Source organism: Miniopterus natalensis, chromosome 19 (genome assembly GCF_054644295.1).
Source record: "Miniopterus natalensis isolate mMinNat1 chromosome 19, mMinNat1.hap1, whole genome shotgun sequence".
In the NCBI taxonomy this organism is placed as follows: domain Eukaryota; kingdom Metazoa; phylum Chordata; class Mammalia; order Chiroptera; family Miniopteridae; genus Miniopterus; species Miniopterus natalensis.
The window spans coordinates 4,621,175-5,183,246 of NC_142099.1; the positions used below are offsets into that span (position 1 = coordinate 4,621,175).

Sequence of the window (562,072 nt, forward strand, 5' to 3'; positions counted from 1 at the left end):
CAACTGTAAACCTACTGTTGCCCCATCCTGTATACACAGTGTATTTTAAACAGCTGTGTAGGTGGTTTCTAGCTCCTCCGTGTGACAAAACTGGCGGATTTTTTTCATTTACACACGCTGTGTGCTCTGCATTTACAAATGTTTATGTTCATCTCATATATATATATATGTGTGTGTGTATATATATATGTGAAAACTCTCTTGATATTCATTGACCAAATCCCATGCACAGGAAGACATTTCGAGTACATTGTTTTTTTTTGGAACTACATCTTATTTGGGAAATTACATCTACATCTTCGTTTTTATGCATTTATTTGTTGATACAGTTGTGAGTTGTCATGTAAATGTCCAGGTGAAAATCTGTATTGAAGTGATTCCATTAGTATTCTGTTCTGATACTTGGAGAATGACCTTCATTTTTATGTATTTCTTAGTTTTACCTGCACTACTCTAAATCCAGGAAATGTTCCTTTTTTTTTTTTTACAAAAACTAATTTTTTATTGTAAAGTATTTGTAATAATGTAAAAGTGAATCTTATACATGTCCAATAAAAATGGTATCTTAAAGTTTGGAATGTTGTTTATACTCCCAAATTTCAGTTGAGATTCTGTTGCTTGTCAAGGTCAGAAGCCAGAAGTGAAAGAACCAGTGTTAACTTTTCCCTGGGGGTTTCCCAGTGAAAGACACTTTACACCCCGAGGCAGCTCCTGCAGTGCCGGGTCATGGACCTGGAACGAGAGACCTGCATCTGACCCGAACGCCCCTCTGGACCTGTTTTCTTTTTCATTTTTATATTGATTTTAGAGAGAGAGGAAGGGGGGGGGGAGAGAGAGAAACATCAATGTGTTCCCAGGCCCAGCTTCCTTGTTATGACTCAACGCCTAGTGTTTTTCTCTTTCTCCCTCCATCCCCCCTCCCTTCTTAAACCTTAATTTACCTGTTCCTGTTCTTATACCATTTACCAGGTAGCAGCACATATACGGAAATGAAATCTTTCTTCCCATCTGCATGAGAGGAAATCTTTGGTGGAGTCAATCCATCCCACGTTACTTAAGATGCAAAATAGAAAGGGCTTCAACTCAGACCTTCCCTGAGTTGGGACGGGATCTCTATTCCAGGTGGAGCCACGCAACAAGGAAACGTCAGGCCTTCCTGTGTGTTAGCTCAGACCCCATTCCCATGCAGTGACAACCCAGGCGGGTCGAGGGGTCTCCTGAACCATTTCTCTGACGACACTGACTTCACTACTAGATTTTTTTTCTTTAACGTAATTTATTTCATTTTATTTTTTCCACTGCTAGATCTTTAAATCATTTCCGCAGCGCTGTCCTGTGTTGGAAAAGCTTCAAGCCTCTATAGAAAGTTGCCATGACTAAGTATGGGGGAGGGTTTTGCACCTTCTATCAGGGAGCCCTCAAAGCAAAAGAATGCATGTAAGTGAGAAAAGTGTGCCACCTTCTGGTGTCGAGCGTCAGTGATTCAGCTCAAACACGCCTCTCCCACCTGATCCTGTGTCTGCCCTTCTCTCCCCATGTGTTGTTACAACCAAAGGAAACATTTTTCTTTTATCACTAATTTGAATTTGAAATACTTGCAAAAAGATTTGGAAACACTGCATACTTTGCCTTAAGTAGGGTAAAAGTGTTTCCCTTTAGGGTGGGATTAATGAAAGAGTCTGTGAATCCAGTTCCATGGGGATTCCTGCTAGAAAGGTCCAGGTGGGCGGCTTAAATAAACGGCGTCCAGACAGAGGGACAAGGCTGGACGAAGACACTGCGGAGGAAGATCAGCCTATCCTACGAAAGCAAAGAATCTCGAGTCGAGGGTGAGGTGTGGAAGCAGGAAGCAAGGCAGTGAGTCTGGGAGAGGCAGTGAGATGATCAGAGCGTCGTGTGGCTCCTCGCAGCCCGGACGGACGGGGCGGAGTGGCAGAGACGAAGGCAGCGGGCAGGCAGGGCACACAATTAGGCAGGGCCGGCGGGGACCCGAAAGGGCACCGAGTTCATCTTCAAGGCAAGCGTGTAACTGGCTTCAAAAGCGACTGGCAAGGTGAAGTTAACATTGTAGCCTTCATGACTGCTGGGTCCTACCTGCTGGCTAAGTCTCAGCAACGCTCCTACGTGGTCCCTATTTGGAGGCACCCCCAAAGGTGTGCGCCGCACACGAGACACACGTTAGCCGCAGCATCAAAGCCAGTTTCCCCCCATTACGTGCACTTCCCTGTCCTCCGTGGCTCCCACCACCCCAGTTCCAACCAGGAAGCTGCCAAAGGGGGTGTTCGAAACCCAGAGACGGGGTTCTCGTCATGAGGCTCCCATTTCCTTCTGTCGCCTGCAGCCCTGATTTGTATGACATTTTAGGAAACGGATGAGAGGTTAGAATCGAGCCCAAAGGAGGTAGAGGATTCCAGTGAGATTTTTAAAGCAACCCTTATTATCCCCTGGGAAAAAGTTTTAAACATTCCATTTCCTTTAACTCAATTTCCTTTAACATGTTTTAATGTCAACATACGGCTCCAACAACAACAACAAAAAAAAAAAACCCACCACCACCCTATCAGGAACTCTCTACAAACGCCTCCAAACAAAATAAGCCTATTTATAAAACAAAAACAAAACACATGGCAAGTAATTTCAAAATCAAAAGTTCCTTGAATGACTACGCAAGAACACCAAGCCAGCCGGCCGGCGGCCGAGACCCTGGCCCTCGGCACAGCCGCTCAGGGGCTCTCGTCGCGCAGGTTGACCTTCACGGCGGAGCCGTCGCTGCTCAGCCTGACGGTGTCGCCGATGAGCGCCCGCATCGTGGCCACGTCACCACACAAGCGGCTCACCTTGGGGTACGCGAGGAGCCTTTCCAGCGGCACGTACAGCTTGTTCCCGAAGCAGAAAGGTCTGGGAGACTTCTCTATTCTCAGTTTCTCAAGTTCTGTGAAGACCGGTCCAGAAAATGTGACGAGCCCGGTGTCGCTGAGCCTGTGACCGTGTTCGTGGCCATTCCGCAGTATCCTCAGGCTCGACACGTATCTGTGCCTCAGGCTTTGCACTTGTCGAGACACCTCATTTGCCAATGCAAGTTTGCGGACCTCTTTTTGCTGTAAACTCGGGTAGGAGACTGAATAAACCTGAAAGGTGGCGTAGGGGGGAGTGGGGGGGAACCATTTAGAATATAGGAAAATTTTCCAAACCATCAGCAGGACCTTTGTACCACGGGGATCAGTAACTGTATGTACAGGTTTCAAACCTGACTGATCGTAACGGCCACACCTATAACGGAGGCCGAGCTACGGACACACAGGGTCGAAAAGGAAAAGCGTTGCCCTGGCCGGTGTGGATCAGTGGTTAGAGCGTCGGCCCGAGCACCGCAGGGTCCCGGGTTCAATTCCCAGCCAAGGGCATGTACTTCGGTTGCAGGTTTGATCCCCAGCCCTGGTCAGGGCACGTGTGGGAGGCAACCAATCGATGTCTCTCTCAATGCCTCTCTCTCTCTCCCCCACCCCACCCTTCCACTCTCTCTAAAAAGCAATGAGAAGAAAAGTGTTGCCAATTAAAAGAGAAATCTCTTTCTTCACTGAACCTCCTGAAACCAAAAGGGTCTGAGATGCTTGGAGGCTCAGTTCCAAGTCACTGAGCCCAGCTGTGAAACCTGCTGGCTCCCCCTTCCTGCCAAGGATCCTAACCCTACAGAAGGAGCGCTGCTGGCCCCAGCTGCTCAGAAGGCCATCGTGGCAAGAGGCCAGGAGGTCAGTCTCAAGGCTCCTCCCAGGGTCAACCTCGTAATCAGGTCATTCCTTATCTCTAGGACTCCCCATGAGAAACAGTTCACTATCACAGTAAATGTATTTCTTGTCCCGACAGCTACCCCACGGGGAATACTCACAATCTTATAAACATGTCGATCACACTGCTCTGCAGCACCCGATCTGGTCGCCGGTGCTCCGATTTTCTGGAAGACCCCTATCTGGGTACAGTAGCCGACGTTCCCGGCTCCTTCTGGCGGCTCCCCGACCCCAGTAAACTCCACCGAGTAACCGTAGAAATTTGCCACACCTAAGGCCCTGAAATCAAAACAAGGAGAGAGGTCGTTTTTTTCTAAACTTAAGAGCTATTGTTAAATAGTCAGCAATGTCCAGTTGACTAGAACGTGAACGATACCACGAACAGAAAGACTCCTAAGCCGCAAGTTCTTAGGGCGCCGCACTAAGCCACGCCGTGGGGCCTGCTCACTTCTCTGAGGGGCACTAAGGCGCTGACTGCAAGTTTAATTAACCACAAGGACGTGGCGGAAAGGAAAGTCGTGGGGCGCAGTAGAGGAGGGACAATGACACCACAAGGGCTGCAACCCCAACTCCTATTTGGGTTTGGAATTATGCCGGGAACACGTCGAGCCCCTGGGAGATGCCCCTGGGCCAAGGCACTGCGCTCAGGGCCTCAGCTTCCCCAGCTCCGTTCCCGGATCTCCACACCAACAGCCCTGAAGCCTCCAGGCCTGCTGCCCACGAACCCTGCCCACACTTGCCTGAGACCCAAGAGAGAAAACAAACTTCCCCATTTATTTTACTAAGGGGCACTGTGGAAATCAACTTTATTGGAAGAAAGCAAATCATTTCAGTCATGTATAGGTAAAGACTTACTTGGCAGAATTTTTTTTTTTAATTGATTTTTAGAGGAGAAGGGAGGGAGGGAGAGAGGGAAACATCAATGTGAGAGAGAGACATCCATCGGCTGCCTCTTGCACACGCCCTTAGGAGGAATCGAACCCGCAACCTTCCGGCGCACAGCACACAACAAGGCTCCAACCAACTAAGCCACATGGGCCAGGACTTACTTCACAGAATTTTAAACTTCAGTGAGGTCCCAAAAAAACCCAAAAGCAAAACCCTTATGAATTCACCAAGTCTGAAACTGCTTCCTGTTCCACTCAAACTTGTGATCTGAATCTCTTAAGGTCACTGCCGGGAACAGGGGGTTGAAGTCAGAGTTTGGTGTGCTGATGACGATCATGGCTGGAGACAGGTACCCAAACACGACTTCGGGAAACCTGGCCAGGTCTTCTGAGTCCAGATGCTCTATTCTGAAATGGTTAGCGGGGGAGAGAGAGTAAAACCTAGCTTCACTTGCAGATATTTTCCTAATTCATTTAGCAAAAACCCATTTCTGTCTCCACACGGATTTCTCCCGTCTCTGAAGATGTGACAGTGACCTCAAACGGTCTCACCCTTCCCTTTGCCCGTTCCAGATGGGGCAGGACGGTAGCAAGCCAGTCCCAACTGACTACCAGTTTTCTTGACTGATAACAATTAAGATTATATTTAGGAAACAAAGTGTACTGAGACTAATTCGGTGAGGCTTTTCTAATGAATGTGTACAGAAGAAATCTATTTAATACTTACAACTCAATACAGGCCACTAAGTCAAATCCAAGCAAACGAGAGTCCCTCTCGACAACGGAGCCGTGGTACAAGGTGATAGACAAATTCAGATCCCGGGGACTTAGATACTCCCCAGAGAACGGAGACAGTCTACACCTGCAGAAGCGTTATTAGAGACGTCAGGGCATTTGAACACAGCTGTTTAGAATGATCCCAACTACAGACACCAGGTCATAGAGTAACTTCCTCTCGTGGGGAGGTCACTGGCCAGTAAGAGCAAGATTCTGAATATTTGATATTGGTCTCGTTTTCAATACTTCTGGTCTCCCGGCTCACTTTGGATCAATGATTTTCAATTTATTTTTTTTTTTCTTTAAAAGAAAAACGCTCTTGAAACAATCTATGGAAGTCTAATAATATATAGGATATGGGAGAGCTGCTCTGTTTCAAACTGGAGGTGGTGGTCCGGGGCTCCATTGTCACCAGGGCGTCCAGCACCAACGTAATTAGATTCTTGCCCTTTGAAATTGAATTTGCAATGCTCTGACTACCATAATTGCTTAATTGAGGCTCTACTTTCTACACTGGTAGAAAACAGGTATTCACGTCGCACACAGCTACTTAGTTTGACGGCGCAGTCGTTCGTCAGTGAGCCCGAGGCTCTCTTAGTGTGTAACGGACAACACACTTCCACGTTTCACGTGCTTTACACGTTGCATAAAACGGACAGTGCCTCCAAGCCTAGTTAACCATGCCGCTAGTTTTAGATTAGCGCACAATCCTTCCAGAAACTAGGTATTACCTTTGCGATCCTATTTTATCTATATTGATGTCTACTCCAACAATCAGTTCCAGGCAACTGTGTGACTTAATCATCTGTATGAGGGAAGCATTGCCACACCCCAAGTCTGCAACCTGTAGATGAGACGAAAGCTGTTTCAAAGACATTTATAGCCCGAGAAGTCAAGTGTGATCAAAGGCTTTTTTTTTTTTTTTACAGTGAGTGGGTATCAAAAATGAAGCCAAAAACATTATGTGTAAGAATCTCTTTGGCAGAAAAAAAAAAAAAAGTACATAAGAGGAAATTTATCTCGAGACCCTATGAGCCTGGTGGGGGTGGGAGGAATAAGTTCTGCTTAGTTTCACCTGTTCACCAAACTTTTTCCTCTACTTCCCTCACCCCGCTCTTTCCAGCTTAGTTTTCTCTCTATAACCCTTTCCCTCCTTACAGTAATCTTTTTGAACAGTCTCTGGTTACTCACTGACCGAGGCTTCTGTATCTGACAAAACATTTTTTTAAGACAGCTTCAATTAAATGTTTGGAAACAAATACCTACCTTCTTGGGTTTGTGGCGATTCACTAGATCGTTAACAAAGCTGTATCTCTGTCTGTACAACGGAGGGGAAAAGTTAATTGCCTTCTTGATGGGAAGGTCAAAATTACCATCAACCGCACTGTTGCCCTGAAAGTTTACAAACAGAAAGTGTTCTGAATCACGCGTGACTTCAGGAATGAAATAAGAAACAAACAGCTGTATTTCCCCCAGTTAATGGGCAGAGCATACTGGCCTTTCGGCCACCTCTGTTCTAAAATCATTAGGTGGCACTGTGTTTCCTCCACAGTCCATCTAAGTCTCCGCTCTTATTTTTTAAAATGTTTTTATTGATTTTTTTTTTTAGAGAGAGAGGGTGTGAGAGAAAAACACCGATCGGCTGCCTCCTGTACACACCCAACCGCGCTCCAACCAGAAATTGAAAACCCAAAACCTGGGCATGTGCCCTGACTAGGAATCAAACCAGGGACCTTTCAGTGCACGAGACGATGCTCCAACCAACTGAGCCACACCAGCCAGGGCTACTTCTTATTAAGAACCTTGCTTTATGCTTTCTATAGTTCACAGTCAGCTGAACGAAAAACTACTTACGAATGCATTTCATAAAACAATTATAAGCCTCCCAGCCACAAGGGATCTTTAGGGAACTTCCAAAGATTGGAGTCCAGGCAAGCAGGAGGCTGGAAAACTGTTCATGCCTGACAAAGTCTCTCCTTGACCAAAATGAGGTCAGGCTCCATTGCAACCTCCTCTGACTAGGCCTGGACCTGGGCCTGGGCCTGGACCTGGACCTGGACCTGTCCTGTCTTTGGCCTGCCCAGCCTGGTTTTAGCAAGATTCCTACTATGCCAGTTTAAAGAGAATCCCCTGCCCTTGATATGTGATCAAACTCTGTCTCTGATCAACTTCCTCATTTCTCACCCCATACCTGATCATCTTGACCTGCCGTCAGCAAGAATCCCGTTAAATCTGTAACTCGCTTAACAAGAATCCCCATACCCTTGATGTCTCCTCTCTTTCCCATCCACTGACTGCCCCCTCACTCTGCTCATAGGCTATAAATCCATTAGTCTTTGTTGTATATGGAGTTGAGCCCACTCTTTCCCCTAACTGCAAGGCTCTTATTGCAACAATCCTAGTAATTCTGTCCTAACAGAATGTTTCTTTAACATGGCCCCACTAGGAAAAAGGAATTATGACTAATCCCTAACAGCTATCCCTGCTCCTAAATGCAGTATTACACAGGAGTACAGTCCAAAAGGTGCTTCTGTCCAAGAGAAATAAAATACCAGCCAAATATGCAACTTCCTTGTAGCCTGTTTTTTAAAACTGCTTTTAAAGCGTAACTGTAATATTTTATTAAATCAATGTATCTAAAATTGCAAGAATAACTCTTGAGAGTCATGCAAGCCAGTTAGAAAGAGCAGCAATTACCTCTTTGTTGTTGCTCTGTTCCATCTTGTCTCTCGAAGTTTCCTGGAAACAAAAATGTAGATGTATCCTTCAAGGTCCAGGAATCAATAGCGACTGGGCTATAAATTTAAAAAATATATCAGTTACAAAAAAGAAGCCAGGACAAAATAGCTGCCTAGACCAGCAGGGAGAGGAGAAAGTGGCTTTCTCCATTCCCTTTCGATGTTACTATGTAATCCACAGAATTTACTCAGTAAGTATTGTTTCAGACAACAGCCGACAGCTTAGAAAACCTAAATAACTGCACTATGCCAAACCCAGCTCAGTGCAGCCCAGCGTAACCCTAAGGCACCATTCTTTCCTTCGTTTACCATCCTTTCAGTTTGACCATTCCATTAAAGCCCTCGACCTCGTTCAGACTGCCTGCAATTACCCTTTCACACACGGTCAAAACGAAATTTTGAGGGGAAGAGAGTGTCCCACGTAATAAGCAAGAGATGCTCCAACATCTCTCCGATAACTCACAGGTGAACTTGAAGTTAAATTCTGGTTCTCTGCTGCAACTTGGTCTCCACTGCAGGCAGGTGGCCAACGGACTCGCAGGTGTAGGCAGTGGGGTACATTAGGGGCCAACGGACTCGCAGGTGTAGGCAGTGGGGTACATTAGGGGCCGGTGCTTTTGCTACCACCACGAGGGTCTCTGGCCCAATGAGTGGCGTTTGATAGTGATCCTTGCTACAGGTGTGACTTGAATGTATTAGTCTCAGGCATTCGTTGGCCTGTTTTCAAACCAACTTGGTGAATCCTGCTATGAGCTACTAAAAAGGTGGGTTGCGTAGGGTTCAAACTGGCCCAGTTTGTCACTGATCTCAAGCCCCTGATTGCACATAAGCATCACCCAGAGATTTTTTTATTTTTTAAGTCCAGGCACTTATCTCAGGGAGTTTTTCATTTTGTTGCCGAGGATGGAGACTGGACAATAGTACTTTCTAAAATCTCAATCAATCAAGGTTGAGAACGCCCGATATACTGAACAACCTTCCTTGCTATAAACACTTTTATACTAAGAGACACGTCTGTTCTCTTGGTACCAAGGACCTAGGTGATGCGGAGGTACCTGTTGTTTGGGGTTGACCAAGTGTCACTTTTTAATATCCTGGAAAAAAAATAAAATAGGATGCAGGCAACATGTCAGTCGCCTAACTTTTCGAGTTATTCTCTCACTCGAATCCCGAAACCCTCCTCTAGCCGCCCAGCGTCACAGCCCAGCACGAGCGGTCGCCAGCCTTACCTGCGAGCGAGAAGCGCGTCCAGGTGGCCGAGCGCAGCGCCGCCGACTAGCGGACAGCGCCCGGCGGCAGCCGCGTTTCACTCCCGGCCCCGCCCCGACGGCCGCGCACGCGCAGTCCCGCTGCGTCGCGTTGCCCGGGCGCGGATGCGCCTGCGCCGCCGCCTCTTTCTGGGCGCGCGCTCGCCCTCCTCCGGGCGCCCAGCCCGTTGACCCCCTAGGATCCCCGCTGCTAGGCTTCGGTTTTGCGCCTCGTAACGGCCGCGGTGGCGCATGGCCCGAAGCCATTTTCTAGCTGCGACTGTTGGGTGCCGGCCGCGAGCTGTTGGGGGCGCGGCCCGAGCTGCAAACGGTCCCGGCGCCGGGCCGAGCGCGAGCCCACCGGCGGCTGGCGTCCGAAGGAGCCGCCCCTCGGGCCCCCAGGACAGTCCCCCAGGGGCCTGCGGGGGTACCCTGAGCTGGGCACAGTTGCTTCCATCCATCTGAACTCAGAAAAGCTTTCAGCCCCCAAACCTCCAGCTGGTAACTTCTGCAGCTGGAGACGCAACCGCACGGCCTCTTGGAAACGTTACTGTATCGGGTGCTCCTGCCCCTGCAGAGCTTCAACTTGACACTGTGTCCATTGGTTCTTTCTTGTAGGTGATGGAAACGTTTAAGGAAGGGAGAAGAGAAGCTGCCGTCTCTGGGGGGAATTTTTTTTTTTAGCCCTACTTTAAAAGACAAAGCCGGTGTTTACTAATGAATTAATGACCCATTAATATATACCACAATGTGTCGGAAGTGTATTTTCAAATAATACCTACAATGTGCAAAGCACAGTGCTAACAACTTTGGGGTATCACAAAGAAATGACGTAATTGGTTTGGGTAAGTGGAAGGAGTCTATCTCCGAAAAAACGTAACTCGAAGGTAAACTTCACCGAGAGGTTCCCACTGGCCTAGGGACACCAGTTTAACAGACTGTCTTACCTCCTTACCGCAGAATATGTGATTTAAATAGAACCTTTAGCCCTGGCCGGGTAGTTCAGTTGGTTAGAACGTCGTCTGTATCCGCCAAGGTTTCGGGTTCAATCCCTGGTCAGGGCACATACAAGCAGCAACCAATGCATGCATAAGGAAGTGGAACAACAAATCTATGTTTCTCTCTCCCTCTTTCTCTAAAATCAACTTTTTTAAAAAAGGTTGCGAGTGTCTGAATCTATTCCATTTCAGCATTTCACTTAATTCCACCAATCCATCTCTCTCGGAGCAAACACTCCTATCTTTAAAAAAAAAGGGCGGGGGGGTATATGTATATTTACCACAATTTAAAATTTTTAAAGAAAGAATTTTTAAGTTAATAGGTGATCTGTACAGGATTCCTGAAATCTAGAGTTTTCGCCTTAGCTGCTAGTTGGCTCCAACTCTCCCTGCAAATGTGCCCATTTCATCATTCTCCTGGCCTCCTACTATTTCAGAGGCCGGAAACCATCCTTGGCTCTATCCATTCCCACTCTTCCCACACTTGGACATTTACCAAACCTTGACCTCTTCAAGCTGTCAGTTGCATCTGTTCCTTCCCATAGCCAATACCTTAGCTTACCCTTTGTCATCTTATTTTTCTTTATACCTAATCTTACCTCGCTCCACCAGATTCTAAGTCCTACTAGATACGGACCATGTTATGCATTTTCAGAATGAGTTTTAAGTCAGACCTTTCATCCTGATTTAACTGTTACTCTCTAAACCTTTGTCAATTTACTTAACCCTCTCTGAGTGTTGATTCATTCCGTTGAAAATGAGAATTAAATAAGATTATCCATCAATAAGTATGCACAGTGTATCTATTGTGGACCAAGTACCAGTTTGAGTGAAAAAGACAGGTAAAGGTCCTCCTACAGTTCTTCTAGTCCAGTGGGTGTGTCAGCCATGCAATAAGTGACCAAAAGTTAACCTGTGTACCAGCTTGAGCCTGATGCTAAAATTAGCATGAAATATTTGGAGGGCTTGGGAGAAGGCAATTGTATTTTGCATATAAAAGGAATGAATGTGTAGCCCTGACTGGGTAGCTCAGTTGGTTAGAGCATCAGGAGATGCTCAACCCAAGGTTTTGAGTTCAATCCTTGGTCAGGACTCGTACAAGAATCAACCAATGCACGAATAAATAAGCAGAACAACAAATCGATGCTTCTATCTGTATTTTATCTCCCTCTTCTTTGTAAAATCAATCAATAAAAAAAAATTTAAATAAAAAAATAATAAAAGGAATGAATGTAAACAGTTTGTGGCCAGAAGGAAAACTGTGCCTGATTAAGATGCACAAATTCTTGGGACACTCCTATTGCGACACGGGGTCTGTTTCTCCTCCTGAATCTGGGTGGGTTTTGTGATTTCACCAACGAATGGAATATGGGAGGGCCAGCTTCAGGCCCAGGTGTGAGGAAACCGGGGGCTTCTACTTCCTGTCTCCTGGAACACCTTACTCCTGGAACCCAGGTGCCAGGCTGGGAGGCAGAACCGGCAGCCCCATGCAGAGGCCCACCTACCCCACCCCAGGCTGCCAGCACCAGCCAGTCTTGGCAGCCCTTTGACGAAGCCATTTGGGAAGCAATCCCCCAGGCCCAGTGGAGCACTTTAGCCAACCGCCTGAGGGCTACTAGAGCAGCTGGGCCAACACACACACACATACCCCCAGAGCTGGGAGTGTCTGAGAATTTACTCTCTCCTAGGTAGCGTTTTGGTTTTTTTTGGCTGATGACTGACTGCTATGGATATATAAAAAATCAGCTCCCTTAAGTTTTTGGAACAACAATGGGGTATAATTTATACTCCACCTGCTGGAGCTAAAGCCAAAAATTCTGACCCTGTGCCTCTGCTCTCTTTCCCCTATAACCTCTTCAGAATAAGAAAGAGTGAAGAATATTGTTTTTGGCCTCTTAAAAGTCTGTCCTCTGCCCCTCTTATATGGCTGCCATAGGTTTTTGTTTGTTTGTTTTTGTTAATCTTCACCCGGGGATATTTTTTCCCACTGAATTTTAGAGAGCGGAAGGGAGGGAGGGAAGGGGCGAGAGAACAATGACGTGAGACGCACACATGGATTGCTTCACTCCAACCCGTGACCCTTCGGTGCTGGGGCCTACCTTCCAACCACTGAGGTCAGCCAGGGCTGCAGGGTAGGTTTTAACAACGACCCTGACATTGCCGGCAGGCTCGGACTCTCGTTTCCAGGAGTCACCTGCTTTCCTGCAGGTGGAAAGGGAGCCTCCCTTCCCCAAACCACAGATCCTGTAAGCCTATGCAGGAAATACCAGAGTGGTGTTTGATGGCACCCGAGTTCAGAATCCACTGATGCACAACGAAGGCAGAACATGTTACGGAAAAAAAAAAAAATAGCCAGGCGAAAGAGAAGATAGCGTATGATTTCACTTAAAATTCTAGGCACTTCAGTGGCCCGATTCCTATCGAGCCATTACTCCCCCATCAGCGTATTTCCTGGCTCGTGTCAACTGGGATGTTTACTAACAAGACCCCACTTCACTAGGTGTACTCTCCTTCTATAGACATTCGGGCTATTCTCTGCCGATAAAAACGGCCGAGTCCATTACCACCCGCAGAAAAACCTAAGTGCCTTTTGTAGCCGCCTTTTCACGCCCAAACACGAGGCTTCTCTAGGTTATGAGTAGCTTTTGAGAGAGTAGACAGATTCTGACTCACTTTCACTCCCCCCCCCCACCTCCTCCCGCCCTCTCTGGCCCCATTTCGGTGCCTCGCCCAGTGTTTACCACTCATTCCGCACCCGCAGAATGTAAGAAACTCGAGAAGGAACGAAAAAAACGCATCTAACAAATGCCTGGGGCCTCCAGGGATAGGAGCGCTTTTAATGCTTGGGAAGCTGTTATCTCGATCTTCCAGTTTAATAAATCCAGGCTGGAACAAGACCTCGGGTCGGACAAGAAGACCTTGCACCGTAACCACGAGGAGGCGTGAGGTCCTGGCCACCATCCTTCCCGGAGAATCGGAAAACCGTGAACTCAAGGAGGCGCGGATCCTCCGCAGGACTGAGAGTCACGAATTTGCAAGCAGACAGCCACGCGAACTCCCTCTTTCTCGGCTTTCCAGAGAAGCCGGGGCCCCCGTCTACGCCCTAAAACATTCCAGTTGGACCGACAACGCCCGCTGACTCCCGAACTCCCGGGGGAAACCGAAGAGTCGGGACCAGCCAGGCACCGCAGCGACCGGCGCGCGCACGGAACGCGCGGCGGAAGTAGAGAGAGGAATCGCCGGCCCACCTGGGCGCCTCTGATTGGCTGCCGGCGAAGCTTGGAACTCTGGGGCCTGTGGCGTCACATCCGGCGGGCCGCCATCTTGTTCCCAGGAGCAGTTGGCGGAAGAGATCGCGCTCGCTGGCCGCCGGCTCGCCTTCTGCCGGGAGTTCTCGCGGCCAGCGTCTCGGCGTCTGCTCTCGACCCAGAGTCCCTTTGTCGGCGTCCTCGTCGCCCTCCCTCACCCGGCGGGGGCACAGCGAGGCGGCCCCCCTCTCCCGACGGCGTTCCATGGAGTAGGGTCCCGGACCGTTGTCCCGAAGAGCGAGCGAGCTTGGCCCCCTCCCCCCTCCTTCCTCCCTCCTTCCTTCCGCCGCAACATGGCTAACAACAGCCCCGCGCTGACAGGCAACTCGCAGCCGCAGCACCAGGCGGCCGCGGCCGCGGCCCAGCAGCAGCAGCAGTGCGGCGGCGCCGGTGCTGCCACCAAGCCGGCGGTCTCGGGCAAGCAGGGCAACGTGCTGCCGCTGTGGGGCAACGAGAAGACTATGAACCTCAACCCCATGATCTTAACCAATATCCTGTCGTCGCCTTACTTCAAAGTGCAGCTCTACGAGCTCAAGACCTACCACGAGGTGGTGGACGAGATCTACTTTAAGGTACGAAGCAGCGTCTAGGCCTGGGCAGGGGTTAAGTTCGCAGAAGGGAGTATGGCGGAGGCGGCCCCCGATATTTGAAGATTTGGGGCTGGGGGAGAAGTTGGGTGGGGGGAGCTGTGGCCAGTAGTCTGCCAGGGAGGAGTCAGACTGGGGCCGCCCCCGTTTCCTTTTCAGATTTTTAGGGCTGCGTGAGCCCGCCGCTGTTGATCTCTCACCACTGCCACCACCCACACCTGCTGCCCCACCCCTGGGGGGAGTAGGACAAGAAGGGTGGGGGAGAGCAGAAAAGAATAACTGACGCCTCTCCGGTTCACAGCTTTAAAATTATTCCTTTTGATGTGGATCTACTCGGCTCCAACTTGTTGGTGCTTCTCCCACTCACCCCGAGCCAGGGCGTGTATTGACTTCAATGTTGGCCTCGTGTTGTTGGTATTTACTATCCAGACAGGGACATAAATGGCCAGGGCGGGTGGGGTGGGAGGGTTGAGGGTGGAGAGGTGCCAGTGGAAGAGATGTTATGGAAGGCCTGGAAATTTTCCCAGCAGGAAGTCAGGAGTAAGTGGTCTCAGTTACCTGTGCATTGGGCTTTTTAGAATTATCTGGGCCCTGGGCTTCTGCGGCAGGGTCGGTGCTGGCTTGGCTGTGCTGGGGAGCTCACCTGGCGCCTCCTCACTGCACTCTTGTCTCAGTTCTTGTTTCGTTAGCAGGATTGACTCAGTCTTGCAGCGAGGCTCGGAGCAGCCCAGGGTCGCAGGTAGAGGTATGCACTGTTAATCATGCTCAATCGCCATAAATGCATTTCCCTGGGTTAAATGAATGGCTAATTAGATTTTTTGGGCCACTGGTTTTGGTCTTTTCTTTACCAACTAGATAGGCTTTCTCCGAGTACCTGCAAATTATGTAGTTTTTTAAAAAATGTCTTCCGGGCCTCCTAGGGTTATATTTTTTTAAATATTTGTAATAACCTTGACGATCTTTAAATATTTTAGCTAGAGCATCTAATATAATACAGTCTGTTTTGTCTATATTGACTTTTTAAAAATCATTTATTTATTTATTTGTTTTAAGTAGAGGAAGGGAGAGAGAGAGAGACATCAATTTGTTGTTCCACTTATTTATGCATTCATTGGTTGCTTCTTGTACGTACCCTGACCGGGGATCGAGCCCAAAACCTTGGTGTATTGGGACCATGCTCTAACCAACTGAGCTACCATTTTGAGAATACAGTTCAAATGTGGGTATAAAAAGTACCCTGAAATGTTGATATCCTTTTGCAAGAGTATTGTAATACTGTAAACTAGGTGTGGGGTTTTTTTTGTTTTTTTTTTAAGGTAAGGCCTTTTTCAGCATGGATACAGTGGTGAATATTCAACCCTTAGCTTTAGTAGTAAACGTCAAACTGTTGAAAATTGAGTTTCTGCTCTTTTTGTGGCAGGTTCTGTTTACTATCAGGCAAATGTTAATGTGATAGGGAAAAGCTTGTTTTCAAATACTGTGTTTTGAAACGACTTTAAGATTCTACTAGAAATTATTTAAATTTAGTTATAAAACTAAAGCCTCAGCTTTCTTATCAATACGTTCGATCAAATGTTCAATCAAATGATCAGTGAAATGTGTAGGCTTCCAGTTTTATAAGTGCATTTTGTATTGTACCTGCCTCTTTGGCTACCCTTTAAGGAATTGAAACCTCTTCTATGCAGCAAGCTGGGGGAAGGAAATGAAACAGGAAAGCAGTGCAGGAGTCAGCTGAGCAAAATAGTGTAGTGCTTTACATTTAAATGCCTGCTTTTCTGTTTGAAGCCACTGAAAACCATTAAAATGTAACTAACCATGGGTGGGTGGAAATAGGGTTTCAGAAATACATAGTAAAAGAACGGGGTTTTATTTTGCTTTTAAGAAACAGTGGCTCTTATCTTTCCAAAAGGCCTCCTTGAGTTTATCTTTTGTAGAGCTAATATTCTTTCTTTGCTGTATTTTAGGTAAAATATGTGGTTTTTATAGGGTGCCCACCTTAGCAAAGATGATACTGAATCTTTGGATATAGTTAGTGTAATGACCAATGACATTCATTCAGTTGAATTGGTTCACATAATTAGGTTGAAAATAAATTATACACTGACCAATAGGAATGATCTCTGTAGGTGTGGTTTCTGATTTCGTCTTTAATCAGGAATGAATATAATGCCCGATGATGGTGAAAAAAAGATGAATTAAATTCCAAAACTTTGCATCAGAAATAACTTATTGTTTTAGCGTACTTTCTTCAATTCCTTTATTTTAATGTAGGATTTTAAATCACCATAAAATTGAACTATTAAGGGTATTTTAAAGAATTTGTTTTAATAATCATTGATACTTTTTGGTTTAAGTGGGAGTTTATATCCATTTAAAAATGAAAATTTTTCTTTTTTAAGCAACTCATATAAAGCTTTACAGTTGGTATATTATAGGATATTTTTTACAAGTATATGAGACTAGAAATGTTCTGGTTCCACGTTACCAGCTCTCTACAAAGCTAATGGGATTTCTGCTCTGTAAAGCTGTTGAGGTTTTGTTAAACCCTAGTAGCTTTATTGGTGCTCTCTAAATATCAGAGCAGTTTTTTAAAGATGGTTTACATGCTTAACATATGTAAGCAAAATATATACATGTCAAAATACCAAATTCCAAACTTTTGGAAGAGCTATTCTGTTATGGACTTGGATTTACTTTAATCATACTTGTAAAAAATTTGAAGTATGAATGTTTGTTGTGTTCCTCTTTTCTATTTTCAGGTCACACATGTTGAACCATGGGAAAAAGGAAGCAGGAAGACAGCGGGCCAAACAGGGATGTGCGGAGGGGTAAGTAGAAGTACGTGCATTTTTCAGTTTTTCTGTGTCTGATGACTGAGTTTATACTTATGTCAGTTATACACTCAAATGACAGCAAATCTTAGAAGTTTGTTTTTTTAATCTAAATTCAAGTGTCCTATATATGGAGTTAGAATAGGTGGGGTTTTTTTTTATGCTCTAGTCTCATTTTTGGATTATATATTGTTAATAATACCTATCAGGATTAATTAGTTGGTGTTAAGTAACTCCATTAATTATTTTACTACTTTTTTTTAACTCTTTTCCTTAAAGGTTCGAGGTGTGGGAACAGGAGGAATTGTTTCCACAGCTTTTTGCCTGTTATACAAATTATTTACTTTGAAGTTAACTCGCAAGCAAGTCATGGGTCTCATAACACACACAGACTCTCCATATATTAGAGCCCTCGGATTTATGTATATAAGGTGAGCGTGTATCTATCTACATTTCCAGTGAGTAGCTCACTTTAATGCATGTAAGCCTAATGAGTGTTCTGTGATTGTAGGTATACGCAGCCCCCCACAGACCTATGGGACTGGTTTGAATCCTTCCTTGATGACGAAGAGGTATGTCAACAAGGGTAATAATTAGTTTTTTTCTGATTCCTCTCATGTTTTTAATCTTTTATTTATTGGAGGTTTAATGTCTTCCAGAATTTTCTGTAGTTAAGTTTATTTCACTCAAGTACTTTTGGAATTAATGTCCTTTAACAAAGACTTGGTGGGTTTTATATATCTTGGGCTAATTTTTCTTAACTTTTGCTTCCTCATTTTTAGGTTTAAATGCTTGATAACTATTAAGACTTTTATCTTTCTAATGTTATGTGTATGGTATTGATATTGACTCATACAGTCAATAGGGACTTTTTAAGGTGCACTGTGCTCAAGATTGAAGTGATAAGACATGCACATAGAATACTAATTATAGCTTTTTTTCCTGGAGCTTTTTAGTTCTTTATCATCTAACCTCTTCCAAATACTAATGTTCCCACTTGCATAAAAATGCAAAATTGAAGAGCTGCGTGGAACTTAAGTAGGCTGAGAGTTAGATGACTTGTTCAAAATGACCAAAATATTTCAATTCTAGCTTTCTGACTCCTGTTATACTATATGTATTTACAAAGCTAGTACACCTTTTCTTTAAGTTATTTTAGGTTTTGTTTTCATTCGAAATCTATGTGCCATTCAAGCTTACCAAGATTGAGCTTCTTACATATGCTCAGAAAAGAAGAGTTGCTTTGGAAAACCTTACCCTGTCAGGTTTAGATCACACAGTGTTATTAGTCTGCGTATATGGTGAATCCTGGAGCTCAAAGACTTATCAGTGAGCTTTATTGCCCATGTACCTACCCTGCCTCTAGTTTGTATGTTTAGGTTCATAAAACAAACTTTGTGTTACATTTCAGTAGTCATGTTTTTATTTTCTTCTATTATTAACATATTTTTTAATTGTCCTCTTGTGCCTTTAAGGGCCAGCCCTATACTCTGGATGGCCCTCCTAAACTGAAAGGGAGGTTGCTGTGTATCCTGCCAGACTCCCCTGATACAGCTGAGCACAGGGGAGCAGAGAAAGCATAGCCCAGGACAAGTCAGTGGTCCTGTTTTTAAAGTTGATCTAAAGAACTTGTTGAATTAAAGGATAGTTGTAATAGAAATCTTTCTAGTATGTTGTTATGTGGACACCTAATCTCACTCGTATAAATATGGAAACTTTTTGTGTGCATTTTTTTCCTTTTGGCCTGTTTACTAAGTTGTTCAGTATCTCAGAAGAAGCAAAAGGTGTGTGTTAGGTGATAAGCCACAATCTTCAAATTTTTTTCATTTTAGATGAGATTTTTTAGGCTGAAGCACTTCTCCCTTCTATATGTAAAAAGCATGTGCCTTTTCATAATTGGTATTGTGTTAGGTTTGTTTCTGAATGCTTCTACGTAATGTTTTTTATTGTGTTTACAAATCTGAGGATCTCTATTTAAGCTAACTTATTGTTTTCTTCCTTAGATATCTGCAGCGATTATATTTGGAAATACTGTATATCTGAACACTTAAATGTGTGTGAGTGCAAGCAGTTTTACCTTTAGCTCTTGTTTTCCTGTTTAGATAACAAATCTCACTTTCCTTGTGTGCTTGCACTATAGGTTTGGGACTGACAATAGCTGACTAACATGTCCTGAGCTGTGAGAGGGCATAGCAAGAAGGCCTTCATGCGGTAATGACCCTTTTCAGAGACAATGGTCATCATGGATTATGCGTTTCCAATTATTTGTTCATTTATTTATTTTCTACATGACTCTAAATTAGAAACCTCACTGCTTCATGGCAGTTGGTTTGCTATTGCTTCCAGTTTTATTAGGGCTTCATTTTATATTAGAGCTGTCAAAAGATAGTCTTTAGACAGGAACTGTCTGAAGTAGTTCATATGTAGCTAGGTCACAGTGCTAGGAATGATGTGTGCAAACATTTCCACAGAAATCATTGTATACTTAGTAGGTATGTGGAATGCAAATTTAAGTTGATTGTTCCACATAGCTGAGTAATGTAAAGGGCTGTTTCATGTTCTTACTGTGTGAGAGCAGCTCTCTCTATGCCTAGGAGGCTGCAGGATTTGTTGGCACCTGCATGCACACACTTACTTAAGCCCAAGTATCTCTCTGTATCATTCATTACCAGATTAGAAGGGTACACATTGAAATTGTCCTGTTAGAATTTTTTTTTTTTTTTTGTATTTGAGATACCAAAGATGGAAACTTATTTAGTAGTGTTCATGTATATATTGGAATAATTATTTTTGACGGCTAGGGTATCTTTTGTGTTTCTGTAGGACCTAGATGTGAAGGCTGGTGGAGGCTGTGTAATGACCATTGGCGAAATGCTGCGGTCTTTTCTCACAAAACTGGAGTGGTTTTCTACCTTGTTTCCAAGAATTCCAGTTCCGGTTCAGAAGAACATCGATCAACAGATTAAAACCCGCCCTAGAAAAATCAAGAAAGACGGGAAAGAAGGCGCTGAGGAAATAGACAGACATGTTGAGCGCAGACGGTCAAGGTAATGTAACTCTTGAATTAAGTTTATTTTTAAAACATGCTTTATACAAAGGTCCTTGCAATCAGTGACAAGTTCTGGTTAATGGTGTTCATTTTATGAGTTCGTCACTTTTTCTCCCAAAAGGTCATTTTCTGCCTTTCATGGCATTTTCAACAAAATCATGCATCTGTAAATGTGAACAAGCAAAATGTTTACTTTAATCTTTCTTGACTTGTTTGTGTAAGCTAGGGATCTAAATAAATAACCCTGATGAAAGTTAAATTTTTTATAAATATGTTTAATTCGGATTTTTTTCTTTCCTCCCCATTTCTTAAATATTAGGTCTCCAAGGAGATCACTGAGTCCACGGAGGTCCCCAAGAAGATCAAGAAGTAGAAGCCATCATCGGGAGGGCCACGGGTGTTCTAGTTTCGACCGAGAATTAGAAAGAGAGAAAGAACGCCAGCGACTAGAGCGTGAAGCCAAAGAAAGAGAGAAAGAAAGGCGAAGATCCCGGAGTATTGATCGGGGGTTGGAGCGCAGGCATAGCAGGAGTAGGGAAAGGCATAGAAGTCGTAGTCGAAGTCGTGATAGGAAAGGAGATAGAAGGGACAGGGATCGGGAAAGAGAGAAAGAAAATGAGAGAGGTAGAAGAAGGGACCGTGACTATGACAAGGAAAGAGGCAATGACCGGGAAAAGGAGAGAGAGCGATCAAGGGAGCGATCCAAGGAACGGAGAAGTAGGGGTGAGGTGGAAGAGAAAAAACATAAAGAAGACAAGGATGATAGACGGCATAGAGATGACAAAAAAGATCCCAAGAAAGAGAAAAGGCACAGTAGAAGCAGAAGCCGAGAAAGGAAGCACAGAAGTAGGAGTAGAAGTAGGAACGCGGGGAAACGGAGTAGAAGCCGGAGCAGAGAGAAGTCAAGTAAGCATAAGAGTGAAAGCAAGGAGAAGTCAGATAAGCGAAGCCGAAGCGGCAGTCAAGGAAGAACTGACAGTGTCGAAAAGTCAAGAAAAAGGGAACGTAGCCCCAGCAAAGATAAATCTAGAAAGCGTAGTGGAAGCAAAGAACGTTCCCACAAGCGGGATCACAGTGATAGTAAGGACCAGTCTGACAAACATGATCGTCAGAGGAGCCAAAGTCTAGAACCAGAGAGCCAAGAAAAACAACAAAAAAACAAAGACGAGACTGTGTGAAAATGTTTTGTGAAAGTGGATCACATTGAATCCTATAAATCTTTGATTAAATCTGCTTTTTCCCCTCCCGAGTTGAGATTGTTGCAGTAGTATGTACTCTCCAGGCTCCCCGTAGGCTGCGTTTTCATTTCCTTTGTGTAGGGAAGTGCCTTTGTAACCCCATTTATTGCATTGATGTTTTCACCCAATTGTTGAGTTCGATACATAATGCACAGATTGTTCTTGCATTTTTATTGTTTAATTGTTTTTGAGATGTACAGTCTGTACATATGTCCTGAAAATGTTTTAATTTCTTTGGCATGGTTGCCATGTTGGTTAAATTTGTATAAGGCAATAAACTGCCACTAATTCTATTTTTGTTTCGTAGTAGGTGTGGGATTATGGTTTGTGTACTGAAGTTAGCATGGCTGTGCTTTTCGTAATAGAATGCTAAAGACTTTGAAAATGGATCTTGGACGTTTATTATAGGAAAATTATGTGCTTTCAATGTACATGAAGGCAGCAGTTGTAGGATTAACATTCTTGTCCACTGTATATTATCTTGGAAGACTTGTTAATATGTTACACTTAATATTCTCCACAGTTAACTTTAGAGAGAATTTATGAGTAGTTTCTGATACAGAGGTTTAAATTAGGCTATGATTTGATCAAAAGTCCTTTTAGCATTCTACCTCAAAGGGACACTGTTAGTATGCCTAAAATTTATTCACTTAGTTTTTTTATTTGAAAAGATACATGACGTGTATTTTTTTTTTTTTAATTTCTCAGATTTTAAAGTACTATATTAAAGGAAAAAATGTTTAAAGCCCAGCATTCTTGCAGCAACCATATACTAACATGAAATTGGGAGAGGGTGGGGCAGGTGAACAGAGAAATAGATTCAAGCCTCAAGCTTCCAAAGCATTTTTATAAGTGGGAAATACTTAAATTATAAAACAGCTTGATATAGTGTCCTTTTTTTAAAATTCAAAACTTTTTTATTGATAATGAAGATCGATGTTTGAGTTTTTAAACTTAACCTAGGACAGAGAAGTATTAGAAGTAATGCTGTGCTGCATTATTTAAGATTATCGGCAAATTATTTGATAGATTGTTCTTATGACTTGTATTCTGATTACAGAGAAGGATCATGAGTGTGGAATAAATACTGGATTAAATCCTTTATCCTGGGTGTTGACTTTTCCCCTATGTGTTAATATGTTTTAAAAGTATTTTTGTGCAAATTGGTAAAATGTCACAGTGAATTTTAAAGCGTGTAAGCTAGAATCAGACCTACGTCAATCCTCAGTCATCCTCAGTGGTAGTTTCCTTTGTTCTCAGGTGTTGTGTTCCTGGGTGGTTCTTTGGATTGAGTGATTACTCGGTTTCACATCAAAGGTGCTTATTTAGGTACTTTGCACTTGGATTACATAATCGGACTTAAAGGAACTTCTATTATTTAATCCTTTTTAGAGCAGAGAAACAGTCTCCAAGTGATTTGTTCAGTCAGTGCCCAGACTAACGTGAGTGTTCCTGAAATCATAGTAACATTTCTCTGATCTCAGTTTATGTTGGCCAGCTGATGGGCACTCAGGAGCCACCTGGCAAAAATGTTGAACGGAGCAAACAAGTATATTCCTACCTAACTCCAGAAAAAATCATTAAATGAAGGAATTTCTCTATGAAAATGCTATGCTTTTTTTTTTAAAGAGAAGATTCTATCAAATTGAGATCAAGTGAATTGACACTAGACACATGGAAATTAGAAAACTTCTTGAGTAATGAAAAACAGTGGATACATCATGCGTGGGAAATATTTCTGGTGTACCTAAATTAATGATGCTGCTCCTTTGAATGTAGTTCTCCCAGAAATGTTAATGGTATATTTTAAGCAAAATGTGGAAAAAAGTTACCTCAAATGGAGGTGAAAGTTCTATCACAAGCTGCATCTGATTTCCTGTGATATTTTAAGTTAGGTTTGCTTTTGAGGAACATTTTGATAGAACATGTAATAATACTAGTTAATGCTAAATATATTAGGGATTATTTCTTACAACATGAGAAAAGTTTTTGATAGAGCTTAATATAACTAGTAGCCTCCAATTTTTGTTCTCAGAGTACTGAAATGGTTTCATATTCTTAAAAAAATTTCCATATAAATGCTGCCCAATTAATCTCTTAGGTTAGTTCTTAACCTTTGAGTTATGGGCATTTTTTTAGGGATCTAAAAGCTACAGATCATGTCTAGAAAAACAAAAGGACTTGCCCTGGTCGGATAGCTCAGCTGGTTAGAGCAACTGTCTTCCTAATAGGCCAAGGTTGCGGGTTTGACCCTCTCTCTAGGCAGCACATACAAAAAGCAACCAAAGAATGCCTAAGTAAGTGGGACAACAATGTTTCTGTCCCTTTCTCTATAAAGTCAATAAGTAGAAACTGTGTAAAATAAAAGGACTCAAAATTTGTACAAAATTTCAAAAGGACTATAAACTGCCTTTGGGCTTTTGGGCTGTTTACTGATCTTTAAAAACCTGTGGCCCTGGTCGGTTTGGCTCAGACTTGCAAACGTGGGTTACACTTGCTCAAGGTAAGCAGCTGGCCTCCGCTCCCAAGTCTGCCCTTCATTGCTCTACGTTGTGATACTGGAGCTGAGCCTTGAATATCTTTTGCCTGCTGATGCAACATTAAACTGGTCTGTGGAGGATGCTGCAGAGGAAAGGAACTTGGCTTGCTGGTTCTGGTGGGTTCTTTCCTTCCGCAGTGTATAAGGCCATTGGCATGTCCAATGGCACCTCGTGGGAGGGTGTTTCCCAGCAAGTCCTGCTGGTGCTTCAGCAGCCAGCCTCCTACTAAGTCTCCATGGCACCCCAGTGGCTAGTTTTGTTGACACCCCTTCCTCTCCAGCCCCAGATTTAGTATCTCAGCAGAGTGGGCCACAGCCACGCCCTCTCTGTCAGAGTCTCAACGTCTTGCAAGGGAACCGCTTCCAAACTTGTTCCTTGGGTCCTCTGCCTAGAGGTAGTGGCTGCTCCTGTAGCCACTGTTCCTGTATTATTAAGCCACCTCCTTGCCCTTAGTAATTAATTGCCTGTTACTGGTTAGAAATTATATCAAACTTCACGTTTAAACTACTGTGTTTTCTGTCCCCCGACTGGCTGATACAGTGGGTTAAGGTACCAATCATAAGGGCCCCTACTTCACTAGGCTGCTTGATAGCCCTGATGTAGTCTAGTATAAAGTTGTCATTTGAGGATACCCATCATCCCTCCCCCTCCCCCTTTTTTTAAAAAGATGGCCCAAGCATCAACCTATGAACCAGGAGGTCACCGTTCCGTTGCCAGGCCACATGCCTGGGTTTCCGGCTCAATCCACAGAGGGGCGTGCAGGAGGCAGCTGATCAATGATTCATCATTGGTGTTTCTCTCTCTCTCTCTCTCTCTCTCTCCTTTCCTCTCTCTCAAATCAATAAAAACATATTTAAAGAGAAAAAAAAAATTGACCTGAGTTTCTCTTCTCTGGAACCCACAAGCCTACCTGGTTTCTTTCGCTGTAGCCATCAGGGATCCCTGGTCAGGGAAGGTCTTCCTGACATTTTCTCGACATTTTATTCTTACCTATCTGTGCTCAGGACAGGTAAGAAAATGTCACCGACTTGATTGGACTTGTCGAAGAAGAGGAACAACACATTCTAGGCGCAGCTGCTTTTCCTTGTTTGGGACGGTCTGTCGGGGGGCAGAGCGGGCGTCTGGGTGTGGTGGGAGACCGCAGAGTGAATTAGGGCCTCCCTCAATCTTCCTGGACAATTGGCCCTCCATCTATGTTCCTTCTGCATCACCAAACGACTCTTCTTTCCCCTACGATGGCTATTTTAAATCTTCACTAGTTTCTTAAGTGCCCTGCCCCACCTCCACACTCCTTCTCAACTTCACATACAGAGAACATTAGGTAAAAAGTCCCTCAACTCGCTGCCTTCCCTCCGATACGACAGCTGGAGCTTTATCTTGGACCAAGAGTAAGAGATGGTAGACTAGGAAAGTGGACAGGGCCGCCGAGGACTCCATGGAATAGAGTGGCCCCCACTATTTTATATCAGAAACTTCTGTTGAAAACCACTTTATAGGTTTGCTGTCAGAAAAACCTAATTCTAACTAGAGATTTTATACCTGGACTTGTATACCAAATAAAGCCAGAGATACTGAGCACTAGCTTAGAGAAGGAGATCGGGTATCAGGGTGGTCCTGGGGATGGAGGAATTTACTCTGCTCATCAAGGACCTCCCACTATCTTTCCCAGGACAGGGACGTGCTCCTGCCCTTTCATCTTTATTTATTTTGAGATACAATTGAACAATAGCAAAAAAAAAAAAAAGATAATTGACATACAACACTGTGTAAATTTGAGGTGTACAAAGTGTTGGTTTGACACATTTATATATTACAACGTGATTGCTACAGTAGCGTTTGCTAAACACCTCTGTCGCATCATCGAATTATTTCTTTTTTGTGTGGAAACCGGTGAAGATCTAGTCTCTTAACTCAGGTTTATAATTCAGTACTGTGGACTATAATCAGCATGCTGTGCATTAGGCCTCCAGGACTTATTGATCTGCTAGTTGGAAGTTCATACCCATGAGAACATCTCTTTAATGCCCCCCCCCCCCAACCCCCTGCCCTTCCATCTTCCAAATGGAAGTTTTGCAGCAAATTGCTCCCAACAGCAGACTGATCACTTCCTACAGAGAAAAGAAGAGCAACAAAGACCGGAAAGGATAAATAAAATTGGTCAGGATTCCCAAGTTGGAAAGGACTGTCCCTCTTTCTCAACAATTTTCTATACAGCTTTGTAACATTTTTATTTAGAAACAAAATATTTTTAAAAAAGAAATGGAGAGCATTCTGCATATCACCTTCAAACCCAGGATACAGTAGCTTTTTGGCCTGCTTGGCATGGCTTTCTTCAGCGCTCTTTTTTCAGTCTTGGCAATCGCTGTCCCTGCCTGTCTCCAAGTGCCTCTAGTTACGCCCCACACCGAAGGGGAGGAGCTACTCGCCAGGGTCTGTTCCCAGCATCCCAGCCCACATCCCACCGACCTACAGTGCTGCCCTCCTGGGGACCAAAGAGGAACCCCATCACTCCGTTTTGTGCCCCGTGAGTGCCGGGTCGGACACGATGGCTGGTGGGCTCAAGAAATATTTGTCTTTGATTGGATTCAGTCTTCTCTGTCTTAAAATGGTGAGTTGACCATTCTGGCCTACCAGCAACTATTTGGGGGGGGGGGGGGGAAGAAGACATTAGGGCCTAGGAGGTGAGGAGATAGAAATTAAAATACTTTGGACCATACCAAGATTGCGTATGTTTGCATGTTTGAAATGTGACGCAATTTACTAGAGGAAGAAAACAAAATTATCATTATAGTTTAAGAACAAAGATTTCTGAGAAATCTGTCAGCAGCTACTGACTTCGTTCAACAGGCAGATTCAGAGAGAAAAATGAAATAGTAACGTGAGCTGCCTCCTGCCTCTGAATTCTAGCTGGGATTGCTCCGTGGTAGATTCGCGTGTGGAGCAATGATCTGTGCAATAAACACTGTGTAGACTGAAAGACTGCTCACATGATGTGTGAAAATGTGATGAATTTATTACCCCCCTGATTGATGTTTTCACATTTCCCCAGATGGTGTTCTTCTTTATGGTTCTAATTTTCTAAACCTTCCTTTTCAGGTTGCTTCAGCAAACACAGGTAAAGTCTTAGAAAAGTTTTTTATTAAAATCTCAAGATTCTCTAATTAAAAAATTATTTTACACTTCTAATATTGCATCGTTAAAATGTAGACAATGATAACGCAGAACTAGAAAAGGGCTTTAAAAAAAACAACAACACAATTTTATTACCATTTTTCTTGAATAAATGACTGAAGGCACAGATAATTTCCCTAAAGGCCTCTCCTAACTCATACATTCTAGAAATCTCAGCCCCCCCAGAATGGAAATATGTATTCAATGGGATTAAGATGATCTGGAGGGACCTTATAATATCGATTATATCACCAGTAAACTCTCATACCAATTGAACATATGAACAATTTTAGTTTATTATTTTATCTATACCCTCGTAAAGAATGTATAGATAAGGCAATTTCAAATTTGATATTAAACATGGCTGAGCCATAAAATGCATGCGTATACAATAGTTTCTTAAAAAATCATTTCATGTTTTATTCTTACTTATTCTCGAGAAGCCTTTAGAATTGAGCAGGAAACTATGAGGCCTGTCCAGCCACATACAGAGTGATTTTTATAAGTGGCCTTTGGATAGCTCTGCTGCCTCCTGGAGGTCCCAGGACACATGCACTGAGGCCCCTGGAACGAGCTGGCTATTGGAGAAAGTGGGGCCCCTGAGATACTGACCACGCTGTCCGTCGACTCATCCCAGCTCCGTGGGTGGATGCGCTCCATCGCCCGCGTGGAGGCTTCCACTTGGGTGCGTGCGTTTTGATTCTCCCGGGCCCTGGCGTCAGCTGTCTGTCTGTGTCGGGCGCTGGGCGCTGCGGGCAAGGTCAGACCTCGGCTGGTGGAAAGCGCAGGTGCTGAGCATCCGAGGGCTTCCCTTCTGACTCCTCGGATGGTTGGCCGCACCTCTAGGGAGAATGTTTTCTCTCCTCGGGCCAAGTGAGGGTCTGAGACCGCGTGAAGAGCTGCTCGTCACGGAGCCCAGCCGACCCGCTCAGCCTGGCCCTCTCTTTAAGGGAAACTGCAGGCGTGGGGATCCTCCGACTGCTGTTCCTGTTCAGATCCTGCCCTAGAACCTAGTGACAAACGGGCAAAGCAGGCAACCCATCTCTCCAGCCTGTGCTGGCCCCAGACTCCCCAGAATCTCGCCTTCCCTGGCACCCCTCCATGGCAGTGCCATGCAAGCTGGCTTTTCCGAACCCAAGACTTGCTGGTCCTGGCGCACACACACACACACACACACACACACGCACACACACTGGCCCTTCCTACCTTTCAAAGTCCCCTTACATACACTCCTTTTTTTAATTTTTATTTTTAGAGAGAAAGGGGAAGGGAGAAGGGTAGCAAAGCATCGATGAGAAACATCGATTGCCTGCCTCTCACACGCCCCCTGCCAGGGATCGAGCCCACATGGGCCCGGACCTGGAATCAAACCGGTGACCTCTTCGTTCACGGGTTGAAGCTCAGTCACTGAGCCACACCGGCTGGGCTTGTATACACTATTTCACTTCATCTGTACAACAGTCCTGAGATGCAGGCATTTTGCATTTCAATGTAAATTTTAATACGTAGATATTAACGTTGGCCATTCTCCAGGGAGAAAACGGAGACTAGAAGAAGTTAAATGACTCGTACATGTTCACAAGCAAAAGTAAATGGCTCCCACCCAGAGTTCCTGAGTCCAAACCCTTTGCTGTTTTTCACCAGCAGGCCCTGAGCTTCATCCTGCTGAAACCGGCTTCGTGTATGACTCCTTCCAGGCAAATGTGCCTCTCCCGGCTCGATTCAACAGGGCAAGTCTGGGGGAGTCTTCAGGCCCCTTGACAGGCCTGCAGGGAAGTCATCTGTGACCTGCTGGTCTTTTATATTCCTCTCCAGCTGCTCCGTAAATGCACTGTCAGGCCTCCTGTGTCAGTGGCTGGTTTGGTTGTCACTTTCCCAGGAAGTTATTCCATCCTGTTGAGCAAGACTGGTTGACATGGGGGATAAACTGTGGGGACAACGGAAACAGAAGGAGCTGAGAGACATAGCATACTGCACAGGACGAATAACTTGAGGAGCGGGAAAGGGGTGGGTGAGTGGGAGGGATGAAACGGGGAGCCCCTGTTGAGGCTTTCTACCCTGCAGAGTCAGTTTCTGCTGGCAAATGGCTGGGATGGGCAGGCCTGCCACCTCCCCCAGCATACAGAACCGTCATCGTTTCCTTCCGATGGCTAAGGAGACACTCTGGGTCACGTTCAAGGAATGCCTGGCCAGCGCACAGTGGAGACTTTGTTCATTCTTGCGGCATGGCTCTGTCTGAGACGCTGCCAAAGCCAACCCTCTGGGCTATTGGTGCAGAAAGAGAAGGGTGTCTGTATGGCGCACATGGGGATTTGGCAGGAGGGGGCTGCCGGGGGGAGGGGGTGGTACTGGCAAGTCACACATTTGGTCTGTGATGACGCTTCCTCCTCTTTGCCCTATAGTCAACGCGTTGCCCTTTAGTTTTGAGTTTGGCATGTAGTGATGTTACCCCTAAACCGAAAAGGCCAGGTGCCAGTTTCAAACCTGAGACCCAGCTATTTTTGCTTGACCTTTTCTTGCTCTTGGGTCTACATCCGGAGCATTTTTGTGTCTGTGGGATTTTTGCAAAGCAGCGAATCTGAACACCATGCTGTGCCTCCCACCCGATGCCGAAAGTCTAGGAATGTCTAGTATGAGCTTGTGACATAAACATTCGTATCTTCCTGGCAAACTGTGGCCGGGCCCAGGTGAGCAGGGACCGGAGCAGCCCGGTTTATGCTGAGGCAGATATTTTGACAGAGAAAGGGGGAATAAAGCCGATTTTTATTTTATACAGAACAATCTGAAAATGGTCCCATTCTAATAATATGAAAGGTTCTCTTCTGGAAGGTAGCTTTGCCTTTCTTTTTCTCTCTTGTTTTGTTTTTTAAATCTGGAAAGTAAGGGCAGAGACAATGTCTGAAGGATGGCGTGAAAATGATGTCGTTTGCCAAGTAAAGTGCTGAAGAAAGTAATTCTTACAGGTGTTGTAGCTAATGTACAACTTCACCGTCTCTTTCAGCTCCTGAAATACCCACTATTGACCAGGCATACTCCAAAATCAGCAACAGTATCACTGTGGAATGGGCTACCGTGCCCGGGGCCACCAGTTACCTCCTCACAGCCAAAGATGGGGACACAGTCATTGAAACCACGGTGGCCAACTCCCCAGGCACTGTGACGGGCCTGAAGGCTGCCACCTCGTACCAGATCACCGTCAGATCCATCAGTGCTGCTGGGAGAAGCCAGGCATCCCCTCCAAAGCAGGCAAAGACAGGTAGCTGGATGCCCACCCTCCGTGGAGCCATGGTTTGTGATCTGGATCGGTTACACTGAGGCTGCAATTGCATGATGTCATTTTGGGTCACGTGGGTGCCTATGACTCAGGGCCCAGGTGTAAAAGCCACCAAATGATGTCTTTGGGGAATCTGGTTATCTTCGGAGAAGGTGGCATTTAGATGCTTTGGAAAAGAACCATCCCTGGGCATCTTTAGAATTCTCCCTGCTTGTAAATCTCTGGAAAAGGGATTTTTCTGTTTTTGACCTCAGTTACCCATCAAGACCATGCTGAATAAAGAATGCTGAGGGGGTTTTGCTGCACTTTGACTTGTTTGGAATAAACACATTTGGAGTTTGTCATCAGTGTAATTTAAATGGATTCGATAAAGTTGTACCCAGGCACATTTCTGAGAGGTTCTGTGTAATAAAACAGTACAGACCATCATGTCCCGCACTGACTCATATGATGATTCCAGGGATGATTTATCTAATTTCTCACCATCCTCCGGTTTATAGTAATGCCTAGAATTCCTGTGATGAACTATTTATAATCAACACACACTGAAATAGTAATTCTTATGTTTTTATTAAAATAGCAATTTTTTTTTTTTAAATAGCAATTCTTCATGAAACTCTGCATGGATCCTTTTGCAAAGCAAATCGTTATTTCATGACATGGATCACCAACCTCGGAATATATATTCCTAGATACGAATTCTCCTCGACCAGACCTCTGTAACACAAACACACGTGTCTCTGTCTTTGCAGTGCTGGCTGCCCCGATTCTAGAAGTGAGCTCTCCAAGTCCAGACTCGATTCTCGTGCACTGGGGAGCTGTGTACATGGCCACCGGATTCTCCGTGTCCATTATGCGTGCCAATGGCTTGGGGAGAATATGGAAGGAGAACACCACAGACACCACCTTGACATTCACCAGTTTAGACGCCGGGACTCTCTACACCATCAAGGCCTACGCATGGAATGCCAACGGGACCCCTGGGGATGACTCCACCTGCAACCAGAGAACAAGTAAGGCTCAGCTCAGCCCCCACACCTGTATTTTGATTGACGAGAGGGGCTGCGCATGGGATCTGTCGAGAGCAGTGTTAAGTGCTGAGCACAGAGCAGCTGGCTCAGCTATTTAAATGTATGAGTTTATTTATAGTGCCCTGTCTGGTCCCCCTTTGGTAGCTTAAATGCTTACTGCATGAATAAAGAAATGCTCATTTCATAGCAGATGTAACTAGTTAAGATGATGTCGTTAGGGTGGCCCTAATCCAGTATCACTCATGTCCTTATAAAAAAAGGGAAATTTGACCCTGGCCTGTGTTGTTCAGTGTCAGCTCATGCACAGAAGGGTCACAGGTTCGATTCCCAGTCTAGAGCATGTACCTGGGTTGCAGGTTCAGTCCCTGGCCCCAGTCAGGGTGCATGCAGGAGGCAACCAATCGATGTTTCTCTCTCTCTCTCTCTCTCTCTCCCCATCCCTCTCTTCCACTCTCTCTAAAAATCAACAGAAAAAATATCCTTGAGTGAGGATTAATAACAACAACAAAAAAGAGATTAAATTCGGGCACAGACATACACATACAGGTAGACTGCTATATGAGCATGAGCTCTACCATCTATCTACAAGCTAAGGAGAAACGGATCCTTTCTCAAAGTCCTCAGAAGGAACCCACCCTGCCAACACCTTGATTTCAGGCTTCCAGCCTCCAGGACTGCGAGATAATACATTTCTGTTGTTTCAGCCACCTAATATGTGATACTTTGTTACAGCAGCCCCAGCAAAGTCAGGCTAAATAAACCCAAAGTCTCTAAAAACTTAAAACACGGGGACACAAACGCAAAGGAAGTTCTCTGGGAAACCAGCCGCCTCTAGGACATGGCTCTTCCCGCCCCCAGCCTGGTGTAGACGCTCCCTCTGCCCCTCTCTGCCCGAGAATCCTTCTATCCAAGCACTTGTTAGGCCAAATCTCACTCGGGTTCTTGAGGCTACTGCAAGATCGCAACTGTTTCTCAAAAACGCAGGTCCTCGTGCTCCTGCGGACATTGGAGTCTCTTTCGATAGCGGGGCTCTGAAGGCGTCTGTCTCATGGGCCCCGACGGAAGGAGCTTTCAACTACACCGCGGTGGCTGTGGGCGACAGCTCGGAGCTGAGCTGCAGCACGACGCTCAGTGGCTGCACCATCGCGCCCCTCCGGTGCGGCACGGAGTACCGGATCTCCGTGGCAGCCAGGAACGACGCTGGAGCCAGCCGGTCGGCTTCGGCGGTGACCCTGAAAACCGGTAGGTGACCGGTAGGTCACTGGGGGGCGGGGGGAGCCAAAGGGACCGCCACTCGGAAGCAGGTGAAGCGAAAAGGAAAGCTGGGCTAAGTGAAAGCACTGCGTCAGATGCGCCGATGCGTTTGAGTGATGTTGACTGTGAAACCAAAAAGCACTTTGAAGAGGAGGCCCCGTTCCTATTGCAGGTCTTCCCTCACTTAGTTTCTTTTTCGTCTGTAAGGTTGTAAAATTGTAACCCCCAGTGTGAGTCACACACGTTCTGACTGTGCACGGTACAGATAGGGGCCTCTTCCTCGCATGGTGTTGCACAGACCTAGGCTTGAGGGAGCTATTTTCTAAGATAAAGATGGGCTGTCTGTAGTTCTGAGTATGTGTCTAGATATCTCCCCATTTTCATTCTTATCAAAGACATAAAGACATACGGACGTGGAGGTTTACTCCTTTGTTTAGAAATAGCTACGTGTCTGGGGGATGCGGACTGACATTTAGCGAAGACCTACTATGTCCCAGTCATTATACGTTCATCATTTTATTTAATTCTCATGACCACTCAGTGAGGTAGGTTCTGTTATCTCTTTTTTTAGATAAGAAAATAGAAACTTAGAGAAGTTCAATAATTTTTCCAAGGGTCCAATGATGTTCAGTTCCTGCACCATCTGGAATTCAAGCCTAAGTTTGTCCTATTTCACTTCTCTAAGCCAAAGAAAATGTAGATAACTACAACAATGTCCATATCAATAAAAGAACTATGTTTAGAAAGTTCTATGTGTTTCCTGGGCCTGAAAACTGTGATTTCTATTAGAGATGACTGAAATTTTAAAAGCTTGGGGCCCAAAAGAATCAACTTCAGTTGAATTCATTCCTTCAGAAGACTTCATTCCACGCCAATCCTGGCACTGCCTTCACCAGAAGCAATATTAACGCAATATTGACCAATCCGTGCCCGTTTCTAACACAGTCTAGCATGTGTGTAGGGTGTGAGATAGATTTCAGGACATGTAAGAATGTCTTATTGGCTTGCACATACTGTTCGATGTAGTCTTCCTCTGGCATCCTGGACAACTGCGAAGCTACAAAGAAAAGTCTCTCGCAGCTATTTATTATACGTGATTTCCTAGTTGCATGTGCACCTGGAAGAGTGACGATCCAAGAAGATCCCCCTGGCCACCTGTCTGTGTCGTGGTCCAACGTAGACCTGGGTGATTACTACGTGGCCTTTGTGAAGAGTGATGACGGCTTGGAAGTCCACTGCAACACATCCCTCACCCAGTGCGACTTCCTGTCCGAATGTGGCTTCACTTATTTCATCAGCGTTTTTGCCTATAACAAGGCAGGGCAGAGCCCTCTGGGTGACGTGTTCAATCACACCACAGGTAAGTCGCACCTGGTGCTCATGAAGGGCGCCCTGAGTTCACTACGCGTAGCAGCAGATGGATCACCTGTTACCTGGGCCCCCCTCGGGGTCGCTCGGGGGCCAAGAATGGAAAGTGAGTTTCTTCCTTCACACTTTCCAGACTAGGAGGTTTTTGGCTTCGTGGACCTAAGTTTAACAAGAAGGCAAGGTTTCAGAGAGAAACGGGGGCGGGGGAGGAGAATGTAGTTGTTTAACCCTGCTCTGAAAACTTGAACCCTCCACCAAGGCCTACTCAGTGTTCAGCCTGGTGCTGGATGTTGAGGGGAATGTCTCAGGAGTTCATTCCTTCCCCCAAAGCAGGAAACAGATGCAAAGACCCTACATGGTGTAGAGGGCTTTGCCAAGGACTCCTGGGTTCAAGTCCTAACGTGACCACCAACGAATTTGTGAAATGGAGACAATGACGTCTACCTTGCTAGTTCCTTAGCATCCCCCACTGCAGAATGAGACAAATAATAAGTCATGAGAAGATGAACATGAAAAGGCACAATGCGAGTATTTTTATTAGCAACATTATTGCTGTTACTATTAATCTCCACTAGACTTGGATCTTCCGGGGGGGGGGGGGGGGGCAGGGATTATGTTTCATTCATCTCTTCATCCTCAGTGCCTATCCCAGTGTGACTAGCATATGCGAGATGCTCGATTGTTGAACAGTGAGTCGAGTGAGCGACTTAAAATTAATCAACTATGTTTACTGATAAGAATACTACAATATAGTTATAAAAAAAAAAATACTAGCGGGATTATAATACATTTTTACCAGGATGAGGGAACCCAATAATCAATGCCTTTGGAATTTGGGGTAAGAGGCCTCCAGGCCTCAAGAGCCCAGGAGGCTCTTCCGGCGGGCGTGACCTTGAGCTGGATCTCCAAGGATGGGCGGGAGGTAGGTGGGGCAAGAGCGTCCCAGGGACACTCGAAGCGGAGTTGGTCAGAATTTGTCCGTGAGGTGCTGCAGGGTCTCTTCTAAAATCCACTGACATGATGCTGCTGCGTGCCCCCCCTCTGCCCCCCAGTTTCCTCCGGTTCAGCATCTGGAAAGACAGATCGGATCTAGCAGTTAGACGGAGGGTGGTTTTGTCAGGCCGAAGAGGGGAGCGGCATTCCAGCCGAGGGTCAGCCGTCTGTGAGGCACAGGGAAGTGAGAGCACTGGTGCGATGGGGAGCTGCGGGGTCTGGCGCGGCAGAGGGCCCAGGCCGGTGCAGCCGGTAATGAACTCGAATGTCATGCTGAGAGGACTCATCCTCCAAGTGGCTGGTGTTAGGACAGCCCTGTAGGAGGGCCTTGCAGTAACTTAGGACAGAGTCTGAGCGCGGGGAGGTCGGCGGCCCCGGCGGACAATGTTGCTCCTGCGCTGACCCCCTCTCCCCCTGTTCCCGCATCCAGCTCCCTGCTGTCCTAGTGACATCAGCCCTGTGTTGGTGTCCAGTGACAGAGTGGAGGTCGTCTGGTCTCCTGTCCGCGGTGCCGAACTCTACCAAACCAAGGCCGTGGGCGGGCTCGACGCGGTCGAGTGCAACGACACGGCGCCGGCCTGCACCCTCTCGGCTCTGCAGTGCGACACCGAGTACAACATCACCGTGTATTCCTTCAGCGAAGCCCGGGGCAGCAACACGTCCTGTGCTTCCCGATTCGTGACCACGGGTACGATACAGCTGCGACTTCCTCGCCGAAGTCTGCCCCACCCGCCCCCGCTGCGTCCCTCGGGACGGGCCTCCGGCGAGAACTGCAAAAAGGCTGCCTTCCACTAACCACTCTGTGCTGGGACTGTTATTTATATATATGTGAAAATAATAGTCCCAGCAAAGAATGGGACTTTATATATATATATATATATATATTTATATATATATATATATATATTTATATTTATATTTATATTTATATTTATATATTTATAATTTTTAAATATGTTTCTATTGATTTTTTAAAACTATATCATTATTGATTTCAGAGAAAGGAAGAGAGAGAGAGAGAGAAACATCAATGATGAGAGTCATTGATCAGCTCCCTCCCGCACGCTCCTGACTGGGGATGGAGCCCGCAACCCAGGCATGTGCCCTGACCAGGAACCGAACCGCAACCTCCTGGATCCTAGGTCGATGCCCAACCGCTGAGCCATGCCCAGCTGGTCTGTTTGTATTGATTTTAGAGTGAAAGGAAGGGAGAGGGAAAAATTGAAATATCAATGAGAGAGAAACATGGACCGGCAGCCTCCCGCACGCCCCCTACTGGGGATCGAGCCCGCAACCCAGGCGTGTGCCTTGACCGGGGATCCAACTGGTGACCCCTTGGTGCATGGGGCATTGCTCATCCAACTGAGCCACACCAGCCAGGCTGCTGGGACCATTAGAGCCCGAGGGGAGGCAGAAGGGAAGGTGGAAGAGGGAAATTGGGAAAAAAGAAGACAAAAGGGGAGATCATGAGGATGGTGGGAGGTTTTGCCTGTCAGCCATTCACTTCCCCTACCTTTGGGGGCCCTGCCTGTACTCACACCTTGAAGGTTAAGACCCCAAAGGTTTGTCTTAATTACTTTTGCTTTTGGAGTCCAAAACGTAGCATCTTCCAGCGAGTCCGACGCTCTAGGAACCCGAACCCTATGTCGATGGCTTCAAGGGTGCACACAAAGACTGTGAATTCGGCCTCCACCCGTGGGGTGGTTGAAAGTGATACTGAGCTCATTTGGGGGAGAAAATCGGTTTTAGGGCAAATGGCACAGGTGATCATTTTTGACTCTCACCGTTTCCGTTAATAATCTAAACCCTCTTAGCTCCTTGCAGTCCTGAAATAAAAAGCGTCTCGAAGGATGCCTCCTCCGCGGTCCACGTGCACTGGAGATCCAGTAACGAGGGCGCTACCTACACGGTGACGGCGAGGGGAGGGGGGGGGCTGTTCCGGTGCAGCAGCGCCGGCCGGTCCTGTGCCCTCGGGGGCCTGCCCTGCGGCTCCGTGTTCTCCGTCACCGCGGTGGCCGAGACGCGGGCCGGCCGGAGCCTGCCCAGCTATAGCGTGCCCCTGGAAACCGGTAAGTGGCAGCCACCAGCTTTGGACATTATTTTCTCTTATAGGACAACGACAGAAGGCACTTGGGACTATAAAAGTTGAAACGTAAAAAGCCGCAGGATAGAGATGACTCTAAATACATTAAGAAGACTCTAGATATCCTGCTATGCTATACAGCGGGTCCCTAAAAAACTGAGGCTCGGCTGTGGTATTTGTAGGTGGCGAGGAATGTTTCTAGCTTTTGTACCAATTATATGCCATGAAATGCATGAGAAACGCAAAAAAAAACCTTAATTACGAATGCTGTGAAATTGGGGAAGAATGTTATATCGGGAGAAGGGGGTGCACGCAACTGCTGCTTTGGAATTTGCAACTGGAGTCGTTAGAGTTGGGGGACAACAAAGGGTCTTCTTATTCTGGAAACAATGGGGGGACCTCGTATTACCCACAGCCAGTCAGGGCATCGTGTTCTTGGGGAAAGTGCCCATCACGCATTCAGCTGATGTTAAATGATTCGTGAGAGGAAATGAGGTTTTGCTTAACAAAAGGAAATTTTTATTAACACGGAAGGTTTGAGAAGTGTAGGCTATTGAATGAGACACAGGCAAAATACCGCTCTTGGTCATTTTTCACAAATAACCCTGTTACATTCTGTTTTCCCTCGCTTCAGTGCCCTGCTGTCCAGCCAGTCTGACAGTGACGCAGGTCACCCAATCAGTCATCAACGTGAGCTGGACTGTTGGCACCGGGGCCCTAACCTATGTTACAGTTCTGGAGTCCCACACTGGACAGTCTAAGTGCCACACCCATCAAAACCACTGCCTCCTGGGATGCATCACTTGTGGCGTCAATTACACGGTGGCCCTAAAAGCAGTCAGCGCCACCGGGCTGACTGCAGACTGCACCTACCGACCCTATGCCTCTAGTAAGTGAATTCTCCCTCAGGCTCTACGGACTCGCTCAAGGCCTTGCCTGTCCATCGCAAATCCAGGCATAAGCCCTTCCTTCTGGTTGAAAAAAGATGCTGTCTCTCCTGGGAAAGAGTTTAACGATCAGTTCGTCGAGCCTGTCACAGGACACGGGACAGGAGAGCTGAAATATAGTTTTGCCATCCCAGGGGTAGCAGAAAGAGTGTGAAACTAGGAGTCTAAAAACGTGGCTTCTTAGAAGCTGGGTTGCCTTATCCCCCCGGTTTTGTTTCCTCACTGGGAAGAGAGAAGTAATCATACCGTGAGAGCATTTATAGTAAGCCGGTTTATGCCGTCTTCTGGCCCACAATCTTTCGTTAGATTTGCTGCCTAAGTTCTCAGCCTGATATCCAGTTCTGGGAATGTGGTCCTTTGCTTAGCTTCACACACATACACCCCAAAATTGTTTTAAGAATAAATCCAGTGGGCCTGATGATCTATAACTGATTTTTTATTAATATTATTATACAACAAAATCTTTATTTTAGTTACCGAGGAAGCCACCATCTGGTGCCCTGCTTGACACCTAATGTGTGACCCACTCGAGGCATTTGGAAAAAGAGAAAAAAAGCACCTAGTCAGCCAGCGCGGGGGAAGTGTGACCGGCAGGGCTCGGTCGCCTGCCTGTTGTGTAAGCGGCGGCTCCCCTGGCATCACGCTGCTCAGCTCAGCCCCATAGGTCTTCTCGATTAAAGCCGAAGGCAGTCGATGATATTTAAATTCAGTCCCACTAGAATCATATGAAACTAGGATAACGGGAGGGCTCTTAACGAGGATTCTGTACATTTGACTCATAAGTTTTAACTCAGGTACAACATGTATCTGTCAAGTGTGACTGTTTGACTCACCATTGCTATTAATAAACCATGCACAGCCCGGCCGGGCCTGGCTCAGCAGTTGAGCGTCGACCTGGGATCCAGGCGATCGGGGTTCGATTCCCGGTCAGGGCACATGCCCGGGTTGTGGGCTCGATCAATGACTCTCTCATCATTGATGTTTCTATCTCTCTCTCTCCCTCTCCTTTCCTCTCCCTGAAATCAATAAAGATATATTTGAAAATAATAATAATACTCCATGCACACCCTGGCCAGTGTGCTCCGTTGGTTGGGTGTTGTCCTTTGTATGGAGAGGTCACTGGTTCGATTCCCGGTCAGGGCACATGCCCAGGTTGCAGGCTCATCCCCAGTAGGGCACGTGCAGGAGGCAGCTGATCAATGTTTCTCTTTCTCCGTCACTTCCTCTCTCTAAAATCGATAAAAAACATATTTAATAAAAGATCCATGCCCCTCACACACTTGGATTTATTTTCTTTTTTTTCCCTTTCTTTTCTTATGTCTTTTTACAGCCTCGCGCGTTTCCTTCGCTGTGTTTACGTGTGGGTTTCTGATCATGTCGCCCACCGAGGAAAGAACCGAGTCCCTCTTCAAGTCTTGCTCTCTTCATGCGTTATTTAGAATAGGTGGCTTATATTGTTCCCCCGTAGTGATAAAGGCCATGTCTGTGTGATGGGGGAGTAAGTGGTCCGTGTCTGGTTTTGATCTTCCAGGTGCCTGCTGCCCGCTGGGGGTGAAGTTGTATAGGCTGGGCCCTAATGGCATCCGGATCGACTGGCAGGCCGCCAGGGGCTCTGCCAACTACAGCACTGACCTCTACGGCTCCAAGGGCATTTTCACCTGTTCCCCAAGCTCCGGCCTCAGTTTCTGTGATGTCGCTGAGATACCCTGTGGGGACGTATACACCGTGATGGTCTCACCGGTGGCTGAGACAGGACTGAAGCTCACCTTCTGTCCGAAAAAAATATATTCAGGTAGAGCAAGTTATGACCCTTTGTTTAAAACTAACCCTCACGCCAATCTATGAATGGAGACTCAGAGTAGTCACCCTCACCTGAGGGAAGGGAGATCAAAGAGGGTACGACATTTCTACACCCCGCAGGCAGATTCTGGCTGCTGGGGACCCCCTGGCTTCTTGGGACTCGTGATGCTTTATTATTATTTGATTTGGAGACACTCTGTCTTCCCTCTCTGTCTCTTCTCCTTCAGGTAAAGGACCAGATGCTCGCTGCTTAAATAGTAAAACTGATTTAAAGATTTTTTTTTTATTGATTTTTAGAGAGAGAGGAAGGGAGAGGGAGAGAGAGAAACATCGCTGTGAGAGCGAAACATTGATCAGCTGCCTCCTGCACACATCTTACCGGGGACGGAGCCTGCAACCCAGGCATGCGCCCTGGCCGGGAATCAAACCGGCAGCCTTTTGGTGAACTGGGTGATGCCCAACCAACCGAGCCACACCAGGGCAGGGATAGATTTTTAACACAGTCTTAGAGATAATGATGGACACCTTGGAATGTTGGAAATTAAGATACTTAAACCTTTATTTGCACAGATTCAGACTTATGACTGAGGAAGAGTTGGGGAATCAGAAAAAAAACCCATAAGAATTTATAAATCCTAAGTTGGGTTTGGCAATATGTGATCAAAAATCATGACCGTCGGCGAGTGCCATCTCACCAGAGCTGGCAGCAAAGCGCTAGCAATTCCCTGCTCTGTATTCCAGCACCGACCTTCTGCTCCCTCGCCCAGGGCGTAGTCATGTATTTTTCTTTAAAAAAGAAAAGAGATGATGAAGCCTTCGAACACAGGAAGAGGGATAAATATTGGCTCAGAAATCTTCACGGATAACCAGAATCTGAAATTTCCCATTACGTGTAGGTGGCAAGAAGGTTCGAGAGGGCTCCCGGAGGTGGAGCCAGGCCAGTTCCTCCTCGGGGGGCGCTCTCGCCGTCCTCGGCTGTCATGCTTCGATTCTTTATTTTGTCATTATCTCGTCCACAGGACAAGCTGGCCCAAAGCATGGCCCTCTGGGAAGGCACAGGAATAGGTTGTTGGGGTGTGTGGATGAGCCTTAGGAAGAAGAGGCCACTGCTCATAACATATCTGCATAATGTTTTACAATTAATCAAGTGTTTTAAAATGTATCAAGTGTTTTCACTTTCAGTAGTTCATTGAATGCTCAAAAAATATCTTGTTGAATGCTCCGTTTCCCTGGTAAAAACCATGCATTTGGGGGAAATTTTTTGGTTTTGTGTGTGTGTGTTTTTCGGTGTCGGTGATGCCTTACTCTGATAACTAGGACATTATTGTAAACGACTAATGCCTGTTATTTATTGAGTGCTACGTGCGGCCACTATTACAAGGGTTTACGTGTATTAATTGATTCCTATAATAACCCTATGAAGTTGGCATTCTTCTTCTTACCACTTATAGGTAAACTGAGGCACAGAGTAATGAAGTGACTTGCTCAAGGTCATATTGCTAGGAGCTATGTCCTTCTCCTGTCGCCCAAACTGGTTCTTATTTATTCCCTGGTTTACTTTCCCTTTATTCTTTCTTAAGTTTTATCTTTATCATCTTAAATATGTCAATAAGTATATTTGAAATGCTGTGTTTTTACTTATTGCAGTCACCTGCTCTGGAAGTACGCTTGGAATGGGTAAGTCGTTTTTCTCATGGATGAAATAGAAGATTTTCTTGTTGCCTTTTAGGGTGACAGCGAAGTCAGGATCAAAGCTGACCCTTCAATTAGTCAGGAAGGCAAATGCTGGGGTATTTGCTTCTTGTTTGCATGGACAGATGTGCCCAGTGGAGGAAAAGGGTTGCTGAGAGGGAGACTGGGATCAAGATAACTCTCTTTTTTTTTTTTAATCCTCATGTGAGGATATTTATCCCATTGCTTTTCAGAGAGAGTGTGGGGGGAAGACACAAAGAGATTGATTGGTTGCCTCCAGCATGCACCCTGACCAGGGGCCGAGCCTGCAATGGAGGTAAATGCCCTTGACCAGAATCGAACCTGAGACCCTTCAGTCTGAGGGCCGACGCTTTAAGCGCTGAGCAAAACTGGCTAGGGCCCAGCAATCTTTGTTTTAACGAGCCTGCCATGAGATTCTGAGGCATGCTAAGGTTTGAGAACCACGGCTCTAATTCAAGGAAGCTGCTTGGGTGCTGGAAACTTGATGCAGGTTGGAGGGAGCGGGCAAACGATCTGTTTGAGGTGACAGGGCTCTAACCAGAGGTAGACTGCAGGGCTGTGCCTGCCATCACTCTGTGGGATGTCCATCGTCTTCAGCACCCCGCTGCCTCAGGGTCTCCTACACATTCCAGGGAACTTTGGGGACATTTCCTCTTCACAACTATCCTCCGCAATTGATTTTTATTTTCTCTACACCACGTTTTCCAAGAACCATTACAATTTTGGAGCTCCCGGAGAACACAGCAGTTGGTCTGGGGTGGAGAGGAAAGTTCTTTGTCCTGGGTCCATAGTCTGAGTTCAGAGTTCTTTGGGAGTGCTCATTTCATGAAGCAAGACCGAGGTCCCCCTGGTTAGTTAGGCTCTGCTAGTCAGGGCCTCTTGCCCTTTGAACAGTTCAGGCTCTTAATGGCCGGCTTCCTTCGCTTGAAATAGCATTTCAGATAAAAATGCTAATCTAAATCTCAGAGAGGTTTGAGGGCTTTTTATTTAAGAAAATGTCTTCATATTTCATGCATCTTGTGCCATCTTGCCTCCCTTGTCCTTCTCAGTGATCTACAGAGGGAAGAGAAATGCAGATTGACAGAGTGAGCTAGGGTGACCACGGAAACTTGACCTAGTGAGTAATTTGAATTGACGTGGTGTGACTCAAAGGTAAAGATTTTTGTCTTTGTTTTTCAAAATTCTTCTCATACCTTTTGCAGGGTTGTCTCAGATATTAGTGTGCCTAGAGATGGACAAGCTCTATTAGCCTACATGATGCTTCTAGGATAGGACAAGCTCTTTAGAAGAATGACTTTGACCCCACTTCCGAGGGTGATGTCAGGTGTGTCGTCACCTGCATGGGACTTCAAGATGTGCTGCAGAGAGGACTCAGGAGAGACCTGGATCCAGAAAGTCCTCCAGAAGGCTCCCAGAGTAAGCTCCTGAGCTGGGCAAGTCCTGGATACATGAAATATCTGCTTAGGATTTTTCACATGCAGATTCGCCATGGACTTCAACACATCTGCTTCATAAGTGTTCCATCGACACCAGCACTGACCATATAGCCCTTTAACCATCCAAGGGCTGGAAAGATTCACTCCCAGAGAAAATCACATCAAGTCACCATACAGAAATGCCACTCATCCCCAAACAAACCACGAGGACTTCAGCGTAGGTTGGCTAGCAGCAGCTGCCAGGCCCACCCTGTCGTAACAAACACCCTCATCTCAAGTTGGAAGAAACCGAGCTGCTTGCAGGGTTCACCCAGCCAAAGCATCAGGCAGCATGACATCTGCTGGAGCGCCTGGGAAAGCAGAGTTGTTGGCCTGTTGCTAGAAGGATCACAGCCATGCTTGTGAGTGTGCAAAGACTTTAGATGGAGAGACAGCCAGGGCCAGGACCTCGAACTGTGGCAGACTGACATATGTGCATCTTTGTGGGGAGGACCATCAGTTTTGGTGGCTGTATCCCCCAATCACATTGTAATCGTGTGTGTTTTTCATCTCTGGAAAGGCAGTAATTATATATAATATAAATCTGTTGTACCTAGAAAATTTTGTGTCCTTCAAATGCCAGTAAACTACCTATAAAATAGTACAAGTAGCATTTGTGTAACACACACACAACTAGTGTTTATTCCCCTGAAGCATATCTGTGGAGCCAAGGACTGTAGTTAGGAACCACCACAGAATTCTGCCCGAAGGGAATTGGAGCATGAAGTTGGGCTTTGGGTAAACTGGAAGGGAGGGCAAACTTCCTTGTTTCAGTCTCCTTTCCCTTTCTGTGTAAGAATGATGAGAGATACATAATGTGCCATGGGTAAGAGGTACTCCCCAGAGCATCTGCACTTGCAAAGGAGACAAGCCATAGACCTCTAACAATGGAATTTGCAGCCTCAGCTGGCACACACAAAAGAGTGGTGAGTTTAGTTCACGTTTGTTCCAGTGAACGAACAGGGAACTCATTACTTAATACACCTCCCAGGTACCATATCCGGAGATTCTAACTCAGTAGGTCTGGGATCAGGCCTGCGAATCTCTAACTGTGACAAGCTCACCAGGTGATTCTGACTCCAAGTAGGGCCTCTTGTGTTGTTTTCAGCAATGCCATATGTTGTGCTTGAACCCACTTTATGGGCGATTTCATTTTTCATTTTGCTTTTCTCTCCTAAAGAGCAAACGCTGCCGGTTACCCCACAGACTGCTCTATTTGCTTTCGGTGTGACTCATCTGGTCTTTTTCCCCTACTCCACCACCTGCTGTGCCTCCCCACCAAGTGACTTAACTTTACTAGGTCTCAGTTTTCTTGTCTGGAAGGGTTGCTTTGGGGGCCAATGAGATAATCTGCTTACCACGGGTGCCTGGCCTAGAATAAGCACTCTGTAAATATCAGCATGATTATTAGCAGTAGTTAACAATTTCTGCTTCCCTAGGTGACCAACTCGAATTAAGACCGTTCCTTCTTTGCAGATCTCTGTAGTAAAGTCTACTTCCTGCGATTGTGTCACAGTTGGGGTGCTCAGCAGCTGCACCCACCTAACTCATGACCGATTGCTTTAACTCCAAGTCTCAAAACGAACCATCTCTGCAAACAGATCTCTGCCTAAAACTTTCTGAGCTCATGTGATGGCCTCTGGGAATCAGCTTTCAACAAGAATTCCCTTCTTTTGGATTCTAAAGCACTGACAGCCTCTCCCGTACCATTTGGCACATGCATTTCTGTCCAGCTGGTTATTGTTTTATTGGTTCCTTCACGCACATCATCATCATGAAGGCATTTATTTGCTTTTGAAACCAACTTTGGGCGACTTTCAGCAGGCCAGGAACTGAGCTCTCTCATTCGGCTCTAAATTCTTAAGAAATGGGCTTCCCGTGGCTGTGAGCTTCCCGACAGCCCCGCGCAGCTCCGGGCCCGCCGCGGGCGCAGCTCACAGCTCTGCACCATCACGAGGTCCTTGCAAAGAGTCAAATACACCTGGACGGGGGTAAGTTTTCCGTCTGGTTGTTGAACCGGCTGCTGCGTGAAGCCCATCACGAACCGCTTCGCAAAGTGAAAAAATTCTTTTGCAAAGACGAAGAGTCCGGCCTGTCTCCGTGCACAGAACCCGCGAATTTAAACCTTGGCGACCCAGTCGGCCGACCACCCTCCCGCCCGCCCCTCGCGTTGCTTCTGACGTCACCGGACGTCGGGCCTCCGAGGATGCCCCCTCCCGCTACGGCCGGCGTGACGTCCCGACGCGCTTCCACCCGCACTGCGCAGCCTCCGCCCAGGGGTGGGCGGGAATCCCCGGCCGACGCGCACGACGTCAGCGGAGGGCGCGGCCGGCGGGTGGGCGGGGCCACCGAGCTTCCCTCGGCGCTGAGGTAGGTGGCGAGCCGGGGGGCTGCGGCCGCTCCTCCTCCGCTGCAGCAGCGTTCGGAAGATGGCGCCGCCGGCGATGGAACGGGGGCTGAAGAGCGTCGTGTGGCAGAGTGAGTGCGCTGGGGCGGGGGCTGCGACCGAGCAGGCTGCAGGCGCCGCCACGCCCGGCCCGGCGTCCTCGGCACTTGTTGCTCCGGGTCGCGAGTTGCTCCTGTTGCAGCTCCTTCCTTCTTCCCTTCCCGGCCCTGGTTCCCGGCGGCGCCGGCATGGGCGGGGTGCGGGGACGCGGCCTTCGCGCTCGCGTGGGGCACCCGGCCCCCGCCCCGGCGTGTCCTCCCGCGGCCCCCGCGCGGGCCCCCGGCCGCGCCCCCCCCACGCTCCTCCGTGGCGGCTCCAGGCGGTGATGTCCCCGCCGCGACAGGGCCCGGTGTCCCTGCCCCGCCCCTCCCTGCGCCTGCGTAATCGTGTGAGGACCGAGGAGGGGGTGACAACCGTAGTTTTCATTGCCTTTAAAAAAACAACTACTCCTCACGCTCAAAACACACCCTCCTTCCTCCATTCCTGAGTGACAAACTGCCCGTTTGTCAGCAGTTCGCGAGAAGGGACCAGAGCGGCACCCCCGCCTCCCTCCCCCCTTCCACTCGCGGGCCGCTCCCTGCTCTTGCGACCCGACCCCTTTCTGGTTCCCCTGTGCTCCGGGACTTTCATGAAAGTCGCTCCACTGCCAGGCCTGCCAGGCCGGAGAAGGAATGAAACCGCCCGACAGGAAGAACCATCATTGTTTGGCATTGCTGGGTGCAGAGTAATTACGGCCTAGTAGTGGAAAGGGAGCAACATCTAATTAGTATTCCCGACTCTGGCTTGTGGAGCAAAGAACAGAGAGGACTGAGTTGAAATTCCGAGAGTTAACCGAGGTCCTCGTGTGAAATTCAGACTCCTCATCAGTTAACTGGCGTGGTGCTTAACATACTGGGTACGGAAAACAAGTGTATAGAGAGAGAAGGGAAAATAGAAAAGCTACGAAAACCTCTTTTTAAAAGTTGGATGATTATAAGGTTGCATTTTGTTTTTCGAGATTTACGCGGCTGATTTTTAAGATATGGTAATGTTTTAAAGTCACAACGGCAGTTAAGTGCATTTATATGGAAATGGGTAACGAATCGTGTTGTATAAATAATTTCCAAGAGATATAATGGTCCTTAGCATCAGCATTTATCAGGGAAAAAAGGTTAATGATAGTAATTTCAGTCTTTGATAGCATGGAAACTGGGCAAGAGAGGGAGAGTTTAGAGGTAACAGGATTTCCATCTGTGCTGTTAATGTGAGGTAGCACCAGGGTGTCGGACGGAATGTAAGATAAAGACAGGAGACTGAATGGAAGGAAAGAGATATGAATAAAAATAGTTCTTAGAATCTTTGTGTAAATAGAGACATAACCCAAAGACAAGATGATGTTCATTCACCATTTAGTAAGGAGAGAGAGAGAAAGCGAGAAGGGGGAGCCTCTGAGATCTATTAGCAAAAGATAACTGAAAGAAATGATGAAAGAATCTCCTTAGAGGTAGGAGAATCCTACATTTGACTGGGCAAAGGTTTAGCTAGGTTGAAGGCAGTAGTTAGGTCAGGGTAGAAAGCTAAATAACCTTCAGTTTACCCACAAAGTAGGGAGAAGGGAACTGATTGTTTAGAACATTTACTCTGTGCCAGGCGCTCTTTACGTATATTAAAACTTAAAAGTTTTCATCTGTGATTCACAGCTGCATTATCATAGCTGTTATCATAGCTGCATTATTCAAAATAGTCAAAAGTCAAAACAACTCAAATGTCTGTAAATAAATAACATGTGGTATGTTCACACAATGGAATATTAGGCAATAAAAGGGGATGAAGAACTGATACATGCTGCAGTATTGATGAACCTTGAAAAAATTATGCCCAGTGAAAGAAGCCAGTCACAAAAACCCACATATTGTGACACCATTTATATGAAATATCCGCAATGAACATATCTTTATAGACAGCAAGTAGATTAGTGGTTGCCTACATGAGGGTGGGGATTCAGGGATGTTGGCTAAGAGGAACGATTTCCTTTAGAAGTAATGAAAATGTTCTAAAATTGATTATGGTGATAGATGCCTGGCCCTGAATATACTGAGAGCCATTTAATTGTACACTTTGGGTGAATTATAGTTGACTATTTACACAAAGATTCACTGAACAACACAGGTTTGAACACCACAGGTTCCATTTCTACATGGAAGAGAACTGGGTTTTTACAGAGTTTAACAAGTGTATAAGCTTTTTATGTAGCTTAGCAGAATTTCAAATTGGATATTTCCTCAGCCACCTTGGGCCTTTTGAGTAGTTATTCTATTATTATATTTCTGACTTCTGATTAAGTTTCCTAAATAATTCTTTTATTTTTTTCTCCAGAAATAAAAGCAACAGTGTTTGATGACTGCAAGAAAGAAGATGAATGGAAGGTAGAATTTGCATATTTTGCCCTTAGATTGAGGACTTCAATATATTGTCCTTATTATACTTTTATAAGAGTATAGAATCTGGAACCATACCACTTGTGTTCAAATCCTAGTTTCACTTAATAGTTGTGGCTTCTTGGGCAAATTATTTGATCTCTCTATGCCTCTGTTTCCTTGTCTATAAAATGGGATGATAGTCCTCATAGAAAGGTTGTAAATATTAAAATGAATTAACCCATGTAAAATGCTTAGAACAGTGCCTGGAACAATTACTATTATTCTACAAGTGGCATTTTATAATTTTAAGAAAATTTGATGTTAAACATAACTTAAATTTAAAATGAACATTCTCTGCTTCAAAATGGAAATATTTCCATTCGCTCACTTGTATATAATACTACATGTATGTATACTGAGAAACCAAATCTCTAGGTAATGCACTTTAAAAGATGAGTTGAGATAATTTTACCTACTGTTCTGATATTTGTATGTTATAAAATGTTTAGAAGTTTGAGTAGGTTTAATGGATTAAATTCACTGTTTTGTGTGTGAATTCTTAGCAATCAAATGTTTATACTGTTTTTTAATTTATATTCAATTTAAGATCATGCTTTTAGATGAATTTACCACCAAGCTTTTGGCATCATGTTGCAAAATGACAGATCTTCTAGCAGAAGGTATAACTGGTAAGTATTACCAGTACTCATCATGAAAACTTTTTATTGTGATTGGGAAAGTTTGAAGTATTAATAAATTTTAGTTAGTAATTGTGTTTCTAAGGGGATTAAGTTTTATTTTTTTTATAACTCTAGCCATAATAATTACATTGGACATTGTTCTTTTCTCTTTGAATCTTTATAATAACCTCTGTAACTTGGGTCTTTTTTTTTTTTTTTTTCTCTCACCTGAGACATGTAATTAAGTGTCTCTAACCAAGAGTAAGTCATTTGCCTTGTTGAGTTTGTTCTCCATTTTTTTTTTTTTTTTTTTAATCTTCACCTGAGGATATGTTTATTGATTTTAAAGAGAGGAAGGAGGAGAGAGAGAAAAAGAGAGAAACACCGATGTGAGAGAGAAACAATGATTGGCTGCCTCCTGAGACCTGGGTATGTGCCCTAACCAAGAATCGAATCTTCCACTTTTTGGTGTACAGGATGATGCTCCAGCCAACTGAGCCACACCGGCAAGGGCAATAATGCTTTTTGATGTCTATATGTAAAATAATCTTTTATTGTTGATTACATATTCAATTTGCAATCTTTATTACCTTTAGTGGGAAAAAGCTCTAAATTAGAAATCAGAAGATGAAAGCCTTGATTTTTTTGCTATTGGATAAGTGTAATATTGGGTAAGCCACTTAAGTTTCCAGAGGTCATTCTGATGTGCAACTGGAGTGAGAACCATTTGCTAATAAGTTCGAAAGTACTATGAAACTACAGAACCATTTTGCACCGTAAGGAGGTTTTACTGAATTTTTGTAGACTTATTTCTTACTGTGTGTTCAGTGCTGATAGATGTTTTTCAAGGAGAGGATTCTGTGGTGAAGTAAGTTTGGGAAATAGCATTTAGCAAAGCTAAAGAGGTTTCTTTAGGACTTTTTGGAGTTTTTTATATGACCCTCGGTACGGGTATAGTATTCAGTTTTCTGAACTTATTTGACCACAGAAAGATTTTTTTGAGAAGCATTTTGTAGGACTATATATCATGAAGCATATTGCTCTGGACTGTTCTCAGTATCCTCCAGAGTCACCTAGTTTGCTGTGGGGTTCTTTAATTTTTCAATTACAATTAACATTCAGTATTATTTTCAGGTATGGTTTATTGTGGTTTAATCATATCGTATCTCCTAACTTGAACTTGTCACAGCCCTTTTGAGTTCCACATGTGCTCCTGAGAATCCCTGTCTGTTAGACTTGGTTTTGGCAGGTTCATTGATCAGAATTAGTTTTTATTCAGCTCATCTCGAAAATATTCAGTAATGTCTGGGACTTTTAAACAGTAGATGAGAAAAAAAATGCATACATAATGCTACTTCAATGGAGTAAAGTCAAGTAAAAACCTTAAAAAAAATAGATGGAACTAGATTATTTCTTTGTCACTATTATAGGAGTAGCTATGAAAACCTCTGTTTTTTCATTTAATAGATGTCCACTTTTCAGTGGATTGAAGAAGTGGCACTTTCTGCATTTGCTAACCAGGCATTTGGAATATTTTCAAAGTCTGTGTTCCAGACCATATCATGTATTTTCACAACACTTCCACACGTCCATTATTGACCAAACATAATAGTATGTATAGTAAAAGGTCACTCTTAGACCCTTCGTTTTGAGTATTAAGCAACAGAAGTAAGTTAACACAGATTTAACCTTAATTGTTTAAAGGTAAAATTACAGTTGTTGAGAATGGAGATAAAAACAAAATTAAGTATTTCCTTGGCAATCTTAATTGATATCCTACCAAATAGAAACTATGATAAACTTACACTTTGCTAATATAAATTTAGGAATGAGAAAATGTATCATCATATTTAAAAGAAAAGTCCAACAGTATCCTCCCTTGCATGTCAGATTAATGTTTTTAATTCTTCCTAGGGCCTTGCCAGTGGGAGTCTTTAAAAATGGTTCTTTTGATTTGTAGAAGGAGAATACTTTAGCTTTAATAGATAGTTTGACAATTTAGAGTTTACTAGTTTAAATTCACTGTTTTATATTAGGTACTTTTATAAACTTCTTAATTTCAAAAATAAAAATATAATTGAATAAATTATGGTGATATTTCATTGTTGAAAGAATAATGTGTGGTTTTAAAAGAATAGGAGTTAATTGGAAATTATTTAAAGAATATTATAGAACTGTGGTTAAAAACTTGGGCTCTGGAGTTGGACAGATGCGGGTTGGAATCCCATCTGTTCTTTCTATCTGTGTCACTTGGATAAGCTACTTCTTTAAACCTGTTTTCTCATTTATAAAATACCTATAGGGTTATTATGAGATTTAATAGATAATTCATGTAAAGTGCTTAGCCTGGTACCTGATATCATAATTGCTATTATTATAGTAGAATATTTTTAAAAAGAAATACATACTTTAATTTTTAATACATTTCTTGGTTTCTTCATGGCCTGTTGATCGCTTGTGCTGGTACACCTAACTAAAATAAATGCTCTTTTTTCTTATGATGAACACTTAGCCCAGAGGTTAACCTTAGGGAAAACACATTTTTTAAGATTTTTTTAATTTATCAAATGAAGTCAAAGAAAATTAATAACCCAAGATATGTAAATCTATTTCTCTGTTATAAATAAGAAGTACAGTAAAGTTTATTTTAAAAATGTCTTGATGTATAAATATTTGGTTATATAAAATGACTTTTTTGTTGTTAGTTGTGGAGAATATTTATAAGAATCGAGAACCTGTCAGACAAATGAAAGCTCTGTATTTTATCTCTCCAACATCAAAGGTGAGTATTTTGAATCTTTAAAAAGTATATTCTTCAATATTTTCACTATTGACATAATTTTCTCACAGGAAATGCAAAGTAATAAAATACCCTTTATTAGAAAAATAGTTCCATAAACTGGTTTGCTTAGGAAAGCTTTTCTGTTAGAAGATTGTTTCATTTGTACTCTTCTCACTAAGAATATGTAAGTGAAAAAATTCCTATCTCTTCCATATATGAAAGCAGAATTTAATCATATAAAATTTTAAGTTTCTTTGAATAATTTGTTATTCATGCAGTTCCTGTTCAGTCATAATTTTTAAGAGGAAGGAATAGTCTTGAATTAATCATTTATCCTAGTGACTTCCCTACACACGTGAATGTATGTATATATACATGTGTGTGTATGCGCGTGCACACGTGTATGTGTATATAAATTTTTTTTTATGTCAAGGGAATTTCTTTAGTTTATAATCTAGAAATGGGCCCTGGCCAGGTAGCTCAGTTGGTTTGAGTGTCATCCCAATATGCCAAGCTTTTGGGTTCCATCCCAGTCAGGGCACGTACAAGAAGCAACCAGTGAATGCATAAATAAGTAGAACAACAAATCTATGTTCCTTTCTCTCTCGCTCTCTATCCCTCTTTCTCTTCCTTCCCCTCTCTCTCTCAAACCAATAAGTTAAATATATAATTCAGCCATGATTTAACTCATACTTAAAGCCAAACTTTCAGAGCCAAATAAAGTATCAAATTCCTTTATTCAGTACAATATCTGAGAATGCGTTTTTCAACACATCCTTTGGTTTATCCTCACCTAGAATGTTAATTTGGCAATTCCAGTTTTCTTTCTTCTAACTCTGGCAATATGAAAAAACATATATTCCCTATTTAGTCTCTATACATTGGCTGCTAGTGAGTTTTAACAATATTTTATATCTTTTTCCTGATACCAGTTCATAAAATTCTCAATTAGAAAAAAATGCAAGCTAAAAGCACCATTTTTTACCTACTAAATTGGCAGAGGGATTTAAAAAAAAGTATATATGTATATAAATCTCATTTTATCAGTGGATAATGGAGCAGAAACTACTATAAACTGCTAGTGGGAGTATAGAGTGACACAGCCTTTCTGGAAAATAATTTGCTGTTCTTTATCAAGAACCTTAAAACGGTCTATATCGTCAAGTTTATTATGAAGAAGTAATGAAATAAATGGTCATATTAAGTTCCTAGCAATAAATAAATCCAATTAAGTTCTTAGCGTTAATAAATAATGATATGAAAGACTGTGTGGTTATTGAAAATGAGGTTTCTAGGAAATTTAAATGGTCTAGGTAAAAGTTCATTTATAATGTTAAGTGACAAAAGCAGGATACAAAATTGTATGTTCAGTAAAGGAGTAAAGGATTCAGAGAAAATGGTACATGAAAGTGACTCCCTTTTTCTGCCACAGCCAACTCCAATTTCTCTTTTGTCTTTTCTCTTCCTGTCCTTAATCAGTTACCTGTTGGGTCCTACAGGCCTCTGGGTATAAGTGAGACTTTGGGCTCCTTGCCCACTGGTGGAGAAACCTGGCGTGAGACTTTTCCTCAGGGACTGGGCAAGTACCTGGAGACTAGACCAGATAGTTCCTGGGCAAGGACTGTAAAATGACAAATTTCAGGAAGAATTTGGCCCCAAGAGATTCTGTGAATCCCAAGGGAGAGGTCAGTTAGTTGTCTCAGAAAAGCCCTGCTGGCCTGTTTGCTTTTATACCTGTAGCCCTCAGGAGGAGAACCTCTTTGCCTTCCTCCTCTGGTGGAAGAGCCTCTATTGAGGATACGCCACCAACTAAACCTAAGCCTCGAGTGAGTTGCAAGAGCAACCATGCATCTGAGGGGTCAAGCTGCTAGAGAGAGGAAGTTCAGTAAGAAGAAAAAAAATGCGTGTCTAGCAAACTCTAGCTGCTTGGAGAGAAGGATGACACTTTGAACAGAGAAATAGTGCACAGTGAGATTCTAGCGAGCATCTAAAGAACTTTCCGAAGCTCGAAAGTGTGACTTTTCAGTTAAAGTTACTTGAAGACAAGGATAATCACTATTGAAATTTGAATAATAGCCTGGAAGATCAGAATGGACTATCTCAAAGCAAAAAAAACTCCAAAGTCCTGGAAATCTTGTGGGGGAAAGAGACTTGCAGGATAGATACACAAGATCTAATAGAAATATTGTTCTAGGAGTTCCAGGAGGAGAAAAGGGGACATATGAAGGAGAGAGAATTAAATCTTTGTTATTTTTTGCTTTCAGACTGCTGTATCTTTAAAACTAGTAGTGTTGAGTCATACCCCACCAGACTGGATTACCTGACACTCCTCCTCCTTGCGGTCCTCTACCAGCCTCTGGGTTTTCATTCTAATCCCTTGACAGTTTTAGCTCCTAGCTCACTTCACTCTCTTCAACTCATCTCCAGTCGTAGTCTCAGAGGTTTCAGTGTCTGTGTATATAACACTCCGAGTATGCTGTTTGTTGACTTGTCAGTTCCTTGATCTGTTGTCTTCCAGCAGTCTTGTCTTCTGTGTTGCTGCAGCTTCCCAGCCACTTGATCATTCCTAGATCCCCTCCTTGCCAAACAGCACTCTGTTCATACATAACACCTTACTGCTTTACTACATTTCTAGCTGTCACTGGCTAGACAACATAGCATCTTACAGAATAAGTTTATAAATTAAGCTTTTAGACAGTTAAGGTTTTACTTTATCATCAAAATAAAACAATCTCAGTTATTTCAAAAGCTAGTATATTAGTATTTAATAAAATATATATTAACATCTAACCTTTTTTTTTAAGTCTGTAGACTGTTTTTTACGTGATTTTCCAAGTAAATCGGAGAACAAATATAAAGCAGCATATATATACTTCACTGACTGTAAGTTGCTCTGTAAAAGTCATTGCTTCATTGTTTAAAATAGTTATAATATGCCAATACTAGTGACTTTCTATTCTAGTGAAAAGTAGATGATCATATGTATCCTAATTCATGCTAAAGTGATAGAAAATTAGAAGAAATCATCCCAAACTAGTTTCAAAAGACAATCATTTTTGCTGGTATACAGAGGCGGGGGGGCTGGTGAAGAGGGCTAGCCCTCAAATTCTGTGCTGATCACAAGAAGAATTATTTTTTAAAACAGTTTCAGTTGGGGATTTGATTATATAAGAAATAAGACCCTTTGGGAGGGCACTGAAGAAACTCCCATCTGTTTGGCAAATATTAAGGGAGAAAATCGATCACATTTCTCTTACTATGCCAGATGTTCAAATAGAAAGCACCTAAGGGAATGAATCACAGAGAAGGCCAGACACATAGGATTCTGTTTTATGTTACATAATTACACTGCAAAATAAAAATGTCATTGATCTAAGTTAGGTCTTAGTCTCTGCTATTAGAGATTCATCATTTTAAGGAGTGTATTATTTTTCGTGTTAATTATTATTTATGTCATGCCCAGTAGTAGTGTGCATTTTTAAAAATTTCATACCTTAAGTATTTGTCACTTAAGTAATCTTATTATACAGAAACTCTTGTCTATGGAATTGATAAAATGAATGTGAAGCCTCTTTTACCTTAAGGAATCTTGAGGCTAAAGAGCTTCATGTTAAAAGACACTGGAAGCCAATGGCTGATATTCTAACTTAGATTTGATGGAACTATAAACAGGTAGGGGAAGAAAAAATATGGGTTCTGAGGTCCAGAACTCACTAGTTCAGAGTCTTAGAATTTCCTGACATCAGAGCAGTTCCTGTAATTAAAGAAGGAATTAACAGTTTGTGTGGTATGGTTACACTTAGCGACCGACTTAGAAAAGTAGTGCAAATTTCTAAGATGTTCTGAAAGTCCTACAAAATTTTGTTAAGTCATGAGTTAGAACCTTATTTTCCTTCCTGACAATTTTAGTTTTCTGTGTTAGCAGCTATCTAAGGAAATGCATCTTAGGGTATGGTGGATATGAGTGGGGAAAATGGAATTTCTGGAACAGCCCTCTTGACTAGAGGACATCTGCTCTGTAAACTGAGGAACAATATTTACGTATTATCTCTGTCCTCATGGTAAATTATGTTGTGAAAGTCAGTAATTTATGTAAAAAAATTCTATTCTTAGATGTTGGAATGGTTTATTCAAAAGAGTAAAAATTTAGATGGAGTTATATGCTTTGATTTTTTTTTTCCTCTTTTTTTTCCTCTCAGTTTGCCCTGATAGTCTCTTTAACAAAATTAAGGCTTCTTGCTCTAAGTCAATAAGAAGATGTAAAGAAATAAATATTTCCTTCATTCCACTTGAATCTCAGGTACTTTCTATTTTATTTTTAATTTTAGTTCATAATAGGTTTTAATATTTGGTTTTATGAGCTTATTTATTAGTAAGGTATATTTTACTTATGTATTTGGCGAATTTTGAATAATCCTCAAGTAAACACTTTCCATGATGAAGGGAAGAATATGAGTACTTTATTAGAATATAACATTAATAATGAAAGTGGGGTTTAAATTTCACATCTGCCACTAAGTCCTAAGTATGTCGAGTTTTATAGCACAGATTAGGAGAGCAAATGATTTTGAGCACAATCTTTGTTAGATAACTGAGTAGTACAGGCACGGGTGGATTAGCTACAGCTAACTCTCAGTCCATGTTCCAGCTGCTGTTGGTTGGGATGGGTTATGTTCTGAGAAATGAATGACTGTGTGAAAGGAAATGCAGTGAAGTTGATCAGTAGTTTATCAATTAACCTATAATGTTTATTACGTAGCTACTTCTACACTCAATCCATTATCCTAAGCTAAGAGGGATCACAGTTGTTTTTAAAAAATAAAATAAAAATTAATTTAGTTAGGAACTCTCAACCCGTTAGAGAGCTTCTTTCGTATTCTTCAAATAACACAATAATAGTAAATCTCTAATCCGATTCTTTGCACATAAGCAAATGCTTTTGTTAGTTGAGTAAATAGGTCTGTGAGGTCACTGTATGTATAAGACCAGTACTATGGCACAGTGTTGTGTTTTTTTAGGAAGTATATCTCTGTTTTAAGAACATGAAGAATATAGGCTAGGGAATTGAAGACATATGTCAACTATGGAAAATTTCTAGGTTATTCTCCAGAAGATTTTTAATGTGTGCCAAATATATAGACCAATTTTGGCTTTGTTGTATTTCTTTGTACCAGGTATTAGGTTTTTATTTTAGTTTGACTACCTCAGATTCCTTCATCTGTTGCACAGGTAATGAAAAGCAAACAGTGCTATCTGTATATGAAACAAGAGCTGAAGGAGAGAGGTAGACTAAGCAGGAAAGGAGAGAGAGAAAAGAAAGCATGAAATTCAGATGACAGAGAAAATGAGATTTGATTAAGGTAAAGATGCAGTTGTTTCAGAAAACAGCATGGTTAGTGCAAGTATTTTTTTTTAATGCCCCAAATAATAGCCACATTTTTCTTGATATATTTTTTAAAATCTAGTCTCCACATTGACAGCATAACTTTTTTTGGCCTCACTTAGGTATATACTCTTGATGTACCAGATGCATTCTATTACTGTTACAGTCCAGACCCCAGTAATGCAAACGGAAAAGATGCTGTAATGGAAGCAATGGCTGAGCAGATAGTTACAGTGTGTGCTAGCCTCGATGAAAATCCCGGGGTGAGGTATAAAAGGTAAGGCACTCAGTAGTGTCTGTTTATGTTATGTTTTCTATTTGCTCTCCAGTGTAGCGGTAAGAAGTAATGTTTGTGCTTAGGTGAATTGGTTTGCAGAATTTTCCTGTAAAATTATGCTGTACTTACACATTTAAAGTGTGAGGTTTAAATTTCAGAGTAACTAATAGCCTCTGTTACTGTTTTTCAGAGCTTAAATTTGGTGTGATTTACAGGCATGTTTTTTCATGAGTTTAAGGCATGCTTAGAGGAAATATCTTTATTGACACATAGGGGCTATAGTCTTACATTTATTATTTTATTTATTATTTTTATTTTTTAATCCTCACTCTAGAATATGTTTTTTATTGATTCTAGAGTGAGAGGAAGAGAGGAGAGAGAAACATCAGTAGGTTGTCTCCCATATGCACCCCGACTGGGGATTGAACCAGGAACCTGAGTTATGTGCCCTGACCTGGAATCCAACCCGTGACCCTTTGGTGCATGGGGCGATGCTCTAACCAACTGACCCATACCAATTATACTTTTAGATGTAATATACCTAGAGAAGTGTACATGATGATATATGTACATAGATTTTGTTTCAACATTGTTTGCAAGAGGATAGAATTGAGAATGACTTAAATACCCATCTTTAGGGGAATGAGTACATAGCATCCAGTATAGTTATTTGGTAGAAGTATACATATAGAACTAAAGTGAATAAATTTGATATATGTGCCAACATATATAGATCTCAAACATATATATAACAATAAAAACATACACTGTTAAGACATATATACTGTAATGGCAGGAAGAATACACATCGAATTCATGATAGTAGCTTCCTTGGGGATAGGAGGATTAGAGGTAGGGGAGAAGACTAGGAATTGGAAGGGAGATAAAGGGAACTGCAATTTTATTTATGTTTCCTTTATATTAAACAAATCTGAAGCACATACAATAAGGTTTACATTTATAAAATCTAGACAAATTGATAGAACATTATATTTGATGTTACCTGAACTTTCCCATTTCATAAAATTTTTTAAATTAATAAATTGCATGGTTTAATTTTAAAATTCGACTTTATGATATTGTAAAGTGTCTTGAAAGAAAGGCAAATGTTTGAACGTTGTTTTCCATTTCTAGCAAACCTCTAGATAATGCCAGTAAACTTGCCCAGCTTGTTGAAAAAAAACTTGAAAACTACTACAAGACAGATGAAAAGAGCTTAATAAAGGTAATGTATAAAAGGCAGATAGTGATTATGCATAAAGTCTGACTTCTTTATAAACGAAACAAGCTGTTGTATATTTTTAGTATTGATTTGGGAATCATTAACATAGATCCCCAATATTGATTTGAGAATCATTAATATGGATGGTAGTGGAAACCTTAATAGTGTGGTGTAGTGGGGAAGATACAGGTTTTACAGGTACTGTGTCCAAATTCTGACTTTGCCATTTAATTTGTAGATATGTCTATTTGGGCAAATTATATAACTTCTCTGTGCCTAAATTTTCTTATGTATAAAATGGGAATAATGAGAGAATATCTATTTTACAAAGTAGTGAGACGATTTAAATAAGTTAATGTGTATAAAGCTCTCAGAATAATGCTTGCCACTGAGTAACCATTTAATAGATACAGTTACTCCGATTATTACTTGCTCTGTGAGCTTGGACAGATTGTTTACTCCCAGTTTATTTTCATCTGTGAAATGAAGATGTAACATACACCTTGTTTGCTTAGTATGAAGATTAGGTGAGTTAACGTGTGTGGCACATGTAGTAGTTCAATAAATAGCAGCTGTTGTTATCCTGTGAAGATAGTATAAAGTAATCAAGGACTAAGGTTGGAACCTGGGGAATACCCGCATTTAGGCATGGTTGAAAAATGAAGAGCCTGACAGGTGGTGCCAGAGGGCTGGGAAGCCCCATTACAGTAGGTAAGGAATGAGAGGGAGAAACTAGATTGTTGAGAAGAGGAGATGGGCAAGGGAACCACCAATTACACTGCTATGTGATAAGTGGAATGAGAAGAACCCATAGAATGTAATGGGAACATAGGCTGGGTGGGGCTCACTCTTATTCTAACTGGAATCCTGGACGGCATCCTGGAGGAAGAGGCCCTTGAGCTTGATGAGAGTATAACGTGATAGAACAGGGATTTTATTGCTCAGATAACAGGATATTTTGGGCAGAGGCATAGAGAAAAAGGCAAAATTCACAAACACCTTGGCTAGATATAATGTTAGTTTAGAAATTTAAAAGTTAATGGTTTTTGCTTTGGAGGTCTAGTGAAAGCTCTTGCTGGTTGCAGTTATGAAGACAATGGCTCAGTGCACATAGTGTAGTAAGTGTCAGTAAATGTTTATCGAATGAGGAAAGAGATATACAATCAGTGTATTAGTAAATGTCCTAAGTCTTTCATGATTTCAGTAAAAACTGGCAAAATCCACAAAAATAAGTAAAACTCATCCTTTCCCTTCTTCCTTCCTGGAAAACTATACATTCTTCCAAATGCTTGATATCTATCTTTCCTTATTCAAGGGCTTGATAAAATGTCACCTCCTTTTTGAAGCCTTTCCTGACTCTTAGGTCAAGGGAGACTTCCTCCCATAGCCTGTCATAACCCCAAGCCCTGATACAGCAGTTGTTTTTCCTGGTCATGTTCCTGAAGACTCAGAACTTACATGTATTGAGGGCTCACGCGGTGCCAGGCTGTGCTAAGTGTTTCATGGTATTATTACATTTAATCTTTACAATGATCTTTTAAGCAGAGGTTCTTACTATATTTTGTTTTACAGTGAGAATACTGAGATATTAACAAGTTAAGCAGTTTACCCAAAGTCATAAAGCAAGAAAGTGGTCAAGGCTGGACTCAAACCCAGATCTGTCTGATTCCTAGAGGCTGTGCTCTTAACCACTAAACCATATTAAGTAAGGTTTATTTAAATGAGTAAATAGTTAAGCATTTTTTAAAGATCCTATTAATTTATCTCTGCTGTAAATAAATAGGAAGTGTTTGTCTAATGAGTTGTAGGTATATCTTACTGCTTTGAGTAATCCAAAGAATTTATTACTTTTTAAAGTGAAATATGAAAGATACTGATAATAGCAATTATTTTTTCCAGCACAATTATTCACTTTTTAATGATTAATGCTGTTTATGAATTAACGAAAGTAAGGCTTTCATTAAGATTTATCGTCTTAGCTGGTGTCAGTATTATCTTTTTAAGTAGCGTGATGGTGAAGAGCACAGGCTGTGGAGTGAACCTGACCTAGGTTTGAATCTCCATTCTGCCGCTTCCCAGCTATGTGATTTGGGTAACTTATTTAAGCCTTAATTCCTTCATTGTCAAATGAAGATAAGACTACCTGTCTTATAGGGTTGCTATCAGAATGAACTAATAATATATTTCCTGCTTAGCAATGTGTAGCACAAAGATCTCAAGTAATAGCTACTTTTCATAATTTATATCAGTTTTAGTGTTTATGGAGCTGAATTCCTAAGAAAATAGATTTAATACAAGCCAATTGTTACTTTTTTTTTTTTAAATATATCTTTATTGATTTCAGTGAGAGGAAAGGGGAGAGAGAGAGAGAGAGAGAAAGAAACATCAATGATGAGAGAGTCATTGATCGAGCCCGCAACCCGGGCATGTGCCCTGACCGGGAATCAAACCCCAATCGCCTGGATCCCAGGTCGACACTCAACCGCTGAGCCATGCCCGGACGGGCCAAATGTTACTTTTTTAAAAGGAATTTTCACAGTATTATTGAGCATATCCTTAACCTAATTATGAAAACTTTTGGTTTTGTAGTTTGGGTTTTCTTTCCCCTATTGTGCTACTCAGCTTTTGCTATTTTAATGTACTGTGATAGAACTTAGGAAATAAGTCTGCTTTTGTTTTCTAAGATAGTAAAAAAGTGTTCCCACAAAGAGGTAGAAGTTTCTTAAGATAATTTATCTTGTTATTCTAGGGTAAAACTCATTCCCAGCTCATAATAATTGATCGTGGCTTTGATCCTGTGTCCACTGTCCTGCATGAACTGACGTTTCAGGCAATGGCGTATGATCTACTGCCAATTGAGAATGATACATACAAGCAAGTATAACTGGAAGGGCATCTAAAGGGCATATACAAACAGGATAAGATATGAGCAATTAATGATTCTTGTAGGCACCAGGAATCTAAAATCTCTCAAAGATTTTTTAAACATTGATTTTTAGAGAGAAGGATGGGAGAGGGGGAGGTGAGAGAGAGAAAGAAAACAAAAACATCAATATAAAAGCAAAACATCGATCTGCCTCCCATACGCCCCCTACCAGGGAATGTGCTCTGACTCTGATGGGGAACCCAGCTGGCAACCTTTCTGTGCATAGGACGGCACCCAGTCAACTGAGCCACACAGGCCAGTGCACTCAGTCTTGTTCTTAAAGTTGATTATAGAACATTGCGTTTTTGTTTTATAAAATACCATTTTGCTAACCTAAAACTCTGTAATAATGACAGCTAAGTCTAACATTTGAAAGTAAAAATGTCTTGGTAGACATAGCACTTTGATTTTTAATGTAAGGATTGGAGTGTTCCTTAATTTTGAGTAGATATTTATTCATTATCCCCTCAAAATAGTGGACATGTACTCTTCAGTTCTTGAGCTATGTCTTAAAGTTATTGTTTGTAAAAATGTTTCTTCCACTTTTGGGGAGGTAACAGTTTTATACTTCTGTCTACTGGTAGATATAAAACAGATGGGAAAGAAAAGGAGGCAGTCCTTGAAGAAGATGACGACCTCTGGGTCAGAATTCGGCACCGGCATATTGCGGTTGTATTAGAGTATGTGAACCTATTTTAATTTTTATTACATATTCTTTGGACACTAAATACATGAAAGTACATTCTGTAATCTTAAAATGTCTCTGTAAAGAATTACACCTTAGAAATTTAAAGAATTCTCTCAATTTTACAGGGAAATTCCCAAGCTTATGAAGGAAATTTCGTCAACAAAGAAGGCAACAGAAGGAAAGGTAAGAGAGAGACTTATTTAACTTTCTAAATAATGATGGTGAATTTTAAAGTTTGTTTAAAATTTTTATTTTATCTATTGAACTTTCTGCTTCAGATTTCTAACATATACAAAAGTAGAGTAAATGAACTCCCATGTACCCATTACCTAGCCTTAACAGTTAGCAATGTTTTGCCTGTCTTGCTTCATTCAAGTTTCTTTTTAAAAGGCCACTTAGCCACTTTTATCAATGCATTGTTGCTAGGTTTTTTATATTCAGGTATAATTTACCTTATTAAAGTGCACAAATGTTAAGTGTATACTGAATAGGTAGGAGTCACAACTTAAATCAAGATACAGAACATTTCTGTCATTCCAGAGGTTCACAATGGCATAATCTGTAAATAAAGAAAATTTAGTCTGATCCTTTTCAATCTTTATTTTAAACTAGCTTTTCTGGTAGTTAATACCTCCTGGCCCTATAATCATTTTATAGAACTGGTGATAGGGAATATTATTGTTTCATTTCTAACCTTAGGGGAAACATGCTTGATATTATTTTTGTTTATGGAGGAAGAGTAATTTTGATTTCAGCTACTTGATGGTGGTTGAATCTGGAAATTTCTTAAATTTTTTTTCCTTAAAAAATTTGTCCAATATTTAGTAAATTAACAAATATTTAAAACTACAGGATTTTAAAGTTTTATATAGAATAACTGAATCATAAACTTGCTTTTAAAATGTTTGATTTTTTTTTTTCGTAGACATCACTTAGTGCTCTTGCCCAGCTGATGAAAAAGATGCCACATTTCCGGAAACAGATTACTAAGGTAAGCAGTATTGTGTGTGAGATACCTTATTTATTAGTCCACCTAGTTCTGTAGTCCGGGGGTAGCAGTGTGTGTCATAGGATACTTGGTGTTAACTGTACTGTAAAAACCTTACTCTAGTTCTGAGAAATAGCCCAAATAACTAAGCTTTTCAGTAGTATTTTCTCTACATATAATCTAGATTTATCCATATCCAACTTAAACTTTTATATATCTTTGTCTTGAATATTGATACAGAGGATGCTTAGCATTTATTAACTTAATAAGAAAATTCAACATTGGATCAACTAGTGTTTGTTCATCTACTTGCTTCTTTAACAGTTACATATTAGTAGATTTAAAGAGTAGTTAAACTGTGTGGGCAGGTAAACTATTTATTTGCTGTTCCAGTTATCCTTACAAGTTATCAGAATAATCTTTACATATTTTTATCAAATTGCACCCTAATTAAGAACTAACAATACAAATTCAAACTTTTTCTGCTGGACTTGAATGACTGCACTATTTTTTTTCCACCTTATTTTTCTTTACCTGGAAACCCAACACAAATTCAGTTCTTTAATTTTATTTTTTGCTGTCTGTTGATTGTCCCCTGTAGATCATGTTAATTCTCACTTTTTTTCCCTTGTTTTGAGCTGTTTCCCTTGCTTTACATGGTACCTCCTTTCCACCCACACCCATACTTTCCTTCAGGCCAATCTCAAAAGTTTAATTTTGCACAAAAAGGAATTAAAATGCTTTAAGTCAGCAATTTTCAACCTTTTTAATCTTATGGCTCACATAAACTAATTACTAAAAATCTGCAGCATAACAAAAAATACATGTTTTGTTCATCTTACCAAAAAAAAAAAAAATAGGTATAATTTTGATTCACTCATACCAGGTGGCTATTGTTGTGTTGGTGGTTGTCATTTTTTTATTTGACAGTCTAAAGCAAAAGAAGTTAGTGCCTCTGACTAAATAGTCAGGTATTACATGTTTTAAATAAACTTTTAGCACCTTGGTTGAAAATCGCTGCTTTAAATGATTGATTTCTTTTGTTTTTCAGCAAGTTGTCCATCTTAACTTAGCAGAAGATTGCATGAATAAATTCAAGTCTAATATAGAAAAGCTCTGCAAAACTGAACAGGTACATACAGTGAGAAATATCTGTGTTCATAATAGATTTCCTGAGGGAGTTTTCTAAGGTACAACCTAACTTTGCTCTCAATACAGTGTGTCCTGAATCATAGAATCTCTCTCTTGGAAGGGAACTCACCTAGGCCATATTTAATACATCATTTCCCACCAATATTAACAAGTAGCTATATGGTATAATAGTAAGCAGGTCCCTTCTAGTCTGTGATTATGCATATTTGATTGAATGGGATGATTTGAGCATTTGGAGCATTATTTCAGGGAGCATTATTGGCAGGCCTTTCTCAGGTATAGCATTAACGTAGCATCCTGCAGAGCATTGTGCAGGCACATTGAACTTGTTGAAGAGGCTCCTCTCTAAAGCAAAACTGTTAGATCAGTCCTGTCTAATAGAATTAGAATGCAAGTCATGTAATTTATATATTTTAGCAGTCACATTAAAAAGGTAAAAAAAAAAAGTAGTTAATTTTACTAATATATTTAACTTAACCCAATAAATATATCCAAAGTATTATCATTTCAACATGTAATCAGTATAAAAAATTTTAAAATATTTCACATTCTTTTCTTCATACCAAGTCTTTAGAATCTGGTGTTTTAACTTATGGCACATCTTAATTTAGACTAGCCACCTTTCAAGTGCTCAGTAGCCACATGTGGTCATGGCTACCCTGTTCGTACAGGTTTATAGTAATGGTTTTCTTTTTCTCTGAATTATTTTTTGACTTTTTACATTTTCTACAATCAGAAGTTTACAAGTGATGCCCACATTTTCCTGTGAAATATCATCAGTATTCTATTAAAATTTGCCAAGATTTTTAACTGAAATGAACTTGGGTTATGGACCATTAACTGTGTCATTTTCAATAAGGACCTGGCACTTGGAACTGATGCAGAAGGACAGAAGGTGAAAGATTCCATGCGAGTGCTCCTTCCAGTTCTACTCAACAAAAACCATGATAATTATGATAAAATCCGAGCAATCCTCCTGTATATCTTCAGTAACAATGGTAATGGAGACTTTGTTCATTTTCATGAATTCATTAGAATACCCAGCACTAAAATCATGTTACAGTAAGTGGTTTACTAAGAAAATTCAAAGGTAGTAGCTGAAATTGGCTAAAATAAGTAAAAGGGAAAATATGAAATTAGGAGAAAACTGAAGGTATAATATTTGTTTGCTTTTTATTTAAAAAGTGTTATTCATGGGTACTACCTAAAACCTAGAAATGAGTGTGGTAACCATTATATGACTCATACTTTTACTTATCTAAGGAACTACGGAAGAAAATTTGGACAGGTTGATCCAGAATGTAAAGATAGAAAATGAGAGTGACATGATTCGTAACTGGAGTTACCTTGGTGTCCCCATTGTCCCCCCGGTAAGAAATCTTATATTCTATATATGCTTATAAGAAAGTATAAGTAGCTGTTTGCATTAAATGTTTTCTTATATGGGTATCCTTGTGGACAGTCTTCTTAATTTCACTCTGTAGATTTGATAAGTAAAAAGTTAACATTTTTATCCATATATGAGTAATTTGGACAAATACATCTTTCTAGTGAATTTATATCTTACGGCTTCTATTGTAATTTGCTGTTTATGCTTTTCTCTTTATGATTAATTTATAGCAAATTTTGAAAGAACTCTATTTAGAATCTCACTCTTTCCCATCAAGTTTTATAGCACTTTGGAGTAAACACATTATCTGGTACTACTATAAATCTTATCCTTAAAGCAAAAACTATTACAAAGTTATGTGTCCACACCTATTCAGATTATTTGAGTAGGCATTTCCAATCTTAGTTTTAAGTAATACAACATAGTATTTGCTGTAAATTAAATATCTTTGTTAGAAAACAATAAAAGAATATCACTAAATAAAATACTGGTTTTTAATTTTTTTGCCCTCTAATTATATTAGTCTTCACAAGGCAAACCATTAAGAAAGGATCGGTCTGCAGAAGAAACTTTTCAACTCTCTCGATGGACACCTTATATCAAAGATATTTTGGAGGTAAAATTCATTATATTTTACTTATACTTTGAATGCCGTTCTGTAGAGCATTCTTAACTGTTTGTAAGTTTATCTGTCAGTCTGGATGTATCTATAGGTCAGGAATTTTCTGCAGTACTGGGAGAGTTTGCCAAAGAAGGCTGTATCTGGGGTCAGGGGAGGAGTGGAAACTCTTGAAGATTCTTTCCTTGAAGACCTCAAACACCACTGACTGCCTCCAAATAAATAAATGCATAAAAATCAATACACACATGCTTTAAGGAAAAAACTACTACTGTTTTAAATAACTATATATAGCAGAAAAACGAGTAATTTACTTGAATGAAAGTCCAAAACAAAATAATGTTTGTATATGACCACTACTAGAAAGTGTTAGACTCCAATATTCTCGGAAATGTACTTGTGATTAAAATGTAAACCTCACTATGGTTTGCTGTTATATACAACAGATGGTTTGTGCCTTTAGTATTGTTCGCTTAGAAGATATTTAATTATAGGAAATAAGAAAATAAACTTATAAAAATTGTATTATGAACTCTGTCAAATCATCATATTGATTCTTCAGTCATAATTATATAGTTTCATGTATTACTGCTTTCCTTCAGGATCTAATTGGGTACAGTTTATCACTAATTTTTCTGTTTTGTTTGGCTAATTTTATGTCACACATACTTAATCATAGATGAAAAGTTTAAAGAATTTAGACTTTATATTCTGTAGCATAAGATTTTTTTTCTCCTTATAACAAGGATAGAGAACTAACTAGTTTTTCTTGGCACGTATTTTTAAAGTAAGAGTTGACTTTCTTGAGCCCTTTAACAAAGATTTGCATGTTAAACTCAGAAAATCCACTTTTGGCTCAATGGCAGTCTCAGACTTCCAGGATTTCCCCTAAAACTTGGCTTCTTCCCTTCCTGCACTCCTTTTGAAATATCCTTGCACCACTGTGCCCGCTCATTCATACCATTTGTACTGTGTTGTGAAGCAGTGACCCCCAGCCCTTTTGATCATGCACACTCAACCATAAAAACTCTGAGCATAAGCTTTCAGCCTATTTATTTATAAAGTACTGCGTATTACTGTACTAATAAAACATGTACATAATATTTCCACATACATAAGTATATCATAAAATGTAACCCTAAAAATAGGAAACTTTTTAAAATGAAAATTTCCCTCACCCCTATGGATTGTCTTATGTAGCCTTGGGCCAGGGGTGCACTTCCTGTTGTAGAGTCACTGCTATGGAGGGCAAGGCCTGAACTCTCCAGTAGCCTAAGAGGTGTGTCAGGACTAGTGTAGTATTTAGAAATCCCTGGCCCTCTAGACATAAAGGTCCTGATAAGATGCCTGGAATCCTCACACCAATGTGGAACCCTCCCAGTGAAGAAATGAAGGCACGCAATAAATATTGGTTTAATAAGTTAGTAAATGATTGCGTTAATTTTTGAAGCAAATAAGATTTGTGAGGTTCGAAGATTAAATATAAATTAAATATATATCTTTATGTTCCTTAATTGTAAATACAAATTTTGAATTTCATGCAAAACAAGTAAATAAAAATTTCCTGGAATTTACATTTTCTTGCTGGTGTTAACTTTTCTCTTCTCTAGGATGCCATTGATAATAGATTAGATTCAAAGGAATGGCCATATTGTTCCCAGTGTCCAGCAGTGTGGAATGGCTCAGGAGCTGTAAGGTAAAACCTGTAAATATTTTACATGGGAACCAAGAGTATATCTTGTTCCTGTTCCACCTTTCAAAACTAGCAGCTAGTTCTCTTTCCCTTTTCCTGTTATTGCCTCAGTGTTCCTTAAGGGGGCAGATGGAAGCTATCATCCCAAGGCTAGACAGACTAAGAACATTATTAAAAGTATACTGTGCGCTCCTACACTGCAGAGTCTTAGAGGTCATGTAGAGCATGGTTTCCAAAGTGAAACAAGATGACCTGTTGGGTACTTACTTTTACCTCAGAAAGGGAGCAGTTAAGTTTTATTAACATACCCTAGTATACATATGTAATTTATAAACTAATGTATACTTTAATCAATGCATGTAAATGTTTATTTTAAATATTTACTTTTCAAATAAAAGCTCAAAACTTTTACCAGTGGGGTATGGGAACAAAAAAGGTGATCCCTGTGATCTAGACCAGTGCTATCCAGTAGCACCTTCTGCAGTGATGGAAATGTCCTGTATCTATTGTCCATTGTGATAGCCACTAGCCACATGGAGCTGCTGAGCACGTGATAGTTGGCTTGTGTGACTGAGGAACCAACATTTCTATTTTATTTCAATTAATTTAAATTTAAGTAGCCTAATGTGGCTAAGTGGCTACTGTATTGGACAGTGCATATCTAAAGCAATCTGAGGAGGAAATGGTAGAAATAATAGCTGCTGTTTATTGAGCGTTTTTGTGGAACCAGACTCCATACTTACTGTGTTCTATGTTACTTTATTTAATCTGAAAACAACCCTTGTAGTTTAGAGAAGTTAAGTAACTTGCTGAAAGTCATACTGAATTAGGAAGAAGCAGAAGCAGAGTTGAAACCCAGGTCTGACTTTTTACTTAACAGCTTTATTAAGGTATATATAATTGGATTAATCCCATTGTATATGCTTAAAGGATACAGCTTGGTTTTGATGTGTACACATTGTGAAAAGATCACTACAGATATATCCATCACTTCACATAATTACTGTTTTCTTTCTTTTTTTGTGTGTGGTAAGAAGACTTAATTTAAGATCTAGCCTCTTAGCCAATTTCAAGTAGGCAATACAGTTTTTGCTCACTATAGTTACCGTGCTGTACATTAGCTCTCTAGAACATAGTCATCTTGCATAACTGAAACTTTGTGCCCTTTCACCAACATGGTATATACACACACCACACTGTCTTTATCCACTTGTCTGTGTCACTGACATTTGAGTTGTTTTCGTATCTTGGCTATTGTAAATAATTCTGCAGTAAACATGGGAATGCAGATGTGACTTCAGTATCTCCTACCATACTCTACCGAGTTCTAGAGAGGGACGTCCCAATACCACATCAGCTCCAAATCAGTACCTGTTACACCCCCCATAACTTTAAAAGCCTATTCTTTCACTTCTACTTCCTCCAATTTTTTAACTTCAAGAAGTCATAGACTTCAGGTATATTATTTCTTAATGAAATAAATAAAAGAGGGTGTTAGCTCTATTTTACAGGTAAACATGCTGAGCTAGATTATGAGTGATTTGTCCAAACTATCACATCAAAATTAAACTTGAAGTGAGGCTGTCCTTCCTTATTTTTGGTGCCTACTCCTTTCATAGTTAACTCATTTCTTTAAAATTAGTGTAACTGGTGCCAAATTTGAATTTGCTTCAGTTAGGCTTTCTGAAGTCTATAAGCAGTAAGGCTTTGGAAGTGTCTATTACATGTTATTGGGGTTTTTTTGTGTGTGTTTTTTAGTGCTCGCCAGAAACCCAGAGCTAATTATTTGGAGGACCGAAAAAATGGGTCCAAGCTGATTGTTTTTGTTATTGGAGGAATTACATACTCTGAAATGCGCTGTGCGTATGAAGTGTCTCAGGCACACAAATCCTGTGGCGTTATCATTGGTAAGACTTGCTTTCCTCTTTTCTGTTTCTTTAAACAGACTCTAAATGCAAAAATATATATGTAGAACTTTATCTTGAATTTTACATTTACAACTAAATTGTTGAAAGCAGAACAACTTGTTTTAATCATAGTTAATGTTTTATCTGATGTGCTAGAGTTTTTCTGGTCAACCTTTTGATAATTTTCTTTTTAAATATCCTGTTTTTGAGTGAATGAACTTCAAAGTATTACATTCTTTAAAATTATTAAATATGTCCTTTAAAATATGTTATGTTCCATACTTTTCTTGCTCTTATCATTAAATAATTTTTGAGACATTTCTACGGAACTATTTTGAATTATTTTGTACATGGATCTGACATTGTCAAGGCCTGTGTGTTGAATTCAGTTTTAAGAACTTCAGTAAGAGCCTCTTATATATAAGCTCTCCTGACCCAGGCCTCAATCCTCAGCACTGCTTAATGGTTCTCTGTGATTGAACAGTGACTTTTCTGTTGTGAGGGCAGAGTAACCTCCAGTTTTGCTATTCAGTATATCAATATGTAGCACAAGGTAGACAAAGCACCAAAAGTGGGCAGTGTTTCTGAAAGTTTACTGAGCATGCTTACTGAAGAGGAAAGATTGAAGTACTGCAGTGTGGGCAGATTTCAGGAAGGTGTCCTATAGGAATTCTGTTCAGTTGCCCCAAGTTATCCTAACTTTGCATACTTGAAGGACAGGACAGTGAAGTTAGCCAAGGAAATTGATTTAACTGCTGGCCTCTGAAAACTTATCTTTTTTCCCTGCCAGGTTCTACACATATTTTAACACCCAAAAAGCTGTTGGATGACATAAAGATGCTGAATAAATCCAAGGATAAAGTCTCCATTATTAAGGATGAATAGTATTTGGGGGAGAGGAGTTCTTATTAATACTTTCAACTAAACTGGATAAGACGTTGTTGCTATTATGTAATTTCAAGTGTAAATATTTTATGGGATAAGGACTTTTCAGATATATTTCTTAAAGGACTGCTTATGGTTACACATAATTGGATTTGCCACTTTTAATAATTTAAATGTTGATATTTTATTGATGATGATAAATATTAAAATGCTTTTAAAAAATGTTTTCACCTTTGGAACAGAATATAAGTTGTGGGTAATTTTTCACAGCTACCTATGTACATACTAATTACTTGTTAGATACTTATGTTTTATGTTGAAATACTGTTTTGGGGAAAGTGATTTTAAATGAAAAGGTTATAAAATTTAAAACTGTAAATGTGTATGTATGGCAGAATGATTTTCTATACATGCAGTTTTTCTTTCAACTGAAATTCATAATTTCTTTTATGTGTAAATCAGTCATAAAATAGAATGATTTCACAGTATATACTATCTTTCTAGATACTTCTAAAGAACACAATTTTATATAACTCTGAAATCATATATGTTTAAATTGGAAAACCAAAAATCATGAACATTCTAAGAGAAAATAAATACATAGTTACAAAAATTTATCTTTGTTTTGCGGGGGAGAGATGAGAGAAGTTAGGAAGTTTAAAAATTCTAAGCCAAGGAGTTAGAAAGAAGAAAGAAATGCACAATAATCTTCCCACCAAGATAACCCACTGACTTTTTAAAAAAGTAATGTAAAGTACAGTGGATTCACATTGCTCAGCCATAGTCACAAAAACAAAGAAAAATATCAGTAGTTCACAACATACAAAAAGTTTTGGATCTGGCCCACAGGGCCCAGGTCCTGGCAGTTTATTTTGTAGATGTGTTTGTAAATCAGTGGTGTAGGTGTCTGGTTCCCTTCGTGACTCCCATCGGGATGCAGGCATATTTCTTTTAAAATCAAAGGAGCAAGAAATGTCTTCCTCCTCAGTAAATTTCTACTACCAAACATTTTTGGGTATTAAATATAGACAAGTATATATTCATATTTGGTATGAATTAGGTCTATTTTAAATAATTCATTAACAAGATTACAGTAGAAACAAATGATAAAAGGATGATTTATCATTAGTATACTCTGGTAGTTAACTAAAGTGGATGTCACTTCTAAAGAGGTGACAGCATTCTACGAGCAGTCCCCCCTCACCCTGCTGTCTTGGCCCTGGCACCTCAAGCAGGAAGCAAGCACAGAGGCCTCTGTGCTGTGGAAGCTGCCAGCTGTGTTTACACCACCTCTGCCCTCAGCGGTCCTGAGCCTGTGACTCAGCATTTGGAGATACAATCACAGTTTCTTAACAAGCTTGTTTTTCTGGTTTATTCCTGCAGCAGAATTAGAAGAGAGGTCTATCAGCGTTGACACAAAGAAGTTGCATGAGGGAGGAGACAGCCAAGGCTACAGAATCAGTAAATATAATGTTGTCTTTGTAAATCAGAGCCTGTCCAGCATTTTTCCAGATGCCTTAAGGAGGTTGCCCTACTTCTTTTCCTGGGATGAGTCATGTTGCAGTGATTGTTATAATGATCCTCAATCATCAAGGAGATGTAAAATTATGTTTAGAATATGGTTTAGTAAAGCAGAGGTGGATTGTATTTTTAAGTAAAAAATGACTGTAGTAGTTTCTCTAAAGGTCAATTCGAGGGATTAGGAACGTCATTTATGGAAGTCCTTTCTAACCGGAGTGCCATGGATTTGCTTCAGGTGTCTGTGGACTTTTAAAAATTGGGTGCATGTTTATAAGTTGATTTTTCCATGGGAGAGTGGAGCATACAGGAGGGAGATGCCACAAGTTTCATCACATTTTCAAGAGGATTGAACTCCAAAAAGGTTAAGAGCTATTGAATTGTTTAAGAACACTTCAAGCCAGAGAATTGCGTGATTTTAAGTTTGGGGACAGGTTCTCAGGCTGTGATGAAATTTAGGTCTGTGATGAATCTGGAAGCCTCTTAACACATACACAGTATTTCTCTGAAATACTACTGCCAGTCTTCACTATCTTCCTCACAGTGCCACAGCCTATAGTAAACTTAGCCACAAAGTCAGAAGAGTCTTGAGTCTTGCCTCTGCTTTCTCTCTCCCAAGGCACCCGAAACCAATTTCCAAGCCCCAAAGTTAAAAATAACCCATTCTCCAGTCAGCTAGTCAAACAGCAGCTGCCATGGTCACCACAAAAATCCTCAGCGTGGGAATAGATTCAGCTCTTCTCCCACTGAGCACAGCTCTGGGGATGGGAACCCATTTTTTGAGTATTCGGAGTGAATGGAGGCCTCAGGAAAGAGGGAAAGAAGCAATAATTTGCTCCTCTGTCATTAAGGAGGTATAAATCATTCTTAAAGGAAAACTCCTAACCTTACTCTGACATTCTGCATGAAATGGTATAAATTTATGGAGTCCAGGGTACATAGTTGTAATGAAATGCCTTCACTTTTGTCCCAAATTTCATGAACCTAGAGCTAGGGCTATCATTTTAGGACATTTCTGACTTCAAGACAGCTTTCATCAAATAATTTCTGAGCATTTTGTAAGGATTTTATACAGTACAGAAAGTAAAGATACTCCACTTCCCCATAAAACTCCCTGTTCTACTCCCTAAGGGTCCACTCAGTGTTTTTGTGTACTTTCCAGAAAGTGTGTCTTCCCCTTGAAAACATACACAAAAGATCACACATGGGTATTATCAGGCATCGTGCCATTTTTTCAGTCTTGCTGATCGACCTCCCTCATTCTTTTCAGCAGCTGCAGAGTATTAGTTGTATGACTGTCTTTGTTTACTAATGGCCACATAGGGTTTTAGGTTAGTTCCAGTTGGGGCTGTTCCCATCTGGGCTGCATGGCCATCCCCCCTCACGTACCATGGCCTGTGTCACCTGTGAGGTAAACAGCTAGTGGTGGGATTGCTCCAGGTCAGGTGCATGTAAAATTTGGTAGAATTTGCACCAATTTATACTTCCACCAGCAGTGTCTGAGAACCTGTCTCCCCCAGCCTCATTGACACTGGGTTTTCAAAACTAATTTTTTTTTTTGCCATGCTAATAACTATAAATGTATATTGTTTTGCTTCCTTTTAAAAGGAATAACATTTCTTTTAAAATAAATACTTGTTGCCCGGCTGGTTGAGCATCGACCTAAAATCCAGGCAATCGGGGTTCAATTCCCAGTCAGGGCACATGCCCAGTTGCAGGCTAGGCAGCCAATCAATGACTCTCTCATCATTGATGTTTCTATCTCTCTCTCTCCTTCTCCTTTCCTCTCTCTAAAATCAATAAAGATATATTTTTTTAAAAAAAAAAAGTAAAAGAAATACTTATTGATTTGATTTTAAGAATCAGAGGTCCCTTTTTTCTCATTTAAGTACTTTGTGGTCCCCATTTCTTATGATATTGGCATTTTCTCTAGAAACTCATCCTCCTAAATTGTGTAATAAGTAACACATTTTAGAGGGAAGATTAAGTTTTCTTTGCCTTTTTTTTTTAAGTTCTCAGTTGCCTTGCGTCAGACTAGTATTTCAGTTGATTCCTCCGTCTCTGTAGTTTGGCGAGGTCTTCTGCAATAGTTCTGATCATTTGATCAGTAGTTTCTTTCAAAACTATTGCTGTTCTTAGGGCATGGTCCAGAGACGAGTTTAAACCCTACAAGGGAGAAATGCGCACATTTTAGTTACATAAATTTGCCACTGTTCCTGTCAGTTGGTTCTCTCATCAAACACTACGAGGTAGAATTTGGAGTGCTCTTTTTCCACCCAGTCTGTTTCTGTTTTTTCCACCTGGTCTGTTTCTGTTTCTGTTTCTGAAGGTTGGTTTCCTAGGAAACCAGTCAGAGATGGAAGATATTTTTTAGGGCAAGGGACATAAAAAAGACCGACCTGTGACTAATAAACATGAATCAGAGGGTGAGGTTGGCAACCTGCTGGGCCATTTCCCCACTGTAGAGAAAGGGATCTGAGAAAGAAGAAAAGCTCTTGGGGGCCGCTGAAGGGGATTAACTTAGGGACATAACCACTGAGAGGGCAGGGATACAGCGCATGCATGTTGAAGCACTTGAAAGTGGCCTGGGATTCGAGTTACTGATTCGAAAATAGGATGTGGCTGGCAGCTCTAACCCCATTGTCACTGGAACAGACTTGTGAACAGCCAGGGGATCCTGTAGCTGAGGCACCGCCCACCAAACACGTTCTCCAGGAAGTTCCCCTTGGAACCAGTTTAAGAGTAACACACCACGTGGCTGCTCAGGCCTTGTGTCTTTATGTTTTAGCAGAGCATTTTTGGATGCTCCATACTGTAATAATTTAAAAGCCATCAGTTTTGTGGTCAGCAAGCCCAAGCTTACAAGCTGCAAGGATTCTAGAATGTTTTTCTGAGTCCTTACCTCAGATTTTGTTTCTTCAACACTGCTAATGTTGCTTAGGGATTTGCTTCCAGAAATCCTGCAGGAGTGGAAATGGGCTGAGGATGCAGCCAGGTCTGAATGGGAGGTCATGGGAGCCTTAAGGTTTTTTCTGGAAAGGAAAAGCACACCGACACTCATGTGAGGCACCACGCTCAGCTCTGGCGCAATGGGCCCTGTGAGTACTGTGGTGGAGTCAGGCCCCCTCTGCCTGCTGCAGCTCTCACAGTGCCCTGGTGGCTGACCACAGCTAAGCTGCAGAAAAAGGTGGTTCCCATGACCACAAAGGGGATTTCCTCCCAGAACTCGTCTCCTTTTCTGTTGGCACAGAAAGAGGCAAAACTCCAAAGAGGTTTTTATTCCGTTTTCATTGTTTTGGGGTCAACCCTCTACCCTCCACGTTTATGAAACAGGTACATACCAATCTGACCAATGTAGACACTTGGGGTTGAGCTCATTCCAATGCCAGTGAGAACTGACACAGAAAGGAGGCAGCAGCAGTAGAGAAATAAAAGCAGCCCCTCTAAGTAACCAGGCTCCCTTCCCATGGCACTGAGTCTCAGTGATGGTCCTGAGTCTGCCTTGGGTGAGGGAGGGGTCCAGGGCCACTGTGCAGTTCAGGTCATGCCCTGCGTACTCAAACAGTTTATTTTACTAAGTCTGCGTGAAGGGCACTGCCTGGAGTTACGCCTTGCACAACCCTGAGTGGTGGCCCCAAGGAGTGCCACAAAACCTTGCTTGACAAGTGGGCCGTGGAGCCATCCTCATATCTTCCCCTGGCTTGAGATTCCTTCCACTAAGCATTATTTCTTTGGTACATACAACTAGTGAATAAACGAATGATTGAAGGCCTAGCCAGACTTGGGTTTGAATCCTGTCTCTACACTTAAGATCTAGATGATCTTGGGCAGGTAATTTAATGCACTAAGCACACAGTATGCACCCAACCAGTGGGTAGCCATTTTTGTTATCATTACTACTAATAAAAGAATACTTACTTTCCTGGTATGGGCTCATGCTCATCTTGAGAGGATTTTGAATTTGCTCTCTGGGAATAGATCCAGTTTGGTTTTGAACAAGCTGAAAAATGTTAGCTGTGATTAAATTCAGAGCATCAGAAATAATCCCCAAATGGTGGGTATGTGGGTATCAATTCCTGAACTTTAATGTGTGAATGAGGTATTTAATTAAAATTTAATAAATAAGAAAACTGGAGAAGCTAGAGTGCAAGGAACTTTCTGTTGAGTATTCTGAAGTCAAAGAATTCAGGAAAAGAAATTCAATTTTTAAAAGTAGTTTTATTGCCTGGCTGGCATGGCTCAGAGGTTGAACATTGGTCTGTGATCCAGGAGATTCTGGTTTGATTCCTGGTCAGGGCACATGCTCGGGGTTTGGGCTCAATCCCCAGCAGGGGGCGTGCAGGAGGCAGCCGATCAATGACTCTCTCATCATTGATGTTTCTCTCTCCCCCTCTCTCTTCCTCTCTCTGAAATCAATAAAGATACATTAAAAAAAAAAAAAAAAAAGTTTTATTAGCAGACAGGAGACCAGGAGTCTAGATTCCCTGGGCACTAGCTGTGGAGACCTGGGCATGTTGTCTAACTTTTCTGGGCTCAACTCCTTCATCTGAAAATGGAGGAATAATCTCTTCTCAGAGGTTGACCCAATTGGATTCCTGAATTCCCCTCCAACTTTAGGAGCAAGGGTTCTAGGAGTCAGAAACTAACAAGTAAATCACTAAGACAATTCTAGAAAACAGACTAAACAGAGAAGATACATGTGTTAAAGTCACCCCTAGTCCTCTCTCCTCCCCTTTCTCCTTCCAGATCTCCTGCCTACCAGTGTACAGAGGGGTTCACGACCTCCCACGACAGCCCACACCATTTTCTGTTCGCTGCAGTTTCTGGAAGGTTCTTTTTTAACACTGAGCAAATAATGCCTCCGTGACTTCTACCCTCTTGGCCACTATACGTTTACAGATGGAGTTCAAGATCACATTTCACTTGACTCAGCTACTTGCCTCATCCGGATATTGGAATAACAGGTCTCATGAGCTATGGACCCAAAGACCAAGGAATAGTAAAGAAAGCTGCCATGTTGCTTCTGCAGAGTCATTGACTGTCACCTTGATAATCCATCCAACTGGAGGATTTGGCAACTGAGGCCAGTCGGGTCAATGACATCCTTTAGCCTTAACCATGGGCAGCTGTGAAAGGTAAGAAACATTTTCCCTGCCCTGTCCCCAGAGAGGGAGAGAAAGCTCTGAAGGTAGGACTTCACCCTTGAGGAAAAGGTGTTGGAGAGCCAGGCAAGGCTGTCCAGAGGCAAAACGGAGCATTTCCTTCCCTCCTCTGTTCTCTTAGCATACTCCAACTACTCTTAGCACTTACCACATTCTGCCATGAACTTTTCCTTTCTCGCAATAGATTGTAAACTTCTGGGGAGGGAGGAGCTGTGTCTTATCTTTATAAACAAATGTTTGTGAGATTTTAATTTTTTCCTAAGCAAAATTTTGCATTGAGCAACGATGTTTAAGGAGTGCAAAAATAGCCTATTTCTTTACACGCTGACTTGTTAATGGGGACCTGTTTAAAGCTTTTGCCACTCCTGAGTAATAGCAGTGGCAATTACTTGATTGATCATTGCTCAGCAAATATTTATGATTTGTTACCAGATTGCACTGGTATAGCACTTAATAACTTTCAAAGTCCTTTACTGCTAGGATTTCATATCTCCCAGCTCCGCCTAGCCTCTGCCATCCAGATGTCAGGCTGGACACCTGGGTAGCAGACTGGAAAGGGCAGGGCCCCCCCTGAGTGGAAGGAGTGGCCGGGGTGATGTGGGTCTCCTAGGCCCGGGAGAGAGACTCAGTTGTTTACAAAGGTGGGATCATGCAGAGATGTACTTACAAGGGGAAGAATTATTTTCATTTAAAAAGAGCTGGACAAAGGTAATTCCTTCGCTATGATTTAAGTAAGTCTGTCCCGGGGTGTTGTATCTGTAATGAAATTCTAACAAGGAAAGATTAAAAATATGACTCATTGCCTGGGACCATTGCTGTCCCCACTGCTGCCTTCTTTTGAGGCCTCCCTGTCACCCTGACCTTTAAGTGGTTCTTTATGGCAGCCTCTTGGGGAGTTAGGAACCTTAGTGCCGCAGGTCTCACATATCTTGCTCTGCAGCCCAATGCCAGCAGCAGAAGAGCAGCTGAGTCCTGTATCGGGACCTGAAAAAACCCAAGTCACACAAAAGAAGTGTGAGTTTCTTAATTACACTCATAAAATGTGGTGTGGTGAGCAAAGATATAACTGTGCAAGGTCCGCATTGGACACCACAGTGTTTAACTCCCCATCTGTGTTACCCAGGGGAGTTGCCAGCCTGGAGTGACATTTGTGATCCCTTTCTGACACAGATGTTCCGATAAGTAACAGTTCTGATAAGAAAGCCTTGATTTGCCTTGCACCTGTGGGTGCTTAGTAAAAGTCTGCAGAATAGGTGGATCTGTGAGAATTTGGCCCTCTGAATTATCAGACAATCTTGCATTTGGAGTCACTTTTCCAAATTTGCCCCAGTAGATCCACATTCTCTTCTCAGCCCTTGCTATGGCCTTGAGCTCGTGTTTTGTCACCCAGGCCATTGGAAAGATGGTTTCCTCCCACGTCAGTTCATGAACCCATGTGGGAACCTGAATTATAGCTTTGCCCTCATCAGTGCTATGAGATGGGGAGAGGCTAGTGGTGGGGAGAATGTGTGTCTGGTGCAGGTCTAGAAATTATTCGGCAGTCTGTGGGCAGTGGAACTCTCCAGGTGAGGCCAGAATGTGGGAGCCTGGGCCACGCAGATGAGCATGGCAGGCTTGGTTGTCCAAGCAGCGTCTCAGCTCCAGGAGAGGAGAAGCCAGGGGAGCAAGCCTCTGCCAATGCTACCAGCCTCGCTGCATCCATGAGTACACTCATTTCTAACTTTATATGTCGAAGTATAAGTCACAAATGGAAGGAGCTCTAGAAGGGTTTCTTTCTTCCCTAAATCTCACTCAGTCCATAGTTATTGAATGCCTTCTGGATCCTGAACACAAGGAAATTACAAATAGAGGACAGGGACTTACCTGGGAAGGTTGTGTTGCACAGTGAAAAGAGCAAGAGATTCAGGTGGAAGGCAGGCGGGGGGCGTGGAGGATGGGGAGGGAAAGATTAACCAAAGAACTTATATGCATATATGCATAACCCATGGACACAGACAGTAGTGTGGTGAAGGCCTGGTGGGGGCTGGCTTGTGTAGGGTGGAGAGGATCAATGGGGGGGAAAGGGGAACATCTGTAATACTTTCAGCTATAAAGGTAAATTTTAAAAGGAGAGAGAGATTCCAACAGGCCTGAATTTGAGGCCTGGCTCTGCCTCTTAGTTGGATGGTTGGACATAGGTCCACATAGTCTCTGACATGTTCAGTAGGTGGGCTGGATTTAGTGACTCGCTTTAAACAGAGAATGAAGTGGCAGTGATAGTGTATAACTCCCAAAACCAGGTCATAAAGGATGTTGACGTGTCCAGTCTCATTCTCTTGGATCACTTGCTTTGGGGGAAGCTGGCTACCATGTCTTAATGACATAAGCAGCCAATGGCCGTGTGAGTGGCTATCTTGGAAACAGATTCTCAGCCCCGGTCAAGGCTTCAGATGACATCAATGCTGGCCACCACCTTGACTGCAGCCTCGTGAGAGATGCCAAGCCCAAACTACCCAGGTAAGCTGCTCCCAAATTCCTGACCCAGAGAAACTGGATAGTAAATGTTTTGAGCCATTAAGTTTTGGGATCCTTTGTTACCGAGCAGATAACTGCTATACCACCTCTTTGACCCTGGCAAGTTACTTAATTCTCTGGAGCCTTCACTTCCTTATTTCTAAAGGTTATGATTCCTACCTTACAGGGGTTTTGTGACAGTTAAATTACATACACTATGTCAACAGTTCTCAAACTTCTGATTTCAGAACCCTTTTACACTCATAAAATTGAGGACCCTAGAGAACATCTGTTCTCTATATAAAATTTATATGTCCTTTTATATACCTGTGGTGAAATCTCCCCATGTTGGAGAAGAGCTCCTTTCAGTCAGCTGAAGAGGGAGGGGTAAAGAAATATCTATACATAAATTTTACATCATTTTTGCTTGTACAGAATCACTCAGATCTTTCCAAGACTGAATGGTCAGTCCTGGGTTTTTAATTGAGGTGTTTAAAAATATTTTACTTATTATATCATTTAAAAGTGACAATCCATTTCATATTAACAAAACATTTTTTAAACAAAAACTAACTTTCTGAAAATAAAAAAATTAGAAGAGTTGCATGTCTTATGTCTTGGCAAGTATCTTGAACATCTGGCTTAATAGAAGGCAGCTGGATTCCATAGCTGCATCTCTGTTCAATCTGTGGTAATATTGGCCTTGCACAGATATAGGGTGTCCTCCCAGAAATGTATACATACACTTTGAATAATTATAAAGGCAGTGCTTATTAAAATATATTTCATTTTCAATATTGAGCTTTCAGCTGTTAAAGTGTATACATTTTGGGGGGGACACCCTATATATAGCTAGAAAAGACAGGACCTTGTGGTCCCCTGTAAGGGTCTCAGGGACTCCCAGAGGCCTTCTGACCACACGTGGAAAAGCTCTACTCTTACAGCATCTGGTATAGTAAGTGTTCAATCAGTGAAACCTGTCATTATTACAGAGAAGAAATAGAACTGAATGTGACGTAGAACAGTGAGTTGGGGAAAGGCTCTTGGCTAACAGGCTCTATGAACAAATGTAGGCTCTCTGAACATAGTCCTTGTTAGCTCTCTGGCCCTGGGTTCCTCAGATATAAACGGGTGATTTTCATGCTCAGCAGCTGCCTGAGCAGACACGCCTCAGCCCCACCTCTTCCCCACCCAGGGCAGTTCTGCCAGGGGATGTTTCTCTGCTTACATTATCTTGGAGAAAGGCTCCTATGACTGAAAATCATTGGATTCCATGCACTATGCTCTCTGGGTCTCTTCTCAGCTCTTTCTTTGCTTCCCTGACATGTGTATGGACAAGTTGGTAGCAGCTCTCATATGGCGGGGAAGCTTATAGGAGCACATTGTGGATCCCGCTGGAAGGGTGATGGCACACACCTGAGTGCATGCAGGCCTGCGACGCCACCAGAGACAGGTGTTGGCACTTTCACCTTACTTGACCACATCTTAGTTAAATTGTTTAGTTTTTAATTCTTTACAGTTTGAAAAAAAAAAAAGCATGCAACACCTCAGCCTAGGCAATGCTATTTGGAGTGGCAGGTGGCAAGCTGGCACCCACCATGAGCAGGCCCCACAGATAGGGACCCTGAAGACCGAGCACACACAGACAGCTTCAGGTCCCTCAACTTACTGAGAAGTGAATCTGGGTGCCGTGCCTGTTCTTGAAGGGCAGTGGGGAGCCTTCCACAGTTGATCCTCCGGGGGCCTTTCATCTCCACAGTTTGCTTCCTAAAACAGGTGCATTAGATTCCGTAAATCTTCAGTAGACTTCTAACAGTGAGTGTTGGTAAAGCTGAAGCGCCGAGTTTCCTACGTCAGAGCCTGGATGATATAGCAGTGGCATGTTGTCCTGCACCCAGGGGACCCTCTGCCTGCCTGTTTGAGCTTCCCCATGAGAAGTGCTACCCTGCACAATTTGGCCAGATAAGAACATAGTTACCAAACATTAAAAGTAAATCTGTTTTGTTCCCCAGAGGATAATATCTAATCATCACACATACATATGCACTATAGAAATTTGAGTTTGGAATAACATTTGGAGTTTCTTTAATATTCATGTTTCAGAATCAGTTCTTATTAGAAGCCATGCTGTATGTCAGTATGGGTCACATGGCTTCTACTCTATAAGTACAAATGGAAGGAATCCCTAGTCCACAAAGTGGATTTTGTCCCGTGTTTACGGGGCTAGAGGCTAGGGGGCATCTGGGCTTAACTTTATCTGTCGAGGCCACCAGGGGGCATCAGAAAGATGCCTTACAATTGTCATTTACCAGCCGCTTCCTCTGACCTGTCTGTTGCTTCAGCCTACCACCTCCACCGAAATTCTGACTCCCCAAAGAAATCCTAATAACAACTCTTAAAGCACTTGCTCAGCCCGTGGGGTACAGCAATAGCCCCTGGGGGAAGTTCCTCATTCCTAGTGGGGAGGGCACCATGCCCATGGTATCCTGGACCAAGCCGGGGAGGCAGGATGAGACTGATCCCAGAGAAGGGAGGGGTGTGAGCCTGGAGCGCTGCTGAGCAAATGCATACAGGTCTCGCTCTGCCTGGGTTTGTGGGGTTGGGGCTGAGAAGCCAGGCCTTTCCCTCCTCCTGAGTCACATTTCCTCACACCTCATTTTCTGTCTCCACCCTCCTCCCCTGGGGCCCTTGAACATCTGCTCTCCAACGTGGGAAACTTGGCTCGCTCTCAAGTGAGTTCCATCCAGCACAACTTTCTTTTTCTGCCTCTTTGAAACGTCTCTGTGTGCTGAAATCTGCCAAACATAACAACTGAGGGCAAGCTGCTTGAGAAGACAGTTTTAGTGGCTTACATCCAAAGTTCTGTTGCAGAAACAACACAAAGGGATAAGTATTTACATGTAGCATTTGTGTGCATATATATATATATATATATATATATATACATACACACACACACACACCACCCTGCAAATACCCTGCAAACATGTCCATCAGCAAGCTTCATAAAGAACACAACCACCTGAGAGACCTAATTTTCTAAAAGAGCAAAGAGTAACCCTCTGAGCAAACGTTACTCCTCAGGGATTATGTCATTGACCAAGATTTCCATTTATAAATCATGTCCATCTCACCACTCCCCAGCAGAAGGTCACCGTTAGGTCTGATTTTATACTTAGTTGTACTTTTCTCTCTATCTGTCCATCATAGAAGAGTAAGTTTAGTCTAGGACATTGGTCCCTCCAGGGTCTACACTAGGAGTTTGGAAGAGAAACATTTAGTACCTCGAGTGTTTAATGAAAATGTTTTTTAAATGTAAAATATTTTTATTATTATTAGTAAGACCTTTAAAAAAATACAGAATCTAGATTTTAATTCAATAAATAAAAATGGTAGTGCTGGGATGGCTAGAACGTAGTAAGCACATCAGTGCCGCCTGTATTTAGAGTCAGGGCTGATGACTGGTGTGTTGGTTTAAAGTCTTAAGCCATTGCCAGATGACATTGGGTGAGTGTCACTGGGTGAATGTCAGCACAAACACTATGCTGTGTCTTCTTGGGGGGGTCAGAAACTCAGTGGAAACTTGTGACAAGTGCCCCTTCCCGTTGGGGGAGTGCTTTCTAACAGGAACCTCAGTCTTTCAGAGCTCATCTGCTTCTATTAGTGTCCATTACGTAGGTGTAATAGTGGCTGCCAAACAGCTCCTCCCTCCTTGACCTGTAACCTTCCAAAGGTAAATTAGCTGTGCTTTGGCCCCAGTCCTTGGTGCCCCTGACCTTGGAGATGGTGCCTCTCAGTAACTGATAGCAGCTTCAAATAAATGATCCTGAATCCACATGGGCTAACGAAGGCTCCAACGAGTGTTTCTAAAACATGGACTTCTCCTTAGGATTTTATATCTGATTTTACAGCTTATTACCTTGACGATTTCTTGCTGAGTAATGGGGAGAAGCAAGCCCCAAGATGTGGGATAAGGTTTATTTCTGGTGGGACCAGGGGTCAAAGGGGGAACCCAACAGGGAAGATTTCACTAATCCCGGGAGAGCAGTGGTGGGGAGCTAGTGCACAGTGGTGTGTAACAATAGTCCATCTGGGCAATGTTTAAAGGAGCCTACAGGACAAGCCACCCTCCGTGTGCTGTAGCCATGATTCTTAACCAAGGGGGCTCATCAGAATCACCCCGGAGAGATTGAGAACAAGAATTCCTCCCAGGGCTCCACCCCTGGCAAGGCTGACAGTGTAGGTGGGACTGAGGCCTGTGCATGATTTAAAATCTCCCTGGTGACTTTGATGCCATCCCCAGTAGAGAACCACAGCTACAGGGACTTATAAATTGGGAGGGAAGCTGGGCTATGTGCCCAGCCCTGAGGTCTGCGGTTCTGTAACTGGGCCAGTGGCTCTGGCACCCAGTCAGCGAGCTGACGCCCACTCTCACTGGAGTCATTATCCCAAGCCCGGCTCCCACCCTGGGAGTTTAGCAGCCAGAAACCCTCACCATTTGAGGACCCGGTGGCAGATGGCACAGCTCCGACTGGTTGTCCCTGCACGTTCCTGCCTTCCGGAGGTGTCTTGGGGGTCCTCCTGCACCACAAAGCACACACAGATGTGGCTGTGACTGAGGAAGTGACTCATTCCCTGGCTGCTCACACAGCACAGCCCAGCAAGCAGCCAGGCTCAGCTGAACTCACCACTGCAGGGCTGCTAGGTTCTGATGCCTCACTTAGAGGGGTCTGTGCTGTAGGCCCAGGGCTTAGAGAAAGAACCTTCAGCACAGCTGACTTCTTTCCTCCAAGCAGATTTTAAACCTAGTTTCCAGGTGAGAGGATACTCTCTCCTTTTTCATATCCTTTGGTTTCACATTACCCCAAGCTCCACCAGAGGATGAACAGATTGTAGAAGATAATTTTAAATCTGTCCATCTGACCACTGGTAGAGCAATACTGTCAACTAAGAATTAAACAAGGTTTAGGGACTATCTGGAGGCGGAGATTATTGTTTAACACACAAAAGAATGACACCACTGGCCTGAAAGGGCTGACACCACCCAGCGTGTATTTCTTACGATGGTTTTACCCTTTAGGTGAACAGAAAATAAACATACTTTTCTCACCAGTATAAACAATGCATTGTGCAGATAGCTTTCTGTGTCTTTGAATTACTTCCTTAGGAAACATCTGGGTCAAAGGTTGTGAGCATGTTTGTGTGATGACAGGAACTAACTGCCAAATTGCTTTCCACAAAAGTGCGAATTACACAGCCACCAACAATGTGGGCCACTCAGTGACCACACCTTCCTCTGCATCAGAGAGTATCAGTTGAAAATGCTCTTGTTAACTTACTAAGGGGGGGTGGCACCTGCATTAATTAGCGTTTCCTCTTTCGGTAAAGGAGGTAAATGTTTCCCTATGTGCTTATTTGTTGTGTTCCCTACTTGTGATTCTTTAGTTCATATCTTTTGTCCATTTTGGGGAGGGTTTCCATGTTTTTTATTTTAAAAAAACAAGCATCTGTTGATTGCTCACTGTGCCAGCTGCTTCTCCCACGCCTCCTTATCCCTCCCCACTATCCTGGCCCATTGTCCCCATTTTAATGATGAGTAAGTGGAGGCCCAGAGAATTTAAGCAACCCAACAAGGTCACACAGGGAGACAGATGATTCAGTTTCTCAGAATTTTACTTCATTCTGAAATGTTCTGATAGTTGAGGCTACAGAAACAAAGTGTGGAAAGACAGTGGTGCTGGATTGGAGTTCCTAATCTTGCCTCTGTGGACAGTCCAAAATAAGTTAACTTGGGAGAGAGAAAACGCAGATGAGGATTCATGGAATTGGTTCCTGCACCGCTTGTCGCTCTATCTAGAAGAGCGAGCACCAGACCGTTAGGAGGAAACATCATTTCTTCCCGGCACGACCCACAGAAATGTTACTGCTCGCCCAGAAAAAAAGCTCTTCAGCAGTTTGTCAGCTTACACTGTGTTGTTACAGCCTAAACTAATCAGAGATTTCAAAAGCCAGCACTTGAAATAGCTTCTAGTTTTTATAAGCTAGTTGCATTGTAAATAATATGGGACTTTGGGAAGTTAAATTTTCATGAACTATTAAGAGTTTTGTGATTTGGTGAATTCTATCCTATAAATGCACAGGAACCGTGTTTCCTGGCGTGGAATTGGTCTGCTGCATTACCTCATCTGAGGGTGGAGAGGATGCGGATGGCAGGTCACCCGGGACGGCTGGAGGACTCACGGGAGGAGAGCCAGCTGAGCTGTGTTTGCCTTCATCCATCTTCCCTTCAACACCTTCAGGTAGCATCTCCAACTGGAAGATTCCACCTTCCACTTCTCTGAGTAAACAAACAAGGACAGGCATCTTGTAGGGTGGGTATGCAGTCAACATTCTAGCTAGGAGCAGCAGCTCTTGAACGGAGCGTTGCTCTATGTTATTAATGTGGCCTGTCTTCATAAAGGACCCATGATGGAGACCTGCCCTGACAGCATCCTGTGTTTAGTCTCCAAAGGCTCGAGCTCTGATTCTCGTTTTGTTACTTATTAGCTGTGTATCCTTGGGTAAACCCGTAATCTTTCTGTACTTTCATTGTCTCAACTTTAACAAAAAACTGGGTAAAGTCTACTTGAAGAAAACATGCCCCTGGGCCGGATATACTCATCCCAAAAGTTTTAACTCTTCCCGAATTAATCTGTAAATTCAAATGATCCTGAGCAAAATTCTAATGGAATTTAAGGAAATCTGGTTCACTAGTTACAGAGTTTTAATAGGAGAGTGCAAGAATAACTAAGGAACGTTTTTGAAAAAGAAGGAAACATTTCAGAATCTCTACTAAACTATAGTAATTTATAACTGTGTGGTTGATACAGGAACAGAAACCTGGACCAGTGGGATGGAGCGGACCAGGCCCATATACCCATGGCGATTTCATATATGATCACAGTGGCTTTTTCCACCAGTGGTGAAAGACTGGCCTATTCAGTAAGTGGTGGGACAAAGATCTAAGCACGAGAAACCAAATAAAATACAGGGAAGTGTGTTCTACCCTGGCAGGCAGAAGAGAGTGCAGAAGGGGGCAAGGAGGGACTGAAAATTTAAAGGAAGAGAAATGATGAGGCAGGTCGCAGGTTGTGGGAAGCGATGAGGCGAGGAGGTTGGAGAGTGAGTGAAGCAAAGGATGTATGTGCAAATGTGCAGGTTTGGAAATGAAGAAAATATATTTTTGAGGGAATCTGATCTTTTCTGTAAAGCAGAAGACGATAGTATCAGAGCTTGGTGGAGGTAGAACCCCGTTTCTTGGCTTCTTGGCTTCAGGTGTTGGTGTGTGAAAGACTCAGGCAACTTCCAGACAACGTTCTGACAAATGAGATGCATGAAATCCAAGCAGTTACGTTTGCAGCTTGCTTTTTAAAGGCAATAAGAAGAAGGTTTTTGTAAGAGCATAACAGTTGACTTCCAAAATTGATTAGTCAATGATTTTGCAGAATTCTCTCCCCTACAGAAAGCTACCTGCAATGGCCTTTGGTTTCAACACTTAGAAGGTTCTCAGCATACCAGCACCTCGAGGGTTGCATGGGGTTCTGCCACGTGAGAGCAAAAGGACCAGCCTTGACTGAGGAGCTTTGCCTGCTCTGAGGTGGCTTCACAGAGTTTGGGGAGAGGCTGGGTCTTTCCCTGCCCCAGCATTGAAAGCTGCTCCTGCATATGGGATATAATTGCAGCTGAAACTCTCTTGGTATATGCCGGGGCCAGGCACAGTGTGGGTGTAACTGGGATATAAATAAGGCATCGATTGCATAACTTCGGTCTTAATGTGCACAGAGGCCTGACTTTAAAACTCCTGCCAACAAGTGGGATTCCTTGGAAAATAAATATCCTTACTCTGTTCATTTTTAAACAAATAGGGAAAGCATGTGGACGCCTCCTCCCCCCCTAAAAAAGCTTTGGGGGAAAATAAATATTAAAACCCCATCCTTGCTGTCTAATTACTGAGTATTGAAATAGCAGTAGACAGAGGGCTCATTCATTTTGAAAAAGTAAAACTGCGCTTTGGGGAAAGTGCCTTAGGATGCAAGTGCTAAAATATAAACCATTAAAATATTTTGGCATGAAGGATGATTCGTATTAAAGTTCTGTGAATAGAAAGAGCTGACCTTACAAATATTAAGCCCACTAAATGGGTTCTTTTAATTCATAGCAGGAAGTTATATGGAAACAATTCTACCCTCGATTCCTGGAATACGTCTTAAAACTATTTGGATTGGAAAGAGAGACGATCATGGTGCCATAAAAACGGCCAGCTGGAAACTTCAGTGTGAGCGTGCATCCAAGGTTCTAATGTGGATTAACTCAGGAATCACTTGACTTTAAGTTTTAACGTTTCCCTCTATCAGGATTTGTGGGTCCCTCACCCCAACATTAACCAACCTGACCCATCCTCTTGTGCCCACTGCCCCTTTGGAATTGTCTATAGATGAAGGGGAGAAAGAGAGAGAGAAGAACCAGGCAGGAGAAATAAAGGCAGAGTGGAGTGAAGGAGAGGCCAGAGGAGTGTGGAGAGGTGAACGCCCTCTGGGGCTAGACGGAGAGCCTTTCTAGGGTTTTCTTGGGCCCTTCTGGATCTCAGAACCAATTATAATAACATCCAATGAAATGCAAGATGGCAGTGCAATTGTCTCTCCACCTGGGTCATCACCTATCATGGGACCTTACCATAGTGGGAATTCTTTACTATCTGTCACATGGGGTGACAGCTGTTCATTGGTGGTGTGGCTTTTACTGACCCTTGACATATCTGGACCTTCAGTGGCTCTCCCAGCATTGAACCAGTAGCCACCTCAGAATCCCACCTGAAGGAGATCTCTTCTCGGACCCTCCCACCTCTCTCAGTATAAACCTGACCTTTCTGGGTCAAAGTCATTGACAGCTGGGGATTCATGCTTGTGGACCTGCTGCTCCAGAGTCAGATGCTTCTCCTTGTTGGCCACAAACTCCTGCTCCAGCAGTTCCAGATGTGCCTGCAGTTTCTCCAGCACCTGAAGCCGAGAAGTCGCTGGAATCAGTCACATGTAACCCTGTGCGTGGAGTTGTTTTCCCCAGAACCCACGAGGGTGAACCCTGCAGCAGTGTCAAAACAAAGCCACCATCCTTCTGGCCACTGCTTGTTTCTGAGTCTGACATCTAAAATACAGACAGGAGCCCTCTCAACATTCACACCACCCTCATAGCACAAAGCTGAGAGGTTCAGTTTTTTCTGATTCTCTCCCAGAACCCCCTCACAGGCCTCTGGACTTCCTCAACACAACACTAATAATCCTGCACATTTGTAGAATGATTTTCCACTTCTAGAGCACGTTCCCATTCATTATCTTATTTAATCTATGCATCAGGGTTGTAGTTGCTGCAAAGTAGAGTTTATTATCCTTGTTTTATAGAGGAGGAAATCGGAGCTCTACGAAGTATGTCTGATGCCACATAGATCTTAAATAGGAACTGGGTTTAGAGGACTTGGGTTTGAGTCTGCGGCACTTAGAGCGTGAGATGGGGAAGAAACAGCTGGAAGTTTAGCCACAAGCTTCAAATGGGTTTTGCAGACGTCGCCATGTCACCACATGCAGCCTCACACAGGTGAATGTGTAAACCGTGTGGGTCAGTGGCTTGTTTTGAAGTTTAGAGGCTTAAGCCCTGCAGCCCAGTCACTGAACATTCCCTGAGCACTGCCTACGTCTGGCCCTGGGCTGAAAGTCTGAGAGATCCAAAAATTCTAACAGGCACAGTTCCTGGTCTCAGGGACTTTATTCCAGTTGGGAAAAGAGAGCGTGGATCGGAGTACACTTTGCTATGGCTCAATGGAAGAAGTGAGACTCAAGTCAGGCTTGAAGGATGCTCAGGAGGGCCTGGACTGGGCAGTATTCATGAAAGTGGAGAGGGAAGGATGAATTGGGGAGAGATTCCCAAGGGCAAGAATATTGCATGGTGGGATCAAAAGATCAGATGAAACCAGGGTTTAAGTTCAGACACTGTCACTTACTAATTGTGTGATTTTAGTGAACTTGAAGTCTACACTTCAATTTTCTCATATTGTGAAAATTAAATGAGCTAATGCAGTGTCAGGAGCATATCACATACTCAATAGAGGGTAGTTATCATTAATTCTTATTATTAAAAATGAATAAGCAAGTTTTGAAACACATTGGCTGTTGGGTATAGAAAAGGGCAAGTATGGTAGATGTTTTCTATTTCTCCCCCTACATCCATCCTCCATCCTTCGTGGCCCACCCAGGAGGTTGACCTTCCGTGGACGGCATTGACAGGAGGGAGGAACTGAAGACGGGTGAGGTAGGGGTCTTTGTTTCCCTGATTTCCTCCTGCCTGTATCGTCGCGGACTGAGTGTGTCTCTACCAAGAATCACAGAGCTTATCAGCTACTCCTACAGCTACTCTCCTAGTCTCTTCTGCTCCATTGTTTCCATGACGTGCTTTCCATTGCTCATTGGTTTCCCTTAACCTTGCCCACACTGTTGTTAAATGATGCCTTATTAAACACTCCACGATTACTCCACTGGAGCAGGCCACCTAGTTCCTGCCAGGCCGCCAACCGATTCTGTAAATCTCACAGACAGTGCTCAGGGCTCTAGCTTAAGAGATGGGCAGAACGTGAAAGCACTGATTAGCATGAGAAATTTGGAAAGGCTAACAACTTTGAATGAAGGTTATCAATATCAACAAATTCTACAGTGTTAGACGAGGGGGAATTTTCAGTGAGAGTGGGCTATCCAAGTGAAGACACAGACATTTGGAGATACAGATGAGAAGTCAGGACTAGTAACTGAGGAATTGGTAACAAAAATGTTAAAGCCATGAGAAAGAATTAGGTGTTCAAAGGAAAGAGAGAAGAAAGCCAATTATAAGTTGTAATTTAGGACCTTGGATTTTGAATCATGTTATATCTCAGAAGAAGACAGGACACAATTTCCTAGCTATAAATGTTCCTTGTGCAATTCTCCTAACGACTCTGAGATGGGAAGACATGCTACATGTCTAAGGTCATACAACCAAAATGTAGAACTGATGATGGCTGCTCCATAATCAAAATGCTTTCTACTATGTTGTGCTGCTCATGCTGAGAAGGTTACTGTTGGTCCTGTCTGGCCATCTCCCAATTCCAAACCAAAGGGGCCTGGAATTCTCAGACCAAGGCTGACACTATCAGGAGTCACCTTTCCTCTCCTTTCCATCCCAACACGAATCCCCACATGTCTTCTAACACCAAGAAGAAACGTCCTGCATCGAGGCCCCAGAAGGCTAGTGCCTTGAACCAGTTCCCTGTGCTTTGCTTGGTCCTTTAAAATTCTATGTTCTTGCAGTTCCTGAAAGCCTGGGTTTTTGGAGATTGCCTTGATTATCTACTCTTTAACTCCTGCAATCTGGCTTCCCTGGACCCACCAGTTTGTTGAAACTGGGCTTGCCAAGGTCCCTCCTGACCTCTGGGTTGCCAAGCCCAATGCATATCTTCCTTTCCTTCCTCCCTTGAACATCATGGTGTGGCCCACTCCCCACTTCTTAAAACCCTCTTTTCTCTTGGTGTCTGCAGCTCTGGCCCTTCCAGGTCTGCCTTGACCTTTTGAGTCCCTCCTCATAGGTCGTCTTGGTGGGCCTCTGGTTTCTGGTTCCCATGATTCTAACCTTGGACTTCACTGCTTCCTCTGTGTGTTTGCCTGGGCAATCTCATACCCCATAGCTTCAACCCACAACTATACCCAAATTTTCATTTCTGGCCTAAACAAGCCCTCTGAGGTCCAGATCTATTGCTCTAATTGCCTACTGGACCTCTCCAATTGGATGTCCTACAGGGAGCTCAAAATGTCCCACACCAAACTTGCCTGCTGCCTGCCTCCCACGCCCATTAGGAACTGGATCCTCCGCTTTCATTCCTGACCTTGGTTGCCCAATCTGAAATTCATCCAAGCCTCCTCCCTTCCTTTACTCACCCCTTTCTATCTGTCACCACTTCCTTAAACCCTTAGACTTGTCCCCTTCTCATCCTCATTGCCAGCCTTGCTTCAGGTCCTCATAAGCTGTTCCCTGGATATGGCTTCCTAGCCAGTCTCTGTTCCTACAGTCTTGCCCTGATGGTGCTCGCTTTCTCCTAACTTTAAACCCTTCAGTGTGTTCCCGTGACTTGGCCTCAGGCTGAGGTCTCAGCTCCTCAGCGTGATGTAAGGGCTTTCACGACGCAGCCCGTCTGCCTTCCTCACCCCGTCCTTTCACCACGTGCACCTGAGCTCCATCTGGTCGGTTGCAGTGCCACGCAGTTCCTCACACTCTCCTGTCCCTGGGCCATTGCACCTGCTAGTTCCTTTTCCTGGAACACCCTTTGGCCCCCTGCTCTGCCAAGCTTATCCAGGTTCCTCCTACAATACCCAGCACAGAAGTCACTTTCAGGAAGCCTTCTAAAGTGCCTTGCTCTAGCGGACAGAATGAGTCTCTTCTCGGCTGCTGGTTTTTGTCTGTGAAACCCAAAGATTTTTATCTGAAAAGCACAGCTTCAAGATCAATTTTAAGTTTTCAAAGTTTTATATTTTGAGTTTCCAGATATTGGCAGTCCTTATAAACTACAACCCTTGGGACCTGTCAGCTCTGGGTGGGCTCTGTAACCCTTTACAACAGCTGGTGTGCTCGTCTCTTGGACCTTCCCTGGTCTCAGATTCATTATGGGGTGGCTGGTGAAGAAAAACAGAAATCAGCCATAAGTAATAAATCCCCTGAGAAAGAGAGAGAGCTGAGCATGTACAGAATTAGAATTCTAGTCTCTTTAGCCCCTGTAACATGAAGCCCTGACCTCAAATAATCAATGAGACCTGAGCCTTAGCATGTTGGGAAGGTGAGTGGTGTGATGGGAAGACGGGGTGAAGGGAAAAGAGGAAATAGCGTAAGTTAAATGTTAACACAATTCTGTACTAAATAGTTAGCATATAACAAGCTTGAAGTATGTTATCAAGGATCTTAATTCAGTTCAATTTAGCATTAATTACTAAGGGCGTGATATATGTAGGACACAAGGCCAGGCCTCTGGGGACCATTGGGCTATGGAAAGATGAAGACAAGATTGCTATCTGTAATCTTCAGCAAAACATTCCCCCAGAACGTTTCCACTCCCCTCAGTGCAGAAAAAACATGGTGCTAGGAAGTCGTCATATTTACCCATGTCAGATTCCCTAGGAAGGATTTAAAAACTGGACAATTTATTACCAGCCTCTCGTCTTGCTCATAGCAGGGAGTGTCCTGTGCGAGGCTTTCGGAAAATTCCTGCACCTGCAATGAAAAAAATTCAATGTTTCATGAGTGGCATGGTGTCTCATGTTTGAATTTGGTTACTTCTACTGTTCATAATAAGCTTTAGAGGGATTACTTTAGTCTTCAGCCGAATGGTCTGTTCTTTTAACTTCTGACACATATTTTCCCCTTGGGATATCTTCTGGAAGATGTAAGAGGAACTCAAAGAAGGGTCTTTCTGAGGGGTCGATGACAACTTAAAGAGGCTTGCCTCGGATTCTGTTCCTATGTAAGAAAGAATAAGTTTCGGCTACCGTTCATCTCAAGTTCACTGCAGATTTATAAATCCTGAAAACAGAAGTCGGTGGCAACCGCCACCATTTGCTATTAAAAAAAAAAATGATTTCAAAATGTGTATCTAAATGAAAGAGGTTGAAAAACACTAGTACCTGTGAGATGTTCTTGGCGGGTATTCGTCTCAGGCTCTATCTGCATAATGAAAGGATAACAAAGTGTCATTGTTGATGCTGACCAGTGACACCATTATTCAGAACAGCCTGATGGGTTCTGGTCCTCAGAGGCAGCCTGGGGTTGTGTCAACAGCTGGAACCCTGATGCCAAGGCTGAATCACCCTTTGACCCTTAACTGCTGGGTGACCCAGGACAATTAGCACTGGAACCCTCAATTCCTCACCAGTAAAATGGGGACAGTAACAGGACCTACCTCACTGGGTCCTTATGAGGATTAAACGTTAAGTACTTAGTCTCAGGCACGTGGTGAGCACTGCGTACCCTTAGCGGTGTCTACTATCATGTCTGATGCTAGTATGTGGAACACGCAAGCATTTCTCCTAAAACTAGACCACAAGCTCTAGGAGGGCAGGGACCACTGTAGTCTTGTCACCAAGTCTGTTGCTCTCGTGAACACCAAACTCATGGCAGCCAAGCTCTAGAGAATATGAATAGTTTGCATTAAGTTCCAAAATGTGTGTCAAGATAGTGATTTTTACCAGGACATGTCCCTTTCGGTTCACCACAGGCTGGCTGGACAGGAGTTTAAGTTCCAGAGTGATTCACCTTGAGGGGCTGCCTGTCATTCACAATGCACAAAGCTCAGAAACATTCCAGTGCCCAGACCTAAACAGTCATGGTCACATTAGACTGAATATCATGAATGTCTTGATTTGATGGATATGGAGCCTATGGAGTCCTGTTCTCCAACCTGAAAGGACTAGAGAAAAACCCGACACCTGACTTGAGACTCCCACTGCCAGAGGAGAGGAGCCTGACTGTGGCTGGGGGTTTCTGAAAAGTCCCATGGCCCACGGAGAATTAAGGCCATGCAAACCAGCAGGTTTTGGGTGAGCAGAGGTGGAGTCTCCCCCGTGAGGCAGGAGTTCAGAGTGTGCAGGGCCTGAGGAGGGGGCGGGGACCAGCCAGGTAACGGGGTGGCTCCTGGGGGAGCGGGGCTCAGTTTCAAAGGGTAAGATAAAGTAAAAAAAGGGGGGGGGGGACTCAAATTCCTGGCTGAAGAGTTTATATTTTATTCTATGACATGTCAGTCCAGCCCCTGCTGCTTCTCACTAGGGCACCCACTGGGCTTATGAGAGGTCACAGTACTCGGTCAGAACTAGAACTTGGAACCTCCTAACCGGAACTGGGTTTTGACCACCTCCCAGTGACCAGAGCTGATACAGACAAGTGGGGCCCCGTGTCTGTGCTTCCTGGAGGCGAGTTCACTTACCTCCACCTGCTGTGAAGGGTCCATGGTCTTCTTTTTCTGTTCTCCTTCCTCAACACAGTTCCACCTAGACATGCTCCCTAAGATATCTTGCACAAGAGCTAACCTAGCTCTCAGTTCAGGAGAAAAGCTGACTTGCTTGTCTATTGGAAGTGGTTGGACAGTCATGTTCATTTTAGGGATTTTCACTTTGGGAGCAACATTAGAGAGATCAGAGAACCTGTAATGGACTTGGTCATATTTGAACCTGTGGCCTGGTCCTGTTTTTTCTGTCTGCAGTTTTTGCACTTGGCAGCCTTTCCATTTATCACTTGGACTCTTGGTTTTAGTTAAAAAGCTGGAACTTTTGGGATGGCTGCTGTCTTTAGCAGCCGCTGGCTTTTCTAACTCAGAGGCGTTTCTTCCTGTCGCAGTTGGCGAACAGCTCGGCCCACTGACACCTTCATCATCCTTTTGGGGGCTGAGTGTGTCAGTGAGTTCCGAGGTTGGCTCTTTTAGCCACGATCTCTCAACATAATGCACAATAATATCTTTAACAATGGCTTCGTCAAGACAGTCAGTCCTAGGGGTCTCTGGGAGAGTTTCACAGTGAATGCCTCGGCCTTTTAAAAAGTCTTCTTTGGAAAGATGAGGCTGTAAAATATCAGAAAGGTTTGACTTTGAAAAGTTTCCTTTACTAGCTGGGATACGAAGATTTGGGGGGCATCTTTGCTCTTTATGATCATATTTTTTCTGGACAGCATTTTCAGTCATTTTATCCAAAGTCAGGGCCCTGTCTGCGTTTCTGCACGTCTCTTCATGTGTGGCCTTTTCTTGAGGGTCCTCTACCATTGAAATCATTTGACCTGACACATTCAGGATGTCATTTTCTGAGGAAAAATTGTAATCATCATATAGCTCAGTTTGGGAGAAACCTGCCTCATAAGGGAAATCCTCCTGCTGCTTCAAGGCCGTAGCTTCTGAGAAATCGGCTCCATCCATGTGCACAGCTGGACTTCACGCTCTGTGCCTGCCCTTGGTATTCTTAGTTGTGACAACAGACCTGGTTTTCATGCACTGTCCTCACTGTGTGTCCTGTTCTGTGCAGAAAGAGAAAAGCCTCATTGTTAAATATATTCGAATAAGTGTGGGAGTGGGCTTGTCCTGGAGCCTCTGCCGGAACAGAATGGATGCTTCTCATTGAGAGAAATTCAGTGATGATTCTGAAGGCAGGAAGCTCTGTGAGAGCTAAGCCACCCCAAATGCTGCATTAACATAATCAGTGGTCTATAAGCAAGGGGAAAGCGGACAGGGAGTTAAAATTTTTATTCATTAAATCAAGGCAGACATTGGTTCTCTGGTCAATGACCAAGTATTTATCAGTCTGTCTCATGAAACGCTATTTATTTGGAATTCATTCTCCCAAAATAGGAGCTTGGGATACAAGTAAAGGATTGATTTTTTTAAAGTCCAGTGGGGAACCAGGAGTGGAGAGACCAGGATTTGAGTTCTATCTTCTCCATTCATGAGCTATACACCATTGGGCAAGTTATTTAACTTTCCTGGGTCTTAGTCTCTTCTTCGTAAAAATCGGAATAATAATCCCTAGTTCACAGGATTGCTGGATGAACGTGAGATGATAATGCATATAAAGCTCTTAGAATAGTGTTTGGCACAGAGTGAGTGTTCAGTGAACAGCAGTTTAAAAATGAAAACCACCCTCAGCATTGGAATACTGAAGAATGCCCAGGTGCAGAAGGCTGGGTGCTCTCCATCCGTGGGGACACTTAAAGGACAAAGGAAGGAATGATCTCTACCAGAGCCTTGAAACTATTTTTAAAATCTATCTGTAAATGAATATAGTTTGATGGTGAAAACTGTCACTAAATAATTTTAAGTAAAACATGGTCTAAGACATCCAATGGCCAGCAGGCACAAAAAAAGATGCTCAACATCACTAATCACCACAGTGAGATATCACCTCACACCTGTGAGGACGGCTGACGTCAAGAACAGAAGAGATGACCAGTGTTGGCAAGGATGTGGAGAGAAGGAAACCCTCGTGCACTGCGGGTTGTGAGCTGGTTCAGCTGCTATGGAAAACAGTATGGAAGTTCCTCAGAAAATTAAAAATGTATCTACCATGTAATCCAGCAATTCCACTTCTGGGTATATACTCAAAGAAAATGAACATAGGATCTCAGAGACGTCTGCACTCCCGTGTTTGTTCACATTTTTCACAGTAGCAAAGAGATGGCAAAAACCAAGTGCCTATCAATGGGCAAATGAAAAAAGATGCGCTATAAATACAATGAAATAAGATCTGAGAGAAAGAGGGACATCCTGCCATTTGTGACTACGTGGATGGACCTTGAGCACATTATGCTAAGTGAAATGAGTCAGAGAAAGACAAGTACTGTCTCATATCACTACTGTGTGGAATCTAAAAAGCCAAACTCATAAAAACAAAGTGAAATGGTGGCTACCCCGGGGGTGGGGGTTGGGGGGGAGGGAGGGATAGGGCCTACAATCTTTAAGGGCACAAGCATACAAGTAGTTACCAGTTTAACTGCAATAGCCCTGGAGACGGAATGCACAGTATAGTATCAACAACAGAATTATATTCCAGCTTGCTAAGAGACTAGAACTTCATTATTCCACTCACCAAAACGAAATGACATTATGTGAGTTGACAGAGGTGCTAATTATGACTAGCATGACAATCATATCACAGTGTATATAGGTGTCAAATTAAGTTCTACACCTTAAAATCACACCATGTTACATGCCAAATATATTTCAAGTGTTTCAGGACTGTTAGTGACGTAAGTTACAGCCTCAAACTCATCTCATGCTGTCTTCGTATCTTGAGGTGCTCACGGCAGAGCTCCAAGCCCTTCCATCCAAGGACGGAAAGACCCTTTGCTGGCCAGATCCTAGTTTCTAAATATCATTCCATTTAAACTGATCACATTTAATTTTTGCTAGGATTCTTAAGAGAAAAAGGAGACACCAAGATAGACCAGAAGCCTGTATGTAACTCTCCCGTTACACATAGGAAAACAGCTTCTGTTACTATTATTATTGTTTTCTTTGTTTGTGTGCAAAATACCAAAAGGTTTTTTTTCTGATAAAGGAGAATCTGTTCTTAGCATCAAAATGGGCCCCTTACAGGCAGCTGGACGGAACTGGATCGTCTTCCCGTGAAGACACTGGCCTCCATCTTAGACTCCAAAGGTTCATTCAAAGAGCGTCCGCCGACAACCCGGCAGAGCCCAGTTTGACTTGCTGAGCTCAGGGGAATGCATCTGGGGCGGTGACGGCTTAAGCAGCCAGACTGACCATTGTGTGCTCAGCAACGGCTCACAGACCCCCGAGCCTGAGCACTGAGCACTGAGCACTGAGCACAAAGGCCGGCTTCCCCCAGGGGCCCAGGCCGGCAAAACCCCGCAGGCTGGGCCCGGCCAGGAATGAGCCGCAGGGCACTTGCCATGCTGGCCGCTGTGGCCGGCCTGCTCTACTTTACCATGAAGTCTGAATGTGGTGCCGAGGTGCTGACTCGTGTGCCAGTTTAAGGGAAGAAGATAATGGTGGCCGGGGTGACTGGGAATCTGACCGAGTCAATTGAGAAGGTCTATGGACAGAACCCCCAAATCCTTAGTGCTCAGAGACCAAAGACGGTCAGTGAATCGTCGTCTCTGGCTGGTAAGTGGTGTCTGTTCTAGTCACTGAGCCCATTAGTGGAAATACAATTGTGTTACGTTGGAGAACCGCTCCCATCTACGAAGGAAAACCATGGGGCCTGTGACAGTCGCTTCATCCCATCCCCGGTACCCTCTGTTCTGTGTTCTGCTGGCCTCCAGACAGGCTGTATATGACCCAGAGATAGAGGAGACAGCAGGCACTGCACCTACCCACCCTTCCCTGCCTCCCTCCACCGAAGCACCAGCCACCTAACACTCTCAGATCCCGAACCCCACTCTTCTACCACCCACCCTACTGACTATAATGAAAATCGGAGTTGACTTTTGGGGGCATTGCTCCAACAATCCAGATTCTTCTTACTCCTTTATTCGTGTGTCATTAAGAGTGTGAACAGACTGCCGTTAGGAGCTTTAAGTATGTGACCCCGTGACATTTTATACCAAATGCAGCAACCTGCCACTCTAAGCCTTCAACCTGCACAGCCCGCAGTCAACACGAATTGGCAAAACAACGGCAGCAGCAACAGAAACTCACCTCTCTCGGGGCCTCTGAACATCATGGAGTGAACCGGTCAAAGGGCCTTGCAACACAGATGAGCAATCCTCTAACTCAAAACCATCTTTCTTTTTTCATAGTTGGAAGCCATCTACAACTGAACAGGAGAACACACACTAAGCTTCAGTACCATGGTGGGGCTGTTCCGCGTTCCTTCAACTGCAAGATGTCAGCTGTGAAGGTTCCGTAGGGTACTGCTGATGTGACCTAAACATTTTGGGGGGAGTGTCTTTTAAAAGCATTCAAAAATACTCAGTTCAACTCTGTTTTAATTTTCAAATTCTCTCCCTCTGTTCCCAGCTCAAGATTTCTGTTTACCCATGAGAGCAAATAGGAGATGTCTCAGAGTAGTGTGCGTTAGGCCACACCTGGAGGTCAGGTGTTGGTGGATTTTGTATCCCGTGGATGGTGTTTCTAGATTAAAATATTTTCAAGAGTAACATGATACAGGCTCCCTGTGCGGTGACTGCATTCATTGACGCTCTGGTAATCCTATCAGCAAACTTTATCTCAGAAATACGGGGTGCCCACCAATGCAGCAGGGCCTGTGACTGTAACCAAATACCATTCAGTGTGTGGCTTCAGCCTCCTACTGTTGAGTGGCAGGAGGGAGACGCTGAGATGGTGCAGCAGCTCCATCCAGTCCTCCCCGGAGAGCTGGGTGGATCTATTATTTATAGTCACCCTCAGCGATGTAGGCCTTCTGGGAGCATGCACAAGTTTGATGACCAGCTGTTACACATAATTTATCCCGAAACTATTTTAAAAGTCAGAACAGAAAAATCCTTTGAAACTCTGAGCAGGCCAGTATTCAGAGAAGCTGCTGCTTGGTGTTTTACCAGCAGCCTTCGCTTGTTTTCCTTGCCCTTTCGGGGTCAGCACTGTCTTTTTATCCAGTTTTCCCATCAACATAACCACATAGTCATCACAGATTGTCTCCTTTGTTCTATAAGCCATGGGCCTTTCCTGTGCTCTGGGGACATTTAGAAAACTCTTGCCAGTTGATTTTCTAAGACTAATTCTAATGACAAATTTTAAAACACTGATTTAAAGAATGTAAGTTTTAAAAAAGGACTTTGTCCCTTCCTTAACTTTTCTAGCTTAAGTTTGGCAACATCTGCAGAGATAAGAAGAGCCAGAATATTTTAGGAAAATTCTTTTTCTTTTACTTAAAGAGGTATCCTTTTCTCCCCTGCCTTTCACTCCCAGCCTAAAGGTCATGGATTCGATTCCCGGTCAAGGACACATACCTGGGTTTCGAGTTTGTTCCCCAGGCCAGTCAGTGTGTGTGTGGGAGGCAACCAATCAATGTGTCTCTCTCACATTAGTGTTTCTCTCTCTCTCCCCCTCATCCCCCCTCTTTTCTCCTTTCCACTCTCTCTAAAAAAAATCAATGGAAAAAAATATCCTTGGGTGATAATTTTTATAAATAAAAATAAATATTAACTATTACATAAAACACATCTTTCAGTGCTTCAAAATCTTAGCTCTTTTGGTCATTCTGTCTGGTTTTATATAGAAGGATTTGAAATGTAAATTGTGCCCTTGTAGGAAAATAACAGCTCTCACTATTTCCCTAACCCCCTTTTTTTTTGTAAAAAACACAAAGCTCTTTAAATAGTAACAAAGTAGTCACCCTCACCACCACATGATTATACAGTAAACATTACCTAATCCAATGCGAAAATGCCAATTTTATGAGCCAGTATTAGCTGCTATATTAAAACACCGGAAGTGACAACCACAGGAAAGGTAAATAATACTCAACACTTAGCCTTTTATGATAAGCTTGTGTAGGTTTAATAAACATTAATTAATTAAGACTCAAGGCACCCACCCAGGCGAGGTCCTTCTTCACCCTCTCAGAACTGGAAGGATCCACAGTGCAGCGCTAAGCAGCTTAGGACAGGAAATAATTACCTGCTCCAACGATGGCAGTGCTCTGCACTTTTTAACCGAGAGGACCCAGCCCCATTAGGAGCTAAACGCTCTCCCTTTAATCCCCAGGAACAGGTTGAGGGAGAGGAAGCCACTGAGCCAGAATCACACAGCAGGTCCCCAGCAGAGAGGAGTCAGCCTCTCGGATTCAAGTAGTAGGCGGGGTGTGAAGCCAGTGAACGTTTATTGAGGGCCTACTATGTGCTAGGCCCTCTGTGTCATCCCGTCCACCCTCTCCAGCCCCCCAAGATAAATACCCTGTCACCCCTCCATTGAGACAAGGAAAGGCGCTCGGAGGAGCAGCGAGGGCCATTAGGACTGCAAAGCCAACTCGTGTCCCCTCCTGTGAGACCACGTGTCACCAAGTGCAAGAAAAAATAGGAACGGTCAGACTCCCCAAAGTGTTTCTTCAACAGGATATAATTCTGGCAGTTTTCTATTGCTGCTGTAACAAACTTAGTATCACACATTTAGTAGCTTAAAAGAACACAAATCATCCTTCTGTTCTGGAGGCCGGAAGCCTGAGACAGGTCTGTCCGGGCTAAGAGCAGGAGGTGGGCAGGGCCGGTTCCGCCCGGAGGCTCCCGGAGAGAGTCCTCGGCCTTTCCAGCGCCCGAGGGCCATCCCTCGGCCCGGGGCTCCTTCCTCCGTCTTCGAAGCCAACCTCGCGGCGTCTCTGGTTCTGCGCCTCCTGCCTCTTGCTCACAAGGACCCCAGTGATTACAGCACCGGGCGCCCGGACGGCCCAGGACAGGACAGGGTGCGCGCCTCAGGGTCCCTGGTTCCCCCCGTCTGCCAAGCCCCGTTTGGCGCGTAGGGGGGCACACTGGCAGGTCCAGGGACCGGGATGGCCATTGCCTCGCTGACCACCGCACTCGGCGCGTTTGGAGGGTTCTTGGAGGACGGGCCTGCGCCGCCTCATTCCGCCCCAGGCCCGATCTCTTGCCCCCTCGAAGCCCCTCCCGCTGGGGAGCTCTGCGGCCCCACGGAGCAAACCCGAGGGGCAGTGAACCCGGGGGGCACGCCTCAGCGCAGGGATGTAAGAGCAGGAATTACCCGAGCGCGGAACCGAAGGGCCTGTGCCCAGCGCGGTGGCGAGGCGGCTTCTCCACGGCTGAGGGTCGGGGCCCCGGGGCTGAGGAGAGCCTGCGGTCGGGGCCGCTGCACGGGCTGCGGCGGAGCAATGACGCGACTACAGACACCGCGGGCGCGCGGCCCGGGGCTCCCCAAAGCCCTGCCCGCGGCCTAGGAAGTCCGGGGGGTCCCCTGGTTCCTGGGAGGGTCTGAGCTTCCTGGGGGGTGGGCGCCTCTGAAGCGCTTGTTCCTCTGTCTCTGAGATCAGGGTCCTGCTGATGCGAAAGGCAGGGACAGTCCGGGGCGGGGCAGGGACCTCGCCACCGAGGTGGAAAGGCTTCGACGCGCCCACGATTCTGACCTGCACCAGCGGCCCTCGTTGTACGAAAGGAGCCCCTGCGCGCCCGCGCCGCCCGCAATGGAGCCCGGCAGCGGCGTCCCCGGCCGCGGGCACTCGGCGCCCGCGCCCCGCGCCATCCTGAAGGCCCCGACGCCGACCAGAAGTGAGGCTCGTGGGCACCGCCGGCCGGGCGCCTCCCTCCCCCTCCAAGCCAGCGGGGGACACAGCGGGGGAGGGGGGTGCATCCAGGCGAGGGGCGCTGCGCGGAAAGGGGCCCAGAGGAGGAGCCCCGAGACCTGCCTGCCGGGCGCCTGTGGGTGCCCCGTGCGCGGGGAGGGGGGCCAGGGACGGGGACCGGGGGGCCGGGGGGCATTCAGATTTTATTTTCACCCAAGTGTGAGGCGCCTCAAGGTTTCCCAGTAGGAGATGACGTCATCCGATGCACCCCTTTAAAGGGCGTTTCCCAGAGGCCCGGCGGAGGGAGACGGCGGCGGGCGCGAGGGGCCCAAAGCCGCGCCCGGGGGAGGCGCGGGGAAGCGGCGCGGGTCCGCACACTAGGCGTCCGCGCCAGCGCCGCGCTCGCGGGTCGGGAGCCCGAGGGCCTCCCGCCCAACGGGTGCCCTTGGTGCCGGCGTCAAAGGTCGCCGAGGGTCCTGACGAGCAGGTGCGGGTGCGGGGCAGCCCCGCACCGCGCGAACCCCTCAGGAGCCGGCGGTAAAGGTCGTTAGCGATCCTGACGAGCGGGTGCGGGGCAGCCCCGCACCGCGCTAACCCGCAAAACTCAGCTCCCGAAGCCTAAGCGCCCGCCTCGGGAAAGCGGCGCCACCACCCGGGCCCGCCCGAGGAAACTAAGGCCGGCGGCCGGCCAGCCCCGGGGAGCCCGGCTGTCCGTCGAGCTTGATGCCGGAGACGCTCCCACGGAGGGACGGGGACGGGCGTCTCTTCACCGTAAAAAGCTGAGGAGACATTTACATTTCACTTCGTGGAGAAATGGCTGAGACACAGTCTCACCAAGTCGACCCGGTTCTTCAGCCCTGACACGCTCTAGCCTTGGTATCGTTGCGAAGAGCACACTGAGCCTTTATTTTTATGAACTGGGTGTGGGGAGGGCGGGAGCGGAAGGGAAGGCCGTCTCCCGCGCGCGTGCAGCGCCGCCGCCCGCAGCCGAGGAAGCCGCGCGCAGTTTTCCCGGGAACCGCCGACGTGCTTCCCAGCGGCCGGAGAGGCCGGCGGGCGGCGCGGCCTCCGGAGGTGAGGCCGCCTCGCTGGCGCTCACGGCGGCGCCGCCACTGCGCAGGGGCCCGTCCTCCTCGACAACCCGCAGGACCCGTCCCGCCGGGTGCGCGCCCTCCGGGCCTGCCCGGGGCCCCCGCCGCTCCCGGGTCCGGGCTGCGCCTCCCAGAGCTCTCCCCGGGCGGGGCCGTGGCTCCGCCCACCCATTAGTGTCTGAAGAAGGAGTGAGGGGACTGGAAAACAACTTCACCTGGGCGGCCCCGGGCAGGTCCCGGGGCGAGGCCGACCGAGCCCCGCGGGCCCCGCTCCGACTCACACGCCCCGCCCCGCGCCCGCTTAGCCCCGCCCCGCGCCGGCCATTGGCTGGCCCGAAAGACGCGGGGCGTTGTCGGTTTGAATGGGAGCCATTGGCGCTGCAGCGCAGGCGCAGAAGGCGCGGGAGGGGCGGGCTGCGCGGCGAGACCCCCTGGGCGGTGTTGGGACCGGCGGGGCCGCGTAGAGCGCCCTGGGAGCTCTGGCTCACGTGACCTGCTGGGGGCGGGCACCTGGGCGGGGGGCGCGCGCCGGCCCCCTGAGGTGCCCCTGCCTGGCCCGTCGCCCGCGGCGTGCGGACCAGCCGCGGGGAGGGGACGCGGCCGCCCGCCCGTCGCCCGAGGCGGCTGCTGCTGCTGCTGCTGCTGCTGCCGCCGCCGCCGCGTCGCCGCGTCCACCGTGCTCTCCGCCCTCGCCGGCCCGCGGGAGGTGAGTTTGAGGGGCGTCTGAGGGCGCCCCGCGGAGGGAGGGACGGGGACCGTGCGTGCGTGTGGGGGCGGCCCGGGGCGGGGGCGACCGCCTTTGTTCGCGGTGGTCTGCGGTCCCGGGCGGCGGGGACCTCGGGGACCCCGGGACGACACCGAGGTGCGTTCGCGTCGGAGCTGTGAAAACGCCAGTGAAGCGTAGCCGTCGCGTTCGCTGATGTTTTAGCGTAAAAAGTAGAGCGGGACGCGGGGACTTGTCAGGGCGTCCGAGCGCGAGTCACACACCATTGAACGCCGGCCCCGCGGAGGTGCCGCCCGGGCCGACGGCGGCCACCTGCGGCCGGGCGCGGGCCCCTCCCCCGGCGCGCCCGGGGCGGTCGGGGGCCGCGTCCACCCCACCTCCGGGTTCGGCGCCGCGTGGGCCCGCCGGCCGATTTACGGTGGAAATGGGTGGCCGCTGCGGAAAGTTTTAGTGACCACGGCCGGAGAGCCCTGTCCTGAAAACCTGTGCAGAACCTTCCAGTGTTTCCTCGCGTTACTGGTAACCGGTGTGGAAACTTTTAACGGGCAGCATTTGAAACCCACGAAGGGAAACGAGGAAGGATGGAAGTGTTGCCTCGGCGTGATTTCTCCCCGGCGGAGGGCGCAGCGCGTGGGCTCCCGGCGCCGCGGCGATACGAACCGCTCCTGCCGGGTTGTCCCCTTTGGAGCAGCGGCTTTGGTTGATTGTTTAGAACCGAGTAAGCAGCGTGAGGAAAGCGCGCCGTCGGTGACGCGGGCGTGTGCGGAGGGAGCGGGGCTCGGGGTTGCGTTTCTTTACACCTGGCCACGGGCTCGGTCCGACGCGCGCTCCTGCTGTGTTTACACGAGGGGTGGAGCCGATACAAAGTAACAGTCGTGTGATGTTGTGTGGTTAGAGGCCTTTCCCCCTAACTCTTTCTCTTTGGCCAGATGAGCAGTTGTATTTTCTTCTGTTACTAAGTCAGCATTCGGTGTTACAAAGGTTATATTGTAATATAAACCTCAGACTTGGTTCTAGGCTAATTGCAGCAAAAGATGGGCTATGTAGACGTTTAAAAATGACCCTGTTCTTCAGCGTAAAATATTAATAAGGTGTACTGAAAAGATCAACATTGTGTAGTTCTCAGGAATCTCAAAATGGAAAACCTGCCATAGATTTAGACTATTCTAAATCTAGTCTAATCGACACGTTCTTTTAAAATAATAACAGCAGCCATTATCATTATTGCTACTGTACTTTATGGAGTACTTTTATTAAGTACCAGGGCCAGGCACTGGGTTAGGGGCTTTATAAGTCATATCTCATCACAACACATGGCTAAGTATCATTATGTCCAAACCAACTCTGAGTGTTTAACTAGCTTAAGATCATATAACTAATAAGTCACTGTGCTGGTATTTAAACCAGGGCCTGATCCCAGAGCACAGCTGTATTCTTCCGTGTGTTTGAATCTCCTCCAGGTCTCTGGATTCCATCTGAGGGACATAATCCTTCGCTTAAAATGCCCGAAGGTCCTGCATTTTGTTGTGAACTATGTGAAAAACATATTCCAGTTTTCTTTTAGGACTGCTGACTTTTTTTCAATACCTTATAAATCACATAACATTTTCAATATCCTTCTAAATCACCTTTGTATATGTAGTGCCAAAGTGAGTAGTTCATCTTTATAAAAACAGTAAAAAATAAAAATACTTTCCTGAGTTATTTACATGAATATGAATATACTCTTTACTGTGGAGTAGAAGTGTATTCAAGTGTGGATTTCTCAGTATGATAGGATTCTTTGCTGCTTTATAGTTCAGTTCCTCCCAGGCAAGAAATCAAACACCTTTGTTGGACATCAATTATGTGCAAAGCAGTTTGCTTCTGGAGTTTTTGCAGTATCTTTTTCCTGTCTCCCTGTCCTGCCCTGTATGTTGCTGCCAGGTTATCTTCCTCGCACAGATCCAGCTTTGCTGTTTCTTTGTGGAAAAAATTATAAGGTTGACCATTATGTAAACACAAGGCCAAACGTGCTTTACCCATATAATATTCAGAGTCCCTCATAGTTTAGTACCTTCTTCGACTTCTCTTTCCCTACCCTTGACCCAATGTGCTTTCCTGGCACACATTCTGTGTGTTCCCTCCTCCTCGCTTTTTTTGAGTCATTTCCTCTATTTGCCTAATAAGGTCTGCCCATCCTTCAAGGTGCAGTACAGCTTTTATTTCTTCCAAAAAGCTTTCCTGAGTCCTCATAACATTATTGAATTGAATTGAGTCATTTTTGCAGAAAATGGTGTAACTTTTACAAGGAAAAGACAGTTATATTTTCCTGTGAAAAATTCTAAATTCAAACTCTTTACGGATCCAGTTTAGGCATTTAAAATCCTTTTGTACTTGGGATTTATTTCTGCTTAAAAATGTATTTGAAAGCAATTTTGCCGTGTTAAAATCCTGTTAAGAGAACGGATGAACAACACTCAGTTGAGAGGACCACTTCTTTTCTACTTCACCAGTGAGTTTTTCATGTACGTACTAATTTAAGCTGATGGCTGACTAGCAAGGGTAGCAATAAGTGGCTGTGGGTCGTGTTCTCTGGTGACTTGATAACCAATTTTCCTAAAGTTACATTCTCCCCATTGTTTACTAATAAGTATTTCTCTTTTCCTGGCATAGTAACATCATCAGAAGACTATTTTGAATTTTACTTCTTTGAACTTTTATTAACTGCATCATGTTGGTCCAATAATTTGTGTGGGCCCTAAAATGATAACAAATAAATGAATTTATATTTATTAACAAAAGATTGCATACAGATCAGAAAGGGCAAGGGCTGCATATACTGTATTATATGAAGGAGTTTGTGTGTATGTTTGTTTTAACAAATTGGGCTTAGTGCAAATGTCCAGTGTTTTTGGGTTGCAGACATTTTCTTGTGATCCTGTCTTATAACCTAAGCAGTCATTTGAAAAGCACTGAAAATATAATTGGCGTTGATTAAAATTTAGAATGTCTTTTCTAAAAGTCATCCTTGTGTCTATGATATTATATGTCTATGTATCCAGAATTTTGTGTTTATAATAATTAACTAGAAATCACTTCCCTTATGCAAGTTAGAGACTCTCAGAAGGTTATTAATTTTACTAACGGATTAAAAGGACCATGTCTAAAATTGCCTTATAGGAGGGAAGATTAACATCATGTATTTGTAAGTTATGGGCTTCAGTTTGACGAAAAATAAAACCAAGTAATAGAGATAAAAGTACTAATTTATTCTAATGAATATATGTAAGACTTTTTTCCTTTAGTTGAATGTGTTTATATTTTTAAGTATAAATAAGTAAACTTGTTGGAGCAGGGCTCTTGAATCATTATGATTACTGAGAAGAGTGGCTTGAATTAGTGTAATCACTGGCTTAATTCACGTGGGCTTTGTATAATTTAAAAGCAGAGCCCCTTTCTAGTTTGCCATTCCCCAGAAAAATAGTCAGTATTCAGCTTCTCCCTGAGTGGTCATGGGCTGCCCAGCCCTAATTGCTGAGAGGCTGCTGGTGCAGTAATTGCGAGGCCCACAGCGCCTTGTGTGGAGCCCTGGAAACTGCTGCTGGCTCACAGACAGTCAGCCTTCCTCGTATGGGTGGACTCAGACTCTTCGCCCTTCCTCACTGTTTAACAGCAGTACGAAGGTGAGGGCTTGAATAGTCAGTGCTCTCTCTTGTAGATTACATTTTGTTTTAGTATTTAGTTTCAAATTTCATGTATGGCTTTTATTAGTATTTTGGTTATCCAGGGAGTGTAATTCTTTGGTGTCCTTTTAACTTCATGTGATGGATAAAAACATAAATGTTCCTCACTAAAAAAGGAAGTTTATGTATAGCCGCCCCTTATCCTTGGTGATGTGCTCTAAGACCCCCCCAGTGGATGCCTGAAACTGTGGGTAGTACCAAACCCTGTGTATATTATGGTTTTTCCTATACATAAATATCTTTTCACTTAAAGGAAGCTTCTCTTTGGCATATTTGAATTGCCAGCACCACTACTCTTGTACTTTGGGGCCACGATTAAGTAAAATAAGGGTCACGAACACAAGCCCTGTGATACTGCGACAGTCAATCTGATAAGGAGGAGGCTACTGAGTGACTGGGGGGGTGTGTACAACTGGACCAAGGGGGTGATTCACATTCCGGGCTGGATGGAGGGGGTCAGCTGGATGGAGGGGGTCGTGAGAAATTTCACCACTCATAACGGCAAAATGTTAACATTTATGAATTGTTTCTTTCTGGACTTTTTCATTTAATATTTTTGGACCACAGTTGATCGATGATAGCTGAACCTGCAGAAGCAAAACTGCATGTAAGGGGGTAAGTTGTTTAGAATGGTGAGCTTTCAGGTGTAAACAATTGAAAAAGGAATTCTTATTTTATATTAATAGAATTGTTTTTGGATTTTACTATGCTGAAATGGTTGCATTCATTGTTATGCATTTTAAATGTCCACAGCTCTGTACCTGCATTTAAAAAATTCTGCCAAGAGCCCTGGCTTAGTTGGTTGGAGCATCCTCCCGTAGACCAAAAAGGTTTTGGGTTCAGTTCCCTGTCAGGGCACATACCAAGGTTGCGGTTTACGTTTGATATATGCGGCGATTATCAGTTAACGTTAAAACTATGTTCAACACTGTAGATTAAAATAGCTATAAACACATAATCTTGAGTTATCTTTAGTTCTCAGTATTATACAACAGTTTGATTAGATTATATTACTGGTTTACAGATTGTGTTGAATAAAGAGTCAGAACTGTTATGCATTGCTTTGTTATTTTTCTCCTATTGCAATTTCTCTTTAATTTTGGCACTGACTTATTGCAGTGGTAACATTTAGATCTCATTGGTAAATTGAAAGGAGTACAAAAGATAAAAATGTAACTGTCTGTCCCCTACTTCCCCCCATTGCCTTTTTTGCAAATATTTCACTGCGATGGAGAAAGCAAGGCTAGGACCTTTTGCTCTGGTTGCGTACCTTGGACAGTGCCCAGAAGTGCAGTTGGCTTGCGACAGGAGTCTGCCTTTTTCACTTCCTAATCAAGTAATTAAACATGAGGCCATCAGAGTCATGTACTAGTTGATCGTTCCATGTGCTTCTGTCTGTTTATAGGATGTGGAAAAATTACTGCTTTCTCTTTATTTCTTTAAGGTCAGACCAAAAGATGCCACCAGGGAACAGTTGTGTTAGCAGTGAGGTTTTGGAGCATTGTTTTTTAGGACCTGGGAGATGCTATTAAGGTTATATGTGTTCCTTATAAATTACTAGTTATACATCTTAATAGAGGTTGGAGATTAAATCTGATGTTTTCTTAATATTCTTCCAAAGCTATAATTTCCATTTCATTTCCTGGTCATGTCATTACATTTCTTATCCTAATGAACAATTCATAATTTAATATTTGTTGCAGATTTTATTAGTCTTTAAAGTAGTAACACTAACAGATATAATAGATGTAAACACTAAGATAAAGTATGTGTTAAATGTGAAGTGGATTTGCTAACTCCATGCAATGCAGGCATGAATGGACATCTTGTTACTAAATTGGTCAGAGAATTCTTGCAACACAAATCATTGAATCAATAATTGCTTGTTTGTTCAAAGAGTAGTTTTAAGATAAGAACTGTTAATTATTATGGAGACTGTAATGTAAGAGTGAATTTTTTGAGGATGCTCTTCTTTTGAGAATGGTAAAGCCATGTTATATAAATTGTCCTAGTAAAATGGTGAATAGCATTCTGTCTTCTTGCTTGTTTTAATTATTTTAAAAATGGTTCTTCATGCAGTCTTTTTTCATTTAATTTTTATTATTTTTATTTAAAATTTTTATTTAAAATTCCTGTCCCCTACTCCCTCCTCTTTGGTAATCATCATCATCTCCTCTATTCGTCTGTTTGTTTATTCAATTTTTAATTACACGTGTAAGTGAGATCATGTGGCGCTTGTCTTTCACTAACTTGTTTCCCCTTAGCACAATACCCCCTAGATCCATGCTGTCACAGACGGCAACAGTTCGTTCTTTTTAATGGCCGAATGATATTCCACTGTGTATATATACCACGTCTTTGTCCATTCATCTATTGATGGACATCTAGGTTCCAGATCTTGGGTATTACTAGTGATGCTGCAGTGCACATAGGGATGTGTATATACTTTTTTGAATTTGTGTTTTTTACTTCTTCCACTAAATATCCAGAAGTAGAATCGCTGGATCACATCACAGTTCTATTTTTAATTTTTTGAGGAATTTCCATACTGTTTTCCATATGGTTGCACCAGTTTAGAATCCCATCAACAGTGTACCAGGGCTCCCTTTTCTCCACATCCCCGCCAGTACCTGTTGTGTGTTGATTTATTGATGTTAGCCATTCTGACAGGTGTGAGGTGTTATCTTATTGTGGTTTAATTTGCATTTCTGTGGTGATTAGTGATGTTGAGCACCTTTTCAGATGTCTGTTGGCAAACTTTATGTCCTCTTTGGAGAAATGTCTGTTGTGGTCCTTTGCCCACTTTTAAATCGGATTGATTTTTTTGGTGTTAAGTTATGTGGGGTTCCTTATCTTTTTGGATATTAACCCCTTATTGGATGTATCATTGGCAAATATCTTCTCCCATTCAATAGGTCGTCTTTTTGTTTTGTTGATGGTTTCCTTCGCTGTGCAAAACTTTTTATTTTTATGTAGTCCCATTTGTTTATTTTTTCTTTTGTTTCCCTTACCCGAGGAGACATTGCCCCAAAAATATCACTAAGAGTGATGTCACAGAGATTACTGCCTATTTGTTTTCTTCTAGGAGTTTTATGGTTTCGAGTCTTGCATTGAAGTGAGTAATCTATTTTGAGTTTATTTTTGTATATGGTATAAGAGAATGATCCAGTGTTATTCTTTTGCATCTATCTGTCCAGTTTTCCCAGCACCATTTATTGAAGAGACTGTCCTTACCCCACTGTACATTCTTGCCTCCTTTGTCATAAACTAATCAACCATATAGGTGTGGGGGTTTTTCTGCGCTCTCTGTTCTGTTCTGTTCATCTGTATATCTGCTTTGATGCCAGTACCACCTTAGAGGGGAAAGAAATATAATGGGTTAGGTTGGCACACCCAGGAGGCTTCAGAGGCAGTGATAATGTTCTTCACCTTAGACTGGGTGGTGCCTTGTAAATGTTTATTGCGTCATCCTTCCATACACATATTTCCTGAATTTCTTTGTACCTACTCAATATTAATAAAAACATTTTAAAGGCCTTAATGAGTTCAAATAGAATATACTTTTAGAGCAAACGAATACAAGTATAACCTAAATATCAGCACAGATATCTTTTGAAGAAGTGAATTTACAGTTTAGAATCTACTTATTCAAATAATTATTGAATTTTCATTTTACTTATTAATAGTTTTTAAAAGCTTGAAGTATCAGACTTTTGTTTTTAGATACTTATACATATTCTATATTTGTTTATAATAGAAAATATTACATAAGATTGTATTTCAAACCAGTTTAAAAATTAAACTTACTTAGAATTCTCAAGTAAAGCCCATGTTCTTTCCCCTAGTCAGAAGCTTCATGGTGCAGTTGAGCCCGAGGCTGCTTTCCCCTGCAGTTGATGTGACAGTCGTCTGTGGTTAGCTGTGTGATTGTGTGCAGCTTGGGGTTACTGCAGGTTATTCTTTGAAACTAGGACTTCAAGCAAAGCATCTTGTATTCCTTTTGCAGAAATGCTGCTGAAGTGCTGCTGAAAGGGCCAGAGATGCAAGGATTTGGGACACATTTTGAACCTTTAAGCTGTCTGACATTGACCTCCTTTCATTGTTAACAAGAAGAAGCAGGAGCTTAGGATGTATTAACACCCGTTCCTTAATGTGCTAACTGGACACTGTTCTGCAACCATTCCACATTGTAAAGAGCTGGATTGGCACAAAATAAGATAATCTCATATTTTACTCAGCTTATAATATGACTCGATGGAGGAAAATTTGATAAGCATGAGGGAAGACCATTCCTTTCATGTTCGTTACAGGTAAGACTACTGCTTTCTTCGTGGGTGGTTTTTAATCCTTATTTAAATACATATTTAGCTCTGATCATTTCAGATTTAACTTTGAAAATATTTCAGATACACTAGCCATAGTTTGTATCTCTTATAAATAGTTTTTTGTTGTTGTGGTGGTTTTTATATCCTTTCTATAGGAAAATGGTAGTAGAGACCAATGATATACTATAGTTTGTTTATTCTTTTCTGTGTAGAGTTTGTAAATAGTTACTTTATATTTTTGTAATTCTTTCTATAATGAAAATACAAAATTGAAAAATACTTCTAAATCTTTAGTGGTAAAAGATGGATTTTGCAATATGGTCAGCTGAATGACCTAATTTTTGTGTTACAATTTTTAAATGGTGCTCTTTCTACGTGAGCTTTTTAAAAAATGGGTATTAACACTGGAATGTGTGGGTACTTTTCTAAACATGATAAGCAAATAGCCTGCTACTATTTAGTGATAAAATATTAATGACATTTCTGATACATTTGGAAACAAAGCAAGAATATCTGCTTCATTATTATTTGACATTTAGTCTGGAAGTTCTGGCCATTGCACTAAACTGTAAAATAAACATAAACATAAGTATTAGAGTGGAAGACAATTTTTAGTAAGGTGATTAGATACTAATAAATCCCTTGTCAAAACTGCTACAAGTTAATATTAAATAAACATCAGAACATATAGCAACAAATATCCAAAATCTCTAATGAGGGAAGGTCTTTGCTGCCTTAGATGCCTCAGCACACGTCTAGGAAACAGTGAGATTTATCTTTGGAGCAGATGGCTCATTAGGGCGTGGTGCCAGGGAAGCTTGTTATAGGTAAGGCAGGGCATTTTTATTAAAAATAAAAAAGTTTCAAATGAAAGAAAATGGAAGGCATTCAACATAATTAAAATGAGCTTTTAATCTAGGAATTGCCCTCATTCCACCTTTTGGGGCATAGTCCTTGAAGCCTGGGAGTTACCTGCATACTTCCCTTCTCACTTTGTATCCAGTGGAAGCCTTGCCCGTCTCCCTCCTAAGTGTCACTCAGACTCATCTACCCATCCGGACCTCTCCCCTCACTGCTGTAGTTCAGTCCCTCATGGTCTTTCCTCTGGACTCTCCAATCTCATCCTCTTGGAATCCATCGGTTTAATTTGCCACTAGGGGCTCAGTCTGAATACACAGACCTAACCGTGCACCTCGCTTAATCCCTGTGGCGGCTCGTCACCTATAGGGCAGAGCTAAGCTTACGGGGTACACCAGATCTTCCACTCCTGGCCTCCGCCTCGTCCTCCCTCCATACTTCCAGTCCTCACCTCGCACCTTGAGCTCTGGTTCCTGGAATGTGTCGTGTGTCCCATGTCACAGTGCCTTTGCTCAGGCTATACCCTGTAATGTGTACCCCCTTCCCACTAACTTTGTTTAGCTAATTCTCCTTAACAGCTAAGAGCTCATATCTCCTCCTGGAAACCACTTCTAAACCCCATGGTTTGTCTGTGTGTCCTCTGTGCCCCTGTGCGTATCTCTATATTAACATTTAATGTGTCTGTTTATAGAAACATGTTTGTCTCCTCCCTCGCCACTCTCTCCTTTGACCCTTCGTGCCCTAGGGCAGCCGTGATGCCTCGCCTGTCCTCTGGCTCAGCCCACATTTGATGGGTGTCCATTGAGCTTCCTTGGATACAACCAGCAGACGAACCTAGTAAGGCGTTTATCTGTCTTGCCAAGTGTTTTCCAGAGCAGTATTCCTGTTAATTCTGTGAGAGCAGACGGGGAGGAGTGGACTGTCCCCCTGCCTGTAGGAAGGTCCTAGGTTTCTCCTTTTCCAAGACACAGTGTCGGTCAGACTTGGTCGCATGTGAGCACAGGACTCCACCAGGGGAACTTAAAACTCTGACTATTTTTAGTAAGAATGTGCCAAACAAACCTCTGGCTTCATTAGTGCTCTAAGATCAGCATCCTGTCTGTTGGTGGATTGTTGTATCGTTGCAGGTAGCAGTTTGTAGCCCTTACGTTTGGGGTCAGGCCTAGTGTAAGCTACTGTTCTACCGTAGGAAACACTTGGCATGTAATGTTTCATCCACCTGGGTCTCTACTGTGGAGGTTCTCTCCTCTCCCTGGGGTTTGCGGTTTTGATATGGAATAGTTCTTTGGACACTAAGGAACCTCCTGAGAGGTATTGGAGCGCTTTATGAGGTATTTTGTAACAGAATTGTGAAGATAGAATGGATGTTGATAGTAAAATGGAATTAGTTCTAAACTTTAATTTTAAGTAATTATTCTTTTTAGGTATGATAAATAGTACTGTGGTTATAATTTTTTTGAAAATGACTCATCTTTTAAATATACACACTAAAATATTTAGAAATGAAATCATGCTTTTTGGAATGTACTTCAAAAGAATCTGAGGTTGGAGAATGAGGATGGAAGTAGAGATGAAACATACTGATAATATATCATATATTACTGATGTTGAAAGATGGGCATGTCAGGTTCATTATACTAGTACCTCTAGTTTTGTAATTCTTTGAGAAATTGTGTTCATATTTGTTACTATGAATTATAAACATTTCAATACTTTTTGGTATTGTAAAAAATTAGACTATTGCATATAAGTTGTAAAAGAATACAGTTTTGGTGTTGAATTCAATTTTGCTATGTGAATGTAGTTAATAATATTCCTTCCTGCCCTGGCTAGTGTGGCTCGGTTGGGGCCATGCATTGAAAGGTTTCCTGTTCAATTTCCCATCAGGGCACATTTCGGGCTTGATCCCAGCAGCGGGTGTGCAGGAGGGAGCTCATCGAAGTTTTGCTCTCATATTAGTATTTCTCTCTCCCTCCTTCTCTAAAAGAAAAAAAAAAAATCAATAAAAATATTTTTTAAAAAGAAATAATATTCTTTCCCAAAACTAGTTTGAGGTAGCGGGGAGTGGTGTAAAGAGAAGATTTGGAGACAGATGGGATTTCATTTCTCAGCTCTGCCTCTGTATGACCCTAGGCAGGTCACTTAACCTGTCTGAGCGTCAGTTTCCCCTTCTGTAGTAATGCCTATCTCAGAGGGTTATTTTGAGAACTGAATTTGATATAGTAGTATAGTAAAATCACTTTTAAAACTAAGTTACCAATCAGAATTTAAATCAAGATAATTTTGTACTACTCTCCTTTCTACAAAATAAACTAGAATAACTAGATATATGTGGGAAATTGAATGGATGAAAACTGCAGGACCAGGACTGGTCGTGGAAAAGGTCAGTGCCCAGTTAGAACACACAGAAGGTGGAGCTGAGGTCTGTAGATTTGACAGCTAGAGGACAGAGCAGGAAGGAGAAGGTGCGGCACAGGTTCATTTTTCAATCTCAAGTCCTGAATCCGTCATTTATTAAGTAGTGTGTGAGCCCTTTGAGGGGAGGGTCAGATTTAGACATAATTGGTATTAAATCTTTTAAGTGATGTAGCATCAGTGTTCTAAACTTCTTCTGCTTTCATTGATATACTATGAATGCAGGAAACCAAAATTAAGGAGGTAAAGAGAAAAAAAATCTAGTATGGAAGAAACATTAAAAATAATATGAAAATATAAAAATGGAACGAAATGAAAATGACATGAGCTTGTGCAGAAAATGAGGAAATACAGCTATAATGTGCAGTCAGCAAAAGTGAAAACTTTCCCTCTGTGATTATCTATGGTTATTAGAAGTGCACTTTCTTTGATTATACAACTGGACAGGTCATTGGGTCTCGAGAATAAAGGAACCTTGTGTGTGGGATGCGTTTTAATGGAGAGCTGTGTTCCTGGTTTGCCTTCTACTCTGGGTGTGTTCTGTTTTCAACCCAACTGGTAAACAAATGAAGTAATTCTATTCTCTCAGAGACAGAGAGGATATGAAATTACTTTCTCTGTTACTATTTAATGATCTTCTAAAATATTTATAGACTAACCTGCCCCAACTATTTTGCAATTAGATACATTTCATTGAGGTGTTGGAGATTTTGCCAGAACATTGACTTCTAATAAAATGTACCAGAGTCATAACATATCTCAGAATTAATCATGAACTAGAGTCTGAGACTGGATTTCAGGTGTTCGTGACTGAAATAACTTTCTAAGGTTTATTCTGTAGGGCAGCCCCACTCCATGGATTTCAAAGACACCTTTACAGCCAGTCTGCTATCACTGTTTCTAATGGGAATCATGTAAAATACCTTTTTTAAAATTTTGTTAATTGCACCGTCATTTGGATTAACGGTTCCAGTATCATGTTGTATAAGTTTAAATCCAGACGGTCAGATATTTGTGGTGAGGATATTGGTTTGAGGAAGACAATTCTCTGTTTTATGTGGACATAGGCCAGCACTGTTGTGAACTTCTAATTTTTCCATGTCTTACGTATGCAGAGCTGGTTCTGTTCTGCCTTTGCTCTGATTTCCTGGTTAGCAAGCTCGTCACCCCGAACTGATGGTGCTGCTGTGTGGGCCTGTCTGCCGCCCCTGCAGTGTGAAATCATGGGCTTCATTAGTCTTCCATTGATTGATGGGAGGAAATTTTACTAACCAGTGCTCTTTTGGTGGACCTTTAAGTTGTCTGTGTTTTTTTTGCTACTGAGAACATCTTTTTACATGTATCTTTTTTATTTGTATACATGTAGCTATTATGTACAATTTACTAGCAGTGAAATTGCTCGCTCTCTCTCTAATAATTGGAATCATGCTTAAATTTAAAAATTTTAAGAGAAAAAGTAATGTATTTTATATGTAAAAAATATATTTTCCAGTTCTTTCCCTATAATTCTTAGAAGTTCAGTGGTTTCAGTATTTAGACAAATAAAGACACCTAATTAAGGTACCTCATCTAGCAAAAGAACCTTTGATAAAATCACATTTTTACACATTACTGTTTTGCTGACTCACTTCTCTTCACACAGAATACCAGTAACTTCATAAAACCTTAAAAATAATCTTTTTCTTTTATGAACTTTCATTTTCTAAAATACAGTTCTAAAGGACAGTTTTCACTTATGAAAGATGAAAGACTTATTTGAAATGACATGAATATAACAATGTAGGTTTCTGATTTAACTAATTTCTCCATGTGCTTAGTGTCCCTCCTGTGTCTAATCCACTTGGTGTGAGATCGAAGCAGAGTTAATAGAGGTTTACTTGCATTATTTTTTATAGATCCATGAATGAGGGTGAAGTCACTAGTCTAACTATGAACAAACAGTAGCCTTTGGCTAAATCTCTTGAATCATAAAAAATATATATTCCTGGATGTAAAGCTTGGAAACGACCTGTCAGAGGTGACGACGTAAGTCTGAGCTTCTGAAGCAGTCAGCTCTGAACCTTGTAACTGGCTGTTACTCTCGGTCCAGATTTTCTTTTGGCCTCATCAGGTTTATTGTCCACTTTTATGACTCCATTTCAATCATGGCTCTAAGGAGCCTGAAGGACAGCACCTAGGAAATGTTTAATTGACCTGATACTAGAAATACAAACATATAATCATATCTGAATGAATTTAATTCATATTTCCTGTTAAAGCACAACTTAGAACAGTTTAAGAACATTATTTTAGGAGTGGGTTGCTGGGGGTAGGGTGGGCAATTAAAATGGGCTCCATATAGAGATATTCTATATAAAATACCTGAGACTCAGGTACATTTGAATAGGCAAATGAATGACCTTTTTGCTATAAATAATGGCTTACTGTTTTGTCAGTCATGTCAGCTGCTCTGAGCAAGGGCAGCCACGACTCACATTGAAACTGTGCTACTGGAAGTTATAATGTGATCTCGTAACTGTATCCTGTGTAATTTTGTAGAATGGAAGCTTCTTGCCTGGAACTGGCCTTAGAAGGGGAGCGTCTGTGTAAATCTGGAGACTGCCGTGCGGGGGTGTCCTTCTTCGAGGCTGCAGTTCAGGTTGGGACTGAGGACCTGAAAACACTCAGTGCTATTTACAGCCAGCTGGGCAATGCTTATTTCTATCTGCATGATTACGCCAAAGCATTAGAGTACCACCATCACGATCTAACTCTTGCAAGGTAATTAATTTAAGCTTTTTAATGTCCTTTCTCCCTAAATAGTCACTTTCAAAATATTTGTGTTTAATTTAAAAAACTAACAATACATTTAGTGAATTCTAACTAAATAGCATTGCATTTAAAAACTAATCTTTAGGCTGAGTTTAATTAAATTAATGAATTAGTGAAATGACCCTAGAGTTTAATTAAATGAATGAATTAATTAATTTAAATACAGAAATGTAAGTTTTACATTTTATTCAAAGTAGGTTTCAAGACTAATGGGTCTTTCTTACCTTAAGCATATTAATTGTCCTCTAGAGAAAACTGTACTCTGGCCACTTTATATTTTAATACAATTTGCTTTTTTTTTTTTTTAATTTTTTTCCAGGACTATTGGAGACCAATTAGGGGAAGCCAAAGCTAGTGGTAATCTGGGCAACACCTTAAAAGTTCTTGGAAATTTTGATGAAGCTGTAGTTTGTTGTCAGCGACACCTAGATATTTCCAGAGAACTTAATGACAAGGTAATAAGGAAACATTTTTCATTGAAATTGCTTTGTGTTTTAATTGTTTAATCATTCTGTAGTTCATCTAAAAGTTAATACCAGAAAAGAAAATATTCATAGAAAATAGAAGAAAAGAAACATACAAATTGTTAGAGGAAAAAAGTAAATGAGAGGTCCTTCTTCATACATGAGCGTTGTTTGGTTCTGGGTGGACAGAGTGTAAACCGTTCTTTCTCCTGGCTGCAATATCAAGGGTATTACAAATGAATGTGTGTGGTGGGCACTGATACCTGACCTATGAGTTCTAAGTATAAAAATGAAATCTCTGCGCCATCTTCATCCAGGTGGGAGAAGCAAGAGCACTTTACAACCTTGGAAATGTGTATCACGCCAAAGGGAAGAGCTTTGGCTGCCCTGGTCCTCAGGACACAAGTGACTTTCCCGAAGAAGTGAGAAGCGCTCTGCAGGCAGCCGTGGACTTTTATGAGTGAGTAGTGCTGTCGGCGTGTGGGCTGCTAAGCTGTGAAGCTCCTGTACATTCTTTATCCCATAGGAAGCGTGGATCCACTGTATACTTTAATGCAGGAGGAAGCTTTGATGTTTAGCAAAGACTTTAAAATTAGGGACCAGCAAGGGAAAATAAACCATCCAATTTTGCTAAAAGGTTACGGTTGGATTAGTAGTAATCCCCTCCCCAGGAAAACTTCCATTTAAACTGCAGGCTAGCGCCACTTAGTGGCAGAAACAAGAAGTGTCATTGGTTAGTCTAAGTTCTTTGGGGTAAGTTTAGTCTCTATCAATAGAATTTCATAGAACTTCTTAGCTTAGGGGTTTCAAGGTTAACTACATCCTTGACTCTGGGCAGAAACCCCCTAGATGGTTTAGTAAAGTGTCCCCAGCCAGTTCATATAGCCACCCTCCATCATAGACACATCTTTAAAATGTGGCACATTGTGGCTGTAAGTTTAATTTTTTTCCCTAACAAAATGACTTAGATTTGTAAATCTAATTAATACACCCTCCTTATTTTTTCACAACTTTTTGTTATCACTTAGGGAAAACCTATCACTAGTGACTGCTTTGGGCGACCGAGCTGCCCAAGGACGTGCCTTTGGAAACCTTGGAAACACGCATTACCTCCTGGGAAACTTCAGGGATGCAGTTATAGCTCATGAGCAGGTACGGTGCAGGCTGTGGAACCAGTCACCTTCTCCATCTGCACAGTGATGAGATTATTCTTTATTATCACTCTATCTATCTAATCAGAGTTTTCTCTTACAGCGTCTCCTTATAGCAAAAGAATTTGGGGATAAAGCAGCTGAAAGAAGAGCATACAGCAATCTTGGAAATGCATATATATTCCTTGGCGAATTTGAAATGGCCTCTGAATACTACAAGTTAGTCTGATATTTCTGTAGATAAATGTAAAATGAGTAGTATGCAGTCCTGTTAAAGCACAGGCAGGTTTAAAACCTGCTCTTTGCTGCACATTAGCAGTAGGATGTTGGGCTTCTAAGACTCGGTTTCCTCATCTGTAATGGAAGATACCAGTACCTTGCTTTTGGAGTTGTGTGAGGATTGAAGGAAAAACTATATTAAGCACTTACTTAGCATGGTACCTGCACAGTGCTCAGTAAATATTATTGTCCCTAAGATTTAATACCAGCAGTATGACCCCTTTATACTATTACTTTTTACCTTTAGAACTGTTTTTAAATGAAATTCTTAACTTGTTTAGCATGTGTAGTATGTATATTTATATGCTTTTTTCACCCAGTTTGTAGAGAGGCCAAAAGAAAGCCTAGTAACAAAAGTATGGCTTGCTTTTCCCCAGTGGTCACTGGGTTTTTCCACCCTTTCACCTCTCTGCCCATCTTCAATCCTCGCTCACCTGACTGGCAAGCCCAGCTCCTTCTGTGGCAGGTCTTTCTAACCCGTCCACAGACTTGACTGTAGATGACAGCAGATGTTAGGCTGCCTGAGATGGCCTGGTCTGTGCTTTCTAGGTTGTTTGGAGTTTTCCCTAATTAGTGGGGATCGAAGGCCCATACAGACTTTTGGCAGGAGCCCAGTTTGAATGAACCAAAGATACAGTGACTGATTTGTATTTTATTGTTAGAGAATCCAATGTGAGAGAGCACCAAATATTTTGTCATCTTAAAAAACGGTAAAATTCTTTAGGTCCATCTAAAAACTAAAATGTCATCCCACCTTCCTTTAAACATTAACCAAATGGTTAGTATTTGTTGATTAGATATGAAATATCCTCCCAAATATCACTATATAGGGAGTATATATTTTGACTTTAAATACACGTTTCTTATATTTTAAAGTTAAAAAACATAGATGCTATTCTTAGCATTTTGTAACTACTAACTTATTTAATCCTCACAAAACCCTGTGAGCTGTCTTCCCCATTTTACACGTGAGGAAATTTGGCACAGAGAAGCTGATGAGTTGCCCCAATCTCAGAGCTAAGCTGGGGTTTGAACCCAGAAACACTAGTTTTACGGCCCATGCTCTTAACTGCTACACTAGCTTCTCAGTGACGATTCCATAGGCATTAGACAGAATGTGGTTAATGTTTAAATGTACTTAATATTTTTCATGACTCAGTGACTTATGGCCTAACTCAGTATTTTAAATTTTGACAGAATGTAAAGGCAATGGTGTGATTGAAAGATCACGTGAGCAGAGCCACTGCCACTGCCACAGGGAAGGTTTTCTTAAATGTTAAAAGCGCTGTGCTAATCTTAGAAGCACTTGATCTTATGTGTCACTCCTTTTCTCTGGGAAATTAAAGGACCCTCAAATTTATTATAAAGTCTGGATTTGCCTTTCGTGTTTCAAAGGCATCTTTTCATTCTGTCTGGAAGTAGCGGAGAAAATGCAGGATCTTAGGCTCTAAAACAGATTCACTTTAAAGGCAGGTGGAAAGTGAGAGTGTTATTTTGTGATTATCACCAAAAATAAAATGATGGGTTTATGTAAGAATTAATTTCTTCTTTTAGAAAGACACTCCTGCTGGCTCGGCAGCTTAAAGACAGGGCCGTGGAGGCACAGTCCTGCTACAGTCTCGGAAACACCTACACGTTACTCCAGGACTATGACAAAGCCATCGACTACCACCTGAAGCACTTAGCAATCGCTCAAGAGCTGAAGGACAGGTGAGTTATACACCTTGTTACTATAGTTATGGTACAATATAGATGCACTGTTCAATTCCTAGAATTTTTCCCGTTTTTAATAAAGTGTTTTCTGTGTTTCCTTTGTTCTCTTTTTAAGGAATTTCCTGTTTCAGTACCATCCTCTGTATTGTTTGAAGAGCTAGCATGTGTTAGGGGATTAGCCTAGTTCCATGAAGCCTTGGACCCAGATCAGTGACTAGGTTACAAACCCCACTGCCCACAGTGGTCCTTCTGACAAGACCAGAGTGGATTGGGGTGAACTTAGACCCACAACCCCGTGTGGCAGCCCCAGCTCATTGCTGCCAGCAGGCATGAGGGCCCATTATGTCAAGTTCCTCGCCTTTTTTAAAGAGAAGCTAGAAGTCCTGAGTTTCATATGAAGTCTACTGATTTTGAATGCTGGTGGCTAATTCCTTTTTTTCATTGAATGAAAAAACAGCATATATGTACAGGCCTTTAGTCCATGTTGTTTACTTTAGGAAACTGGACTTTACCTCAGTATGAAGGGGAACTTCTCTCTCCACTATCTCAGAGGTGGTGGGTTCTCCCCAGTTGGGCTTAAACACAGGCTGCACGATTACCCTGGTGCTGCGTAGAAAATGGGGTGGGGGAGCTGGACCTGTCCCTGACATTTGTTTATAATACGGTGCATGTTTAAAAAGGTGTTTGAATACTTGACTCTGAGTTCTCAGCATTACCTGGGTATTGTAGTATGTCTCTAGTATTGTGATAGTATGTTTTTTATATCAAATACCAAGTAAATGCAGAGCACTATGTGTACCTTTAATTACTGCTGGCAGCCCTGATTCCCACGCAGACTTCCTTTCAGATAACAGCAAGTTTGCCTTGATTGTTTCATAGAATTGGCGAAGGAAGAGCGTGTTGGAGCTTAGGAAACGCATACACAGCCCTAGGAAATCACGAGCAAGCCATGCATTTCGCTGAAAAGCACTTGGAAATTTCAAGAGAGGTACAAAGCTGAAAGACTGCTGTTTGCACTGCTGTGGTTCACATCACAGGGGACAGTCCTGGCACTGCTCTAGACTGCTCCTCTACGGCTGAGTGATAAGTTTAACTATGTATTGTTCTTGTGGCATCAGAACTGCAGAAAGCACTTTGAAATACTGATCAGAGGTGTGTTTGCATTGGCCTTGATGTAGGAAGGTAAGGCCGGGCACCAGGGAGTGAAGATTACTGGAATATGGCCCTCACTGTACCCCATTTCTGCATGGACAAGTAGCATGTGTGGGAAGAAAAACATGGCTTTTAGAGTCAAGGACTGGCTGTTACAGTGCTGCCACCTGCTGGCCATTTGAGCTTGGAAACCTTTCTGAGCCTCATTTCTATCTGTAAAACAGGAATATGTTGCAAGTCATTTTAAGGTTTAGAGATAATATATAAGTGTCTACGATAATGTCTAGTGCTGGCTTAATAAATGTTAACTGTTACTATAGTGTGGAAATAAAATATTCTAAGGAAATTTAATTCATATGATGCTAAGTTAATGTGTCACAGAACCACAGTCTTATTTAATATGATCACGGAGATTAAGAGCAATCTAATATTTAAAGAACTAAAGGATTGATAAAATTTAACTAACTGTCCTATTGTCATGTTTTAGAAACTTTCCTTTTCTTTCTTATTTAAAAACATTTCATTCTAGTCTCATAGTTCCAACATAACTATTTTCATTCAGTTTTAGGTCACAACATTTTCAGCTAATCTTCACCATTCTTTGTCTTTACTCTAAAATATGTTTGTGGCTGTAGGTTGGGGACAGAAGCGGTGAGCTGACAGCACGGCTGAATCTCTCAGATCTTCAGATGGTTCTTGGTCTGAGCTACAGCACAAATAACTCAGTAATGTCTGAAAATACTGAAATTGATAACAGCTTGCACGGTAAGTAACAGGTCTTCAAAACCCAACTTGATCCTTAAGGTTTACCTTTAAATTAGTCACTACATGTGTACCATATCCAGAGAGAATATGTAACACAGGAAGTTCAACATTTTATTAACACACTTTAATGAAATTAAGAGAGAGATTCGGGAGAATTTTAAAAACCCAAATCTGGTTCTTTAAAGACTAACCGATCTACAGCAAGATTATCCCAGGAAAAAAGTGAGAAAAAGAGAAGTGGACATAAGATAGATGCAGCCAGAAATTAAAAAGATGAAATGACCCTGAATAATTTTGTAAAAAACATACTTGAAAACATAGGAGATGTGGACAATTTCTAGGAAAACTGAAAGGACATTTGCCCCACACGTGATTCAAAAGGGGTTTGTACTCAATGTGTAAAAACTCCTATGAATTAGAACCAAGACAAATAACCCAACTAAAAAATGGGCAAAAGCGATGAACAGAAGATACACTAACAGCCCATAAGTACTGAAAGATATTTAACTTCACTGAATCAGGGAAAACTACAGTGAAATAATATTGCAAACCTATGTGGTAGAAAAAAAAGGTCTGGTAATACTAGTACTGAAACGATGTGGGTAATGGAAAGTCTTATGCAGTACTTACTGGAATAGAAATTGGTATATTTTAAAGAGCAACTTGGCAACACTCTGGTAAAGTTGAAGATGTACCAACCTTATGACCCAGCAATTCTGCTCCAGTTACATACCCTGACATCCACCTGGGAGAAACACTTACTCGTGCACACTAAGAGATGTCCAGGAATCTGGAGTAGTAGTACTTGTAACAAAAAATACTACCTGGAAGCAACCTAAATACCTGTCCCAGTAGAATGGATAAGTAACTGATTTCCTAGTCCTAAAAAGACAATGAAAATTAAACTACATACATCAACTTGGATGAGTCTCACAACTGCTCCAAGGAAACAAGTTAGAGGACATGTACAGTATGAGACCATTTATATAATATATGTTTTATTGCTTATACGTAATGAAAATATGAAAAATTAGAGGAAGGAAGAAGGTCGTTGGGGGGAGTTAACATGGTTTATTTTTTAAGCTGGGTAGGTATCATGTATTCCTTATATTATGCCTTTTAAAATATTGCCTCTCTTTAAGAGCTGGAGGGGATATGAAAGTTTTTATATTTCATGATAATTTTATTGAAAAAGAATTTTGAGGAACTTCTTAACATTTCTTGACTGGCAGTAAATCTGTCATCTAATGAGACCTTAAAATGGAAATGGGCATCTCTGAAATAATATACTGGGAATGTTATTTTTATTCGTACCCCAAAATTGAGGATGTAAAGCCTTTTCCTTATGTTTTTTCTTATTTAAACCACTCTGGTCTTAAGGAGCTAGATAGTATAAAACCAATTATTATAAAAAGCCGTTTCTAAATTAAGAGGTAATGTTAGTAACCAAAGTTAGTTTCCCAGCAAAATGTAACTTCCTTACACCAAAGCCTTGGAGGAGGGAGTGCATATCCTATTTTTATGTAGTTGATATGGAAAAGTATTCTTCTAAAAAGAGCATGTTTGTACGTATTTCCTACTTCCATATGGGTTTGTGTACCAGACTTTAAAATTCAATAACAAATAGCCTAGTGATGCTGAATTTGTAGTCTGAAGGTCTCCCTGGTTTATTTACTCTTTTTACAAAGGTGCACGCCCCAAGTCTGGACGCCGACACAGTATGGAAAACATGGAACTTATGAAGTTAACACCGGAAAAGGTGGGCAGTTTTTATGTTTTGAATTTCTTGACCTGTTATAATATTTTAGTAACTTTTAATTTAAATGAAATAGTTTATTTTTAAAAATAAAACTACAAAGTAACTTTATTTTTAATGTACAGTTCTCATTATTCATGGATTCCATATTTACAGAGTTGGCTACTCACTAAAATTTGTAACTTCAAAAAAAATATTTGTAGTGCTTTTTTGACCCCCATGTAAGGTCTCATTTTGCTTTCAATTCTTATATTAGTTTCAGGTGTACAATATATTGATCACTAAGTCTCGTTAGCATCCATCACCTCACAGAACTATAGAATTTTTTTCTTGTGATGAGACCTGATTTACTCTTAGCGTCTTTCAAATGCGCAGGACCAGATTGGCTGTAGTTGCTGTGCTGTATGTTACATCACATCTTTGTAACTTACTTGTGTTACAACTTTGGTACCTTTTGACTCTCTTCACCCGTCTCATTCACCCCCCGCACCCCCACCTCTGGCAACCACCAGTCTATTCTCTGCATCTGTGTGCCTGAGGTTTTTTTGCAGTTTTTTTACATTCCACATATAAATGAGATCATATGGTATTTGTCTTTGTCTGAATTACTGCACTTAGCATATGCCCTGAAGGTCCGTCCATGCTGTTTAATGACAGGGATGCCTTCCAGAAACGCACTGTTAGGCAGTGACCATCACCGAGGGCGCTCACACACACCGAGGTAGCGCAGCTGTTGCTCCTCGGCTGCGAGCCTCTACAGCATGAGACTGCACAGAGCCGCCTGAGATTCAGTTAAATGCAGGAGAAAAGGGTACAGTCAGGAGATGCAGTAAACGGAGATGTGTGGGGTTAAGAAAGAGTTCTGGTGTTTTTTCCATGTCCTGCTTTACACTTACATATATAATTTTGTAGGTACAGAACTGGAACAGTGAAATTCTTGCTAAACAAAAACCTCTCATTGCCAAACCTTCCACAAAGCTGCTCTTTGTCAACAGATTGAAGGGGAAAAAATACAAAACTAATTCCTCCACTAAAGTTCTCCAAGATGCCAGTAATTCCATTGAGCACCGAATTCCGAATTCTCAGAGGGTATGTACATGTAAAATAAGTTTTCGAGTACTGTGACTACAGTAGTCCCCCTTATCCACGTTTTGCACACCAAGGTTTCATTTACCTGTGGTCAAATGCAGTCCAAAAATATTAAGTGGAAAATCCCATGAACTCATATTTTAAATTGCACTCTGTTCTGAGTAGAGTGATGAACTTTCATGCTGTCCTGCTCTGTCTGGCCCAGGCATGAATCACCTTTGTCCAGTGTCTCCACGATCCCTGCCTGTTACGTTAGTCACTCAGTAGCCAGTTATTAGATCAACTGTTGAGGTATCGCAGTGCTTGTGTTCAACCCTATTTTACTTAACGGCCCCAAGTGTAAGAGCAGTGATGCTGGCAATCAGGATGCCAAAGAGAAGAGGGAAACTGAACCTGGGGTGTTGCCTGTATCACTGATATTTGCATAATTCATTCTTCAGGATCTGAAGCAGTGCCCCTCAGTCTGAGGTACATTTTGTTAGCCTTAGAAAACAAGGATTAAAAACTAAAATAACTACAAATGCTTTCTGTTAGTTGGGTTGAAATCTTTTAATAATAATTTTGCCATCTTGTATTTTTATAAAGAAAATGCTAGCTTTTAATGTATATCAAGATATTGTTCCAATGATGATCTGAGGATATGCTGGAGTATTCAGATTTTCTATTTCAGAAACTCAGTGCAGACACTGTTGGAGATGAAGGGTTTTTTGACCTATTAAGCCGATTTCAGAGCAACCGGATGGATGACCAGAGGTGCTGCTTACAAGACAAGACCTGCGGGACGGCTTCCAGCGCAGCTCCGTCCACTCCCCCAAGAGTGATGCTAAAACGTACGTTATCTGTGCTTCCCCAACTTTAATAGTTTCCTTTGATATTCCTGAGTTATTTCTGAGAATTCAGTTCTCATAGGAGGTACAATAACATCCCAAAACAAGGTTTTGTGTCAGTGCCCCTGAGTTCATCCATGTTCCTAGTCCAGGGCACTTTCTATCACACTGCCTCTCTAGTGTCTCTGGGGTTGGGGAAAAAAATGAGTTATATGTACAATGCAAATGCTTCACATCTGGATTAAAAAAGCCAAGACAGACTGAAGAAAACTTCTGCCTATGGCTGAAGCTCAGGCCTGCCAGAGCCTTAGAAAGATGACTTCCTTTCCCCTTGAGAGAGACTTCCCTGCAGCACTCTACTTAGCTAAAAGGTTCCTATCCGGGGCATGGAGTAACAACAGTCCCATTCGTCTTGGCTGGACGCATTATGTAAGAAAAACAGCTGCTTTACCTTCCGAAATCTAGTCCTGAATCTTGTGAAGGTACATGTGGGTGGGCACCAGGTAAATGCAGTCAAACCTGAGCTACCACCAAATGGATGGTAGAGGTTCTCTCGATCCACTGTCCCACCCATCTCTGACTCTCAGTGACAGAGCTAATAGGAGGGTGGGACGGTACTGGCACTGAACACAGCATGAGGAGCTGTATGACAGATGTGCTTAATGTTGCGTTTTTCCGGTTTATAGCATCCTCTGTCTCCGTGGTGTCCCCCAACACGGATGAGTTTCTAGACCTTCTTGCCAGCTCACAGAGCCGCCGCCTGGACGACCAGAGGGCCAGTTTCAGTAACTTGCCAGGGCTTCGTCTGACACAAAACCACCACCAGTCAGTCCTGGGCCACCTGATGACGAACGACAAGGAGCCTGACGAAGACTTCTTTGACATCCTTGTAAAATGTCAAGTACGTGAATATCTTTATCACCCGTTTACAGAAGGATGCTGTTGAGAGCTTTGGCAGTATTAGAACTCAAGTTGGGAAGGGCTCACTGCATTAGTGATAGCTTCTTGTTTTGTAGTCCTTTTGGCTGGTGATGTGGAGAGAAAACTGAAAGAAATGGGACAAAACCAGAAAAGAGCCCCTCTTCCCTAAATTCTAAGGAGGCAGCATTAGGAGCAACCAGTGATTAAGTTAATGTAGGGACCTGTCTAAACAGTTTACCATTTGGGAAAAAAGTACATAGTACAAAAGCTTTCATATTTTAGCTGTTTTAATAATTACTAACCAGTGTGGTTAAGGACAGAGAAAAATAAGCATTTTCACTCAGAAGAGACATTTTCTCCGCCCGGCCCTAGCTCTTATCTGTGCCTCGCTCATGATGATGACAGGTACCGCCTACATTCATTCAACAGAAAATGACTGAACACCTTTTATGTTCTGGGTACTACTCTAGACATTGGAGATACACTTGCTTTGTAGTGGGAGAGGCATTAACTGTGTGTGTACAGGTTAGTATGTGTCAGGTACTGATACTTGCTGTAAAGAACATTAAAGCAAGATAAAAGGCTGGTGGTTGGTGGGGAGAGTTTCAGGTGTGGTGGGGACGGAAGACATGTCTGGATTGACATCTGAACAGAAACCTGAATGAGGCAAGGCAGTCAGCCATGTGAAAGAACATTCCACAAAGAGACAGCAAATCCCCCAAAGTTTAGCAGGTTCAAGGAACGGCAAGGTGATGGGTGTGGAGTGAATCAAGGTGGATGGAGAGGTAATTGGGGCCGAGGGCACCTAGGCTGCAATGGGAAGACACTGGAGGCTTCTGCATGGTCATCCTGGCTGTTAGTAGGAAAACCAGCTAGGAAACTAATGTGGTAATTCAGGCAAAAGACAGTGGCAGGAGTGATGACTAGTCAGACGATGGGTGAGATCTGCTAATAAACTGGGTAGTGGGTATGAGAGAGAATCGAGGGTGACTCCTGGCCTTATGGCTCGAATGAGTGAGTGGAACAAATGGTACTATTTAATGAAATGGAGACAGGGGAAACAGGTTTGGGGAGGAAAGCAAGAACTCTACTTCAGAGTGTAAAGTCAGGTACCTGATCAGACAGTCGCGTTAAGAAGGCAATGGGACATAAAGGTGTGACCCCGAGAGAAGGAACTTCGGGAGTCGTCAGCAGGTAGCTGGTGTTAAAGCCCTGGATGGAAACTCCCAAATCTAATTGGCTAGAGGAGATGAGCCCGCAATCAGCCAGAGCTGGAAGAAGACCTGCGTGTGGGTAAAGCTAAGCACAGCAGGTGTTTTAAGGAACCTCCAGCTGTGTCAAGTGCTGCTAAGAAGGGGAGTAAGATGATGGCTGAGCTATTAGATTTGGCAACACTGAGATTAGTAATTTTGAAAGATACTATTTTAGTGAGATGACAGGGACAAAGGATGGAGTGGGTTGAGAAAGGGGGGATATCATCAGTTGGAGGGGGAGGGGGAGGGAGGTGAGTTTTTCCTACGCTGGGAGGTAATAGGGCACGTCTGCAGAGGAATGCGGAGCAGCTGGAGCAGAGGAGGGTGCGCACATGGAGGTGGGAGCAAGCAGGAATTCTCTGCTTCCTTCTATTTTCTCAGCAAAGTGAGTAGGGGCATAAACTGTTTAAAAGAAAAACAACTTTCTTTCAAAGAAAGTTGACACTTTGTGACACTGAAAGCATGCTGACCTGTGCTGAGCACTCACTCGAAGTTCATGGTCACTGAAGTCAGTCCGGTCAGTACAACTGTGTATCTTCCTCCAGTCACAACCAGATGCTTAAGGAGAGCTTACAAGGTTGGTATTTTGCCCAGAGAGCAGGAGAGTGGGGGAGAGAAGCACATGCTAGGTAGTGGTTTGGAATCTAAGGAGAAGGAAATGCAATGTGTACAAGTGAAAAGTAGCCGTGACCTGAGTCAATACAGAAATACTGAACATCAGTGAAGCAGATGCGTAAGAATTAGAGAGGGGTGGGTATCTCCACAGCATAGCTGGAGACTTCAGTACCCACCCCACGGTCAGTAATGGGCAGGACAACCAAGCAGAGGCCTTGAACAAGCAGTGCACCCCTGCATCTAACACATCAGAACACTAACGCCCAAGTGCACACGGGAATCGCTCCAGGGTGGGCTGTATGTGAGGCCACAAATGAAGTCTCAGCAGAATTTAAAAAAACTACAGGATTGCTGGAGAAATCAGAAAACCTGGGGAGTGTTCTGAAATTTAGAGGAGGGGGGCTCGGGGAAATGTAAAGCTGTGCTCATGTTAAAAAGGGAAGTCTTAAATCAGTAACCTGTGCTTACAACTTTAGGAGCTAGAAAAGCAACACACTAAACCTAAATCCAGCAGAAGGAAGGAAAGAGGATGAGGCCAGAGACATATAGAGAAAATCAACAAAACCAAATGCTGTTTCTTCAAAAAGATTGACAAACCTCCTAAGCTAGACTAAGAAAAAGACAAGGCTTAAATTACTAAAATTAGAAATAAAAGTGGGGACATTACTCCTGATTCTACAGAAACAAAACGTACAGAATACCATGAATATAAGCCAGTAAGTTGGATAAACAACTAGCAACACAAAACCAGCCAAGAAAATCATGAAGAAACATGAAATAGACCCTGTAAGAGATTCTATCAGAAATCAGAAAGCCCTGGACCTGATGCCTGCACAGGCACATCCGACCAGACATTTAAAGAGCTCACGTCAGTGCTTCTCAGACTCTTCCTGTGACTTAGGAGTCATTCTGTGAGGCCAACATATTGCCCTAATACCAAAACCAACAGGACACTATACGAAAACCACGGACCAACATCCTTTTTGAATACAGAGGCAGAAATCAACAAAATACCAGCAAACAGAACCCAGAAGTATAGTAAAAGGATTGTATACCAAGACCAGGTGAGATTCAACATATGGAAATCAATGAGTGTAAGAAAGTACCACACAGTCATCTCAAATGATGCATAAAAAACATTTGACAAAATTCAGCACATTTATATACTAAAAACACTCAAACTAGGAATGTCAAGAAGCTACTACAACATAAGTCATTTATGAAATACCCACAGTTTTCCTCAATCAGTGGTAAAGGACTGGAAGCTCTACCCGGAGCAGCTGGGCAAAAAAAGAAACAAGCAGCAGCCAGACCGGAAAGGAAAAGGGAAATTACCTTTTGTTCAGAGTGACAGGCCCTTCTATGTAGAAAATCCTAAAGATTTCACACACACACAAAAACGTTAGAACTAAGGAGCAGATTCAGCAAAGTAACAGGATATAAAATCAATATCCAAAAATCAGTTGTTTCTCTATGCTAACAATAAGGAAATTAACAATTCCACTTACAATAGCATCAAAAGGAAAACACTTAGGAACTAACCAAGGAGGCAACAGACTGGTACAATGTAAACTACAAAATATTTCTGAAATTAGTAATGACATAAATTTCTGAGAAGAGGAAAAAAGGAAATGTTTAAAGCTGTATTTCCTGTTGAGAATGACAGGCAGCTCAGTGCTCCCTCCCTACTGTATCTGGGTTTTAATCTCTTTCCTGTGTTTCCAGGGGTCCAGATTAGACGATCAAAGATGTGCTCCGCCACCCGCTGCCACGAAGGGACCCACGGTACCAGATGAGGACTTTTTTAGCCTTATTTTACGGTCTCAGGCGAAAAGAATGGATGAACAGAGAGTTCTTTTACAAAGAGATCAAAACAGAGACACTGCTTTTGGACTGAAGGACTGTTTGCAAAGCGATGCTCTGTTGGAATTTAAAAGTTCAGGAAGAAAATAAGCAAACCTCTAGTTACTGTGGATGTATTTTTTTACAGTAACCCTGTTTCCTTTCAGAACACTGCAAGGAAATTCAACCTACTTCTTTTCCTTAAAAGGAGAAGTTCCAGCACTGTAATGCAGCTTCAAGGCTGTGAGGGTGCGTAAGTACTTAACCTCTGTACAGCAGGAGTGTGAGGGACACTGTTGGACACTCACGTGCTTCGGTGGAGGGGTCTGCTGATAAGGTGCTTCATCAGCTTCCGTGACCCCTGCTGGGACTGTTCTCTGGCAGCTTGTTAGATCCTTTACCTCTGTTTGTAAAGTAGAAAGTTAAATGAACTCTAATCCTCCTCATCGACTATGGCTTTTTTTATATGTAACCACCAGTGTAGAGAAATTATCCTGTCTATAGTCTCAAAAAAAAAAATCTATGTTCTCCCCCTCCAACAAAATCTGTGTATTTTCAATATATTTTTAGGCCAAAGCCATTATAAAAGACTTCTAAGAAATAAAGTTCTTTTAGCTTGTTTGGGTTCTTTGTTAAATTAAAAAAATAATGATGGGGATATAGGTTCTCAGAAATGCCTCATGAGCTACACATCGTAGAATAGACTTACACAGTGCACCCTGCCAGCGCTGCAGGTTTGTTTACACCAACACGTGAGTAACTGGGTTGCTATGATGTGACAATGGCCATGATGTCACTAGGCAATAGTAACTGTTCAGCTCCATTATAATCTTATGGGGCCATCACTGCATAAATGGTCTGTCATTGACGTCCTTACATGGCACATGGCCATATATATCCATATAGATACAGATGCACATATGGTTTAAAACTATCTTTTATTGCAAAATACTGCTGTAAAACTTTTTAGGATCTAATGTTAAAAAAACAACTATGTGGTTACGTCAAGAACCTAAGCCACAAAACAGATGAAAACTCCTAAAATTTCAGTATGAAAGATGGAGGTTAGGACCTCAGTTGTCATTAAGCCTCTCCCCAGAAACCGAAAGGTGTTTACAAGGATATGTAACAACACATGACAAAGTTTAGCAAAAACAAGACAAGGATAGAGCAGAGCCTGGACCCTAAGGCCAACTGCACACGGCAAATGCCCCCCCTGGAATAAATGGAACACTTCACTTCTGGCGCATCTCACTCTGCACACCTGGGGAGGGACCCGGGGCTCTTTCTAAAAATCCTTAAAGTGATTTTGATTGGCAAACAGTGCGAACTACTTCTCCAAATGGCCAATATTTAAAAAATAAAAAAGGAGAAAGTTACACAATCTGGAATTACATTAAGGGCTCAAGAAGAAAAAAGATTACTCTTGTTAGAAATTTTGTTAAAGTAACTCAACACCTGGGTTTTATTACGATTCACACATTCTATATGGGGTATAATGTCCTAGACTTGCCTCCTTTTAAAAAGTGCACATAAGTTTCATGGGGCTTTTTCTTATAAGAATATTCATTGAGCAAAGACAAGCGTACAAACTGGAGTAATATAAAAGGAAGTGTATATTTTGTGTATATGGTAGTTCTCAGACCCTGTAAACAGTCAACATTATTCCACTTAAAAACTGCTTGTAAAAGCTGTCTACACCATTCTGATTTCTCCAGAAAGCTTGTCTAATCCCTGGTGTTAGTGATAAACACTGGCTAGACGATCAGTGAGCCTCCCGCTCCTAGTTACAAACTGGCCTGGGTGTGGTCTTCCCTGCACTGCTGTCAGCAGCAGGCACTGCCTTGCTAGCCGCCGAAGTAGAACTCATCCCCACATGGTCATCTGTAATGAAAGAATACAAAGACTGAATTTTAAAGTTTTTTAAAAGATCCATTTTGGGACTGATAAAGGGCTGTCAGGAGTGCGGAAAGCACTCACTCCTCTCAGTCTACACCTGAGGCCCTCATTCCTTCTAGAACAGACCCCTGCTCAGAGGACAGCCACGCCCTGGAGAGCACGGGCCCCGTCACGGAACAGGTCTAGTCCCCAGAGAGGACTAGGTTATGTGCATCGACATTCCGAATCTGCTCCAAACCACCAGCATCCTGCCGTTAGTTCCTCTGTACATGCCTAGTGTTATAAATTTTAATACACAATTCTTTTTGTATTTCCTGGAAAATATTACCACTTCCCTGATGACATACTGAAGACGTTTGCAATATTAAACTAGGTAATATTAACACACAAAACTAAAATTGTTAAAAGCATCTAAGCAATGCTTCAAGGAGCCAAAAAAGGGGTATTCTACATTTCATGTAAAAAACATACACAAAGTCGTAAAGTACATGATTGTCTAAGCACTATGCTGTACACCTGAAACTAATACAAAATAATATTCAATGAAAACTAATTGAAAAATAAAATTAAGAAGAAACATGTCAGAAAGCAAATGCTCTCAGTCAGTCCTTTCCTCTGAAACAAACACCTGAAGGAAAATGCTGACTATTCCTGACTGGTGGTGGTCTTAGTAAGCAGCTGGACATAAATGTTAGTGCGAATTTGCTTTTTAGCCAGGTACCAACCAGCAAAATTTTTAATTGTTTTTTCTTAAGTTAAAAATGAATAGTTTTAAAAATCAGAATAATCTAAAATGTTGATTGTATCACCTGTCTCTAGTTAAGAAAACACCCTCATCTGTTTTCCCCACGTGTACTCTCTGTGTATAACCTCTAAAAATGCGCACTTCCTGTGGTCTGCCCAAACGCGGTTTGCTAGAATACAAGACACTGTCCTATCCACAGTCTCCGCTGCTGGGGCTCTGAACAGCCAGCAAAATGGGTCTTCTAAAGCCTGCGCACTTCGCCTGGTGGGGAAAACAAAGCCACTCTCAAGGGCCATTCATTACACAGGAAGAACTGAGATTACCGACCTAACATGCTGTTAACCTACAGTTCCCGGCAATCTTCAGGCTGTCTTAGCAAAGGGGAGGGTGACAGGGGTGACAAGGAAGCAGCCCCAGTAACAGCTGCGAGGTGAGAGATGCAGGCAGGACATGAAACTACAAAGCCACCTTGGCCTGTGAGCAGCCTGCACAGAGACATGGGAGCTGGTTGTATGGACCCCACGGCCCTATGAAGATGCTGAAGGACATAAGGAGAGTAAACTTGCCTGTAGTGGACTTTCCTTAGAAATGGTTTGTGAATACCGGCCACTTTGGGGACGCCATGAACAATTAAATTATTCTAACTAAAGTAGGTACCACAGGACTTCTATCAGGCAACGCACTTTGGTTACCTGGCTCCCACATAGGCCTATAAACAATAAAACTTCTTTTTCAATGTCCCTAATTCCAACTGGCTCCCTCAATTATTCAGAATTAGTGATGCTGCTGTATTTGTTGATCTATGAGATCCTGTTTCAAAATTAATACTTTAAAACTTTGTGGGACATAACATCAAAGAGAATATATAAAACAGATAAAAGAAGTTAAACAGAAATATCGTGAGTTAATTCTGATTGTCAGTAAAAACATTAATGTTTTAAGTTGGTACCTTTGTAGTATCAGAATATCTGTAGCAAACAGTGAAGAGTATACGTTACAAAGTCCCGTTACACAAGGGTGACCTCTGAGTGCTGTCCAAGTCCCGGTTCCTCTAGCAAACGCGGGCCGCCGGCCGGGTCCCTCCCAGCTGCTCCCTCGGCCGTGCTTGCTGGGCTGGGTGTGCTGCCTTCCACGGGGCTGCCTTTGTCATCAGTCCTGACCTGGGCCTCTTCTGCTGCGGGTGGACCTCCCGCAATCCTCGAGATCCCCTGGCCAGAGATGGGCTCAGGAGGCTGGCTGCCCTCTGTGCTGGTTTCTGCCTGTGCGCTTTCTCCCGGGATTCCATCAGTCTCTCTGGGCTAGAAAGTACAGAAGTACACTTTGTTTCACCTGTTTATGTACCATAATGTGAAGGTTTAGTGATCATGCTTATTAAGTTTCTATGCAAATCTGAATTCTCTCAAAGTGCTGGACTGTACGGAATGACATGGAGGAGTGGGGCACTGAGGACGAACTAGGTGATGAGGAGGACTGGGGACCACTACTGCTAACTTCTCTTGCCAGGTGAGAATAATTCACCTGACAGACATTTACTGAGCATATACTAAGTTCTAGATGCTGGGGATACTGCAGGAACAGACGAGACAAAAACCCTGCCCTCACCAGAACTTATATTTAGGTTGCGGAGAGAATCAGGCAGCAAACAAATTAGCAAAGCATCACCCCAGAAGCGGGCCGGTCTGAAAGGGGCTCGGTGAGTAAGGCTTGAAGAAATGAGCCAGATGGCTATGGGGGAATGACTCCAGATCATGGATACCAGCACAAAGGCTCTGAGTTCAAGGACTAGTCAGGAGTGGAGGGAGCGAGGAGGGGACCAGTGCACGAACAGGTGGGGGGTGGGCAGATGGCTAAGGCCCTGGGCGGTGGTGGCAACTCTGGTTAAGGTGTGATGGGAAGTCACAGGAGGATTCTTAAGATGAGTAACAGATAAACATTAACTATGAAAAGAACACCTTCAAGTTTTCTAGATCCATGCAGATATATCTCCTTTATTATAAGGAACTCCAAAGGAAGGGAATCTACAATTTCCTCGGCTCTATTGTGTTCGTGACTATTTTTCAAAGGTTTACACTTGCAACTGCAACTTAAACTTTGCCAATAATAATACAAATTGCTGTCTCAAACAAAAATGGAAATGTCCCTTTAAATGCTCGATAATGGTGGGGAAAGGCCTCACTGTTCTGCAGGAAAGAGCACAGTGTCACCGCTAGTGCTACAGAAGACTGGGAAGGCGAGGCTCTCCATCCCCTGCCCACTCTTCCAGCCAAGACTTGGCCTTCAGTGAGGCTTCCCTGTCTCCAAAGGGAGCCGTGTCAGTTGCGCCCACTGGCTGGTCTCCTATGAAATTTCATAGGAATTTCCAACTGTGCTAACAAACTTGTTAAAGAGTGCTTCACATAAAAAATCAAGCTCCTTTCTTCTAAGGAGGCTGCCCTAACGTTTGAGCAGAGAGTGGGAAAGAGAATGAGTAATTACAGTGCAGGTCAGAGTTACCCACGAGTCCTACAGGAAGCACTGAGGCCAAAGCAAAGGGACAGAGAACGAACCGCCGCTGACTTACACTGGGCACCACCTCAGGATGCTCTTGCACCGCTGTGTCTGGTCTATCAACTGCCCGGAGCACTTCGGGGCTCTTGTGGCCAGTCTGAGATCTCGAGTCAACAACTTTCTGTCTCAAAACATCTCTTCTACTTTCATATGGTCTGTCATAAGGGCCTTGATCGTGGGGGCCAATTTGGCCCCTATAATAAATGTCTGCATCACCTGCTCCACCATGGGGTCTATAATAAATTTCCCGCTGCTGGCGCTTGTCACCTGGCAGAGCCGCGGGTGGTTCTTCTCCCGGACCACCTAAAGGCCTCAGCATGTGAACTGATTTTCCAGCACCATAGCAGAAACCCTAGAAGGAAAAGACATACGCATCCCTGAGTACATGGCTGGCTTACAACAAAATTAGGAGGGGCTTTTCATTCAGGGTGCTGACAAAATTATGTCATTTACTTTGTGGCATTTATAGACATAAACATGTTAAATTTTTTCATTAGCGGTCTCTTCTTTCATACAGGGCCAGAGTAGACAATAAAAACTGAGAAATCACTCAGTTATATTAAGTAAACATTTCAACCAGCTGGACATATTCTGACTGAATTATAACAATGGCAGTTAGGCTAAAGCCTTGAAAGTTCCACTGGAAGGTACTGACCGATAGCCACACAGATGTTGTCCACATTCACACCCATCCTTTAGATGGTAAATGCTGAAAATTTTTCAGTTGCACATCATGTAAACATTCTCTGGTAGGTTGTTTTTTGGTTTTTGGGGGTTTTTTACCAATACAAATTTGGTTTGGCTAAAGCTACAATTCAACAGGCTTTGAGTCCTAGTCCGTGGGAAACACTAGGCAGCACTTCTCAGTGCGTGCCCACGGAGCGCTGGGAGGACCCTGAGGCTCACAGTGCAAACAGTCTCTCCTTGCTGACTGACTATTTCGAGCCAGAACTTGCCCGTGTGGCCGCCTGCTTTTCCATACTTGAATACTTGGGACCGGTCAGCAAGGTTAATAAACATCCCCTCCTGAATCCCCAAACTGTCAGTACACCTGCCTCTTCCACACCTTTCTGAGGCTATTAAACCTGAAGCTCTTCCCTTCCCAGCGTTGAAGAACTCAGACCACAGCAAGGAGGCCCACCTTCTCGAAGAGGACAACAGCCGACCGTGTGTGTATTAATTCACCACGAGCAAAGAACCAACTGAAAGGAAGGTCTTATTTTAAATCACTGCCATTGCATCTACAATCCAACTTGAGCACCACGTCCTTGCTTAGAGGAACATACGTGGAAGTATGAATAAAGCTGTGCACCTAAAAATTATCTTGTCGCACCATTAGGCGTGACTCAGCCTGATGATTCAGTCCTGCCCTTGTTTGTAAACCCCGAGCTGTCGGCGGTGCTCTGTACTAACCAGGACGGCCAGTGCCATGATGATAAGCACTGGGAGGTGGACTATCGCTGGGATCTCCTTCAAGAGCGCTCTAATAAATTCACCAATTCCTTTGCCGATGTACTTCAAAGGCTCCGTGATAAAGTTGGTGAACGTCACTGCCAGGGCCTAAAAAAGGTAAAAGCAACTTCATTTTTTTCCTCAAAGGATTGAGGCTCATAGAATGAGCCAAAATTCACAGGGCACTGAGGCCAAGTTACATTACATAGATCAAAATGCTGTTATGTGTTTTAAAAAAGTGAAAAATCACCATGTAATGGAAGTCTATTTTTTCTGAAACAAAGGTTATTAGCAAAATGACTAAAATATACTAACAATTTTAGCCCTAGCCAGGCGGCTCAGCTGTTAACAGTGTTGTCCCCGATATGCCAAGGTTGCAAGTTCAATCCCCAATCAGGATATATACAGAATCAATCAATGAGGCATAAATAAGTGGGACAACAAATTGATGTTTCCCTTTCTCTCTCAAATCAATAAATAAAAACACTAGCAATTTTTAATATATGCAAGGGTTTTTTGACTTTGTATAAGTAGTTTTTATAAAATATATTTCGTACCTTTGTTGGTGGGACCAACAAAATAGGGTTGACTAGTAACAGCTCATAGTATTTTTGGCATGGGTCATCCTTATAGGTCCATGAAGTTCTAAACCACTCTATTTAGAGAAACAGACAAAACACTGAGTCATTTTAAAAAAGTGCATTTCATTCCCAAATAAGACAATATTTTGGTTTTATCTCACCACCACCACCAGGCTACTTTAAATTATTTTACAAAATAGACCCCCTGTAATGCCAATTTAAAAAAATTTTCATCTTATGTCCAAAATGCTCATTTTAAAAATCCATTCAAATTCTACAAGTCTTATGCAGATAAAATATAGAGATTTCTAAAAGGTAACTATTTGAAAAGTGGGAAACTGAATAAGACTGTTGGATTCCATCAGTCACTGTCCTGGCTGTGACACTGGACTAGTACAGGTGTGCAAGATGTCACCACTGGGGAAAGGGCTCACAGGATCTCTCTGTATTATTTCTTACAACTACCTGTGAAATTACAATAATCTCAATTAAATTTCAATTTAAAAGTCAGTTCTTTCCTCATTTTATGAAATAAAGTAGAACATTAGTCCTCCCAGTTTTTCTAAATCAGGCTTACAATATGTACTAGCCTGAGGCAGAGGAGGCATTCAGTTGTCCCTGAAGCCAGGAAGCAAGGCTGGGTTGGTTTAGTTCCCATAACTTTTTAAATAACATTAATTCTGGACACCTGACTATAGAATCTGCTGAGATCCTGTTGTGGATTAGGCATCAGGGACTTGAATTTATTTACAAAGTGTCCCTGAACATTAAACCATTCCCACCACTAGGTATACATAACTAAACGCAGTCAACATTACTGAGAATGTTTATAAAAATCTGTGAGGAAGTAATTTCCCCCTTAGTAAAAAAATAAAATAGTAAATCTAAAATATAACATTTTATAAGTCAATATAAGGAGAGTAAGTCTAAATGGATATTCATTCATATATATAGATTCACTCCTTTAATAAACTTATGTTGAGGACCCAGAACAAGCTACACACAGTGCTGATGGACAGAGTGGGCACAGCACCCTTCAGTCTAATGGAGGAAGACAGAGCATATCAGAGTCAGCGAACATACAGTTTCTAGTCTTTCCCTGTGACATCACATGAGCACAAAACTCATTGGTCGGAAACCTAAGACTCTTATTTAATAGGAAAAAATTTAAATGCTTCTTATTAGCTTGGCTTTATAAATCAAAACCCTGGCAAATATTTTTAAAATTTTCTCATATTATTTAAGATAAATATAAATACATGTTTATTCAACAACTCTAAAAGCCCCTTTTCATTTACCTTCCCCCCTCCTCTGCTTTCTTCCCCTCTCAATCCAAAAAATGAAATAAGGGAAATATAGTAAAAGCATATAGTAATTTAATATAATTAAAATGCACAAATACAGGGGTGGGCAAAAGTAGGTCTACAGTTGTGATTACATGAAGCAGAGTTTATTATTTATTCTTGTATTATTTATTCTTGTATTATTTATTTGTATTACAACTGTTTTTGCCCACCCCTGCATATCAAGGACCAGCAGAGAATGGATGCCCCAAGTATAATAGAATTAAATTTATGTATCATCCACAAATACAGCCAATGTTTTTAGATAATCAGCAGAGAATGGATGCCCCAAGTATAATAGTGAGAATTAAATTTATGTATCACCCACAAATACAGCCAATGTTTTTAGATAATTTGGGATGTTCTATAGGAATAATTCCAGATGCCGTTCTGATAAACTGTGGGAAATGTGTATAATTGCATTTTTACATCTCCATGTAATCATACTGATAGAGAAAAATGACACTGTAATCATACTGATAAATTGAGAAAAATTACACCCAAAAACATATCATCCAATTTATTATGCACATACGGCACAGAAGTCAGAAATCTGGGTTAATTTTAAGTATTCTTACTGATTCAAGCTATTAATTTTAAGACAATTTAATTTACTTCTCTCTACCATCTATGCTTGAAAATGATCAGGCACTGCCATAATAAAGGCCCTTTGCCCTGTACTGGAGGGCAGTCAAGAGTTAAGGGGGTCAAATATATGGTGACGACTTGCCTTTAGGTGGCAAACACAGTGCAATCTATAGATGATGTCTCAGAATTGTACACTTGAAGCCTATATTCTATTAACCAATGTCATCCAATAAATTTAATTAAAAATAAAGTCAGAACAAAGAATTAAAAGAGACAGTGAATAAGTAATTATATGCATGGTTTGGGGACGGTGCTGAATCGGGAAACGCAGAGCAGACGTCTGTGCGAGGCTGAGGGAGAGTCTCTCCTGGGCTTTCCCTACATCTACCTTTGAAAGCCAAGAGTCTTCTTGCCTGCTCTTCTGATATAAAAGATTCGGTCATGAAAAGCCTCCTCTGGCATTTTATCACTTCTCTGTAATTTTTCATAAGTCTCCTCATTCTCAGAAATTCTACTCCAAATCAGGCCAAGCGAACCTGCAGCGCCTTACCCCAGAGACTCCCGCTCCAGTCCATCTTCTCCACGCACACCTTGTCCAGCTGCTCCATCTTGGCGACTTTGGCCTGATGCTGGGCAAAAGCCACCTGACCAACACCCAAGAGAAGCATGAGCGCTGCTAACAACGGTTCCGCCTCCACCCCGCCAACATCACAGCCAGATAGCAGGGTTTAAAAGATTTTAATAGGAGAAAATACATTATTTCTAAAGAGTAGCTCTATTCAGCTCATGGCAAAGCATAGTCTTAATGCATCAAGTACAGATAAAGAACTGATTACACTGCCTTCTTTGTAAGTAATTACGATGAAGGAGAGCCTGGTCACTAAATAGTTTTCAAAGATCAGTTCAAATATGATTCTTACCATGCCCCAAACTATAACTATATAATAAATGGCTACTTCTCATTTCATGATAAAATGGTGTTTTGCTTTGGATGGTTTCTAGCACAAATGGCCTATAAAAAGATAATATATCTTTATAAATTAAAGCCCCAGGGAAATCAGTGAGAACAATATTCACCAAACAACCTCCCTTTCTTTAATTTATAAATAATTACAAGTTCTAGAAGCTATGGAACTTGGAACAAAAGGCTTAAAAAAAAAAAAAGAGTCATAATGGTTTAACCAGATGAATTCATTGAAAATACCTGGCTATTTGACTCCCCCTGTTAGAAAGATCTGAAAATTTCCTGCAATGACCATGCTGTTTTGACAGGAACAGTAGTGCTTCTTTTAAATTTCTATATACAGCATGATCCTAATTTTGAAAGAATTAAAATTTACAAAAAAGATTGTAAAGTAATACCTCCAAATACTGACGGTGATTATCTCTAGGTGACAAAATTATAGGTCATATTTAAAAATTAAATTTCTCTGTATTTGTCTTTTCTAAATTCTCTACCATAAACATACCATGTTTACATTTAGGAAAAAACCTATCTTTTAAAAACTAATATTTTGATATCATTTCTAGCAAACAATAAAAGAATATATCCCAAATCACTAAAAAATGTTTAAAATAGGTCCGCCTCACTCTATTCTGATTTAGCTGTTCAGATGTTACCCAGCAGAAACTAGATTATGAAAATCAGAACTGAACTTCCCCCCCCACCAACTAGTCAAGGACCCCAAAACCAGGTACAGCCAAGCACTTGCCAATTACACACCCCCATCTCCAACCCCTGCCTCCAATCCTCATCAGAGGCAAGGTTCTATACTAGCTCTAAATGGATTATCTCTTCTCTTATTATGAAATAACATTTAAAAATTTTAAAACTTTCCACCTAAATAATACCTTGTATAAATACATCCAATTCCATCCCAAACTGATGAGGAAACTGATCAGTAAAACACGTTTCAACTGGGTGTACCAACGAACATAGGTCCAGAGCTGGGTAGCTATTAACATCACGATGCAGAGCAGACACAGAAGCACCTCGAAAACAGAAAAGAGAGCGAGCAGAGTCACTGCAGAGCCGTCCTCCCACCAGAACGGTAACGGTCAACACAAACAAAAGAACTGGCCTCAAATATGCAAAATCGTTTGTACCATTTTGCTGAAAGTTCAGCGGCACGGTATGAGTGCCTTAGTGCAAGTTCTTAACTGTGCTGGAGTTTTAATAGCATTTTTTTTTAAAAACCTGTTAATCATGCCCCCCTCATCCCAGCTTACCATAAACACATCATATGGATCCACACCAAAGGAATCTTCAAACTGCCACTTCCACTTTTCAAAATCATGTAACTTAAAATTAATTAAAATATCACTTAGTGCTTCATCCAAGGCGCCGGGCGTCCAGTTTTCTCCACTGAGAAACTTTTGTATTTCTATCAAGGTTTGACTCTTAAGGATAATCTCGGCATCAAAATGGACATCGCCTTTGTTTTCTTCAAGCTGAATTAAATTAGCCAAAAAACAAATAGAAGCATTTTATTATATTACTCAGTGAAATGTTTCAAGACAAATGCCCTTTTGGAACTAAACATATAACTAGATCACAGTATTTCACACATAAAATAACTAACCTCATCCACCTGTCTCACAGGTTGCATGAAGACCAAAGAGAATACATGTGAAAAACATTTCAAAAATTGTAACACTCTACGCAAATAATGCGCATTTCACCAAAATACAGTTAGTTCTTGCTATTCGCAGTAGTTATAATCTATAAAGTCACCTCAAACACTAATTAGCAAATACTGAACCTCCGCTCCCACAGGAAATACAGGGAGAGGTTCCTGTGAACACGCTGCCGCCAGCCGCCAGTCAGTCCGTACCCTTTGCAATGAGTCTCTCTAGGGACACTTATTTAGTATACGCGGCTGACTCACTGACGATGAGCTCCCGCCGGCAGCTCTGTATGGAACTCAAGTCTGAACTACTCTGCTCTAGCACACGCACCTTCTCTCTCAGGCACCTCACAGCCTTCCTGTGCCTGGGGCACTAGACAGCACTGCACTGGGGAGCTACTTAAAAGTGAAATACCCCCCACACACACGTGTGAAAATGTAGCACTAAATAGACCACGAAGAAGTACATGTTTATAGTCTGAGAGCTGAAACAGGTCCAGCTGGCCTTGCTGGACCTCAGCTGGGAACCAGCACATCAGGCAGCTAAAATGTTTGGCCACTCTGCACACGTCCAACAGTGACCACAAAGGACCAGGAGCACTGACTTCAGAGTCACAAATAAGGTTTAGTGATTAGGCAGACTGGCAAATACAGAATCCACAATAATGACGATCCACTATCTTATGGTTCAGTTTACGGTTTTCCATTTGCAGGCAGTTTTCAGAGAGCCTAAAATTTGCAGTGATACAAATTAGAAAAACAAAAGGGATCTCAAAAAGCAAAATATCTGAGTTCCTATGAACACACATTATATATGTATATAACTACCTTTATTAGTGCGAGCTCAGGTTAGCAAAATCATGGTAAACATTAACTAGTTAATACAAATAAGAAAAAATTCTTTTTTATTTTACAAGCACAAATATGTATATTAAAAAGTAACATAAAATGAGAAAAACCAGTGTCATGTCAAATCACAAATTATCACTAAGCATAAAAAAAAGCAGTCATCGATTAATATTTTTTAAAAACCAGGAACTATGTAAATCTTTCCAAACACCTCCATCTTGGGTATTCTCTGGCTATTTCCTTGTCTCTAAAGCAGGCTCTCTTCCACCTTGCACACACGCACAAGGCATGCGTTACAGGGTGCACATGAGAACATATGCTCTTACACTTCCAAAGTAAGGTGGGGCTGTTTAATTATGCAGCCAATGTTCCTTTCCCTTGTTTTCTTGCTATTCTGACTGCCCAAATGAAAACAATGACTATAAAAATGGCATCTTAACGTTAATTATGAACAAGATGCACACAATATCCAATTCTATACAAGCAGCACCTGCCACAGCAATCAGCTGGGGGCAACTACTTAAAGCACATTTCCTCCTCCTCGGTGTGCAGTGACCTCCCATCACCTGGGTGTGGAAGGAGGAACAACGGGGCTGGCAAATTTCCTCACCAAGTCAGGCGTGCACTGAGTTTCCAACGGTGCGGTGTAGTTCAAATAGCAAATTTAAAACAACATCACCCCCAACTCAAGTAAGTGATTCAGCAGTCACAGGGTTGAGTAAGTAAACCCCCGAACTGGAAGGAAAAGAGGAGTGGCTGGCACTGCCTTCCACTGAACCTCTGCAAAGCAGGCTGCTACCCTGGATCCTGTACCAATAGGTTCTGGTACAAGGGACAGGCAGGTACTCTGTTAAAGCACACCAATGCTCTATCACTGCTTTACACAATTTGAAATTAATAGTGAAAATATCCACTACACTGATCAGTATCACACCACCAATACTCACAAGTCCAAGCTTTCTGGCTTCAATTAAAATTTTACTTAAGTATCTCCTAAAAACAGGATTGTTTTGACTTTCACAGTCTTTCCTTCTTTTGTTTTCACAGTCTCCAATCTGTAATCACACACATAAAAAAAGTTAGCATTAAATTTAATGTAAGGGTCGAGTTTCTAGCCTAGTGGCCCCAGCATGACCAAAGTAAGGTGCTGGTTATTTTTTTAATTAAAATTTTTTTTTTTGCTTTTTCGAGAGAGAGAAAGGGAGAGGGAGAGAGCGCGAAACATCAATGAGAGTGAAAAACATGGACTGGCTGCCTCCTGCACGCCCCCTACCAGAGATCAAGCCCAAAATCGGGCATGTGCCCTGACAGGGAATGGAACCAGCAAACTTTCCATGCACAGGACAACACCCAACCGAGCCACACTGGCCAGGGCAGGCACTGGTTTGTTGTTGTTTTTTTAATATATCTTTATTGATTTCAGAGAAAGGAAGGGAGAGGGAGAGAGAGATAGAAACATCAATGATGAGAGTCATTGATCAGCTACCTCCTGCACGCCCCTGGCCAGAGATCGAGCCCACAACCCGGGCATGTGCCCTGACAGGACCTGAACTACTATCTCCTGGATCCTAGGTCGACACTCAACCGCTGAGCCACGCCCGGCCGGGCAGCCTGGTTATTTTTATCAAGCTTGCATTAAAATGTAGAGCTTGCCTGCTGTCTGTGGGCTCTCTCTTTGCCAAGGCCAAGTAGGCAACAAATGAGGAACATGAGTCCAGCACTTGGCCATGACTGGCAGTTTTTCTGCTGACTTGTAGCTATTTTAAAGCTGAAGACTGTAAAGCAAGGGGGCAGCGATAAGCAGAACATCTGGGCCAATCCATCTCTTCGTAAGGGCAGACCGGGGGGGGGGGGGGGGGTTATATAAAGAGACAAAGAGAAACAGAGGCAGGGTGAAGCCAGAAGAAGGACACAGCAAAGAATTTCTTGAATGTGCATATTATTTTTGGCCTTTTATTAACTTTTGTCAGTGACTGATCGCCCCCTACTACACAGGGCGCTTTGGCAACCCCTCAGTATGTAAATCTTCACTAGAACAGACTCCTCTGAACTTTGCTCTACGGACACCACAGTGGTCAGGTCACCGAGGACGACAAGGCTGTCTTACACACAGTAGGACGCGTAATAAGCAGCTTTTATCTCTCTGAGTGAGTGTGGACCAGGAGCGTGGAAAAGGACCTCCGATGACTGACAAGATAACGAGCACAGTCAGGACAGGGCACGTGAGACAGAGTCACGTGACCGTTTCCTCCGCTTTCAGGCAAGGTTTACAAACCTTTACATTTGTAAAAATTTCTCTGTAAGAGAAACAGTTTTTAAAAAACCAAGGATTCAACTCCATTTTACCCATCATGTTTTTTACAATGTTTGAACCAAAGTCACAAACAATGGAACAAAAAATTTCTATAAAAAGGCAGTTCTGCATTTCCTACTGTGCAGTCAAATGCTCACTGGAGCACAACGCCAGAGGAACAGAGGCAAACTTCGTCCACACAATTCCTCCCTGGCACTCGGCTCAGACGGCAGTCACGTCTGGTAAGAACCATAAGCAGGTGCTTATAATCGCGAAATGAGACGTATCTGGATCTCAGAGAACACGCGTCCATCTCTCGGCCTGGACACCCCCCCCCTCGCCTCTTCTCTTCAACCCATCACTGCCATCAGCATTGCTGGACGTCGGCCAACCCCTCTCCATCTCAGGTCCCTCAGCTGGTCCCCACAGCCATCAGAAGCCGGTTCCCACAGCACAACACACGTCCAAACCTCTGAACAACCCTGACTGGTTTCCTTTCTCATGAGCACTACCTCAGCCACATAAATAGAAGGGCTGAATAAAAAAGGACTTGCTAGCACTCAATACATTATAATAAATCCTTATATTTGGAAAAGTAACTCTTACGCTTCTAAGCTGGTATCAGGCCCATTTCTCTGTTTGCTACATTTGTCATGAGTCTGCTATACTCCAGCACTATGACAGGTGACAGAGAATCAAGAACAAATAAAACACATGCCTTGTCCCAAGAAAATATCAGCCTGGTAAAGAAATAATACAGTGAGATAAATATTACAGGAAAAGAAAAGAACTATTTAACAAAAAGACCAGAGTAACTTAAGAGAAAGCAAGGCTAGAGTAACTAAAGAAAAAATACTATACAGTTGACCCTTGAATAACACGGGCTTGAACTGCTCAGGTTCACTTACATGCAGATTTTTTTTCAATAAATGCATTCTGTACTTTAAATGAATTTTCTCTAGCTTACTTTATTGCAAGGATATAGTATAATGTAACATGTACAATATGTGTTAATCGGCTGTTTATGTTATCAGTAAGGCTACTGGTCAACAGTAGACTGTTTATAGTTACGTTTTGGGGGAGTCAAAAGTTATACAAGGATTTTCAACTGTGTAGGGGGTTGGTGCCCGTAACCCCCACACTGTTCAAGGGTCAACTGTATATATAAATTATACAGTGCATAGAAACAGAAATAATGTTAACAAGCACAGAAAAAGAGAGCAACTTAACATACTATAAATAATATAAAATTCATGAATGAAAAAGTCTAACCTTATCAATTAGAGAATCAAGTCTGCTGTAACATCCTGACAACTCATCAGCATACGAGTCAGGGCTGACCTCTTTTTTCACCTAAAGCAGAGTAGAGAAAGATTTTATCTCTTTATAGTTCACTGTAAAAATAGTCTATTGTTAATGAAGACTAAAATTTTAATTTCATCATTTTATAACTTTTGTTATATTTTTCAACTGTACTGAACCACCAAAAAAGTAAGTCTCAAATGTATATACCAGCTAAGAACTAAAATCAAGTTAGTTTGCCACCTGATGGGCTTCACGTTCAAATTCAAAACAGAAATAACCAGGTGGGGTTGAAATAATCTTGGACTAAGAGTGTCATGAAAGATTCTGTATGACTACTAATCACTGATACATGACTCTCAGCTGAGTGAACACCAACAAAAGCAGATTATTTTCATCAAAGGACTGACAAGGTGTGACACACACATACCTGAGTTCTCCTCATTGTTCCCGAAGCAGCATCGTAGTTGAGCATGTCTGTGGGGTCAATCCAGTCATCATCATGAGCATTACCAGCTATCAGCCATAGGCATTCGCAAAGCAGCAGAGAACACAACAGCATCTTGCATGAAGGCTGAACACAGGGTGTTTTTTTTAAAATATATCTTTACTGATTTCAGAGAGAGGATGGGAGAGGGAGAGAGAGAGAAACATCAACAATGAGAGTCGTCATTGATTGGCTGCCTCCTGCACAGCCCCCAAATGGGGGTCCAGCCCACAACCCAGGCATGTGCCCTGACCAGGAACTGAACCACCATCTCCTGGATCCTAGGTCGATGCTCAACTGCTGAGCCACGCCCGGCCAGGCTACAATTTTTAATACATATAATGAAATATAATTATTTTAGAAGAAATTGTAATAACTATCTACTTCCTAAGTAGTGCTAAGATAATGCTTTTTTTCTGAACTGAAAACAGTAAAATGGCATTCACAAGTAAATATACACACACACACATTCTCACTGAAACAAAAATAGAGATTTTCCATATGATTCAGCAATTTCATTCCTAGGTGTGCACCCAGAAGAAATGAAAATATATGTCCACACAAAAACTTGTACACAACTGTTTTCAGCCACATTATTCACAACAGCCACAAAGCAGAAACAAAATGTCCATCAACTGACCAAAGGACAAATCAAATGTGGTAAATCTAGACAATGGAATATTATTAGGCCATAAAAAGGAATGGGTATTTTTTTAGGAATGAAGTATTTACTGATACATGCCGTCATATGGATGAACCTGTGAAAGAAGCCAGACACCATAAACCATGTATTAATTATCTGAAATGTCCAGAATAGGCAAATCTACTGCGACAGAAAGATTAGTAGGTACTTAGGGCTGGGCATGTAACAAGGGACAAGAGGGTGGGAGTGAAACGGTATAGGGTTTCCTTTTGAGGTGATTAAAAATGATCTAAAATTATGGTGATGGATGCATATATGTGTGAACATACTAAAAACCACTGAATTGTAAACTTAGAAGCCACGCTGAGACTGGTAGGAGGGACAGGGACACAGAATGGGTCAGTCCCACAAGCATGGTGTGGCAATTAAGAAACTGGAGAAATATCTTGGTTGCAAGGTCCCCCTGAGGAGTGAGGAGTCACACCTGGCTCCCTCTACCCGGGCGCCATTGCCGGGAAGCGAAGACCCCACAACACCTGGCTGTAATAACCAGTGGGGATTGCATCTGAGAAAGGCAAGCAGCTACTGGAGGCCTAGATATTCCTCTGGAGGGGCCTGGCACAAACTTTTTTTTACATTCAATATTATGATGATTCATTTCAGGTATACAGCATAGTGGCAAGACAATTATACACCCTGGTATTTCCAGTACCCACCTGGCACCATACACAGTTATTACAATATTATTGACTATATTCCCTATACTGTAATACCTTTTGTTAAATGGCCCCAAACTCCGTACAAGCAGCAACCAGTCTCAATTTGCACTGTAACTGCCATTAGGTGGCCCCAAGCCTGGCCTAAGCTGTAGCTAGTGTTGGCCTGGAACATAACTTCAACTAAGTGGCCACAGACCTGGCAAAAGTGGGAGATGGCCTCAGCAAACACTGTAATGCCAACCAAATGGTCCCAAGCCTCGGTCTGCAGCATAGCTTCTCACAAGCGCCACCCAAGCGCCATCCAAGCCCAGCACAAGTGGTAGCCACGCAGAGATCACTCTGTAGCTCCCATTAGGCAGCCCCAGGCCAGGCACAAGTGATGGCTGACCTTGGCCTGCACCAGAGCCCCTCCCAAGAGCCTCCAAAACCCACACACCCAGTGGCCTGCTTCAGACCACACTCGCTCTAAAAAAGACACCCCCAAAGGGCGAACTCAGTGTTTCTCTCCCCCACCCCTCTCTCTGAAAAGCAATGGAAAAAATATCGAGTGAGGATTAAAAAAAAAAAAAAAAAAAAAAAGACTCTAATTGAGTCTGAGGTGGGCCTGAGATCCTGCATTTCCAAAAAGCTCCTAGAGAAGGCAGAGATGCTGGCCCACAGACCACACTCTGAGAAGTGTTAGGACAAGTAAGCAACCATCATGTATTCGTTTAGCTTAATGGTGGCACCTGTGATTCTACTGCTTGTTTGTGTTAGTAATGGTCTCTCTCCCCCAGTTCCTATTTTTTATCATTTTTTCATCCACATTGTAATATAAATAATAATAGTAGCTAATCTTTGACAGGCCAAACCCTGCTACATGCATCCATTCATTTAATGCTCACAAAAACTCTTGGCGGTCATACTGTTGGTATCTTCATTTTATAGATTAGGAACACAAGTAAGGTGCCCAAGACTACTCAGCTAGTAAGTGACAGAACCCAGGCTGGCTCTACCTAAACTGCCCCTCCAGGGGCAAGATGCAAGTGGCCTTGGGCTATCCAGAGAGGGTGGAGGGAAGACACTGCTGGATTCAAATGTCTACACAGTGGGAAACAGAGAGGGGCTTGGGACCTGAGCTACTAGACTGAAGAGCTACCAAGACAGACAGAGATCTCCAAGGAGACTGCCAGCTACTCAGTGGAAACAGATACACCTGGACGTAAGGAAAACAAAAGATCCAATTAGAGGACCCACAGATGGCCAAGAGACATAAGAAAACATGCTCAATGTCACTAATCGTCAGAGAGATGCAAATTAAAACCACAATGAGGTACCACCTCACACCCGCCAGAATGGCTCCATCAACAAATCAACAAACAACAAGTGCTGGCGAAGGTGTGGAGAAAGAGGAACCTTGGCACACTGCTGGTGGGAATGCAGACCCGTGCAGCCACTATGGAAATCTGTGCGGAGTTTCCACAAAAAACAAAAAATGGAACTGTGACCCAGTGATCCCACTTCTAGGAATATATCCTAAGAATCCTGAAACATCAATCAGGAAGAATATACGCACCCCTATGTTCACAGCAGCGCAGTTTACAATAGCTGAGATCTGGAAACAGCCCAAGTGCCCATCAGCAGGTGATGGATAAAAGCTGTGGGACATTTATCCCATGGAATACTACGCAGCTGTGAAGAAGGACCCCTACCCTGTGGGACAGCATGGAGGGAACTAGAAGGTGTTATGCTCAGTGAAATAAGCCAGGCAGAGAAAGGCAAACATCACAGGATCTCACTCATATGTGGAATCTAATGAACAAAATAAACTTACAGAAACTAAATAGATCCAGAGGCCTGGAGGCCTGGAACACACCGACAAATCTCGGGGGGAGATTCACCCCATCGCCCCCCGTCCTACAGAGAACCTGGCTGGTTTTCACCACCCGCTCAAACACGCGCCTAACTCTCTACATTCAAATTAGATTTGGAGTTTTTCTAAATTAACCACCCCCTAACCCCGGCTCTTCTGCGAACGGTATCTGTTCAAACGACGCGTCAAGTTTTCAGAGAAAACTCAAACCAACAAAGTTCAACGTTCGTCGGGTCGGCTTTCGCTTTCGCTCTCGCGCTCGCTCGCGCCGCTTCCCCAGGCCGCTCTTCGAGCCGGGAAAGGCCGCAGCGACCGCGCAGCAACCGGCGACCCGGCGGCCGCTGGCCCGGGAGGTGAGGCGCCGGGGGGGCTCGCCCGCGCGGGAAACGCGGCGCTCGGAGGCCCCCGCAGGCCCGGAGCCCGCGGCCCCAGCTCCCGGGAGCGCCGCCGCCTCCCCGCCGCGCCGCCCGCCCGCCCGCCCGCCGGCCGCACAAGCACAGGGACACTCACCGCCGCCGCTGCCCGCCGCTGCCCGCCGCGGCCCGCCGGCCTCTCCAGGAAACCAGCTGGCCGCCCGGAAGCTGGGAGGCGGCGCTCGGCGCCTGCGCGAACCGCCAAGCCGCCCGGGCGTCCTCCTCGACTCGCTCGGCCGGCGGCTGTGCGGCCTTCCCGGGCGCGCCGCTGATTGGCCCGCTGAGGGGGCGGGGCCAGCCTCTGTGGGCAGGTTTGCCGCCCGGGACTTGATTTTCATCCGCAGAATTCTCTGCCAGTGACAACCCACACCGAAGCCAAATACATAAAATGGGTACGAAGCGTATTTTTCGGTCTTGATGTATTTTATAACTTGGAATGTGAAACATTTGCAGTAAAACCTGGGAATCTGTTTTGAGCATACTATTTTAAATGGGCTATAATGAATGAAAACAATAGTCTTATGGGGAAGGGCAGAGGGATTTTGTTTTTGTCTTTAACTGCTGATCTCGCAGTCTTATCAGGAAACTCTCCAAGAGAAAAGGGTAAGCTTATGAGAGATGTACACAAGTTATTGGCAACAAATTTTAAAGTGCCTTCAATTTTGGTGTATAATGTAGTACTTGAGTGTGCACGATGCATATTGCAATTCTTTTAAGTTAAAATACACCTGGCGTAAAATGTGTCATCTTACCAATTTTTTAAGTGTATAGTTCATTGTCACTAAATATATTCACATTGTTGTGCAACCACCACCACCATCCTATCTCGGCTTTCTCATCCTGCAAAAGTGAAATTCAGGACCCATTACACAACTCATCACTTCCTCCCAACCACCATTTCACTTTGTATCTCTATGAATTTCACTGCTCTAGGAACCTCACATAAGTGGAAGCAATACCGTGTCTCTGTGACTGGCTTATTTCACTTAGCATAATACCCTTACGGATCATCATGTTGTAACTTGTGTCAAAATCATCTTCCTTTTTTACGGCTGAATACTACTCCAGTCTATTGTTTACCAGTTTGTTTATCCGTTTATTTGTTGATGGACTCTTGGATTGCCTATTTCTTTTGGCTATTTTGAGTAATGCTGCTATAAACATGAGTGTACAAATATCTCTTCGAGCCCCTGCTTTCAATATTTTTCTATATATACCAGAAGTGGGAATGCTGGATTATACGGTAGTTCTATTTTTAATTTTTTTGAGGAACCATCATACTGTTTTCCACAGTGGCTGCACCATTTCACATTCTTCCCATTTGTGTACAAGAGTTCCAACTTCTCCACATCCTTGCCAACACTTTTTTTAAAGTGGCCATCCTAATGGATGTGAGGTGGTGTCTCATGATTTTCATTCGCATTTCCCTAATGATTAGTGATGTCAAGCGTCTTTTCATGTGCTTATTATTAGCCATTTGTCTGTCTTCTATGGCGAAATGTGTATTCAAGTCCTTTGCCCATTTTTTAATCAAGTTGTTTGTTTTGGGGAAGGGGGTTATTATTGAGGCATAGTTCTTTATTCTCAATATTAACCGTTTATTAGATATATGACTTGCAAATATTTTCTTCCATTTCATGGGTTGCCTTTTCACTCTGTTGATTGTATCCTTTGGCTTATTACAATTAAAAAATAGTTAAACATTTAAAAAATAAAATTTGAATCAGACCTCTGAAGCTTTTGCCAAGGAGTTAACTTCTGTACCACCCTCCCATCCCCACTGTCCTTCCTGGAACCTCCTACTGAAAAGGGTCCAGAGAATGCAGATACTTCAGTTTTCTTACTTTCTCTTTCACATGAACCTCTCGAAATCTATTCACCTCCATGCAGAAGACAGTGTGGAGGCATGGGAAGGACATATGTAACCAGGTATTTTTATTGCAGTAAGATAACTTCTAGTGCTTATTATCTAATGCACTGAAAAATGGATTCCATATCCCACATATAGAAGGATATTAAAGTTTACTCCTTGACAGTGCTGAAGGCAGAATCCAAAATTTTATGAACATTTTCTACCATGAAGTTAAGCTGGTCTGTATCAAGAAATTTTCACTTTTTCTAGTTATAAACTTAACACTAATGACTTGCTATAATATCTAAAATGTGTAAAATTAAGCATGAAAGTAAACTAAAGAGACTGTAACCTATTTTTAGCAGAGTTTCCTTCTGCATGCCTGAGAAGCAGCAACACTGTGTACCTACTGAATATCCACAAGCTAATTAGATTTCATTTCTTTCTAAGAACACTCAGTTCAACACATTTGTAGTCTAAGTTAGAATTTATACATTTTACCAGGTTTGTATTAATCAACTTTCACAATATGCTTAAGACAGGAAGTTCTCTGGATCTTGAATAAAAGAGGTAGAAGACACAAGGTTTAAAAAATAAATTAGTGGAAGAACTTTAGAAACTTAAGAATTGATTGCTCATCCATCAGACCACACTACCTCCAAGTAAACTGGAGAAAATAACACTCTAAATGGAAAGCCACAGACACTGAGCAACAGGAATAGTTTTAGGTGTCAAGAGGTCTTTATTGAAATAATAGCACAGTTACACTTCTAATACCCTTTCCACTTGTATACAATAGTTTAAAAATGCTTGCTACATACAGTGCACAGACAGTTCAATAATTAGAACCAACTCAACTGCATTTGAAATAAATAAAATAGCCTATTTAATAATTTAAAGTAAAATTACTGTACAATATGAAAATAAAGATACTTAAGTGTTAGGATCTACATTGCCGTAGAAATAAAATCATTATTCTGCATTACATAAAACAGTGCAAGAAAAAAAATCCAAATAAGCTTTTGGAGTGCAAAGTTTTAAATTTCCATTTTTAAGTTATCATGCAGACATAGCATTTCAAGCCATGCTATAGTCTATGGCAAAGTTTTCATTTTTAAAGGAAAAATGCTAGCCAGTAAATTGACTGTACCGCCTAGTGTTGCATCACATCCACTGCTGCTCTGCTCCTACAGTACAGTTTGGAAGGGAGGTATCTTGTTGCATTCAAAAAGTTGAAATTAACAAGTTTCTGAAGCAAACACATTTACCTTTTAAGCCTGAAACAAAATAATGTGACAAAATAGTAATTATATCCCTGGGTCAAGAAAAAAGAAAAGGCCTATACCACATAATGATCTAAGAAGCAGTTTCCTATCTATCTTTAAACTCAAGAATGATCCTCAGTGAAAACAACCATGTAACTTTCAAGAGACATAAAATTCTGACCTCTAGCTGACAAGTGATACGGTATCATGGGATCGTGAGAAAAGCAAAAGTAACTTCTGAACACCTATGTTTAATCTGTGTAGAACTTGGTTGCATTACGTGTAATAATATGCTTAAAGTACAGTTCAATTTCAATGTGTATATAAAACTGTTATTTCGGCAAAGACCAAGGAATGCTTTAATACTAAACCGTAAACACATCGTCCACCTTGACTGGAGTGCACACTGACAACATAAGAGCTCTTCCGCAGACTTTGGCAACAAGACGACACACAGCAGGTCACAGCAGCACGAGCGCACGTGGAAGACCGAAAGCACTGCAGAATAACACGCCCAACAGCTCCTACCAAAGGGGTACAAGGTCAAAGGGGCCTCCTCATGCTAAGCCACTTTCCTGGTCAGTCTATGTTCTTCAAATTTGGAATTGTCACAACTCAGTAGTCTTAAGTCCTCGTGCTTTCATTGCCTCAACTGACACTGGGTGTACTCTATCCACGGTAAGTCCAGAGGGTTACAGTTCTGTCTGCAGAGGACGACAGGAAGGACAGATCTTGGGTGTGCCATCTGCACTGAATCACTTTATCCTTGTGCTCCCCCACCACCATGATGGGAAGCTGTTTAGTGAGGTCTCCTAAATTAAAAAAGAGAAGACATATTGATTTATAATACAAAATAAGTATATATATAGATTTCACAGACTTCCTGTTACTTTAAGATATTACAGTATAAAAATCCTAAACGATATTAATACAATACATTGTATTAATTGAAAGATTTAAAGAGAGATAAATTACTGAATTGTCAGTAGTATTTGGTAACATGCACATAGTGACACAGCTGCCACTCGCTCCTTGAAACTCAAGTTGAGTTCTCCCTGACTTCAGTGTTACTACATCTTGGTTTCCTCCACAGGTTTCCTTCCTCTTCCTTACTTTAAAGTTTGGTAAATCTCAGGAGTCAGCCTTCAGGTTTCCTGTTACCTTTATCCCTCACTTCCTAGGAAATTTCATCTAGTATCATGGTACCATGACCATTAATATACCTATGATTCACATCTATTTCACCTCCAACCTTGACTTCTCACCTGAGCTCCAGGCTAGTATCCAAATAGCTATTCAACATCTCACCTGGTTGCCTGACAGTCATCTTAAACTTAACTTGTTTAAAACAGTCTTGATTTTCTTGCCTAAACCTGTTTCTGCCCCACCTGTCTTGACCCAGTCTCAATGGTACCAACTGGTTGCTCGTGCCAAAAACCTAGGAATCAGCATTGATTCCTTTTTCCCTCACCCCCTAAACTTAATCCAAAAAAATTAAAGTACATCCCAAATTGTCACTTCTTACCACCTCCACCATAGTCCACCCTAGTCCAAGCCACCATCATTTCTCACCTAAATCGTTCCAATAGGCTCCTCACTGATATTTATACTTATAATCCATTCTCCTTATAGGACTAAAATTATCTTTTAAAAAATGTAACTCAGACTGCCCAGCCAGGCATGGCTCAGCAGTTGAGCATCAACCTAGGATCCGGGAGATCAAGGTTTGATTCCCAGTCAGGGCACATGCCCGGGTTGTGAGCTGGATCCCCAGTAGGGGGCGTGCGGGAGGCAGCCGATCAATGACAACTCTCTCATCATTGATGTTTCTCTCTCTAAAATTGATAAAGATATTTTTTAAAAATGTAACTCAGATCATATCACTCCCTGTTTTAAGGCTTCCACAGGATTCCCATTATGTTTTTTAAATGCCTATAAAACCTGCCTTATCTATTCTTCTCTCTCCTTTGGTTCCCCAGCCACACTGGCTTCTTGCAGTGTCATAAACACGCCAAATTTGTCCCTGCCTCTGCACCTTTACACTCGATGTGGTCTTCTCTTTGTTCCTGGTGTGGCTGTTCCTTCTCATCATTTAGGTCTCTGTGCAAATGGCACTTCCCTGGAGAGATCTACTCTATCCTACTGAAACTAGCGTTCCCTACTTCCCTAGTCTCTTTCTCCTACCTTGCTAATTTTTTAATAGCACTTGCCAATACCCAAAATTACATCATTTATTTGGGTTACTTTTTACTGATGTCTAAAATGTGAGCTCCATCAAGGAGGAAGCTACCTGCCTGTCTGTCCTAGTTGGTACACAGATTTGCTTAATACATGTTTAACAATAAAACTATATACTAAAAATATAATTCCACAAATTACACACTAAGTTTTTCAAAGTAGAAACAAGGAGTACATAAATACATATTTTAATATCCACCATCATTGAACTGTAATGATTTAGTGTAATAAATGTTGATTATTTTAAATGTTTTTAAAACCATTTAATAAGACTATTCATTCAATTTATTTAATAATTTGCTATAATTCATTTCAATATAATACCAGTAGTTTGCTCAGTAAATACTATAAAAATAAAATTTGAAAATGTTTTATAGTCAATCCCACCAGATTAACAAAAAGGAAAGATCCCAGATAGGAAAGACTGAAAAAAGGAAAGAGGTCCACTTGCATCACCTTGTAGGTCTGTCACCTTTATTTTCATATCGTAGGATCCTGTTAGCAAGTAGTGAGCTCCAGGAGAGAATCGAACAGAGCGAACATCGCTGGAATGAGGGTGGTAACTTTGTACCATCCTTCCTCCTCTTATGTCATACAACATGCAGCTAGAATCTTCTTGCCCTGTGGCTAAGAGACGACCACTGGGATCTACAGCTACAGATGCCACTGCACTGCCTGGATAGCGGGAGCAAAAAATTAGGGTCAGAGCTGGGAGGAAAATTAGGAGGTCAACAGAGGAACTTTGGGGCATTGACAATTCTATAAAACTGTTGTGTATATAATGGTAGAGAAGTGAAGAAGGAGAGATAAGGTAGAGAAAACGTTAATGTTGCAAGAGAGAAGACGACCAAAAAAACTGAAGTCTCTGAAATGAGAGAAAAAGAACTGACCATAATTTAAACAATGAGCACAGAGTTTAGAGATAAAGATAAGTATATAAAAACTAAGCAAATAAAACAAAATATATAATTGCTAACACCAAGTTCTGAGTTCTAAAATTGCCCTGCTAACAGGATAATTAAGGCATGATACTTAATCTCTCTGGGCCTCGGTTTCCTAAGATGAATATTATTTTTACAAATAAAGTAACAGATGAAAGCATTTTGAAAGAATTTAAAGTAATCCATAAAATACCAAGTATTATTTTACTATTGTTCCTATTAACTTTTTTAACGTATATATTGCAGAGGACAGGAAGTATGCAAGTGCAATTTATAGTTTCTTTCTCATAGAAATTCATATAAATTCCAGAAAAACCCACCAGTTCCATGGAATGTTGTGCCAACAACACGGACACAGCTTGGTACTCGAAGATCCCAGAATCTAACAGTCTTATCTTGGGAACCAGATGCAATCATCCAGCCACTCCAGGTATAAAGTGCTAAAATATGTCCTATGAAAGATCACACGCTCAGTTATTACTGTGGAACAGTGCTTTTCTATAACATATTCAGAGCTAAATGCTCCTTATTATTGGGCATGTGATGGTCTGCTTAATCAAATATACAATGTGGTAGAGGTTTTCCACATACATATATTTTGGCTATAAATATTAAAATTCAGTAAAATGCACAACAACATATGGAATAAACTTAATGCTTTTGGTTATTCAATATTTTAGGACATTATAATTAGTACTGAAAAAATATTTTCATTTGGGACCTGGCTGGGTAGCTCACTCAATTGGTTAGAACATCGTCCCAATGCACCAAGGTTGCGGGTTTGATCCCTGGTCAGGGCACATGCAGGATTCAACCAATGAATGCATAAATAAATGGAGCAACAAGTCGATGTTTCTCTCTCCCTTCCTCTCTCTCTCTTTAAATATATATACATATAATTGTATTTGAAATTATGGCAAATTTTCCACAGAGGAAGAAGCACAAGGCTGTGGGGTTAGATCACCAGCTTTGGAAGAGACAGACCTGGGGTCGTATTTCAGTTCTGCCACATTTAGCTGTAAGATACTGGGGAAGTCATTTGCCTTTTCATGTACAAAATGGGGATAAAACTTCCCACTTTGTAAGGTTGTTGTGAAGGAATTATGTGTATAAGTAAAGGACTTAACACACAGGGAAATGTTAGCTATCATTACTGTGTTATCTAAAGTTCACAATTTAACTTTCTGAAAGAAAAATGTCTTGTCTTGAAGAAATCCATTTTGATGAAATATACCCCATTAATGAAATGCAGGGGGAAGGGGGACAGCGGGAAAGCATGGGTTGAACAAAAGAAAAGTAGCGTCTGATACTGATATCACATACCGGTATGTCCACTCAGAGCATGCAGGCCCTGTCCTCTTTGACAATCGGTTGTGTAAATGTTACAATCCCCTGCGCCAGCACTTATCAAAATAGCTCCACCACTTTCTGGGCCTTCCATAAATGCCAAGTCTCTAATTGTCCCATCATGCATACTAAATTCCAGATCCGGTCCTGAAACAGCAGTAAGAATTAAAACAAAAAGGTGCTGCTCAACTTACTGTGATGTGATCATTTGAGATTGCTAAACTGCCTCAAAGCTGACCAAGAATAACAGCATAGTGGTATGGTTTATATTTGCAAGTAGGGATTGACACTATAACCAATTTCACTTTACTGAGCAAAGAACTTCACGAAATCCAAATATTGGTCTGCCAGTGTGGCTCCGTTGGTTGAGTGTGTCCTGTGCACCAAAAGGTTGTCATTTAGATTCTCTGTCAGGGCACATGCCTGGATTTCATGCTTGATCCCCAGTAGGGAGCATGCAAGAGGCAGCCGATCAATGTTTCACTCTCACATGATGTTTCTCTCTCTCTCTCCCTTCTTCTCTCTCTAAATATCTAAATTTTTAAATATCTCTAAATTTTAAAAATCTTTTAAAAAAAACACCAACCCAACCAATACTGGTTCAGTCATTATCTCTAAAACAGCTATATGGAGAGTTATCTTTCTTGTCTTTTATCCCAAAGAAAATGAAAGAAAAGACAGATACTCTCTAGAAAATGTACATTAATACAATTCTGGTAGCTATTTAAAAGTTATTTTTCTGATACCAATAATTTTCCCACCTATAAGAACTTACTAAAAAAAAGAAAATAATGTCTAACGAATACAACTAAGTAATTAGAATGTAAAAAAAATTCTTAAGGCTGTATTCTTAGATTTTATTAAGGACAACACAAAGATACATGAGAGCTACAACATGGGGAAAAAATAACAATATACTGGTGAGCTACTGCTTCCATCCTTGGGCCCTACCTGTTGCATTACATGTCTCCGCATTGAAGGGCAGCACTTTGACATATTTGTCGTTTGATCCTGTTGCTAATAACTGTCCACAAGGACTCCAGGCCACACAGTAAATGGATCCTTTATGATGTTTATTCCTTTTAAAACGTACCACTGGCTGCTTAGGGATATCATGTGCACTAAAAAAAAAAAAAAAAGAAAAAAAGAAAGATATTTCTTGCTTGCTAAAGTTAATGAAGTTCTATATTATGGTTGTTCTTGAGGAGTGGGGAGCAAAAAGAGTATCTGACAACATGTTGACAACATGTTAATAACAATTTTCAAAATCTTAGAAGAAATAAAGCATATTTAAAATCCAAAAGTAAAACTATAAACCATTATTATATTAATCTCATTTCAGAACACATAGAAAACAGGATATGTTTTTTAAAAGTCTTCATTTCACATAGTTTTCATGGACTTTAACTCAGAAACACAAAATAACTTAAAGAAGGGCTAAGAAAGCTTCTAAACTCAAAAAGTTCAAGAAGCATTTACTAAATATATAATATGAGCAACTACTCGGAGCTGATGGAAGACAAGGAAAGGATTAAAAAATAAAGAAGGCGAGATTCCCATTTAGGTCAGATTCCCATTTTAGTGACACATGTCTTTAGAGACACATGCTTTATGTTCAAATCCCATAACCTGCTGAAACAAGAGAATAATATCAGAGTTAGACTAAGTAAAAATGGAATTTTTGTAGCTCAAATGGTTAACTATCAGCAATTTCATATAGTTGGACCTAGTATTTCTTTGAAGCTAATATTATAAGAAATTTATTTTCTCAAAGTCTATAACTAGCATTACTTTCTCTTCATCTTATGTAATTTAATTGGAATATAAATATCTTTAAGGTTAAAAATACAAAATACAAAAGCCATGGAAATAAGTAAAAGTAGAGTTAAATAAACAATGGCCTAATCGAAAACATTTTAATCAATGATTCTTATGTATATTTCCTAAGCATTAAAAATAAAAATTAAAAACAATAAAAGGAAAGGAAATAAAAATTAATACTACTGAGTGACAGTCCTGAAAAAGGGACCAATACAGCTAAATTAAAAACTGAAGCAAGAATGGCAGGCAGTACAACCATCTATCCTTACCTGGGGTCAATGACCTCTGGATAGGCACATACTCTCAGAGTTTTTGAATTTGAACCAACAGCATACAGACTACCACCTGGATGAAAAGCCACTGCTCTAACGGCCTGTGTGTCTTCCAGGGTATTAATGCAAACAAACTGCTTTTTTGATTTGTCATCCTATAGAAAGAATAAAAATGAAAGTCATCCTATGAAAAAAACGAATTTGAAAGAATTCATATTTATCCCATTTTCAATTCATTTGAACTATACAGCATTCACTTTATGTTCACTATCTACAATCATATATTCTTTTAAGTGGCAAAACCAAATTATCCCAACTTTTCCATTTTTTGCTACTCAGTGCTAAACTAAGCTCAGAGAGCTTATAGAAATTCAAGTTTTCCTTCACTTACTATGTCTTATGTAATTGAATGAGATATTATTCATATAAATTTATTTGACCAGAAATGCTACATTTTCTATTAATCCATATACAAGAAATGTGACTGTTTGCCAAACAAATAGCATGGGTAGATAAGACAAAAAGGGAGGGAAATAACTTTGTCTATGGGGTTAAAACGTGAACTACAGAAAATAAGATAGAGTGAAGCTGTATACTGGTTAGGGAAGGATGTCTGGTTCCAAAGCAAAAAAACATGCATTGATGAGAAGCCCCAGGGCAATACAAATAATACCTGAATAAATTAACCATAGGGTTCAGAGAGTAGTACATAGCCTCAGCTCACTACTGGGCCATTAATATGAGTATTCTCAAATGTGTTTTCTGAGGCAACCTCTTCAATTAGCCTAGTGAAGGCCCAACTACCTTGAGATAAATCCCAGCATTAACAATAATGATTATTTCTAATAATGGTCCATTCTTTGAATTAAGAATTCCTTAGCAAACTTTCCAAGTACGTATATGTAAAAACAATGAAACCTCATTCCCCAAAGTATTACCTCTTCCTCTCTTGATCTTGACAGATTCCCTGAAGAATCTCCAAGAGGTGGCTTAATGACCACATTTTCTGATGAGCTGTGTGAGCAGAAATTCAAATAAAGTTTACTCTGAACATCAAAACAGAAATTTGTCCATTCAATCTCTAATATTTATTTTTTTGGCAAATGACCCTCACTGTCCCTAAAGTTACTCTCTCGGGACTCACTGACACCAAGCACAGTCGTAAGGAGGGAGTGAGAAGCCATTCTGGAAAGGAGATTAAGTCAAAGTCCACAAATTTTATTGTGAAATGTCAAGTACCTTGCCCTGCTTAGTTCCAGAATCCTGGTTGTTATGACTAAATCCTACCCCAGGCAGGACCCTGAATTGCTCTTTATGAAAATTATCTGGCCCAAGAGGAATGACTACCAGAAACCGACAATTGAGGGTCCCACCATAAAACAATGTTTCCACTTAATCACTTCTTTGTGAGCTCAACAGGCAGAGAGGTACAAAAGCAAGTTATGCATTTTCAAATGAACCACTCTCAAAGGTTTTTAATGTTAAGAATAGATGGAGAAAATTTTCCTTAACTTTTCCCATTGCATAAAGTAACACTTGTTTACTTATGGCAGCAAAACAAAAAATTCTCCCTAACCAGTGAAAACATAGATATGCAAGAAGTCTTCAATTGCTATAAGGGCAAGAGCTACTAAGACTGTCTTGCAGCAATCATTCCACCATATTGTAAAACACCTTCTTGTGCCCTGGAAGTCTGTGAATCAGATTATTTGTTGAAAGGTACCAATGGAAAAAAAAGAAAAGTCAGAGAAAAGATAAAGCCTAAAACTGTATCATCTCTGAGTAAGATGGCTTACAAAAAAATTGAACTGTCTTGGTGTGATAAGAAAGCAAAAAGAAAAATAGGGGAATACAGACTATTAAGAGATAAGTTAGTAGAAGAGAATAGAAGTAAGTGAAAGTAGATTAGAAAAATTGGGCAGCTAAATGAGCTCCAAAAATTTTTATTCATAAGGCTCCAAAGAGAAGTTTGAATTTCTATATTTCTATTCATTAGTAGGATGTTAATATTTCCAGGTATTACAAAGTAAAGCACTTACATTTGGTTTCCACAAGAAGGGGGTTCCTCAGGAAAAGGTATGTGATTTGTTGATCCTGGATTACGAGGAGTGCTTGTATAAATATTTGAAGCATCATGTGCTAATCTCTGACTAGAATCTTGGGGTGGTGTAGAAAAACTAATGATAGAGGAATTATTAGATCCATTGCCTTTGCTCCCATTACATTGCTGGTTGAGTGTGGATACCTCACTACCAAGGCTATCCATTCCAATATTTAATTCACCAAGCTTTTGAATGGACCTATAAAATAAAAAACATAAGTATATTTAATTATAAATTAAATCACATTCCTAACATATACTGTAGAAGATTAAAAGTTTGAGAAGGTAAATAAATACATGCACATATAATATATAATCTCTGGCAAGTATAGTACTGAAAAATTACCATCTTCAGCTTAAGACATCAAGATACTGAAAGAAGACCCACATTTTTCTACAGTATACCACTATAAAGGGGATAGGCATAATGGACATCACTGACTTTTTAAAAGCACCTTTTATCATAAAAATGCTGTGACTGAAAATATGTAACTCCACATTACTTGAAACACTTAAAAAGCCTTAAAATTTCAAACCCTACAAGGAAAGTAGCACTTATTGCATGTTTCTAATAGCTTTTAAATAACTCCTTATATTTAAAAAATGACTGAAAGACCAACCTATTCAGGAACTGTTCAGTGAGATTCTGCTGCTGGTCAGGACCATCCTCCTGATTCACACCTCCTTCAAGCAGCATCTGCTGGTATATTTGTCGCTGTTGCTCCTTCTGTTCTAAGTGCTGTTGATAGCGTAACCTCTGCCTATAATACTCTTGAAATTGTTCTGTTGAATCTCGAAGCTTAAAAATATTAGAAAAATATATTTGAGCAGACTATGACTGAAAATGTCCCTACTCAACAGTAACTTCTATAAATGCTGAACAAAATATACAAATAGCTATATTTAACAATTAGAAAATACTTAATATATTGTTCTTTGAAAATAGCAAAGCATCCATAAGTCTTAATAGTCAAGTAGATTAGTTAATTTGCTTTTTTTCCACAGCAAGAGACTGACCAAAATTAATAGTCATCCTGTATCCCTGACTAACCCAAGATAAAAATACAAATTATAGTGGTCACAGGGGGGACATGGTTAGGGAATATGAATAAAGACTAGTAAGACTCTACCTACATTACTTGAAAAAAATACTTACTGAGGGATTGCATTAATATATAATAAACACGATAACCTTGTCCAACACACTTAATTTAAGCATGTAAATGGTTTAATAAGTTACTCTAGAGAGAAACAACATTTCCCTCAAAAACAATACTTTAGTTCAAGTTTCAAATGGAATAAATGGGTGTTCAATGTAGCAGTCTCAACACTCCTACTGCACTCCTCTAAAGGAACTGTATAGCACTCAAACTCACAGACTTAAATATTTAGTGAATTCCAATATTGGCAATATTGTATGTTTTAATGTGTTTTCATTTTCATTAGTCTCTGAGGATTTTCTAATTTCCCTTGTGATTTCCTCGTTGACCCACTGGTTAAGAATTATTTCATTTTGAAAAATTTGTGAATTTTCCTTCTGTTACTAATTTCTAGCTTCATTCCATTGTGTTCGGAGAAAATACTTTGCATGATTTCAATCTTTTTAAATTTACTGAGCTTTGTTTTGTGTCCTAACATATGGTTTATCCTGAAGAACACTGCATGTGCACTTAAGAAGAATGTGTATTCTGCTATTGTTGCAGTGTCTTATAGATGTTTGCTGGTCTAAATGGTTTATACTGTTATTTAAGTCCACTATATCCTTACCAATCTTTTGTTTAGGCATTTTATCCATTATTGTAAGTGAGGTATTAAAGTCTCCAAATATTACTGCATAACTGTCTATTTCTCCCTTCAACCCTGTCAGTGTTTGCTTCATATATGCTGGGGTTCTGTTGTTTGGTACAAATATGCATTTGTATTTTTAATAGTAATTTTTCTACTTCACTCTTAATGTTCAGTTGAAAACAAACAAAACAATTTATTCAACTTATTAAAACTACCTACTACTCACCCTTTTTCTAAGTGGCATATGAGATAAATTTTACACCCTATTTCACAATTTCCAAAACACCACAGAAAAATACTCTGGAACTCTAAAAGCTTAAATAAAAGTATTATTCTATACTATAGATGTTGTAATTTCTTATTCATTAAATCTAAGTAGTAAAATACAAAGCATGTATCTTAAAAATACAAGCTATCCAAGTTTAACGTGAGTTCAATCACTTGAGTCCTGAAATATGTAAGATTAATGTCAACTGTGGTATTTTAGATTGTTAATTAATTCAACTGACTCCTCACAGAGACAGCAGCTCTGAGAGGCACCGGCTGTAGTGCTACCTCATTTTTCTCCTGCTTAGCTGGTCCTGGGCTCTGCGCTCCATTTGCAGGCTCTTTTTCTGAAACTGAACTCTGGCCCTGGATTTCACTGTTGATAGGCTGCTGTGTCTCAACAGGTGTATCACTTCTTCCAGAAAGGTGCAAGAAAACAAGAAAGAGGTGGGAATGAAGAAAAATATATTTTAGTTGGAGAAATTTTAATTTAAACCAATTATCATTTAACATTTGATATGCCAGACATATCAAAATATAGGTCTATGGTTCAGGAAAGCAGAGCTGGATAATCATTTTCACAAAGACATCACTAGTTAGGAGCTTTGTACTCATAAGTACCTAAGCATACACACATATACCCAGAGAAGGAAGAAGACAGACCTGGGAAGAGTTTTTAGCTACTAGGCTTTAAACTGGTAATGACCATATGGTAAAATAGAATTTGTAAGTTATTAACTGTACAGAGATAGAATCAAATAACCTTCATAAAGTAACATTTGATTTAATTTTGAAATTTATACAATACTTCCATATGTATTATCTCATTTAACTTTCACAATAACCTGTGAAATAGGTTAGGACTCCCATTTCACAAATGGGGAAACAGATTAAAAAACAAGTGATTTTCCTAAAATTGCACAGCTAGTAAATAAAGCTAGGACTTGAGTCAAGGTCTTCAGACTCCCAATCCAATGCTGGCCCATGCCTAAGGATTGTTTTTTGGGGGGAGGAGCTGGGGATATTTAATTTTGAGACCATGAATAGCAAAAGCTTACATATTTCAACAGATTTTTCTTCCTTTTTGTTTTGAGTTTTCTGTTCAAGTGAAAAGATATCCTCCAAACTACCACACACTCCTTTATAGAACTTCCTTTACTGTTTATCTCCTTGTTCAACATAGTAACTTAATCACTGTATCCTGGGATGTAGCCTGGTGCTCGCACGCAGTAGACACTCAAATGTTTTTAAATGAATACTGACTTCAAACATGTATCACCACAGTAGGAGTCTCTTCATATGGCATCTTTAACATAATTGACCTAACTGAGCTTTTACTTACACCTCAACTGTTTTTTAAAACAAGGTAAAAGTTTTCCTAAGTAAATTTTTATACTTTATCCACAGCACAGCAGCTCTCCTATAGCATGTCATGATGCCCAGTCAGGGCACATACAAGAATCAACCAATGAATGTATAAATAAGGGGAAAAACAAGTCAATGTTTCTCTCTCTCTCTCTCTCTCGCTTAAATCAATTTTAAAAAATTAAAAAGAAAACACATGCACCCACACCCATACACAACAATTAGATTATCTCACACTTGTGGAGATTTCCCAAGTTTTGATGAGCAAAATCTTACCGTTCAGGGGATTCTTCATAAATACTGTGACACTCTGTATTCTCAAGCATGAGACTTCTACTGAGGTTTTGTACCCCTGGATAATGGAAGTTAGCAAAGGAGTGTGACATTGGAGAAGTTTTGTTCCCAAGGTCTGAGATTCTCTTATCGTGACTGGTCAGCCCACAAGTGAGGCCATCCAGAGCAGGATTCAGAGAGCGGGTCATATAGGCATCAGCCGATTGAGGCCTCCTCATTGGAGATGATGGATAGGGAGAAAGTTTGCTGATAAGAGGAGTCAAAAGGTCAGCGTATGCAGCTTTTGTGGGTTTCAGGAGTTTGTCAACATGAATATTAAGCATTTTCTGTTCAAAAGCACAAGAGAAGACAGAAGATGGGAGATTCTGAAGCCACGACAATAAACTCAGATCCAAATCGTCACAACCATTGCCACATAAGAGGTCGATGCCAAGAAGTACTTCACTTTCTGTGATTTCTTCTCCGGTTGCTTTACTCTGACAAAATTCTACGCAGCATTCATAAAGTAGGCCCTTCATTACAAGCTGAAACAAACGATTGTTACTTGCTTTAAAACCAGCCTCACTTAGTTTCCTATCAGCAGGGATGAATTCTGCAACCATGACACAAGCCTCTTCAAAACAGTGAACTCGTGCAGTGCTGGGATTCCAGTCCTTAAATTCGGCATGATTGGTCAGACGAGGCAAAGTCAAAAGCAAACAGAGCTTGCTATAATCATCTTTAGAAGGACAGTACTCCTCTAGGGCATGTAAACATTGCACAGCTTCTTGCATGGTAAATTCCAGCTGTAAGAAAAATATAAGTTATTACTATAAAGAGATCTGTGAGATACAAAAACAATGAAAGTGTTTCATTCAAATACAAAGATACTTTACATATTGTCATAAACTATTGAATTGCAAAAGCATAACCTCAAGTGTCATAAAATACTCATATAATTTTTAGGATATTTAACAACCTTCAAGTCAGAAACCAAAATGCTTTTCACTACCAAAATGAAAAGATTAAGAGTTAAGGTATTCCGGTTTCTATATCTTACATATGGGGAAAGTTAGGATGCAGATTTAACCAAAGTAATTCAGTTAGTTAGTGACTAAGATAATAAAAATTCGGACTTTTGACTTATATCCCAGTGTTCTTTCCACTTTTGAACATCATTATCCAGCAAACATTTCTCTATTACATGTGAAGGTCCCCACTGTAATTTCTTTATGGTTTATTTCAATGAACACTTACGGGCACTTAATAAAAGTTTCACTGGTTTTAGATGTAACCATACTAATATTAAAACTTGAAAAGTAATCCTCTAATCAAAAAAATTTAATATCATTGAATTTATATTGTAATAAAGACAACCATCTTATCAAAAAACCGTTTCTGCATCAAAGGAAATACTTCTAGGTCAAGAAAAGAAGCACTGATGTAGAGTCACCAAGTCAAACATCTACTGCTATCCAAAGTACCTTGACCAGGAAAGGGAGCACATTCTCTCCAACCAGCCAGCCATTCATTTATCCTCACTACCTAAATCGCAGAATGAGTTTAGACTCACTACAGATGGAAAGTACTACAACTGCCAAAGAGCAGATCTTACCCCATCCCAGCTCAAAAAAACTTCAAAAACTCATGATATTAATCTTTTGTTTTAGTGAATAAGATACTTATGACTGAAACAAGACTAGGGCGCAAACCTTCAGGAATAAAAATCTTACATGCTGGGGCTCATCTTCTGCAGACATTGCATTGTTAACACATAAAGCTTCTAAAAACTTCTGCTTCAGGATAATATAACGAAACCTGCGAAAAATAAAGTATGAAGCATTAAAATGATTAAAAAGCTGAGTTACAGCAATGTCAAAGACTGGAAATGGAACTCAAGTTCCTGAAGGAAAACTAGCCAAGTGTGCCTTAAAGAAGTAATTATTTCTTTAAAAAAAGAACATTTTTAAAAATCAATTTTTCAATGTCTCATAAATCAAATGTACTTGTAAGTTATTATAAGTACCTTTGCTTTCAGGAAATTCTTAAAATATTTTATGAAGCTTATTAGATTGTAGCCATAATAAAAATAATTTCAGCAGCAAGTAATCACAATTTAATACTCAAAGAAAGGATTTCTATTTCCAAAATTAATTCTAAACAAATATCAAGTTTTTATAGAAGATGTCAAATATAACCTAATATTAAATCAAAGTCCTTTATATTTAAAATGTTTTTGTTTTATCAAAATATGATGCCTGGCCAGGTGAGGCTCAGCCGTTGAGCATCAGCCTAGGATCTAGGAGATGGAGATTTGATTCCCAATCAGGGCACATGCCCTGGTTGCAGGCTCGATCCCCAGCAGGGGGCGTGCGGGAGGCAGCCGATCAATGATTCTCATCATTGATGTTGCTGTCTCTCTCCCTCTCCCTTCCTCTCTCTAAAGTCAAAAAAGACATATAAAAAAAATTTTTTTAATTAAAAAGTACATCTTGAAGGCCGCCAGAAAAAAAAAAGAAACATTACATACAACAGAATAAAGATACAAATACAGCTACTGTTTGTCAGAAATAATGGAGCCCAAAAGACAATGGAATAACATCTTTAAAATCTTCATACTTAAATCTTCATGGCTGGGTGGCTCAGTTGGTTGGAGCATCATCCCGTACACCAAGAGGTTGCAGCAGGTTCAATTCCTGGTCAGGGCACATACCTAGGTTTTGTCAGTTGGTGTATGTATGGGATGCAGCCAATCAATGTTTCTCTCTCTCTCCCTTCCTCTCTCTCTAAAATCAATAAAAACATATCCTTAGGTGAGGATTAAAAATTAAAAATAAAATAAATAAAATAAAATCTTCATACTATTATGAAGAAACAACTGCTTCAGATATGACCCTTGTGATTTTCTGTATGTAGACATCGTTGACTAAATAGGTTTGTATATCAGATTTTCAACTAATAGAAGTACATGCAACTTGTCCTCTGGAAGTGCTCCACATCAATGGGAATACTAACGGTATTTTATATAATTGTTATTTATTGTTTTCTTTTGCTAAACTTCTACCAATGATAAGACACTAAAAACTTCAAGTGAAATCTTACCTTTTTTTGTCAAATTTTTCCATACATTCTAGAGGCTGAATGAACTGAAGAACTTCATCCCATTGACCATCAAGGATTAGCTGCCTATATAAAGGAAAAACCCATGTCTTTATCAAATTTGGGTTACACTAAAAGTGGAATAGATGACAAGATAGCATTAAAGCTTCAGTCTGAAGTCTGTAATGAGTTGAGCTTTTTACTTGGTTCCTCAACCACTATAATAAAATAATTTTTTCACAATTTATTTGTAACAATATATGCTATACAAGAAGAATTTGTGAATCTGTAACCACTCCTCATTCTTATATATGTGTGAATTTTTTCACATACGTAAAAACAATGGACTAGTCTAAAAATTCCTTTATTTCCCTATTCATCTTACAGTTTCAAAGCTACTGTCTATTACTTAGGGGTTAGTGTATAGGTATGTTCCTGTCTCAGTGTTTCTCAACTGGGGACAATTTGGCAATGTCTGGAGACATTTTTGGCTGTCACAACTGGGATGCTACTGACATCTGGGTATACTTCAGAGATGCTGCTAAATATCCTACAATGCACAGGACGCCCTCACCCCAAACACACACACAACAAAAAATTATCTTGCACAAAATATTAATAGTGCAGAGGTTGAGAAATCCTGCTCTAAACTGTGAATCCTACATCTTTGAGGCATTTAGTACTAAAGTTTACACTCTGAGAATGAAAACAGGAAAGTGTAAGATCAGGCTTCATCCTACTTTAGGTTCTATGGGAACGTCTAAGCTACAAGGCATTCCTATTGCTGCTCTCCTTTTATAACAGAAATTTTCCTCCTTTTGGATATTTAGGAAAGTAAACTTTAGAAAGGAAGGGATGGGCAGGAGGATCTACACAGGATTGCCAATTTTGGATTCTGCAAAAAAGGAATATTAATAAAAAGCAATCACACTATATATCATAATCATTTTATAAAGGGATATTTTAATAACTAAAAATGTAGGAAGGAAGCAATTTCAAAGGCCAGCCCTTTAAGAATACATTTAGCTTAATGAAAAACTTACTCTTTTATAATTCCATGCATTTCCCCTCAGACCAGCAAAACTTCACAAACTAACATGTTTTGGGGGGTTATTTGAGCCACTGCTAAACTGAAAGACAGGGCCAAAGAATACTGCCTCAGGACTGCTTCCTGACCATATCGCTGACTAAGCTCCCAGGGCCCAACAACATCCATAGCACCAAATACAGGGCAGTGCAGAGTTTAAATAAACTCCCCTACTATAATAAAGCTTTTTTTTTAAAGTTCCTTTTCCATGAATTAGGAACACTTCATTTCTTAAGGATTTCCAAGTCACAAAATGCCACATGTCCAAGAATCTGTACTCCTTGTCAAGGATATTTGGTATTTTTATCTCAAAAGCACAAAATACATTTCTCTCCAGAAATCTGGGTTTTTCTTTTTCTGTCCAATTCAAGTTAGGATATATTTAGCTTTCCATTTTGGCAAACATTAATTCCCCTTTGCTCTGCAATTCCATCTCCAAAAATCTTGTTCTAATCCAAGATACAGAAAAGAGATGCTCAGTAGAGCATTTATTTAAAGAAAACTGAAAACAATTGAATTGTCTAAAAATAAAGGAACCATTAGGAAATTAAGAAAAATTGAAAAATTTTAAAGTGTAAATTTGTAATCACATAGAGAATCCTTATGATGTTAATGGATAGAGCAGAACACTAAACTACAAATGCAAAATAGTTGCTGTTGTTTTTTTAATATGCACAGAAAATTATCAGTAGTGTGTCTGAGTGGTGGGGTAATTTTTCTTCCTTATTTTTCTATATTTTCTATAATGAATATGTTTATATAATGAGTATGTTTTATTTCTATGACTGAAAAATGATATTTCAGAAGTATTTTATCTTTCTGGAGTCTCTGCTTCCTTAATCAAATACTTTTTATGACAATGCCACAACCACAATGTAGCTGTAACTCTTGTTTTTTCAATAGGCCTCTAGATCTTACTACTGAAAACAATCTACAGGAAACATTGTTTTGTAAATGTTCTAACATAAAGACAAACATTTTAAAAAATTATACTTACATAGCCTCTTCATGACTATAAAAATCTACCTGTATTATACATATCATCTTATTGATACATAACATTTCTTTAAAGGAGCTACAAACCTCACAGTACTAATGAATTCATACCTCAGGAAAAGCATATCATCTGAGAACAGGCCATTTATGACTCCACTTTCCTTCTCAAGAGCCAACATACTAATGTGAAGCTTCTTTGAATTCAAGAAGTCTAAAATTAGCTTAATGATTTCAACCTCTTTTACATTCACTGTTTCTTCAGCCGTCATGTTGATAGCCTAAATATTGAACAGAACAAAACAAAAATTAGTCTTATTGTTTTATTTCTAAGTGTTATTAACTGTCTGGAAACTACTGTTTGGAAATACTTAGTACAGATATTTTAAAGTGCAATTTTAATACTTATCAAAACTAAGTCATTCTTTAAAGTGTAATAAAGGTATGACTATAATTTTTTAAGTCCTTATCTTTGAGAGATACACATTGGAATAATTATAGATTAACTGATAAAAAGTCTGTGATTTGCTTGAAAATAATACAAGAAGAGGGGAGTGGGAGGAGATAAAGATGGAACGAGAATAATCATGACTACTGAAGCAGGGTAATGGGTAAGGGAGGGTCACTTGCTATGGTCTGAATGTTTGTGTCTCCCAAAATTCAAATGTTGAAATCCTAACCCCCAAAGTGATGGTTTTTGGAGGCCTGTAGGAGATGATTAGGTCTTGAGGGCAGGGCTCTCATGACTGGGATTAGTGCCCTTATAAAAGAGACCCCAGAAAGTTAGCTCAATCCTTCCACCTTATGAGGATACAATGAGAAGACAGCAGTAAGCAACCAGGAAGACAGCCCTCATCAGAACCTGACCAGGCTAGCTAGCACCCTGATCTTGGACCTCTAGCCTCCCAAACTGTGAGCAATAAATTTCTGCTATTTATAAGCCACTAGTCTACAGTATTCTGTCATAGCAGCCCAAATGGACTGGGACAATATTATTCTTTTTACTCTTGCACGTTTAAAATTTACTATAATAAAGAATACTTTAAAAAGTTACTAATAAACAAACCATGTTTGGCTATACTATAAATACCTTGCCCTAGGTATTCATACTCATTCCATAAGCGCTTACGGTCTTTTTTCTGTGACAGGCACTGTCCTGTACTCAGGAGACACTGGCCCTGTCCTTAAGAAGCTTATAGTCTAGCAGCAACATGTAATATGTTGTACCCTGTATTTTAGAGTGAAACAAAACAAGGCTGGTTAAAATGTGCAACTTCAAGTCATATTGGTACTATCAACCTAAACAGCAATGTTATTTCCATTCTCTAAAATCCCTTCTAACTCTTACCTGTAAGTCTGCAGTGACACAACTGAGCACATGGTCATGAATTCATAAAGATACAGAACTAGGAAGAATTCTGGACATCATTAGGTCAACATTCCCATTTTACAGATGAGATCACACAAGTTAAATGGTCAAAGTTGTTGCAATTTTCAAATGTTAAGGCTCAGAGCAATACCAACTACCATGCTAAAGGGACTAGCTACAAAGAAACATCAGACATCAGATGAAACAAACTGTATACATACCTTTCTCACAGGACCAACTAATGTTAACCAAGCTCACAGAAACATAAACACATACATGTATGTAGAAGGTTAATTTTTTCAATGTTTACTATTTTGTCAATTTATTTCTTCATAATGAGAAGTGCAAATGTCTAGCAGACTAGAATGCTCACATCAGATGAGCATTCTTTTTCTCTCCTACATAGAGAAGGTGGTAGGGTAAACAAGGCACAGTGCATAGGAAAATAATTATATAACTCAAATATTTAGTGATATCAAACTAAGCTAATCTCACACCTCCACCTCCACAATAAAGACATGCCTGCCTAAGGAAACAGTCAAATCCCAAATCTTTCTTCCACCAAGCCAGCCGCCCAATTCCTCACGCTTTGGATTTCCCTTTGCTGTCTTCTGAGCTTACCACCCTCCTGTTCATAGGCTTTATCCAAAAGACAGTAAAATGAATGACATTTCCACTCACTAAAGTCTAACCACATTTCAGAAGTGTCTCCCTAAGATTACTCTTAGAGCACAATAATTAGCAATTTTAGCATTCCCCAAATCTTCAGATAATTCTTTCCCAGGAAAGGAATGGCTTTTATTAATTAAACTCTCAGAAAAAATCATATTCCCCCACTCCATCTCTAAGTTCTTAAGGGGCACTTCATTTATATCACCATGTACTAACCATACAACTTAGCGCAGAACTGAGATTACAATTTTCTGATGTTGTCCAATACACACAATGATATTCAACATTTTATACACTTCATATTATTCAACATTCAGTCTAAATATGAAGTAACTCTGGAGTTACTATGAATTTATAGCAATAGTCATATTTTAAATCCACAACTACAAGTTCAATGTTGCCATCATTTCTAGTCAATAAAACCTAAGAGAAGAAATACATTCTTACAAATACATATTTTACATTAAGTTTACATTTACATCCTAGTTAACCTAGAATTCATCAGGGTTTTAAAAAATTAATTTTAACACAAGTCTTAATTCCATAATGTGAAATTCCCCATAGAAATGTATGGTATTTTAATCACCCAACCCAGAATTTTAATTCTTACAAGCTTCACTATTACTGTATACAATATAAAACACAGGCGTATGCTTGATGACTGTATCTCAGAATTATTCTTTTCTAACCACCCTGTGTTACTGAAACATTTTTTTAGAGGCTCCAAAATCCTAGCTTTATAATTTAGAAATTAGATATGCTATATATATATATAGTAGTCCCCCCTTATCCATGGGGGATACATTCATTCCAAGACCACTAGGAGATGCCTGAAACCATGGATAATACTGAACCCTATATACACTGTTTTTTCCTATACATACATACCTTTTCACTTAAAGGAAGCACGTTATGGCTTCTCTGGCATATCCAAATTACCAGCATCACCACTCTTGTGCTCTGGGGCCATTATTAAGTAAAATAAGGGTTACCTGAACACAAGCACTGTGATACTGGGACAGTCTGATAACCAGGACAGCTTTTAAGTGACCAACAAGCAAGTAGCACATACAGTGTGGATACGCTGGAAAAGGGATGATTTGTGTCTGGGGAGGATGCAGCGGGACTGTGCAAGATTTCATCATGCTACTCAGAATAGCACACAATTTAACACTTATGAATGATTTATTTCAAAAATTTCCATTTAATATTTTCAGACTGTGGTTGACTGCAGGTAATTGAAACTGTGGATAAGGGGGACTACTGGACATGTTTTTAAAATCACATTTAGTTCATAAGCATTTTTAATCTCATTAAGCTATTAAACATTACAAAGCTAGAATTTTTTCTCATTCAGAGAAGAATTCAATAATAAATGCTTCTTCCCCCTCCTCAGGGAGGCTATAAATCAGTAAGAGTTAACTAGTTTAGGAACTACTAAAATTATCTTTTAAAATGAGATGTATAGTACAAAATGTTAAATTAACTTAAAATATAAAAATCAATGAAGAAATGTCTCTAAAAAAAGTACAGAGTAGATTTTATTTCCAACTGTTCTAAAAGCCATTCAAAAAAATAAGAGCTCTGGCTTTTCAATCTAACTAGTATTTAGGCAAAGTGAGCTCTGACAGCATCTTAGGTAGATTTGCCAGCCCATGGTGTACATGAACAATGACTCACCACTCAGAATTTATGTAGGGCCAAAAATCCAGTGTATTCCACTGAAAATAGAAAACAGACTGGGGGGAAAATCAGCATGTTTCAGTATTTCCATACTAAATGACACATTTGTCTTTTAAAAATATCATAAAAACATTTTCCTTTAAGAAATAAACCTTTATTTATATCCAGTACCTGGACTAGGTGAGGTAAGGAAACAAGAATTTTCTTTAATAATGAGCACATCTGGAAACCAGCTGGAAGGTGGTTAGTGTTTTAGTACTTAGATGACAATATCCACAGACACTAAATTTCAGATGGAGTCTCTATGTGGACTCATACTGATTCTCATCATAGTGAAACAAGATTAGAAGAATGTATTAAGGGGCCAGAAATAAAATTTATTTTTAGAAATCTAGGATTAAATATAAAATGTTAACAATAAGAAAAAAAGAATAATGGCAATAGAAATATACTGACTTCTGTGTACATTTCCACACATAGATATGGAAAAAGTTTCATGAAAAAAATGTCAGTGGTAGCTTTCTAACCAAATATAAATAGATATGATTTAAATATTCCTTTGCAATGAGATTACTTTACTTACTTATAATACACATTGGGAAGGAAGAAAAACACACAAAGCTAAGAATCATTAACGAGTATAAGGTTGCCCTGGCCAGTGTGGCTCAGTTGGTTGGATGTCATCCAGAGCACCAAAAGGTTGCCAGTTCGATTCCTTGTCAGGGCACATGCCTGGGTTGAGGGCTCCATCCCCAGCTGAGGGAGTACAGGAGGCAGCTGACAGATATTTCACTCTCACACTGATGTTTCTCTCTCTCCCTTCCTCGCTCTCTAAAAATCAATACAAAACCTTGGGGGGGAGGGAGTATAAGGTTAAAGAAATTGGGGTACAGCCACTGTAAATTTTATAGTCAAGAAAAAAGTGCTTAAGAAAGGCTCCATTAATCCCCAACTCCATCCCACACAATAAAAACCACTTTCTTTATTTTTCCAACTATTACAGAATGCCCAATACTGAACTATGGTGCTTTACAATTCCAATCTGCAAGCAAAAATGGAGATAAGGAAATTAAATACTGTGAAGCCACTGAAGAGACTATCACACTACAACACAGGACTGCTGCACTGTTTCCTTTAAGAAAAGAAAAATAGCCCGACTGGGCATGGCTCAGCAGTTGAGCGTCCACCTAGGATCCAGGCGATCGGGGTTCGATTCCTGGTTGGAGCACGTGCCCGGGTTGCAGGCTCAATCCCCAATCAGGGGTGTGCAGGAGGTAGCCAATCAATGACTCTCTCATCATTGATGTTTCTATCTCTCTCTCCCTCTCCTTTCCTCTCTCTGAGATCAATAAAGAAATATTTTTAAAGAAAAGAAAAAAAGAAAAGAAAGGAGAAAGAAGAGAAGAGAAGAGAAGAGAAGAGAAGAGAAGAGAAGAGAAGAGAAGAGAAGAGAAGAGAAGAGAAGAGAAGAGAAGAGAAGAGAAGAAAAAAAGGAAAGAAAAGAGAAAAGAAAAGAAAAGAAAAGAAAAGAAAAGAAAAGAAAAGAAAAGAAAAGAAAAGAAAAGAAAAGAAAAGAAAAGAAAAGAGAAAAGAAAAGAAAACTTGCTAGCTTTCCTTTGAACAAAATAGCACTCCAAAAACTTATGTTGTTGCCAGGTCATTTAATGTAAATGTCTGGTCCTTCAGGAATTATAAATGTGATGTTGCTACTTTTGCCCCACCCTGTATTAAATAGTTTTTAAAAACTGATTTTTAGAGAGAGGAAGGGAGAGCCAAAGAGAAAAGAGAAAGAAACATCGATTTGTTGTTCCCCTTATTTACACATTCATTGGTTGATTCTTGTATGTGCCTTGACCCGGGATTTAACCTGCAACCTCAGCATATGGGACGATGCTCTAACCAACTCAGCTACCCAGCCAGGGCCCCCACCCTGTATTTTAAAAAGGGAGGGCACGATACCTCTGTGTCCAAATAAATAATTACAGACTGGTGTGGAGAGATACACATCAAACTGTTCAGAGTGATTACCTCTGAAGAAATGAATGGGACTGGATGGAAGACTGGGAAGTAGGAAGGGAAAGGGGCTGAGGGAGACTTGTTTTACTCTTACTATCTGTAATATATATATAAATAGTTTACAACCAATATATTTTCATGCATTACTTGTACGTGTATACATACCCTTCTTATATGAATACAATTTTTAACTTTAAAAAATATATATTTAAGAGGATTTTTGTAATCAGAGGCACCCACCTGGTCTGTGCCCAGATTTCTGAACCTCAGAAACAGTGAGATTTGTTGTTTTAAGCCACTAATTTTGGGGACAATTTGTTACATAACAATAGATAATATAGAACTTTTTTTCACAAGTAAAAAAGTTTTTTTTTCTTATATTGAATTGAAATCTACTTGAGACTTTCATATAGTTATGTCTTCAGGGTCAGCATAATACAAGTCTGTTATGTTAAAAAAACTTTCACATACTTAAATCTGACAATAATCATGTTTATTCCTCTACTTCCTTCAACCATTTTTCACATAGTTTTAGGTCCCCCACCATTCCAGCCATTCTCTTCGTAACATTTGTTAATCTTCCTCTTAAAACACCTCAAATTGAACATAATACACCAGGTGTGGTCTGGTGAGCAACCGCATACAGTGAAACTAATACTTCCCATGATGTAGGCACTATACACGGAACACACCTGAACAACTAAACTATAAAGAGTACCTACCATAAAAGAATTACAAATGAAATGCAATGGAAGTTCAGAGGGCTAATGCGGTTTCCTGGTAAGAATAGGTTGAAGGATTGTTAATAGGCTAAGAAGCAGAAATGGGAAGGGAAAGGGTACTAACGTTTATTGTGCATCTACTATGTCAGGCCCTGTGCTAAAGAGTCCTATATATTACCTATGTAATTCTTACAATTTTATAATTCCGTTTTACAGATAATCACAGTAATGCTCAGAGACATTAGGTACTTGTCTAAGGAAACAGCAAAAAGTACAGAAGCAAGAATGGGTCAAAAGAGTCTATCTGACTACAATCTTGTGACCTTTCCACTACAACACTGTGACATTTGTTGGGGTAAAAACAAGAGGGCATAATTAGGATTCAAGTACTCTTAGGCCTAATGTCAGTCAAAGTTTTAGAAACTGGAATTCAACTTATTTCCTGTGCTATGTAGTGATTTACCATTCATTAGCTAAGTCTTAAATTTTTCTCCATAAGGGCCTAAGAAACTGAACACATCTTCACAGAGCCCTTAAGCATGAAAATTTTTTGAAGTCTTTGAATTTTACCTTAGAAATTAGTGTGAGCATTCCATTGTCCGTATTATCTTTTTGTTTTAATATTAAAACAATATATTTTGCACGGCCAGAGTGGCTCAGTTGGTTGGGCATCATCCTGTGCATTGAAAGGTTGTGGGTTCAATCTCTGGTAGGGGTACCTAAGGAAGGCAACCGACCTATGACTCTATGTTTCTCCCTCTCCCTCCCTCTCTCTAAACATGTCCTTGGGTGAGGATAAAAATATATATATATATTATGGCAATAATGCTGCTACTTAAAAAAAAAAAAAAGCAATATATTTTTATCCAAGTCTTCAAGTGAAATTGATGGCAACTCCATAAGTGTGTGCCCTGTTATCTGACCACAGATCTAGCCCTTGGCACATAGCAGCTTACCTCTAACTCCTATTTGAAAATACTACTATTTGAAAAGCATAAGTCAAACAGGACAAAGTAAGCTATTTCTTTATAAATCAAGAACCAATGACCCGACACTAAGGATTATTTAAAAACAAATGAAACCCAAGTCATAGTTATTTGCCATAGCCTTATTTTCAAAATATGAGAACCTCCTACTGAAAGCAGAAAAGCAACCCTTTATATAGACAGGAAACAGCCTTTTCTCCATATCACCACATATAGGGAGGAAACAGCCTTTTCTCCATGTCACCACAGTAATAAAGAGCTTCTGCTGGGGAGTAAAAAGGCACCTTAATAGTTCCCATGAGCTTTTTAAAGCCAATCTAAGAAATAAGGTCTTGGACCTGAAAATGCTAAATAGATCAAGCAGAAAATTTTAATTATCCTTGCAAATGCTCCACTCTATTAAAAGGTAATCAATAGATGCCTTAAATTTCTTCCAGAGTGCTTTCAAATACATAATTTTATTCAACTTCAGAGCCTATTCCCAGACTAAAACAATAACAGGTATTATCCCCATTTTACAGATCTAGAAATCAGAGTCAAGAGAAGGGTGAGTAGCTCTTCCAAGATTGTAATCAGCAGCAAAGGGAAACTTAAATCCTAGCAATCTGACTTTCAGCTTACTGATCTAAGGGAAAATGCATCTTTTCATAGTTATTTTGAAGTGTTTCTCAAAATGCAGCATATATCAAGTCTATCACATGCTGCCCGTTCAGTATGTAACTATAAACTCCATTTCACAAATGGGAGAGGTTGAGCACAATTATGTAACTAGGAACACAGGGCAGTACCCCTGTTCTCTATGAAACATCCCTATTATTGGCTTTTAAAAAAATAGGAGAGAAACAGGGAAAAGAATCAGGAAGTCGGAGGGTGGGAGATAAACAGTTTAAAATCCTTTCACAAAAAATTACATATTTAGTACACCTAAAACTAATATAATGCTGTATGTCAACTGTAATTGAAAAAAATTTTAAATTATATATAATGGCATCTAACTTCAAGGTGTTATTTTAAACCTAACAGTATACCGTCATGGCTTAATTGCTTGTCTTTTCCACCACTGCATAATATTTTTTCTTTCCTGTGTGGAAGAAATCTACCCCCTAAAACCTAAAGTAAAATTGTTCATTACATCTTCTTTCTAAATGAGACCTCGAGAATATACCATATAAAGGAAAATGGGCCCTTAGGCATTTCTCCTTTCTAGTAAAATTTCAATGCAAACACATGCCAACGCTGGAGACAAAAAAAAAAAAAACTACTTAGATTTACTGTGAAAAAAGATTTCTAGCGCATTAAAATCTACATGTTATTTTCTGTGCCATGAACTTCTCTAAGTATTCTATGAAGTCTACAACAAAGAGAGGGAAATTAAGTGTTAGGATCCCAACCTATGAATCTGGGTGGAACAAAGACTTCTCCTTTCATTATGCAGAGAACCAAGTTGCCAAAAAAAAAAAAAAACGCTCGGCTCAGACACCATGGGTGGTTAGTGACTGCGAGTCTGGGTACAGAGAAGAAAAAATCCGATGCTGGTCAAACGCCGCCGCTGCCTGCCCGTCCCCGGCCCGTCTGGCCCAGGCCTGGCCCCAGGGCTGCAGCCCCAATCTCTTTCTCCCCAATACAGGGAACCGGCTTAACCCCGCGAGCTCTACGACCTCCCACGTCCCCTAGGCAGGCGCCCCCGGCCCAGGCTCCACCCGCGTTCCCAGCCCAGTCGCCGCCCTTCCCTGGACCCCAGCCCAGACCCCCAAAGGCCGGTCCCATTGACTACCGACGGAGGAACGGCCAAACGCGACCCCGCGGACCTGCCCCTCGCCCCCTCCTCCCGGCCGAGGCGTGCACTTCTGCGGGGCTCGGCGGAGGGGCGAGGAAGGGAGAGCCCGCACCGTCTGCCCCCATCGCCTCTCGCCTGCGACGAGGCGGGCGCGACCCCCGCGGTCGCTAAGGGCTCAGGGGCGGGTGGAGCCAGGGCGCGGGCCGTCGCCGTGCCCCCGGAGCCGGGCAGGCAGCGAGGGAAAGGTGTGGTCCAGGGGCGGCGGCCTCGCATCGGCCCCGCAGGTCCCAGGTCCCCGTCCCGCGGCGCCGGGGCCTCGCCCGCTACCCCTTCCCACCCAGTCAGCACCCCAAGACCCTTCGCCCCGGCAGTGAGCGCCGCCTTGGGGGTCGCCGGGCTCGGAGCCCCAGCAGGTGGTGACAGGTGGCGACGAGTGACCATGGCAACGCGAGGTGTGCGGCGCGGCCCGACCCCGCCTCCGCGAGTCACTCACCTGAGGGCGAACCTGGGGCGGCGGCGGCGGAGAGCGCGGCGGGAGGCCGGCGGCCGGGGCCCGAAGCGGCCGGCTCCGGGTGGGGCGGGAAGGCGAGGGCGGCGGTCGGGGCTCGGCGGCGGTCCTCCCTCCGCCGCGCGTCAGTGCATCAGCTCGTCAGCCCGTCCTTCTTCCCGTCCGCCCCTCCCAGGCCGACTGCCCTCAGCCCAGCCTCTCGCAGACTGCGGTTGTCAAACCGTGCCGAGCCCGGTCCCCGCCGCAGCCCAGCCAATCGGCGCGCTTCCCCGAGGCGCCTCAGGACCCCGCCGAGCGGGGCGGCCACGCAGGTGCCTGCACGGAAAGGAGAATCGGCCGGGCGGGCGGAGCGGGCCGAGCGGGCGAGGCGAGGACCCGCCCGCACCGTCGGGCTCGGGGCCAGCGCTGCGAGGGCGGGCTGACCCCGGGGAAGAGCCGGCACGCTGGTGCGTGAGACCCGCAGCCCCCTGGCTGCTGGGACCGTGCGTCCCGCAATAGTGCAGAGGGGTTGACGCCTCCCACCCTGGAGTCCCCTGCGCGTTAGAATGGACTCCTGATAGTCTTCCTGGATAATGTATTAATAAAGGCTAATGAAATGCATCTCGCCTCCTCTCCTTTTTCCCAGCCCCGTCCTTCCTGCAAGCTCCAGCAGCTGAATCGCCCCCTTTCTTGATTTTGTGATGATCTGCCTTGAAGCGTTTGTCGGTTACTTAATACTCAACATGTTCACCATTTTTTTCTACCCCTTTTGGGCGTAAGGTCCTTGGCCGCAAAACCTCACTCCTCCCCAACCCTTCGGTGCAGCAGGAGGACACCCATGATCCGGGCAGCCCCACATCTGCAAGATCATCATCTGGACCAAGCCGGCAGCGAAGAACGCAGGGCCGATTCTTCTCAAGCATGAACTTTTTAACCAAAGAACTCTTCGTTTTGTTTCAGAACACTCTGGGTATTGCCTACTTGTGCTCCCGGTTAGCAAACTCTACGGCCTTTGAATGTCTTTACCGTTTATTTCTAGCCATGGCTCATTTACACTGGGGGTGGAACCAGTCTTCCATAAACATACACAGCGCTCAAAGGAGCCGAGCTAAGCATTCAGGGGGTAACGCACGGGGAACTGAGAAGAGCGCAGTGACATCCAGTGATAACCTCACCCTCACAAAGGCAAAAAGCCAAGCGTGAGCTGGGCCTTCCAAAGTGGGGGACATGTAGTGAAAAGAGACTGGTAATAATAAACATCAAATTGGTGCTGGCAGGGTGGCTCAGTTTGTTAAGAGCATCTCCCCAATGCGGCCAAGGCTGCAGCTTTGATCCCCAGTCAGGGCACATGCAAGAATCAGCCAATAAATGCATAAAGTGGAACAACAAATTGATGTTTCTCTCTCTCTCAAACTTAAAAAAAAAAAAGAATAAACTTCAAAAACATTTCTGAAAAGGGAGAATTTAATCCAATTCAAAAGGAAGTGATAGCTTGAGGCAAAGGTTTTAAGAAAAATATTTACAAATTCAAGGAAAACAATTATAAGCACAAAAGCTGAATTGCAAAACTTTGTCTAGTCCTGATTAACTCCTGAAAGTCTTCATTAAGAACCCTCAGTGATAAGTGACCAACAAATATAAACACAAGTTAATGTTACCCCAGGTGTTGATATCTAAAAAAAAAGACAAAAAAAAAAACAACAAAAAACTTTACAGAATGTTTAAATTGAAAAAATGGGAAGATATGATATATCCTGGAATAGTTTGTCAATTATTTGGCCAGTATATTTCACCTGAAAATCCACTTCTCAATCTTGAGTCTCAAACAATAGTAGTTGCAAGACCCAGAACCATTTAAATATTTAAATATTCCATTGTACCTAGAGTTACTAATTAGGGACAATCTGGCAAACACTAACCACCTATTAGGGTCAGAGTGGTATAAAAAAGAAAGAAGCTGACATTGGTTTGGGCATTTGTTAAGCACAAAATAAGTGTTTGCCTATGTTCTCATTTAAACCTCACAATCTCCTTTAAAATGCCTGTTAATTATTCCCATTTAGAGATTAAGGGAAATAACTTGCCCAAGGTCAAATAGCTGATATGTACCAAAGCCAAGATTCTAACCATTCTGACTCTTAAAATCTTTTTCCACTCTACTTCACCCTGTACCAACTATAATTTTTAGCTTCAAGAAACAGACTTTATTCTGACAAGGTAGAGTAAATAAAAGGTCTTATTCATGTTTATATGCCCCATATTCTATGGCATAGTGTCATCTGCATCTCAATTTTCAATAAATAGCAATCAGAATTGCTAGAAGCAAATACATAACCATTATATTTCAAGAAAAGGGGGATGGGAGGAAAGAAACCAGACACTGTAATACAAGATATCTAGTACATCTTATCACTTGTACACCGACAAACGCATTGATTGTATATTTGCTTCCTAGTGTAACATCAAGTGTTACACTACAACCTTAATAGCTGTTAGCCTAAGGTATCAGCTTTCCTTCTATACTCGGCCACACTGCTTAAGATTAGATCTACTTGTCTTTCACTCTAGTTGCTGCAAAGCAGCGAATTGTTCAGAAAGGACAAGGCTTCCTTAGATGAATGACTGTCCTTAGATCTCGAGGTGCTGCCTCAATCATTCACCAAATATTTATTGAAGGCCTACTCTGGCTCAGGAACTAGGTTAGGCATTATTTGAAAACGCAGGTTCTAACTTGACAGAATGACTCACGGTGCCTTGTGACATAAATGCCTACAGGCTAAGGTGGACCCCTTTTAATATGATTCTCAAATCTCACTTCTCAAAAGGGGAATAGAAGTTCTTGGTTTTCCCCAAATAGTAGAAAGGAATCTGAGTACAAGCCTAAGTTAAGGAAATCTTGTCTCAAGCTGTTCAGGGGAAGTTCATTGGGGATAAAGGAACATGTTTTAAAAGCTCTACTCTCATTGTTAGAACACACTCATAAATACACACACCAAAGACCTGTATGCTTCCCAGCCAGCAGTGCCCAGTTTTGTGAGAACAAAGTACCTACACTGGGGCTTCTCCTTCAAGCAGGTTCAAGGACTGTGGAGGTAGAATACCAGCTCTCCGAGAGCTCCTGTCTAGACCAGACCCCTAAACAAAAGCTTAAATTACATGTGGACGGGTAAACCGAATAAAGAAAAATACATTCTTATTTTAACATAAAGGAGATGTGTTTTTATTTACCATAAAAATCTGATGCTACATTCAAAAATAAAATTTTTAAATATTGTTTTAGAAAAAAATACTTCATTGAAACACTTCAAAATCAAAAAAGGGGGAAAACTCTATGTTAGGAACTGTTAATAATACATAAAGCACATTAAGCATCATAATTTTGGATGGGTGTTTTTTAGGACAAGGTATGCAGGCCGGCGATCGAACCACTGAGAACACCAGCCAGGGGGAGGCAACCTTGAAGGTAGGTCCCCTCACCCTGGGGGCCATTTTTCCTGTTTCTGTTTTAACTTTATCTTACCTGAAGCTCTAGGCAAGGAATTCCCTTAACTCCCCTCATTCTGACTCACCCTCATAATTATGTGTCTGTTTCCCACATGCAGCTGCCTAGAGAAGGGAAGACTTCACTGGCCACACTTGCAAGTTTTACATCTGTAATTGGCATCCATTTTCATACAGTGGTTTTATGACCTTGGTTTCGGCGATCCACCCGGAGATGTGCTCTCCATTTACTGATGAAATTGGTGTCTGAGCCTGTAATCCTGCAAATCATCTGGACTATATAGTACATTCTCCCAAGTAATGGAACCTCCCGAGGCCTCTTGGGAAGCAGCCAAATGACTCTCCAGACAACACCTCTCTCCAGTGATGAGAAGCCAAGGGAACTATCTCCCCCTTTTAAAAATTTCCACACTTAGAATTAATATTGCAGTTTTTACTTCAAAAGACCAGTTTAATACAGTAAAACCAACAATTTCAAGTGAATCATAGCTGTGTTAGACATTCTGAGCATCTAACAAACATGCTAGCTAAAAAAATAAAAGGTATGATTTTTTAAGAGCTTCACTTAAAGTGGGGGAGGGGAGCTATTATGGATTTTAAAAATTTAGACATACCAACCAAATGCGGCGACTGTGTTAGGCAGAATAACAGCCCCCATTCCCCCCAAAGATGTCCTTGTCCTTAGTCCCAAAACCTGTGCATTACCTTACATTGTAGGAGAGACTTTTCTAGTGATTAAGTTAAAGGGCCTTGAAATGGGGAGAGCAGCCTAGGTTATCCAGGTGGGTCCATTATAATCACATGGGTCCTTAAAAGCAGAGAACCTTTCCCAGCTGGGCTCAGAGGGAGCTGTGACTACAGAAAAAGGGTCAGAGAGATGCAACAGAGCTAGCTCTGAAGATGAGCGTGGACTGTGAGCCAAGGAATGCTGCCTCCAGAAGGCAGTGCAGTTTATTTCCTGGAACATCCAGAAAGGAACATGGCCCTGTTGGTACCTTGATTTTAGCCCAGTGAGGCCCATGTCAGACTTCTGACCGAAAGAACTGGTAAGATAATGATTTTAAGTCACTAAATTTACAGGAACTTGTTACAGCAGCAATAAATACTAATACACAAACTCAAAAAGATACTTTGAGACAAGAGATTTAAGCAGGAATTGGGTATTAGATGGAATATTAAGGAATTAAGTGTTAATTTTTGTTAGGGTATAACAGTATTTGAACTACCTTTTTAAAAACTTTTTGTTAGAGATACATATTGAAGTATTTATAAATAATACAGTATCTGAAATTTGCTTGAAAATACTGCCCCTCTCCCCCCTAAAAACAGTGGGAAATAGGTAAGATGGTTAAGTTAGCAAAAGGTTGATTATCGAAAGTGAGGGCTCACGATACTATCCTTATTGTGCATACTTGAGATTTTCTATAGTAATTTTAAAAAAACCAGTGAATTACCTTAGCAGATACCACCTGACCACTAAAGATCAGCACTGTCCAAAATAATTTTATGATAATGAAAATGTTATGTATCAGCGCTACTCAGTGCAGGAGCCACTTAATCATGGGGCTACTGAGCACCTGAAATAGAGCTAGTGTAATAGATAACTTAATTTTAATTAGCTAAATAGCCCCATGTAGCTAGGGGCTACCATATTACACAGTGCAGCTCTAGATATTGGAGGGAGCCATGCAGCCTTAGTATCAGGATTCAGTTAATAAGCAAGCTCATGAATCAAGTCAGTGCACTTCTGTACTTTTTGTCTGCCCAGCCTCTTTCCTTTTCCTGCTAATAGCAGTACCCAGCTCCCACTCCCCACTCCAAGCCCTTCTTTACCAGGGCTAGGTAGGACAACTTCTTCCTGGCCAGTGTTTGGTCCAAGAATGACCAGAGCCAGGGCAATCACGGTCCTCACTTGGAATTCTCTGTATTAGGAAGTGAAGCAGCTTCCTCGATTAGGAGTTAAATGGATGGAACCCTACAGCTACTTGCCATCACGTTCCCTTGACATACTGAGGTTCCTGAGAGTCAAGCCAAAATTTAGATAAAGATGGAGTCTGTATTCTCAAGTTCTTCTTTCCCTTGTTTCAGTTAGATAAGCCAATAAATGTTTTTGTTTATGCTATTTTTGAGTTAAGTTCTATCACTTGCAACCTATAAAAGTCTTAATACAAAATCCCATAAAAATGCTTCTTAGCCCTGGCTGGTGTGGCTCAGTTGGGAGGGCATAGTCCCTCGCACTGAAAGGCTGCCAGTTCAATTCCCGGTCAGGGCACATGCCCAGGTTTTGGGCTCGATTCCTGTGCAGGAGGCAGCCTATGGATGTTCTGCTCTCACATGGATGTTTTTCTCTCCTCCCTTCCTCTCTCTGTAACACACACACACACACACACAAAACACTTACATGCCAGGGTCATTAGCAAAATAGTAAGGCTAATGGCACTGCAATACAGACTGAATTGTGTCCCTCTAAAATTTGTATGTTGAAGCCCCATCTGGCTGTACTAGAGATAGGGCCTTTAGGGAGGGGGTTAAGGCTAAATGAGGTCATAAGGGTGGAATCCTGATTCGACAGAAGTGCTGCCCTTTTAAGAAGAGGAAGAGACAACAGAGCTCTCAGCCATGTGAGGACACAGTGAGAAGGCGGCTATCTGCAATACAGGAAGAGTCCTCACCAGAACCTGACCATGCTGGCACCATGATCTCGGACTTCCAGCCTCCAGAACGGCGAGAAAAGAAATCTGTTGTTTAAGCCGCCCAGTCTATGACATTTGCTAAGGCAGCCCGGCAGACTAACACAGGCACCCAGTACAACCGCCCAGGTGCCGATTACAACCAGTTCCTTCTTCAGGGTGAAGCAGACCCTGATTAGCAAAAATAGTGATATGTTAATACTTTATTCTTCTTCTCCCATTCTTGATTTCAGCTTAGACTAGAGTAGCTTTTCAACTAGTTTTTTACCTTGTTAAATAACAAAAAGATCAGCACAGTTATCTTGAATCTCACTATCAATTCAAGTGCATTATACTAATAATACAGAAAAAATTTTTAGTGAGATTAAGCAGCTAGGATTATATTTTAAGTGGGAGAAAAAAAGCTGATAAATCACACATAGTCAAATTAAAGTAGTAATCTTTTTTAATTTTTCACGCTTTAATCCTGTATCAATAGGTTAAGAAAGTAAAATTTTCCAAAGTACTGATTTGTATATAATGTTTAGAAGTGGCACACAAAACATTCAGTTTTGCAGAGTAATATTCAGTGATCCCTCTAAATGCAGTTTTAATCCTGATTTTAAGCTAAGTACAATAATAATATAATACAATAAGCTAAATACACACAAAACCTGTGTATCCTGATCTACACAAGTGGTTTCCACAGTCACATATGGTTTTAATCAAGTACACATTTCCACAATGAACAAGTACTAACAAATGTTAATAAAACACCACCCAAATGCTTATCCTGCCATCAGCTTTTAAGCAATGCCATTCCTGCTACTGAAAGCATTTGTTTTTATTTAGAAGGGAAATCTGACCTGGGAAAATGAATTTTCTTAAAACTTGACAAATCATATAAGCCCAAAAGGTTTTAAATCAAAAAGCTTTCAACACAAAAGCACTCACATGCAACTTTTAGTTTCTCCCTCCCAAAAATCACTTTATCGAAAGAATACTGAAACAAATTATTACCTTAAGACAGATAAACACTCCTACAAAAGACTGTATTTTCTTCTATCACCTTCTCCTTAAAAAGAAACAGACCATTTCACTATCTTTTAATAACTTCTCAGATTGCTGCAGCCTTAAAACTTTCGAGTTTTAGCTATCATGTCTTAGCTATCATAAAGTGAAAGGTGCCATTTAGATTTCATATATTAAAGAGCATGGCCTACAACGGCACAAATACACCTGATACATAAATACTACATTATTTAGACAGTCAAAAATCAGGAGATACTACATGGTTTGCAAGATCCTTCGGCTTATGTGTGGTCATTAAAACCCAGTAAGTAATTCAGGTATGCTAGTATGGCAGGCAATTAAAGTCTCAAACATCACTCTAAGATCCAAGACATGAAAATAAAGGTGGAAAACTTTGTGCTTCTCCATCTTTCACTTACATGGCTAGTTATCGGGACTTGACTACGGAAAATATATGGTTATTATATATGGTCTCCTCAGATGATAAGGAAGCTTCAGAAAGTTCAAAAGTTGTCAAGATCCATAGTTTGCTTCATCAAATGCTTTTCTAGCTCGTTTCAATTCTTCATTCATAGTAAGCAAGTCTTTAACCCTAGCAAACTTCCTTGGGTCCTTTCGAATCAAGAAGACGATATCTTCAACTTGTACCCGCCCTTGTCTTCCAATTGACATTGCCTTGTGAGTCTATTACAAAGAAACACATTAAATTCAATTAACTTTTAAAAAATGTAATATTTTACTTTTAATTTGCATGTATACATTATTCTTCTTTAATCTGCATGTTTACTACTGGTGAGTTTAAAGCTTTTTCTCTTCTGTTCCAGCTATTCATTTGTGAATTGTCTTTTATTCACGTCCTCTGTCCACTTTCTACTGTGTGATTAGCAATGTTTCTCTTAGTCCTTTAGAGACATTTTTTAATATTAAGGACATGAAAGCTATCGTATTTATTGCTGTTTCTTTTTTTTGTTTTTTGACATATGTAGTTTTTGCCATCACTGTGTAAAATAATTTTGTAATTTCTTTGTAATCACCCATTTCACTTAAAATTTGTGTCCATCTCAATGTTGGTGGGTTTTCTTAAAATCAAATCTAATCCCCCTACCATTATATATTTATCCTGTGCAAAAACAAAGGTTCATCACAGCATTATTTCTAATGACTAACAAACGGCAAACTAGATATTAAGGCTTTAAATAAATTTTGAGCACATCCACTCAATTAATATTATAAAACCATTAAAAATATAGAGTATCGCCTGGCCAGGCATGGCTCAGCAGTTGAGCATCGACCTAGGATCCAGGAGATCGAGGTTCAATTCCCGATCAGGGCACATGTCCTGGTTGAGGGCCTGATCCCCAGCAGGAGGCATGCAGGAGGCAGCTGATCAATGACGACTCTCTCATCATTGATGTTTCTCTCTCTCTCTCCCTCTCCCTTCGTCTCTCTGAAATCAATAAAGACATATTTAAATATATATATATATATATATATAGGACTATGCAATGACATGGGGAAAATGTTCCAGGGTTACCTAAAGAAAAAATATTTACATACTGTATATACATATATGTATATATATAATCTCCATCCTTGATGATAAATAGTAACCAGGAACTTCCACAAAACAGAAACTCAAATGGATAGCTTATTTCTAAAGGATGCCATAGTTATAGTCTTATCTAAAAGTTAGAATTTCAAATCTATTCCTCAATTAATTAAACCAATTACCAAAAAAACCTTACCATTTCAGTGATGAACTCTATAACAAGGTCTTCAAGAATATCCACCGACTCAGTATAAGGATTCTGGTCATCCCCAAACCCATACATCATACATCGTACTGCAAAAGAATAATCATTCGTGTATACTTGGACAAATTTAGCCATTTGACCAATACTTTTCTCAAATCAGAATTGAACCAAGTTATAGAATATATTGGTATAAAAACATATTTACATTGTATTTGTTGTCTCCAAGTATGATTTTGGTGTAAAAGGTTTTAACCACAATGTCATAACCAACTATTCCCATTTAGTAGGTAGGAACTCCCCTTCCCTCCCAGCTGAGCCCTGACATCAATAGTCTTTCCCTAACCTCTATCATCTACTCACCAACATTCCCAGACTACCTTTAAATGGGCAGGGACAGGATGAGTGGCAATGACTTAGCCTTTACTGGGGAGATGAGGGTGTCAGTAGGGCACTGGAAAATAGAAGGCAAAATCCTTTCTGATATGACCACAGGGAAAAGAAAGTGAGTGTTCCAATTACCTTCTTACAGGAATGTGGTAATCAAAAGGAGATAGCAAAGGGATTACTATCCAGAATCTTGATATTTCATTCCCTAGATAGGGGTGGGGAATGTCTATGGCCCTGGAAATCATTTAGTCTGGCCCTGCCAAGGCAACAGCAGGTGGGACTCGAAATTCAATAAATCTAGGAGCTTTTTTCATAGCTAATTTTTAAGTTGATAATTTTGTATGGCCTGTGAATATCCAAATGGCCCTTGGCAGAAAAAAGGTTCCACTCTCACATTGATGTTTCTCTCTCTCTCTTCCTCTCTCTCTAAAAATCAATAAACTAGTCTAAACTAAATAAACTAAAAAAAAGTGTGTGTATGTATATATATGTATGTGTATATACATACACAAATAAGTTTTGGTTAGGCTCATTACTAGTTATGATTCACAAGTTAATTTTATAGGCAAGTCTCAAAATAGCATCCCTACAGGGAAACACATTCAGAACAATAAATATACTTTGAATGCACATGTCCCAAGCTTATCATCTATAATAAAATCATTGTAAATATTACTTACACTCTTTAGAAAAAAGTCTCTTTCTTTTACCCTGCCCACCTTCTGCACCTCCTCCAATTTCTTCATTTTCTTCCTCAAACTAGAAGTTAAACCGTATAATCAGAAATGTCAAGTAACTGCATTGCATTTGACTTTTTAATAATTAACACCCCCCCCCCGCCCCAATTTTCAACGCTGATATCACGCCAGAAAGCCTAAAGCAAACTGCAGCAAAAACTCACGAAACCATAGCATTTCAGTCCAACCTCCGGCTCCCGCTGGAATGGCTTCTACAATAATGCCCCCAACAGAGAGTCCAACTGCCTTTCTGGAAGAGTCCTAATGGCCATACTTTTTTTTTCTTCTCTTTCAACCAACTAAATTGCCCTATTGCTAGACAGTTTTACTATTTATTACAAGAGTTGGTACTGAATCAAAGGAAGAAAAACGAATACTAAGTGGGGCTCACACAGTGCTCGGAGCTCTCAAGTCAGCCTCAACCCCATTTTACGACACGAAAACCGAGGATCAGAGTTAAATAACTTGCTCACAGAGAACAGACATCTTGAAACCCAAGTCCCGACTCTCGGTCCGTACTTGACAGTAAGTATATACAGTTTCGTCAGCAGCTCAACTGCCGGTTCACAGCGAGCGCTAACAAACATGCGCTGAGACCTTACAAACGCCTATCCGTAGGCAGATGCGGACCACACGCACAGGGCGAGGGGCCGCCTGCCCCCTCTCCCTTCACGTCCTGCCCCACGTAGTGAAAGAGAGGATTCGAAGGAAAAGGCGGGCACGGCGTCCAGTCCCCGACTGGCCCGGCTGAATTCACTCAGGAAAACAGACCCGACTCCGAACTCGGCCTCCGCTACGGCACCCGAGGGAGTGAAGAAAAGAGCGGGCTGAAACAGAGGTGGGCACTCACAGTGGGGTCCTCCTCCTCGTCCGCCATGCCACCAGCCAGCCCACGGGGCCCGGCGCGCCGAGCTCCGAGCGGGTTTTACTACTTCCGCCGCCTCACTTCCGGTGACGCGCGATGGGGCGGGGCCTGTACGGGGCGGGGCCTGGAGGGGCGGGGCCTGGAGGGGCGGGGCCTGACGGAGGGGAGCGCGTGCGTCCAGCCTTGGAGCAGAGCAGCGAGGCTCCTTAGGGACCGAGGATGAGCTCGTCGCTCTGCAGCCCCGAAGAAGGAATGAAACATTAGCCAAGGAAAGGAAGCCCGGGCGGCGTGTATCTCGTTGTCACCTTAAATTTGCTTCTGCATGTGGAATCACCACTATCTGACTCGGGACTGCCAAGCTATGGGTGGGTCATTGTCTTGGGCTGCCCCAGGGGTGTATTGGAACGATTTCAGCAATTCAGAGTTCCACTGTTATTTATGCCAAGCTTTGTGCTGGTTAATAGGGATATTGTTCTTCACTATAGTTCTCAAGGGAGCGGTCCCACCTCTTAGACGGAGGGTGTACGTTTGTGTGGGGAGGTTTTGTTTTGTTTTTTGGTCAGAACAACGATTGGAAAAACCACAGGCATTAGAAGTCTAAAGCTAAGGATATAAAATGTTCTGCAGTGCAACAGAGGGTGCCATACATGGAAAAATTGTCCCACAATACACTATTTCCGAATGTCCTAAACATTCAAGTGAGTGAAAAGTCTGTTTATAATCATCTGAGCCTAGAATCCAACTGTTTATACATGTATACACATACATATCCCTGCCCCAGATTCCTGGCAAAGAGCTCCTAAAGCCCTTGTAAATTCCTAACAAGAGCACTAGGAGCATCTTTTGTTCTAATGAGGTGACTGGAATGGCTCCTGGATTAGGGCTGGTCATCAGAAAGACCAAGCCATGATTAGAAGCTTGGCATTTTCAGCCCATTCTCCAGGGAGGGGAGAGGGGCTAGAAATGGAGCGGAATGTGCCTATGTGAGGCATAAAAATCCCAATAGTAGGAGGTTCGGAGAACCTCCAGGTTGGGGAAAACATTTAATACTGGGCGGGCACATACCCCAACTCCACAGGGCTAGAAGCTCTGCACTCAGGACCCTCCCAACCCTCACCTAATGTATGTCTTCACCTGGCTGTTCATCTATATCCCTGATTGTATCCTTTAATAAACTGGTAAACACAAGTATTTTCCTGAGTTCTATGAGCTGTTCTGGCAAATAATAGAATACAAGGGAGAGGAGGTCACTGGAACCTCCGATTTGTAGCCAAGTCGAACAGAAGTTGTGGGTATTCTGGAGACCTACTACTGCGACTGGCATTTAAGTGGGGGGCAGTCTCATGGGAGTGAGACTTTAACCTGTGGGATCTGACACTATCTCCAGGTAGGCAGTGCCAGAATTGAGTTAAATTGTAGGACGCCTAGCCACTGTTGCAGAACTGTTTGGTGTGGGGGAAAAGAGTATACCCACACATTTAGGGACTAGAAGTGTCACAATCAAAGTGTTCTGTACGAAAGTAAAGGAGAAAGACACATGCAGGAAGGAAAGAACTGGGAATTTCCCCCAAAATAGCAACTATCTTGAAATTGGATGGAATTCATACTTTGTTTTGTTTGGAACTTATCAAGAGCTGTGAACAATTTCAGGAAATAATGTCACCAAAGGCCATATCATTGGTAATAATTTGACTAGCCAACACTCACTGGAATCCGTCTGCATTGGTGGTGATTCTATATATAGTGCAAGCATCCTAAATCATTACACCCTCTAGTACAATCATGCCTGAGCAGTTACATATTGAAACACACATTATTACAATTTACTGTCTTTATTTTACCTTAATATTACAGTTAGGGTACTATGTATTATTTTAAAATTACATGGGTAGCTAACTGTATTAGTTATTTATTGCTGTGTTAACAAATGATGCCAAAACTTAGTGGCAAAAGCAATAAACATTTATTACAGTTTCTGTGGGTCAGAATTCTGGGTGCAGTTTAGCTGGGTGCCTCTGGCTCCAGGATCCTTATGTCGCAGTCAGGGTGTTGGCATGGAAGACCGAGACACAAAGCTGATTGCTAGTTCAAAGACTGCACAGGAACAAAGGCAAGAGAGAAGGGAGGCAAAGGGCAGACCCTTAGAAAAGGTACACCAAGAGAAAGAAAAGACTGAGGAATGTCTCAAGGGACAAAAGATAAAAAAGACTAAGAGCAGGAAGAGAGAGAGAGGAGGAGGAGAGGAATATATTTTGGAAGCCAAAAGAGAAAAAATTTCAAAAAGCAAACAAGTGGTCTGGTGTGCTCAGCGCTAAAGAGATTAAGAGATTAAAGACCTGGATTTGACAATAGGTGGTGGTAGAATAATCCGGACACAGTAGTTTGAAGGCAGTGGTGAATATGGAAGCCAGAGGAGAAGTAGCCTTAGAGGGCAGTAGGATCAAGGAGGGCAGACTCTGAATAAATGATAATAAATAGGGCTGCGAATTTCTGTCAGACTCTTAGTTAACTGCTAGGAAAAACCAGGTTTCACTATAGCAAAAGAAGGGGAATGAGCTTTTAAAGAGACTTGTTTGCAGAAGAATGGAGTTGGCGGAGAGGCAGAAGGGTGGGACTATCAGAAAAGAAGACCATGGGAGGCTGGGTGGTGGGCTTAAGGCGTGATGGGAGAGGGCAGGCAGGCAGTACCAGCTAGACCCCAGATTTGGGCAGAAACTGTGCAGTCCCACCTTCACCCTGCCCCACCCTTTGCTCCCACTCCCTCCCCTGCACCCCAGGGTATAGACCTCTGCAATGCTATACCATTTGGGGCTTATTGAGGTGGTATGATTTTTTTTTTAATGGCTTTCAGAATTTCCATAATCTTATGCAGTTTTAACCATTGTTTACCAAATAATGTCCATACCCTTCGGTTAAGCATGCAGGCTGAGGCCAAATGAGTTGGGTTTGAAATTGGCTATGCTACTTTGAGACAGATTAGTTGACCTCCCCATAGATCCATTTCTCATCTGTGCAATGGGGAAAATAACAGTTACTAACCTCATAAGGTTATTATGAGGCTTGGATGTGTTCCTACTTATAAGGTGCTCTGGGTAGTAACTGGTATGTAGTAAATATTCCATGTGTCAGCTGTTTTTATTTAAGAACCTACGTTTCAGCATGACCTGCTATGGGACTGTGGATAAAATGACAGACTATGCAAGTACACAGTCCTGCGCTGATAAGCCTTACAATGCAGCAGGGGGACAGGAATTACATAGATAATGTATGCTCTGGAAGTTTATGATGGGGGAAGGACACCCATGAAGGTCAGAGAAGCCTCCCTTGAGCAGGTGAGGTCTGAGCTGAGACCTGAAAGATGAATGAGTTAGCCAGTGAAGGAGGGAGGGTGTGCAGCGCCCCAAACTTATCTTGTACTTTCCCATCTCCATGCCTTTGAGTACTTTTACTCTTTTTCTTTCTGTTGAAAAGCTACAAGCCTTTCAGGCCCAGCTAAAAGGTCTGCTCCTCCCTCAAGCCTTCCCCGAGCAGAAAGCACTTCTCCTTTACATTCTCACAGCACTATTTACATCTTCCTGCAACACTTCTCACTTTCTACTGTATTTTCCAGTTTTTCACACACCCAGCTTATCCTTGTCTACTAAATCTTAAACTTATTAAGAACAAAGTGCTTCTCTTTCATCTCTGAGCTCCCAAAGGCTAGCGCATTCCTTACACTTAGAAGTCCTGGAATAAATATTTGCAGCATAAATTAATGCCTGTTTGACATTACCCTTTCAAATATGTTGTAATTCAAATGAAGCTATTGTTGCAAGCTGTGTCTTTGGGACTGAATTTACTCTTTGGTTAAACCAGAATGCCATTGTCATGGTCCCCAGGACTGATTAGTGTTTGCCACAGTGACGGCAACGACCCTAACAAACAGGCCACTGTCCTTGACTGACAGGCATTTGGCAACAACTGCCTGTCCTCCAGCGGAGGCTGAAATGAACTGAGGGAGGACTGTCTGAATTGAGTCCCCAGCCAGTTGGGCTCTATTTATTCTTCACAGTTGGGCTGCAAGAGATAGTGACCCAGGCTTTGGCCTGATGTGAGGCTCTGGGGCTTTCCAAGGTGACAGAAACACTAATGCTTGAAACAAAATAATCAAAGATGGGTATCAGTGACGGCATCCTAATTTGAAGCAGTGTGATAATAAGGGGAGGGAGCTTTGAAGTCAGATAGACCTAGGTTTGGATCCTAGCTAGCTAGCTATGTTATCTCACCTGTGTGCCTTCTTTGAGCCTCAGATTTCTTCTTGAAAAAATATTCTGCTAATCAGCGGTGAAGATTAAAGGTAATGTCTTTACACACACACGCCTGTGCTCTGCTAAAATGTGTTTATTCATATATCTTCTCCTATAAAGTTTGTTCCCTGAGGCCAGGGACTCATTTTTGTCTTTATTCCTGCAGATCTAGCAAAGTGTCCAGCGTGTAGTAGACACTGGTAAATATTTTTTAAAGAAACGAACAACAAGAGTAATAGCTAACATTTACGGGGCACTTACTTCATGCCAGGTGTTGTAGATAGTAATTCACTTAATTACTGTTTGGTTGTTCCTTTCTATGGTCTCAGGGCTCTTGAGAGGAAGCCCGGGACCGAGGCCACTCAGTTGCAGGCGGGCTACAGACCTACAAACGCATACAGCAGCTGCCACAGCACAAAATAAAGTGCAAAGCTGCAGGTCCTTACCTTTTCGCCCACCACGACTGGAACAGCTCAAGTCACGCCCCAGCACACCTGCCGCACAGGCACCCGGAAGAGACTTGGTTACCATGGCCACGCAGGACGCCTCCCGGACCGCGCGCTTCTCACCCAGACGAAAGCACGCAAGCCCCACGCCCACAGCGTCCCCTGTTCGGCAATCTGCTAGCCACGCCTGATTGCGTTCGGCGCTCGCCCCCCTGCCCTCGCGCCTGCGTCCTGCGGCTCCTACCCGTCGCCGCCGCGGGGATCGGGAAGTGTCCAGCGGGAGCTGGGTTCCCCCGCCTTCGCTCCGGCCACCGCTGATCCCGGACCCCCTCGCCAGGCCCGGGCCCAGCCGCCATGACGAACGGTGAGGGCCGATCCCGGAGCGGAGGATGGGAGGGAAGGACGGAGGGAAACGTGGCGGGCGGGGCCGGGACTGACGTGGCCGTGTTCCCCGCCCCCTCCCCGCTCAGCCCTCTCGGCCTCCCCGGGTGCCCCGGACTCCTGTTCTCTAGACCCCTCCCCGGCGCCCAGGGCCAGTGCGGGTCTGGAACCACAGTGCCTCTCGCGCCCACACCCAGCGGCCTCGGTCCCTACCCGGTGCTTTCCCTTCTCCCCTCCCCAGAAGTTCGTTTTGGCCCTTAAAAGCTTCTTGGAATGGCCACTCCGGGTTGGATTTTGCTTTTGCACCGGAGAAAAGAGAGGGATCTTCCTCCCAGCCCGCTGCGTCCTCATAGTTTCCGACAGGAGGCTCGTTATGAGGGCCAAGTCATCACAAAGGAGCTCAAGCCCCGCACTTTGGAGGGGTGAATGTAGAACCTAAAAAAGTGTTTGTTTTTTTTTTGGGGGGGGGGGAATGCCAGAAAGCTTTCTCTTGTTAGATTATAAAGTTTTGTTTGGGTGGTTCCATCTAGCGACCCCAGTTAGTGTTGGGTTTAGATACTGACTCTTCTAAATGATTCGACAGTCGCCACCCTGTTTATCTGACCTAATTTTCCAGGCCTCTTCAAACACTGTATAGACACGATTTCTGAATTCCAGGGAAGGGCAGGAAGCAGGGCTTTTGTGGGCTTTCGAGTCAGCCTTACAGGAAAGAAGGGAAAGCCTCTTAGGTAGTATGATTTGAGGGGCACAGGAAAGCATTTCTCAAAAGTACCTTCTCCTTAGCCTGGCACCGAAGATTCAAGTTTCACCTCTTTGTGAATTTTGGCATTGTCTGCAATAACTTATGGGAGGAAAAGACTATCCCATAAAGGTATCATTCATTGTAACAGCTTAGTGTATGTATTCATTTACTGAACTCTTTTGTGACACCTCGCTGTGAGAGTTTTACTGGAAGGAGAGAGGGAAGTAGAAGGGTCCAGAGCTGGCAGATACTGGTTACGTAAATTATCCTTTTGGACCTTCCTGGGCAGTCAGAGATCTGAGGTTACCAGGCACAGGAGAAGGGACATCACCCAGGGCAAGAAATCATCTGAACCAGGAAATAAGAGAGCAGTGTGACAGATAATAATTACTGAATCAACTTTAGTTACTCTCCCCCCTTTTGTGGTTTGATATCTTTTTTTGCAGTTAGGTGACTTATTGTGCTTGCACGTATAAGAAATAGCTGTTTACAAATGTAAGAAAGAGAATTGTTTGAAGGTTTTCCCCGCTGTGTTAAAATGTGGAAGCCTCAGAAAGATGTATATTTTTTACAAGAATCTGTTGCTATTCTGGCAGAAATTTAGTTTGTAAGCATGAAGTCATAAGGTAAGTGTAGGAAAATTGTAGTCATATGGATTCTAACTCTTGCAATTTCCATTAAGCTTCACTTTTTGCTTTAACATTTTCTTCAACAGATGCAGATCTGAGAGACTTGGCTAAATATCTAGTTCTTTTTTATCACATGAATATTTTTTAATGAGAATATGTTTAATTCTCTCAACTGAGACTCCAAGGATTCTTAGGGCTCTCTCAACCTCTTGCCAACACTGGCCATTTCTGGGAGACCAAGTCCACATAAACTGAAGCACTTTTCTCAGGATTTGTAATTCTTAAAAGGGGAGGGGAGGGCAGAGCACAGTGAAATTGTTGTAAGGGGAATGCCTACAAGCAGTTTTTGGGAACAGTAAGCTAACCTTGCTAGTCCCAGGACCTTGGCTCCCTCACATCAAGTGTTGACACTGCAGTTGAGGTTATCATCTTGATAGTATATCATACTCTGTGCTCCTTGGCGCTCTCCAGTGGGATCATCTGTCCCAAAGTGATGAGCACCAAAGGTTCCCTTTTCTTCCTGTAACAGTGTACTCCTTGGATGGGATTCTGGTGTTTGGTTTGCTCTTTGTTTGCACCTGTGCCTACTTCAAGAAAGTCCCTCGTCTCAAAACCTGGCTGCTATCAGAGAAGAAGGGAGTTTGGGGCGTGTTTTACAAAGGTAAGAACATATCTGTACAGGAAGAGGAGATTGCCATATCTGGACAGTGAGGTGCTACAAAGTGGGGGTGAGATAGGCTAGGATTGTATTTCATTCCACTTTTACATAATTGTTTATTTTAGCATCAGGATCTAATTTTAATATTCTCCATAGAGGGAAAAGTATATAAATTAAACAATTTTAGACTGGACTGGAATTGCTGGGAGGAATATTTTCCCAATGAAAAGTTTTTCTGAATTTCTGGAAAGAATATATTGGAGTCTTTTAAGTTTTGATTTCATTAATTCAGATGCTTTTTTACTTTTTATTTCGGGCACCTTCATCTGGAATCCTAACTACCTAAATCTGTTTGCACAATAGGGCAAAATATAAACAAACAGTATATTCACCTAGAACCTAGGGTAGTATTTAAATATATTCCTGAGTGGATTCTTGAGACCCTTGGTAGGTCTCTTCATCTGTGACTAGAGATTTCAAAATATCACCTTGAAAGTGAAGACTTCTATGAAGGGCTGGATGTGATTTCTTTTCTCTTTTTACTTTTGCCTATTAGCTGCTGTGATTGGAACGAGGCTCCATGCTGCTGTGGCAGTCACCTGTGTCGTCATGGCCTTTTATGTCCTGTTTATAAAATGAATTCCAAAGCATCCATCTCATCAACTGCCAGCCAAGGGGACAAGAGTGAAGAACCTGTTGGGGCCCGGAACCAGCATAGGAGAGTTCAGCTAAAATCATGCAAGTCCCCAGGATGATACCACAGCATCTTCCCCTCCCATACGTGGGGAAAACTCATGGTTACAAACATTACTTATGCTTCGGGGGACTCCAGAAAGCCATTTTCCTTAAATCAGTCCTCAGCAGACAGCATATAGTATCCAGATAAATTACACCCCTGGGTGATAATGTTGCATACCTCCTGCTTAAAAACCCATCACCAATTTTGTTCCTCAGCCCTTGTCAGGATCTTTTCAAACTGAGGCTCATTAGGGAAGGATGTAAGCTGTGTTCAGATCTCTTGGAAGGAGATAGTTTTGAAGACTTGACTTTTTTTTTTTTTTACTGTTTTGATTCAGATTTGGCAAAATGGAGGAGGGTGGGGGGAATGAGTGGGAAACGGGAATTGTACAATGCCAAGAAATTTTTTTGGCTTTGGAAATTTGTCTTTCATATATCCATCTGGCAACATAAGACAACATGGTCCTCATTGCAAAATGAGAACAGATGAAATTGCTGTGCTGTGTGCTGGGCGCTGGAGAGTGTTGCCAAGATAATATGGGCCTACATAAGATTTGGAAGTTACCTGTCTGTGATAAGACCAGAAAGCAGTAACTCAGACAAGAAAAAGTCTTGTGTTACCAGTATCCCCAAAAGGAGACTTCACCCCAACAAATGGTATATGAAAATGAATCCACTGTTTCTATTTTCCTTAAACCTTTTTATATTTCCTAAATTACTGAGGGCTAAGTACTGTTACTCAGTTTTAAATGCCACCACTAGGGAAAAGAGAAATGGTTGAAGAAATAATTATTTAATATATTTGCAGCTAGGGTAGAAGAAATAAATCTAGTATATTGGTTCATATATGAGTAAAGTTATCTAGTATAAATTGATTGTGATGTTAAATGGAAGTTTTATCATGTTATCCAAGATACAAATTTATTCTTTGTTTTAAATCTGGGTTATTAGGGCAATATTTCGTTGATTACTTGTTTTTCTTGGCCAACTCTTAATTTTCTTCACACTAAAATCCTCTTTAGCTGTCCCTTGTAAAGTCTGTATTATAAGAACATGAGAAATTCGAATGAGTGAGAGAAGTTGCTGATAGTCATAGGCATATTTGGACAGTTCATAGAATTCATGATTAGAATGAAGGTGGTTCAACATTTAAAGGGAAGCCTTCTCCATTCCCTCCTCCTCATATCAGCGAAAGCGTCAAATATTATATTTTTGAAGCCTAGAACTTCTTTATTTAAAAAAGCTTGGTCTAAAATTATTGTAAAATGCAAGCTTGGCTATAGGTCTACCAGTTGAATTGTCCATGAGAGTAAAACTTGACTATGGACAACTTAGCAGTGGTAGACCCTGTGTGGCAGTAAGTTGTCTTTTGTCTTACCCTACAAGGACAAAAGCTGTCAGGAAGTTGAGCCTCTGAAATAGGCAGTTTAGTCTTTGAGGATTTCTCGAAGTATAGAAGGCCATCACGTAAACACTACATGTCAGATCATCTCAGAGTTGTGGCTGTTCTCTCTTCAGGAATTGGTCCACAGGGTAAAATTTTAATGATTCATATGTTTTCCATGGTCATTTCTGAGGATCTTTCACATGAGAGAAAGGAAAAGGGAAAGAAGAGTTATACCTCGTGGGTGTGAGTTGGGGACCTGTTGGCTAACGGGAGTCACTCCCTAGAAATACAGGTTCAGTATGTTTGCACTTGTTATTGTGTAGCTTTAATGGCTTTTGTTTTCTAATAGGGCTAATGTCTCTAAGTTTGGTGCTTAGAGCTGTTTCATATTTTGAACTAGTTCCATTTCACAGTTTTAGCTATTCAAACCAATTTTTACAGCCTCCTGGGTGGGGCCATCTTGACTCTTGAATTGTAATATTTTGAGATGTTTTCATTCCAGAATGTACCAAAAAGTGCACAGAGTGAAGGCAATTTACAGCAAAAAAACACAAATCCACAGCTTATTTCATTTGACTTTATATAAGCAGATAAGCAGAAACCTGTTTAACTCTTTACTTTGCTTGATGTGTCATATTTTTTTGACTTAAAATTGTAGTTCTTCCTCTAAGAGAGTCTTTTAGGGTGGAAGGGTGGGGATTGCAATATCGTCCTAGATTCAAACTGGCATCACCATAAACCCTATATGCCAGGGTGGAATGAATTCAGCTTTTTATAGTTGAAATACAATTTTTTATTCACCATTGTCTGCACAAATCCTTGAAAATAAATTTCTTTCCCTACCAGTTTTGTCCATTTCATTTGTCAGCTGCTGACAAATATTCCCTTGGGCTCTGCCCATAGTATACCTTTTTAGTTTAAATTAATACCATAATTCCTGTTGAGCACTGTGATGCTACTGAATGTATATTTCAGAATCTATGAGAACTTTCTCCTTTGGGGGGAGCTGATATATATATATCAGCTTACACTGTATATATCAGTATATATATATCTATATGAATAAATTTTGAGGTGTATCAAGTAAGGTAGATGATACTCCCCAATACATTTTACCTACTACTGCTATTAAAATACAACTATCGCCCAGCCGGGAGTGGCGCAGCGGTTGAGCGTCGACCTAGGATCCAGGGGATCAGGGTTCGATTCTCGGTCAGGGCACATGTCTGGGCTGCGGGCTAGGCAGCTGATAAGTGGCTCTCTCATCATTGATGTTTCTCTCTCCCTCTCCTTTCCTCTCTCCGAAATCAATAAAGATATGTTTAAAAAAAAAAAAAATACAATACAAGTATCATCTGCCCTTACCAGCCATAAACTTCATTCAGATGATATTAGGTTAACCAGCCACACACCTAGAAAACCCTTGAGCCAATGGGACTCTGACACATAAATTGGATACTTTCCTCTATGTGTTATTCCAAGTGCATGGTAAGGCTGGCAAAAGTATAGATTATAACTTTACAAGTAATTTTCTACTAATCTGCAAGTCTTCTGATTTGTCTCCCCCCCCCCACATACATGTTTCATTGAAAAGGGAGAAGAAACACGTTAAAATTGTGCTTTCATTGTAAAAGGAGCTAACTTTACTTATACAATTATTACTGTTTTTAACTTGACTCATTCTGGAGTTTGAAAGTCTGAGTGTTTTAATGGAAAGTAAACAAAGGTTCAGCAGTATTACTGCCACAGCACCGGGTTCTGGGGAGCAAGAGGGCTCTGTGAAGACAGGGATATGCCTCCCTCCCTTTACTCATTTCACAGGTATCCTGACTACCCAATCTAATCACCTTTCCCTTTGGAACTCCTGGGGAAGGTGATGTTGGTAAAGACCAGAAAATGCCTTCTCCGTGGAAAGGAGTCATTCACCTATTACTGAGATTGAATCACCTTATATCCAGAACTTGGATCAAAAGTCAAAGGAAAACTACATATATGTGTATAAATATGTAAGTAACTGCACAAAGATCAAAAGACCATCACGATTCAGTGTTGTGGACATTTGTCCCACCTGTCCCTAAGACGTGGCTTCCCCTCCGAGCCACGCGAGGGCAGTAAAGTGCGCACTCGACAGGGTCGTGTGCTCGCTGGTTCCTCCCAGATTCCTCCGAGGCAGGGGGAGGGGCGGAAGTGTTGAAAAGAGGGTGCGGACTTCCGGTCCCTTACGGGAGGGAGAGTCGCGGCGTGGGGTGAGGGTGCTGTGTCTTGTGCTGCGGTGTCGCGTGGGTGGTGCGTGTGGGCCGAGTGTGTGAGTGGACGCATGAGTGTGAGTGTGCTTGGGCGTGCAAGGCGAGCGCGTGACCCCCCCTTCGCCCCTCCCCCCGTCTACACCTTGATCTTATTTGATCGGGTTGGGACCCCAGCCCCGCCGGGCCGACCCGAGATGAAAAGCTCCCCTCCTGCGAAGCCCCCTCCTCGGGGCGCTGTGCAGTGAGGCCCCTTGGGCGGCGGCAGCGCCGCGGTCCCGGAGCCGGTTCTACCGGGCCGGGCGCTCAGAAGTGATGAATTGATCAGATAGATGAGGCCGGGCTTGTCCCGGGCCGCTGATTATCGAGGCGATTCTGATCTGAGCCGGCCCGGGGCACATGGCCGCCCGAGGGGTGAGGCTGCCGCGCTAGTGGACGGCGGCAGGCTCGGGGCGCTGGAGCCCGAGGGCGGAGGGTGATTGAGCTGGCGCCCCGGGCCCGCGGGAGCTGGAAGGGACCGAGGCTTTGTTCTTCCCTCGCTTCCTCCCATTTCTTCCTTAGACCCGCCTGGTCGGGATGACTGGTAGCCACGCTGCTGCCCCTGGTGCAGCGCACGGTGTACGGCGTCTGCCGCTAAGGGATATAGGCATATATATGCGTGTCTCTACATGCGTATGTCTCCCCGAGAACTTGGAGAACTTAGAAGGATACAGGTACCCTTTCATCCTCACTCGAGGATATGTTGGTTGGTTGGGTTTTTTTAGATACCAGAGAGTTTATTTTTCCTTTTCACTCAAAGATCACAACAGTGAAGGCATCATAGGTACCCACAAAACACTGGTCTCAATAAACTGAAAAAATCTTAAACTTGTTTCAGTCCCAGAATAATCTTCAGTATGGAGGATATGTTTTTACTGATTTTTAGAGAGGGAGAGAGAGAGAAAACAATGGTAAGGAGGTAGGACCTGGGAGATGGAGCACTTCACTCTGCCCCTCATTCCCCCCACACCCCTGCTCCCTCCAAAAAGTACAGCCCAGCAGATGACTAAATCCAGGAGATCAGAAATCTGTTAAAAGTGACATCAGGACCAATATTAATGCTACATAGAACTACTAAAATTACAGTGATTGTAAGCTCATTTAAGACAATGGGCTATGTCCATTGTTGTTTCTCCAACACTTAGTTCTGACACAAAGGTTTGCAAGAAACATTGAATGGATGTATCTAGGGTTGGAATGACTCCAGCTTACAAAATAGGAATACTTGCCTCTTGCCTGAAACTTTGCTGTTCTATCCTAAATCCTTGCAAATATGCTCAACAAGACTAGTTTCTAGAAGTTGGGAAACTTCCATCTTTTAAGAGTAGTCTATGGGCAAGAGACACTTCAGGCTTCATCATGCACAAATTTTTTTAATGGAGGTGGGCAGCAGGATGTTGCACTATGACTAATTAGTCCAGGGGCCGGTCACCATTAGGTGGAGAAGAAACCACCATCGTTCTTTCGGGAGTAGCCTCCATTGGTGGCTGCAGTGTGAGGGGACACTGTGGAGAAAAGGGAGTGAGCTGTGAATTTCAGATCCTTTGTCAACACTGGGAACCTGTAATCACCCATACATTTATGGACACTGCAGAGGAGGTTCTTGTAACAGCTGAGGAACTGGCATATAGAGGACAGATAGGGGGTAGCTATTTTTGTCCCCTAGAGGTAAGGCTGAGTTAGAAGCTCAGACAAATTGAATTCATTCCATAGTCAGCATGTCCCCTGATACTAGTCTGATATGGGCCAACTTAATCACTGCTCTTTCAAGACCCTCAGTTATACCTCACCCCTGTTCCCCCATAGCCAATCACCCCAACTCCCTGATTCCTGGGTCCATTTAGAAAAACTTGCATCACCCATCTGCCCTAACTTACCTATGGACCCCTGGATGCTGTAGATGGAGTCCCTCGTAGGGCTGGTCCAATGTCTGATGTTGGCTCGGGAAGTGATGGGCGGCAGTGGGGGAGGGAGTACGCTTTCTCCAGGGGATTGGATCTTGCTGATTCTAGAGGACGGTGTGGGGAAGAACAGAACAGAATGAAACCAAGCAGGGGAAAGGTGAGGAGGGGAGGAGTTAAATGCAACCTCAAAAATAAAGTAGCCCAAGGCCCTTTTTACCCTCTGGAATTAACCGAAGATTTTGTTTGTTTTTACAAACACAATCTTGGAGGTTCTCTGTTCATTTCAGATAATAAAAATACAGGAAAAACAAGTGGCGAGAATGTGGAGAAAAGGGAAACTTGTGCACTGTTGGGAATGCAGACTGGTACAGCCACTGTGGAAATCTAATGGATAAACTGAACTAATAAGCAAAATAGAGACAGATTTTTACAGCAGATAGACAGCTTGGGGGTGGGAATGGGAGGGCAGTGTTGGGTTGTGTGTGAAAGGATTGAGAAAAAAAGAAAACTCATGGACATGGAAAACTGTGGTGACCGTAGGGGAGGGAGGTGGAAGAGGGTATATGGGGGATAAAGAGTGATGGAAAAATAATAAAAGGAAAAAATGCAGAAATTATTTACAGGTACCTAGGTAAACAATACAGGAATCTTTTTACAAATGAGTACCCATTGATAGCTATTTCCCAGGTGGTGCATTACTTTATTTGATTGGTGTTATTATCCTAGGGTGGAGAGGCTCTGCCTCCACCACTTACCCGTGGGTATCTTGGGTGGACTCCTGGTGTATCAGGATCTCATTTTTGTTCTTGAACGCCCCCGTGTGGTGGTTGTACAAGGCTGCTAAGCGGAAATCCAGGTCATCCTTTGGTACCTACAGAGGAAGTCAAGCACTCCAGGGTTAACGCACCACCTCTACCCCGGCTCTAGTCAAGTTCTTTTGGGCTCTTCCCCAAAAGTAAAGCGAACCCCTTTTGGGCCTGGGTCCACCAATTCCTACACACCAAGTTGTACACGATGACTTGTCAATATGGACCTGTGTCTCATGGTTAGGTCTAAAAAGTAGTGAGCTCTCCCCATACATATGGGAATCACTATACTCTCCCCAATTTGGGCTCCAAGGGCCTTACCTCATTCACAGTTATATTCAATCTTTGTTTTAATCAGAAGAGTGAGAAGTATGGTAAGGAAATGATTTGCTCCAGATAATTGACTGGAGCACAACCCAAGCCTCTGAGTTCCCAGAAACCAAATAAATTTGTATTTGGTTTTAGATTTGGTAGGATCTTGGATTGTGGACAAAAGGAAAAGATACTAAAGCAATAAGGGACAGACTACCTTTCAAAGAGGATATTAATAAGTCCTAATTGGATGTAAAGAGAAATAGCATTTCAATATTAAGTACCTCAGGTTCAAAATAATAAGCACTCCGCCTCATGGAGGTGATTGTGAGAGTTGAGTTGAGCCGATTCCAGGGTTCCTGTTGCTGAGCAAGGTGAGCTGGATTCTCATATGGCGGTATCTGCAAAAGAAACACCCCATGAGGACCAGGTTACCTGGTTACAGGTCCTGGCTGATATGGTAGCTTCAGTGACATCCATCCCTTCATCCTATTTTAATTAAATCACAGAGCAACATCTGCAAAGAGAAGAACAATATGGGGCAAGACTCCCCAGTCTTCTGGTCCTCCTAGGTCTTCAGTCTTAGAACTGACAGAAATGGGCCAGGAATCTAGGGAAAGGGGTGGAGTAGGACAGGGGGCAAAGGGTGGGGAGAGATAGGAAAGATGGTGAGCTTAGGTTTAGACATCCTGAGTCTCAGGAAAAGGTTAGACACCCTAATGCAATTATGTTGGAGCATCATCCCGTATACCCCAAAGGTGGTGGGTTCCATTACCAGTCATAGTGCATACCCATGTTTCAGGTTCGATCCCCGGTCAGGGTGCTGGCGGGAAGCAACCGATAGATGTTTCTCCTCACATTGATGTTTCTCTCTGTTTCTTTCCCTCTCTCCTAAAAAAAAAAAAACTCCATTGGACATTCAGTCCTCTATTATTTAAGCATGAATGCATATAACTGCTTCGTTATGTGTAAAATGTCATAATGTTCATCACTGTGTCCCCAGTACCTAATGACTGAACTACAACCTAGTAGAAACCTCATCAACCTGTCCAATGTCAGAACCCTCTCCTCCCACACATGGCAAAGCACTGTGTGACTCAGTTCGATTAGACATTAATTGAACGGTATGTACTAGGCACTGTGCTATCACCAAGAAAGATGAAAAAATGAAAGAAGGAATCCAAAAATATAAATGATGCAAGCATAGGCAGCTCTCTTCCCATGCCTTGAAGGCTACATATGCCCCGTCATCTCTGTCAGAAGAGGGATGAGGTTGTCTTTCAACGAGAAAGTCAAGCATGAAAGCCATCTTCACACCCACCTCCCTTCCATCTCAGAGAAAGCAAAGTCCCTTTTACTCAAGAATAACCCCTCTTCCCTGAACCCAACCCTTGCCTATGCCTCAGAGACCTGTGCCATCCTGGCATCCCCTGGACCCAGCTCCTCTCCCTTATAACCATCTACCTACCTCTCTGTCGCCCTCCCTACAGAGCCAGATTCTTCATGAGCCATCATTTACTACCTTCACTTCCTCCCCCTTCCCATTCCCTCTCCAGCCTGGCCTCTGCCCTGAGCACCCACTGAAATCCCTCTTGCTGGTGATCAATGACCTTTGTGGCCAGGTCAGGTGGATCCTTTCCAGAGCTGATATTATCAGACCTCTGCAGTTTCTGGCACCATGATTCTGAGTTTCTCAAATGTTCTCTCCACCCTCTGTGGGCCCAGCTCCTCTGGTTTTCCTCTTGCCTTTAACTGTTACTTCTCAGTCCTGTGTTCCCTCTCGGCCCCTTAGACAGTGGCATTCCCCAGGGGTTGAGTTTCTGCTTTCCTTACTCTCACATTTGCTGGATGAGCTCATTCCTTCCCATGGCTTCAACCACCATATGGATGCTGTGGCTTCCAGATGTACATCTTCCACCCAGAACTCTCAACCACACTGCCTGCTGTTCACCCCCACTTAAATGTCCCACAGGCACCACAAAAGTGACATCTAGGTAATTGATCTGAACATCTTTCTCCCTAAACCTGCTTCCCTTGGATACCTCATTCAGTAAATGGTATCAATTAAGCCCTCAGAAACCTAGGAGTTACCCTAGACTCATCCACTCTCTTGGGCTCATATCTAGTCAGCCACAAAGTCCCATCAGCCCTGCCCTTCGCATTTCTCTCACATCTGCACCATATCTCCATCCCCTGCATCACTGCTTTAGGCCCATTTTTCTTCCCCCTGAAGACTGCTGCCTCCTGAGGCTCCTGCCTCCTAGCTGATCCCTCTTGTCTCACACCCATTCTATTAAATCCACTGCCACTTGTGCTTCTCAAAACACCCATTTGTTGTGTTGCTCTAGTGCTTAAAATCCTGATGAGATTCCCAGCACCTCCAGGATGAAATTCTAGCTCACTAGCATGGTGTACACAGCACACTCAGATCAGGAAGGTCACTTCTCCAGCTTCTGCTCTCTCCACTCCTCCACCTCACACCAACACTCCAGCCATTCTGGACTCATTGGCCCCAAACAGGTCAGCCTCTCTCTCCTGTCCAGGTGTATGTGAACCTGCTGCTTCCTTTGTCTTGCTGGTGACCTGTTTCCTCCTTCCTAACTCATGTTGCACCTCTTCCCTCACCTGACCCAGCTCACTCATATTTCCATGTCAAAGCTCCCCTGCTCTGGGAAGCTTCCTTTTAGTTCCCAGTTCTCCTGACACACTGTCTAACTGTCACAACCCACGTGCTGTCATGCGAGCATTTTTGCTGTTGCTGTTGTCAGTCTGGCTTTTCTACTGGAGTTTCTTTAGAGCAGGCGCTTTTTCTAATGTATATGTCCTCATTGTCTAATGGTGCCTGGCATATAGTAAATAATAAATGTTGAATAAACAAAAAGAACCTCTTTGATTATACTATTAAGCCACCATTGCTATTTAATTTTCCTTATTTTGCAGCACTTCAAACATCCCAGCAGCCCTGGCTGGTTTGGCTCAGTGGTTAGAGTGTCAGCCCTTGGATTGAAGGGTCCTGGGTTCAATTCTAGCCAAGGGCATTTATTTTATCTCAGTTGCAGGCTCATGGGGGAGGCAACCAATGGATGTCTCCCCCCCCCCCCTTTCTCTGAAGAGCAATGGAGGCTCTGGCTGGGTAGCTCAGTTGGTTAGAACATTGTCCCAATATGCTAAGGTTGTGGGTTAGCTCCTCAGCCAGGGCACGTGCAATGAATGCATAAATAAGTGAAACAAAAAGATCAATGTCTCTCTCTCAAATAAGTCAATAAAAATTAAAAAAAAAAAAAAAAAAAAAAAGACAAACATCCCAGCCACTTCTGTTAGAAAAAGGATCATCTAAATACTCAAATCGCTGATACACAAACACATTCCAGCACTAACCAGAAGACAGGGGCGGTGTGAGGACACATGGATAAAGCATGACCTAGTGGCCTCAGAGGCTTTTCTACCACTCCACACCTCAGACCTTTTCAGAGGACAGACTTCCAAACGGCAAAGGGTGGCTTGGTGGAACCTGGGCCCGTTTAAGCCTCATTATACCGAGCTGCTCTGGGCGGGGAGAGCCCCTAGTTCATCTAGACTGGAGCTGTGCTTCTCTTTGCTCAAAGGCGCCTCTGAAACATTAGCAGACCTGAATACGGGGACACGGAGGCAGGCTGAAAACCGATTTCTCCAGGACCTGTGTCCTCATCGGAGTTCTGCGACGGAAAGAAGAGTGCCGTCGGCCCTGCTAGGACTCTGCACAAGAAACCACCGTACCTTGGAAGCCCTCAGTTTCCCCAAGAAAGAATTATCGTTATTCAACGTAGGCTGCTGGAAAGGGTTTCGGGTGGGAGGCATGGTGAAATGCCCAGCAAGAGCTCTCAGGAGGGATGGGAGGCCGGCGCAGCCGCACACGACCTTGCCGGCGAGGATCCCGGCTCCCAATTGTTTGGAACGCCCACTTTCGGTTGCCAGGCAACGGCCCCACCACCTATGACAGGTGAATTCCCACCGAGAAGAGCGCCACCTGGCGGCCCAACGAAGGAGGCCCCTCGGGAGGAAGCTCCTGGGAACCCAGAGGGACAGCGCTGCTGAGCATACACCCAGGAGCCCTGGATTTGCACTCCTAAGCCTTAGGTGAAAAAACAGAGGCCTCCCGGCGTGCAGGACTAATGCCAAAGGCTTCAGCTGGCGAAAGGAGTCCTAAAAGATGACCCAGAAGCTCCCTTCTCCCTTGCATCAAACAAAAGGATTTTTCAAAGCAACGAGAGAATGGGAATGTCCAGAGACGGAAGAGCCCGCGTGTCGTGCTTGGAAAACTGCTGGCTGAACAAACTCTCCTCGCTTAAACCTGGTTTAAACACTGTACGAGTCGCAAGGCTTCGCGTTAAGCTGGCTGTAAAGGCCCGGATGGATGTGGTGGGATGGATGTGGCAGGATGAATGTGGAGGGATAGATGTGGAGGGATACATGTGGAGGGATAGGTGTGGAGGGATGCATGTGGAGGGATGGGTGTGGAGGGATGCATGTGGAGGGATGGGTGTGGAGGGATGCGTGTGGAGGGATGGATGTGGATGGATGGGTGTGGAGGGATGCGTGTGGAGGGATGCGTGTGGAGGGATGCGTGTGGAGGGATGGATGTGGAGGGATGGGTGTGGAGGGATGGGTGTGGAGGGATGGATGTGGAGGGACGCATTGCAGGGATGGGTGTGGAGGGATGCATGTGCAGGGATGGATGTGGATGGATGGGTGTGGAGGGATGCGTGTGGAGGGATGGATGTGGATGGATGGGTGTGGAGGGTTGCGTGTGGAGGGATGGATGTGGATGGATGGGTGTGGAGGGATGGATGTGGAGGGATGCATGTGCAGGGATGCATGTGCAGGGATGGGTGTGGAGGGATGGGTGTGGAGGGACGCATTGCAGGGATGGGTGTGGAGGGATGCATGTGCAGAGATGCATGTGGAGGGATGGATGTGCAGGGATGGGTGTGGAGGGATGGATGTGGAGGGATGCATGTGGAGGGATGGGTGTGGAGGGATGGATGTGCAGGGATGGGTGTGGAGGCATAGATGTAGAGGGATGCATGCGGCGGGATGGAAGTAAGCCCTCCAGAAATGGCCCCCTTGGCAGTGGGTGAGAGCCTCTAGGCCACTCTAGTAGGCTGTAACCTCTAGAACAGGGACAACGTCTCAATCTCCTTTGTAGTGCTTCACACGCAGGACCTGCTGGGTTGAGGATTTGTCAACGCCACAGCTGCAGAATTAGAGATGCTCATAAGTAGTCCGTGCCTCGAAGGGCAGTGGAAACGTGAACTTGGTGGCGGTGGCTCTGAGGAGGCCTCCACCGCGTTTTTTACACAAACCCTGTGCCCCCTTGTCGGGCGACTGCAGGCGGCGGGCGCGCGCACTTCCACGCGGCGCCGGCTGCCATGGCGACCGGCAGGTGAGCGGCGGCGCCCCGCGTGGTCCCTGCCCCGCCCGCGCGGAGGGAAAGAGGCGGCGGTTGACAGGGCGACGTGGGAGGAGGAGACGCGGGAGGGAGGAGGGAGGATGAGCGGCTCCGGCGCGGCCTGGAGGTGACTGAGGAGCGCCCAGCGCCGCGTCCTGCGCCCGCGATCTTCCCCCCTTCTCAGCAGCCGCAGCACCTGAGCGCGGCCGCCTGCTCGGGGCGACGCTATGGCTGATGCGGGGCGCAGCGCCCACCCCGCGGCCGCACGCAGGGCAGGGGCCGAGCGCCCACTCCGGCTCCTGCGGCTGCTGCTCTGGGCTGGGACCGCCTTGCAGGTGACCCAGGGCGCCGAGCCGGAGCTCCACGCCTGCAGAGAGGTACTGTCCTCCCGCCCCGCCCCGACCCCTCCAGTCAGAAAGCCCTGGATCCCGGCGGGGCCTTGGGCACCTAGGCACAGGCAGTTTCTGGGGCCCCCGAGTTTAGGGTGGTTCCTTTGGGGATGGGGGCGGCGGGGGGCAGACAGGCGTCTTGGGGGGCCCCCCGCCGGGGGACCGCCTCCCGTTCGGGCGCTGAGCTCCGGGGGAAGGTCCCACCGTGCGGGCCGCGGGGTCCTGGGCTCCGGAATAAGGGAAGACCACAGGGGCTTTTTCAGCTGGGATGAAATTACCTTAAAAGTGGTTGAGAACAAAAGATTGTGTTCGTACAGGGGGGAAAACAGAACGTAGGGAAGGGGAGTGGGGTAAGAAAGAAGTTAGGGAGCCAGGGGAAAGGAGTGGAGAGAGTCCGGTGCCTTTACCATGGCTTCAAAGGAGCGTGAAAGCTGGGAGACGTGCGAGAGGGGCCCGCAGGTCCCCTCCCCCCTGTCAAACACCCAGTCCCCGCGCTGGCTGCTAAAGGCAGACCCTCTTCTGAGCTTTGCTTTCCTCTGCACTTTGCTTGGTGCCCGACGGCACATGGCCCACCTTTGACCAGACTGTGAGTTCCCTAATATCTCACCTTCCACTAATCTCTTTCCTTCTCTGACCTCTGCTGACATGTCATCAGTCTTTTTCAAGGTGTTTCTAACATGTTGTGAACATAATTCAGACAATAGGTACTGAATGCCTTCCAGCCAAAAATGCCTTTTGAACATTCTTTTTGGAGAGATACAGAAAGGTATTAAGGAGTAAAACTCAGTTGTTTCTGTAGTACTGAAATAACAATATTTGGTTGTGCCCTGAGTAACTTTTTTTAACCATATGGCAGAGGCAGCAACAAATATTTACAAGGACTTCATTGGGGAAGGCAAAAAAAAGTTGTCCTGTTATTTCTTGAGAAATGTGAAAAACTTCACAATATATCGAGGGTCTAGCCCTGTAGAAGTAATCCCAAATGCCATACTTGGCTAAGGTTTTGAGAAGTTGAAGTGTTTTTGTGCTTGCTCCACTTATTTATGCACTTATTGGTTGCTTCTTGTATGTGCCCTGAGCGGGGATCAAACCCACAACCTTGGCTTATTGGGAACAGAAGTTGAAATACTTTTTTTTCTAAGTTATTAGCGTTAACTGGTCAGCAGCCACAACCCTATCTGGAAATATGTTAGACCATGAAGAAGTGGGAAGAGAGAGGAGAGAATTTTGTGTGGGTACAAATGCTTGACGTCATGAATACAACACGTGAGCCCAGTGAGACTTTTGAGTCCCGGTGACTACCTGCCCTGGGCCAACAGCATTTCCACTCAGCCCCTTTCTGCCCTGTTTAAAGATGGCTGGGAATAGGCTGATTTTGTCAGTGACTGTGGCTTACTGGCCTTGGTGGCTCATGGTCTCTAACCAAGTAAGATAAACAGTTCCAACAAGCTCAATTACCTGAGAATTCAGCCTGGGAGTCTCCTGGGTGGAAGGTAAGAATCTTACAGTTCAACTGCCACTTTTTGCTGAGATCTTTGTCGCCTGTGTAAAATGTGAGACATTTATGAAATTTAACACTATATCGTTCTGGTTTGGACGCAAGGAAGTACATTGATGCTCGAGAACTTGGTTACAGATCTTGTCCTTTTTAAACGACTGACATCTGCCTAAGCGAAAGATCTTGCCAGAGAGTGAGCTTAGGGCTGTGGGAAGCTATGGGACTCAACTTGTCAGCATGCCAATCCCTGCCTGTTACTTACCACCCAGTGCTTAGATCTGTAGAATGGGTATTTCAATAACACCCACCTCAAAAAGGATTGCTTTGAGGATTGAAAGGAAACTACAAATGAAACACAAATTAGAGTTACCTGACCCCCTTTCCCACTCAGCTTCTTCACCGGCAGACCCACCCCCCAGGCCAGAGGGAAAGTGGCTTAGGGACTCATGCTCATTAGGCATGGGAGTCAGCAGGTTCTGTTTACACGACTTGAGCAAACAGTGGCAGCAGAACACCTTCGACTCCAAAACAATAAGGAAGAGAATGAACCCATTATTATAATATTCTTCGCTTGGCAGTATGAACTGACCCAGCAAGTTTCTGGGCTTCCAACCCTAAATGGTGAAAAACCAACTCAGCATAGACTAGCCCTTGTCTGTTCTGTTTCTGCACATGAATTTCTTGTGAGTCTGTGTTGGGTGTTAGAGGCAGGGACTCTTATCAGGCCAAGGCTGACCCTAATGATAACAATGCTGTTCTGGCCTTGTTTCTGAAACCTGAGGCATGGCTCTGGATCTCATCAGGGAACAGAGAGGTTTGGCGTGAGGCCTAAACGTTGAACTCCTTAAAATAGGGAGTTCTAGATTGCTAAACCTGAGCTCTTGGGCTTGGCATTCCTTCCAGTTTTCCAATCATCAGGGTCACCAGTGGAACTAAACATCCTGTATGGTGTTTGTCTTCATGAATCATTTCTTTAGCCCTGTGCTCACCCAGGCTAAGTGCTGACTGAGAGCCAAAGGACCGACCATTTCCTATAGCCCGATGAGCCCAAGTCAAATGAGAGAGAAGCAGAAAACTGCCTTTAACATATCTGCCTGGTCCCAAGGCTCCAGTGTTAATTGCCCCCAAAGGGACTTCCCAATCTACACTGAAAAGCCCATAGGGCTGAGGAATCTGGCAGACATGGATTAGAATAACATTTGTTGAATGAGTGACGATTCTCCCACTTAGTAAGGATGCTATGTTGAGCAAGTTAATTAACTTCTGACAGCATCCAATTCCTGATCTGTAAAATGGGGATGGTAAAACCTATCTCGTAAGGCTGTTGTGAGGATTAAATTAAATTAGACAACACATGTAAAGTGCCTAGTACATAGGCTCGACGTGTCATAGGTGCATAACGAATATTGGTAGGCAGAAAAGGTAAGTGAACAAATAATGACATAAAAATGATGAGATAAGGTTAACATATGGTAAACAGTGTGGGAGTGGCAAGATAGAGGTTGATAGGGAAAGAAGTCTTATTTAAACAGTTGGTACTTGATCTGGAATAATCAGTAAAATTTCAATGGGCAGAGATGGAGGAAGGGTGCTTTCTAGGGAGGAGGCTGAGCAAAGGTCCACAGGTAGAAAATATAAAAGAACTGAGAACTGCAAGAAGACCGGGTGGCTGAAATGTGGAGTAGGTGTGGGGTACACTAGAAATCAGTGTTGGAAAGTCAGAAACTAAGTGGAGAATTCTGAAGGATTTCAGGCACAGGCAGCAGCCTGCTGAGAGTGGTTAGCATGAGCACGGAGTCAACCTGGCTGAGGCAGGCCAGAGGCTGAGAGCAGAGGGATGGAGGCCAGGCAACCAGGCCGGAAGACGTTACTGAGGTCAAGGAGAAGGTTAACAAAGGGGCTGCTATGGGATGGTGGCTGGTGGATAAGTGGAAAGGCATAGATATGAAAAGTGTGCAGAAGGCAGGGTTAAAGGAGTTGGCAATGAACTGAAAGTGTACAGTGATGGCGAGGGCAAGCCGAGGGTCTTTGCCAGGATTTCAGAGCGGGGAGAGCGGGAGGAGCTACCAGCCAGGATGCAGAAACAACAGCTTTGGGAGTATAGCAACCACCTTTTCTGGTCCTGAGTCCCCTGGGATCAGTCCCTGCGTGGATGGGAAGGTCCTGAGACTGTGACATGCTACCTCACTGCGTGAGCAGAGCTTCTAGACCTTATAATTCCTCCTGGATTTGTTCTGACACATCATTCGAGGCTTGAACTGCACAGGGAAACAGGTCGATCTAGGAAACATTCAGGACCCCTGAGCTCTCAGAAAATGTTTCACCCAAAGCATAAGATTTAAAATGATTCCTTGGGAATCTTCAGGGTTGGCTGTTTAAGACATCCTGCCATATTTGTTAAAGAGAAGATTAAAATTCTCTAATGGCCATGAAGTATTTATAGGTGGCAAGAAGGTCTTTTTTTGTTTAATATCAATAGGGGCCAAAGAATTATAGCTTCTTGAGATCCAAAGACATTTAAGAAGCCATTTTGTATATTCTCCTGTCTCAAAGTAAGAGTATATATACTAAAACTGAACCAGACTGATAATTATCTGACTTTACTTTAAAAAAAAACTTTTAAAATGATATAAGTGACACATTTCATTTGCAGAAAAATTGGAAAAACATTAAAAAGAATATAGTAAAAATCACCTATAATCCTATCACTCAAACTATCATTTTTATGGTTATATTTGTGAGAGAGAAACAGAATAGTGGTACAGAGTGTGGGGTCTGGATAGGCTCGGTCCAGTGTCCAGCTCTTCCACTCAGTTGCTATGACCTTGGGAAAGCTACTAATCTCCTCATGCCTTAGTTTCTTCATCATTAAAGTGGGAATATTAATAGAGTCCACATAATTACTATAGTATGACAGTTAAGTGAATTAATACATGTATGCTGTTTAAAACAGTTCCTGATGCATAGTAAGTACTCAGTAAATGCTGGCTGTTATCATTAGATTTTTAGTGGAAGTATAACATGGTCTTATAGTGGTAAAAAATTAAAAATTTAATGGTGAATTGAAAGGGAAAATAGAGTAGATGATGAAAGATATTCTGAGGCAATGGTTGAGACTTTGGTGTAGAGAGCATAGCAGTTAAGAGTCCCGAGTTGTGCTGTTCAGGTGTGGTTGCCACCAGCCAGCCAACTGTGGCTGTTGAGCACTTGAAATGTGGCTAGTACAGCTGAGGACATGACATTTTAATTTTTAAAAATTTTAAATTCATTTAAAGTTCAAGTTAAAATGGATAATCAGTTCTATTATTGAAACACTATTACCCGTGTTGGAACAACTTGGGTAGGTGAGTTTTTCTTAACTAAGTCTTATGGGATCTAAATGGTTGTAAAATATTCCTATGTGTGACTTGTTCACAATTTAAACATTCATTCTCTGGGTATGATAGATATTTGGGTTTCCAGTGTTTGGCCATGTCAAACAAGACTGCTTTGAACATTGTGGAACCCGTCACCTGGGGCGCAGGCACAAATTTCTTGAAGATGTAAGCCTAGAAGTAGGGTGCTGGGTTGTGGAGTGTGGGCACATTCATCTGTACAAAAGATGCCAGATTATTTTCCCAATGAGGAAACTAATCGTAACTTACTTGTCAGTGACTCCAGAGGCTGAGATTCCATGAAGGCCTACTCACGTTAGCCCCAGACATACAAAGCTAGGGCTGAACTGTGGGCCACACTCTCTAATGTCATTTCTTCAGAGCTCGGGGGGAGGGCATGCTTTTCTAGAATTTTAGAATTTTATAGTGTTTCTCAGTTTTCAGTGGTTTGTAATCTGATGCATCCCAGGTTGATGGGTTTCCTTCGATTCTGGAAGCTGGCCAGATGTATTCACATTAGAATAATTCACTAGATGGAGTCTGGGTGCAAGTTACCTCCAGTGGTGGGCCTCTGGAGATTGGTAGCATTTTAAGGTCTCCAGGTATCATCATCTTCGGGTAAAATAGATAGGAGATGGCCACTGCTCTGCACTCTACCTGAGAGGAGTCCAAGGTATAGTGGTGACTCTTGGGGAAATGCCGTCTGGGCCATCTAACCGCATATCCAGATTTGGTGGGTTTAGTCACCTTTTAGACTTTCCTTTTACATTCAGGATGAATCCTATAATGAGGGGCTTGATGCTGCCTTAGACACTGGAGGGACTAACTTCTGAGAAAAGGACTTACCAGGAATTGTCTAGTCCTATAGAATTTAGATTATTTCTGCAAATACAGACCTTGTTCATGCTCTGATAGTCAAGTAGCAGAGGTCTTCTTTGCCTGGGGACTCCTTCTTTTAAAGAAGATTGCTAGCTAGAGAACATCACATTGTTCATGTAGAAGTGGCTTCTCTACCCCAGGTAACCTCGTTCTAAACCCCCCCTCAGCTGCTTCCCCCTCCACCCAGCCAGGAGGGGAAACTCCCCACTCTCTGCCCATGCGATGCCCACCCTCCTCTCCTCTCTCTCTTTCCTCCACCTCCATGGTCCTTGGGGAATAGTTTGGCTTGAAAAGCAGAGCTGATACTCGCACATAGCCACGCCAGCCAACTTACAAGTTTGGTTAAGTGTTATGAAAGATACTTTGCGAGGTTGTGACAAGGAGACTAACTTAGATTGGGAAAGTTGGAGCGGCTTCTCTGAGGGGTGAGTCTACGTGGTGAGCTTAGGGCTGGAGGGGTCTGGCGGGTGAAAGTGAGGGACCCCGCTTGCAGGCAGGAAAGAGTCTTAATGATGGCAAGAAGGCCCGTGTGCTGGACAACATAATTTTACGCTTATAAAATGAAAAAAGAATATCCCCATTTTGAAATTTCAAAAACTATTAAAGGAATAGGTGAGATTTTAATCAAAGGTTCCTGGGGGCACGCGCTTATTTAAATGTTATCATTTACTTTTACATTTTATAGTAATATACGCTAATAATAATAATAATTCACATATAGTGAGTGCTCTAAGGGACCTACATGTATTAACCCATCTAGTCCCTACAATAACTCTATGAGGTAGGTACTATTAATGTCCCACCCCTATTCCAGCCCACACCATTGCCTCTCCTCTTCCATGCTGTATTTTTCTCTATAGCATCCTTTACCATCTGACAATATTTTACACATATACATATGTGTGCATATATATATTTATAGATATATTTAATAAATATATATATTTAATTGTCCATCTCTTCTGACTACAATGGAAACCCTTTGAGGCCTGATATTCTTATATGTTTTATTCCATTTCTGTATTTCCACGCCTGCCACACAGTAGATACTCAAAGAGCTTCCTGAATGAATCCCCATACACAGATGATGAAACTAAGGCACAGAGAGATTAGTCCGCCCCGGGTTACTTGGCTGGTAAAAGAGCAGGACTTCAGGCAGATGGACTCGTAAGCGCCATGCTATTTCCTGCGTGTCCACGCAGACAGTCCAAACTGTACAAAGGGTATAAGCTGAAAAGTGTAAGTTCCCCTACCCTTTAAAAATCCCCAGAGGATAGCCTCTGTCAACACTTGAGGAAATATAGTCTTGAAATGTTTTATGTCTATACAAGCACGTCTGTCTAGTCTTTCTTTACTTTCTATACAAATCAGATCAGAATATTTGTCCTTGACTGTATTTTGCTGTTTCCATTACTGTAACTCTGCACCTCTACTTTTTAAAAATTCTCACCTGAAGGCATTTTTTCGATTGCTTTTCAGAGAGAGAGAGAGAGAGAAACATCGATGTGAGAGAAACACATCGACTGGTTGCCTCCCACAGGGGCCGGGGATTGAGACTGCAACTGAGGTACGTGTCTTTGGCTGGAATTGAACCGGGGACTTTTCAGTCCTCTGGCCGACATTCTAACCACTGAGCCAAACTGGCTAGGGCTATACCTCTACTTTTAACAACTAAGCTGTGATTGATTCTATGTAGGGGACAATCACTTATTGAAACAAACTTGACGAAAGGTCAAGTCCAATCATTTACATGGTAATAGTGCTGCAGAGCACATCCTCTTATATGTATCGATGTGTACTTGTTTGAGTCTATCTGTAGGATAAATTCTTAAAAGTAGAATTGGTGGCCCTGGCTGGGTGGCTCAGTTGGTTGGAGCATCATCCCGTGCACCAAAATGGTTGCGGGTTCAATTCCCAGTCAGAGCACATACCTAGGTTGGGGGGTTCAATCTCCAGTTGGGGCATGTAGAGGAGGCAACTAATCGCTGTTTCTCTCTCACATCGATGTTTCTCTCTAAAAATCAATAAAAAAGACACATTCTTGGGTGAGGATTAAAAATATTTCAAAAGTAGAAATCATGGGTCAGAGAGTCTAAGTGTGTTTAACATCGTCACAGACATGTCAAGTTGGCACATGGAGTTTTAAAGACAGCATCAGTCTTCTCCATCTGCAGTCAGGAGGAGGAGGGAGGTCTGGCTGTGAGGGCTGCCGCCTGAATTCGTTCTCACCCGGGAACCACTGAGACACGGAGGGCCCGGCTGGAGAGCCTGCCAGCGTTAGCAAGCTGCCAGCTGGCCCCAGTCAGGGCAGACAGGCCTGATGGCTCATTTTGCCAAATTTTCTGAGAATAATTTTGTCAAACTCATAGCTCCTCAGTCTGTACTGTCACTCTGATAAGTGATAAAAATTGTGCCGTTTGTCACATTTCTTCTTAAGCTTTCCTATGTCATACCAGATAGAGCACAGAACAGATCATTATAGTCAGTGCTTGACAGCTGCTGGAAGAAAATATATATTTCATACCTCCTTGGCTCTCCACTTTCCAAATTCCCTTAAGTCTGAGAAGCCTAATAGGAGGTTATCACCTATTTATCTTCTTTGATTTGTCATGTATTATTAAAGGCATTTTTAAAAAGACCCACAGAACAATGTGGTGTAAAAACTAAATCGAGTTTCATCAGCCCAGAATGCGATTTTCTAAACCTGAATCTTACTGATGATACAAAAGGCCAGATAACAACACCACCACCAATAATAATAATAGGACTTTAATATAATAAGCCTGCATGCTAACTGGAGTACCGGTCTCCTTACCCCATGCAAAACAAGAAAGGAAAGCTGTTTCTGAATTAGAAAGGGAATGAAATTGGCTAATTTTCTGCTTGAAATTGATTACTTCACTCTCTAACCCCAATCATATGAAAATAAAAGAGTGGCTGGTAAGCCACCAAGAGAAGAGTAAAAGGGAGCATCAGTTATATCTGTTCAACTGGCTTTGTTCAAATTCTCCTAAGGATGTGTTCGGCTCAGGATAGCACCTGGGAAAAGTCAGGCATGGCCAGCCCTGTGCTCCACTCGGATTGGAAGGAGCTGTGCCTAAATATAAAGTAAGTAACAGGTTAGCAGGTAGTGAAGAAGAAAACAAACAACTATGGGGCAGGGGAGGGCAGATTTTTAAAATAACATATAGAGTTTTTAGTTTTGCAGTTCAGGTGGGCCACTCTGGCTGTAGCCCAGAGAGAGGCTTGGAGGACAGGAGGTAGAATAGGCAGGGAGTCTGTCCTCCAGGGAGTCTGTCTTCCTGGTCTCCATCACAAGCAGCTAGCCTATCAAAACACTAAGCCGTCCTTGGAGAATTTTGCATAGGCCAGGATCTAGTTGATCTGTTTTTCATGTATCATTAAAAGCTCAGGTGAAAATATTTAATGGAACATTTTGATCTCATTAAAAAACAAGAAAATCACATCTTTGAAATATAATCTCATAAAGCCCTGCCTTGTAGACAGATGTGTGTACCACAATCTCACCTATCAGAAAGGGACTGGAATTTATAAAGGGACATTTCGTTTCCTAGCGACAAAGCCATTGCAATCCTAGGGATATTTACAGGCAATACTGAAAAGCCCTCTGCCCCTGATGGACTGGCCACAGTTACCGAGTGTCATAAATGTCAGTGGCCAGTCTTTCTTTTGGAGAGATTAGCTTTGGGGGAGTTGCTAGGAGGGAAAAAGTGGAGAAAGGACAGATGTTGTTTCATATGTATGAGAAGATGCATCAGAGAAGAGGGTGAGTGGGGGCAGGCAGTAAATAGCGGGGGAACTGGGGAGGTCTCACAGCTGTTGTCATCATAGCTGTTAGGCCAGAAATGTCACTGGGCTCCCTTCTCCCAGCCCTATTGCTAGAAAGAGGAGAGAAGAGTCTGGGTGCCCCCTTCGTGAGCCCACTCTGGGCAGGGTCATAGCAGTAGCTGGCTGCTGGTTTTTGTTGTTTTTTTTAGCCAGTTTACAAAGAGCTTTCCTGAACATAATCTCCTATTGTCTTGAGAGTTGATGTTACTCAGTTTTGTTTGTTTTGGGGATGTGTGTGTCTGTTTAATCATCTTAGCAGAGTGTTAGCATCCCAGTTTTATGGGCAAGGGAATGAGTTGTGGGGAGAGTTAATAACTGGTCCATGATCATGCAGTTTTGAGCACGGCAGGACAAGATGAAAGTCCAGATCTCTGGCTCTAATCCAGAGAGCCTTGCACAGCTCCAGAGCTGCTCTAGAGCCGTGCCCTTGTCCCCCAGTTCAGTCACTCAACAGCTACTTATTGATACCTGCTATGTGCTGGACAGTGTTCTGGGCGCTTGGGCTCATCAGTGAACAAAAACAAAGTTTCCTGTTCTTGTGGAGCTTACATCTGGCCTGGAGTGGGGGCAAGGTTAGAAACTGACAACAGGCATAATGAATAACTGAGTTATAAAGTGTGCTTGTCAGTTGTAAATGCTATGGAAAAAAGCCACTCAGGATGTGAGGATCACTGGGACAGAGGGGAGCAGTTTACAATTGTAAACAGGAGGTCAGGATGTAGGGATCATATCAGGGAGGGTTGAGGGGCTAAAGGGGAAGATCCATGTAAAGTGCCTGGAGCCCCGGAGCATGGATGCTCACATGTGCTCACAAATGGAGGCTGTCACCACTACACCAGTCCCACCTCCTCATTAGCCTGTCAGTGTCTTCCAGGACCCCGCAGGCCAAGGCTGTGCCCCAACTGGACAGCAGCTCAAGTTACAGACAGGATGGCCTAGAGCATGGTGACACAGACTGCCTTAGCTGGGTGTTGAGCCCCAGAATCTGCTTTGTGTAATATGTCCACAGCCAAACCAGTAGGGCAGGCCCTGTTGGGGTGACCAAGCATTGTCCCTGCTGCTTTTGACCAAAATGGAAGCTGGAAACCCAGAGTAATGAATAGCAAATGCTGAAACAAGGGCAATGATGTAAGGCCAGGCACCTCCATGCTCCTTCAGACTGGGAGCCCTGGGGCTCCTGGCACCGTGTTGCTAGGCAACAGTCCACAGGCTGAGGACCCTCAGCAGGGGTGTCAGTGGGTCCTGCCTGCTTGGGGTCTGTTTGCTTTGGCTGCTGCTGGGTCTGGTGCCTGCTCTGGGGGAGAGGAGGTATAGCTTGTGGGTAAAGGAAATGACTCTGTGGGGTGAAGGCCAAAAGGCGTCCTTGACCCTGAGTCTGCCTCAGCACCTACAATTCCACCATAGAGCGATTTGCTCTTAAGACTGTGGTGTTAAACTTCTTTTGCGTCAAACTTTCAGTTCAAACAAAATCTTAATTGAGAAGAATAAACATGTAAAAGAGATGGAAACACCAACATTGTTCCATTAAAGGGGGGAGGAATCCCAAATCCCCCCCATCAAAGGGACTGACTTGCTAAACCCTAGACTCAGGAGCATAATTTGAAAATCCTTGGGTTAAAGTATTTTAGCCCCGTTAAAGAGTGAACAGCCTTTGGCTGGTAAAATATTAAGCTATTTTTTTAGTTACTAATACATTATGACAGAGTATAATGTTTTTCTGTGTGTAGGAAGGTGGATAACAGACTCCTGAGAGGCTCTGATAAAAACTGCGGACCCTTTGCCCAGAAAAATACCTAAAATTCTACCCCCAACACCTAAAATTCTGCATTGGGTTGCATAGAGGAAGTAGTCAAGGACTGTAGATTAAGGACCCCTGTCTTGCGGGAGGCTGGTTCATCTGATTTGCTTCCAAACGGGATAAATATTTAAGTCCTGAGGCTTGAAGAGGAAGGAAACGGAAAAAATCTAGAGGAGAACCAGAATCTTGGGGGCCAGAGCCCAGGACTCTGTATATTTGACGTGATCCCCAGGCAGTTGTGATGATCTGACAGATGCAGGGTTAGGCACCCAAGCTCTGGAGCTGGGATGTCTAGGCCCCAGGGCTCAGGACACCCTGCTACTGAGTCAGCAGTTCTAAAGAGGGTGGGAAGGAGGAAGGGAGAGAGGGAGAAGGCCTACTGACCGGCTAGAAAACAATAGGAAAGGTCCTGTGTCTTCCACCCTACCCTTCACCCTGGGACAAAGCAAGGTCACTATGCCCTGAGCCTCAGCCAAAACCCAAACCTGACTGAAGGTGCTCTAGAAGCCAAAAACAAAACAAAACAAAACAAGAAAACCTCACAAAGAACAGGAGTCCAGGAAACCATCCAGCTAGGGCTGGGCCTAGAAGAAAGTCTGACGCTTAAATTCTGACATTTCTCTGTGGTGTCCCATGTTCTGTGATAAGTCGACTAGCTCATTCCTAGTTGACTTGCAGAGGGGTGTCTGCAACTGAGTCAGCAAACACCTACTGACCCCACTGTACCAAGCTTGGGGCATTTGCCTGGCCTTCCCTGCCCTCACCTTGACATTCTCTCCAAAGGATCTGCTTTTCAGGGATGGTGAGGAGATGGGGAGGAGCCTGCAGTTGGGGGAAGAGCAGGACACAACCTCCTCCAGACCGCAAGGCCTCTAGTCAAAATCCGGGTTTACGTAAGAACCTGTTTCTTGATGCAGGCCCTGTCCCAGCCAAGACAAACCCAAGTCCTGTTGATCCCATCCCCTGCTTCCTTGGGTGGCTGACTTTCTGCAACAGTGACTCCGCGATTCTAAGGCTCAGAATGTGAGACACCTGCTTGACTCTGTCCATTCTGTCTGTGGGGCGGAGGTGGGATAGGAGTGGTCCCCTTCTCCCCAGCAGTCTCTGGGCAGTGATTCTTAACCCTGGTAGCATTTTACTCAAGTGTACCATTTATCTAAAATTTGTGGATTTCAACGTATATAAATTTTACCTTAAAAAAACAAAACCTATGAAAAATAACAACTTCAAATGGGGAGGAGTGGGTCCCAGGAAAGACCATGAAAAGAAATGGACTTGGCCCACGTGTCTCGCAAAGGCCAAATACAGTCAGAGTGGACTGACAGGATCTGCTCGAATAGATTAGATATTTTAACACCAATGCTCAGGCCTCAGAAGTGAGCCTGGCTGCTGGCAGATAGCCAACGCTGTCTCATTTAATTTTTAGTTTTGGCTGTTAAACCTGGCACAGTGTGAGTCTGTGTTTGATTCGAGGGATGAGGGTGGGGGATTCCTGGTGGGAAGGCCTGAGTTCTCACTCCATGACCTACCAGCTGTGTGACCTTGGACAAGACATTTCACCCCGATGAGAGTGTTTTCTCATCTGTACAAGGAAGGGGCTAACCCTGCTCTGCTTGTCTTATGGGGAGATTGAGGAGCGAATGAGCCAGTGTTTGGGAACTGTGAAAGTCCTATGCAAATGACCAGCATAATTATGTTCCACTGGGAACATAGCGGTCCCTGCCTGCTTCACTCAATTCCCCATTTCATTTACGTACCATGGATTGCACCCCTCATTCTTGCAGCAGGACCCTTCGTAGAGCATCATCTTTAGACCTGGAAGTGATGCATATGGAATTGCCCTATTTATCTCAGCGTCCTCTGAGATAAGGAAAAAACTGGAATTATGAGGAAAACAGAACTTGAGAGACGTCAGCCAAAGGAACAAAGAATTCCCATCCTGGCATTCTTTCTTTCCTAGGCGACAGTCACAGCTAAATGCGAAGCAGAGGATTCTCATCAAAAGTTAGGTTCACAGTTCCCAAACTGTCCCCTTGTCCCCTGCATCTCTTCCCCCTGGATGAAAGGGCTGAGCTTATGTGTGGCGGCCCTGAGCCACACTGGGCACAACATCTGGTACCTATAAGTGGTGGGTGTACAGTATAGATTTGGTAAATATTTATAATAGAGGAAAATAAAAACGGAACTCTACAGTTGTTCTCTTGTCATCCTAAGTGTCTAGAACTACAGATGGAAAAACACATTATCATATTTACACAAGTCTGAGAAGCCATTGCTTCTAAGACACACCATTTTTTATGTACCACAAAGAATGAAAAGGCTCTATTACTTAAAATATGACACGGTGCTTCCTCGTTCTATCAGTTATAAGCCAAACATCTTCAACAAATGTTAAAATGGGCAAGAAACAGGCATTTTAGAATAGATGAAGTGCAGTATGTTCACCTCTTCCAAAGGCAAAGCTTTCTCCCTCTGGTTCTGACACATTCTGGGATGAACTGTTTCATTTTTAGGCCCAGCTCCTTGCATTTATACATGATGTGCAATCATGCTTTCAAATGGGTTCAAAGGGGACATTAAGTCATTTTCCTTATGGACATAATAATACAAAGTAGTTCTGCATCTGAATATAGTTTTAGTGCAGATTGTAAAATACTTGTCAGAGCCAAAGTCAAATGAATTCTGTGATCTTGTTTATTACAAGACTTAAAAGAATAAATGTTTAGGGGCAGTTGGCACATCCCTTCTGTTTTCTCTCTCCCAGGTAGTGGTTTTTATTGTGTGTATTGTCCTATATAAGGGTTGATTTGGCTGTTCTGTTGTTATTTAGCTTATTCTTAGTTCAGGCAAAGCAACTAAATGGTGAGTTTCCCATTGCACAGAGAAATCAGGCATCATGTGATGAGAGCAATCATCTGTGTGGGCTAAATATGACCTTTCCATAAAATGGGAGGTGGGAATTCATTGTCTTTCTGGGCAGAAGAGCGCACGAAGAATACAGGGGAAAAGAAATACAGCTTCTGTGACAATTCTTTGTAAAATTTTAATGGAGCAGTCCTTGCTCATAAGTTCTACAGTTTGGGATAAAAACCCCACCTGTTTCCAGCCTACTCTTTAGTTACCTTCCCATAATCCTCTTGTATCAGGACATTACTTATACACAACAGCAGAGAGTCACGCCAAAGAAGGAGATAAAGAAGGAAAGAGAAAAAATAAAAAGAAAGGATATTGAAGGGCTAAACTGTGGATGAGTGGAGGGACGGTCCAAATAATGACAGCTCCCATGATGCCTTGCTCCCCACCCAGGCCCCTGGGGCTTGTTGCTGTATCAATGAGGGTCAGTAGCCACTGTGCTGGGGAGGAAGTGGGTGAGAAGCTGTTACCGTTTGATCACTGCTAATGTGTCTATTGCCACCGTTCTCTCCCCTGCAGTCTGAGTACCACTACGAGTACACGGCCTGTGACAGCACGAGTTCCAGGTGGAGGGTTGCAGTGCCACACACCCCAGGCCTGTGCACCAGCCTCCCCGACCCCGTCAAGGGCACCGAGTGCTGTAAGCAGCCATCCCGGCCAGGGCCACCCTGTCACTCAGCTTTGGGCTCTGCCCCAAGCCTCCTGCCACGCCAGCCAGGCCCTTCCTGACAGTGCAGCTGCCTTAAGGAATCCGATTTTCCCCCCACTCAGTCCCCATCCCAACCCTTTTGAGATTTGGTGCAGAAGTATTATTTCACAGATGCAAACTGGGTATCTGAATTTGCTTTTTAAAAATTTTTAAAAATCCCATTAGGGTATAAAATATAAGTTATCCCAGCTGTGTGCCACTCATATATTTTTTGCAATGTGCATACACTTTCTTTTTTGCCTGTGCATCCCTGCAGTCTACACTCACCAGCCACAATCAGTCATTAGAAAGATTGCAATTTGCTTTCATTCTTGGAAAGGAAGCCAGAGAAGGTGCATTTCTGCAGAGACAGACCTTTAAAATGCACTGGGCATCACTCCGGGGAATAAGAACCTTCCCCGACTGGTGAGCTGACTGTGCAGCCAGCAAGTCGATGGCTTGTCTGCAGTTCCTGTACCCACCTCTGTGACTCACAGTCAGAACTTCTCTACAGTTGGCAGCTCATTCACTTCCCCTGCACTGTTCTTTTTAGATATGCAGAGGAAGTAACACTAAAAGTCAGGGACTAGAATCAAGGAACACTTGAAAATTTGGAAAGGAGATTGAGGGCATTTAAATTCTAAACCAAGCTTAGCATAGTGCCTGGTTCAGTAAATGAGCAAATAAATACTTGTTGAATGGATGAATGAATATTGCTAAGATCTGAGTAGAACTGAGGTGTGACTAATGGAAACAAATGAGCCATCTTCAGTTAATTGAAGATGAGCCAACTTTACTGAGCTCCTCCTCTGTGCATATATCCATTCATTTTTCAGCAAAACATTTATGGAGAACTCCTCCTACGTCTATGTCAGTCACTGAGCCACTGTCCCTGGAGAAGCTTAGAGCCTAGTGGGAGGCTCCCCTCAATATGATGTGTTAATACGAGGCGAAAAAGAATGGGAGCTATGGATACTTATTAGAGATCAGAACCACTTGAGCAAAAGGTTGGAGGTAGAAGAACATGTGATCTGGGATGAAGGCAACCTAGGCAAGGTGACAGATGGGGCTGGTGTAGAGAAAGGCCTGAGGTAGGAGGTCAGCTGGGAATTTAGGTTGGGGGAAAAGTGTGGAAGACTGAATGCCACACTGAGAGCTTAATTCTATAACCAAAGGAGAGGACCAGATTATATTTTTAATTAACAGGAGTAATAGTACATATCAGTGTTTTAGAATGATACTTCTGACCACAAAATGAGCAGAAAGAAGAAATGGGGAACCAACCAGTTAGAAGGACACTGCAGAGGGTAAGCTAACAAGTCATGAGAATCCCAACCAGCATGGTGGCAGTGGAACCAGAAAGAAGACAGAGGCCAGAAACTTAGGTGGGAAATCCAAGGCTGAAGGGCCAGGTGCCATTCAGAGGGGGTGGCACAAGAGACAATGGTATCCTCTTCATTCTTTGGAGAGGCCTCAGAATGGCCAAGGCTGCTCCCTTAGGAAACAAGATTGGCAGGGATAAGCCTAAGCCCCTCAGCAAGGCAGAGCTTCCACAGCCCTAAATCTCTTTCCTTTTTAAATAGCAGCTTTATATATTGGATATAATTTACATGTCATAAAATTCACCCATTTAAGGTGTAAAATTCACTAGTTGTAGAATATTCACAGAGTTGCATAACCATCACCACTATCTAACTTCAGAACATTATCATCACCTTGAAAAGAAACATCAAATCCACCTGTAATCTCTCCCCATGCACCCTCCCCCAAGTCCCCGGCCCCACAGATTCACTGTCTGTCTCTGTGGATTTGCCTGTCTGGACATCCCACATTCATACAAGACGTACCATGGCCCTAAATCTTAGCGGGCCCAATGCCTAGATCACCCTCTGCCCCTCCCTCTAGGATGCCCACAACCCGCCCACCTCTCCTGGGGCAGCAGTGGCCCCGCAAGCCCACCCTTCTCCTTGCTCTGTGTTCCAGCCTTTTCTTGTGAAGCTGGGGAGTTTCTGGACATGAAGGATCAGTCCTGTAAGCCCTGCACTGAGGGCCGCTACTCCCTTGGCACGGGCATCCGGTTTGATGAGTGGGACGAGCTGCCCCACGGCTTTGCTACCCTCTCAGCCAACATGGAGATCAACGACAGCACCAACGAGTCCACTGAGAACTGCACTTTGTGAGTGCCTCCCCCCAGCCCTCCCCACAGTGCTGTTGGATGGGACGTCCATCCACCTCAGCCCATTCACTGACCTAAAATGGACAGGCATTTGTTACAGGTGACAAACATGGGGAAAGAGAGGCAGATAAGACGGCCAAGGGTTAAATGGCCCAGTCCATTTAAAACAAAACCCAATCGGATTTCCACCAAGGAATTCTGGATCAGTCATAAACATCCTCAACTTGACTGCAACACAATGTGTAAAGCACTGGGTATCTTCCTCGCTTTGGTGCTAACTTCTAAAACTGGTCTGCTAAGCCTGAGTTCAGAGGTTTGCAGGGTGTCGAGCAGGACCAGAGCTTTGGTCAGTGGTAGCTGAGATCTTTCAAATCCTTTGAGACCCCAGTGACCAAAAATTTTCCAGTTCAAAAGGAGGTATTTTCAGCAATTGAAAAACTCAGTCCAGGGTGCTTGTAGAACTGGTGAGCTCTGCTTGTCAAACTCTTTGGATATTTAATCCCAGGGGTAGGAATTGATCTTTTTTTTTCTTCCTCAAATTTAACTTTATTGTAGAAAGTATTACAGATTCCTGTTTTTTTTCATTGACTCCTCCTACCTTGCGCCCCCCCCCCCCTTCACCACACTATTGTCTGTGTCCTTGGGTTATGCATATATACATATAAATTCTTTGGTTAATCTCTTTCCACCCAAAATCCAACCACAGTACTTTCCTGCTGAAAATTCTGGATTCTATGGATCCCTATAGCTCTTGGAATAAAATCCAGTACCTTGCCCTGGCCTGCAGGGCCCTGCCCCGTCTGGCCTCTGCCATCTGCCCATTTCTCCAGCCTTTCTCAGGTACCTCCCCTCTTGCTTGCTATGCCCCAGCCATTTGGCCACCATGCTCCCTCCGGCCTCACGGCCTTTGAACACTTGTCCCCTGGCTGACTCCTCCTTCACCCTCGGGCCTCTGCCTGAGTGCCACTTCCTCAAAGAAGCATCCCTTACTCCACAGACTCCTATTACACACTCTTGCATCATCTAGTCTTTTTCCTTATGGCACTTATCACAGTTATTACTACATGATTGATTGTGTGATTAAGCTTCTGTCCCCTCAGCTATAAATAGAATGCAAGCTCCAAGAAGGAGGGGACCAAGTCTGTCATGATTTTTGTTGTATGTCCAGCATCTAACACCTGGCACAAAGTCAACATGAAATAAATAACTGGGAACCAAATAGGTCAATTCAACAAGTTTCCATGGAAGGATCCTGAGCCTTCAGGGGCTCCTCCTGGTTCCTGGATAAATGTCCCAGGACCAAGGTGCAAGAAACATCCCTGAGATAAACGAGAGGAAACAGGAGTGAAGAGAGAATAATATAGAAAGGATGTTGTGTGTTAGCAGAGAAGAAGGGACAGAAGCCCACGTAGTGTACAGGTGAAACAAGAATGAGAGAAAGAAAGATGTCAGCATTAAAAAAGGTTTTAGCCTAGCCCGCGTGGCTCAGAGGTTCGAGCACTGACCTATGATCCAGGAGATCGAGGTTTGATTCCTAGTCAAGGCACATGCCTGGGTTGGGCTTGATCCTCAGTGTGGGATCTCTCTCATCATTGATGTTTCTCTCTCTCTCTCCTCCTTCCTCTCTCTGAAATCAATAAAGACATATTTTTTTAAAAAATAAAATAAAAAGGGTTTCAAATATTAGAAGCCTCTAAGTTTTCCTGTGCAGTTTCTTCTAACTTGAACTTATAAAACAGTGCCACACAGCATGAGCCAGGCAGGGTGTCCGGGTGGTAGCCATGTGAGAATTCCTCTTAGAGCACCTGCCTCTCTTTCCCCAGGGCCATGGCAAAACAAAGCAGGTACAAATGACTGTGAGCAAGTTTCTAATCACTTTCATGCCTCAGTTTCCTCATCCTAAAAAACAGTACTATTTTTATTGGTTGTGGTAAGAATTAATGTGTAAGAGGATATGTGTAAGAATTTGGAGCGATGCCTGGCACTGGAAATCAGCGAAGACGTGTTGTTCTGATTGAATGTGAAGTGATCTTCACCAGGGACAGTTCTGATGAGCACTGGAATTGTGATGCATTTTGCAAATGTAACCCACTTATGGCACCCTTTTAATTATTCATCTGACCTCAGGAGTTACTTAGAGCTGATGCCGGGGAGCATATCGGCATTAAGTGTTGTCTCTTTTAACAGGAGAATTCGATACCATTAGGTTAGCTGGGTGTCTCCGATGAGCTCAGCGCAGGCATTTTGGATATGTTTCCATCTGAGAATAATAACACTAACTGCTGAAGAGCTGGAAGACTAATCTGAGGCCCCCTTAACGGGACATTATTAATAACTGGAGACCTGAGCTGGTTTCAAGCAGAACAGTAAAATAGCAGGGGTATAATGTGGGGGCACCTCTTGCTGGTTCCTTGATCTAGAGGCCATTCTTTCCTGAGCATTTTCAGGCCTAAGCTTCCAAGTATGAATCACAAATCTAGAATTCCCCCAGAGAACTAGAAGGTCACACAAAGCCTGATGGGCTGTGCCTCTGCCAGTGAACATGGCCCTGGTTCCAACCCATAGGTCCAAGTGGGTTCCCCTGGGCGACTACATCGCCTCCAACACGGACGAGTGCACAGCCACGCTGATGTATGCTGTCAACCTGAAGCAGTCAGGCACCGTCAGCTTCGAATACTACTACGCAGACTCCAACATCATCTTTGAGTTTTTCGTAAGCCCCCGGCCAAGGGGGAGGGTGGGGGGCAAAGACCCTCCATGGCTCCAACTCATTTGCAGGAATCGCAGGTGCAGTCCTGCCTGGGAAGCCTTCACAGCTGGTTTCCCTCTGGAGAGGACTGTGGGCATAATGGGCGGAGGCTTCAAGAGGGGAGGGCTCCGTGGGGCAGGAGTAGAATGTCATTATGTTCCCAAAGGAAACTGGCAACTCCTTTCCCACAAGAAGGGGTTTCTGGGAGGCTGCCACAGAAACTTAGATGGCTGAGACTCTGACCCCAAACTCCTGCTGCCTCAGGTCCAGAATGACCAGTGCCAGCCCAACGCAGATGACTCCAGGTGGATGCGAACCACGGACAAAGGATGGGAATTCCACAGCGTGAGTATCATGCCAGCCTCCCTGCAGCCTCTGCTGGAGATGCCGGCCTTTCCTAGAAATCCCAGAAAAGGGACCAAGGGCCTTTCCTCCAAGTCTGGGCTTCCTCCTGGCCTGGGCTTCCATCGCCCTCCCCTAGAGGACAGGGGTCTGACAGGAGGAGGATGCTATAGTTTCTCTCTTCTTGAGTTGATGGAAAATGGGGGTGGGCTGACGTGCTGCACCAATGGCTTGACCCCAAGGACCAGCCGCAGCTTTCCAGCTTTAAGGGCAAGGTGTTCTGGGGGCAGGAGACTGATACACAGAACCAGAGACGAAAGAGGGAATTCTGGTCACCCTGCTGTCAGGTCCCTTCATTGGTTTTGCTATGGAGTAGCTCATGGTGTTTGTGACTAAGGGGGAGCAGGAAAGGTTGGGAGAGGGTTGTAGAGAAGGCTCAGAGGACGGAGGAGCTAAGCCAAGATGGGGGGAAGCACAAAGCTGAGGCAGTGAGGAGGGGGGCCCATAGGCACTGACTAAGAGGGGTCCCAGCAGGAGGCTCACCCAGTGCACGAGGAGTCTCTCTCTGAGACTGAACTAGCTCCTCCTGTCTGTGGTGTTTAGGTGAAGCTAAACCGAGGCAATAATGTCCTCTATTGGAGAACCACAGCCTTCTCAGTGTGGTCCAAGGTTTCCAAGCCTGTGCTTGTGAGAAACATCGTCATAACAGGTATGCAAGTGGGGCCGGAGGCTGCAGCTGTTGCTGAATTTCTAGCCTTGTGACCCTGCAGGTGGAGGGTGGGGGCCGGTCCCCAGGGGCTTCAGTCTTCAGGCTTGCTTTTTGCTTCTCTTTCTAGGGGTGGCCTACACGTCTGAATGCTTCCCCTGCAAACCTGGCACATACGCAGATGAGCAGGGCTCCTCTTTCTGCAAACTTTGTCCCGAAAACTCTTATTCGAACAAGGAAGAAACTTCTTGCCACCAGTGTGACCCTGACAAATACTCAGGTGATGCTTCTGAGGGTGGGAAGGGTTTGGTAGGTGACACCAACAAGCACAGGGAGAAACCAGCAGTGGAGCCATCCTCCTGGTCAAGCTCCAGACCTATCACTCTTAAACCCGTGCTTTCTGGACCCTGGAAGAACCTTGCCAATCCACATCCCACCAATTGCTCTGGAAATAAAAATGAAACCATTTGATAGGTATTTATTGAGCCTCTACTATCTGCCAGCCCCTATTCTAGGTGCTTGTAATATATCAGTGAACAAAATAGACAGAGCGCCCCGTCTTAATGGAATTTACATGCTGGAGGGGGTAAGGCAGACAATAAACAATAACTGTAATAAATAAACGACAAGTATATAAAAATTTATATTATATGTTAGACAGTAAAAAGTGCCTGGCAAAAAGGAAAAGCAACTCAGGGTTAGAGGACTTAAGAGAGTCAGGGAAATCTTTTTTTTTAAGCAGTAAAATTTTTTAAATGAAACCCTATATAAGATTATAATTATAAATAATATGTACAGTAGATAAGAGGTTTATGTGTATTTTAACTTATAACATTATCAAAGTTAATTTAGAAGAGCCACGAGGCTGTATTGATGAGCAAAACATTTTGATTACCAGCTAAAGATGGCAGTTACAATCTTTTATCACCCTGAGCATCCACTGAATTCAAAGCAGGACTTTTTGGGAATTCCAGGGTTCCTGAGAACACTGTGCCAAAAGAAAATAAGACGGCTTAGAAGCAGCCTCTGGATAGTGTCCCAAAGCATTCCAGGACCTGGTCATTTGAGGGGATTCCAGGGGTGGCAAGGCTCTGGTATAAAAGGAACAGTGCTCCCAGAGGGCCCTGTGCTCAGAAGTCCAGTGGTTGGCAAGGGGGCCAATCTCGAAGACAGGTTCTGAAAAAACTAGTAGGGAAAGAGAAAGAGTCTCTTCTCTCCCCTTGCAAACACTCATAACTATTCCATTTTTTCTTTCTCACACAGAACCATAGACAAGCCCAGCTCAAGGCCCTCTCTCAAGCAGACCCTGTATCCCTACACTGACATACCCACCCTTCACACAGGTGTAACAGCGTGTGTTGGCTCAGCCAAGACCTGCCGTTGACCTTGTGAATTGCTTATTTTTACACTGTTCCTAAAACAAAAAATCCTGTTTTCTACACAGATTTTGCCAAAGGAGTACAGATTTCAGCAAGAACAGGAATGTTTAGATTTTGGGGGAAGTTTCTATCTGTAAGTCTCCATTCCTGTTCTTCCACTTCAATCTCTTCCCTGCTCTGCAAACAGTAGCCTTTGTGAGTCCAGGTCTCCAGCTCCCTTTCTAGCCCAGCCGCTGTTCAGGGGTTTGAATGGCAAGGTGGCTCTAGAAAGACTGCCTAAGAGTATTTTGATCAACTCTTTGTAAACTGATTTTTATGCAGAGAGCTGTTATGAAAGTGTTAGGTTGGGAGTCTGAATTCTTAGAGTCCATTCTCCTTCTGATACCCATTCCCCACTCCACCCCTTTGGCCGAGGAGTGAGTTTTTACTATGAAGAGCATGGGCAGCTTGTCGATCACCTACCAGCCAGGGGTACAAAGAGAGTTACATTTCTTCGGGACTTGATTTGTCCAGAATATGGGGTCAGTGGGATGCTGGGACAATGCAGAGAGAGTCTGATCAGAGCCTATGATGGAATGAGCATGAAGGAAGTGACAGGAGACCCTAGGAACACGTAGTCACCCATTTATAAATAAATCCTGAGTACCTGGTAGGTGCCAGGGGCTTGAGCTTGGTGCTAGGGTTAGAACAGGTGCCTGCCTTCCAGCTTATGTTGAAAAGGGGAAACGTGGTTATAGAAACATCTTAGTAACTTTGTGGTGTAGGAGGTGCTGCGATAGGAGTGCTGAGTGTAGCGGGCAGTGGAGGCAAAGAAGGGAAGCAGCCATTCCTCTCTGGGGAGGGAGGAAAGGCTTCACTAGCTGTAGTCTGAGAGATGAGCTGAGTCTTGAAAGACAAGTTGGTGATTTGATGGGGGCAGGATGTTTCTGAAGAAGTGTGAGTCAAAGCCAGAAGGCTCAGAGAACTTCGAGCAACTAGCATGGCTGGAGCTAACTTGGAGAGAAGTTACATCCAAGGTTGAGAGGTGGGCAGGAAACAGATTATGGATCAGTCATTCTGTGCCACTGCCCCCAAAATTGAGATCTGATCCTTTCAGCAGTGGGGGCCATTAAAGAATTTCAAGCTGGGGAAATGATCTGGCTTGTGCTTTTGAGAGACCACTCTGGTTGCCATTTGGAAAATGGATGAGGAAAGGAATGGCTGGCTGGAGGCAAAAGTTCCAGTTGGGAGATTCTGCCACGGGCACCATTGCTGGTATCCAGGAGACCTAGACTGAGGCAGAGCCACTGGGGGTGGAGATGTTAAGGTCAAAGGCTTGACTGAAAGCATCTTTCTCATTGATACCTAAAATCTGATAATTAGGATTAATTCCTTCACGTTACATTTAATAGTTAGGGATTCATTTCCTAAGAGAATAGCAAGGGATTTAAGAGCATGAACTAACTTACTACAGTTCACACCCCTGCTCCACCGTTTACTAGCTGTGCCACCCTGGGCAAGTTATTTGTCTGTGCCTCAGTTTCATCATCTATAAAGTCGAATGTCAGTAATCATATCTACATCATGGTGTTATTGTATGGATTAAATAATGTAGTGAAGTATTTAGAACAGTACCTGGCCTGTAGTGAGCACTAACTTTATTAATTCATTTATGTTAAGGCCTGCCCCAGCAGTCCTCTACTAATACAAAACTACCGACATAGATAGCAGTAATAATGTGTCACTTGTATAGTACTTTACAAATTACAGAACATTATCTCATTTATCACTCATAGCATAGTACAAGAGCGACCTCCCCACTTACAAATGAATAAAGAACAGCTCAGAGAGGCTCAGGGGCTTGCCCAGAGTCTGCGGTGGTATCTGAGCCGGGCCTGTTTTCCTCTTGTATCAGAATGAGAACACTGTGCTCCTGGAGGCAGGGAGGAGACACTGGGAGCAGGAGGAAGGTGCAGAAAGAGAAGCTGGAGCCCCCAAGATAAACCTTATTTCCATACAGTTTTGGCCAGGGCCAATCCCACAGGAATCACTTTTCATTTTCTCAAATATCTAGGCCTATCTTTCAAACTTGACTAGTACCCAACTTAAACACCAGGATGAAACCTGAGCCAGGAAAGTGAGGTCCATCTCAGCATTTGGGTTAATCATTTATTAACACCACCTTAGCAATTGTCAGTGTGTAAACAGCTGGACTCCTTTTGCTGAAACCTGGAGCTAGCATGTCAAGTTGAGCAAATATTTGCCCAGCAGAGAAAGGCCCCTGCGCGGAATGCACTTTCTAACAGGCAGCTTGCAATGTGCTGGAACCAATACGCAAGGGTCCTGGAAACTAGTGTGTTTTCAGCATCTCCCCCCAGATTTCTCCTGGCCATGTCAGTAAAAAGCAGGAGTCCCTGATCCCTCTGTGCTGAATTGGGCTTTCTGCTTCTTAGCCAAGCAAATGGGCTAAGAAGACCCCAGCTGTTTCTCAGCCAGTAGTTCCCTCTTGCTCAAGCTAATAAGATGGGGACAGAAGAGGCGTGAAGGGAGTGGGTGGGAATGGGTGGGGTGAACTCCCCAGTGCAGGCCAACAAAGCGGTAATCGGGAAATTTTCTGATCCAGGACCTCATTTGGCACCTTGGGAAGAAGAAGAGCTCAGTTGAGAAATAAGCCCTTAGCTGGAAGAGAGAGAAAGAGATTTTTAATCTTTATTTAAAAATCCTGTGACAGTTACCAAATAAAAATAATCCCTACAAACCCAGGTAATAAGATTTACCAGCATTTAGTGAGTCCCTACTTACAATGTGCCAGGTATGTGCTGGCTCCAGCCAGGTAGATATTATTATTCCTGCTCTACCTACGAGAGCACTCAGGCTCAGGGGTCAGTAACGTGCCTAAAGTGACACAGCTATGAAATGATCAAGTGGGATCCAGATCTGTCCAACTTACTTTCTCATTCCACTCTCCCACACTGCCCCGTCAGGTAACAGGGAGTGAGGCAGTCCCACATTATCAGATGCTGACCTGCAGGTGACGCTGTAGTCACATTAGAAATAGTGGTGACAGTGGTAGTACTAGCATTGTACTCGCATTCTATAAAGCAGTGATTTTTATTCTGTGGAAAGTAAATTTCTTGGAAATTTAATGCATGAATTGTGTTTGTGGGGTTTTTTTTTGATAGAGAAAACAGGTCTTTTTTTCAAATTCTCAAAAGGGCACATAATTTTTAAAAGGTGCAATCCATTCCTTTAGAGAGGGATTCATTGAAACAATTCTTGCTATCCAGGGGTTCATAGGGTTAAAGCAGAACTAACACAGACATGAAAACACAGAGCAGAATAAATAAAACGATAGTTAACATTTTTTATTAGGTTCAGAGAGAGTGCCTGGGGGGAGGGGAGGGGAAAGAAGATATGAAGAGAAAATTCAGAAAAAGAATGAGAACAAGAGCATGAAGGCATGGTCCTAAGCTTTCCTGTTTCCCTTCAACTCCCCAAGAATAGAAACCGCAGTCAGGATTCTGTGGCACCTGGAAGATGGTGGATTTCAGGGGACTTGGGTTGGTGGTAGTGAACCAGCAAGATGCTCTTTCTAGCCACCCACCCTCATTGCAGGTCCTCTGGCCAGTCTGCTTCTCCCCACCCTGCCCCACAGTGCGGCCTGGTGGTTTCTCACCAGCACCGGGGACTGGTGCGCAGGGCTGTCCGAGCAGGGCTTTAGGGACTGTAAATTCTGCCACTGAGGCCAAGGAAAGAGTCAGCGTGCTGGCTTTTCTACTTTCCGCAGTATCTGTGTTATGCTGCGCTCCAGGGCCTTGGGTCCAGAGGGTCATGAGCTCCGCTTTCCTATGTAATTTCAAGTATCTGTCCTTGCTTCTGCAATTTAGAAAAAGGATCCTCTTCCTGCAAACTGCGCCCAGCCTGCACGGACAAAGATTACTTCTACACGCACACAGCCTGCGATGCCAACGGAGAGGTGGGTAGCACACTATCAGGGCCCCTTTGCCCGTTCCCTGGGCTTCACCACATTTGGAGTTCCAGCAGGTCCTGAAGCTGGCACCAGAGAAAACCCCAGAGACTACAGAGTGACTCCGGGGCCAGTGGGGGCAAACGAGATGGCCTCATTCACTTTCAGGCCAAAACTCTTGACCACATTGTCCCCGCTATGGGTTCAGGCTCTATTTCAAAGAATCATTTCACTTCTTTTGATTTCTCCTTCGCTTAGCCCCTCTGGACAATGGTTGCCTGTCCCCGCACACTATGTCCACAGGGAACTCATCAGACTTCCTGGCTCACTGGAGAATGGCCTGACTTGTCCCTGCTGGTTCCCTCTTCCCCCCAGGCTCTTGGCCTCAGAAAGACCTTCCTTTGTAGTCTGCACATTCTGAGGATTAACCGCTGTACAAGGCACTGTGCTCCAGAGGGAGACTCCGAGATTGTAAGGCTCCTGCCCTCAGGGAGTGTGGAGATGACAAGAAGATGGGCCTGACCAAGGCAACAAGATGTGCAGGGCACTGGGGACCCTGGAAGAGGAGTGACAGGGCTCCTCAGGGAAGGCCTCTCTGAGAAGGTCATTGGCTCATTTCAACAGTCACTGTGCTAGGCATTAGGTACTCAGAGGTTAGAAAAACCGAGGGAACTTCTACTCTCAGGGAGCTTAATTCTTGGTGGGAAGCAAGTAGAGAGAGACAACAGATATATAACAAATGGTTGTGTAATATATCACAGAAGAAATAAGAAACGATTAGGAGATAGAGAATGACAGAGGGTGGAAAAGCTATTGCTGAGGGTAGGGACCACCTCTTGGAGGAGGTGACAACTGAGCAGAGACCTGAGTGAGGTGAGGGGGGAGCCAAAGCACTGTCTGAGCAGAGGGCACAGCAGCTGTAGAGGAGGCAGGCTTGTGCCTGGTGAGTTGGAGGAACAGCAGTCAGGGAGCCGGGATGGCTCAAGGGCACAAGGGGAGGGGTCTGAGATCAGACACTCCAGATGCACCGTTGGCCTCCCTAAAGCAGTCTCACGAGAAGACAGAATCAGGAGCTGGGAAATCTGCATTCAGCACTGAGTGTGTGCTTGGCTATTAGCATGCATACACGTTTGTCGGCTGGCTGGCTGGCCGAATCCTTTTGCTGATTAAGCATAGGATAAAGGTGGGTCCTAACAGTGACTGTTTTTCAGTCACCTCTTATTCCCCACCCCCACCCCCACCCTCCTGTGTGGAGCATCATCTCCTTCCCTAGCAGCAAGTGAGGATGGCTGTGTATCTTATCAGCTGCCCCTCAGACTCAGCTCTGCAGTATCTGGTGCTCTATATGACCTTGTAAAAATTGCCATTTTCTTGGCCTTGGCTGACTCACTAAATTACACAAGGACAGTCCTGCTCCTCTTATCCTCTCTGGGCATATTGTGTGGCTGAATGTGGCTGTCTTTGCTCCCTTCTGCCCCACTCTCTCCCCTCCCGCTTGGGCCAAGGCCTTCTAGGTCTCCAGTGTGCTCCTTCTCTTGTCCACTGACCTGATGGCTGCTGCTCTTGCCTTCCCACCCCCAGCTTTACTGAGATATAACTGAGATATAACACTGTGTAAGTCTAAGGTGTACAGCATGTTAATTTGAGACGCTCACATGCTGCAAAATGATGGCCACCAGTGTCAGCGAACACCTCCATCATATCATATAATTCCCTTTTCTCTTTAATGGGAAGAGCACTTAAGACCTACACTCTCAGCGATTCTCAAGTACATAAAACATAAACTGTAATCGCCATGCTAGAAGTTACATCCCCAGAATGTAATGGTCTTATAACTGGAAGTTTGTACCCATGGGCCAGCATAGTACTTCCTGCCCTGATGTCCCATGTGGGCTGTTATTATGTGATTGTTGTCCTTGCTAGATGATGAGCTCCTGGAGGGCAAGGCCCATGTCTCTCTCATCATCTCTGAGTCCCCAAGTCTGGCATAGATGCATTAGCTTTCTGCAAGTATCCGCTGAATAAACAAAAAAGCAAACACCCAGAAGATAAACAGGGACACCTCAGCCATCCCCTCTTTCCCCAGGGGTTATGGAAGCCACCTCCACTCCATCCATGCCTTTCTGAGCTCTGGGATTTTTGCCAGCTGCTTTTTCTGTGACCTTGGTACTAATAAGATTCTAATTGGAATCGGAGCTTTCTCTGAAGACAACTGGTTCCCCATCCACTGTCACACAAGCTGTCATTAGGTTCATCCCTCTTCATCCAGTCAGCCTGTATTCAACAGGCATTCAGTGAGCACAACCATATGCCAGGCACTTGGCTAGGCACTTGGGATACATCAATGACCGAAACAAAGATCCCCACCCTGGTGGAGCTTTCACTGTAGCCCAGGGTCTCCCGTCCTCAAGTCAATTTTCCTAAAGATGTGCTAAGTTGCGCACAGGCTAAGTAATTCTTGGTCCATTTTTGCAGACACAGCTCATGTACAAGTGGGCCCAGCCGAAAATCTGTAATGAGGACCTCGAGGGGGCGGTGAAGCTGCCCGCCTCTGGCGTGAAGACCCGCTGCCCGCCATGCAACCCAGGCTTCTTCAAAACCGACAACAGCACCTGCGAGCCCTGCCCTTATGGCTCTTATTCCAACGGCTCTGGTAACCCCTCTACCGCCTGGTCCCTGCACCTCCTCCATTCCCACAGCACTCATAGGAGCGGGCTGCATGGGCCCTCAGGGCGGGCAGCTGTCCTTCTGAGGGAGGCCGTGAGGGCCAGGACACCCCTGAGGGCCAAGTCAGGAGAAGAGCAGTCAGGGTGGGCTCCACCTGTAGGTCACAGTCACACTTGAGAACTACCTGCTCTTCTCATTCCAACTGCAATAGTGACTCAGGCCCACACGTGCCCCATCCTCACCAGAAGCTTCCAGCATACGGCAGGGATGCCAATCAGAAGGTGTGAGGAGCTGGGAGGGCCAGCTCAGCACATGTGGGCCTATAAGCAATGCTGCAGAAAGGAGCTGGGGGAATTTGTGCACCTGTTCATGTGAATGCACTTACTGCTCGTAATGTGACAAATGGCATGAACTGTATGGACCAGACCAGAAGATATGTTTATTTTTGTTTGTTTGTTTGTTTTTATTTCAGAGAAAGGAAGGGAGAGGGAGAGGGAGAGAGAGAGAGAAACATTGATCGGCTGCCTTCTGCATGCCCCCTACTGGGAATTGAGCCCACAACCAGGGCATGTGCCCAGACCGGGAATTGAACCCTGACCTCCTGGTTCATAGGTCAATGCTCAACCACTGAGCCATGCTGGCTGGGCACATCTACGTTTTGAAAGGGAAAATTAGGTGGGCAAGGAAGATAGCTGGAACACGGGAAGGCAGGGTCAGTGTTTTCAGCTTGAGTTTGTCAAATACGTTGCCAAAATGCTTTTGGTTAACTTGATATAACTGTGCAGTGGTGCTCAGTACACTCCCCTTGTTTGGCTGCCCATGACTGTGGACACTTGTCTGTGTGACAGCAGCACCAGTTAGGGTGGCTGCAGCCCTCTTGCTGAACTCATGGATCTTGTCATCCCCCCCAGCTTGTAGACACTGCCCTGCAGGGACTGAACCTGTTGTGGGATTCAAATACAAATGGTGGAACACGCTGCCCATGAACATGGAGACGACCGTTCTCAGCGGAACTAACTTTGAGTACAAGGGCATGACTGGTAAGGGCATCTCCGTTCACTGCACACTCCCAGCTCCCTGCACACCCAATGGGGGCTCTTCCTGCATCACCCTCCAGATGTCTGGAGAAAAGTGAGCTAATCAGGCCACACATTCCCTGGACAGTTCCACTCCTCATGGGCATATATTCTACCAAATCTTGTTTTATAGAGGCAGAAACTGAACTAGAAACAGCTTGTACACACCCCAAAGGTCTTGCTCTGAGAGCTTCAGAGTCTTTGGCCAAAGTAATGGGACAGGTATCACATGGCTTGTGTTGGACACTGGTTCCAGAGTGTCATCTGGGTGCGCATCTGCCCTGCTCCCGACCCTCTGGAGCATTAACTCCCTGCTCTCCTTTCCAGGCTGGGAGGTGGCCGGTGATCACATTTACACAGCTGCTGGAGCCTCAGACAATGACTTCATGATTCTCACTCTGGTTGTGCCAGGATTCAGGTGAGGAATACAAAGCTAGGGGGAAGCCTGCACCACCATGGCTACATCCACGGCCCACATACCTTGGAGTGCTGTGGGGAGAGGGCTCTGGCATGCAGAGGTAGTTCAGACAGAGAGTGCATGGCAGTGGTCTAACGGTACGAACCTGAACCTGACCCAGGGTCTCAGTGGCTGCCTGTGCTAATCTACCTGCCACTCTCCCATCCCATCCAGTTTCTTCCATTCACTGGCACATGCTGCTTAAATTCTTCCTCCTCACAGCATCAGATAATATTTTTTAATTTTTTAAATTTTTAATAGGGCCAGAAGTGCCCATGGACAGTTCATCTTTATTTGGGGCAAGAAGATTGGGTGGGATTGTTCTCACTGACATATTTATCCCCTTATTCCAAGAAGACCTAGGACAAAAAGCAATTTGGTTGCCATTAAAAACATACTACAGGTGGTAAGATTGACAGAATGAGCACAGAAGACAGAGCCCTTGAACTTTGCCACCTACTGGCTTTGTGAACTTGGGAGTCACAGTGCCCCTATAGGTGTTAGAACACTGGTCTGTGAAACAAGGGAGATTGACAGTCTATGAATTTGGACTAACTCACATTGAGATGACTCTTCCCATCCATTTGTTAGCACTACTGCATAGACAGGAGCTGGGACCTGCAGGTCCGCAGAATTCAAGCAAATGGCCAAGGCTGGGGAAAAAAAGCCCTAAGTGGATTTCCAGAGCCAAAGGGAACTCTTCTGCCCTTGTGCACTTTAAAGATGAGGGGGAACCACTCCATGGGCTCCCTGATTCCCCATCCCATCTGGCTTCTCCATTCCCACCTCCAACCTCCCTCCTTTCTATACTTGCCACGGTGCTCAGCCCAGGGCAGTGGCTTGGAAGGTATTAGTCTCCCTTCCCCGAATTTACATTACTCAGGGCTGAGAAGATATGTCCCATGTTTGAGAGGTAAGAAAACTTTTTAGGCTTTTTGAGGAGGTAACATTCCCAAAAGTACTTTATGATTTGAAAATTTGATCACCATAGTAAAGGCTTCTGCACCTCATCCACTCACTCCCCCACTTCCCACACTGTCTCTTCCCCAAAGGAAGGAGCAGCCTGAGGTCTTTGCTGAAGAGATTACAAATTGAACTATCTGCTCATTCAACCCAGGCAAAGCTCCCACCACCCCAGAGAGAGAGCTACTAAGTGAATGTAGACAACTTGCATCTCATAATAGCGGTGCTTCTCAAACTTTAATGTCTACATGCATCACCAGGGATCCTGTCAGCATGCAGATTCTGACTGGGGGGGGGTGTCTGAGGAGGGGCCTGAGGCTCTGCATGTCTAATGAGCTCTAGGTGATGGCTCCCACTGCTGGTCTGGGGACTGCACTCTGCCTGTGAGGCTACTTAGCATATTACACATCTGGTACAACTCTGGAACTCACCACAGTGATGGGCGGTGGTAAATAAGAAAGATATTATCTCCATTCTACAGACAGAAAACTACAGTTTGGCTATGTCAAGGTCACATAGCTAAGGTGGCAGAACTGGACTTCGTCCACGCTCTTTCCAACATACTTGGAGCTCAATCCTGTCCCCCAGCAGACCCTCTGCTGTTCCCTGGGCTCTTTAATAAGCACTGCCTGGCCTCTGGAACTGACTTTCATTTCTGGCCCACAGACCCCCACAGTCAGTGATGGCAGACACAGAGAACAAAGAGGTGGCCAGAATCACATTTGTCTTTGAGACCATCTGTTCTGTGAACTGCGAGCTCTACTTCATGGTGGTGTGTTTCCCTTCCTTTGCCTGCTGTAGGGCTCCCAGGGTGGGCTATTGGGAGGGTGGGTCCCCTCGGCCCCACTGTTGCATCAACATAACTGAGACCCCTGCTTATAGTGATTTCACAGAGGAAGGGCCCAGGCTGTCCATCAAGGGCTTTGCAGTTCCATGTGGGTCTGGCCAACTGCGATGGCCCCAGCAGCCACCCAACCATTGTGCCTTCTTCACTTGTCTGTCTTGGGTTCAGGGTGTGAATTCTAGGGCCAACACACCCGTGGAGACGTGGAAAGGTTCGAAAGGCAAGCAGTCCTTCACCTACATCATTGAGAAGAATGCTACTGTGAGCTTCACCTGGGCCTTCCAGAGGACCACCTTTCATGAGATAGTAAGTCCCTCCCCTTGCCCGGACCCCTGGCTCCCAGAAGAGACCCCTGAACCCAGGAGGATTCCTAGCATTAGTTTAGGTAGGAGTGTGAGGGTTGGAATCCAAGTATTAGGAGGATCTTGAGGAGCCAAGCAGAGAACTGCCTATTCCAGACCTGAGAAGCATCTAGCCTCGTTCATATGACTTCCAGGTAAGCTCCTTAAAATGACCTGTCTCTCCTCGGCAGGGCCTACCCTGAGAACATCCTGTTCATCCCTGTTATTTAATAATAACAACTCTGGTTTTATTTCCTTCACTCAGAGTAATGCAGGTTAATTGTAGAAAACTTAGAAGGTAGAAAGAAGCAAAAAGGAGACATAAATCACCTGTAATCCCACTACCCAGAGATAACCCAGTTAACATACAAGTTTCTCCTATGCAGAGGATACTCTACAAATACTTTGTTCCTTTCACAGGGAAAAGACCTCTCTCTCCCTCTCTTTCTTTCCTGTTATTGAAGGGAGAGGGTGAGAGAAAGAAACATCAATCGGTTGCCTCCCACATGTACCCCAACTGGGATCAAACCCACAACCTAGGTATGTGCCCCAACTAGGAATTGAACCCAAGACCCTTCTGTGCATGCAGCAGTGCTCCAACAAACGGAGCGTCACTGGCCAGGGCAAGACCTGCTTTTTTCATATAACAGTATCTACTGCATATTTCCCGCATGGCCCTTAGTATTTCTACACATCATTTTGAAATGGTTCAGGTTTGCTTTAAAATGACACAGAATGTATATAAAGAGCTACTGTTGAATGAGAAAAAGAATAAGCTACTTCTCAGGTTTTCCTCAGGTATTGTAGGGTAAAAAAGGTTGCGCAGTAATTCGCTATTTCCAGAGAACCCAATTGCTGCTGCTGTCTCAGGCCTCTGCCCTCTCTCCTCTCATTTCCTCATCTGCAGGGCAGAAAGTACACCAATGATATCGCCAAGATCTATTCCATCAATGTCACCAATGTCATGAACGGGGTGGCCTCCTACTGTCGGCTCTGCGCCCTGGAAGCCTCCGACATGGGCTCCTCCTGTACCTCTTGTCCTGCCGGCAACTACATTAACCGGAATTCAGGAACCTGCCACTCCTGCCCTGCTAACACAGTCCTGAAAGCCCATCAGCCCTATGGAGTCCAGGCCTGCAAGCCCTGCGGTCCAGGGACCAAGAGCAACAAGGTGCCAGCAGCGTCCGTGCATCCTCACCTTGGCCTTCCAGGATGAGCCGCCTCAGAGGGTGCCAGGTCCTAGATGGGGTTCTTGAGGAGCTGATCCCCAAGCGCTCCCCATTGCATACTCCCAGGGTGGAGTCCTGGAGGACACCCCTCCAGGCTGTGACCACGAATGGCAAGTTCTTACCTGTAGCAGTGGTTTTCAGGGTCTAGGCCTCAGTCGCAGACAAGTCTCATCCCCCAGAGATGAGTCAAGGAGATCGGTGACCATCTGGTCTGGACAGTTATTTGGCATCTGTGCAGAGGCCTGAAGGGAAGAAATAGTGGGACTTGTGGCTCAATTCAGACCTACTTCACTCCAGCCTATTATCGTGGGAACGTGCCCCCTCTCCTTTGGGAGGGTAACCCACCTGTGCTGAGACACATGGATAATTGGGATGGCTGTCTTCTATCCCTGTGGTGTCTTGTAAAGCGGAAAACGGCGCTGTTGGCCACGTACCACCCGAATCTCAGAAAGTACTACGACTAAAAGCTCTTAAGCCTTCATTAATGCTTTTAAGTGAATTCGCACTTTGCTGACCACAACCACATGGACATACATCTGTAAGGCATTATTTATAGTCTGCAAACGTTGCTCAGCTTAGCTGTGCAGTAAATGCAACAATTCTACAGACCCCTGGCAACCTCTGGGGCGCCCTGGACTTTTGCCACACACTTCTTCCCCTGGGGCTCCCTCTGCTGCCAAGGGAGGGAATACAGTTGTGTGAGGCGGCTGCTAAATGAGGACCCTAAAATGGAGCAAGGGAGGGGTTTATAGGGAATGATGTCCCCTCTGAAGTTCAATTTCCTACAGAGACCCTGGGAAAGAGGAAGCAGGGTTGAGGAAGTTTGAAATGGCGGGGTGGGGGTAGAGGTCTGTCTCTCCTGCCATCCTGGCCTCCCTTCCTCCAGTTAGCACCTTGTAGTCTTCTGCTTGAAATTAAGAAAGGTTATCTTGTGCCTTGAGAGAGTTTTATAATGTAAGCATAGGGACAAAGCTATAGACTCAGACCCAGCTACTTACCGGAAGATAAGAAGTTTGGGTTTGTACGTCACATATATGCTAATAATTGAATGGCAAAATGTACATAAGCCCCACCAGCCACTGCTTCACTCCCTTTAGGGCCCACCTGCTCCTTTTACCCCACTTGGGCTGGACCAGGTGGGGCCTCTGCTGCGGTCCATGGTCCCCTTGAAGCCTGCCCCAGCAGCCAGCCTGACAACCCCTTTCCCCTCAGATCCACTCTGTGTGCTACAACGACTGCACCTTCTCAATCAGCGCTCTGAGCAGGACTTTAGACTACAACTTCTCGGCTCTGACAGGCACCATCTCTCTCGCTGGAGGGCCAAGCTTCACTTCCAAAGGGTTGAAATATTTCCATCACTTTACCTTCAGTCTCTGTGGAAACCAGGTAAAGTGTGTCCGTGCTGATGGTATAAGAATTGAAAGAGGTCATCCCTGGACCAGAAGCCAGAGATGGACACAGGAGAAAAGCTAGCAAACCTTCAGGCAGCAGGGGACTGAGGAGACGAAAGGTTTTTAAATAATCACTACTCTGAGTATTCTCTCCTTTAAAATTAAGTCATTTGGATAATAAAGCTTTAGGAAAATAAGTCTCTTTAATAAGGTGTCCATTTACTCCTCTCTGACCTTCATTTCCTCAAAATGAGTTTATAAAAACTGTGCAGGAGGAGGATTTTTTTCCCCCTTAAGCAGTTTTCAGTAATCGTGGCACCTGTCATTTGTTTCCTAAAGGGTGGATAAAATAAATTATTCTTAGTTCATCTGCTTTAAGTAACATGAAAGGCTTTATTTATATCCTAAGGAAAGAATGTTACCACCAGTCATTTCATGCTGCTGCAGATATTCTGTATCCAAAACTCAAAGGCAGAAACCAGTGCTCACACCACTGCAGCACTTGATGAAATTATAAACAAGCCAGGATCTGCAGTTGGAAAGTTAGTTTCCAATTTTACCAAATAAAGAGCATCTCTGAGCATTTAGTCTGTGACTCTGTGTGGAGACAGGACCTTGACAGCGCATGGCTACTGCCTGGCTTCTGTAGCACACAAAAAAAGTTGAGCTGTATTTATATGGAGAACATGTCAAGAAATAAAGTAATCTGAGAAAGATGAGGGAGAGATGCCTCTATCTTGTTTTTAAAAGTCTTTGGGAAGAGTTAAAGCTTCAGAAGTAACAGTGGTAATTCAGGAATTGGGACTAATGAAAGCCCCATGTAGGAAAAGTTTCATTCAGTGAGTGGGAAGAGATGAAGAGGGGAACTTGGAGAGTTTGCATCTTTTGCTCCTCTATTCTCAGAAACGCTTATTGTGTACTGTCACACTACAGACCCTTAGTTCAAGGACAGTGCTACTATGTTTTATTATTTAAAATCTCCTTTCTGCTCTCGTGTTATTTCTTATAATCTAGAAAATAAACGGAGATATCAGATTTGGCAATTTAGCTCAATTTGTAATAAAATGTATACTATTAAAAATCCTACATTCTAAATACTCAGTCCACTTAAATTTAAAATATTGAACAAATGATTTTATATTAGCAAACAAGTTCTATACTGATAATCCATAAATTTAGCATCTTTGAGGGAGCAATAGCTCAATATTTTCTCTACTACAAAATCTTGAGGAAGGAACCTCTCAGCTCCTACCATCTTCCAGATTTCTTGTACAGTGAGGGTTGTTAAAAGCCGAAGGAGAAGCAGAGTATCTTCTCTTGGTGATTTTAAAAAAATAGAATAGGTTCCAACTGGTCCTAAGATGCGCTATCTCAAGGCAGGGAAGGGGCTAGTTATAGGGTCTGTTTTAACCCCTGGGAGTTGTTGAGACAAGCCTGGTGGAAACACAGCACAGAGAAGGAATGTGAACTAGGCCAGATGTTCAAAACACCTCATGGGATCAGTTACATACCTGTTTCTGTCTAGAAAACTGACTGTGCTAAGGAAGGCCCTTAACTGATAGATTAAACCTTGGAATCAGTTGTCACCATTATAACCGTGCTCATACAGGGTCCCCACATGACTCCAACGAAACAAAAAGACTGGGGTCCCCTGGGCCAGAGGAGGACACGTAGGCCTTATTTTTACCTTTTTTAAGCTACTTATAATTGTACCTGGGATGAATCATTCGACTACAACATATTAGAAGGCTAAAAATGTTAAGACATTAAAAAAATTAAAATGATCCCTGTTCTCTTTTGGGAACTCTGTGACCATTCACTCCTTCCTGTCTCTTCTTCCCCTCGTTCCCCTGCCCAGGGTAAGAAAATGTCTGTGTGCACCGAGAATGTCACCGACCTCCGGATTCCTGAGGGTGAGTCAGGCTTCTCCAAATCCATCACAGCCTACGTCTGCCAGGCACTCATCATTCCCCCAGAGGTGACAGGCTACAAGGCTGCCGTGTCCTCCCAGCCTGTCAGCCTCGCTGATCGACTTATCGGTGAGTTGCCCAGCTGCTCCAATCTGTTTGAGTGTGTATACGTGTGAGAGTGAGGCTACCAGGCTTCCATCTGGGATGCCAGTGCCCCTGGGGCCTCTGACAAACCTGCAGTTCACCCTTTCATGAGCCACTAGGGGATGTGATGAGATAAAGGAGGGCTGGATGTTGACAGGTATTAAAAGAATTGAAGTGGCTGCCAGCTAATGCGACTAGTGAGAACTAACGAGGAGCTCTGATTTGGCAGGTGTGACAACAGATGCGACTCTGGATGGAATCACCTCCCCAGCTGAACTTTTCCACCCGGAGTCCTTAGGAATACCGGACATCATCTTCTTTTATAGGTGAAGACAGGAGGCCAGGCTAATGCAAGTGAAACTTAGGGCTCCTCCATAACTTCTTTTGCATGCCCCCCTCCTCTAGCCACTTAATACTTTTCAAGTGAGAACATGTCCAGGGGCTAGCAGGTCTGCCCAGCAATGATAGCTGGAGGCTGGGAGTTCCCTGATCCCAGCTTCTTGGGTATTCTTGGTGCAAGTCTGCCTTGGAGGCAGGGAGAAATAGTGGATGATCTATAGATTTCTCTTCCTGCCTAAGGACAGACACTCCAGTGTTATGCACATGCTGACCTCCCTAGACTAGTCCATTTCCCCTTGACTAGATCTTCCTGAACCCTACTCTCTCCAAAAATAAACCACGGTCTATGTACTCCCTGTGTGTCAGGTGACAGCCCAAGTCCTGACTTCCTAGGCAATGGACCTGTCCTATGCTGATGCCATTTAGTGACTCTCCAATGGCACAGATGAGTGACTCATTCCCCCCACGGGGGCTGGCTTTCACTGCAGGTCCAATGAGGTGACTCAGTCCTGCAGTTCTGGGAGAGCCACCACCATCCGGGTCAGATGCAGTCCCCTGAAACCCGCCCCTGGAACTCTGTCCCTGCCCAGGTAAAGGAATAACTAAGTTGCCCTTTCTTGGACTTGATCTATCCCAAGAGTCAACAGTTGCCAAAAAAGAGCAAATGAAGAAACAGTCTGAGATCCATCACCGGGCTCTTGGGGGCATGGTCGCACTCCAAACCCTTCATCTTCAGATGTCAAGAATGGGGTAGAAGGAAGAGTTGAAGCTGCCTTCACATTCCCAGGCCATTACGGGGGTAGCTGCATAGCAAAGTGGCAAGCTGCTGGGATCTATCTCCTCTGCTCACTAGCTCTGTTGTCGTGGATACGTTTCTCACCTTCTGTAGGCCTCTTCCTGATTTATAACATGGGGATAACAGTAAGTTCCCTCGGGGTTTTTGTGAGAATTAATTGAGACAATGAGACTCGAGGAGTTCTCAGGGTGCCTGGCATGTACTTGCTACAATTAGGATTAATAAAGGTGTAGGGAATCCTAGAAATCTCTCCACAACGAAAAGATCTGGTTCTGAGTTTAAGAGCCAAGTGCAGTAAATCAAGAATCCCCAAACTAACTTGAGTACAGCAACCCCCCCCCCACCTTTTTCACAAAACACCAACTAACATCTCAAGAGGCACTGGTGCCTTGAAGAAGATGGTTTGTGAGACGCTGCTCCTAAACAACTGACCAGGGAAATGGGGAGAAGCAGGAGATCTGACCCCAACAATTTAAGGCCGCTGTTCTTGTTGTAGTCAACATCACAGGAAAGTAACTAATGGATATCCATGACCTGAAGTCCATTCTTGAACGCCACCGCCAGGAAGCTGCATCGAGTGGCTTCTGTAAAATGTCACATGTCCACGGGGAGAACAGGAGCCCATGAGGGGTTGGTTGGGGCATCATGCTAGAACTCAGACACCTTACATTAGCTCTCATCTGATGTCAGCAGAAAAAAACATAGAGTGGGGAGCCCGTGGAGGTCGAGGAGGCCTCTCGTCATCAGGGAAATTAGAGAAAAACCTGAATGAAGGGACTAGTTTGGCAAAGAGAAGATGGATCAGGCAAGATATGTGATCACAGGACTCCAAGCAAATTTCCCCCACTGGTCCAGCGAGTGGGCTCAAGTGTCCTTTTTGCTTTCTAGCATGTGCTCCGATGGGACCTGCGACGGCTGCACCTTCCACTTTCTGTGGGAGAGCATGGCGGCTTGTCCACTCTGCTCGGCCACTGACTATCATGCCATCATCAGCAGCTGTGTGGCTGGGATCCAGGTAGGTTTTTCTGCTTGGAGACCTCCCAGGAGAGGAGGGAATGTGATATGTGAGCTGCTTGTTTTTCTACCCAACAGAAGACTACCTACGTGTGGCGAGAACCAAAGCTATGCGTGGGTGGCATCTCCCTGCCTGAGCAGAGAATCGCCATCTGCAAAACACTGGATTTCTGGCTGAAAGTGGGCATCTCTGCGGGGACCTGTACTGCCATCCTGCTCACAGTCTTGACCTGCTACTTTTGGAAAAAGAATCAAAAGTACTTGATGGCGGAGTATTAGGGTTTGGGGAGGGACAGGGTCGATGGGAGGAGAGCATCGGAGAGGATGAATTCATGAGCTTTCTTTCTGGAGTTGGCCGCAGACCCTGTGACCCTGGCCAGAGACTTGCCGAGCCCCTTGTCCAGTGTGTGCCTTGGTTGTACGGACTCCTGAGCGGGGATCAGTACCACCAAGTGGTCTATAAATGAATTATGGCTGTTGGATGCTCAAAAGGAAAGCAAAGAGTATCCTTAATTTGTTGTTGCTAATAATAATAAAAATGCCTTTATGATTCCAGTATTTCTACTAAGCTTTTAGATCAGAGAAACGGCCAGCCTCGAGGGGAAAAAAGATCACTGACATGGGAGCCAAGACTGCTCAGCTATAGGCCCAGCTTCATACCACTTTGCTAGGCTTGAGCCTCCTGACCCGCGGAATGGGGACATCTGCGGGTACCCGCCTCCTCTCCTCTTTCCGCTTATTCCATGTCCCCGTTTCACAGGCTAGAGTACAAGTACTCCAAGCTGGTGATGAACGCCTCCCTCAAGGACTACGACCTGCCTGCGGCCGACAGCTGCGCCATCATGGAAGGCGAGGACGCGGAGGATGAGGACCTCTACACCAGCAAGAAGTCCCTTTTCGGGAAGATCAAATCGTTTACCTCCAAGGTAGGGGGCCTGGCCAATGCGCCGAGGTCAGCCTGGACGGCTGGAGAAGGCACCAGACCTAGGATGCTGAATGCCCCATGTTGTTTGGGGGGCCGCTGCTTTGCTTTGTACCTGCCACACTATTCTATCCCCCCACCCCCACCCTGAAAACCCTAGCTTCTGCCTTCTTTGTTTTCACACCAATACTCTTTGCCCTGGGGCCCAAGGCTGCTCTAGGCCAGGCTCCTTCTCCCTCAGCTCCAGCTGGTGAACTGTTTGGGCCTTTTAACTTCCAGAAGGAGTAGATGCACCATCCATGTTGTAAGAGTCATTCCCCCCCCCTTCTTTTCTTTTGGAAGGAGGGGAAGAGGTGATCTCTAGGATCAACTTCTGATAGAAGGGAGGCTCTCCTTTGGCCAGTGGAGGGTGCTGTCCCCCAGATGTTTGGCCCTGGTCCCTTGGGGGTTGAGTCACAGCTTTGCATGGGTCGGTGGGTGAGTCTGAAGCTCATATATGTAAGACAGACGGCACTGTTGCTGGGCGTGGGGCCAGCAGACAGCACCCAAGCAAATCCTCCAGGGCCACAGCCCTCTGCAGCCCCACTCGGCCAGCACTTCACTGGTGCCCTGAACCAACTCATCCAAACAGGTGTGGGCAGGGAGGGTGGTAAGACAGGAGTAGAGGACAGGAGGGATGGTGAGGAAAGAAAGGAGTCACCTAACAGGGTGACTCCCTTGGCCTCCATAGACCTTGATTTTTTATTTTATTTTATTTTATTTTATTGGTGGGAGAACAGTTTACCTTGGGACCCTTTAGTCTTTCTGAAACCTTGGCAAAGATGCAAAGCAGAGGGTTTTAAAGATGTTTCTTATCCTCCGGCTGCCTGAAGGAAGCAAGAATAGAAAGTGCCTTACATCTGTGTTTCCACAAGGCCACTGCATGCAGGAATTCCATAAGGGTTCCTTCTGTCACCTATTTTCCATTTCTCTCCTTTGTTCCCCAAATATGTCCCTGTGCAGCAGCCAGCTCCTGTCACCATCTCTCTTTCAGAGGACTCCTGATGGATTTGACTCAGTGCCACTGAAGACATCCTCAGGAGGCCCAGACATGGACCTGTGAGAAGCAATGCCCTATCTCCCCTGCCTCCTCACCTGGGCAACCACCTTGCGAGCCTGTGGAGATTTGGGTGCTGGCTTCCTACAACATCCACTGCAGGAAATCTCTTCATCGTGGCCTTATCAGAAGTTTGAATTTTAGATCTTTTGATGTTTTTTTATAGCATACCCAAACCCTCCTTTCTGCTTGCCTCAAACCTGCCAAATATACCCACACTTTGTATATTACTCTCTTGCTTGCATCTTGTTTCCCAAAATGGTCCAGCTACCAGAGCCATAGCTTCATCGGCTCATAATCCTTACAGCCCTAGAATGAAAAGATTTCTCTCTTCTTGAGTATAGAAACTACTTCCCTGTTGTCTTATTTAAGGGCAGAAGCAGCTGGGAGTTTCCCTGGTCATGTGCCCTCGGCTCATGATCTCTTTAGGAGAGGCTGGGTGAGCGGGGTATTGGTGTCCCTGATGGGCCATCCTCATGGTCGCCTGGATTCCTCTCTCCTGGATAAGCAGCTCAAACTGAGTGTAATGGATATAGGCTGAGGGCCGGGTGAGTAAGGCCTGGGTGAGAAAAGGCTCGATGAGCACGGAGAGGCAATAGGGAAGGTTTGGGTTTGTTCTTTAAACTAGGTATACTCCATTCTCTTTTCTTAAGTAAGAGAGAAATATTCTCACTGGAGCCAAAAGAAAAAGTTCACTGAGAAAATGCCCAGAGCCCTGGTGGATCTACTCCCCTCATTTTTTTTTTTTAAATCTCCCACTATCTCCCTATGATACTAAAGAAAACCAGGTAAGCCCCAAACCCAGATGTTGTATTTGCTTTTACCCACAGAGATGACAACCCTGCCAGTAAGGACAAGGACAATTACCCATCCTTGAGTATCCCACACCTAGAGGCTTGGGCCGTATCATGCAACAGTGGTGTCATATTTTGAAAGAACACAGGGAGGCCACGGTTTTAACAGGGCCACACTGGGGGGTCCGGCCCACAGTGCAATGGACCTGAGGTGACAATGTCTGCATATAAGCATAATTCATCTACGCAGCCATGGAACAAACAACTTCTAGGCTGGCCAGAAAACGAACTGACTCCCAGGCCCAAACCCCAGCAGCAGAACCAGATCAGCCTTTTAGGAGGAAAAATAGGGGAGCTGGACACGGTGCTCACCAAACTGGGACACTTCGTACTCTCAAGCCCCTGTCCTTCCCTTTTTCCTGTCCTCATTTTCTCTGTGTATCAAAAAACTGAAAAGACTTCTGACCCCAATTTCTGGCAGCATCCCTTCTGAAAGGCGAGTACAGTGAGTGTCGTCCTCCATGTCCCTTTTTTTCACTTTTACACCATCACCGATGAACTTTAACTAGAATGGTAAAACCAGAGCAAGAGTCCACATTTCCTTTTTCTTTCTACTACTGACAATCCTCCCTCCCTATCAGGCTAGAATGACCATCCCTTGGCCAAGGGCCCCAGTGCCCATGGCCTGTGCCTGTCTCCCTTCTTGAGTGGCCATTGGTGACCAGGTGGTAGGGAATAGAATGGAGGTGGCATTTCTAAGCAGTCTGTCCACTACAAAATGGTGTGCTGGTCCTACTGGCCACTGCTGTCCCAGAAACAATCTTATAAAAGGGTCAGTGAGAACTAGAGCCCTGCCGTGACTTCTGGCCAACAACAGCGTCACTGAAGGCAGGCAGTCCCTTTGGTTCAATAAAATCTAGAAGCTTTTCTTTGGGTATCCAAGCCCTCCCTCCTCCTGTGGGAGTCAGGCTCTCAGAAACTCTGGCCACGTTGGCATTTCTCCGAAAGGGTGCAGATACTAGTTCCTGAACTCCAGCCCATGGCTCTGTGCAGCCACGCCCTGGGCTGCTTGCCCACTGAATAACCTGTGACAAAGGCCACAGGCCATCCTGAGGCTATTTTAGAAGTGGTAGGACAAAGTACATACCCTGCTGGCTTCTTTATTCCGACATCTTGAAATGGAGTGTCCCCCCCCCCCCCCCAGCAACCTCAGACCCCACTGATGCAGTCATAATACTTTAAGGGTCTCTTTTTAACCATCCCTTAGAGTGCTGACTTCTGCAGATCTTCCCTGTGTCCTGCCAGGAACCCCTGAGTTATGCTCTTGGGGTCACCTGTTGCTCCCCTGGCAACTTAGGCACGCTAGATATTTGGTGATAGCTCTTTTGAGCTGTAATTCAAACACCATACAAATTCTCTCAATTAAAATGTACAATTCAGTGGATTTTAGTATACCTGGAGAACTGTGTCCAGCACCACAATTAATTTTAGAGTAGACAAAGTTAGATGGTGTACGGGAAAAGCCTTGCACCCTTAAACTAAGGCTAGAGTAGTTTGTATAAGCTATTGGGGGAGGGAGTGTGGGCTCAGGACATAAAATATTTAAACCCCATTTGGTTACCTAAAGTCCCAGAACACACAAGCAACTCTCATCGCATAGACGGCACCTGTGTTTGGCTGGGAATACAAATAAAGATTGCGGCATAGTCGAGGACCAGGGGATTTCTTATGCCAACAAAACCTTTTGCTTTCAATCTTTTTTTTTTTTGGTGTCTGACTCTACATTAAAGATAAAACTGACTATATTTATACAACAGAGACTTTGTAACGCAATTTTTCAGCTTTGTGAAACTGATTTTTTTTTTTTTTTTGGTCTCCTCAAGGCTGGTTGGATTTCCCTTTTCTTACCCTGTATTCCAAGAGTTTGTAGTTTGTTACGGGGATGGGTCCTGCGCGTCACTTTTTTTTTTTGGTGTGAAATAAAAACATACCTCTCGAGCTGTTTTCCTTCCACGCGGGCTGGATGGCCGGGCGGGTGGGCGAGAAGCGGGGACCGGCCTTGAGGCTTCAAGTGCGGAGGAGAAGGGTTCCGGGTCCCGCGGAGTCACCGAGACGACAGCGGTACCCCGGCGCAGCGCGAGCCTCTGGCCGCCTGTCGGGGAGTCAGCCACCAGCCAGAGCCTCGGTCTCCGCAATGTAAGAGGCAGGCAACGCCGCCTCAGCTCCCAAGGTGCAGGGAGGCCCGGCCCGGAGGCCGCGCGCAGCTTCTTAGGCTAGTTCCGGTCCCTTCCAGCCGGGCTTCCGGTCGGCGGCGCCGAGGCCGGCCCCATAACGGGGCGACCACCCATGCGAGCAACGTTAGCTCGTTTGGGTCTGAGGTGGATCATTAGAGGCTACCCGTGGATAAAACCCTGGAGGGAGTCAAGAACCATTTCCCAGGGTAGCTGGGTTTCCCTGCGTCTGTTTTTCCTTCACTCTAGTTGACGGCTCCGTAATTCCCTCAAAAGAATTCCCTCAGCTGGTTGGTTGTGACCCACATCTGGTTTTTTGTTGTTGTTCTTATTTTGGTTCTTTTTGTTTTGTTTTAAATATCTTTGTTGATTTCAGAGAGAGGACAGGGAGAGGGAGGGAGAGAGAAACATCCATGATGAGAGAGGCACTGGCCGGCTGCCTCCCGCGCGCCCCCTGCTGGGGGTCGAGCCGGCTCCCCCGGGGCCTGTGCCCTGACCCGGAATCGAACCGCATCTCCTGGATCCCAGGTGGACGCTCAACCGCTCAGCCGCGCCCGCGGGTGTGCTCCACATCGGTATCTTTTTCTCCGCAAGACCCAGCACGGTGTCTGCCGCGTGGGAGATGCACTTCACATCCCCACCGCGGGAGCGACTTGCAGGGAGAAGGCTGAGGGTGGAAGCTTGTGGCAGGTTCAGGGAGCAGGGTCCGGGGTGAGCCACTAGCCTTGGGACGGCCCGGGCCCTGAAGCCTCCGTCCGCAAGGTGGGGAAAGATGGGGAGCACAGGACGCCTATCCCCAAATCCTCCGATCTCTCCTTACCAGGGAGATCCTTTGATTACCTTCGGCTCCACCAGCTACCAGCATTTTTACTGTATAGGCCTGAATGTTACCCAAACGAAGTGCAACGAGATCTTTGCTCAAGTTTTCTAATATCCTAAGACACGACCTCAACACCTCGTGCTGCCTTCGAGGCTGGTCAATATGTCCCCCTTGGAATATTTCTTCCTGGTGTCTCCCTCCAAAATATTTCAATCGCATTTTCCCGACCCCTTTGATCTTAAGGGCTGGTCAAGGGACACTCTGGTTTACCCAATAATCAGATTAAGAAATGTACCCTAGGTCACCTGGGGACGGAAAAATGTAGCCATGCTCCTGTCTCGAGACGGAGAAGAGAGCAGAGGGGTCAGGGAGAGGGTCCGGTGTTAGGACCCAACCTTGCGAGCCCGAACCTGGCCATCTGCTGGCGGCGCCGGCTCCCAAGCCGCCCACCCCACGGGCGGGCCTCCGTCTAGCCTGAGGCAACGTCCCGGACCGTGAGGGGGAAACCGCGGCACTCGGGGCGGTGAGAGCCCCCACAGAAAGGCGGCAGAGCTGGGCAGGAAGCACTAGAGGTGACCTAAAGCCGGGGCCGGGGCGGCCGGGTGGGGCCGGGTCACTGCGGGAGAAGCCCACGCCCGCGCCACCCTCCTTTCCGCCGCCCAGCCTGCAACACGGCGGCTTCCAGCCAAGAGGCCACGCCAGGGCTCCCGCCGCGCCTGCGCCTGCGCCTGCGCCTGCGGGGGGGGAGGGGCCTGCTAGCGCGCCGGCGCAGTGCGTCCGTCATAAATTGACGCCCTGGCTGCGATTCTCATTTCCCCTTATCGTTGACCCGGGCGGAGGAAAGATGGTGTTGGATCTGGATTTGTTTCGTGTGGATAAAGGAGGCGACCCGGACCTCGTCCGAGAGACGCAAAAGAACCGCTTCAAGGACCCGGGACTAGTGGATCGGCTGGTGAAGGCAGACGGCGAGTGGCGGAGATGTGAGTACCGGGATGCGCGGGATGTCCCCGAGCCCAATCCCAACTTCAGCTCTCGGATCTCGTTACCGCTCCTGGAGCCACAGCTTCCGCCCCTCGTTCGACTCCCCCCCCCGCCCCCCCCCAGGTTGCGGTGGCTCGGAGGCTTTCCCGGTCCCCCGCCTTCCCCGCAAACGCTCGGGTAGCCCGAACGGTCCCACTGTCTCCGTCCGCCGGGTTGGTACTAGGTCCCTTCCACGCGTGCTCAGTGCGGATCGCAGGTCCGTCTGGGAAGGAGCATGGCGCATGCGCATGAAGAGCTGTCAAGGCTTCTCCCAGCAAGGGTAGCCAGGGCAAAGCCAGGGCGGGAGGTTTCCCTTTTCCTAACACTCATCTTTGGCCGCCTCTGGCCTTTTTCTCATCTTCAGCAAGGCCAGAGTGGTCTCCTATTTTGATAGGACCAAAGGCTCCAGCCTGAGTCACATCTACCACGTAATAGTTTCACTCCACCCATATTGGAAGTATTTGGAGTCTTTGGAGGCCGTTCCTGCCTAAAAGCAGTGACCCCGGAGCTTTGGGGAAAGTCATGCCCCTGGTTTGTTGATCATACCTTTAAAAATTGAGAAAAGTCTTTTCCGTGGTAGGTCAGACATGGGGAGACAGGTGGGGTGAGGCAAGAAAAAGCTTGTAATTATTGAGGCTGTGCAATTGTGCTTTGTGGAATTTTTCTGGAAAAGGCGTTGGCTGAGTTTGGCTAAAACCTGAAACTGAAAATAAAACCATAGAACCCTTTGCTTAGATTAACTGGAGTAGTCACCCATTGGCCGAATGCTGTCAAGCACACGTGATTAATTTTGTCTGATGCAATAAGTCTGCAACCAGCTGAGAGTCAAGTTTATGACAGCACCCTGCAAAGGCAGTCACTGTCCAAGAGTGTGGTGGCTTTCTATGAGGAACATTGATTTTCCTAAACTTAGAAGGCTATGGGTACCAGGAAAGTATTTGACTTTGGTTGTCTGCTGACTCCTAATGTCTTAGTCACTCTAATGTGGTAGTTTATGACAGTGAGATCCTACCACCTGAATCTGAAGTTTTGGGTTGCAATGGAATTAAATTAATTGGAAGGAAAAAACTAAACTGGACACTGTTTTACTGAATCAGAAGTATCAGATTTTTGTATCTGGTTATCCATTCACTGTTCTGTACTAAATGACTTTGAATGTGTGAGCTCGTCTCTTATGTATAATGTACACATTTAGGAGTTTTATCCATTTCCTAATTAATGGATATATGGTGAGGGGATGGGTTCTTCAGGGACAGGGCTGTGGTCTATGCATCTGTATGTCCCAGTACCTGGGTTAACATATACATACAGGATATACATGTACACACGTATACATATAATCCCAGTGCTTAGCACTGCACCAGCTCCTTGGTAAGGGCTTGACAAAGATTTTTTTGAATTCATGAATATCATCTGTGTTCAGGGCACTTTGCCCTTCTGTATGAAAAGCAGTTTATTTCGCTTATTTTCAACTCATTTATTGATTTGAATCTTTTCTACTTGACATCCCTTACCAGTTCCCTTTGCAGCCAAAGGGAGTTAATGATTTTTCCCAAGTCGCTTGCTCCGAAGGACTGTGACAGATCTTGTATCAAAGTTATTTTATATCCGAACCTCAGATCAGAAGTTGGGGTTCTCCTGTCATTGGCTGCAACAAGGACTTGTAACCCCGAGCCACATTGAGAACTCATCGTGTTCTCCAAGGACACTGCGAACCTCACCAGGCCCTCCATTACAACTATACCTATTCGCCTGCCTGTAGACCTCCAAGGTGCCACTAGGGCTGTCAACGGAATCTGACAAAACGTGGAGTCCTAGCACCACAGAGTTTACCACGGCTCTTCTAGCTCCAAGTATTCATACTGTGGCTTCTTTTTAATTCAGAGTAATACACTGAGGACACTTTTGGGCACATAAGCATTTGTCTCGACTACTTCCAATGCCTCTAGATTTCCTCCTGTCTTGCAGTCTGCTAGCTATCAGAATCCCCCCTCCCCCCCAAGAAGTGCTGTTCTGAGTGAAATTTCTTTTTCCTGTAAATTGAAGTTATTTCCTCTTAACCTTGGCTGTAAACACCTTCCCAGGCCCTTGTCATTGGAATAACAGTCTTAACTGCTTTTAGTTTCACCCCAGTCTCACCCAGTCTTGGGCCACACCCAGGACATGTGATCTTTTTGGAATGAAAATCTAATCATTTGGCTTCCAGGCTTAAGTCTTGCAGTGCCATACATACCTTCAATCTGTCTAATAGAAATACAATGTGAGCCACAGGCATAATTATTAATTTTCTTGTAGCCACTTAAAAAATGTAAAGAAAGATGAAATTAATTTTAGGAATATATTGTATTAACCCAGATACAAAAATTATATTTTTAACATGTAATCAATATAAAAAATTATTTAGATATTTTACATTCTTTTTCTCTTTTACAGGCCCTCAAAATCTAGCATGTATATTTTTACACTTACAGCACATTTCAGTTTGGGCTAACCAAATTTCAAATGCTCAGTAGCCACATGTGGCTAGTGGCTACCATGCTGGACAGTGTAGCTCTAAAGCATAAAAAGCCAAATTTCTTAACACAATTTACAAAGCCTCCCATTCCTTCCTAGCTTGATCTGCCACTCCCACATATGCCCGCGCTCTGGGTCTAGCCTTGTTATGCTCCGTGAGATCAGTCCTGAGGAGCCATGATTAGGAGACTGAGGAATCTTAATTATATACGTATTGTTAGAACATTCTCGGGTTCTTTATTCTTCAGGCAGATTTCGAGCAGACAACTTGAACAAGCTGAAGAACCTATGCAGCAAGACAGTTGGGGAGAAAATGAAGGTAAGAGAACTAACAGCCTTGAGAGTGGAGGTATTTAATCTTATTCTCAGTTAATACATAATTTCTAGTTTAGTGCCTGGTTCTATGAGATACCAGACTTCTTACCAAAGTGGGGGGGTTATTTTAAAAAGAAAGGAAGGATGACAGGGAGGGAGCTAAGTGGGTGAATCCATCTTCCCTATTCAGGTCTTAGTCTGTTTTGCTGCCACAGAGCCAGTGGCTGATAAACAACAGGAATTTATTTTTTACAGTTCTGGAGGCTGGGAAGTCCATGATCAAGGCACGAGCAGATTTGGTGTCTGGTGAGGGCCCACTCCCTGGCTCATAGACACTCTCCTTGCTGTGTCCTTACATGGCAGATGGAGCCAGGGAGCTCTGTGGGGTGTCTTATGAGGTAGCCTCCTCACCTAGTCACCTCTGAAAGACTGCACCTCCAAATGCCATCACACTGAGGGGTAGGTTTCAATGTAGGAATTTGTTGGCTTTCAACATTCAGCCTATAGCAAGGTGAAAGTCTTGCCACACTAGTCATTCATTGTTTATTCTGTTCTTACAATAAGAATATAAATTCCACCTGTAATTTTTCCCCGTTATTTCTTGAGTTCGACCTCCAGTGCCAGGAAGACTTTCCTATGGTAGACTTCAGGTCCTTTGTTCAGGCTATTCGAGCTGTTTTATGTAAAGAGCACGGATAGAGACTCCAAGTCCTGGACTATTGGCTTGTGTGACTTGAGGCAGGTTAACCTCTGAGCCTCAGTTTTCTCATCTGAAATGACAATACTAACATTCACCTATAGAACAGAATTATGAGAATGAAATTTTTTAAATGGGGAGAACCTGGCACAATGCCTGGAACATTGTAGTTATTTACCAATTGCGAGTAACAATGGATGGCCTTCATCCAAAAAGTGCTTCCATGCTTGAAGAATGTTAAGTTTCAGTTCCACCTTCCTTAGTTAACCCAGAATAGTACATGTTTTTATCTCTCTTCAAATACACCCTTTTAACCTCTTAATCATTTTTTAAAAGACATTAAATGCATCCTATAGTCTGTCTCATTTTTTTCTTGTAAACCTCTAAACTGAACCAAAAAATTAAAAATTAGGAACCTGAACCAGTAAAGAACATAACGAAGAGATTCCCCTGGGATTTGAGCAAGTTACACTTACTGCTGGTCCGCTTCCCTCTTTTCACATTCAGCTTCTGGCGGACTATAGCAGTTGATATAGATCATCACACTGGTGTTTTTCCTATGGGAGCCGTGCTGCTTAATCATTTCCATGCCAGAGGTCCCATAATCATGTCAATTCCCATGTATTCTGCCTGTGTGTTCTGGGAGCACACGCACTGTTAGTGACAGCGAAACTTTTTTCATAGGGTCTCAGGCTCTATTCCCTGTTGGGGCGTGTGTGGGAGGCAGCCGATCGATGTTTCTCTCTGGCAGCGATGTCTCGCTCCCTCTCCTCCCTTCCTCTCTCTCTGGAATCAGTGGAAAACATATACTTGGGAGAGGATTACAAAAAGCTAGAAAGCGGCAAAACAGAGACTTGAAACTTTTTCCCCCCTCATTTCCAATTTACTGTTTCTCTCAGGTGTTGCCTTTTTTAGAGAGTTATGGAGGAAGTTCTGTGATTAGTTTATATGATATTCATTTGGTGTGCACTTATAAAGCGATGTCAGAATTTTTATTTATTTAATAGTGTTGTTTGTTTGTTTCCTGCAGAAAAAAGAGCCGGTGGAAGACGATGAGTCTATTCCAGAGAGTGTGTTAAATCTCGACAACCTCACCCCAGACATATTAGCTGTAAGTTACTGTCCATTTTTAGGTTGGGATTTCTGTTCTTTTATCTTAACTTTCCTCCTGGACAGGGGCTTGCTGACACTCTGTTCCACACAGCATTGGGGCATCCTTGAATTTTTGCCGCTGGGACATGTCCCTGGAGACAGATGGAGTGGAACAGTCAAGGGTAGGAAGAAGAGAAAAACGGGACTGAACTGTGTTTAGCTTATATTAGTCTATTTTCACAAAATCGGAATTTTTCAGTTTACTATAATTCAGTAAATATTCACTATATAATAGGCCTGGAGCAGTAATTTTCAAGTTTTTAGTCACTAAACGCTTTCTTAAAACCCATAACACAAAAGCATAGTAAGAGCATAAGCACAAAAAAAGTAGTGTTGCGCTTGAAGGCTGGGTTGGGGGTGCTCTTCCTGTCCAGCCCTACCTGCTGAGGGCTCCCCATAAAAAATCAGGACAGTTTGAAACACCTGCAATAGGAATACAAAATTAGCTTAAGACAGGCCTCTTGCTCCTAATAAATGTATAATCTCCCTAGAGAACAGTTAAGTGCAGTAGTAATAGAATGCTAAATTGGTTTAATCAGGAAGCAAGAGCTCCGAAAAGAGCTACATATTAAAATTGCCGAGGTATATAGGAACATGCAGAGTGGCCAGAATTGATCCATCTCTGCCTTAGGCACCCCAAAAGGAAATGCCAGTGGATTTGTCAGGGCAGCGTCGCTTTGAAAGCCTTCATTGTCAGTTTTTAAAAGGCTGTCACAAGGGTTGTCATCGGAGCACCTCGGGGTTAGGGCGACAGAATCTTTTTCCTGCTCTGTACTTGACTTGCTCTGGCCTGTTTGTCCACAGAAACTGAAAGTGTCACAGATCAAAAAACTCCGACTGCTCATCGACGAAGCCATCCTAAAGTGTGATGCCGAGCGGGTAAAGCTGGAGTCAGAGCGCTTTGAGAACCTCCGAGAGATCGGGAACCTCCTGCATCCCTCTGTGCCCATCAGTAACGACGAGGTGAGTCGTGGGGCGCTCCTCTGGGAAGGACAAGGAAACACTGACACTCTGTGTAATGGGCTTTGTATCAGAAGCAGGCCCTTTGTGTCCTCACTCTGCCCTCCAATTGAGAATTGAAAGCGTCAGATCCTTGCCTGATTGGGAAGTGGCGGAGACCGCAGGTAGGAGACTCCTGGCGCACAGATCTCTTCTAAATCGGGCTGCTGTCCTCTGCTGTTGCCCGTGGTAGCAGCCAGTCTCGTGGGAGGGATCTGCTAAAACAACCTCGCCCCTCACCCACACCCTGCTGAGAAGCTGCAGGTTGAAGGGGAATCTGCATGATAAAAGTTTCCTGCTGAGTGGGAGCTTCCCCAACACAAAGCTGCTCTGAGCCCAGTCTTTGTTCCCTGACACCCCAGCCAGAGCAGGGCCCATCTGTGCCTCTTTCATTCATTCCCTGGTGAACAGAATGTTAAACTCACTGCGGGCTGGCGTGGCAGACTCTGGAGGTCGGGGCCCTCACCCCACCCTCATGTGGTCCTGGGACCAATGAGAGCCTGGAAAAAAAATAATCTACATTCTCCTCTGTACCCCAGGCAATGCTGATTGTCTGGGTAGAGGTGTCGTAGTACGGGGCATTTAAAAGGGTAAAAAAAAAAGCCACAAACAAAAAACACACAATGTGACATCTTTTGGAAAATCATGATTTCAGTTTCATGGCTAGATTCGCTTCTAGGAATCTAAAAATGATTATTTCTCTATTGAGCACAAATTCTCTAGCAAATTCACTTCTCTGGTCTCTGGACATGATGACCGTTTAAAACCTCATGTGGCTTCACTAAGCTTTAGGTTGTTCTTAGAACAGGGTTTGGAAAGGTAGAGGTGGAATTCAGAGGTTGTGTATCTTTCTCTCCTGGTCTTGCTTCCTTAGGATGCGGACAACAAAGTAGAGAGGATTTGGGGTGATTGCACGGTCAGGAAGAAGTACTCACACGTGGACCTGGTGGTGATGGTCGATGGCTTTGAAGGCGAAAAGGGAGTCGTGGTGGCTGGGAGTCGAGGGTATTTCCTGAAGGTGAGAGTTGGGAGCCAGTGGGGATGGGATTATAAAGAAGGACTTTTAAAAATACTGTGCAGAAAACATAACTTACTTAAGGAGGCCCATAAATCCACCACATGTGCTCCCCTTTCTACTATAGGCTTATTGGCAATTAGATACAGTTTTCTTTCTAAGGCAGGAGCGTGCTATCAGGGGTGCTCAGAACAAAAGCTACCGCATGATGCCCCGCAGTGAATACATGTTTTGCTGACTGAATCAGAACAGTCTCTCCTTTGAGGAGCTCAGTGTAATTGGACAGTTAGACAAGTGACAGAGTCAAAAGCCACTGTGATAAGTGCCGTCAACGTAAGAAACCTCCAAACCTGTAGAGAATTTTTATTTGAACCAAACTGAAAAAATGCTCTGGAGAATGGCACTTTTGTAGCTTATTTTATACATTAGAATCAAAGGAGACGTAAGGGGTGGGGGGAGTTACATGAAATCCACTGGTGGGAGGTGGGAGAAAGCAAAGCGGTGAAATCTCTGGGAGCGAATAAAAACAGAGAAACACATACTTCTTTGTTGGTGGGTATAGGATAATTAACAATGAACATTTACAGCACATGGAGATGATATTGGGGAGCAGGTAACAATGAGGGGTTCTGTGGCCCATGCTCTGGTGGGTGAGCCCTGAGGGGGCCTCCTGTGAGCCCTTGGGTAGTCATATTCTACCCCCACACAGTTTGCCTCTGAGTGCAAATTCTAGCAACTGAACATGACAGCGACAGAACCCAATCACCCCTGCTGTGTCTCTGCTCCTTTAGGGGCCTCTGGTGTTCCTGGAACAGGCACTCATCCAGTATGCCCTTCGCACCTTGGGAAGTCGGGGCTACATTCCCATTTACACCCCGTTTTTCATGAGGAAGGAGGTCATGCAGGAGGTGGCACAGCTCAGCCAGTTTGATGAGGAACTTTACAAGGTGAGTAGTTGGGCACTGCGGCAGAAGGACTTCTTCCATTGGGAAATTTAACCTCAAAGATACTGGAGCAGCACTGTCCAGTAGAACTTCCTGCGATGATGGAAACGGTCTATATCTGTGGCTGTTGAGTACCTGAAATGTAAATTTTTAATTTTAATTTTTTTAAATTTTAATTTAAATAGCTATACATGGCCAGTGGCTACCATATTGAACAGTGCAGACCTAGGGCCTGTTTGATCTTTCCCCCAGGTAATCTGTATCATGTACCTAAGTGAGCATGCGTTAACATTATGAGCCTAGAGAAGAGGCACATGTATTGAGTGGCTGGACAAAAGGACATTATAGAAGTGGCCGGTCTTACCGTGCCCTCCTCCTCCTGAGCCCAGACTGGAAGCTTCCATAGGGCAAGACATACATTCCTTGGGATAGATGTGTCCTCTAGTTTGTGGCTTCTCTCAACCCTGGACCATCTCAGGGAGAACCAGAGGGTTCAAGTCGAGGTTCAGAAGATCATTCTAATCAACTGAACACCAGAGTGATTGAGGATTATAACCTCTAGGCTAGCCCATAAGCACCAAGAAAGCAGAGACCATGTCTCCTTTTGTCCAGCAGTGGCCTAAAGGACTTGGCCTGTAGTAAATGCCTCACAAACATTTGTTGAGTGGATTACGTTATATTGCTATCAGCTCAGGTTTTCTTGTACGCCTGCATCATAAGTAAAAAGTATCAGAATTTTTTATCTCCTTTTAATTTGCTTTTCTTTGAATTCTATTAGAGACCTCATTTGGGACTGACCCATTCCCTCCCTTGTCTTTAGTGTCCCCTGCTCACTCCCAGGCGGGGATTAAAGAAACTTCGCCCTGTCCCATCGCTCGTATCTTCCCTGTGGTTTCTGCTCTAGCTGAAGTCTACCTCCCTCACTCTTAACCTCCATCAGGTGATTGGCAAAGGCAGTGAAAGGTCTGATGACAACTCCTATGATGAGAAATACCTGATTGCTACCTCCGAGCAGCCCATTGCTGCCCTCCACCGGGATGAGTGGCTACGGCCAGAGGATTTGCCCATCAAGTATGCTGGCCTGTCCACCTGCTTTCGCCAGGAGGTGGGCTCCCATGGCCGTGATACCCGAGGCATCTTTCGAGTCCATCAGTTTGAGAAGGTAAGTAGAGAAGTCAGGGTGAGGAGTAGGACCCTTCTATCTATCTGTCCAGGGTAGTTAGAGGAGAGACAGGAGCTGTGTCGCTCAAGCGCATCCTGGCTCCAGTCTTGCCTCCCATTGCCTGCGTCTGTGTTTCTGGGAAGGGCCTGAGCAGCACATAGTGGAGTGACTGCCAGCACAGACTCCAGTTCCAGGCTGCCTGAGTCCAAATGCCAACTCCATCACCTACCAGCTGTGTCACCTGGGACAAGTTGCTTAAACACTCTGTGCTCAGTTTCCTCCCTGTAAAAGGAGGGTAATAATAGTACCCACTTCATTAGGCCCACTATGAGGATTTAACTAGTTAACATCAGAAGTGCTTAGAACAGCACCCGGCATGTGTGCAGTAAGCTCTACAGAAACACGTGTTCTTGCTGCACACCCAGTGCAGTGCAGAACCTCTCTAGCTGGGGGCCCCAGCCTCGCCCGACTCCCAGTGGTATAGGAACAGGTCTTCATTGCAAGAATATCTCCCACTTGGGTCCTTTAGTTTTTCACCCTGTCCCATTGTCGCTGTCTCCTTGGGTCCCTCTTTGCAGATTGAACAGTTTGTCTACTCATCACCACATGACAACAAGTCCTGGGAGATGTTTGAAGAGATGATCACCACTGCAGAGGAGTTCTACCAGGCTTTGGGGATCCCGTACCACATCGTGAATATTGTCTCAGGTATCGGCCTCCCTCTCTTGCATCCCACAAACAGTACCCACACCACACAAAGCAATAGCTCACAATCCAGTTAATGGCCCACGTTAATTAAAATATCACACTCTTTTCCCTTGGGAGTGTTTGCTGATAAGAATATCTGGGCGTGATTTTACTTCTGCGGATAGGATGTGAATTAAAGAATTCTTCGGGTTTGCTAAAAGGTTAGCCTTCTGAAATACCATCCTTCCTTCATGAATTCTAGGGGTGTTTCCTTACAGGTTCTTTGAATCACGCTGCCAGTAAGAAGCTTGACCTGGAGGCCTGGTTTCCGGGCTCGGGAGCCTTCCGCGAGTTGGTCTCCTGTTCCAACTGCACAGACTATCAGGCCCGCCGGCTCCGAATCAGATACGGGCAAACCAAGAAGATGATGGACAAGGTAGCGGCCTGGGAGGCGGGCACAGGGCCCCCGGTGCAGAGGGGATCGGCCTTGTTTCTCGGCCCTCAGGGCACGTGTTTCCCAGCATTGTGGGAGAACCTGAGCTTTTCCATCTAGATTAAAAAGGGAACCTGAAAATGACTTCTACCAAGTCAGGACTGAGTCCTTTTAGATAGAAACCTGATCTAGCCCCATTCTACAAAGTCATTCTAGTTTTTCTCTTTTGGGCTTTGTTTTCTGTCACTCCAGATAAAGAATGATCCTCACTTGTCTACCCAGAACAAGTTGGAGGCAGTGTCTCCCCACTTCTCACCCAAGGAGGTTTGGGTTGTAAGCTTATCTCTTCAAACCCAATTTCCAGGCCCTACTTTTCCAAGTCAGGGACTTGAAAAGGATCAAAAGGAGAGGCCCCTGTGGTCGTGTTTTCTGTTTCCCTCAAAAGGCCCAACTCTCCTCAAAATACTGAGACCTGCCTCTTGTCACTCATGGAGACATGAGGAATCTTCCTGGAGTTATCTGAGAGGCAGTAAATACCAAACAGAACTCAGGTTTAGAAAGGGCTCAGTAATGGGTAGAAGTCATGAGTCTGAATTGGTTAGTTGCTGTGGGGAGTCTGGCCGGGTGATGGCTCCTGGTCATCGCTTAGACGAGCTGAGGGTTGAGTTGAACTGCTCTCTGCACAGGTGGAGTTCGTCCACATGCTCAATGCTACCATGTGCGCCACTACACGCACCATCTGCGCCATCCTGGAGAACTACCAGACAGAGAAGGGCATCATCGTGCCCAAGAAGTTGCAGGAATTTATGCCGCCAGGTGAGGCCCAGCCTGGCCTATCCTCCTCTCCTTCTCTGTCTTCACATTTCCGAATAGTAGGCCCCTTTCAGAGTGAACCCAGTTTTCTTGTTCACACACAGTCCCCAGAAACTCTGCCTGTCTCCCAGTGCTGGGCACTGCAGGGGCAGAGCTGAGAAGGTAGCCGGTACAGGCATGATATTCTATGGAAATGCAGCTAAAATCCAGGCAGGGGGAGGAAAGGATGAATGAAACAAGTGCCCATTGTGGGTGCCCTTTTGTGCACTCACCCCGAGTTCCACGGGCTCTGACTCCTGAGAAACGGTAGGTTACTCGGTCGGCTGTTCCCTTCCAGGTCTCCAAGAGCTGATTCCCTTTGTGAAGCCCGCACCCATTGACCAGGAGCCATCCAAGAAGCAGAAGCAGCAGCATGAGGGCAGCAAAAAGAAGGGAGCGGTGAGCGATGGCGCCCTGGAGAGCCAGCTGCAGAACATGGAGGTCACCACGTCCTGAACATTCCTTCCTCCCAGCTCTGTCAGCTGGCATCCCAGAGCCTGCCCCAGGGCGGGGAAGCCAGACACACTCATCGCCGCGCAGTCCCACTGCATTGCTAAAACGGGAACCATCTGCCGCGCGCAGCGCACTGTCCCTGTCTGTTCCCGTAGGCCTGTGATCCAGTCACCGAGGACTAACAAAACCGTGTAACGAAGGGCCCTGGGGGAAGGCTAGGACTCTTCCGCAGTGTGCTGCCTGGGGCTCTAACCCTGCCTCGCAGCTCTCCCTGGAACCATACTTTTGCTTTTCCTTCTAAATAAAGTTGTTCCATTTAGCAAGTCAGAGAGCCTTTGAGAAGGTAGGTGGAGGCAGAGGTAGATTTAGTAAAGGCTCAAGGAGGGAGGGAAAACTTTGAGTCTTGGTCACACAAGCTTGTAAGACCATGACCAGGATCTCTTTTATAAATCTCCTGTTTAAGAGCAATTAAGTGGGACTAACTTAGAGACCAATTGATATAAAAAGCCTCATAGCATTTCTGTTCTCCAGAAAGGGCTCTGTGGAAAGGGAGGGAGGCTGTTATGCCTCAGGGGAGATGAGACTATATTTAATCCAAAAGAGGCCCTAGATTCAAGAGCACGAGGCAGGGCCTTACTAACAGCTGCTTCTCTTTGCAGTCATTCCAAAATGGCAAACCAAGTGCAGAACAGCTTGTCACTGTCACTGTAACTCCAAAGGATGGCAGTAGTCAGCAGGATGGGGAGTGGTGGAGCAGGTTTAATCCCTTCTCCGAAGCTCCCACTGTGGCCGGATAGCCAGTCCACCCTTGCTCTGGGGAGGGTGATGTTTAGGCTCTTTATTTACCTGCTGCCTTTCATCTGCAATCTCCAAACACTTTACCTTAATAACACCTCTTGTTCATTTAGTGCTGCTTTCCTGGGAGCCTAAAATACTTCCTATACATGATCTCTTTTATCTTTGTGACGGTCCCAGAAGGGAGGGTGGGGACGTGATTATACCTCTTCCTTCATATGGAAGACAGTACATGTGGGTGATGGAGATGGGACAGGGCCAGGGGAAGCCAGGAGTCCTGGTGCTTGAAGATGAGAGGACTCTGAACTGGATGTCACTTAGGATCCTTTATATCATCTCAGCATCCTTAGTCCCTAAGCAGCAACTTCCCTGAGCCTGCTGGAGCTTGGCATCTAGGAAAGCGGCTGTGTGCTTGGTTTTCCACCAGGAACTTGGGGCTGATCCTATTAATCTTACTGCTATAAACCCTGTAAAATCGGGCACTGAGAAGGGTGACTGATTGCAGTGGCTCTATTGCCACAGGCAGGCTCAGTCAGCCCGCCTCTACTGTAGCACATTGCCCTCAGCTCTGGGATAAAGCCAGGGCCAGGGGATAGAAGAGCAAGCTGCTCCCACTTAGAAGGACCAGAAGTTATTACTGGAGCCTCAGCTCCTTGGTCTGGAGAAAGGCAGTTTACACAGAAGCAGGAGGCTGGATTTGCTCACTACCACACAGCTCTCCTGTTCAAAAAACCTATTGGGCTTTGGAGTTGGAAACTCAGAAGGCCTTGAGCACCCCCATCTAGCCACACAGGTCACTGCAGCTGCCCACTCTGCTCCCCACTCCTACTCCCTTCAGCACCTGGGGCTTGTGACCTTCCACCATGGGCAGAAGCCACGGCCCTGAGCCCATGGACACCTGGGCCCAGCTCTTGGCTTCCCTGCACTGACTACCTTCTCACCTGACCAGTTTTCTGGAGCTGCTTGCACCTGGAACTCCCTGCTGTTTTACGCAGAGTGCCTTCTGCCCTGTGCTGTTGGCAGCCCACTTCCTCCTTGCCAACCACCTACCTGCCCTGTGGCTGGGTGAGGGTGTGGACTGGCCTGGGAGCCTGCCTAGCAGAAAGGAATGCATGGAAGCTCGAAATAGAGTTGTTGCGTGGACCAACTAGGATGTTAGTAGATAAGTCTATCCCCCCTTCCAGAAGCCAGAGGAGAAAAACAGCCAAAGTTGTGAAGGAAAGGATGACCCTGCAGCTGAGGTCCTTCCCGGCAGGTCATCACCAGAACACAGGCTGGTGAGCACATGGGCACACGTTCTCATTTACACAGTGCTGACCCCGTGTCAGGCACCATTACGGGCATGGGTTACAGAAAGAATGGGACACAGTCCTTGCTCTCAAAGAACTCACAGTCCTAGGGGAAGGTGGGGCCTGCCTTCCTCCAGTGTGAGCTGAAAACCCAACTCTTTGCTTCCCTGCAGCAATGGGATGAGCTGATGCAAGCCTTGCTTAGGAATGGCTGGCCTGGAAGCTGAGCACTTGGGACTGGGCCCAGATAACCTGGACTCCACCCTGCAGTTGCCTCCGCAATCCATAGCTGATACCCTCATCCCTGGCACCTTGACCTGCCCCATCTCGAACCCCAGCTGCCCAAGCTACCTAAGTTAGCAAACAACCCCCACAGGCTGAGTGGAGTGAGTCACAGCCCTGGGTCCCTCACCAATCCTTGGTTCCCACACCCAGGAATTCAGGGCTCAAAATGCAGGTCTGGGTGCTTTAGGCCAGAGAGGAGACACAGGCCTCTACCAAGAGACACAGACAACCAGGAGACAGACTTCCAGAAAGAAATGCTAAAGAGGGCAACGTGTGGGACCAAACAGGAGCCCAAGGAGCCTGCCAGCGCTCACCATCTCACCATCTGTTGGGAGGGTCAGTTAGCCCCCAAGGAGCCAACCACGCCCCAGGGGTGGAATCACTCCTGGGAACTTTCCCTGTGACCTGTCCCGCTTTTCCTTCCCAGAAGGTTTTCTGGTTTACCCAGGGTCCCCAGACAGCCTCCTCTCCTCCCACCCCCAAACCTCCCTGGCTGCTCTCCCAGGAAGAGCCTGACTGGCAGAGTTGGGATGGGCCCCAGAGAAATGTGCTGCATGTCACAGCCTGTGCCAGGAGAGGGGCCTGCTCCACCCCCACCCCACCTCCCAGCGTGGGGTTCCCCCAAAGCTCCTCCCAGATGCACCCAGAAGGAGGGGCCAACCCTGCGTCTCCAGGGGGGAGTTCTGGTGGGGCTGACGCCTCTGCTTCTGACATTGCCCTTTTAAGAGCCCCCCCAAGGGGCGGGGGCGCTGCAGGCAGGTTCTTGTTGCAGAAAACCCGGACCGAGCTGCCATCCACCTGCGGAAAAGGAGGAGACCCAGCCACCCACCCTGCCAGGTCCCCGCCCTGCCCGGCAGAGGGAGGGGGTCCCAGGCACCTCTGATCCTGAGAAAGCCCCTTTTTCTGGAAGGGCAGCCCCTCTTCCGCTGCTCTGACCGGTGGCCTGCCGAGCCCCGCATTTTGGAGAGCTGGCCGGGCCCCTCGCCAGCAGACCTGCAGTCAGAGTGGCCTGGAAACGGACTTTCCCGGAGGCGTAAGAGGTCTGATCCTCCAGGGAGGCTGGTGGTTTGAAGCCGACGGAAGGAAAGAATTTAGCACCCGTTTAGAACAGCGTTCGATCTTTCCTCCTTCCATCTTCTCTGAGAAAAATAATTTTTCTTTCCTGTTGTGTGTGCCAAGCCGGCCCTTGCCTGCCGGTGCCCTGGACCTCTCCGCGCTCCCTGCGGCGCCCCTGGGTGCCCGCGCGGCCGGCTCTCCCGTCCCGTCCCTCCCCGCCCCGCCCCCCCCTCCGCGTACCTGCAGGCTCGCTCCCCACCTCCGAGCAGCGCCGCGCGCCCTGCCCCGGCTGGCGCGGCCGACCCCACTGGCTCTGTCCCCTCCAAGATAAACACGCAGCTTCTAGGCTCTGCTGCCTCCCCGACGTGCCAGGCTCCGCCCTCTCGGAGGGAAGGAGGACTGTTCCAGGCTGAGGGAGCAGCGGGAAGGCCTGAGCACTGGGGTCCAGAGGGAGGGGGAGGCGGGAGGGAGGCCAGAGAGGTGGGCAGGAGCCTCTCCCGGCTCCTCTGCGTTCTCTCGACCTCGGAGCCCAAATCCAGGAGCTCAGGAGATCATGCATCTCCGGCTCCAGCCCCCTAGCTCCCAACAGCCACGCTGAGCCTCTCCACCACCAGGATGGCAAACCCAAAAGTCCAAGTCTAACTTCTTATCTGATCCACTCTCCTCTGGGTGTTCAGGCACCCAAACCAAACTCCCAGGCGTCACCCTGGACCACCCCTTCCTCATCCCGGGTGGCCAGCCTCTCACAGTCCCACTGAGTCCCCACCTCACTCAGATCTGCCCCTTCTGCAGCCGGTTCCTCCTGGGCTGCTGCCCTAAGCGGCTCCTGCTGCCCCACCAGACACCTTACCCGGTGCCCAGAGTGTGGCTCGGACTCTCCCCTCGGCTGTCCGATAAACTGAGCAACTAAGATAGTGAAGGTGTTGCTTTGGGATTTGAGCTCATGGCTCAGCCCCAGGCTCCATCTCTTCCCCTCTGTGCTCGGGAGCCAAAAATGATCTCAGTGGAATCTTAGATGAGCTGTGCATCTGTATGGAACGCTGGCCTGTTGAGCCACCCTCGGCGAACAACGCTGGCACTGTGGGGCGAAACTACCACTGGGTTAAGGTATCCAACACCATCTTTTAATGAGCCTCAGAGAAAGTCTATGTAATTGGCTGGGATGTCAGGCCTAGGACTCGTGGCTGCAGCTGGCATTGCTGGGAATGCCATTCTGTGGTTCAAGCAAACGAATGCAGGGCTGTCCACAGGGGAGCCTAGAGACCCAACTGCCTCCCAGAGGGTGGCTCCAGGAATGGCGGGACACCTGGTCACTCGTCTATGCCATCCATCTATCCATCCATCTGACCAATATTTACTGAGTGCCTACTATGTGTCAGACACCATGCCGGGTGCTAGGATTCCAAGGCATACGTGTTGTCCCTGCTCCTGGACCTTACTGCTTGCTTGTGGATAAAGCAGATGTTAACCAAGTAAATGAAGAAATAAATACTTCATGTAAGTACAAATTGCTATACCTGCCATGAAGGAAACATTTAAGACTGCCAAGTTAACAGCTGGCAGGAAGCCAGGATGTCCAGAACAGAGTGAAGGGAGGGGTAAGAGTAAGAAGAGGCTGGGCCCCTCTTCTTGCTGGGCTTTGTGGACCAATATGAGGAAGTTGGCTTTTATTCAAGGTGCAACGGAGAAGCCCAGTGCAAGGTTTTCAGGAAGGGAGCAACATGCTCGGATTCTGACTTTACAAGGTTACTCTCTGGAGGACACCACGAGGGGTCCTCTAATCAGATAAATCCAGACTGTGGCACATTCAACAAGAAAACTAGCCTGGACTCTTCAACCAATCAATACCCAAAATCCAAAGAAAGAGAGACAGAGATAGATGATACCAGGAATCATGGCTGGTGTTCTGGGAGTGGGGGTGGCAGGGGTCGTGTGGGATGTGGGAGAGGGTCTGATTCTGACTCTTAGGAGCTGCACCCTGAGGGCAGAGGGTTGAGGTGCCAGGATGTTTAACCTCACTTTCACTTCGTTCTCCACAAATTCTGTGAGAACTCACAGTGTCAAAAATTATCAAAGCTAGGTGGAAGGTCGCTGGGGATGCATCACACCATTTTGGCAATTCTTCTGAATCTTGACATTTTCCAAGATAAAAAATCTGGGGAGGTTTTTTTAAAATCTAAAAAATACTTATTAAAGATTACTTTGGCTCTTGGGTGAAGACTGGTTTGAAGGGGAAGCAACCACAAGAAGAATCCATAGGACTCTGAGTGCCTTTTCTGTGCCAGGCATGGGGTGGGCGGTTGAAAAATGGCGGTGCCCACCCTCAAGGAGCAACCCCTCCAGTTGCAAAGAAAAGTGGAGAAAATGGACTGGGCATTCAAGGCCTGCCTCTTCTGCTGGTTCCTGGTCACCTTCCATTCCATTCTACCCCATAGTCCCAGAGCGACAGTGTCTGGAGCTCCACCTGGCTGGGCTCACCCCTGCCCATCTCCGTGCCTTTTATAAAGTAGCACTGAGACCAGAAACAGGATCAGGCACCATGGGGCTATCCCAACAGGTCACTTTCCTCCCAGAACCTCCACGGTCAACTGGAAGGCTTGGCCTAGAAGAGCAGTAAATTCCCTTTGAACACGTTCCAGGATCTTGCTGCACCTTGGTTTTCTCCTATGTAGGAGGGAGGTCTAAAAGGTCCTTACAGCTGGAAAGTTCCATGAAGTAGACCGCCCTTCCCCTCGGGGTCAAGGAGAACACCGCCAGGGCAAGCCCTGGTTTGAGACTGTGATGCATAGATTTGGAAGTTTCCTTCCTGCTTCTGAGAAGTAGAAATAGCTGAGGAGGTGAGAGTGGATTGGGGAGGCAGCTCTGTCCTGTGCCCCTGGGGACAGGGTGGGGAGTGGATTAAGGACTATTTGCCAAGCGTGCTTGGAGATGAAGGGAGGGGTTCCTTGCATCCCTCAACCTGTCTGCCCTTTGGCAGGAAGGCCACTCACCTGCAGGGGCCCCGCCTGCCCCATGCCTCCCATGGCAACCCCTGCCTCCGTGCTAGGCTCCAGAGCAACGTCCCATGATCCAGAGCCAAGGCTGCTGCTCTCTCCTACCCAGAAGCTCATTTCAGTACAAAAGGAGAGAGATGAATGGAGAGCCGCAGTTTCTCCATGAGTTGGCTTGAGCCTTCAGCAGAAATGAGTCTCATTACCCAACCTCGATGCAAAGGATAATTAACAGATGGTATAATTTCTGAGCTTTCTCCGCACCACATGGCTATTAGGTGAAGAGCAAAATGCCTACGCAGCCCCAAGATCCTCCCAAACCACAAAGTCAAAGGAAGTCCAGAAGGGCAGAGCCACCTCTCTGTCTCTGGAGCTGCCCTTGGCCTTGACTAGAAGAAGAAAACTCATCTTGATAAAAGGGGAGGGGATTCCCCTAAGCCATGGGTCCTCCACCCTTCTTCCTTCACCCTTGCCAGGAATGTAGACTAACCCTTACCCTTCTTGCTGTCCCTAAGGCCCATCTCCTTTGTTTTCCCCTGGGGAGAAGGGAGTGTCTGGTTCAAAATGGGTTCCTCCAGACCCTCAGGTTCCACAGGGTGGCCCATCTGTTTTATATTTGGAGCTTCTACTTCATACTTTATTGGGGGGGGCGGGGGGAAGGACTCTGCTGCTAAATAAACTTTTGAAAACCACTGACCTTATCCAAACCCCTCATTTTACAAAAGGGAAATTCAGGCACAGGAATTGGCCCAAGGCCACACAGCTAGAGGGTGGTGGGGCTGGACTGAAGCCCTGGCCTCCTCCCCAAGCCAGCCCTTATAGCAACCAGGCCCCTTGCTGCTCACCCAGTTGGCCCTGCAGTCCCTGGATGGTGGCCCTGGTTGGGGTATAAGAGAGGGGATCCCCTCCTAGAGCCCCCTTGCCTGCCTCTTCTTCATGGTCAGCTTCCACACTGGGACGTCCCCCCCGGGACTCCTGGAATCCCCCACCCCTTTCAAGTGGAAGGTCCAGTCCACAGGCCTGCAGGTGAAGAGGCTCAGGAGCCCTGTGTGCTGGGCAGGGCTGTGTGCTCCTCACCAAGCTGTGGGTAGGAGGGGAGTGACAGCTGGATGTTGATGGTGAAGGAAGGAGGGGCAAGAGGTCATCTCCCCAGACAGAGGCCCTGTGGGCAGTGAAAGGCAGTGGTCTAGGACCGGGATCCTGTTAAAAGCTCGGCTCCACCCTTAGCCAGCCTCCTGACCCTGTGCAACTTGCACCCTCTCTGGGGTTCAGAACTGACGATATCACCCTGTTTATACCATCTGGCGTCTGCCCCCACACTCCCAGCTCACCTCCCCCAGAAAAGCCCAGGTGGTGCTCAGCGGGGGGGGGGGGGGGTACCCCAAAGGGCAGCTTGGTGAGACCACGGCTTGATGAGGGGAGGGGCTCGGGACCACGTTGTGCGTTCCCAGGGAGGTGGGGTGTCCCTGGGAGATGGAGGAGGCTTTGTACTGTTGAGAAAGGCCATTTTAGCTCAGCCTGACCCTAGACCTGTGGGAGGGGACGGCGTCGAGGGCTCTCAGCAGCCAGAGGCAGTCAGCAGTTATAGATGGTGTGAGGTGGGCACTTGGCTTTTGAGAGCCCTTCAAAATGTTTTGAAAATCTCTAAGCATACTTAGCGTGGGGCCACTGTTTTATCATTTGCGGTCTGGTGGTTAACTCCTCTCTAGGCGGAGGTAGGGATCCGGGATGGGGGTTCTGGACGAGGAGACTCCTAGAGCATCCGTGCGGGGGCGGGCGCTGGGTGGGGCCCACCTCGCCGGTGCGGCTGGCGTCGCCGCTTTAAGGCGGCGGCGGCGCGAGCAGGTCTATGGTAATGAGCCGCCGCGCCGCAGACCTCGCCGGCCCGCCGGGGAGGCGCGGGAGCGTGGGGCTGGGCCCGGGGCCGCGGCGACAGCGGCGGCCGCGGCGGGGACGCGAGGCGCGGGCGGGCGGCCGGGGCCGGGGGTGCAGCTCCGCGGGCGCAGGTGGGCGATCTCGCCGCGGCGGGGGGGGCGCCTCGGGAGTCGGGGGGCCGGCAGGGCCCGGGGCGCGCGGGGCCCGCGGGCGCAGGTGGAGAGCGCTAGGCGAGCTGGTGGAGGCGCAGCGCCCACCCAGGGTGGTCGGGGAGACCCGGGCGCGGGCCCGGCTCGGGGAACGGCGGGAGCCCGAGCGCATCGGAGCGCGCAGCGCCGGCCCCGCCGGGGCACCCAGGCGCAGGCCCCGCGGGGCGCAGCGGTGGCCCCCGGGGACCAGCGCCCCGGCCCGGGCATGAGGCTCGGCGGGGCCGGCAGGAGCCGGAGGTGGAGCCGCCGCCGCCGCTGACCCGGCCGGCCGGGCGCAGGGAGCGATGCGGAGCCGGGCGGCCCGCACCCCCCTTCCCACGCCGCTGCCGCCGCTGCTGCTGCTGCTGCTGCTTCCGCCGCTCCTGGGAGACCAGCTGGGGCCCTGTCGTTCCCTGGGGACCGGAGGACGCGGCTCCTCGGGGGCCTGCGCCCCGGTGGGCTGGCTGTGTCCGGCCTCAGACTCGAACCTCTGGCTCTACACCAGCCGCTGCAGGGATGCGGGGACCGAGCTGACCGGCCATCTGGTGCCACACCACGATGGGCTGAGGGTCTGGTGTCCAGAATCCGGCGCCCACATCCCCCTGCCGCCAGCCCCCGAAGGCTGCCCCTGGAGCTGTCGCCTCCTGGGCGTTGGAGGCCACCTTTCCCCGCAGGGCAAGCTCACCCTGCCCCGTGAGCACCCGTGCTTGAAGGCCCCGCGGCTGAGATGCCTGTCCTGCAAGCTGGGGCAGACCCCAGGGCTCAGGGCAGGGGAGAGGTCCCCAGAAGAGTCCACCGGCGGGCGTCGGAAACGGAATGTGAATACAGCCCCCCAGTTCCAGCCCCCCAGCTACCAGGCCACCGTGCCCGAGAACCAGCCAGCAGGTACCCCTGTGGCGTCCCTGCGGGCCATCGACCCAGATGAGGGCGAGGCAGGTCGGCTGGAGTACACCATGGATGCCCTCTTCGACAGCCGCTCCAACCATTTCTTCTCCCTGGACCCGATCACCGGCGCTGTAACCACAGCCGAGGAGCTGGATCGGGAGACCAAGAGCACCCACGTGTTCAGGGTCACGGCCCAGGATCACGGCATGCCCCGACGCAGTGCCCTGGCCACGCTCACCATCTTGGTGACTGACACCAACGATCACGACCCTGTTTTCGAGCAGCAGGAATACAAGGAGAGCCTCAGGGAGAACCTGGAGGTCGGCTATGAGGTGCTCACGGTCAGAGCCACTGATGGGGACGCCCCTCCCAATGCCAACATTCTGTATCGCCTGCTGGAGGGGCCTGGGGGCAGCCCCTCGGAAGTCTTTGAGATTGACCCCCGTTCTGGGGTGATCCGGACCCGTGGCCCCGTGGATCGGGAAGAGGTGGAATCCTACCAGTTGACAGTGGAGGCAAGTGACCAGGGTCGGGACCCAGGCCCACGGAGCGCCACAGCTGCCGTTTTCCTGTCCGTGGAGGACGACAATGACAATGCGCCCCAGTTCAGTGAGAAGCGCTACGTGGTCCAGGTGCGGGAGGATGTGACCCCAGGGGCCCCGGTGCTCAGAGTCACAGCATCAGATCGGGACAAGGGCAGCAACGCTCTGGTGCATTACAGCATCATGAGTGGCAACGCTCGGGGACAGTTTTACCTGGATGCCCAGACTGGGGCTCTGGATGTGGTGAGCCCGCTCGACTATGAGACGACTAAGGAGTACACCCTACGGGTTCGGGCACAAGATGGTGGCCGCCCCCCACTCTCCAATGTCTCTGGCCTGGTGACAGTGCAGGTCCTAGATATCAACGACAACGCTCCCATCTTCGTCAGCACCCCCTTCCAGGCCACTGTCCTGGAGAGTGTCCCCTTAGGCTACCTGGTTCTCCATGTCCAGGCCATTGACGCTGATGCTGGTGACAATGCCCGCCTGGAATACCGCCTCGCCGGGGTTGGGCAGGACTTCCCCTTCACCATCAACAATGGCACAGGTTGGATCTCCGTGGCTGCTGAGCTGGACCGGGAGGAAGTTGATTTCTACAGCTTTGGGGTGGAAGCCCGAGACCATGGCACCCCGGCGCTCACTGCCTCGGCCAGCGTGAGCGTGACCATCCTGGATGTTAATGACAACAACCCGACCTTTACCCAACCAGAGTACACGGTGCGGCTCAACGAGGATGCAGCCGTGGGCACCAGTGTGGTGACTGTGTCGGCCGTGGACCGTGATGCCCACAGCGTTATCACCTACCAGATCACCAGTGGCAACACCCGGAACCGCTTCTCCATCACCAGCCAGAGTGGTGGTGGGCTGGTGTCCCTCGCTCTGCCCCTGGACTACAAACTCGAGCGACAGTATGTGCTGGCCGTCACTGCCTCCGACGGCACGCGGCAGGACACAGCACAGGTGGTGGTGAACGTCACTGATGCCAACACCCATCGTCCAGTCTTTCAGAGCTCCCACTATACGGTGAATGTTAACGAGGACCGGCCAGCGGGCACCACGGTGGTGCTGATCAGTGCCACGGACGAAGACACGGGTGAGAATGCCCGCATCACTTACTTTATGGAGGATAGCATCCCTCAGTTCCGGATCGATGCAGACACAGGGGCTGTCACGACCCAGGCAGAGCTAGACTATGAGGACCAGGTATCCTACACGCTGGCCATCACCGCCCGGGACAATGGCATTCCCCAGAAGTCTGACACCACTTACCTGGAAATCCTGGTAAATGACGTGAATGACAACGCCCCTCAGTTCCTACGAGACTCCTACCAGGGCAGCATCTATGAGGATGTGCCCCCTTTCACCAGCGTCCTGCAGATCTCAGCCACGGACCGTGACTCTGGCCTTAATGGCAGGGTCTTCTACACCTTTCAAGGGGGCGATGATGGCGATGGTGACTTTATCGTAGAGTCCACGTCCGGCATTGTGCGGACACTTCGGAGGCTCGATCGTGAGAATGTGGCCCAGTACATCTTACGGGCATATGCAGTGGACAAGGGGATGCCTCCAGCCCGCACACCCATGGAAGTGACGGTCACTGTGTTGGACGTGAATGACAATCCACCCGTTTTTGAGCAGGACGAGTTTGATGTATTTGTGGAAGAGAACAGCCCCATCGGGCTGGCCGTCGCCCGGGTCACAGCCACTGACCCGGATGAAGGCACCAATGCCCAGATCATGTACCAGATTGTAGAGGGCAACATCCCTGAGGTCTTCCAGCTGGACATCTTCTCTGGGGAGCTCACTGCCCTGGTGGACTTGGACTATGAGGACCGGCCTGAATACATCCTGGTCATCCAGGCCACGTCAGCTCCTCTGGTGAGCCGGGCCACAGTCCACGTCCGCCTGCTTGACCGCAATGACAACCCGCCGGTACTAGGCAACTTTGAGATCCTTTTTAACAACTATGTCACCAACCGCTCCAGCAGCTTCCCTGGGGGTGCCATCGGCCGTGTGCCTGCCCATGACCCTGACATCTCAGACAGCCTGACCTATAGCTTCGAGCGGGGAAATGAACTCAGCCTGGTCTTGCTCAATGCCTCCACCGGGGAGCTGAGGTTGAGCCGGGCCCTGGACAACAACCGGCCTCTGGAGGCCATCATGAGTGTGCTGGTGTCAGGTAAGGAAGGTCCCAGGTGACTCTGGGGGTGGGGACAGGCCTGGTACCTGGCACAGAGGTTGAGGGGCAGAAGCCAGTTGGGAAGGAGCCCCAGAAGTCCTGGCAGCTAGTGCAGGCCCCAACAGCCGCCCCGGCTGAGCCGGGCAGCTTCGGTTGGCTGCCCCCTGCCTACCAGCTTATGACGTGCTGCAGGAAGTCTTGCGAGGCTGCCCTGGCTGTGGCTGCCAAGAACTGTGAAAAAAGGCGCATGTAAGACTGGGGGGCCCGAAGAGCTGGGGGAGGGGAAGAGAGGCCAGTGGGCCCCTTGAGCACCCTTCACTCCAGCAGGATACTCCTGTGATCTCATACACAGCTGAGGGCGATGGGAGCACAGGGTTGACGCCACAGGGTCAGGACCCTGCTGTTGGGCCTCTTCGGCCCCTTCTGGCTCCCGGCTGAGCCGCACACCAGCTGAGGGGGACTTTGTCTCAAGCATTCTTTTCCCTCCAGGCAGAAAGGGCCCGGCCTGACTCCCCCTTCAGAGCTCCCACAGGAAGTAAGGCCAGAGCTCATTGTCTCTGTCCAAACAGACCCCACTGTCAGAGGCCCTGGTTCGGTCCGACTTGGGGGAGGGGCTGTAGTGAATCCAGGGCAGCCTGAGACCTTCTGGGCCCCCTGGCCACCCCATAGGCTGTTCTTAGGACACCAGGTCATCCCTGCTGGCTGTGACCAGCCTGGGCCCTGGGAATGGGGTGTGGGGACCAGGATGAGCCAGGGGACTGATGACCTTTGAGGGCAGAGCCCCCTGATCTGGTGGCGAGAGAACAGAGTCCTGGAGTGTGGGAGTCTGGCCAGGACCCAGACAGGGCATTCCTGCTGCTTGGCCAAGCGCTCAGCCTGTAGACTCCCTGGACAGAAGGGTAGGGGGAGGAGTGTTGGGGTGGGGGCGGCCTTGTGTCTTTTCTATCAGCTCTGCGGAGTGAGCACCATCAGCAAGGAGGGGTCAGCCCCAGAATGCTGAGTCCCTTCCCCAAGCCTGGGAACAACTGGGATCCTTGTGAGGACCCGTTGTTAGCTACACCCTGGGGATGGATCGATCATGTACCCCCACTCCAGACACATCAGGGAGGGGAGTCTGGGCCTAAGGGGAGGAAGAGGCTGGAGAGAGACACAGGGCATGGCTTCAGACTCCTCCCAAATCATGCTCCTTCCTGGACAAACACCTCCCCTGCCCACTCCTCTGGTGGCCATGGGAGCCAGGGTGTGGGAGTTGTAGAGGTCATGGACGAGGCTCTGTGCCTTCGAAGCTTCAGTTTCCCCTCCAGGAGGAGGAAGTGGGAGGCTGGAGTTCCTATGTCCTGTGTCCTTCTGTGTTCCGGGGGGGCCAGGCAGTGGGAAGGACAGCCTCCCCTTCTTGTCCTCTCCCCAGCCTGCCCTAGGTGAGTGTGGCAGGACACTGAGGGATGGGGGCAGAGGAGGCCCAACCCAGACTTTGGGCTCCTATCAGGGCCAGCCCCAGACCTCGGCTCCCCTGGGATAGAGGGGAAGGCCTCCCTGGCCCTCCAGCCCTAGCCCCACCCTCTCCTCTCAGCTCTGACCCTTGGAGGCAGTCACCACGGCAACCCCAAAGTTCATGGAGGCTGGGGTAAGGGGGAATTGACTCCCACTGCCCCTTTGTTTTCCTTCTCTTGTTCTTTGTCTCTTCTTTCTTTCCCGCCCCTGCCCGTGGGGGCCCTTCTGCACTGCCCCTCTCCAGTGCCCTCTCCCCTTCTCCTGTGCTGGTCTCTCCTCCTTTCCCACTTTCTCATTGCTGGCTCTTTTCCTGGGCCTTTGTCTTCCCCTGTTTGGTCTCCATGTTTCTGCCTCTCTGATTTCCCCTCTCTTGTGCCCACTGGCTGCAGCTGCCCCAGCCTGGGCCGATGGCTGTCCTGGAGCCCAGATTCTCCCTGCCTCTTTCTTACTCTGCTAGGGCACCCAGGAGCTCCTATCCATGGCTTGTTCACAGAGTGGCAGACCTCCTCCAGGCCTACAAACTCCACTGGCACATCTGCCAGGGGAAGAGAGACTTGGAGTTTGATTCTGCCACAGTCTGGGACCTGGCACTTTTCCAGGAGTGACTGGCTGGGCTCTGGGCACAGGTAGTGTTTCCTGGGGTCAGAGGCCATCCTAAGTGTTTTGTGCCCAGGAGGATGGCTCAGGCAATGCACCTCCCACCCCTTTTCCCACCACTGCCTTTGCACCTGAGGGGCAACCCAGGTCAAGGCAGGGGAGAGGAACAAAAAAGGAGGGGAGAGCAGTAGGTTAACTGCTGGGGATGGGGGACAATAGCAGAGGGGGCAGGTGGCCACAGATGGTGGACCAGATGGGAAGCAACAGAGACACAGTGGGCGAGGGGCATAGGCGGGGCCTGGGATGGTGGAAGGGGGGATGTAGGGAGGAGTGGTTGTTCCCAGGGCTGAGTGGTGGTGAGGTTTCTCTTGCTCCTAGGCCTTGACTGTCCCCTCCCCTCCCTAATCAGTTAGGAGCACCCTGTGTAGATTCTTGAGCTTCTTTCTGCCTGGAGGGCCTATCCCCTCAAGGAATCATCAGATGGAGACCCCAGGTACACACGAGTCCTGTGGCAGCACCCTACCTGAGTGCAGGGGCTTCTGAAAGAGGGAGCAAAGTAGAGCCAGAGGTCATAGATCTGGGCAGGTTTCCCAGAATAGGTGAGTTTAGGTGGCTGGGTAGGCCAGGTAGGAAGGAACAGCCTCTGAGACAAGAGTGGGAGGAGCAGGAGTGGGTGATAAACAGGCTTGCTGTGAGAGCAGGCGGGCCTCAAAATCTCAAGCCACGAGGCTGGAGGACGGGTGGGTGGTGGGCTGAGAAGGTGGCTGAGATGGCCTTCCCAGCCTCAGCTGAGCCACCCAGTGTAGTCAGCCACCTTGAGTAGGTACGACAGAGAAGCAGAGTCTATTCGTAGACTACTCTTCTACTCTCACCCGACCCCAGAAACATCATCTCCTGCCCCATTCCTGCTAGGGAGTCTTTTTTATATCTACTCAGGGCCCCTCTTGCTGTGTCTTAAAGACAAGTTTCTTCACAATGGAGGCTGAATAGATTCTCATCAACATCTTAATATTTACCAAACTCCCACTACGTGCAGAACATTGTAGTAAATATAAATATAAATATGAATATTCCTTATAACCTTGCCAAGCCATCCCCCTCCCCTTGACCTCCAGCTTTCATTTTTGAGCTAAATGAAATCCATTCCCGTGTATCTATGCATTCAGCTGTGTATGGCATTGTTGGCTTAGGGAGTGTGGCTGGAGTGAGACAGCAGAGTGTGTTAGTACTTAGCTGCTTGTAAATGAGTGTGTGGCAGGCATCCTGGTGTCATGCCAGGAGCCAAGTGGGCAATGAGTAGCTAGAGGCCCTAGGTCCAGAGAAGACTTCAGCTCAATGGGGCCCTTTCTAGGGTCTCAGCTGCCCAGGCCTTTCCATCTTTACCCCCCCCCCCAGTCTCCAGAGCAGTGGGTGCTGCTGCCACTGGCTAGGTGGCTCAGCTGGATTTCCTGGGGTGGAGCCCCCCCAGGCTACCCTCAGCAGCCTAGAGAGTGGGGTGGGAAGAATGCTTTGTGTCCGGTGTTGCCATGGAGATAGTGGCCTGCGCCCAAGCAGCCATGGGACTCAGTGGGAAGAAGACCAGGTGGCCCACTGACCCAGTTCATCCCCCCCCCCTCCGCTGTGGTGGAGGAGGGGGGAGGCACAGGCAGGGGCAGGGTTATTGGCATTGAGATATAGAGGCTGAGGGGGCGGGAGGATTATATTTGTGGCTCTCTTATGGTGCTCTGGTCCTGTAGGGGAGGTAAGAAAAAAGGCAAAACAGAGTTCTCGTGCAGGGAGGCCCGCGTCTGGTGTAAGGGAGCGGGACCCACGGCTTGGGTAGGGAAAGGTGCACAGAAAAGCTGTGCCATGCTTCACACCAGCGGGTGTGGGGAAAGAGAACTTCTGAAAACCGAATCCCCTACGCGCCTCTGGGGGCGGATCCTCAAGGAGCGACCTGCCTGCAGGTGACAGATCTTCTCGGGCACCTTCATGCCCAGTGAGCAAAAAGGGGGGTCCCTTCTTGTCGGCTCAGCAATGCAAGCGCGCGCGGCTGCATTCCCGCCGCTCGGTCCTGACCCGTGTCGCCGCCCCTCTGCAGATGGCGTGCACAGCGTGACCGCCCAGTGCGCGCTGCGCGTCACCATCATCACGGACGAGATGCTCACGCACAGCATCACCCTGCGGCTGGAGGACATGTCGCCCGAGCGCTTCCTGTCCCCGCTGCTGGGCCTGTTCATCCAGGCGGTGGCGGCCACGCTGGCCACGCCCCCGGACCACGTGGTGGTCTTCAACGTGCAGCGGGACACGGACGCCCCCGGCGGCCACATCCTCAACGTGAGCCTGTCGGTGGGCCAGCCGCCGGGGCCCGGGGGCGGGCCGCCCTTCCTGCCCTCGGAGGACCTGCAGGAGCGCCTGTACCTCAACCGCAGCCTGCTGACGGCCATCTCGGCCCAGCGCGTGCTGCCCTTCGACGACAACATCTGCCTGCGCGAGCCCTGCGAGAACTACATGCGCTGCGTGTCGGTGCTGCGCTTCGACTCCTCCGCGCCCTTCATCGCCTCCTCCTCCGTGCTCTTCCGCCCCATCCACCCGGTCGGGGGGCTGCGCTGCCGCTGCCCGCCGGGCTTCACGGGCGACTACTGCGAGACCGAGGTGGACCTGTGCTACTCGCGGCCCTGCGGGCCCCACGGGCGCTGCCGCAGCCGCGAGGGCGGCTACACCTGCCTCTGCCGCGACGGCTACACGGGTGAGGGGGGGGAGGGGGAAGGGACGGGGGGAGGGGGAGGGGGAAGGGACGGGGGAGGGGGGAGGGGCGGGGGGGGAGGGGGAAGGGACAGGGACGGGAGGCGGGGCTGCCACCTCGTGCCTTTCCAGAGGAAGGTGCAGGTTACCCTGGACCAGTCACAGGCCCCACTTGCTCTTTTACACCGACCTCCTGGGGAAGGCAGAAAAGGGACCCCTTCTCTACCGCCCACCCACACCCCAAGTGGTGTAACTGAGGTCAGCACTAGCTCTAGAGCCAAAGCTGCTCGGGTTTGTATCCCAGCTAGCTGTGTGTCCTCGAGCAAGTTACTTAACCTCTCTGTGCCTCAGTGCTTTAAAGCGGAAATGCTTGATCTTACATGGTGCGGAGGTTGCAAGGATTAGTTTGATTAATACATGGGAAGAGCGGCCTGTGGAAAACGTTGGCTGTGATTGAAGGGAACACTGAGATAGGTGACTTGCTTCAGGTCTCACCCGGAAGCTTGATTAGAGGTGAGGCTGGGCCTCCACCCTGATCTCCCCCCCACACACACTGAGTGAGTGACCGGTTTGAGCGGCAGCAAGTGTGTCTCTCCCCAGGCATTGAGGGGAAGGCAGGAAGAGCTGGGAACACCGGAGGGGCTCGGGTGTGGGGATACGGGTGTTTCAGATCATTGCACCTGTGTGACCCTGAGCAGAATAGCCCCGCCCTGCCCAGGTGCATAAAAGAGGGTCCCAACCAGGAGGCCTCCCTGTTGACCCGTGACCCAGTCGCTGCTGGCGGCCCCTGCTTTGTGCTCCTGACCCCTCCTGGTAGGCTCTCACTTCTCCTCTGGACAGCCCTTCACCTCTCCCCCATGGCCCTTCCTTCCCAATGCCTTAGGCCTGGCTCCCCCTTCTCCAGAGCCATGCCCAGGGCTCAGCCAGCAGTGGCAGGCAGGCGCCACCACCTCCGCTGCTGCATCTTCCTGCCTAGAACTTCCCAGACTTGACTCCTCTCAGCTGCTGCTGGGGGGGGGGGGGGGGTTGGCTTGGGGGAGGGGAGCGGAGTCTTTGTCCAGGAGGATGAGGAGGGGGCTTAGAGTAAGCGAACAACAGTTTCCATGGAAACAAGAGCCAGTCACTAGGCACAGGAGCTGAGAACCTATCTCTAGAATCTGGGAATGGGAAGGGAGAGAAAGGGGTAGATTTTCCCGTTGGAATTTTCAGCTCCTCCGTTGAATCCTGGCCTGCTCCCAGAGCTGTTCCGAACTTAGCATCTCTCAAGGGCACAGAGGTCCTCAGTCTGGACCCCAGGGCTCAGGGTGGGAGTTCCCTGCCCTCTTCCTGGGGAGTCCCTACCTTCCCCCCATCCCCCAGAACTCCAACAAATCCAAGTGGAAGCCTGGTCTGATCCCCAGGGAGGGAAACTGATCTTGGCACCTGAAGGGGACAAAAGCACCATTCGGAGGGAGGGAGGGGGGGGGAGGGAGGGAGGGAGGGGGTTGGCACAAGCTTTCATGCTGACCTGCAGGCCCTTCCTTCCATGCACATTCACCCCTACAGGGGCTAGAACACCTCCAAGCTTGCTTGGTACCAAAGGCTACTAGGACCTGGGCCTTATAGTCAGGAACCTCACAGCCTATGCTCTTGAGGCCCAAACGGGGTATGGGAGGGACTGGGAGCTTCGGGGGTCTTGCAGGAGAGCGGTATATGGGATTGTGGTGAGAATGGCCCAGTGTGCCAGGTACAGCACCGGGAAGGGCTGGGGTTTCTGAGGATATGGAGGCAGAAGAGGGATGCTGGGAGAGTTTGGGAGTATTGTGGGGTCACAGGAGACTGGGAGGTATTGCTGGGTGGGGAGGAGTCCCAGTCCCCCACCCCCTCTCAGGGACTTGGTCCTCACTCTGCCTTTCCCTCTTGCCCAGGTGAGCACTGTGAGGTGAGTGCCCGCTCAGGCCGCTGCAGCCCAGGTGTCTGCAAGAACGGGGGCACCTGTGTCAACCTGCTGGTAGGCGGCTTCAAGTGCGACTGCCCATCTGGAGACTTCGAGAAGCCCTACTGCCAGGTGACCACACGCAGCTTCCCTGCTCGCTCCTTCATCACCTTCCGTGGCCTGCGCCAGCGCTTCCACTTCACCCTGGCCCTCTCGTGAGTGGCTGGGCCTGGGGGGGTGATGGGCAGGCAGTGAAAGTGCTCGGAGCAGGTTGTTGGCAGAACCAGGCCTGTGCTCTTGGAGTTGCCTGTGCATTTTGCCAGCAGACCTTCCTCACCCACCAGGGTCCATCTATCACTCTCCCCCCAGCCCTCAAGGGTGGGGAACCAGGATGCCAAGGTTCTGGTTCTGGCTCTGGTTTGGGCTCATCTTCCACAGTTTTGCCCCATGGTCTATGTCCTTGGCCAAGGTGTCAGCCCCCTGGATGGTACTGAGTAGGATCCAGGGCTAGTTGGATGGCAGGGGTGCTGGCATCCCAGTGGGTGCCCCATTCCCTGCCCCTGTCCCCAACTCCCACACAGGTTTGCCACCAAGGAGCGTGATGGGCTACTGCTGTACAACGGGCGCTTCAATGAGAAGCATGACTTTGTGGCCCTCGAGGTGATCCAGGAGCAGGTCCAGCTTACCTTCTCTGCAGGTGACCTGCTTGCCCTGGGTCCTTGCCCATCTCCCAGAGACCTCATGCCTCTCGGCCCCTGACCCCAAGTCAAACCTAAGCCCAGGACCAAGTATGAGCAATCCCTTCCCATTCCCAGCCCTCAGTTGGTGTCCCAGCTCACCTGGGTTCTTTCCGTAGGGGAGTCGACCACCACTGTGTCCCCATTTGTGCCCGGAGGGGTGAGTGATGGCCAGTGGCACACAGTACAGCTGAAGTACTACAATAAGGTGGGTGTGCGAGGAGGTCAGGGAGTTGGAGGGAGTTCTGTCCTTGGTTCAGGTGCTCATCCAGACCTGGGTGGCACTGCCTCTAGGGGGTGGGTCATGGCACTTCTGGCTGAAAGAGAGTGAGGGGGTGGGCATTTGCCACCTTGCTGGGGCATTTCCATTCCAGTGGGTAGTGCTAGATGCTCCCTGTTCCATTAGGCTGGCCAAATGCAAATGGACATTGACTTAAGCTCATAAGTCAGGTGTGTGCACACATATGGACACAAAGGGATGTCGGTGTGTGCTGGTCTTTGTGCCTGGCCCATGAACCTAGTGGGCTCCTTGCCCATTCTTTGCCTTCTCTGCCCTTCCCCATCCACAGCCACTGTTGGGCCAGACAGGGCTCCCCCAGGGCCCATCAGAGCAGAAGGTGGCTGTGGTGACCGTGGATGGCTGCGACACAGGGGTGGCCCTGCGCTTTGGAGCTGTGCTGGGCAACTACTCCTGTGCTGCCCAGGGTACCCAAGGTGGCAGCAAGAAGTAAGCAGGGGAGAGAGCCAGGTGCCGGGGTGAGGGGGCCCTGAAATGGGAACCAGTCCAGATGGGGGCCTGCCCTCACCTTGCTTCCCCAGCCTGCTCAGCCCTCTGTGGGTGGGAGCAGGCAAGATTGGGGGGTTAGAGCAGAGCCTTGTGGATTGGTGTGGAGAGGGGGCGGGTATGAGGTGAGAACAGCTCTAGGGTGGGTGTGCCTCCCCTCCCCCTGGCACGGCTCTGTCTGTGGGTCCCCTTGGACACTGACGCCCTTCCTCTATGTGACCTGGTAGCAGGGTGTGGGGAGAAGGAAGAGCCACAAGCTGCCCATTCTACTTCACGTCACCACCACCGTTGTCACTCCCCCAGGTCTCTGGATCTGACAGGGCCCCTGCTTCTGGGAGGGGTGCCCGACCTGCCTGAGAGCTTCCCGGTCCGGACGCGGCACTTCGTGGGCTGCATGAGGAACCTGCAGGTGGACAGCCGGCATGTGGACATGGCCGACTTCATCGCTAACAATGGCACCGTGCCTGGTATGGGAGTCTGGAGTGGGGCAAGGCCAGGAGCCCCATGCACAGAAGAGGGGCAATACCTGGTCAGGGGATACCTGCATGTGGGGTCTCAAAGCCCCTCCAGCCACTGCCCCAGAACCCCCACCTGAACCCCCTGCTTTCCACCCCAGGCTGCCTTGCCAAGAAGAACGTGTGCGACAGCAACACTTGCCACAACGGGGGCACCTGCGTGAACCAATGGGATACATTCAGCTGCGAGTGCCCTCTGGGCTTCGGGGGCAAAAGTTGTGCCCAGGGTAGGAGGAGAGGCCGAGGCCCAGGACCTGTCAACAGTGCTGGGAGCCCTGGCAGGGAAAGGCACAGGGCAGGGCCCAGCTGAGCTGGGCTGTGGGTGGAAAAGCGTGTCTAGGCAGAGCCCTGAGAGGGTAACACAGGAGACAAAGGACCCAGTGATAGACAGGCTTGGGCACAGTGTGGGGCGGGCCCAGGGAAGGTTAGTGCTCTGGAGGGCGGGGCTGGTGAGGGCGCGGGCGCTAGGAGAGGCGGTGCTCTGCCTCCCACGTAGCTGAAGCTGCCACCACTGAGCATCATATCTCCTGAGGCACTCGGCTGCTCTGCCCTTCAGTCTGCCTTTATCTGCCTCCCCAGAAATGGCTAACCCACAGCGCTACCTGGGAAGTAGCCTGGTGGCCTGGCATGGCCTCTCGCTGCCCATCTCCCAGCCCTGGCACCTCAGCCTCATGTTCCGTACACGCCAGGCCGACGGTGTCCTGCTGCAGGCTGTCACCAGGGGGCGAAGCACAATCACCCTGCAGGTGATGCACAGAGGGGTAGGGGAAAGTGGACCCTGGCTAGGGCTGCTGCAGCTCCAGGGGTGGTCAGAGATATCCCTGCAGGGTCTTTCCTGGAAATGAAAAGGCAGATGGATAGGCTTGGTGGGTCACTGCTGCCATCTACTGGGCCTGAAAGAAATAACACCTTGTCCTCTCCGGCCTCAGAGGGGCAGCAAGATGGGTTTGGTGGTCCAGGAAGGGGGACAGTGGGCTGGAAGAAGAGCCAGTTAAGGTGGTCTGATGACCCTCTTTTCTTTCCTCCCGATGCCAGCTGCGGGAGGGCCACGTGGTGCTGAGTGTGGAAGGTACGGGGCTCCAGGCCTCCTCTCTCCGCCTGGAGCCAGGCCGGGCCAATGACGGTGACTGGCACCATGCACAGCTGGCACTCGGGGCCAGTGGGGGCCCTGGCCATGCCATCCTGTCCTTTGACTATGGGCAGCAGCGGGTAGAGGGAAACCTGGGCCCCCGGCTACACGGGCTGCACCTGAGCAACATTACAGTGGGAGGAGTGCCTGGGACAGCCGGTGGTGTGGCCCGAGGCTTCCGAGGCTGTTTGCAGGTGAGCACCCTCCCCAGCCTTCCCAGCCCAACACCACCATCTTGGTGGCCTGCTTCACAGAGGGCCTACACTGCCCCTGTCCTTCCCAGGGTGTGCGGGTGAGCGAGACACCCAAGGGTGTTAGCAATCTGGATCCTAGCCGCGGGGAAAGCATCAATGTGGAGCCGGGCTGTAGTCTGCCAGATCCCTGTGACTCGAACCCGTGTCCCACCAACAGCTATTGCAGCGATGACTGGGACAGCTATTCCTGCAGCTGTGATCCAGGTGAGCCAGGGATCCAGGGAAATGGGGCAGGTTAGTAGGTGCCTGAGGTCTCACTCTGGCTCTGCTGTGTGACCTGGGGCCAATCACATCACATCTCTGAGCCTCATCTCCACTACAAAGCCATAGCCAGCTGGTACGGTGCTCACAGTGGAAGGAGGTGGGTGAATGTAGGTTTGAAGAAAGTGCTGGGGTAGGATGGGAACTGAGCCTCTCCCGTCGTTCTGGTCCCAGGTTACTATGGTGACAACTGTACTAATGTGTGTGACCTGAACCCATGTGAGCACCAGTCCACGTGTACCCGAAAGCCCAGTGCCCCCCATGGCTACACCTGCGAGTGTCTCCAAAATTACCTTGGGCCGTACTGTGAGACCAGGTAAGTGGACACAGTAGCAGGGCCCAGTGGCTACTGCCTATCTCTGGTGTCTCCTTCAGAGCACCGAGAACCTTGCTAAGTGGCAGCCATGGTCAGAAGGGCCACACAAGGCCATACCAGGCAAGGATGTCAGAGGGAGCTCATGCCTACCTCGGCCCCTCTTTGCAGGATTGACCAGCCTTGCCCCCGAGGCTGGTGGGGACACCCCACGTGCGGCCCATGCAACTGTGATGTCAGCAAAGGCTTCGACCCAGACTGCAACAAGACAAGCGGCGAGTGCCACTGCAAGGTGACAACTCTGACCTAGGCCTTGACCTCTGTTCTACACTTCCTGGGCCCTTGAGGGGGCTGTGGGCAAATACTTCTTGCAGAGATGGGATGGGCAAGTGGATTCTTTGTCCTCATGTGTCTGGGAGGTTTGGGGACCCGGGACCAATAATTAACTGGTGAGTTCTGGGCCAGCTGGACTGGTTATTTGCTGCCTGTTCTGACTGGTTGGTGTCTCACTGATGGGCTAAACTCCCAATTATTGCCAGTTGTTAAATGTTTATGAAGACACTCTTGGCGGGGAACCTGAGGACAGGGAACCTCTCTCCAGAGGGGCCACAGCTGGAAGGATCCATGAGCATCCAGGGAAGAGCCTGAGCCAGTAACCCTCTCTCCCCTCCTTCCCAGGAGAACCACTACCGGCCCCCTGGCAGCCCCACCTGCCTCCTGTGTGACTGCTACCCCACAGGCTCCTTGTCCCGAGTCTGTGACTCTGAGGACGGCCAGTGTCCATGCAAGCCAGGCGTCATTGGGCGCCAGTGCGACCGCTGTGACAACCCTTTTGCTGAGGTCACCACCAATGGCTGTGAAGGTGAGGCTCCCTTGATGGGTGGGTGGCCCTTCCCACTGTGTGCCAGGTCCTGGTGTCCCAGGGATGCCAGGAGCAGGCCCTGGTGGTAGATCTGAGGATGCTGAGGGAGGGCTGGGCAGAGTTACAGGGGGAGACCTGCTTCCAGGTGACCGTGTGTGCTTCCCTGCAGTGAATTATGACAGCTGCCCACGGGCCATTGAGGCTGGGATCTGGTGGCCCCGTACCCGCTTTGGGCTGCCTGCTGCTGCCCCCTGCCCCAGAGGCTCCTTTGGTAGGTGCTGGAGGCCTAGAATGTGGTATGGAGGACTTCGCCTCTCATGGGTGGGGTGGGGACGGAAAACCCCTTGCTGTAGATCCTGGGACCCCCTTTCTGGCCTCTAGGCCCTGGAGATTCCATGTCCTATTCTTCCCCGGATCATGGTTCCTTTGTTTCCAAGGGTGCCCAGATGAAGAGCGCCTACATCTTGGATTCTTAACAAAAGTGCTGAGAGACCTGCAGTGTGCCCCACAGGGCTGGGTGCTGGGATTCAAAGATGAGTCCCACAGTGTTCTCAGCCGGAACTCATCAGCTGTTTTTGGAGTTTTACCACTAGACAAATAGTCTCAGGAGGAGTGGATGTTGGGTGCTGTCCCAGGGGACCCAGCCCAGGTGGGGGTTGGTGCTTTTCCTCGGATTGATGATGAACAGAGTTCTCAAGCAGAGTGGCCAAGAGCAGAAGTTGGTGGCTGGAGAGGGACAGCGACACTGGGGCGGTGGGGCTCAAGGAGGCCATGCACCCATATTCCTGTAGCCCTTGTTTGAGCTGATCTGACAGAGGCTTTGGCTTTAGTGTTCTGCACACCTGTCTTTCCATTTCTACCTGGGCTACAGGAGGGCAGGGCCCTGTTTGCCTGTGTTCTGTCTCTAGCCCATGAGATTTTAGTAGAACTCCTGTGGTCTCTCCCTGAGGCAGCCCTCTTGGCTTCCTTCCTCCAGGGACTGCTGTGCGCCACTGTGATGAGCACAGGGGGTGGCTGCCCCCAAACCTCTTCAACTGCACGTCAGTCACCTTCTCAGAGCTGAAGGGCTTTGTAAGTGAACCTCTCCATCCCCATCTCCTCTCTCCTCTTCCCCCCGCCCAGTCTCACTTGGCCCACCCAACTTTGAGAAATGGATTCTGGAATTCCAGCCCCTGCCTCCTGAGGCCCCCACTTGGAGAAGCCATTTCTTCCCTTTGCTGAGGCCCCTCTACTCTAGTTCTGCCCTCTTGGTACCTCACTGCCACCCTCCTACGCTGACCCCCTGCCCTCCCCTCCCTTCTGGCTCCATCCTAGGCTGAGCGGCTGCAGCGGAATGAGTCAGGCCTGGACTCTGGGCGCTCCCAGCGGCTGGCCCTGCTTCTGCGCAATGCCACACAGCACACAGCTGGCTACTTCGGCAGTGACGTCAAGGTGGCCTACCAGCTGGCCACACGGCTGCTGGCTCATGAGAGCGCCCAGCGGGGCTTTGGGCTGTCGGCCACACAGGATGTGCATTTCACTGAGGTGGGGCTCAGAGGGCACAGGGGTGCCTAACAGTTAGGTGGGGTCTCAGTGAGTGAGTCCGCTCCTGACAACCTGAGGGCAGGGTCAGGAGTGCTCCCCACCCCTGCCTTTGGGCAGCTCACAGCTGGCATGAGACCTCCATGAGATCTCCTGGGCCGTGGCTCCACATGTGGGTGACTTAGAACACCTTTTCCCAATGCTTTTCGTAGCAGGGTGCCCATAAAAAGAACATTTGTATTGCGGCTTGGTCTGACCAGGCTTCTCTGCCCACAGTGTCAGGGCGGGGAGGAATCGGCGTGTAGTACATTGAATGGGCCCAGGTGCACAGCCTGGTCATGGGGATGAGAGGTGTGGGACTGCTGGCATAGCCCACCGTGACCATACCTGCCCCCAGAATCTGCTGCGGGTGGGCAGCGCCCTCCTGGATGCAGCCAACAAGCGGCACTGGGAGCTGATCCAGCAGACGGAGGGCGGCACAGCCTGGCTGCTCCAGCACTATGAGGCCTACGCGAGTGCCCTGGCCCAAAACATGCGGCACACCTACCTCAGCCCCTTCACCATTGTCACGCCCAACATCGGTGAGACTGCTGCCCGAGGCAGGGAAGGGTTTATGGGGAGAGTCCCTGCAAGGGTTGGCTGTATTAGGACCCTGCCTGCACCCCCGCCCCCCCCCCCCGTGGTCTGACCTGCCACCCCTCCCTAGTCATCTCCGTAGTTCGCCTGGACAAGGGGAACTTCGCTGGGGCCAAGCTGCCCCGCTATGAGGCGCTGAGGGGGGAGCGGCCCCCGGACCTTGAGACAACGGTCATTCTGCCTGAGTCTGTCTTCAGAGGTCAGTGGGGGCCTACGGGTGGGTCAGGGGCCAGGGTGGGGTGTCCTTGCGGTGCCCGGCTGAGTAGACAGTGTTCCTCTCCCAGAAGCACCCGCCATGGTCAGGCCTGCGGGCCCCGGAGAGGCCCAGGAGCCAGAGGAGCTGGCACGGCGTCAGCGGCGGCACCCAGAGCTGAGCCAGGGTGAGGCCGTGGCCAGTGTCATCATCTATCGCACACTGGCCGGGCTGCTGCCCCATAACTATGACCCTGACAAGCGCAGTCTGAGGTAAGCATTTGGGGACACAAGGAGTAGGAGGGGATGGGGGTTGGGGTGTGGGTGAGTGCTGAGGTATAGAGCAGGACTAGGGGTTGGGGGCGTCTCAGTGATGAGGGGTGCCCCCCCTTCACATAACTACAGTGGTGATTGTGTGCCTGCTTGCCACCCCCATCAGGGTTCCCAAACGCCCCATCATCAATACGCCTGTGGTGAGCATCAGCGTCCATGACGACGAAGAGCTTCTGCCCCGAGCCCTGGACAAGCCGGTCACGGTGCAGTTCCGGCTGCTGGAGACGGAGGAGCGGACCAAGCCCATCTGCGTCTTCTGGAACCATTCGATCCTGTGAGCCTGCAGTGCCCTACCCCCTGAGGCTTTGGGCCCCTAGGCACCCCATCCTCCTGGTTCCTGACCCTGCCTCCCTCCTGCAGGGTCAGTGGTACAGGCGGCTGGTCAGCCCGAGGCTGCGAAGTCGTCTTCCGCAACGAGAGCCACGTCAGCTGCCAGTGCAACCACATGACGAGCTTCGCTGTGCTCATGGACGTGTCCCGACGGGAGGTTGGACCCTGGGGTGCCTGCAGAGCCGGGGCTAGGGGCCCAGGGCACTGTGCTGGGTGCTCAGGCCCTGCTCTTCCTAATTCCCCTGGCCCCTTGCCTCCCACCCTGTAGAATGGGGAGATCCTGCCGTTGAAGACACTAACATACGTGGCCCTAGGGGTCACCTTGGCTGCCCTGCTGCTCACTTTCCTCTTCCTCACTCTCCTGCGTGCCCTGCGCTCCAACCAGCACGGCATCCGACGGAACCTGACTGCCGCCCTGGGCCTGGCTCAGCTGGTCTTCCTCCTGGGAATCAACCAGGCTGACCTTCCTGTAAGATGTCCCTTCTCACCCAGCTTCCAGCAATCTCAGTTCCCAGGCTCCCTATGAGCCCTCCCCACCCAACTCTCAACCCTGCTCCTGCAGCAGTAACTGATAGGGAGCCCAGCCCGGGACCTGGCCCGCAGTTTCCCCTTCTCTAGCTCCCCTTACTTCCCCAGCACCCCAGAAGCACCTTCCTCTTGCCCAGACCCTCCCACCCCCACACCCTCCCAATACCCAGGCCCTCGCCCTCTGTGGAAGCCACACTCTGGGGGTGCCTGGCTGCTGACTGGCTGGGGCCCTCAGTTCACTTGTACAGTTATTGCCATCCTGCTGCACTTCCTGTTCCTCTGCACCTTCTCCTGGGCTCTGCTGGAGGCCTTGCACTTGTACCGGGCGCTCACTGAGGTGCGCGACGTCAACGCGGGCCCCATGCGCTTCTACTACATGCTGGGCTGGGGTGTGCCCGCCTTCATCACAGGTACCCACCCCATTCTGGGCCTTGAGGTTCCACATCCCCTCATAGGCCACTGTCATGCCACATTCTCCCCACCCGTGTCCCAGGGCCAGAGGCCCCACATCCCAATGCCCCATGCCAGGTTCTCCATAGGTGTCCTTCTGATTGAACCCAGCCCCTGAAGCCCCCACCCAGGGGATGGTTCCCTGTTCTGGAGAGGACTGCATGGACAGATGGTGCAGTCATTTTCTGTGCCTGGCCCTGTGAGCCCACTTCGCCACCTCACTGATTCCCAGTGCTGACCCTCCTTTCCCTGCTGCTGTCACCGTGCTCCCAGGTCTAGCCGTGGGCCTGGACCCCGAAGGCTATGGGAACCCCGATTTCTGCTGGCTCTCCATCTACGATACCCTCATCTGGAGTTTCGCTGGCCCTGTGGCCTTCGCTGTCTCGGTAAGTGCTGGAAAGTGGGCTGGGGGGTGAGTGGGTCCTCGGGATCCTCGTTAGGAACAGCTGAGGCTTCCCCTGTGGGGTGGAAGCTGTCTGTCCCCTGATGATCCCCCTCATGCCTCCCCTATCCCTGCTAGATGAGTGTCTTCCTCTACATCCTGGCGGCCCGGGCCTCCTGTGCTGCCCATCGGCAGGGCTTTGAGAAGAAGGGCCCTGTGTGAGTACAGGGTGTGGGTGCCTGGGCAGCGGATGGGCAGCGGATGGGCAGCGGTGTGGGAGGCCTCATGGCCCCACTCACGGCCCGCCCCTCCCCCCAGCTCGGGCCTGAGGCCCTCCTTCGCTGTCCTGCTGCTGCTGAGTGCCGCGTGGCTGCTGGCACTGCTCTCGGTCAACAGTGACACCCTCCTCTTCCACTACCTCTTTGCTGCCTGCAATTGCATCCAGGTACCCACCCCAGCCCATGCCTGTGGGAGCCCCGTGGAGACAGGAGGGGAAGTGTGGCTGTGGGTGCTGCAGTAAACACTGAGCTGCTGCCTCCTGCCTTCCAGGGCTCCTTCATCTTCCTCTCCTACGTGGTGCTTAGCAAGGAGGTCCGGAAAGCACTCAAGTTTGCCTGCAGCCGTAAGCCCAGCCCTGACCCTGCTCTGACCACCAAGTCTACCCTGACCTCGGTGAGGGGACGAGGGCTCAGGGAGGTGGAGGGGTATTGAGGGGCCAGGGGAGAGGCGAGAGGCCCAAGGAGCCTGTTTTCTGTGCTTTGGCCCCACTTTTCCTCCATCCTTACATCCTTTCCTGGAAGGAGGAAGGGCCAGGGCAGTGGTATGTGTGGCCTGGGGAGAGGGGGACCTGAGGGATGGGGAGGAGGGTTTTGACTTGGGAGAGATGGGCATGGAGCTTGGAAGAATGAAGTGAGGAAGTAGCCAAGACAGGTAATCAGGTCATGAATGCCCAATACCTGAGAATCCCCTGGGACTCCTGGTAAATTTTCTGTGTCTCCCAGGATGCTCCCAGGAGACAGTTCCTGGTGCCATCTTTTACCAACAAGCCCTTATACAGCCGAGTCCAGGGCACTTGGAGTGCATAGGACTGGCACAGCTATGGCACCACTCAGCCCTGCGATGGGGGACAGCAGAGATGTGGGGCCTCTCTCTTCCTGCCCTGGGGGTGTGGGAGGCAGAACTTAGGGCAGGTTCCCCCCCGCTCTTCCACCTCAAGCCTAGAACCACCTCATGATGCTCCTCCACTTATGGACCTCTCTGTTCCCTGCCTAGTCCTACAATTGCCCCAGCCCGTATGCAGATGGGCGGCTATACCAGCCCTACGGAGACTCAGCTGGCTCTTTGCACAGTGCCAGCCGCTCGGGCAAGAGTCAGCCCAGCTATATCCCCTTCTTGCTGAGGTGAGCCCTGGTGATGGGAGGGCCAGGGAAGGGAGAAGAGCACTGTGCATGCAAGAGCCAGGCCATCCAGCTGCTGGGAGGGCACACTGTGGCTGACACCATTGGCACTTTCGTCAGAAGCAGTAAGGGACACAGGGCAGGAACTGGAAAACCCAGGAGAATGGGACACTGGGCAAGGAGCCAGGCTGACCCCTCTAGCATGATCTTGTCTTCTTAGGGAGGAGTCCACACTGAACCCTGGTCCGGGGCCCCCTGGCCTGGGGGACCCAAGCAGCCTATTCCTGGAAGGTCAAGACCAGCAGCATGGTGAGGCCGGTGCCCCTGATGGCTAGTTGGGGGTGGTGGTGCAGCTGCCTGGGTTTTGCTGAGAGTGAGCAGAGGCAGGTGGGCCAGTTGTGATCTCCCTCCTACCTCCCAGATCCTGACACAGACTCAGACAGTGACCTGTCCCTGGAAGATGACCAGAGTGGCTCCTATGCCTCTACCCACTCGTCCGACAGCGAGGAGGAGGAAGAGGAGGAGGCGGCGGTCGCCTTCCCCGGAGAGCCGGGCTGGGACAGCCTGCTGGGGCCCGGGGCTGAGAGACTGCCCCTGCACAGCACACCCAAGGGTGGGCCAGCTCCAGGGCTGTGGCCTTTGGGGACAATTGGAGGGCAAAGGGCCTAGGAACCCTGGGAGGCAGCGCGAGGCTGGTGACTCTCTTAGCTGCCTATCTTCTCTGGGACTCATTTACTTCCTTCCTCCACCAGATGTGGGCCCGGGGCCCGGAAAGGTCCCCTGGCCAGACTTTGGGATCACAGCAAAGGAGAATGGGGGCAATGGGGCCTCTGAGGAGCGGCCTCGGGAGAATGGAGATGCCCTGCCTTGGGAGGGGTCCCTGGGCCCCCTTCCAGGCCTTTCTGCCCAACCTCACAAAGGTGAGTGGGCAACCTCACACCTCAACTTGCCCTGTGGCCGGTGGGGCTCCAGGGCAGCCCCATGCTCCCACCCCACCTGCTTCTCATGGCACCTGTACCCCTGGCTCACAGGCATCCTCAAGAAGAAGTGTCTGCCCACCATCAGCGAGAAGAGCAGCCTCCTACGGCTACCCCTGGAGCAGGGCACGGCGTCTTCTCGGGGCTCCTCAGCCAGCGAGGGCAGCCGGGCAGGGCCCCCTCCCCGCCCACCACCCCGACAGAGTCTCCAGGAGCAGCTGAACGGGGTCATGCCCATCGCCATGAGCATCAAGGCGGGCACGGTGGATGAGGACTCCTCAGGCTCCGAGTGAGTGTGGCCGGGGGAGCGGGACAGGGTGCAGAGGCCCCGGCTGGGCTCAGCTGCCTCCTGGCCTCCCCAGCCTGCTCTGGTTGGCAGCCAGAGGACGAGCGGGCGGAGTGTGGCCCAGCTCCCTCACTGCGACATGCCCACAACCCACAGCGCCACGTGGGGTCAGCCCAACCTGGCATCCTGGCATCGGGCAAAGTGAGGGAGGGTGGGGAGCTGGGGTTGCTTTTCTGTTTCCTTCTTCTGGTGGAAGCTTTTCGCTGTCTCCTCTGTTCCTCTGTTCCAACTAATCCTCTGTCTGCCTTTTCTGTCACTTTCCTTTCCTGCCTCTCCAGATTTCTCTTCTTTAACTTCCTGCATTAACCCTGGGCCGGTGGTTCCTACACCCTGAGGCTCCCTTGCCTTCCCCAGCGGCACTCATGCCCCCACTCCTGTCTTGTGCTTTATCCTGACCCCGCTCCCCGCCGCCTGCCCGCCTGCCCGCAGCAGCGATGAAACGTCCATCTGAGGAGCCTGGGCCTTGCTGGGAGGGGCACCCACCCCACCCAAGGCCATCTAGTGCCAACTCCTTCCCCCACCATCCCCCTCACTGCACTTTGGACCCCCCGGGGCCAACATCTCCAAGACAAAGTTTTTCAGAAAAGAGGAAAAAAAAAGAATTTAAAAAAGGATCTCCACTCTTCATGACTTCAGGGATTAATTTTTTTTATATGCTGGAAACTGACTCCCCATTCCCTTCCCAAAGAGGATAGGACCTCCCAGGATGCTCCCCAGCCTCTCCTCGGTTTCCCATCTGCTGTGCCTCTGGGAGGAGAGGGACTCTTGGGGGGCCTGCCCCTCATTTGCCATCACCAAAAGGAAAGGACAAAGCCACATGAACCGAGGGCGCCGCACCCTGCGGGCTGCCCTGGGCGGGCCTCTGTATGGCGAGGGCATCAGTGCAGAGGGAGCGCCTCACCCCGCCTGTGCCACCCCTCCCAGGAACTGAAGAAGCCCCGTCCGGAGAGGGGGCAGAAGGACTCAGTGCCCCCGGACCCCCAAATGCTGCATGAACACATTTTGAGGGGAACCCGTGCCCCGGGCGGCGGCCGGGCCACCCCAGTTCCTCTCCTTTTCCTGGACTCCCGCCATGTGCTGCAGCCCAGGTGTTTGCTCAGTTTGCTGACCCAAAAGTGCTTCATTTCCCTGCCTGACCCGCACGTGGGGAAGGCCAGTCATGTTAAGTTGCGCTTCTTTGCTGTTGTGTGGGTGGGACGGGAAGAGTAAATATAGTGCTGGCTCAGTTGCTCCCAGCCCCGGTCACAAGTCTGGGTTTGGGGTCCACTCACCCACCCCCCAAGATCAGACAGACCACCCCACTTTCTGACCTGCTCTGGCCTCTGAGACATGTTCTATTTTTAACCCCTTTTGGGAATTGGCTCTCTTCTTCAAAGGACCAGGTCCTGTTCCTCTCTCCTTCTCCCCCCACCCCAGCTCCCTGCGAAGAGAGAGTTAATATATAGTTTTTATTTATTTGCTTTTTTGTGTTGGGATGGGTTCGTATTCGGTCCCAGGGGGTCTTATGTGGCTGTTACAGGTTGGGTGTGTACCCAGCAGTCCTGGCATGGGGCCTGAGGCCCTTCCCCTTGCTCCAGGCTGTCACCTCCCTGCCTCTCCTCCCCCCCTCCTCAGTTTTGCCAACTGCTGTTCATTTGACTCACCATTTATGCTAAGCATGTAATCCAGACTTGTCACGGACTTTCCTCTGAAGCAGGTGAAAATGCTCCTGTTGCTCATTTGTAAGGCTGGTCTCTGGCTTCCCTGCCGTGGATTCTCCCCCTGACCCCTCCCCTCAGCAATTCCTGCGAAGGGTTAAAAATTTCACTGGTTTTCACTACTGATGACTTGACTTAAAAAGTACAAAGATGCTGGATGCTAACTTGACACTAACCATCAGATTGTACAGTTTGATTGTTACTGTAAATATCGTAGGGTTTTGTGCTTTTTTTTTTTTTTTTTTTTCATTTTCCCATACTACTGAATAAACTAGTTCTGTGCGGGTTGAGCACTGTCATCATTGCTTCTGGGTGGTGCCCCATCCTTCCAGAGGGAGAGAGGCCTGGCCTCTGGAAAACAAGACCAGGCAGGACCCGGAGGTCAGGGGACTCAGATAACAAGGGTCCGGTGTGAGCTAGACTCTCTACCGACATCCCAGCAGTGCTCCCCAAATAGCCTCATCAGCGCAGAGTCCATGTCCTGGCATTTCCAAGGAAGATGTGGCAGGAAAGTATCATTTTCATGAAAATGGACTTGTGTAGCTGGAGAGGAGGCTGCATAGAGCAGGCAGGTTTCCAGCCAAACCCCTTAGGGCTTGTATCCTGTGGGCAGAATTCAGAAGGGGGGGCTGAGTTGAGAATCTCAAGGTGCTCAGTGACTGGTTACCTCCTAACTCCACTTCTCTGGGCCAATTTGTGTTTTTTTCCCAATGGAAATGAAGCAACTACTCATACTCCAAGCCAACTATGTCCTCTACAACATTACTTCTATGCCCAAGTTTTGTGTTTGTTTCAAAGGTCTGTTCAACAAACTAGGTAGGGAGTTAACATGAGGGCAGTTGAGGGTAGTGATTAAGAACACAAACTCAGGCCCTGGCTGGGTAGCTCAGTTGGTTAGAGCATCGTCCCGATATGCCAATGTTGTGGGTTCGCTCTCCAGTTGGGGCACATACAAGAAGCAACTAATGAATGCATGGATGGGTGGAACATCAGATCGATGTTTCTCTAAAGTCAATAAATAAAAATTGGGAGAAATAGAACACAAATCCAGGAACTAGATTGAGTGACCTCATCTCTCTGGGCCTTAGTTTTTCCGCCTGCACAATGAGGAGGAGAACATCCGCCTAATTGAGCTTTTTTGAGAATTAAGTGAGTTAATAATACATGTAAAGTGCGTAGAACAGTTTACAATGCATAGCAAGTAAGAGGCCAATAAATGTTGGCTTCCCTTGTTGCTACTGGGTGGGGCCGGGGTGGAGGCATAAAGAGAAAAATAGAAAGCCAGACCAAAGGGAAGGACGCAAGCAGGCAGCTGAACAAGATGGACTGCTGTGGCAGGCAGGCCTCCTCCCTCGCTGCACGTTGTTGCTTAAGCAGGTTTGGAGTAGATGGGGGCAACTGTGGGTGTAAAACTATGACTGACCAAGAAGGCCCAAGAAACATGCCTTGTCCTCTCTGGCCACCAGGTGGCAACAGGACATGGATTTGCTGCTCCTTTTGCTTCTAGGGACCCACCAGGCCACACCTACCATCTGCTGGCCACACCTATTTGTGTGCCTAGGCTTGCCAACCTCCCAGTGTTTCCATCAGAGCAGGTAGTGAGGAAAAGGGCCCCGTTAGACACCAGTGCAGGACCCAGCTGCGAAACACACGTGTTCTTGTCTCTGCCAAATTTCCCCAGAGTCAAATACTCAGTGTGTCTCCATACCTCCTCCCCCAACTCAATTCTTGGAATCCCAGAGCTCCAAGAGTTGCTGCAAGAGACTGAGGGAAAGGTGACTGTCTAGGCAGCTGTCCCTGTGATATAGGTGAAGATGTGAAATGAACCTGAAGATCAGCCATAAAAAAGAAGAAAGCAATGGAGGACCCCCCTGGCCTGGGAACAGAGGAAGGGCATTTAAGTATCTAAGTACGGCGCTTATGGACATATAAGGTGAGATGGGCACCAGCTGGCATCCACTTCCTCTGCCCAGTTGCCTGCTGGCTTCCTTAAGTCACAGCCTGGCCTTCAAGGAGGGACATTCTCTTGCCATGAAAAGAAACCCAAGTTTAAGATATAAATAATACTTTACCAAGACCTTGGCTTGACATCCTCACATACTGTGAATTAAGCTATATTTAACTTGATCTGAACCTTTTAATAACATTCAAACCCTGGGAAAAGGCAGCCTGTTCCCATTTAACGCCAACAAGGGGGTAGTTACAGCCTGATTAGCTGGAATCTCGAGGCCCTAGGGCCTATTCAGGCTCCTCTGCCTGGGAAGCCCATCGGGCTCCCTCATTGGAATTACATAGGCGTTCAATCCAAAATTGTTAGAAACTGGAACAGGATTTACTTGCACATATACAGAGAATATAAAAATACATTCATTTTATTTTAGAAAAACATAGGCCAAATGAATAAGCTTATCGTAAACTGGCCTGTTAAGGTTCACAGAATTCATAGGAGGCCAGGTGCCTGCCTCTGCTTCTCCAAACAGGCCACAGTCCAGGAGAGGATGTGATTCAGGAGGACTGCTCCTGGGAGAACACGAAGGTCAGTTACGGAGGCCATTCATTCACATGTAAATGCCCAGTGAACCACTGCCTGGGAAGATCAAACGCTGTAGAGATGAACACAGGAGCTGGGGTGGGTAAGGACAACACACTCTCCTGCGTTTCTCATCTGTGTTAATTTCACTGCTGGGAGGTGACCTCTTTTCCCTAATCTTTCAATCCAGAGAGTATGAATCCCCTCCAGCTTAACCCTAATCCACCCCATCTCCCTGGGGCACCAGCCCCGGTGGCATCATCTCTTCCTTTTGCCCTCCGCAGTAGTCAGGAACTGCCTCCAATGAGAGGGCTTGGGAGGCCAGAGAGGTGAGTCCAGGCAGTGACTGTAGTGGTTTGCTACTGAATTCTTGCTTGCTGTCTTCATTTCTTTATCTAAAGAGACACAAGGAGGAACTGCTTTATTGCCCTTCTTCCTCAAGCCCATGCTATCCAGCTGAGTTCAAGTTCCGCAGGAAGAAATGGGACACCCCAACTTCCAGGCTCCCCTCCTCTTCCCCATCTTGCCACACAGGATTCAGGGCTGATGTGCCTAACAGCTCAGAAGCCCAGATGACAGGGGAGAGTGACAGCGCCTTGACCAGCCTTACCTGGTAGGTCCTGGGACTGCAACTTTCCTGGGGGGCTGCAGATTGCTGCGAGTGGTACCAGGAAGATTTGGTCGCTGGGAAACAGGAACTTGATGGGGGTTAACACAAGAAATGAGTTAGCAGAAAGTTCAAGTGACCTTCTCACAAAGATAAATACTAAATGAACAGGATGAGTTTGGGATTAGTGCTTCCCTCTCACCCAAGGTAAAGGTATTTGAATGGTATTTGAAAACCAAGGTTCAACTTCTTGGTCCAAGCCTACATTCCCTCCTTAACTAACCATCTTCAAACAGAGTTGAAATGAAGATGGAAGAAAGTGGTTCTTGTTACCAGCTCTAGGAGGGTGCAGTCAAGCTGGGCAAGAGTGTTTATTCTTGCTCTTGATTTCTCGTCTTTATGTCCATTCTTCCTTACCTCTGTGCCCTGCAGCGCTTGGTCTTGGAAGTCCTTTCCGAGTTGACGTTGAATCTGAAGCTAGTACACCACCTTTGCTGGGTGGTATACTCCGGCTGGTGAGTGGCACTCGGCTGATAGGCTTGGGGATGGCTGAGGGAACAGGTAGTCGACTGGAAGATTTAACAGCTGTTCCTTGTGGCCGAGACAGGCGTTGAGGGTTGCTGGTAGAAGGCTGTGGGGCCAAGACTGGTCTTACGGGGACAGGTGGGCCTGGTGTAGAGAGTTGAGGTATTTTAGGGTAAGCTCCACAGCCTCCCTACACCCACTCACCCACAGATTTGTTGCCCAGGTCCTCTCACTTGCTGTTGCTCTCCCACTGGGCCCAGCTTTCCCCCGGGTTGGAGGAGTTGATCGGGTTGGAGGAGTTGACCGGATTGGAGGAGTGGACCGGGTTGGAGGAGTGGATCGGGTTGGAGGAGTTGACCGGATTGGAGGAGTTGACCGGGTTGGAGGAGTGGATCGGGTTGGAGGAGTTGACCGGATTGGAGGAGTTGATCGGGTTGGAGGAGTTGATCGGGCAAGGGGAGAAGATGCTGTGCTTTTAGATGTGGGGAACAGATTGCAAGTGGGCGAATCCTGAAACACAAAGAGAGAGAAAAAAACGAGACTAAAATGGAAAAAGAATCTGTTCTGCTGGCTGATTAAAGGATAGAGGTAGAGAGCTGCCTAGATCTTAATAACGAAGGGCAGAAGCTAGCTGCTGACATCATCATCACCAACACCATTTGAGAGCTTATTATAAATGTTACAGAGCTCTGCACAGACACAGTGCAAAGTGCATGGCTTATGATATTTCCTTTAATTCCAACAATTCTATGAGGTAGAATTTCACTATCTCCATTTTACCAACAAGGAAACCCCTTTATGCCTGTATTGTGTCTGGGGTCACACATCCAGCCCAGGCCCTCTAAACTCACCCTCTTCACGATGGGGGTCCTCTTTCCAGATATTGCCCGAAGAGCCCTGACTGACCCCTTCCTATCACTGCTCCGGAGTCGGGGTGTCAGGCTTCCTGGAGAGGGGGTGCTCCTAGCCAAAGGGCTCACAGTGGGTAACAGGTCTCGGACAGGACTGTCCTTCAGCACAAAGGTCTCCCGCCGAGGACTGGGCTTTACCCTGCGAGGCCCCAGGCCCTCGCCTGTCTTCTCCCGCTCCTGCAGGGCACACTGCTCCAGTTGCGTTGCCAGCCTGTTGGCCTCATCGAGGATCTCCTCCAGCTTCTCTGGGCTGAGGCGCCCTAAGCTGAACCTCACACCCTGGGGCGTGGGGGCTACAGCATTTAGGTCACCTCGGTGGGACAGGCCTCGTCGGAGGGGTTTCTCTGGAGTCGCCAACACTGCAGTGTCTTCCTCCTCACGACTGAGATAGAAAACAAACAAGGCACAGTGCCCACAGAGAAGAGAGCAGGAGACTGTGGGAGGGAGACTGGGACACAACAGAGCCCAGGACACAACCCCAAACCCTGTTGCGCATGCTGGCCTCCAGGTGATGAGACACCTGCTTCTATGAGGCCTGATCGGCTGTTAGCATTTACTGACACTGGAAATTATGCCAGATGAAGATGTGGCAAGTCCATTTACCCTTCTTAACACCTTGCAATCTCATTCCAGCTTCTCCCTTCTCCGCCTTGCCCAGTAGTGGCGTCACTGGGGCCCAAGCAAATCAGCCACCAGAAGCCCCACTGCACCCAACCTTGCTAAATTACCAACCCTGGCCCCAGAGGACAAAAATTCAGCAGTAAAGGGTTAGTGACAGATGCATCGTTGGAGGAAAGTAAATAGCATAAAGCGGCTGGTACCTGTCGGATGGTGACAGCCCTCCAAAGTCCAAGGTCTCATCCACTATAAATTTGACATCTGTAGGGGAGGAACGGAGGAATGCCAGTTGTGGGTCCCTAACATGGCTCTCAATCATAGGGTCTCAATCTTCCCTCCAGGATTTCCTTACCTTCCTGCAAATCTCCCATGTTCCAGCCAGCAGGAGCAAGGAGTCAGCTTAGACCTGGAGACAAAGCATACCTTTTTCTCAGGTCTCCATCCTGCCCAAGGCTCCCAGCCAGACAGGCTGAGAGTGCAAGCCAGGGGTTGGGGGTCACGCTGGAGTAAAGCAAGCGTCCCAGGAGTAGCACCTGCCGCGGTTTACTGCCATCACCTCCCGGGAAGGTGCGCGGAGCTTCCCCTGCATGCTTATCGCGCTCCGCAGACGGCCCTCCCGCCCCGCCGCGAGCCGGCCTCTCCGCACTGGGGGCGCTCTACGCGCCCTATCTCCCTCCCAGCCACCGTCCTTTGGACTCTTCCTGTCCCCAAATAACCTTCCCACTTCTCGCAGCACCACACCCACAGCTCACCCTGAATTTTCACTTCCCGCCTCGCGGTACCTCCCGCGGACGGAGCTTTTCTCCCACAACTTAGTCCCGGGAATCAGCTCCGAGGGGGCGGGGCTCCTTTCAAATCTCTCAGGCCCCACCCACTCCGACCACAGGCGCGCAGTGATTGGCGGATCCCTGCCTCCTCAGCCCTGGGGGGGCGGGGCGGAGGTGGGCAGCTGGCCGGAAGTCTGCAGGTGGGGGCGGGGCGGAGAGCGGTTCCAAGAAAGACTCCATCCGGGCGGCTGGAGCGCGGCGGCGGCGGCCGCGAGCGCGCGCGCGCTCCCGGGGGACCTTCACTAGCCCGCAAGTGTGGGTTTCGCGCCCGGTCACCCCGTCTTCTCCGCCGCTTCCTCGTCCTGCCTAGTGGAGCCGGGGGTTGTGGCCCCAGCGACCCGCGGGGTCACCGAACGCCCCTCGCTGCCGTGGGCCCTGAAGCTAACGCTGGGCCTGAGGAAATCCGTTCCCTCGCGCTCAGGCCACAGGCCAGCGCCGCGTTTGCCCGGTTTCCTCAGGGGTGACCTGTCCAAGTCACCGTAGTTGCTAAACACCGATAATTTAGGAATGTCGGGGTTGTCTGAGAAGTGCCTCTGCCGCGGCTTTTTAAAGCAAGCCCGTCAGAGCCTGAGGCGGCCAAGACGTAAAAGACGACAGCGGGTCAAAAGGGCAAGTTGCAAAATAGTCCGGAGATGTCAAGGACAGCGCAGGGGACACGGTCCATCACAGTGTCTAACTGTACGGGGCCAGGTGGGTACTAGACCTATCGGGGCGCTCACCGCATACGTTCCAGAAGCGTCGAACCACCATGCTACACACCTGAAACTACTATAGTCTTGAATGTCAACTGTAGTTGAAAAAAAAATTTTTTTTAATTAAATAAAAGCGATGGAAAAGAAATACAAAAGACCACAATGGGCTTGAAAGACAGGGAGAACTGGGTTCAAATCCAGCGCCGACTCCTGGGTGTCTGTGGGGGGGCGGGCTCGAGGCAATGGTTGCCTCCGACCCCTGGGCTCTCTGTGAAGGGAAGAAAGTGACAGTCGCGGGGAAGTGATTCGGAGCAGAATCACGAATATCAAGTTTTATGCTGTGTGCCTCCAGGGGCTTTTGAGGGGGGGGTTGTAAACTTACTACCTCTAAACTCCAAGCCGTGCTTGTAAACCCCGCAAGCCTGCTTGGGAGGTAGGGATGCTCTCTGTTGTTTCCAGGTGTTGCCTGTGAATGGACGGGGCAGAGCTTCTTAGAAATGGTCTAAAAATTAAAAGATCCTAAAAGCGGCCCAAGAGCTTTCCTGGAAACCAAGAGCTTGAGTTTTATTTATTTATTTTATTTTATTATTATTTTTTAAATATATCTTTATTGATTTCAGACAGAGGAAAGGAGAGGGAGAGAGAGAGAGACAGAAACATCAATGATGAGAGAGTCATTGATCGAGCCCGCAACCCGGGCATGTGCCCTGACCGGGAATCGAACCCCAACCTCCTGGATCCTAGGTCGATGCTCAACCGCTGAGCCACGCCCGGCCGGGCAAGAGCTTGAATTTTAGTCTCCATTGTGTGTGTGACCATTACTTGGACCATTTATGGGCTTTTTTTTGCTTACTTCCTGGTTTTAAGCGGTGAAGTTGAGATGGCGAGGTTTTTAGGAGTGAGATGTTGCTGTAAGAAATGCCACAGGGAGCAGAGGAGCCTGGGGATTCTGTGGCTGTGTGATAAAGGGAAGGGTGGGGAGGCCCAGAACTTGCAAGCTTATGGGAGGAAAACCTGAGAGAGGAGGATTGCTGCTTTTTCTCCAGGCTTGCTGGTGAGAGTGGAATTTTAGTTGCTTCTAGGATTCAGGTTCTAGGGAGGTGGGGAATCCAGAGCCAGATGCCTCCCTCCGTCCAGGCAGGTAGTGATAAAGTGGAGATCTGGGGGAAAGAAACTGTTAATTAACTGCACTCTTTCCTCCGCTAGGAGCAGCCTGAGTGGGGAAACACTGCGCACACTTCTTCGCCCACCTTCAGGTAAGCGGGGGAAGCAGTTTTAGCAAATTGGAATTTATTTTCTCCTAAGGAAACGCGTCTCCAATTTTCTTTTGCCGAATGATGATTTTAAAAGCTGTTGCAGTACCAGAAAAAAAAAAGCAGTGGAACTACTTTCTCTTCCAAATGACAACAAAGTTAGAAAACACAGATTTTAGGCACAAGAATTCTTCCCTCAGCATAAGGCCGCTAATCTGGGAACTATTTGTCCCCCTCAGCTCAACCCCAAATGATGCATATGTATGAATAGATGTTTAAGATTTTGGATAAATAATAAATACGTGAATTGATGAAGAAATTACACCCCCCTCCCAGGCACACGGTAGGCCTTAGTTCAGAAGGTACTCCACGGTGTTGAATGCATAAATGAGGAAAACAAGGGTTCTAGTTCTTGAATGCAGAAGGAGTACCTGGGCGTCTTGTTCAGTGTGAAGATTTTATTCTTTCACTATGAAGGTTAAGAATGTATGACCTTTAAGGGCCTTTGAGTATTTCAACAAACAGCAGAGGTATGGGGCTGTGGGCTGAGGCCGAAGGTCTAACTGATCCTTAGGGCATCATAGCTAGAAGTATTTCACTCCTTCCTGACATAGGCCCTGCTTGGCTGGAGTTCCTTTTTAGCCATTGGGTACATGACTGGCTGGCTCTGGACTCTGCCCTCCCCCCCAACAGTGTCAGCAGGGGTTATGTACATTAGACCCTACAAATGACTTATGTGCCTATTTCCCCAATTTTCCCAAGGATGGTACATAACTAGTTATATTCTAGATACAGAGGAAGAAGTTAATTTATGATATACAATGGATGCCTTGGGGCATTAGCACTTAATTATCATAGAACTTCAGTTGAGAAAGGCTGGAGTAGATACTTTGTCTCAACTTAAAATAGATCTTTGGTCTGAACTTAGAAAAGCCTTTCACACTCTTCGTAGCCAAAACACATCCCCTTCCTCCTCAAAACCTTGCCTTATATTTACTGGATTCTGGAAATCTTGTCTTTCTTAAGCCCATACCGACTACAGTGGGGGTCACTGAGTAAAAGAGATGAGAGGAAATAGGGAAGCTTGAGGTCAGACACACCTGGTTCAAATGCTAGCTCTGTTACTACCAGCTGCATACTTGGAGCAATTTATGAGCTTCAGTTCACTCGTTTGTAAAATGAGTAATAAGAGACAAAACTCTTAGTTCAATGACTGCTGCATAGAAGGCTGTTTTAGTTATATACAGAGTGGAGCAAAAGTAGGTTTACAGTTGTTTGAATGGAAAAGAATACAATAATTAATAAATAATAATACAAGAATAAACTATTTTGCATACTCACAATGGTAAACCTACTTTTGCCCCGCCCTATTACTGTGTAACGAACCACCCCAATATTCAGTGGATTGAAAACCACTGTCCACTTATCTGCTCATGATTTTATAATTTGGGCAGGGCTCTGCAGGGACAATTTGTCTCTACTCCACAAGGAGTAGACTGGGGTTGACTATGGCTGTAGGGTCCAAGGTGACCACATATGTCTAGACCCTTTGTACTGTCTGTCAACGAGGCTGCCTTGTTGTCCTTTATATGGCCTCTAATAATCTAGTAATCTATCCTGAGATTCTTTAAATGGAAGCCAACTTGCAAAAACAAGCAGAAACTACTAGATTCTCATTTCTGCTACATTCTTTTGGTCAAAGCAGGTTACACAGTCAGCCCAGATTCATGAGGTGGAGAAATAGATGCCAACTCTTTTTTTAAAAAAATTGATTTTAGAAAATGTGAGAAAGAAACATCTATTTGTTGTACCACTTATTTATGCATTCATTGGTTGATTCTTGTATGTGCCTTGACCCGGGATCAAACCCACAATCTTGGCATATCAGGATGATACTCTAACCAACTAGGGCGATGCCAGCTCTTGATGGGATGATACTCTAACCTGGCTAGGGCGATGCCAGCTCTTGATGGGAAGACTACCAGGCCTTTCCTAGGATGGGAGGAATTGTTGCTCTCCCTTGCAGATTCTATCACAGAATGCCTTTAATATGTTACTTGTTATAAGAATAAAAGCAGATTCTTTCCCTAGGGCTTAAGCACATGATGTAATTTCTTCAGTATCTCCAAGACCTCAAGTCTTAGTGCTCTGTCTCTAATTAGCTATGTACATATTTATGTGTCTTGCTGTCTGTGTCTCTGTGATGGACGCGCATCCTGTCATTATCCAACTTTTACTGCAAAGACCAGAGAGGAAGAGGCAAGTTATCTTTAGCATCTCTCTCAGCACCTGGTACTGTGTAGAGTTCAACTCAGCTCTGTCATACACTGTCTAGGGACAAGGATGGTGTTAGAAACCTCTGTGGAAGGAAAGTGGATTTGGGAAGAGAAAGAGGAGTCTGAGGTTTTCTGAGATTGCTTACAGTCTGGCTAAAGAATTCCAACTTTCTAAATGGTTTTTCCACATGGAAAGGCATAAACAGATGGACACTTATGCACTGAGGAGCCTCACATTTATTTAGATCAGTCCAAACCAGACGCTGTACTGGAGCTCCTTGAGAACACAATCTCAGCAGTCAGGCTTCCTGGAGGCACAGAAAAGAGAGTTTGTTAAGGCCATAGCAGCCAGGAGCCCGAGCGCAGACAGGGTGCTGAGGCAGCCCCACACTGTGAGTTCTCTCCTTACCCTGCTTCACTGCTGGGCACTGGCTGGGAGAGAGGGAAAGGACAAACACTGAGGAGGCTGACGCTAACCCAACACAACACTGACATGGGAATTTAGGGACGGCAAGGGAACTGTCTTTGCAAGCCAACTGGCAGAGAGGGTTCTGAGAAGTCTGTACTTTTAATGCATCCCTTAGGGTTTTCATTTGCTATTTATCAATGATAGGCTTAAATAAATGACTTCTGGGTTTGAATTCATTCTCAGTTTTTATCAGCTGAGTCAGAGGAGACATTGGGACCCCATTCTCTTTCATTCTCTCATGTGCTTCTTTTTCACCTCACTCATCAGTTTGTACACAACATTTCTACTGTGAGTGATTTAGAATCTGAAGGCACTGTCAAATTCTAAACACTGATCTGAGTTGTCCTTTGCCTGTAATGTGCTGTTTGGAACCACATAACCACATGTTCAATTATTATTGACATGTGGTGATAATGATGGTTTTCTCCTCTTGGTAGGGGAAGGAATCCATAAACTTCAAAGTAAAAAACAGTCAATGAATCTGTTTCTCACCATGCTTATGGTACTGAGGTAGAAACACTTAAATGGCAAGAGCAGAGTCCTCTCCTTTCCCATGCTGCCACCACATAGTGGTGGTGACCCTTGTCCATTCTCCACTCCTGGTTATTCACTTGACATCTTTTCTTAGAGCATATGCCCATCTCCCTCCCACAGATCCCCCTGACAATCAGGCAGATGCCATCAGTCTTCTTCAGAGGTCCGTACATTCTTATCATGAACCTGAGGGGCATAGGTAGGTAGAGGATGTGACAAAAGTAGACTTCATCTATGGTAAATTTCCTCCATGGGGTTGATAGTATTAGCTTACCAAAAAAAAAAAAAAGTTAAAAGAAAAGTTGTCACCAGTGAATGCAGGATTGAAAGGCTCAGGAATACACATCTGTCCAAGTCTCAACAACACTAGCCATAAACATGAGACATTCAGACACCCTGTTTCTCCTTCTTTACCTTCCTCCTGGGTTGCCCATGTCCTCTTAGGGAGCCTCAAAGAGAAGCTGCAAGAATTCAAACATTTCTCAATGTTAATATCTCAGAAATCCCTGGGAAACCTTTCGGTGTCCTGGGAAGGGATATGCTTTTCTGTTTCTGGGAGTCCATGGTGCTAATGAGGAATCTATGCATAGGGTAGAATACGACTTGTAGTTAACAGCCCATTTATTCCTGATTCATTCCATACACAGTTAAAGAGCATCTGCTGTATGTCAGAAACTGGGCTCAGTGCTGGGGGACAAAGGTGGGTAAAACTGTCCCTGCCCTCAAAGTGCTCATAGTTTAATGGGGAAACAGATAAGTAAATTGATAATTATAAAAACAAAGTGCTAAATGCTATGATGGAGATCTGAACAAGGTGACAGTAAATGAATGCTTTAAAAGAGGTAGAGAGATGTACAATATTTTCTTTAAACAAACTAGAGGGGAAAGTCCTCTGGTTTGTTTAAAAGCCCAATAAACAGCTGCAGCCTTCCTGGACTGAATCAGAAGATTGTATTGTTTAAAAAACAAAAAACAAAACGAGGACCAGGAAACTTGGGCTCTTTCCACCATAGTGCCAACTCCTCAGTTAACCAACACTGGAAATCTCGAGTAATCCAGTAACCTCACTATACATCAACTTTCTCATTTGCAAAATGGAAGTAGCAACTCTTCTTATATTGTAGAATTATGACAGAGAGAAATGAGATAGTTGATAATAAAAATGGCTCCTCAAATACATTCCGATGTTGACAGTGATGAAAGGGCCCGAAGAGGGAAGCAAATTAAGCCCTTCTCCACCTAGGCTTGTGTCTTTTCCCCAACTTTTCACCTGTGGAGAAAGGAGAGGACTGCACCCGAAGACAGGAGTTCTGCCCTTACCTATCACGTCCACCCGACAGTCCACAGATGCCTCCCCCAGGGGGTTAACCGCCTTGCAGGTGTAGATGCCCCCATCAAAGGGACCAGGCTTGCGGATTTCTAGTGAGCAGATTCCCATATGAGTGAGGGCTCTGTACTTGGGGTTGTCTTGGATATCCATGTTGTTCTTCAGCCAGATAATCTTTGGCTGGAAGAGAAAGATGAGGGGGAAGTAAGGGGTGGTAAGAACCAATTCTTTCTGTGCTCAGTCTTGGGACACTTTGCCTATAAGGCTTGGGGACACTCTGGCCAGAGGAGCAGGAGGGGTAGGGTGTTTTAGGAACAGGTGGTACAGGGATCTAGAAAAGATAATGGCCTCTAGTTAGCTCCCCGTCCCTTATATTTGGGAAGGGGTTCCCCTTCCAGTACCCTCAACAGACCCCACGGTCCTTCTCTTGGTTAAAAAGAGCAGCTAAAACCTTGCCTTGTTCATCAAGTATTCCTGACTAGGAGAAAGGTGATGACTCCTATTGAATCCTGCTCAAGCAGCCCCTTTATGGATCAGAAGCACTGGGTGTCAGGTTCACCTCTTTTTTGTGTATACATTATCAAGTCTTTTGTATTCTTTTCCCACTGTTGGCTTGGAAGTTATTCCTGTCCCCTCTGGTTAGAAAATAATTTCTAGAGTAGATTTACTGATATTTTCTTTCTGAGATGTTATGGCCACATAGTCTGGTACTTGGTAAAGGTTTTTATGCCTTGTGTGGAATGAATAGGTTGTAACTAGACCTAACTGGCCAAAGGCTCAACTCTAGGCAGCTTGCATGTGCATGGCCCTGATCAGATGAGATGTGGTAGATGAGTAAGGAGAAACCAATGGGACTCCATCATCCCTGCCAGAGAAACAACTTTGAAGCTCATGCCCAATTGCCAGCCAGTCAGAAAGTGGCATCTTCATGCATGACAAACAGACAGTAAAAGGAATACTGGGAATATTATCCACATCAGCCTGTCTTGGACTACAAGTGCCCTGACCATTTCTACAAGACCTGCTGTGGAAGAGGAAGATGATGGATGGTGATGGGAGCAGATGTTTTGGTTGGAATGCTCTTTGACATAGCTAAGGTTAGAGCAGGTGCAGGAAGCAGCATGGCGCAGCCACCCATAGAACTCCCCACTCACCTTGGGAGAGGCACGGACGCTGCAGAAGAGCTGGGCATCATAGCCAGTGACTGTAGTGCAGTCTGCCAGAGGCTGGGTGAACTTTGGAGCTTCAGAGAAATCTCGCTGGGCAAACCCCTTGGTCTTGTAAACTGTAACTGAGGTGACCCAGAAAAGCCCTGATATAGTGCCTGAGATCTCTACCCTCCTTCAAGTCTTTATCCTCCACTTCCCAGCTCAGGGTCTCTGCACCTTACCTGCTTTCTGGATGTGGGCAAGGTCAGCAGTGATGGGGGCTGTGTCACTTAGCCCACACTGGTTCTCAGCAAAGACTCGAAATGCGTAGGAGTTGCCAACGATGAGGTTGGATATTGTGCAGTTGGTGCGGTGATAATGCTCTAGCACTGTGAACCACAACTTTGGGGTCCCAAGAAGATGCCACGAATGAGACACCTGTTTTATGAACTCAGTCCACCTTAGCCCACCACATGGAGCTATCAGAGCCCCATTCCAGAATGTGCTATGCCTCCCTTTCAGCCTCCCTCCCACCTGGACCTCACCCAAGATTTTGTGTCAGCCTTCTGCACCGTGTATCCCAGAAGTGCCGCATTGCCTGTGTCTTGGGGAGGTGTCCACTCCAGGGTAGCACTGGAGCCCCAAACGTCCACCAACTTGATACTCTGAGGAGGGCCTGGCCTCTCTGAAAGGGCCAAGCATGGCACTGGGAATGGTACAACTCACATGCATAGAAATCGCTTCAGGAATGCCCCTTCCCCTCCTCTGCTCAGCTACCCCACCCTTCATCCACTTCTGTTTCTCACACTTAGTGTGGGGGTCACCCTGGCTTCCCCAGCAATCTGTGATGGCTCTTTTCAGCCTGGAGAGGGAGCCCCTGAGGACCACCCTAGCTCCTGCTCTCCCCACCTTACCAATTACCAAGATGTCAATGGTGGCAGTGGCCTCCAGCCTGCCCAGCTGCACACTGAACTGGTAGCGACCTGAGTCAGCACGTTGGGCTTCTCGGATGAAGAGGATGGAGTCCTGCTCCCCATTCTGCACGCTCACACGACTGGCATCCAAGGCACGGCTATTATGTGTCCAGGTGGCTCGAGGTTTGGGTTTGCCCTGAGAAATAGGGATAAGGCTGTGAACAGCCCCAAAAGACCTCTTGACCCTCCACCCCAGATCCACATGGTGACTTGACTCGCAGCTGCAAATTCCTTGAATTAGATAGAGGTTGGTGGACTCTCTCAGGGGACTTCTATCTTTCAGCAACAGCCATGGGAAAAGGGGATGGCTTGGAGCCTCCCACCCTCTGTGAGTTTAGGTCATGGAAACACAGGGCAGCTGGGACTAACAATAGCCATCTGAACTCCCAAGAACCTTCCCAACTGAGAGCTCCCAGACCTCTGCTGACCGAAGGGCAGGGATTAGCCTCACCTCATCACATGGGGCCCAACCCACCCCACCCTCAGGAGTGCAGATGGAAGGCCTATTTGGCCTCAAACTTCTGGTGACGTGGCTCCCTTCATTCAAGACCAGGACGACTGCCCCACTGCTAGCAGGACTCTTGGTATCTGGTTCCAAATCAAACCCTGTCCTGGTCCCAGCCATGGACCCAGTGTGGGGCTGGGCATGATCACCTGGAATGGAATTCGTAGGTTCACAGTGTCTCCAACCTTCCGGATGTAGGTTTGCCTCAGGGCCCGAGGTAGCCAGATCTTAGGTTGTTCTGTGTGATAATGGGAGAGAATGGGGTGGTGAGCCTCAGAGTGGCGCTCAGAGGGAGTAATGCCTTCAGCTGTGCTCCATGGGCAGGTGACCCAGGCATTGCTCAGCAAATTGAGTTCTCTCAAAGGGAAGGGGAGGATTGCTCCTATCATATTGCTGGGGTTTAGGGATGAGCAACAGGCTAAGGGATCCTCTAGAGAGTGCCAATCTTGGCAGTAAGAGCACTGGAGTGTGAACCTGATGCTTCTGTTCATTTATAACTCTCAACTCCTGACTCTCTATCAACTAAGATTTCTTTTTTCTGTTTGTGCACAGACCAGTCCAGTCTGTGTGGTTTGTCTTTCCACCCATTTGCTGCATTTATCCTTAACAACACTCTTTGTCAAGGCTACTTTCAATGTTAATCCTAACCTCCAAGTGTCAACCCCACCCCCAGTTTGGTGCCAGACCCGGGGAGAAAGCTTTCCCTTCCACAGGCAAAGTCAACAGCCTGGACCCACTAGGACAGCACTGATGTCATTGCAGAGGTTCCTGGCGTCTGGGTCCCTTCCTCTGCATGACCGCCCTGCTCAGCGCTTGTACAGTGTCCTTCCAGATTGTGGAGGATCACTTTGTACAAACAGAATCTGGGAAATACTAGGTCCACTGCCTACTTCCCCTTGGTCTCCCAGGCCTGTTCCAGTGACTAGAGAGATTAGATTATGTTTATTGGCTTCCAGGATGAGGACAGGAGATGCTCAGGAAAGTGCTGAGTGTGAGTTTGGAGAATGACCAGGTATAATTTTCCTCCTTGGCCTCAGGGTGCCTTGATGGGAGAAAGTGCAAACATCCCACCTGGGTTCCCTGGGGGCCCAGCTAAGACTAACACAATTTTCTAGCCTTCTTGGGGCTCCTGTCTTTTCCTTTCTCAGGCAGATATAGTCCCCTGCTGCTGTTCTCTTAAGTGGAATGTTGCAGTGTCTCAGTTCCCACCAACTTCCCAGCCTCTCCCTAACTATTCATTCCTAGCAGTTGGGACAACACCCCCCACCCCACCCCCGCAGTACACACTGTGGCAAACAGCACAACTGCTTGATAGTGGATTCCAAATTTTTTTATAACATCCATTTCCCTGTAAATACATTCCTAAGCATTCACTCCAACGTATGTTTACTTTTGAATTGAACTGTTTAAGTATATACATTATATAATGCAAAATTTTGAATGGTGAAGTTAAAAATAAAGAGAGGTTCTGCTATGTTCTTTCTATGCCTCAATTTGTAGATTGTTGTCTTAGAGACCAACTTCACTCCCACAGTTCCCCCCATTACACTCTCCAGGTCACCTGGCCTTTGTAAATGAACATAACCACAAATATTCGGCGCACCCTGTCCATTTTATTTACCTAGTTTCCTGTTGTGTGCCTTATGTTTTCACCTGGATCGTGCTGTCTTAGACTACACCTCACCCCTACAGGAACTAAGGGGTACGGGGCCTCAAGTGCTCTGAGTGCCCATCCTCCCTGAGCTGCTCATGGTCTGCCTGCCTCAGTAGGAACCCAACAGCCACGGAGCCCAGGCAACAGAATGACCCGGCTCTGTTTGCCCTCTGTTTGACTTTGATGGTTTGGAAGGAGGCAGGACTTGAAGAACAGAAGAAGTGTTTGTGCGATGTGTTCCTCTCCTGGGGCCATCTTGGCAAGCCACCAAGGACTTGAGAACAGGCGGATATGACTTAAGGGTTTTCTGAACAAAGAAGGTGGCAATTGAAAAGGAGGGTCAAAACCTCATGTTGTTGGGCTTGGTTCCCCACTGTTGGGTGGGGAAATCACCCTTCACACTTGCTGGGGAGAGGGCTGGAGAGAAGCCGGCTCTGCTGTCCCTTGCTCTGCCTACAGAATATCTGTGTTATGAAGGGCCTTGCTGAGCACCTGGCAAAAGGAGCAGACTGGAAGGAAAGGGCTTGGAGAGGGAAACATTTGCTGAGGGTGTCATGGATGGTTGGGAAGTTATGCTGGACTAGGACTCCTGCCTCCCCATCTAGGAATGTGTGTGACGGACCCATTCTCTGAACATGGCGAACCTGTCCACACACCTGTCCTCCAGTGTCCACCTGGGACTGGGCACCTTCGTCAGGGCTCTGACTGTGATCTTGCCCCTAGAGGGAGGTGGCAAAGAAGGGGCACCCTCAAGGATTGAAAATGCTGAGGTGAGAAAAGGAGCCCAGGCTGTCAGGCCTAGAAGATGTGTCAGCTGACCTCTGCTCTGCTTAGACTTTAGGAAGGAAACGGGCTTCTGTAGATTGGTATGTGCACATGTATATTTTGGTTCCTACTTGGTGTTTCTTTTGTTTCTTTGAAAAATACCTTGGTAAATGTTAGCATAGTTTCACCTGAACTACAGAGAAAAATTAAAGAAATAGGTTGATGTGGAACATAAGCTAAGATGTAGGAATTAGGAGAAGGAGGAGGAGGAGGAGGAGGAGGAGGAGGAGGAGGAGAATGGCTCTGAGATCCAGAGGGGATCCCAACAGGGGCAGAGAGAAAAAAAAGGCTGACAGCTAGGATGGTGGTCTCCCTGGAGGCCTCCCGTGCCAGTTCTTTGCTTGTGAGATTCTCTGACACAATGATGAATTGATAGGGGACAAACCGAAGTTACTAGAATATTCCAACTGAGGATAAGTAGGCGAGGATATGGCTTTCAGAAGGCTCCCAGATCCCACTGGGAGGGCAGAGGATGGTTTGAGGTTAACACAGCTGACAAAGTGTGGGAGGTGGCAGGAGAGTGTTTGACAGCTCCAGGTGCCCCGGCAGCAGCAAGCATTTCCCCAGCTCAGCCCGGCCTTCTTGTCTGCCCTGCAAACAAGAGCAATCTGACCCTTTGCTGAGAATGTTAATAGGAGGGCTTATTTGGGGCATCTCTTTTCACACCTCCACAGTCTGCGAGGTGTGAATTGTACTGACCTTGGGGAAACATGGCTTTCTCCTCAGATGCCAGGAGGGATGTGAATCAAAGACTGGAGCCCAAAAGCAGAATCTAGGTTTTCTAAGACCAGGTATGAGACAGCCTCAGTCTAGTTTTCTCCCTTCATAGTCTTGAGGAAAAGGCATTTTGAAAAGTCCTTTGAGAGCCATTGGCTCTGACCTGTGTCTCTCTTACTGCTGTATTTCTCTCAGACAGGACGTTGTCTAATTCTTTCTTAGAAATTAGTAGAGAAGACTAAAGTCCAAAGATCCTGGCTCTTCTTGATTAGAAAATTCCTCCTAGTTCTACCCTAATTTCATTCTGCTCAAGTTTATGCTCATTTCCTTATTCTTTGCCCACAGGAAAAATTGGTCATATGCTCTTATAACTTCCTTTCACATGGTTAAAGACTTTCCTCCAGCAGTTCCCTAAGGGCTGTGCAGTTCAGATTGATGTTATGAATTATGGCCTGGAGAGTGAAGAAACAAGATGGATACATTTGAAGAGTGAAGGATGTGTGTGCACACACATGCGTGTGAGTGTGTGAGACTATTAGTGTGTGTGTGTGTGTGAGTGCATGGTTACCAGAAGATGGCGAATGCACAAGGTGAGCTGTGCCTTTGAAACAACCAGAGATTTCCAGGGATCCAAAAAGTACCAGCATTTCTTAGAGAAACGTTAGCAGCTGCTTAGAATGTGGCCTTGGTCTTACTAGAAACCTGTCTGGAGGAGTGTGATGGAAAAGGAGCATGTGACCTCAGGAGCACTTTGTGAAGGACAAGAGTGGCTCTCCTTGAAGACCATGAAACTAAGGTCAGAAAAAATAAAAGGACATAGACATAGGCAACACTTCTCTGAGAAGGCACGTCCCCTCCATCTCCCATCCCCTTCCCGGGCATAAGTCTTCCACTCCTGCTGATGGCTTTAGCCCTGGTTCACTGTCGCTTTCCCCAGCACTTATCCTGTCATGATCCCTGGTGATTTCAGCAGCCATCCTTCCAGCCTCTGCCTGGCCTTACATCATGCCCCCACCCCTCCAGGAATTCTGGCCTCTCCTGCTTCAGCCTCGTTCCTTGGTCATCGTCTAGGTCAATAACTGCAGTCCCTCTGTAATCTGAATTTCAAGCATCCCACTCTCTCATCCCCACCGCTGTGACAGAGATGGCTAATTGTTTCCCATCCAGATTTACATGATCTCATCCATATTATCATGATTTCTGAGAATCACTTCTGAGCCAAGGCTTTTAAGAAATTTCTCCTTCCATCTCTGGTCCGCTGAGCCAGGCCCAGTGGGGACCCCAGGCAAGCAGCACAGAGCTGTAGGCTACTGAGGTCTCTGCCAGAGTAGCAGGGGGTGGGAACCTGGGACTGGAAGGGGCATCTACCACCTCCTAGCCCAAAAATGCCTCTTTGCCAAGAGGCTCATGTAGACCACCACAAAGAGGAAGCCAAATGCTTCTCCCAGGAGGGCTCTGCTTCCATGGGGCTCAGATTCTGAGAGGTGGGGATTTCCCATGGGAGCCAATGGGGGTCTTGGGGTGGGTCTGGGAACTATGGCACTACCCAGGGAGAGGCAGAGTGTCATGGACTGTGCACTATTTAGCCTCCCATTCGCTATATGCTTTTCATTTCCCTCTTCTAGACAGCCACCATCTCACTCCTCATTCCCTTTTGACTAGCATTAGTACAGCGGGTCCTCCTAGTCCCTGTGACAGACATTTTTAAAAGGTAAAAATATAAACAGATAATTTTTAGTCACTGTAAAGTGCTACAAACACCATTCACTGAGTTTTCAACTCAAAAAGCAAAACCCAGCAGAGACACTTGAATAGCAAGTAAGAGTCCACCAAGGAAGGGGTTGGGGACTCCAACCAATGCTCCTCTGTCCTAAGTCCCCATCCCACGAAGTCGTGCAGCTCTGCGCAAACTTAAGGAGGTGCCATCAGGGTGTCAGGGATATCTTCCCAACTCCCACCCCCAGCCTTCCCACTCCCAAGGGTCACCTTCTAGAGGGGCCAGGAGCTGGGGAAAGGGGCTGCTGGCCCCCAGTTGAGGTGAAGTCTGGGGTTCTTCAGCATCCGCTGGGCTGGCTTCTTTTACCTTCAGCGTGGGTTCCGAGGCCACCTCCGGCGCTGTGGCTGTCTCCATGCTGGGCCACCGGAGGCTGGGCTCCAGTGGCAGATTTTCACTGTTGGTGCTGAGGGAGGGGCTGAGCACCTGCTCTTCAGCCTCTCCAGGGGTCCCTGCCATGGGGTTATGTAATTGGGCTGGCTTCTCCCCACCCAGCTACTCCCAGCAAGAAGGGCTGAAGCAGGGGCTGGGGGAAGAGAGAGGAATCAGCAGCCCAGAATAGCCACAGGAGGAGGGCTGAGGTGGCCCTGTTATCTTAGGAGTGAGATGACACCCCTCACACAGCACCAGGCAGGGAAGAGAGAGCTTGAGCTTCAAACAGCTCCCCTTCCTCCCCCACACAGACCATCCAAATGGGGTCTCTGGCTTCTGTGGGATTGGGTGACATCTTGACTCTTCACCTCCAGCTCATCCAACAGGGTGTTCAGGTCCAAAGAAAGGGGCCCCAGGATTAGCTGAGTGACAGGCACGCCTTTAACTGCTCTCTCTCTCTGCTCCCACATTCAATGCGTTGTAAAAGTCTTGTCAACTTGACCTTTTTTTGTTTTGTGGAATTTTTTGATAATCCTCTCCTGAGGATATTTTTCCCATTGATTTTTAGAGTGGAAGGGAGGGAAGGTGAGAGAGATCCATGTGAGACACATCGATTGGTTGCCTCCCACATGTGCCCAGATAGGGGCTGGAGCTGGAGCTGGAAGCTGCAACCCAGGTATGTGCCCTTGACTGGGAATCGGACCCGTGACCCTTTGGTGTGCGGGCCAACGCTCTAACCACTGAGCAACATCTGCCAGGGCTTGTCAACTTGACCTTTAAGGGTGCATCCCCATTCTCCACCCCCCCAGTGACAGTGGAAGGTACAGTCTGCACTCAGAAGCCAGACTACCAGGGCTCATGTTGGCCCTGTCACCAACTAGTTGTGACTTGTGACACATCACAGTCTGTCTTAGGTCTATTTCCTCATCTGAAAAATAGAGATGATAATAATCATAGGGTTGCTGTGAGGAGTAAAAGAGGTAATCTGTGTAAAGTGCTTAGCAGAGTGTAGCCAACTAAGTGCTCGATAAATGGGAGCTATTTTTAGGTCAGGCCACTTGCCCCTTTGAAAGCTCCCTCACCTAGGAGATAAAGTACACATAGAGAGAGAGGCAGCCGTGGGGAGGGAGGAGAGCCAGGGGCATAAGGTCAGAGGACTTGAGTGTGACTTCTGGCTACACTACTCACTCTTGAGCTAGGTGACTCTGAGCCAATCCCTCCCTCTGGACCTCCGGTCTTTGGTCTGTAAAACAAGGGCTAATGAGGCCAGGGCTGCTTGAGGATAAAGTGATACAAACGTAGGGAAGTGGCCAACCTACAGGAGATGTCAGTTACATACTAAAGGTCCTCTATGATTTCCAGGTTTGCCAAACCATCATTCTACACGTGCTGTATGCTCCGTCCAAGTTATCTGGTTTCCTGTTGTACTTTTATCTCCAGAAGCCAGCATCCCCTCTGTATATACATCCATATTTCTATATAGACTATTTTTAGAGGTTTAGGTTCACAGCAAACTTGAATGGAAAGTACAGAGTTCCTCCCACATACCCCTCCCCACAAGGCCCTTATATTTTTATGGAAAAAAGTAGTGTGGTTGAATGAATAGGCTCCTTACTCACGGTTGTCCTTTAGCCCTCAATTTGGGGGCAGTCAGTAGGATCCCAGTAGGCTGTGTTACTGTCTTGGGGTGTGGGGCAGAAGCCCTCTTTGCAACTTATATACGGTCTCAGGGCCAGGACAAACTGTAGACACACTTTGGGCCCCGGAACCTGTTTACCAGGAGCTAGGATGGCCAAAGAGGGTGATCTTGGACCTGGACCTAAGGCTGGTTGGTAAGAGGCTGCACTTACCAGGTGCCACATCAGGACCAGTGTGAAAGCCTCTCTGACCTATTTCTGTCACTTGACCCAGCCAAGGCCCTTCTAAGTACAGACAGTCCCTACACCAGGGGACTCCAACCACCACCACCCTTACACCCAGGTTTTTAGTCTTAGCCCTTTGCTGCAACAAAGGGGTGAAAGAATCAAATAAAAAATGCAGACTCCTAGGGTCTGTCCGTTAGAACAGTATAATTTAATAGGTCTGACTGGGATCCAGGGATCTGCATTTTCAAAAGCAACCCAGTGATTCTGGCATAGGAAGTCTGAGAACACTGTTAGACAAATTCCTGAAAATAAAACCACCTTAGATCATCTCCCGGGGGAAGAACTCTTCCACCAGACAGCAGGCTCCTCAAGAGCAAGGTCTCTCTGCCTTGTCCTTTTCAGACTGTGATGCCAGAGCAAGTATTGCAAAGAAATATCACCCCAGGATGGCAGACTGAGGAGCCAGCTCAGCCTAAAGGCTCCAGGAGGGTCAGCAGGAACCTCTTCTAAAAGAAAATGTGAGAGGAAAGCTGCAACTCTTTGAAAGTCCTTAAATGAAATGGATCAGGAAGGACTATGAGTAAGAGCAGGAAGAAAAGTGTAAGAGGGGCAAATGGAAAGATAACAAAGTTAAATGTCAGTGTTGTCATTTGTCAAACCTGCTATAAGGAACATACAATTCAGGAGAGTGATTGTATGTTGCTGTGTCCAGAAGAAGAGCACAGCAATTGAAACCTGAGGTGTGTAGGGTGGGTCGGTTAGACTTTCTGGGGAAAAGAACAAGAAAGCTGGTCTTATAAATACCCAATATTAGATCTTTATAAGCATAAAGAGGAAGAAAAAAATGAGTTTCCCCCACAAATTATCTTAATACCTTTTATGCTATAAATGCACAGTCCTGGCTCTTTAATTGGCTTATTTGCTGGTTTGGTTTGATGGCTGAAGCTAGAAACTGGAAAAGCTATCATATTCACAAATTGTAGCTTAGTCATTTCAGTAGCTCAAGTAACAAAGTCCCAGTCTGTTTTATTTCTAACCCAAATATTGCAAATATACAGAAAATTACCAGTACAAAGTTAAAGACATCCAGATTTATTTACACAATGCTTAAGAAATTTGAGTTTTATTTCCATTTTGTGGAATTTTATTATGGGGTCTGGCTTTGTTGTGTAACTGGCATGGGTCATTGAGACTTGATTATCCCACCTCACATGCAATTTTCTGTCCCAAGGGAACAGAAAACTGGTTTGTTTTTTAGCGCACATGCAGCAATGATCTTAATAACTGCTTTACACTTTAATAGGAAGGCGGCTGTCCCATAGCTTGGGGAAGAGGCAGAGAAGATACAGAACAGGGAGGGACCACATGCTCAGAAAGGGAGCAAGAGACAAGAGAGGACTGAACAGGCACATGGGGACCCTGAGCATTTTTGTGCACGAGGATAAGGAGAGTATGACTAAAACCCTCTTCCCTAGACATCCAAACACAGGAGGTGGGCAGAGTATCAGGGAACAGTCGTCACCTGACCACAACTGCAGGCATGCGGAGGAAGAGAACTGCAGTCAAGATTTGGGACACATCAATAGATCATTAGCATGTACACTATACAGTTTATACATGTGTATATGTACATATGTATAAAGGTACAGATTAGTTTGTTATTCTCTATAAACAAGAACCCTTAAGAATGCACTGGTGTGAGAAAATGCATACAGCAAGTTGAAGACAACTTCAAATTCATGTTCTGATTCTTATTATAATGTGATGTAACCAGGAAGGCAACGTGCTGCTGCGATTTCAGTTATCCTCCATGAGGGTAAGGCCTGGGCTCTGCTAGGGCTGACGGTGCTCCCGGAGCCCCCTGAGCCTAGCAAGCAGTGGCAGATGGAACAGAAAGCCTGGCACCTGCTCAGTGCCGGCGCTGACAGTCTGGCCCTCTCTACCACTCTATCATGTGGCAAATCTTAAACTTTGGTTTTGTTCAAAGGACATTTAAGTCCAAGTTTATTTTCCTACTTGAGAGAAGGTAGCAGCAAAGTTGAAAAGCTGAATCTCTTCCTATTTGAGCAGTTCCAAGTCTTCATATGGGACAAGGGGGCTGTACCGACAATGAGCAGGATGAGCTCTGAGCCCCTGCACATAGGGGCAGGGCTCTTTAGAGCCCTCCTAAAAGGGAAGAGAGAATCTCTACCTGGATGATTTGCCTGGAAAATAAAGAAATAACTAAAGCCAGGCTAGCCCTGCCACCTGGGGTGGGTGTAGACAAGCCTGGCATCATGACAAAGGCCATGGGAGAACCAGCAGGAGCTGGAGTGGTCAGTGCATTACTAATCTGTCAGGGATAAAAGGCTAGCTTGGGCATGTAGAAGCCCAGAGGCAAACCTGAGAGACACACACACATACCTATTCAGAGGCAGATGGCAAATTCTAAGTTTGTTATAGCTAGTCTATTGAATCTCCTGAGCTCAGCCTAAACTACCACACCCTCTAAACGCTTTCATTCTTCTTCTAAGTGTGTTTCCATTCAAATCACAGCCTAGGTGTATGCATCCCTCGTCTCTGGTTGCATTGAAAACCAAAAGCCCCCTCAGGTCTAAGACACCTATCCATAAAGCAGGAAACATGGCAAGGTCTCCACCTGGATTTAAGAGCTCAGACCACGCTGGATGGTCTGATATGTCCAACCTCTCTTATGATGCTAAATTCTATTGCTGAGACCACTAGAAATAATCTCTTCTGCTCTATCAATCCTGGGATTTCACACAATATGCTATACTTCCAAAGATAATGCTCCTAACCTAACATCAGGACAAATTAAGAGATCTTTTTTTCTTAGACACAATCATGGGTTTAGGCTGTTTTACTCACTGGCTGAGGGCATACACTTGTGAGCGAGCAGGCTGATGTAGAACGCTAACTAGCTGGTAAAGGGAATAAGCCAGGCTTGTGAGCAGTCCTCAAACCAACTAAGCCAGCGAGCCAGCTAGCTAGCCAGCCAGGGATGGGAGAGACAGAGAATGGAGAAGGTGACTTAGTGGAGAGCCCACTCCTGCTCTCGAATAGTGATCCTCAATGAGGTGAGAGGCAGTTTCTAAACACACTCAAAATGATCATTACTTTTGTGTTTAGCCATGAAAAACAGGAGAATAAAATTTCTACTAAGGTGGCAAAAGGGTGCTAAACACTGCTCTGAAAGAAATGCCACTGATACCCACCTTGTAGAACAGCCATACTATAAGGAAGAAGCCCTGCTCCAGGTAGGCAGCACCTGAAGCCAGCCAGCCAGCACTGTTCGTAACACATAGGGGCCCTGGACAGTTTACTCAAGTTTTGCATCTCCATTTCCTAAAAGTGGGGATTAAAATCCCTGCCTTTTTTTTTTTTAATTTCACAAGAATGTTGAGGTTCAAATGCTTTGAAAATTGCTAATTTCTACAGAAATCCCAGGTGTTATTATAAGCAAAGAGCCCTACTCTTGTATGGTTACAGAAGAATATTAACTTTCCTACATCTTAAAGCTGATCAGAGAATTGCCACATCTCAGCACATCTACCCCAGGGAGTATATGCTACGAGAAAGGGTGTAGATGAAGTAGGTCTTTGCTGGGCAGCAAAATCACTTTGGGCAGGAGGTGAGAGAGTCTGGGACAAAGGCTGACACTATATCCTTTGTGAGTTGGTTTATCTTTGGAATTATTTTAAAGTTAAAAACCATGCAAAATGAATGCTTTTCCTAAAAGACGAGTGCTCTCTGGCTCTAACAAATATTCTCTTTACAAAAACTGCCCTCCTAATATTATTTTCTAACTGAAGCTCCCTGACTCATTTAATTTTACTGCAGTTTCCAAGTCTCTAGAATTCTCCATCCACTCCCTCCCCCACTTCCCCTGCTGCTGTTATTCCATTCTGGTGAAGAGAGAACTTTAGCCATCTGCTCATGCATTCTGACAAAAGTTAATTTGGCACATTTACTTTTACGGACTTTCTGGCCATAAAATGAACTAGCAGCAAAATGGCAGTTACCAGAGAATGTCCCAATCATAATTACTGGGAGAAACCGTGACCAGCACAGCAAGTACGCTAAGACCAAAAGCATACTGTACTCTATTCCTATATAGCAAATATTCAAGTTGTATTAAAACTAATTATTGCAGCTTTCCATGACTATATGGCCACCCAAAATCCACCTCACTACATTCTATAATTGACTTAATTTGAAAAAATGTCAAATGGAAAACTCCCTTAAATTTAAAATATGAACTTAATGTATCATATCTTACACTGGAAGTGTTTTCAGTTGGTTCAGCCCAAAGTTTCATGCCAATAAATTTCTTGGCAAAGCTGGGGAAAAGGGGTAAGGAAGAGAGCCTGGTAGTAAAATTCTGATTTTCTAGAAAAGCCTATAGTTGTGAAAACATGTCTAGTCCTGACTCCACATACAACAAGCCACCTAAGAGGAAACAAAAAAACAGCCATTTGAATGATTCACCACCGAGCCAACACAGCAGGTAGAAGAGCACGTGGAAGACCATGTTCAGTCCTCAGGCTACACCGTGCATGCCACCATCAGTTTTAGCAAAGAGATCCCTTGGCCTGGGCAGGCATCCAGAGACAGCCCAGCATCGTCCTTCAGCAACTCTTCTGGCACACACACAGCATGGCTTGAAAAGTCTTGGAGGAAGGAAGGATCTCTCATTTAATAGGTGCTAAATCTAGTCAATTTTCTGATGCTCCCTTCTTCCTGCCCCCAGTTAAAAATATTGCCCTTTAAGTTCTCCTGATTTAGTGTCTTGGAAGCACATGGTTAAGTTAGTCACCAAAGGGCAGTTAACAAGGGCATTGCCTAATTAAACAGGAAAAAGAAAAATCACTGTGATCTATGGCCCCTGGGGAAAAAAAAAGGTGGGGATCTGTGTGAGAAGCTGGTGTGCAAGGTTCTCGGAGCAGGGCTGTCCCCAGACACAGAAAGGTTGCCCAGGTGGTGCTAGTCACCACAGCCTCTGATTTCACCTCTGCAGCTGCTGTGTCACCAGCAGAGCCTAGGGATCACAACGACTACTTGGTGAGAGTTGATGCTGGAGTTGGCAGGTGCCCTGGGGCAGGCGCCATGCAAAACATGCAGGAATGGAGTCAATGAAATGTTCCTTCCCTTCAAATTCCATTTCATTTCCCTTAAAAAACAAAAACAAAAAGAGCCCATACTTTGCAAAAAGACAGAACTTGAAGTAAGACGTTAAAGATTTAAAATTTTTCCCCCTCAGAGCCAATTGTAAGTGTTTAGGGTTTTGCCCCCACCCCACTCCCTGCATTTCTTTAGTGGAAGTCCTTCTGGCTTTGACGGAAGCAGCGGAAACATAGCTGGATTCCTCACAATGGGAAATTTATTTCCCCAAGTCGGAGCCACAGGGAGTGTAAGAGGTACTGCGTTTCTATCATCCGTGCTCGGTCCCAGCTCTTTGACGAGCTATTCCAAGAGGTCCTGAGAAGACATAGACCATATTATTTAACAAACTAAAAAATTCCTATTTTGAAAGTAATTATCTCGTTTCTGGCTGAGTCTTATAGTCATTAAGTTTTTGTTTCTAGCTTATACCCTCATTTGCCTCAATCATATTTTGATCATGCATAGGAAAATAATCTTTTTTTGTACTTCTGGGTCACCCCCTCAAGAAGAAATAGTCTCACCTCATCTGAGTCATCATGATAACCACTTTTATTCCTGTGGGAGGCTGTGTCCAAGGCATCCACACCATCCACACCATTGGCCTCTGCATGTTGCTGTAGCACGGAGTACCGATGCACCAGGAACCTGTGGACAGAAACCCTGTTAACCCCAACGTGGTGAGGAGGGTGTATTTCTTACAGGACTGTGGATTTTCAGAGTTTTATCCACTCAGAGAATGAGTCACACATACAGGAAGCACAGCCCTAGTTGGCATAGGGAAAATATAAGATCTGAGAAGATCTGAGCCTGATGTTTCAGTAACATCACTTTGTTTGATAAGAACAGACAACCATGTGCCCTTGGATGACTTTCTGGTTTGACTGCAGCACCTTTGATTGACTTCCATGTTCCTTACCTTCCCCCACAGACGTATTTCTTCACGATGAGCACTCCTGCTATGACTGTGACCAGCATCAATCCCACAGTGGCCAGGATAATTGGAACAGAATTTGACTTGGAATTCTTGATAAATTAAAACACAAAAAATTTCAGGCGTGCATATTCTAGGACTGAATTCAAAGAGGCTGCTGCTTCCCCTCATTCCTCTGAGTGATCTGCAGTCTCTAGGCACTTCATGATGCTACTCTTCCAACCCCCAAATGAGCAATCTCAGGAGGATGAACCAGGAGGATATCACAATGGGCAGAGGGTCACCAGAACTTCGACAGCCTTGAAGCTGTCAGAATGGTGCAAACTCAATGGCTTCAATGTCAAAGTTACATTGGAAGCTTTGTCAACTACCTAGATCAAATGGTAATTGTGACTGTTTTCTCTACTGCTGTTTATAAGCCTGAGAGCTTTTAAGGATGGAGCAGCAAAGGGAGATGATAATAGTGGGCTGAATGAGACTAGGCCAGGGCCATTAGCTGGAAAGAAGCTATGCCAGTGCTGTATCACGCAGGCCATCATGACACCATTATTACCATAGTTCAGTTTTTCATTGTGAAAACACACTTGGCACGACTTGGCACAGAGATCCACCCTACCTATGGTCCAGTGCTCTCCCACATGTGCAAAGGTCCAGCCCTTTAAAGCCAAACTTCTTGAGCCTTTTTCCCAAATGACCCTGAGCCTCAGAAATTTCCTCTACTCTATGCTTCTAAGACTTGGAACAACTTTACAGAATACTATTTTTCCTCAACAAAAAAGTTTTCAGTAGATGAGCTTATCATTGGATTACATGACCCATCCTTCATCCTGACAGTTTCCTGTGCAAAGGGAAGCCTGGCAAGAATAGTTTGGCCACCTTGTATTCAGTGATAAAATTCCTGATGCTGTAACTGACTATTCCACGAAACCCCACTTGTACCTAATCTACATCTACTTTAAGATACCTGCTTTTCTGGACTCAAAAAGTTGCTTGTGCATTTCTTTTTCAAGTCTTTCACTTCTCGAACTGGATTCACTCCGCCTTGGCATTTGTCTCCTGGAATTTTCCGGTACCTGAAAGGCAGAGAAAATTTGTTACCAAAATACAAGGATGTATTCCTGGATTCTTGCCTATTTTCTGAAAACAAGATTTGAAAAGCTTCTCATCCCTATACCATCTTTCAGGCCTGGAGGTGGGGGGATCCACAGGGATGTTTTGGGCATATTTTTATACCAAGCATCCCTGACCTTGCTGCAGGGACATGCCTGCCCTTCTCCTTAAGAGACTGAGCCAAAGAACTGTGATCTAGGAAAGCACGTTAACACATAGTTTGTAAATGGAGGGGGAAAGATTTACCAGGGGAGGGAGGCAATGAGGCTCCGTTCTGTCTAATATGATGGCTATTTAAATTGAAATTAATAGAAATTAATTCAGTCCCTCAGTCACACTAGTGTCAACAGCCACACAAGGCTGGTGGCTACTATACTGGACACAGCAGATTACAGAACATTTCCATCATCACAGAAAGTTCTATACAGTACTTTCTAGAGTACCCTAAAACACTGCTCAGATTCCTGTGTGGAGAAAAGCAGCTTTTCAATCTGAATAAGGGTGACTCATTGGTCACAAAGGAGAAATGCCGTCTCACCCATTTGTTGTCAGGTGCTCCTCTCTGCCATACAGACAAAACTCCAGGTCGTGGCCCTTCAGCTCTGGCTCTTCCACACACTTGGAGTCATTTTCTGGACGGAAGTACCCAAAATCACTGCAAAAGTCCACAAATAAAGTATCTTTTAAAGTTGCTGAAAGACAGTAACTGACTAGCAATTAAGGTTTTATGTGGGGCAGTGGATGGTTAATATTCCAGTCTTGGGTTGCTCAGGAAGGCCTGTGGCATCTATAAAGAAGGTCCATTTAGGAAAATAGACATGGAGAGGGCTAAAATGGGGGAAATAGCTATGGCTCAGGCCTAGTGAACTTAGGACTAGCAGCTGGAAGCACTGAGGTTGGGTTCCTGCACATGTCGCTCAGGTTCCAGGAAGGGAATGCCTGCAGCCTACATGGGGTTGGGGACTCACACAACTAAGACAGAGAACCTCAAATAAAGAAAACGTTCCAAACACATCATGTTTTCAACTTCATGCCAGCCTTTCCTATCATTTCCTTAGGTCTGTCCATGACACTAGCTTCCTTCCCCCACCTGGGCCCTAGTCACTTCTTTATCGTGACTACTGTGACTTCCCCTCCTGACCTATCTTCCAGCACACCCTTCCCGATCACACCCGTCCACTGGCTCTAATGACCTGCTTCTTCCCAGATGCACAGGGTCAAATCCTGCTTGTCAGGGCTCAGCTCAAATGCCATCTCCTCAGCAAAGCCTTCTCTGACCCACCTTCTTTCGCTCTAGTTGTAGTAGTGTCTTCCCTCCCTAAATCCCTGAGGCATTTACCACCTTCTGTTTCACAACATAATTATGTGCATCTTACCCAGAGAGTCCATAACAAACTTTCCATTTCCACTTTGCACTGCCCTGTGCACAGCAAGTATTTAATGAATATTTGGGGATTATACAGATGCTGCTTATACTTCAAGGTTTTTCTGACAACTATTTAGGGGAGTGGGTAGGGAGAACTAAGATGTAGAGGACACCACTCATCCAAGAGCAGGGGAAAACTGGTAAAAATTTTAGGTATTCAACCCTAGAGTAACGTTCCCACTAACATGCACACATTTCTCAAGCACATGTGGCAGAGTGTGGGCTCTGGGTCAGGTTCATATGCCAGCTCTGCCATTTCCTGGATGAGCAATTGTGGGCAAGTCAGTCATAACCTCTCTTCCCTTTGTGAAATGGAAATGACAACAATGCCCATCTCAGGCTGCTGAGGTTAGGTGTAAACTGCTCAGGCCAGTACCTGGTATAGTTAGTGCTCAAAAAATGCCAGCTGCTACCATTACTACTACATGATCATCAACTATAATATGCCTTCAAGGAGTCTAGAGTTTAGTGGTGGAGACAAACCTACACACAATGAGTAAAACACAGTAGTGCTGTGAGAGGGGTTCCATGGGAGCCAAGATGAGGGAAAACTAGGGGAGGCTTTGAAGAGGTAATATCTGAACTAAGTACTAAAGGCCAAGCAGGAATTCGCCAGGCTTGGGGGTCAGGCAGGGAATGTGGAGACTTTCCAGGCAGATGAAGCAGCATGTGCAATGGCTCAGAGTTCTGGAGAAGCACATGTTTGAAACTGGGAGAAGCTCCAAATGAAGAGCCAGCCTATGTGCAGTCAAGGATGGGGACAGCCCCTAGAGTTTCACAGTATCAACATGCTCTAGCCCTACTGTAACACAGCTAAGTGATCTGAGTGAGATTTCCCCTGTGGAAAGAGAGAGGAGGACCCCTGGCCATTCCACAGACAGATATGAGCCACATAGAAGGACCCACACTGGGTCAGACTTGGGTTTGCTTGGTCCTGTATTCTGTCACCTGTAATTTCAGAGAATATGATATGGGAGGACATGACTGCTACCTGCCTGCCTTCTTTTCCAAATCCTTTACCTTCTATCGGCATCTTTTGCAGGTAATGAGTTCCATCAGATTACTACCTGTGATGTCAAGCAGTCCCTCTTATTTCCCCTAAGTTATCTTGCTTAGGCTACCTAGGGACTCCCTTGCCCTTGTATAATTAGCTATATGCCAACCACACAACTGATCCTTAAGCCTGGATGGTCCTGGACTATGAGAGTTCACTTTGATGGTTTCTAAGCCTTGATGGGACACAGAGACCATAAATATACTGTCACTTTGTGTCTCAGGACAGAGCCACTCTTTCTCCCTTCAGTCTTACAGATGACCCAATATCTAAGTGCCCCACCTGCTGAACTCTGGCCATAGGGCTGTTTGCTAAAATCCAAAGTGTTTTTAGCTCCTGTACCTTTCCTCAGTGTTTTTACCCTAATCCTCTCCTGGTTTTTTATTCTCTTCCTCCTTATACACCTCCCTCCTTCCTACCATTGCCAAGTCAGGATTTCTGGCGGTTGCTGCTGGTTCTGCCCAATGATTAACTGTCTGATATATTATCTGTCCAATTATTAACAACTTTGGTTCCCTTTCTCTGTGCCTCAATATCCTTAATAAGAAGCAGCAGTTTTCCGCTCTTGGGGAAGAAGGGAAAGAAAAGGACTGAAATACTTTTCGGTCCTGTAAGACAACTGTGTTCCACCTCCTCCAGCCCGGGAAAGAGGCTGACAGGGATCTGAGGGATGCTGATACCAGAGGAAGTCCTCTAGGGAGCAGAGACAGATGGACGGCTGCTTGGTCACCACATAGTCCCGACCATTCTGACACACAGATGACTTGCGTAGCCGCAGGAACTGTTCTTTATAGCCTAAAATGCAGCCATCTCCATAATCTCCAGGGTCTGTAGAGTGAGCCAGCCATATGATATAGTCCTTCTCTTCACCTAAAGAAAAGACAGGTTGTTCAGGAAACTGCATGGCACAGAACCCATCTACATGAGGCGGCTGCCACGCGACAGGAAGAACAAGGAGAGGAAGAGTGGGGGTGTCTGACTCAACTCGCAGCTTCATTTTGGAACTGCCAACCAAAGTTACATTAGTTGGAGCCTACTAGCAATGAGCAGTTCCTCACACCAAAGGAGGATTATTTGCATCTCACCGCTCACTTGACTATTAGGAAAACCCTTATTTGTTTCAAAGTGGGAAGCTAGATAGAGAGGGTCTCTATGGTTCCTTCCAGACTGAGAGGCTGCTGGCTGTATGTCTTGTGCACCTATGTCCTAGGTCAGCAGGAGCTGTCAGAGGTCAGCAACCAGATGCTTTCCTTTAGGACAAGGCACCAATGAGCCAAAAGTATAGGTTCAATTTCACTATAGGTTAGTTTGCTTCAAACAGAAGGGAAAACATTCTCTTTCTAGATTTTTAACTCTAGTCGACTGGATGTCAAATGAAGATCGCTGATGACGGTTAATCTGGCTTAGTATGTTGGATCATCCACATCCGGAAAAATGACTCAAAAGCTATGTATCAGGTTTTTATCCTTTGGGGTATAAAGACCAGTACAGAGCCTGTTAAAGAGCAGGTGCTTAACAAATCTTAATGATGCTAAACTTTAGGGATAACTGGAGAGCTGCCTGCTATGGGGAAAATGCATAAGCAAGCTCCTTTACAGCCTTCTTAATGAATTTAGATAATGGTGACTCTCCAGTATTAAATCATATTTAAATATCTCATACAAAAGTAAGGTCCAAAGGAGAACTTCCTCCAGGAGTCACTGAATTAACATGTTGAGGAAATGGACCCATAATACAGTCTAATAATAGGACCAAAGTTCAGCCAACATGTCTTGAATCCCTGTCTTTTATCATATGAGGCCAACACCTAACTGGTTTTTCTTTCCATATTTTTCAGTACAGTGTCAGCATCTTTGGTACTGGGGCTTGGGTGTGCTTGTGAATCTTTAGGAATACCTTTGCAATTAACATTTTAACTCCTTTTCTAAAGCCCTTTTCTGGGCCTTTAACATGCTTTCTAATTCGAAGTCACAGAACTCTGAAATGCCCAGTGTGGGCTCCACTGGGCCTACCCAGTAGCCATTCTAGAGCCTCGCCTGCGAGTGGCAGTCAAGCCAAAACTCTTGGCATGAAAATGTTCTCACTTCAACATTTTGAGAAGTGACACAAACAATCGATTAGATGCTCTTACAACACACTTCCATCTAAAGTTTACTCTTTATAGTTCTGCTGTAATCGGGGTGAAAAACCCTGAAATGTCATGAGATAATTTTAGAAAAACATAAGCATGCGCTAAAAAGTCTCCTAAAATATTCCAGAGACCTAACAATGCAAAGCTGTCCTCTCCTATATGACAGCCGCAGCCACATGTGGCAGGGCTGAACTGAAATTTACTGTAAGGGTAAGTGTAAGATATACACCAGTTTTTGAAGACTTAGAAGAATGAAATATTTCATTGATATTTTTTAATACTGCTTACATGTTGAAATAATATTTTGCATACATTAATTATATTAAAATTACTTTCACTTCTTTTACTTTTATACTGTAAATGACAGAATGTTTAAGTTACATTTGTAGCCCTCCTTTTATTTTTCTTGGACAGTGCTTGTCCAAAATCCTCTGCCTGATTACCCACATGGGACATCCTTCCCTCCTCTTTCATAGCATTTTCTTTTTCCAGTGAAAAATTAAACTGGATTGGTAGTTTAGAAAAATGGGCTTAACAAGTTTCTGGTAGAAAAGGTCAAAGGGAACACTCACAGTTCCTTTGAAGGATATCTTTAAAATCAATGGTATAGGAGACCCACTGGCGAGTCAGGAAAGATTCTGTGAAACCCCAGATGCTGATATTCATGGACCTGGCTCCAGGTTCTGAAGCAAGGCCGGTAAAGTAGATGGGCTCCCTGGTGAACACGTAGGTTTGCCAGCACTGACCCTCGTCTGTGGAGAACCTGAAACCCCAATCAGAGAAAGATCATGACAGAGGATCAACATTTATCGGAATATCGGGAAATCACTCTGATGTTAGGTCCCAAACCAGAGAACCACCCTCATGATGGCTTACTGACAATTATATCAATTTTTAATGCATATAGTTAACAGGGTAAGAAAAGGGATTCATTCAGAGAGTATGGAAGAAAATATCTTTATAAAAATCCTTTCAGAGGAAAGATAATGACCCATGTAAGAATGTGCTTCCAAGTCAACAATTTTATATGAACTTTTACTTAAGGAGTCCTTCCCGATATGGAATGCTCAGACACTTGTATAATGTTCTTGTGGAGAGAAAGATTATTTTTAAAAGTGACAAAAAGTGTTAACTAGAGGGAGTCAGAGGTAAAAGCAAGCCATTTAACCTGAGTTGCCCTAAATGCAATCCCTTTAAGAACCTTCCCTACAGCTCTGCAGAATGCACAAATTTAAATCGGGGTCTGTAACCCCGCCCCTTCCCCAGCAAACTGAAACACTTCCCACAGTTGCCCTCTATGCAGAAAGTGTGGGTGGAGCTGAGCTCATGCATACTTAATCACATTGATAGGACGGCTGCTGTGCTCAATGGCCACAATGATGCCTCCGGAATCCAAGATGGTGTAATAGTGGGGTCCTTCCAGCATCTTTGTCCAGGAGTAACCCCCATCATCTGAGATGTACACGTCCGGGATCATTACTGAGATGGCATCCCCCACGCTACCTGCAACACAACCCACCGTCTCCTCAGCACAGATGAGCAATGAAACAGAGAGGACTTACTGCCAAGAGGCTAATTTTGAGAGAATTTATTCTGATTATTCCCCATCATGACTCTTATGATAGAAAAAGGCCACTGAAAATTTGGGAAAGGGGAAAGTCATATTACTCTGACTGGAGTCTATGAAATACCCAAAGTACCATTATCATGTAAGAAATTCTACAAAGGATGGTAAAAGCCATGTTTGTTGATTTTCTTTTAGGGTGAATAAAGTCTGAGTGTCAGTGTGTTCAAGTGCTTCTTCCCGAGGGGAGGGGAGGGGAAGGGAGGGGAGGGCTCCTTACCATGGGCGATGACTATGCCCACGGCATTTGGCTCTGAGAGGGGGGCCATTGGAACGTTTAGTTTCTGGGAGATGCTGTAGGAAGCGTGAATATGAAGGCTGCACTGTGAAAAGAAACCAAAGCTTAGATTAAAACCCAAGGCGTAATTTTTTACTCATCTCACCAGCCTTCTAATAAACCTAACCCACACCTCAGTGGGATACTCTTTAAAAAAAAAATTATGATAAATACACATAGCATAAAAATGACCATCTTAACCATTTTTCAGTGTATAGTTCAATAGTGTTACGTAATTCACACTGTTGTGCAATCATCACCACCATCCTCCTCAGGAAATTTTCGTCTTGCAAAGCTGAAACTCTGTGCCCATTAACAGTAACTCCCCATTCCCAACTCCCCATCCATCCTGGCAACCACCATTCTACTTCCTCTCCCTGTGAATCTGACTACTCTAGGTACCTCATGTAAATGAAACCACAGCGTATTTGTCTTTTTGTGACTGGCTCATTTCACTTAGCATAATGTCCTTAAGGTTCATCCATGTTGTAGCATGTGTAAGAATTTCCTCCTTTTTAAGGCTAATATTCCACTGTATGTATATACCACATTTTGTTTACCCAGTCATAGGTCATGCACACCTGGATTGTGTCCACCTTTTGTCTATTGTAAAACTGCTATGAACATGAGTGTGCAAATATCTCTTTGAGACCCGCTGTTCAATTCTTTTGGATATAAATCCAGGGGTGGAATTGTTGGATCATATGGTAGTTCTATGTTTAATTTTTTGAGGCACCTCCATACTATTTTCTATCGCAGCTGTATCGTATTTCATTCCCATCAACAGTGAACAAGAGTTCCAATTTCTCTATATCCTCGCCAACACTTCTTTACTTTTTTCAGAGTAACCACCTTAATGGGTGTACGGTGATCTCTTGTGGTTTTGACTTGCATTTCCCTAATAATCAGTGATATTGAAAATCTTTTCGTGTGCTTACGGCCACCTGTATATTTTCTTTAAAGAAATGTCTATTCAAGTCCTTTGCTCATTTTTAATTCAGGTTGTTTTTTGTTTTTGAGTTATAGGCTCAGTGGGAAATTCTTGATTCTGGAATGCATTAGTATATTTGGGAGCAATTATGCAATTATTTTCTCATGCGTAATCTTATTTTATTCCTGCATTACACCAAAGCCTGTGGTCAATATCTGAAGTATGATTCCGCACAAATGAACCTGGTGAAACCTGACGTATCTCTGATACTGGACATGGTGTGGTCTCATTAAAATGAGACCCAGTCCTGGTTTTTTGTTTTGTTTTAATCCTCACCCAAGTATATGTTTAGAGAGAGAAAGGGGGGCAGGGGGGGAGAGAGAAACATCGATTAGTTGCCTCCCGTAGGAACCCCAATAGGGAATTGAACCCACAGCCAACTGAGCCACCTGGCCAAGACCCAGTCCTGTCATTAAGCAATATTTCTCTGAAGCTAGATGAGGTATAAAGCAGAATGAAAGTTAGCACTTTTAAAGTTTCAAATTGATTAAAATGTAAATTTTTGTGTCATGTATGTTTTACTGCAAAAAAAAAAAAGAGGTTCAAGTAAACTATTAATGAAATGAAGAGCAACGATTAGTTCTAACTGAAGATGGGCGGTGAAGGTGGTTAGGCTTTCCACAAATTCTAATGAACTGGGGTGGGGGAGATAGGCGCAGCCTCCCCAGAAACAATGCCAGCAGGGGCACATTTGGGGTGTGGACGGAGCAGCAGAGGATGGCAACAAGGGGCATGTCAGTGATAAAATAGGCAGTGACACTGAAAGGGCAGAAGAAAGCCTGCCAGGGGAGGAGAGGACCAGTTACCAGGTCGAAGCCTCTATTCACAGGCAAAGGGGAGCCAGGATATTGTTGAGGAGGGAGAGGTGTGGGAGTGTGAGGGCCAGGCAAGCAGAGGCCACTGTACAGCCCAGGCTGAAGGTAAGGAGGCAGCCGCAGGGCAGGGGCATGCAGGGAGATGGGGAAAAGGGAGAAGGGACAGACTCGATAGCACTGATGAGTACGGAGAAGGGGGAGAGTGTTGGGGTGGGGAAGGTACATGCAATATCACACTGCATGAGGCTCTGAAAACAAAGCCGAAAACCCAGCTTAGAACAGCGGACTGCATGTCAGCCACGGGTATTTGGAGGAGCTCAGAACTACCAACACTGTCAGTTTTGAAAGAAAACTCTCTCAGTGCTTCCCTAAGCTTCTCTCAAATTCTGAAAGAGCCAGACGCAAATCTTATTTTTCTTTCCTTTTCTCTTGCCTGTCAAGATCTGTCACTCCTGGAATCTGGGGTGTCCTGGAGCAACACCTTTGGGGTCAGCGTCTGCTTTCACATGTACTGCCGGGTCACCACCCACACCACCAGCTATGTGGCACCCAGGCAGAGGCGAAGATAAGGCCAAGTTCTCCTCTCTCATTTCTGGCCAGCACGGCTTTGCACTGCTCATGAATGGCTAGCTGGCCTATGGCTTTTGTAGAATTGCTAATGTCTCATAGCTGCTATGCTCACTCCTAACTAATCCCCAACCCATCTGTCCATTCTGTTTCCATTCAGCAGTTTAGCAAAACACAAACTGTTAGCCCCCAGTTTTGTTTTTCTTTAGAAGACAAACAATCCGTAGTATTTTGGCCTTTCTTTGCAGGTCCTAGTTCCTACATTCTAGGTTAATTTCATTACTCTCATTTCCAAACTTTCCACCTTTACCTGTGGGCCCTAATCAGGTATGAAACTTCATTATTCAAAGAGCAGAACAGAGTGGCTGCTTTGCTCCAAATACATGTGACAACTGAAGTAAAACAAACCTCGTTCTTATTTTTTGCTGTAGCATCACATTCACTTTTCTCAGGCTTCCTCAGATGCTTCCACCTTCCTCCTTGGTCAAACGTGATCATAGTCTGGATAGAGTTATCTGCATGGGAAGAGAATGGTATTAAGCCTGACACACTGGAAGAACCCAATTAAGTCCAGTTTCTCATTGCAGAACTTGCTCCTAACTGAGACCATACAGCTCCATTACAACCCTGGAGTCCCATAAGCTTGTAACACTCAACATTATGGCTCAGTGTTAGTGAGTAACAGAGCAGCACTCTAAATATGGTATCTGAAGAAGGCTTCCCACCTGAACAGGACCCAATGGATTCCAGAAATCATCTAGACGGACACTCTTGAAAAAAGATACCTTTTATCAATCAGTTTCCTCCTTACCAACACAAACAGGCTGATGTCCACTCTCCTTCCCCGTTAGTTTGCCTTGAAGTAAGCTCTACAATGGGAAGGCATCCTGTCTTAACTTTATAGGCAAGGCCATGATACTGGGCTTGTTTTAGGGAATCTCAGGATTCAAATGTGTATGCACAAGTCTGAATTAATAGTTCCTAATTTTTGTCTCTCCATTACCTCATATCCTATCCCTCTTACATATTTTTTTCCCCATGTCTCTTCCCCATTCTCTGTTTTCAATGATATAAACTGTTATAGGTTTAAATTCGGAGATAATATGCTTTGAGTGTTCCAAGGAATATAAAACAAGAAAGCAAATCAAAGCAAATTCACTTACTCAATAAATATATGTTTTTAAATCCTCACCCAAGGATATGTTTCTACTGAATTTTTTTTTTTTTTTTTTTTTTTTAAGAGAGAGGGGAAGGGAGGGGGAGAGAGAGAAAGCATCAATGTGAGAGAGAAACATCAATCAGTTGCCTCTCACACGTGCCCTGACCAGGGATCGAACCCACAACCCAGGTATATGCCCTGACCAGGAATTGAACCCACAATTTTTTGGTGCAGGGGAGGATGCTCTAACCGAGCTACACCTGCTAATAAATATTTTTGTGTGCCCACTATGTGAAAACTTGTAAGCCTTTGAGAATATATCAGTGAACAAACCTGAAAAAAACCTTTGTGAAATATATATTCTAGTAAGGTGGGACAAACACTAGATGTAGTAAACAGGTAAATTACATAGTATGTTAGAAAATAAGTGCTACGGAAAAAACCTGCATAGCTAAAGGGGGACAGACTGTGTGTGTGTGAGTGGAGGAAGGCAGACTGAAATTTAAAATATGATAGTCAAGGCGAGTCTCATTCAGAAAGTAAATGAGCAAAGGCTGGAAGGAGGAAGGTGTCAGCCCTGCAAATATCTGGGAAAACAAAGAACAGTCAGTGCAAATCTCCAAACCATGAGTGTGTGAACTGGGTGGGCTTAGGGGATTGGCACAGAACTTGAGAGCTGGAGTGACTAGAATAGAGGGAGAGAGGAGAGAAGAGTGGGAGGTGAGGTCAGGGAGAAAATAGAGGCCAACATCACTTGACCTTGCAAACCATTGCAAGGTCTTTACAAGAACGAACACCCTCTCCCCACCTCCTATCAAAAACTAAATATATAAAATCGTAAGAGTCTCCTTGGGGCAGCGAGTCTCTGTACTCTAGAGTAATGTGTTTACTTGTATAGGTGAGCTTTGGTAAAGGTGAGCACTGCAGAACCGCTGAGCAGAATGCAAGAGGAAGCTTGGCTGGCTACTGCTGTGCCCTCTATCTTTCTTAGTTCTATTTACCATCACTTGCTTAACGTAGAGCCCGAATTTACATAGGTAGGCTGCTGGCTAGGTAAGCAATGTTACTGGGGGAAAGGGCCACCAGTCTCCCCAAAAGCCTCACTCCCAACATGTTCAGCTGAAGGAGAGCTGTGCCAATACTCACCCTCAGAGAGCACACTTGTTATGTAGACCCCGCGGAGGGAGGTCACATTGGTAAAGTCTGTCTCACCACCGGTCGTGGTATAAAGATGTCGGTCCAAGGACTTGGAATAGACAATGCCTCTATCGTCCGAGGTAAAGATAGTGCCAAACCCGGTATCTGAAATAGGCAAACAAACAAAAACACTGAGTCTTGGGAGGGAACAGAGAGGCAACAAATGTCTAACCATACACATGACTGAATGACTGCACATTAGCCATCCATCTCTCTTCATGATGTAGATGCAGACCTGAGATTCAATCAAGATTTGATGCTCAAGATCTTCATGTCCATCTTTAATTCCAGTACCCATGATACTTAGTGCCTAGAGTATGGTAGACTTTGTTAAGTGAATTAACCAGATGCTACAGAAAAGCTCTTCCTAGATATATTGTGGTGGCAGAGGAACTGTGTTTAGATTCGTACCTTACACATCTCTAAATCTTTACACTCTGAAACAATGCTTCTCAAACTGTGACAAAGGATCAATTTTTGAATTTCCACTATGACACAAACCACTGCTTTTGTAAAATATAATAAAAATTAATCACTAGAACAATGAAATACAAAAGACAAAATATATCCATCAACTCTTTTATCATTAGATTCAACAGATATAAAATTACTTTATCAAGTGGCTTTAAGAGTTTCTAAATGCTTGCTCTCATTTCCTATACTTATTTGCTAACAGTTTGCAAATCAGCACGTCCTCTGAGAATTCTTTGAGCAACACTGTTCTAGAACACTTGGATATGCACACAAACCACACAATGTCAAAACAAGTGGCCTTTTTAACAGAGGTTACATATTCTAAGACAGACTATTCAGTAGGGCACTAATAAATTCCTAGGAGTAAGAGGAAAATCGACATGTAAGAATGAAAGCTACTAAAAGTAGGGCTTATAGCTTCAATCTATGAATTCAAGGGCGGGCCACTGATTTGCTCTTACCTCCAGGCTCATCTACGTGCATGAACACCATGTCATCATTGGCTGCTAGAATAGAGTAGAACTGTTCCTGCCCCACAGAGGGGAGCTGGGCCATGCTCCACGTGTCCCCTTGATCAGTTGACACATGAATCCTTCTTGTTGTATCCTGGAACAAATGCCAACATTTATCTTTTTAATTTCCTGCCAGGGTGTCATGTGCAGGGACATACTAGATACGTGATTATTAATAATTATAAGTATCATTATCCATCTCCTCACTGGATACAACTGTTATAAATGAAATGTCCCAACTACCTAGTAATTTCTAACCTCTAGCAAAGTTCCAGGCAATGGGATAATCCATTCTATTATAAGCAAAGCTATCCTGGCTTCCTCTCTGTCTTCTTCATTCTGGTGCATCCTGTGAGATATTATCCTCCTAACCTCCGACATTCCAGTTTCCTTCAATAGAGCTAAGGGTGTGATGGGACCATCACTGGTTTGGCTTTACAGCCACTCACATAGGCGTGCTCAGATAATTCTTAAATGGTAATTGCTACATAAAGGTCTGGTCCCTTTGAGACAGTCCTGGCATAATACAAAGAATTAGATAACTAAAGGTCTAGAAGATAGAGATGAAACCCATGTTTGGGAGATGACAAGGGAAGTCAAGCTGTGACACATCTCTTTAAGGAAGTCTCTCAGAACAGCCATAAGTGCACAGGCTGGGAAGAGGCCAAGCAGCATCAGAAATTAATAAAAGGAAGCTGATCAGGGTTTAGCTGTTAAAAGGAGTCTATTCAGGATGCAATTAACACCTACTTTCTGATAAATAGTTTAGAATAGCTACTAGATGCAAATTAGCCAGGGCATGAGACTGAATCCCAGGGCCTCCTTATGTTAAACACTCTTTAAATTTCAGTGACAAGTGCATTTTACTTATTTTTCTAAAACTTATATCGAGATGTTCACTTTGAATCTTACTCTCGTTGTTATAGGTAGAAGCTAGAGTTCAAAAGCACATAGTGGACTTTTAGTTTTGTAGACAGTCACAGTACAGTGCAGGAGGCTACCTCTGGAATCAGACAGTCTGATTTTCACCAGGGTTCAAGTTACTCAGTTTCCTCAAACAGAAATCGAAGGAACAGTATTTGCTTATAGGGCTGTTAGGAGGATTATTACAAAATTGCTCGAGGGAGTTACTGCAGTTACTGTGTCTGCTCACCCAGCTCCAATTCTCTCCAAGCCCACTAATCAGTCTTTCAACCTCAGTCCTGCAATGAAACTGCTGTAGTCAAGCTCACCAACAACCTCCACTTTGACAACAGTGGCTAATTCTCAGCACTCATCTAACGCAACATCTCAGCTGAGTTTAGTACATTTGGTCCTTCTTGAAATACCTTTTTCACTTGTTTTTCATGATCTCACACTGTCCTATTTGCCCTGCCCACTGGTCCCGCCCTCCCAGTCTTCTTCCCTGGGTTCTCCATCTCTTTCCAACCTTTCAGTGGTGGGCGCTTCAGGGTGTGCTCAGTCCTCCCACCTCTTCTCTACCTACTCAATCCTACAGGAAGATATCTAGTCACGTGGCTCTAAACACCATATGATTTGGGGAGAACCCTATACCCAAATGCTTACTTGACATTTCCACTTAGATATCTGATAGGCATCTCATATCCAAACTGAATTCTTCATCATCCTTCCCCAAATCCACTTCTCCTACAGTCTTTGCCATCATAGTAAATAGCACCACCATTCATCCCGCTGCTCAGGCCAAAGTCTCTAAAGTTATCCTTGGTTCCTCTCATTCTCTCACAATCCACATTAATTCATCAACAAACCCTATTGGCAATACATTGAAAAATATATCCACCATTTAACCACTTCTCCCCTCTTCCACTTCTCACTCTACTCTGACAACCTCTCAGCTGCTCTGGCTGCTTCCATGCCTGTGCTGGCAGGCCATTCTTTGCACACTTATTCTGTCAGATTACCGCACCCTGCTCACAACCCTTTCGCAGCTTCCCAACACAGTAAGAATAAAAGCCAAGGTCTTAATCACAACCTATAAAGGCCCTGGAGAATCTGGCCGCTAGCTCCCCCTTTGGATTGCCCTTCTCTGGGTCCCAGCCACACTACCATTCTCACTTCCTTCAATATATCAAGCATGCTCCAGCCTGAGGTCTTTGCACGTACTGTTTCCTCAGCCTAGACACAGCTATGCTCTGTCCTCAGTCAGGTCTGAGAGAGCAAGTCCAAACCAACCACCTGAAACAGCCCTGCTCCAATTCCTGTCACTTCCTATTTCCTTATACTGCTTTAGATTTCTTCATAGTTTTAATCATTACTTGACATCACATCATATTTCTTAGTTTAGTATGTATCTCCCCTACTTAACTAATAACCTCTGAGAACAGACCATTTATCTGTTTTTGTCACTGCTAGGTACCTGTTTCTATTATTATTACTGGACAATGAACAATGGATTGCTCTTTTCAGAGATGCATGTTTGAGTGAAGCCCAGACACTGGGTCTACACTTCCCAAAACAGACACCAGAATCCATGGGGTAGGATAGGCTGAAGCACAGAATAGCCGAGAAGAGGCAATCAGTCTCTATAAAAAGAATCACCCCAAATCCTACAGTGATATTAAATATTGCAAAAAGGCAAGCAACTCTGTCAGTACAAGCAGTAGAAGGGATCTACTGGAGGCATATTTACAGAAATATTAGAATTCGAAGAGAAGAGAGAGAAGAGAAGAGAAGAGAAGAGAAGAGAAGAGAAGAGAAGAGAAGAGAAGAGAAGAGAAGAGAAGAGAAGAAGAGAAAAGAGGCAAACACTCACCTTGTCAGCCATCACCGAGGCAAAAAGGAAACGTCCCCCAAGACCGAATGAGTAGATTTTCGCACCAATGGTTTTGAAGCTTTTCCCCAAGTCTGAAGTTCTCCATAACTCCAGTGCCCCAAGGTCAGCTTCTTAAACAATACAAAATATTAATTAAAATTTTACTTCCTGGTGAGCCTCTAGTTCAAACAACTGTTTTAGAACTGCTCTTAATTTTATAGCTACAGGATTTTTAATCCTATGCATGTTAACCAAGCAAATATAAACTGATGTGTATTAGAGATAGGGAATTCACATGTGGGTTTTATTTTTATACGTGAGAGATTTTACATTGGGCAGAAAGATGGAGTTTACTTAATTCCAATACAGTGTTGCATAAAAACATCATAACCACAGCATCCTGTTTATGGACTTCATGGCACCATTTGAAATTATCTTAGTCTATTTTAAGTTGCTTGAGTTTGGGTTTTCTTGTTGGTCACCCATCATCCTTACTTGAATTCAGCTCCATGAGAGCAGGCCTTGGGTCTCTTGTTATCTCCATCCTTAGCTAGTGTTTAGCACACTACTGCAGGTGCTCAAATGAATAAATGAATGAATTTGTTGAATAAATTAGTAAACAATTATGCTTTCTGCTTTGAAACTGTCACTGATGGGAAAGCCACTGGCTTCCACTGACAAACACAATCCATACTCTTCTGCAGAAATCACTAGGCATTTCAATCTGTTATTGTTTGTAGCTTAATGTTTACTTTATGTAAATACACTGCTGAAATTAAGTACAGTGTCTCTGTGTACAGCCTACATTTTTATTTGACCTAAGGCACAGTATAGTAATTTGGTTATACTTTCAAGATTTTAAAAATCAATAACAGCTATTTTCAGCTATTAAAATTATAGAAGAATGGAGGGATCTTTGATGTTTCTACCTCTTATGACTCAGAATATTCTACCATGAATGGACAGGACATTCTTCTGGGACTAAAATATACTTACTGCAGGAGCCATTCACATAGGTAGTAAAAAAGATGGTGTTTTCTGCTCCCCTACAATGAAGCAAAGACAGGAAAAAGACATAGTTCAGGATGTTAATGGGCTGTGTGGATCTTAATCACAAAACTCCAAGGAAGTCTAATAAGCCTCCTCCACAGGTACTAGCCAAAGCAGCTTCCTCGGATGCTGTACAGGGATTCTTTCACAGCTCCCTGGCCCCAGGCATTTGCCACAGTCCACTACACTTCTTTGTGTCAGCTCTTCTAGCTGGTCAAACTGGTCTACTTACACTCTCCACATCTATCTCCTGCATTTCCTCATACTGTTTCCTTCTTAAAATGCTCTTCTCTTGTGTAACCAAATCTTACCCTCACAGTCTTCAGGCTGCAGCTTACAATCTAGCTCTTCCACAAAGCTTTCCCTGGCACTCCACCTAGAAAGCTTCTTTGCTACAAACTTCTACAGCAGTGGTTCTCGACCAGGGGTGACTTTGCTCCCCAAGGGACATTTCTGGTTGTCACAACTGGGAGAAGGGAAGTTGTTACTAGTACCTAGTACCCAGTGGAGGCCAGAGATGCTGCTAAACATCCTGCAATGCACAGGACCCCCGCCCCCAACAAAGAACTATCCAGGCCAAAGTGTCATCAGTGCTGAGGTGGAGAAACTCTGTTGGAGAGCACTGTGCCATTCTGTATCAGCCACCTGGCACTCCTTTGTCACCCACTGAGTTATTTTAATCACATAATGGATGCCTTATCTCTTTGACTACACTGTTCAGTTCTTCAGGGCAGGTACTAAGTTTATGCTTTGTTGTTTCCCCTCAGAACCTAGTTTGATGCTTTGCATGAGCTAAATAATTTAGTTCTTTCATCTCAAATAGACAACTGGGTCAGAGATTGAATTACTTAAATTCTAAGTTGGAAAAGGAGTTCACAGGGAGCTTGATTCAAACCCTGATAATACTTATACAGTAGCCCAGGCAAAAGGTGCTGGCTCTGAGCATGTTCTTTCAGAACTTTAGGTTGTCAGTTCCTAGAAATCAAAGATCCAAAGGTGCGTAAACAGTCACCAGCAACCCAGTTAGCTTATATTTAGACACTAATCAAAGAAACGAGTTACAAAAGTAAAAAAGCTTGTATGGAATATAAAATGAAATACCATTTAAAAAAAACTTTTTAGTTTTAAAGATGACTTTTCTATTTGTTTCTTTTAGCTTTATTGAGGTGGTATAACTGACGAATGAAATTGTAAGAATTTAAAGTGTACATTGTGGTGATGTATACGTAAAGATCCATTTTAATGATCACAATAACTATAGTCTTACTTGACTACATCCTACAGTGAAATGATTCGTTAATAACTTACTTTAAAAAAACTTCCCTCCTGAAAAGACCACATAAGGTACAAACACATCATTCAAACCCATAAAATAAAAGCAAATATGGCATGTGTCTACATTACAGATTTCCCTGACTCCCTCAGTGAAAGACATTAAATACTAAATTCTTCCTTGGGATTGTGGGTCACTGAACATCAACTATATGAAACTATAACACACTGTGCCCATTAGAAGTTACTGAGGTATGTGTGCACTCTTAATCTAGCGCTAAATAATTTCGTCCTGTTATGTTCCCTCAGTCTTTGCCTGCTCTGACAGTTCCCCTGGCATGGGCTTGTCAGCACTCATGTACCCCGCACCTCTGGCAGCAATCTGCTATTAACTGGGAATCCAGATGAACAAATTTGCTGAAATTAGTCAAAGAGAAAGAACAAAGAAGCTCTAAGCAAGGGTTTGAGCCTAATCAGAATTTTGGAAGTATGATGTCTCTTAATTCAATTCTTGCTCAACCATCCCTCAAATTCCTCAAACAAATCTCTGTTCATAGGCAGAAGGAAAAAAACTAAAGCCCAGAGATGTTAAGCCACTACTAGCAGCAGAGTCAGGTAGGACAAAGGTGACCTGACCCCCTAGTAAGAGCCCCTCCACAACACCTTTAAGCAGGCACCTGGTGGGAGTGTCCCGAGAGAAGTGAATGAGTTCCATCTAATGGACAGTGTGACCCTGGCAACCTGGAAGCTCTGGGCCTTCTCCCTGATTCCTCACCTCATTCCTCATAATTGAACTGGATCTCTAGGTGAGGGGGTGTAAGTCTGGGGGCAAAGCTGTATTTTATGCTCTTCCAGCTGATATCACCATTTATGGAGAATAAACCTTTTACGTGCAGCAGCTACTCAGTCTTGAGCCTTGTTTTCTACTTTATATTCTAAAGTTTAGTGAGACTAAGTCCTCTTTCCTGGCAGATTAGAGGCCCCCCCAGGTCAAGGCCTGTGTCATACCCCTCTCTCGTATCCCTTGTGGCACCCTGAAGAGTACTTGGCACACAGTAAGTGCTCAAAATTTATTCATGTGACTTTTGGCAGCACTGTCAGGAAAGGTTTAGGGCTCTGCACAGATGGAGTCTTCTGTTACTCACCATTTGGCCAAACATACTGCTTTGTGGATTTCTTCCCATTTTCCCCCAAAATTCTTGGACACCCACAGGCCATTCTGAAAGATTATAAATGACTTATCAAAATTCCGGCTTTATCCTGTGCAGCTGCTTGTATGACCTTTAATAATTTATATCTAATCATTAGGGACAGTAAACACACATGAAGTTCCATCTGAGCTCCAGAGACACACACATGGTTTACAGGGGCCCCTTCAGAGGCTGGGAAGTTGTGAATAACAAATGCTTATGAAGTTTTTCTACTATGTGCCAGGCATTGTACCAGACATTGCACTGGGGATACAAAGATGAATAAGACACACTCCCTCCTCTCAAGGAGCTCACAGTTAACAAGGGGCCCAGATAAGAAAGTGCGATAAGATGGGGTAGGTGTTATGGAAACACACTCTGGGGTAAGGACAGGGAAAAGAGAGACCATGCATCAGAGATGGTTTGTGAGGAAGACAGTTGAATTGAGTCTTAAGTGATGAGCAGTGTAACCAAAAGGAGGCAGGTGGGGAGATGAGATGTCAGGGCACAAAGATAGTCTAGGACTAGCACAGGCAGAGAGGTGACAGACATGGTGGTGTGTGCAGGGAGCTCAAAGCTTCAGACACTGCTAGAGCACACAATTCATGGTGAGGGAAGGAGCAGCTAATGCAGGGAGAAGGGGAGCTGGGATACTCGGATGACAATGGGAAAGACGGACGGCACAGCATCTAAACCAGAGGCAGGAAAAGCACTGCCTTCATTTAGTTAGTGGTCCTAAGCCACGGCTGTGAGGGATAGGCTCAGGAAGAATTGAGAAGTTGGGTTCAGTAGAACTGGACTTTTCCTGTAGGGCAGGATGGGATGTGTATGTTGGGGAGCAGTTGATCACACTGGGATTCTGGCTGAGGGATGAGAGGCACTGTGGAATCTTTAACCAGTACGAGGATTAAGAGAAGGAGGGTACATCTGAGAGGAATGCAGAAAGAAGTCAGTTTAGATTGAGTCTGACGTGCCTACGGGACATCCAGGTAGACATGCCCAGGGGGCAGCAAGACAGGAATCAGAAGCCTCAGGAGGAAGCCAGAACCAGAGACAGGGTCTTGAGAGTCTCACGCATCACAGTGATGGTTAAAATGGTATGAGTGGGGGAGATTGCTAAGTGGAATGGGCAGTAGTGATTTAGGGGTAGGTTGAAAGGAGTTGAAGAAAGAGACCAAGAAGGAATGGTCAGAAGATAGGAAAGAACTAAAGGGAATGATGTCACCAAAGCCAAGCAAGCAGAGCTCCCTAAAGAAGGGATTGGCTGAACCTTTCAAATGCAGCAGAGACAGTGAGATGAAGACTGACAGTGTCAGTTGTACTGAGCCCAGATTCAGTGGAGGGGGGCAGAGGTATCCTGGTACAGCTGGAATTAAATGGGGCTGCTACAGGTGCAATTTCCCTTCAGTGCTCCCTGCCCACCATTCTTTTTTCTTTTAATTTTCCTCCTTTGGGAATGTTCACCTCCCAGCATTTCCAATTTACCTAACTCTACTTAGAAACGGGAAAGGGTCTGATAGCACCTATTTGCACTTTAGTACACACTGGCCCATCTTCTCCACCCTGATTTTCGTACTTTAAACTGACCCTTAATTGGAAGAAATTTCAGGTGTAAAAGCAGGCTGCGCTCATCTCTTGCTGAGCATAGCCTATAGCCTGTTTTAACCACCTGAAAATAACATCGTAATGGGGTGGTCAAAGGGGATATCAATGGTTCTGTCCATTCCTAAGGGGTCTCTGCTCCCTGAAGGGCTTTCAGCTTAAGCTGCTAGAAGGAATTTCCAGGAATTGTTTCTTGAAGCTCTAAAGCCTATCCAGCAGGCTAGTTTCCTTCCTCTGGCTTCCTTGAGCTAAGCTTAACTCTGACCTTCCTTGAGCCCCCCCAGCCTTACCTCTGCTCAAAGATCTGCCTACCGAGGCCCAGAACCCAGCAATGGCTCTCAAATTTTGGTGCGCAGGCTCGGCTGGGGAGCTTGTTAAAAACAATAGCCACCTTGCCACCAAAAGTCACTGATGTACTGTACCTGGGCTGGGGCCTAGGAATCTGCATCTTAAACCAGCCTCCCGGGGGGTTCTAACTGATGTTGTTGGTCAGTAGACCACACTCTAAGAAATAAGATGAGAGACAGCCATATAAATATGAAGTGTAATTGTGATTATCATAGTCTAACCACTCAGCCACTGTGGGCCCTTAACATCCACGATAAAGGAGACTGGTTCTCAGGAAGGGAAAGCTGAGTGTGCTCCTCAGGGAATTTCACAAGGGGGGGCGGGACACTTGTTTCTGGGAAGAGTACAAGACTGTTGTAGGGGTACAGGAATTTCAGACTCTGGACACTTAATACATGAGTGTTGAAGACAGAAATCAATATGCTTGATATATTATGCAACAAAAAAGAAAAATTAGAAAGATGTGGTTTGGCCACAGGAAAGTAGCAGTATCAGGAGTGTGACAATCCATGCTTATCCCTTGCAGAACAAGAATGATTAAACTGTTTCCTAGTTCATTTTTCCAACAGCACATGTCTAGTCACTTTAAAAGACTATAATGACAACTAGGTATCATACTTATATGGAATAGACAGAACATGGAAATCGTGCCTTTTACCAAATAGGAAGAAAACACCAAAAATGCATACTTCATGCCACTAGAAAGCAGTCCAATACTGTATAAAACTATTGCCCACGGGTCCTTTTAAGACAGTATATCCTGAGGATACAAATGCAGAAGGCAAGACAAGTTCTTCAGCGAGACTTACTTCAGTGCTGAGGGCTAAAAGATAGTCAGAATTCTGAGGGCTGTACATCATCTGAGTCAGAGGATGAAATGGGAGATTGGTCTGAACAAAGTTCTTTGCAAAATCTGATGATCTGAAGATTCTTCCTCCGCGACTTCCTCCAGACACCTCCGCTGTTAAAATCACCTGGTTTGGAAGAAGCAAGTTCAGATTCAGGGTGCAACACTATGAAAGCACAGGAAGTCCTGCACCATTTCTACAAGACATCAGTTAAGAACACTGTAGTTCCAAAAGTAAGAAGAATTACAAAAACAGATTAGCTGGTGCACCCCACTCCTCAAGTATTAGTCTTATCACAAAATATGACCCTGAATTGAGCTAGTGCATCATACCTATGAATTTGAGCCGACATCAGCCAGTTTCCCAAAGACTAAAATGTCTGCCTTAAGGAGTATACATTGTAATGCTAACCAACTGCCACCTGAAAAATTTGGGTGCATCTTGGACAGGGGCCAAAAAAGAACCTGTGTGTTGAATCCCATTCTTTTGTGAACAGTATTAAATTGTGTTTAACTTTAAAGCACAGTAATAGTGAACTAAATATACTGCTGTGTATCACTGGATCATTCCAGTATTACCACCTAACAGCCCACATGTGGTATCAAGCACAGCTCCCTACATGCACAAATGAGTCTCACCTTTCCAGAGTTCTCAGGACCAATAGCCATGCCAAATTCAGTCCGAATGAAGGTGTTATTGATGAGATTTGTAATATCCTTAAAGTTCTTTCCATAGTCCTCACTGAGAGAAAGAAAAATAAAGACAAATTTAGAATGCAGTGGTCGTGGACACTGTTGGTTCCTACCCAGCTTCCACCACCCCGCCCCTCACTGACTTCATTGAGGCATCACCCGCCCTTGACGAGTTACATGCCTCAGGGGAGCTGATTCCATCCCTAGCTCCAGTGGTGGACTTGATTAGTCTGAAGGAAATTCCACAAGTGCTGGGGTCATGAAGGGGGGAGTGACCCAGATTTAGGCAGTGAGACAAAGGGGGAAATTTGGGATCTATTAGGAAACAGACTTCCTCACACTTCAGACAGTCACCTGATGAAATAAGTGGTCTATCTTTCTTTAGACCAGTGGCTCTCAACCATGATATTTTTGCACACAAACCTTCCAAGCAACCATTTGGTAATGTCTGGAGACATTTTTGATTATCACAGCTCAGGGCTGAGATGCTAGTGGTATCTCATGGGTAGAGGCCAAGGATGCCACTAAACATCCTACAATGCACAGGACAGTTCCACAACAACAAAGAATTATCTGGCCCCAAATGTCCATAGTGCTCGGATTGAGAATCCCCAGCACTGTAGTATGTTAATGTAAAGCAAAAGGTTGCGATAGTCATCCTCACACCATGAGCACAACTTGAAGATGAAGTTAACATAAGTGGAGTGTACTGTGAAGGCAATTCTGGAATCTAGAGAAACAGCACCCACGACACTGGGTTGAACTGACCCTGAAGCCTGTCCATCCTCTGTATTTAGTTATAAGCCATTAATTCCCTTACTATTTATGCTAGTTTGAGTTGGGATCTCTGCTAAGTATAGCTAAAGGCCTCCTAATCTATTAATACAGAGTACTCATGATAAAGCTAAGTTAAGTAGCAGGAGCCTTAAAGTTTCCCCCCCCAAGGGTTATCATCCCAGGGCATAAGTCTCTAATGCTCACAGCACATGAAACACAGCTGGGGAAACAAACTTAACCCCAGCTCTCACATTGTTAGAGATTTTCCCAGGAGTTCATTTCAACAATATCTTTGAGAGGTATTCAATTCCATGTTTAGATTTTGAAAAATACAAGCAAAAAAATCAGTAGCTAATCCTCTTAAAAAGTGATATGGAAAACAAAAAAGTGATACAGAATGTGAAATCTTAATATTCATTTAAATTATATTTTAATGTCTATCAGAGACCACTGTGTATTGCGAGTTAGTTGCCAATGATAACGTAACGTGTGGTGGTCTTCACTGACAGACTATGACTTAAAAGATGGTACAATTTGGCAGCAGTCTCGACAAATAATCACAGAACCAGAGAACATGAGAAATGCAAGGGACTGAAGGGAACATCGTGTCCAACTCCCTCATTTCACAGACCAGGAGGTTCAAGGGGAGGCAATTTATCAAAAGCCAACCAGTTAATTAAGGGCGAAATTGAAACTACAATGCAACTCTCTTAACTCTCAGCCCCAAAGTAGAGACAACTTTTATTGATTTGTGAGGAATTTTTCCCTTACAAACTGCAGTCTTCCTCTATTTTGCCAGGGCTTGTGGCCTGGCAGCAAAGATCAGCTAAGAGGAAACTGGAGACACAGGAGGAAATTATCTTGGAGTGTTTGTTTAGGTCCTGGACAGTATACTAAAGCAAACTACATGTGACTTTAAGTTGTCTGAATAACTTCCCATCTCTTAACACACACACACAGAAAATTCCTAGATAAATAAAAGAGGGATCAGGCACCATCCAACAAATTCCTATATTGCCCCCCACCCTTTTCTGGCTTTGAAGTACAAGAAGAGTTCCTATCTCCCTGACAGCAGGCCAGAGATGTATAAACAATTCCTCGCTCTGCAGTGTAAATGTCATCAACAGCTCAGGCCTTCAAAGGGGCTGGCAGCAACTTGATTATCGCCAGCTTACAAATCTCCCTTCCCTCCCGATATCCCTCAGGGAACCTCCACAAACCTGTTGGCAAGTCTGTGGGCTTTTTAAGAACTTGGCACAACAAGCACATCCCTGCCCTTCAGAAAAAGAAAGCAACATGAGCAAAACAAAAAATCATCAGCTACAACACTCAGGTACTGCAGCCAGCTAAACAAATGGAGCACAATGGGTGAACCTGCTGGCACTGAAAATGGGGTTCTGTTGAGGCCATGCTGGGCTCAGGGATATACAGGAGCGGGCAAAAGTATAGCTGTGAGTATGTGAAACACAGAGTTTATTCTTGCATTATTTATCTATTAATTATTGTATAACTTTCCATAAGAGTTGTAAACCTACTTTTGCCCACCCCTGTATTTTAACATAACACTTTATTTAAGAATAGTTTTATTTTCTATCAGCATATACATATATCAGCATACAACATATATCATGAAGAGGAAATCAATGAAACACCTTCAAAAAGAAATCCACTTTTTAAAATCCAGATGATAATTAGAGTAATGAGCAGCAGTCAAGTGAAAAGTTAACAAAACCCTGTGAAACCATCTGCTTTAGAAGCGAGCCATTTTAGTAACAATTCTACATATCAACCCTAATCTCTGCTCTTTCTGGTTACCAAAATAAATGATCACTTTTGCATTTATCTGTGGTATAAACGTGCATAAGAATATGCATGTTTATAACTCAAGAAAACAATGGTAGAATACAAATATTTTTGGGATAGATCCTAATAATACCCCCAAAGAACAAGAAAAATCTATAAATCATTAAAATACGTGAAAAAAGAAGTAATTATCACATGGACTTCTGGTAAAATATGGCATCAAAATTCCTAGTGAGTGGAAGCATCAGAAAGAGGTTTTTCCAGCAGACTTACATGTTGACACTCAACCCAAACATCCAGAGTCTAGAATTACACCCTTGTTTTTGAGCATTTTCCACTTGCCATATATAGGGCATTGTGACACCAGGCATTGGACCTGCAGACATTTAAGGAGAAGTAACAGTAAAAAATTCCTACAGTCTCTCAGAGGATCTTACATATTACCTCTCTCAACAATCAAACCAACACAGATAGCCTTGTTTGGTTGGCTTTCAGGCCTAACTATTTCTCCATCCCTTTAGTTCATTTTTGCCATGACTAAGTCACTGTAAGTTGCAACATAAAAAAAACACGGATGACCACAAGCTCTTAAGAAAGTTACAGTTTTGTAGTTCTCCCTAATTGGGGAGCTTATACAGTTGACTCTCATTATTCGGGGATACTATATTTGCAAATATGCCTCCCCACTAAAGTTTATCTATAACCCCCGCCAACACTAGCGGCGCTTTCGCAATCACCAGCAGACATGCACAGGGCAGAGAAGAATCTGAGTCGCCCAGTGCACAAGCTCCCAGTTGAGGTCCAACAAGGGGACGTTCTCGTTCTGCCTTCTTACTTCAGCTCTTACACTGTAAATAAGTGTCTTCGTCACGGTCTATTTAGTGCCTTGCATTTTGCATTTTTGAGCTTTTTATTGGTGATTTTGCTGTTTAAAATGACCCCCAAGCATAGTGTTGAAGTGCTGTTGAGAGCTCCTGAGCACAAGAAGGCTCTGATGTGCCTTACAGAGAAAATAAACGAGTTAGATAAGGTTCTTTCGGACAGGAGCTGGTTGTGAGCTCAATGTTAATGAATCAACAATACATACTAAATAAGGTGACCTTAATCAGAAACACACATAAAACAAGGTCATGCACTGATCAACTGATGGAAATGAATGCTGTGATCAGAGGTTTACAAGAACCCACCCCAGAATTTCCCCTGGGAGGAATGGTCCAGCATTCACTAACCAATGTTCAGGGGACTACAAAGAACAGAGCTATTGTGAAGAATGCAAACCGATGGTGTTGAGGTTTCCAGTTAGAAGAGCAGTAGGGAGAATGGAGCTTATTAAGATGCGCCAAAGGAATCACAGGCCTGAAATCAGTGGCAGACAAAATGGGCAGCATTTGAATTTATAGGTAAACTGAACTCCCAATTACACTTCAGTCTCCTTTTTCACCCCAGCTGTCTAAAGCAGTAGCAGCTGAGCCAAGCACATCACTGAGGAGGCTGTCATTCAAGATGCCCAGCAGGAACTGGCTTCCTGTACTTCCCTCAGTATCTGTTGTATATCTTTAAGTTATCCTTTTTTTTAAACCTCAGTAACCTCCTGAAAAACTTACATCGACTATGGAACAAACTTTGATATGAAATCTCTTAGAGATTCTCTTATTAATTTCCAAAAGTTGAACAACTTTCAACAGGAAATAAAAACCGCAACTAAAATGCCCAGTAGTTTTGCAGTAGTGGCACAGAATTCTGGTATAGAACGCTTACCTGTGCCTCACTGAGGCATCTCCAATGAAAGTCACACTCAGGGGCCACCAAATAGAAAGGTGCAGAACATCTCTCAGTTGCCAAAAATCAAATTATCATCCTAACCACAGCTAGCTCGTTTCCTTTTTAACGTCCTATCTGTAAGTGAGAGGCAAATGCTCTTTACAATCTGTTATACCAATTAATATTCCGTAACAGAGATCAAACTTATACCATTCAAACACGACTCCTTTAAATTGAAGACATTAACATATATTCATTTTAACCTAATCATCAATGCCTAGGGACTTTAGTTATTATTTCCCAAACCTTTCAACATTTTTTTTCGCAACCTAAAGACCAAAGTCTACGAACTCGGCACAGGTAACAGAGACAACTTCCTTCTATTCTTTGGAGCCTCTGTGCTGCACACAGCTCAGAACAGGTGCCTTTATTTGAATCCCAAATAAACCTTTGACCACATAAGACTTAGTGGAGAAAGATAACCCAACAAATAATATAATCATTAAAGCTGTGAGAAACAAGAGTCTTCAGAGTGGATTCAACAGGCTTTTATTTCTCACTTGGGCAACCTCAGCAAAGTCATTCTGATCAGACTGCTCCCTCCCTTTCCAGTTGCTGAAGGAGCAGGTGCCTCTTGGCTGGCGTGCTCAACGACATGAGTCACATTAGGCCAGGCCAGACGGAGAGGCAACAAGGCATTTACAGTTTCCACCTAAACTCTGGAGACTTCACTTCACAGCGAGGAGGAAAGAATTCATATTCAAAATGACCTCGGTGAAAACAAACAGCAAAACTGCTGTGCACCATGCAGAAAAAGCGCCTTAACTGTTAACATGATACTACACCAGAAACAAAGAGGACTGCTCTCTAGCAGTGTGTGCTAGGGTTTCCACAGCCCAGAGAGACAGGGGACGGAAAGGGCTGAATCAGATGCGGGCAGGTATTTAAGCCATTTGTTTTTGTTTTGGGCAGTTTTAAAGTTAAGCACACTATTGAAAAGCAAAAGGATGGGGGAAAAGTCGTGAAAACACACTTCACTCCCCGTGGGTGAACCTGTCAGGCCCAGTGCTAGCCACACAATTAAACAGCAATGTAGGAATTCAGCAGGCAAGCAAAAATGTGGCTGAAGCAACAAGTATAAGAGATAATTCAACCTGGAGAAAGAGGAGCTTATTAGTAAATAGCCTTCAAAACATCTAGGGATCAGTAGGAAAAGAGGAAACATCTATGGGTTAATAAGAAAAGAGGTTTTCACCCGACCGGGCATGGCTCAGAGGTTGAGCGTCGACCTAGGATCCAGGTGATTGGGGTTCGATTCCCGGTCAGGGCACATGCCTGGGTTGTTGGCTCGATCAGTGACTCTCTCATCATTGATGTTTCTGTCTCTCTCCCTCTCCCTTCCTCTCTCTGAAATCAATAAAGATATAAAAAAAAAATTTTTCTTAAAAAAAGGTTTTCATTTGCTACCGAAAAATGAATTGGTAATTAGCACCCTCTAGCACACAGATGGGTGATATTTACCACAGCAGCGTTAATAACAGTGAAAAATCAGCTGCAAGCTAAGTGTCCAAGAGAATGATGGTTTAGTAAATTCTGTCAATCTAACAAAAATGATGGGTTACGCAGAGAGGATATGAAAAATATCACAGTATGAGCATCAATCAGGGTGGATGTGGGTTGTAATGCCAAGCGTTAGCGACACTTGTATGTTGGCAGGGGTATGCGTGCATCTCTAGAAGCCATGGAGGCATCTGAGGGCAGACAATCACTTTTTACCAACTGGCACCTTAGAAGGTTTTCAATTCATTTTAACAATTGGCCCAGCAGTGTCAGTATAGTCCAGCTACGTGCCCTTGCCGGCTGCTGGCATGGCAGCAAACGCCACCACGTTCTTACTCCACCCCAGGCACTGCAAAGCATAGCTCACAACAGCTCTAAGGGGATCACTGTTACCATCTTTCTTTTACAGATGACAGAAAGACTCAGGGAGGTTAAATGACTTGCTCAAGTTCATTCTGCTTGCCAAAGACAGTGCTGAGATTCAATGCCAGGCCCATCTGTCAACAAAACCTGGAAACTTGACACTGTACCATGTTGCTTCCCAAAACTATGTAGCCATATGATACAACATTAAAGAGGAAAATCAAGATAATAAACTGTAAATAAATTAAGATTACACTCGACGTTAGGGTGCAATTTTTCTTTCCTTTAAAATTTCCAAATGTTATATAATATACTGCTTTTATTATGAAAGATAAACTGTTAAGAAAAACTATCATAAGGAAAAAAATTTTATGACAGCAAGGTTTCTTAAACACTGGAAAGAGTTATGAAATTACAAATTCTTATGCATTTTCCCCCCCTCCCCAAACAGGATACTTTTCATCTGTCTGAAATGGTTCGATTACTATTCTAATTGTATAAACAAAGTCACCTGTAAATTATAGCCCTTTCTAGCACTAGGATTCTATAATACATTGTCAATCTTTATCAAATAAAAAAATTATCAGTCTAAAAATTATAGAGAGGCCAAGGCATGCATTCATTCAATTAGTATGGCCTGCCAGCCTAGTACTGCGTGTCAGTCAGTCATTTGGCTAACTGCTGGAGAACCCCAAGTTAGTCAAGAACCTCGGCTTAGTAGAGCTTACAGTGATTCCAAGATGGTAATTCCTTCTTAGCCTGTTTTTAGGCCAACATCACTGTGTTGAAGGGTAGAGAACACTGGCTCCAGAATCAGCAATTAAGATCACACCAGTTGGGGAAAGTGTAATCCATCTCAGAGATTCAAGACGTGTTCACTCCTACCTGGGCCCCGATGGCTGCTGGGAGATCCCTTGGCCCTGAGGTAGTTTCTATGTCATCTGCTAGGAGGCTATATTTTTTTTAGGTCCCCTTGGGAGGAAATGAGACAGGCATGGATGATTGCAAAGGCAATCAGCAATTTCTGAGAATTGGCTGGTCTTGCACCTTGCGGTTAAGGAAAAGAACCTACCATTTAACCAAGCTGTACCTTTGAGAAGACAAATCTAAAATTCTGTAAATGTCACCATATGGTTCCAGAACATACACTGCCACCATCATTACCAGTGTGCACACTATAAGGCACCCTGGTAGGTCTGACCTGAAAACCTCCTCCTGATCTAGAAATAATCTAGATAATTTGGGCTCAAAGTGTTAGATAAATGTATTTACTTGGAAGGTACAGTAAGGATAGTTACTTCAGGGACATAAAAACCATTTTGTGCTCATAATAAACAGAAAGACTATTGAATTCCATGCTACCTTCCTGCAAATAAGTATCCATTTAAATTAATAAACACCCCCTACAGACTCTACACCTTCCTTTACCGTTCTGCCACTCAGGCAGGTCAACCAAATCTTAGAACTAGATTCCAGTTCATACTTCTTCAGGTTGTTAAGCACATATTAAAAAGTAAGCTGAATGTGACAGTTCGGTGAAAATTTAAGATGGCTGAAAGATCTTTTTAATCAACTGTCAGACTCCATGTTTAGGAAAGTGGGGAACTTACATTCACAATGTGTTACTCAGGCAATGCCCCAACCATATGTTATGCGTCTCACCTTCGATACAGCTTGGACTGTCCGAAAGTCATGATTACCAGTGGTACATGGAAGGTAGTCAAGACTAGAATGATCTAGAGAAAGACAAAAACACAGTCAAAAAGAAAGCTAGTCCAATCACATGCTTGCCTGTGATGGGATTAAATCAACATCTGAAAGATTGCCTATAGGCCTGTTTTGCAGTAGCCTATACTGCAATATGTCAGAAAACCAAGAAGTTACTAGGGCTTTCAATGATTCAAGGTCTCAACTCTTGGTTGAGATGGTCCCATTGCCTATACTTGAAGCAGTGAAGCAGAGCTAATCAACTACACATTACAGTAAAGGAAGAATTTAACTGTTTTATATCCAAATTACTGTAAGATATTCTCAGGCAAGAACCAGCCCTCTCCCAGTGTTCAGAGGCTAGATCAGTGTGGGTGCTGACAGAGGTCCCTGTACCACATATATCCCTCCTTTTCTCCTCCTCGCTCTTAGTTATCCATGAAATTAGTTTCTTAAATATATTTCTAGATAAAAATATGCATGAGGACAGATTCTGATAGGTTAGTACAAAGGAAGTCTCAAAAAGCCATATAACAAGAAATCTTGGAGATACTGACTATCATAAATAAAGGGATAAATCATGGCTATTAGAGCACAACTCAAATTTTAGAAGAAACTGGGACAAGCTTACAGAAATTCTACCAGAAGTTTAACAATTAATTAAGATAATAAATTTATAACTTGCTCTTCAGCACCAAAATTATATTTCTTTGGGATCCTGACATAGCCATCATGTGCCTCAATGCTATGATACTTACATTAATGGAATACCAGAGGGTATGGGCTGTGGCCTGTCCTTGTGTGGGCAGGATAACAACAGAGCCAGTGAACACCAAGCCTGGATTCAAGACCTGGGGCTGCTGCGTCCTTGGTGCACCCTCCTACTGGGAGATGGGCTACATACTAGGAGGGTAAGGAGCTGACACTCCTTTCACTCCCCCAAGTCTGGCAGCACCTCCTTTGTGGTAGGGGAAGGGACACAGATGGAGCTGAACAGCCACGAGCCTGTGGGTGCCACAGTCCTTCAACACTAACTGTGGGAAAGGACATGGGAAAATGCAGTTTGGAAGAAAAATGGCCAGATGTGCAATGTGCAGGTTTTGGCTTCTACACAGGTTTCCCACGTGCTGTCAGGCTGCCTTCTCAGCATACAGCACATTCTCCTTTCTTCCTGCTCATCTGATGCCAAACAGCCACCAAGGACTCAAAAGATGTCTATCTTCCCATTAAGAAGAAGGTGGATACAAGACAGTCCCTGTTTTAAAGCAAAACCAAACCAACCACAGTTTCCTGAGAGTCTGTCCTGGAAACATGCATTTCTGTGACTAAGGTTGGGGACAGTTTCAGAAAGTAACAACATTTAGTGCTTAAACTCCCCAAATCTACACCTTCTTCTTGCTCAGTTGAATTCACAGCATCAAAACAGTACTTACCCCAGTGCTATCTCCAACCCAAGACAAGGATACGGAGCCACTGAGATCATCAAACACATGCTGTAAGGAAAAAGAAACTCATTTAGAAATGACATCTTTCCTTCAGTCTTTGACTTCCTTAAATAATTTAGAACACTATTACTTTCAAAGTAATTAAATTCATAATTATAAGGGGACATGGATTCCCAGAACAAAACTTGAAAGATAGGGTTTAACTACTTAACCTGAATTACAAATAACTTGGAGATTTTAATTCTCTCTCATACAAAGTAAGCCAAGCAGATGAGATTTCCTCACTGCACCAGATGGGGAGATGGGATAATCTCATCGCTTTCCCCAACAGAACTAAATATAAATCTATAGAAAGTATTCTTAGGATGCTTTAAAACAAGGGATCACAGCCCACACTGACAGCTATAACTGTAACTCAATCAGCATAATTTAAATTTTTCTAGGCAGCCTTCATAGGATAGGTGCATAGTTAATAACTGGATTCCTTTTGCTTTGAGGCTAACTCACACAAATGACAAGGGACAGAAGCGAGAGCAAATGCCCTTCTTTCACCTTTAAAATAGGAGTGATGATAATAATGATATAGTAATAATAATAAAACAACCTTAATAGAGTTGTGGTAAGAGGGAGGAGACAAAAAAAAGGAAAGCTGGTGCATTGTACCCAAAATATGGTAAGATATTGAAATGTAGTTTTAATAATCATTGAAGGTGCTTTTGGGTTTTGGTTTTCAAGTACTTTCTTTCTCTATTTATAAAATAATGTATATCCATTACAGAAAATGTAGACAATAATAGAGAGGTATAATGAAGAAAATATAAATCTCTCATAATCCTATCATACAGAGATAGTCAAGGCTAACATTATAATTTTTAATCTCTATTGTTATTGGTTTTTAGCTGATAAAGAAGTAATTCCAAAAAGACCATATTGGCACTTGGTAAAAATTTCCAACCATAGTGAAGATCCTTCCTCTTTATCTGCCACATGCCCTACCACCCAAGCCCCACTCCCCAGAGGGCTAACAGTTTAGTATACATTTCTACTAAGTGTTGACGATTATGCTTTCTTATGAAGACTTACATCTTCTTAAGATTTTTAAAATCTCAAACATGCCCTGCCTATCCAAACACGAGGGGTTCCTGAGAAGCAGAGGATGTAGCCTGATACTTCTTGGTGTTTCCTGTGCCCCCCGCGATACTTTGCGCACTCAGTAAGCATTTGTTGAAATGGTTCTACATCATTCCCAAACCACACGCTCGATCTCAAAATAGTGCATGTCTATAAACGGTGGGTGCCCGGCGCTGGGCACTGGGCTGCCAGTCCCAGCAGAGGCGTCTGAGGAAGCAGAACTCAGGCACTGTTTTGCTCATCTTCTCATTTCTTTTGGTGGTCTTCCTGAGAGGGCCTCTGGATTCACCCATGCCATCCCCTCTGGACTGAAAGCACCTTTGAGGGCAGCAGGATCTCTTGTACAGTCTCCGTAAGGGGCACACCGCACACAGCGCTTGCTCAGTAAAGGCTGGTTAACTCTCAAACGCTTAGGCAGAGCTTCTCGCAGCCTCTGCGATACAGAAAGGCTATTCATACACGCGCACTGGCCAAGCATCTGTGGAAAGGCAGGGCTGCTAGAGACATCTGGAACCAGAAGCGCAAAAACTGACACAGCAACGTGTCTTGTAAGATGCTCTGCATAGAGCAAGACGGCATGTTCTCTGGAGTGAGGACAGGGTCTGAAATTATATCAATGAGCTCCTTGAGGAGAAGCAGAAATATCCAGAGCTATCACAAGCCCCAGACCACATGGGCTAACAGTCATCTAAACGTAGGCTCTCTTTCCAAGGCAGGCTCTGGTCACAGCAGCTGAGCAGGAGAAAAGAGAAATCTCCCCACTGCAGTCCTGGCTGTCCTGATCAGGCCACACCATGGCTTTTCCTGAGCCAGTCAGAGCCTGCACCTTTCACTTCTGAGACCAGTCATTGCACACTGGCATCACTCAGGTTTCCTGCTGCCCAGGCACAGAGGGAGAAGATTCTTAGATGTCACTAGCAACCCGCAGCTTCACCTAAACAGCTCAAAGGATAGTTGACCTCATTCATCATCCAAAGAGTTCCTTTGGAAATGTAGGCCAGGTTTATTAACTATAATTGTGGTCTTCTGCTACTCTTAACCCTTCCTCCCTTCCCTTCCCAAAAGCCAATTAAATTTTACTTTTGAGAATAGACAAACTCATTGAAAAAACTCATCCATCTACAGCAAATACAGCTAATTTTTTATATTTCAGTCTTTAATACTTATACTGGTTAAAGTAAAAGAAAAAAATGAAATCAGGTTTAACAATAGACCAAAGCTCTGGTGGAAAAAAAACGTAATGTGGAGAGGAGACAAATCCAGGACAGTTGGGGGACCAAGAGCAGAGACACAATTCTACCCCTTCCATGGGAGGGTTACAGGTATCTAGGAAAGGGTGGACTGTCATGGTCATGGTCAGGAGACAGAATTCACAAGTGTCAGCAAAAGGCCATCAATTCAAATGCTTAATCACTTATCATATTTAACATACTGTACATGTCACTCTACATTGTAGTGGCATCATAGGAATTTCAAAATATGTATTACTTTTAATTATAGCAATAAGAACATTGTCTGCCTCCCTTACTAGACCTGAAGCCCATCTGGTAGAGGGACCAAGCTGATTCATTTTAGCAAACATATATATAATGTAGCACATAAAAGGCACTTAATAAATACTGAATTCATTTTAAGGATTAGTTGTGAAGCTCTGGGAAGGAAGAGGAGGAAGAGATAAGGAAAGACCCTCTTATTTCCCTGTGACAGAAATGGATATAAATATAAGAAGTTCTGTTCTGAGAGGGCTTCTGCTCTGGCCAAGGCAGAGTAACAGGGGTCAGATTAATGTTCCCACCTGGAATAGCTGCAAAAACACAAACTATGTAAAAAGATAGTTCTCAAGACACTGGCCTGCAGGCAACAAAGGAAAATAATCCCTGATGAATAGGAAACAAAGGGCCTACATCTGCTCTAGGTTGCTGTCCAGAGGGAGTGTCCAGGACACTGTGCAGGGAAGGGGAACCCAGGCAGAGCCCAGATGTCCTCCTCGGCTGAAGAAATGAGCTGGTGGTCTGAGGAGAACATAGAGGCTACAGCCACCATCAACTGTAGTGACCACCAACTCCATCCACATAGGCACACGTTGGTAAAGATGTCAGGAACCCATCAAAGCGCTGAGAGACACTGGCCAGGGGCAGACTATATATATGAGTAAGAAGAAATAAAGGTGTGCACACTGAGACGTAAGCAGGGCTTACAAAGGCGGGGGCACACGGAAGCAATAGCAAGGTGGCGGGAAAAGGTAGTTGTGCGGGAAGAACAAACATGAAGACATATGCACGTTTTGAAAATTTTCAAAGGGTAACAAATATGTTAATATTGCCAACTAAAGTGCTGAATATACAGTAGATGCTATTAAGTACTTGTTAAATAAGAATTTCAAATCAGGATAAACAAAGATAAGGTGGGAATCAAAGGGAAATCAAAACAGAAAAGGAGATGTGTGTGAGAAGAAAAGTAGTTCTGCTTGAAATTCCCAAGAAAGCTGAGACAAGGCCACAGGATCACTGACTCAAACAGGCATGGTTTCCAAGGGTATACAGAGTTGAACATAATCAACCAGCAAGTTATTGTTCAATTGTTCCAATCAAGGCAAAGTAAGATGAATAAAAGAAATATGAGCAGAGGGTAAAGCTTGTGGCTCCCGAGACCTGAAAGGCAGAATAATCTCTTTAGGAAGGGAAAACCCCAAACTGCCAACACAATACAACCAATGAACATCCTATAACATTAAAATATAGAACATACAAAAATATGGTAAAATACTGAACACATAAAAAGATTCAGGAGTCAAATTCAGCCAACAGAAGGCAGAGTGAATGTCTACCTCAAGCGCTGTTACGAAATGATGTTTGTGTTAGCTGTCTGGATACATGACAACTGAAATGGAGAAGGTGGGGGAGATCTGAGCACGTTTTATTTCTGGGGAACAGTAGCTGTGTTGCTCTAACGTAGTATGCATAAGAGATGGATTATTTAGCATAGAGAGAACATGACCTGGCAACTACATATTGCTAAGCAGTCAGCCAAATGTATGTTCTAGAAGCAGGTCAAAATAAAGAAAAAACCATGTAAATATACTGTTTGTGTGATTAGCAAGCCAAAAGCCAGTATCCACAGGGGCTACGTGGTGCATATGGTAATTTAGATTACTTAATCACATCCAGGAGGTTTAAGACTAGCTATGTAAAATGTCACTTCATTTTTCTGGAGATGAGCAAGAACTTGCCACATCTAAAGAGAGGCTGATTAATCCCCTCGCACAGTTGCTGGCACAGGAGGAAACAAGCCAAAGTCCAAGATTGAGTGAAGTTTCTTTTAGTGTGTGACAGCGATTTTCAACCTTTTCCACCTCACAGCACACATAAACTAATCACTAAAATTCTGCGGCACACCAAAAAATATATTTTTTGCCAATCTGACCAAAAAAATAGGTGTAATTTTGATTCATTTACATGGGACGGCTATTACTGTGTTGGCTGCTGTTGGTTTTTTTATTTGTCACTCTAAGGGAAAAGAGGTCAGTGCTCCTGACTAAATAGTCAGGTACTGCATGTTTGAAAAATTCTTGCTGCACCACAGCACACCAGGTGAAAATCACTGCTGTGTGATGAGGACAGCATTGCAAGTTAGTGGTCAAAGAGCTGGAAAAAATATAAAGATGGACTCATAACTCCCTTCTTACCACCAGTCTCAAATAAATTCCACACAGAACAAAGACTTAAATAGAAAAAGTTAAATCATAAAAATCCTAGAAGTATGAATAAAGATTCTTATAATCTTAGGAGGAGAAGACTTTGACTAAATTAAACAAAATTTTAATGGCAAAATACCAAAGAGAAAATTAATAACAAAAACAAAAAAACACTAGGAAAAATTATTTGCAACATGACAAAGGGTTAATTTAGAGTAAGTTTTCAAGTCAGTAAGAAAAAGGCAAAGCCCTCAGAGGAAAACTAGCAATTCACAAAAGGACACAGAAATGGCCCATAACACATGAAAAGCTATTTAATCTTGCTAGTGATCAAAAGAAAATCCTTTCCGGGAAAGGTACAAAATATATCTTCCCAGTGAAGGGTGGCAACTGGATTACTGATGAGCTCTGTGGGTAGAAATATGTAAAATGCTACAGCTTTCCTGGAGAGCTATTTGGTGGTGTGAATCAGAACTGAAAATGTCCACACCACGTGACCCAGCAATGCCACTCTCAGGAATTTATCCTAACGGGATAATCACACACCTGGACTTCCAGCTAACAACTACTGAGGACTTCCACAGGCCATCCACTTACTGTCCAGGCATCTTACACACATTATCACTGAGTCCACATAACAACTCCATGAGATATCACTGTATCTGTACATTCTAGATGAAGAATTGAAACTTTGGTAAATAATTTATGTTATGCAATAAAACAATACACCAGATGCTATTGAAAATCTTTCAGGTATTTGTTGACATTGAAAGATATTCATAGCATGCTGAGTAAAAAGCAGTAAATAGCACATAAAATCCTGTGTGTGTATTAGCTGAAAAGGTATCTGGAAGAATGTTCTTCAAAGTATTCACAGCAACTGTCTCTGAGCGGTGATGCTTTTTTCTTTATAGCTTTTCTGGATTGACTGAATTACTCCCCACCCCAACCTCAAATTAGCAAGAATCATTTTTAAAAAATAAAATACATAATTGATTTTGATTTTTAAAAAAAGGCTATATGAAAGGGTGGTATAAGAAGTACTCGTAGACCGCGTCAGTTTAGTCTTCTGTTACACTGGATAACAGATGTAACAAGGCTACAGGCTGGGTCAGAGGGCACCTGCCACCCGAGCCACACTAATGCTGGTGGTCTTGATTTAATTTAGGGCAGACATCATTATTCGCTGACACACTGACCTTTCCAGAGCCACATTCAGAGTCTTTTGTTCATCACCTGTTGAACAGTGATTTCTAGTGTCCCAGATGACACTGACAGTCATTGACTGCCCCCAGTAGGGGAGCTCTGGGTAGCAGGGAGTCATGGGCTGGCATTTATAACCAAACTGGTTTTTGGGAAGTCATTATGCTAGAAAGTAGGGGGACAGCTTACACTGCCTCCTCTGAAATATGCCCACCTTGACAGCTGACTGCCAGACTCATCCATGCATTTACTGCCTATCATTTCAAAGCCTGAGGGCCACACATTTTAGAACCATGAGCTAACTCAGATGTTCATTTCTGCAGTCATGTGGCTAATCCCTAAAACACAACATTCTTCACGGAAATAACTTTGTCTTCATATCTAATTAAACCAGAAGCCTAATTAAATTACTGGTACTATAGCTTGGAGAACTTCAAGTTGGTCCCGAGAGTCATTGTAGCTTGGAAAAAACTTGGTAATGAGAAACTTCTGCCTATCTTTAGTTACACACCTGATCAAAAGTAAAATACTGCAAGAACTGCCTTGGGCACACCCGAGCCGGGTCAGTGTCACACGGACACAGACCAAGGTATGGCGATAGCCAGAGGGAAAGGGGGGTGGAGGGAGGTAAAAGAGGGCAAAGGGGAGATAAGTGGGGATGGAAACAGACTTGACTTTGGGCGATGGGCGCAGGATGCAGTGTGCAGATGATGTTTAGCTGAGTGACACACTTGAAACCTGCATGATTTTGTTCACTAATGTCACCCCAATAAACTCAGTTAAAAATGACGGCACCTTTCCCACACACTCCTGCTTCAACAAATACATGGAGTGGGGGGGTGGGGGGTACCTACCAAGTGCTGGACCCTACTTGGGGTGCTGGGGAAACAGCAGTAATCATACACATCTGTGCTCATGGAGCTTTAAAAATGCTTCCACAGAAGTCTAAAAATTAATGCTAAACATGCTAGACATTTAATCTACAGAAGACAGCCTGTCCCAGTGGAAATAAAGCTACAGAAGGGTGTTAAAGCCCAGCGCAGTAACTAACTGGTTGGGGAAGTAGGCACAAATCGTTTTCCCTCTTGGGAATCCATTTCTTCAGGAGTAAACTGAATTATGCTCCTTCACCAAATGAAATAACATACAGAGGTGCGGCACTGGTGATCCCACCAAGAACAGGAATTTCAGACTTAGGCTTCCCAACCCCAGCGGGGAACATGAGTGGACGGGGCACAGTGGCGTGCAAGAGGGGCCTGAAACAGGGCCTGGGTGATGCTCTTGCAGGCAGAAGAAAGTCTGACCAGAATACTGTTCTGTCAAGTACGGCACCGCTAGGGTCATAAAAACATGAGCCAAAAATAAGATCACAAATGTTCCAGTTCTCAGGGAGACTATTCTTAGAAATGAAAAGGCTAAACATACTCTTCTTCAAGTTTTCAAACCTCTTCAATCATCCAGCCTTGTCTGCAAGGCAGGATGATATGGAGGCAAGCACCGGGCTGGTAGGGACCCTGATTTTTATTTCCAGTTGTGCCTCAAGCCTGGTGAACTTGAACAGCTCAACCTGACTTCACCGCCAAGGCGAGGGGAGGCTGGAATGACAACATTTTTAGTCCCTCTAAGCTTTAAAATTCTATGACTCATCATTAATTTAACCTCTCGGTTTGCTTTTCCACTGCTGTTTTCATAAAAAAAAAAAAAAAAAAAAAAAATCAGCTCCCTGCTTGACAACACTCTGGTGTTAAAGGGACAGGCAACAGCAGCCTCCATCACCTCGGAACCTCAACAGCCGGGACACTCACTGAGAGGAGGCCGGGAGGCCGCGGGGCCACCGCCCATGCAGTAAAAATCCACGCATTTGACCTCAAAGAGAAACTTGTAGACCGTCACTATTCAATTTGCTAAGCTTGTTACAATTGCCTAAATCAGTCATCTCTTTCCCTGGCTTACATTAGAGGCAAATCCAATCTGGGGATAGTGTATGTAGAGACCGGCAGCAGCAAAAGGAACAGAATACTGCAAAGGGACTATCATTTCTGCAGAAAAACACAGTAAACTTCAACCAGAAGAGAACAGCATTAGGCTCACAAACCTGGGCTGCTAGGAATGGGAGACAATGACCTCACATATCCCATCACCCTGGAGGGCATCAGTGCCATTAATGCCCGCTGTGGCGTAGCATAACGTAATCTCGATGCAGGGTCACTTGGCTGACTAAGAAGGCAGAAAAGTATTTCAGAAAAATTTCCACTGAAACAACAACAAGCCCTTTGGCACTTAAAAGGGTAGGCTTCGTTTTTGAAAACATCACTTTCATGGGATAATTCATTCATTTCGAATCATGGCCAATAAAGGAGCTAAATTACAAAACAGCATTTAATTTTGACATCTTAGTCCCACTTCAGAGACAAGGACGCGGTGAAGGATGTGCCCCAGCTGCCACCTGACTGACCGTAAAGGCTCACCGCTCACCCACTGCGTTGAGGACTAATCCCTTCCTCCCCGCCCCCACGTGGGCCCTCTTCCAGACCGCTGGGCACGCACTGAGCACTCTCCAGCCCCAGGCCTTTGAACATGCTGTTCTCTCTGCCTGGGATACTCCTACAGGCAAAATCCTGCTTACCTTCAAGTATCACATTAAATTATTCCCAGCAAGTGCTTCGTAATGTCCCCCCAATTATTCTCCTGAAGTTACTTTTTTTCTTCTTGGTACTTGTCACATTGATAATACATATCTGCATAATGTCTCTTTTCTCTACAGGGATCTTGTCTGCTGTGTTTCACACATCAGTCCCCAGAACCAGGAGCCAGTACAACGCCTCACATGTGGTAGGTGCTCAATAACCGATTGCTGAACTGAAGACTAACAATAGTAGCATTGAACCTTTACTGAGCACTTATGATATCTAAGACACCATGGCTACTTTACAGATAAAGGAGCAGGCTCAGAAAGGTTAAGTAATTTGCAAAAAGTCATGCAGCTGGTAAGTGGCTGAGCAAAGATTCAGACTCCTGTCTGTCTGACTCCAGGCGGCACACTCAATGACTCGCCCCAGCACTGTGTGAGGCAAAACTGGTGAAGGACGCCTAGGACAGCAAGGGCCCCTACCTTTAAGGAGTTTATAATCTGGGAAATGACCATTTAATAGGTGAAAGTGAATGCAGAGCAGGCTACTACAGTTAAGTGCTGGGTTACATGGTATAGTTAAATGTTGTAGAAGAGAAAAGCATAAGCAGTATCTCTCTCTTAATCCAGACTTGGCTCCCATGAATACCCCGAAGAGTTCTCTAGAAACACAGCTAAAGAAAAGCACGTAAGCCCACACGCAAACATCTGAGCATCTAACTGGTAATACATCAGAAGCTTTATGGAGACAGCCACTGCAAGACATCCTCGATAACAGACGAATGCACACTAAATCCCACGCCATTCTCATTTAATCTTCACAACGACCCATTTGATAAGATGAAAAAACTAAGGTTCACTGACATTACTCTGTCCATGGTCACTGCTGACGTGTGACTGCAGGTCTGACCTGAGACCACATTCCCTCCTAACCACTGCCTCCAAGAACGATCAATCATAGGAACAAGTTAAAATTTTGATGTAATTGCAAAGATTGAAAAAAGAATACATGCGCTTCTTACATTTCTGCCAATCTTGACTCTCTCTCATTCTTGCCACCCCCGCCCAAGCCTGCCACCCAACCCTGCCAAGTGATAAAACCAAACGCATTTATGCCTCATCTGTGCCATTTTATGCACATGTTCCTCTGGAGTTGGTATTTCTCAGGATTATTTGGCTGACAATTGGGCCCCGTGGATGCAGCAACAGATCAACAGGCTTATTAAGAAATGACATAAATCATGCATATATGCTACCTCAAGGTTTTCAAAACATTTTTTCTTCAAAGTCTCAGGATAATGTACCATTTTATATGATGGGGACCTGAGGCTTAGAAAAGCTAATTGAGCTCTGTGGAGGGTACTATGACCTTTAAAGAGCGGAGAAGAACTCACAAGTATATGACTTACAACGGGGGGGGGGGTCTATAACTTTGCTCTACCCCTAAAACAAGTGCACTGATTTAAAACACCTCTATGAGGTAGGCGAGGATTACAGGGGAATGAGTGGTGATGGAAAGACATGTGACTTGAGGGGGCAAACACACAATACAATATACAGATGATCTATTACAGAATTGTACTCTTGAAACCTATACAATTTTATTATTCAATGTCACATCAATAAATTAAATTTAAAAAATAGACTTTTTACATAAAAACAAAAAACACCTCTAAGAAACACTTCCAAATGGAGGTGTACCATGTTGGGACATGTGCTCTACCCCCAGCTCTTGGCCCATAAGCAAGTCATTTAGCCTCATCAGTTAAAGAGACCTGACCAGCAAATCAGCCTAACAATCTATGATTCAAACACATTCTCAGCAAGAGTTCAAGCTTACCTTTGTTCACAAATATGCAGAAAACAGAAGTCTGTTCATGGGCTTCACTGTCTTATAGCTCTGGGTTTCACACGCCTTGGCTCACACTCTCCTTCAATAAGGTCCAGGAGTCCAGGAGTGTTCCTTGGAACCCTTTGCACTTGAAGTGTACAAGGTGGTCCGCCCTGCCCTCTATTCTGCTCTCCTCTCCCAAGACCGCAGCAATGGTCAGCCTCCACAGAGGTAACTCTTTTGGGCTCTCCATCTCCACCTCTGGCTTCTTCAGCTCTAGCCTCATGTCTAGCACTATCTGTTATAACACTTTACCCAGTAAGTCCTAACACCAAACTCCCTACCTGTACCCTCTCTCTTTCCACCCCTTCCCCCACAAAGAGTGTCTTTTTTGACATCTCTCTATGTTTTCCTGGAACCCTTAATCATGCTCAACCACTTCTCCCCATTGACCTTGCCTGAGCATGTCCTGGGTTTCCTAATCTCCATGCCTCAACAGATCTTCCTGAGAATTACCTCCACACCTCCATCCGATCCCCTGACCCTCTCTTCACCCGAGGCCTTCCCAGGCCACCACACTGTAGAGGTCATGCTTTCTCCACAAGTTCTTCCCAACTCTCAGCAAGCATTCTCTGAACACCTAAACCCTTCAGGTGGCACCAATGTGATATCTTTATATTTAACTTTGCTTGTGCACGGGCCTGGAATCCATTGTACGTAGTTCAGTAGGTGTTTCAATGCATGACACCTACTTTAAATGAAGAAAATATTTTACATTTAACAAAACGTTTTGACAAAACTTCTCATTTGCTCCTCCAAATAATCCTAAAACTGCTTCTCTAGTTAAAAAACAACAACAAAAACAAACAAATAAAAAACCCCCAAAACTATGAAGGTGAGAGAAGTGAAATGCTTATCCATGATCACAAAGCTATGAAGCAGCAGAGCCGGGGGAGGGACTCAATCTAGTTATTAAGACATCTCCTTTGAGTAGTTTTGTATACAACATGTCTATGATTTGAGTCCCTTTGACAAACAGCAGGTACCAGATAAACATTTGATTTGAACTATCTTGTCTGGGAAGTACTACAGTTAATTAAAAATTTCCTTCCCCGTTCAATTTCTCTTGGTGCTTCTGGGTGCTCTTATGTTGAACCAGACTTGCCAGCTGGCTCAAGTACAGTATTAGCACTTAGTTTTTTAGAACATACAGGAAGAAAAGAACAAAGCTCTTAACAAAAGCAAAATATAAGAGAGATAGTACTCATAAAACCCTAGAAGGAAAAGAACATCTATTTTCTTCTGATGAAAATAAACTAAGCCAGTTATTCACACATAAATTCTAACCAAACAAGGCTGAGTCTACTAATGGTAAGCTGACCATCTACTTCCAAGTGGCCAGGACTCCCCTGCCTCCCTCCCCCCCCCAAGCCCCAGTTTTGGCAAAGTACTTGTAGGAAAGAAAAAACCAAATTTACTGCTATATATCTATTGGGCTTGTTTTTGGACTATCCAAGCAAGTGTCTTTGATTAATTTAGATTTTTCAGCTTAACAGGAATGATAAACTATTACCCAAAAAACAAAAGAGTCAAATGTCTTTCATAATTATATGGGGGGGAAAATATTCCTGCTATCTCTAAGAACACTCGTATTTCACTGAAGCAAGCTCTGGAGGTGGTAACAAATTACCCCCAGATGTGAAATCCAGGATACGGTCAAGTTCAACTGCGAAGCAGAACAGCCCCAATTTGCTTCTAAATTTGGAATAAACCAATAAGCTTCTGTGATCACAACCTCTGGCCTTCTCTTCTTCCTCATACATCACAGAATTATTTTAGACATTAAAAATCTAGTCCAAAATTCTCATGTTGTAGACGAAGAATTGAGGGCCAGATACTGAAAGGCAAAACAGAAAATAAATTGCATTCACAGAAAACTTTCCCAGCAAAACACCACAGGCTCTGAATGGAAGATTTTGTTTTTACTGTGGTTTCCTGAGGCTGGGGCTTGAAGGGAGAAAGGGGAAAACAGCCTCAATACTTAAAACAACCCCCTCCCCCACATGCCCAGCATTCACTAACAACCTCCCATAGGTTTAAAGGGTCTGTCATGAAGTCATTCAACCCAGCTTGCTCAAAGCCACACATCACTACCCCGTACACTTTGACTATTACAACAGCAATAAAAACCATGCCTAGAACTGACTGAAACTGAGCAGCTTGTTCCTTCGGCCCCATTAGTCCTCAAAACCCCTACATACAGATCAGTGAGGCCACAGGCAGTGGGAAGAACAAGTTTTCATCAAGTTTTTAAAAAAGAGTAAAAGATGCAATAGAAACAGTGGTTATGAAGGCACAGAAAGGGAACTAAGGATGTCTAGAAATTTGCAAATGCAGTAACTATTTCATAGTATTTTTGGAGCCACTGCCACACAGCCCTTTGTGAGAAAAGCTGTATTTTTAATTACATGTCAAAGTTGATGGTTTTGTCTACCTTAATATTAGCTTCTAATCATATAAACCATCTGAGCGGCATTTCTCCAGCCTCAAAATTCAGTTGGCTCTCTATAAAGACAGAATTTGAGGAGCAGGAGTGGATGGGAAGGGAGAGAGAGGAGGAAACACCACCCTCCTGCTCTGACCACTGTCACTCAGGTGTTAAGCATAGCCTTTCACATGAGGATCACGCAAGGGTGACAGGCCACCTAGGACAGAGCTGAAGAGCAGTGTCTGCAGCCACTCACTGAGAATCCAAAGCCTGTTGGCAAGAGCTGATTGGAAACGGGCAGAGTGGAAAAGGAGTTGTTAACAGCCTCTGTGAACTGGACGTGAAAGACCAGAGCAAACAGCAGGATGGAGAGCCTGTTATTACTACCGTAACAAAAAGAAAACAGGCATTAGTGATTGACCAGAAGAATAAGCCTTCTTCCACTTATTTCTACAGACAGACAGGAGACTCAGATTTCTAATTACAAATCACTATGCACAGGGCCAAATATCTGAGTCAGCAGAGAAGTCACCCAATTGTTACACTGCTTTCCTTTCGAGCCATTTGTCCCATCTGGCTGGCTCTCTACCTTCACCCCAACCAAACCTCAGATGAAGACTACTGACCTTTGCCCAGATAAATATACTTCACCAAATCTGCTGATACTTCTCGCTGAAATCCCCAATGCATAAGTCATTTTAACATACCTTCCGGGTCAAAGGTCTGGTCCCTCTACTGCAGGGGAGCAGAATCAACCAGGAGCAAGGAGATCCTACAGAATTCCTAATCCTTGACCCCAAAAACAAACGGGTGAAATAGGGCTCAAGAGAAGATGAACTGGAGGGTGAGGGTGGAAGTGCTGGGAAAGGCAGTATAAAGAGAGGCTGAGTATGGGAATAAATGAGACAGAAAGTTTTGGAAGTTCAGGGCAGTGACCTTCAGATTCCCAGGTGTGACCAAGATCCACAAAAGCCTAAGACTGGCAGCCCCCTGAAGCCCTCCTCAGGCACATGCAGCGCTGTCAGTCTGGACACAGCCCTGCCAGCACCACAGACAAACACACACATTCTTCTTGGACTGACACCCCATTCCACAGGGCCTCTCCACGGGGCCTGTTTATTTAAGATACAAGATGCTTTGACGTTGGGGTACAAGTTGGGAAGTCATATGTAAAGTAGTGACAGGAGCAGAGAGGACAGAGAATGAGCAACAGTTCCTGGCTTTAGCAATCTAAGTTTTAAGGACATTGTCCAATGTCTGAACACAGGAACAAAAAATAAGGAAATTATGTCACCACCACCACAACTCTGGCCAAGCATTTCATCTGTTTCTTTAAGACAGAGTTTCATGCCTAGCCTCAAAGGAGTGCTTATAGGAAGAATGTTTTGAAGGAATCCAACTTAGCAACCAACATTAGTAAAATTTCCGAGGCTCACTCAATTGCTCTCATGTACAAAGGTGATACATGGCGTGAGCACTCCAAGCACTTAAAGAATCAGTTAAAAATGTGGTATGAAAACAGTCTGGGGTTAAAGGCAAAAGGAAGGTTATTTATTTATCGAGTATAAAAAAAGAGTATTTATAAATGCACACGCACACTTGTTGGCTTTCATGAGTGAAGAGGCCAGAGTTCTAGGTCACTAGGGCACAAGTTTCCTAAAACCAGAGGTATGAAAAAGCACTGTCATGCTTTCATTCTACTTTTGCTTTCTTAAGAAGATGAGTTAAATGCCAAGATACTCTCACAAGCCAAATAAGCCACAGAAACAGGTCCAGGATATTCGCTAAAACTTTCTGGAGCTTTTCACTCTCCAGTCTGAGTATCTTTCCTTTGGGTCCCAGTATCCCAGCATCTAGTGTGTCTTGAACATCTGGAGGGTATTCACATGCATTATGAATTAATAAGGCTTGACATGAACAACAATTATAACAAATAAGGGAACCAAGAACTTTTGATTTTGGGGGGGAAGTGAATCCTGTCATCTTATGAAAAACGACTCTAAGTGGCACTTTCCCAGCTGCAGAAAAGTATACTACATCGCTAATAAAAACCGGTTCTTGCATGCTGATATTTTTACTTCACTCTGTTTATAAAGGGTCCTAAAATACTAGATCTCTTCAATATAGTTCAGGATGACTTATTATGACTGTTAAAAATACAGAACTGAAAGCAGAACAGACTACTGCATGACAGCTCCGGCTGAAGGAGGGAGACCTCTAAGAACTGCTCCACTCACCACTTCAAAGTGAAGATTATTCACAGAGGTTCCACTTTTCCACATACACATGTTCCAAAAAGGATGGGATCTCTGAAGAGGCCATAATTTTTGTGTTTTGTGTTTTTTTCTTTTTTGTTTTTGTTTCTTCTTATTTTTAATTTATTTTTTTGTTTTATTTTCTTTCTTTTTTTTTTGTGAGACTATGATTAATACATGAAAAAGTAGCAATTTAAAATTAGGTCACTGGAAGAAGACAAAAAATCTAAAAAAAACCCACCAATCACTGGAAATAGTAGCTACATAAAATGAAACAGAGGAAGTTTCTTTACATCCCGGGCTTTAAAGAATAAGGTTTCGAATCTGCTCTTGCACTGGCCTAAGAACCCCCTAGGCCAGTTTTATGAACCTCTTGCTATGGAAATCAATGTATTGCAAATGACATATCAATTTCAACTAACCAGGGAAGACTTTCCACTAAAGGAATGAATCCAGAAGTAGCAGCAGACCCTATCAACCAGGAAGAAAAGGGTCTGAAATACGGGGTAAGAATGCTGTGTCCAGCTGGCTCAAGGAAGGAAGTGGTAAATTAAGCATCTGTGTTGTGAAGCCTTTCTCAACTCCACTGCATGGAGGTGGGAGTCTACAAATTTTCCCCCTTGACAAACAGGAAGACTTTCTAGTACTCATTCCATCCTATCTGCACCCAACCTGTCCCACCCGTCAGCACTAGCTTGGCCACCTTTCTGCAGCTGCTGCTACGGCTGCATTAAGCGCTTCTCAATGCTGCCTGCTTGTGCCTTGACGGCAACTGCCCGGGGTCTCAGATCTGAGAATTCAGCACAGGTAACAAATAGAGTCCAGGCAGAGGGGAGACAGTTCAAGGGGAAACTGGTATGAATGTGGCTATCCCAGGCCAAATGCAGTTAACAACTCATCTCTGTCCCCATGTGCACCTCTCTTTGTGAGACGAAGAAAGGGATGTAACAGAGAAAATATATTGAATTGAAAATACGTTATGAAAATGTGGGTAGCAACAATTAACTTATTTCTAGAAAAAGTGCGCGAGGAAGATGCCCAAGTTGCCCTGGAACAAGGAGCCAGGACATGCCTAACAATTTGGCTTTGTCAATCCAGTGGGGCACAAGGGTTGAGCTGCTTGCCTCTAGGGACACAACTGCCACAATTCAAAAAGTTTTCCACTAGGACCTAGCTCAAAGCTGAAGATCTACGACGTGTTTCTCAGCTGCTGAAAACCTTGTTACAGAGCACAGACTTCCTGGCCCGAGTCCCATGCCACCATGGAAGGTCAAACTTAAGGTGTTTTTAAGAGAGATGACATACATACTGTCATCCCATTTCCAGGCTTGTTCCTCTACCTGTGCAAACAAACTCGGGAACCGAACAACTGCTTTGGGATTTCTGAACACCCCCTACCCACCCGGAAAGTACCGACCCAGAGGACACACCTTGGATTCTGCGCAGCCCAACTTTCTGCAAGCACTTCAGAGGTCACTGTTCCCCCACCTTCCCGGCGAGGTACAGCGCGACTGGGTCCTGATTGTTTACACAGGCGGAAAACAACGACACTCCGGAGGTTGTGACAACTTGATAAACAGAACGCCGGGAAAGGCTCGGCGGCCTCCCCTGTGACGAAACACGGCCGCGCGAGCCGCGGCGTCCCGGGGCCGCTCCCGGGCCCGACCCCGCCCGCCGCAGCTTCGGGGCCGCGGCCGGGGGCTCGGCCCAGGCGCGGGCTGGGCGGCACCCCGCAGTCCCGGCGGCGCCCGGGCCCGGCGCCCGCTCACCTGGTGCGTGTTGTTCATCAGTTTAGCGACGAAGTCGGGGACCCGGCCGCAGTCCTCGTCCTGGTCGGGCGCGCTGCGGCGCCAACGGCCGCGGGGGAACGGGCCCCTGGGCGCGGCCGCCCGCAGCCCCCAGCTCACCCCGACGGGGCCGCCCCAGCGCGACAGCGGCGCGGCGGGCGGCGGCGGCGCGTCCAGCCGGTCCTGGCCGAGTGCGGGCCGCGGCAGCAGCGCGAGGCCGAGGAGGAGGAGGAGGAGGAGGAGGCCGAGGCCGTGGGGCCAGCGCGAGAGGCCGTCCGCAGCTGCTCGCGGCCGCTCCATCGCCGCCGAATGCCGACGCCGCCGACACCTGCCGCCCGGCGCCCGCCCACCCCCTTCGGCCGCGCCACACCCCCGAGCCCGAGCGCGGCGCTCCTTGGATACGCGCGGCCGGGCCTCTCCGCCCCATAGGCCGGCCGCCTGTCCTTCTTTCCCTGCTCGCTTCTCATTGGCCCGCGTCGCCTCCGGCTTCGGGGGTCCTGGATTCGGATGCCAAGATGCGGGACTGATTGGCTGGAACGTGGCAAGACGGCTGAGGTCATCCCCCGCCTCGCCGCGTCTCGGGGCCCGACTTGCAGAGTTGCTCGGAGCTTCCCCAGCTCGCCAAGCTCCCCGCGCCGTGGCGCCCGACCCCGCGCCGCTCCCTGGGCGCCCTCAAGTTGGGCTGGGTCAGTCGCCTCCTCTCCCCCAGAGCCACCCCCCAAATTCTTTGGGTGGTGGCAGCGCCGGGAAAATGTCCCCAGGGAATCCCTGAGCTCGCTCAGCTGGAAAACAGGGCTTCGTCACGAACCGGTGCTTCAGGTTTTAAGCCCCGCGCACTGGCGCGCCCATTGTCTGCTGAAGCAGCCACCTCGCTGCCAAGGTGAATGCGAATCGTGTGGGCTACAGCCCACGGAGAAGATAGAATCAGGGTGTTCGTGATTCATGCGAACTTCAAGTCCCTCCACCGCGTATGGCCTCACACTCACCTTCCTCTTCTGCTCGGAGTTAGGCCAGAGGTGGGCGGGGTTTATTGGTTTTCCTGGAGGTAGCAAGTAGCTTAGACATTAGGGGCAGGTCAAAGCGGGCACGAGGATCGCCCAGTGCCTCCTTCAGGCATGATCGTTTCATAGATGCATATTTATGTCTGCCAAAGTGCCCGAACCCCGCAGAGTTCACTTGCACAACTTTGTTTTTTCAGTCTATGATGTGCCCTAAATTAGCTCCCAGCCCACAGTAAGAAAAACACTTAGCTGGTCCCTTTATTGCGGGAACTGCACACATAACTTCTCCAACATGCAGTCCAGGTAAAACCAGTTCTAGATCTTCACTTTAATTGATTCTATCCCTTAAGAATGCTAGTTGTTCAGCAGAAAAGGCAGAGAATAGAAAGATACCAAGTATGCAAAAGTCACCCCCAATAAAGAAAGCTACTAAAAGTTACCTTTAACCATGAGCTGGAGGTAAACCCAAATGAGAATCTATTAACTGTAGAGCAAAATGGTGCACTTCACCCAGCCCAGTGTTTACAATAAAATCCTTCTAGTCACGTTAATTTGCAAGCAAAGATTTACAAATTTACATTTTTTTTCTAGAACAAGCATAGTAAGATGAGAAAGATTTTTGAATGGCATCTGAGCAGGATGGGAGAATCACTAGCATATCTTCAAGGTTTTCAGTTACTGAAATGACAGGATCAAGCTCGATGAAACCATGAACAATGTGTTCCTTTCCATCCACAACCATGTGTCGCATTATTTTTTAAAATACTGATTATTTATTAATCTATGCCAACTATGGGGTAGATCACAAGACAGTCAGTTCCAGTAGCATGTGATTAGCTGTGGGGAGAAGAGGGGTTATACAGGAATATTTCTTTGTTTAGTGACACAAAGATGAATGGTCTATTGTCTTACTGTCTGAAAAGAAAGCCAACTCAACAGTGCCATCTACTGGAGAAATTACTAAACACACTCACTTTAAATATTAAATTGTTGCAATTATTTACCTTCACTTTTTAATATATAGTTTTTAGTTATTATATGCTTCCAAAACACATAGTTCCTTCCTCAAACCTTATCAGTTGCTAGGGACATAGTATCTTGTATACAGCACTGAGAAAATGTTTGAGTGAATAAATGGTTTTAGTATTTCAGTCTAATGACACAGGCACTAAATACAGAAGTTGCCCTGTCAGATCTCCTTTGTGAAATACTGCAAATAAAATCTTTCTTGACTTGCAGGACTAAAATATGTAAATCTTTCTTATTACTAAAAAACATACTTTTCTCCCAGATAAACTAACTCTATAGCAAAAAGATGAATAGAAAGCAGTTTCCTATCATAAAGCCATTACATTTCCTAGTAAGATTATTTGATTCTTTTCAAATTGGACACAAGAACCCTTGTAGAAAAATCTTAAAATTCTACAAAGAAACCAAAGTTCTATTCTTTCAAGAATGCTAGAATTCTATTCTTTCAAGAATTCTAAAATTAGAATTAGAGGGTATGAAATTTGTTTCAGCAGTTGTCTATAGAAAAATACACTGCCCAGGCAGTGCAAACTGAAGCTATTCCTTAGTAATTGTTTTCTATTTCCTACCTAATACATGTGACCAGAGATGCAACTCTCACCTCTCCCTAAAGCAGCATGTTTTGTCCATTCCCACACATGGTGGATGGTGCAGTAACATCTTAAATCTTAATAAGATTTCCCTATTACTGAGTAGGTGTCTAGGCTGCAAGGGACCTGGCATTGTAAAATCAAGAGTTGATGATTTAAAACCAGAAAATCTGGGTTCAGTTCCCAATAGCTTAATTTTCTGTGTCCAGTCACACAGCCTTAGCTTCTTTATCTGTTAAATATAACAGTATCGACTTCATATGGCCATTTCTGAGGCTCCCGATAGATTGAGTCTTTAATCTCAACCAGTCTCATATAAAGGCATCTCTAATGGGGGAAGTTTATAGTATATTCCAAAGTGTAATGTAAACTACTTCTGAATTATAGCATTCTCTCTTCCTCATTTCTAATTGATTGCCAGTGAGACCAAGATCATGAATTCAATTCTTTTACAGTCCTTAACTTCATTAAAAAAACCACCTCTCGCCCGGCTGGGCGTGGCTCAGCAGTTGAGCATCAGCCTAGGATCCAGGAGCTCAAGGTTCGATTCCCGGTCGGGGCACATGCCCGGGTTTCGGGCTCCATCCCGTCGGGGGCGTGCAGGAGGCAGCCAATTGATGACTCAACATTGATGTTTCTCTCTCTCTCTCTCTTTCTCTCCCTTCCTCTGAAATCAATAGATGTATTTTAAAAAAACAAACAAACAAAAAAACCTCTCTTTCCCAATTGTCTATTAAGATACCAGAACTGGTACAACATTCTAGCTGTACATCAGTGTTTGGGGAGGACCTCGGAACATGTTCTTTTGATAATCAATTAGGAGCGTCTACTTCATATAAGGGAAGGAGCAAAAATACCTATTTACTTAAGACTAACTACAGTACTGAAATGGGTTTAAGTGGTATTAATATCTTAAACCACTGGGAGGAGCTGGATGAGTTTTGAGTTCATTGCCAGAACACAGGGACTCATGATACAGTTGATTCTGTTGTAGAGAACGACTAAGACAGCTTTAGATGTCCTGAGAGGGTAGGGATATGAATACTATCATTTCTGCCCCTTAACATAAGCATTGTGAACAAAAGACTGCAATAGAAGAGAATACTCTATTAACAAATATTTTAAGTTTTTCTTTATTTCAGAACTGCCTTTATGTACAGACATCATAAAAAAATGCACATACACTGGAGATTTTCCAAGGAATAGGAGCTGGAATTAAAAATTAAGGGCAATCAGGAGAATTGAAATTGTCCCAGAGAAGCTCAGGATCGCACTTCCTTAAATGTCCTTGATAACCTCTTCAAGTTCTTCCTTTGTGAACATGTGGAAATTCTGGCCAGGCTGCACGGTGGCCAGCTGGAAAGAAAACAGTGAAGGGTTAATAAGGGGGCTCGGCCAGTCCACTGACCGGCAAGAGAAGCTGTGTTGGTGATGCAGCTGGTCGTCAGGACCTGAGGGATCTGCTGTCCCAGGGATATCCTTTCCGGCAGCAGCTTCCAAAAATAGTTCTCTGACTCCAAAATAAAAATTTTTATTGACCAAATTTTCTATTTTGAGGTTAACCCACACATCTTAGTTAACCAAATAGCTGGCATCACTGTTACTTCTTGAAATTACTTTAACAAGGATCACAAAAGCAGCAGCCAGTTACACGGGGTCAGTATTTTTTCTGTTAAAGATTCCTTTAGAAATACATTAAAAGCATATTTACACACCTGCAAGTTGAGCTTGTATGTGTGACCGCGAGTGACTTAGCCACTCTGTACATCAATTTTCACTGGTAAAATGGGGATGACGACAGCACCTAACTCTCAGAGTAACTATGACGATTAAATGTGTTATGAGCCTGGCCAGTGCGGCTGAGTTGGTTGAGCATCGTCCCATCACTCAAAGGTCGTCGTTTCATTTCCTGGTTGGGGCACATTCGTGAGGCAACTGATCAATGTTTCTCTCTCTCTCCTCCCCCCTTCCTCTCTAAAATCAATAAAAACATTATTTTTTTAAATCCATTAAAAAATATCTGTTAATATATGTAGCAAAGTGCTTAGAACAGTGGATAAAACATTATAATAAGCACCAAATAACTGTTAACTATCATTGTTAGGTATTATTTTCTTTAACATTGTCTATATGGCAACTTAGCAAAAATGTTTTGTTTTTTAAAAAGGACTGGCCATAAAAAGATTCTATTAACATTGACAGGAAATCAGTAGTGACTGAAGTTATTAGTAATAACCAGCAGTTCAGATTATAATCTACTTAAGCAATAAAAAACTAGGGTCAGAAGATGGTTAGTTTCAAATTTAAAACCATCAAGTTTTCCATCATTTCTGCTGACAAAATCATACCTACTTTGGGGCAATACTGAGGAACAGGTGCCACTTCACCTTTGCCTAAAAAGCTGTGTTTATTTTAAATGTAATGTTCTCACACTGTCTTTTTTAAAAATGTTTTTATTGATTTTTTTAGAGAGAGAGGAGAGAAACATCCATGTGAGAGAGAAACATTGATCGGCTGCTGCCTCCTGTACACCTGTACCGGGGATCAAGCTCAAAACCCAGGTATGTGCCCTGACCAGGAATCGAACCAGTGACTTTCTGGTGCACGGGACAACACTCAACCAACTGAGCCATACCGTCCAGGCCCGAAGTGCCCTTTTTTAATGTGAAGAGAAACTATAGTCAGAAAGTAATGCAGTTAATGGTAGGGTGTGGATATGACACACCTCTTCTCAAGCACCACTACAGCTGCATTGAAATTGAGTGAGCTATAAAATATCTTTGCCATTTCAGTTGAACCAAGCAGCCTGAGAACCTTCACTGTGAAATGAACAGAGCTACATTTAAATTACTGAGGTGGCAAGGAGATAGTCTTTGCAGAAATACCCAAGACCCTATCTCATTCAGTACCAAAGAAAACAAAATAGAAGGAACAGACAAGATCCCTCCTGAGGGTCAAGATCAGTGTCTCACTGCGAGTCCTGCACCTCGTTTTTCAAATCTTTGCTAAGAAGGTGAAAAAAGCATGTCTATGAAGTTTTTCCATTTCTGTCCCAAATCCTTCTCCCCATTACTGCTCAAGGAGCAAGCCAAACGTCCCCCACCCCACCCTCCAACTCTTCCCAGACTTCCTTCGGCCAGCGCCTTGTTCTGGGGTCCAGTTCTGCCCCATTCACTGCAGCCTATGGGACCTGGCTCTATTGTGAGACACCCACAGCACCCTCCAGGACTCTTCATTCTTCTGCCCCAACCAGTCAGCCCTCCACCAGGGATCACACAAACACACATTTTCTTAGTTTATGCTGAGTACAGCTGACAAATATCCTGGGAAGAGTTGACTGGTTTAATTTCTGACTTGTGATTACAGCTTCGGTTACCTTTTTAAAAAAATTTAATTGAAATATAATATACACACATACATACTAGGCCTCCAAGGGGTAACTACTATCCTGACTTTTTACAATTTTTGTGATTCCAGCCTCAGCTAGTATTTTAATGAGACCCAGCAATCCTTTCGCTCATGCCCGTCTTCCCTTTTCCCTGTCCATCTGGCTTTTCCAAATACTCCCCATTCTCTTAATTTCACTGTTGTATCCGCCCACCCTCGGCAGACAATCTAACGACACGCAGGACCGCTCTCCCAACTCACCTCCAAACCTACCTCATCTTTACTCATCACTGCCTCCTTTCCTCCCATCTACTCTCAGCGCCCTGAATAAGGGCATTTGGAACCTGGTCCAGGCCTCTCCAGTGTCATCTCTTGCCACCTCCCTGTCTTACATCTCACACCCCAACATTCAGACAAAACCCTCAAAGTTCCTCTTGTCTTTTCTCCAGACATCACCTTTCAGTAAGCTTTCCCAAAGCCCCAGTGTAAGTCATATGTTCTTGTGACAATTCACGCTTATTACTATTACAGAAGTGTCGCCCCAAGATGTTATTACCTGTATGTCCTCCACACTACACAGTATGCAACTTAATGAGAACTGGATTTTTCTGTGTCTGTATCCCTGGCATCTATTGTGGTACATGGCATACAATGGGTATTCAATACATATAATGCTGAATGAATTCTACTTTTCGAAACCAACTCCTTCATTTGTACCATGTGCCTTCCCTCTTCTAGAACTTTTCCATCACTATCTAACATGTGCTTTCATTTCTTTTAACATTTTTCTGTCCACTAGTTTCTTCTCAGCCCACAGAGTATTTTCAAGTCTTTCCCTATTCTTAAAAAGACAAAAGTCCTTTTCTTTAATGCTGCCCTCTGCAGTCAGTGTCTTGAGAAAGCAGCAGACCCTTATTTGGTCCATTTTGTCAGCTTCCTTTCACTCTGTAACTTCAGCTTCTGGCCTCTGCCACTCCTGCTTTACTGAAGTTGCTTACTCAAAAGATATAACTTCTTAAGACCTGAGCATACAAAACTGTGACTTTCTCAATCTACTCACTCTTCAGCAACGGGAGCTAAGATATGTGAATAAAAACTGTAAAACAGAAATACCTCTATGTTAGTTGCATTCAGCTTCTCCTCCATTACTTGTTTGAGGATGATCAGCGAGGACTTGATGGCTTCTTTCAGAGTCATGGACTTGAAACAAAGAGGGTAAGAAGAGTAGCCATTAATTGTACATAATCTCTCCTTCCTTCAGGGAGCTGCCCTATGCCTCCCTGAAGAAACGGACTGGAGAGAAGACAAGCATCTTGTGGGGTGATGGAAGTGTTCTAGTGGTGGAGACAAGGGTATATGCAATTGTCAGAACTCTACAGTCTGTACACTTTATTGTATATAAGTTACATCTTGATTTAAAAAATAATAAAAGTGAGAACTGTTATCAGAACAGATGTGGTCTAGATGTACATACCACAAGTGAGAATGCTTAATTACCTTGTGGTAAACTTCTTGCAAGGAGCTCTGGGCACCCTCTGAAGCAGAGCCAATTGCTCGAGCATCACACTGTACAAAGGTCCCCGATGGGTCCATATGAAACCTGAAAAAAAACCCAAAAGAAGAGGATTAAAATGCTTAAGAATGGTGTCATTTTATGTAGCAAATATGTCCTAAAAAATATAAATGCTTGGCCTGCAGTTAGGAAAACTCTACCAAAATATGGAGGCACAGATCCAAAAGATGTCCTCTGCCTGGAGAAACCAGATCTTTTAAAAAGTGTTTAAGAAAACTAAAGGCTCTTAAAAAGGGGGATTTAGAAAGTGTAGTATTGTGTATATAAATATGGCACTTGGATGTGCCTACCTAAATAATATTTGAGGACAGGGATTGGATCAACATTCCAAAGCAAAGCTCTAAAGCACATCCTCTGGCTACAGTAACAAAGTCACCACTAATTCTTTCCAGAATTAGCACTGGTTCCAATCCGTGTGTTCTTCAGAGGACCCCCCAAATCTGTCTTTGTATAAACAACAAAGAATCACTGAACTTTACAGAGTTAGAAGCCCTTCACTTTTTACAATTCTACAATAATCTTCTCAGTTCATTTAAACTACCGGTCTCCATCCCAAATTAAAATACTTCTCCCAAAAAGGAAGCAAGCAAAATGGTCCTTACAGTTGAGGTCCTTTCTCATCGACTCCTCCAAATAACAGTGCTACTCCAAAGGGACGAGACTAGAACCAAGAAACAAAAGGCATTAAGATAACGGGCTCAGAGGACAGTGTCCCAGGCCCCTAGGACAGCAGCGGCATACGCACCATGGCACCAGGGTCAGCATCCTCCTCTCCAAACTGCAGAGCCAGGTTGGACACGGCCTGGGTCACGCTCTCCACCGTCATCGTCTCATTGTAGGTGAACCAGTGGTTCTAGGAGAGGAGCAAGGCATGGTCTGCCTTCCAAACAAGCAGGGAGTAAAGCAGCCCCACCGCCCACTACACAGGCCAGCCCCCGAACTGTGCTTGGAAACTAAAGCCTGAAGCCTCAAGCTCCAGGGTTTTCCTTAACACTAAACTCAAACGCTTGGGACTAAGCGAGAGGAAGAGAAACAGCTCTGCAGATAAACTTTTACCGAAAGGACTCCAAGCGATGCTGGACTGGAGGACTGTTCCCTTGAAAAATGGTTAACCCCTCACAGCACCAAGGTCAGTCTTGTCACAAAGTGAATGCTAATAGCAGAGTGCCACTTGCCTATCTCATAGTTCTGTTAGTGTTGAAATTAATCACTTATTCTCAAATAAGTACTGACAGCAAACTTGCAAATAAGTGCAAAAAATTTTACCCATCACATATATTTTTTTTTACTAGTCCGCTCTCCAGGCAGCAGGTGCTCACTTACAAAAATAATAAAAATCAGTATTCCTCACCAGCATTTATCACCTGGTACCTCTCCGTTACTCACCACGGGAGAGCTGTTATTTGCAAGCCCAGCAGCAAAGGCAGCTGGAGGGAGAATGTCCTTTAGCTGTGTTTACCTCCTGCTATGGTGCTCCCACAGAAAGTCAATTAGGGAACAGAATGCAGTGTGATGCTTGCTTTACAGAGGGCAAATCAAGAAGCAAGAGACTGTCAGCACCATTTACCAGGGCGTCCTTAAAGCTGCGATGGTTGGGTGGCTAGCAGCCAAGTCTCGGAAAGTTATAACTAGGGATTCTACCCAAATCGCGCCCAGGAGCTACATCTGATATTAACACAGATACCTGCAATACAACCCACATGGCTATAGTATCACTAAACAGGAACTCAAGCACCATGGTAAAGGGGAGAGATGATGCTAATTTTACCTGTGTCTCCACTCTGGCTTTATCAATTAAAGTCTTAGCATCAGCAATTAGCCCACTCATGGCACAACCTGTAATGTAAAAGCAACAGTGACCCAGCGGCCAAATCCTTGTAGAACTCTTTCATCCACTCAGGAAATACGGAAATTCTGGAGTGGAAACATGGCGCCATTCAGCAATCCCACAGCAATATACTCAAGAGATCAGATGGGAAATTAGCTGCACTGAACTCCAAGTATAATTATATTACAAATAAAAAACCATCCACAATGACACAGAAGTCCAGCTATTAAGATAGAAGAAAGAGAAGAACAGCTAATCAAACATGAATTTCCACAAATTACATCCGTAAGCATCTCTTTAGCGCTTTTTAGACCATGAAGCATTTTCAAACTAAGCAAACACCAACACCCCAACAGGAGAAATAAGGGAAAAAACAACCATCTTACTATAAGCTTCGATGGAAGACCCTAGAATAAAGTCAAAGCCTTTTCATTTCCCTGATCAAACACAAACCAGCTAGTGTACTAGAGGGGAAGTCTGCCTGATGGCTCAAGAGAACAAGCTTACGGCTGTTACTTTACATGCCATGACGCAAAACCAAATCTCAGCTCCGGTCTCACTTCCATGTTTCAGACCTATAAGGCCAAATGACTCCTTTAATGTATCAACTTGGATGTACCACAGACTCAAATCAGACTCCATCTGCTTCCTTGGCCTCCACAAGCAATTGGATCCCAAATTCTACCAACCTCTATGTGATTAACCTGTCTAGCATTAGTCCTTACCTCTCCGTTCTCTGGCCACGGCCTTGGTTAAAGCCCTAATCTCTCTTTTTTTGGATTAAAACAATTTCTTACCTGGTCTCCCTGCCTTCGGTCTCAGCCCCCTTCACTCTACCTTCAACACTGTTGCCAGAATGGTCTTCCTAAAACCCTAATCTGGTACTACCTCAGTGCTTAAAACCTTTCTCACCAGCGCAAAAGGATCAAGCTTAAGCTCTTTTGCCTGGTAAAAAGGAATTTCACTGTCTGACCCCAGACTCATTTCTTGCCACAGTCCATCCACCTCCCAGTCATATCAAACTGTTGTCCCAGGGTATTTTACACTCTACACAACAAGGCTTTGCTCATTTCTACTCCCTCTGAGTCGAATGCTCTCCTCTGCTATAGCTGGACACTTGTTCACTTGGTAAAACTTCTTTACCTTGTGGAATTCAATTCAGCTCTTTACGGAACCCTTTTCTGGAAGCCCCACTAAGCATCAGCCAAAACTAATTATTTCCTCCTTTGTACCCCTACTGAGCACATACAACAGCCTTTCTTAACACCTATGACACATAATTGCATATACTTATTTGCATGCCCATCTCCACAGGTAGACTGTATGCTTCTACAAGACAAGGACTATGTCTCATTCCTTTCTGTATCCCTGGTGACTAGCACAATGTCTGGCACATAGTAGGCTCACAGAAGTGACACTGACCTACCTCCAAAAGACAGGTGTCCTGAGATAAAGTAGACACAATGCTCTAATCATAAAAGACTAAATTTCAGTTTCTGTATCTATGAGAGAGAATGTAAATCTTCCAGAGTGGTCACAGCATTTCATTCCGATGCCTTCCAGCAATTAATAACTTTTACAAATGTTTCGTTAATTAGATAACTAGACAGGTTAAGAAAATTTGGACAGTCAACTAAAATGCCAGGCTTATAAATAAGTAGAATTCCTCATGAAGCTAAGGCACGGGAATTATAACAGAGACAGAAGAAAAGGAGGGGAAGAAGTAGGGGGAGATAGAGAGTAAAGGGATAAATCTGAAAACAGAGGCAGAGGACTGATCTGGTCAAGGTCTATTATTCTTACACTCTCTGAACCTTAGTCACTAAAGATCCTTAGGATTCCTCTTTCCTTAGAGAACACTCTAGCTTCTTACATCATCCTCTGCTTCACAGAATCCTCGGCTCCTGGTGGCCTCCTACCTGGGCTAATGTTGTGTATCAATGAAGACCCAGCCATCATAAGGAGCTGGTCTATGATTCAACCTTCACGTATTTCAACAACCAGCACATCTGCAGAATCTAAATTTGAGGGAGAAAGGAACTTCTGGGAGGAAGTGGGCCCTACAATTGCTTCCTACTCCTATATTATGCACACTGGCCTACTGCCTAGAAGTTGACGTTCATCTAAAGAACCTCCACTGGAACATCAAAAAAGCCTAATTAGCCCAGGCCAGATCCTACAGAGCAGCTTTTCCCTGCTCCTTACCTATGTGAGCATCAATCTCTACAATTTTCTCAATGCTGCTTGGCTCCATGAGTGGGGAGGTAATTCTCTTCTCCACAGCTAGGCACACCCCCTCTGATGTCTGGATCCCAATGGCTGTAGAACCAAGCTAAAGAGAAACATGTTATGGTTATCATGTACAGGTCAAAGCACAGTCTCACATACTCACCAGGAATCTTTCTGTATATCTTCACAAGATAGACACTTCAATCAGCCATAGCTAGTACGCAGAGAGGATAAGGAGCCCCCCAATCAGTAATGTACTGCTCCTGTCAATGGCAAGAGCACTGATTTACAGAATTTTGTGCTTCTAAAAGGGAAGTTCAACAAAGTCTTGAAAATATCTGGAAAATGACCAACTTTAATGCTAATATTTTGGAGAGGGGCAGATTCTAAAGTTCTAATCATAGTGGGCAAGGAAGTAATAAAACTCTATAATGTTTTTTCTGGGCCTGGTTTCTTTTCACCTCTGCTATCCTGATCTGTTCCAAAAGGGGATATTCTTCAAATCTATGTTACCTCCAGAAAAATAATTTACTATAAAACAAAAAAGGAAAATAAAGAACCACCACCACCAAGGTAAAAATATTAATTTTTCGAGGTCACTAGCAGTCTACAGTATAGCTTAATTTCATCTCTTCATCTCCATGCCACCATCCTAGTCACCTACCCCCCGTCTCAGGTTCCTTATCTACAAAATGGTGATAATAATAACAATACATCGAGAAGGGAAAATTAATACATTAGCCTCCTACTCAGTCTCCCATCTTTAATTCTTCTCCCCCAATCTAACTTTCCTGTTATGACTTGACGGATCCAATAAAACGCTATTTTCATTACACTACTTCTCTAAAGAACTAATATCTCCCTACAATGCCTATAACATCAAATCCAAATAAGCTTCCAGAGCCCTCAAAACCTAATCCTACTTTTCTCTTCCAACTTTATTACTCATTATTTTCCAACAAAATCCCTCAGGAATAGCCCAACCCATCTTCTCATGCTGTTATCCCATACCCTTGCACCTCTGCTCATGCTGTCTCCCTGCCTATCCAAATCCACTCATCATTCATAAAGCCTTCCAAGACTATGTGCTCTTGCCTCTGAAATACCATTACCTTCAGTTAGTCCTACACAGCAGTGACTGCCAGTGTGAGCGTCAGACTCCTGGAGCCTGTTAGTGCAAAGGATTCCAAGAATTCCATGAATCATTATGCATAACACACTTAACACGTCTGCATGAGAACAGGCTATTTTGTAAAATATATCAAAATCAAGATAATTTTCTTTTGTACACTTATATTTACCCCCAGTTATTTCTATATTACAATTCTGCTTAAACTTCACCGCCCGTTGGTGGGGCTGGGGAGAGAGAGAAGAGAAAAGAGGGAACATCTACATAGACTCTCCGTAGTGTTTAATATGACTCATTAGAACAGTAGTAACCAATGTCCAGATGCTCAGTATAATACTGACACAGATTTCCACTCCCTCCCCCAAGAAACCTACTCTAAAGGCATTCCCCCCACCTCTGCTGGCTAAATCTCACCCACGCCATCCGTCCGGTACCTCCAAGTGATAATTTCTACTTGTCAGCCATTTTTAGCCATTTCTCCAGTTCCTTTCATACTACTAAATCCTTATAGTTATCAAACTACTTTCTCATCAGCTACTCCTAAGTTGCCAAGGCAACAAGCCTGGCTATTTAATCACCAAAGAGCCTGAATTTTCACAAAGGTTAAATTGCATCCATTAAGGGCCACATCACTATCTCTATTCTACCCCAACCTAGGACTAGGGAGATCAGATACCATCTCATTATCGCTAAGCAATCTAGAAATTACTAGTGGTAAGGGACTTAAAGAAGCCCCAAAACTGAGGCTTGCACATCTGGGCAGAACTTTTGTCTTAGCTAAGGCTCAAAATAAATGCCACAGCTTGGAATTCTGATAGTCTCATACTTCATAGTAATGTATGGTTTCAATATAGGGCAAAGATGATCAGAAATAGAAATGATGGGTACTTGAAGCTGGCCCATCATTTTTTGTCCCGCTATGTATCACAATGCTTCCTCCTTCACTTCTATGTCTCCAACTAATCAGAATCTCTTTCCCCCTTTTCCAGATTCTCATACAACCATTTCTGCCAACACGTTCTTTCTAGAAGAGGTAGCTTAAAAGGAAACACAATAGCTCTCTCCAATTACGTGAGGAAATGTCTTATGGAAGAGGTTGAAACATCCTGTGTGGTTCCAGAGCAAAACTAGAACCAACCAAAGGAAAATTCAGGAAGTCAGACTTTTGATTTGATACAGGATAAATTTCTAGACCATTACAAACTATTTTCATATACACTGACTCTAAATGGTCTGCCAGCAAATGGTCTGGTTGCCATGAAATTTCAAAAACTATGCCACTTGATACTCTACCTTGATTGCCTCAATGGCATATTCCACTTGAAATAATCTTCCTTCAGGGGAAAAAGTATTCACACCCCTATAATTAAAAAAAGAAAAGGTATTAAAAATTGTCAGGAAAAATACGCAGAGTTCCTAAGCTGCAGCTCCTTGACATCTACCCCTAATGACCACAAGATGTGCAGGCTGTCATTATTCTTTACCACAACAATCTGTACCTTTTTTTGGGGGGTGGGGGTGGGGTACATAAACAGCTTTTCAAGGAATGGAACCTATACAGAGAACACTCCCAGAAAGTCTTCAGACTCATCCAAGGAGAGCAGGCGACTCACTCCCAAGCCTGGAGTTCCTCTGGTACACTCCCGCCGGAGCCTGGGGGCACGAATCCCTATCCTCGCCCCACTGCGTGTGCTTGGTGTTAATATCCTACTTCTCAGTGAAAGACGGTCACAGGTGTTCACTACTTATTTGCAGGAATTAGTAATGCTACCTTAACTACAGACTAAGATCTGTGTTGTCCTAAAGCCAAACTTAGTTCATTCACTCAGCATACATTTATACCAACTACATGCCAGGCTGCTTCTCTCTAAAACAGCTCCCACCTTTCCTTGCTCCGGTCTGTTGGAAATTCCTATGGAGAAGAGGCATCAATAGTGGTCTTAGCTAGAAAGCCTTTCCACACACAATGGACACTTTAAAAATACTTGAACAAATGAATGAAAATAGTATGATCCTTGGATAATGGAGTCTGGATTTTGAAATATATAACGATATAGTATAGTATAGTGTTTTCAAATTTGTTTTATCAAGAACTCTTCCTTTAAAAGAAATTTTATATAAATCCCCAAATATAAAACAGATAATACAAGTTGACATTTTACTACATAACTACTATATGCCTGGTCTGTTATAAACATTTTAAATGATTTAACTCACTTAATCATCAAAATAATCCTATAAAGTAGTATTCTAAGATAGATACTATTTTACAGATGAGGAAGTGGAAACACAAAAAGGTTAAGCAATTTGCCCCAAGTTACTCAGCATATAAGAGGCAGAGCTAGAATTAGAATTTAGGCAAAGTGACTGCAGAGACCAAGCTTTCAACTATTCCACTACACTGACTCTGGGAATTATTCTGGCTAAATCAGGGGAGAATCCCACCATCCCAGCCACCGGTTGACCCCAGAGGTAACATCCCTGAGGTCATTTATAAGGAAGTGTAGGACTCTAAGGAACAGTTTTTTTTAAATCAGTGGGAGAAAACTCCAAGGACAGAAGACCTGGGGTTAAGTTCTAGTTCTGTCACTTACTAGCTTTAATTCCTTTGAATGGAAAAACAAAAAACAAACCCTATCCTGCCTCTGTCACAAGATAATCAGCATTGAATTGCAGAGAGTGTAAAAGAACTTTGTAAAGTGTAAAGTACTATTCCAATGTAGTATTTTCAGCTTAATTCAGGAACTTCACTTTAGTGGGGCATTACTACACCTTCCCTAATATGGGGCTCTGCTCTTGGCCTTCTTCTCAAACTTGACTGTTTTCATGGGTTATTTCATTTACGCCAAGTACAAACTACTACTTCTAAATCTCTACTACCAGTTTGACCCCTTCCCTTATTAATCTAAATGCCTCCTGAGCATTTCCATTTGGATATCCCCTGAGCACCAAACATTCAACACTTTCCAATCTGAAGTATCTCTTTAAACCCAACCATCCTTGCAAAACCAATTCCATCTCCTGCCATTCCGACTTCATTTTTATTTCAAAACACTGCCAATCTCCCAGTTCTCAAAGCTAGAAAGTTCTGAATGATCTGACTCATTCCCCCATCCTCTCCCATATCAACCATATGCCAAGTCATATCAATTCATATCAATTCCTCCTACACAGTAACTCAACACTCTCTTCCTTCCATTCTCAATGCCCTCATTACCTTTCACCTATTACAATAGCCTTCTAACTGGTATTGACTTACTCTTTCCCCTAATCCAGTCAATTAATCACTATAAAACAATTATGACAATGAAACTTCTTAAAACAAAAATTACAGCACCCAGTTACCTACAGAATAAGACCCAAACTCCTTAACTTCATACTAAAAACCACTCACTATCTAGCACCATCCTGTTTTCCCCGTATCTCCCACTATTCCCAAATATATATCATGTGCCGGACAGAATGGAATTTCCCAAATATGCACTCCGCTTGCCCTTTCTTTGTACATCCTATATCTCTGCCTCAAAACTATTGACTTCCACCGTCCATATTTATCAAAATCTTGTTTTCTCAAGACTCAGTTTAAATATCAGCTTCTTTGTGAAGTTTTCCGTGATCCCCTAATACTGAACGGAATCTCATCAAAATTCCCAGGGTTGATCTGAATTTCTCTAATGACATGACTACATTTCTAATTCATACTGTAGTTACTTTTGTCAACAGTTCTTTAAAAGACAGTCTCCCATATGGGGCAAGGATCTTCACTTTGTTCACTGCTGTACAACCAGAACAGTGCCTTGTACCCAGCGAACATCCAAGTACATTAGATAAGTTTTAAACAAATACGGGTTGTATTTCAGCCTTCTTGGGAAGATACAAAAATAAGTAACACAAAGCAGCAATAAAGATGTTAAGTAAACCTTCAATGCTCTGGAAGCTAAATACTAACTAACAAAGTCATTTTATAGGACAGTAGGAAAAGATGTCAAGTTTTAAGACTTCACATACATCTTCTATGAGTCGGTAACAGGATAATGTTCGAGTTCCAGGTGGTAAAACTTTTGACAGGGTCTATGAATACCTGACAGGCAAAGCAGCTTCCCCAGCCACGGGGTGCAAAGAAAACATCTGCCTGGTCTTTGAAAAAAAGAAAAAAAGAGCTATGTTTAAACTTAACTGATCAAAACAGAAACTGAAAGTAAAAATGTCTGCAGCATATGTGCAATTTAATATTACTTAACATTTCCAACCCCTGAAAAGTTTTTTTTGAAATAAATACGACAATCTCGATTTTGATTTAGAAGCCAGGTCTGGCCTTCAACACAAATTAACTTGCTTTAAACTCTTTAAGCGCGAGAAAAGCCTAGGGCTAGTGGAATCGGGGTGACGAGGAAACTTTTGAGAACCCCTCTAAATACCAGTCCCGATAAAATCAGACTCCAGACACTGTATCTGGGCACAGCTGAGGCTGCCTTCTCGCTTTTAGAGAAACTCTACGTCCCAGCAATCGAAGGAAAGGCTGCTCTATCCCCACGACTAAGAAACTCCCACGAGGTTCTTCTCCGAGAATAAAAAGCCGCTGGAACGGTCAGAGCCAGTAGATACACTCCGGTTGCTCTTTCTCCCAGGGGGCACGTTTACATTTTTTAAGAAGGCAGCACTGAGCGATGAACCGGGAAGGGGTGACCCCGGCCTTCCCCGGGTTAAAGGTCGGACTGCCGCCCCTCAGCCTCCTCCGAGCACAAAGCCGAGCTTCTCGCTTCCGCACCGAGTTAGGACCCAGCAGTGACTCAGCGGGAGGACGAGGGTGGCCGATTGGCACGAGTCTAGCCTGGGGAATCACAGCGGGCGGCGGGGAGGCCAAGAGATCCCCAGCCTGGGCCAAACGAGGGTTCCTGGGGCGCCCCATGACACGGCAGAACCCAGGCCGAGGCTGGGCCCCTGGCCGGCCCACCCAGAACCCCAACCCCATTTTTTCCTGCCGCACATTACCTGTCGTACTCAGACCGGGTGAGGAACATGGCGAGGGCAGGAGAAGGCGCGGCGGCTACGCGGGGATTTGGAGGGCCAACACGAGTTCACCGGCACCTAACTCCCCCACACCGCTACGGAACCGAGGCCCTGCTCCCCACTGCGCGTGCGCCCGCGACCCCTTCAGCCCGCCCCCCTGTGCCTGCCTCCTATTGGTTGTCCGTAGTTCCCGCTGACGTGATTGGTTCAGCGAGCTGCCCAGCCAGGCTTTGGTGGGTCCGGGGAGGGCGGGATAACGATCGTGCTTCCGCTTTAAGTCGCAGGTGGTTGCTAGGGGCGCTGGGAACGGCGGGCGTGCGGTGGGAGTTCTGCTGTTAGGGAAGGTGTAAGGGTTGGGCGCTCTGAACCCTGAGTTGGTGAGCCCCTCGCCGGCTCCCGTAATCCCGCCAGAGCCCGTGGCCCCGTCTTTCCAGGCTCTGCAGCCGCGCTTTGATCCCCCGCTCCTGGCGCCCAGCAGCGGTCCTCCGCGGGGTGCCGTGTGAAGGGCCCCGGGACTGGACCTGGGCGGTGAGGGGCCGCTGCCCAGGCCCTGAGCAGACGCCCGGAGCGGGTCTCTTCGCTTCTGCCCCCCCCTGCCGCGGCTGTTGAGGAAAGTGGTGGCCTTTAGTCTGTCCGCAAGTCCTCAGGTGTCCGCGTGGTCAAGGTAATTTCACCAGCGTTTCCTCGCAGCGGCCTGCGCCCCACCCCGCCCCCAGTGCAGGTTTTCCACCTGGTGACTCAGCTCCGGATCCGGAATTCAGATTTTCTCTGCCTTTTCTGTTATTGAGGAGGAATTAGCTGATGGTGCCGCCTTTTTTATGCTTCTCGTTTCCCTTCCGTAGGGTAGGACAGCAACTTCACAGCTTTGCAGAAAGACCGTAAGTGAATTATTTGTTCGAGAAAGATAACCAGCCCTGGCCGGTGTGGCTCAGTCGGTTGGAGCGTCCTCCCTTGCCCAAAAGGTTGCAGGTTTGATGGGCGCTTAGGGAGGCAACCCATCAGTGTTTCTCTCTCTCTTACTCTCTAAAATCAGTTTAAATCTATATATATTCTCGGGTGAGCATTAGAAAGAAAGAAAGAAAGAAAGAGAGAGAGAGAGAGAGGGAGGGAGGGAAGGAGGGAGAGAGAGAGAGAGGGAGAGAGAGAGAGAAAGAAAGAAAGAAAGAAGAAAGAAGAGAAAGGAAAGAAAGGAAAGGAAAGGGAAGGAAGGAAGGAAGGAAGGAAGGAAGGAAGGAAGGAAGGAAGGAAGGAAGGAAGGAAGGGAGGGAAAGAAAGAAAGAAGAAAGAAAGGAAAGAAAGCAGAAAGAAAGCAAGAAAGCAAAGAAAGAAAAGAAAAGAAAGAAAGAAAGATAACCAGTTAAGAAGACATTGAATGGGCAATATATGACTGAAAGGGAAATGCCAGGGTTCCAGCTCCAGTTAATATGATACCATTGGTCAAGTCCTCAACCTCTCCAGGCCTGTATCTCTCAAAGTTCATACTTAGCCCTAGATTAGGTTTGTAAATGACCAGGGGAAATTTAGAAAAATACCTCTTGGGTATCGATATCTGTTTTTCCCATCATTTATTTCCTGTCTTCATGAATTCAGTAGGAATTTGGCTTTGCGGTCCCTAGACAGTCAGAACTTCCACACGTTAATAAACACTGAGGAGAAATTCCGAGTAGCACTGGTCAGGGATCTGTTAGATTTCCGAGGGTGTCCTTTAGGTTTCTGGTCAGCTAATGTGGCCTATTGAAAAATGTTAGTTCAACTCACTATGCTTGCTCTTTCAAAGTTCTTTTGAAATTAATATCTAGTAACTACCTATATACCTATATAGATACTCAAGCATAGTATTTCCTGCACAGCCAAGGATGCAAGGTGCTATATGTAATATTGGATATGGAGTGAATGTCTCACAAAATTACTTGAATGTGGAATTCCTTCTGGGTAAATATTTGTGTCCCTATGTAATGAATGAAGGAGAGCTGCAGGTAGCCGATTGTGGGTAAGAAGGGACATCTCGTTTTCTCCCAAGAAAGAGGATCCTTATGGCATAAAAATCCAGCACCTAGTATAGTTTCTTGCCCATATTCAATTCAATAAATAACTGCTTATTAAGAGTTGGACCAGGTGTCCCTCTGAGAAAAATAATATAGGAGCCATAGAAGACAGAAAGGAAAGGAATGTAGTAAAATAGGAGAGAATGAGCTGAATTCAGAAACTGCCAAAGGTATATAAACATCCTGGAGAGCTAAGCACATGGGTCCTGGGGCAAAATAAACTGGCAGAATAGTCAGGATGGACTGGAGACACTACCCAAATGAAGACACCAGTAAGAACTGAATCCCAAACTATATTCTTTATGTACCTATAATCCCCTAACTTGTATATTTCTGACTGTAGGTAAACTAGAAATTATTACTTTAAAAAAGGACACCTAAAAGTGTGCATAACTGTCCTGATGACCCATAAAGAGAGATACATAAGAAAAAGTTCTGGACTTGTTTCCGAGACTTGAACCATTAAAGAGAGCACCTCATGCTGTACTTTGGGTGGTGGCAGCAAAAGCAGGGAACTGGCATCTGGGCAGCTACTATAATGCTATAGACACTGCCTTTAAAAAAGTTATTTTTAAAACCTCATGGTATCTCTTTGAAAGAAATAAAATGAAAGATGAGCTGTTTAAAAAAGTAAAGCAATTGAGGGTAAAGAAAATGTGGGATATGCATACAAGGGAACATTGTTCAGCCTTAAAAAGAAATAAAATTTTGATATGTGCTGCAACTTGGATGAAGCTTGACGACATTATGCTAAGTGAAATAAGCCAGACACAGAACAGTTACGATATGGTTGCATTTATATGAATTCCCATGAATAGTCAGATTCAGAGAGACAAAGTAGGATAGTGGTTACCTAGGGCAGGGGAAGATGGCGGTGGAGGAATTATTGTTTAATAGGCACAAAATCTCACTATGGGGGTGATGAAAAAGTTCTGAAGATGAATGGTGGTGGTGGCTGCACAACAGTGTGAATGTACTTAATGTCACTGAACTCTACACCTAAAAATGATTAAAATAGTAAATTTTATGTTATGTGTATTTTACTGCAATAAAAATAAATAATTTTTTTAAAGTAATTGACATGTGAGTTCTTTGAGCACCAGTGCCGTGTCTTATTCAGCCTAGCACCTGGTATATAGTAGATGCTTTAGGAATATTTGTTGAGTAAATAAACAAGTATTTATTGATTGCTACAAACATACTAGCCACATAGAGATTAATATATGTGTCACTTGCAGAATTAAAGTAGAAAATTCAGTATATCAAATTGACACTCTTAAAATGTACTTTAAAACTAGTATTTCTTTTCTTTTTCTTTCCTTTGTGGTTTTGTTTTGTTTTTTGTAAAATAGAATTTTGTTGGTTACAATCCCTAGGTGAAATACCGAGAAATGAGAAGGACTATTTCCTCCTAAAGAAATGCAGATCATTTGGACATTAATAAAAGTTTTGTATTCACCCACAGAATGAGAGCTCTCAGATGTTTCGGTAATTTTTTGCACACTTTTGACAAGGAAAATAAGATAAAATTATCCCCTAGTTGAAAGCTGCCGTAATTATTTTAGAGATGAATCACAGAGGTCTAAAAACTATGTTATAATAAAACATGACACTTTTCCATCTATACATTAGAAGCCTCACCAAATTTGTAGTACTTTGTTAAGGCAGCCCTAAGAAACTAATAGAGGCACATAAATGCAGTGGCCACAATGGCAGAAATGGAGGTTCTGTATGGGCCCAAAGGCTGATTTAGCTACTGATGCCTAAAGGTTTCAACCTGTCAGCAACGGAGACCAATGCTGAGCCCCCAATATGGCACTGTTACTCAAGGAGACCAACTAGCTACTTGGTGACAAGTTGACTACATCAGGTTCTTTCTACCCCCAGATCCTCAGCCAGCATTACTATATTGGGCTAATGGAATACCTAGAATCCTGGTTGAACTACAAGCTCTGACTGCTGCTGCATTTTGGACTCATTCCAGGGACCTGTAGGCAAAAAGAGGAGTCACAATCATGACAAGGATAATTGATCCTGATCAACAGAAAGTAGCACTGCTTTCTACAGAATCCGTGTGGTCCACTTGAGCATCTCCCTGTCAAGGCACATGCCCAGGTTGTCGGCTTGATCCCTAGTAGGAGGTGTGCAGGAGGCAGCAGATCAATGGCTGTCATCACTGATGTTTCTTTCTCTCTCTCTCCCTCTCTCTCTCTTCCTCTGAAATCAATACAGACATATTAAAAAAAAAAAAAAAAAAAATAGTAGGTCTGTGGGGCAAAGGAGTGAATTGTGCTGGTTCTGAAAATGGGCCATTGGATTTCCTGCTGTGCAGAGCATAGTTGTTAATGGGCCCAGCTACTGACCTGGATTCACAACTGAGGCCATACTTCCCACAACCTGTTCCTAGCTAATAACTGAGCATGGCAGGATAATCATGCAGCCTCATTCTTTCAAGACTGGGACTCCTTTAATGGGCCACTTTGGCAAGAGGACTACCTGTGGGACTCAGAGCTCAGAGGGAAATTTAGAGAAAGACACAGTACATTTATGCAAGGGAAGTAAAAGAAAGGAAATAAAAATGAAACCAGAAATCAGTGAAATAAAAAGCAAATATACAAGAGAGAAAATTGAGAAAGCCAAAACTTATTAATCTTCAAAAATACTAAAAAATTTCATCAACTCCTAGCAAGACTAATAAAGGAAAAAATGTAAGAAAACACATTACCAATATCAGCAATAAAAAAGGAACATCACTACAGAGCCTACAGACATTAAAAATATAAGAGGGTATCATATATAGCTTTATACCAATAAATTTGACAATTCGGATAAAATGGAAAATTTTGTTGAAAAAGAAAACAAGACCAAAACAATAATAGAAAAGTCTATATTTTATATTTTAAAGGAATTGAATTCATAATTTAAAACCTTCTAAAAAAAAGAGTCCAGATGGCTTTGCTGGTGAATTCTTTCCAACATGTCTACTACTTTTAGAAAGGCATAAAAGACATATTCACACTTTCTGATGCTTATATATTACACACTCTATTTGTGGATTACTAATGTCTCCCTGCTGCATGCATCATTCATTTAGCACCTACTATGCATTATGTTAAGAGTTGTAGATAAAAAGATGAATAAAGTTTTCAGCAGAGGGAGCTTTCAGGTTGGTGGAAGAAGCAGACATATAATGTAAATGCAGTGAAATAAATGCTAATAAAAATCTGTATAAAGTCCCATGAGAGGGGTATGAACCCAGGGACAGGAAGGCTTTCCAAGCATTAGAGGTAAAGCCATGTGCCATGTGCTATGGGCATAAAAATAACTGGGAAAATAGAGGACGTTCCTTCTCAGTCTTCCTTACTCATCTCTCCTTATTCCCTTGAAATTTTTGATACCTCAGGATTCTGTCTTTGGCTTCTGTTTTGTTTTTTTGTTTTGTTTTTTAAATCCTCACCTGAGGATATTTTTTCCCATTGCTTTTCAGAGTGGAAGGGGGAGAGAGAGACACACAGAGAGAAACATCGATGTCCGAGAGACACATCGACTGGTTGCCTCCTGCAAGCACCGCTTAATCCTCATAATGACCTTATACGGTAAATAGGGCAGAAATTATTATCCCCATCTTTACGGAAAAGGAACCTAAAACTCTGGGTCAATTTATTAAAAACTGGATTGGGGACTCAGTTCCTTATTTAGCCTAGATTTGTCTGCAATCAGGGGAAGTTCCCTCCAAGTCCAGACATCTGATCCAGCCACTCCCTCCTACCCTAACTTTGGGAAGGCACTTACTCAATGCAGGAATGAATTGACTGATAGCTAAATGTTTGTTCAAAAGCAGTCATTCAGAGGGGACTTTCAAGAATGACTGTGAGGAGGTGGGTAATAGGCGCTGGGCCGGGTCTCTCCTGGCACTGCCCACTGGCTCACTCAGTGACCTTGGACAGATCACTTAACCTTCTTCCACTGCTCACATTTACAAGCCGGTAACCTGAATGTGTAAAATTCTTGACTGCTCCCTTGGGGCTCCAGCCGAACACTTTTTGAAAGCTAGGGATGGATTTAAGATTGAGCATAATGCAACACTGCCAACTTTTTGATACAAATTACATTCTTTGAGCCCCCTAGCCCTCGGACTTTATTTTCACTCTCATTTAAATTGTGATGGCTATTTCCAAGTTGAGTTTATACTTTTAAAAGATTAATAACGTTCAAATCATGACATGCAAATGCCTTTTGTTGTTAAAAAGGTAAAGCAACGCCTAGCTAAACAATAAAAAGCGAACCACTTATATTCTATTGCCCTTTTTGTCTGTACCGGCTCTCCAAGGTTTTGGAAGCGAGCGATTTGTTAACCGTAACCTTAGACTTGGATTGCAGCCCCGCTAGCGCCTTTTGAAAATCCTTTAGGTTCTGGGTATTGGGAGGTGGAAGAAGAAGAAAAATGGCACCAGATCCAGGGACCTAGGGAAAGACGAGCTAGGAACCGGTGCGCCCCAGAGCGCAGACCAGTTCCCGACTCCGGCGCTGGGCTGGAGCGGCCGCGGCGTCTCCCTCGGGTCCGGTCTGGCCCTGGAGGCTTCTGGCCAAGAACCTGAGCCCCCTCGCGGCCAAACGGCCCGGGGAGGCCACAGGTCCCTTTAAGGAGCCCCGCGGGCTGAGAAAGGGGCGCAGGGGGCGGGAGGAGGGTTCCCGAGCGCGCGCCACGTGACTGGGCGGCCAAGTGCGCTGGCGAGTTTGACAGAAGTTTGAATCGGACTCGGGGGCTTTCTGCAGCCGGAGGGGCAGCGCGGCGGCCGCGATCTCGGCGAGCGCAGGCAGCCGCGCCCCGCGACGCCCCCCGCCAGCCTGGATCCCGGGCCGCCGCCGGCCGCTCGCGCTCCGCCGCTCGCGCCCCCCGCCGCGGGCCCGCAGCCCCCCGCCCGCCCGCGGCCCCCGCAGCCTCCGGGCCAGGGAGCCGAGGCCCCGCGCCGCGCCCCAGCCCCGGCCCCGCCGCGCCAGCATGTCCACGCCGGAGAGCCCGAGCCGCCCAGCGGACAAGTCGCCGCGCCAGCAGGTACCCCCGCGCGCCCCTGGGGCGCCCTCAGCGCCCTTCTCCACCCTGGCGTCCGGACCTTTATTGCGCCCCTGTCCCCGGTGTGGGTAGGAGGCGGGGGAGCGGCGCTTCCCCGGGGTCCCCCACCGCCCTGAGCCCTGGACCTCCCTCGTCTCCACAGGTGGACCAGCTGCTCGTGGGGCTGCGCTGGCGGCGGCTGGAGGAGCCGCTGGGCTTCATCAAAGTTCTCCAGTGGGTGAGTCGCTGCCCAAGCCGCGGGCTATTTCGGGAGCCTGGCCTGTGACGCTGACCCGAAGCAATGTGGCCGGAGTGGGGGGCAGGGAGGTCCCGCGGGCCGCAGCCGGCGGGAGGGTGGGGGGCGGCGACAGGTGGGCGGGGGAGGGGCGCGCGGAGCCGCCGGCCTCTCGGGCGCTGGGCCGCGGGAGCGCGAGAAGCGAGGCATGCGGAGGCTGGGATTCGGTCCTTCTATGTGCAGGGCGCCTCTGCCCAGGGCGCTCACATTTCACCGGGGCGAGAGGACCGGGTGTAACCTTTCCAGAGCTCTGATCCTGCACATACCAGTCCGCGGTGGCGGGAGGGGGCAGAGGACACCGGGCACGGGGAGCGCCTCGGAGGGCAGAGGAGGGAAGGAGGCGGGGGACGGGCCCCATCTGCACCCGGACCCGCCAGGGCCTGACTGGTCCTGCAGGTGCGCTCAGGGGGACAGGGTCCCGGCTGGCGGTTGTCCTGCTGAGATCACTAGAGTAACCTGGGTTCCTGGAACTGAGCGAGGGCAGGGGAGGGATGGATGGATGGATGGATGGATGGATGGATGGATGGATGGATGGATGGATGGATGGATGGATGGATGGGTGGATGGGTGGATGGGTGGATGGGTGGATGATGGGTGGGTGGATGAATGAATGAATGAATGAATGAGTGAATGGACGTCTTGGCCCCAGGATTAAGTATAAGAGAAAAGTAAGGTAGAACAGTAAAAATCTCAGTGTGGTCAAAATGTAGCTTCTAGAATACCATAGAATGTTATTCTGGGAAGCTGGGGCCCTGGGTTCCAGACCAGGTCCTGCCTTTCTCAGCCATGTGACCTTGAGCAAGTCATTTCTTCAGACTTCAGTTTCCAATATCAGTCAAATGTTGATCATAACGACCCTAGGGTCCCCTTCTGCTCTAAATGGGTTGGCATGCTAGAGTATTGCCCTTCGTTAGACTTGCCCTATGACCTTGAAGAATCACCTTCCCGGGGCCTCAGTTTCCCCTGCAGGGGTCTAGGGGAAATACAGTCTCCTTGCTTCACCGGTGCTTGGAGACATGGTTACGCTCTCTGTCCCCTGCAGTGCCCATGGCCTCCCCGGGGGAGCCCGGAATGTGGACAGGTGCAGCCGATCTTCCAGATCAAGAAGACGTGTTGCGAGCATTTAGCTACCATCAGAGGAGAGACTCTGGTTAGAATAACGCATTAGTGCGCTTTCAGCCCAGAATCCGGCTGGGGAGTAAGTTACCGCTAGTACTGAGGAGGGCTGAGTTCTAAAGGGCTTTTAAGTCACTGGAGGCAGGAGTTAGCACTGTGTCACCAACCCCTAAGTCACCACTTGGATGAGAAACATCAAATCTGGAATCCAGGGGCAATAGTGCATTTGGGGTTATCTCTGGATATCTGAGACCCTGACTGGGGCCACGGGCCAGCTTGGGGAGCTTCCAAGTGCAAACTCTGGGACCTGGTGGGGACTTTCCACTTTCCCTGCTGCCTCAAGAGCAGCTGGACAGACTGCTGACCGAGCTCTTTCGCCTCCTCCCACTTTCCTGCTCTGACCCGCCACCTGAGCACCACCGGAAGGGGCCGAATCAAAATGATATTAAGGCCCCGCGTGGCTGCCTCCAGAGCTAGGGAGCCATGATGAGTGGTCCTGGGGAGCAGAGCCTGAAGTGTAAGAGTACGATTTTATCATTAAACTAGACAAATGGATCTAAGGGAAATTTGAGAAAGACTGTCAAGGGGCGAGGGAAACAATGAGGTTATTAGGCCATGGAATCATCTCCCAAGGGGGAATTCTGCAAAGCTTTCTTCTTCAGCTCTTCTATGCTTTTCTCGACCCTTCCCCCACCCCTTGCCCCCAATACCTGCAACATTTCTATAAAGGCTGCCCAAGGCAATGCCTAGGAGAATGACCCAGTCTCCTCCCACGTTCAGCACTGATCCCTAAGAGTTGACCCATCTTCATGATCCTTTTATGATCCCCAGTCTCATAGAGAGGGGATGTGCATTTCTCCCATAATGATAAATTCCAGGGGTCAGGGCTGGACCTTGAACTCAGCCTCCGTTTGAAGGGCAGCGTCTTAAGGACACTTGAATTTCTTTGACTGCCATCCTCAGAGCAGGAGCTTCATTGCCCCGAGCCTCTGCAGATGAGCTAATGTAAAAGTACATAGGAGCCAGCATCAGAAATGACAGTGAAAGTGTCATTTGGGATTTTCACTCATTTCCTGCTTGGAGGGATCAAATGCTCCTGACTTGAAAAGGGGAAAAACAAACAAACCCCCCACAAGTCTTGATAATTGAAAACTTTTGCTGTCATTATTACCAAAAGCAAAGGTTTTACTGTAATCCTGGCGGGGAAGAAAGTAATGTTACTCTTTTATTAGTCAGGAGCTTGGCTTAGTGTGTCTTTAAAATTCACAGATTAACTAATCTCACCTCAATTCCAATTCTGGTCTCACTAAGTCTGTAGTAAGCTAGTGAAATAACATGGGCATAGACCAATTATTGGAGAACGGATTTTTTTTTTTTTTAAAGAAAAAGGCAGGCTTTGAGGTCAGATGGGCTTTGGTTTAAATCCAGTCCCCTCTGCTTGCTAGCTGTGGAACATAGGGGAAGTGATGACACTTTACAGCCTCGGTGTCCTATCTGTAAATGAGGGTAAGATCTTGTGGGCTGACTGGGAGAGTTGCAGGAGGTAATATCTGTAAGGGATCCGAGCATCCAGGAAGACCACGCCGAGCCTGGAAGTCTGAGGGGTATTCCCTAAGGGTTGGTTCCCTCCCCTTCTACTCCCTCCCCTCCCCTGTCCCCTAACTTACCCCTTAAGCAGACTGTCAACTAGACTTGCCCTTTGGTGAGATTATTTAAATGTCACTGACAAATCCTCACTTTGAGGGTAAGGTACAAAAGAATGGCCTGGATTACTGAGTCACTGTTGCCGTAAGAAGTCATATTATCATCACCTGGGTGTGTCCCAGGTCTATAATTCACCTCTGAGGTGCCAAAGTCAATTATTTGGCCCTGGGGTCTCTGTAATGAAAAGCAGCTATTTCAGTAAGTGTGGGGAATGTGAAAGCAACCCACCAGAGTCCATGGAACCAGTGAGATGATGGTGGATGTAGGGTTTGGGGGGGAGAACTTGTCATTCTTGTTGAACACTAACATTAACTGGGGAACTAGTGTTCTCAGGACTGGCACAGGAGTATCCCAACACGCAAGTCAGCGCCAAAGTGGAGCTTCATCCTTAAACTGACAAGGTCACTCTGATGTCTTTCCAAAAGAGAGGCAGAGGCAGGAGGAGGGGGAGGTGGCAGGCAGTGTCTGACCATCCCTGTCCCCAGCAATGCAGGTCCAAGAGGAGGAAGGCTGGTTGGCCTCAGAACTCTAGAGATCCAACCCCCACCTTGTCTCAGGGACTCCATCTCTCCTTGGTTCCTGTTCTTTACGACCAGTATGAGGCTCAGCTCAGAGCCTTGTACTTGGTGACGGGTGGTTTCAGTCCTTTCCCGCTCATCCCTGAGTCTCAGTCACCTGGCACAGGTAGAGAAGAAAGCAAAACAGGTGCAGAAGGGTGGAGGGGGCGCCCCTCTCTGCTCCTGCATCCCAGGTCAGAACTACCCCCTCCCTCCACATAATCCTCCCTGCACATAGGAGATCTCTCTTTTTTCAGCCTTAGTAACTCTGTGATGCAAGGCATTTGTTTGTTTGAGCACAACACTCTCCTTTCTGGATATAAACTCTAGTGAGCAGGCAGAGTCTTATTTATCTTTATGTCTCTGGCACCTGGCACAAAGTAGATGCTCCATGACTATTTGTTGATAAATGAATGAACGCAGTAGAAAGAGCACTGGACAGGGAATCGGGATATGTAAATTCTAAGCTTGGCTCACACATTGGCTAAATGTGACCTTGGGAAAGTCACTTAATCTTCTGGGACTTCAGTTTCCACCTCTGTGACATGAGACCGGGGTGCTCGATAATCTCTGAGATCCTTTTTGCTCAGCTGCTCTGTGAACCTGTGAGATAGTCCTCTGAGTTCCCCCTTCCTCCACTTATATAGCAAACCATCTGTTACCTGGCACCAGCTGACTGTGATGTTCAGACTTAATCAAATATTCTGGTTAATAAAGGGTTATATAGGTGTTTAGAGATTCTTGACTTTCAAAGAATCAGCACAGAAGAGAATACAGTTAAGATAAAAGTTATTATGGGTATATTTTGCCCATAAAAAAATCCTAAGTCAGGGTTCAGGGTTGTCAGAATCTCAGGTGGTCACCTAGACATAGCAGAACTTTTGGTGACAATGGAAGAGCTCTATCCTGTGTCATACAGTATGGCACCTGCTGGTCACATATGGCTAGTGAACACTTGAAACGTGGCTAGTGTGACTGAGCAACTGAGTTTTGAATTTGATTTTATTTTAATTAACATATATTTAAATAGGCAAACTTGGCTAGTGGCTAATGTCATGGAATATGAGCTCCATGAGGACAGAGTTTTTTTTCTCTTTGTTCACTGCTAAGCATTAGTGCCTAGAGCACTTCCTGGTACACAGTAGATGCTCAATAAATGTCATCTTTCTGAAGATGCCAGGAGTGCCAGTCAAGAGAAAGCTAGTGAAGAGAAGGTTTCATAACTGCCTGTCCCATCGCCCCAAGTTAGGAATATTGTACCTACATGCTCGGGGAACCTATCCGGGGCCCTTCACTGATGAACGGCCAGCAGGTAAAAACATGTCATTTGTGCTGCGCTTCGTAGAACAGGGAGCCCTAATGTGGCCAGTTGGGCGTCAGAAGCCAAGAGGAGTAACGAAACTCCTCAGAGTGATCAGAGGACCACAGAGCTGACAAAAGATTAGAGGACGCGTCTGAGACAAGCGCCGCTGGGACACCAGTGAGGCGGCTTGGAGTACGCGAAGGGTAATGTCGCAGAGGCGGTGGGCACGTCTCTGCCGCTGTCAGGGGCATGAGCGCCGGGGCCCTGCGGCAGCCTCGGAAGTTTCATGCAGAGGAGGTTGTTCAGGCATCGGGAGAGGTTGTACCGTCTCCTTCCCTGGATGCTTTTTAAAGTGGAGACGATTCTTATTTGTCTGAACTAAACCTCCTAGAAAGAGAGAGGTGCCATTATGACCTTTCAAGGGGGGTCAGGCTCCATCATGGAGAGGCTGTGCCAGGCCAGGCAATGCAGGGCGGGGCTGTGGCGCGGGACACCACCCTGGGGCCGGACACAGCTGCGGGCAAGGCCAGCCAACAGCACACTGACGGCCTTACCCTCAGCAAGGAGAGGACTGGAGCGTTGGAAAGGCCTCCAGATCACTTCCTCCAAACCCCTCATTTTATGGGTGAGGAAACAGACTCAGAGCAGAGCGAGGTCACCCGGCTAATCTGTGACAGGGCCAGATTTCTAGACTCCCGATCCAGGTCTCTTCTCACTCCACAGCGCCATCCAGCATTAGCCAAATAATGCGCACACAACTCTGTTTCCAGCTCTGGATGCAGGGCAAGGGTGCAGATTAGCGGTCTTCTAGGTGCTTAATGTCCAAGACGCCGAGTCATAGAGAAACAGGCAAAAACGGACAATTAACAGAATAAACTCCCTGCTTAATGATTACATCACGAACAAGCCAATGAAGTGGGGCCTGAGCCGATGATGTGGGAGGATCAGAGATTCCAATTTCTCACCTCCTTTTCTAATCAAAGCTTCTTTCCTCAGGAGGAAATTTGAAAATCATAGTCCTGGCCGTGTAGCTGAGTTGGTTAGAGCGTTGTCCTGATACACCAAGGTTGTGGGTTTGATCCCTGGTCAGGGCACATACAAGAAGCAACCAATGAATGCACAAATAAGCGGAACAACAAATCTATGTTTCTCTCTCTCTCTCTCAAATCAATAAACTAAATTTGGTTTTTTTTTAATTTAAAAAAGGAACTCATGGGATGAAGGCATTTCATTTCACTTAAGACAGGAGGTTTAGTAAAATGAGAGGAAAGCAATTCAAATGGCCTGAAATGCCTCCAGTTCCTGAGCCTGAGAAATGGGAACATAGCTGAGGTTGGGCATGTGCGTGCACACCCCCCCCCCCCCCATATCTGCACTGCTTAGTCAGAGGGTGGTTTGGAAGGGCTAGACCTCGGCCCCCGGATGCATTCTGACCCAAAGGGCTTCACTCTCCCCAGCTTTTTGCTATTTTCGCCTTCGGGTGCTGCGGCTCCTACAGCGGGGAGACCGGAGCAATGGTTCGCTGCAACAACGAAGCCAAGGACGTGAGCTCCATCATTGTCTTGTTCGGCTATCCCTTCAGGTGAGCAGCCTTGGTGTCCACCCCGCACAGCCTCTCTCACTGGCTCGGCAGGACCTGCTAGATCTCTTCCAGACGCCCACAGACCTTTCGCAGGGTGTCACTCCCGAATGGGGTCCTTCTTGCCCGTTAGGAATGTCAGACACACCGACCAGAGAGAAATATAAGGGCAATCAGATAGACCATGGTTGTAATAATGTCTCAGCCCACAGATAACCAATAGCAGGTAACAGCGGCCTTACAGAAAGAACCCAAGCAGCTTGGGATGGAGGGTCACAGGAGCCTGGGCAAGCTGGGCAGGTCTCTGACCCACAGCAGCCTCCTCCCTGCCTTGAAGGTAAGGAAGCTTATTAGCACTTAGATCCCAAAGAGCTGATCTGGCACCAGAGTAAAAGGAGGCACACTGTGCCCATGAGGTAGAGGAGAATAGTCTCTCCTGGGTATTTGGGAGCTGAGTTGGGGGGGGCCCGAGTGTTCAGAGGACAATGGGGACAGGGCTCACCTTTTCAGAAATTCCTAGTAGCAGCAGCCAAGTTAGATGAACTGTCTCTTGTATATACTGGGATGTTCATTTTCCTCTCTGCTCGATATAGTCTCACTGGGGCCTACAGAAGGCCTGGGGATGGGTGAGTCCAGCCTTAATGTGGCCAACCGTGGCCTACACTTGCCCTGGGGCAGAATGAAGCTGATTTTCTGGAGGCTTGGCCACCAGAACTAGATGGACTATATCTACTGGGGTTGTGACCTAGAGGGCCCTGGAGACACTTGGAAATACAGGACCACCCCGTCTGGGCAGGGTGGGTGAGTGTGGGGTGGTGGCTGAAAGGGATGACCAGTGGGGTGACCAGAATCCCAGGGAAGATCCTGTCCTGGCTGTGAGGCTCCCTCCAGGGACATTCCCCCCTTCACGCCCCCTTCTTGGCTCTGGAAGAGCGGAGGGGGGAAGAGCACAGCCCACCCCTGGGGCAGGATCCCCGAGCTCAGGAGGCCTCCCCACCCCCCAGGTTGAACCGGGTCCAGTATGAGATGCCGCTCTGTGACGAGGAGGCCACCTCCAAGACCATGAGCCTCATGGGGGACTTCTCGGCCCCCGCCGAGTTCTTCGTGACGCTGGGCATTTTTTCTTTCTTCTACACCATGGCCGCGCTCGTGTTCTACCTGCGCTTCCACAGCCTCTACGCGGACAACAAGCGCTTCCCGCTGGCGGTGAGTGTGCAGGCCGCGGGGGCCGGGTCAGAGCCGGTGGCTTCCCTGGGCCCCTCCGGCACGGCGGCTCCCAGGGCTCCCGAGGCCAGGGCAAGGCCCAGTCTCAGGACCCTGCCTCTGCCAGCCTCCCATGGCCTGGGCTCCCCACCCGGGGCACAGTAGCATCAGGACGCAGGCTCTGGAGTCAGACCGCCTGGGTTCAAGTCCCCACACTGTCCCTCATTAGCTCTTGGGAAAGTTCCTTACTCTCTCTAAACCTCAGTTTCTTCAACTATAAAGTGGGAATAAAATAATACCTGTCGCACAGTGTTCTGGGGGGATGAAATGAAAATGGATGTAGCCCGGGCCTGTGTGGCTCAGTAGGCTGAGTGTCGTCCCAGGCACCAGGCAGCCACCCCCTTACTTTCTCTCTGGCCCAGGCTGCAAGGTGGAGGGGGTGCCTGAGGGGCCCCTCTGTCTCCGGTAGCCTGCCCTCCCTCTGCCTCCAGTGGGAGCTGAGCTGTGGCTGGTCAAAGGCTAGGCTGGCCAATCATTACGTTGTACACTTGAAACTAATATAATGCTGTATGTCGCCGTAACTGAAAAATAAGTTTAAAAAAGGAAAAAAGTGTTAAAAAAATTTTTAAGACAGGGAAGGGAGCCCAGCCGGTGTTGCTCAGCGGTTGAGCATTGACCTAGGATCCAGGAGATCGAGGTTCGATGCCCGGGTTGCGGGCTCCATCCCCAGCAGGGAGCATGCAGGAGGCAGCTGATCAATGCCTCTCTCATCATTGATGTTTCTATCTCTCTCCCTCTCCCTTCCTCTCTCTGAAATCAATAAAAACATATTTAAAAATAAATAAAGGAAGGGAAGGGAGAGTGAGGAGTTGAGGCCACTCGGGTTTTGGGGTGGCACTGACCAGCAGATGCCTTAGTCCACTGTTACCTGACCTTGGTCTGAGGGCATGGGCAGGGTTGCCCCGGTGGCAGGATTTCTTTGGATGATGGCAGTGGTCGGGTTCCTGAGAATGATCCAGGCTCCCTGAGGCTCTGGGCAGGATGGGAGAGGCACCGTCCTGGGTCCCAGGGTCCTGGTACATTAGAGCAAGAGGAAAAGAAGTGAGAGTCCTGGGGTCTGATTGTATTTCCTGTCCCTCTGCTTCTCCCAGGACTTCTGTGTGACCGTCTCCTTCACCTTCTTCTGGCTGGTAGCCGCAGCTGCCTGGGGCAAGGGCCTGACTGATGTCAAGGGGGCCACGCAACCATCGAGCCTGACTGCGGCCATGTCTGTGTGCCATGGAGAGGACGCGGTGTGCAGCGAAGGGGCCACGCCCTCCATGGGACTGGTCAACCTCTCAGTGGTGAGACCATCAGGGCATTCTGGGGAGGCAGGACTTTGCCAGCTGCCCCGGTCTGTCCCAGGAGCAGGTTCTGAGAAGAACAGAGAGGGTGTCCGCACAGCTGGGATCCCCTATACGTGGAGGCAGTGCTCCCTGTGCCTAATGCTGGCTGCTGGCTCCTAGCTGACCCTTGAAGACATTTAGCTTCCTGTCCCTTCCTCCTTCCGCATGTTGCCTTCCCATTTCCCCTCTCTTCTCCCCACCTGCAGGCAGGCATGCCTCACTCCTCCTGCCTCTTTACCGTGTGTGTGTGTGTGTGTGTGTGTGTATGTGTGTGTGTGTAGGGGGAGCCCAGGGCTGTAGCTGTGCCCAAAGCTGGGAGCAGACCCAGAATGAGTGGGAAGGGGCTTATTGTCACTCAGATCTCCAGACTGGAAAGGGGCTTTGGGCAGTGATGGGTCCAGCCAGTGAACACATTTTTGGCCATCCCAGTTGTTACAAAGTTGAAATATTTTCGTATCAGTTGGTAAATAGCTGAGGCCTCGAGCTTTCCAATGTCTTGTCATCCCAGCCACCTCAGCCCTACCCTGCAAATGGCCTGAACCTCCCCAGGGCCCACAGGCTGAAGGGTTTAATCCTTGGCACACCAGGGAGACTTCTCGACCTTGCTGGAACCCTACTGATAGGTTTCACCCTCCAAACCCCCCACATTTTATCGTAAAAATTTTCCCACATACAGCAGAGTTGAAGGAATTTTACAATGAACACCCACGTACTCATAAGCTAGACTGTACCACGGGCATTTCACTAGACTCGCTCTATCACGTGTCTGTCCGCCTCTCTCCATCCATCAATCTGTCTTATTTTTAATGCATTTCAAAGTTAATTGCAAGCGTCAGTACACTTTCCCTTAAATACTTCCTGATGAGAGGTTTTAAGATATTGTGAATAAATATTTGAATATAGCCCTGGCTGGCTCCCTGGCCCTAGGGAAGGAGCACCTTGGACAGCTCTGGCCACACCCACTCGCAGAAAGCTCTGGGAACGGGGCCCCAGTGCGATATGGGAAGAGCCACTAGGACCCATGCTCCTTGCTGTGCTTTGCACAGAGCTCCACTCCAGGGGCCAGAGTCTCCTAGCAACCGAGGCACAGCTTGGGTGCATCTGTACACAGTTAGACACTTTCGCCGGAGAGCCCCTTAGCGAGGGATGGCCTTGAACTCCGTCTCAATATCCAGTTCCCCGTCGTTTAGTTTTCGCAGCCCTCTGTACTTCTCCCCACCTGCCTCTGACCACAGGCATTCCCCTCCCTGTTCCCACGACGCCCCCTTCCTCTTCTCATAAACTCCCTGATGTTTTTGCAGCTTTTCGGCTTTATCAACTTCTTCCTGTGGGCCGGGAACTGTTGGTTTGTGTTCAAGGAGACCCCTTGGCACGGGCAGGGCCAGGACCAGGGCCAGGGCCCCAGCCCGGAGAGCACTGCTGAGCAAGGAGCCGTGGAGAAGCAGTAAGCAGCCCCCACCTGGCTACTCCCGAACGGACAGCACCTCGGCTTCCAGGACCTCCCTCCTCTTTCTCCTCCAGCCCCCCTCCCCCACCGCTCTGGGCTTTGAGCTTTGAGAAGTCGTCGCCGGCCGGGCAGGCAGCAGCTGTCGGAAACCTGGGCAGCCCTCCCAGCGGCTCCCTGTCCCTCCTCTTGCTGGGGCCCAGATGGCAGGAACTCAGTGCTGCTTGTCCACTGCCTGGGCCCGGGCACCTTACTTGGGGTCGTATGGACCCTCAGAGCCTCTGCTGCAAGCGAGGGGTGGGGGCAGGAGACCAGAGTCCTGAGACTAGTTCCTGGCAGCCACCTCTAGCAGCCTGTCCAGCTTCGATAAAAGTGGGGGAGGGGAAATTGGCCGACAGCCTTCTCCCTGGCCCCCTGCGTGGAGGGCCCAGCGGTGGTTTAGAGACCCCACTTCAATGGCTGCACCCAGGCCCTGGGCCGCGCTGCTCTCGACAGCCCTAGCTCAGTGCGCTTCCCACTCTCTCCTCTGGCCTCTGCTTGCCCGCTGAGCCCACCGTGTGTGAACCAAGGAGGCCCACCAGCCTGGCAGACAGCCTTCAGAGGGCCCCCCCATGAGGCCTTAGACTCAGTGGGGAGCAGATAAATTGCAACTGCATTGAAATTCAAGAAACTAAAGCGAGGAAACTTGCTGGGGAGTCAGTTTCTTCTCTTTCCTCAGTCCCGCCCCTCCAAGCTGGGGCTCTTCCCACCAACGCTCTCAACTCGTGCTGGCCCTAAACTCCTTACCTTCTTCCCTGTCCCTGTCCTCCCCCTTGGGCTTGGTCTAACACTTGGGGCGCAATGTGAGGGGTCTAGGGGCATCTCCGTCTCAGCGCCCCCCCCCCCCAGCCTCTCTGCCCATCTCCCTTCCCCAGCATCTTGGGTCTGAGGCACTCAAGAGCCTTTTCCAAGTCTGGCCAGGCCTTCCTTTCATTCCTGTGGGACCAGACAGGGGCTTTGGAAGGGCCCAAAGGACCATCATGAGGCTAAGTGGCCCCGGAACCGCAGGACATGGACGGATGGGCCCATTTCCTCCTGATTCTCTGCCCCCTTCCGCTCCTTCTCTGGCCCCTCTTTCGTACTTCCCCTTTCACCTTACAAAGGACATGCCCTCTCCCTCTCCCTCCCTCCCGCCTCACCTCCCCCAGGCGCCCCTGTCCAGGGCAGGCCGATGCTATTGGTGCTCTTCACTTCGGGGACCCAGTTAGTTCCATATTTGTCTTTGGTGTGTCTCCTCTTCCTGATTTCAGTCCCTCTCTGGGCCCCAGGGCCTAAGACACAGTGCCCACTGGGTAAGGGACATCTGTCCCCTACCCAGTTCCTACCCAGTCTGCCTTGGCCGTAGGGCTGCCCACGGAAGGATGAAGAAGGTGGAATCCAGCCATTTCCCAGTCCAGTGCCAATTAGCCCATTTTCATCCCAAAGGCAAATATGCCCTGTGCCAGTCTCTGCTCCGGATGAGTCAACCCCTCCAACCTCCTCGCCTCCCTAAATGCCTTTCACAGGAACACGCACATTACTGGGGCACCCAGGAGTCAGACCTTTGCCTTTGGGCCAATCACTTATTCTCTGGGACAGAGTCCCCTCAAGTGCTGCAGAGTCCTTGGGTGCAAGACTTAGGTGGTTTGGTTTTGTTTTTTCCAGAGATACAGAGAACAAAGGGGCGACCTTCATTTTCTTCAGGCTGGCCCCTGTGGGGGTCCATGAGCAGCTTCACTAGAACTTTGTTTGGATGCTGCGTACATATTTATACTTTATTTGAAATGTGATGGATACAGTGTTCTCATTTGGGGCCGAAGTTAGCAACTGGCCCTTCACTGGGGAAAGGGTGTGTACATGCTCCTGCCAAGGACTCCTAGCTCAGCACTTCCCCTGGAGCAGAGAAGGCTCTTTCTCCTCCAAAGGCTGGCTTGTTATCAGCCAGAAGAGCCTTGATTTAGGTTATGGCCTCTCTCTCCCTAAGAGGAAAGGCGGGGCTAGGCCAAGTGCCCAAGGACAGGGCTGTCCTCATAGGATTCATGTCCCCTCCAACCAGGGCTGGCATCACCACTCTGCCTAGTGGGGCCAGGGGTAGAAGAAGGTGTCCGGTTTCTCCAGCTGCTGCAGGAGGCTAATAGGCAGGGCCCTTTGCCCTAGTCAACTCTGACCTCACCAGGTTGCCCACCTAGGACCTTTCCTGAACACGAGCTCCCTCCACCATCACAGTCTTAGGTCACCTGTCTCCGGGATGCAGCTCAGGGGTGGGGGGAGAATGTTGCATGTTGTTTTCTGGTGCTTGTTATTACACGTTGGAATAAACAGTGCTTCAAGCATTTGCCACGAGGAGCCAAGACTGGAGCCCTTCTGGGGATTTTTATTTTCTCTTCCCTTGCTTTAAGTTCTTGGACACATCTCTGCATTTCCACCAAAACATCATTCTACCTCTCCACTCTGCACCCCAAGTCTGCAAACTGAAGAGTTGTTCTTGGCTTGCCCCAGTCTGGTGACATCTCTTTTGGTGGCACCAATCAGTCCCAGGTAACCGAGTCTCATTAGCAAATTTAGAACAAAGTCAAAAGGTGAGAGAGAGCGAGAGACAGAGAGGCTTCCACAATGCTGTTTTCATTTGTTCTGCGACCATCTGTGACCCAGACAAGCTTCCTGTCTGAGTCGAGGGGGCCATATGCTCACCCTCTTGACTATAAAGGTTCTTGCTGAACAAACTTGCACCTCTCTCCCCCTTCTGACAGTCACCCACTATGTTTACATTCCCTAGAAAAATAGACCTGGGCATGTTCCATTTCACCAGGTTCCTGGACACCCTAGGGATCGTCTCTGGTTCTCAGGTTAAGAATCCCTGCCCTCAGAGATCATTCTTGAGGGGAAAGTGAGAAGAAGTCTGAGGTCTCCAAGTCACAGACCTTGATTTATTTCAGTTCCCCTTTAGCTGGAGGCATGAATATGGGGTGACATGTGAGGGCTTGAGGAGGAAAAAGAGAATTAGGATCTTTCTTCTGATGTGATGGGGAGGGGCGGGCTTTTGTCTCTTGATTGCGTTAGGGTGGGAAGAATTTTATCAGCTGAGAAGAACCAGGTGGATGATTAAGGTATTTCCCAGGCCTTAGCAAGGGAAATGACAGATCTGATGAGAAATCTCCCTATGCCGAGGCTCTGGTCGTAGCCCTTCCAGCCGAGAAAATACTCATTAGGAAAAGAAGCAGAAGTGATGGATGGAGTCAGGGTCCAGCCAGGGTTTGGGAAGAGGCAGTACAGGGTATTGATCGCAGTGCTCAGGAGGAGAGAGACGATCAGCAGAGATGCTGCAAGCCCAGTTCCGGGGCTGGCTCTGGCTCCCAGATAGCCTTCTGCCATCCTGACAGGTGATCTCGGTCAGCTCAGCGAGGTCCTCCCAAGCCCGGCCGACGCCGCTCCAACCCTCCGCTCTGCACCAGGGCAGCGTGGGGTTCCCACAGAGAAGGCACGACTCGGGAGCCGAGGACCCTCCCCCACTCCAACCCCCGTGTCCTTCAGCACACCCTAGACTCCCTCCCCTTGCCCTTCTGATTCACAGCGCCCACCTCCCTGCACCTACCCTATTCGATCTACAGGGGAGCGAGGTCGCTTCGCAGCCGCCAGCCCGGGCAGGGGCGCCAGCCAGCTGGCGGAGGCGCGGCCCGCAGGGGCTGGGCGTGTGTGCGGTGAACCTGGGAGAGCGGGCTGGCAGCAGAAAGGATGTGCGCACAAGGGCTAGGAGCGGGGGTCCCAGGGCTTTGGCATCTTTTCCCTCCAGCAATTGTGCATTTCGGAGGGGGTCTCGCTGCAGGCTCGGGAGGCAACGGCGCCTCCTCCAGGACTACATTTCCCAGAAGGCTCTGAGGGAGGGAGGGCGAGGGGCCGGCGACCTGCGCTGCGCTTGTGCAGAGCGTGAGCTGGAAAGGTGGGAGGGCGGGGGAGGCGTGCCCGCGGCGGGGCGGGGGGAGGGGGCCGCGCGGCGGCGGCGCCGGGGCGGGCGCGCGTCCGCGGCGGTGATGGCGGTGCGTGAACGCGCGGCGGCAGCAATGGCCGCTCTGGAGCGGCGGGTGCCGAGTCTCGATGACTTCGCGGGACAGAGCTGGAGCTCGTGGGTGGAACGGGCCGACCTGCCCGCGGCCGACGGTGAGTAAAGCTCCCCTAGAGTCCGAGGACCCCATCACTGTCTCCCCTCCCCCCCTCGGGGTCCCCGCCAGCAGAGGGGAGCTGCCGACGGGAGCCGCCGTCCGGCTCCCCGGCCCCCCAAACAAAGGACCCACCGGGTCCTAGTGCCCGCCCGCTCCCCTCCTCCGCGCCTCCGGGTCCTAGCGCCGGCTCACCGCCCGCAGCCCACCCTGCCCACCTCTGTCTCTGCCGGTGCCCAATACCTGTCCCCACATGTGCTTGCTTTTATCTTTCTTCTTGCTTGCTGTCCTCCAGCTTCCGCCCCTCCTGCACCTGCCTCGGGCTTTCCCCATCCGCAACAGTCCTCTCCACGTGTTTCCCACGCACCCCACTTCTGTGCCCTCCTCCCAGCCCCCCCTTGTTCCTTCGCCTTCTGCCCCACACCTCCTGTTCCTTTTCGGCTTTTGCCTGCCGGCTGCGGTGCTACTGGACCCCCTCCTCCTCCGCGTTAGTTCGTCGACCTATCCATCTATCTATCCATCCTCCCTTCCTCCCTCCTTCTGTCCATCCATCCATGCCTCCAACCCACCGTCCTTTCCCGGGCCTCTTGCCCTGCCTCTTGGCTCTCTCCCCTGAACCCCACCTTCTGCAGGCCTCTGGGTGCCTTTGGTGATCGGGCTGACAGCCCCCTTCTCCTGATCTTTGTCTCCTGGGCCCCAGGGAGCACCTGGCCTCGTGGCCTTTGGGGTGACAGCAAGCATCACGCCCCTGAAGAAGTTTGCAAGTAAGAAGAGGTGGTGGAGGAGGACCGCTCCATGCGGTCTCTGATGACACTTGTTCTCTGAGACGTGCGACTCCCAGCTCAGTTCTGTCCATCGCTGCATTTTAACCGACTTGAGAGTGGGAGCTGCCCCTTGTCTCTTGCATGCCTAACCCACCACCCCTCATTTCTGGAGATTATATAAGACTGTCAGCAGTCTTCTCAACCCAGAAAGGGTCAAATCTGTTAGTAGGTGTCTGGAGCAGACCTTAGTGGGAGCCCAGGCTACCAGGGACTGCCCCATGCTGGGTGGGCGAGGATGGGGCCATTGTCAGGGTCTGGGTGCATTGAGAACCGGAAATGGAATCAGCCGGGTTTGGTGACTCAGAATTGATTTTTTTTTTCAAGGGACAGGGAGGGGTGTAGAGGAGGGAGGGGAGAGGAGTAAGGTAGGGGGATGGGGGAAAGAGCTGCTTTGCACAGCTAAGGTGTTTTTGTCATCCACCTAGAAACTGAGAGGTACAAGGGCAACCCTTGCCCAAAACCCCCCTAAAGAGGGAAGGGGCTTGTATCACTGACCAAGGCTAACTTTGAAGATGCCAGAGGACTCCAAGACAACAGTTTCTCTGCTCTGTGGCCATCCTACCAATGCAGGACCTGAGAAACTGGTGTAACTTTGACCATGCCATGGTAACCCAGGTGGAACAAAATTGAGTTCATGGGGATGGGGACCTGGGAGAGTTTCTGTTTGGGATGCCACAGAGTAGCAGAAAGGACCCAACTAAGAAATCTCAAGAAGGGACTCGGGATCTATAGTAAAATATGTTAAGGAGTGTTTCTCATTTCACTGGGGAAGATAGTTACCCACAGTCACTTAAGTAGTTGGCAGTGGAACCTTGAATCTCACCTTGAAGTAAAGGGCCTATAAGAAAGATGGCTGGATCCTTCCTAGTGGGACCAGCCCCTTCCAGAGGTAGCAGATGAAGGAAGAAAGGGCACTGGAGAATGACCCACTAAAGGTTCTCCAAGTGGTCCTGAGCATCAGGACCTTGTCTGGGAGTGTGGGCTTCCTACTACCTGGCTGTAGGCCCTGGTCGGGTAGATGGGGCTTCTGGGAAGGGGGTGGTCCTTCTGAGCTGTGTTTCTCCTCCAGGGGCTGATCTGGAGGACACTAACAAAAGCACGAAGAAGTTGGATGCCATGACCCTCATTAAAGAAGGTGGGAGTCAGTACACATTAGGGCTGGGGGCCTTCCCCTCTTCCACCACATGCTTGGAGGGGTGGGTCTGGGGTCCTCACTGTGATAGGTCTGAGTTCGCCCATTCACCTGGCTGCTGGGACCTGTTGTGGGAGATCCTGATCATAGGGGGTTGATGCCCACTTACCTGAAAGCCCACATTCTTAGGGACTGGTTAGATTGAACTCTGGGAGCCTCAGCATAAAGCCTATCATGCCAGCAGGGAGGGGAAGTGTCTTCTAAGTGGTGGAGTGGGAGTGCTCACCGATCTTACAGGGAAGCTCTGGGGTCCCCAGCCCCAGTGATGAGGGCTTCTGTCATTGCAGACATGTCCATCTTCGGGCACTGCCCTGCGCATGACGACTTCTATTTGGTCGTGTGTAACCACTGCAGCCAGGTGGTGAAGCCTCAAGCTTTCCAGAAGCACTGCGGTGAGGGGAGCCCTAGGGAGGACAAGGGGCAGGGCAGCTGGGCCGGGAGCTCCCAGGTCAGGGGCAGTGGGAGGCCATGCGTGTAATGGAAGGGGGCCTTGGGGATAGGAAGGTCCTGGGGGTGGCTTCATAAGATCGTGGCAGGTTGGGGTTATAGGTTGAGCAAACTTCCAGCCATTCTTTCTGGTGGAGTTGAGGGAAGGAAGAGCTGAGAGATTCAGGAAGCTGGGTCCTAGAATTTTGAGTCTTGAAGGCTCAGATTCCGAGGGGAAGGAGGCACATTGGAAATCTAAATTCCAGATTCTCTGTGGTGAGTCTGTGAGCAGGGATAGCAGGTTGGGAAGGAGGTAGTTGGTTACTCACCTCCATTGCTCTCTCCACCTCCTGGTGACAGAAAGAAGACATGGGCCCCTCAGCAAGCTTTACGCCCGGGCCCCACCCCCACCTCCAGCCCCCGCCAGCTCTCAGAAATGCCATGTAGTGAATGGGCAGGGCCCAGCTTGTAGGGCCCCAGGTTCCACCAAAACCTCCTCCAGGGAGAAGGGCCAGGGGTCCCGGAGCCGTGGCCACCAACCTCCTGAGAAGAGCCAGAAGGACAACCTCTGGTAAGGAGAGGCTGGAGACTCCCAGAGACCGCCCGACCCCGGCCCAGGGAGGGGTTGACCAATGGAGGCAGCTGTGGGGCGCTGGGTGCTGTTTGCATCAGGAGGCAGCCGGCTCTGCCTGCAGCCCCCTCCGCGTGCTCCAGGGAATATGGGGTCCCCTCTTCCCATGTTCTGCATCCCTGCTGGAGCCTACCCAAGTTCCAGGGCTGGGAAGGATTTGGCTCTGGGCTAGAGCCCAGGCCCCAGGCCCAGCCTCCCTGCCCCTAGTCCACACCCTCTCTCCATGTGTAGCCTTTTCGTGCCTGTGGTGAATCTGGAGAAGATGTCCGGTCTCCCGAAGCCCGATGGACATGGAATCAGGGTGGCCCCACCCTCTGCTTTCCTCAGCCAGCCGGGCAGCCTCACCAAGGACTCCCCTGGAAAACCCCCCATGGTGCCCCCTTCTAAGGAACTTCCTGGCAGAGAACTTCCTGGCAAGATAACCCCCAGCGAGGGCCCCAGTCACCGGGCTGAAGGCAGCCCCCCTGAAAAGGAGCCTGGCGGGGCCAGGCTGCCCCCTAAAACCCACCGGAAGATGGCTCGTGAGTAGTCATGGTCTTAGGGGTCAGGAAGGTAGAGTGGGGACCCTTGCTCTGTCCCTGGACCTGGTGGAGGTGGGGCAGAAAGGAAAGGACCTGATCATCACGGGTCACTAGGGTGCAGGTGCCCCTGGTCATCCCTTGACATGGACACATTTGAGCTGCTTACTCTCAGGGAAGCTTCTCTCTAGCCAGGTCTTCCAATCAAGGCTAAGAGAGCCTGTGCTGAAACAGGTGAAATTATGCTTTCTCACCATGGGCTGGTGACTGTATCTTTTCTCACCTATACCCAGGGCATCACTCCTCCCACAGCTGGCTTTCCTCACATCCCAGATGTCTTTGACTGCTGTTGTGTTTTGATATGTGTTGCCCTATTTGGGGCTTGGAGTCTCCAAAAGCAGTGCCTGGGCTGCGAATGGGAACAGGGATGGTTCTTGTGCCCAGGAGAGAGCTGCTGATACCTGGAGATGTTTCTCTGGAAGGCTGCAGCCTCACACTGGAGGGCTGGGGGCTCTTCACCTCCCTTAGGCCTACTGGAAATGGCTTTGGGGCTCACTGGAACCGCTTTCCCGACAGGGAAGGAGTTCGACCTCAACAGGCAGTGTGGGGTAGTAAATCCGGAGACCAAAAAGATCTGTACCCGCCTGCTGACCTGCAAGGTAATGCCCCTCCCACCGCACAGGCAGGGAGGATTCACTGACGTGGGCCCTGGGCAGGAAGAAGAACTTAGATGTTCTCCAAGATCCAGCTCCAAGGATCGGGGTGAAGCCCAGACCTGGTGAGGGGAGGGGAGGCTGCCCCCAGGGGGCCTAGAGTGGGGGCAGCCGGCATGGGGTGGCTTCCAGATCCCCCATCCCGAAGGAGGGTTCTGGCCCTGTTGGGGAGTGAAGCAAAGACACACAGGCACACCCACAAACACACTCACACCCCCCCTCTCTCCACTTGCCCAGGCCAGAGCACACGGCTGCCCCTCACCCCTGCTCAGCTCACATTCCCCTCCCCACCCCTCCATCCTGCTGTGTTCTAGATCCACTCGGTGCACCAGCGCCGGGAGGTCCAGGGCCGGGCTAAGGACTTTGACGTGCTAGTGGCGGAGCTGAAGGCCAACTCTCGCAAGGGGGAGTCCCCCAAGGAGAAGAGCCCTGGGCGCAAGGAGCCAGCTCTCGAGCGCCCCTCCCAGGAGCCCCCAGCCTCAGCCCCGGCTGTCGCAGTGGTGGCTGTTCCCAGCAGCACCTTCTCTGCTCGTGCCAAGCAGACCTACCCATACTGTGCACTGCCCAGGTACATCCAGGATCCAGCCCCATCTCACCTGGGGACACTTGGCCCCAAGCCATCAGGGACCCCTGGAGACAGTCCCAGGGAGCGTGCTGGAAGATGCTACTAACTCCGCCCCCCGAGCATGGGAGGAGACCTGGGGTCCCGGTGGGTGCGGAAGTGGGTGACTCTGTTTCTAACCAAGCCTGCCACAGTGCCCCCACCTCAGTAGTGTGCCAGTTCCAACGCCCAGGATGAAAACGTTTTCCCAGCTGCTTCCGACAGGCCAAAACTCGTAACTGGGGAGCCGAAAGGCTCAGGGAGCCCAAAGGGTCAGGGTCCTGGGCGAGGCGGTCCTACTGTGTATTCATTTGCTGGCCCCTTCGTGTGCAGAGACTGCGCTGGACCCTGGGGAGAGCCTACCTTGCCGGAGGAGACACACACGCCTCTCTGCCTGTAACAGGAGGGGCAGACAGAGACACAGGCTCAGCTCCCAGACAGGCTCACAGGAATATGTGATGCGAGAAGGGGGTTGAGAGAATTGACTGGGCTGACCAGAGCTGGGTGCAGTTAAACTCAGAAGATTTGCTGGAGGAGGCGAATCTGGAGCAGATTTCCCCCCGAGGAGGCAGGGCCTGGGAAGTGAAGGGGCTGGGGAGAGAATCCCGCGGGAACGTGGCCCCTGATCTTTCTGGCTCTTACTCTGTGAGCTCTGTTGTTCCCTCCCTTCCTCTCCTCCCTTCCTCTCTGATGGCCCAGCAGGGTGTCTGCCCTGGCTTTTTGAGCTTGTGGGGTTCAGGGACACCCCTGCCCTGACCCACTCCTGTCACATGGCCCTCACATCCCCTTTGGCCCTTCCAGGTCCCGGGCCTCTGAGAGCGAGTTGGATGATGAAGGCCCCTGTGGTGGTGATGGGGACCCAGGCCTGTTCCCCTTCCCCCTGCCCCGGGGTGGGGCCCAGGCCTCCAGCGAGGAGAGTGAGGAGGAGGGGACATCTGATGACCTCCACCTCCCCCCTGACTGCCATTATGCAACCCGGCCCCCCAGGCCACAGGCGGTAAGGACCTGGGTGGGGTCCTGGGGTTGGGGGTGGCCCAGCCCTTCTTGCCCACAGTGTGTGCCGATACCCTCCCTGCATCTCAGGGCCCACTAACCATGTACCTTCCCTCTGTCTCCAGTTCTGCACCTTTGGGAGCCGGCTGGTGAGTCCAGGGTGCTATGTGTTCAGCCGCAGGCTGGACCGGTTCTGCTCGGCACTGAGCTCCATGCTAGAAAGACATCTCAGCTCACACATGTGGAAGTGAGTTTCCCAGGCTCAGAACTTCCCTCCCCAGGCCCCAGGCATAGGTGGGCCCCAGAAGCCCTAATCCTTTACACATACCCATAGATGTGGCTTGGCTGCTTGCCAGGGAGACCCCAGCCAGAGGGAAGAGGTGGGGAAATTTGGCAGCTTGGAGCTGGGCTAAGTCAGGGCATGAATGGTGGCCTGGGAGTGACTCTCGACTCTTATCCATCACTTCCAGTACCTTTTAGGTAACTAGGGTTAGGGGCTGTTCAGACATTTTAAAAATGATATTATTAATGGATCTCTATCCTAGTTCATTCGTATCTGTCCCTGTGCCTTCTTCCTAAGCCTCAGTTCCAGCGTCTCCCAGCAGATGGCAGCACTGCCAGGGCTTTGGGCCATTTCTAGGTGGGGCAGAGATTGGTGTCTGTTGGTGGAGAGGCCCTCTTGTTTGCTTGACATGACAGTGTCGCTCTCTTTTTGCTGCAGGAAGATCCCACCGGCGGCGGAGCCGCCATCCCACCTTGCCAGCTCCCCCCTACCTGCTCCCCTGAGCCCATCCTCTACAAGCAGCTGCCCCCACCTTCCAGGCCCACCCCCTAGACCTGCCTGCCCAGCTTCCACGCCCCCCACCAAGGACAGCCTTGTCTCCAGCTACCCTGCCGGCTCCCCCAGTGTGGCAGCTGCCTGCAGCCAGGCTGAGTGCATGGGCGGGAGCCAGGCCATCACCTCGCCACTGCCTGCCAACACGCCCTCCCCGTCCTTCAGCAGGCTCCCACCTTCAAAGGCCAGCAAGTCGTCCAAAAGCAAGGATGGGGCCGAGGTGGAGGCGCCCTCCCGAAAGCGAAAGCTGTCCCCTGGCCCCACAACTTTCAAACGGACCTGCATCCTGGAGCCCACTGGAAAAGGCAAACCTGCTAGCTGCCGGGGCCTCTCGGCCAAGACTAAAACCGCACTGGGCATGGGGCTCAATGGGACGGTGGGGCCCAGAGTGAAGCGGGCAGGGCCCCTGGACTGTCGAGGCTCCCCTCAGCCTGCCACACCAGTCAAGGCTTCTCAGATGGACAACCGGGGAGCTGCTGGACTCCCAGCCAAGGCCCTGCCCACCAACTGCCTCTCTGAGGAGGAGGTAGCCAAGAAGCGGAAAAATCTGGCCACTTATTGCCGGCCAGTGAAGGCCAAGCACTGCCAGACTGGCCCCCCTGCCGACGCAGCCTGCTCTGTGCGCCGCAAGAAGCCAGGTCCAGCCCTGGCCTTTGAGGAGAAGTGTTCTACACTGAAGGTAGCCGCCCAGCTCCCTGCAGAGCATGGGCAGGGGAGGGTCAGGATGGGTGCGGGTGCAGTGCACCATGGGAACCTGACACAGACAAGGTGCTGAGTAACTGCAGGGAAGGGAGGAAGGGGCAGGCTGAGGGAGTTCCTGGGCCATCTTTAGGGAGAGGTGGGTCAGCTCATCTCAAGGTGACCCCAGCTTTTGCTTGATGGACCTTTTGCTATCCAGCCCTCTCCCTCGATCAGCCTAAGAGATGCTTCCTCTGCCTCCCCCTCCCACAGCCCCCACTTTTGTCATAATCAAAGGGTCACTTTCTGAATTGGCTGTGGTCTTCACTCCAGGAACTGGAGCTACCTCTGTTCCCTGAAGGGAAGGAAGTTGGACTCTCTGAACTCTGATAAGAAAGGTTTGGGAGGTGAGGTTGAGCTTGGGTCCCTAAGCTGTGGCCTAAACACTGCAGAGCAGGGTGGGTAGGTCGGTCTTGCTCATTGCTTTTGCCTCTGGGCATCAGGGCATGGAAGAGTAGGGACACAACTCAAGGTCCACAGATGTGTGCATGCCCACCTTGCACACGTACCCAGTTCTAGGTTTTCAGGTGCCAGGCAAGTTTTCTAGGGTTTCTGGTAAAGCCAGCAGCCAGGGTGTTTTTTTTTGCTTCTGTTGATGGAGCCCCGAATAGCATGCCAGGAGCCATCCATAGGATCTCAGCCAGGAGGGAGTTACTGGGGGTGGGAAGCAGGGATGCTCTCCTGGGTTAGGCATGGGCCAGATGCATACCAACACCTCTGGTACCCATTTGAGAGTGGTGCGTGTGGCAGTTGCCCAGGCCTAAGTGCTTGTGTGTGCACACGTGTGCATGGCTGTTCTCCAGGCTGTCCCTGTGGGGCTGGCTTTCACCCTTCCCCTTGCTCAGCTTTACTCACCAGGCCAGCAGGAGGAAATCAAGCCTTAGCTCTTGTGGTCCACACAGTTCACTGAGTAGGACAACCCGTAGGCCCCCAGCCTGACCCTGTCTCTTGCCTCTTGTCTCCCTGCAGTCAAAAGCCCATTAACAAGAAAGTGCCTGCCCACTGCGATGGAGCCGCCAGCACCTCCTCCCCTCCAGATCCGGGCCCCAGGCTGCTGCCGCTTTTTATAACTTTATATTATTTTTTTTAAGAAAAAAAACTTTAAAATACCTCAAGACTGTCTCCCTGTTCTGTTCAGCTGCTAAGAAAATATAAAAACAGAAACTTAGAAAAGGAAGGGGGGAAAAAATGTAACAAAATGAGTGTCCTTACTGTCCCCTACCATACCCCAGGAGGCTGAGATGATGGATAGCCAGACTCCAGCTTCCCTCTCTTTGTCCCTTGAAACAGTGTGGAAATGGCTGGGGTTTGTATCATTGGGAATCTTCTTTCCAGGCAGGATGATGAGGCATGGCTCTGAGCAAGCAAGGCTCCCCAGGATCTTGATCCCAGAGCCAACTCCAGCCCCATTGGGAAGGGAGCTTGAAGGGGAGGGGAGCCACACCTCTGGTTCTGCTCTTGGATATTGGCCCTGAGGATCTGTGGAAGTCAGCTGTGGCACTTTCATGGCCTTACAGCAACCCTTGGCCTCCATGGTATCTCTGAATTATTGCTTCATTTCTTCAGTTCCTGCCTCTTACTAGCAGCCTCATTTTCTCCACCACTGTGGGAGCTTGTATTGAGTTGGTAACTGTTCTCAGAATGTCCCTGCCTGTTTTGGTCTCTCTCTCTCTCCCTAGCCTGTGGGTTTGCCTTTAAGGAAGGGGTACAGCTTCTCCCAGGTAGGCCTCCTTGAGCTGAACCACACCTTTTTGGGAGGCAGGAAGGGAAATGATACAGTCACTTACAAAGCTCTCTTGGTGTGGGAGGCCCTGGTCCCTTAGGATCGCCTGGCTCCCCAGGGCTGAGCAGATGGTGTGGAGGCGGCAGGGGCTGGGAGTGCCCTAGTTCTTCCATTTATCTCACTGGGGACAACTGTTGTGCAGATAAGAGTATCAGATTGTTGGTCCTCAAACCTGAATTCAGTTAGGCACTGGGCACTGTTTTTTCCCTTGTCCTTTCCTTTTTGTCTCCTTGCTTTAAAGCAGGGAGACTCATTCCCTTAACGAGACAGAAGAAGGGATGGTAGGAGAGTGGGCAGCCAGGGAATTCCAATATTTACTGGTTCCACAGTCTTGGTTCAGTGTAGCAAACTTGTGATTTGGGGTCTGGGTGACATCAGTTGCCATAAGTGTATTTTCCACCGGCTACATGAGACATAAGCCCTTACAGACAAAGATACCCTGAGGTTGGCTTAAGAAACTCAGTGGGCCGGGAGCTGTCCAGTGCCCTACACCCTCGGAGCTCTGCCGGGGGCTCGCTTTCCCCCCGGCCTCCAGATGGCGCTGTGGGCGCGCCCGGCACCGCCGCGCGGGTGGGGCGGAGCCTGTCCCGCAGCCGCCGCGCCTCCGCGGACGCAAACCCGGAAGACGCGCCCGCGGCCGGGAGTGCGCGCCGGCCCGGCCCGGCCATGCAGGTCCTGGAGGTGGGCCTGGTTCCCGCTCCAGCGAGGGAGTCGAGACTGACCCGCTGCCTGCGGAGAGGCAGCGGGATCTTGGCGCACCTGGTAACTTTGGGCTTCACCATCTTTCTGACTGTGCTGTCCCGGCCGGGAACCAGTGAGTGTGCGAGGCGGGCGGGGCCGGAGGGGCGGGGCCGAGGGGCCGCGCTTGGGGGCGCCGGGAGACGTCCGTGGGGACCCGTGCAGAGCAGGGACGGGCTGGGGCAGGGCTCTGGGTGCAGGGGAGGAGAGGCCGACGACCGAGCCGAACTCACGAGTTCCTCATTAACAGGGCCCCTCACGGAGGCTACGGGGAGGGAGGCTGAGGTCCGGTCTAGGGGCACCGGGCTGACAGCTGCGAGGTGCCCAGTGGGGAACCCAGGCTGAACTGGTGTGGGTTTGGCCTCATGGTTGCTCCACTTTGCCCTGAGATCCTGGTTTCCGATTAGGGTTGGGGATAGTACCCTGACCTGTCCCCTGTGGCCAGATTCTTCGGGCTCCAGCCAGCCTCAGGGGCAGAAACAATGGTGCCCAGCCGTCAGTGTGTTCTCTTTGATTCTTAGGTCTTTTCTCCTGGCACCCTGTATTCATGGCCTTGGCGGTGAGTTTGGGCTTCTTTATGCGGCTGATTTGTATGGCTATGTCCCTAGGGAAACATCCAGCCTGCAGAAGGCTCAGCCTTGCTAAGGCTCATAGAGATGGGGAAACAGGCAGGGCTCCAACTTTCCTTGCAACCTTTGAGGTTGGGAAACACAGGGCTGTGCTGTGTCAGGTAGCTAATGGGGGTGGGAGGGGGTGGAAGGTATTTCTCTGCAAGGGCCTGAAAGGAGGAAGTGGAGGGGGTAATACCCAGTCACTCTTCCCCCAAAGTTCAGGAGGAAGTTTTTAACATTTGCTGTTTCCATTGGCCAGGAAATGGGAGTGACTGTCTGAGGGGGTGGGGAGGGGTGTGGACTTGGATGTCAGCCTGAATGACAGAGACCTGCGCGCAGGAGGTCCTGGTGGGAGTTCTTTAGCCCCCTCCCTTTGTCCCCCTTTTTAGATATATGAGAGCACCTCCTTTTTCTTAGGCCTCCAAGCTGGGCTTCAGGCTCACTGGCCCTCTCCTTGTTCACAGTTCTCCGTCTGCATGGCCGAGGCCATCCTGCTCTTCTCACCTGAGCACTCCCTGTTCTTCTTCTGCTCCCGAAAGGCCCGGATCAGATTCCACTGGGTGGGGCAGACCCTAGCCATCCTCTGTGCAGCCCTGGGCCTGGGCTTCATCGTCGCCAGCAGGACCCGCAGTGAGCTGTCCCACCTGGTGTCCTGGCACAGCTGGATAGGGGCTCTGACACTGCTGGCCACTGGGGGCCAGGCACTGTGTGGGCTCTGCCTCCTCTTTCCCCAGGCAGCCAGGGTCTCAAGGGTGGCTCGCCTCAAGCTCTACCATCTGACATGTGGGCTGGTGGTCTACCTGATGGCTACAGTAACAGTGCTCCTGGGCATGTACTCAGTGTGGTTCCAGGCCCAGATCAAAGGTGCAGCCTGGTACCTGTGCCTGGCACTGCCCCTCTTTCCAGCCCTGGTGATCATGCATCAGATTTCCAGCTCCTACTTGCCGAGGAAGAAAACGGAAATGTGATTCTCTCCGAACTCTGAATCTAGATGGCACACTCACCTTGGACTTCAGTGGTTTCTTTGGTGATCTTCAAGGGCTCCACTTCTGAAGTGGTATGGTTTTTATACTTTTAGCTGGGCCTGGGACTACAGAAACCCACTACTACTGCTGACGGATGACTCAGTGGAACTGAAACGGGGAAACATCCTGGGCTCAAGTAAAAGGTGATGGGGAGTTGATCCTGAAGACCACACTGCGGGTGCGAGGCAGAAGGGTTGGGTGATGGTGGTGCAGTCATTTCTCCGTTGCATGCCTGATGCAGGGTCGGGTTCCTGTAGCTTATGAATGGCGGCTGGGGCTCTTTGAGTCACTTGGGAGAAAGCAGTATGGTGTAGTGGACAGGGCCCTTGGGTCTTGTTTATGGGTTATGGTCCGCATAGGCTCTATTGTGTGACCTTAGGCAAGTCACATGTCTCAGGACTTTGGTTTCTTTATCTGTGTAATGAGCATTTCTAAGTGACCTCCAACATTCAGTGTCTGTCAGGTTGATGTCACAGAACACCTTCCAGCTCTGGACCGTGGGCTGGACCACTCAGAATACTCAGGGTGTAATTCTTACATCCATCATCCCCTTACTATGGAGGAACAGGTCTCCCTTGTGGCCTGCCGGGAATCTATGCTGATTTTGCCCCAGACCAGGGCACAAGGGGTCAGGCACTGTGGAGGGAAAGGGCCCAGGTGAGAGTCTCCTGACCTCCAAGACAGTAAAGGCACTAAAGTCACTTTAAAGCTTCGGGAGAGCAAAGGGCACTGGCTTACCCAAGCCTTTGGCTCCTAGCTGGGCTGCTTGGCCCAGCTAAGATCTTCCTTAACCCACCTTGGGATCTGGGCTTGCGGGCAGCAGGACAGGGCTGCTCTCCTTCCTCTGACATCATTCTTGGTGGCGAAGGAGTCCTGAGCACCTCGTGTTTTGCCAGACTTGGGCTCAGGTTTTTGCCTTAGCACATAGTTTTGTGGAGCTATCTGGAAGGTTTTAGAACAAAATAAGAGCCCTGGAAGTGGGGCAGGGCTTTTCTGATCTAGGGAAGATCCCTCTTCCTCATCACCTAAGTTTTCCTCACTGTTGTTTCTTGCCAGCTCTTTGGCCCAGCAGGAGGCTGAGTTTGGTGCCAGCTGGCAAATGAGGGCCAGGCCCTCTTTGGAGAGACCCCTACTTGTTCCCCAGACTGCCCCCAGCAACGAGGGCTGGATGCCAGGCTGGCTAAATGTGATCGGGCTCCTCCCGGGTCAGTGGCATCTCCCAGGAGCTCTCTAGACCCTGAGCATCTGAAGGGGGCCCTGCAGTGTGGAGTCTCATCTGGGGTCGCTTGGATCAGGCATCCCATCTCCTCTCCTCCCGTCCCAGCCAGTGCTGGGAGTCTCGCCCTGTCCGCAGCGGGGAGACACGGCCGGGTAAGGTTCCCCAGCTTGCTCTGAGAGCTCAGTAGGCAACGCCAGAAAGCTGGCGCCTGCCTGAGGTGTTGCCTCCTCCCAGGTGGTTCGGGGGCTGGTGGGCGGGTGGGCAGGCGGGCTGACAGCCGGCAGTTTGCGTGGGCTGTGCCAGCTGATGTCTATTCCCAGCCCTGGGAGGAAGGGGGAAGTCATTTATATTCTGCAGGAAGAAGGGGCCACAGCTGTCACCTTTCTGACCAGGAGGCCAGGAGGGCAGAGGGCAGAGGAGGGCACAGGTGGTCTGTTTAGCTGGCCTGGCTGCAGTATAGGGAGTGGGTCACCAGGAGGAGCCGTTCCCTGCTGGCTGGATTATGGGGGGACTTGCCTCCCTTTCCCTCTGCTTCTCTCCCTCCTTCACCACCTGCCCGCACACCCTGGGGCAGCAGCTAGACAACCATTAGCCCTTGGTGCCAGGGTACCCATCCTCCAGCTGGGATCTCGGTGGCTGCTGGCTGCATGTGCCTCCTCCCCCCATGCTCTCTGCCCCCACTCCAGTGTCTCCCCATCTGGAGTATTAGCTGGCGCCTTAGTGAAGAGGCAGAGGCTTTCGGGGAGAAACACGTGGCTGCTCTTTTGCCCTTGTCCCGACTAAGGAAAGCTGCTAGTCAGACTGTTTAGCCTTTTTTAAAAAAAGCCAGGGTGCTCAAATTAAAAAAAAAACAAACAACTCATTTGCACAAATTTGCATATCAGGCTCCCTAAGTCCTGATTCCAAATATTATAGTCAAACTCAACCTTGAGGACATTAGAAATAGAGGTTTTTGTATCCAGACCCAGATGGTAATAGGGTTACCATTCTGGGTTAAGATGCCCCCAGCCCCCATCTTTTCTGGAAGCTCCCCTTCCCTTGAGTCCCACAATGGCCAGGGTGTGGGGCTGTTGAATGGCAGGAGCTCTACGTCTGGGGAAGTCCACCAGCCTCACCTTCTCTGCTCTTCAGCTGCATCAAAGGTAGGCTGGTATCTCTTGCCAGCTTGGGCCTCCTCTCCCCACCTTCTCACAGGGCAGACTACCCCACCCCACTTCCTGACACTGGCCTGTCCCTTCTTTCTTGTCCCCACCCTCCCGCCCCCATGCCTGGCTGCCGTGGGTCTTGTTTTTCAACCTCGCTGTGGGAGATCCAGGCGTCTTCCCGGAGCCAGCTGGCTGCCCTGCCAAGGTCTGTTCAGTGTTAATAATAATCATTAGCTGAACGGTGCCGGGCCTTTCAGCTCCAGACCTCCGAGCTCTGACAGGCTGAGTCAGCCAGCCCTCACCTTCCCCTCTTCCCCCCTCTTCCCGGGCTGCCCGGTGTCCGAATGGGAGGCGCTGTGGGAGGGAGCAGAGGCCAGGACTCTCACCTCCCAGCCGTGGCTGGAGGCTGCTTCCTCTGGCAGTGGGCCCGAGAGGCCTCTGAGTAAACCGATAAGGCTTTTTACCCGATGAGGGTCAAGATGTAGAAAATGGTGCGTGCCCCGATGACGCTGGTAGTTAGTGGCATTGGCAGCTGCCGACACTGACCTGCTAGTACTCCTGCCCTTCCTTCTGTCTACCTGGCCTCCAGGGGACACCCTGGTCCTGACCACTGACAGCCTTTCTGGTGGCCCCCTGCAGGCTCAGGGAGCAGGACGCTCCCACGGCCGTTCTGGTTGGCAGAGTGCGCGTGTCGTGAGCACACCTGCCGGCTGTTTACTCCTAGCACAGGTGTGGCCATGAGCTAATCCCTTACTTTGCGACCTACCTCCCAGGGATGTTGTGAGGGTGAGAGGAATGCGTGTTAACCGACACTGGAAAGTTCAAAGCATTAAACACATGTGAACAGGTGGCATTTCTGGTTCTGGTCCTCTCTCTCTCTCTGTATGGCTCAGGCTCTGCTTCGTTGAGGGAGGCAGTAAACAGTTATGGGTAATGACACTTAGGGGACCCAGGTCTCAGAAGGGTTGTAACGCTGGCCATCTAAGGAACACAGACACATCTCCTCCTCCTGGATGCAAGGTCAGCTCTCACACTCCTGCCAGGAATGCCACCAAGTCTGTGACTCTCCGAAGCTTGCTGCCTGCCTGGTGGTTTCAAGTCTAGGCGCTGATGGGAAATCGGGGGGTCAGTTATCCCCTGGTCCAGCCTGAGTTCCTGGAGCTAGTTGGTCTCCCGCCCACTTCAGCTCTTCTGAGGGGAACCAGAGCAGACAAGCCAGGGTAGGAGGGAGGAGCAGTAGCAGAGCACTGCAGCCCTCCCCTGTGCCACAGGCTGAGCATCACCGCCCCGGCCTCCATGCCGGGTGCTGGACACAGATCTGAGATGTTGCCCCGGCTGTCCATAGGCTTTTCTGTCCTTGTTTCAGAGTCTTGGAGTAGGGTCAGAGTCCCCTCCTCCTCGAAGCACTTTATTGGAATTAAAACACACACACACACTAATCCCAAGAAAGCAGTTCTGTTTAAATTTTAAATTATGGGAAGGATACTTTCCATTCCATTCATCTGAGAATAGCCAGCAGCCTGCCCAGAGTAGACACAGAGAAGCAGGAATGAAGAGCAGAGGCTTCAGGGTTCGCGCTTTTATCTGAATTGTTTTTTCTGCCCCAGGATCCAGGAATGGAACACCAGTCGGGCACTGTGGGCATAGTCTCAGCAACTCTCCCCAGCACAGGCACAGGGAAGACAGAGCTGACATGCAGGGGGCAGTGCCCCTGGGCCGCCCTGGGAGTGGCTTGAACTGGACTGTCTCCAGCTCCTGGCTAAGCTTAAGCACACACATTACCTCCAGTAAGAGGACCTTCCCCTGCCCAGCCACCCAGAAGGCTCGGCTAGTCACCACTGTGCAGGGAGTAAGAGTCCCAGTTTGTTTGTTTTTTAATCCTCACCTGGGGATATACTTTCATTGATTTTAGAGAAAGGAAGGGGGGGAGGGAGGGGGGAGGAGAGAGAGAGAGAGAAGCATCGATTTGAGAGGGAAACACTGATGGGTTGCCTCCGTAGGCACCCGGACTGGAATCAAACCCAGAACCTAGGTATGTGCCCTGACCGGGAATTGAACCTGCATCCTTTTGGTGCACAGGACGATGCTCCAACCAACTGAGCCACCCAGCCAGGGCAGAAGTCCCAGTTTTTAAACTATCTGCTGTTGTCAGAATTTCCCAGATGATTTTTTTAAACCTCTGTTGAAAGCTGGTTAAGCAACTACTTCAGGCTATTCTTTGGAACCAGAGGACTCAGCTCTCTCACTAAGTATCCATAAGGGGACCCCAACTCCCTTCTCTCTAAAACAGATTCCCCCACAGTGCTTTCTGTGGATGCTCAGGACTCGGCTAGGCCCTTCTGCTTAGACCCACACCAGAAGCCAACTCCGGCCAAGTGAGGGACAGGGAGGTGGGAGAAAAGCACCACCCAGATACAAAGTTCCATCCAGATACAATGCTCCCCATCCTGCGTGCATGTGTGAGCACCTACTTGTGCATGTGCAGACATGCCGTCCTAACTCTGGGGTCACCGACTCTGACTTTCTGTGTGCCAGCGCTGGAGGGCACCTGGATGTCCCCCTGCAGGGCTCCACGTCCTGGCTCACTGACAGTCCTCTCTGGCATGGGTCCACGCCCTCTGGTTCTGGGACAGTAACTTGGGTGATAGAGATTGGAAGGCCTCAGGGCAGGTCTAAGTATCTTTATCACCTGATATTTTCCACCTGATGAAGGGGCTGGATGTGGCAGCTGCTTTGCCTTCTCTCAATCCCCGGGAGAGGAAGCATCCAGCAAGCTCACTGTGGCCAGACCAGAAAAGCCCACTGTGCCACTGCACAGCCCCAAGCCTTTTTTGCAGTGTGGGCAGGGCAAGTAAAGCCTCATCACTGGTTTCCTGGGAGACAAGAAAAGCCATCCAAGAGCTACAACTGCAGAAAAGGAAGGAGTTGGAAGACCAGGATGAAGAGAGGCAAGGCTGTCACATTAGCCTCGTCCACTCCCGAAGGGCCACCTGAGAGAGCTAGGCAGAGCGCTGCAGGCAGGGCAGGCAAATGGCACATCTCGGCCAGAAGCTAGTGGTTGGGGAGCGGGAGGGGATGCAGCCATGGGCTTCCCTGGGGTGATGGGGAAAGGAGTATCAGAGCTTCTGAGGCTCAGAGCAGGGCTGGACATGGGCCAAAAGAGGGGGGCACCCGCAGGAGTCTGCCCCAGGCCTGTTCTCTACCAGCTTCATCCTGTTGGCCAAACTCGGCCATTGCAAAAACTGCTCTGAAAAGATGAAAAATGATTATACATGTAGATGGGAGGGGGGCAGGTGGTGCTCTAGCATCAACATCTGTCATTTCACTGACTGCCAAGGTTGCTGTGGCTGTGAGGTGTCTCCATGCTTCACCACTGTGGTAGCTCCTCCCCAAGACAAGACGACAGTGAAGGTTCCAGACAGAGGAGGGCTGCCCTTTGGTCAAGATTTTATCAGTGGAAGAAATCAGGTAATTTCTCCAATTGGGATTCTTTTCATTTCTTTTTTCCTTACACCATTTCCTCTTCCATTATGGAATCTACCATGACAGTCCCTTTCCAGAAGAACCGAGAGTGGCCAAAGAATCGCATGTTCAGAGTTCAGTAGAATCAACTTCAGCCTACCAAGAACGCGGGGAAGGCGTCTCTCTATTCTGCGCAATGCCGAGCACACGGGAACTGTCAAGAATTATTAACCTGCCCACTAGACGAACAGATTTTAGCCAAACTAAGACGGTCATCATTTACAACGTGAAAGTATACTGGCAATAAAATATTGTTAAAGTGAGCTGCTCCCACCATTTCTTTTAACCCAGTCTGAGCATTTTCCCACAGTACCTTTCATAGGCTGTTCTAGACTTTTCACAGAGCTCTGCAGGGAGGCCAGCCTCCTCCCTGGGGATCCAGGACACCTTCATTATCTTCAGGCTCTCCTGCTAAGATGCCTGTGACATTTCTTTAGAGAATCTAAACTATGGTCTGCTGGCCCAAACCCACCAGCTGCCTGATTTGGTAGGGTCTGTGAGTTAATAAGATTTTTTACTCTTTAAATGGTTGAAGAAACTCAAAGCATGTTAAAATGATATGAACTCCACATTTCAATGTCCATAAAGAGCCTGAATGGAGCCACACTCATCCATTTATGTACTGTCTGGAATTCCTGTGACATTGGGCACAGCTGAGTAGTCACAGAGACCATGGCCTGCGAGGCTCAGCACACTATCTGGCTCTTTACAGAAGTGTGCTGACCCCGGGTCTGTGTTAATGCCTGGATGTGGATTCCACCCGAGCCCATATGGCAGCACTGAAATATTCTCTCCCTACACAGGCCACACCCTTCTGAGGTACAGTGAGCCCCACCCACAGGCTGAAAAGAGAAATGAACCAGTCACAGACTCCGCCAGAACAGAGACTCAAGCCAGGTTTAATGATCATTGTCTAGTTTTTAGAGCCCAGAGGCTCCAAGCCTGGGTACACACGGGGGGAAACAGGGTCCTGGACACAGGGAAGCCAGCCTACCTGGCCAGCAGGACTACGAGGAAGTACAGAGGAAAGACCACACAGAAAAACGAATCAGTTGTCTCTGCCTCCCCAGTTGGGGTGTACCTTCTCCTGGCCCCTCCCTAGGAGCCCCATAAAAATAGGCAAAGAAAAATGGTCACAGACAGACTGTCGAACCGTGTCAAACTGTCTCCAGGGACATCTGCTTCCTGGGAGACATGTCTGGTTTATGGGTGTGGGGAGGTGGAGTGGAGGGGGTGATCTCTCAGCCTGTTCTTAGAACCGAGCCTGGCGGTTTCCTACACAGGGCTCTAGGGAGGTTACATATGCTGAGTACTTGGTCCCCCAGGAGAAAGCGACCTTTGGGTTCTGTCAGCTGAAACCATGGAAGAGGCTGACCCATGCAGTCTTTTGGGGGCAGCCAGGCACACCTACCAGTCTCTCAAACTAGGGCCAAACTAGTGGACAGAGCAGGGAGACTTACAGCCTCAGGGCCTTTTCTTATTACCCAAGGTGGGCTGACCTTCTGAAGAAAATGGCCCTCCTTGTCCTCAGGAACTCAGCTAGAAAGCAGCCCAGAAGGCCTGCGTCATTTGACATTCAAGATGTTCAGTGTCCTAGATGGCTCCTGGAGGGGACGCTCCAGCTTGAAGGTGAGATTTTCCCAGGCTCCCTGGGAAGTGAGCAGGGAGTCCAGGGTCCTCCAGCTTCAGGAACAAAATCCCCACGGGACTCTGGAACTTAACCAACTTTACCCTCCTGCCCCTGTCTTACCAGGGCAGCTAACGGAGGGAGAGCAATACAGCTGCTTGGTCCCCTGCCAGTTTCCTCTGGGTTGGTCCTTGACCTCGTTGTCCACTTATGTCTCATCTATCATCTTTAATCCAAGGAAGGTTCCTGAGCGTCTGAAGAACCAGCTAGCTCCTCACCACCCGTTCTCCCCACGTCCTCAGCCTATGGCTCTCCTAACCCCAGGCCTTGCAGAGAAGTTACTTGGTGCCACAGAGATGTGGCTGAAGCTTCAGAGTTCAGCATTAATTAAAATATAAGAGTTTATCTGGGGAGCCTGGCGTGATCATTGTCTCCTACAGGGCAAGAAAATCACGTGAAGTTGTGCACGTAGGTGGAGACCATTCAGAAATGGACCTTAGTGGGGACTGAAGAATCCCTGTCCTGATGGGAGCCAAGGCGCTGTGTGCATGCGTACCTAGAAGCGTGCGTACCTATGAGCATGCAAGTGCTTGAGGGAAATGCTGCACCTCTCAGCAAACTGGGCACTAAGAAAGGGTGGACAGCAGCCTTGGCCTCCCAGTTCCCTTTCCCAATCTTAACAGGCAGTGGGAGTCAGGCCCTCCCAGCAAGCAGCCCTCACCCGCAGGTAAACAACTCTCAGAACCTAAGGAGCAGGTCAGAAGATCTGGAGAACTTCCACTGGACAGGGAACTTGGTGAGAGGGAGGGGACAGACTGAAAAAGACCAACGTCAGAGAACATTTTCACCTCTGCCCTGCTGGTGCCCTTGACAAAGCTCAGAGCAGCCATCTCCCAGAGCTTACAGTAGTTACAGGGAGAAGTCTGAGGGAGTGGCCATCTCCATCCCCAAAGTATTCTGTAGCCTTGGATGGAATGGAATGTGGCCTGTTCTTAAGTGCCTCTGGCCTGCACAGACTTCCGGCTAAAAGAGCTGGGGGTGGCAGAGTTCAGTGCCACCAACTGTCTCTTACAAGGCTGCCTGGAACCTCGTGGAGACACAGAACTCTAAGCCACATTCCAAACCACCATTCTGGGGCAAAGACCACGTTGACGGAATCCCCTGCTCTGGCTTTGCAGCAGGGGTTCCGAGAGGAGCAAGGCAGCTTGGTCAACACAGGAGATACATACCTGCGTCCCCAAGCCCAGTCTAACCCGGCTGGGGCCAGACCTCCCAGGACTCTACCCTCCGCGGAGCAGCATTTAGGGAAAGCTCAGAATCCCACCTGAGCCTGATAAGGAGACTGAATGAAGAGATGGCATACATGACAGGCAGGACCAGCTGGATGCTACGTAAGAGAGGCTGGTCCTTGTGTGAAGTGCCCCCCACCCCACACCTGTGGCGGGCATCCGTCCATAAAAGCTCTGCTTTCAGCAGCCCCCGCCCTGGCCTGACACACAGGTGCTGGAACTAAATGCTAATCCAGTTTCACCAGCCAGGAAATTAGCCAACCTGGAGTCCGCGCCCCACCTACAAGCTCTGTGCTGCACCTATGCTGTGGCGCGGACCCCTCTGTGCCACTGGTCCCAGGACAGGGCACAGATACCACATCTCACCTGGCTGCCATCTCTACGGGCGGCAGGCCAGGCTCCTCGGGGAAACGAAGGCATTGGGGAAAGTCTCCCAGCAGCCTGGGGAGCGCTACTGATTGAGGTCTCAGCCCTTTCCTGACTCATCTCTCCCAAGGTCTGCAAGCGCCTCTGCTGTGAAATGTGACTTCCTGGCCAGAGAAGATACTACAGCTTTCCCCAGCTCCCGTGGACGCTCCCCAACACACCCAACATCACAGGTATGGGTGGGCAGAGATAGGTAATAAGTGATTTTCCCCCCAAATGGGTTTCTCTTAAGGAGCTAGGGATGACCTCGAAGTTTAGGGACTGTGCTCCTCCCCCCACCCCTTCCTCATTCCCACCAACCCGGACATGCTCCTCCTCCTCCTCCGCCACGCGACACACGCCAGGGCTCTGGGGAGGGTGTAGCATTTGCCTGAGGACTGATATATCCATATTTGAAAATCATGGCAGCCACACCCCGGCTGGGCTCTTGCCTTCTGCTGTACCCGTGACCGATTCTCAAGGTCAGGGGGAACCCACTCCCTTGGGCAGCCAGCCCTCTCTTCCATCCCCTCAAATCCTTCAGGGGTGCATTACCTCTCCTGGGGCAGAATCTCCCCACCAACCCATCCTGCTCACACCACAATGGGCGTATCAGAGAAGACCGAGCTGACGGATTCCGGGTCCGACATCCTCCGCTGGCCCTTGCCTGTCGCCTCGGGCACCGGCAGGGTGTTGCCTGGCTTGAGCTTGCCATTTTGACCCTCCCCAGGTCCAACAGGTTCCAGGAAGGCCACCCGCCGGTCAAAACCATCATCCTTGTCCCCACCGGCCATAGGATCGTGGTTGGGTGTGGTACTAAGCATAGAAGAGCTGAGGCTGTCTCCTTGGTGGCTGGAAGGCTTCTCGACACCCCGGCACCAGCAGCGACAGGGGGTGAGGTACAGGTATATGAGGACCAGGACCACACTGAGGATACAGCCCACCAGGGTAGTATAGGCTGTGTTGAGGGTGTCGTGGTGTCCGTGCAAGGTGAAATTGTGCACCTTCAACTCCACAGACAGTGTCTCATTGAAAGTCTCCCCCATGGCGAAGCAGGTGTACACCCCCCCGTCCTCAACCTGCACCCGCTGGAAGTGAAGACTGCCATTCTCAAACACCGTCACTGTGCTGTTGGCCTCCATGTCTAGCACCCGTTCATTGCTGGGGGTCACCCACACCTTAGTCATGCCCTGCTGCTTGGTGTCACAATGGATGGTCAAGGTGTCACCCAGGTGGGCCTCCCAGGCACGCTCCTTGTACTCGCTGCAGTTGAGGTTGAAAACACTGTGCAGCTTCTTGGCGCTCACGCAGTGCAGGTCCTCCTGGAAGTCCACCACGGGGCTCAGCTGTCGGTGCTGCCAGTGCGCGAAGAGCTGGTAGAGCTCACAGTTGCAGTGCAGGGGGTTGTTGTGCAGGTACAGCCCGTTCTTGACCCACGCAGGCAGCTTCTGCAGGTCGGACAACGGTAAGGTCTTCAGCCTGTTGGAGGAGAGGTCCAGGAGTGTGAGCTTGGGGAGCCTGACCAGTTCCAGAGGGAAGCGGGAGATCTGGTTCTGGCTCAGGTAGAGTTTCTGCAGCTGGGCCATGTCCTCGAAGGCCGAGCGGTCTACCGCCATGATATGGTTATTGTAAAGCAGCAGCACCTCCAAGGCCCGCAGGTCACTGAACAGGGACTCATCCAGTGTCCGCAGCTGGTTGGAGGAGAGGTCCAGGTAGCGCAGGTTGGGTACTGGGGAGAAGGCCTCCGAGGAGATGAAGTTCAGGTGGTTGTGGCTCAGCAGCAGGTAGTGCAGGTAAGGAAGGTGCGTGGGGGTCCACTCCGCCCGCAGGCGGCTCAGGTTGTTGTGGCTGAGGTCTAACTGGGTGGTGTAGCTGGGCAAGGCGTGGGGCACGTTGGGCAGCTGCTGCTTGGAACAGCTGAGGATGTTGCTGGCGCACAGGCAGGCGGCAGGACAGGTAAACACCGGCCGGCCGGCTCTGGCCACCTCAAAGACCACCAGGAACCAGGACAGCAGTGGAAGCCAGAGGCCTCGCAGGTCACGCTGGGGTTGCATAGTGTCACTGGGGAGGGCGAGGAAGGCCACCAGGAGGATCTGGGAGGGAGTCACCCAAGCATGTTCTGGTGGGGTAAAGAAGGGTCACTTTCACTACTGGCCTGAGAGAGGATGGGTTTATGGTCACCAGGACCAATGGAGGGAAGGACCCGCTCCCTCACGCCCCCACCCGCACTGGGCTAGGAGTCAAAGGAGGAGATGCAGTAGTTCCCAGGCACTGTGCAGGCAGTGGGCTCAAAATACTGGGACAGAGGAGCAGGTGGACACAGGGCCTGCTGGGCCAGGGGCACAGGAGTGCAGGATGGGGACATGCCCGGGATGTCAGGCATGGCTGGTTCCACAGAGGTTGCGGTTTGGAGGCGGGGTGTGCAGGGCCTTTGGGGTGGGGGGGGAGGCGATGACAGAAGGACAGCAGGGCACGGGCCATGTAGGGGTTGAGGGTCCCCGGGGCCTGTCGGGGCTGGCTCCCCCCGGGACCTCTGGTCACTGCACCTGCTCGGCGAGGACGAGTCTCAGCCCATGGCGGGTCCGGGCGCTCCGTCGCGGCCTCCCCCGGCTGCGCCTCACCCGCCGGCCTGTCGCGGCGCCCGCCTTGCGCAGGGGCCCGCGCCCAGCGACATCGCCTCCCGGGGACTCGCCGGGCGCCGCTGCGCCCCTTCCCGGGCGCCTCCGCCTGCGCCGCCGCGCCCGCGGGAGCCCACCCTGCACGCCGGGGTCCGGGGTCCGGCGTGGAGCGCTGCGGGGCGCGCGAGGCGCCGCGATCCGAGCGCAGGGAGCGGCGTGGGGGCAGCGAGCACCGCGCGCGTGCCCGTCGCCGCCGCCGGAGCCTCGGGGCGCGCGCGCGCGGGGGCGGGGCGCACGTGCGTGTGTTTGTGTCGGGGCCGGGGCCGCGCGCCGCCCAGTCGCCCCGGGAAGCGTCGGGGCCCGTCCCCACCTGGAGACGGGGGACTCTCGCCCCTCGCTCCTCTGTCGCTTCCCCCGCCTTCCTCCGCGCCCCAAAGCGCTCCCAGGAAGAGTAGCTCCAAGTGAACTCGCTGCAGCTGACTCCTGGGCAAGGAGCGTCACGCGCCTTTTAATTTTACAAATTAAAGAGATCTAGCTCAGTGTTGGCGGGAAATGCATTAGGTTCCCCCTCCCCTCTCTCTAGGGCTGCGAAGCCTCCAAAATTTGGGGAATGATTTGGGAAAGGGCCTTCCTCCCCGCCCCCCCCCTCCCCGCAGTCTTGATGCCACTGTTCCACCACCTTTGGGGTAACAAGGAAGGGTACAGCCCCTCAGTCTGCAATTCAGCTGGGCAGGAGTGGGGGCAAGGGGAGGTCTTCGGCGCCTGTGCAGATTCCAGGATCCCACTCCTCAGACACCATTCAGCAATTCCCACTCCACCCCTGACACAGCGCACACCCACCCACTGACCCACCCAGGGGCTGCATACAGGCCAGGGTCAGGTTTCTATCCCTGGAATCTTCAAAACCCTTCCCAGCCTGGGGGGCCATTCATCCCTGGGGCCTGGCCACTATTGCCCCTTCTGAACCAGTGCGGGCTGTGTCACCTCCCCTCCTGGAGCAAGACTGCACTGTAGTTTCTCTATTACCGAATCCTTAAGATGAAGGGCCCGGGGTCTTCTTTAGGGCGGCCCTTGAAGCACCAAGAAGCTGGTCACAGTCTGTGTTCCTGGGGGTTAGGCACTGGGCGAGGGCATGTAAGGAGGGCCTAGACCTTATGATTCAAGGCTTGAGCTATCCGGGTGGTAGACCCGGGGGAAGGAACGCCCTTTTTATTCTTTCTCGCCTCTTACAACAGCAAGAGCAAGACTGAAATGAATGTCTCAATACATTAGCCTGCTAAGAGTTTTAAAAAGAATTTATATCTGTCACATATGTTTTACGACGAGTTTAAGTGAGTGCAGTATCTCTTCAAGGGACGTTAACAGGATAACCTTATGCATAGTGTGAAAAGGTCTTTTTCCTGTTCCTTCCAGGTGTCTGTGATAAGGTGGGGAGGTTATCAGGCAGCAGGAAATCCTGAAATGACCTCACATCCCGTCTCTATTGCCGCGCAACAAATAACCCCCAAACTCAGTGGTTTAATACAATGATACACGCTTACTGTCTTCCACTGACGGTTTCTGACGGTCAGACTTTCAGGAGCGCTTTGGCAGGCGGTTCTGGCTTGGTGGGGGTCTCTCATGCCCTTGCAGTCATGTCAGATGCAGCTACAGTTATTGGAAGGCTTGGCTGAGGGTGGGGCTAGAGGCTCACTTCCATGACTCACGCCTGTGGCTGGCTGTTGGCAGGAGGCCTTGGCTGCTCTTCCTGAAGGTCTCTCCACAAGACTGCTTGAGTGTCCTCGTAGCCTGGTAGCTGACTTCCTTCTGAGCAAGATGTCCAAGAGAGAGCAAGGCAGAAGTCACATTGACCCAGCTCTCCGAGGTCACACCTGTCACCTCCACATTGGTCGCAAGGACCAGCCCTGATTCAGTACGGAAGGACAGTACACAAAGGATGGATACCGGGGGAGAGGGTCATTGGGGCTGGCTATCACGCACATCATCTCTGAAGTCACATCTATTTTTTAATTCTGAAAAATTTCAAACATACACAAAAGTAGAGAAAATAATACAACGAACTCCCATATAACCATCATTCCTGTTCAATAATTATTAAGGAAATTCCATCATTTTATTTTGTAATGTGTCCCTGAGAAACACATGCCTTTCCCACCTTACCCTCCATCCCCCTAACTTTCCTTAGTTGCAGTGTTCCAGGCCCTCTCTTTCTCACCTTCCCCCTTTCTGCTATGTTTAAAGGATAGAGGAGAGACAGACAGAAAGAATATCCCTTATGCTGGACACCAGTCTCAAGTGTGAGTGTCTGCAGTTTGGAGAGGTCCCCACAGATACAGTCCTTAATCAGTCTTTCCCCCTACCCAGCTCATTCAGAAGTAACCATGCCATTTTCAGATTTTAATGTGCATACAGATCACCTGGAGATCTTGTTAATGTGATGATTCTTAATCAGTAGGTCTAGGGTGGGGCCTGAGATTCTTCATTTCTAACAAGCTTGGTGATGGAGACACTGCAGGTGCTCCACAGGCCACACTTTGAAGAGCAAGGGTCTAGAGCTGTGCTGTCCAAATCGGTAGCCACTAGCTCCCTGTGGCTATTTAAATTAATTAAAATTAAATAACATTATAAATCACTTCTTCAGTTTCCCTAGCCTCCTTTCAAATGTCCAATAGCCACATGTGACTGGCTGTACTGTTGAACATAATCACAGAATTTCCATTGGACTGCAGTGTGTAGAAAATTGACTCATGATGACTTTCCCACAGCTGCCTTCTAGACCAGAACAACCATCTATTAGTTCACAACAAAAAGAGAACCTTGGCAGGGTAAATAGCAACAGGCTGTTTACGGTGGGTATTTATTTCCTCTTGCTGGAATGGATCAACCCAGTATCCTTAAATACAATTTGGAAGGTTGTTTGGTTAGCTTGGCATTTAAACAAAAGAGGCTGGCTATGCCTACCAGGTTATGAGACTGGATGAATTGCTTTTCTCTCTACTGGAAGTATTTTTTTTCTCAATAACTAGTACTGGGCATCACAGTCAGAGCTGGAGACTGCAGCCACCTTTTAACTCCTTTGCAAAGAATCCGTGTGGCCGGCCACCCTTCTCTAGGACAGTGCAGTCTGATATGCTGGGCACACTTAGGTGCCCATTTCACATTGTATATATGTCCTTATAAAACATTTTATCTCCTATTTTGTCTGCTTACATGTCCACTTCCCCATCGGACTGCAAGCTCCCTGAAAGCAGTGATTTGCCCTAGGTCTGGCTCTTAATAGGCATTCAAAATATGTTTGTTGAATTAATGTATTAATTAATAATTGCATTAAATTAGCATATTTATTATATATTAGTCTTGATGCCTGTTGTAGGTAGAGCATAACGTTTGGGCTTGGACAAGTCACAGCTACTGACTGTGATTTTGGTATCTCACTTTGTTCTACCAAATCTCATTCCATTATCTGTGAAATGGGAACAAGACTAGCACTAACTATGAGCTTCATAGGGTTATTTGGGGGATCAAATGAGCTAACAGCTGTGAAAGTACTTCATTGTTTATAACTATTATCTTTTACAAATTTTTGTTTTCTCCATTAGAGTTAGGAGAGCCCAGTCTTGATGTCAACATGTGTACAGATTACCTTGCACAACTGTCTGCCTTGTTCCCACATTCTGGGATGTCGCCCATTTGGAAGATTCATTCATTTTTTAGAATATATCTTTATTGATTTCAGAGAGAGGAAGGGAGAGGGAAAGAGAGATAGAAACATCAATGATGAGAGTCATTGATCAGCTGCCTCCTGCACACCCCCTATTGAGGATCAAGTCTGCAACCAGGGCATGTGTCTGACCGGGAATCAAACCTTGATCTCCTGGGTCATAGGTCGATGCTCAACTGCTGAGCCACACTTTTTTAAGTTCTTCCTCTCTGACTTAACTTTCTTTTACAATTTAAAATATTTACAAATTTTAAATACAATTTACATTTCACTGACCCTTTTGACATTCAACTTACCTGTTAGCATGCTCACCCATTACTCACTCTCCAGGAGGTAAATATCTCCTCTTTGGGGATAGCTGACATCTGACACCCTTTTGGCTACTTCTTACCCTTTTCTGCCTCAACCCTGCACACTTGATCTGCAGAAACCACACATCTGGATATTAACTGGAGGCAGAAGAGGAATCTCTGCAGGTGGGGGGGGGGGGGCATAGACACCTTTCAGTGTCCTGGGTTCTCCAGGTTTGTCAAATAAACTGGAAGGCATCTTGTTGAATCTACAACTCATGTTCATGGTCAGGGCTATTCTGCTTCCACAGAGGTGGTCATTCCTGATGGCTAAGTCATGAGCACTTTCTTGACTTTTGACACCCACATGCAGTCATCTCATAGCACTCCTGCATTGAGTCATCAGATAGTCGTGCCTTTGAAATATTGCTGACAAATAAGTTCATGGTTCAAAATGTTCTTTCAGCCTTCAGGGGCGGGGTTCCGCCACCACAGTCAGCCTGCAGCTGGCCGGGCATCCCAGAGATGGAAGACTGGTTCCCAGGCCCTGTAACAAACAGGACTCCCCTGGAGCTCCTGCAGTGTGGGCCTGGGCATCCTGGCTAGTTGGGATTGAATCCTGTTGTGCCACTCACTTGGTCACTTGAGTCACTTAACCTATAAAATGGGCATAATAAGAATACTCATGTTGTGAGGATTTAAATGCTCTAACACACAGGTGGAACCCTGTAAATGTGGGGAGGAGGAACTGGGCTGTCCTTTATCACTTCACCCTCGTTTTCAATGCGCCATACATACGATTTCCAGGGATAGAAAAGCAAACAGAACCGGGGGAAGCTGTAAGCTGTGGCCTGTGCTCTCCAGGGGTTTCAGGACCAGGTTCTGGGCACAGCACACCTGCTGTGCAAAGCGGCTTTGGGACAAGCTTTCCCACTCCCCTCGCTCCCTACCTTCCAGCCACACGGCAGCCCCTTAGTTTGTTCTACGCGGAAATTCTGGAGCTGCCACTCATCCTCGGGAACTATGTTGGGCAGAACTATCAAGTCACAGGCCTGAGCTCTTCCCGGAGGTGGTTATTTGAGTGGAGTGTCTTCAGTCTCCCATTTGGGCAGAAGCAGGGCCTGCCAGTGAGGAGTGCTGGCGGGAGTGCGGGGAGCCAGTCCTCAAACCCAGAGCCGTGTCCCCACGGCTGTCGGACAGCTCTGAGGTCTGACAGCATTGCCTTCCCCGCAGGTTTTCCTCATTTTCTTTGCCTGCTTCCGCAGACAGTGCACCCGCCCTCTCTCCCTCCCACCAAGGTCACCACTCAGCAGGCTGTGATAAATGTCATCTTTTTTTTTTGAAAGTCGCCTTGGAAAAAGGCAATTTGACTGCAGTGAGGCAGAACAGGGAGCTGAGAGGCAGCTGCCCTTATCGACCAGAGCCCAACCCCACAAACAAAGCGAAGAGCAGTGTGGAGCCGCCTGGGGCTCGGGTGATCCCGCCCCCGGCCCCGGCCCGCAGGGGTCTGTGCCCTGCGCCCGGGCCTGCGGAGCCTGGGTCCTGTGGTCGGGTCTGCTCCTCCCTCTTTTCCTCTCCCAGCCCTTTGTCTTCTGCTACTTGTTTCCTGGCTGGTAACTGAAGGTCCCGAGAACCCCCACAGCTCTGGGGGTGGGAGCCCTCTCCACCGTGGGCTGCTGATTAGCGCGGGGAATAAATAACAGCAAGCTAATTATCTCCTGATTGCGGCTTGCTTCGCTAACAAGGCCGGGCTGGAGCCGTGAGGCTGCAGCTGATCCCATTCCAAGCATGCTCCAGGGCTCAGGGAAATTTCCGTGCCTTTCCAGTCCGGGGGTCTTCCTTTCCCAGCTGCTGGGGAGTTCTGAGTGGAGGGGATTGCGCTCCTGCTTCACCCTGGAATTCAGACGCTCACTCCAGACGCGCTGCTTGTGTCAGACCTTATCGGGCGATGGCAGCAGGCTTCTCGTAGAAGCACCAAAAGGCTTTCATGGAGGCTTAGGGGTTGGCCAAGGTCACGGAGAGATGGGTCCTCAGGGACAATGCTCTCCTGCACTTAGTATCCTAATTACATCTGCTACTCCAACTGCTTAGACTGAGTGGTGCCCATCAGACCTACAGGCAGGGAAGAAAAGTGCAGAGCACTGGTATTGAACTTGTCTGGGTCCTAGTCCTACCCGATGACCTCCATGACCTTGACATGGCCTTTAATCACTCTGGTCCTTGGTTCTCTCTCTGGAGTGAGTGTCGGGCAAACCTTGGGCTTCACTTCTATAACACTCCTGAAAAAACACAGATCCCGGGTCCTCTCGTAGGAAACAACAGCCATGCCCAAGCCGAGGGATATTCTACAAAGAAGCTGGATTCTACTCTTCAAAAATACCAAGAGCACAAAAGACAAGGAAAGACCGAGAGACTGTCCCAGACTCAAAGAGAACGAAAGACCAGACAACTAAATGCGGCCCATGATCCTGGATTGGCTTCTGGGCCTGTCAACAATGTTATTAGAACAACCAGTGACGTTTGAGTGGGGTCTCTGGGTTAGACAGTAGTTTTGTATCCATGTCGGTTTCCTAATCGTGATGTGTTATGGTTAAGAGGGAGAATGCCCTTGTTTTAGGAAATACGCACTGAAGTGTTAAGAGCTAATGGGGCATCACTCCTAAACGGACCCGAGATTACACATATGTGTATATATGGGGGAACGAAGGGGGCGAGGGGGCCGCAAAATGAGGCAAGTGAATTTAAATCTGAAACAGGAGACAGATTGAGGAACTGCTTGGAAGGTATGCAGGAGTTCTTTGTACCCTTCTTGCAGTTTTTCTGTAAATTTGAAATGATTGCAAAATAAAAAGTTTAAAAAGAGCATAGGCTGCCCGGCTGGGTGTGGCTCAGTGGTTGAGCGACGACCTATGAACCAAGAGGTCACGGTTCAATTCTTGGTCAGGGCACATGCCCGGGGTTGTGGGCTCACCCCCCCCCCCAGTAGGGGGCGAGCAGGAGGCAGCTGATCAATGACTCATCACTGAAGTTTCTCTCTCTCTCTCCCTTCCTCTCTCTGAAATCAATAAAAACATTAAAAAAATAGATAAATAAAGCACATCCGTGCTTTTGGACTGCGGGAGGAGAGACACGTGGCGAGAGCTGGAAGTTAACGAGAGGTGAGAAGCAGGAAAGTGTCACAGAAAGCTCAGGGGGTTGGAGATAAATAACCTAGATTGGGTCTTGATCTTGTCACCTACCAGTTGGGTGATCCGGAAAAAGGCACACCACCTCTCTGAGCCTCTGATAATAGCATGCATCTCGGAAGAGTGTCATGTGGCTTAAATAATAATGTATGTGACAGCTCTTTGTAAGTCATGAAACACGATACTGAATATAAATCATCCGTAGTATCTTCTTCCTCCCAGAAAACTACAGCTAACGAATGTGAAACCGTCTCTTCGTCCTGACATCCCTTTCAGTTCTTTATCTAGTTACCATCGCGACGTGACTATTCTCACAGAGATTGTCCCTTTATGGACTGAGAACCGACACCCGGGAAGGGGGCCAGTTGATGGCAAAGCCGCCGGGGACTGCCCTGGGGTGTGTCTGCGTCCGTGTGTGCACAGCCTGTGCACGCACATGTGTCCTGGAAGCCTCGATTCTAGGCGCCTTCTCTGTGCAGAGACCCTGTGAGGACTGATGGGTGCTACTAGAAATTCACACACACCTGCTAGTGGGGCCTGGGTAGTCTCTTCTAGAAGGAAAGCCCCTTCGCTTCTGTCTCTCCTCCTGGCAAAAATACTTGTGTACACGGCGTTGTGACACAAACCACTGTCCCGCAACTTAGGGCCCTAATGCCACAGGGCGCAGATGAGCTGATAGACGGTGTGTGTGTGTGTGTGTGGGGGGGGGGGGTAATGAAAACCATCATTGCTGTTTTATACCCTTTCCGAAGCCTCTCACCCACATTCCCTCCTGGGAGCCTTAAAACTACAGCAACTACTGCTCTCAGTGGCTTTTCACAGGTCAGAACAGCCTAGCGGTCAGGGAGACCAGGACTTGCCCCTGTCCACAGGGCTAGTAAATGACAGGGTTGGGCCCTCAAGCCAGGACTCTAACAAACTCCCCCCAGAGGTGGTTTGTCCTCGGCACCTCTCTCATCCCTTTCCTGCCTTGAGGGGGCGCTGTTTCCTGTGCCCTTGGCTTCTCAGAGCTCCTCTGCCACAAGGACGCCCCCCTCCCACCCAGAAGCACCCTATACTGGGCTCCCTCTCCAGGCTGCCTGGCTTAAGGCTGTTCTGGAGCCGAGAGAGGAACATGAGGGTGAGGCTTCGTGCCAATGGCCTGGAGGAGCTGGCCCCAGGAAATCATGTTCGTGCCTCTCAGATTCCCAGGCCAGCTGCGTGTCATCTTCCAGTCCGTGCGGACGTTTCTCTCCCCACAATGTCAGAAGGAGCAGTACTTCACTCCCTCTAATCAACTCCATCGCTGTGAATCTGGCTGGAGAAGCTCCGACAAAGCCAGGTCATCACTAGGCTCCCTCTGCCCTGAGCATGTCTTACACCCAGACAGACAGATGGACTGACGTTAGACACAGCACAGCCCTACTGGTCTCAGCCGTCCCTTGGGAAGCAGCTGCTCCTGGCCTGACGGAGGTTCAGGGGAGAAGGGCTGCTTCTGGTCGCAGTGGTGTGACCAGCGTGCATCCTGCCTGGCCCAGGTCCCCTCTCTGTCCAGACAGCCCTGAGAAAGAGCATGCGCTCTGCGTCTGTCAGAGATCAGTGTGTGGGGTTGGTTGGATGTGCTGGATGGGTTGAGGGGGAGCCCAGGCCCTGTAGCAGACTAGAACCAACACCAACCTCCTGGGAGGTGGCAAACCTGGTCTCCCATGTGCCTCCAGCAGCTGGTGTCCTTGGACAAATTCCTCTCCTCCCTGGGACATAGTCGGTGCTGTCCCCCAGGGTGGTGCTGGGGTGGGGGTACTGGAGGCAGGATGGAGGGGAGCCCTCAGGCCCCGCAACTCTACTGGTGACCCAAGCCTGCACCAGCGCCCTGAGGGCCTGTGCCTGAGAGGCCAGGGGCTATATTAGCGCTCGGCGTGGACCAGAGGGAATGAAAGCAGCACTCTACAGCACTTTAGAGCTTGCTTTCTCCCTATGCTAAGTGAGGAACTGGCTCGGGATGCTGGAGGTCTCCCCCAGCCTGGACACTTTATAACCCCATAAGTAAAGAGCCTGTTCATTCATTAACACTCTGCTCGTGAGCCTGCCAGGTCGGCAGTATGGACAGTTTTCCCCGGCCCTGGGAGCTACCCAGCTGACCTGCCTCCTGGGCCAGGGAAAGGGAGGAGAGTGAAAGCTGTGACCTCCTTCCCCCCTCCTTCCACCGCCAGCCATTCCCCAAGGGCCAGAGCATCCCCTGCCGTCTCCCCATCCACAGGAAACAAAACCCTGCTGAGCCCAGGGCACAGAACGGGTGGGCTCCGGGCCAGCAGAAACAGCTGCCGTAGGTGTCATCTTGCTGTGGGGGTGGGAAGGAGCTGGACTTTTAAGGTCTCATCTGAGACCAATGCGGGTAACCTGAACCTCTTTGCTGTCCTAATTCCCTGAGAGAGAAGACTCAGAGGGTCCGAGTGGACCAGGTCAGAGTTGGGCTGCCCAGGCTCCAGAATGGGAGGAGCTGAGCTTTCATGTGTGAACCCCAAGCGGCTCTGCGTAGGGCAGCCCCAGGGAGCAGCACAGCCCACAGCGCCAGAGGAGGCAGCCACCAGGCCGCTCCCCCCGCAGACAGACGGGGTATTGATCCTGCGCGCGCCCCTCCCTCTCTCCACTTCATGGCGCAGCTAATGGCCCGGAAAAAACTGGCCAGCTGTTCCTCAGCTGTGACATAACGAGCTCAGGGACGATCAATGCCCCTTCCGGTCTCTAATTAGGCCTGGGAGCTGGCTGGGGTGAGAGTGTGGCCTGTTTCCTGAGGGCACCACTTCCACTCCAGTCCCCAGCTGCTGTCTGCTGGCAGCCACCTGGGCCCACGCATCTGTGCCCTGGGGGAGGGGACAGGGCCACAGAGGGGCCCAGGGGAGCCTTCTGACGCAGGGCCCTGTCTCCAGCAGCAGAAGTAGGGACTCTGTAACCATGTCATGTGGGGATGGCAGGGCTGGTGGGGAGATCCGGGCCTGCATGTGAGGCTCTAGACCCCCCCTCGCGGCCATATCCTTTCTGCCTGAGTCTGTCACTCTGTGCAGTGGCCTTCAGTCCCAACCCTCCAACTCCCTGCCCCTGAGGCCCTGCCCAGGACCCTCCCCACTACTGGTCCTGGATGCACCAGTCCCAGGCTGCAGGGAAGAGGCTGGTAGCAAATTTGGCTCCCAGCCCGGCCTCCCTCTGCTATTTATACCCTCAGTCCAGGGAGGGATGGATCGGATTCTCAGTGTGCTCACTGCAGAGGAGAAAGCGAGGGTGGAGAGAGCTGGAGAGGGAAGGGTGTACGCTAAGGCAGAGAGACAGAGGGGCAAGGGAGCAGGCCCGGGGCTAGGAGGCTGCGTCAGAGCTCTGAGGACAGGATAGGAGAGCAGATGACAGAGGTCAAAGGAGGGCTGCCAACTAAGAGACAGGAAAAGTGAGAAATGGGGCGATGGGGTAAGAAAGAGGAGATGGGAGACCAGGGCTGCCAACTAAGAGACAAAAAAAGTGAGAAATGGGGCAATGGGGAAGAAAGAGGAGATGGGAGACAGGGAGCAGGACACACCCTGTGTTGGGTGGGGTCAGGCCCCAGGCGCCCGATCAGATGCCCTGTCAGGGAAGCTGAGGTGCTGGGCAGACAGTGTCCAGGGGCCCGGTGTGAAATTACAGGCGGCAGGAGAGAGGCCTGGGGTCAAGGAGGTACAGGGAGCAGAGCTGTCTGGAGAGAAGGGGGGCGTGGAGTCTAGAGATAGGAAGGCCGGTGGGGACCCTCCCCTAGGATCAAGCCTGTGGACTCTGCTTTCTGGGGGCGAGGGCGTGTGATGCGAACTGGAAGCAGGAGTCAGGGCAATGTGGGGAGAAAAAGAGGAGGTGACTGTTGGGGACTTGGGAGTAAAAAGGCTGGAGGGAGGGGTCCAGGTTTTCTGCAGCCTCCAATCTGGGCTGTGGCTTTTTGGGGTAGCCTGGGCCTGGAGGGGATATTCTCCAGCCAGCCTCCCGTCCTACCATTCACACAGTCACACACACACCAATCAGATGGAGCCTCTAAGACCGAATTTCTCCTGACTGTGATTCCCAGAGGAATGACCTGGTTTGTGGAGCGCAGAGGTGCTCACTGCTGTTTCCTGCACCCACTCCCCGCCCCCCCCCCCCCCGAAACTCTCAAACTGTCAGGGCCCTGGAGAAAGAAGACACTCAAGGAGTTGCTGACTCAGACTCAAAATCCAGAGCTGCAGAGAACCTGAGGGAGCATCCTCAGGCCTCATCCAACCCTCCTTTGAAGCTGGGGCTCCAGATGCTCTGCTCACTTAGGCAGATGCAGCCTCTGGACTCTGAGCTCAGTGCTCATTCCAGGATACCTGCCTGCCCATCTCTTCCTAGCCACCTCCTAGGAGTAGGAGGGATTTTCTCTTGAGAGCCTTGGTCCTCTTGCCAGGCCCTCCCAGCCAAGACTGTGGGAGGTCAAAAGGTGAAAAGTTGGGGCCCACAGGACAGCAAGTCCCCCAGGAGGGACAAAGCCTGTGGGTTTGGAAGGGAGAAGCATCCCCCCAGACGGCAGTTGACTCTTTGCAGCTCATTGGCCAACACTGCCCTCTTGTGGCTGCTGGCTGTCAGGGCAGCACAGGGGCCCTGAAATGGAGCACTTGGCTGGCTCCTTTCTCACCCAGGTCCTCACCATCCAGGGACCCCTGCCCCGCCCAGAGCAGGGCTGATTTAGACCCTCCAGGGCTACCTCTCCAGGCTAGGCCATCTGAACTTTCACTTACCATTCTCCAGTACGGTCCTCAGGTAGGTGGAGGAGGGCTGACCATCACCCCTCCCACACACACCTGTCTGGGGGTCTGGCCCTTCCTTAGACATAGGGGCATGAGAGTTGAATGGGAGAGGGAGGGTTCTGTTTTTAGGTGAGTCAGGACTTTGGAGGAAAGGAGAATTCTGGGAAAGAGGCCACAGGGCCTAGACCCCTGTGCCCAATGGTGACCAGGATGCAGAAGGAAGGGTCAGGCTGCCCAGGGGCTCAGTAGGGCTGGCCGGGCTGAGGGATGGTTGCTTTGAGGGGACTGTCCCAGAGACTCAGAGCAGGGGTTCCCCCCAGAGTCAGAGACCAGGCATACTGGAAGTGCCTAGGTTGGGAAAGCAGCCCAGCTTGGTTCATAGGCTGGAGCGAGGACCTGGCAGGAGCTGATGACCCATGCTGGAATGAGAAGCTGGGTGGTCCAGGGTGTCACGTCCCTGCAGATCAGGCTGGACAGCTTCTTGTGACACCATGAATCTAGAGGGGAGAATTTCCAGACACTCAAATTACCACTCCACCCTTAGCCTCCTTCCCATGAAATGGACGTGCAGGTCACTCTCAGGGACCTGAGCTGGTGCTCCAGGAGCCCCACCCCTCTGAGCGCCACTCCCAGGAAGCATGATCTCTATACCCCTCCATCTCTGACCTCCCCTCTCCTCTGAATTCCTCTGATGTGTGTTCATAGGCACTGTCTCCTTGATGACCCATATGTTTTCTCTCCTCCCTCTAGGCCTGAAAGACAAGGAAAATTCCCAGCCTCCAGTTCACCCCTTTACCCTGGGACTTGTGAGTTCAGTAAATACTTACTGACTGACTCACTAAAAGGCAGGAGGTGAGTACATCTGTGGCCCTACATTTCCCTGATCATAACATTTTACTCCGCTGACCTTCCAGTCTGGCTTACCAGGCCGTCCACAGCCCAGCTGATTTACCTCTCAGTGCTCATGTCTCTCCTACACACAGATAATTTTCCAGTCCAACTGGACAACTCACAGTGCCCTGATAATCCCTGAACTTGCCTGTCTCCATGTTTTTGCTAGGCCTGATCCTTCCACCTGGACTACTCTCCTTCAAACTCCCACTTAAAACCCTACCCTTCCTTTAAGATTCAGGATGCTTCTTTCATGAAGCTTTCCCAGATCTCCTGAGGGAATAGGTTCACTTTTTCCTTTGAATCTCCACGGCACTTTGACTCTCTTTTGAAGATTATAACCCACTTTGTCTCTTTTCTAGATTATAAGCACCAAAAGGTCAAGGTTTGTATCTGTTTCATCTATGTATCCCTCTCTCTTAACCTCAATACAGAGCTTTGCATATAGTAGGTGCTCAGTAAACATACCTTGAATTGAGTGAAATGGAGTCTGCAGTTTGGGCTGCTAGGAGCTGAAGGAGGTGGGAAGGGGGGCTCTGTGGCTTCAGGAGTCTATAGGAATGAGCTCTGAATGGCGAGGCAAGGACCATTCAGGGAGGTGAGTGGGGAGTCTGGGTCTTCTCAGAACCTTGCCAGGAGGAGCAGCATTTTGCTGAAGAGAATAGGCAGCTGGGAGGACCTCGGCGATGCAGAGGGTTAAATATAGGAGCCAGGGGCTGGGGGACTACAGTTGGCTTCAGTGCCAGGTATGATGGACCCCAAGTGTCTGCATCCTTAGTGACAGGCAAAAAGGGGTGGCAACCTGGAGGCTTGGATTCTGCTCACATCTGCTTCACCTCTAGCTGTGTGGCCTTGGGCCAGCTCCTTCCCCTCTCTGGGCCTATTCATCTGTAATATATGTATCTGACCTCCTATGACCCTTTCAGCTCTGCTATTCTCACTCCATTTTGAGGTTCAGAAGTAGAGGGGTAAAGCCCAATGGGGACTTGACCATGAAACCGCCCCCACCCACCCAGGCCTGAGCACCAGGAATGACCCCACCTAGGTCCTGGACCAGAGGAGGTTACAGAGTCCAAGGCCAAGAAGGAGACATGTGGCTTGGGCAAGCTGTGGCTTGGCTCAGGGGATGTGGAAGGGGTGGCAGGGGGAGACAGCACCTTCAATTCAGAGCAAGTGAAGTGCCCAGTTATTGGGCTCGGGGGAGGGGTCCTCGGGGACCCCTTTTCATTCACTGTGCTCTTTGTCTTTTCTTGTCCCATCCCAGACTCAGTAAATATCGAGCTGGGACTTGAATCCCAGCTGCTCAACTGTGTGGCTCTGAGAAAGTCACCTCTCTGTGCCTCAGTTTCCACATGTGTAAATGGAGTTATTGAAAAGAACCTGGAAGATTGTTATAAAACCACTCGTGTGAATTGCCCAGTACTGTGCCTGCTGCTCATGGCCCTGAGTCGGGAGGACAGCTGGGACAGACTGCCCGGCCAGCCGCAGGACAAATGCTTCCTGGTGCACTGGGGGTGGGGGGCATTCGGAAGGGCAAGCTGATGGGGGGCAGGTCGGATGGGAAGGTGGGCAGAGGGGTGTTGTGCAGGCAGCCCCTGACCGCCCGTGAGCAAGGGCCGCTCTGCCTGGGGACCCATGCACTGCGTGGTTCTCAAGGACCCAGGAGTTCTGTGGGAATTTTTCTTCGGGGGTCCAGCACTGAGCCCCAGCTGGTGGGTGGGGATGGGCAGCCTGGGGGAGGCTCCCTGGTCTCCGAGCAGGCCTGGCCTGCGCACCACTGTGGGTGTTCCTGCCACTCTTTGGAGCCCGGTTCATCTGAGGCCCCCGGTTTCTAATCTGGTTGGAAGGATTTATTTTTGGGTCCCTGTAACCTAGCAATGGGCTCACATGACCAGTGGCAGCTGCAGGCTGAATATACCGTTGGATCTTGGCTCCTGGCAGGGGGTGTCGGCCAGACTGTGGGGGGATAAAGGCAAAGGAAGGCTCTTACCTCTGCCCTCCTCCTCTCCCTCCTCAGCCCCTCAGCCTGGCCCCAGGTGGTGGGCAGCGGGGCGGGGCCTGGGGAGCAGACACAGGAGCCCCCAGGCAGCTGGGGGCTGAGCTGCAGGAGGCAGGTCCCAGCTGGGAGCCTGCTCTTTGCCGGGAGGGTTGGGTGTCCGTGAGGATGGAGTGGGTGCAGGGAGGACCTGAGGTTGGCATGCTGGGGGCGAGGCCAGGCTGGCGAGTGGGCGTTTGAACAGACAGTCTAGGCCTGGGATCTCAGGGGCACCCCCAGTCGGGGCTGGAGGCCCAACAGTCGGCTCCTTCCCTCCCTTCCCTGTTAAATTGTTAATATTCCTGGGAGAGCGAACACGTTAAGCTGCTCGATGTGAGCGGATGTATCAGCCTCTTTCCTGAGCGCGGGTTTGGCGGAGGCAGAGAGCAGGGGAAGGGCGCGGCCGCCATGAAGCCACGAGGGCTAGAGGGAGGGGCTGTGGGCACGTAAAGAGCATCAGGTAGATAATTCTTGGATCGATGGATGGATGGATGGAAGATGAACTTGGGCCCAGCTGGTGTGGCTCAGCGGTTGAGCAACAACCTAGGATCCGGGAGATCGAGGTTTGATTCCCGGTCAGGGCACATGCCCGGGTTGCGGGCTCGATCCCCAGTCGGGGGGTGCAGGAGGCAGCTGATCAATGACTCTCATCATTGATGTTTCTCTCTCCCTCTCCCTTCCTCTCTCTGAAATCAATAAAGACATATAAAAAAATCTTTTTAACAAAAAGAAAGATGAACTTAGTTCACTTCAAGGTTTCACCTGAGGGGACAGGACAGGGTGGGGGTCCTGGGGGGTGGACATAGCCCTGTCAAGAGGTGCCGGCAGGCAGGGCTGACCATGGAGGAGGTCTGGGATGGAGAAAGCAGACCCCAGCACCAAGGGCTCCAGCACCATGCTGAGGAGCGGCTGCCACCACCCCGCACCTGTAACGGGAGCCCGCTCCCAGGTGTGCGTGCCGCGCGGGCCTTGGGTCTCTGATGTGGTTCGTGGCACCACCCCCAGCTTCTCCACCTTGGTCTTTCCCACACCCTCCCTTGTGCCGGGCTCTAAAAGGACGGACTGGCAGGGCGGGGTGGGGAGATGTAATTTCAACAGGTATCCATCCCTGATAGAGATAATTCAATGAGATTCAGCAGAAGTGCCTCCCCAGACTGGATCTTCAATAACTAGTAGCATCATTGTCATTGTTGCTGTTATCATCGTCGTCATCATTGTTGTCAGCTGCCTCCAGACCAGGATAGGCAGTTTTTCCTACCCCCAACCCCCACTCTTGAGCCAAAAAGGCTTCCAAGAACTGAGAGGACCCTCTCGAGGCCTCTGCCTCCTGGACCACCCTTCCCAAAGGCTGCCCGGCAGGCGCCTGAGGACCTGGAGACTGGCCAGCCGGGGTACCTGCGCTAGCTCCCCCAGGGCCGTGTTTGTATTGCAGGCTCCCTATCCCTATTAAATTAGCTGGGGAGTGAAGACTTCTGCCCATTTTATAGATAGAAAAACTAAGGAAAGGAGGCCAACTCGCGGGCCAGCTCTTCCCACCAACCGATGGAGGAGAGTTCAGTTAGAACCAAGGTTTTCTGACCAACCTAGCGCTTTCTCTAATCCTGTTCTGATGAGCCTGAGTCCGCTGTGGTTGGACTGGACCCCTGCCAGTCTGGCTGGGCCCCTGGGGGAGGATGGTGCTGATCAGGCACAGGCTTTACCCGATCCCAGAGGGTTTGATTGGCGCCAAGATGATCCTGCCAACATGACAGCACAGGGTTTGGTAAAAGTCACTTTGCTGTCTACAAGGTTTAACTTGACATTTTGATTTGATTTTCCTGTGCTCAGGTGTGTCCAGTTCTGTTGGAGGCTGTGTCCTGAAGACAGCGGCCACTTTAGGACTCCAGCCCGGAGTCTCCTTATGTCAGGCCTCCAGAGAGGCCATGGGGACATGGGGGAAGGAGTAAATGCTTTGGCTTCTGACAGACCTGGGTTCAAATCCTGGCTCTGGCACTTACTTGCCGTGTGATCTGGGGAAAGTCACGTGACCTCGGGCACACATTCCCTCACTTGGAAAATAAGGCGAGTAGTAGCTGCCTCATAGAACCAGAATGAGGATTGGAGAAACCATATGGCAAGGGCCTGGCACTCATGAGGGCTCAAGAAAGGGCGCTAGGGACAGAGGAGATCACTGTGTCGGGCCTAGGCCGGTCAGTGGCCTCTTTGTTGTTCACCTGGGGCCTGGGGCAGCCCCCTTGCCCCCTTACCCCCTCTTACGTTCCCTGAGTAACTTGTTATTCTCATGGCCTTTGGGTCTGGTAAATAGTCCCAGAATTCCCCTCCTCCCCCTTTAGAGACAGAAGGAGTGTCTGGATGGGCATGTCTGAGGCCAGAGGGCTCCGGAGTGGGCATCATGCCCGAACTCCTTGTCTAGGCTCCTGGCTCTGCCCTGTGTGGCTTTGGGCAATCTCTTCACCTCTCTGGGCCTCAGAAACATGGACCCCTTGGCCTGTAGAGTGTCTTACAGATCTACAATGTTGGGATCCTGTCCTGGGGTCAGTCCTGTACCTAGGGGCAATGACCGTTTTTCTTCACAGCTGGTGGGAAGCCATGCCCCTTCCTCTCACCTGCAAAGGCTCATCACAGGCGGCCTCAGACCCTCCAGTCCTACAGGCCTAGACCGATCGGAGCCTCCCCAAGTGCCTGACTCTGCCTGCGGGGAGGGGCTGTGGTGGCATGACAGGGTGGCTCACTGGGATGTCAGATCCCCCATTTCCATCTCCTCTCACAGTCCCATACAAAGTAAACACACAATCTAAGAAAACAGTAATAATGTGCTTCTGAGCGGCAAGGGCAGGGTTAGGATGACCTTTAGTGCCCTTTCAAACCTGGCCTCCACTCTGCCCTGCCCTCCATACATCCCACAGCTTCCGAAGGAGCCAGACCTCGGCCACCCTGGAGCCTGTGCTCTTCCAGGCCTCACCCGGGCTCTGCGTGGGCACTGACTGGACTCATGCAAACCCAGGGCTGTCAGGACCCTCAGGGAGCATCTATCCTGCATCTTTTTGAACAGGTAAGAAATGCAGCCAGAAATGGGAAATGACTTGCCCAAGGTCACATTGCTAGTCAGTGCCAGAGCCAGGCCTTAACTAAGCGTGGATTTTCTGATGCTGAGCCCTCTTTTTACTTTGTCTGGCTCACCAGGAGGGTCCCCCCTGCCTCCCATCACAAGGCCCCACCAGGTTTCTGAGATGCCACTCTAGCAGCCTGAGCGAGGTGGGAGGGGCAGGGCCTGCGCCTGGGCGCCTCGCCTGGGGGCACTGGTGCCTGAAGTGGCTCGGAGGGGCTGGGTGGGAAGTGGGAGGCCATTAGGACCCAGAAGCTCTCGGAGCCTCCTGCTCTGCCGGCTGCCTCTCAGGCTCACTGCAGTGGCTTCGGCAGCCTTGGAGAAGCCTCAGCATCACCGGAGGAGCTATCACATGGGAACCAGAGCTGCTCAGCAAAGGTAGGAGTTGCCGACTAGGCCGGGAACAGGGGCGAGACCTGGGGCCTGGTGCTGGGTGCTCAGGTGCCTATGGAAGGGTCGCTCTGCGTCCCAGGGACCTTATGCCAGGGATAGCTCCCAGGTATCCCGAAGGCAGTATTGGGGTGTGGGCATCTCCAAAGCTTAGAGATGGGGGTTGATCTCCTGCCAACTGGAGTACCCACATTCCGCAGGCAGATGGGGTTCTCCGTCTATCTTGTTCCATGTCATAGAGAAGGGTTCCCACGTCCTAGGAATGCGTCCTTTGACATCTAGGCCGATGGGCAACTCTGTGTCCTGGGCGTGGGCAACTCTGCCAGGGAGAGGTGCTACAGACCCCTGGAGGTCTCCCTTGGCTTAGGGGGGGCGTGCTCCTGTCGGAAGGAGGGCCGGCTCGGGTCCCTGGGATGGTAGCTCTGGCCTGGGAAACAGGTGCATGGGAAGCCTACCGGCGCCTTGGTGGCCCTGGGCTGGGCACTGCTGTGTGTCTTGCATCCAGAAATGAGGGTATTTGTAACTTGACCATGTCCTTGCTAGAGGCCCAGACCTCAGACCTGAGGGTGGCAAAGCCTTCAGGTCCTGAGAGGTCCTGAGGTGAGGGCGGGGGCGGGGTGCTGGAAGGAAGCTGTGGACGAGAGCATCTCAGAAGGCATGATATGAGCTAGGAGGGGACCCAGGCCCCGGGCTTCCCTCCGACACTGGCACCCCACAGTCCTCGCCCCTCAACCCCAGCCCAGCAGCGAGGGGTGCCCGGAGCAGGTACATCAGCCCATCTGTCAGGAGGTGGGCTCCTGGGATTTAGGAGTCAGTGTGGAGATCCTGGCGAGGCCAAGGGAGCTGTGGGAAAGAGAAATGCCCGAAGCTTTTTTGTCTAGGACTCGATCATGTCTGCACAGCACCCACCCCCCTACCCCCATCTCCACGTGGCAACCACGTCTGCTTCCCTCAGTCTGGGACCCTGAGTGGGCCCTGCCGGCAGACTTGATGTCCATGCAGACCTGGCGGGCCTCCACTCCTCCAGCTTCTGAGGCCTCGGAGCCCCGTCTCCTGGGCCCCACTCCCAGGTAGAAGGGCTGGGGAAGTCGTGACGTGGAGAGTAAGGGGCAAGGATGCCTCCCCTAGTATTTCTTTCTGCATTTGTTCCTGGTAGACTGTCCTATGAGAAGCCAATGTCTCCGCATCGGGGCTCTCTCCCCACCTTCTCTGCAGCCTCTATGTGGCCATTTTAAGCGTGAAAGGAGCGTTGTTATCCCTGGGGAGAGGCATGTCTCTAGGCAGTTGTCCAAAGTTAGGGCTGCCTTGAGTCCAGGAGCCAGGTCCCCTTTCCAGGAGAGAGGCTCCTGGCTGCACACAGCTGGCTGAGTGTTATTGGAGTGTGTGCTGGCGGCAGGGATTCAAATGATCAATTGGAGTTCGATTCAATTCACAAAACTGTACGGAGCACCTAGTGCCCGCGTGGCAGGCTGGAAGTCAAGTTGGTGCAAGGTTGGTGGTAATGCCCGAAACCAAGGGTGATTTTGACTGTAACCATGGAGGGGATTGGGGACCTGTCTGCCCCATGTGGTCCTCTTTATGGCAGTCAGAGATATGATGGTTTTTAAAAAAATTTTTTAAATCCTTATCTGAGGATGTTTTTATTGATTTTAGAGAGAGGAAGGGAGAGGAAGAGAGAGAAACATCGATGTAAGAGAGAAACATTGATTGGTTGCCTCCCATATGCGCCCAGACTGAGGATCAAACCTGCAACCTGGGTATGTGCCCTGTCTGGGAATCAAATCTGCAAACTTTCCATGTATGGGATGACACTCCAACCAACTGAGCCACACTGCCAGGGCTGAAATGGCAGTTTTTTAAAGCTGAGCAGCCTCCAGGCCCTCTGTAGCCCAGGAGCTCACAGAGTCATCAGATGTTATCATATATGGGCACCTTGGAGGTCATCCCGTCCAAGCCTTCCTTTTTACAGATGAGGGAACTGGGACCCAGGCAACTTGTGACTTGTCTACAGAAAGCCCATCCGACTTGGAATGTCCACAGTCTGCCTCTCAGTCACATAACTTAGCACACTATACTGAGGGTGTCTGGACTGCAGGAATGGTCTATGGGGATGAAAAACATTGAAAATTACGTTACACAACTTATCTCAATTGTATGCAAACTCAGCATGAACAATGAGGCACATGAAACTGATTTGATCTGCCATTTGGTCAGGAGACATGAGAGACACTGAAACCCCAGACTTCCTCTCCCAGTTTCTTCCAGTTTCTTTTCTGGTTCACGCTCACCCACTTCCATGGTCGCAGTCATCTACCCACTCTCACACCTACTCCCTTACACAGATGCCTGCTCCCCCCCCCGCCCCCCCGGCCCGTTACCGCTGTGATGTGGTAACAGTTCCGGAACAAGAGGGCTTTGGGCCAGGGGTCCTCTGATGGTCACCTCCAATGACCAGAGATCTTGAGCCCCGAGGAGTGGGAGGTTAGGGACAGCTCCTTTCCCACCTGCAGGGACACAGTGGCCTTGAGAAGTTGAGTGGGTGAAGGACAGCGTCCTAGTGACTTCTGCCCTTCCAGCTTTGGGAGTAGTGGAGGCTCAATGAGCTGAACTCCCAGTTTCCTTCCAGCTGGGATGGTTTGTTTGGCTGTTCCTTTTTAAAAATTAAAAAAAATTTTTTATTGATTTTAGAGACAGAGAGGGAGGGAGAGATCAATTTGTTGTTCCACTTACTTATGCATCATCGGTTGATTCTTGTATGTGCCTGGCCGAGATCGAACCTGCAACCTTGGTGTATCGGGATGATGCTCTAGCCATCTGAGCCACCCAGCCAGGGCTTGTCTGTTTCTCCTTAACACTTCCAAAGTGTCAGCTCTTTGTCTTGGGGGTTGTGGTGTTAGAGCAGACTAAAGCATAGTCTGTCCCCTTGTCAGGGGATCTCTTCCCAGTGGTGGCCCCAGAGCAGCGAGAGACATTTTTAGAGATGGCTCAAATTCCACAGCTATTTACTGGATGCTGATATGTTCCAGCTGCTGTGGAGGGCACCACTGAACCTAGCACGGCACCCAGACCTTGCCACTTACTAGCTGTGTGACCTTCGGTAAGTTACTTACCCTCTCTGGGCCTCAGTTTTATCGACTGCAAAATGGGAATAAGAACAGTACCTACCTGACAGGGTTGTGTGAGGATGAAATGAGCTAACATACCGAGTGCTTAGAACAGGGCCTGGAGTGCGGAAAGCATTATATGTCACTGCTCATTATTAGTACTCTTGTTAATAAAGCTCCCAACACGGTTGTGAAATAGGTATTATTTCCTATTTACAGATGCCTGGATGAGGAACTTGAAGTTCGGAAGAGTCACCGAGCTAGTAACTCCCAGACCTGCCCCTCAACAGCACCTGCTATTCTGAGGAGCCGAGACATCAGGAAATTTACGTAAACAACTGGGACACTGTCCCAGAGCTCAGCAGGACCCTGGGAAAGGCGAACAGAGGATTTAGAGTCTCTGGATAACAGTCATCGAAAGGACAGCAGAGGAAAGAAAGTGGCGAAGGAGCCAGAGACCAGTCAGCAGCTGGAGTGTTGAGTGGGCGAGGCTCCCCCATCCCTCATGTCTGTCTCTTACGTGGTCACAGTCACCGAGGCAGCCCCAGAGCTACCTCCTCTCTGAGAGATGAGCTCCTGAGCCCTCAGTTACTGGCCTGGCACTTTGTCCCCGCCACCCAGCCTCCAAGGCTGGCCACCAGAGCTTGCCCGAGAGACTCCAGCAGGAGGCGCCCTCTCCCCGCATCCCCCCACACAGCACTGCGAAGCCTGGGCCTGGGCTGGCCATCCCAGGGTCACTGGACTAGGATGGGGGATGGGCCTGTGACAGGAGGTGCCCTGGGTGTCCTCTCTCGGCCCCATGGAGTCCTCACCCATCCCCCAGTCATCAGGGAACTCTTCCACTCTGGGGAGGGCCCCTCACACCCCAGGTCCCTCTACTGCCAGTGGGGTCCCGGAGGTGGGGCTGCGGGACGTGGCTTCGGAGTCCGTGGCCCTCTTCTTCATGCTCCTGCTGGACTTGACCGCCGTGGCTGGCAATGCCGCCGTGATGGCTGTCATCGCCAAGACGCCTGCCCTCCGGAAATTCGTCTTCGTCTTCCACCTCTGCCTGGTGGACCTGCTGGCGGCCCTGACGCTCATGCCCCTGGCCATGCTCTCCAGCTCCGCCCTCTTTGACCATGACCTCTTTGGGGAGGTGGCCTGCCGCCTCTACGTGTTCCTGAGCGTCTGCTTCGTCAGCCTGGCCATCCTCTCGGTGTCGGCCATCAACGTGGAGCGCTACTATTACGTGGTCCACCCCATGCGCTACGAGGTGCGCATGACGCTGGGGCTGGTGGCCTCGGTGCTGGTGGGCGTGTGGGTGAAGGCCTTGGCCATGGCTTCCGTGCCCGTGCTGGGGAGGGTCTCCCGGGACGAGGGAGTGCCCAGCATCCCCCCAGGCTGCTCACTCCAATGGAGCCACAGTGCCTACTGCCAGCTCTTCGTGGTGGTCTTTGCTGTCCTGTACTTCCTGCTGCCCCTGCTGCTCATCCTCGTGGTCTACTGCAGCATGTTCCGCGTGGCCCGCGTGGCCGCCATGCAGCACGGCCCGCTGCCCACGTGGATGGAGACGCCCCGGCAGCGCTCCGAGTCTCTCAGCAGCCGCTCCACCATGGTCACCAGCTCGGGGGCCCACCAGACCACCCCGCACCGGACGTTTGGGGGAGGGAAGGCGGCAGTGGTCCTCCTGGCCGTGGGGGGACAGTTCCTGCTCTGTTGGTTGCCCTACTTTTCTTTCCACCTGTACGTTGCCCTGAGCGCTCAGCCGTCAGCCGGGCAGGTGGAGAACGTGGTGACTTGGATCGGCTACTTCTGTTTCACTTCCAACCCCTTCTTCTATGGATGCCTCAACCGGCAGATCCGGGGCGAGCTCAGCAAGCAGTTTGTCTGCTTCTTCAAGCAGGCTCCCGAGGAGGAGCTGAGGCTGCCCAGCCGGGAGGGCTCCATCGAGGAGAACTTCCTGCAGTTCCTTCAGGGCACCGGCTGCTCCACGGAGTCCTGGGTTTCCCGACCCCTCCCCAGCCCCAAGCAGGAGCCAGCTGCTGTGGACTTTCGGATTCCAGGCCAGATAGCTGAGGAGACCTCCGAGTTCCTGGAGCAACAACTCACCAGCGACATCATCATGTCAGACAGCTACCTCCGTCCTGCCCCCTCGCCTCGACCTGAATCGTGATGGGCTGCTGGACACATGGAGGGAGATGGGGCTGGGGGCCGGTTAGGAGCACCTTGTGGGATCACCTTTTTCCAGCTGGCTGGGGCTGGGGCCGGGGTTTCTGCACACAGCTTTTGCTTAGTGATTTCTGGGTCAGGAACCGAGCCAACAGGATGGACAGACATGTGGCAAAAGCCTTGGACATGGCTATGATCCTTGACTACTGGGGGAGGGAACCTGGTGAGATGGTGACGAGAGTAAAGGTCATGAAGGTGAGAAGATCGATCTTTCACCCAGTGAGCTTTCCGTGCCTCAGGAAGCAGGGCCACTCTGTAAGGGTAGGAGTTGAAGGATACAGGGCAGCAGGCCAGGCTTGGAATTATTTCGGGACCCTTTAGGATATTTCACTTTTCACTGTAACTGTCCAGGGCAGTAATTGCACCCAAGCAAGGTAAGAAAATGACCCATGTCTTATCTCCTTGCTAGGTTTAAAAAGAACTATTATAGCCAAGTGTTTCAATTTGAGTACATAGGTCTTTTTCTAGTTGTGGACCTGAGGGTTCTGTAAAGGAAGAGGACCAGCTGGCTATAGTCCTTTCCTGAATTTGGCCAGAAGCAATGGGAAATAGCAGTCAGGGCCCACTGAGTAGAAGACAGGAAAGCTGAGTGCAGCTCGCTCTCTCCTGCCCTCCGGGAATGGCCCCTTCTGTTCTATTGCTGTCTCCTGCTCATGGGACATCAAGCTGGGGATTTATCTCAGCAGAGGCAAGAATAAGGCAGGATGGCTCTTTCTCCTTGTCTTTTAGGAAGTGGAAAGATTGGAGGTTGGATGGCTGAAGGAGGGGGTTAGCAGTTGAATTGCTAAGGTGGTTGGACACAGAGAGGCCAGGCAATCACCTTTGCCAATAATACTGTAAATCTTTTTTTTCTTTTCTAGGATTGGCCTCCCTGATCTCTCTCCTCACGGCAGTGACCCACCTCCAGCCCCCTGGACCACTGGGTACAGAGACTAAGGTTGGGAATGGGTCGGGTGGGGTTTCCATGGTCCATTAAATGCCTCCCTACTCCCATTCATCGCTCTCAAAATTAGCTTCAGTGACAAAGACTTAAATCTCTCTCCTATCTGTAGCCCTGGGTTGGAGAGAGGGCACAGGAGTGGGGCTGAGCTGTTCACTGATTAAGACCGTAGGAACTGTGTTGGTTGGTGGTGGCGTTTTCAAGGGAGGGGGAATCATTACAAACTGGACAGGACATCCATCTGGGACTACTTGTCCATCCACTTCCCTCAACTGAATCAGGTAACATTACAGGGTTGAGGCAGGACCAAGAGGGTGGTGTGGTCTGTATTTGAACAAACTCCTGGCTCATTGAGCATCAAGGGGAAGATGACCTGGTGGGAGTGGGATAGTTTCCCCTTTGAACAACCAATAAATAATTTTTATTATAAAAGTTATACTGATATCAACATTGACTCCTTCAGTTCAATTCAGTCCATCATAGTTCAATACTCAATATTCTCTGGGTCCCACATAGAGGATGTGAAGTCACTGTCTTCAAGGTGTTCATAGTCTAATTTGACCAAACACCTTGTATTTTTACAGAGCTTTTACATCTGGTAAAGCACTATAGAGTTGTGTGAAAAGTATGCCGGAGAAAATATGTTCTAACTTCTGAGAGTTCAGTCCGTTGCAGCAAGATACTGACACAGAGGTTTCCTGCAGATCGTGGAAAGTGTGCTGGTTGTGAATGAAACTCTAGTTGAAAAAAATAATTTATTTAATGAAACAGGGCAAACAGCTTTCCCCCTTTAGATCTAGGAAAATTTCCAGGTTTTTCTCTTCTTAGTTTAGTGCTTACTACATCGAGGACATCCCTTAGATACTATATACACCCAGGAGAGTCTTTTGTGATTGCAAAACACATTCTCTTCTCTCTTCCCTGTTAAGATAAACTCATAAGGGTGGAATCTCAGTTCCTAGGTAGGGGAAAAACTCCCAAACATCACTGATCTGCTAGTAGGCCCTAAGCATTGCCAGTAGGTGGCAGTGTGAGTCCAGTGGAAATAGGAAAGGTGCCTGGAAGGAGGGGGCAAAGGGAAGGCGTAGGAGGGGGCATTAAACAGTGTCTGGCAGCCATTTTGTTAATTTATTCTGCCTTTTCCTTCGACTTTGCCCTACAACCCTTCCTTCCCATACATCAAAGAAAAATTTAAGTGTAAGGATAACTCCAATTTAGGCTGAGATTTCCTGACCCTGTGATTTCACAGGCCTTTATTACGGAATTTGACATACCCTGGTTTGTTTGCCATTTATTTTCCCTGAGTGGATCATGAAGGAAATAAAAACTTCTCTTCTATTATGCTAAGAACTTTCCCAAAAGTTTCCGCCATGACAACCTTCCAGGAGTTTTCTAGTCGCCAGGATCGCAAGTTGGATATGTAATCCTTAGCTGTCGAAGTTGTTCCTGGACCAAATTTGACCTAACCTCCCTGAAGAATCAGCAGGTTGAGACAACCGTCCTGTCAGTTGCTTTTTCCTGCACCCTGGTGGTGCTGGGGTAACTGTCAATCCTACAAGAAAAACTTCTGTTGTTAGGTCTCCCCAGGTAACATCTTACAGTGGCAGGACAGAAAAGGGGTATTTGGGAGTCACATCTACTCACTCGCTGTGTGAACTTGGGAAAGATGCTTAACTTCTCTGAGCCTATTTCCTCATCTGTAAAAGTGGGGATAACATTACCTACCTCACAGGGTTGTTGTGGGGATTAAGCGATGATGTGTGGAAGCACCTAGCCATACCTGGCAAATAGGTACTCAATAAATACTGGTTTTTCTTCCCTTTCCTCTTGCCCTTTTTCCCCCGTAAGTACTGATTATGGGAAAGCATTCTCTTTTATTCTAAGTCATTAGGGAACGAACAGGAGTATTTTCAAACTTTGAAAAATTGGCATTAGGTTATGGGGGTTGAGGCTGTTTAAGGTGGCTCTCGTGAAACCTTTCTAGTTATTGAATCATCACCATATAGCCCTTTCTGTTGGGACCTTATATTCCAAGGTTTAGATATTAGGGAAATGCTTTTTAATCCCAGGGAAAGGTTTTGGGGGCTACAAGAGTTCCCCTCCCTACACTGTATGGTGAAGAGTATTTGTGGGGCTTTTGGGAGAAAAGGTCGTTAAGGGTCACCTTCATGGTGGTACCCAGAATTATGAGTTCAAAAGATGATCAGTCTGGGGCTTTCATAGGGGATTTATTAACTTTCAAGTGATGCCAGAACTGAAAGGCAAATTTTATTAGGACTTCCTTTTTTTGTGTGGTACCGCAACAGGAAATTTTAGGAGATTCACAGGTTACACTGGTTCGTTTCGGTGTGTGGGGCTGAGGTTGACTAATCGTGGTAAAAGTCCTAAGCCCTTTAAGCAGAGCGATCTGCGTAGCGCTAAAACTGGCTTATACTGGGAAAGGCAGCATGGCAATTTTATGGAGGAACCTCACGCTTACCTTTCAGGTAGTCTGCTAGCGACTTCAAGCGGCCCTTTGCCAACAACATAGTAGCCGGACAACTCTCAAGTCCACATGAATTTGCACGTAACGGCACAAGGGCCAGCGAACGGGAGGCGGTGGGCCAGAGATGGCAGGAAGGGATCGCTCAAGTCCTAAGCCTGGTCGGTCTTACAGATCTCAGATGTGAAGCGTGGCCAGGACCCAGGCCCTGACGTTTGTCCCCATGCCACTGATCTGGCTGAGTAGACCCCGGCGGAGAACGTGTCCTACACTCGGCCAGGGACCCCGGGTTTGGCCAGTGAGAAATTCCCAGCAGAAATTCCCACGCGGGTTGTGGGCTCTTATCGGGAATCTCTCTCATCCACTGAGCTGAAGAAGCCAGTCCCCGGTTTTTGTACATTTATCCCAATAAGACAGCCGAAAACATGAAAAGGTCCGCTAAGGCGAGGTCCACAGGACCTGGGAGACGCGAAGAACCTCTGCCGGGCTCCACCGCCCCCTCCCAACACTTCCGCTTCCGGTTGCACCTCCAGTACCCGAGCTAGAAAAGTTCAAGCCGTAACGGCCGCGGGGCGTTGCCGGAAGTGTCGTAAACGCAGGATATCCGGTTTCTCGGGGCTCTCCGGGAGCTGACCGAGAGGGCCGCCGCCCAGCAGTAGACGCCGTCTCGGCCACTCGCCCTGCAGTCTCCGCGGTGTTTGAGTGAGTCCGGGCCCGGTCCCCTCTCCCGCCGCCGCCATGGGCTGCACGTTGAGCGCCGAGGACAAGGCGGCGGTGGAGCGGAGCAAAATGATCGACCGCAACCTGCGTGAGGACGGGGAGAAAGCGGCCAAAGAAGTGAAGCTGCTGCTGCTCGGTGAGGGCCTGTGGGCGGGGCGGGCGGGGCTCTCGGGGAGGCCTGGGCACCGGGGGGCCTTGAGGGGCGTCAGGCCGGGCGGGTGAAGAGGACCCTGAAGCAGGTGGAGGGCGTGACGGCCCTGGGGTGGGGTGTTGGGTTGGTGGCCGTGGCTCCGGAGATGGGGCGTTCGGGTTGTAGGAGTTAGGCTGGAGAGGGTGTGACTCCCGGCTGGACTTGCAGTTAGGGAAGAGAGTTTGGGAGTGTGGGGACATAGGACATCGAGACGGTGTTAGGTGTATAGGAAAAGCTCATAAAGGAAGGGAAGGATGTTAGGGAAGGTTTGGCGAGGGAGTGGAGCGTGTTGGGAGCCAGGAGGACGGGATCGAGTGTGTTGGGCTCGTATAATTGCGAGTTTGGAGCGTGGTGATACTTTAGGACAAGGTAGAGATGGGTGGCCCGAGTGATTCAGATCAACAGAGGGGCTGGCCCAGAGTGGTCCCACAAGGACCCTGGCATTTATTAGAACAGAGTGGGCAGTTTGGACTGTTGGTGAGGTGGAAGAAGCCTGGCTTGTCCAGTAACGTGAAGGTGTGTGGTGGAGCCAAATGACAAGTTCTCGGGTATAAAGGAAAAGAGCGTGGTTGTAGAGGCTGTCTATACTTTTCCACCTTTTCCCCTCGTTTTTATCCTCTTAAGGCTTTATAACCCCTTCCCTTGGTTTTTATAAAGGGGAGCTGGTGTGAGCTGAGGAGACTTAAGGACTGCCTTGCTTGAGGTTTGTGGCCAAAGAAGCAGTGGACAGTAAATTTCACGTTGGCAGTTGCTGAATAGTTAGTTGTTAGGAATGATGTGCTGGGGGATGGAGTTACCTTAGGATAAGTTAAGGAACTGGACACATTTACCGTAAAGACTGGGACAGGCTTCTGGTGAGCTGTTTTATCTTTTTTGGTCTCTTCAAACAACACACACTGGCCTCAGGAATTAGTGTTTCTTTTACCACCACATTCGTTTTAAGTGGCTTCTAGGTACAGTCAGATGCATTGTACTCAGCGTGATTAGTTTGAACATTTTTGAGAGGCTGGCTTCTAGACACTCAGTAAACCCTGTAAAGTACCCTCGCATCAGCTTACCAATAAATCAAGCCAATTTTTTCACTGTAAGTATTTTCTGGGGATCTGTTGGAGAAGAATAAGTAGGAGTCATGGTTACTGTAAGCATGAACTTTACTTTTTAAAACAATTGATTTTTGAGAAAAAGAAGTTGCTCCAGGAGAGGTGCTCCACCGTCACCTAATTTTGTACTCCGAGATGTGCTGGGTGCCCATACTGCTCTCTTCATGTTGACCTATTTGGTGGTCTGTAGCTTGCAGAAGCCCTGATAACAGCTTTTTGGATGTAGGGGGAAAGTTACACAACAGAGCTTGAGCTCTCAGTGTGAATACCTGATCTTTGAGAAAGCATGAATTCAAATTGTAGTTCTAGACAACCACTCTCTGTGTAGCAAACATCAGTTGTGAATGAGCATGGTCCCTGGCACATGCTCTTTAAATACTGTTAATGTTGGACATTGCTCCATGGGGCCTTTCAGGTGTTTGGAATAAACCACAATACTCAAGGCATTAGCGTAGTCTATACTGATTGATTGGCTGTAAAATTAAAGGTGTAGCTCATCTTCTGTGAGTGTTTTGATTTATATTGACCATCAGAGATGACCTCAGGACATTAGCCTATTGTAATATAGTTGTAAACTGTGAGGCTTTCTTCCAAGTGGCAGGATTTGGCAGGCGGAACTTGGGCAATCAGAACTTGTCCAAATGCCTACAGAAATCTTTATTCAGGACTTTATAAATAGTGCATTTAATTAAAGACAGAATGGAACACATGACGACTTAGGGAACCTCAAAAGCAGTAAGTAAAAATTCAAGTACTAAAGCATTTACTTTTAATTTTTATCAATTTCATTGTTTTAAGTAGGACTTTTTTATATTCTTGAGCAAGTTTAATCAACCAATTCACGTAGGTTACAGATACAGATGCTCTTGCTTGAACCATATCTTAATGCACATAAGAAATTCAGGTTTTCTCCCTTGCTATTTCTATAAGCAAATGCACCTATCACAGTATACAAAGACTTTTCTTTTTGCTGTAGAATACCTCCTTTGATGTTCATGTAAGTGTTCATGTAAGATGTTCATTTTTACTTCATCTCTGTGAAGCTATCGAACACAGTCTTAAGTTGAGATCTATTTACTTGCCCTTGTCTCTCCTGGCACATAGTAGGTGTTCATTAGATAATACTGTATTTTCTTCCTTGCAGGGACGTAGTTTAGCATAGTGACTAACAGCGTGGACTCTGAAGTCAGATTGTTTCACATTCAAATTCCCATTCACCAGCTATAACCTCCAGAAAGTTATTTGTGCCATTCCTCTCTGCCTCAGCTTCCTCATCTTTTAAAATGGAGAAAATAGAGGTACTTCATAGGATTGCTGTGAGGGTTAAATATGGTCATAATGCGAAGTAGAATACAGCTTAGTGAATATTAGCCATTTTTTTGTTATTAAATCAAAATGAATGTTACAGATTACAGGTGCTGTGCAATTCAGATGAAGAAACTAGTGTGAGTTGAATTAGTTAAGGAAGACTTCAGTGTTACAATTCTTTGATTACCTTTGGTCTGAATTTCCTTTAGATCTGTTATTGGGAGGATCTTGATATGACAAATTAATATGGAATCAGAATATTCTATAGAAAGACAAAATTATATTTTGCAAAGCTTCCCAAGCAGAGTGCAGTGCATAGGATGACATACAAGTGTGCTGTTGGCAAATTTTTAAATAGTTTTGAAATTTTAAATCATTTTTATAATTTTTCATTACAACGGTTGAAATGATACTTTTGTGAAGCTTATCATTTCAGCTATTCTTTTCAAGCAGATTATTTAATTATTTAAAAAATATTAGTATATCCTTTTTAAGCTCTTTAAGGAAATTTAATAAATATCAATCTTTTGTATTACTACTTAGTTTTATAAGTTATTGCATCATCTACTCCTGTGCTCTCTCCAGATTTCTATTTCTTGTAGTTCCCCTTAGCAGATCTTGAGAAAACATGATACAAAATGAGATTGATGCTTTGCTCTTTAGGATTCTGTCAGTGGTGGCATGGCAAAAATTAAGTTGCATGCAGAGAATTGGAATCCTCTAATTCACTAAAACCCTGTCTTATACAATCGATGATTCACATTTAAATGTCTGCGTATCACCCTGGCTGAATATGCTTGTTGAAAATAAGGCAGTCCTTTGATAAGTACTGTGTTACATTATATCCTCATAGGATGATATTTTTTACACTATTTGCCATTATTTGGCATAAGATTCATAGACAGTTGTTAAATTTCTTGGGAGGATGCAACTTGTGTCTAAAAAAAAATTGGCATAAAAAATAGAAATTCACATAATAAAAATAGGTTTGTGTTTTATAAGCACTTACTGTTCTTTGTGTCTTTTGTTTAAATGCATTCATCATTCTGCAGTCTTGACAATGTGGCCCTTTTTAGGAATTATAAGATTGTAATCTTCCCTGAATAGGCTAATTCTGTAGTGATGACATAGAGAGTGGGGTGCTTAGTACTTATTAGAGTTTACAGGGCATGTAACCTTTTAATCAGGGCGGCAGCTATGTTTCTTTAAAACTAATTTTTAGCCTATTAGACTTACTTGCAGGATTACAAAAAAGTCTTTTAGTTTTGTGGCGGTTTTCTCTAATGAAAGCGAGTTCCTCTTTTAGAGAAAGTTGGTGAAATCTGAAGACCTGTGCTCCTTACTTGGTTCCTCCCCTGGTGCTGAGCTGCCTCATCCCCAGCGTCTTGGCTTTTAAAAAATTGTTGGCCAGGTCTGTGTACCCCTTAGGGCTTCGGAAGATCCATGGCTTTTTAAAAATTGTTGGCCAGGTTTGTGGTTAGATCATTTTCCTGGGGAGAGGAGCCGTAGATTGTAGATTTCATTGGTGGCTCTTCCACAATACCGCCTGCCCTGCATTCTTTACAGTCCCTCACTGGGACTAAGAGAATCAGTAGCTTTGCAAAAATGGAAAGTTCAAAATGCAAAAGAAAAAATCCAGACATTGTGAACAGTTTTTAGTTCCTCTTTTAGAGGACAGTTTTTCACTTGGAATTTTTGAGAAATTTGTTTTCTATACTTGAAATGGCTCATCTTTCTCCTGTTTCCCCAGTGAATTAATGAACTACTGGCTGCTGCTTACCGCGGGTCGATACGTCCAATACAGCACTTACTCCCCACTTCACTCTCCTCCACATCCACCTGTCATGCACTTGCCTGCTCTGGCCTCATCATTCTCAAAATCATCTAGGCTGAAAACACTCATTTAACTCTTCTCTTGCTGTCATCCTTATAACCAGTTGCCAAGTCCTGTGGCTCATTGTTATCAGATTTTTCGATTTCATGGACCAATAAAATTAATGTTTTTGTTGTTGACTGATTTAGGATTCCTCATTTTCTTTGTCTTAGTAAATACATTTTAAAAATATCCCAGAGTACCATCTATTGTGATTACTGTGTAGTTCCCTTTCCTCCATGAAGCCTTTTTGATGTTCTGAATTGGCTATGATCCGACCCTCTCTTGGAAATCTCATAGTGCTTTCTATGCCTCTTATAGTCTGTCTGCCTTATATTATGATTATTGTATACTTAGCTGCTCCTAACTACATGGTCCTTGAGGGCTGAGAGAACTAGGTATTTTCCATCTTTATATCTGCTGCGGGACCTAATATAATGCTAAGGTGTTTTGCCTGTAAGGAACAGAAACTCACTCATACTTGTTCCAATTGAGGAGTTTATTGAAAGGACACAGTGGGCAACTTCATAGGCATCAGACATCCAAGGATAGATAAGAAATGAAATAGAGCCAGGTCGCACGCGCAGGGAGTGTGATACGTGCCCCTCCCCCCATTTCTCCTAGAACAGAATGGACACTTGTTCTGCTTTGTTGGTAAGTCACCTCTTCAGATCAGCTTTCTCTTCTCACTTTGCCCCTGCACCCTCTGCCACCCCTCAATTTTCAGCTTTGGCTTACTCTTGACACCCCTGGCCCACACACTGCCTGACCTGGTAGTTCAAGGGCTTCATGTCATCTGACTCAGGTTCCCAGGATCCCCGTTTCAGGTTCCTGGGAAGGAATATCAGATTGGCCCAGCCGTGTCAGGTGCCTACCACTGTGTAGCCAGCTGTGGGAATATGGCAGGGTTGATGGGGTATGATGAGTTCCAGAAGGCTCGCCCTTTCAGGGACTGGGTGGGTCAAATTCTCTATTAAAGGCGTGCATAGAGAGTTACTGATTAATAGATGACAGTCCTACCGTCTAGTAGACACTCATTAAATACAAGTTGAACTTAATGGAATGAGATAAAATATTGAAGAACTAAACATATCCCTGCTTTAGTTTTTCATTAATTCACGAGAACATGCTTGCTAATTCTCAGTATTAAGTTGTCACTTTATATGATTGGGAGATGTAATTAAATTCAACTTGAGGTAGGGTGCAGGATTTTAAACTCCCGTTATCAACACATCCAACTTAGAATAGTTATTTAATTACTATTCAATAATTGAAATTCACCTGAATTGAATTACTTTCTATTTTAATTCAGGAATTGATTTTTTAATGCATATAATCAGTACAGGGTCTGTGCTTCATCACTCCTGCTTTTTCCTGGGCTGTTTTTTCCCTACTGTTTTTATGAGCACCAGAAAATTGTCCAAAGCTAAGGGAAGAGGTAAAACAGACTGTTTTGCTCCTTGTTAATAATCTTGCCTAGAGGGTTTTTTGTTTTGCTGTGTTTTGTTTCGTTTTTAGGGAGTAGGTAAAAAGACTGCCCATAGATTTGCGCTATCATACTCTGTCTTATGTTTCTTTAATTAGTGTAGTTTTGTTTTATTAAGGGTTGGGGCTTGACGGGGAAAGTGGGGAAGAAGAGATGCTTTCAAGTAATTACTCAGGAGCTAGAATGTTAGCTATAAAGACAAAAAATTAGAAATGTGGGCCTCATAAGAAACGTCTAGAGCAATGGACACTGAATTTGTTCAGATTTCTGGAGTTTGTTTTAAAATTTGATTTTAGACAGAAGACAGTAGGCTAGCACTAATAAAACACATCTCTTTGAACTGGTAGCTCAGTTCAGAAATAGGAGTCACCACAATATAAGGCAAAGAGCAAAGGGACTGAAAATTGGGAGATCAGTCCTACTCTCTGAGCTTTGTTTTCCTTGCTCTGCACGATGGGGTCTGATCTCAGTGGTCCTTTTTCTGCGGAGGTTGTATTATCAACCAGATGGAATATTTTAGCAGATTATAAAGAGGGCTGTTTTTGCATTGTTAGTTCTCTTATTCTTGGGTTCGAATGAACTTAGTTTAACATAAAGCTGTTTAGCTGTTTAGGAAGGTAGTTAAAATCTAAGGTTAAAACCCTGAAAGACATAAATTACGTAAGTGTCCATAGTGTAAGTGTTCAAGAGACTATAAAGAAAAGCATTTGATTTTAACCCCCCGTTTTTAAACTGTCTTAGTTTTTGGTATATTTATTTTTCAGTGTTTAGCAAGTTAGTTATCTTTAAGCCTTTATCTCTCCAGGCTATCCTGTTACCTGCTTAGCAGTCATCTGTATCATTTCTGTAATTCAAGCTGCTTGAACTGAGTAACATTGTGTTAGGATCACTGTTTAATTGTAGTTTTGATACAGTTCTCTATGTAAATGAAATATTTCATTTTCCATGTTTTGCTCTTAAGTTGTAACAGAAATGAGTATATCTGATATGAACTAAGCAAAGAAGGATTCCAGAAAGACCAAATTTGTTTGATGTGTACCTGAAAAATGGCCTAGTGATCTTAGACGTCTAAGTTTCAAGAGGGCATAGACTTTAGACATGAATTTCCTTTGATTTCCAAGTCAGACTTGGAAGATACTTAGAAGTTTAAGAAAGATTGTTAAGGATTAGCTGGGATATTATTGTGTTCATTGTTTGCTGCCATGGGCCTCTTTTTGTCACCAAGTCTACTCAAATGGGTTAATGTTTTTAATATTCAACCAAGTCTTAGTTTTGTGAATGATGTTAGTATTTTACATCTCAAAATTGCTTAACTTAAACATAGGTAGTGTTCTAAATTTTTTCCTAGCTGCTCATGTAAATCTGTAGCTGTAGAACCGGTATGTCTCACCGTGATCAAAACATATACTCTCTTTGTATATTTAAATTGTGCTGGTATTTTCTGCTCTGTTCGTGTGGCCTGATGTTAACACCCACTGCACTGGTGATACAGGCACCATTTAAATCAGACTTCTTTAAAATTAGCGAGGTATCTTGATTCTTGTCATCTTGTAATTAATCTCCTGGTAATGGTTCAGTTTTTAAATTAGAGTAGTATTCTATTCCATTGAATTCTAAAAAACTTATGGAAATATGGCTTTCTGTTTTAGTCATATATTGATATCCCTAGGTTTTAAAATTTTTTCTTATTAAATGGATAGTTTTATGGAAATCGATTTTGCCCAGGACCTTGGAAATTGCATTTTACAAATTACTGTAAGTTACAGAAGGATTGTGTTAGAGTGACATACTTTTAACAGAACATTTTCCCATTTCCTGAGGTTAGAATATGGGAATCATTAACTTCAAAACGGCTGTGTTTGAGGTAGTGATGTAATTACCGCCACAATTTGCATAGTTACTGTAGTTCTGATGTCTGTGTGCGATAGCACAGCCTTAAACTTTCTATGGAAGTCGTTTCAATGTTGAGTTATGTATTTTGGAAAATAACAGATTGAACTATTTTGGTTTAATGATAGGAATCTTTTTCACCATTTTGCAGCATTAGTAAATCCTCACATATTTTACTTCATTTCAGGTTGTTAAGAAATAATTTCCTTCCTTCTACTTCTAAGAAGAGAAGTATATTTCTTATTCTTTTATTTGTGTTATTATGGTTGTAATTAAAATCCACATTCATTAGGATTTGTAGTTCTTTCAACTTTTTCTAGACTACTTAAAAGTTTTTTAAAATAAACTTTTTAGTTTGGAATAATTTTAGATTTATAGAAAAGCCACAAGATAGTGCATAGAGTCCTGTACACTCTTCACCTGGTTTCCTGTAATGTTCACATCTTATGTAGCAGTGGTACAGTTGTCAGCACTAAACTTCACACTTCATTGGGATTTCAGCAGTTTTCCCAACAGTGTTCTTTTCCTGCTCCAGGATCAAGTCTTGGACACCGCATTGTATTTGATCAAGGCTACTTTTAATTGAGCTTTTTGGCTTTCAGTGTCGCATTGTCCAGAGGAGGCTCATTTATTAAGCTGCTTATGATTAGGTATCCCTGATCGTCTTATATGTGCTCACGTACTTTCCTAGCCTAGAGATTAAAAATAACTGAGAAATAGAACTCTGAAGCAATCCAAGCTGTGGAGATACACAAGTAAACAGTGATAATATATGTGGAATGTGGTTACAGAAGGAGTAGCCAAATTCTGGTAGGAGGAGGAGGAGGAGATGTATCAGGGGAGGCCTCCCAGAGGAGGTGACATTTGAGATGGACCTTGAAGGATAAATAGGAACTCTTAAGGCAGACACTGGAGAGAAGCGCATCCAGACAGAAGGAATAATAGTATGTACAAAAGCTCAGAAGTATCTGTGAGCAAATAATTAGATTTGCCTGGAATGAAGGGTTGCTATAGGAGTGGAGGAGGTGAGGCCAGAAAGGTATGCAGGGGATTAAAAGAGTGTGGATTTGAGTATTTCACATTTCTGTCTCACAAGAAAATTGGAGGCAGGGTTCATAAGAAATGTATCTTCACAAAATTAATTTTCAGTAATGTCATGTATACGAACCGTATAATTTAGGGTTAGCATCAAAATGGCTTGCTTTTTGTTGACCTGCTTTCAAAGAAGTGAAAGGAAGCTCACTCAGCAGAAGCCATAGTTAGGATACTGAGGCAGCCAGAGGCTAAGCCCCTCCTTGCCCACCAGTGAGCGCCCCCTCAGCGATCTCTTTATATTCTGCAGAGGCGAGGGGCAGCCCCGCTTGTCCCTCTGGCGTGGCCGCTGCCCAGAGAGAACACCTCATCTCTGGCGGCGCTCAGGTTGCCGCGTCATGTCCTAAGTGAGAGTGTTTTGAGGAGAGCGACTTTGCCCAGTGAGCTGCCTCCGTTTTCCCTCTCAACCCAGCCCGCATCTTCCGTAGGTGATCTGTGAATGCTGAAGTGGCGGGCAGCTCTCTGCTTTATAGGCTCTGAGGCTTGTAAAACGATAGGATCGCCCATGGAGGTGGAGAAAGATGTGAAACTGAACAGACCATACGCTACTGTGCCTACTGTGCGAGCCAGACATATTTTGGTGGTTAGAGTTTTTTTTAATACCTCCCCCTCCCTCATTGCATGTTTACCTTCTAGAAATATTTCATGAAGAAGTAATTGATGTTGGGGAGTGACACAGGTGACTTCAGAGATAACTGGTCATCTTTAATGTTTTATGCTGAGTGATAGGGTGCACAGATGTTTTGTTACACATATGTCACAGATATTCCCTTTTATGTATTCAGTGTTTAATCAAACCACCTTAAGATTGTTTAAAGGCCAAAAAAGGTAATCGATTTAACTTAAAGCCAGTTCCATTCAGTTTTTTTATTTTTTAACTTTAATTTTTTGCTTTGATCACAAGGAACAGAAAACTCAGGCCAGCTCAAGGAGTCGGGCGGGAGCTGCCGTCAGCGGCGAGGGTCTCCCTGGAAGCCGGGAGAACGGAAGCGTGGGCCCGGCGCAGACAGTGCTCTGGCGGCGCTTCTGTCCCGGTTCTGTCTTCCCGTCGCCTTCCCTCTCTGCCTCTTTCTACTTTCCTGCCTTCACTTGGTCTCCTGTGCCTCTTCCCGTCCTTTCCGCCTCCCTGGTCCCACCCGTGGTCTTTCCGCGCCTCTGTCCCTTCCCTGCGCGCCCTCGCCTCTCGCGGACCTTCGGGCTCTGCACTTTGCCCGTGATCCTCTCTCCTCTCTCGGCCGCTCCCCGTCCTTCCCCGTAGGACGCTGACGGCACGGAGCCCTGCTGCGGCAGCCTGGGTTTTCACACACTGCAGCCTCCGTCTCCTCAGAGAATCTGCTTGGGGGCCCTCCCCATCTTTGGAGTGAGGTGGAAGAGGGTGTAGGTCCTCTGTCAGCTGTGGCCGGGTGACTCCGGCCTCAGGCATTTACTTCCTCATCCAGTCACAGGGAGGGGAGTGGCCCGATCGTGTAGGCCTTAGCAAGTTTTATCAAAAATTTCTTACATCCACTTTAAGCCTTTTTGGTGATAGCTTCCAAGAAAAACCTTTTCAGAGAAGAGACCATTTTCTCTGTTCCATTCTCAATTTACTGCCATCTTTTACCTTTAAGATAGTCATTCATTTATTCACTCACTAAACAGTTGTTTGATGAGAACTCACTGTGTTTCACACTTTCTTTTGGTGTTGGGATACGGGATGGACAGGACAGATTTATAATAGTTTCACTGAAGTGTATGGTGGGTGTGAGGGAGCTGGGACAGGCTTAGAGTAAGGTTTACGGGGAAAGAGGGAGAGTAGGAGGAGGCTTGTTAGCGAGTCCAAGTTGATCGTATATGTGGGGTGAGAGGTGAGGGATAGCCCGGAATGGGTGTGGGACTGACTAAAAATAGCAGAGGAATGGAAATCGTCTGTTTCTGTTAACTGCCCACGTTGAAAATTCCACCCATTGCAACTGGCATTTGCAAAATGTGATTAGATAACCTCTGAATCTCATGGAAACTCAAGCCATTCATCATACAGGCAGTTATCATGTGCCTACCTGTCCTAGATTGTGGCTAGATGCGGAGGTGGGGGGGCCACACAAATAGAAGACACTAATTTGTGCTTTGGAAGAGTGTGCTTTTGAGTGTAGGACTACTGGAGACCTAAACAAGTACAACCCAATTTATTACATCAGTTTGACCAAGTGTAGTGTGATGGTGTTTGACACTGGCCTGGAGGATCAGGTTGAGCCTGGTCAGAGTGCCCTTGAGGTGTGGAAGGGTGTTCAGGTGGGACTAAAAGGAGTTTCATTGCCTTAATCAAGACCAAGAAAACCAGTGAGCAGCTTATGAAAAGTGAGGAGGTTAGGAGCTGGGAAGATAGTCAGATAATTTTTTTTTAGTGGAGCCAGAGCTGGCTAGAGATAAAAATAAGGTGAGGTAGCTGGGAAGGACAGTTTGGAACTTCATTTTGAAAACTAACCTCTGGGACAGATGCTGAAAGGCAGTGAATAATCTATGCCAGGCACCAGAGTGGGAGTAATGGTGATGTGCAGAGGGATGGTGAAGCTTCAGCAGAGTAGAAGTTTGAACTGAACAGAGTTTTCAAGGATGTTTATGTGCAGAGGCCGAGCATATTTAGAGGGACAGTGGGCTGGGTGGAAAAAATCATTCTGATATTCTAGGCCAAGGAAACTTGCTAATTTCACACAAAGAGTAGTTTCTAACTTCGCCCACAGGACCATAAATTTCTAAGCTTATCTATTTCTGACACATACAAAAAATGTGGGGGGGAAAAAGACTGAGAAACAATTTTTATTTGCTCTGTGACATTTTTCGCATCTGTAATTCTGCTAACCTTTTCTTTTGCTGAATTAGGAAGTGACCAGTTTTTGTATTAAGAATGGTACCTCCTTGGAAAGCATTTTGAAATGTCATTTGCACCTTCATGTGAATTTTATTGTTAGCTGCTTTCTGCCTGTCAATAAAAAGGAATCTGAGGGAGCCATAAATAATCTTGTGATTGGAACTAGCCTGGACTGTGGTCCTGTGGATCCTTAGTTATGGATAGTCACAGTTTTTAAAGAACAGCAGTGTAACGTGAATATTCAGCCAGTTTGAGATTATGTAATTATAGCGTACCCTTGAGCACGAATAGAGGCGGTTTGCTGTCAGACACCCCTTCCTCACTGTTGCTGCACTGTCTGATTCTTTCCGTTTGTTCCTCCTTGATCAGGATGTCTGATTGGGGAATATACTGCTCACTGAATTATGGTCACTGTTGTGAATGGTCGGGTTAATAGGAAGATGTGAACCCATGGTCTGATTTCAAGCCCCTGTGTGTCAGAATTAGAGATTTAGTCTGCTCTTAGCCTTGTAGTAACAATACTCATAATATTTGACTGCAACCGCAGAGCATGTCTAGGCCAAGCCCTTCACATTTGACTTATAAGGAGACAGGCATGTTCATGAAGCTAGGTGACTTGCCAAAGGCCCTACAGTTAGTCATGGCAGAGCTGGGACGAAAGTCAGCTCTTCCAGCAGAGTTTATTGTGACGTGGCATCATTTACTGAGAAAGTCCTTTTAAGTGCTTGAGTTGTAAATGAAAGGTGAGGGTAAGTTAGAAAGAAAAATCAAATCTCTTTGTTGGTCAAGTTTTCAGCCTGCTGTGGGACACAAGTCTACCCTATTCTAGTCATATGTTCCCATATTTCTGATAATGGGGCCCGTAGAGAGACCAGGAGAGTGTCTTGGTCTAGCACAGACTGGTTGTCCACACACAGTGCAGTGCCCTGTAGGAACTTAACTGTGCAGACCTCCTGGACTTTTAGAAACTTTAAGATTTTCCATGGGAATAAGTATTTAAAAAGAAAAGGAGAAGGAGATGTTTCAGGTGCCACTGGAATAACCACTAGAACACGAGGTATTGGTACGAGGAGGAAGCGCAGGGAAGAGCTGGAGAGGTGCCGATGGGTGAGGAGTGGGGGAGTGGGGTAGTAGACAGGTGCGTCTTGGCCTGAACTTACGTTTAAGGAAGAGAGAGCTTTTTTGTTGTTGCTGTTCTCTGGGCGGGGTGGAGAAAATGACTCAGAAGCTTTGACATAGTTTGCTGTTTGGTTAGAGAGTGAATCCGGAGTCCATCTAGGGTTTGATTATTGGGAAACACCTGCTACTGGATTTTGAACCAACATCACTGTCCAAGGAGTTTTTATTAAATTACATTCTTTGGGCCCTAACATTACTTGGTGGTATTCTGACAGTGAAAACAACATTCACAGTAATAGCTGGTTAATATTTATTGACTATCATGTGTCAGGCACTATTCTGAGCATCTTCAGTTGGCCTTTTAACAGGTCAATAAACCTTATCGCTGAAGGCACAGAAGGTAAAGGAGCAGAACATACCCACATACCCCTGTGGGCTGGCTTGAAGTTTTCTCTTAGTCAAAATGAAAGAGGAAAGAAGAGAAGGTATCGGGTGACTCTGTTTTTGAGATCAGCCCTTTTTCAGGGTTTATTTTTAAAAACAGTGTGTATGTGAACTGACGTGTTTACTTATGTGATAATGATTTATTTATGTTAGCAATTGACTGGACTTTTAAAAACACCTTGCAAAGAAATCGTCACCATCTCTCATTTTTCATCCCCATAATGTAGTATGTGTTATGGGGAAAAATGGGTGGAGCATGTAATAGGGTGCCTGCTCTCAAGGAGCTCCTTGAAAATAAAGCTCAGAATGTATTTAGGTAAATATGATGATTCTAGAATAGAGTATGTGCTGGTAAATTGATTTTCATCTAATAGCACTAGTGATTATGTATACACTTGTACTAACCTCTACACACTTCTTGTTCTGTTTGGTTGTTTCTAAGATGATTTTCTAAATTAATTCTGCCCCTTTATTTCCTGCAGATTGCCTTGCTGCTTGTATTGAGAGCGGGACCATGTAACTTAGCTTCTTCTGCCCTTTTTCTTCCAAAAATCTCGGTAGCTTTACCCCTCATCCTTTCTTCCTATTGATATAGGTTGATGACCTTTAGCTATATGTCATTTTAAGGATAAATCTTCTAAGTCGAACTGATCCCATTCCCTTCTGTCTCTGGGCCCTTTCAGATCTTTCTCTCCTATATACCCTACCCCTTGCCCAGTTCCATCCCTCTGTCTATGGAGTCATCTTCAGTTCTCTCCAAGCCATAGATTCTGTCTTTTCAGTCCCTTTGTACCGATCCCATTCTTGGCATCCTTACGATTAGTACCCTGGTAGATTGAAGATGGGCAGATGAATCTCCCCTCAAACTTGTGTTGAATTTTGAAGGAAAGTAGGTAAAAAGATGTAGATAAAATTAGGAAGTTACAAACACCATATACGTGAGGTGAGACATGGGGAAAACCTAAGTGTGAGATATCATAGAGGGGGACTCACTACTGAAGCAGCAGAGCACAGAGGATTGAGGTACAAATGAAGAGCTCAGACCTAATAAAAGGTTATAGAAAATGTTAGAATTTGGATAATGTTTAGATAAACTGGTGCTTTTTTAATAGTGCCATTTGGAAATAATAAAGAAGGGGGGCTTTGAGCTAGAAGTTGGGAGAAAATTACAGCAGTAACACGCAGTAGGCACAAGGTCAGGCATAGACATGTGAGGAGCAGAAAGGATTAATTTGAGAAATGCATGAGGAGAGGAGATTTTGTTACAGCTGGATGTAAGGAGAGAAGAGGAGTGGGATCCAGGTGACTCTTAGATTTCGTACTTGGAAGAAAGGTAAGATGGTGGCACTTTTCATGGTGATCTAGAAGCTGAATGGGTCCAAGACTTTTGGTAGAAAGCAATTCAGTCTTTATTTGTATAAAATGCCTGGAACACCCACTGAAACAAATCCTGCTGCTCGATTCTGTGTCAGTGAGAGGTGCCTTGTTTTAAGAGATGGAACTGGATACCTAATAAAAGCTTGGGTGGGGAAAAAAAAAAAAAATATATATATATATATATATATGTACGTATAAAAATATATAGTGTGATAATGAAGAGGACAGACTGACATTGTATTGGGGAGCCTTGGAAAACAGATAGGGCAGCATATTTACATACATATCTTAATCAGCACCTTTATAGGGTAGAACTTAATGAGATGGGTGAAATGGACTCTGAGATTAATAGTTATTATTTCACTCAAAATAATCCAACATAAGTGGTAGAAATGCTCATTTTAATATATAAAAGAATAGTGCAGATTACTTTATTAATCTCTGCCTTTCCTAGTTAATTTAGCTGCTGTTGCTAACAGGGAATAATTTGGAATTCTGTGTTAAATTATTAAAACTATAACTGGTATGCTTTTGTATTCTCTTCCCTTCCCCAGAATAGAAATTGATTCATTAGGGTGTTTTTTTTTAAAAGATATGCGTGGCAGAAATCACTTCTTTTTAACAGTATCATTAGAAAGTTCTCTGTGTGCTACTTGAATGTTAACTATTTTAGTGTTGCCCCTCATTATTGATTAGATGATAAGAACAGAGATGAGGTCACATGTAAATATCCCTTTTGATTCTGTAAAAATGTAGACGTCTGGAATTTTTAAGTTACTTGAATTTTATTTTAACTAACATTTTTGGTTAATAGAGTTGAGAAATATTTAGTAAACAATCATCGTATTATACATTAGTCATTTATCTCTTCAGCAATATTTATTTGCATGACCGATTTATGTCAGGCCCAGTTTTAGGCCCTGGGAATACAGGCATGTGTAAACCTTCGCGGAGCTTATGTTTTAGTGGAGAAGACAGGAAATGAACAAATCTGTTAAGTGAAGACGTCACAAGTACTTGGAAGAAAATATAACACAGGGCGAGGGGAGTGAGGGCAGTGGGGTGGGGCTTTCTAGGTACATTGGTCAGGGAAGGTGTTCTGAAGGAAGAAGATTTTGTGAAAACCCATTCCAGCAGAGGAGGAGTGAGTTTTGCAAAGACCTGAGCCAGGATCAAGCTCGCTGAGAGCCAGTGTGGGATGTCGGAGGAGAAGTAACAAAGCTGGTCTGACAAGAGCAGAGAGAAGGAAATGGAGAAAGATCGGGGTCGGGGTGAAGAGGGAAGCAGGCCAGGGCCAGAGCGCAGTGCGCCTTCCTGCCCAGGGATTTTCCTCGGAGTGTAATCAGAGGCCGTAGGAGAATTTGAGGGCAGAGTTGTACACGATTTGATTTCCGTTTTACAAACGTCATTCCTGCTCCTGAGGGGAATACTGACCATGGGAAAGTCTCAGTCTGAAGCACTGGAGCACTTACGAAGCCTTTGCAGAGATCACCTGTGGTTTCCACTGTGCTGACCATCTACTGTGGTGCAAGAAGAACCTGTTAGAACTATGTATTTATTTAAATAAAGTTTCCTAATACTTGATTTATGTATTGGTACTGGCATTCACATTTCATCTGTATGTTATTTGTCACTTACCATTTTTAGCTTGAGTGACTGAGTCAGTGCTGGTGTCATTTACTGAGATGACAGACGACACAAGGTGGAGCAGGCTTTGGTGGGAAGGTGGGGAAAGTAACAGCTTTGGGCATTTTAAGTTTGAGAAATAGAAATCTAATGAGATACATATATCAGGTAGGTGGTTTAGATAATAGGAGTCTGGAGCCATGGTTAGCAGCCAAGATTAGAGATGTAAACTTGGAAATCATTAGCATAGAGGCAGTATACAACAACTTCGGAGCCAAGCTGGGCGAGTGCATGCAAATTTTTAGCTCTGCCACTTACTGACTGTAATTGTGGACAAGGTAACTTGACATCTCACTGCCTTATTTACCTCATGTATAAACGGGGGTTAATAATAGTATCTACCACACAGGGTTATTGCAACCTCGAGAATGAATGTAGACAGAGGAAAGGGCCAAGGAAATAATAACAGCCTTTAGAATTCAGAGGCAGGAGGGAGGAGACTGAGAGGGAGTGGGGCAGGAGTCAGACCAGGAGGATGTGGGCTCTAGAAGCCTGCCTAGTGAAGAAAATATTTCAAAGGGAGAAGTTATCAACTTGGACAAGAGATTGAGTAAGAGGAGGACCGGGAATTAACCACTGGCTTTGTTAAGATGGAAGTTTTTGGAGGCCTTGGCATGTGATTTCAGTATAGTGGTTGGTATGAACACCTGACTGGAGTGGGTTAAGTAGAGGGACTGGAGGCACAGAATTGGAGAACATGAGTATAGACAACTCAGAGGCGTTTAGATATAAAGAGGAAGAGAAAAAATGGAGTGGTAGCTAGAGGAAGATTAGTGGAGCCAGGGAAGGAAGGAGTGGGGTGTGTTGATTTAAGATGGACGGTAATACAGTAAGTTTGTATACTGATGAGAGTAGCCCAGTGGGAAGAGAAAACTCGGTGATATTTGAGTGACATGGGATAACTAGCAGCCAAGACCTTGAGTAGATAAAATGAGGTGGATACGTGCACAATTGAAGACATTATCTTAGACATTGGCAGAGACAGTTCATCCTTTGATGAAGGTAGAGAGTATTCATGGAGGCACAGGTAGATTGGTAGATTTGGTTATGGGAAAGTGAGTTGTTTTTTGAGTGCTTTAATTTTTCCAAAAAAAGAGAGGCAGGATCATCAGCTGAGAGTCAGAAGTGGGAAGGGGTTTGTAAGGTTTGAGAGAGAGGAGGTAGCATGAAACAGGCATCTTGGAAGGTGGGAGAATGAATTGGCTAGGAAAATGCAGGTGGAATGTCAAGTTCAGAGGGCCCATCTGACACTTGTGGTCGTTAAAGTGGTTCTACCTGGATGAGGAGGGAACTGTGGTCAGCATGGGGGGTGTAGAGTGAAAAAGGGCTGGGGACAGTGCTCTTCTGCTTCTATTTTGAACTCCAGCCCATGGCTGAGAGGATTGCTCTAAGAACATTCCTCAGGTCCATGGGGTGTTGACAGAGGAATTAATCAAAGTGAGTAGACCAAAAACGAATTATTTCATTTTTGCCATGTTCAGTGTAGATATCCTGTTTCATGTACAGGATGAGTTCCTAGAGATTTTGGCTTATCTCCTAGCGACTGCCTGCTGTGTCCCTGGGATACTTTCAATGAATTTTATTTGGTTGCTGAGTTATGTAAAGAAAGTTAAAAGAAAAAAACTCTAATGGAGAAACTCAGTGGTTTTTCCTGATAGATAGAAAACCTCACCAAAGTTTCCCTGGGACCTGTGGTTTCCATTAATCTGGAATTACCACTCATGTCGAGTTCATGCTTTTGTGTTTGATTCTAGGTGAATTCAAAGTCTGGTTTTCTTTCCTTTCAGGTGCTGGAGAATCTGGTAAAAGCACCATCGTGAAACAGATGAAGTAAGTTGAGACATGGCCTTTTGTAAGACTGCATTTCCTCATAATGCACGGAAGTCCATAGCATCTTTTCATTTAGGTCCATGGTAATGATTTGTGCTTTTCTTCTTTTCAAAGAATCATTCATGAGGACGGCTACTCAGAGGAAGAATGTAAACAGTATAAAGTAGTTGTCTACAGCAACACCATACAGTCCATTATTGCCATCATAAGGGCCATGGGCAGGCTAAAGATTGACTTTGGGGAAGCTGCCAGAGCAGTAAGTGTTTCTCAGTTCCTCTTCTCTTGCTCTTTTTCAGTAGATGCAGTTAAGCAAAATTTGCTTCGTGTTTTGGGGAAATGAATTTAAGCAACAAGATAAGATGTAGCAAAGTACTATGTGCTCATCTGAGAAGTGTTAGCAATCTGTTCAGGAGGTATTAGATTACCACACAAAGAGGAGTGTAGGAAATGGGTCCTGTGGATACAGTAGAAGTTTCTGGGATAACTTATTCATTGCTTCATTTACAGCACTGCTTATTATTTTATAGTAGCAAATGATAGTAAGTTGATATGGTGTAAAAGAGGCTGCCATGATATGTAGTCTGCTTTCTGAGGTGTAGAGATTAAAGGCAGAAACTGGTCACCCAGTATATACTTGGTAAGGACTGAATGCCAAGTCTGAATTTTAGGGGCAATTTTCATATACTCAAGAAGAGTGTATTCCTGTACTAGATTGGACTATAGGCTATGGAATGGAAGCTTCTCTCTCTCTTTTTTTTTTTTATGTGTAAGAATTTATATTTATAACTCCTCTATTATCCTTCTCAAGTTATTTATGGTTGGTTAGAGAGTGAATGGAAAAGAATAGAGTTGGGTGTGGGACAGGTGGCTTTTTCATGTCTGCTTAGGGTGAAAGTGTGAAGTTCATTGCAGAGAGAGAGGCATCTTTACAGACCTTTATAAAGAAGGTTTATTGTGGGGAAGCCAGATTGGTCAGTGGAAGAGATTAAGTGGTAAGGGGACAATGTTTCCTCTTAAAACAGTGTTTACAAAGTCAGGACAGCAAAATTACGTAGCAATAGCTCCCTCTCTCGCTCTATTTTTTTATTATTATTATTATTATTATTATTATTATTATTTTTTAATCCTCACCTGAGGATATTTTTTTCCATATCTTTTCAGACTGTGGGGTGGGGGAGAGAAACAATGTGAGAGACACATTGACTGGTTGCCTCCCACACACGCCCCAACCACAACTAGGGATTGAGCCTGCAACTGAGGCACATGCCCCTGGCTGGAACTGAACCCAGGACCCCTCAGTCCACATGCTGTGACCACTGAGCCAAACCAGCCAGGCTCTCTCTCTATTTTAAAGTTTCCAAAATTAAAATCATGGTATTATATTTTAAAAAGTAATGCTTATTGAGGTTTTAAAATATCTGCATGATTAGAGATCAAATTTCAGAACCAAGGGACTATGAAGTCTTCCAATGTTAAACAAAGTACTATACCATCTACATAGAAGGGGCTGCTCACTGTTTAGAATTTGCCAATTTATGTAATTTTTCAGCTTTCCTCATTCATTTATGTTAAATATTTATCTCTGCAAAAAGAGAAGGGCAATTCAGGTATTAGATAAAGTTTCTTAGAGAGAGTTGTGCCTGAAAAAAATGCAGTAAAAAATACAAGAAAGGATCTTAAAGGAGGAATATTACTCAGCAAACACCATTAAGGCTGAAGAGCCTGAGTTTGGCAGAATTAATGGAAGTGTACTCTGGTTGGCTTTGTTTTGCTTTGCGTAGGTGGACACACACATCTTTGGAGGATTTGGCTGTGATTGCATGTGTGGTCGGAAATGCTCTTTGCTGGCCACTGTGATACAATTGATTGCTCCCCTTCCCCCTTCGCTTTTTCTTTACCCAGATACACTTTTTAGTATCTGCATTTGCAGAGTCCATTGGAAATCTCCAGAGGCAGATATTAGATTTTAGTGGGGAGCATCCCATGAGACTGGTGTTCGTTTTTATACGATCTGACAATTCAGGCTGAGAAGAACAAAGCAAAACAGTCACAGTTCTCAGCCCCTTTTGGTCCTCTCTCCCCCTCCCATGTTTTAGGTTTAAAATCTTATAAAGCTGTGTCTGTGACTCATGAAGTTTTGGTCAAATCTCTCTTTATAACTCTCTTTTCCTCCTGCTGCCTTTTCCCCCTGTCTTATTTAGAGGGTTATTATTCCTGTGGGGAAATCTAGACACTGAAATTTCCCTTGAGGGATTTATTTCCCCCCCCTAGGCTTCCAGATTTCTAAAATGCCCCAGCCTCCACTTCTTCCTGTTCCTGTCTGACCCGAAGGGGAAAGAAGAGAACACCCTTTCCCTAAACTTGTTTTACTTTCTTTACTCCCTTTGACGCATGTAGACGTTACCTCTTATGTGCTAGTTTTCATTGCAGGCTTCCTTGCACAGAATGCAAATGAGTTACATGTGTCTGTCTCACAGGCCAGTTTTTTTCTGTCATAATTTATGAGTAATCAGGATGGAGATTTGTAGGCCAGTCAGAAGAGATCTTTGCAGGGGATGGTGGTCTGTGAAGAAGTGGGTGGGGGTAGGGGTAGGGGGAGTGAAACCATTCATTCCTTGGCTCACCTCTGCTTCTGACTATAGAGGAGAAGGGATGAGACTTCACTGTGAATTCTCGGACTGCCCTGCCAGCAAAGGTCTTTTTAATGCCTCTTTAAAAATAATATGACGTATAATGCGTGTGTGTGTGTGTGTGTGTGTGTAAGTGTGTAAGAGACTTGCCGAGTCTTTAAGAACTGAGATCACCTGTCTCTCTCCAGGATGATGCTCGGCAGTTATTTGTCCTAGCCGGCAGCGCCGAGGAAGGAGTCATGACCCCAGAACTAGCGGGAGTGATCCGGCGGCTCTGGCAGGATGGCGGCGTGCAGGCGTGCTTCTGCAGGTCCAGGGAGTACCAGCTCAACGACTCTGCCTCATAGTAAGTCATCTTTCCCTTGAAGTCATGGAAAATAACTTGGTGACTCTGGAGGAAGTTCATTGTCCCTCCTTAATAGTGGGAAATGGGGAAGTGACAGACACTCTTCGAAGTCGATGGATTCCTTATAAAGGTGCTTCAGTTTAGTTGGGGAGCCCTTGGTCATTTTGTATGACTTGGAGAAAAACATTTCCTCTGGGAATGTAAATGGGAGACGTGGTGCCATGAAAGTCTCTGTGGTAGTTTATAAGCGACGAGTGAAACTGGGGGCGTCTCTTGTAGCTCAGTGAGCCCCTCTGTCTGCGTCGGGCCTTGCGTCGCGGCCGGCCCGCGGGGCAGCTTAGGGCTGGGATCTCTATGCGCCCAGCTCCGTGCCGGGCTGCGCTGTGGATTTCTCTGGTTCTAGTCCCCACTTAGAAATCTCGTGTCAGACCACAAGAGCAGACTTTATATAGAAAGGGAATGTTGAGTCTTGGAACAAAGTTGAAGCATCTGTTTGTCAAGGAAATTCTCTTGGGTAGTTTTAGAAAATTTGTAATGAATGCTTTGGTTAAGCTATAACATGCTCTCCTGTGTGCTTCTTTTACCACATGGTTACTTGTAAGACCTACATTCAAATGTTGTTCTTAACATGCATTTTGGGGGCTTGGTGAGCTCTTGTTACTTGTATTCATTTCTTTACTAAATGAAGACACTTTTAAACATTAAGGTATTTTTTTTTCCAGTATTATATTTTCCCACTTTCCCATCCTCATTCTAGCTTAAATTGTTTTAAGAAGAAATTAAATGACATTTGAAAAACTTACTGATTCTTTAAGAAAAAATTTTACTTGAGAAGCATTTCAGGATTCCTGCCCCTCTTTTAATAATATTTTAAAATTGCAAATATTGGTAGTGTAAATAATTCTCTCAGTAGTCATCAAAGCTAGATTGTAATTGTTTTTTTATCAGACATTCAGTAAGCTCTGAATCCTCCAACTACACTTGAAGCCATGTGATTTATAGAGTGTTTTCCCCCCTAATTATGTATTTAAACTTGACTGATTCCTTATTAATGATTCACTTACAATGCACCACCTGTTCTTCACTTGTCAGGCCAAAAAATCTTTAGAAACCCTGAAATCGTGAAGAATTTAATTTAGCTTTGAAGCAGTCTTTTAATTATTTAACTGACAAATTAAATTTCTTTGAAGGTATTTATAGTTTGTTTTTGGCTTAGATTTTTTTTTTTTAAAAACCACAACTTTTAGTTTCATAAATAAAAACAGGAAATACTCATTCTTATTGAGCATAGTTCTCTTTTTAGTAATTCAAACACCATTCTCTAAAGTCCTAGCAAATGTTTAAACATACAAAAATCCCATTAACTTTAAATGTCGGGGGGCTTTTGGTTTGTGGACTGTGCAGTGCGAAGTTAAATTAGTATCCAATTTCAGGAATCTTTCTTTAGAAGAATAACATTTCCACATTTGTTTTGGTTTTTAATTAGCCTTCACAGTCTAATTCTGATAGAATTAAAACCACTTTTGTGTAGTGTGTATAGACAGATCACTTTGTTTGTCCTGTGCTAGGTTCACATTTTCTTGTTATCATTTCTTTGATACTGATTCTGATTCTGTTCTGCCACTTGAGTTCAAGATCTACCTTTGGTAAGGAGCTAGTTTAGTCTGTTGACTTGCTGTGCACATGGTTGGCTTCCCCAGGTAAAAATTAATGTGTATTTTATTTAGTTACCTAAATGATTTGGATAGAATATCCCAAACCAACTACATTCCAACTCAGCAAGATGTCCTGCGGACAAGAGTGAAGACCACAGGCATTGTGGAAACGCATTTCACCTTCAAAGACCTGTACTTCAAGTAAGTCATTCACCTTTTGGCAGGATGTGCCAAACACACACATCTTTTCTTTAGTGTCTCTTAATGAGGGTAAAGGTTCTCTAGGCAATATTTCTTGGTTTAGAAACTTCTCGTATCCATCAGCCAGTATTTGAATGTTTGAACTGTGGGAGTTGAAGCGTTTCTTTTTTCTCCAAGTAGCATAAATATTTTTGTCCATTTGGAGGAACTAAATTCAAAATTAAATTGTAACTTAGGTGTGAATAAAAGTAATCATCTGGTTACCGATGTGTTTTATTTTGAATTTTACTCTTTTCAGCTGCTTTTTTGTTAGAACCACCAAAACAGGTATTGCATGTTTGTTGTTTAGAAGGGTAACAACAACACTAAAGGCAGAAAACCAATTTTGTGGCTTTGTTCTACCATTTTGGCATTAAAATGGAAATGCTTTTCTCACCAGTGTCAGTCCTTTCTTATTGGGTTACATATCCCTTTAAGTTTAATGGAACGCAGCTAATGTGGTCATGGCTCTTGGACTGATCTGTGCACAACTAAGATTTTAATACAGTGCAGAATGGAAAATTGATCTGGGGATAAAGATATTTTGGGGAAGTATGATGACATGTTAACAGTGCTTGTTCTAAAAAAAATTCTAGGATTTTAATACGAAGGATTTTCTTATCAGCATTAATAATTCTAAAAAAGGCTTCAGCTTGTCTCCGTGTTAGTGGTCTTTTGTAAATATTAGAACTGTCTTTGGTTTCTGTTTTCTGCTTTTGTGACCTTTGAGATTAGAAGTAGACTTTCTCCCTTTAACATATGATGACCTCTTTATGCTTGTATGTAGAATGTAATAGTGAGCATTGTTGCACAGAAATGTGACTTTTAGCTCAGATCCTCTGTTTTCTTTTCTCTGAAATAAATTGATTCAGAGGATTTGTGAAATCCACACAGTTTAGGTATGACTAGATACCAGCTGAGGTCTTGAAATCTTAATATACCTAAACAGATTTGAAACCTGGAAATACAGGAAATAGCCGTTCAGCTGAATATTTATAGAAGAGCTGCTTATTTTTAGAACTGGTGAATTTATTTAACAAGAGTAGCAGAGGCCCTGGCCAGTGTGGCTCAGTGGGTTGGAGTGTCATCCCGTGTACCTAAGGGTCGCAGTGTTCGATTTCCAGTCAGGCTACTTGCCCAGGTTATGGGTTCGATCTCTGGTCAGGGTGCATGTGGGAGGCAACCGATCGATGTTTCTTTCTCCCTTTCCCTTCCTCTCTAAAAATCAATGGAGACATATCCTCGGGTGAGGATTTAAAAAAAAAAAAGCAGAGACCATTTGGATTATCACCCGTGAAACCATAAGAATGAGTTGAGTGTGTGTATTAGAAGATTGGTAGTCCATTTATAATTAATGCCATGGCCTTTATTTAGTGTGGGCAACTTGTTGATGTTGGCATAGATTGATCTTTAGTTAGGTGAATCCTACTAAAGGATCCTCCTGTCAGTCTCAGTAGCCAGATCTTATTAAGGTGCTGCACCACGTTATTGTTGGCATGTGGATACCTTGTTGTGAAGTACTATCATGTCTTCCTTTTCCTCTTCTCTCTAGGCAAACCGCTATCCATTCATTCAAACATTTATTGAGCATCTCCTATATGCAAGGCATTGTGTAATTGCTTACTTGCCTCTCAGTTATGAGGTAATGTTTATAAAATGTTGATCTGTTAGTGAATGATGTTGTAAGTGTTAATATGTGCTGAAAGCCTATTTTGGGAACTTCGTAGTGTTTGACCAGTTTTGTGGACTTTTTAGAAGAAAATGGAGGAGTAAACTAAAATTACTGGTTTACCAGTGTCTGTCTCCCCTTGAAGACATCCATGGTGAAATACATGATGTTCGCTTTCCTAAAACCTATAGTATGACCCTGGATTAAAGCCAACTTGTGATTGCATCATTATAGGCATCTGACCAAAGGTTGAAAAACAAATACTACAAGGTCAATCAGAAGAAAAAGTTGGGTCATGAAAAGATAAGATGACCATTTTCTTCAAACATACATGGAGAAATCACTCAGCTATCTCTTAATGGCTCTCAGTGTCTGCAGGGAAAAAATATCTGGAACCAGACCCCTAGTCACTGTAGATCTGATAAACTAAACCAGCTTGGCAGAGTTTTAACCTTTAAACATTCTGTCACCATCATCAAACATACATCTTAAAAATGTCTAACCATTGTATGCCTGCATCCTCCGACCCTAGTACCAGCTGAGACACGGTGCTGCTTGTACTGTAGCAGGTAGACAAGGACTTGTTGACAGAGTTCTGTAGGTGACTCAGGATATCAAGTAGTCCCCTAGAAGGGAGCAGTGGACTAAAAGTAACCTGGATGGAACATAAAGTGTGTGAGCACTTGAGGCTTTGTTAGTATTAATTAGGTTCAAATAAAAATAAGACTTGGGTTGAAAAACATTGGTTAAGTTTTGTTTTTAGATACTGAGTTCTTAAGAGTCCTGCCATAAATATAACTTACTTTTTTCCATAATTAATCTCTAAAACATTTTTTTTTAAGTAAAGAAAACATATCTCAATCATACCTCAATTAAAAAAGAGAAAAAAGTAAGGAAAACAAACTTTTGAATCAGTAGGGAGAGGTTATGGAAGCGAATGCACATTTGGGATTTATATTTTATGTTCTCTCAACTAAAAGGTAAACCATTTGAGAGATATTGGTGTTGTGGGTAAAAGCCTGGGTGCTGGAGTCTGAGTGCCTGGGTTCAGATCCCCAGCCCCCATTTGTTAGTTGTGTGCCCTTGGGCAAATTAGTTTAACATATCTCTGCCTCAGTTTCTTCATCTGTAAAATGGGGATACTTACAGGAGCGTTATGAGGGTTAAACCAGTTGATGTACTTAAGATGTTTAGGGTGGTGTCTAGTATCATGGTAAACACTCAATTGTTATCTTTTTATTTTATTTTTAGTTTTTTCAAATCTATCTCCATTGATCCCAGAGAGAGGAAGGGAGAGGGAGAGAGAGATAGAAACATCAACGATGAGAGAGTCATCGATCGGCTGCCCCCTGTACCCCCCCACTGGGGATCGAGCCTGCAATCAGGGCACGTGCCCTGACTGGGAATTGAACCATGATCTCCTGAATCATAGGTCAATGTTCAACTGCTGAGCCAGGCCGGTCAGGCTGTTATTGTTATCTTAAGTTGTATTACTCAGCTTTTTATTTTTCCTCTCCTTTAATGCATTTCAGTGCTTATTCTGCTGGCTTGGCACATTTGATACAAGCTGTGATAAAGAGGAGGCTCACCCATGTCTCTGAAAGGAGAAGTTTGATTTTTCCAAAATTTTATTTTCTTGTGTTCTGTTTTACTTTTAACCACAGATAATTACTTTGACTATGCTTTATCTGCTCCTTTGTTTGTCTTTTCTATTACAAATGGGGTTTGGACTATGCAATAGTGGGAAATGCCCTAACCATTTCCATTTAGGGAGAGGTGTGCATGCGATCTTGCTGACTTTGTGCTCTTCCGCCCTTACTCAGGATGTTTGATGTAGGTGGCCAAAGATCAGAACGAAAAAAGTGGATTCACTGTTTTGAGGGAGTGACAGCAATCATCTTCTGCGTGGCCCTCAGTGATTACGACCTGGTTTTGGCCGAGGATGAGGAGATGGTATGTCGGAGCTTCTGGGAAAGCCTGTCTTGTGCGTCCAGGAAATGGAAACCAGCTCTAAGGAGGACTGTGCATCCATGTGCTCACTAAATCAGAACTTAGTATCCTTAATTTTTTCCCTTGTCAGTGAGATTAGATTGTCAGAATATTCACTCATGCCCTGTTAACTCTTCTGAGATATGACTATGACAGCAATTGAGTATGTAGGCGGGACTAAGTCTGCCAGTCCTTCCCAACCTCCCAACCTCCCAAGAATTACAAACATGAGGACTGACCCAGCTTTTGTGTTCTCAGTGTCTGACTTAATTCAGTGAGTGCCATTCAGTGCTTTTAAAAAGTGTTCATCTGTTTTGTCGTGAACAGTTAATCCACCTTAGCTTTTTGTTACTGACCTGACATTCTTTATTTCTTTTTTAGAACCGAATGCATGAAAGCATGAAACTCTTTGACAGCATTTGTAACAACAAATGGTTTACAGACACTTCAATCATTCTCTTCCTCAACAAGAAAGACCTTTTTGAGGAAAAAATAAACAGGAGTCCCTTAACTATCTGTTATCCAGAATACACGGGTAAGGACGCGTGAAGGATTTTTTGGAGGTACCCACCCTAGATCAACACTTCAGTGACACTCCTATAGCCGCCTTTCGTTTTGAACAATGCCTGTTACCCCTGTGGGAAGTGTTCACGGGTAGTGGTACCAACATAAGTATGTGATTAGACCCCTTAAGTCTAAAGTGCTATTCTAGACATAAATGAGTTTACCAGTTTGTTTTATATTTCTGTCCTCATTTTATGAGGAATATAGAGAAAGATAAAAATCAAAATTTGGTAGAAATACATTCAAGACGGCACAAGGATAAGATACAGTCATTGGCGCTCAAGAAACCGACATTAGTTGTAGAGAGACACACACACCAAGCATTTCCTTGTAGTAGAAAATTTTCATTAGTAGAACAGAAGCAGTGGTTACCTCTGTGGCGTCATTGTAGTGTTTTTCTAGAGGAAATGACACTTGGAGTGAGACAGTAAGAGGATGAATTAGAAATCACCAGGCAGACGGGGGAATAAAAACATTTTAGGAGGAGGGAATAGCATATATGAAAATATGGAGGTAAGAAAATGACAGGATTTGTTCTGGAACCTGGAAGGAATTTGGTGTTGCTGGAGCTTTAAGTGGTGGGAAGGACTGCTTGGAGAGATGGGCAGGGACACTCATGGATTCTCATGCTGAGACACGGGAGCTATTGAAGGATTTTAATTGGGGTACATGATATCGTAGAAACTGTGCTTCAAAAAGGTTATGCAATAAGTGACAATAAAGATTGTAGTAGGGGAGCAGAGTTAGTAAGGACTCTTTTTGGATGCAGATAAAAGCTTTTGGTGAAGATACAGGGTTATATCATAGAAGCCAAGGGAAAAAATACAGACTTGTCTTAAGAATGCAGTTAAGAACCCTGGAAACAGTTCTTTCCCTATTTCTTTTCTCTCCTCCTCTCCGTGTTTTCTTTATTCTTCTCTCTCCTTACTAACTTTTTCCACTGCTCGCTTTATGTGATAAAAATGGTCTTGCCACAGTTTCTATATCTTCTCCATTTAAAAGACCAGGCTAGACTGAAATCGGCCTGCCCTGCCCTGGGTTCAGATTCCTAGGAGAGACATGACTGCCAAGGCTGCAGCACTGTGACCTTTAGATCAGAGTTGGGTATTTCCAGGGAAGGAGAACTGTTCTTCACTGAACAGACACTAAATGCTTCTGTAATGAGGCTAGGGTAAGGAAGTGGGAAGAGTCAGAGGTACTCCCAGAGTTCTGTCTTGATTGGGTGCTGGTGCTCTTCTCTGAATTCATATTTAGGAACGTTGATTTTAAGTGTCTGGAATATCCAGATGGAGATACCTAACAGGCAGTTATACACGTGGCCTTGGGGCTTGGGGAGAGGTTGGGGGTTAAAGTATAGTGATTGGGGATACAACGTGGAAATGAAAATGATGACTTAGGGTAATGTTACAGAATGAGGAGAGAAAAGGACCATGGGTGGAATAAGAGTACCAGCCTCTATTGGCAGGAGAAAAAGAAAGGTTTGTAGAGGATCCAAAGAGAAGAACCAGGAGAGTGAAAGTATCAAAAACTAAGAGGAGAGTTTAAGAAGTGAGGCATGGTCAACCGTGTTGGATGCAGAAAAATAAAGTGAGATACACATTGGACAGCGGCCTCTGGCATTGGCCGTTACTGAGAGCAGTGTCAGTGGAGTGGTTAGAGTGGAGCCAGGGTGAATGTTTATAAGCTTAGAGGTAAGAGCCTATAGCAAAAGAAAAGTTATAAAAAATGGGTGTGACTGATGGAGCGAGGTTTGCAAGCACGCAGGAAAAGAAGGAATCAAGAGTCTAGGTTGGGCTCTGGCCACTGTGACTCAGTTGGTTGAGTGTAGTCTTGTGCACCAAAGGGTCGCTGGTTCGATTCTGGGTCAGGGCACATACCCAGGTTGCAGCTTCGATCCCCAGTCGGGGTGCACATGGGAGGCAACTGATCGATGTTTCTCTTTCTCGCTCTCTCCCCCTTTCCTTTCCCCTGTCTCTCAAAAATCAATAAAAAAACATTTTAATAAAAGGAGTCTAGGTAGGATGAATGGATGAGCAAAGAATGGCATGTCCATAGAGTATTATTTAGCCATAAAAAGGAACAAAGTACTGATGAATGCTACAACTTGGATGAGCTCCATAAACATTTTGCTAAGTGAAAGAAGCCAAACACAAAAGGTCACATTTGTGTGATTCCTTTAATCTGATACATCCAAAATAGGCAAATCCATAGAGACGGAAAGCAGATTGGTTGGTGGTTATGAGGAGACGGGGTGGGGGTGTGGGTGGGGGATGGGTCGTGATTGCCTAATAGGAATGGGATGTGTTTCTGGGGTGGTGAACAAGTTTTGAAACTAGAGAGAGGTGGTGGTTGCATAACATCGTGAATACAGGAAATGCTACTGTATTGTGCACTTTCAAATGTTTTGTTACATGTTATGTGAATTTTACCTCAACTTTTTAAAAAAGAGAGCCAAGTTAGAGCAATTGAATTTTGAATTGGAGGGGAGACATCTCTAAGACCAAAGGTAGGCAAATAGCAGTAACTTTTTAAGCATGGTGTTGAGCTAAAAGGTTAGGACTATAGTTGAAGCCCATGGCCTCTTTCTCAGGGAAGTTGGAGATGTCGTCATCTGTTCAGAGTGAGGCAGGGGGTGAGAGCTGGGTGAGTCTATGTAGAAAGTTGGTAGGTTTTAGGAGGAGAGAAATCTTTCTTAAGACAGGTAAAAAGGTTGACATTAATGTTCCAGCTGGGAGTCTTCACACAGCAGAAAGCCCTCAGCGTCACTGCTTCTTTGTTGTTGAACTCCCACGCCTATTTTCCGCTGATTTGTTCTTAAGGATTCTCAGGGCACTGATTGCCCAAGTGTCAATATCTTCAGTATCTCTTCCTACCTGACAAAAATGATTTTTCAATCATCTGTCTCCTTTAAATTACAGAAGTTCTGCAGATCTTCAGAAAACCATTTCAAGCACCTACCAAGCTATCTTCCTTCAGTTCTTTAAATATTCTGTTGAAATAATGCCCTTTTCTATGTTATTTAGTGTTGATATACTTAGTTGCTGGTATTTTTTTGTCATGCTTAATGTCACTGAAAACAGCCTCTGGTTCACAGGAGTAACTGTGTTTTGTTGTGTTTCCCCGGCTCTGCAGCCAGTTTTTGGGGCTATTCTGAAGGCTCACAGGTAGACAAGACGGTGTGGGAAGCAAGTTATTAGGGTGTTAATTATAGATGTTGTTGAAACTAAGGTTTACTTTTGGTCTCCCCACCTTTAAAAAATAACAGCATTATTGAGATATAATTCACATACTGTAAAATTGATTACTTAAAGGTGTATAATTCAGGGCCCTTTTCCCTTTGCATCTGTTGGTTTGTTTTGCTTAATACATTATTGCTGGAAGCCTCTGAAGTTAAGCCCCCTTAACACTGGGATGACTTTGAAAGGAAGCGTGACTTACCCTTTTGAATTATTTCACGATCACTTCAAGGAGCACAGGCTTCGTGACCTTTTAAACAATTGTGTTCTAGAAATGCATCCTCCTACTCCCCTGTTTTCCTTTTATACTTATATCTAGAGTTTTTAGCCAAAAAGTCTAAATGAAAGGGGAAAGAGAAACTTCAAGTTTGTTTTCCTGGATCTTTGTGTGTCGTGATTTTGTTTCATTTATAAGGATATGAGTGCTCTCAAGAAAAATGTAATAATGATCGTAGAAATATAGAAGCCTATCTATATTCAGCTGGCTCATATTCCCTCTCTTTATCAGTAAGTGGTGATGGCCTGACTGAATCGAGTTCAGGCAGCCATTTAATTTGAACTGAGAATATGGGGTGTCTGCTTCAGGTTCCAATACATATGAGGAAGCAGCTGCTTACATCCAGTGCCAGTTTGAAGACCTGAACAGAAGAAAAGATACCAAGGAGATCTACACCCACTTCACCTGTGCCACAGACACCAAGAACGTGCAGTTTGTTTTCGACGCGGTCACAGATGTCATCATTAAGCACAACTTAAAGGAGTGTGGACTTTACTGAAGCATGTGGATGTGAACAAAAGGTAAAACGTGGGCAGTGTTGCGAACGGTGCTACAGTGCTGTCTCTCGACTTGGTAAACTTCCTCTAATTAAGAATGTTCTTCTGTTCTAGTTATTACCGTGTGGAGTGTTGAGATGAGACCAGACTTCTCTCGCTGTCTCTTTGGCAGTGGTGAGCGTGAACGGGACCAGGGATGGCGGCGGCATGCAGAATCTTTGCACTCTTTAGCACACTCTTCTGTATTAGGGAATTCTTAATTGGCACGAGATGCTGAAGTCAAACATTGGAATTGGAACAACTGTAAAGTACAAATGAAGACGCCACTTGGATTTCATGATCTCAGATGTTTAGGGCAGATGTGAAGCTGAGGTGCTGCATCCCAGAACTTTAATATGTAGCTTCTTCTTTTTTCCCCCCCTTGTTAACAGACCATCAGTAGTTTATTTTTAAAGTGTTTTTTTTCCCCATCAAGAATACTAAATTTTATTTCTTTGTTTGCAAAAGAATCTTTATTAAAACACAGAGTCTTAACTATGCACACGATATGAGCGGATCATCTTGAAAATACTCCTCTTAGTAGGAGCTCTTTGATTTTAACTCTTGGTGTGGTCAGAATAGAATATTTCTGTAATTGTGTAATTCTTTTTTATTGGGGCTATAATTATGGCTTTTTTGGATGAAATTTTTGTTACTATCCTGTTGAAAGTACCGTTATGGTTCCTAAATGGTAATTACATTGGAGAGCTCTGTCTAGTTCGCTCTCTTTTTTAAGCTTAGGGTTGACCATTAACCAGGTTCATGCTGATTACCAAATTACTAAATAAATGCTTCTGTAGTATGATAAAGTCAACTTTTTGGATCCAGACACCCAGGGCAGCTGCCAATCAAAAAGGCAGATTGCTAAATTTGAAACAGAAGTAGTGACTTTTCTGCTACATCCCTACTAAATTGACTGCTTCGATCCTTGCTTGTCTGTCTCAGTTGTAGGGAGTTTTGTGAACGGTGCCCCGTGTTTTTCATCTTCTGTGGCCTTTTCTGTTGGGAAACATCTAAAGTGTATTAACAGTGCATGCCTTTACTTTGTAAATGTGGTGCCAAAGCCCTGTTTGCCATTGTTTTTGTTGTAGCAATGTTAATTGTAGTAATCCTTAGTCAGTACCTTCTTTGGCCGAAACCATTGCATTTTGGGACCTTTTCCCACTTTGTCATGTGTACAGATTTTAATCTGTTATAGTTGGCAGCAGTATTAAAATGGTGAGTAAAGAGTCCAGGTTTGTTCCTGTTTGTAACTAGTCCCTTCTGGAAATATTTTCTTCTGTTTCTTGTTGCCCCTGCTGAGTGTGCTTTGGCCTTTGTCTGAGAGTGGGTCTAGATAGAAAGGTTCCCTGAAGAGCTAGTCTTTTGATATCATTGTGTTGAATCTTGACCTGCCTGAGGGTCTTATGTCCCATTTGTGTGAGTGACATGCACTCACAGTCCTTTTTCCAGATTTGCATTTGGTCGTGTGGAACGCTATATTCACCTCAGCCTGTAAGTCCTTTTGTATAGTGTACAGCAAATGTCATTAAATATTGGATGGTCCACTGGGGAAGGCAAATGAAGAGTGCATTTTGAGCATTCCATATCAGTAGTTTAACCAGTGCCTTTTGGGGTCCAGTCTTTTGGATTGGATTCTGTTTCATCTTTTGATGTGACCTTTCACTAGTTTAAAAGGAAAATAAATGTTTGGTGGTCATCAAAGCTGGTTCAAAAAGGAAACCACAGTAGTTCAGTGCCTTTATTGGTAGTTTTTTTTTTTCTTACTATTTTTGGAAAAGTATAACTGTGCAGGTGGTGAACTGTGTTATCTAACAATTTATTTTTTAGGGTTGGGAAAACTGGATTAAAAGAATGAAAATTGTCAGCTTAAATTGGTGATTGACTTATGGCTCACAATGTAAATAGGGTTGATAGTTCTTGTTTGTTTTGAATAAATCTTTTCCTTATTGTATTTTGTAAATAGAATCATCTGGAAATAAGAACTGCTCCAGTGTTGTTGTAACTATAGTCTTTCTGTAGCCTGGGATAATGGGATGGTATGATAACCCAAAAGAACAGATAACCCAAAAAAGTTAATTTTACTTTGACATTCATTTTGTATTTTCATTTGAATGTGTTTCATATATTCATTTTTTAGCCCTTCTGTTAATGGAAAATAGTAGTTCTCCACATTCCTGCCTCTACTTCATTTACACTTGTTCTGTGTTTACATGAAGATCAACCCCTGCCCCACCAATCCAAATAACTTAGCTAATGTACATTCCTTGTGGACACAGGACCCAGTTTAAGTCAGTTGTTTTCAAATACGCCTCAAGTCAGAATCATCTGGATCCATCTCAGACATTGACTCTTGGCCAGTGGGTTCACAATTATAACTTTAAAAAGGTTATTCTGATCATCGGCATTGCAAGTCACTATCATATTTTGAAAGGAAAGATTTTTTTCTTATAGCAGAGCTAGAGTGTGGGGATGAAACATCATATCTTCCCGCCTGGAGAAAAAGGGTGGATATTTGTAATCAAAGAAACAAAAAGTTGCCTTGTGTCTTGTCTGTGAAGAATGCTAGAGATTCGTGATGGGTCATGTTTCAGAATTCAGGTGGCCAGGCTCTGGACCATCCAAGAAATCAGCACATCTAAGGAAATTAATTTTTAATAACAGTATTTAATAGACCCTAGCAGACAGGACTGCAATAGTAGCATCATTTTGTTGACAGTCATATCTTCTCTACCTGATTAAACTTTGGGCTGTGGAATTGCCGTCCACTAGACTCTGTGTAAAGAGGAAGCATTCTGCTTCTTCCTAGCCAATCTTCCCTCCCTCATCAATTCAGCCTTGCAACAGATTTCACCTCCTGGCATGAAAAGTCCAAAAACTTTTACAGTTTCTTGTATGTGGATCTTGAGATGACGTTTTCACCTTGGACAGTTAGATACCTAAGTCTAGTTCCATGTATAGTTTTAGTATTTTCAGTGATGGATTGTTCCTTTCCAAGGTGCTGCATTCTAAGAATAGATGGACCAAATTTTTAAAAACTGTTCTCTCGCCTTGTTTATTTTTTATTCTCCTATGTATTTGTTTTATTATATGCACATTTCAGAGTATGTAAAAATAATTGCTGCTGCTTCTAATTCATTTGCGGCACCTTACTTTCATACATCCTGGTCATTGTTTTCTAATTTGTGGTTGTGACTTTCTTTGGACACTGTTTGCCTGGCCTGACTAGTTACTTCATCTGTTTATCCATTTGCTTAGCATAGTTCTGGACTTTGATTTTTTCCCCCCTTCCAGATGTTAAAAAAAAATCACAGTCCTCTACTCATTTATAAAACTTAAAGCAGCACTTACTCCCTTCACTCATCACTTGTGCAGTCTTTCAGATGTGATACTGACTTAAGAACAAAGTTGTCCCAGTCTCCCAGTACTGCCAGGCAGTTTTTGTGTGTTACTCCAGGCTTCATGGTACAAATGAGAGGTGTGACCTCAGACCAGCCACAGCTCTCTTGCTTTGTGGCCATCCAAGCACAAGAGAAAACCATGCTGTTTCAAGGCCTCACATTGAAAGTTGATCTTGCTGTCAACTATTGGGAAGTAAAAGAAAGATGTAAGTGAGGCACTGGAGAACTGACTTCCAGGATGGCCAAGATCTTTGTTCAGTTACCTTCGTTTAGGTTTTAAACACCGCAATTTTCTCATCACCTTCGATGAGTTACTTCTGCTGAGAAGCACATACTTTAGAACAAGTCAGGGCAGGGTGGTTTTTTCTGATCTGTGTCAAGCCTAGATCCGGCCTGACTCAGACTTCTCAGGAATAGGTCATAAGGAATGGGATACAGGAGTAGGTAGCTGAGATGCATGATTAACATATATGCATGCCTTGGCTAAACTACTTCATTAAGATATCTCAGACTGGTCCTGGGAGTATGCTTCCCCCCCCCCCCAAACATAAGAGCTTATTTAGAAAGTTGCAGAGGTAGTGGAAGTGAGTCAACCAGGCTGCATGGGCTCAGGAAACAAGTTACAGAAGCAAAAGAAGGGCCCTTGGAGCTTAGGAGAGGGAAAGGTACCTGGGGGAAAGAAAGGGGAACGGAAATCCGGGCTCCCCAGAGGAAGAGCATGCCAGGAGCGTGTATTTTAAAATAAATTCCTTGCCCGGCCGGGCGTGGCTCAGTGGTTGAACATTGACCTTAGGATCCAGGAGATTGTGGTTTGATTCCTAGTCAGGGCACATGCCCGGGTTGCAGGCTCAATTCCCCGCTGGGGGCGTACAGGAGGCAGCCGATCAATGACAACTCATCATTGATGTTTCTCTCTCTCTCCCTCTCCCTTCCTCTCTCTGAAATCAATGAAAGATATATTTAAAAAAAAATAAAAATAAATTCTTCAGGTGGCTCTGATGCAGCTGATCTGGGCCAACACTTGGGGACAGCTGAGCAGGACCTACTAAACACCAGCACAAATAGTAGACAGGTAACCTCACAGTCACTAGTGAACAACTGAGTTCTTTTTATTTGCCAATAAGAAGCACATTTTATACATGTCTTACAGTGCCTTCCACCAACAGTAAATTAGTATGGGGACTGTTTGGTCAAAGAACATTCCTACATTTTAGATACAGAGTACTTCGTTTTTATACAAAATTAAGACAAAACAAGAAACAGGCTTCTAAACATTTATTTTCTTTATTTCACTGCATTTATTTATGCAGTGAAAATGGAAAGATTCGCACAGCGAAGGAAAGTTAGAGTCCTGTGACAGAGCGAGCTGTACTGTGATCACGAGCGGTTGCCGTTGGGTGGAGAGCAGAGCCAGCCGGCCTGAACTACCGCATAAAAGGCTAGTGAGAGGGCCTGGGAAGGGGGGGGGAAGGGGGGGGAAGGGGAGTGACTGCGGCGTCGAATGGTAAAGGCTTCGTATGCCGGGGTGCTACTGTTTTCTCTGCCTGAGGTCTCGTGGGAATCAGCAAGGTAGCAGAGATGATAAAGTAATTAGCAAGCACACAGCCGGGACACACCATCTCTGTGTATTAGTGTTCACTGAGCTGTAAGACCTTTGAGAGCTGGAATATTAAATTTTGTACAACCTGATTTTTCTATCTCCTAACCTCTCTTCCCCTCCGTCGTGCACCCGTGTTCCATGTACGAGAGATCGCAAGAAATGACCTGCTCTGTTCATTCTTGCTCGTGTGGGATGAAGGCCGTGAGACCGCAGAATCAGGAGGTTGGAGGGTTGTTCGGTGTGCTGGGCTCGGGTTTTCCCCCGCTTCCAACCAGCTGTGAGATCTTCCAGTCTTACAGCCCTATTCTGTTAACTAAAGGCGGGCTTAGTTGTATCTTCCAACTGTGATGTTCCATGGTTCTCATCAAACAGAAATAACATTTAAAAGTGCTCTGTAAATATTCACGCTACTCAAGATTATGCTGCACTACAAAAAAGGTCATTGTAGCTGCTCATCGTTTCTCAGCATCACTTCCAATACTCATTTTGAAGACCTGAGATGAATGAAGTTCAAGTATATGTGGAGCAGGTGAAAGGTCTTTGTTTTGCACTTAAGTGCAGTTCTTGATTTCCTCGTCATACTGTGGTTTAACTTCATGACCGAAAGGCGGAGAGTTCCCCCGTTTTTTGCCGTGTGTCTGTTGGACCTCCCTGCAGTGTCTTCACGCTTTGACCTGACAGGACCAGCAGGGGCTCTGGCCACTTGCAGCCCCGCCCCACCCGGGTCCTGCTGGAATGTGCTCTGGGGCTGTGCCCGGTAGAGAGGGCAGTGGGAGGTAGGAGCCCATGGCCCTGCACCACCTCCACCCAGCGTGGCCGGCACACTTTGGTCTCCGGTACATCTCCAAGTATAGAGTGGGCTTTGAAGGCTGTAATTTCTCACTTTGGGGATGGGGCTGCTCTGATTTGGACTGAGTTTCAACATGTAAATGACTTTTTTTTTATCAGAGTAGGACCTGTTAGAAGTCAATGTCTTTGAAGTTAATGTTAGAAGTTAATGTTGCTTTTAAAGACTGAATTTGTGCGCTTTCATTCATCCTTATGCACAGAAACATAAAAGCACACTTCCAATAATAGCATCTATTTTTCTATTTTTTATTGTAAAATATGCATAACATAAAACTCAGCACTTTCATTATTTTCAAGTGCACAGTTCAGCGGAATTGATCACATTCACATTGCACAACCATCCTGACCTTCCATCCTGAACCTCATCTTCCCAACCGACTCTGTCCCCGTGAAACGCTCGCTTCCTCTCCGCCCAGCCCCTGCTAACATCGTTCTGCCTCGTGTTAGTGGTGCAGGTCCTTCTGTGTCAGTCATGTTGTATTTTTGTAAAAAAATTTCATCAGGTTTACATATGCGATGGACCCAAGTTTACATTTGCTTTACCGTCACCAGGGCCTGCTCCTGCAGTGCGGGGAGGTGACTGTAGTCTCTGCCCTCTAAGAGTGTGAACAGGAAGTGATACCTTCAACAGACAAAGCAATTTTTATTTTTGTTATTTTATGCTAACCTCACATTCCATTTGAGACCTATTTATATTTAGCTTGGAGATGATTTTGTTAAATATCTCCAGTCTAGAGCTGGCACAAGTAAACAGTAACCAAGAATTTGATTGGGAATGGGAGGAACTTGGGCACTAGGAGAAAACCGACTGGCTGGGTGGTGTGTGCTGGGCCCTTGGTGGCGCAGTGCACCGGGGAAGGCCAGCGGCTTGGAGTCAGAGGCTTGTTTTGAAGCTCCTGCCGCCTCCTAGCAGTGTGATCTTGATAAAGATACTCCACCTCCCTCGGCCTTCGCTTCTTATCTAGAAATTGCTAGTGATGGGTCTGGAATGTTTTAAGTTTCTTCTGGCTTTCACATTCTAAAAATTGAGGTTACAGTTCAAGAAAATAGGATTGAATATTTGTTTCTGACCTACCTCGTTACAAAAAAAAAAGAAAATACAACAGTATAGAGTAAATTTAAAATGAAGCAAAAGAGACAGACAGCAGAGCGAATGAGTGGCTTAATTTTGGTTTTAAGCTTTCTAGCCTCTATTTTAAACGGAGAACTTTCCGTGCCCACTAATCAAAAAGTCCATGAGATAAAAATAAGCCAACTGTGTGGAAGTAGCAGTGCTCTTTGTCTCTAGCTCCGAGTGTAAAGCTCAGGGACGGTCTCTGCGCCTGGCAGTTGAGCTGAGGTGAGGATGAATACCTTTTGGGGAAGCCTGTCCAGAGTTTGACCTTTACTCAGAAGAGAGCCAGTGTTGGCCGAGAGTTTCAGAAAATTATTTTGACTTTGTCCTAAGGTCAGGTGAATGGGTGACCAAGGCCCCAAAGTTTTATCCTGTGTGGACTTGCTGAAGAGTCTGAGCTTGAAGCATTGCGAGGACCAGTCCTGAGGCAGCCAGAGCAGTTGCTCCAGTGCGGCTACCTCCGCCTCCAGGATAAACTTTCTGTGGGGTGCTCATACAGGCTGGCTTGTGCGAATTTGTTTATAAGCTAGTTAAAAGTTGGGATATCAACCAGAGAAAAAGAGAATTTAAACGCCCTGTTTTATTCTATAGAGATCGCTCTACCAGTAGGCCTGTCCCGCTGGCTCTGCAGGCAGGTTCCATGTTCGTACTGTAGGGCGCCTTACGTAGGAAATCAGTAACCAGGGAGCCTGGGCTAGCCCTTAATAGTTTAACCCGTAACAAATTCCTGCCTAGAGTCAGAAGTTAAAGAAAAGTTAATAAAAGAAGCAAACAGCCCTGGCTGGTGTGGCTCAGTTGGTTGGGTGTTATCCTGTGCACTGAAAGGTTGCTGGTTCAATTCCCGGTCAGGGCACATGCCCAGGTTTCGGGCTCTTATCCCTGGTGGGGGATGTGCAGGAGGCAGCCAATCGATATTTCATTCTCACATCAATGTTTCTCTCTCTCCTTCCTTTCTTGTCTCTAAAAATCAATGAAAAAAATCTTAAAAAGGAAAAAGCAAGCAATCTTGTATGATTGGGGGTAGGGGTCCCTATTTGAAGATGTATTAAATGGGATAAATTTACATTTGAGGCCTGTGTAGACAAGGTCATAGCTGTATCAAAGACTCTAACCTGGAGCTTCAGCGCTGCAAAGAGAACTGTATTCAGTATGTTGGTTTTCTTTGCAATTGTCTGAATTTATTTTATGCCTTTTAAAATATTCTGAGAAGGGCCCATAGGTTTCATTACACTGCCAGAGGGATCCATATACCAAAAACAAAACAAAAACTCAGAAGCCCTGTGTGTAGAATTAAAGCAAACAAGTAAATCATAGTCGGAGCGAGCCATTTAGAAAAGTCCCTGAAAAGCTCTTGGATACAGGAAGTCTTACCCAGGTTTTTCTTTGGCTTAACTTTTTAAATCGACAGGCAGAGTAGTTTACCTTAATTCTCTGGTAGTTCTCCGAAGTTGGTTTCTTTTCAAGGACTCAGACTATTCAGTGAATCCAGTTTTAACAGCTGCACGTTTCTTCTGTGTATTTCAAGCTTGTATGGCTCTCTAGCATCAACATTGCTAGTAGCAGCCTAAGTGTGAATGTGTGTGTCTCTGGCAAGGAGCGTATTTTCATCTTACTTGGCACATTCTTTTATGCACTAAACCCTGATGCCAAGAGTCTTCCTCACTAGTAGTTGTGAAAATGCTAAATTTATACTTCACCACCTCCTGTCAAGATAAATGCAAGCTTCATTTTCCCTCCGAGGAGTTCAAAGGAATAATTGAGTACTGGTTGGCTTGGGAAGATGTTTTCAGCCAGGCGGCACAGGGACCCACCCAACTGCAAAGATATTTATTGCCTGAAGCAAGAGCAGCTGCCTTTTTTGTTCTGAAACACATAGCCGTTGAAATGAGAATTTTAGGATTGCTCACTTGGTCTAAATTCTATGATCGAGAAGTAGCAGCAATAGAATCGTTGATACTCCCAAGTGGGAATGCGTTGACGTCCTCCAAGTTTATTCAGAAAGTGACTTGTAAATAGCTACTTATAAGGGAGACTCGGTCTTTTTGGCAGCTTGGGGGCAGAGAGATAGTCTATGCTTAATAAAGATCATCGTTTATATATATATTTGTGCCTTAGAAGCTAACTCCCTCTCCTAATCAGTGATCAGATCTCTGAGTCAAGGCACATAGAGGCCTGTTAGTAAAAAGGGGTGGTGGGCTTATTGAGGTTTTGTTGTTGATTGTTTTTTGCTGTTTTGCTTGGGATAGTTCATCTAATAACCTGGTATTGAATTTCATAAATGGCAGCTTTTAATAGGGTTTCTTTATGTGACTCTAACCACACAGCCTTTCCTTGCCTTCCCTTCCATTTTATTTGTGATCACCAGAACAGCCCTGTGAGTGGTAGAGAAATTATCCTCATTTTATGGGTGACGGTCTCAAGGCTCAGAGAAATGAAATATTTACATTTTGTAGTTAGTTGCAGAACCAGTACTGGAACCTGAGTCTCCTGGCTCCTGGCCTCGGGCTCTTTAAACTGCACTAGCCGCCCTGCTTTGAAAGGAATGTGAGAGACAGTCCCAGTCACGCTTCCCTTATCTCCAAGGGAGAATGCAGCCATTCCCCATGTCCTGGTATCATGACCTGTCATTTTCTGCCTGAAATCACCCAGATCCAAGCCTGTTTGTAGAAGGTATCCTTGGGAAATGATGACTATCAGAAGAGCCCGCAGTTCTTGAGGTTTTCTTTGATGATAATATCTGTAACTGCGTCAAATACAAATTTGACATTTTGTGTGTCTGTGGCACAGGTCATGTGACTGTAGATTTCTTTGACATCTTTTCGCATGTTGAGGTCAAGGAACTGACTCTTGATATAATTCCCTGCATCCTCATAAGAGTTGTTTCCTGGGTTTCCAGAAAAATAGTGAAAAAGGGAGATAAATTAGCCCTTCTTAGCTGCTCACTTTTTAGGTGACTGAGTTAATCCTCAAAATGTTGTGTTAGCTGCAGGGAGGGGGCCTGTTTCTGGAGGGAGGGTCCTCTCCTGCATTTCTCACTTGAGTTGAGCAAAGAAATCAAGGAGAGAGGTGTCTGTTTCCACCCTTGGTTTCTGGTAGACATCATTGGAATAGCTGATGACTCCTGCATCTAACTTCTGCTCTATCCAGAGACATCTGAATTTAAACCGATAACTCAGTGCCTGAATTTCTCAGATTAGACATCCAAGTATCACTTGGACATCACAAAGCTCCTACGAGGAAGGAGTATTAAAGGGATACGGGATCATCAACTTAGCACAAGCAGGGGCTTTTACTTAGTAAGCCTCAGAGGCAAGTGTCGGTATGTCCCCTTGGTGTAGGAAATTAGGCGACCACCAGTCCTCACTGAGGAAGCTCACTGGTCTCCAGCCCTTGACACTTACCATCGTACTCTGGAAAACAAATGCTGAGATGGACTTTCTTGATTTTTTCCCCAAAGAGGTCCTTCTTGTTGAGAAAGAGGACAATGGAAGTGGCCGCAAAGAACTTGTGGTTGCAAATGCTGTTGAACAGGTGCAGCGACTCATGCATGCGATTCTAGTGAGGAAGCAGCATCAGAGATGTCAGGCTGGGCGAACGGGGCTGTCTGTCTGCTTCCTGTTCTTGGAGACCAGTGCCCCCAGCTGCACGGCAGGGTAGGGAATAGCTTATCTCTTAGCGCAGCCAAAGAAATCTGGCTTTCGAACCCTCTTTCCATCCTGGCTGTGTGACGTGGGAAAAATCACTGAGCTTTTCTGAGTCTGTTTCCTTATCTCGAAGGGTTATTACGCGAGTTAAATGAGGTCATGTGCGGAGAGTGTCCGTGGCAGTGAAGGTCAGGAATGTCCTGCAGGTCTCTGGCAGCCGGGGCCCAGCTGAGGATTTTGACGTCCGTAAGTGCTACTGCTACAGGGTTGAAACCGGGCCCGTGTTAGCATGCACCCATTTGCATCTCCGGGGTGATTCTGATAGGCGTCTCTTACAGGGTCCCGGATCTCAGGTTGGGCAGGGACGTCATAGGGATTCTTTGGCCCCGGTGCCACATGGTGAGGGCTAGAGAATTCCCCAGAGCCGCACCACAAGCTCTCCCGCCTGCTTCCTCAGCGCCACGCTGAGCGAGGGAGAAATACGCTGCGTACCTGCAGAGCCCAGGGGGTGCCCAGGGCCCCAGACCAGCCTGTTCTCCGGGAGCAGGCCTTTGGGGTCTTGAAGTATGTTATTAGCTAACTTGGCTCAATCTTTTCATCTAAGAAAAAAGAAAACAAATCTAACTTGTAGCCTTTTCTCATTGCCAGTACTCCTGCAAAACCTGGTTAGACCTCGTAGACTTGAGATCTTGGAAAGTGAACACCCTGTAAGACATTTTGGCTAGAAGGTGTTTAGGGTGCTCTGATGTGAACTTGATCTACTCAGGAGAAGGGAGAAAGACAGGCAAGGGGTAGAAGGACAGAGCTTTGTCTTCTGTCTGTAAGCTCTCGGGCTCCGTTCCTGGAGCAGATGCTTATGTGAAATTAGCGTTGTCCAGAACTTTGACTTCCTCTGTCCCAAACTCAGAAGGCAGTTACCTGGGCTGACACCTCTCCTGCAGGGCTCCTGTCCTGTAAATCTACAGGCTCAAGAGAATCACCCTCAGGGAGTCCTCCAGCTGCCAAATTAAGTGGCATGTGAGAAACCGGGTTTGCTGTCTCTCCTTAGTCCTGCGTGCACGTCCCAGATGGCTTTTTCTGCTCTATCATTTTCATCTCCTGCCCTTCACTTCTGCCGGCAGCCTGGGAGAGTCCTAAGCGTAACTCCTCTGCTTTGCCGAGTTGATGCCTACCCCTTTAGTACTCAGTTCCTCTCATGAGCTTTGTGCTGTCCAAGTGATACCTGGATGTCTCACCTGAGACCAAGCTCACTCTCAGTAAATCTGGGGCTCTAAAGTGCTAACCTAGAACCCGGAACTTGCAGAAGAGGCTTTTCTAGAATTATTTGCCTGCAGTATTGATTGGGCTGCCAGAAGATTGGTCGAGTGTCATTGTTAGCTGAAATCACTCACGTCGGGGCACTGGAGTGACACAAGGTTTAGAGGAAGGGTCATGGGGGAACGAACTCCCAAGGGCGCTTGGTGCAAAGGCCACTCACCGCTTCATCATCTTCTACCAGCACCATGTCATAGGCACTGAGGGCTGCACAGAAGATGATGCAGGTGACTCCCTCGAAGCAGTGGATCCACTTCTTCCTCTCTGATCTCTGCCCTCCCACATCAAACATCCTGAGGGAAGAAACAGCTGTTCTCATAGGTCTGCCCGGCTCATGACCCACATGCTCTTGGTGTTTCCCCCAGGGAGGTGGCCACTTTGGGGCCAGTGGGCAGTGAGATGGGAAGGAAGCACACCCACACCCTCTGATAGCTGAGGTGCCCCCAGGGAACCAGATGTGCACCTGTGGTGCCTTTTGGGGGACCATGTACCCACCTGAAGTTCAAGTCTTTGACGGAAAACTTGGTCTCAATGATGCCTGTGGTCTTGACTCTGGATCGTAGCACATCTTGCTCATTAGGGACATAGTCAGGGGCCGTAATCCGGTCTAATTGGTTCAGGTAGCTAGAGGAAAGTGATTGGCATGGATGGCATTATATTTTCCACAGCCAAGGCAAAGAAAGGTCAAGAATCTTACTCAAAGGCATACAGCTAACTTGGGATAGAACCAGGACTAGAACCCATACTGTTAAATCTAGGTTCTTCCCTTCAGGTCCTCCTGTGTCCTTACAGAAGGAAGGGTGGGGTGGGCTGAGGGCCAAGGCCTTTTGGGGCAACAGTTCCGCCCCATTGAAGTCAAGTCAGGTAACTTGCATGCATTTCCCCTCACTACAAGATTTCCTAGACTCTTGAATGAGATGTGGTGGTTTAAATGGGCGCCTGGAGTTCCATAAAAAAATAGGAGTGGATTAAAAAGTCTGTAGAGACCCATGAAACATGACTCACTGCAATACGTGGACCTTGTTTATATTCTGCGTCCAGTTGGGGGGGAAAACAGTTGACCTATTGGGGAAACTTGAACAAATGCCTACGTGGATATTTGATGACATTAAGGAATATTAAATATTTAGGTGTAGTTATTATATTGTGATTTCTTTTTAAAAAGAGTCCTTACTTTTAGAGATACATAAGGCATTTTTAGGATGAAATGATAGGATATCTGGGATTTACTTCAATATAATCCAGTGGGGGGTGAAGGTAAAATGAAATAAGAGTGGCTATGAGTTGATAACAGTTGAAGCCAGGTGATTTGTTGTATTCTACTTTGTATATGTTTGTCAGTTACCATAAAAAAAGTTTTTAAAAAAGGTGGGCCCCTGGCCGGGTGGCTCAGTTGGTAGGAGCGTAGTCCTGTATACCAGGAGGTTTTGGGTTCTATCCCCGGTTGGGGCATGTGGGAGAAGCAGCCGATCAGTGTCCCCTCCCCCCAATCTAAAAATCAGTAGAAATGTCCTCAGATGAGGATTGTAAAAAAAAGGTGGGAGCAGGAGGAAGGCAGACATGAAGAGAAGGGACTGAGAGAGAGGGAAGGCAAATCAGCACAGGTGACTACTATATGCCAGGCATTTTCACATTTAAATTCTCATTTGATCTCATAAGACTGAGTTTCATATCCCATTTTATAGATGAAGGAAAAATTCAGAAGAGTTAAATGACTTGTCCAGGGTCAAGAGTCATTGTGGTATATTGTAAAAAAATTCAGCTTTGTGCCCAGCCAGCGGGGCTCTGCGGTTGAGCATCGCCCTATGATCCAGATCGCCGTTTGATTCCCGGTCAGGGCACACGTCTGGGTTGCGGGCTCGATCCCCGGTGGGGGGCGTGCAGGAGGCAGCCGATCAAGGACTCTCTCATCATTGATGTTTCTCTCTCTCTGAAGCCAATAAAGATATATATATTAAATTCAACTTTGTGGTCAAATAGACCGGAATTCAATCCAGACTCTGCCATTTATTTATATGACTTTGAGCAAGTTCATTAACTTTTCTGAACCTGTTTTTCATCTATAAATGGGGCTAATAAGAAGTACTGTCTCCCTTGAAGTTACTCAGAGTAAGCGGGATAGTGTACCTAAGTGTGTAAGCCAGGTGAGTGCTCCAGGACAGCACAGGATGACTGTGTTACAGGATTAGGGGACAGGACAAGGGCCCAGCCCAGGTCTGTTTGACTACACAGCTCATGCCTCTCGGTGATGCTTCGCAGTTTGTGGTAAGGTTGTGCCTCATCTTTTTGGAATCAGCTTTGCAAAGTTGTTTCCCTCTAATCCCTGAACAGCTACTTTTGGTTTGTCTTGACAGTTTCTGTGTCCCATGCCCTGGCACCCTGGCATAAGATGGCATGAGTGAAAGAGACTTTCATTTCTGCTTAGCGGCCAGAGTAGAGCCTGGGTCACCAGCTAGAAAATTCAGCCCTCAAAAGGCCATCATGAACCACGGGCCTCCTGGGAGAGTGCCACAGACTCCAGGGCCGTCGTAGTGTCCATGGCTCTGAAGGGGGAGACTACGTGTGTGAATTAGGGGACAGGTGAGGGCTGCCACACAGTGGACCTCTGTTGTGAATTTGGGTCTTCAGCTGTGTAGGCCAATGTAAAGCAATACAGAGGGGTGGGAACCACGGCCCACATCCTGATCCAAAGGCATTAAATTCCAAGCACAGTAAAACACCTCTGAGGCCTAACAGATAGACAGGCTGAATTCAGTCCTTGGGGCTCCAGCTTTCAGTGCCTGGGCTTTCAGGCTGGGTGCAGTTTCTCCTAGGAGGTGGCTTACGCGGCATCGCACTCCTTCCCCAGTGAGTCTTACTAGGATGCCGAGTCGTTGAGCTGGTACTCCGCGGCCCTGTCGAAGCAGGCTTGCACCCCACCATCCTGCCACAGCTTCCTGATGACGCCCACCAGCTCGGGAGGCATGGTGCCCTCCTCAATGGAGTCAGCCAGGTTGTTGAGCTTTCGCCCGTCATCCTGTAAGGCAGAAACCCGGCTGACAACTACACAGGGGTCCTGACTTCCCAGGGGGCTCTGGGAATCCTGCTGGAAGGGCAGCGTTTGCATTGCTACCAAAGCCTCGGTTGGATACAGTGTTCAGGGAAGAGTCTGTCTAAGAAAACATACTGATGAATTTCTGAGTGGGCTTCTGAGACGTAGAGAGGGGCAATCTATCCAGTCCTGGGTGCCTAGTGGATGGCAGAGGTCCCAGGAGATTCCTCTGTGTGTTTCTATCTTCCATCCTTAGTCCAAAAGCCTGCCCACGCCCCAGAACATGTCCTCTGCTGCCTAGAGACCAGACACTCAAAGACTAGACTGACCGTGAAGTAGACTCGATGGTAGACAGGGACCTGTCACCTTTGGTAAGTGTAGGAAGAGGCCACTTCTGGAACTAGGGATTGAGCTTACAACAGTTCCACGGCCAGGGCGAGGAGCCCAAGGGGAGCAACTTGAATGGTAAAATAAGACAAAAAGGCAGAGAACGCTGTCAGCAGGCCTTTGTAACAGGTAGGGATTGCACACTTCCCCAGGACCCAAGTAAAGGAATTTGAAGCTCAGCAGGTGGGATTTTAGTTCTACCCAACTTTTTTGACCCCCGTTTCTTCCTCGCTTGTTGGCTGCTGGCCTGTTTCCTGCTTGCGTTTCTTTCCTTCCAGCCTTAACCACACACGGTTAAGCCCTTACCACGCAGCTTGACTGGGCGTAGTCGATGCCCAGCGTGGACATGGCCCGGACGATCGCCAGGATGGACTGCAGCACGTTGCCGTGGATGATGGACTTGTACTCCAGGCATTCTTCCGGCGAGTAGCCGTCCTGGTGAATGATCCTGCAGGGGGCGCACGCCCGACCCTTAGCTGGACCTGCGCAGCCAGGCCTGACAGATGGGGAATCTGGGAAGATCTAAAGGGTCATCAGAACCTGATCTCTATTCCTACTGCTGTCCCAACGTGGAGAGTTAGAGGGGCAAGGGACATGTAGATGAGGGGTGTCGGGTCTTTCTGTCCTTTACATCAGGGTTCCTGAAGGCCACAGCGCCCTACCTCTGCGCCTCTGCTGGCTCTGTGGCTTCCTCACCCTACCTTGGTCCTTGGGGCTTTGTTCCTACTCACTTCATCTGCTTGACGATAGTGCTCTTTCCTGACTCCCCAGCACCTGCAGGGAGAAATGTTCTTGATCCAGATGTGCACATGCCCGCCCCTGCCCTCCAGTGAGATGGCTGGTGCTCGCCTGGGAGCCACGGGGATGATCGCTGCCCCAGTGTCTGCCAGCCTCGTGCTCAAGCCATTCCATCTGCATTCAGAGCAGAGATTCTCAGCCTTGGCACCATCAGCATTTTGGGCTGGAGTCTTTTTTTGGGGGGGAGGGTCTGTCCTGTGCCTTGAGAGTATTCAGCAGCATTCCTGGCTTCCACCCACAAGACATCAGTAGCACCCCATGCTGGTTGTGACAACCAGCGTCATGCTGTTTCCTTTATTGACTAAAATGCCCTAATAGCCTGGCTTGAGTGGCTCAGTAGTTGAGCATCGACCCATGAACCAAGAAGTCACCAGTTTGATTCCTGTTACAGATTTGATCCCCAGTAGGGGACGTGCAGGAGGCACCCATTGATGTTTCTCTCTCATCAATGTTTCTATCTCTCATGCCTCTCCTTCCCCTCTCTGTAAAATCAATAAAAATATATTTTTAAAATGTGTTTTAAATAAATAATAAAATGCCCTAATATCCTCCTTCACACTCCGCTTCCCCTCCATCAACACCCACATACCCTTCGGCCCTCTCCCCCAGTCCACCTGCCCAGTGCCTTAGCCTCTCCCCCTCAGCCTGTGCCTGTTCGCTCTAAGCTACTTATCCTGAAAGAAGAAAGCTGCTTAGGCTTAAAAGATCTCTTAGTGGCCTGGCCGTCTCTCTCCCCCCTCTGTAGCCTCCTGGGTGCCTAGGAGTCTGGGCCCAGCTTACAGAGGTGTGCTTCTTTAGTGTGTCCCTAGAGCTGTGCCACACATCAGCGATGTGTGTCTGGGGGGGTGGGGGGGGGAGGCTTAGCCTGGGGCTCCAGTTCCCAGGCTGCTCCTGGGCTTGGACACCCTGCTGGGCCAGCCCCACTTCTGCTGCACAGACCCCGGCCCCCTCAGCTGCATTCCTCTGTGCTGCCTGTGGGGTTTTTCTAAGTCAGGCGTCCCAAACTCGATTGTCTTGGCTCTGTTCACAGCCATGACCAGTTTCTCTGACTGACCGATGAGCTTTTCTCTCTTCTGCCCAAACCCCTGATCTGCTTAGGAGCTCATCAGCACATGCATCTCCCATCTGGCAGCAGCTACTAGCACTGCTCTGGTTAAAGACTCTAATCCTCCCCCTCAGGGCCCCTACTTCTAGCATTTTTACTGAGAGCAAGAAGAAAGGACCAGTTTCCTTGGCAAGTGGGCCTGTCCCTGCAACTACGTGACACTGATTATATCTGTGGCAGGACTTCTGAGTCCACCGTCCTCTTCTGAGTCCTTGACTCAGTTCTCTGACTGCAGTTGGGGGTTTGCAAGCCCAGGGTTCGTGGTATTTGCCAAGCCATGGGTGTTGGGTTTGGTTAGATTTGGAGATGGGCAGGTCCATCCTGGCCCTGGTTCTGCTCCTGGTTCAAGGACCAGCAGAACAATTCCCATGTAGCTTGGGCATCCTGCATCTCGTTGGGGTGGCCCCGCTCAGCCCTAGTGCTCCTGACCCCCTAGCCTGAGACCGGAGGGGGAGAGGGACAGTGAGCCGTCCTCTCGCCTCCCCATGAGGTGGGCAGAGCCCACCTCCATCCACCATGAGCAGGAAGGAGCAGGGCCTTCTCCTTCCCTGGCTCACCCTCCCGTCGCACTCACCCAGCAGCAGCAGCTTGACAGTCTTGGCTTCCTGGTCAGCGTCCTCCTGCAGCTTCTTCTCGAGCTCCTTGGACCTCTTGGCCAGCTCTTTGTCCTCAGCACTGATTCCACTCCCCATCTTTCCGCCGTCTCGCCCTGGGCTGCTTCCTCCGGTCCTTGAGCTTCTCTAGGGTCTCCTATCTGTGAGAGAACATAAAGGGAAAGTAAATTGGCATAGAGGACCAGTTCCTCAGCCCTAAAGAGCTGGTCTACAGGGGGCGGGTGAGGGAGCAGGCTCCAGATCTTGTTCCCTGCCCGTCCTGGCCGAGGCTCCTACCCCAGCTGGAGACCTACTTAGTGTGGAGATTGGAGCCTTTGCATCCAGCCTTGTCATGGGCCAAGCCAATTAAGAGCTCAGCGTGACAAAGGGCAAAGACCGGGGCGTTTCTCTGACTAGGGAGGTGGTCCGCTGGGTTCTGACACAGGGAGACAGGGTGTGGGTGCCGGAGCTCTGGGATAAGAAAATGGCCCCCCCTTTTCAGGAGAGCAGTCTAGCCTTTGCCTCACAGACATCTCAAACACCCTCCCCATCGGTGGTGTTTCTCTGTACCAATTATCTCAGTTTACCTAAATGAAGCTGGGGGAACCTCCTCAGAAGGAGATAATTTAGAACTTTGCTGCCTAAATGTGGGGCAAGGCCCAGCACAGGTCACCTGGGAGCTTATTAGAAATGCAGAGTCTCGGGCCCTAACCCAGACCTTTCAGTCCAGAACCTGCATTTTTGACAGGATGGCAGGTGACTTCAAGGACATTAGGGCTGGGAAGCACTGCCCAGGGGGTTACTGGGGAACTGGTTATTCCTCAGACTCGCCTAGTGATAATCACCTGGAATGCTTATGTATTTCATCAAAACTCAGGTAGCACTGATGGGAAGTTCATCTGATTTTAAAGATGTTCCAGTGTTATACATGTTTTTAAAAGGGTGTGTTTTAGAATCAGTAAGTTCTGGTAATAACATTAATTCCAGAGTCTGAACAACTATGTTTTAAACTAATATAGGTAACTATTGTCAGGTGGAAAGTTTGAAAAACCCTGATCCAGAACAGTGGTTCTCAACTTTTGATGTATATTGGAGTTTACTTAAAGAACTTTTTTTTTAAAAAAATTTAAAAAATACTGATTTAATGGGTCTGGAATGCAGCCCGGGCATGAGAATTTTTAAATTTCCTCCAGTGAGTCTAATGTGCAGCCAGGGTAGGGAACCACCGAGCTCAAAGGATTTAACTTTCTCTTTCCTTTTAGAGCTGGGATTGTGCAGCGGTGGCCTGTGGGACTGAGAAAGGGGGACGTCGAACCTAGGTCTCCCATCGGCCAGGCACCCTGAGCCCCTGCTGACCATCTTCTTCCTCCCACCGCCTTGCAGCTGCGTATCTGGGGATCTGACTGAGAAACACTGGGCCTGGAGCCCAGACTCGGGGCTGATGGAGAAATAGGCAGCCGCCAAGGTGCCGTCCTTGGTGATCACGTTTTCCCAATCAAAAATTGACACGTGCTTACTGACTTGAGGGAAAACAGGAGAGCCTTTGATACTGTGACTGTCTCGGAATCTTGGCTATAAGGTGTCAGTAATTCCTGCCCTACCCTACCTACAATATGGGTGACTTACACCTAGGCCAGAGTTGTGCTGTGGCCTGCCCTGTTCACAGCAAGAGACTGCCAGGAACTGTGCCAGACAATTTATGGGGCTCGTATCAATTAATTCCCACAGTAACCTTAAGCTGAGTGCTCTTGTCCCCAATTTACCGGCTGGATAACTGAGACTTGAGGGTTATCACTTGTTCAAGGTCGTAAAGCTTAGGAAACAGACATACCAGGTGCTCTTTCTACTCCCCCATCAGCAGCTAAAGAAAACACATGGGCAAAGCAGGCAAATGCCTGAGCTTAATAACAGCACCACTTGCCTTGTTAAAGGAACCCCTGACTTGTTTCACGCGCGGGGGAAATGTTTGAGTTTGTTCCCTTTTCGGCTGCCACCTCTGCGAACGTCTGAACTGCTTCTGCTTGCGTCCTAGCTTGGTGGCTCCCCCTTCCCATGACCAAGCTGAGGAAGGAAGCTCTTGACCCTCGCTGGTCTGACTGCACAGAACTGCGCATGCACCGTCCTAATGCCACTGACCTGCCTCCCGTCTCCAGCTCCGGTGCCTTACCTGTGGCCGTTCTACTTTATTATGGCATTTGGGTTCGGTGTCCCGGTGGAGTAGGCAAAGCATGTAGGTGCCATTCCCATTTTAGAGGGGAGTGAACAGAAGCACAGAAAGGTGATCCTCATATTGTTAATGGCATTGGGGTTCTTAGATTCCTCAAGATAGAAATTAATAGGAAACCCCAGAGAAATTTCCAGACAGATTTTATTAAGCTTATACTCGAGCACAAGGGAGGCAGCACTGAGCGGGCTCAGGGGCTGGCTCTGCCTGGCTGCTTTATAAGCTGGGGACAAAGTGGGCTTGTGCAAAACGAAAGATGGGCCTGCAGGAGAAGGCGGGCTAGTGACGGGGTCAGGGAGTGGGATTTAACACGTCAGGGTGGGGCTACTTCCTCCTCCTTTCGGGTTGCTTGGCAACTATCTCCAGCCCCGTGCTGTGGGGGCAATGTGGGGTGTTGCTCATTGCTGCCACCACAGGAAGGCCGCACAGGGGCCAAACCTTGATCATCTGAGCATGTGCAACAGCGGTTTCGACATCTTCTGGCCACCTGGTCTTAACTTATCTTCCTGGCCATCTGGTATTTTTTCATTCCTGGACCCAAGTCCCTATACTGCCTCATTCCCACCCTTGAGAGATTTTTTCCTTGTTTTTAAAGGATTAGGGCCAGAGGTCTCCTGTAACTACTTCCTGCTGAACAAGGGAGGAATAAAATTCTCTCGCTGAGTTAAAGAACAGTAAGGGCTCAGGTCTTCCTTGTCTGGGATGGGCTGGAAGCCTTGCATGACCATCAGCTTAACATGGAACTGTGGCAATCTGGAAGAGACAAACTTCACGAGAAGGTTGAAGTGGCAAGGGCCAAATAACAGGAGGAGCGGAAGGACCATCAGGGGCTCCAGAAGGGGAAGCAACCGGGTAAGTGAAGGCAGGTAACCTTTAACGCGTCCCCAGGTTTGATTTGGGTTGTCAGGGTACAATCCTCCTTATTGAGCAAGATTCTGCATTTATTTTCAGTTTTGAGCGACTGCTTGCTTGAGGTTCAAGTAAATGAGCTAATGTTTTCAAAACACCTATAGCTTTTTATCGGATAGGTCCTCATTGTTAACACCATTCATTTCAGCTTTGGAGTCCTCTTAGCAGCAGGTACAGCTGCACTGTGTTCTGACTGGGCCCTGGTGTTCAGAGTTCCCTCCTTTCAACCGGGTGGCCTGTTGTGATGAATTCTCCAAAGTACATGATGTTGTCTAGTTGCAGTCTGTAATTGCAAGGCTCAGGAAAAAACAGTATTAGTTCTCAGTAATTCCAAGGCAAAGGATGGGAGAACACTGGAAACATATTTGGAGAGTCATAGGCAGATATCGGGGGAAACTAGAATTCAGGATCTAGTCCAGTTTACAGGTAGCGAACAAAACAAAACCCAAAAGACAATGAACAGCACTAGAATCTAATATCTACAAGGTATATCATAGTTTCTATTAAAACATATTTTTTTTTCTCACTAAAATCACCCTCATTTTATCAAGGATAGCCAAGTAGAAGACTAATTCATTGTATCAGTCTAGTTTTAATAAATTTGGCCTGGCATTTGCATAAGTGCAACAAGAATAGCAATTGATCATATAGGTTCTTTTTAAATCTGCTTTGCTGGGCTTTTATAAGGAATCTCCAGATTGAAGTTTAATTGCCTTTCAGGGCTAAGAAGTCAAGCCACATAGTTGCCATCAGCATTTTCCTGAAATACCTGTCAATTTGGTGAATTCCTCAGGTTCTCAAGGTGTCTCAAAATGGTTTGAGGCTCTTCCTTTGCCATCTCTCAGGAGAGCAACCTTGGTTTTTTACATGGAAAGACGGCTGTGAGCCATGTAAGCAAGGTTCCAGGCTATTTTCCAAGTGGCTTTTATCAGCCTCCAAAGTCAATCATAATTCCTTATATATTTCACTTACACGTATTCATGTATTCACACCCCCACCCAGAAACATACAATACTTTCAGATTTAATTTGCCAGCTCTGGACCAAATTCAAAACCGGTTTCAAGTTAAAAACAAAATTTTACAGCCCGTTTGAGATACAGACTCAAAGAACAGATACAGTTCCAGGATCAATTACCTAATTTTCTCACTGTAAAATGAAAGCACTGTTGGTCAGCTATGCCTGGTCAGACAGAACCTGGAAGACTGCCACTGGCCAGGGGTCACGAAACTGCAGTCAGAAAGCTCACTCCCTTCATAGTTACCATTTTTTGATTCCCCAAGACAATATTGGGGCCAGGCCACATTGCAAAAGAAAACCAATATTAATTTTTTTCCAACATTGATTTTTTTAGTGTTGAAGAGAGTAGCCCAACAAGTAGCTAGGGTGTCAGTAAGTCAGTCTCGTTGCGTGGAAACAGGCACACAAAGCAAAAAAAAAAAAAAAAACATCTGCGGTGGGACTCAAACCCGATTTTAGGGAACTTCTGCTGTGGGACTGAAACCCAGCCTCGGGATTCTAACCTGAGACGCTCAGGGTGGGACAAAGGGAAGCAACCTGTCTGCCCACCAGCATGACTGCAGTGGGACTTGAACCCACTTTCAGGGACACAAGGACAAGACAAAACAATCAGAGGGAGAGAAAAAGACAAAGTGACCAGGAAACAGAATCTGCCTGGGCAGGAGGAGAGGGCTGGGAGGGTCAGAGACAGACTCACTGATCACACTGACGCTGAAGCAAAGGCTCAGGTCTGACCGCTCATCCAGTGCAATGAGGCCAACTAGTGACTTACCTTCTCCCAGCTGTGTCCTGCTGCTACAGGGACACAAGGGGTCCCATCTGAGTTGCCATGAAATGTTACCGGAGTTGAGGTTCCCCAAGATAGAAACTGAGAAGAAACCCCAGAGACATTTCTCGACAGATTTTATTAAGATTATGCTCAAGCACAAGGGAGGCAGCACAGTCCTCTAAACTTTCTCCGGGGCTGGCTCTGCTTGGCTGCTTTTATAAGCTGGGGACAAAGCAGTCTTGCGTGGGCTCGCTCGAAAAGGTGGGCTGGTGGTTTCCAGGAGTGGAATTGAACATGTTAGGGTGGGATTTCTTCCGCCGCCTGTCGGGTTGCTTGGTGCCTGCGCTGTGAGGGCCAGATAGGATGTTGCTCATTACCACCACCCCAGAAATGTCATAGCAGCCAGCCTTTGATCAACTGTGCTTAACTTGGCTTCCTGGTCACTTGGTGTTTTTCTTTCCTTTAAAAAAAAAAAAAGAAAAAAGTTTTCATTGATTTTTAGAGAGAGGAAGGAAGAGGGAGAGAGAGAAACATCCATTGGCTGCCTCCTGCACACCCCCTACTAGGGATGGAGCCAGCAACCCGCCCACATGTGCCCTGACCCTGAATAAACCGGTGACCACTCAGTGCATAGGATGACGCTTAACCAACTGAGCCACACCAGCCAGGACCACTCGGTATTTTTCCAGTCCCAGGCCCAAGCCCCTGTACTGTCTCAATATTAAGAAACAACTTAGCATCGGAAACAGCTAGAGCTCAGGTGTCCTAGTTCACAGCCTTATAACCAAGTCCTTTTGAGTGAAAGAAAGAATCACCATTTCCCAACAAATTTGGTCCTGTTTCCTGAGCTAAGGGGGAGATCTCAGGATCTGTCTTACACCCAGTGGTGGGGACTTGGGGACAGCTTTGTCCTAGTTGGAGTGGGAAGGGCAGGGGGATGTAGGATGAGGAACTTCCAGTCCAAAGGAAGCCGTGGGGCAAATTCACAGAGAAACAACTTAAAGGAACACGGTCGGTGCTAGTGCTGGAGAATTCAGAGCTGTTTAAAACCTCGCCTCCACCCGGGAGGAAAGACAGTGATTCACACAGCTGACTGTCAGACTGATCAGTTCTACAGTAGAAGAAAGGAGGGAGTGATTGTAAAATGAACAGACTTTCAACAGAGGAGCAGAGCCCAGTAGAAATGGGGGACAGGCATTTTAGGGAGAGGAAAGAGCATGAGAAAATGAAGACATGAAGGCACAAGGTATAAAGTGTGTGCGGAGAAGACTGGGAGGGCTGATGTCACTGGCCTGGAGTAAAAGAGCGGAGGTACATGGAAGGGAGGGCTCGGAGCTTTGGGCAGGAAAGGGACATTGGTGAGAGCCAGTAAAGGGCCTTGAATGACAAAGTGACTAAAACTCTTGGAAGGCTCATCAACAACTACAGACGACGAACACAGATGCACCGTAAACAGTGCTGGGTGACTGGGATGGGGGTGGGCAGCTGCTGGGACAAGCTGAGAAACAAGAGCTGAATAGCTTGGTTCTAGAAGGATCTAGGCCTAGAGTATGGTCTGAGAGACTGTCCTGGCCAAGGATCTTTTTGCGGCTGCAGGTGTTCTCTTCCTGGCCTAGGTGGGAGGCTGACATCACAGGTGAGCTCAGGCCAGAGCTCAGAGAAGCAGATCTTGGGAGAATTAAGGAGTGCATGGTCAGTGGGGGCCTGGGGTTCGAGGAAGGCCATTTAAGGAACCATCTGGAGAATAGGCTAGGAGAGGAGGAAGCTGTGTTTAGAGCTGGGGGAAGATCCCAGAGGCACAAAGACAACACTGAGGCCCCAACATGAAAAAAGCCAAGGCTGCAGGATGACTCCCTCCTTCATTTCTCAAACATAGACACTGGACCCTCCCCCCCCCCCCCACTCTGAGATTCTTGCTGGCGTTGTGGTGGGGAGATTGATGCTTAGCTGTAATCAGGACAGGCTTCCTAGCAGAGACAGTGTACCAGGTGGCCTGGGAATGGGGAGGGTTACAGGGTGAGGGATGTGTTGCACGTGGGACTGGGGAGGAGCATGAAGAGACTAGTGAACCGGTTTGTCTGGGTAGGGTAGAGGGCAGGGATTGTAAAACTATGGGCTGACTATGTAGGTAAATAGGTAGGTCGGTCTGGATTAAGGGGGAATTGTAAAGAGACCTGACCCAATGCAAGATACCACCCCTTAAAACTATGTCAAAATTTGCATTTTTATCAGAATATAGTTGACATTCCACGTGGTTACCTGGTGCTTGATTTTTTATTTTGAAATCTATTTTACTATTTATTGTCTTAAAATTCCTAAGGACTCCAAGACCACTTTAGTCTGGGGTTAAGACCCAGGAGAGTCTATTGGGGGTGGGGTATGGAGGCTATTAAAGATTTTTACAGACTTCGGTTTTTTTCCATTTCCTGGATTATAAAAGTAATGAATATTTTAGACAATTTTTCAAATGCAGCTAAGTATAAAGAAGAAAATAAATAAGAACCATAATTCTGCCACCGGCAGGTAATTATTTGTGAACATTTTGGTGTGTTTATTTCCTGTGCACATATGTCACAGTGAGGGCCATACAGTGTACAGATTTTAACATCCATTTTCCACCTCACTTTACATTGTAAACATTTCCACCTCCCTAAGAAATTCTCCAAGAATAATTTTTAACGGCTCTATTTCATTGTACGTATGTGACATAATTTGAACATTCCCTTACTGTTGGGCCTTTGCATGGCCGGCCCTTCTCTTCTGTGTGATAACCACTGCAGTGATTAGCAACTTCCTGTGTGTTTTGCCAGCAGCTCTTTTTAGAAGCGCAATTCCCTGGAAGTGGGGTTACTAGGTCAAAAATATGAATTTTTAAAAGATTCTTGATCTTCTATTACTAAATGGCTTTCAGAAAGATTATGTCAATGCTTATGCCCACCAGTATATGTGTTCACCAATCATACTCTTGCCTGCATTTGGACTTTTCCCCGTTAATCTTTGCTAATTCGGTGGGTGAACACCAGTGGTCTCTCCTTTTCTTCTGGGAGGCGAGCTTTCTTCCCCATGTTTATGGAGGCCTTGTTTTTTTTAGTTTGTCCATTGTGAGGAGCAGTAGGCAGGGATCAAGGGAGGTGACACCAGATGCAGGTACAGAAGAGGCTTCAGCGTCCAGATTGTGCCTGGGGAGAGAGGGGGAGGAGGAATTTGGCTGTGGGGGTGGTGAGAACAGGGAGGAGCTGGACAAATTGTATTAGTAAAACTGGGCGTGAGGGGCAAAGGGCTCCCACGAGGTGGAGAAATCGGAAAAAGACTTAACTGCTGCTAATACACTTAATTATGTTCAGTGAAGGCTTAGGGACTTTCCCCAGGGACTTTCCTTTAGGTAGGCTTCTGGGCCACTTGGGAGTGAGGGTGCTGATGGGGTGGGGTGCCTGCAGTCCCCAAAACAGCCCAACACCCCCCTTCTTTGTAGGCTGCAAGGGGAATCAACCTGTGGGAATGTTAATAGGGAGTCAACCCCGAGGCCAAAGCAAGCATGCACAAATATTGACGGGGTGGTAACCACAGGCCAGGTGTTCTAAGCACTCACATTGGCTCCTTTATCCTCACGGCCACCGTAGGACAGCAGGGTCTCTTACGCTCACTTTACAGACGAAAATAGAAGTTCAGCTAAGTTAGGTAACCTTCCCCCAGTCAGTCAGGAAGTAGGTGGGGGAGTCTGGAATGGAACCCAGGCATCCTGGCCACAGAGCCTAAGCTCTTAACCAGCAAATATAGAAATAAACGTGGGAAGGGGAGCCAGAATGCAGGGCACACCCTGCCTCCCGACGCCTGCCAGGAGAAAACAGACACCCAGAGTGAGAATGCCGGGGGCAGGCGCTCTGCTAAAAGCGAATCCCGGGCGGGTAAGAACCGCCACCCTCCACTGGGCGCCGACTGGGTGCCGCAGGGCCGGGGAGCGAGGCGGCGCGACCGCCCCGGCCCAGCTGCGGGGGAGGCGGACGCCCGAGCTCGCCCCAAACCCGCGGGGCGGACCGCCGAGGGGCAGCTGCCCACGTGGTGCGGGGCAGAGAAAAGCTGGCGGGGGCGGGGCCGGCCGGGGCGGGGCCTGGGGCGCGGGGTGCCAGGTTTCGGTGGGGTCGCACCTGTTGCGTAACGAGCCGGCGATCGGGCTGCGGCGCGCGGACCCCGGGCGCCCCGAGAGTGCGCAGAGCGGCCCAGGCGAGTTCCGGGTCCCGCGCGCCCGGGAGCACGTGGCCTGCCCGCCCTCCCGCCTCTCGAGTGCGGGGCTGGGGCGGGGGTCTCCCTGGCCCGTGCAGCGGCCGAGGTCCGCGGGGGTCCGCCTCCTGCCGGCCGGCGATTTAGAAAGAAACAGCCTGACTTTGCGCATCTCGGTGCCGGGGCAGGGGCTCTTGGAGGGACTTGGCCGGGGTCTGGGCTCCAGCCCCCCGCCCCCTCCCTCGGGACCCCGGCAGGCAGCCTCCCCGGGCCCCCTCGGGGCTCGGGCAGCATGGCCTCAGGTGAGCGTGCGCGTCTGTGCTGGGGGGAGGGTCTCTGGGACGGAGTCGTGCGGTGGCCTGGGCGACCAGAGGGTGCGGGGTCTCAGCGCAGCCGGCAGACCTGGGGAAGGCGGCCGCCTGCCCCTGGGGAGGGCCCGGGAGCGCTGATCCTGAGTTTGGAGCCGGAGGGAAGAGTCGGAAGACACCGGGTCCCTCTTCCCCAGACCCCAGAGGAGCCCCTGCCTCCTGGCCTCCCTGCCTCCCCGCCTTCCTAGAAGGCGGCTTCTGCCGGGCAGCGGAATTTTCCCAGGACAGGCCCCTCCCTCCCGGGCCGAGGTTCTCGGTTCTACCCCATCCCCCCGGAGCTGGGCGACCCTGGAGCTGGGGTTCAGAGAGAGAAGAAACAAACAGGGACTCTGCCCCGGAGGGGCTGGGTGCTCAGGGACTGCGCCCGCGCCGAGCCCGGTGTGCCCCGCGCTCGGGCGGGATCCTGTGGGGTGGTGGTGTTTCCTCCCGGGCTGGCTGGACCGGCTAAGCCTGGACTTTGAGTCCTCGCTCCCGAGGGGGCTCGTGGAGCGCCGGCCCGTCCCCGGCTGGCTCGCACCCCCGCACCCCGGCCTACTCACTCCTGGGATGAGAAGGGGAGGCGCGGCGCGGCGAGGGCAGGGGCGCGGCGAGCGCGCTCGGGCGGGATGGCGCCCCCCTCCCGGAGGTTGCCTAGACAACCTCAGAAATCGTGGCCGGCGCCTCTTCCGCCGGCGGGGCCTGGGCTTCCTGCACCAGTCACTCCCGCGGCGGGGCGGGGCGGAGGAAGGGGTTGGATGTGGCAGAGGCAGGCCCAGCTGCTGCGGCGCCGACTCCCCCGCCATCGCCGCGGCCGGAGCCATGGCATCCTATCCATCGGGCCCAGGCAAAACCAAGGCCAAATATCCCTTTAAGAAGCGTGCCTGCCAGCAGGCCTCCTCCGCGGTACCAGGTGAGTGTGTGCATCCTGGCCGGGGCACTGGCTCTGCTCCACCACTTCTCGCCCTGGCCACTGGACCCCTCAGAGGGAGGCCCCTTCTGCACCCCCTCTGCGGTGATGCTCCTTTGTCCTTGTACCCAGTGACAGCTGGCATGGGAGGTGGTGTGGGCAGAGAGGTGGGGTGGAGGGTGACAGTTTTCTGTGCCAGGGACGCTGCCCTCTGTAACGGGCAGTGGATGTGGGTGTGGGTGCAGCAAGAGGTGTATTTGCACACGTGTCAGCATGCGGATGTCTTAAGACTATTTGTTTAGGGAGTGTATGAATGGAGTGGGGGGGGTGTGGGAGTGACTGGGAGCCACTGGCCACCCTGCTGGCGGCTGGGTCTTTGCCAGGCAGACTCAGGCTGTCTTCCTGAGGCTAGTTTCTCTTTCTAGGACCCCAGATCTCAGACCTCCTCACTGGGGGAGTCTGATGTTGGGGCACACTCATTGCTGCCGGAGTCCCAGGGCTGGGGCTCAACTGCATGGATTGTTTGCTGTGTGCTCATTTCTGGTCTGTCTTGTGAGCTTCCTCAGAAGTATGGGGTGTCCTTGGGCCGGCCCGTGCGGCGCTCAGGCTGGGCCTGTTGCCATCTCTGTGCTCCCGCACCCTTTGGTTCTGCCCCCACTCTGGTAGGCATCTCTGCACCATTTGGAGCAGGCAGTGTGGTGCCGCTGTGCCCAGCTCCAAAGGGATCTGTTGCCTGGGTTTGTGCTTCCTGAGAGATCACCCTGCCATTTGCTGTCCCTAGGCCTTGCAACTAAGGAAATATACCCCTACTTTGGTGACCAGGTCAAGCCAGCCTCTCCCCCTCCCCCTCAGCAGCTGTCTGTATCTGTAGCCTGGTCATCCACCTTCAGTGTTTTCTTAGGACAGTGAGGATGCTGACTTGAGGGTCTGTGTTCCCTGCGCTCAAGTCTGTGCAATCCAGGTGTGTCCCCTGGGGCTAGTTCTGTGTACCTTGGGGTAGTCACATTGGGGGAGCATCTGCTACTTGTGGGTCAAAGCCTTGGGTACATCTCTGCCTACGGAGGCAGTCATTGCAGTAAGGGAGGGGCTCCTGGTTAAGAGGATAGAAAGGATGCCAAGAATCTTGGAGTTGGTGGGAGTGGCTGGCCTTTGGTTGTCCCCACCCCCGTGAGAGCATGTGTGCTGTGTGGTATGGTGGCTCAGACCCTGGGAGAAGGGACCAGCAGGCAGCTGGGTCCTCCAGGCCTGGCCTAGGGATTGCGGAGGTTACTGCCTATCTGTTACCTCCAGTGGACCCCGCCACCCTGTGCAATGGCCTGGCAGGCTGGGGGTACTGCTGGAACCTGTCTGGTCACCCAGCATTTCTGTGGAAATCCTGGGCCACCGTGCTAGGAGAGAAGGTTGAGATTGGGGCCTTTGACTCAGCTCCTGCTGACCACTAACAGACCACCCCTGGAGGCCTGTGGTTGGCCTCCCCTGGAGGGGTTTAGAAGTGGGGAGTTGTGTAGGGGCAGCGTTCTTGGCAAGCAAGGACCTTAGGCTCTGTCTTACATCCTGGGGGTGGAGCAGGTGCCTGTCTTTCCTCCTCCTCTTGCTCTGCCCTTTTCCAAGTTAGAGATAGTGTCACCCGCATCCCCACCCCTGCCAAGTTCTGTTCCCTTGATGTCGTTCACGGTTCAGTTGCCTTGGCCTGCGCTGGGCCCAAGAACTCCCACCCTCCCCTGCGTGTGGGACATGTTTGGAGGGTCCCAGGAGTTCATAATCGCAGATTATCGTGTTTTACAGAATACTTGCACAGCCGTATCTGTGAGCCTTATGGCAGCTGTGGCTAGACAGGATATGACCCGCCTATCGCCCCATTATAGACAGGACTTGAAGCCTCAGGAAGTACGCGGGAACAGAGTTAGACTCAAGTCCTCCAAATCCTAGTCACTCTTCTCCCAAACCTCTCTCTCCTGCCTGGAAATTTGTCCCCAGTGATAGGCTTGGAACTGGGGATTGGAGGTCTGGGGAGCCATGAACCAGCCCCCTGGGCATCAGGGAGGCTCAGTGACTGTTCCTACCGGACTGAGCTACTTCCCTGGCTGCCAGTCAGCTCCTTTCCCAGGCAGAGGCCCTGTCTCTCCTGAGGGACCCTGTAGGCTGGGCCCCAAAGGACAGTGGTTAGGAAAGCAAGGCCGCCGGGCAGAGGAGGCTGGCCCGGGGCTGCTGGGTGTGGAGAGGAGGGCTGGCTCGTCCCCTTTTTTTGCCCCCCCTTCCTTTGGGCATCCAGGTCCCACCCACTCACTATACCCCAGGGCAGTGCATTTTAAGGAGGCTTGGCCCCTCCCTGCCAGCCTTTCTTGCCCATATCAGCCCACCCTGCTCCTCCCCCTTGGGGGCCCCACTTGGGCTGCACCCTGGCACTGTAGAGGTTAAGGCCCTGGTCATTTCTAGGATTCCTGTTATCCCCAAACTTGGATGCTCCTTCCCTGGATTCCTGGGCTACCCTGAGCTCCCCAGCCCCCTGCTCACCGGCATCCCAGGGTCTCCCCTGCATGCAGCTGCACTTGGTACAGCCCGTGCCGGCCCCTGAGCTGTCCTGGGGGACTGGCTGCAGCTCCACTCAGCAAACAGGCTGGCAGGGGCACAGGCCTGCTGGCCACTCAGCAGTCAGGCCGGCAAGGGACACAAGGCTGCTGCCTGTGCTGCCCGAACTCTGCAGGTAGGACCCAGCCAGGCATGAGGACGAGTGGGTGCTGGGTCCTGGATCAGGGGCAGGCACCTCCTCTTCCCTTAGCCCAGCCTTGGGACTCTGGGGCATTGGGGAGTCGGCCTGGAGACTTTGAGGCTCTCTACCTGGGCAGAGCCTCCAGTCTGTCCCTCAGCCTCGGTGTAGAGGAGGAAGGGGTGCTGGAGAGGAGGACCCCCCCCCCCCAGAGCTGTCTGGGAGAGCCCAGTGGGTGTGGGGAGCTTCCTGCTGGGGAGGGTGGGGCTGGGGAGCCCAGGGAGTGTCCTTTGGGTGGGCTGGGAGCTCAGGCAGCCCCTCTAGACTAACAGCTCCAAGACCTTTCTTGCCAGCCTCCTAGTGGTGCAGCTGAGTTCTGCCCTCTGTGGGGAGACCCTGGTCTCTGACATTCCTTTTCCCTGGCCCTTCTCGGGGCCTCCGGCCCAGATCCCGGGGCCTCTGAGTGGCGCAGACTCTTTGTGGCAGCTCCCTTTAGAGGGGCAGCCAGCAATGGGAGGGGCAGGCTGGGGCCAGGCCACATCTTGGCAGCCCTGGGGTCCTCGGGGAGAGGCCAGGCCTCCAGGGAGGCGGTAGGGTTCCCGCTGCCAACCACCTCCTCCACAGCCTCACCTCTTCCCTTGAGGTCTGGTCCCCAGGTCAGAGCTGGGTGGCAGCTGTGGCTTCTGTGCTCTGTGAGTCTAGGACGTTGGGTGTGGGCCTGGCCCTCCGAGAAGAGGAAGTGCTGATCCAGAGGCGTGTCTGACCCTGGACCACTGGCCTGGAAGCTTCCAGCTAGGGATCGCTGGCTTTGGCCACCAGGTCCTTGCTGAGCTCTGGGGCAGGCGTGGGCGTGCGTGCGTGCGTGCGTGCGTGCGTGTGTGTGTGTGGACACACTTGTGCCTGCCTGGAGGAGGTACTCACGTAGAGGTTCTCATGGCCTGAGGGAGGTGCCCCTAGTCCAGGATTCAGATTCTGATTCCTGGAGTGAACGAATCGCCTGTTCTAGCGGCAGACTTGGGACTCCTACCCCCAAGCCTGGCATGGGTGAAGGGTCCCCGTGCTATACTGTGAAGGTGAGGTCCTTAGGGAGCCGCATGCCAGCTCACTCACTCCTCAGCCTCTGAGAAGGGCTTGCCCACTTCCCAGGGCTGGCCTGGGGCAGGCAGGGGCTCAGGGCTTCCCGTGTACCCCTTCCGGTCCTGCCTTCCGCCTTTTGACCCTGGTGTCACTGTCTCCACAGAGGCTCGGGGTGGGCTGGGGGCCCCTCCGCTGCAGTCCGCCCGATCCCTGCCAGGCCCCGCCCCCTGCCTCAAGCATTTCCCGCTCGACCTGCGCACGTCTATGGATGGCAAATGCAAGGAGATAGCCGAGGTATCCCCTGGCACCTTATCCTGTGTCTCCAGCGCTGTTCCCATGCCGTCTCTGCTCCCCATCCCCTGACTTTACGCTTGGCTGTGCCCTGACCCCTAGCCTCTCCCTGGTTCCCCAGCTCCTGCCACCCTCACCTCCCCAGACTCTGCAAGGGAGGGCCCAGGGCTGAGGGCTAGGCCACACTGATCCTTCCTCCCTGCCACCAGGAGCTGTTCAGCCGCTCCCTGGCTGAGAGTGAGCTCCGTAGTGCCCCATACGAGTTCCCCGAGGAGAGCCCCATTGAACAGCTGGAGGAGCGGAGGCAGCGCCTGGAGCGGCAGATCAGCCAGGATGTCAAGTGAGCCCCAGGCCCAGAGCCCTGCAGGCAGGCAGCCTCGGGTGGGGAGGCACAGCCAGGCAGCTCTGGGTATAGGACAGAGCCATGCTGCCATGGGCTTATGTGGTGGGGAGGGCCACAGGGTAGTCTGCCTGCCCAGCATCCTTCTGTCTCCATTGGATGCGTTAAGAGCCCCATCTCTGTCCCTCTCCCACCCCATCCCTGTTTGGGGCCCACGCGGAGGCAGTCTAGGGCAGTGGGGTGGGGCACAGACCTGGGTGCCAGGCTGCTGCTGGGTGATGGGGCGGCCTGGAACAGGGTGCCTAATGTCTGGGTATGCCTTCTCATCTCTGACTCGGGGCCAGAACAGTGCCCACAGCATGGGCTCTACAGCCCCATGGGGACCATGGTGACAACATACACCAGCACCTAGCTTGGACAGGGACCTGGGAGCATGGGCCGCCCCTTGTCATCTGCTGACCTCTCACCCTTCACCTCCAGGCTGGAGCCAGACATCCTGCTTCGGGCCAAGCAAGACCTCCTGAAGACAGACAGTGACTCAGACCTCCAGTGAGAAGGGCAGAGGGGAGCGGGGACACTGGGAACACTCTGCTGGGGCCTGTCCCACTGCTGGCTTCAACCCCTTCCTTGCATCTCCCTCTCGGTAGGCTCTACAAGGAACAGGCTGAGGGGCAGGGAGACTGGGGCCTGCGGGAGCGCGATGTGGTGCTTGAGCGGGAATTCCAGCGCGTCTCCATCTCCGGGGAGGAGAAGTGTGGGGTGAGTGAGTGGGCAGGGCCGTGGGTCCCAGCAGGCTCCCTCAGTTTGGGAAGCTGGGGGTAAGGCTAGAGAGGGCATTTCTCTCTCTGGAAGCTGCAGGGGCAGAGGGTCCAGCCAGGATCTAGTTGACATGCTGGGAAGAGACAGGGCCGAGCGTTTCTGAGGTCAAGGCCTCAGGGAACAGGTGAGAATGATCCTGGCCTGGGTCTGAGACCAAGGACAGTTATCACACATCCTTGTCTGCAGGTGCCATTCACAGACCTGCTGGACGCTGCCAAGAGTGTGGTGCGGGCCCTCTTCATCCGAGAGAAGTACATGGCTCTGTCCCTGCAGAGCTTCTGCCCCACCACCCGCCGGTACCTGCAGCAGCTTGCCGAGAAGCCTCTGGAGACTCGGACCTACGAGCAGGGCCCTGACACCCCTGTGTCTGCCGGTGGGACCCCCAACCCTGCCTAGCTCCATGTGCTCGGTGCCCCGGGCTCCCTGAGCTCAGAGCCTGGGAACCTCTGCCTTGGCTGCTTCTCCCCTCACCCAGGCTCATGCCAGCCTCCTGGCTTGGGGGTGGAGGCAGGAGCGGGATCTAGCCATCCTGCTGGGGCCTTGCTGGCTCTGCCCCTCTGCAGGGCCTGTGGGTGGGGTGGTGCGTGATGGCCCTGAAGAGCCCTGGCCCTGACTCCATTCTCCCCACCCCGCAGATGCCCCGGTGCATCCCCCGGCGCTGGAGCAGCACCCATATGAGCACTGTGAGCCTAGCACCATGCCTGGGGACCTGGGCTTGGGTCTGCGCATGGTGCGGGGCGTAGTGCACGTCTACACCCGCAGGGAGCTCGATGAGCAGTAAGAGGGGGTGGAGTGTGCTGGGGGGAAGCTGTGGGGAAGCTGCATTGACTGGGGGACTGCAGGGCTGACCTGCTCTCCTCACCCAAGCTCCCCCCATGTACCAGTTGCCCAGAGGTGGAGCTGCCGTATCCCGACCTGCAGGAGTTTGTGGCTGACGTCAATGTGCTGATGGCCCTGATTATCAACGGCCCCATGTGAGTCCCTGCCAGTCCCCTCCCAGCCTGGACTCTCCTGCCCCAGAGACCTGCTAATTGTCTCTCCCCACTTCAAAGTCACTTGAGTCTTAGACTTGTCTGCTGTCCGGCGCCCCCGTGGCAGCCTCAGCCCTGTGCCCTCCCGGGTGCCTCCCCACAGGCTCTGAGCCCCCTGCCTGGTTCTCGTCCTGCCAGAAAGTCGTTCTGCTACCGCCGGCTGCAGTACCTGAGCTCCAAGTTCCAGATGCACGTGCTGCTCAACGAGATGAAGGAGCTGGCCGCCCAGAAGAAGGTGCCGCACCGGGATTTCTACAACATCCGAAAGGTGGGTCGTCCCCTGGGGCCGGGCCTGCACCTCTGCCATCTTCCCCCCTGCCCAGCACCAGGCAGGAGAGGCCTCCATCCTCCCAGCCTTGCTGGACCCAGCAGCCCCTGTTCCACCGCAGGTGGACACGCACATCCACGCCTCGTCCTGCATGAACCAGAAGCACCTGCTGCGCTTCATCAAGCGGGCGATGAAGCGGCACCTGGAGGAGATCGTGCACGTGGAGCAGGGCCGCGAGCAGACGCTGCGCGAGGTCTTCCAGAGCATGAACCTCACCGCCTACGACCTGAGCGTGGACACGCTGGACATGCACGCGGTCTGTCCCAGCGGCGGGGGCTGAGGGGCCGGGGCCGCACGCAGGCTGGGGTCAGGGGTGACCTGCCCGTCTCCCCCAGGACAGGAACACCTTCCATCGCTTCGACAAGTTCAATGCCAAATACAACCCTATCGGGGAGTCTGTCCTCCGGGAGATCTTCATCAAGACGGACAACAGAGTTTCTGGGAAGTACTTTGCTCACATCATCAAGGTGAGGAGGTGTGGCTGCCAGGGCCCAGTGTGGGGCAGTGCTCCCCCTGCCTGAGCGAGAGCCCGGGTATCTGGGGGCTTCTACGCTGGGGGAGGAGGGCGGGTCGGAGGCATGAGGCCACCTGGCCGAGCACACCTGGTAGTGGATGCAAGGACAGGGAAGCCTGAGTGTGACAGCTGCCCCACACGTGTCTCTAGGAGGTGATGTCGGACCTGGAGGAGAGCAAGTACCAGAACGCGGAGCTGCGGCTCTCTATCTATGGGCGCTCGAGGGACGAGTGGGACAAGCTGGCACGCTGGGCTGTCATGCACCGCGTACACTCCCCGAATGTACGCTGGCTCGTGCAGGTGCCCCGTCTCTTGTGAGTGTCCTTAGGGGTGGGAGGGAATAGAGGGGGCAGAGTTCAAGGGGCCAGGGCCTGCCTCCTGCCCTCCTGGGATGGCTGACCGTCTCCTGTCCCAGCTGAGTCCTCTTGGTAGAAGAAGGGCCTTTCCTGCTTCCACTCACGGTCTGGCCCACCCGGCCCACCCAGTGTGGTTCACAAGTGCTCTGTGATCTCGTGCCAAGCTCTGGCCCTTCCTGGCCTGCTGGTGCCTTCACACCGGCCTGACCTGCACGCCCCTGTGTGCCCACGTCTCACCTGCAGTGATGTGTACCGTACCAAGGGCCAGCTGGCCAACTTTCAGGAGATGCTGGAGAACATCTTCCTGCCGCTGTTCGAGGCCACTGTGCACCCCGCCAGCCACCCAGAGCTGCACCTCTTCCTGGAGCATGTGAGGGGGTGGCGCCCGGCTGGGTGTGGGGGAGACAGCCTGCCTCAGGCCTGGTGGCAGCTCCCGGCCTGACCCAGGGTCCCGTGCCAGGTGGATGGCTTTGACAGCGTGGATGACGAGTCCAAGCCCGAGAACCACGTCTTCAACCTGGAGAGCCCCCTCCCCGAGGCTTGGGTGGAGGAAGACAACCCGCCCTATGCCTACTACCTGTACTACACCTTCGCCAACATGGCCACACTGAACCACCTGCGCAGGTCAGGCTCCGCCGGGGCCACCACTCTGCTGGCCTGTCATCTCTCACCTTCTCACCCCCCACCCAACGGGCCTGCCCTGGGCTGTGCCCGCAGAACACTCACCCACCTCTTGCCCCACGCATGGACCTGAGGGTCATTTCTCTGCCCTCGGGGCTCCATGGCTCTCACCTCACCGCCAAGAACCTAGCCCTGCCCCTTGTCGCAGGCCCGCAGTCCCAGGGTGGGGGCTTGGAGCCCGGCGAGCCGGGAGCTGACTGTCTTCGTGCCCCCCAGGCAGAGGGGCTTCCACACGTTTGTGCTGCGGCCGCACTGCGGGGAGGCTGGGCCCATCCACCACCTGGTGTCGGCCTTCATGCTGGCCGAGAACATCTCGCACGGGCTGCTTCTGCGCAAGGTCAGGGCTGCACCCCCAGCCTCCTTCCCCGTTGGCCCCCTTCCTCCCGACCCCTTGGGCCCCTGCAGCAGCTGATCCTCCTCAGCAGCCCTGTCTGGACTGCTCCACATCCAGTCTCCACGCTGGGGCCCCAGCTTGGATTCTGGCTGTAACTGACCCTCCACAGACCAGGGGACTCCCCCCAGCGCTACTGTGGCCTGTATCCCCCAGAACCAGGTGTGCTCCCCAGCCCTGAGGCCACCTGACCGGCCCTTCCTCCCTGTCGCCCGCCAGGCCCCTGTCCTGCAGTACCTGTATTACCTGGCCCAGATCGGCATCGCCATGTCCCCACTCAGCAACAACAGCCTCTTTCTCAGCTACCACCGGAACCCACTGCCCGAGTACCTGTCCCGAGGCCTCATGGTCTCACTGTCCACTGATGACCCCCTGCAATTCCACTTCACCAAGGTAAGAACCTGAAGGCGAGGACACCCCAGCTCTGAGGTTTCAGGGCTGGTGCTGCCCCCTGCTGGCGGAGGCCCTGGGGAGGGATGGCCGGCAGGGCCTGGCGCAGGCGTCTGAGGGAGCCTGGCCTGTGCAGGAGCCGCTGATGGAGGAGTACAGCATCGCCACCCAGGTGTGGAAGCTCAGCTCCTGCGACATGTGCGAGCTGGCCCGCAACAGTGTGCTCATGAGCGGCTTCTCCCACAAGGTACGATCCCCTTGCCCTCCCCACTGGGAAGGTCCCAGGGTCCTGGGGCATGGCCCCTCGGAGCCGGCTGCAGCCTGCCCGCTACCCTCCCCCCTACAGGTGAAGAGCCACTGGCTGGGACCCAACTACACAAAAGAGGGCCCCGAGGGCAATGACATTCGCCGCACCAACGTGCCAGACATCCGTGTGGGCTATCGCCACGAGACCCTGTGCCAGGAGCTGGCACTCATCACGCAAGCCGTCCAGAGTGAGATGCTGGAGACCATCCCAGAGGAGTCAGGTCTCACCATGAGCCCGGGGCCTCAGTGAGCCTGGCCCACATGGTGCCCCACATCTCAGCACCGTAGCCACGTTTCGTCCTTGGACCCCTCCCACCCTGTGCGGTCTCTGCATGTGTCCATTCTTTGTCCTGTCCTGCATGTCTCAGACCTCTCTCTGTCCCTGTGCCTCCCCGGAGTGTGCTCTGCCCTTGCTTGGTTCAGGTGGCACCCGATGATCCCAAGTTTGAGGGCTGCCCTGTCCCAAGATCCTCTGAAGTCTGGCTAGGGATGGTTGTGGGGGGCTGGCCCCTCCAGCCTTTGGAGTCCTGCCTAGGCAAGTCTGAGCTTTGGCCAGGGTTGAGTTGAGCCCCTCGTCTTGTTTACGTAGCTGAAGTTTAAGGTGGGTCCTGTACACTTCTGCTGTGGGCCCGGGGCTGTTGGGGGCTGGGGGCTCCTGCAGCGCTGCGGTGGGTGGAGCTGGGCTGAGAACAGGCGCAGCCGTGACACCCTGGACTCAGGCCCCGGAGGTGCTGGCTGCTGCCTCCGCCTCTCAGTGCCTGGCAGCCTTCTCCGCCCTCCCTCCGGTCCCTGTGCTCCGGTGTCTGCTCCCTGTGCCTCTGGGAGGGGCAGTGCTGTGCCATGTCTGGGGCCGCTGCCGCTGGAGGGCCCTGGATCTGCCACCAGCCCTCGGTGTGGTGTCCCCAATGTGGTCCCTAGAGTTTCGACCAGACCTGGATCCTGGCTGGTCCTGTGTTGTTGTTTTTTGGACTGAGGCCTTTGCTGTGATATGCAGTGTTTCATACAGTCCCGTCTTTCCTAGTGCATGAGAAATAAAGATTATTTAAGTAATGAGGCAGGTGGGTCTTTGTTGGGAGAGGGCCTGCGGGGTGGGGGTGGCTGAGGTTGGGACCAGGAACTCTTCGGATGGAGGGGAGCGACTGGCTTGGCTGATGTATGTGCACTTGGAAGCTGTGGGAGGGTGAAGAGCTCTACCGGGGACCCATCTGCTGTCCCCAGGCCCTCGTTGAGCCTGCCCCCTCTGAAGGGGACACTTTCCATCTACTTCCAGCCTCTTGGAGCTCCTGGGAGATGTGGGAATGTGCACTTACAAGCAGGCCTAGGCCCGTGGTCCTCAAACTCTGCGTCGGCACCTGGGGAGCGCTTGTTTAAAATTCCCTTTCCAGGCCTCACCCTCTGATTCTGATTCAGTGAGTGGAAGGTGTAGCCTGGAACTCTAAGCAGCTCGGCTTCTGTCCTGTGTTTAATACACAATTTCTAGAGCACCTCCCAGGTGGAGAGTAGAGTGTGCCCTGTGCATGCAGGGTCCTGGGTTAGCACCGAGAAGCCTGTCGCTGCTGGTGCTGAGTGGGGTGAGGGACAGGCTGACTGTTTTGGAAGCAATTAGCCCTATTACTGTGTGAGCCTGAGTAATTGAGGGCCTGGTGACGAGCTGGCTTTCTCCTCCCCTTCTGTCAGCTTGCTTGGCCCAGTCTACTGCGTCTGTGCCAGCTACGTCCTGGCATGACACTCCCCCAGTGTACCTGGGGAAAGGCACTCCTGATGCCCCTGCCTCCTGAAGGCCCCTGGAGGGCCAGGCTCCCTCCTGGCCAAAACCCAGGGTCCTTCAGTGTCCAGAAGGCTTCTCATCGATTTCTTGTAGCCATTGACATGTCAGAACTGAGTGTTAGAGCTGGATGCAGAGCTAGGGACTGTACAACTCTGGCTGATTTCTGTTGGGGAAACAGGAGGTGCAAGTGGCCTGTGGCAGAACCTGGACTGGAAGCCAGGGGAGCTCAGCGTCCAGGGCTCCTCCACCCGACGCTGGGCCCCCTCTGCCTGAATGATGCTGCTTTTCCAGGTGAAGGGAACTTATTTTCAAGGAGGTCTATATACTTAATAGTAAAACATGCTGTGTCTTCTCTTCATTTGTAAAATGAGGGAGCAGGATTAGAGGATCTTTCTAAAAGGTTCCTTGAAGGGAAGAATTGCCTGTCTCATGTGCCACACTTAAGACAGCAAGGATTCCATATTTACTTACTGAATTTGTCATATGATGGAATCCTTTATGCCAGTGTCTCGTCCTTTGTGCAGTCTAATCGGTGTTGAAACCCAGTCCTAAGAACACTACCAATTTCAAGAGTTTCTTAGCGAACTTCCCACCTTTTTTTTTTTTAAACAACTTGCTTCTGGATGTTTTGGTTCTCTGAAATATCTCTTTCAAACATTTTTTGAGAGAAAATAAATTTTAAAACAGTAAAGTCAATATGTTTTCCTATCTGAAAAGAAAATTTTCATTCCAGAAATTTGGAAAGTATACAAAAATTGGAACAGCAACAACAACAGCAAGCCCACTCAGCTACCAATAGCAACAAATATTTACTGATCATCTACATACCTGAGATATAAGTTTTTAAATATTTATATATTTCAGTTTTTTAAAAGGCATTTTTGAGTTGAGATAAATGTATAATTTTGTGGTTTTAAAATATTTTAACATCTTTCCATATTTCATTACAATACTATTTATAAATTTTAATTACTGTTTGCTGTCCTAGGCGAGCCTCGCCATAACTTACCATCATAGCTCTTTTCGGTTGAGAACAACAATGGCCTAGTGAGGGACTGTGCACTCCGGAGCCACACTGCCTTCTGGCTGTGTGACCTTGGGCAAATTCCTTCCCCTCTCTGTGCCTCCAGGGGATAGGGAGGATCCAAGTGCTCTGGCTTCTATCCAGGGGCCATGGCTGACGTCAAAGGCCTAGAAAATGGTGAGGACCTGAAAGAAAAACTTTGGGGGCTGCAAAATATGACATGGACAATGTCACAATTGATAAGTGTTTAACTAAATACAGTTTAACGAAAGCTGTTTGTCAGCTTTAATCCTTGTTAATTTGGTGTCCACAGAAATGTCATTCTGTTTGAAAACAATTTGTAAATTGGGTTTTTGGCAATAGTTCCAGACTATGCAGGATGATTGAAGAGAAATCATAAGACCAAGAAAAAAAAAGGGGGGAAATCTTAGCCAATAGTAAATTAAGTGAGTTACTCAGCGTGAAGTAATTTCCAAAGCAAATTCATAAAAGCCCTTTTACGTTGAAAGCCAAGAAGAGTTACATTTAATGAGGGAATGTGGGTGCATCTTAACTTTTGTTCCAAGGAGGGTGGGGCCTCGGAGAATCTGAGGCCGGGCCTGCGAAGGGCTGACCGCGGCCCTGGCCTCAGTCCCCCTGGCCCAGTACCCTTTACCCGCCTGCCTCTCTTGGAGGCCGGGGCTGGGTCCGATGGCGTGGGAGGCTGGTTCTGTGATGCTTAGTCCAGTATTTTGCTCTCTGTGGCACCCAGTAAATAGCACTGGCAGGGAGTTCGGGGCCCAGAATTTCGCCATCCGGGATAATGATGACAATGGCCAACCTTTATTGAGTGTTTACCATATGTCAGGCACTGTTTTAGGAACTTTACATGTCTGATCTTCTTTAACCCTCAAATCACTCCTATAAAGTGCATGCTGTTATTATTGCCATTTACAGAGAAGGAAATGGAGGCACAGAGAGGTTAAGTAACCTTCCCAGGGTCACACAGCTAGTAAGTGGTGGGCCCAGGATGTCAACCTAGAGGTCTGGTCAGAGGCAATGCTCTATCTGTTGTGCCCCACTCTCTCTTCCTTTGTGTTCTGTGCACAAGGTGGCCAAGGGCCCATCACGGCCAGGCAGGGTGGGGCTGGTCCCTCAGGTTGTAAGGGGGGGCTAGGCGTGTCCTGGGCCCTCTCAGTGGATTTCCACCTGTAGGACATCCTGATTGCGGGCGCAGCCCTCAAACATGGTCAACAGCCCCTGCTCTCTAGGATAGACCCCTGGGGCTGCTGTGTCTCTCTGACCCCGTCAGAGTTTGAGTCAGTTCTTTACCCCTGCTTCCTGGCCCACCTCTGCCAAGCCTAAACCTCCTCCGTGGCTCTCTGCCAGTGCCCCACCGACACCTCTTCTTCCTGGGGTTGTTCCTTGATTCCTTACTGCCTCTTGGCTCCTGGGTAGAATTATTTTCCGCCTAGAGACTGTTTGCTACTCACGTGGCCATGACAGATTCGACCCTAAGTGCAACCCCTTCCCAAGACTTAGGGAAAGCCGAATGCCTTCTACCCCCGCCTGCCCCGAGTCAAAGACAAACCACTATCGTCACCTACCCCCAAACTGGAAAGGATGGCTTTTTCTTTTTTAACATTAAAAAAAAAAAATTTTTTTAAATTTAATGCGCACCCAAGGATATGTTTATTGATTTTAGAGAGAGGGAAGAGTGAGACATTGTCAGAGAGAAGTACCCATCTGTACACACCGCAATTGGGGATCAAACCCATAACCTAGGCATGTGCCCCGACCAGAACTAAACCCGCAGCCTTTCCGCCTACTGGACGGCACTCCAATCAGCCACACGGCCAGGCAAGGATGATTTTTCAGTAGTTGGCGCTGGGTCAACTAGAGACGCATAGGGAGGAAATGCAGCCTCCAGCTTCACACCACACACAAGGCTCAACACACGTCCTGGGTGAAAATATAGGACATCTTGACCGAGGTGGTGCCCAATGGTTGGACCCTCTCATGTGGACAGAAGCGTGTCCCTTGCAGGATCGGGAGTAGGTGGGAGCTGCCCGGGGTCTGTGGGAGGCCTGGGGGGTGGGTGTGTGGGTGGGGTTCAGCCTCCGCGTGGGCAAAGCAGGCCTTCCCCAGGCGGGAGGGACCTGGCTGGGCCTTTCTCCGCCTGAGAGCTGCAAGTTTGGCCAGCAGGGGGCGCTGCTGGAGCGCCCGTCCCCAGGAATGGGATGGAGGGCCTACAACAATACCAATTACTTAAACTTGCAGCCCTCCTGGTGGGCAGGCAGTCTAGTAAATGCGGGATAGTCGGGGTTCACCAGCCTCTTCACAGTGCTCCCATGGCCAGAGGACCCCTCGGGGCTCCCCTCCCATTCTTCCTTTGCCTGCACCCCCTCTAGGGTAGAGAGGGCAGTGAGGGTGCCTGGCCAATGCAGAGAGGCTGGACCCTGCAGCTGGTGGGCTGGGCTTGGCCTCCTTGCTGAAGGTTTGGGACCCAGGATCTGAAGTGTGTCCTGACCCCTCCGAGCCACAGCAGTTCCCTTCCGCCAGGTCTGCATCTGCTTCCTGTTCGATTGGGCAGTTCTCAGCCAGGCTGGAGTGGGCCTGGAACCCCAGATTCCCACTGAGATCCCTCCCTCACTGCCAGTCCCATGGGGACCCCCCTCTTGCTCCACCTCTGGCAGAGTCCCCACCCCCCAAGCAGACACCACCGCGGCCACCATGGCTGCCTGGGATTCCTGCTGCTCCCACCCCAGGTGAGACCTCTTGAACTCATGAGGTACAGCTCCTGTCTGCTGGGTCCAAGCCTATAACCTGCGCCGAGCTCCTGCCAGATCCAACTCACTGCCTCCCCCACCCGCCCCACACTTTCTCTGCACAACTTCCTTTGTATTTCTCTGTATTTAGAGGTTCACTAATCTCATGCTGTCCAAAAACCCAAGTGTTTATTACAAAGGGCCTTGGTAGCCCAGGGACGTGTTTTGAGCCCCAGCGTGCCGTTACAAAGCTCTCCAGCACATTCTCTCTGGTGTATGGGCCCTTTCTGGCATCTCTGTTGCCTTGTTTCCACCACTGGGAGTGTGTCTAAGGTCTGCCTTGTGAAGTTGTGCCTCTTGCCGATAATGAGCACAAAGACCACAAAGTGCTCTAAGAAACGTCCACTGTGTTTGGCACCGAGGGCCTCTTGCTCGCTGCCGGTTTGTCTAGTATCAGCTCCCGCAGTGTTTGGGAACAGTCTTGGATTGTTGTTGGCTTTTCCTGTCCTGCGGCTTCACTCTGTGGGAAGTATGGTGTCCTGGGTAGAGCCTTGGGGTTGACTGGATGGAGTCAAATATACCTTTGTGACTTAGCTGTGTGTCCTTGGGCAAGTTACTTAGTTTCTCTGAGCTTCAGCTTCCTGATCCATAAAATGGGGGAAGAAATAAGTAATTCAGAGAGATGTTTTGAGAATTCAGTGAGAAAGTCTATGCAGTAGGCACATAATAGGCACTCAATAAATATTGGCTGGAATTATTAGTAAAAGCAAACAGACCCCCTTTTTTAAAGAGGAACAGATCTTTCCTGAACGCATTTGTCCTGCTTAAACTGACTGCTAAGAAGTAATTGTTTCTCAAGACACCCAGGAGCAGAGGCCAGGGAGAGGGGATATTGTTGGGTGCAGGGGAGATTGGCTGCAACTTGGTGCTAGGGACCTGCACCCTCAGACAAAGAGGGAGACGCCGATTTCCAGCTTCTGCTGGTTTGGGGTGCTGAGCCCTCTGTGTGGGCAGGGAGACGCAGAGGCAGTATTGTTCTCAGAGGAATTAGCTAGAAAGAAGGCCTGCAGCCAAATGTGGAATCAAATCAGAGAATAGCAGAGCTTCGAAGAACTCAGAGGCCCCACAGCCAGGCGCACGCTTGTTGAACATTTACCGTGTGCAAGGTGCTCTTCTAAGCTCTTTTCATGTGTTAGCAGATTTAATCCCCCAAACAGCCCCCACTGAGTGAAAGCTTTGTGAAGCCTGAGCTTTGTCTATTTTGTCCAGGGCTGAGTTTCACGAGACACATATTAGATGCCTGATAAGTTTGGTGGATGAAGAAGCCCCGTGAGGCGTGGATGTACCATTGTGATTGGAGGAGGGAATGCAAGTACAGAGAGGTGAAGTAACTGGCCCCAGGTCCCCCAGCTGCTGAAGGGCAGAGTGCAGGACTCAAACCCAGGCCACAGTGAGAAGCTGCCTTCGAGCCTCGATTCCAGCCGGGGCAAGGTTCGAGCCTCGATGCCCGACCAGGTTCTTTTCCTTCTCTGATCTGCTTGCTTGCAGCTTTTCCTACCGTGGCCATCTGTAGCTATTTGTATAACTCAGAGGGACTACATTAGGGGCGCTTGGCTCTGCCCACTATTGATTTTCCAACTTCACAGAGTACAGCATTCATGTATTTCAGTAAAGGGTCTGATTTGCAAGTTTTCAAACTCTTGTTTTTTCACAGTGACGCAGGTGCCAAAGAGAATCAGATTTCCAGGGTTAAAGTCCTGTGGATTTACATGCTACTGGAGGTCCTTCAGCGCGTAGTGAGCCTGTGAGAAACGGCTGAGGGTGTCTGAACAGGCCCTTCCTTCCAGCAGCCCGGGAGGAGTCACCCCTAGAGAGAGAACTGGGAAGGGAAGGGAAGGAAGAAGGCGAGCTGAGAAAGGAGTGGCCTCCGGTGTGGCGGGGCCTCTGCCTCTCCCTCCGCTTGCCCTCCCCACACCACCCTCCACTTCTCACTACTTCGCCACTGGCCTTCCCACCACAGGCTACTTTTCTGCTTTACCCAGCAGGGACCAGACGAGGCCTCCTGATTGCAGGCAGGCAGGGAAGCTACAAAAACACAGTTACTAAACATCATTTTAATTTGTCATTTCTTAAATCCCACTAGAGTCACAAAATATGCAATCAAAATATGCAATATACCTTTGGATGATAATGCATGTCTATTGGTTTGGGCCTTCTGAAAATGTTTCCATACTGTGAGATAAATGCTCATGAGAAACAGCTGGGCGGTTTCTAACCTTTCCTCTGAGTTTTTGTGTGTAAAGAAAACAAAGACAAGACTGGTTACTCTAATTAAAGATAATAATTTGTGTCAGTTAATTGTGCAGCATACAGTAATTGCAGAGAGATACAGGTATGTATGCAGAAAAAGATGTGATTTTCTGTTTATTTAGAAAAAATTTTATGGTTTATTCAAATGGCCCATTAATATGATACATATTCTGTTATTTAATGTACTGATAAGTTAATTACATTATAATGCTATGATTGAAAGCTTTAAAATATTATCTGTTTTATGTTTATATACTTATATATGTCCAAAACATACAAATAAACTATTAATAGATCCTTTACTACAATCTGCTACAAAGGAGTATACTTAGAATTTGGGTCTTTTGTTACCGGGAAACCCGGGTGGGCCTCGGGATGCCTGCCGCTGTATCCAGTTCCAGGAGGCAGGGGTGAATCATCTAAGGCGTTTATTGAGAAGGCCACCAACCAAGAAGACGGGGAGCCTACGAGCATCCCAAACCTGTACCGTAATCCACTGTTCACAGCTGCGCCACCTCCTTAATTGCTTCAGTCCGGGATCGAGGGGAGTTCAGGGTGCAAAGGCCTAGGAGAAAGACGCTAAGGGAAAAAAACTTAAATCCCTGCTTACAGAAGTATTTGTGTTCTACAATTTTATAAGTAATATAATTACAGTTCAGATTCACTCAGGTGCTCAATCTTTGGAAATTATAAGTGCCCCTGTCACTTTCATGTAAAATATTTTATGCCCAGGTTATTAGAATTCCTTTTCTTTATCAAATGATTCTCATAACTTTCAGTGCTTTTCCTACACCCTTTAAATCATTTTGTTAGAAATTCCCTTGGATAGCCCCAACCTAAACTCATTTGTTTGCAGACCTAAATGCACGCTCGACATGTATACCAGCCACTCCAGAAGGTCCGTCAGCTCCAAAGACTAAAGTATTAGCCCTCACCCAGGCCTGCCAGCTGGTAAAAGGGGAAAAAACCACAAAAAACAAGCACATAGACTTGTAGTGCATGTGCTTGTGGGGTAGTCCTCGAATTTGGAGTGAAGAGTTTTCGAGATTGGACAAAACATAAAGCTCGAGCTGACCGCTCTGCTACTCAGCAGCATGAACAAAGACAGAGCCCGTTGCTCCCCTAATCACATGCAAAGCAGAGGCCCTGGAGGAGTTCAAAGAGGCTGTTTTTAACTGTCAGAGAGAAACCCCTGATTTGGAAAAGTGGAAACATTCAGAAGCAGGAAAGGCGGCAGAAAGGTAGTTGACTCACCATCAAATCATTTCAAGTGGAGGTCAGCGAAAACGTTTCATGATAGCACTTGTAAGAGCAGCGACTCACGGGCAACAGCCTTCAACACGGGCGGGGCAGGTAGACGTATTGCCAAAGAGGTTTCAAAAACAAGTCCTCCTGCCAATGATCCTGGTCACATGTAAAGGTGAGATTGTTCAAGGACCAGAGTCTCCAGGGCGCTTCATTCTCCGAAGGGACTTCGTACCAAAGCCTCTTGCAGTGGATTATAAATAAGTTCTGGTCATTTTCTGTTTTTTTTTTCCTCCGAGTAGATGAACACTTTATCTTGCCAGAGGGCTATGGTTCTAACTGTGGCAAAAAAAAACTTGCCTGATTCTGTTTTCCAACCTGGGGAATTTCCATTTATCTCCCTAATAACGACACTCGTTTTAATGGTGCTGCTATTAAGGAGCTCTGTAAACTTTGCCTTTTGCCCCTAAACCTTCCTATTTTTATCATGCACAGTCCTTGGGAAAAAAAGAGAGAGAGCTAATGAGATGCTAAATGCTGAAATGAGCAAGCTCTGGATATTTACTGGTCCTTTATCAGTCCTTTGCACAATTTTCTCCCATGCTCTGGGTAATCAGAGTTGATTTACACAAAACAAACATCCTGACACCCTGTATTCTTTCCAGATGAAAGAATTTGGCTGTGACTTTCCTCAAAGGCGGGCAAAGAGTGAAGTACAATGTGTATGCAATTCTGTGTCTCTAAAATAAAAAATCGAATCAGTGGCTCGGGGAAAGCCCCCATTACAGGGGACACTGTCCACATGATCTACAAGGGAAAATCCAAAGTCCGGTTTCAGGGGCTATTTCTTACAACATCCTTCCAAGGAAGTGTTTCAGAACCCACCAAAATGAGGCCCGCCTTCCCTTCCTGAGCCAGGCTGCACCTGGATCCAACGTGAGGGATGTTGAAGGGCTCCCTGCCCCCTTTACGTCTCCACTGCCTGTGAAAACCCTGCCCTCTCCCAAAGGCTTCTGGGCACTCTGAGGGATGCCCTCCCTGGAGGCCTCCGACAGCGCTCAGCTGAGCTCCCCGCAGTCCCCAGAAGGCCCAAGCAGTGTACTCAGGCTCAGGGTGGTGGATTCTCTTCCCCCTTGTCAGCAACAGCAAGAAAGTACATGACCATTTGATTCAGGTAAGCATTTAGGATCTTCTTTATCTCAGGCACCAAGATCCCCACACTTCCTTGAGACACTGGGTGCTGCTCAGATCATTAAGGGCATGTGGAAATGTGCACATGGACTTCAGGACCCCATGTACCGAAGTCGGTCTCAATTCTGAAGCCCAAGAAAAGCGGCACAAACATGCTCTCAGCTGGAGGGAGGCTCGGTGTGGGGGCAGAGGGCCAGCCCCCCCATCTGAGTGTGCCTTCCAAGGTGACTCACACCTCCCTCCCTTGGGCTTTCCTGACCTCTCCCTCCTGCGTCCGAGGCACGTGCAGAATTCCCTCCCAGCCCCGCCAGGCCAGTGGCTCTGCTTTGTTGTTGACCTCACGCTCTGGACCAGCGCCATCCAATGGAAATACGATGCTCTCCACCTGTCTAATTTTAAGTGTTCCAGTAGCCACATTAACAAGAAGAAAGTAAGTTTCAGGATATATTTTATTTAACCCAATATACCCACATAACACTTTCATTTCAACATGTAAATCAATTCAAAAATTATTAATGAGATATTGTACAAGATCTGGCCCCACTCTGTCTTTGAAATCTGAAGTATATTTTATACTGAGAGCACATCTCAATTAGGACCCTACCTTTTAATTGGAAATACTTGACCTGTATCTAGATTTCAGAACATTTATGGTTGAAAGCATTGATTCACATACCCAACGGAACATACCTAAACATTTTTCAATGACTGAATTGAGTATCAGTTTTTAAAATTAAATTGATTAAAATTAAATGAGGAATTGAGTTCCTCAGTTGCACTAGCCACATTTCAGGTGCTCAGTGGCCGCATGTGGCTGGCAGCTACTACATCACACAGCACAATTCTAAACCATAGGCTTCCTGTTTCTTTGCATTCATTCTCTGAGTGAAACAGAGCCCAGCACATAGAGGTAATGAAATGTTTGTTGAATGAATGACTAGCAGAGTTGGGAATTTTAAAAAAGGGAACAGTAAGGGTACACTAAGTGCTTTAAGTGAAATGACATATAAGGAAACCAGTTTTACCCTAGGCCAATAGATATAAATGAGAGTTAAGTTCCTAAGGTATATTTCTGGTCACAAACATCATCAAACTTCTAAACGGAGACCTAAACCACTTTTAATATTAAACATTGAAATAGATGTGAGCTCTATATACACTTAAGAAAAACTAATAACAAGAAGTAAGGAAATGATTTTCAAACCTGCTTATTTCCGGTTCATACTAAATCTGTCCCATATTTCAAAACACCTCTCCCTGTGGTTTCTACCCAACTTCCATTTTAAAATTTATTTTTGATTTTTTATCGTTGACACTATTACAGATGTAGCCCCCGTCCTCTCCTCCACCCAGTCCCGCCGTCCCGCCCCGGGCCTTCACCGCTCTGTCGGCTGTGCCCAGGGGCTGTGTGTATATGTGTTTCTGGCTACTCTCTTTACCTACTTTTTCCATCCCCTCCCCTCCCCTCTGACCTCTGCCAGTCTGTTCCAGGTTCCAAGAGCTAGAATTGCCTTATTTCACCATGCCTACCATATTTTAAATATTCTGTTTGTTAGCATTTAAAAAATACATTTTCTCAGTGGATTCCGGTCATGTTTCTGCTCCAAGCTCAAGATGTGTAAAACTCAATGACAAATCCTAATGTATTATGAAAAATATTAGAGGGCTCTTAAGGGGGCCAGCCCTTGTGGGTGAGTGTGTGTGTGTGTGTGAGGGTGAGTGTGTGAGTGAGTGTGAGTGTGTGAGGGTGAGTGTGTGAGTGAGTGTGAGTGTGTGAGGGTGAGTGTGTGTGTGTGTGTGTGAGGGTGAGTGTGTGTGTGAGGGTGAGTGTGTGAGTGTGTGTGAGGGTGAGTGTGTGTGTGTGTGTGAGGGTGTGTGTGTGTGTGTGAGGGTGAGTGTGTGAAGGTGAGTGTGTGAGGGTGAGTGTGTGTGTGTGAGGGTGAGTGTGTGTGTGTGAGGGTGAGTGTGTGAGTGTGTGAGTGTGTGAGTGTGTGTGTGTGAGGGTGAGTGTGTGAAGGTGAGTGTGTGAGGGTGAGTGTGTGTGTGTGAGGGTGAGTGTGTGAAGGTGAGTGTGTGAGGGTGAGTGTGTGTGTGTGAGGGTGTGTGAAGGTGAGTGTGTGAGGGTGAGTGTGTGTGTGTGAGGGTGAGTGTGTGTGTGTGAGGGTGAGTGTGTGAAGGTGAGTGTGTGAGGGTGAGTGTGTGTGTGTGAGGGTGAGTGTGTGTGAGGGTGAGTGTGAGTGTGTGAGAGTGTGAGTGTGTGTGAGGGTGAGTGTGTGAGGGTGAGTGTGTGAGTGAGTGTGTGTGTGAGGTGTGTGAGTGTGTGTGTGTGAGGGTGAGTGTGTGAGTGTGAGTGTGTGTGAGTGTGTGAAGGTGAGTGTGTGAGGGTGAGTGTGTGAGTGTGTGAGGGTGAGTGTGTGAGGGTGAGTGTGTGAGGGTGAGTGTGTGTGAGTGTGTGTGTGTGTGTGAGTGTGAGTGAGTGTGTGAGTGTGTGAGGGTGAGTGTGCACGCGCGCTCGTCGCCAGCATGGAGTCAGGCTTCTCGCCGCGGAGGAGCGTTCAGCCGGGACGGGTGCTGACTGCAACTCGACTTGAGGGGCACAGTCTTCGGGGTGTAACTGGAGCCCGGGCCCCCCGAGCGCCCGGAGGCTGTGCAGCCCGGGGGGGGGGCAGGGACGCAGGAGCCCGGCCGCCTTTGTCCCCGCAGCGCGCTGCCCACGGCCCCGGACCCGGCCTCGGTCTGGACGCGGGCGGGAGCCCCGGGGCCGGCGAGGGGCCCAGGCGAGCCCAGCCCCGGGCCTTCGGGGCCGGGCGCCCAGACCCCGTACTCGGAGCCCCGCGGCTCGCTGGCGGAAATGTCTCCGCGGCGCGGGCCCCCCGCCCGCGACCCAGCCCCGGGCGCGGAGTCCCCGGGGACCCAGGAGACCCGGTGATTGGCGGGCGCGGGGCGGGGCCTCCCAGGGCCTCTTCCTCCCGGCCCCGCGCAACCTGACCGCCCCGCACGCAGGCAGGACCCGACCATGGCCATGACGCTGGGTTACTGGGACATCCGCGGGGTGAGCGAGCCTCCGCCCGCGGGGGGCCGGGCCGGGCCGGGCGGCTTCCACCCGGGGGTCCTCCTCGGGCCCCTCTCGCCGCCGTCCTCGGTGCGCGGGCGCCCGCGGGTGTCTGTGTGTCCTGGGGCTTTGGGGGGCGGTGGGAGCCGGGGGAGCGCGGTCCAGAGCGGGGCCCCGACCGCTGACCTCTGCCCGCCGTCCCCCCAGCTGGCGCACGCCATCCGCCTGCTCCTGGAGTACACGGACTCCAAGTACGAGGAGAAGCTGTACACGATGGGGGACGGTAATGCGCCCTGTCGCGTCCCGCCTCAGGCCCAGCTCCTGCCGCCTTGGTGCCGAGTCCCCGCGCCCCGCCGCCTGTGGCGCACCTCTGCCGCCGCCGGGCGCAGCGGGCCTGCCCCTTCCTTACCCGCCCAGGCTGGGCCTTGGCCCTCCAGGCAGGACAGGGCAGGCGCTGCCGGGCCGTGCCAGTAACTGCCCTGGCTTCCCCTAGGCTTTGCCTACACTTTATGGAAGCCTTAACCATGTGGGTGCCTGAGGCTTTTAAGTGTCTTTTCCCCAGAACAGAGGGAGAGAGACACTTAGTGCTCACATCGCCTGCTCCAGGGCCGGGCCACTGGCTCTTTGGCAGGTTCCCGGGAAAGAGGGAAAGGGGGCTGGTGTCGGGCATGTTTCCTTCACTCCATCTTCTCCACCACAGCTCCGGACTATGACAGAAGCCAGTGGCTGAGTGAGAAATTCAAGCTGGGCCTGGACTTCCCCAATGTAGGTGCAGGGCATGGGGACAGTGGGCGTAAGGGGACCTTGTCTCTACTCTGAGATCTCCTTTCCCCGCTTGCATATAGGTTTTGAGGTCTGGGGTTTCTGCTCAGCCCCTTAGCTTCCTGGTGCCTTTACTGCTTTCCCACGATGCTCTGTGTTCCAGCTCATTCTTTAATTTTATGGTATATTTGCTTAGTACCTACTGTGGGCCAGACACTGAGCCCAGGTTTCATGTCTGCTCCAAATGCAGGGGGTGGTTTCAGGGGAGCCTGTGGCCCCCTGACCTGCCCCTGTTACCCTTCTAGCTGCCCTATTTAATTGACGGGGACCACAAGCTCACCCAGAGCAATGCCATCCTTCGCTACATTGCTCGAAAGCACAACCTCTGTGAGTGGGGCTGCGGGTGGGTGCAGGGGGACAGGTGGCCATGCCCCTGGGGCTGGCTGGAGTGGGATCCTGAGGGAGTCTCTGTTGTGTCATTAGGTGGGGAGACAGAACAGGAGAAGATTCATGTGGACATTTTGGAGAACGAGATTATGGACACAGCCAATCAGTTGGCGAGGGTCTGCTACAGCCCTGACTATGTGAGTGGCCTCCTGCTGAGCTGGCCTGGGCCACCTTTGCTAGGAGCTTGGACACTTTTGTCTCATCCACACTGGTCCTATTTGTCATTTGAACTCCTTGGAGCTTCTGATCCTCCAAGCTGGTCCCTATGCTGTCAGCAGAGTGACCCTCATAACCCCCAGGTGCCTCAAATGAAATTTCTGACTCAGTTTCCTTCAATCTTAGGATAGAGTGCAGACTCCCCAGGGTGGAAGTTCAGTTTCTAACCATGTGTTCAGCTTCTTAGGCCAGCACTGCCTCCTTGACACCTTTGGGCATCAGCACATTTTCCCAGTAGGCAGCGTGGGGTGCCCACAGGGCCTCTGTGCCTCTCTCTCCCTCTTTCAGCCTCTCAGATTCTCCCCATCTGGCCAGAAAATGCTCAGTGTCCACTCTGTCACCCACCAGCTGGAACCTATAATTTCTGCCCCAGGACACATTAGTTCTTTGTGTCTTTCATTCTGCCTGATGTCTGAGTCCAGGGCTCTGCATGTTCTCCCAGCATCCTGGGTCTAATGAACACAGGTTGGATTGAATGATAAACTGGGCACTGACCCAGGTGCAGCTGGGGGGCATGGCTGCTCATCCGTGGCAGGTGGGGGTCAGGAACAGCCCTGGGAGTCCTGCCTGTCTGCCCAGGAGCCTGTGTCTGAGGGTGGTGACAGCTGTATTGTGTCTCAGGAGAAACAGAAGCCTGAGTACTTGAAGGTGATCCCTGAAAAGATGAAGCTCTTCTCACAGTTTCTGGGCAAGAGGTCTTGGTTTGCAGGGGACAAGGTAAGGGGAAGACTTTGGAGTGGGGGACCTGACAGTTTCCCAGTTTCAGAGTTTGGTGCCCATTTGTCCTTTGCCTCTCTGCAGCTCACCTATGTGGATTTTCTGGCTTATGATGTCCTAGACCTGCACCGCATATTTGAGCCCAAGTGCCTGGATGCGTTCCCGAACCTGAAGGACTTCATTAGCCGCATAGAGGTGATGCCACGGGTCCTCTTTCTGTTTTATCTCTTTCGTCTTCCCTCTTATCCTTGATGCTTTGCTAGTCCTGGAGCCAAAAAGAAGCTTAACTAGCATTCATTGAGGGTTTGCTTTATGCTAGGATCTGTGTTCAGTATCTCACATATATTGGGTTCAATTTAATCTTTACAACATTCCTACCTGGTGGAAGGTTTATCACCTCTCTTTTCCAGATAATGAAAAGAGGCTGAAAGGGTAAATCATTTGCTCAAGGTCACAGAGCAAGTACAAGCTGTGTGGGGTTCCCAGTCAGCATTGGCCTCCATGGGCAGTAGTCAGTGCCCCCCCTTTCCTGTGCCAGAAAGACGAGCTCAGGTCCTTCTCCAGCCTGGGCTCACAGCTCAGGACATTCTGGCTGAAGCAGAAGGCTCAGGAGCTTGTATGTAGCGTAATTAGTGGAGGTGAGACATGGTAGGAATGATATTAAGTGCCGAAGACACAGACAGTGTTGACTTGCTATCTGCAGACAGCTTTGTAGAGTGGGATCCCCTTGGGCAGTACCGAGATTCCCGGGCTGTGGTCGGTGCTGGGATCTGGGTACACATGTGGGTGCCCCCTGCGGGAGGATTTTATCTTGATGTCTCCTGTGGTGGGCACTTTCCTTCCCCTCCCCTCTCCCTTTCCTTCTGTCCAGTTATCCAAGATATTGTCTCAGAGGTGAGGTGTTCCGTTTATTTTCAGTCACATTCACTGATGTGCCCTTCTGCTCTGTATGAGGCCTGGTGTCAGGCACAGAGGGGATGCTAGGTGACCCAGCCTTGGAGCGCCGCCTCCTGGGTCTCAGTGCAGTGGAGAAGCACAGAGTCCCAGCTGTGTGGTGCTGAGGTTCCGCCTGGGTGGTGGCGGTGCACAGGCCGCCCTCACCTCACAGCTCATCATCGGTTATCCTTGGTCAACTCCCAGGCGGACCAAGTCAGCTTTATACAGATTTGGGAACTTGAGGCCTTATTAGCCCAGGAGGTGTTCATCTTAAATCTTTTTCCCTTCCACCCTCCATCAAGAGATCTGCGTTGTCAGCTGCTTCTCATCAGCTCTGGTTCTGGTCCAGGTGATCAGCCTTGGACATTATGCAAGAGGTGGCATGAGTGACGGGCCGGGAGGGATAGGGGACAGCTGTGGGCTGCAGGCTGCAGCCTGTTGTGGCCAGGCCTTGGTTACAGGCGGTCAGTCCCAGGGCCTCTGAATCCTGTAGAAGTTCCTGGGCGCTGCCTGTGGTGGGAAGATGGGGCTCACCCCCCCGTGTGTCTGAGGCCTGCTTGGCTGCAGCAGGACAGGGCTGAGGTAGGTCGGGCGCAGTGAGCTTGAGACCCGGCTCAGGAGCCAGGCCAGGCAGCTGGACTTTCTCCTTTCAGGGGACTCCTGAGGGCCTGGCCTTGCTCTCCTGCTGCACAGCCTCCTATCAGCTTTCAGCCCGTTTTGCTGAGTCATTGGTTGAGATCTGGCCTCCCCTGCGAGCTGCACAGTCTGAGCCCTTTCGTTCTGCCTGGGGTCCCTCCTTGGGCAGCCCGGGGAGGCTAGGAGCCTCCCTCTGAGAAAGGAGACTGTTTGTACAGACTGAGGGTCAAGGCTCCTGTGTGGGAGGGGAGGGGATGGGAGGGGAGGAAGGGAGGCGGAAAGGAGAGGAGGGGAGGAGGGGAGAGCAGCAGCAGGAGCACAGAATGGGAGAGAGCCAGGCTGTCCTCTAGCTCTTTGGACTAACTAGCAGTGTGGCATGAGGAGGGGGCTTGAGCTCTGTGTGCCTCAGTTTCACTTCTGAAAAATGATAGCAGAACCTATCTTGTAGGCAGTGGTGTGCAGGTTCTAAACCCGAATCATAAAGTCTCATGGATATAAAGCACCCAGCACAGCGTAGAGTCTCACATGTTGTAACTCCTACTAAGATATCACATCAGGTACAGGAAATTGGAAGAGTTAACTTAGCAGAGCTGGGAACCCCAGGAAGACTGTTGTATGCCCCGTGCTTGACCCGACAAGGGGGTCTTGCCAGGACCCTGAACTTGGAGTGTTTGGAGTGGGGCTGCACAGGCCAGGTGGGGCAGCAGACCCTGAGGCCTGGCCTCCTTTCCCCCCTCAGGGCCTGAAGAAGATCTCCGCCTACATGAAGTCCAGCCGCTTCCGCCCAGCACCTATTTACTCAAAGCCTGCAGTGTGGGGCAACAAGTAGGGCCTGTAAGTGCAGGAGATGGGAGCGGGGAGCAGCCTGGGGTCTGGAGAGCAGCTGGTCCTCCGTGGACCCACCGCACCAGCTGGCTCGCTCTTTTGTTCTTTTCTTTCCTTCACCCACACTCCAGTCCTATTTGACGCCTTTCCCTCCCCCAGTCCAAGTTCTCCCAGGATCTTAAAGCTCTCCAGCTCTCCTTTGTCCAGGGAGTCTCCCTGTGACGTCCTTCACTATGCACTTAGTGCCTTGCCCTGCACTGAAGCCAGCCGGACTGACCTTCCTTTCAGTGATTGCTCCGCTGTCAACCACTGACTCAGCAACAGGAGCTGGACTGGCCCCTTGGCCTCTAGAGCTCAGCCCTGAGCTCCCACCTGAAGAAGAGTTTGCCTGGGTGTGCAGGCCCTTTCCCCAGCGTGGTCCCTGGCCTGCCCGGCCTGATCCCCAGTAAAGCTAAACATCCCTTCTGTGTCCTGTCTTATTCCCTCCTGGCCACCTGAACTCTCCAGTGGGTTCCGCTGCTTCCAAGGGTCTGACTGGTGATGCTGGCAGTGGCCTGGTCCTTGGGGATGTGGAGTGGCAGTAAGGTGTACTGATACTTTTTGTTCCCATTCCTGACAGCCTTGGAGCGTGACACCTCATGGGGCTCTCTTTAGAAGGGAGGCCTCTTTCTGGACCCTGACCTCTCATTCATTCATCCACCATTATTGGGGGCTCACTGTGCAGAGCTTCATGTCTTTGCGAGTAGGGCTCAGAGGTGCTGGGAATCCCCAGTGGAGAGAACGGGGATTCTTTCCCACTTTACACTGTCTGACTTTATCACACCTGTAAGATCTCTGGGATTCCATCTCTGTGAAAACGGTCCCAGCCTTGAATAGGCATTTCCCAGGAGGGACTATCCAATTGGCCAAGAAGCATATGAAAATGTACTGAACATCATTAGATACTGAAGAATTTATGAATGCAGTTGGATCCTGTTACCCACATAGGCTAAAATTTAAAGGATGGGCAGTTGTTGAATGTGTGGAGTCACTGGAACTGTCTTTCATTGCTGTTGGGACAGCCACTTTGGAATACCAGCAGTATCTACTGCAATTAAATGTACAACCCTCTGCCCATGGAATTTCACTTCCTTATAGTCTAGCAGGGAAGAGTGCTTATGTCTTCAGGGACACGTGCCGTAACCTTCAAGGCCGCTTTATTTGAAATAGCCAATAACTGGCAACAATCCAAAGCCTATCAGTGGGAGAATGGACAGATAAAGCTGGTTTATTACTATGACTCCATTATCCATATGATGGAATCCTACACTACAGTGAATATACCATAATGAAGACAAATGCCTTACTGTTACACATAACACGGGTGACTCACAGACAGCATTGACCAAAAGGATGCAGGTACCATAAAGTACATAGTATAGGGTGTCCCAAAAGTAAACACACATTTTGAATAATTATAAAGGCAGCGTTTATTAAAATACATTTCATTTTCAAAATTGAGCTATCAGCTGTTAAAGTGTGTATACATTTTTAGGGGGACACCTTGTATATACTTAAAGTCAACGGACAAAACTTGTGTTTAAGGTGACTGAGGTCAGCCAAATGGTGACCTTGTGTGTGGGGTGTTGCTCATTGAAGGGACCTTGTGAAGGGTGGAAATGTTGTTTTGTTCTGGGTGGTGATTCCAGAAGAGTATGGTATGTAAAAAGCCATAGAGTAGTACATGAGATTGGGCATTTTATTGCATGTCATACACACACACACACACATATGTATATACAGTTTATCATCTGTCTCTCCCTGTAGCAGAGGCAGGCCCCAGCGTGCCTGGCCCTGGAACAATGTACAGGAGTTTGAGGGGCCTGCTTTCTGATAGCCAGAGTGACACCACTCATGTTCTTGAGGACCAGGCTGCCAGACCCATCCAAATATGTTCTCTGCCCAAGTCTCAATATCTTGACCCTGATCTGCAGCCTGGTACCTGCAGCAGCAGGCCCCAGGGCAAGACTATTTCCG

At 46.6% G+C, this 562,072-nt stretch overlaps 27 protein-coding genes, 1 long non-coding RNA gene and 3 other non-coding genes across 49 annotated transcripts; 18 read left to right on the forward strand and 13 right to left on the reverse strand.

Moving 5' to 3' along the window:
- Positions 1-2,723: 2,723 nt before the first annotated feature.
- HENMT1 (HEN methyltransferase 1) lies at positions 2,724-9,511 on the reverse strand. The gene is made up of 8 exons (XM_016218170.2): positions 9,414-9,511; positions 8,144-8,241; positions 6,713-6,838; positions 6,178-6,290; positions 5,397-5,531; positions 4,898-5,077; positions 3,884-4,061; positions 2,724-3,128 (listed from the first exon to the last, which is right to left on the reverse strand). The coding sequence occupies exons 2-8, from the start codon at positions 8,165-8,167 to the stop codon at positions 2,724-2,726; spliced, it is 1,161 nt and encodes a 386-aa protein (XP_016073656.1). The 5' UTR covers positions 8,168-8,241; positions 9,414-9,511.
- Positions 8,715-8,865, forward strand: LOC148090844 (small nucleolar RNA SNORA62/SNORA6 family). Its single transcript, XR_015716181.1, has one exon. It is a non-coding gene; the product is annotated as a small nucleolar RNA SNORA62/SNORA6 family (small nucleolar RNA).
- A 4,236-nt stretch (positions 9,512-13,747) lies between the features above and the next one.
- PRPF38B (pre-mRNA processing factor 38B) lies at positions 13,748-22,544 on the forward strand. The gene is made up of 6 exons (XM_016218181.2): positions 13,748-14,309; positions 17,084-17,152; positions 17,435-17,586; positions 17,667-17,727; positions 19,979-20,202; positions 20,524-22,544. Exons 1-6 carry the CDS (start codon positions 14,031-14,033, stop codon positions 21,380-21,382), a joined length of 1,644 nt encoding a protein of 547 aa, XP_016073667.1. The 5' UTR covers positions 13,748-14,030; the 3' UTR covers positions 21,383-22,544.
- On the reverse strand, positions 18,609-18,748 carry LOC148090845 (small Cajal body-specific RNA 11). The gene has a single exon (XR_015716147.1).
- Positions 22,545-26,527: 3,983 nt separating the features above from the next.
- On the forward strand, positions 26,528-42,697 carry FNDC7 (fibronectin type III domain containing 7). Its single transcript, XM_016218164.2, has 12 exons — positions 26,528-26,590; positions 27,079-27,097; positions 30,155-30,409; positions 31,180-31,440; positions 32,443-32,700; positions 33,818-34,072; positions 35,504-35,761; positions 36,888-37,142; positions 37,791-38,045; positions 39,635-39,895; positions 41,551-41,580; positions 42,666-42,697. The coding sequence occupies exons 1-12, from the start codon at positions 26,528-26,530 to the stop codon at positions 42,695-42,697; spliced, it is 2,202 nt and encodes a 733-aa protein (XP_016073650.2).
- Positions 42,698-45,493: 2,796 nt separating this feature from the next.
- On the forward strand, positions 45,494-70,907 carry STXBP3 (syntaxin binding protein 3). The gene is made up of 19 exons (XM_087827926.1): positions 45,494-45,569; positions 47,893-47,942; positions 48,544-48,625; positions 51,322-51,398; positions 54,203-54,281; positions 55,598-55,698; positions 56,904-57,058; positions 58,193-58,283; positions 61,030-61,154; positions 61,791-61,886; positions 62,020-62,077; positions 62,820-62,885; positions 63,934-64,014; positions 64,894-65,032; positions 65,298-65,404; positions 65,948-66,040; positions 67,654-67,739; positions 69,495-69,643; positions 70,434-70,907. Exons 1-19 carry the CDS (start codon positions 45,521-45,523, stop codon positions 70,526-70,528), a joined length of 1,779 nt encoding a protein of 592 aa, XP_087684052.1. The 5' UTR covers positions 45,494-45,520; the 3' UTR covers positions 70,529-70,907.
- Positions 70,908-73,996: 3,089 nt separating this feature from the next.
- On the reverse strand, positions 73,997-95,698 carry AKNAD1 (AKNA domain containing 1). Its single transcript, XM_087828147.1, has 13 exons — positions 94,721-95,698; positions 93,426-93,465; positions 93,113-93,261; positions 92,953-93,015; positions 88,603-88,736; positions 85,882-86,038; positions 84,197-84,282; positions 81,371-81,468; positions 78,070-78,192; positions 77,876-77,977; positions 75,965-76,046; positions 74,949-75,078; positions 73,997-74,212 (listed from the first exon to the last, which is right to left on the reverse strand). The coding sequence occupies exons 1-13, from the start codon at positions 95,696-95,698 to the stop codon at positions 74,081-74,083; spliced, it is 2,274 nt and encodes a 757-aa protein (XP_087684273.1). The 3' UTR covers positions 73,997-74,080.
- Positions 95,699-104,201: 8,503 nt separating this feature from the next.
- On the forward strand, positions 104,202-132,880 carry GPSM2 (G protein signaling modulator 2). The gene is made up of 15 exons (XM_087827904.1): positions 104,202-104,282; positions 112,032-112,335; positions 118,162-118,383; positions 118,754-118,889; positions 119,216-119,358; positions 119,927-120,050; positions 120,153-120,268; positions 121,883-122,038; positions 122,921-123,029; positions 123,829-123,958; positions 125,647-125,717; positions 126,627-126,803; positions 127,474-127,633; positions 128,317-128,531; positions 132,145-132,880. The coding sequence occupies exons 2-15, from the start codon at positions 112,280-112,282 to the stop codon at positions 132,370-132,372; spliced, it is 2,043 nt and encodes a 680-aa protein (XP_087684030.1). The 5' UTR covers positions 104,202-104,282; positions 112,032-112,279; the 3' UTR covers positions 132,373-132,880.
- A 1,177-nt stretch (positions 132,881-134,057) lies between these two features.
- CLCC1 (chloride channel CLIC like 1) lies at positions 134,058-152,725 on the reverse strand. Of its 4 annotated transcripts, XR_001603587.2 has the most exons (12): positions 152,403-152,539; positions 148,918-149,097; positions 148,458-148,538; positions 145,840-145,947; positions 143,646-143,867; positions 143,268-143,408; positions 141,967-142,060; positions 139,462-139,559; positions 138,866-139,012; positions 137,466-137,804; positions 135,855-136,203; positions 134,058-134,145 (listed from the first exon to the last, which is right to left on the reverse strand). XR_001603587.2 is itself a non-coding variant. In XM_087828038.1 (11 exons), the coding sequence occupies exons 2-11, from the start codon at positions 149,047-149,049 to the stop codon at positions 135,913-135,915; spliced, it is 1,653 nt and encodes a 550-aa protein (XP_087684164.1). In that variant the 5' UTR covers positions 149,050-149,097; positions 152,699-152,725; the 3' UTR covers positions 135,594-135,912. The 4 variants fall into 4 exon arrangements, 3 of the variants coding, with proteins under 3 accessions (XP_087684164.1, XP_016073658.2, XP_087684165.1); XM_087828038.1 differs by lacking the exons at positions 134,058-134,145; positions 152,403-152,539 and adding an exon at positions 152,699-152,725 and having other exon boundaries at positions 135,594-136,203; XM_016218172.2 differs by lacking the exon at positions 134,058-134,145 and having other exon boundaries at positions 135,594-136,203.
- A 2,447-nt stretch (positions 152,726-155,172) lies between these two features.
- Positions 155,173-183,093, reverse strand: WDR47 (WD repeat domain 47). 5 transcript variants are annotated; one of them, XM_087827983.1, is made up of 15 exons: positions 183,029-183,093; positions 173,425-173,591; positions 171,234-171,317; positions 169,844-169,949; positions 168,135-168,937; positions 166,782-166,908; positions 165,059-165,237; positions 164,377-164,637; positions 163,276-163,351; positions 162,335-162,492; positions 161,196-161,365; positions 160,221-160,391; positions 159,218-159,349; positions 158,413-158,631; positions 155,173-156,530 (listed from the first exon to the last, which is right to left on the reverse strand). In XM_087827983.1, the coding sequence occupies exons 2-15, from the start codon at positions 173,580-173,582 to the stop codon at positions 156,388-156,390; spliced, it is 2,787 nt and encodes a 928-aa protein (XP_087684109.1). In that variant the 5' UTR covers positions 173,583-173,591; positions 183,029-183,093; the 3' UTR covers positions 155,173-156,387. The 5 variants fall into 5 exon arrangements, with proteins under 5 accessions (XP_087684109.1, XP_016073662.1, XP_016073665.1 ...); XM_016218176.2 differs by lacking the exon at positions 183,029-183,093 and adding an exon at positions 174,440-176,295; XM_016218179.2 differs by lacking the exon at positions 183,029-183,093 and having other exon boundaries at positions 166,782-166,905; positions 169,865-169,949; positions 173,425-174,423.
- Positions 183,094-189,640: 6,547 nt separating this feature from the next.
- TAF13 (TATA-box binding protein associated factor 13) lies at positions 189,641-193,979 on the reverse strand. Its single transcript, XM_016218185.2, has 4 exons — positions 193,953-193,979; positions 193,046-193,124; positions 191,970-192,067; positions 189,641-190,908 (listed from the first exon to the last, which is right to left on the reverse strand). The coding sequence occupies exons 1-4, from the start codon at positions 193,977-193,979 to the stop codon at positions 190,738-190,740; spliced, it is 375 nt and encodes a 124-aa protein (XP_016073671.1). The 3' UTR covers positions 189,641-190,737.
- A 4,996-nt stretch (positions 193,980-198,975) lies between these two features.
- TMEM167B (transmembrane protein 167B) lies at positions 198,976-201,841 on the forward strand. Its single transcript, XM_016218183.2, has 3 exons — positions 198,976-199,063; positions 200,981-201,112; positions 201,666-201,841. The coding sequence occupies exons 1-3, from the start codon at positions 199,054-199,056 to the stop codon at positions 201,746-201,748; spliced, it is 225 nt and encodes a 74-aa protein (XP_016073669.1). The 5' UTR covers positions 198,976-199,053; the 3' UTR covers positions 201,749-201,841.
- Positions 201,842-205,451: 3,610 nt separating this feature from the next.
- Positions 205,452-205,861, forward strand: LOC148090846 (small Cajal body-specific RNA 2). Its single transcript, XR_015716148.1, has one exon.
- Positions 205,862-206,873: 1,012 nt separating this feature from the next.
- On the reverse strand, positions 206,874-259,349 carry CFAP276 (cilia and flagella associated protein 276). Of its 2 annotated transcripts, XM_087827962.1 has the most exons (6): positions 258,627-259,349; positions 248,352-248,471; positions 208,823-208,939; positions 208,176-208,291; positions 207,394-207,524; positions 206,874-207,021 (listed from the first exon to the last, which is right to left on the reverse strand). In XM_087827962.1, exons 3-6 carry the CDS (start codon positions 208,853-208,855, stop codon positions 206,951-206,953), a joined length of 351 nt encoding a protein of 116 aa, XP_087684088.1. In that variant the 5' UTR covers positions 208,856-208,939; positions 248,352-248,471; positions 258,627-259,349; the 3' UTR covers positions 206,874-206,950. The 2 variants fall into 2 exon arrangements, with proteins under 2 accessions (XP_087684088.1, XP_087684089.1); XM_087827963.1 differs by lacking the exons at positions 248,352-248,471; positions 258,627-259,349 and adding an exon at positions 212,295-212,375.
- On the forward strand, positions 214,150-256,050 carry ELAPOR1 (endosome-lysosome associated apoptosis and autophagy regulator 1). Its single transcript, XM_087827964.1, has 22 exons — positions 214,150-214,343; positions 229,186-229,306; positions 231,338-231,530; positions 234,096-234,243; positions 234,544-234,624; positions 235,225-235,330; positions 235,458-235,607; positions 240,573-240,661; positions 243,128-243,305; positions 244,231-244,359; positions 244,723-244,813; positions 246,482-246,587; positions 246,828-246,965; positions 247,908-248,171; positions 249,442-249,615; positions 251,479-251,659; positions 251,904-252,000; positions 252,502-252,603; positions 253,698-253,824; positions 253,902-254,080; positions 254,584-254,749; positions 255,779-256,050. The coding sequence occupies exons 1-22, from the start codon at positions 214,194-214,196 to the stop codon at positions 255,845-255,847; spliced, it is 3,039 nt and encodes a 1,012-aa protein (XP_087684090.1). The 5' UTR covers positions 214,150-214,193; the 3' UTR covers positions 255,848-256,050.
- A 1,117-nt stretch (positions 259,350-260,466) lies between the features above and the next one.
- Positions 260,467-272,252, forward strand: SARS1 (seryl-tRNA synthetase 1). Of its 2 annotated transcripts, XM_087828294.1 has the most exons (12): positions 260,467-260,666; positions 263,469-263,539; positions 265,263-265,343; positions 266,189-266,347; positions 267,258-267,401; positions 268,190-268,345; positions 269,283-269,504; positions 270,083-270,212; positions 270,470-270,627; positions 270,877-270,948; positions 271,311-271,440; positions 271,775-272,252. In XM_087828294.1, exons 1-12 carry the CDS (start codon positions 260,531-260,533, stop codon positions 271,930-271,932), a joined length of 1,617 nt encoding a protein of 538 aa, XP_087684420.1. In that variant the 5' UTR covers positions 260,467-260,530; the 3' UTR covers positions 271,933-272,252. The 2 variants fall into 2 exon arrangements, with proteins under 2 accessions (XP_087684420.1, XP_016073668.1); XM_016218182.2 differs by lacking the exon at positions 270,877-270,948.
- An 8,460-nt stretch (positions 272,253-280,712) lies between these two features.
- CELSR2 (cadherin EGF LAG seven-pass G-type receptor 2) lies at positions 280,713-304,671 on the forward strand. 2 transcript variants are annotated; one of them, XM_087827919.1, is made up of 34 exons: positions 280,713-284,013; positions 288,182-288,829; positions 290,733-290,955; positions 291,322-291,437; positions 291,597-291,685; positions 292,047-292,204; positions 292,565-292,728; positions 292,878-293,003; positions 293,356-293,522; positions 293,812-294,099; positions 294,189-294,363; positions 294,595-294,736; positions 294,905-295,025; positions 295,412-295,595; positions 295,765-295,866; positions 296,572-296,666; positions 296,910-297,119; positions 297,514-297,697; positions 297,823-297,951; positions 298,037-298,217; positions 298,384-298,551; positions 298,638-298,764; positions 298,876-299,076; positions 299,371-299,545; positions 299,859-299,971; positions 300,106-300,185; positions 300,286-300,412; positions 300,517-300,639; positions 301,240-301,367; positions 301,585-301,673; positions 301,786-301,977; positions 302,117-302,284; positions 302,396-302,630; positions 303,117-304,671. In XM_087827919.1, the coding sequence occupies exons 1-34, from the start codon at positions 280,713-280,715 to the stop codon at positions 303,136-303,138; spliced, it is 8,751 nt and encodes a 2,916-aa protein (XP_087684045.1). In that variant the 3' UTR covers positions 303,139-304,671. The 2 variants fall into 2 exon arrangements, with proteins under 2 accessions (XP_087684045.1, XP_087684046.1); XM_087827920.1 differs by having other exon boundaries at positions 303,120-304,671.
- A 2,067-nt stretch (positions 304,672-306,738) lies between these two features.
- PSRC1 (proline and serine rich coiled-coil 1) lies at positions 306,739-310,414 on the reverse strand. Of its 2 annotated transcripts, XM_016223301.2 has the most exons (8): positions 310,328-310,414; positions 309,928-309,981; positions 309,779-309,836; positions 308,898-309,339; positions 308,280-308,556; positions 307,939-308,190; positions 307,525-307,612; positions 306,739-307,309 (listed from the first exon to the last, which is right to left on the reverse strand). In XM_016223301.2, the coding sequence occupies exons 2-8, from the start codon at positions 309,944-309,946 to the stop codon at positions 307,306-307,308; spliced, it is 1,140 nt and encodes a 379-aa protein (XP_016078787.2). In that variant the 5' UTR covers positions 309,947-309,981; positions 310,328-310,414; the 3' UTR covers positions 306,739-307,305. The 2 variants fall into 2 exon arrangements, with proteins under 2 accessions (XP_016078787.2, XP_016078788.2); XM_016223302.2 differs by lacking the exon at positions 306,739-307,309 and having other exon boundaries at positions 307,521-307,612.
- Positions 310,415-310,862: 448 nt separating this feature from the next.
- Positions 310,863-390,315, forward strand: LOC148090847 (uncharacterized). Its single transcript, XR_015716116.1, has 5 exons — positions 310,863-311,092; positions 312,301-312,350; positions 374,202-374,269; positions 387,517-387,608; positions 389,696-390,315. It is a non-coding gene; the product is annotated as an uncharacterized LOC148090847 (long non-coding RNA).
- Positions 316,513-324,907, reverse strand: MYBPHL (myosin binding protein H like). The gene is made up of 7 exons (XM_016223379.2): positions 324,763-324,907; positions 319,730-319,818; positions 319,016-319,211; positions 318,647-318,786; positions 318,344-318,503; positions 318,108-318,244; positions 316,513-317,133 (listed from the first exon to the last, which is right to left on the reverse strand). The coding sequence occupies exons 1-7, from the start codon at positions 324,905-324,907 to the stop codon at positions 316,753-316,755; spliced, it is 1,248 nt and encodes a 415-aa protein (XP_016078865.2). The 3' UTR covers positions 316,513-316,752.
- On the reverse strand, positions 327,789-382,742 carry SORT1 (sortilin 1). 2 transcript variants are annotated; one of them, XM_087827916.1, is made up of 20 exons: positions 382,410-382,742; positions 365,398-365,457; positions 363,920-363,993; positions 355,940-356,042; positions 355,263-355,427; positions 352,459-352,532; positions 349,988-350,037; positions 348,992-349,122; positions 346,168-346,312; positions 345,182-345,337; positions 343,285-343,391; positions 340,447-340,549; positions 339,937-340,105; positions 339,175-339,365; positions 337,152-337,341; positions 334,530-334,646; positions 333,846-333,954; positions 332,867-332,973; positions 332,472-332,595; positions 327,789-332,265 (listed from the first exon to the last, which is right to left on the reverse strand). In XM_087827916.1, exons 1-20 carry the CDS (start codon positions 382,725-382,727, stop codon positions 332,251-332,253), a joined length of 2,508 nt encoding a protein of 835 aa, XP_087684042.1. In that variant the 5' UTR covers positions 382,728-382,742; the 3' UTR covers positions 327,789-332,250. The 2 variants fall into 2 exon arrangements, with proteins under 2 accessions (XP_087684042.1, XP_087684043.1); XM_087827917.1 differs by having other exon boundaries at positions 348,992-349,119; positions 382,410-382,513.
- Positions 386,152-400,310, reverse strand: PSMA5 (proteasome 20S subunit alpha 5). 2 transcript variants are annotated; one of them, XM_087827918.1, is made up of 10 exons: positions 400,186-400,288; positions 399,202-399,330; positions 396,487-396,553; positions 394,041-394,167; positions 391,776-391,843; positions 390,753-390,860; positions 390,610-390,668; positions 389,932-390,034; positions 389,548-389,634; positions 386,152-386,403 (listed from the first exon to the last, which is right to left on the reverse strand). In XM_087827918.1, coding segments are annotated over exons 2-10 (699 nt in total). In that variant the 5' UTR covers positions 399,204-399,330; positions 400,186-400,288; the 3' UTR covers positions 386,152-386,325. The 2 variants fall into 2 exon arrangements, with proteins under 2 accessions (XP_087684044.1, XP_016078912.1); XM_016223426.2 differs by lacking the exon at positions 399,202-399,330 and having other exon boundaries at positions 400,186-400,310.
- A 6,940-nt stretch (positions 400,311-407,250) lies between these two features.
- On the forward strand, positions 407,251-417,891 carry SYPL2 (synaptophysin like 2). The gene is made up of 6 exons (XM_087827752.1): positions 407,251-407,304; positions 407,465-407,539; positions 413,734-413,858; positions 414,860-415,061; positions 416,210-416,401; positions 417,745-417,891. Exons 1-6 carry the CDS (start codon positions 407,251-407,253, stop codon positions 417,889-417,891), a joined length of 795 nt encoding a protein of 264 aa, XP_087683878.1.
- Positions 417,892-421,933: 4,042 nt separating this feature from the next.
- On the forward strand, positions 421,934-430,640 carry ATXN7L2 (ataxin 7 like 2). 2 transcript variants are annotated; one of them, XR_015716125.1, is made up of 11 exons: positions 421,934-422,060; positions 423,953-424,018; positions 424,363-424,467; positions 424,862-425,072; positions 425,364-425,653; positions 426,227-426,309; positions 426,678-426,931; positions 427,766-427,961; positions 428,083-428,204; positions 428,679-429,877; positions 430,500-430,640. XR_015716125.1 is itself a non-coding variant. In XM_087828000.1 (11 exons), the coding sequence occupies exons 1-11, from the start codon at positions 421,934-421,936 to the stop codon at positions 430,512-430,514; spliced, it is 2,262 nt and encodes a 753-aa protein (XP_087684126.1). In that variant the 3' UTR covers positions 430,515-430,640. The 2 variants fall into 2 exon arrangements, 1 of the variants encoding a protein (XP_087684126.1); XM_087828000.1 differs by having other exon boundaries at positions 428,679-429,471.
- A 1,286-nt stretch (positions 430,641-431,926) lies between these two features.
- Positions 431,927-437,973, forward strand: CYB561D1 (cytochrome b561 family member D1). Of its 3 annotated transcripts, none has more exons than XM_087828001.1 (3): positions 431,927-432,127; positions 432,573-432,610; positions 433,127-437,973. In XM_087828001.1, exons 1-3 carry the CDS (start codon positions 431,980-431,982, stop codon positions 433,628-433,630), a joined length of 690 nt encoding a protein of 229 aa, XP_087684127.1. In that variant the 5' UTR covers positions 431,927-431,979; the 3' UTR covers positions 433,631-437,973. The 3 variants fall into 3 exon arrangements, with proteins under 3 accessions (XP_087684127.1, XP_087684128.1, XP_087684129.1); XM_087828003.1 differs by having other exon boundaries at positions 432,008-432,075; XM_087828002.1 differs by lacking the exon at positions 432,573-432,610 and having other exon boundaries at positions 431,927-432,075.
- A 5,426-nt stretch (positions 437,974-443,399) lies between these two features.
- Positions 443,400-445,297, reverse strand: AMIGO1 (adhesion molecule with Ig like domain 1). Its single transcript, XM_016223450.2, has one exon. It carries the CDS (start codon positions 444,946-444,948, stop codon positions 443,488-443,490), a length of 1,461 nt encoding a protein of 486 aa, XP_016078936.2. The 5' UTR covers positions 444,949-445,297; the 3' UTR covers positions 443,400-443,487.
- A 22,447-nt stretch (positions 445,298-467,744) lies between these two features.
- On the forward strand, positions 467,745-469,140 carry GPR61 (G protein-coupled receptor 61). Its single transcript, XM_016223327.2, has one exon. It carries the CDS (start codon positions 467,788-467,790, stop codon positions 469,138-469,140), a length of 1,353 nt encoding a protein of 450 aa, XP_016078813.1. The 5' UTR covers positions 467,745-467,787.
- A 4,122-nt stretch (positions 469,141-473,262) lies between these two features.
- GNAI3 (G protein subunit alpha i3) lies at positions 473,263-507,880 on the forward strand. The gene is made up of 9 exons (XM_016223392.2): positions 473,263-473,474; positions 491,536-491,578; positions 491,693-491,834; positions 494,397-494,554; positions 496,282-496,410; positions 499,942-500,071; positions 500,489-500,642; positions 504,493-504,705; positions 504,796-507,880. The coding sequence occupies exons 1-8, from the start codon at positions 473,357-473,359 to the stop codon at positions 504,681-504,683; spliced, it is 1,065 nt and encodes a 354-aa protein (XP_016078878.1). The 5' UTR covers positions 473,263-473,356; the 3' UTR covers positions 504,684-504,705; positions 504,796-507,880.
- Positions 507,881-514,377: 6,497 nt separating this feature from the next.
- Positions 514,378-522,722, reverse strand: GNAT2 (G protein subunit alpha transducin 2). Its single transcript, XM_016223460.2, has 8 exons — positions 522,538-522,722; positions 520,792-520,834; positions 520,367-520,508; positions 519,501-519,658; positions 517,138-517,266; positions 516,806-516,935; positions 515,086-515,239; positions 514,378-514,568 (listed from the first exon to the last, which is right to left on the reverse strand). The coding sequence occupies exons 1-8, from the start codon at positions 522,653-522,655 to the stop codon at positions 514,378-514,380; spliced, it is 1,065 nt and encodes a 354-aa protein (XP_016078946.1). The 5' UTR covers positions 522,656-522,722.
- A 9,257-nt stretch (positions 522,723-531,979) lies between these two features.
- AMPD2 (adenosine monophosphate deaminase 2) lies at positions 531,980-544,639 on the forward strand. The gene is made up of 18 exons (XM_016223421.2): positions 531,980-531,997; positions 536,897-537,027; positions 537,234-537,364; positions 537,845-537,913; positions 538,012-538,123; positions 538,370-538,556; positions 538,819-538,960; positions 539,068-539,157; positions 539,353-539,482; positions 539,604-539,798; positions 539,878-540,009; positions 540,207-540,370; positions 540,656-540,782; positions 540,873-541,036; positions 541,310-541,430; positions 541,704-541,877; positions 542,011-542,121; positions 542,221-544,639. The coding sequence occupies exons 1-18, from the start codon at positions 531,988-531,990 to the stop codon at positions 542,428-542,430; spliced, it is 2,400 nt and encodes a 799-aa protein (XP_016078907.2). The 5' UTR covers positions 531,980-531,987; the 3' UTR covers positions 542,431-544,639.
- A 10,808-nt stretch (positions 544,640-555,447) lies between these two features.
- On the forward strand, positions 555,448-560,517 carry LOC148090848 (glutathione S-transferase Mu 1). 3 transcript variants are annotated; one of them, XM_087828329.1, is made up of 9 exons: positions 555,448-555,517; positions 555,725-555,800; positions 556,218-556,282; positions 556,585-556,666; positions 556,763-556,863; positions 557,564-557,659; positions 557,744-557,854; positions 559,971-560,065; positions 560,188-560,517. In XM_087828329.1, exons 1-8 carry the CDS (start codon positions 555,482-555,484, stop codon positions 560,058-560,060), a joined length of 657 nt encoding a protein of 218 aa, XP_087684455.1. In that variant the 5' UTR covers positions 555,448-555,481; the 3' UTR covers positions 560,061-560,065; positions 560,188-560,517. The 3 variants fall into 3 exon arrangements, with proteins under 3 accessions (XP_087684455.1, XP_087684456.1, XP_087684454.1); XM_087828330.1 differs by having other exon boundaries at positions 560,216-560,517; XM_087828328.1 differs by having other exon boundaries at positions 559,971-560,517.
- The last annotated feature ends 1,555 nt before the right edge of the window (positions 560,518-562,072 follow it).

Coding starts and splice junctions, on each gene's coding strand:
- GNAI3 (XM_016223392.2), top strand. CDS start 473,357: ATGGGCTGCACGTTGAGCGCCGAGGACAAGGCGGCGGTGGAGCGGAGC. Junction 500,072..500,488: donor TGGCCGAGGATGAGGAGATG/GTATGTCGGAGC, acceptor TTTCTTTTTTAG/AACCGAATGCATGAAAGCAT. Junction 500,643..504,492: donor CTGTTATCCAGAATACACGG/GTAAGGACGCGT, acceptor TGTCTGCTTCAG/GTTCCAATACATATGAGGAA.
- AMIGO1 (XM_016223450.2), bottom strand. CDS start 444,948: ATGCAACCCCAGCGTGACCTGCGAGGCCTCTGGCTTCCACTGCTGTCC.
- CFAP276 (XM_087827963.1), bottom strand. CDS start 212,375: ATGCCTCCCACCCGAAACCCTTTCCAGCAGCCTACGTTGAATAACGAT. Junction 208,292..208,822: donor CTTATTATTTTGAACCTGAG/GTACTTAATATT, acceptor CTTCCTCTGTAG/GTACCAAAGGATGACCTGGA. Junction 207,022..207,393: donor CAGCATCCAGGGGTCCATAG/GTAAGTTAGGGC, acceptor TTTTCTCCACAG/TGTCCCCTCACACTGCAGCC.
- PRPF38B (XM_016218181.2), top strand. CDS start 14,031: ATGGCTAACAACAGCCCCGCGCTGACAGGCAACTCGCAGCCGCAGCAC. Junction 17,153..17,434: donor AAACAGGGATGTGCGGAGGG/GTAAGTAGAAGT, acceptor TTTTCCTTAAAG/GTTCGAGGTGTGGGAACAGG. Junction 17,587..17,666: donor CTCGGATTTATGTATATAAG/GTGAGCGTGTAT, acceptor CTGTGATTGTAG/GTATACGCAGCCCCCCACAG.
- PSMA5 (XM_016223426.2), bottom strand. CDS start 400,214: ATGTTCCTCACCCGGTCTGAGTACGACAG. Junction 396,554..400,185: donor ACCCGGTCTGAGTACGACAG/GTAATGTGCGGC, acceptor TTTTAATTATAG/GGGTGTGAATACTTTTTCCC. Junction 389,635..389,931: donor TGCAAGAAGTTTACCACAAG/GTAATTAAGCAT, acceptor CTTTGTTTCAAG/TCCATGACTCTGAAAGAAGC.
- ATXN7L2 (XM_087828000.1), top strand. CDS start 421,934: ATGGCGGTGCGTGAACGCGCGGCGGCAGCAATGGCCGCTCTGGAGCGG. Junction 425,654..426,226: donor AACCCACCGGAAGATGGCTC/GTGAGTAGTCAT, acceptor CTTTCCCGACAG/GGAAGGAGTTCGACCTCAAC. Junction 427,962..428,082: donor GGCCCCCCAGGCCACAGGCG/GTAAGGACCTGG, acceptor CTCTGTCTCCAG/TTCTGCACCTTTGGGAGCCG.
- HENMT1 (XM_016218170.2), bottom strand. CDS start 8,167: ATGGAACAGAGCAACAACAAAGAG. Junction 6,839..8,143: donor AACAGAGCAACAACAAAGAG/GTAATTGCTGCT, acceptor GTAAACTTTCAG/GGCAACAGTGCGGTTGATGG. Junction 5,078..5,396: donor TTAGTGGCCTGTATTGAGTT/GTAAGTATTAAA, acceptor TAACCATTTCAG/AATAGAGCATCTGGACTCAG.
- GPR61 (XM_016223327.2), top strand. CDS start 467,788: ATGGAGTCCTCACCCATCCCCCAGTCATCAGGGAACTCTTCCACTCTG.
- CYB561D1 (XM_087828001.1), top strand. CDS start 431,980: ATGCAGGTCCTGGAGGTGGGCCTGGTTCCCGCTCCAGCGAGGGAGTCG. Junction 432,128..432,572: donor GCTGTCCCGGCCGGGAACCA/GTGAGTGTGCGA, acceptor TTTGATTCTTAG/GTCTTTTCTCCTGGCACCCT. Junction 432,611..433,126: donor CTGTATTCATGGCCTTGGCG/GTGAGTTTGGGC, acceptor CCTTGTTCACAG/TTCTCCGTCTGCATGGCCGA.
- PSRC1 (XM_016223301.2), bottom strand. Junction 309,340..309,778: donor GGGCTGTCACCATCCGACAG/GTACCAGCCGCT, acceptor TTTCTATCTCAG/TCGTGAGGAGGAAGACACTG. Junction 308,191..308,279: donor CAGTGGGAGAGCAACAGCAA/GTGAGAGGACCT, acceptor TCTCTACACCAG/GCCCACCTGTCCCCGTAAGA.
- SARS1 (XM_087828294.1), top strand. CDS start 260,531: ATGGTGTTGGATCTGGATTTGTTTCGTGTGGATAAAGGAGGCGACCCG. Junction 263,540..265,262: donor CAGTTGGGGAGAAAATGAAG/GTAAGAGAACTA, acceptor TGTTTCCTGCAG/AAAAAAGAGCCGGTGGAAGA. Junction 265,344..266,188: donor TCACCCCAGACATATTAGCT/GTAAGTTACTGT, acceptor GTTTGTCCACAG/AAACTGAAAGTGTCACAGAT.
- WDR47 (XM_087827983.1), bottom strand. CDS start 173,582: ATGACGGCTGAAGAAACAGTGAATGTAAAAGAGGTTGAAATCATTAAG. Junction 168,938..169,843: donor TAAGATTTTTATTCCTGAAG/GTTTGCGCCCTA, acceptor TTTTTCTTACAG/CTGGAATTTACCATGCAAGA. Junction 163,352..164,376: donor CCTTCTTGTGGAAACCAAAT/GTAAGTGCTTTA, acceptor CTGCTCACACAG/CTCATCAGAAAATGTGGTCA.
- SORT1 (XM_087827916.1), bottom strand. CDS start 382,727: ATGGAGCGGCCGCGAGCAGCTGCGGACGGCCTCTCGCGCTGGCCCCAC. Junction 343,392..345,181: donor AACAAGTGTGCTCTCTGAGG/GTGAGTATTGGC, acceptor CTTCCCATGCAG/ATAACTCTATCCAGACTATG. Junction 332,596..332,866: donor AAATACGTCTGTGGGGGAAG/GTAAGGAACATG, acceptor TTCTGTCCACAG/GTTCCTGGTGCATCGGTACT.
- GPSM2 (XM_087827904.1), top strand. CDS start 112,280: ATGGAGGAAAATTTGATAAGCATGAGGGAAGACCATTCCTTTCATGTT. Junction 112,336..118,161: donor TCCTTTCATGTTCGTTACAG/GTAAGACTACTG, acceptor GTAATTTTGTAG/AATGGAAGCTTCTTGCCTGG. Junction 126,804..127,473: donor GAATTCCGAATTCTCAGAGG/GTATGTACATGT, acceptor TTTCTATTTCAG/AAACTCAGTGCAGACACTGT.
- TAF13 (XM_016218185.2), bottom strand. CDS start 193,979: ATGGCGGACGAGGAGGAGGACCCCACT. Junction 192,068..193,045: donor GAGACTTTTTTCTAAAGAGT/GTAAGTAATATT, acceptor ATTCTTTTGCAG/TACGATGTATGATGTATGGG. Junction 190,909..191,969: donor TAGAGTTCATCACTGAAATG/GTAAGGTTTTTT, acceptor TCTTTGTAATAG/ACTCACAAGGCAATGTCAAT.
- AMPD2 (XM_016223421.2), top strand. Junction 537,028..537,233: donor AATGCAAGGAGATAGCCGAG/GTATCCCCTGGC, acceptor CCCTGCCACCAG/GAGCTGTTCAGCCGCTCCCT. Junction 539,483..539,603: donor ATTTCTACAACATCCGAAAG/GTGGGTCGTCCC, acceptor GTTCCACCGCAG/GTGGACACGCACATCCACGC.
- FNDC7 (XM_016218164.2), top strand. CDS start 26,528: ATGGCTGGTGGGCTCAAGAAATATTTGTCTTTGATTGGATTCAGTCTT. Junction 35,762..36,887: donor TTCCCGATTCGTGACCACGG/GTACGATACAGC, acceptor AAACCCTCTTAG/CTCCTTGCAGTCCTGAAATA. Junction 38,046..39,634: donor CTACCGACCCTATGCCTCTA/GTAAGTGAATTC, acceptor TTGATCTTCCAG/GTGCCTGCTGCCCGCTGGGG.
- ELAPOR1 (XM_087827964.1), top strand. CDS start 214,194: ATGGCTGATGCGGGGCGCAGCGCCCACCCCGCGGCCGCACGCAGGGCA. Junction 229,307..231,337: donor CGTCAAGGGCACCGAGTGCT/GTAAGCAGCCAT, acceptor TCTGTGTTCCAG/CCTTTTCTTGTGAAGCTGGG. Junction 235,608..240,572: donor TGACCCTGACAAATACTCAG/GTGATGCTTCTG, acceptor TCTGCAATTTAG/AAAAAGGATCCTCTTCCTGC.
- MYBPHL (XM_016223379.2), bottom strand. CDS start 324,907: ATGGAGACAGCCACAGCGCCGGAGGTGGCCTCGGAACCCACGCTGAAG. Junction 319,819..324,762: donor GCTCCTGGCCCCTCTAGAAG/GTGACCCTTGGG, acceptor ATTATCACACAG/AACAACCTAAGATCTGGCTA. Junction 318,787..319,015: donor CATTGACATCTTGGTAATTG/GTAAGGTGGGGA, acceptor TGGCCCTTTCAG/AGAGGCCAGGCCCTCCTCAG.
- AKNAD1 (XM_087828147.1), bottom strand. CDS start 95,698: ATGGATGGAGCCGATTTCTCAGAAGCTACGGCCTTGAAGCAGCAGGAG. Junction 93,262..93,425: donor CCGCCAAGAACATCTCACAG/GTACTAGTGTTT, acceptor TTTCTTACATAG/GAACAGAATCCGAGGCAAGC. Junction 93,016..93,112: donor CCATTCGGCTGAAGACTAAA/GTAATCCCTCTA, acceptor TTTTCATTGCAG/GTGCAGGAATTTTCCGAAAG.
- GNAT2 (XM_016223460.2), bottom strand. CDS start 522,655: ATGGGGAGTGGAATCAGTGCTGAGGACAAAGAGCTGGCCAAGAGGTCC. Junction 520,509..520,791: donor ACTATCGTCAAGCAGATGAA/GTGAGTAGGAAC, acceptor CGCCCCCTGCAG/GATCATTCACCAGGACGGCT. Junction 519,659..520,366: donor ACGCCCAGTCAAGCTGCGTG/GTAAGGGCTTAA, acceptor TCTGCCTTACAG/GATGACGGGCGAAAGCTCAA.
- SYPL2 (XM_087827752.1), top strand. CDS start 407,251: ATGTCCACGCCGGAGAGCCCGAGCCGCCCAGCGGACAAGTCGCCGCGC. Junction 407,540..413,733: donor TCATCAAAGTTCTCCAGTGG/GTGAGTCGCTGC, acceptor CACTCTCCCCAG/CTTTTTGCTATTTTCGCCTT. Junction 413,859..414,859: donor TTGTTCGGCTATCCCTTCAG/GTGAGCAGCCTT, acceptor CCCACCCCCCAG/GTTGAACCGGGTCCAGTATG.
- CELSR2 (XM_087827919.1), top strand. CDS start 280,713: ATGCGGAGCCGGGCGGCCCGCACCCCCCTTCCCACGCCGCTGCCGCCG. Junction 291,686..292,046: donor AGCTGAAGTACTACAATAAG/GTGGGTGTGCGA, acceptor CCCCATCCACAG/CCACTGTTGGGCCAGACAGG. Junction 296,667..296,909: donor TCTCAGAGCTGAAGGGCTTT/GTAAGTGAACCT, acceptor GCTCCATCCTAG/GCTGAGCGGCTGCAGCGGAA.
- CLCC1 (XM_087828038.1), bottom strand. CDS start 149,049: ATGCTGTTGTGTTCTCTGCTGCTTTGCGAATGCCTATGGCTGATAGCT. Junction 142,061..143,267: donor ATTGGATGTATTTATACAAG/GTATTATTTAGG, acceptor GGTGTTGGTCAG/GTGGCTTTTGCCCAGCATCA. Junction 139,560..141,966: donor CTGGAGCGGGAGTCTCTGGG/GTAAGGCGCTGC, acceptor TTCTCTAAATAG/AGTGGTTTAGAACTTCATGG.
- LOC148090848 (XM_087828328.1), top strand. CDS start 555,482: ATGGCCATGACGCTGGGTTACTGGGACATCCGCGGG. Junction 556,864..557,563: donor TCTGCTACAGCCCTGACTAT/GTGAGTGGCCTC, acceptor ATTGTGTCTCAG/GAGAAACAGAAGCCTGAGTA. Junction 557,855..559,970: donor ACTTCATTAGCCGCATAGAG/GTGATGCCACGG, acceptor TTCCCCCCTCAG/GGCCTGAAGAAGATCTCCGC.
- STXBP3 (XM_087827926.1), top strand. CDS start 45,521: ATGGCGCCGCCGGCGATGGAACGGGGGCTGAAGAGCGTCGTGTGGCAG. Junction 45,570..47,892: donor GAAGAGCGTCGTGTGGCAGA/GTGAGTGCGCTG, acceptor TTTTTTCTCCAG/AAATAAAAGCAACAGTGTTT. Junction 67,740..69,494: donor AATGGCTCAGGAGCTGTAAG/GTAAAACCTGTA, acceptor TGTGTTTTTTAG/TGCTCGCCAGAAACCCAGAG.
- TMEM167B (XM_016218183.2), top strand. Junction 201,113..201,665: donor TTGGGGCGTGTTTTACAAAG/GTAAGAACATAT, acceptor TTTGCCTATTAG/CTGCTGTGATTGGAACGAGG.